At 42.4% G+C, this 573,567-nt stretch overlaps 2 protein-coding genes across 2 annotated transcripts in view; both read left to right on the top strand.

Annotated features, from left to right (window-relative positions):
* Nucleotides 1–18,655, top strand: part of RIOK2 (RIO kinase 2) — a 72,263-nt gene extending 53,608 nt beyond the window's left edge. The window contains exons 8-10 of the mRNA XM_082274952.1: nt 5,820–6,308; nt 10,242–10,338; nt 18,432–18,655. Coding sequence (XP_082131078.1) covers nt 5,820–6,308; nt 10,242–10,338; nt 18,432–18,593 — 748 coding nt within the window. The 3' untranslated portion in view covers nt 18,594–18,655. The remainder of the gene's footprint in view (nt 1–5,819; nt 6,309–10,241; nt 10,339–18,431) is intronic.
* Nucleotides 18,656–86,722: 68,067 nt separating this feature from the next.
* LIX1 (limb and CNS expressed 1) lies at nt 86,723–334,610 on the top strand. Its single transcript, XM_082258808.1, has 6 exons — nt 86,723–87,031; nt 170,087–170,250; nt 235,339–235,479; nt 281,665–281,760; nt 312,740–312,817; nt 334,020–334,610. Exons 1-6 carry the CDS (start codon nt 86,923–86,925, stop codon nt 334,302–334,304), a joined length of 873 nt encoding a protein of 290 aa, XP_082114934.1. The 5' UTR covers nt 86,723–86,922; the 3' UTR covers nt 334,305–334,610.
* The last annotated feature ends 238,957 nt before the right edge of the window (nt 334,611–573,567 follow it).

Raw genomic sequence — 573,567 nt, 5'->3', positions numbered from 1 at the left:
GATAGTGTGCCTGATGCAGTTTTTAAAAGGATCAGTGTTTTGGGGTCTGTCCTGAGTGAGCCTCAGAAATGTGATGACACGTGGCTTGAATCACCCCTTTGGAATAAACCGTTCCTTCAAAAACTTCAAGCATTGGAAAATGTATCATTAGAACTTCAGCAAATAAAGGAGTTGTGTAAGAAATGTGATGATTTCTCAGTTCAGGCTGAAAACCTAGTGGAGAAAACTAAAGCGGAGAAAACTAAAGCAAGTGATATAAATCTGGGAGGAAAAAGCAAACGCCACCTAGTGGAGAAAACTAAGGCTGTTGGTGAAAACGTGAAGCAAATGGATTTCAAGTGCCTTTCAGAGAATATTTCTAAAATGAAACTGGTAAAAGACGGGTGGCAGAAGTTTGATCGTGATCTTGAGATGCATTCCATGTGGAATTCAGATAGAGAAAAAGAACTAGGTGACCTTGAGCGGTCAAATAGTTCAGCAGAAAGTGCATTGAAGAAACCTGTAAAAGAATGTGTTGCAGTTCCATGCTTCTTCACTGATGCAGAGAGGAGGTCTATAATGGATACCACCCAGATCGCTGGGTTCAACTGTGTTGTTGCCTTTGACCCCTATGTTGGTGGAAGGAAAGTTGATGATGTTCTGGTTGGCTTCTTCTGTGAAGAGTTTGGCAAGAAATATAAACTCAATATCAAATCAAATAGTAGGCCTTTACTGCGACTCGCTCAGGAGGGCGAAAAGTTTAAGAAGTTGATGAGTGCAAATGCTTCAGATCTGCCTATGAATATGAAATGTTTGAATGATATTGATATCTCTGGGAAAAGGAACAGGGGTCACTTTGAAGAAATGTGTGACAGCCTGTTGTCTCAATTAGAAAATCCTCTGCACAGCATCTTAGAGCAAGCAAAGCTCAAGAAGGAAGATCATTCCCTTTTACAACAAAAAGTCAATGATTGTGTACAGATGTATGGAGAGGCAACTCAAGTCACAGAGGGATGTCAAGAGTCCCTACTTGGAACAAAGCTTAGTGAAGCAAAGGTTCTCAAAGTTTTGTGGAAAACATTTATGGATTGCAGAGAGAGGCGTCTTAAGAATGTTGAAGACATTAAGACTAGCCCAATTGAGTTGCCTATGGATCACGGTCCTCCATGGTGGATTGGACAGACGGTTATGAGGGACAAGCTGTCTGACATTTATGAGAAAGCTGTCAATGAAGATGACAGAAACGAGAAGGAGCAAAATGATGCCAAAAATGCAGTTGAAGAATGTGTATATGAGATGAGAGACAAACTGTGTGGCATTTATGAGAAATCCGTCAATGAAGATGACAAAACAGTTTCATCCGGAAGCTTGAGGATAATAGGAGGCTTATCAGTGAGTCAGCAGTGCCTGACACATGCGTGCCTGGAAATATGTGTCCCAACCCTAGGGTTGAAACAAGAGGGGGGGGTATGTGACAGGAAGTCAGCTAAATCTGGGAATGTAGTCACAGGAAGGAGATACATTTCCACCTGATTGAGAAGTCCATTAATTAATTTAGGGTGTTGGCTGCAGAGAGAGCCAGCAGGAAGTTGAAAACCATTCAGCTGTTCAGAATGAGGAGATCAAGGACTCTATAATTTGTCCAGAGAAAATCTATTGTTTGCTGACTCCGGAAGCTGTGTCCTGAAGCCATGTGGGCTGGGAGCAGGAGGACAGTCAGCGTGTGCCTCCCGACAGGATGTGTGGGCCTGGGAGAAGACCCCCCGGAGTGATGTGTGCCCGGGACGGTAACCAAGAGTGAAGACGTCTCAAAGGTGAGAAGACGAAGTGTTGTTGATGTGAAAGAAAACAAAGGGACATGTTCAATGGACAATGTTTGTGCTGTGTGAAAAGCAAACAAATGGACATTTGAGTGTCTGCTGTAGGATCAGCAGTGTCGGCCCAACAGTAGGTTGGGAAGACTTCTTAGGTAGGTTCCAGCGTGAGAAGGTAGCCGCCCACAGAGGCAAGGATTTATTTTGTTTTATTTTATTTTGATGTTTTTGCTGCATGCACTTGTTTGAAGAATAAACCTGTTGTTTGCAAGCACTTTTGGGCTATTTCTCTGTGAAAACGCACCCCCCAAGGAGTCATCTACACCCGCCACCGAGCTAATCCCTCACAGTATATATATATGTGTGTGTGTGTATATATATATAATGTATATATGTGTGTATATATATATACTGAGCTTAATACACTGCTCAAAAAAATTATGTCAGAATCAGGCAAAGAAGAGTCTGACTCCCTGACGATTCTCGAGTTTTTATGGGAGGGTATTGATAAGAGCCTATCCTTAAGCATGATTAAGGTAGAGATGGCAGCCCTGTCAGTTTACTTACAGCATTCCCTACAACAGGACTCCCATCGTAAACCGATTCTATAAAGCCGTTTTAAGATTACGGCCAGTACCTTGTGGTGATTCCGACATGGTACTTGTCTATTGTGTTAAAATCAGTAATTTGAGAACCCTTTGAGCCGTTATCAGAGGCCTTCTTAAGACTTATTGCCCTCAAAACTATTTTTCTCATCTCAATGACGTTGGCTCACAATCAGGGAACTACAAGCTTTTTTTCAATCATAGAGTCCTTCCAGATATTGGAGGATAGGGTTATTTTCAAGATTGATCAAGCATTTATTCCCAAGGTTGCCTCTACCTTTCATATGGGTCAGGATATAGTACCACCCTCTTTCTGCAGTAGACCATCTATTAGCAAAGAGGAGCAGCTGCACTTGCTAGATGTCAGAAGGTGTCTTATGGCTTATTTAGAAGCAACAAAAAGCTTTAGAACATCAGAGGCCTTGTTTATCCTCTTCTCAGGAAAGTGTGAAGGGAGGCAAGTAGGGCTGCAACTAACGATTATTTTAATAATCGATTAGTTGCCGATTATTTTTTCGATTAATCGGATAAAATAATAAAAAAACTCAATATGCCTTTCTTTTTCATTTATTTAAAATAATAATGAGCAAACAGAGTGTAAGTGCCGGTTCACACTTGTGCGATGCTGGAAGGCTGCGTATTCGCAGCCTGTTCCCGCATCGCATCTGCACAAGAGGCAGTTTACACTGCCATATGCGATACGCAGGGGGTGTCAATTAAATGTTAACGACACCCCCAGTTTGATCGCATATCGCAGCGCGATCTGACAGTTCGCACAGGATCGGATCGCACAAGTGTGAACCACTGTGCGATCCGATCCTGATGCGGCTGAAAAAAAGGGTCATGTGCGACTTTTGTGCAGGTGCAGTGCGAATCAGCGCACCCGCAGTAGTGTGAACCAGCACTTAGTGCCGGTTCACACTTGTGCGGTTTGCAAGATCGCATGTAATTCGGAGCGCACTGCTCCTAAATTACATGCGATCTCATGTGCGGATGCGAGTTCAGCCATACACTTTGTATGGCTGAATTCGTAGCGCATCCGCAGCAAACTCGCACATGAGGCATTTTTTGAGCCGCCTCAGGATCGGATCGCACCGCACAGTGGTTCACAGTTGTACGATACGATTCTGTGCAAACTGTCAGATCGCACTGCGATATGCGATCAAACTGGGGGTGTCGTTAACAATTAATTGACACCCCCTGCGTATCGCATATGGCAGTGTGAACTGCCTCTTGTGCGGATGCAATGCGGGAACACGCTGCATATTAGCAGCCTTCCCGCATCGCACAAATGTGAACCGAGCCTTATACCAAAACTTTTTTTTTTTTTTTTCTTAATTAAGCTCCTAAATAATATAATAAATGCTTATCTAGATAAGAGTTAATATTCCTTATAAGGTGCAATATTATAATAGAAAAATAAGTGAATAAAAACATCCATGTCAGCCATAGATATGAAATAGGCAGCATAGAAAGACCCCCTATATGTGCTCTATGGAGGTTTTTAATCTCTTATTTTTCTATTATAATATTGCTCTTTATAAGGAATATTAACTTTTATCTGGAGAAGCTTTTATTATATTTTTTGGCGGGACAGTGCATGGACAGTCACAGGACACTGTAGCTCTAATCTCGGCACTCACGTTCTACTGGCTGCTTCTGTCCTCTTTTCTGCCTTGATATGACTCACTCCCTCACTGACATCAGCAAGAGGGCGGAGAGGAAAGGCAGAGAGGAAAGGAGGAGGGAGGAGGGGGGGGAAGTCACGGAAGTGCAGAGCTGTGAGAGAGAGAGACAGTGAATGCAGCCGTCGGCTTCACAGAGCAGGCAGCTTGCTGATAGGCAGGGAAACTTCACAAAGCAGCACAACTAATCGACGGAGCAACTAATCGATAATGACAATCGTTGACAACGATTGTAATTATCGATTTAGTCGATTAGTTGTTTCAGCCCTAGAGGCAAGCCTTTAAAGGGACTATAGCCAGGTGGATAAAGATGGCCATCTCATAGGGATACACGACTCTACACTTGGACCAGGAGTCCAACTCCTGTTTCCAGGAGTCTTCCAGGACAGCAGGTTCCCACCCTTTGTATTTATAAGGTGAATTGTGGCACTTTTCCACTGCAAGTACCGGCTAGTACCGGCTCGGCTCTACTCGGCCCTGCTTGGCCCGGTTTGCTTTTCCACTGCTGGTACCGCATGGTATAGTGTCGGAACGGTTCGGTTCGGTACGGTATAGGTTTGCTTTTCCACTAAAGTAGTACTAAAGTTAAGTGGGTGGGATAACAACGGGGTGGGTGTGATTCTCTGACCAATCAGTGGCTAGTAGTGACTGCATGCAAAGGATTGTGGGATATGGTACCAGTTTGGTACCTGTTGGAACCACAATCGAGTAGGTACTGTTTTTTCAGAGCCATACCGTACCGTACCGTTCGGTTCCATGCAGTGGAAAAGCAAACCTATACCGTACCGAACCGTTCCGACCCTATACCATGCGGTACCGCAGTGGAAAAGCACAAAAGCGTGCCGAGCCGGTACGGTTCTATGCAGTGGAAAAGCGCCATTGGTGTACTGTTCTGTACTGTACTGTTTAAAAGCCATTCCCTCAGGCACCTGGTCAGTTTATCCAAGAACCGAAGGACGGAGCTGAAAAATAGTTAGAGCTAGTGGCAATGTGTTTTCTGTCCGGTGGGAGGAGCTCCATCTGTCAAGGGCTGTCCTGGAAGACTCCTAGAAACAGAGTTACCGGTAAATCTAACTCCGTTTTATTTGCTAAATTGACGGTCTTTTTTTGTTTATAGCGTAAAAAATAACCCAGTGCTTATCAAATATCACCAAATGAGAGCTCTATTTGTGGGGAAATAAATGAAGTACATTTAGTTTATGGACATTGTTGCATGACCGCGCAAGTGTCAGTTAAAATAACAATGCCGTATAGCATGCCGTGGTGGTGGTGGGGGGTTAAATCCTCTGGAGGTCAAGTGGTTAAATGACATTTGCTATTAGCTTCTACTAATGAGAAACATTGGAATTGATATTTCATAAATATGTGTTCATTTGAGGGCTCCACCATTTAAAGTGTGTAATCTGATGTAGAATAGGAGTGTTCCTACAAAATATTGAAAAGTGTTTACATTATTATCGAATGTGTCTCCATTTGTCCCTCTTATTGGTCCCCCATTCAAGTTAGCCCATCTGTCCCTCCACTAACTACTGGCTATGATGGAACCACATATGACCTATTTGCATTCAAGTAATTTACACTGCTCTTACTTGGATTCATCACAGCCATAGTTATTTAGTTTGCCCCTTCAGGATTGTAAACCTCGTTGCTTCAAATGTTGAACCTGTTAGATACAAGTGAATTGGCCTGTACTTTAATTTATGCTGATCAGTCAGCTGTGTTTGTTTGCTTTTTAGGAAAGAATGCTCTCTTGATGTGGAGATTGCAGCTAGTGGCTATACGAAAGAAATGCAGGAGGATGATGATCTCTTACAGCCAGAGGGCCCAGATTGTGATACGCAAGATGCAGATATTACTGAACCACCAACAGAAGATTTCCAATTAGAACCTGATCTCAGTAACAATAGTGAAAAGAGCTTATCTGAAGCCATGCATGGCACATCCCTGAGTGAATCTGCACCCGCTTCTGAACCAGAATACGGAAATGACAAATGTATAAACTTGCCAGAGTTTCACGTTGCTTTAGCAGAATTGGAAGGTGATGGCAAACACAAGTCTATTTCAGAAAACCCTTCAAATGCCGATGATGATGAAGGCAAACTTAATAAGGGAAGTTCAGATGATGATGTTGAAAGTCAAGACGGTGATGAGCAAGATGAAAATGGAGATGAATGTCCGGATCTTGTAGATCTTTCTAGAACAAATAAAGAATACAGACCCTTCAGGTAATGATTGGCTGAGGCCTTGAGATGATGAAATAATGTATAGCTAGTTTATAATATTAGAAGAACCTCCCTGTACAGTTCAGTAGAGCCACACTAGCTTTCATTGCTGCCCTTCCCTCTCCCACCCTGAGTGCTACTTTGCAGATATGTGCAGTGCAGTTTCCTAGTATCAGGACAGATCCATATACTTGCTACCTCTCTGAAAGATGCATTTAATTTAACGTGATGGCTCTTTATGGCTGTCTGATTTAATATACAGTAAATTCGATTTTTTTAGTTTTACATGTGCTATTCCAAAATCCCACAATTTAAAATATATCAATTTTTAGATTAGCCTCTAGGGTTATCCACAGTGAACATCTACCCATCCTTTTAAGCAACTGGTGTGGTTAAAATCTTGGCCACATAGAGCGCATTATTTCCAGTGAATCCGACCTGAATGAATGCAACCCCTGAGCAGCACTGCAGAGCAGGAAGAGCAGCCTGTATAGGTCACATGTAGCATGTGTGTAAATACACTATATTACCAAAAGTATGGGGACACCTGCCTTCACACGCACTTGAAATTTAATGGCATCCCAGTCTTAGTCCGTAGGGTTCAATATTGAATTGGCCCACCCTTTGCAGCTATAACAGCTTCAACTCTTCTGGGAAGGCTGTCCACAAGGTTTAGGAGTGTGTCTATGGAAATGTTTGACCATTCTTCCAGAAGTGAATTTGTGAGGTCAGGCACTGATGTTGGAGAGAAGGCCTGGCTGGCAGTCTCTGCTCTAATTAATCCCAAAGGTGTTCTGTCGGGTTGAGGTCAGGACTCTTTGTAGGCCAGTCAAGTTCTTCCACCCCAAACTCCCTCATCCATGTCTTTATGGACCTTGCTTTGTGCACTAGTCCAAATACTTTTTTTTTGGGGGGGGGGGGGGGGGGTTATGGCGTAGGGTGTTTTGGGGGGTTGGGCTTGGCCCATATTTCCAGTAAAGGGAGGAACTCTTAAGGTGTCAGCATACCAAGACATTTTGCACAATTTCATGTTTCCAACTTTGTGGGAACAGTTTGGTGTTGGCCCTTCCTGTTCCAACATGACTGCGCACCAGTGCACAAAGCATTGTCCATAAAGACATGGGTGAGCAAGCTTGAGGTGGGGTGGAGGAACTTGACTGGCCTGCAGAGTCCTGACCTCAACCCAATAGAACACCTTTTGGATAAAATAAAGTGCAGACTGTGAGCCAGGCCTTCTCTCCAACACTATTGCCTGACCTCACAAATGCGCTTTTGGAAGAATGGTCTAAAATTGCCATAGACACACTCCTAAACCTTTTGCACAGCCTTCCCAGAAGAGTTGAAGCTGTTATAACTGCAAAGGGTTGGCCAACTGAATGTTGAATCCTACAGAGCGCACAGAAAACTATAATTATATCTTTGTGAATCAAGCCTCTTGATTATTTTATTCTTTTGTGTGTATATCAAGCCAAAAACTTTAAAACCCCTGTCTGGTTTTTACTGCTATTCAGTGCTCCATTAGCAGTGTTTTGTCCGAAAAAATGCTTGACGCTTGTTAACGTTAGGCACATTTAGTGCTTGAGCTTTAATTAATTTCAATGGCCAGAATAAATTATTATTCTGGCCAATGAACGTAAGGCCCAAGCACTTGAAGCCTGTAAACGCACCTTTATGCGTTAAAACACTTTTATAAGCGTCCGGCGTTTTTTTTCTGCCAAAATGCTGCTGCCAGGAGGAAAGGCTTTTAGAAAAGTTTTCAAAACGTCCTGTGTGCATGAGGCCTTATCAGACATGAAATGAGGGGGATTCTCCAACAGCAACACAAACAGAAATGGAAATGCTTTTCTTTAGTAGAGTAGAGGATGTCTACAACCCTTGTCAGATATTTTTCTGTGTCCCTGTTGCAGATTTTCCCTCACTTCACTTCTGGTAAAATAGTTGTCAACAAGACAGCATGTGAGGGGACATCTCTCGAACAAAACCTTGAATGACCGTAAATACCTGACTAGGGTTGTTATCTATTCAAAACTAGAAAAGAGTTTTATGACTTGACATGCATGTTAAAGTGGAACTAATAGTGGAATAGTGGAACTAAGGAATCTTCTCCTGTGTGCCAGTCTTTGGCCATCTTGGTTGGCCAGCGTGGGATGACATAATTCCAGTGCATGCACAGGATGCTATCATTTCGGCACAGAGAGACCAGGATGGTGTTGACAAGCCGATAAGTAGGGGCATTTTTATTGCAAGAGAGAGTGCATGTTGCTTTTGCAATAAAAAGCCTGCCTGCTCGCTGATTGTAACAGTGGAACTTTAGTTCTGCGTTTAAACTGCTCATGTTCTTATATTCAGATTACATTTTTTTAAGGCAACTGTGTGGAATTGCACCTCCATCGAATTCCAGAGACTTTCACTACAGAGAACATTTCCTTCATACTCGTGTGCATGAAGGGCACGAGTGCACCCAGGTGACTGATTAAACCTGAAATCTGGGTAAATAAAAAAATAAATTAAAAAACCCTTGCGGTGGGGCTACCCCAGCGTTGCAATTGTTAAAATGCTAATTTTTGACTGGGGTACAGTTCTACTTATCCTCGCAGTGGGGTGCCCCTGGCAGCCAGCACTCAAGGCCTTCCAGCTCTAAGGCTACGTTCACATGTGGGGGTAGCGGATCGCGGGCAGAATCACCGCGATTCTGCCCGCGATCCGGAAATCATTGCAAATCGCGGGACGCCTGTGTGATGCCCGTGATTTGCAATGGCACCCCAAACTCTGTGCGATGTTGCTGCGATTTCCGCCTGCCGAATCGCGTTAACATCGCGCAAACAGAATCACGGGGTGCATGACGCCCAAAAAAGGTACAAGAGCTTCTTTTGTGCGTCATGCATCCCACGTTTCTGTTTGCGCAATGTTACCGCGATTCGGCAGGTGGAAATCACGGCAACATCGCACAGCGTTTGGGGTGCCATTGCAAATCACAGGCATCGCATAGGCAATCATGGTGATTCTGCCCGCGATCCGCTATGCCCACATGTGTACGCAGCCTAAAGGTTGTAGGCAGGCCCTCAACTTTCGCCCTAACAATGTAGGAATGCTGGTCCTGCATTTTCATATGATATCGGAAGGCCTGCATCCAACCAGTCATGCAGTTCGGAGGATACCTGCAGGAGCAAGGGATGTGGTACGTATAGCTGCTTTTTCAGGGTAAAAACACGCATTCAACCCTTGCACTCTTGGAGGGAGGGGTCACCTTTGAGGAGGGTCCTTTTAATAATTTACTTTCCACTTTAAAGTGGTGTAAAAGGTTGGGCTTTTTTTTTTTTATATAACAAACAGGTCATACTTACCTGCTCTGTGCAATGGCTTTCTTAGCTCCTGGCTCCTCCCCCATTAGCAAGCCCCTTGCTATAGGGCACTGGTGCATGCTCACTCCCGAGCCCTGCTCTATGCACCCATAAGACACACACAGCTGCGGCTCCACCCTGCCCCCACTCTCTCCTCATTGGCTCTCTTGCTGCTGTCTTAGCCAATGAGGAGAGGGAGTCCTGAGACAGCCGAGACTCTCGTGCACATTGCTGGATCGAGATGGGGCTGTGGAGGGGGCAGCACACAGGTTTTTACCTTCATGCATAAAATGCATGAAGGTAAAAAATACCTTCAGCCTTTACAACCACTTTAAGCAAGCTAAGGTAACCATAGTGGATTTGTGCTGTTTCTCAGTCCTGATATGACAATTCCATCAAAAATCATCCAGTCTTACAAAACATTTTAATTACCCCCTCTTTCTGAAAGCCGATTCTTGCATGTTTTGCCAGAGAGGACTGTCAAATATAAGAAACATTGAAACTTGAGAGAACTAGTGTCACATATGAGCTTAGGTTTATTAAACTCTCTTCATACATATACCTATAATTACAGATATTTTCTTTGTTTTATTAGAGATGACGACAGTTTGCAGCACATCAATGCACACAGAACCAGGACTACAAGTTTAACATCAGTGGGTACGGCCGGGAGCTGTTCCACTATCCCACTGGTAAGTTTGCGCAGTCAGTTATACTTCTATCTTCGTTCATATTGTTATTTACAAAGTCTCTTTTTAACGAGTAGGCATTCAGAGCAACCAGCTCAGTGATCATGCATCCCTCTGATGGTGAAATGATTTGCTTGCTCTGGGATACTGTAATTTGTACATCATCATTGTTTTTGAATGGCCTCGTAAATAAACCTGACAGTCCACATTTAACTGCTCTTGCAGCTTGCTCAACCCCCTCTTTCTGCTTGAAAATCTAAATCTATTAGCTAGTTCACAAACAAAAGTTACTTTGAGTCCTTAATCAAAATGAGATGAGTTCATAGCATATTCATTTCTTACCTCTGAATTTATGTTTTTAATGAGAACACTCCCTACTTTGAGAATATTCTCCGAAATCAAGTCTACACTGAATGAATCCAGCAGTTGTCCATGAAACACAAATCATATTAATTGCAAAGCAGTTTTATGAGTCTCTTCTGGCTCTGGAAGAGGAAAGAAATTATTTCTGTATTCATATACGGAATAATACATACTAAAAGTAGTCTCAAATATATCATTAATGTATTGCATGTAAGCGGACCCAACACTCAGTAAATAAAATTGAGTCTATTTTCTGTTATGCTGCAGCTGTACAACAATAAAATGTGTAAGGAAAAAAAGCAAGCACGAGATATAGCTGATAGGCCTGATTCAGCCTGAGTGCACCTGCGTGAAGCTACTCACAGGAGTGGTGTAAACGCCAAATTCTCTGGTCAACATGGGTTTCAGTATTTATGCTGTGCTGACCTATGGACACTCCCCAGATCATTTGAGTATTTTAGGTAGGTGCAGCAGTCCACAAAGTGTCGGTAAGTATTGACTACTGCATTCACCCCTAATAACAGACCTCTCCAGGGAGCATCTGTGTATATCACACCCTAAAACTTTCCAGTGCGGATGGGGGAGGTCAACTCGGCTCAAATCCTTCCATGCATTTCTATTATTACCTGTTGTTTTAATGGACGTCACACGCAGCAGGAGGTCTTGGAGATTGCAGTGCATTTGTGGGAGTAAGTAGAGCTAAGAGGGAATTAACCACTGGTGATCAGGATACTATTTCTAAGTTGTAATTACTAAACCCGTTTTGCGAGAAGAGCATTAGTGAGCATAAGATACAAGCTGATAGCTATAGCATGGTGCTTTTGGTTTTATAAGCCATGTTTGCTACAGTATTTAGGTGCACAAACACAAGGTTAAATTAAATACCAAAGTGTGATAGAGATAGGAGTTACCCTATACCAGTGATGGCGAACCTTGGCACCCCGAGTGTTTTTCAACTACATTTCCCATAATGCTCATGCATGCTACAGTGTAGTTGAGCATCATGGGAAATGTAGTTCCAAAACATCTGGAGTGCCAAGGTTCGCCATCACTGACTTATACAGTACTAATTATTTTCCCCACTGTATAATAATGAAAAGACATTATTTTGGAAACCACGCCCCTTGGTAACCCTAAGGTCTTTTTCACATGATGGCAAATCGGCAATAAAAACAGGCAGCTGATCTGTATTTTTACTGTCCTGCCATCTAAAACCTAACATGGCAGCCTGATGGGTTTGCACATATGCTGTGATGCTTTGCAATGCAAATTTTTAACTCCGCCTATGGTGTTTTGACAGGTGGCACCACCTGTCAAACTTGCCCATTGAAGTCAACAATGACTATGTTGCAAATTGTTTGTATTTACCTCATCTTGCTTCATTTCTGAGTAAGAGCTTATGCACACAGACAGTTTGAGGCTCAAATATATTGTGGTGTAAAAATTCCAGCATTTTTCTGTGTCTCAGGATCCACAAGTGGCAATGTACAGCTGGCCAAAGAATTTATAGGTTGGAAAAAGACAAAAGTCACAAGGAATTGGCTGTACGTGGCTGTATTTTTCTTGCAGCTTCATTTACTTCTGTGGCCTATTGCACACACCACCTGACGCTCTTCAGAGTAATATAAACACTGGCATTTTTACACTAGAGTATATCATATCAGTGCCTCAAAGGGTCCATTTCTATCAGCCCTTACATTTTTTTCAGCTTCACTGCATGTATGTTAGAGACATTAACCCCTTTTCTGACTGGCGTAAATATCTTACAAAATCTGGGGTTCTGGTTTTTTTTTTTTCTCATCAGACAAGTTCTTATAATGTATATCCATAGAAAATGACTTTTGTAGGATTTAAGTAGTCTGTTAAAGGCTTGAAACCAGAACAAGTGGCCAATATAGGAAATGACCCTTGTGCACTGAATAGTGTATGCATGCTGGATTATCGTGGTTTTGTAAATCTGATCATTCACTTCCAGTTGCTTCTCTTTGCATTTGAGGTGAACCAAAATATATTTTACCTAAAATCTCTTATACAATCTGTAAACCAAAATACTCCTCTAAAAACGAAGTGCTGTATATGACCACCAGATGGAGCCACTAATCTGTTAATAACTATTCAAGTACTCCAACGTGACCATTATATTTTTTTTATATAGGATGTTTATTTGGCTTCTGTTCTATCTGTAAAATGAAGTTGTTTTTCTGTACCAGGAAGTGATAGCATACAATATTGAATTAAGACCAAATCAGATAAGTTGTTAAATATGAAGTTTTATTTTTCTGTTAGGGGTTTCGTATGATTTGTTTTTTGTACATTATCAAGCAGGAACAGGTAGTGAATAGAAGAGATTTTTTTGGGGGAAATATGAAGAAAGCATATCCCTCTATAGTGTGTATTTATCTCACTTAGGAGCACTAAGTTTCTGTCTGCTGCATTGTTCCTCTGCTATCAGCATGAGTCACATCTGACAAGTTTTCCTGACACCAAGAGAAAAATGGTGACGGGAGCAGATTGACAGCCTCAACTCTGTTCCTGTGTGCTGCAATCAGCTCTCGGAGTTCTCACTGAGCTCTGCAGTTTGTAATTTCAGCTCTCCGCCCCCTTTTTTTTTCTGAACCCTCTGAAAAGTTTTTTAAAAACTGGACTTCGAATAGTTGTAGAGAAAAGACTGCAGATCAACAGGTACAACTTAATTAGGAGGATTTGTTTCATCTCTGTGTATCACCTGAGGCCAGTCACTTCACTGGGTATATGTGAGTGTTTACAACCACTTTAATGCTATATATGCATAGATTTCAACTATATTCCCCCACCCTCACTAAACCGCATGGATGGAGGAATCTCCCCTGCCAACTATAGTCAGAGATCTGTGGCATGCATGGCTGTGTAAATACCCAAATAGTGACTGGATGTGATAGGATGCAGTCACTTTTCAACCAACATTTTAATTGAACTTTGCCAAACTGGGTGGTGCTGATAGGGTCACCCATGGCTTTCATTTTGAGCCCTGTGTGGCTAGCCTAAAGTGATACTAAACCCACAACCGTAAAATCAGTCTGTATATGCAGTAAAGCATGCTTGTTATACTCATTGTGGAACCTAAGGTGTTAATCCTCTGCATTGTGTAAAAAGGCTGTTTGATCCTGTCTCCTCTGATCCTCCCCTTCCTCCAGAGCCCCCAATCTATCTCTGAATAGTACAGAAACTAGGGGACAATGTGCACATGCTCAGTTTGGTGTGTATTGCTGGAGGTTTTTTTTTTTTGGGGGGGGGGGGGGGAATGTGCATGTGATCAGCACAGGGCCAATCAGCACTGTACAGACAGAGGGTAATCCTCATAGGACAATCATGGGAGAATTAAATCTCTTCCTACAAGCTTTAATTAGGCACTGTTAGAAATCACAAGACTGCTCTAACTGCTGATGGGAAAGGTATTTAGCAGTTTATATTTACCTACAACTATTGCATTTCCATGTTCTGTGTACTGTGGGAGACCAGATATAGTGAATGCAGTTTCTAGATCACTTTAACACCCAGCCTGCCCATTAGAATTGTAGCAAAAATATTACCTTAATTATATGGTAACTCATTTTGGAGTTTCCCCTGCTTTTAATATTAGAGAAAGGGTTCACTAAGACAAATAGAGGGTTCATTTCCCTTAGAGGAGTCCTAACCACTCTATACATAACAAAAAAAAAAAAGATTTTGGCTTAAGATACTTTACTGACCAAATCTATTCATGTGCAATCCTTACCTATATTGTATGGTGAAAACATTATTTAGAAATTTAAAATTTATAAATTGCACCAAACGCACTCCACAATATATTGCTACATTACTTTGTGCAATAACCTTCCCCCTGAAGATCACCATAGAAATGTTTGCACTGTATATACCCTTATCTGGCATACAGATAGTGATTTGGTGTGATCATACAATGCGGTTTCAGCTTTTCTTGCAAAGTGAAAGTGTTCCAGTGGTGGATTTTCCATGGGACAATATAGGGGCTGGTCTAGACAATAGGGATCGGCCATGGTGAGATCGCACATTCTACATTTTCAAGTTAGTGTGAGAACTTGACGTTATTGGAGTGCAGGTAAAATTGCCCCCACCTTTCCCATAATGTAACATTTGGAGTGTGAGTAGCTTATCAATGCTGTCAGCTGGGTTTTATCAATTTCCAGAAGCAGAATTTGGAGCATTTTGTGCCAGGGTATATGTACATATTATGACCACTTTTCCAGATAACATGGGTGGGTAGAACCAAATGCTTAGGACCCAGGGTAGCTCTCCCTCTGACACCCGCGCATACTGATTGACACTTGTAGGGTGCTGTGGTTGAGGTTCTTGAACATAGGATGCTATGCTTTTCTCACTGAGGCCAAGCCCTTTTTGGTAAAAACCAGATCAGAGTGCAAAATATGCAGTTAAGTAGGTGTCCAGTGGAACTCGGTGCAGAACTTTTTTTCTTTCTTGAACTCCTGTCCCAAAGATACAACAGAAAGTGAAAAGAAGTCTTCCCAAAGCGAGTCAGGATTCCTCCTTTGTCCCCACTGGGAGATTTACTTTTTGGTCCCATTCTAGTGAGCGAGTAGCATTCTGCCACAGTGACAGCCAAGGCCATGACAGAAGATGAGGGTTAATTTAACAAACAGGGATTCAGACAGCAGTAAAAAGGTAAAGGGTAATTCCAGTCAAAAAGGAACGCTAAACCTGCTCTTTGCCACAATCGAAGACTATTCTATCTAACCCTGAAAAGCAAAAATCACTATTTACCTTTTCTACACCCAATCCGGTCTGGTCCCACGCTGATCTGTCAGCGGCAGCTTCAGCGTGGAGGCGAGTGCAGAAGAGGCATTGGACAACAGAAGCCCCATAGTAACATCATAGTAACAACATAGGTGACATCACTTCCCATTCATTTGCCAACCGTTGTGGGTCCTCTCATGCACACAGCTTCTGTCGCTGTGTGGTAGGTAAGGTAAGGTAAGTACAGCGATTTTTGCTTTACAGGGTTAGATAGATTAGGTTTAGAATGTGGCACAGAGCAGGTTTAGCATTAGTTTAGATTGGACTTATCCTTTAGTAGGTTCTAACCCTTTCCCCCCTCTACCTAAACTGGAGGGAAACGTTTAACCTCCTTAGCGGTATTCCTGAGTGTGGCTCTGGGTTAACTTTCAGTACCAAGAGCGGTAACCCCGAGCCACACTCGGGATTAACCCGCAATGTTACTCACCTTTCCTGCGCTCCCCCGCCGTCCTCCCTGCCGTCCTCGCACTCTTTCCCCGCTCTGTGCACGGCCAATTGCTGGCACTTGCCTTCCGGTTCCCTTCCCTGCGAGCGTTGCGACGCAGGTGGGTGAAACCGGCCGCAATTTGGAAAATGGAAATAAACCAAATGACATGATACAAAGCTGTGATCCTAACGGATTACACTGTAGCATGCCATTTCACCACAGGATTGCACCTGGTGACTTTTCCAGTGCCCTGCCTGTGGTTTTCCAGTGCTTTGTGTCTGGAAAATTTTGAACGACCATGGCGTCCAAAAAGCGTTTTTTGAGCAAAAGTGCTTTTAGATTAACTGGAAAACAGCGACAGCTAAAATCGCTTTTGTGCAAAAAGAACGCTTTTTGGATGCCATGGTCGTTCTCAATTTTCCAGGCACAAAGAACTGGAAAAGCACAGGCAGGGCACTGGAAAATCAGCAGGTGAAATCCTGTGGTGAAATGGCATGATACAGTGTAATCCGTTAGGATCACAACTTTGTATCATGTCATTTAGTGTACTGTATTTACGTTTTTGAAATTGCCGCCGGTTCCACTCCCCTGTGTCGCAACGCTCGCAGGGAAGGGAACTGGAAGACAGGTGCCGGCATCGGCGGGGAGGACGGCGGGGGATCGCAGGGGAAAGGGAGTTTTTAAATATAAAACAACAGATTGCCATGCAAAACAAAGAATATACCGCTTTTAGCACAGAAATCTGGACATAATCAGACCGCCAGGGAGGTTAAGCTGGAGTCCTACTTGAAACATTATTCATAACATAATAATATGAGATTTAAAAAATGGTGTAGATATACACATGAAGTTGGTGTGTATATATTTACAGATATGAAACTATGGTATATCTCAAGTGCCACAATACCTTGTACTCATGTCTGCATTCTGGAATTAACTTAAAAATAAAAAAAAGAACCTCCTCTAATCATTTAAAAAAAAAAAAAAGGTGTGTGTGTGTGTGGCCAGCCAGCTTTATTCCTCCACAGTATGAATAGTTGCCAGGATGCTCCCGCATCTGGCCTGGATGATGGAAGGCATTGTAATGTGTGCTCTGTGGGGAATTCATAACTCACTATGTTCTCAGAACATTATCAAGTGTAGGAGGAGGTGAGACAATGCTCTGGAGCTCCACTGTTTACTGCTCCACACAAATCTCTCCCAGTTTGCCAAGCAACAAGAGAACAAATAGGGTAAAATCAAGACAAGCAATATGAAATGAGTGTAGGAGTCACAGCTAGAGCATAGAAGCCAGGAAATGTGAGCCTGTTTACAAAAATCAATTCTATGCAATCTAGTTTGCCGGAAATGTGCACTCATACATGAAAAATTAGAAAGTAATAGACTGAGAAACTTCTTTCCATCCTGGTGTTTCTCTTGAGCAGCTGGCTGCCCTGCTAGCTAAATCCCCATTGCATGGAATTGGGGCATTTAGACGCTACAGGCCAAGTATTTCCGGTTCTACAGGCCAAGTATTTCAGGTTCTGAGCACCACTTTCTGTAGTTTTAAGAAAGTTTGCTCAGCACATAAATGTCATAAGAGCCAAAGATTCTCCCCAAACAAATGTGTGAAGACTGCTTTAAAAGCCGTATAAGCTTATGTGCCCCTCTGATTTAGTTTCTCTTCCTGGGGCTTGACTTTCACTGACTGCATAGCTAAGTTAGAGCATTCTGATTGGGCAGTGGGTTGTCAGCTGATCTAGGTCAGTGACTGAAATAAACTGAAACCATTCTGTAAGCAGGATAGGCAGGCAATAAGCATTTTTGGAGGGTGAAAACTGCTGAATACGGTGGTTTTGGTGGCGATTTTCAGAAAGTGCACCACACCTGAAGGATATAATAGAAGTATTTGGCAACGTACAGCTAAGCCACACTGCACCTGTGGTGTTGGTAAATCACAGCTCATCGGTGTGAAAGCTGCTTTAGGACCTTTTTGTCTGATCAGGTCCGCCTGTCTAGTTTTCTTTTTTCAGGCGGACCCTCTATTCACCTCTATGGAGCGGCAGATGTAAACAAACCTCTGTACTTTTACACACTCCTACCTCCGAACTGATCCATTTAAAAAAAATAGATCAGTTTAGAGGGCCCATAGAGCAGAGCGGGCTGTGTCCGCATCCATTCGTTATGGGCCGCGACTGGTTACCAAGTCTCTAAAGTGACACCCCGTCATCAAAATTTTGGGCACTCCTGATGTAAATGCTTAAATGTTCACAGCCTGACCACAGGTTTACTTTTTGCACAATTGCAGTAGCAGTTTGCTGATGACAGTGGCTGCTGTCTTTTGGAATGCTCCACTTTTTTTTTTTTTTTTTTTACTTGGGATAAGAAACACACTCGCAGATTTTACCTGCAGTGCAAACACTGGTGTAAACTCATCCAGAATTGCTTTAAATAGGCCGCATTTGCTGAAGAGAATAAACCTTATGAAATTACTATATTTTTTTTGTATGTCTTCTAGGAGCTTGTGAAGCAGAAGGTGAAGAGACAGTTAACAAAGGAGCAGAAAGCATCTATCAGAAGAAGACTACAGAAAGGAGAAGCCAATGTGTGCACTAAACAGCGCAGAGAGAATATGTTCAATATTAAATGCAGTGTTGACTCTGCCGGCTTTTGGGGATAATTTAAATAATGATTTTAATTTTTTTGCATATTCATTGTAAAATATAAATTTCTAAACCCCAATATTAAATCTTTGTGCAATTTTTCTGTTTTCCTGCCAAAAGCCCAGCAATGTTACATGCCAAAATTCAGATATATTTAACCACTTGCCTACTGGGCACTTATACCCCCTTCCTGCCCAGGCCAATTTTCAGCTTTCAGCGCTGTCACGCTTTGAATGACAATTGTGCAGTCATGCTACACTGTACCCATATGAAATTTTTATCATTTTTTTCACACAAATAGAGCTTTCTTTTCGTGGTATTTAATCACCTCTGGCTTTTTTATTTCTTACAAAAAAAAAGAAAAAAGACAAAGTTTTGAAAAAAAAAAAAAAGGTTTTTCTTATTTTCTGTGAGCAAATTTTGAAAATACATTTTTCTCCTTCACTGATGAGGCGGCACTGATGAGGTGGCACTTATGGGCACTGATGAGGAGGTACTAATATGCCGCACTGATGAGCACTGATAGGTGGCACTGATGAGCACTGATAGGCGGCACTGAGAGGTGGCACTGCTGGGCGCTGAGAGGTGGCACTGCTGAGCGCTGAGAGGTGGCACTGCTGGGCACTGATGGGCAGCACCATCAGTGCCCATAGTGCTGCTAGTCAGTGCCCATCAGCCTAGATGAGCAGGCACTGATGGGCACTGACTGGCAGCACTATGAGCACTGATGGCGGGCACTCTGGGCAGTTGTGGCATTTTTTCCCCTCTTCTGTAATTAGGGCACTGGTGATCAGTGCCCTGATTACATTCCTTTGTGTCCCCTTACCGGTGATCAGGCTCTCCTCTTCCTCACACTGCAGTCTCCGTGTGAGGAAGGAGAGCTGGCGATGAGAGATGATCTCATATGTTTACATATGAGATCATCTCTCATTGCACGGTCCGATCATGTGGTAAATGGCCGCTGTGATTGGCCATTCACCACGATCTGTGATTGGCTGTGTCCAAGGGACACGGCCGACACAGATTTTCCCCGATGCGCGGGCGCGTGCGGGGAGCCTGTTACTGGGAGGCCGTATAAAGACGGCCTCCCAGAAATTAGAGCCCGCGCTGTAGCCGTACTTCGGCTATAGCGCGGGCCAGAAGTAGTTAAATGGATTTACTAATTGAGAGAAGTATGTTTACCTGTCCAGTAAAGCTGTTCTAATTTCAGGCCTTCGAATTATATGCAGGGAATTTTTTTTTTTTTTTTTTTTTTTTTTTTTTTTTGCAAAATACTATTTCATATTCCCCTGCAAATAGTTGGGTATTTTGAGAGGTTTAGACCCAAGTAATAGTATATGCGTGTGATAATGTACATTAAGCTGCATTGCTGTACTGCTGAGTAAATGGCACCCCAATGCACAAGCTTTAAAACGTGCTTTAACACACAAATGTATGATGCAGGTCTGTTAAATGCACCCTGACTAACTGCACTGGTGTGAATGAGCCCCACGTGAACATTATATTCCAGTAGTGAGTTAAGGCCTATAATTTGTGAAATGGCAAAAAAAAAAAACATAAAACATGTTAATAAGGTTTAATTAGTATTTTCCTATGTTTCTATGTAATTGTATTGTATGTATGTGGTTTTGTTACAATACCAGCTTTTGGGGGTTTTTTTACCAGTTTTTATCTGCTAAAAAAAAAAGAACTTAGAAGTTCAGAGAAGCTCATTAGGGAAAACTGGAGTAAAGGGGAAAAAAATGGCAATACCAATGACTTTTATTTGTAGCTAGGCACTACTTGTAATGACCAGTAGCTTCACCTCTGTTTTTGTAAAAGCCCTTCGTTGAACTCAGCCTTACACGTTTAGGGCACTGATTCCTGTGGTTAGGAATGACTGTCTATACAATACCAGCTTTCTGCACCCACCACTACCCCTTGGTGTAAATGGGAGTTCATGGCAACATTGCAGCCCTACATTAATGAAACATCTGGGCATTTCATACATTTTTAAGAGTCTAGCTTGAGTCCAGAAGCTGATTACTAGTGCTGCAGTGAAGCTTGTTAGTGCATCATTGCTTTTTGTGTTTTTTTTTTTCTTTGAGCTTTATACACTGCTCAAAAAAATTGAGCAGTGTATAAAACACTTTGAAAACGCATTAGATCTCAATCAGGAAAAATATCATGCTCGATATCTATACTGATATGGACTGGGTTATGTGTTAGGAACGAAAGGATGCCACATCTGATGGAAATGAAAATTACCAACCGACAGAGGGCTGGATATAAAGACACCCCGAAAATCAAAGTGAAAAATTTATCCAGCAGGCTAGTCCATTTTTCTGAAATTTTATTGCAGCAACTCAAAATGGTCCTCAGTAGCTTGTATGGCTCTCACATGCTTGTATGCATGCCTGACAATGTCTGAGCATGTTCCTAATTGGACAACGGATGGTGTCCTGGGGTATTTCCTCCCAGATCTTGACCAGGGCATCACTGAGCTCCTGGATGGAGGTGCAACCAGGTGGCATCAGATGGACCGAAACAATGTCCTAGAGGTGTTCTATCGGGTTTAGGTAAGCAAGCATGGAGGGCAATTCAGTGGTATCAATTCCTTCATATTCCAGGAACTGGCTGCATACTCTTGCCACATGAGGCCGGGCATTGTCATGTACCAGGAGGAACCCAGAACCCACTGCACCAGCATAGGGTCTGACAATGGGTCCAAGAATTTAATCCCGATATCTAATGGCAGTCAGGGTGCCATTGTGTAGCCTGTAGAGGTCTGTGCGTCCCTCCATGGATATGCCCCCGCAGACCATCACTGACCCACCACCAAAACCAGCCATGCTGATCGATGTAACTGCCAGCATACCGGTCTCCACGGCTTCTCCAGACCCTCTCACGTTTGTCACATTGTCAGGGTGAAGCTGCTCTCATCTGTGATAAGCACAGGGCATCAGTGGCGTGCCTTCCTAGTCTGGTGTTCAATGGTAAATGCCAATCGAGCTCCACGGTGCCGGCCAGTGAGCACAGGGCCCACTAGTGGATATTGGGTCCTCAGGCAACCCTGATGAAGTCTGTTTCTGATTGTTTGGTCAGAGACATTCACACCCATGGCCTGCTGGAGGTCATTTTATAGGGCTCTGGCAGGGCGCATCCTGTTCCTCCTTGCACAAAGGAGCATAATACTGGCCCTGCTGATGGTTTAAGGACCACCTATGGTGCTGTTCAGCTCTCCTAGAGTAACTGCCTGTCTTCTGGAATCTCCTCCATGCTCTTGAGACTGTGCTGGGAGACACAGCAAACTTTCTGGCAATGGCACATATTGATGTGCCATCCTGGAGGAGTTGGACTGACTTGCAACCTCTGTAGGGTCCAGGTATTGGCTAATTCTACCAGTAGTGACACTAACCCCAGCCAAATGCAAAACTAGTGAAAAACAGTCAGAAAAGACAAGTAGGGAAAAAAAGTCAGTGACCTCCACCTGTAAAACACTCCTGTTTTGGAGGGTGTCTCATTGCTGCCCATCTAGTGCACCTGTTAATTTCATTAACATCAAAGCAGCGTAAACTGATTAACATCCCTCTCTGCTACTTAACTGACCAGATCAATATCCCAGGAATTTAAATAACTTGATGCTATACTCTGATTAAAAAGCGTTACTTTGGGGGGCGTGGCGACCGCCGGACTGAATGGCCGCTTAGCAGAGGAGCTCCGCTGCACGCTCGGCTCAATCCGTATCTACGGCACATCGGAGTGAGTGTTTTTACCTCACAAACACACGGATCTTTGGGGGAACGCTCCCTGCAACCGACGGACATGGCGAGACGAAAAACAGACCCGCCGGCGGTTCGTAAGCTGTCTGACTTCTTCTATCCGGCGGCCTCGAGTCACACACAAAATGGCGCAGCAGTGACGTCACCAGCGCGCCGAGACACGGACGATGCTGGCAAGCAGATGAGGCTGGCGCACTCTGCCGATTCCTCCCCCTCCACTCCATCTACCCACAGCCCGGCGAAATCGAAGCCACGGTGGGAGGAGGGACACCGCACATCTCGCCCCATGAACATGGAGGTGAGTGACCAGGACTCTGCCACGCTTAGTGCATGGTCATTTGTCCCTGAACCGGATCCCTTTGCCTCTATCCCCACAACGGGAAAACCTATCTCCGATAGTGCCTTAAAAGACATGCTGTCCATGATGCACAAGTCCATGCAGGCTACAGTATCTTCCTCCATTGCATATTGTCAGAAAGAGTTGCATGGCCTAGGAGAGAGGGTCAATACAATTGAATGGAAGATGGATGAGTTTACCGTATCATACAACACTCTAGTGGACTCGCACACTGCCCAACAAAATATCAGCCGCATACAGGCCAAACTTGCGGACCTGGAGGATAGGTCCCGACGCAATAACCTGAAACTACGCGGCATCCCGGAAACGGTTATGCCTAACCAGCTTCCTAACTTTGTGCGAGATCTTTTCCAACAAGTTGTACCTGCATTGACAAACTCTGATTTGACTATAGACCGGATCCATAGAATCCCTAAGCCCTCTTTTCTCCCCAATGATGTTCCTAGGGACGTCTTGCTCCGTATTCACTTCTTCCAGGCAAAGGAGAAGATCCTGGACGTATTCCGGCGCAGGGACCATCTACCGGAACGAGCAGCAGCGGTCCAAGTATTACCCGACTACTCTCAATACACCTTACAACAACGCCGCAACCTCAACACAGTAACAAAGGCCCTGCGCAACCACAAGATAATTTACAAGTGGAAGTATCCGGCGAAACTGTGCATAACCCATCAGGGCTCCTCTTCTCAGGTCACCACCATCGAACAGGGAATGCGCCTGCTCCGCCAATGGGGTATTGTCCCCGACGATGCAGGTCCATCGAACGCTACAGCTCTACCTCCATTACCTCCCGTGTACAACCTGAATGGCAAGTTGCATCCAGATCCTCAAGATCTCGCAGCCGCCACAAGTGACACTCACTGCAAGATCTAGCCGGCCGTGCCCGGCCCTCCCTGCTTCTAGGGTGCACACCCCACCGTGCTCTTTTCCCCCTACAGTTTTTGTAGCTACAGCTACCCGTTTGGCCTTGAGGGGCCATGTCCTTTTTATTCCTTGACTGTTTGTTTTGTTGTTGTCTTCAGTATTACCAATATTGCCGTACCATATGATGTGCCTTTTCTCTGCCCATATGCAGTCTTCACCTTCCTCAGCTGTTCCCGGACGAATATACACACCAAGTTGCTCGCTTCCACCATGCCCTTGGAACTTCACAGAAGGACTTCCGTGATTATCCGCCTTACAAACTCGCACTGGTCACCTCTACAGCCAGGTTTGGAAAACTTCTCAGGTACTGTTTTCATAGCCCTTTTCTCCCGTATCCTCCACTGGGTGTACCAGACTCTCCTCACCCTTCCAAGTGCCACTTGTCTCCTTTGCTCCCGGCCCATCTACGTCCGCATGGACCCTTTCTGGAACTTAGATGGCTGTTAAATTCCTTTCCATGAATGTTAAGGGGTTGAACCACCCCGCAAAACGTCATTCGATGTGGAGGGAGGCTGGCGCAGCTACAGCCGATGTTTTGGCGATACAGGAGACTCATTTCCAGATCGAGCATGCTCCCCGTTGTACCCACCCCGACTACCCGCATGTGTTCCAGGCTTCTTATACAGCTAAAAAAAGAGGGGTGATGCTGGCTTTTCGGAACTCCTTGTCCTTCTCCTTCTCTAAGTTGGTGGAGGACAGGGAAGGCCGTTTCCTGATTATCAATTGCACTATCAATCAATGTCCATATACTATTGTCAATGTGTATGCTCCTAATGTACGACAAGTGTCTTTCCTGCGTAAATTGTGTTCCAAGGTATCCAAGCTGACAGTAGGTAAATTGATAATGTGTGGAGACTTTAATCTGGTTGCCGATCATGCCCTGGACTCTTCAGCTAGGCTTAAATCCAAGCCCCCATCCCTGGCTTCGTTGTTACACTCCGAAGGCTTGCATGATGTCTGGAGGTACCAGCACGCGGAGGAGAGGGACTATTCCTTCTTTTCCGCGAGCCATAACACATACTCCAGAATAGACCTGTTCCTTGTGGATTCTGCTACGCTGCCCTTCCTTAAAGATACCTCCATATCCTCCATCACGTGGTCAGACCACGCTGCGGTCCACATGACCCTTTCTACAAGCCTACCCTCTACAACCTCCTTTATTTGGAGGTGCAATAATTCCCTTCTTTCAGACCCAGCCTCCCTAAAACACCTAAGACAGCACCTGCGAGATTTCTTTCTTAACAACAATGCCTCTGACACTTCCCCCTCCACCCTGTGGAACACGCATAAAGCGTTCATCCGGGGTATGTTAATTCAAGCAGGCTCTAGGCTGAAAAAGAAACGTAATGCTGCCCTTCAGCGCCTCACTGAGGAGATTCACTCCCTTGACGAGCTGAACAAGAAATCCCCCTCCCTGCACCATGCCTCTCGGTTGACTTCCCTTCGCGCCGACCTCCGCAGATTGTTGACCGAGCAACACGACAAACTGCTGGCACGATTACGCATGACCTATTATTCATCGCACAATAAAGCTGGTAAATTCCTCTCTTCTCGCATTAAAGCCAGGCGAACCCGAACTAGAATTGATTCTATTATACACCCTCACACTAACGAGAAACATTCCCATCCCCAAAGTATCGCAGACGCTTTTGCGGACTATTATAGTGCCCTTTATAATTTAAATACTGACACCTTGACATATCAACCCACGGATGCGGACATACAGGCCTTCCTCCATCACCTTCACCTCCCGTCCTTATCTGCGGACTCTTTGTCATTTCTTAATGGTCCCATCTCCCCCTCAGAATTGTCCAAAACTATTAGGTTAATGCCTTCCAATAAATCTCCGGGGCCGGATGGACTGACTAATGAATACTATGCGGTTATGCAAGATATCCTTTCCCCTCACATGCTATCCCTTTTCGCACAAGCTATAACCATGGGATCCCTGACATCTGAAATGCTCCAGGCAAACATTACTACTTTACCCAAACCAGGGAAAACACCCGATACACCGGCAAACTTTAGGCCTATATCCCTACTCAACAAAGATATTAAAATCTATGCTAAAATCATAGCGAATCGCATGGCCACAGTCCTCCCCACCTTGGTAGGTGCGGATCAGATGGGTTTTGTCCAAGGTCGGCAGGCCCCGGACGCTACAAGACGCGTGATTAACTTGATGCATCATGCGGAGCGCGCGCAAACGCCTTCTCTGCTACTGTCTATAGATGCGGAGAAGGCGTTCGACCGCGTTCATTGGGGGTACATGCATGCCGTTCTACAGAAATTTGGTTTTTCGGGCCCTATCTTATCCGCCATCCTTGCTCTGTATTCAAACCCCTCCGCTAAAGTACTATCTGCTGGCACGCTCTCTAAATCGTTCTCTATCTCCAACGGGACTCGCCAGGGTTGTCCGCTGTCCCCCTTGGTTTTTAATCTCCTAATTGAACCGCTGGCGATGCAATTGAGACAAAGCCCCTTAGTGTCAGGATTCAAACTCCCCAATTCCCACCATGTCATCACGCTTTTTGCGGACGATGTAATTTTAAGCCTCACAAACCCCACTGTGTCCTTGCCTGCCGCACACAACATCCTCCAATCCTTCAGTAACGTTTCTTATTACAAGGTTAACTTTAGCAAGTCAGTGATACTAAACATGGGAGTGCATCCTACTGCACGCTCTCACTTACAGGACACATTACCTTACACGTGGACCACTCACCCCATGCATTACTTGGGTATTGATTTGACCTTCCCCACGTCTAACATGGTCACTGTGAATGCTTCCACCCTCATGAAATCGCTCACTTCAGATATTGCCAAGCTCAAATCGGTCGAACTGTCTTGGATGGGGTGCATAGCCGCATTTAAGATGGTCTGCCTACCTAAGCTCCTATACCTGTTCCGCACTCTTCCTGTCCCCTTCCCTAAAAAGATCATTCTTCCCTTTTCCAAAATGTTGCATGCGTTTATATGGCAAAAGAAGAGGGCTAGATGCGCACGTTCCCACATGATCAAACACAAATCGGTAGGTGGCCTAGGGCTCCCTGATCTACTTGATTACTGCACTGCCTCCCACCTAGCATCTCTGCGCCACTGGTTTGCAGACCACCCTACTACCCCATGGGTCTCTGTTGAGTCTATCCTTTCCAAAACGTCTACCCTCTCTGACCTGTTACTCGCTGACATGTGGAAACCGCTAGATATCCAATCTCTGCCCTTGCCCACTCAAGCCACACTGGCGGCGTGGAGATCCCTTCTTAAGCAGCTTCCTGCTACGTCCCAGACCATATCCGTCCAGCTCCCAAAATCCACGATTCGTACGCTACTTCCTTACACAAACCTCGCTAACTTTCAAGCAGCGGGGATAAACACAGTGCACCAGCTTCTCCAGTCCAACTCCCTTAAATTGTTTGAGGCCTTACGCTCGGAATTTGGCCTATCCCCACATACGTTGTACTCGTACAACAGCATAGCAAGTCTCATGCGCAAACATCCCCCTCCGCAAATCAAGCTTCCCCTATCAGTGTGGAACTTCCTCACGTCCTCCTCCCCCTCGGTAAAAGGTATCTCGCTGTTCTACCACACCCTTGGCGACAAACAAGCCTTTTCTAAATCACCCCACATGTTGGCGTGGGAGAGGGAACTACAAACATCTTTCTCCGAGTCCCAGTGGAAAATTGCCATTTGTAGCTCTTATAAATTCACCCAATGTGTGAACCATTGGGAACAAGGCCAAAAACTCCTCACCCGATGGTATCTGACCCCATATAGACTCTCGAAGATCTTTGACTCCCATAGCCCTACATGCTGGCGCAATTGTGATCAAATAGGGTCGCTGCTACACGTCTTTTGGTCCTGCAAGGGCCTATCTAGTTTTTGGAGAAAGGTGTTTGAGATCCTATCCACCACGACTGGTATCCTCAGGAAACCTGACCCTGCCCTGGCCCTACTCCTGTTAGGCTTAGACTCATTTCCACCACCCCCCCCCCCCCCCCCAGGACGGTCTCTGTACACATATTGGTAGCGGCCAAGACGGTCATAGCACGGTACTGGAAACAGCCCACTGCACCTTCACATATGGAAGTCACTCGCCAGGTGAACCTGCAGTGCTCGCTGGAAAAGGCCTATGCATACTCTAAATCCCGAGGCCCTAAGTTTCATGCTGAATGGCAACCATGGGTACAAAGCCCGTACTTCTCCCCAGTACCTGGCTGAGGTTGAGCACACAGACTAGTTTCCTTTGGTTTTTACGAATAGTTTTTTCGACTGCATTCCTATATGACTTTTGAATATACTATGCAATTTGTTCTCTTGTAATGTTACTCCATTTGTGCGCGTAACGCCCTTGGGCTGCATGTGCATGCATTTTCCTTCCTCATGCTTTGATACGGCTACTCACTGTTACTGTTATAATCTGAATTGGTTAATTGTATGTTTGTTTTTCTTTGTACTTCAATTTCAATAAAAATCTATTGAAAGTAAAAAGCGTTTCTTTAGTTTTTTTTGAGCAGTGTATATTAAAAGCTGAGCTCGGGAGACTAGACCCTTTCATCCATTAGTACCCCAATGACTGCTTTTAAAGAAATGTCAGCGAGAAGAATGTTTGGGCTACAGCAAGCATTAAGATTGTTTTCAACTATGCAAAAAAAATAAATAAATAATGGATAGGGTTTAGGAGAGTACAGTCAATGGATTCAGTTGTTGGAAGCGGTATGGGAGGGAGAGTAATGGTGACATATACAGTGGGTACGGAAAGTATTCAGACCCCCTTAAATTTTTCACTCTTTGTTATATTGCAGCCATTTGCTAAAATCATTTAAGTTCATTCTTCTTCCTCATGAATGTACACATAGCACCCCATACTGACAGAAAAACACAGAATTGTTGACATTGTTGCAGATTTATTAAAAAAGAAAAACTGAAATATCACATGGTCCTAAGTATTCAGACCCTTTGCTCAGTATTTAGTAGAAGCCCCCTTTTGATCTAATACAGCCAGGAGTCTTTTTGGGAAAGATGCAACAAGTCTTTCACACCTGGATTTGGGGATCCTCTGCCATTCCTCCTTGCAGATCCTCTCCAGTTCTGTCAGGTTGGATGGTAAACGTTGGTGGACAGCCATTTTTAGGTCTCTCCAGAGATGCTCAATTGGGTTTAAGTCAGGGCTCTGGCTGGGCCATTCAAGAACAGTCACGGAGTTGTTGTGAAGCCACTCCTTCGTTATTTTAGCTGTTTGCTTAGGGTCATTGTCTTGTTGGAAGGTAAACCTTTGGCCCAGTCTGAGGTCCAGAGCACTCTGGAGAAGGTTTTTGTCCAGGATATCCCTGTACTTGGCTGCATTCATCTTTCCCTCGATTGCAACCAGTCGTCCTGTCCCTGCAGCTGAAAAACACCCCCACAGCATGATGCTGCCACCACCATGCTTCACTGTTGGGACTGTATTGGACAGGTGATGAGCAGTGCCTGGTTTTCTCCACACATACCGCTTAGAATTAAGGCCAAAAAGTTCTAATTTGGTCTCATCAGACCAGAGAATCTTATTTCTCACGAAAAACATCCTTCAGGTGTTTTTTTTTTTTAGCAAACTCCATGCAGGCTTTCATGTGTCTTACACTGAGGAGAGGCTTCCGTCGGGCCACTCTGCCATAAAGCCCCGACTGGTGGAGGGCTGCAGTGATGGTTGACTTTCTACAACTTTCTCCCATCTCCTGACTGCATCTCTGGAGCTCAGCCACAGTGATCTTTGGGTTCTTCTTTACCTCTCTCACCAAGGCTCTTCTCCCCCGATAGCTCAGTTTGGCCGGACGGCCAGCTCTAGGAAGGGTTCTGGTCGTCCCAAACGTCTTCGATTTGAGGATTATGGAGGCCACTGTGCTCTTAGGAACCTTTAGTGCAGCAGAAATCTTTTTGTAACCTTGGCCAGATCTGTGAAACTGAGGGGACCCTGCGCTTATGGAAAAAGTGCTTAAGTGCAACAATATACTAGTAGAATGTGTAAAAAGCTGCTAGCTGCAGTGTGAAAGTGCTGGGTGCTCTTTTAAAATGTGTAAAACTGTGATTTGCAGCGCTGCTTAAACTTATAAATAATTTATAAATATATCAAAAATCATGAACTTCACAAAATAAAATAAAAATCATAAAGTGCTATTGTATCATCAATTCCTGTAAGATCAGTGCCAGTGAAAACAAATGAATAAATCAGTGTCCATTATATCATCATGTTGCTGTGATGAATCTTTCCACTTAAAATCATACAGGTGCTAAGGTGCTCGATCTGTGCTTTGTTCGGGGTCTCCCCCTTTGGTTATCTACTCACCGCCAAATGATAGTTTTCAGGCATGTAAGAGTTGTTGTACACTGCTTCTCCACTTGATGTGCAATTATAGCTGTGAATATAGATTCCTCCCCGATGTCCTCATGAAAAAGAAGTCATTCATGGTGAAGATCGTTTAAAAAGGGTGTTTATTGGGTAAAACAATGGGGATATACTCACAAACATAGTACAATGTCATGCAAAAAATGAAGAGAGCGGCTCGGCGGCTAGCTGCTCCCGCAGCATCCACTACACCGGCCGGAGGTCACGTGATACGCTCGACCAATCACAAATTAGTGATTGGTCGAGCGTATCACGTGACCTCCGGCCGGTGTAGTGGATGCTGCGGGAGCAGCTAGCCGCCGAGCCGCTCTCTTCATTTTTTGCATGACATTGTACTATGTTTGTGAGTATATCCCCATTGTTTTACCCAATAAACACCCTTTTTAAACGATCTTCACCATGAATGACTTCTTTTTCATGAGGACATCGGGGAGGAATCTATATTCACAGCTATAATTGCACATCAAGTGGAGAAGCAGTGTACAACAACTCTTACATGCCTGAAAACTATCATTTGGCGGTGAGTAGATAACCAAAGGGGGAGACCCCGAACAAAGCACAGATCGAGCACCTTAGCACCTGTATGATTTTAAGTGGAAAGATTCATCACAGCAACATGATGATATAATGGACACTGATTTATTCATTTGTTTTCACTGGCACTGATCTTACAGGAATTGATGATACAATAGCACTTTATGATTTTTATTTTATTTTGTGAAGTTCATGATTTTTGATATATTTATAAATTATTTATAAGTTTAAGCAGCGCTGCAAATCACAGTTTGGCCAGATCTGTGCCTTGCCACAATTCTGTCTCTGAGCTCTTCAGGCAGTTCCTTTGACCTCATGATTCTCATTTGCTCTGACATGCATTGTGATCTGGAAGGTCTTATATAGACAGGTGTGTGGCTTTCCTAATCAAGTCCAATCAGTATAATCAAACACAGCTGGACTCAAATGAAGGTGTAGAACCATCTCAAGGATGATCAGTAGAAATGGAAAGCACCTGAGTTAGGCTGGCCATACACTATACAATTTTCTTATTCCATTTCCTTTAGATTTACCTTAAACTATGTAGTGCAAGGGCCTACCTGACTGCATACAAATTGAAAGTGTTTAGGTTTAACCCTATATTACATGGTTTTGGTAAATCTAAAGGAAAGTTGAACAAGAAAATTGTATAGTGTATGGCCAGCCTTAAATATATGAGTGTCACAGCAAAGGGTCTGAATACTTAGGACCATGTGATATTTCAGTTTTTCTTTTTAATAAATCTGCAACAATGTCAACAATTCTGTGTTTTTCTGTCAGTATGGGGTGCTATGTGTACATTCATGAGGAAGAAGAATGAACTTAAATGATTTTAGCAAATGGCTGCAATATAACAAAGAGTGAAAAATTTAAGGGGGTCTGAATACTTTCCGTACCCACTGTAATTCTTCCTGTCCCATAAATATAACCAAAGGCACATGAAGACATACAGTCAGTCTGAGTGATACAACAGGTAGGTTAACAGCAAATGTAAACAAAAGGGAAATGACAAGCACAGCCTCCATAGTGTAGTAAACAAGTTGAACAATTTTTATTGATAATTAAAACACACTCACAAAGGGGAAGCTTGTACAAAGCCATTACATTCAAATCTGCTGCCGCTGGAGCCTGGAGTAGCTGTGGAATTCCTCTGCTTCGGCTATGAGCAGGGGGAGAAGAGCACAGGCAGCAGGAGGGAGCCACTGCTGCAGGAAGACAACCTGACCAGGGATGGAAGCCAGAGCCCAGATGGAAAGGATGCCTGACACCGCTGGGAGATCGGGATGTGTTTCAAAGCATGTCACTTCTTCAGCTTATCTAAAAGTGGCTTCCAGCTGAAAATACAGCAGCTGTAGAACAGGTCGCCAGTGAAAATGAGTACAAAGATCCTTGACGCAGCTATAGGTTCTGATGCTTGATTGAATACAAAAATTGCTGACATAAAATTGCTGCATGGGAGCGGAACTAGGGAGGGAAATTAAAAAAAAAAAAAAAAACGTTGCACAAAACACATAACACATTTTATATTATATATCTTATATATATGCATGTATATATGTGTGTATATAGGTATATATATATACCTATATACGCACACATATATATATATATATATATATATATCTATATACACACATATATATATAATATATAACGCATGAATTATAATCTAATCAATAATATAATTTTATTATATATATTATATATTAAATAATAAAATAATATTATTGATTCGATTATAATTCACTTGTCTGTGTTTCAAATTTATCACATCTGGGATGTCTACTAGAGACTTGTTTTGGTCAGGTTTAAGTCAGTAATTACTAAGAATTGTAGGCCTATAATACATAACGCCAAATTTCCATGAAAAGAATTGTACCGCTTTTGGAACAGAATTCCTGACAGAATCATACCGCCAGGGAGGTTAATGAAAGCCCATGGAAAGGTAGACAATAACTACTATTCCTAATCCGAATGAGACCGAAAATGGCCCTATGCTGTAGGGTGGGTTTAACAACCACCTCTAAAAAGGGGGGGGGGACTTGGGACATTGAAATTGTTATAACTAGGAAAAGATTGGGCAAAGAAAACTGCACATGATGTAAGGATAAGGGTATGTGGGGGGGGGGGGGGTAGAAAGTGCTTGGCTATAATCAGTTGGGGATGTACAGTCAATCCCATAAGGCCAAGTTTTTTTGTTTTTTTTTCATGCTTATTCGTTTTGAATGACCCTGTCCCCAGAAGGCTCGGGTATCAATCTGAGAAATGGGGGATGCTCCTGTTTGAAGACTGAAGTGGATGACTTGAGAGAATCTCCTTGACTGATAACTGCTAGTAAGACTTTCTTGGTGCAATGCTTGGTGATGAGGAATCAAAGTCATTGAGCTCTCCATATGATGTGACAATAGTGTTTGGCAGTTGTGAGGGGTCGTTTTGTTACTTGAGGGTTGCAACTGCTTCACCGTGGGCAACTGAGTAGTATTTACTGAAATAGATGGTGACTTGATGAGTTGCTAGCTGCACAGTTCATAGACTGATGGACAGAGATGTATAGTAACGAAGTAGAACTACTTAAGTACTGTACTTAAGTACCGAAATGCGGTATCTGTACTTTCCTAAAGTAGAATTTTTTTCTCCTACTTCTACTTTTACTTCACTACATTTTTCCGATGATTTCGATACTTCTACTCCGATATTTTTTTTTTGTGCTGCATCGTTACTCGTTACTTTTAAAAAAAATTACCACTGCCAGAACAGTAGATGGCAGGTTGCATAAAGCTCCAAAAAATGTGTATAATGTCATTCATTTGTAAATCAGCGCATACGAAAATAAAGGCAGTGTATAATAAAAGCTGCTATACCAAATCTTTCCAATAAAAAGAAAATATGAAACAAACAAAGGTGCTACAGTGGCAGCGCTTAAAGTGCATCAAGAAACAAACTACTAACAAACACAACTTGGCTGTGCGAATAAAGTGCCTGTGCAATCTATATAATATCATCGTTGCCCCCAGTGTGCCCTGCCCACACTTCGAGTCCACACAGTATCAAAAAAAACAACAGTGCTAAAGCCTAAATGCATTGAAAATAATTATTCCCACAATGTAGTAACAGTAAATTCAATTCATATAAAAATAAAATATGAAAATAAAATCACAATAAAATAAGTTATGAAATAATAAGTTAGGTGACTTAGGGTCAGGTCAGGTGCGTGCAACAAGTTGAAGTGTGTAAGATTAAAGATAAGATTGCTTTAGGTGATGAACTTCTTGGCGGCCCTGGCAGGATGACGGGGACACCCGCCATTTCTGGAGCCGAGCCACTGTGATTTCCCAACATGTGACAAAGTGACAGCCAGGAGATCTAGTGTAGTGCTCAGCTCAACAATACCGGTCCGCTTTTATAAAAATGAAATAAATATACATACTGACTCACAATTTAGTAGTAGTAGTAGTAGGTAGTAGCGTGTAGCAGGCAGCACAACTCAATTCAATCAATCCCACAGCTTCGCTCGCGCCGCGGCCCGCGGAATCACTGTCGTCATCATGATCATCAAGTTAAGAGACCGCACTGGAGGAGCCGTGCTGCCACTTCCCGCTTGAGGTCTCTCCGCCTCTAAACGTGATGTGTCACTCAGACTCCACCCCTTAGGGCCCTTACTGAGTCTGAGAGGAGTTGTGACGCGGGAGCAGGACTCGGAGCATTTTCTTTGGCATCTCTCTCATCTTCTTCTTCTATGAGGTGAGGTGAGTGAGGTGGACCGTGGAGAGACTGAGAGGGCCTAATCCTTGCCATCTGCCACCATGGCAATGTGCCATTTGAGAATCAAATATCAATATAAAATATATATATTATATTAATATACACACACACACGGGCACGGCCTGGGCCGGCCCGGGTCATGGGCGGCTGGGTGGCTTTTTTGAACCAAGATGACGGTGATGGCTATGATGATTATTTATCCGATCATCCATGGTCCATGGACTCACCTGGACCATAAGTGTGTTGTGTGTGTGGGTGAGGTGGACTGGTGCCTGTGCTTCCTGCGGCCTGCCTCTGCCTGTGCGGCTGTGCCCGCACTGCAGTGGCCACTGGCAGTGGCACAGGCACTTGACTTGAGCAAAGCAAATGAGCACTAGTGTGAAGGAGTCAGGACTCAGGACAGGTGGTGGAAGCATGTTCTGACAAGTTCTTATAATGAAAATAATATATATAGACAGGTTTTTGAACCAGTGCAGTGCCAGTGCTGCTCCTAAGGTGAGACTGAGAGAGGCTATCCAGTCCACCACTTTACTTGAGCAGATCACAGAAGAAAGGTGGAAGCATCTGACAGCAAGTGACAGCACTTCTTAGATTGCACACTGGAATTCAGTTATGGACTTTTCCTTATAAAGTTTAGTTTACACACTTAATCTTGCACCTAACTTATTCACAATCACAACTTATTTTATTGTGGTATTGTCATATAATATATTTTATATGAATTAAATTTACATTGTGGGAATAATTTGCACTGCATTTAGCACAGACATGTCACTTTATTTTTGATACTGTGGACGATTAATCTGATTTTGAATACAAGAAGAATATATATTATTATTATATAATTGCATTTGCAGGTACTTTATTAGCATTTTTAGCACAGCCACTTTGTTAGTAGTTTTTGATGCATTTTTCACTTTTTAAGCGTTGTAGGTTAAGGTTTGTGATTGTGAAGCTGGCCTGGCACATCATCATCCATCATCAAGCGAATCAAATCAATCCGCGGATTCCGTGATTAGACTGCGCATGCTCATTCTGCCTCAGCTGAAAAGATGGACGAACCAAAAACACCACCTTCCACCCCTGGCCCTTCAACTTCAAGTGATCTGCCTGGCTGTGAGAGTGAGGAAGCTCATGAAGGAAACCACCCCTGGCCCTACTTAGAGTCGATGTTCTCATATGTCAGTGTGAAAGACAAGTCATATAGAATGAGGTGCTTACTCTGCCGCCCGAAAGGTTGTGAAATACTGGCCTTCAAAAATTCACCGTCGAATTTGAAGAAACATATCAAGGTAAGTTACAATTTTTTACAAATATCAAAATCACACCAGCTTGAGCTATCAGCTGTAACTGTAAGCCCTTTAGCGTAGCGATTAGCGAGTTAGCGACATGCTTAACGTTAACGCGTTAACTAGCTGTCATAAATTTCATAAAGGCTATGACGCAGCGTTGAATCGTGTTTTTGACCCATCCAGTAAGATTTAATCTTACATTATGTTAAAAAAATCATACAAGTTTTTTTGGTCACATTAAAAAAGTTCATATATAAAGACACAAACAACAAGGCGTCTAAAAACAACACAGATAAATGAAGGAATGGAATACTTTCATCATGACTACCACAAAGGGACACACAGTGGAGTGCCTATGTGTAGATTTCTTGCCCTGTTGCTGCCTATTGGCATTGGCATTGCCCAACATGTTTCGCGGTATCTTCTCCGCTTCCGCTTCGTAAGGGCCAAGGGGTCTTATCATGTTAACAGAGACTTTTTCCTCCTACGTCCTTCCTAAACAAACAGAGAGCTTGCATTCAAAGCAAAGATCTATCAAAGGAATATAGATAAGTTAGAAAAATAATATAAGAGAGCAATATATCAAAAAAGCCACTGACCAAAAAGAAGGTCAGAGCCGTTCAGCCTGGTAATGTAAAGTAAAGCATAGCATAACATCATTTATTTTATTTATACTGTCATCATTATAGCTTGATGGTCCTATGTATGTTGGACTGAAATGGACGGTACAGTAACTAAAGCATAATATTGGAAATGTGTTGCATTTAATGATTTAATAATTAAAACACCTATATTAAAGTGTATCAAACTTGTAATGTTAAGGGATCATAGGACCAGTCCAGGACCAGGAGAGAAAGAGAACTTTCCTCCAAAATAGAAAGATATGTTCATGATATATATTCATATTCAATTCATTTGCCTCTATTTGCAGTTGATCATCCCTTGTTAAACAAAACAGGTGCAAGCAGAAAAATATATGTTAAGTAACTAGTTATTAAGTTAAGTACTGTCTTGTGTCTTGTTTCCCCTTTCCATCATGGCTGCTATATGGTTACGTTACGCAGCGCTGGTGAGTGTGACTGGTCAGATGCGCCCATAACCATAATAACCCGGCCGGAATGGCTCTCCATTCCGAATTTCCGGGTGCTGATTGGCTGGGCGGGGGGTGTGGAGATGTCCATCATCTGCCTCCCCGCCTGCCGTCGTACAGACAGTCAGCTGCGCTAGCCATCTGCGCATGCGCATTATGGGTCCGGGTCCGGCCGCGTCACACGCCGATGGGCGTGAGCGGCCGGACAGGACTCGGAGTCCTATAAAATGTCGGCAGATGCCTGTCAGCCAGCCTCGGCCACGACTACACAGACATTAGCACAGCAGGCTCCACGGACGGCCCAGGACGGGACGGAGGAGGTGGTTAAACTACTTGGTAAAAAATGCATTCGGGGTGACGGGGTCCACACTCTTGCTATCCTATCATGATGTCAGGCACTCTCTTTCTTGTGGCTCATTTAACTTTTATATGACTCTCTTTTCTTTGCAGTGAGCCCAGCATGGTAGTCTGACCATGTGGTCCCGTCCGGGCCGTCCGTGGCTTCCACAGTGTGTGTTTCTGTTTGTGACCTGCTGCTGGTCTTCCTTTTCTAATTGACCAGTTTTTTTTTGAGGCACCTCTCTTTGGCTCTTTACCATCCCTCCTTCCTTCCCTGCCCTGGTGAGTCTTTGTCTGCAGTGTGCTCACTGCTGAGCCTGAGTCTGACTGAGTGCTGCTGACTGGACTGTCTGCTGATATTATTATATAACAGTACTTTTTTACTGTGTGTGTAAAAATAATATATATATACATATATTTTTCTGCTTGCACCTGCTTTTGTTTAGCAAGGGATGCGAGGCAAACATAATGATCATGATGAACATATCTTTCTATTTATTTTTACAATATGGAGGAAAGTTCTCTCTCTCCTGGTCCTGGTCCTTATATCCCTTATTCCCTTTTAATTTTACAATTGTTTGATGTCTGCAGAGTGCAGACTGTGCAGCACTGCACATTTTAATATATGTTTTGAATCGATTAAATGCATATTTAGTAACACTTTTCCAATATGCTTAGTTACTTTCTGACTGCCATTTGTCCATTTCTTACTCCAACATAGGACTCCCATGTCCGTCTAGGAGGCGTTTCCGCTCAGTTTTGGTGGTTGCCTCCCCCTCCTGCCCGGCCTGGACCATCTTCTTGGCTAAGTCGTCGTCGTGGGGCCACCTTCCTTCGCAGGAATGTCATCACCAGCTATGTATGTATAAATGTCATGCTATTGCTGCTATAAATAAATCTATCTATCAAAGAAATAGATAAGTTAGAAAAATAATATAAGAACAAATCAAAAAGCCACTGACCAAAAGAAGGTCAGAGAGGTAATGTAAAGGCGTCAAGCATAGCAGTGCTATGCATGCTTGATGCCTGACCTTCTTTTGGTGAGTGGCTTTTTGATATATTGTTGTTATATTATTTTTCTCTAACTTATCTATTTCTTTGATAGATTTATTTGAATGCATTATGCAACTAGCTCTCTCTTTAGATGTTTAGGAACTCTCTGTTAACATAAGACCCCTATACGAAGTGGACAAGATACCGCAAAGCATGTTGGGCAAGAAATCTACACATTAGGCACTGTGTCCTTGTGGTATCATGAGAGTATTCCTTCATATGTGTTGTTTTTAGACACCTTGTTTGTGTCTTACTTACTCTTTCTGAACTTTCTTAATATATTGTTGTGAGTGAGAGTGACCAAATAAACTTATATGATTTTTTAACATAATGTAGCCTTAGTGTACCCAGAAAGTCCTCATGCCTCCTCCTCCCTTTTCCTTTCTACAATTGATTTTAGGACCTAGGTACTTCTTTATTGGGTATTTGTCATTATGACACCCCAATTAGTACTAGGATTTAACTTGGTGTACTGCAGTAATTTCAGGTTATTTATAAAATTATATATAAAATTATATATGACAATGTGTAGAAAAATTCCCTAAAAAATATTTTAGCCTAGTTTAGACTGGAGTGAGGTGAAAACAGGAAAAAAAGTGCAAAGTAAGTTGGCTAGCTGTTAATTTTATTCAATTATATGGTAGAAAATTAGACTATTAGTCAAAATAAACTTTTGGTGATGAAATCAAAGTGCTGAGTGCTGACTGACAACAAACAAAGCATCTCAAATTGTCTGCTCTGCATGCATCTCAAGTGGTCTTCTTCGCGCACTCATGTTTCTCATCATGAACCATGCTTGTTGTATCAAGTGTTAGGCCTACAGGGTTTTGCAGCAAGAATGCAGAGAAGTACTAAAGCAGAATCCATGAAGGATCTTTGCTTATGGGGGTTTCTTGCTTAGTTTTTTGTATATAGAATTATGGTGGATAAGTATAACTGACTTTAATTGAATTATTTTTGCTTTTTATTAATAGTGTGGGTTATACACTCACCTAGCTATGTTGCTCAGTCACGTAAAACTTTATAATTCTGTGAAGGTAAAACAATATATTTTTTGGTCTCTTTTCAGAGCAAGCATGACTGCCACTTGAATAGATACGAGGAACTCACATCTGCAAAGCGAAAGAAGAAGACACCGATTCCCTCCCCTTCCATCAAGCAGCCGACATTAATGGGTAGCTGGAGCACAATGCCTCAGAGATCCATTGACAAGGCAATCATGAAGTATGTTGTCCGAGGACTTCAGCCTTTCAACATTGTAGAGCAAGCAGCTTTCCGCGATTTTGTGTTAGACCTGGTACCAAATACCAAAATAATGACAAGAATCACACTCACATCTATGATTGATGATGCTGCCAAACAGATGAAGATCAAGATTATTGAGGCCATGCAAACTGTTGACCACATCGCGACAACCACTGACTGCTGGTCAGCCAGGCGGCGTAGTTTCATTGGGGTCACAGCTCACTGGCTGGACCCGGAAAGTTTAAAAAGGTGCTCAGTGGCCCTGGCCTGTAAAAGATTAAGAGGCTCTCACACTTTCGACCTTCTGGCAAATGCACTTAATGATATCCATGCTGAGTATGACATTCGAGGGAAGATAGTCAGAACAACCACGGACAATGGCTCCAACTTCATTAAAGCCTTCAAACTCTTCGGTGAAGATGGAAATGCTGGTGCTCTAGTTGAGGTGGAGGAGGAGGAGGAGGAAGAAGCAGACAAAGATGAGGAGGAGGTCGAGTTTGTCGATGTATCTTCACTTTTGGATGAGGATGATGGTTTTGAGTTCCAGCTCCCGAAGCACCAGCGGTGTGCATGCCACATTCTTAACCTAATAGCCACTGCCGATGCCAGCAAAGCAGTGTCCAATGAGGCGTACAAGAAATTATACTACTCAACATTTGCCAAGTGCAATGCACTTTGGAATAAGTGTTCAAGATCCTCAACAGCAGCTGAAATTGTGGAAGATGCTTGCTCCCTCCAGCTCGTGCGACCAAATGCAACAAGGTGGAACTCTGTCTTCATGGCTGTGGAGAGACTGCTCAGGATAGTGAAAGAAAAGGGAGAGGCAACAATGAGAGTTTTCTGCACAGATTTGAAGGTTCCAATGTAAGTTTAAAAATGGTTTATGGTACTCTTTCTGTTCAAACTCAATTCTGGTCCATATTGTCTACTTGTACAACATTTAATTGAATGGTTAACATTGAACGATGTACCAAATTCATTGCATGATAATCACCACATCCAATCATGTAGCAATGCTGTTTTTTGTTTCTTATTGTTTATATGTTCTTGTCTTCTTCATAGGTTTAATCCAGCTGAACTCGCATTCTTGTCTGAGTATTCTGCTGTCATGTCTCCAGTCGCCCAAGCAACTAACATTTTGCAAGCTGAAACCAATGTCCAGATGGGGTGGCTGCTCCCAACCGTCAAGCTCCTGAAAATCAAGCTGAACAGGATCAAGATGCCTCTGAAGTATTGCAAGCCACTTGTGGATGCCTTGCAGGTGGGCATTCAGAATCGCTTTGGCCCTATGATGGAAGACCCAGAGCTGGTGGCCGCTGCTATTCTGCTTCCAAAATTCAGGACAAATTGGACACAGGAGGAGGAGACAATCAAAATGGGTAAGATATATAGTGTAGTATGGGTGAATTATTGTGTATTTTTTGTGCAATCACAAATTTACATACCATACAGCAGTACAGCTCAAATATTGGGGGATTACTTTTAATTTTTTTTTTTTTTATATGAAAACAAACACACATGAGCTTGTCCTGCATAGAAGATATTGCAAACATACCAGGGCATTATGATGTTAGAGTGAGAAATGATGTGGTAGTATGGGAGACTTCCTCTTTAGCATAGCGGTATCATGGCATTGGCAGCCAAGCCTTCCTGTCTAAGGTCTGCCACCAGGCTGTAAATGCTGCAAAAGGCTTTTTGTTTAAGGGAATTATTTGAATTATAAAGTCGCCACTATTATTTCCATTAAAATCATCTACCGACAATGTCATCATGTCAAATCTGTGTTTACTTTCATGGGTTGAAACTCTTATTATTGTATAAGTTCCACAATAATTCTATATAAATCAAACTTAAGCAAGAAACCCCATAACCAAAGATCCTTCATGTATTCTGCTTTAGTACTTCTCTGCAATTACTTGCAAAACCCCTTAGGCCTAACTTCATACAACCAACCATGCATCTCATTCATGAGGAGGAGTGCGCGAAGAGTAGACCACTTGATGCAGACAAGTTGAGATGCTTTGTTGTCAGCACTTTGATTTCATTATTTTGACTAATAGTCTAATTTTCTACCATATACAATTGAATAAAATGAACAGCTAGCTAAGCTAACACACTCTTATATTTCAGGAATGGAATATATCAAACGAAGTATTGAAGACCCCTCGTTGCACTGTACAGAGGTCAACAGGTCCAGCTCATCTGATGAAGACGACTTATTTTCTGGCATGCAGGGTTCGAAGGCACAAGACAGTGCCAAACAGCTAGATGCGTACTTGTCATGTTCAGCAGATAACATGGACTTGCTCAAGTCTTTTCCAGCTGTGTGCAAGTTGTCTGTTAAGTTAAACACACCTCTTCCAGCATCAGCAGCCTGCGAGAGGCTTTTTAGTATCGCAGGATTAGTCTTTAGCCCTAGAAGAGCGAGACTGACTAGTTCCAATTTTGAAAACCAACTACTTTTGAGGATAAACCAAAGATTTCTAACTTAAACTGGTATGCATTAAGCAGTCATATAAATATATTTAAGAAGGGAATAAGCTGTGGAGAAAAAAAACACAAGCAGGGAAGAGAGGGTAGGGATGCTTTAAAGGGGCATATTTGATCTGCTTTTGTTTAAGCTCAATGTTTTGCTCTAATCACTTTTGTTGTTGCATAAGAAATACTTGAATGTGGCCTACTGGCCTTTGAGATCTTTTAGTTGCCCTAACAAGTTGAGGATGAAAAGAAAATGCGTAACTTCCAAAAATGACTGCTTTATGCACACTGCAGGGAATAAGCTGTGGAGAAATAAATGTGAATATTAAGGGTGCGCTGCTGGCTGCTGATGCTGATATGTAAAAAAGCTGCAACCAGGACAAAAATAAATGAATATGTGATAAATTAAATATATGGTGCACTAAATCGTATATAAAGCAATATACAATATATTCCAATAATGGAACAGTGTATGAAATGAAAGTCCAAAATATTGTGAATCTTGAAATATGTGACAAAACAAGATGAATATATTTTCAAAGGTGCAGGAATCAAACAGGACCTATTCCAAATAGGTGCAGACTCCCACCACCTTGTGGATTTCCCCCTTACCCGGCAGATGAAGGTAAGTGCAAAATAATATCCAAAATAGATCCAGTGAAACAAAATTGCAAAACCTGTGCTCTTAACTTTCAGTGAAAAAAACAAAATCAGCCTCTTACCAGAAAAAATGTCTATGTACGCTTGTGACTCTCCTTGGTTGGGAGCAGGGCCGGCCTTTGGGGTGTGCGAGCTGTGCGGCCGCACAGGGCGCCATGGGCAAAAGGGGCGCCGTGCGGCCATCGCAGCTCGTACATGATCAGGCAGCACAGTGGGAGGTAAGCGGCGACCGCGGCATGGAGAGAGTTAACACAGGCCACGACCGCCGCTTACCTTCCACTGTGCGGCTGTGCCTGTGTCTTCTATAGCTGCAGGGCTGAGTGCCCGCCACTGACAGATCCCCTCCTCTCCAGGCCAGGGACGCCAGAGGAGAGATCGTCGGCTCCCCCTCCTCCCGCCCCTTCTCCTCCTCCTCCCGCCCCTTCTCGTGGTAAGCCTCCATACTAAGGTAAGTAAACTCTCTCCTGCATCAAATGTAAGGGGGGGCTCTGTGTGGGGGTCTCGGATGTAAAGGGGGCTTTGTGTGGGGGGGTCTTTGGTGTGGGGGGTCTCTGATGTAAGGGGGCTCTGTGTGGGGGGTCTCTGATGTAAGGAGGGCTCTGTGTGGGGGGTCTCTGATGTAAAGGGGGCTTTGTGTGGGGGGTCTCTGATGTGTGGGGGTCTCTGATGTAAGGGGGCTCTGTGTGGTGGGTCTCTGATGTGGGGGGTCTCTGATGTAAAGGGGGCTTTGTGTGGGGGGTCTCTGATGTAAGGGGGCGCTGTGTGGGGGGTCTTTGATGTAAGGGGGCTCTGTGTGGGGGCCTGGGGTCTCTGGTGTAAGGGGGCTCTGTGTGGGGGTCTCTGATGTAAGGAGGCTCTGTGTGGGGGTCTCTGATGTGTGGGGGTCTCTGATGTAAGGGGGCTCTGTGTGGGGGGTCTCTGATGTAAGGGGGACTCTGTGTGGTAGAGCTCTGATGTGGGGGGCTCTGATGTAAGGGGAGCTCTGTGGGGGGCTCTGATGTAAGGGTGGCTCTGTGGGGATGGTCTCTGATGTAAGGGGGCTCTGTATTGGGGTCTCTGATGTAAGGGGGGCTTTATGTGAGGGGTCTCTAAAGTAAGGGGGCTTTGTGTGGGCATGGTCTCTGATGTAAGGGGGCTCTGTGTTGGGGTCCCTGATGTGTGGGGGTCTCTGTAAGGGGGCTCTGTGTGGAGGGTCTCTGATGTAAGGGGGACTCTGTGTGGGAGGGCTCTGATGTGGGGGGCTCTGATGTAAGGGGAGCTCTGTGTGGAGGGGCTCTGATGTAAGGGGAGCTCTGTGGGGGGCTCTATGGGGGGCTCTGATGTAAGGGTGGCTCTGTGGGGATGGTCTCTGATGTAAGGGGGTTCTGTATTGGGGTCTCTGATGTAAGGGGGGCTTTGTGTGAGGGGTCTCTAAAGTAAGGGGCTTTGTGTGGGGATGGTCTCTGATGTAAGGGGGCTCTGTGTTGGGGTCTCTGATGTAAAGGGGGCTCTTTGTGTGGGCTGGGGGGTCTCTGCTGTAAGGGTGATCTGTGTGGGGGGTCTCTGATGTAAGTGGGGCCTCTATGGGGGGTTTCTGAACTCTCTGTTGTAAGGGGGCTCCGTTGGGGGGTTTCTGTTGTAAGGGGGGCTCCGTTGGGGGGTCTCTGATGTAAGGGGGGTCTCTAATGTAAGGGGGGCCAAGTTTGTAGTGATCATAAAAAAGAAAAGTCAAATGAAGTGCAAGAAAAAATGTGCAGGGCGCTGGTGGGGGCGCCACAGGATCAGCTCGCACAGGCCGCTTGTCTTGAACACCTAAGGCCGGCCCTGGTTGGGAGGTTCACTTCTTTCTTTCCCATTAACAGCAGATATGAAATTATATTCATCTTTTGTCACATATGAATATGATATATATATTTGAAGATTCACAATATTTTGAACTTTTTATTGACTTAGATTTCATACACTCTTCCTTTATTTCATTATTGGAATATATTGTTGTATATCACATTGGTTTATATATGATTTTGTGCACCAATAAGCTGTGGAGAAAAAAAAAAACAGGCAGGGAAGAGAAGGAGGGATGCTTTAAAAGGGGAAGGGAGGGACTTTATCTGTTTTTGTTTATAAAAAGTTACAGCCTAAGGAATTGTGATTGTCCTTTAGGTTAATCATTTGAATAAATCATTTGAAGTAATAAAAACAAATATTATGTTCAAACTTTTGACTTCTTTCTTTAATAACTACATAACACAGTACTTCTACTTCTACTTTCAGTACTTGAGTAGAATTTTTTTTTCAAAACTACTTGTACTTTTTACTTTTTCTACTTAAGTAGCAATTTTTTGGAAAAAACTACTTGCAATACTTAAGTAGAAAAAATGTTGAATACTTTTGTACTTCCACTTAAGTAACTTTTTCTGTGAGCACTTCCACTTCTACTTAAGTAACTTTTTGATCGAGTACTTGTACTTTTACTCAAGTAGAAATTTTGAGTACTTTATACAAGTCTGCTGATGGAACATCAGTACTGTCATGCAAGATCATGGCATTAGGCGCTTCCTAGACATCCATCTAAAGCCCCGTACACACATACCGATGGTCGGCATACAAATGTTCCTCTTTTCTCCCCGGGATGTCGGTGTCTGTTGAAAAGTGCAAAGACAGCACAAGGACAGCACAAGAATTTTGTCTGCAGACTTCAGCTGACTGCAGAAGTGATGTCATGTAATGGTTAACTTTCCCTGTGTTTTTAATTTTCTGAGCATGCCCAGTCTTGCAAATCTGCGGTCTGTCGGCCGAATTGTGTACTGACAGGCGAACAATCGTCCGTTCTGGTGTCGGCATACAAAAATTTTCATGTTTGCAAGAAAGACTTTTGTCCGCGGATTGTGCGCAGACATCTGTCGGAGGCACCATACTAACACGCGTACAATCGGCAGATCCTTCGTCCACCGACGTTTGTATGCCGACGATCGGTACGTGTGTACGGGCCTTAAGGTTCAGTCTTGTTGCCATCTGCAAAAGTTTGAGTAATATTTTTACTGATGCTGCTGCAGGATGATACTCTAATGTAGACTTGATGGCTCACAGGAACCCTTGCTGGCTGATGGTTGTTTGTGAGCTCCTGTTGCACAAGTTTTGAAAGATGAAGGGGAATGCCTTGGGTTCTCTCAATAATTGCTTTACCATCACACAAACTGAACAATCTCTGTTTTCTTACTGGAGCAAGACGCATAAATAATGATCCAACCTAATTCGGTATTCTGGGTATAAGGATTGTTACCAAGATTACCTGTGTGCTGCCCCTTGTACCCTGTGGACTCTTGGACTGTCTCTTCCCAGCAGAAATGCAATTTTGGTGGTATCTTTCCGGTATGGGAATTTCCTCTCTGTCATGAATTGCTTTTGTCCCCTTTATGTCTGACTTAATGAATTCTCCAGCAGAGGGAATCTTTCCCTGCCATGATCTGACACAGGTGTAAGATCTTAAGTGAAAGTAGAGCCTTGTTTAAAAGGGCCTTTTAACACATTCCAACAACTGAGAACCTAACCATCTGATTTACAAAACGAGTTTTTGCTTAGGTAGAATGCTGAGGTCTTGGACTACCTAAAGGTGAATCTCCAGCTTCTATAACTGTCTTTTCAAACTCTATAATGCCTGTGTTAATTAGTTCTCTGCAGGTCATGTACTTGGCAAGTTCAGACGTATCTGTTCCTTGAGGCCTTATCATGCGAGGTGTTCCATCGTCTTTGCTATAAGCACTGATTGTGAATTTTCTGTAATGGCCCAGGACAGCGCTGTGGATTAACTATTACATGTGTGACAAGCAACCAATCAATGTTTTTTTTTTTTGATGAACAGCAGCAGTTCTACACAGAAAAAAAAAATATTAGGAGTATAGCTAACATCCAGATAATAGGTTAATGCACAAGCACTAAGTCCGGATATAAATTTTGACTTATTTTTGAGTGACAGCGCTGTGTAAAATAATATAAATTTTGATATCTTATGTCAGTGGCTTGGGCTTTAAAAATGTGATGCACTTTTCTTAAAGTGTAGAAAAACTCTCCAACTCTTGCATAGACTCTTCTGTATTGTTGGTTGATAGAAGAGAAGCATATTTTTGGGACAATATTTTATATCTTTCATAAGCTCTTTTTAGCTTTGTGAGTGTGCTATTTAGTTCAGATAGATCATTTCTGCCTTGTTATCATGATTTCCTTTAAAGTGATACTAAAACTAAAGTTCAAAAATAACGAACATGTCATACTTACCTGCTCTGTGCAATGGTTTTGCACAGAGCAGCTCCGAACCTCTTCTTCTTGAGTACCCCGCCAGCACTTCTGGCTCCCTCCCCCAAGCTGCTTGCTATGTGGGTGCATGCTCTCTTTCGAGCCTCGCCCCTACTCCCTCACTGGTTGCAATTGACAGCAGCAGGAGCCAATGGTTTCCACTGCTGTCTGTGTCAATGAGGAGGGAGAGAGACAGGAGAGCACATTGCTGGATCGAGATTGAGTTGGGTTTATTTAAGTATAAACCTAATTGGGTTTATGCAAGTATAGAGGGCATTGGGGGAAGAGGGGGAGCTGCATACAGAAGGTTTTTTTTTTTTTTAACCTTCATGCATAGAATTCATGAAGGTAAACCATCAGGCTTTAGAACTACTTTAAGCTTCAAGGCTTTACTGTGCATTTGGTTCTAGCACAGATATACCTCTTGCACCTCAGCTTCATCTTGGGAAAGAAAAGACGACTCAGTATCTGTCTAATGGATGTACAGATTCTTGTTCAGACATTTGTACTTGTGAGCAGTGCAGCTATATCTTAAGGCTTTAAAAATCTGTCTTCAATGGTTCAGTTTTTAATACAGATTTCTGTATTCACATACCTCCTTACACTCTGTCCAGACAGTGTGGTCACCTGCTATCTTGGCACCAGCCACAGCCAGCCTAACTCTTTGATAAGACACAGAAATAAAATCCAATACAATGGTAGCTCCACATTTGAACTGCCCTATCAAGAACAATCTAAGGGTAAACCTTCTTTCTTCTAACCTAAAATTATGGTCCTCAGGACCCACTAACAGGCCAGGTTTGCAAGATAACTGCAATACATCACAGGTGAAATTTGCTGCTCAGAGATTGCAGTATTCTAGTCTGCATCTCCCCAAGGTAATGCTTAAATCCTGACCTGTTAGTGGGTCCTAAGGACAGGTGTTGAGAACCACTGCTCTATGGGGATCTTAGCGTAAACCATTCATTACGGTTACTGCAGTCACTTTTAATATATTTGTACATTGTAATCATATCCACTCTTAAGCGCTTCTTCTCCAGCGCAAATAACTGTACTCTATGTAATAGATCCTCATAGATGAGGTTTTCCAACCTCTTAATTTTTCTGCCCTTTAATCGTTTCAATGTTTTACCTGGGGATGACCAAATCCAAACTACATATATTATAGATGAAGCTGAACCAGTTTTTTGTAAAGGGGTAAAATTATTCATTTTTCAATGAAATGTTTGCCCTTTGTAATGCATGACAGTATTTTGCGGGATGCAGCTTGGTAGTGCATGCAGTTGCTAAGTTTTTAAGCTGTAAGTCACCCAAGATCCTTTTGCAGGGAAGCCTCTCCTCGTGTAGTTTGAATGTGTTCGTTTTGGCAATACAGTGCCTTGCAAAAGTATTCACCCCCTTGACTTTTTACCTATTTTGTTACATTACAGCCTTGAATGTTTTGTTAATCTGAATTTTATGTGATGGATCAGAACACAATAGTCTAAGTTGGTGAAGTGAAATGATAAAAAATATATACATAAAACTATTTTTTAGAAATAGAAAAAAAAAATGGCATGTGTGTATGTATTCTAGGGCTGCTGAATATAATCGAAAGATCGATGCATCGCGATTCGACCCTTCGCGATTCTGCATCGATGCGGGTTGCCGGCATAATCGATTAGAAAATTACGTCATCAGCCGCGGCCACGCCCTATCGCGCAAGGGAGAAAAAGTCACAAGATCGGCAGCGGATTGGTGGGTTAGTGGCGGGAGCTTAATAAAAAGGCTCCGCCCCTCCCCTTCCGTCTCTTTGACCCGGGCCGAGGCGCAGCAAGACATCCCCCGCGTGTATCGGCGTCCCACCTGCGGCCTTGCAGCCAAGAAGCCAGCCAGCCAAGCCAGAAGCCAGTCCACACTCCACAGCACAGGAGCGAGGAGCCCCAAGTGCGTCCCCATCGCAGCCAGCCAGCGCCGCCAGCCTCACCGTAGCCGACCGTCCCAGGCCCAGCCGCCGCCACTGCCAGTGACGCCAGCCGCCCGCCACAGAGCAGCACAGCACCTGTCCTCCTCTGCAATGCAGTGCACAACAACCCACACAGCAGCAGGTATGTACTAGTCCGACTAAATAATTGTATAATCATGACATTCATGGGGGTCTCGTCTGTATCCCTGGGGGATGTCTGATGGGGGGAGGGGGCTGGGACAGGGGACGGTCGGTCGGGGCCCCGGGGTACTGTTCTGCTGTGGCAGTCTGGCAGCCAGGGGGGCTCTCTCTGAGTGTCAGTGGGGGCCTGGGGGTCTCTGTCAGTGTCAGCTGTGGGGGTCTGGGCAAGGGGGGAACTCACTCAGTGTTTGTCAGGGCTGTGGGGGATTCGGGAAGGTGTGGGACATCCAGGTCTCTGTCAGTGTCACTGTCAGCTGTGGGGGTCTGGGCAAGGGGGGGACTCACTCTCAGTGTTTGTCAGTGCTGTGGGGGATTGGGGAAGGTGTGGGACATCCAGGTCTCTGTCAGTGTGTCCGGCTGTCAGCTCAGCTGTGGGGGGAGGGGGGTCTCTGTCAGTGTCACTGTCACTGTCACAGGCAGCTGTGGGGTAAGGGGGGGGCCTCGGGGGTTTTGGCTCAGTGCATGCATAAGAGGGAGTCTGACAGACAGACAGACAGTCATATTTTATGAAAGATGTTGCTTGGTTGACTTGTTGCGGCTTAGTTTACAAGTGGTATTTTTTTATTTTTTTTTTAAACACTGACAGAGTTTGGCAACTTACGTCATCCGTCTCCGTCACATACGTGGTAGTATGGTGGTAATGGCAGAAGGAGAAAAAGATCGAGAGATAAAAAATGCACCTAGTGTTTTAAGAGCAAACATCTGGGCACATTTCGGATTTTACGAACACACAGGGAAGCGTGAGTTGGACAAGACACACGCCGTATGTAAAGCCTGTCACACAAAAATTAAATACCTAGGGAATACTACGAACTTGAGAAACCATGTTAGCCGTTTTCACTCTGAGTTAGTAACACCTGTCGCCACCAGCAGTGCCACCACTGCCAAGGAAAGACTGCTAGACCCAGATCAGCCAAGAATTGATGCCATACTGTCAACTTATCTGCCCAACTCAGAAAAAGGGAAGAAACTAACCAAAGCTGTGGCAGCTTTCATCGCCAAGGACCTACGGCCTTACTCAGTTGTGGACAATGCCGGGTTTCGCTACCTTGTGAAGACTCTAGAGCCACGTTATAAGATCCCATCACGCAGTCACTTTACAGAAAACGTTATACCTGCACTCTACCACGACACCAAAGCTCAGGTACTTGCGTCAATGAACCAAGCCAGTTGAGTCGCAATAACGTGTGATTCTTGGACTTCAGTCACAACGGAATCCTATGTTACAATAACAGCACATTACGTTACTAAGGACTGGCAGGTCTTGTCACATGTGTTGCAAACAAGAGCCATTTATGAGTCTCACACAGGTGCTCATCTGGCAGAGCTACTGTCTCATGTCGTGGAAGAATGGCAGCTGTCTGATAAATCTGTAGTGCTTGTGACCGACAACGCGGCGAACATGATAGTTGCAGCTCAAGTTGGTAAATTTCCTCATGTTAAATGTTTTGCCCATACACTCAATCTTGCATGTCAGCGGGCACTGAAAGGGGCCACGCTCTCCAGGCTTCTCGCCAGAGTGTGACGAATATCCACATTCTTCCATCGCAGCACTAGAGCAAGCCACTGTCAAAAGAGAAACAGAAATGTCTGGGCCTGAAGAATCATAAGCTAATAACTGATGTGCCAACAAGATGGAACAGCACATATGACATGGTCGAGAGGTTCTTAGAACAACAACCTGCAGTTTGTGCCACCTTGCTGTCTCCAGAAGTCAGAAAAGGAGAGTCTGATCTCTGCACTCTCAATGAAACAGATGTGTCAAATGCAGAGGACGCTGTGAGTGCATTAAAGCCAATGAAGGATGCAACCTTGCTGATGTCAGAAGAGCGCAACCCAACAGTGTCTCTCATTGCCCCTCTAAATGCACAACTGCTCCAGAGCATGACAGACACCATGGGAGACACACCCATGACCCATGAGATCAAGAATGCCATCAAAACAGATCTCCTGAAGAGGTACAGCAGTGAGGCAGAGAAGAAGATCCTTCATACAGCCTCTGAACTGGATCCTCGCTTTAAAGGACTGCCTTTTATTCTCCCAGAGGAGGAGAGATCGGAGATATACAGAGGAGTGACTGAGGAGGCTGCATCTTTGGAGGTAATTAGAATTTCATCATGTTTCCTCCCAGACAGCTAGAAGCTCGGCTACATTGTGTTGTGTAATAACGTGCCCTGATGCGGTGTGGGAAGTGGAACTGTATGGTATGGATTACCGTGCAGTTTCCCACACCTCATCAATGAATCACACTCTTAGTCAGTTCAGCTCTTCTTATACTATTATCTTTTGTTCAAACACACAGATTACATCTAATAGAAGGACAAATGTGGATGAAGTGCCTAGGGGAAAAGCAACTGTGGAAGAAGAAACAACACCCATTGAGGACAGCCATTCTCCTCCCAAAAAAAAGGCCACAACATTGCTGGGGCAGTCTTTCACTGATGGTACAATAGAACCTAAGACCCCCTATGCCAAGGCAGAAGACGAAATGGAAAAATATTGTAAAGCCCTACCTCTGCCTCTCACTGAGGACCCTTTGAAATGGTGGCGTGAGCATGAGGTCATATTCCCCCTCCTCTCTCAGCTGTCAAAGCAATACTTGTGTATCCCAGATACAAGTGTATCTGCAGAGCGGGTTTTCTCTACTGCAGGAGATGTTGTAACAGCGAAAAGAAGCAGTCTGAAACCTGAGCATGTGGATCATCTAGTGTTCTTACAGAAAAACCTACATGTTCCCTAATGCTAAGCACTGAAATAATTACTAATTCATGTTTTTAATGAATTAGTAATTACTAATTCAATCTGCCGCCAGTCACCAGTCAGTCACATCACCAGTCTTGTTTTATAGCACTGATGGTTTGTTTTTGAAGATTTTCCTGTCCAATGTTTCCATTTCCAATCCATAATCCATTCCGTTGCTTCACACTAAAAGTGTCTAGGCAAGTAGGCAGGGGTTCATTTAACCCTCAACCAAATAAATAATATTAAAGTGTATTTTCTTCTAGACAACTGACTGACACCAAGCCAGCCACGGTGCAGCATTATAGGAAGGAAAATCATTGAGAGAAATAACTTGTACATTTCAAGCTTAACCTCGAGTAAATCTTATCTTATTGGATCACAAATAAATACACCAATTGTGGATTCTTGTGTAATATACTATATTTGTGAGTTTGTGAATATGACCCCCATAGGATTTCCTCAAGGTTAAGCTTCAGTTTACAATTTATTCTCTCAAGGATTTTCCTTCCTCTAATGGTGGCTTGTTGGCTAGCTTGGCTTCAGTTACAGATGTAATCGACATGGTAGAGTGCTGCTCAGTGCAGTGCAGGTAAAGTTTTCTTTCTGTAACGTGACTGACTGTCGTGACAACTCAAGAGCTTATAACGCAGCTCTAGCATTAACTCAACACACACACACTGTGTGTGTGTGTGTGTGTGTGTGTGTTGAGTTGATGCTGAGGCTGCGTATAAGCTTTTGAGTTGTCACGAGTCACGACACACACACACTGTGTTTAGTTGACTGGCAATGGCAGGGGCAAACACAATCGCAGTGAACCTGGAACATTTTATATTTTTTACAGCTTTTCTGGCACTGGAGACATGGAGAATGGCTTGTTTTCAAAAATGGTCCATTCACATAAGTGAATTGATAATTATTTAAGCTTAAGCTTATATTTGTATAACTCCCCTCTAGCAGCCATCAACTCACTTCACTTGAGTTGACTGGCAGTTGCAGGGGGAAACAAACATCACGGTGAACATGGAAGTTATGCAGCAGTGCACTATTGCCAGGTTCACCTTTGATATTTGCTACTAGTCAGGAAGTGCTCTGTTTTGTAGAGGACAGGTTATGGCACACACCTGGAATTTATTGCAACGCATGTCTGTCTGCTGGTCTGTTGTACTCTGTAGCAATAGCAAGTGTAGGGGGTTCCCTCAACCAAACAAATACTAAAGGTAAAAGTGTATCTAGACAACTGAAGGCAAGCCAGGCAGCCACGGTACAGGAAAGGACATCCTTGAAAGATTAAATCAATCATACATTGAAGCGTAAAACCTTGATTAAATCTTTACTGGATCACAAATACACACAAACCTGACCTAACCTATATGCCTTGAGTTGTACCAGTGTGCCAATGCCAAACCTTTCTTCAGTTCTCATGATTCTGATGCAGACAATCGTGTTGTGTGTTTTTTTTTTGCGATCCCATGAAGATTTACTCAAGGTTTAAGCTTCAGTTGATGATTTACTCTGTCAAGGGTTTTCCTTCCTCTAATGGTGGCTTTGGCTTGGCTTCAGTTGGGTTTAATCGTGGTAGAGACAGAGACTGTCTGCAGGACAGGTAACGTTTTCTGTAAAGTAAGTGACATAAAAGTGACATAAGTGAATTGATAAGCTTAAAGCTTATATTTGTAACTCCCCTCTAGCAGCCAATCCATCAACTCGCTTGAGTTGACTGGCAGTTGCAGAGGGAAACAAACATCACGGTGAACATGGAAGTTATGCAGCAGTGCACTATTGCCAGGTTCACCCTTGATGTTTGCTACTAGTCAGGAAGTGCTCTGTTTTGTAGAGGACAGGTTATGGCACACCTGGAATTTATTGCAATGCATATTCACATAAAATGATTTATATATAATGTTTTGTGGGAATTTATGATGACCATTTTCACAAGAATATTAGCTTGGTTTGGCTGGCTTCTTCTATCTTGGCTTGCCTTTAAAGTACAACTATAGGCAAAACTTTATCCAAAATCAAAAAAGTTTTGCCTTTAGTTGTACTTTAAATGGTGGTAGACCTGACTTATATTAATATTTTCTTTTATGAAGCAGTAAACTGCACTACTACAGTTTGTTACTAATTTTACTGTTACTTCTAGTAAAATACTAGTGTTGTTGTCTGTCTCTGCTATGCTGTTTGCATTTTCAGACCTTCCTATATGTTTGCAGTGCAAGTGCACTAAAGTATGCAGGGCTTGCAGGCCATGACAGGGTCCAGGAAAGTGTCCTTTGAAGCAAATGAAAATAAAAAGGATTCTTTTATTTGTGACTGCTTGATTGTTTGTTTTTTTTGATAAAGTTTTGAAAACCATTGGGCAGTGGGCTGGGCTTGGGCATTGGGCAGTAATCGTGATGCATCGCGGAATCGAATCGCATCGAATCGCGACCCTAATAATCTTAATCGCATCGAATCGTGAGGTAAGTGAAGATGCGCAGCCCTAATGTATTCACCCTCTTTGTTATGAAATCCATTAAAAGCTCTGGTGCAACAAATTACCTTCAGAAGTCACATAATTAGTGGAATGATGTCCACCTGTGTGCAATCTGTGTGTCACATGATCTGTCATTACATATACACACCTTTTTTTTGAAAGGCCCCAGTGGCTGCCACACCTAAGCAAGAGGCACCACTAACCAAATACTGCCATGAAGACCAAGGAACTCTCCAAACAAGTAAGGGGCAATGTTGTTAACTACTTGCCTTCTGTGCACTTAAACACCCTTCCCATCCAGACCAATTTTCAGCTTTCAGCGCTCTCACACTTTGACTGACAATTGTGCGGTCATGCTACACTGTACCCATATGAACTTTTTATCATTTTTTTCACACAAATGGAACTTTCTTTTGGTGGTATGTAATCACCTCTGGGTTTTTTATTTTTTACAAAAAAAAAAAAGAAAAAAGACAGAAAATTTTGAAAAAAAAAAAAGTTTTTCTTATTTTCTGCGAGTAAATTTTGAAAATAAATTTTTCTCCTTCACTGATGTGCACTGATGAGGCGGCACTGATGTGCACTGATGAGGCGGCACTGATGGGCACTGATGAGGTGGCACTTATGGGCACTGATGAGGAGGTACTAATATGCCGCACTGATAGGCGGCACTGAGAGGTGGCACTGCTGGGCACTGAGAGGTGGCACTGCTGGGCACTGAGAGGTGGCACTGCTGGGCACTGAGAGGCGGCACCGATGGGCGGCACTGATGGGCACTGATAGGCGGCACTGATGGGCACTGGCGGATGGCACTGATGGACACTGACGGGTGGCACTGATGAGCACTGATGGGCAGCACCATCAGTGCCCATAGTGCTGCCAGTCAGTGCTCATCAGTGCCTAGATGAGCAGGCACTGATGGGCACTGACGGACAGCACTATGGGCACTGATTGTGGGCATTGATGGGGGGCACTGATGGCAGGCACTGTGGGCAGTGTGTGTATGTTTTATTTACCTTTAGTAATCAGGGCACTGGTGATCGGTGCCCTGATTACATTCCTGTGTGTCCCTGGCGCTGTGAGGCTCCCCCTCCTTCCTCACACTGCAGGCTCCGTGTGAGGAAGGCGCGCCGGCGATGAGAGATGATCTCATATGTTTACATATGAGATCATCTCTCATTGGACGGTGCGATCACGTGGTGAATGGCCGCTGTGATTGGCCATTCACCACGATCTGTGATCGGCTGTGTCCAAGGGACACGGCCAACACAGATTTTCCCCGATGCGCGCTCGCGGGGAGCCTGCTTCTGGGAGGCCGTATAAAGACGGCCTCCCGAAAATTCAAGTCTGCGCTGCAGCCGTATATAGGCTGTAGCGCGGATGGCAGGTGGTTAAGAAGTACAAATGGCATGTTTTGAGTTTGCAAAAAGGCACTCCCAAAATGTATGGAGGAAGGTGCTCTGGTCTGATGAGTCTAAAATTTAACTTTTCGGCCATCAAAGAAAACAATGTCTGTTGCAAACCCAACACATCACATCACCCAAAAAAACACCATCCCCACAGTGAAACATGGTGGTGGCAGCATCATGCTGTGGGGATGTTTTTCAGCAGCCAGGATTGGGAAACTGGTCAGAGTTGAGGGAAAGATGGATGGTGCTAAATACAGGAATATTCTTGAGCAAAACCTGTACCACTCTGTGCGTGATTTGAAGCTAGGACGGAGGTTCACCTTCCAGCAGGACAATGACCCCAAACACTGCTAAAGCAATACTTGGGGGTATAAGGGGAAACATGTAAACGTGTTGGAATGGCCTAGTCAAAGCCCAGACCTCAATCCAATAGAAAATCTGTGGTCAGACTTAAAGATTGCTGTTCACAAGCTCAAACCATCCACCTTGAAGGAGCTGGAGCAGGTCTTCCTGTAATGCTATATTCTTTGCTAAAGTGTTTTCCCTACATAACATGGTATCATCAGCAAACCCTGAGATTGAGCTCTTGATTCCAACTACTTATCAATATCAAACAAATTGAACAGCATTGGCCCCAAACAGAATCCAGGGGTGCACCACTCACAACTTTAGACCATTTAGAACATGAATCTATTATCATTACTCTCTGCACCTGTTCATGTAACAAGTTTCCTTTCTATGTACGTACAATTTTATCAACGCAAACAGAAATTATTGTATAGATTATGTTTTTATGTGGTACAGTATCAAATGCCCTAGCAAAATTTATATAAGCTACATCCACTTGACTTCCACCATTCAATGTCTCACTTTTTCAAAGAATGCTAGCAAGTTGTGTCGTGTGCGCAGATAGCTGCAGCTGCCACGTCCATACACTGCAATGACAGGCTGTCGGTGACGTAACTGTTTGCAATACCAGTTATGGTAAACACGTATAAGGTGTTTAGCTACGTAAGGTGCTTGGGCAAAAATGTATTTAATTGGCCAAGAATAATAATTTATTCTGGCTATTGAAATGATTTCTTGCTCAAGCGCTAAATGCACCTAGTGTTAATGCTTGTTGCATTTACACACACATCAAGCTTTTTTTCTGCCAAAACTGAATGCTGAAAAACGAAACAAATCTGCTTCTCCTGGACACACTAGCAGTGGTTTTTACTTTCTGCCTCTAAGTGCCTATGTTTGCATGGACACATAGGCTTGCATGCAGGTGCCTTAAGAGGCAGAAAAAAAACACCATATGCCCCTTACAGGAACCCATATTATGTCCCATATTATGTGGAAATTAGTGTTACGTTAAATAGTTTATCAGTATATTGTGAGCCAGCTTAGTGCCTCCACACCATTCCATTTTTTTTTTTTTTTTTTTATACAGAACAGGGAAAAGGGGAGAATAGGGGTAGGATATACGGGTTCACAAAAAAAAAAAAAAAAAAATTACACACACGTTGAAATCGATGTGCAATCATCTTTGAAAATTGCACTGAAAAATTAGGTAACTAACAACAATAATTTAATTTGTGAGTAACGTTGCTGCAAGGATTGGCTGCAATGATCAGCTTAAGGTATCAGAGTAAATTTATCTGTCCATATTTTCCAAGATTTATTGAACACTGTACAGGAAAGAGTATTTACGGCTATTAGGCTTCCAAATGTATGATTTTATTGGACTATTTGCTTCACGTCTGTCAAATTAAAAGATGTGACGGTTTACCAATTGTGAAGCATCATCTGATAAAAAGCAAAAGTCAATGCACTTCTATATAAAAATAGCAGAATGTACTGTACAAAGAACCAGAAGTGTAATTGGATTTAACCTGCTTGCGTTCCACCAAGCGGATGTGATGTTACCAAAAGTTCATTTAATAGGGCTTTAAACTATTATAGTTCAGGGCACTATACTGGTGTACTGTGATAGCAGCTCTACCGTTTGTACGTTCACTTTATTGGCATGGGTGTTTTTTGTTTTGTTTTCACAATAAAATCTTTACCTGCAAAAATGTAAATAAAAACTAGGCAAATGGGTGCACTTTCAGGCCCCGTTCACATCCAAGCGACGCTACTTCGCACCGCGATCTCCGAGCGGCCACCACGGACTTCATAACATTGAAGTCTATGGCGGTCGCCTCCTGGTCGCCCCAAAGAAGCTCTGGACCCTTTTTCTAAGTCGGAGCGACTTGTGTCGCTCCTATTAGAATGGGTCCGCAGCTTCCCTATGGGAGGCGACCTGTGAGGCGACCAGGTCGCCTCACAGGTCGCCTTAGTGTGAACGGGGACTAAAATGTTTGATACAAAATATATTTTTCTTCTAGTGGTTGACCTCAGCCAATAGAAAAATAGTTCCAGTCATTAAGGAGTGGAAGAACAATTTTATTGCAGACAGACTATGTTAGAAACATTTAACTTTAAGCCTGGGTTCATACTATTGCGATGCGGGAACCAGTGCAATTCCAGTGCTGGTTCCTACGTCGTATCTCACTAGCAGGCAGTTCACACTGCCCTCTGCGAACCACTGCAGGTGTCAATACAAAGTTATGGATAGCCCCAGATCGGTTCACAGATTGCAGTACGAACTGTAAATTTGGACAGAAATTGGCTTGCATGCGATCCAATTCCAGTGCAGGGGGAAAAAAAGGTTCCTGCGCCTTTTCTTGTGCGAATCCAATGCGCGTTAGGCCGCACAACTGTGTGGCTGAATTTGCATTGCACAGACAACGCATGGGATCTGCACAGCAATGTCTGTTTACAATAGTTTGACCCAGGCCAAAGGTTTTATTTTCAGTCTGAGTTCTCACAGCTGCTATCAAGGGGTTGCTGCAGAGCTGTGATGCGTAAAAGGGCGCTAAAAGCTTACAATAGCAATTATGTACACGTGCTATTGAATGAGATAGAGCAAAGGCATGGGATACGGGACATAGAATTGTTTTGTAAAAGTGCTAATACATTTAGAATTTGAACATTGTTTTATTGCCAAAATGTAAAAAAAAATAAAAAATAAAAAATATATATATATATATATATATATATATATATATATATGGATTTCCTTGTTTAAAACAAAAAAAATCTGTCATCAGTAAAACAACAAGAAATACGGCTACTCTACATATTTTTTTAAATGAGGGCACCCAAAACTAAAAAAGCATGCCCAACATGAGATCTACGTGAGGAATTTAACACAGCCGCTGTGTACTACGTACAGTCAGAGAGACATTGGTGATATTACAGCCAGCCTGAAATCTGGCCTAAATTATATATGTACACTGGAGAGGATTTAAGAGAAGTGAAACAAAGGAGTGGGAATGCTGTTGCTGAAGCAACAGCTCCATTTTTGCTCCAGATTTTGTTCAAGTTTTCTAAGGATAATAGATCTTCTTAATGCCTTGTGACTGACTTCTAAAACCCTCAATGTTGCAGGCCTATTTGATGAGAGAAGATTTTCAATTAAAATCAGAGTGCCAAAAAGCCCGAATGAAATTGCCCATAAAGGAATGAAAGACTATACTTATGTTTAAATCCTTAAGAATTTTTGTTGAATAGAATAAAAACTTTTCAACAACTTAACTCTACAAAGTCATGGAATTTGGCACACTAGCTGTTATGTTACATCTCCCAAGAAGGACTGATGAGCATCATGGGAAAAAGCTGCAATATTGCCAAGTATTGCCCATCCCTGTACTTAAATTATATTTCAAAAAAGTGATTTGATGGAATGATAGTATGCATAACCGCTAAGACCCAGATGATAAATGCAGCATTCCAGATGACACATTATGCTGGGAAGTAATAAAGCAGGTCAGAAATGTTAAGCAGGAACAGCTAGTTTTGTAATGAGAGAATTTGATGAATTGTGAAAATTACCTCAAACTTGGCAATAAGTTGTGGTCAGGGAATACTGTATGTTAAAATCAATTAGCAAGCTTGAATGTAGATGTAACAACTGCCCTCCCTGCTAAGAGTTTGTTAGTACTGGCTACAGTTTCACCCCAGTGATGGAACTCCTTGAGGCTTTGATCAAGTAGAAGGTAATAGGAAGTATTTAAAACACATGTAATTAAACAGGCATTATTAATTACATTGAATGTTTGGTGATTGGCGGTAGATTTGTTTCATTGCAAAAGACCATGCAGTGTGAATAAAAAATGGTCACTTAGACTGGGAGAAGATTGTCAATGAAGAATTAGTTGGCGCTGCCGGTAGGAACTACTTATGGTAAAACATGTTCTTTGATGGTTCAGTGGAACAATTTCCACAGCAATTTAACAGATTGAAAATAAGCTGTTTCAAGCTGTTTATTTGAACTTTGCAAATGGCTCAGACTCTAGTATGAGACAATTTGTGTATTCCCCTTCTCCGATACTGAATTTAGCCTTGAGCATAGAAGCATTTCCTGTGTCCATTGACTTGAGTAATTTGCTCGTATCCGTTTACTGTTGCACACACTCTGGACTTCTTGTATGAAAGCATTAGAACAAGCAGAATTTAGTCACACTAACAAACACTAGCTGTAATACCTTGAACTGCTGCCTACCAGTAATTACAAAACATCCACATAGCTTATAAAGGAAAATGCCAGCATATCTTAAAGTGTAACTTTAGGCCAGTGGTTCTCAACCTCGGTGACACCAGGGCCCAGTATTTAAGAAGGGAGTGTCAAAAATTAGTTATTAAAATAGACTTAATTAACAGCGAAGACTGCTACAGCAGCAGTTCTACCCTTGCTCCCCAGACAGGAAGCCAGGCAAGAGGCTGTGGCCTTGTGGGTAAGAACCACTGCTCTAGACAGATAAAAAAGACAATATTTAATAAAGATCTGTAAACAATAATATATCAATATATATATATATATATATATATATATATATATATATATATATATATATATATATATAAAATACACTATATTACCAGTATTGGGACCCCTGCCTTTACACGCACATGAACATGAACTTTATTGGCATCCCAGTCTTAGTCCGTAGTGTGCAATATTGAGTTGGCCCACCCTTTGCAGCTATAACCGCTTTGACTCTTCTGCGAAGGCTGTCCACAAGGTTTAGGAATGTGTCTTTGGAAATGTTTGACTATTGTTCCAGAAGCACATTTGTTAAGGTCAGGCACTGATGTGAACGAGAAGGCCTGGTTTGCAGTCTCCGCTTTAATTTATCCCATAGATTTTCTATTGGGTTGAGGTCAGGACTCTGTACGGGCAGTCAAGTTCCTCCACCCCAAACTCACTTATCCATGTCCTTATGGAACTTGTTTGTGCACTGGTGCACAGTCATGTTGGAACAGGAAGGGCCATCCCCAAACTGTTCCCACAAAGTTGGAAGCATGAAATTTTCCAAAATGTCTTGGTATGCTAATGCCTTAAGAGTTCCCTTCACTGGAACTAAGGGGCCAAGTCCAACCTCTGAAAAAAAAACCCCATACCACAATCCCCCCTCCACCAAATGATTTGAACCAGTGCACAAAGCAAGCTCCATAAAGACATGGATGAGCGAGTTTGGGATGGAGGAGCATGACTGGCCTGCACAGAGTCCTGACCTCAACCCAATAAAACACCTTTGGGATGAATTAGAGCAGAGACTGCAAGCCAGGCCTTCGTGTCCACATCAGTGCCTGACCTCACAAATGCGCTTCTGGAAGAATGGTCAAACATTCCCATAGGCACACTCCTAAACATTGTGGACAGCCTTCCCTTTAAGAGTTAAAGCTGCAACGGGTGAGCCAAATAAATATTGAACCCTATGGACTAGAACTAGGATGCCATTAAATTTCATGTGCGTGTAAAGGCAGGCTTCCCAATACTTTGGGTATTATGGTGTGTGTGTGTGTATATATATTTATTTTATTTTATTTTAAGTGGCTTTTTTTTTTTTTCTTTCCAGAACCACTGCCTCAGGGCCATTTTTTTCCACACTAGTGCTGGGGCATTTTTTCACCAGCTTTGACCCGTTTTGCACTCCTCAATGCGCTGTAGTGAGCCAAGCCCATTTGGATCATGTTGGCACATGCCACAGCCATTTTATATATATATATATTTTGTGACACTATAGGCTTCACCCCTTACTCCAACTTCTGTTCCACCCCATTTATTTTCAAAAGTTCCTAGGTATGACCTTGATTGCATGAACAAGTTTTTATAGGCAATATAAGAAAGTACTATTCAACCCTACCAGTATAGAAGAGGAATGAAAAAGGTAAATTGGGGGATGCAGAGGAACTCCAGGAAAAGCTTCTAAATTTCTGAAAATATACCTTCAGCCTTTTAAAATGGGCACTTATCTTATTTAGCAAGTCTGTAACTAATAATCTGCATTATTTGCATTTAAATATTAGGCTGTCCTATCACTGTTTTCCTGCCTGCAGCCATGGGGCAAGTGAAGCCATGACCACTCATCCCCGGTATTCCACATGCTGCTCCACCCTGCATTCCATGTAAAATCTCACGCATGCACCATAAGTGCACAATTTGTCCGCGCCTGCGTACTATTCACAGTGCTTCCACCTGTTTGTGCACACGTTGCTATGGAAGCAGCAATGGACATTCCCTGGTGTTGCTATAGTATCTTTTACACAAAGGGCTGGAAGTAAATGCGAGCTAATGACACAACGTGTCTGTACATGCGCAATAATGCTCTCTTTTCCTTTTTGCACCTCTCTTTTCCTTTTTGCACACGTGCGTCTCTGCCACTCCTCCCCTCACTGGAAATCTCACAATCCAAAAAAAGCCAGATGACTCCTGAATTCAGTTACGAAAATCTCCCAGAAGTCAGCAGGACTTGAGCTGCCTACGTAATTCTCCTAGGCAAATGACGCAGATGAAGACCAGACCTACTAGAAATACGGTATTTAGGAATTTTTTAATCCATTGACATTGAAGGAGGGGGAGACAAGTCCTTTACAGAAACTTTACAAATTGACTGGTTAGTTTAAAGTATAGTTATCCTTTAAACTATAATTTTACATATTCCTGATAGGGCAAATGAAGGCTAGCTCAGAACATGTAAGTTGGAATTCTTTGATAGTAAGTTGTAACAAAATATGCATATCACTTAATAAGATAGTGCTAAGTCTTCCACTTTAACCACAGCGCCTGTAAATTGCATAGCAGTATTTGAAACTTCAAAACCTCTAATAACTTAAAAAAAAAAAAAAAAATGCAAAGATCTGTAAGACTCCACTAACAGTCCTAAAACAAAGCCAGCAATAAAAAATCTTTAACAAATACAAGGAGCAGTGGTAAAGTTAATGCATTTGCTGTCCACTTTTATTTTTAATATAATTCTTTTTTATCCACACATTATACACTGCTCAAAAAAATAAAGGAACACTTTGAAAACACATCAGATCTCAATGGGGAAATATATCATGCTGGATATCTATATTGATATGGGCTGGGTAATGTGTTAGGAACGAAAGGGTCTCACATCGTTTGATGGAAATGAAAATAACCTATAGAGGGCTGAGTTCTCACACATCCCCAAAAATCAAAGTGAAAAAATGATGCAACAGGCTAGTCAATTTTGCTGAAATTTCATTGCAGCAACTCAGAATGGTACTCAGTAGTTTGTATGCCCCCCCCCCCCACGTGCTTGTATGCATGCCTGACAATGTCGGGGCATGATCCTAATGAGACAAGGGATGGTGTCCTGGGGTTTTTCCTCCCAGATCTGGACCAGGGCATCACTGAGCTCATGAACAGACTAAGGTGCAACCTGGCGGCATTGGATGGGCCAGAATATAATGTCCCAGAGGTGTTCTATTGGATTTAGGTCAGGCGAGCGTGGGGGCCATTCAATAGTATCAATTTTTTCATCCTCCAGGAACTTGCTGCATTCTCTTACCACATGAGGCTGGGCATTGTCGTGCACCAGGAGGAACCCAGGACCCACTGCACCAGCATAGGGTCTGATGATGGGTCCAAAGATTTCATCCCAATACCTAATGGCAGTCAGGATGCCATTGTGTAGCCTGTAGCGGTCTGTGCATCCCTCCATGGATATGCCTCCCCAGACCATCACTTACCCACCACCAAACTGGTCATGCTGAAACTGCCACCAACCAAACACCACCAAACTGGTCATGTTACAGGCAGCATAAAGTTTTCCATGGCTTCTACAGACCCTTTCATATCTGTCACATGTGCTCAGGGTGAACCTTCTTCTCTCATCTGTGAAAAGCACACAGCGCCAGCAGCGGACCTCCCAATTCTGGTATTCAGTGGTAAATGCCAATTGGTGCCATGTCGGGCAGTGAGCACAGAGCCCACTAGAGGACGTTGGGCCCTCAGACTACCCTATTGAAGTCTGTTTCTGATTTTTTTTGTTAGAGACATTCACACCAGGGGCCGGCTGGAGGTCATACTTTTATAGGGCTCCGGCAGTGCTCATCCTGTTCCTCCTTGCACAAAAGAGCAGATACTGGTCCTGCTGTTGGGTTAAGGACCTTCTACGGCCCTATGCAGCTCTCCTAACTAAAAATGAAAAACAAACACAAGGGCATTATCCTCTAAAAGGTTTTTTTCAAATAAAAGGTAAAAAAATACTCTCAAATGAGTTCTTGATAAAAGCATATCAAATAGGTACGTTGTCATCAGCATCAAGATCAAAGGCTGAACCGTCCACTGAAGCTGGAAAGGCTTACGTGTTTCGAGGCTTAGCCTCTTCCTCAGAGCCTCAAGAATGTCAGTGGCCTTTACCTGTAAAGCTATTCCTGTTTTGGAAGTTGTCTCATTGTTGCCCAACTAGTGCACCTATTGTTAACAGCTGAAACTGATTAACAGCCCCCTCTGCTACTTAACTGACAAGATACATATCCCAGAAGTTTATTTGACTTGATGCTATACTCTAATTAAAAAGTTTTCCTTTAATTTTTTTTGAGCAGTGTACCTAATATATACATATGTTTAAATGAGTTTAAATATAAAACAATACAGCTCTCTCCCCACCTACTGCTGGATCTGCGTTCACTTCCCAAATGCAGTCCTTCCGAGTTATGTGATCCTAGATTCTGCACCGTAATATCCAATGTCCTGCTTCTCCTAGTGTAAAAAATTATTACACAATCACGCTTATAAAATATATGCCATGGTTTACCTAAAAAAAGGAGCCATGTTCTCATATTTGCTTTCTTTTTTTATCTGTTAAGTACTTCTAACCTAAACGATTGACCTCTGATTTCACAAATTTTCAACCTTTTTTTAAGAATACTTTGTATCACTTTCTACTTTCTTATATATAACATAAATTCCATCCTTGAAAACCACTCCACCCATAGTTTTAAACCCTTTAAAGTGACCCTGTTGTGAACCTTCTTTCCCCTGTAAAGAAGAGACATTATACTTACCTGTCCCATCATCCAAGCCATCAATCTTTGCTACTTCAACAGCTATGATGCCTGGAGAACCCTCTTTATCCAACACTCTTCTGGGGCTGTGAGATTCCTGGACCCAAGCTAATTTCTTCCCCAGGCCTATGTCACTACCGTGTTCTGCAGTGCCATAAGGAATGACAGAAAAATCCACAGCTCTCTGTAGGGGACCAGAAATCTGACAGTCCCAGAAGTGTTTCGGATAAAGATGATTTGCCAAGCACAGTAGTTCTTGAAGAAAGCGTAGATCTGGGGAGCAGAGCAGATCATTTAAACCTCTCTTCTTTACACAGATAACTTGTTTTCTAATTTTTACTTGTTGTGTTAGAGTCATTTTAAAGACTTACATATATCATTAAAATAACAAATAGGTATTACAAATAATCTAAATGATATACAGTACACTTGAACTGTTTATACAATTAACAGTTATATTAAAACAGTATTATAATTGTTAAGTATGCTATTTTCTTGTTTGCTGGGGTATAATGTATTTTTTATTCATACATCAACTTCCCCTCAAATATTTAGTATAAAAAATCTTCTCCACCTCTCCAATGTGGTTTGACATTCGTTATACCCATAAATCTCGGGAAAGCTGGGTTACATTAGTGTTGTGTACTTTCCTACAGTGTTCTGAAACACTGTGTGTTCTAACACCTTTTAAACTATTTCTGACATGTTCTTCTAACCTCTTGTGGAGGGATCTCCTCATTCATCCAACGTGCTGAAACCCACACCCACATTCCATTGAGTGTACAAAATGAATATTCCATGGAATAAAACATCTTATTTTGTAACTCTTTCCTGTAGTGTTAAATTAAAAATCCTGTAGTATACCTGGTTTTGACCTTCGCTGGTGTGTACAGGTAATCACCTCCTACATTTAACAAATCCCGGTAATTTTATCAAATATAATTTATTTGGCCACTACACAACTAAAAACGAATAAACCACGTAAAGGTTTTTGCTCTCTTATGTACAATTTGTGAATGAGAAGGTTAAAGTTATTTTTAGTGGGATCCTATAATAGAAACATGGGTAGAAACACAGATGAGACACAAAAGCATTATTACTGTATATTATTTAAAAAATTAAAATTTTACATCTAAGTGTTTTTGTTCTATATAATATGCAATGTTAAAAAAAAACCCATTGCTAGTCTCCTCTTTCCTCCTATTCTTAGTATGTACAAAAAAAAATCATAGCAATGAAACTTTATTAAATGTATGTTATACTTTCATTCTACTATTTTCCATTAAATTACACTTCAGCCTTAACTTCATGATCCAAGGCAGCCATTCTCCTCCAGGATTCCACCAGAGGTTTCTAGGGGTTCCCTGAGCTGTCATTGGTTGATCTCCCTGTGGGTGGGTGCAGCATAGTGTAGCAGTATTGTTTCACACAAATTTCAGTTTCAATCAGTATACCTTGTATTGTAGCACAGGCAGAACCTGTATTGCAGAAAAGGCAGAAGAAACTTGTATTGTAGTCAAGGGAAACCATTCACAGCAAACCCAGTGGGAGAGGACCCAACCGAGAGCATTCACGAAATCCAACAGCGTGTAGTGGAGCAGGTGTCCACTTAACTGACAGCGTCTGTCTGGAGGGGCAGAATGGGGTCTGGTCATCTCATACCCAGAGTTAAAAAGTAAAAAAAAACTGCTGACCACCAAGGGTCACCTGGATGCAGCATTGCCAACCAGAACGCTGCCTCCAGGGACCAGGAAACCACAGAGAAACCAAGTTTCCCTTGAATCCAGGCTATGATACCGCTGTGGTCGTGAACCACCTACTGTGGAGGAAGAAGACTGCACCTGCCTACATCCCATTTAATGGTGTCTGCATAGTTCCAGAGCCAAACCACTTGACAGAGTAACACCAGAGATCTTTTACCTGTTTGTAAGGGTGGCATTCGGACCACAACAGTAAAGGTGGCATTTTTCCAACTGGCCACAAATGTAGGGGGTATTTTTACCACTAAACCCCAGTAGATTATATTTAGCAGTGGTTCCTTTAGATTTAGAATCTCTTTAGAGGGTTCTACGTGGGCAAGAAGGTTGAGAAAGGCTGACCTAAGGTGAATTAACTGCTTGTCAGGGTGTTTTTAATCTGTGGATACAATGGCAATAGCCAGGTCTTTTTATGTTCAGTAGTGAGGTCCAAGCAACTGAGATTTAATGAAAATGTTCATATCTTTCTCCAGATAACAACACCTCAAAAAGCAATTGTGTCATGCACCTGTATGCCGAGCCTGAGATGACGAGGGTGGCCTCTTGTACAGCACCCATCTCAGCACCCCTGGACATTGAGAGAGGGTCTGGAGGGGTAAAGGAAAGGCACAAGTGCCAAGGTGTGGACACTGTGAGCAGGAATTTGGGAGCACTGGTATCTGACGAGATGAAGTACAGCTGATGATATACGGATGCCAAGCCAAGCTGTGAGCAGAATCAGATTCAAGAACAAGCAGAGGCAATCAGGCAGTGAGGAACAGATTCACTAGACAAAAGCATGGTCAGTAGCCAAATCTAAGTCAAGGTTGGTAGCAGAGGCAGACAGCGAACAAGAGCAGACAAGGGCAATCTGAGAACAAGGTCAGAGAGGAAGCCAGATCAGTAACAGAATCAAAATGCAAATCAGGAATGGGATAAACATGAACTAAACTGACAACTGACAAGGGCTAGTGCAGATGTTCAGGTTTAAATAGGCTGCTTGGCAGTGGGTGTGCATGCAAGTTCACACGTGTGCATGCTCATATGTGTAAGCAATAAAGTATGTGCAGTCTATCTTCTATGCCTGTAGAAATTTACATGTCTATGCCTGACAGTGTGCCTTAGCCTGATGGCTGGCGCCATGTCCCTCTTTTTTTTTTGGATGAATTGACCTCTTTAAAGATGTGCCATTTCGTTCCTAGAATTGTTATACTGCAGTAAACTGCTCAGGCAATCACTACGTTTTTGAAGTTGCTTGTTTGAAATGCCGGTTTAAAGAAATGTAGTGGTGAAAAAAAAAATCACTTGTGGATTTAGCCAATCATTTTTTGCGTATTTATTTATTGGTCCACATAACCTGTTGAATCTCAGGGTGAGTCCCCCTCTTAGATAATTGGGATGTTTGCAAACACATGGCAGAATCCCATAATTTAGTTATGATGATAGTCATTAATGAACCCAAATAAATCATGAAGTTTGACACTTATACATTGTAATAACAATTATTTCTTCATAAATTATTAGCTGAGGAAAGAGAGAACACCATTGGTTCTATGTCCTTCCTTACTATAGAAGATAAATGTGAGAAGTGATTGGACATCACAAGTGTACATAATTTAAAGTTGTCGCTGTGCTTGCTTCGGCAGCACAAAAAATTGGAACTATACAGAGAAGATTAGTATGATCCCTGCTGAAGAATGACATGCAAATTCGTATTCAAATTCGTATTCAAAGTATTCAATATATTTGGTCAGCACGCATTTTTTTGCTGGTCGTTTTTTTTTCTTTTTCTTTGAACCATTGAGGCAACTATTAGTACGTCCAAAACCATTTTTCCTGCCTTATCATCTGCTTGTCTATATGGGACAATCCCCACTCTTTGTAATGTATGTCCATGTCACGCTTCCTGGTTTTGTGCTGTCCTCTGTTTCCTTCTTAAGGTACTGTTTATCCAATATGATTATATATTGATCGCCACCGCTGTTTGGCCACATCCCTGACTACGTCAATTGATGACGAAATGTGTTGGGTGGAGCCTACGGTGTGTGACGCGATTACGGGCGAGGGACGCGGTGGCCATTTTGTTGGTTGGAAACCAACACACGCTATAGACACTGGAGGATATATGACACACTGTGTATCTTCGGCTTTGCTGTAAGTGGCTATAACCTATTTTGAATAAATATTACCAAGTGTGCTGCACTATGAGAGGTGTTCTTTGCCTTATCCCTACATGCATTGATGATCTCGTGAGAGGGACAACAGTTTATGATTGAGTGAAAATACTGGGAGGATCTGTCCTGCTATCCTTACCTGGATTAAGATCGCGGCTATTTGTGATCTTTGATCGTCATCCGGTTTAAGAGTTCTGCTGCCTGTGATCCTTGTGATGAGGATCATGGTCATTTGGTAAGAGGCTGTGTGAATATTCCCGGTGACGGTTTTCCTCTATTTTTCACCAATTTGAAGACTTTCCGACTTGGGTGAACACCTTCCTATGGTTTCTTCCTATGTGAATGTGGACTTGGTGGCTTCACATATTTTTTCAGCCCTACACCTTTATTTTAGTATCCAATATGATTGCGCGGACATTTGTGCTACTTGCCTACCTTAGTATTGTCGCTTTATGGTTATTGTCTGTATTTTTTCTTCTCTTGTGGAAAATGAATAAACATGTATTTACCACCAAAGTTGTCACTGCATTTCGTCCAGAAATTGTATTGTGTGTGTGTTATCCTTGCTGTACAAAGGAAGGATTGCAAATAGTGATGGGCCGAACGCCCCCCTGTTCGGTTCGCACTAGAACATCTCGAACAGGGAAAAAGGTCTAGCGAACATGCAAGCTATTAAAATCTGTGGGACAAGAACATGAAAAATAAAAAAGTTCTAATTTTAAAGGTTTATATGCAAGTTATTGCCATGAAAAGTGTATGGGGATCTGGGTACTGCCCTGGGGGACATGTATCAATGCAAAAAATTTTTTTTAAAACAATCATTTTTACAGGAGCAGTGATTTTAATGATGCCTAAAGGAAAACAATAAAAATGAAAAATTCCTTTAAATATCATGCTTGGGGGGGTCCCCCCCCTAAAATCCATACCAGACCCTTTTCTGAGCAAGCAGCCTTGCAGGTCAGGAAAGGGGGGGCGGACGAGGGAGCGCCCCTCCTGAACCATACCAGGCCACATGCCCTCAACATGGGGGGGTGGGTGCATGGGGCAGGGGGGGCTTGATGGGGACAAAGGCCTCTTCCGGACAACCCTGGGCTGTGGTTGTCAGGGCCTGTGGGTGGGGGGGCTTATCAGAATCTGAAAGCCTCCTTTAACAAGGTGCCCCCAGATCCTGCCCCTCCCCATTCACCAAAAAAGTGTAAAAAAGTAAAAACCACAGAACACAGTTTTGGCCATGTCCTTTATTAAAAAGAAAAAAATAGTGTCCCTCGATGTAAATCACGACGCCCCGCCGGACCTGAAAAAAATTTAAAAATTCAAAAACGCTTTGCCTCTTTAGAGGCTACCCGCCACCTGCCTGATCCTCAGCTTTGACAGTTCTTTTATAGGCAAGGGGTGGGGCCACCCAGTAACATCACCCGGTGGTACCACCCCTTTCTGACGTCATGTGACATTAATTTTACAAAAGCATCTTGGCCATCTGTTTCTGAGATTACTGGCAATATTGCATCTAGTCAATCTCTCTTGACCCACTGTTTCCTAACCTGCCTCCGTGGGAGACAGCATTCTCGCACCATATTTCCAGGCTTGCCACAATTGTAACAAGTCAGGCTGGGGAACTGTTTTCCCCACTCCCCAGGTCCTTTAGTGACCTCACTGGCCAACATCATTGTTTGTGTTTTCTTTGCCTCCATATCATCCATATTCTTTTGTATAGTGTATGCTACAGTGGTCAAAGCTTGCAGACTCATGGTTTTCCACTCCTGTTCCCCACAACGTGACTAACATGGGAGCCAGGGCAGCAGAATCTGGGTCCTGCCCTGTCTCTGTAACAGCCATTTGGAATTTGTCAGTATATTCTTGTACTTCTTTCTTAATCCCCTGTGACATTGTACTCACCTTAGTCCAGGAAGCAGCAGGAAATATTTTCCCTATTGCCCCCGTCATCTTTGTACACTGACTTATAGCAACTTCTGGGGAATCTTCCGGATTTGGGGTCTTACCTACAGTAGATCCTCCATCTTGTATAACTCTGCTTCCCCTAATATTCATAATCACTTGCTCTAGCTACTCCTTTGATTATATGTAAAATATCTTCCCAGTTCGCTCTATAACTTGTTGTTATGTTACATATTTGTTGAGCGAACATGCTGTGCCTTGGTTTTGGAATAGTATATAAAAATGTATTTATTTCCCTGGGAGTCCTTACTAATGTTAAATGCTGGTTTTGATCATATGCTCTTTGTTCCCTCACTGGATATAGTCTCTCTTTTAACTTCCTTTTTCTCTAAGGTTGTAATGAGGTTCCCTATTGGCCTCTTCAGTGGTATCAGGAGCGTCCTTCTGATCCCACTCCTTGTCAAGGGGCACCCCAAAGCACCCTCCCCATGTTGAGGGCAAGCGGCCTGGTATGGTTCAGGAAGCTCACTCATCCCCCCCATTTCCTGGCCTGCCAGGCTGCACACTCGGATATGGGGCTGGTATTTATTTTGGGGGCGACCCTACGCCGTTTTTTTTTATATTGGCGTGGAGTTGTCCTTAAAATCTGTACCAGACCCAAAGGGCCTAGTATGTTTTTTTTGGAGGGGGCACACCCCCCTTTTTTTTTTTTTTTTTTTTTTTTTTTTTAATTTTGGCATGGAGTTACCCTTAAAATCTATACCAGACCCAAAGGGCCTGGTATACATTTTGGGGGGACCCCACACCATTTTTTTTTAATTCTGTCATAGGGTTCCCCTTAACCACTTAAATACAGAACACTTTCAACCCCTTCCTGCCCAGACCAATTTTCAGCATTCAGTGCTCATTGGCATCTATGGAAAATCTTGGTCAGCTTGACATGGCACTGCTCCCCATCTTTAACATTGGCGTCTATGGGAAATCTTGGTCAGCTTGGCATGGCACGGCTCCCAAACTATAAGTGACAGGGACACAAAACTTGGGCAGCACCGAGAGGGGACCCAGGACTACAACATATTCATACACTTTAAAAGTGGAGTATGCCTGTGTACTACATTGACTGCACTAAACTGACTGAACTCACTATCCACTAACTACCTGCCTAATCTCTATTGGAGCCAGAGATGTATAAAGTACTAGAGACCCAGACTTGAGTAAAAGTACAAGTGCTCTATCAAAAAAGTGACTTGAGTAGAAGTTGAAGTGCTCTTTAAGCACCACACTTAAGTAGAAGTACTAAAGTATTCAACATTTTTTGTACTTAAGTATTGCAAGTAGTTTATTTTAAAATGTACTACTCAAGTACCGAAAGTAAAAGTACAAGTATTGTGTTATGTAGTTATTAAAGAAAGTAGTCAAAAGGCCAGGGCCCCCCTCCCATTTTTAGATCCCCTTAGAGCAGGCCAGGGTCCCCTTCCCATTACAGATTCCCCTTAGAGTAGGCCAGGGTCCCCCTCCCATTATAGATCCCCCTTAAAGCAGGCCAGGGTCCCCCTCCCATTATAGATCCCTCTTAGAGCAAGCCAGGGCCCCCATCCCATTATAGAGCCCCCTTAAAGCAGGTCAGGGTCCCCTTCCCATTATAGATTCCCCTTAGAGCAGGCCAGTGCCCCCCTCCCATTATAGATTCCCCTTAAAGCAGGCCAGGGTCCCCCTCCCATTATAGAGCCCCCTTTAAGCAGGCCAGGGTCCCCCTCCCATGATAGATTCCCCTTAGAGTAGGCCAGGCCAGGGCAGGTCCCTCCCCCCATTGAATAGATCCGATCCCCTTAGTGAGTGACTTGACTTCAAGACAGTTCTTACTTCTCCTACCTTAGGCTGTCTCGAGTCCTCCAGCCTCTCTCTCCACATTACCCAGTCCAGTCCCCCCTGCTGAAAGAAGAATATATTCCTACCTCCATCCAGTTCTCACGCGCTGGGCGGCCGCGCTGCACAGTGCCCAAAAACAGTCTAGTAGTCTAGATTCTAGTAACTCACAGTCCCTCCCGCAGCCAGGGCCCAGAGAGATCACTCCGCAGGCAGGTGTCTCTCCTCTCTCGCCACCACCACTTCACTTGAGAGCCGAGCGGGAGGCGGGACTCGGGCCGAGGCGAGGGAGGGCAGAGGCGGCGAGGCTCTGCCCCTGAGCCATCGCATCGGGTCAGGGATTGGTCGTGACTTGTGAGTCTCGGAGACAGTGAGACTCGAGTAAAAAAAGTCAGCGGCGGTGCGGATTTGGAATGGAATGACTCGTAACATTTTTATAATTGTAACGAGTAATGATGCAGCAAAAAAAATATTGGAACAAAAGTATTAAACTCATCGAAAATATGTACTGAAGTAAAAGTGGAAGTAGGAGAAAATACTCTAGTAAAGTACAGATACCGCTTTTTAATACGTAAGTACAGTAGTGAAGTCGTTCTACTTCGTTACTATACATCTCCGATTGGAGCACACTATACACGGCTGCCGCGTAAGCAGCAGCCTTATATAGTGTGAGCCCCTGACCCATGATTGGTCAAAGGCACCCTGCCTTTGGCCAATCATGGCTCTGACAGGACATTGTGCTGTGATGGGCCAAAGCATACAGGTCAAGTGTATGCTTTGACAGATCATCAGCAATCAATGCACTGCAACAGCGCATTGCAATATGGGGTGCTCATCGGCGGGTGAATTTACAATTGACTCAAACACAGAGCCCACCCCTAGTTGCAAAAGGATAGTCACATATTATAAAATGTATTATGCAATATAATCCCTTTCAACATGAGATACCTAGAGAAAAGGCAGGGTCCCTATGTATATTCAGAAGCACATCTGTCACAGGCATCTTTGTATGCTGCCATCATGACATACAGCATCCTTAAGAATCAACCTGCTGGATTCCAAACATCTAGGATAGGCCATCCCCTTTTCATTATACGGGCATCTGTCTTTGGTCTCTTGCACATGACTGTAAAGTAGAGTGTACGGATGTACATTGTAAAATATGTTTGTTGTTGTGACATCCGGGAGCCATAGCTGCAGAGTATTTTAGCCCATAGGACCGCATTACAGGAAACTCCATGCGCACCTAGCACCAGCACTGGCACATGTATGGACCTATTTTTTCAAATATCACCTTTTGTAAAATATACCCATATGCACACAACTTTTTCTGTAATGCAATCCTATGGGGAAAATACAGGAGTGAATTGGCTCCTGAATGCTTCAACAACAGATGTATTTTACTCTGTCTCTACCCAACACTACTTGCGAAATGCACTCCACTCTTACAATCAGCTCCACTCCACATACTTGTTCTGGAACTGACACACTTTTCCTAGTGCAGTGTAAAATAGAATCTTGCTATACATTAATATATGCTAAAATTTTCTTTTATAAATGATCCCTGGTAATATTGTGGTGTTGCTATTGTATGAATATTTCAACCCCAGGTCATCACATTACCTAATATGATATTTGTATGTTATGTTTATTTTCAAAGATACTGAATAATAGACATATTGTTATCTTAACCTTTTTATCTCCCCTGTGCTGTACAAAAATCATGTAGAGTTTTTTTTAACCTGGGTCCAGCTGCAGTTCTCTGAAACTTTTTACAATTATTATATGTCATAATTTCGCTAGCTTGAACCTTGTATATAGGATATATGTTTAAAGTACATACATCAATTATTTAAAGCCTTTTACATTCATGGTATTCAAAGTAAAAAAAACATTTTGTCTCTGTTTTTAGAAGTATTTATTTAAATCCTAACAAGTCAGATGGGCAGCCTTCACCTGCCCCCCTTCTCCATGGAGATCCCCCCACATTAAAATTCATACTTTTTCCAGAAGTTTTCTAATCATTCACATGTTCAACAGGGTCCATTTTAATTTCTTCTTCCCTTCAGCGGTGGATGGTATTGAATTCTGCAAATAACTTTACTTCTGCAGGATTGTACTGTGACCCCAGGCTGATGTATTGACCCATCATCAGGGAATGGGTTGAATGACTGAACATAATTCAACTCATAAGAGGACCAGCAAATGCTGCCATGTCTGTGGAGGACAGCACTAGAGAGAAGGTGAGTATTGCAGAGAATGCTAAAGTTTTGTTTTCACATGTGTTAGGCCCAGAATTAGGCTTTAAAGTAACATTTGCAATAAATATTGTGCTCACTAGAAATACACTATACTTTTGTTTAGCACATTTATAAAACGTTTATTAAATAATGCACAGGTTTAGTACAAAACTCACAGTCGTAACACAGAGGTCACCCCTCACAAGTAGGCCATAGATGGGAGTCACATAATAATACATCAGGTCATGGTATATTTTCTTCAGATAATAAAGAGAGTAGAGGAGAAGTATACATACAGGTTTCCATTATAGAAGGATGATAAAGCCTAAGCAGCATCCCTAATATAAGACAAATGTCACTCAAATTGTTCCTCCTTCCGAACATTGCCCCAGGATAACACCCCAGTCAAGGCTGTAAGTTAAGGGGTTAAGGGGGGGTGGAATATGGGAAAGTGTGAGGGAGGGAGAGGGAGTAGGGTGGAGAAAAGGGGGATGAGGAAAGGGGAGAAGGGGAGGAGAAGCAACCATGAGGAAGAGGGTAGATCAGGGAAAGAGTGCAGCTTGAGCTGCAACCTAAGCCCTCATCAAGTACACATAATCAATCACATCTGATCCATATGCATCTATCAGAGCTGACCATATTTTGTAAAACTTTTTTTGAACAGTTTCTGCTCTCATAGGTTATTTTATACAGTGGCAAAACCACATTCACCACAGATTTCCAACTACACGCAGTAGGTGGAGCAGATTGTTTCCATCTCAGAAGTAGTTCCCTAAAGGCAAAAAAAGTGCAAAGAAAAAAAACAGATTAAAATATATAGTAGTTTCTATATTTTCCATAATTCCCAGCAACACCATTTCAGATTCAGCTGTAGAGACAAGTCACAAGGATCATTCAGAGCATCAACCACGATTCCCAATAACAGCGAATAGATTGCCATTGCCACACTATATGGAAGAAGGGTCCAGTAGATGAGTGGCAGCGTGTACAGAGGGGAATAACCAAAGGGTGAATGGCCGCTAACCTCTGTGGGGTATAATAAACCCTATGTAAGAACTTCAACTGTATAAACCTATCTCTAGAGGGGATCATATCGGTGACATAGGAACCTACACAGTCCTCCCAATCATCGTCAGTAAGGTCAGAGATGTCCTTTTTCCATTTGTCAAAGGTTTTGATGGAATTAGGGGCGTAATGATTTTCCCAGCACCTTCGACATTAGCAAGCACTCCACTGAATCCAGTTGCAACACAATTGGGTCTGGAATTTGTGCCTCAACAGCATGTCTCAGCTGGAAATATTGAAAGTACATGGACGCCGGTAATGCAAACTTCTCTCGCAACACTGCAAAGTAGGAGAATTTCCCATCTGTATTAACATGCTTCGAGGCCACAATTCCCTTGGTCACCCACACCTGGGGTTCTGAAAGGTGAAAGGGGTGTTGCAATTGATGAATACTCCAAAGAGTAATATGAGGGGAATAGGTAGCATCTTCCCTATAGACTTCTCTTGCCTGCACCCAAACTCTAATCATTGTTCACATAGGTCCCATAACCAAGGGATTGTAACGCTCATGCGTTTTTGTTAGTGGATGGATTTGCAGCTGCAGAATTGTCACACTCAGTAGTCGTGTAGAGATTCTGTTGAACAAACATATCCAACTCTCAGGACTTCATCACTGTGCACAGCCTGTTTATGCCATATACATACACTCAATCTGATGTTAATGGAGGGATAGAATATGTGAGAGTATATAGGTGAGAGACAGGCTATAGTATGGTGAGCACCTAGGAGTAGTATTAGGAGAGTGTTTAGGTGATGGTAGTAAGCAGATAGGTTCTAATGTCAAGTATAGTGCAGATGGTAGGGGACAGCAGATGGAGTATACAAGACAGAGTAACCTAGTGCAAGGATAGTTGATGGTAGTCCCAAGAGCTAACAGTCTATGCAGATGAAAGGAAATAGCTTAGATAGAGATAGTCCTGGTATATGCAGTAGATGACAGTAGAAGTGCAGGTTAGTAAGGAATCCCCTGTGGGGTACTTATCACTAGATAGGTAGTAGTAACAAAGTTCAGTAGTGAGAGGTGATCCAGTAGCGAGATACGGATCGGCAGCGAGGTTCCGGTTCAGTTCAGGCAAGGGAATAGCCAGCAGTTCCAGCTTCACAAGAGAAGGTGCGGTGAACATGCGGTTTGAACGAGCAATGAGTGAGAGAAAGCCGGCGATTGAAATAGCCGCTCATAGCGGCGCTCGGCGATGATGTCATTGCCCTTAAAGGTGTATGCGTCCCATTTGGATACCAACTTCAGATACTGCTGCCCAACTGTCAGACCTCAGATACTGCGCCAGTTCAGAGCTGAGGGTGGCACCTTCTTAGCTCCGATGTACTACCACCACCAAGGGAAGTGCTTCCCCTCACTCTGTACTGCTGTTGTATCTGGGTTCTGGTGAGTGGATTGGGGGGGGGGGGGTGTTAATGGACGGGGACATGTGCAGTGAGGCGAGGGCATAAGATTTGACAACTGGATGCTGGCCCATGCTTTACACACTCCTGGTGCCTGTACTCTGTGTGTTATGCACTTCTAGCCCCTACACTACACACACTGTTTTTAACATTTTACACTCCTGACCCTTACACCCAGTACATTCCATACATATCACCCCTGCGCTCTTTATCCTATAGTGTACACTACATACTCTAGCCCAAAGTATTTATTGTCTCAATACTTGCTCATTTATAAGCAATTACTGATTATGATTTTTTTTAGGATAGGCTGAGACAAAGTGTTAGCTCTCTGTCAATATTCTGTGTGCAAAAAAGCATCTGTAACTTAAGAGTTAAATTTTTTAAAATTGACGTTGTATGCCATGCATACAGTGAGTACACTTTGGTTTTATTGAGCAATGTCCCTTTAAGACCATCCCACTGACCATTGTGATAGCATGCCCAAGAGTTTCCCAGGTCTTTCATAAACCCACTAATGCCCCTGGACTGAGTAGAAATGTCTGTCCCCTTTGTGGAGAAGCAGCACATTCTGCAGAGGTCTGACACCCCCACTGAGTCAGATTTATAGCTCTACAGTCAACCAAACTCATGCTTCCCAGTGATTGGAGAACTCTGGTTCTGACTCTGCAGGGGATTTGTCAAACCATTGCAAAACGACCTTTGCCTCTCCATAAGAGCAAGAGTCTCACTCTCCAGTACTCTGGCAGGGGCCAGGCTTTTTTACTCAGGCTGTGGTTGTTTTCTAAAAGAAAATAAATGGTAAGACTTTTTTCTAGATGCCTCTAGAGTCTAGAATATACTTATATAAGTAACTTAAACTGATAGTTCGATTTTACTATAATAAAGTATAACTAAAGGCAAAACTTTTTTTTTTAGTTTTGCATAGAGGGGAGAGGGATTAGAACACCTGCCAAGGTTTTATTCCCATCTGTGTTCCTATTAAGGAGACTAACCCTCTCTATTTGTCCTGTTTACCATTATCATTAAGAGCCGGTTCACATACAGGCGACCCAACTTGCCGGGGCGACCTTTGAAGTCGCGGTGCACAGCGCGCACCGCGACCTCAGAGCGACATGCACTGACTTCATATCATTAAAGTCAATGCAGGTCGCTCCAGGTCGCCCCAAAGTAGTACAGGACCCTTTTTCTAAGTCGGAGCGACTTGTCCTGCTCCTATTAGAACGGGTCCTGTGCTAATCTATGGCAGGCGACCCACGGCGACTTGTCAGGCGACCAAGTCTCCTGACAAGTCGCCCCAGTGTAAACCGGCTCTCAAAGTGAAAGTAAAAGAAAATCCCATATTTTGGGTTGTAATAGAAAACGAATAAAGGGGAAATCTTCCAATGGGGACACTAGGTCTGGTGATCTGGGGGGCCCCAAGGAACTCCCTTAATTTGCAAGGATTTCCTCTCACTTCCTGTTTTGGCTATGGGACAGGAAGTGAAGGGAAATCTCCGCAATGGTGAAAAAAAATCTGACAGGCATTATAACCCTCCCATGCTCTATCCAAAATGAAAAAAAAGTTTTGCCTATAGTTTTACTTTAATACAGTGTTCACTGGTGTCATCTCCCTACCCCAAGCCTGCTGACTAAATCCCAAAGAATTCCCAAGTAATGAAAGGGGTTGTCATGCAAATCAACACTTGCGATAAAATCTCATCACTCATTTACAAATAATAGACAATTTATGAGACGGTACAAAGAATAATTGCCATTTAAGTATCTGGAAACCCACTTAACCTTCTTACAGAAGGATAAAAGCCATAGCATCTGAACATATCACATGACTGTCCTTATACTGTAAGCACATATCAGTTTACAATATACAATAGTTAGTTGGGTATCCTATATGACTGGGATACCCAAATAATTATTGTATATTGTAGACTGATATGTACTTATAAGGACAGTCATGTGATATTCTCAGATGCTATGTTTTTTTTTATCTTTCTGTAAGGAAGTTTGATACTTTAACCCCTAGATGCCAACCGCACACATATATGCGGCTGCTCGCGGATGAGCCTTAATGCTGAATGGCCACATATATGCAGCTCTGTTAAAACTATTTACCTTGTTCTCTGTGCTCTCTCAGCGTGGTAGCAGGTGTGTAGCGGGAAGCTTTCAGATCATGTGCCCGCTGTGACAGCCAATCACAGTAGTCACATGACCCGAATGCCCGCCTCCTGGCTTTTAGAACCCTTAACCACTTAAGCCCCGGAGGATTTGGCTGCTAAAAGACCAGGGGGTATTTTGCGATTCGGCACTGCCTGACTTTAACGGACAATTGCGCGGTCGTGCGACGCTGTACCTAAACAAATTTGACGTCCTTTTTTTCCCACAAACAGAGCTTTCTTTTGGTGGTATTTGATCACCTGTGCGATTTTTTGATCACGCACTATAAACAAAAAAATGCGTCAATTTTGCAAAAATAACAATATTTTCACATTTTTTTATATGAAATTCCCCAAAAAAAAAAGTAAAAATCAAAATTTTTTTAACATTTTCGACCAATTTGTTTTATGCTACATATGTTTTGTAAAAAAAATCGCAAAAAGCGTATTTTGATTGGTTTGCGCAAAAGTTATCGCGTTTACTAACAAAGGGAAAGATTTTTGTCATTTTTGTTGTTTTTTTTTTAACGCGTAATGGCGTCGATCTGTGATTTTTTTGCGGTACTGCGACATTGGGGCGGACAGATCGGACCCTTGACTGACATTTTTGACACTTTTGGGGTTACCAATGACTCTAACTGTGATTGGCTGTGGCTTGAGCTGTAGGAACACTGATCAACGGTTCTACATAGTAGAACCGTATGATCAGTGTTTCTACACAGGGGAGAATGACAGGGTCCGCCGGTCACACGCACAGGGGGGGTCCGTGACCGCGCGGGAGCGCGCCGCCGGCGGCGCTTGCTTGCTCCCCAGAGCCTCACAGGCTAGTGACGTATATATTTGCCTGTGAGGGGCTGACAGCCGCAGTATATCTACTTGCGGCGGTCGGCAAGCGGTTAAAGGGTCCTGAGGTGGTCGACAGGAAGGGGTTAAAGTACAACTTTAGTCAAAACTTTTTTTTCTTCATTTCGGATAGAGTAATGGAGGGTAATAACCCCTGCTGGGGTTTTTTGTTGCCATTTGTGTCCTATTGGGGAGATTTGCCTTCACGTTCTGTCCCATAGCCAAAACAGGTAGTGAGAGGAAATCCCTGCAAATTAAGAGAATCCATTGGGACCCCCCGGGTCAACAGAACCAGTGTCCCCATTGTAGAGTTTCCCCTCTATTACTGTTCTGGGGACAAGCCAAAATTAATAGTAGACAGGACAAATAAAGGAGGTGAATTTCCCTAATGGGGACACAGATAATGAAAACTTACAAAAAAAAGTTTTACCTTATTGGAAATTAATCTTTGTACAATCTAATAAATTGTTTGCTTTTATAATTGAGTAGTGAGATATTAATTATTGCAAGTGTTGATCTCCATTACAACCCACTTCAGCCCCGGAAGGTTTTACCCCCCTTATTGACCAGGCTATTTTTTGCGATTCGGCACTGTGTTTTTTTTTAACTAATAATTGAATGGTCATGCAACGCTGTACCCAACCCAAATACAATTGATGTCCTTTTTTCCCACAAATAGAGCTTTATTTTGGTGGTATGTGATCACCTCTGTGGTTTTTAGATTTTGTGCTATAAACAAAAAAAGAACGACAATTTTGAAAAAAAAAAAAAAAAACAACAATATTTTTTTCTTTCTGCTTTAAAACATTCCCAATAAAAAAAAAATTGGTAAATACAATCCCAAAAAGTGTATGGGTCCTTTCACACGGCCGCTCCGCTGCTTTCCGTGTGTCCGCAAATCATCCTATTTTTTTGCGGATGATTTGCGGACATAATGTAAGTGAATGGCACTGCGGGTGTCAGCGGAATACCATTTGCTGACACCCGATTTTCCTCCTGTCAGTTCTGTTCCGTTTTTATGAACGGAACAGAACCCTATTTTTCCTTCCGTGTAAAAAACGGAAAGGAAGGAAAATCGGATGTCAGCGGTGTCATCCGCTGACATCCGCAGTGCCATAGACATACATTATGTCCGCATATCATCCGCAAACGGATGGGATGATATGCGGGCACACGGAGCGGATGACAGAAATGTCATCCGCTCCGTGGAAAAAAAAAAGTCCCGCAGCGGACCTTTCACACGGAGCGGCCGTGTGAAAGGAGCCTAAATTAAATGGTTTTTCACAAAAGTTATAGCGTTTACAAACTATGGTATAGATTTTTGGACTTGTTGTTTTTATTAGTAATGGCGGCGATTAGCAACATTGCGGCCAACAAATCTGACACAAAGTGACACTTTTTGGGGACCAGTAACATTAATACAGTAATCAGTGCTAAATAATATGCACTGTTACTGTATAAATGACACTGGCAGGGAAGGGGTTAATACTGGGGGTGATCAAAGGGTTAAGTGTGCTCCTAAATTGTGCGGGGGTGCGGGGTAAACTGTGGGGGGGGGGGGCTCTGTGACAGGAACACAGAGATCGGTGAGACATATGATCTCATTGTGCCTGTCTGACAGGAGAGCTGCCTGCTTATGTAAACAAGTCCTATCAGTTTCTCTGAAGATTGCGGGAGGGCGGTGGCAATCGCGCCCGCTCCTCGCGCTGCCTGGCTACCACTGTGTCTAATCACGGCGGAAACACGGCTCCAGCGGCGCGCGTGCGCAGCCGAGACCGCATGCACATAATCACGTAGATCTATGTGATTATGCACAGCCGAGCCGCCCTGCCGCAGTAAACCTGCATGGGTGGTCGGCAAGTGGTTAATTCTTTGTGATTTAACGTATTGGGGTGATCAACCCCGCACAATCAATATATATCAGATTAGAATCACCACAAATGAAATCCTAGTAGAAGTTTTTTTTGTTTTCTTCAAATCTGCTGATTAGATAGTGAAAGAGCAATATCTCTGCTTACCCTGCTGTCTTCTCCTGTCAGCTTGTTCAGCATGTATACACAAATCTTAAAGCGGTAGTATCCCGCTTTTTTTGACTTTTAACTACAGGTAAGCCTATAATAAGGCTTACCTATAGGTACAATTAATATCTCCTAAACCTGCACGGTTTAGGAGATATTACCACTGCATGCAGCCGCTGACGAGTGCGGCGCATGCGCTCTGAAGGTCCGGCGGACCTTCAGAGTTCCTTTCCGGGAATTGCCGGAAAATTACTCCCGCGCGCATGCGCAGGAGTGACGTCATCGCGGCTCTGGCCACTCACAGCACCGGAGCCGCGGAACCCGGAAGAGACGCCGTGGGATCATGTCCACTCCCACAGCGGTGGTAACTAATTTATAATGAGCTAGTATGCAATGCATACTACCTCATTATGCCTTTGTCTTGCAGGGTTTTTTTTTTTTTGTCATTAGAGTTTACTACCGCTTTAAGCTGGCCATACACTAGCCGAAAAATCATTCAAACTCATTTTCAAAAAATGAAAAATCAGCCTTGAGAGCAGACGATCGTGCCATCATGTAATGACCGAATTTCGAACGATAAATCGTTCAATGGACATAAATGAATCAGTTTTTTGTTCAGTTTGTCACATATGCCTAGTGCAAACAGTTCGGGCGAGAAACACATTAACCTTTCAATTTATCGTTCGTTCAGCAATTTTCTAAACTGTTCCTTCAATTTTTCGGCTCTGAAAAGTTAAAACTGATTTTCTATTTGTGCCCATTAACTCGATGAAAAATGAACGAATGGACCAAATGAGAGATTTTCAAACGATTTTTCGGCTAGTGTATGGCCATCATTACCTAATTGACTTCCAGCCCTGCCCCTCCTTCCCCCAGAAAAATGCAGAATATGTGTGTATTGCATGTTTTTTTTCTCTTGTAACTACTATAACATAATTATAGCATTTTCAATATTCAAGTTCAAAAGTCAAGATGAAGAATTTAGGGACATAACCTCAAACTAGCAGGGGGAAATTTATCTTAGAAAGTATTATTTTTCTGAAAGAGTAGTTGATGCTTGGAATAGACTTCCAGCAGTGGTAGTGAGCCAGTCAACAGTAAATGGATTCAAACATGCTTGGGACAAACATGGATCTATACTCAGACAAAGACCATCACTCAGGCAAAAAAGCTGGGAAAATAAAAAACACCAAAAACATCTATAAATATTAAACAATGGACCACTTGGTGTTTTTTTCTGCCATCGCTCCTCTATGTTTCTTTCATCTAAAATGTTCTATATAGTATATTGATTGCCCCGGTACACTTCTGGCATTTTCAGAACACTAGATAATAACAAATTAAACATGGTGCTAATGTTAAAGCAGGTGAATACCCCGCTTTGTCATTTTTCCCTACAGGTAAGCCTATAATAAGGCTTAACTGTAGGTAAAATGAATATCTCCTAAACCTTCACCATGTAGGAGATATTCACCCTGCATCCAGCCACTGACGTCAGCTGTGCATGTGCTCTAAAGGTCCAGCATATCATGCCGGAAATTGAGAGCTTCTTGCCAGGACCCGCAAACCCGGAAGAAACGCCGGAGAAACATGTCAGCCCCCTCAGCGGTGACTGGGCGCAGCTACAGGGGATTCGTTCTAAGGTAAGTATTTCATAATGTACTAGTACATGCCATTGTCTTGCATTTTTTTTTCTAGATTATACAACCACTTTAATGGCTTATTGGCCCAATTGAGTAGGTAAGGCAACAAGGGCGTCCGCAAGGAGGGGCAAGCCCCCCCCCCCCCGGAATCTCAACTTCCCCTTTAAAGTGGTTGCTAAGCCACTTTTGCTATCCTGTCTGATCTGTTTACTAATCCTGTGTGCCCGTGCCCGTGCCCCTGTGTCTGTGTATGTGTTTTAAAAAGATAAGCCATTCTTTACCAGTTTTCAGAGCACCGATCGCCACTCACGTGACCCGCCAGCTCTTTCCTCTCCCTGTCTGACAGCTGCCTGCAGTGGGCGAGGCCGAGGATTCCAGCTGACGTCAGTCGGGAGGGAAGGAGGAGAGGCCGAGAGGAGGAGAGAGGCGGCGGGTCATGTGAGCAGCGACCAGCACTCTGAAAACTGGTAAAGAGTGGCTTATTTTTCCCCTTTAAAAATAAATATTTGCGAGTCTTGGCTCGCGCGGTGACTGACATCAGCAGCCGTGCGGACCGCTGTCCTCAGCCCCAGGCCCTGGCGCTATCATTCCAGGAGAGGGGGAGCCCGGGGCAAGGAAATTGAGGAGATTTGTGGCTCTGTGCACAGAGGCATGACTCGTGACCTCACATCACGTACTGACGTCACATGCATGCATGTGCCGCCTTCACAAACCCAAAACAGAGAGGGCCAGCTTTGCTTTTGCATCAGGTTTCTCAAACCTTTGAATGCCGGCGCTTTATGTGATAATGGCTAAGACCCTCCTCTTCCTGACCTTGTTGAAAAGGGGCGGAGCATGACTGACCTTAACCACATGCCGACTGCTCACATGGAGCGTACTGCGGCAAAGTGACTCGATATCGTCCAGCGTCATAGACCTACGTCGCTGGACTCCTCCCCTTGTGGGCGGGGCGTGCGCGCTGCCGGAGGCTTGCTCCTGCTGTATTCAGACACAGCGGGAGTCGGGCCAGGGGAGGAGAGGCGGTGATCACCGCCGCTCTTCCCCGATCGCCGACGATTGAGTGAGGAGATCCTACTGCTTGTGTAAACAAAGTGGGCGGATTACAGGATTCAGCATAGCTGAACCTGTGATCTGTGCCTGTGTCACACAGTCCCCTCCCCCCACACACGTCAGTAAGCACCAGGCATATATTTAACCCCTTGATAACCAATAAAGTTAACCCCTTCCCTGCCAGTGTCATTATTACAGTAACAGTGCATATTCATAGCACTGATTACTGTAGTAATGTCACTGGTACCCCCAAAAGTGTCAAAAACGTCAGTTAGGGGTCCGATCTGTCCGTCGCAATGTCGCAGTCCCGCAAAAAAAAAATCGCAGATTGCCGCCATCACTAGTTAAAAAAGAACAAACAATAAAAATGATTACATTTCCCGTAGTTAGTAGCTGCGATAACTTTTGCGCAAACCAATCAAAATACGCTAATTGTGATTTTTTTTTACCAAACATATGTAGCAGAAAACAAATTGGCCTAAAATGTTAAAAAATTTTGATTTTTACATTTTTTTGGGGGGAATTTCATATAAAAAATGTGAAAAATATTGTTATTTTTTCAAAATTGTCGCTCTTTTTTTGTTTATAGCACAAAAAGTAAAAAGTCGCACAGTGAACAAATACCACCAAAAGAAAGCTCTATTTGTGGGGAAAAAAGGAAGGACATAAATTTAATTTGGGTACAGCATCGCACGACTACGCAATTGTCCGTTATAAAAACGCAGTGCCGAATCACAAAATATGGCCTGGTCAGGTATGGGGTAAAATCTTCCGGTCTTAAAGCGGTTAAAAATACGCTCATTGAGAATTTTTTTGTCAAAGACATGTAGCTAAATACATTTCGGCCTAAATATATGACAAAAATTGAATATATTGGATATTTTGTAACTGTCAAAGTAGAAAAATATTGTTATTTTTTCAAAATTGTCGCTCTTTTTTTATTAATATTGCAAAAAATGAAAAGCGCAGAGGTGATCAAATACCGCCAAAAGAAAGCTCTGTTTGTGGGGAAAAAAAGGACGCAAATTTTGTTTGGGTACGGCGTTGCATGACCGCGCAATTGTCAGTTAAAGTCGCACAGTGCCAAGTTGCAAAAAGTGGCCTGGACGTAAAGCAGGAAAATCCTCCGGTTCTGAAGTGGTTAAAATGATGCCCCCCCTGAAAAAAGTTCTGCGGACGCCCATGTAAGGGAAGGAAGAGAGGGCAAGAAAAACAAGGAAAAAAGAAGGAGGGAGGGTTTTTTTTTCTTTTTTTTGTTATTTGTTTTGTTTTTTATTTTATCTTTATATAATATGTTGATATGGAAAGAAAGAATTTAAAAAATAAAGTCTGAAAAAATAAAATGTTCATAAGCGTCTGTACAAACTCTAAAAAAACCCCCATAAAGAGGACCACAGATGCACAGCTCAAGTGTGAATGCAGCAGTGTCTGTGCTTTTCATCTGCAAACTTCTAGATGAATTGTCCCCATGTATTGAAGTAAGATGCTCAACTTGACATTCAGGCAAGCAAGGTTATCAGCAGGAGAGCTCCGCCATAGCCGCCCTATGCTTCTCTCATGACAGGTTTCCTTTAAAACTTATTACAATAGCGGTTTGTTCCAATGGTCTCGTATTCAGCTGCAGAGTTTTCAAAGAGTTTGAATAGAGAAATGCCTTTGCTGTTGCTGCTTTCTCCATCCAGCCTGTAGGTGGGTGTGTTTCACAGAGAGAAGCAGTGGGAATGAATCTGTCAGCCAGTCATACAGCTAATTAGCTCAGCCTACAACAAAGATAAGCAAGTTAGGGAGGAGGACCCCTGAGGGTCTTTAGATTCTGGCCTATGTCTGATTGGCAGATGTTAAAAGAGATTTCTCCGTAATCCAGAGCATCAATGAAGTGCACACATTCAGCGGAGGGATGGGATAAAGCAGGCATGAGGACAGTACTGTGTGCATGCAGCTACAAGGCTTCACATTCAGCATGGACAGGACTCTGGACTCTCTACAACTTCTAGTCACCCAGGTCCTGCCACAGAGTGACCCCAGCCTGGTCTTCAGAGACCGTAAGTATGGCATAGTCCAACTCCTCAAAGTCTGTCTCTGGGATTCCGCAATCATTTATAGTGTTTGTAGTTCAAAGATATTTCCTAATCTTTTATAACTGTGTGATGGAGGAGAAGTCAAATGGACATTTTAAGCATCTTTTGACATGATAGTGATTTGTTGACTGTTTTTTTGCACAACAGCTGCTACTACTGTGGTTTGTTATAGTTTGTAATGTTTGTTGTTGTTTTTTATATATAGTATTATAAATAAATAAGTTGCGCTAAAGTTTTATTTATTTATATCTTGTTTAGTTGTTTGTCGCAATTTAAGTTGCTGCTCATTTAGAGGAGTTAGCGCAGTTATCCCCTTTCTTCTTCTTTTTATATATAGTGACAGCTCACTCTTTGGTTGCCTTTGTTTGGTGACAATCTGACTTATGGTGACCATAAGTGCTTGAATAAATGATCGATTTCTTTTCCCATTAATCTAAAGTTGACAACCCATTCATATGTTGAATGACATGACACACGGGGAAAGTGGATTTTCATTAAAAGTTGGAAAATGCGTTCGTAAATTATCGATTGCATCTCTGTTTTCACCTTGCAGTCTCATAATCTGGTAGATAGAAATACGATCGAATACATGGCTGTTGCAACATGATCGATAACTTGTCATTCTGGCTGATCGACTCAGTTTGATCAAATCCAATTTTAAGTCTAAATCAATCGGAAGGGAAGTTTTACAAATTTGATTGTTTGCCTATTCAATTGTTTTGATCAAATCACACATTGATAATAAATAAAAGCATGTATGTCCACCATTGGATTAACCAATCCAATCACTGATGCACAACTTTTGTTGGCATTATTCTAAAATCTCTCTGTGACCAAGACATCCATGCATTTCGTTTCTATGGTGAAAAGAGAACAGAGCATTATCAACACGTGTGCTTCATCCATCCATCAGCCGAATTGGATAGAGGACTGGGGTAGTACTGTTATGCAATTTTTGATGGCCAGATGTCTTTCCAACCATTATTCTTGGTGAAATATCTGCCTGTCTGTGGCCACCTTAAGACTTGATCAAGCTCTGGCTTACCACCTGTTGTAAAATTAAACCCCCCCCCCCCCCCCCCAGCAGTTCTTTGCAGCAGACCATGCAGTATTCCTGCATGGATTAATATTATTATAACCCCTATATATAAAAATGAGTGTGCTATGCCTGTTTGCCTAATTCTTGCACATTGTAAAGGGTATCCACACATACTAGATCTTGGCTTTGTGTTTGATTACAGAATACACAATGATAGACATCCTGCAGTTCCCATGCTAGCAGGACATTCTGAGTCTTTTATTGCCACATCAGCTAGCAGCTGACAAGCCACAGGTTGCCACAGATTGTAAGGATGCCTAATTTCATACGAGTGACTTAACTATTACATTATCATTCCTTTGCTGTAAAATAAAATCAATATTATAGCCATTGTTCTACTGTGACTAATGCAGCTACGTTTAAAATAATTTTCAGTTCCAGACATATAAATCAGTAGCTGTTATTCCCAGATTTAATATATTCAGTACGGTGCATGAAAATACCATCTTTTGGCATCCCGAATCAATTAAATTTACAATAGGAGTCCCAACAGTGGTACATCCATAGGCTTATTTAACATGGTATAGGAGAAATAAGTGCAAGGTGCAATCACATACAGAACAAGTCAACTGATTCTAGTTTACTAGAAATAGAACATTATTGTTTGTTATCTGATTGGTTACAGCAACTTGTACATCACTATTGTTCTAGATAGATAGATAGATAGATAGATAGATAGATAGATAGATAGATAGATAGATAGATAGATAGATAGATAGATAGATAGATAGATAGATAGATAGATAGATAGATAGATAGATAGAGTGGGTAATAAATTCTTACATTTTTATTATGATTTATATATTACTATCATTTTTTTTTTCACATGGTTCTGGTGATTTATGGTTCATTTCAATTTTTGCTGTAACTGTAACATATATTTGTCTTGAGAAAACAGAACAGCGCAGAGCCTTATTAGAGAATGTTTAGAAAGTAAACATTATCTTATTGCACCTATTAAGCAGTAATATCCTATTGCCTCCCAGGCTGAGAGTGGGAGATGTTTCTCTTATTCGAGAAAAATGTGAGTTACTATTAATGAAACCGATCCATTCTATACAAGACTCCCCCAGTCTACCGCATAGAGGAGTTTGGGAACGAAATCCCCAAGGATTACTTTATCCTAGATGTATATGGATCATAACAGCAATAATCCAGGAAGTTGTAATTCATAAAATAACTTTTGTAGCGGTATTGGGGCTGATTTGTAGAAAAGGAACAAAGCAGAAAAAGAGCTGTTGCCCCCAGCAACAACATGACCTTGTCTTCGGTTGCTTGTCCTCCATCAGGAAAGTGAATAATGGAATCTGATTACTATGGGCAATGATCCAAATGTTCTTTAGTTCCACTCAGCCTAAATGGAGCTGATTTATGAAGACTGGACCAAAGGAACTAGAGTGAAAATGAAACATTTGCCTATAGCAACAAATCATATATTAAAACGGAGAGTTAATAGCCATCTGATTGCTAGGGGCAGCCATGCCACTTTGGCTGTTGGTTTTCTTCACCAGACCTAGTATGCTGTAGGCAACCAAGCTTGGTGACATTTAATCTTGTTTATGAAAACTGGAGCATAGAGACATGAAACTGTTTTCCCTGGCAGAGATGTCAATTTTCTAGAGTTGATTTATTAAAACTGGACTAAAGGAACTAGAGTGGATGTGAAACTCCACTCTAGTAATATGATGTATTGCCTGTAGCAATAAATCATACAAAGAATAAGGATTGCTAGGGGCACTAAGTCACTTTGGCTATAGTTTGTATACACACGCTTTAGATTCCTGTAGGCAACCAAGCTTGGTGGTGTTGATTGCATAGGAGTTAATTTCAATGTATTTGGGAATTTTTCTTTCAAAATCAATTAATTTCAGTGGCTATCCAAAGCGTGGAAACACGGAATTGCTTTTCCTGGAAACCAGATATTTATTTTCTGGAATTGATTTAGAAAAGTTGGGTCAAAGGTACTGAGTAATTGTGTAATTGTTGCCTATAGCAACAAATCATATATTAAAGCTGAAGGATAATAGCCAAATCATTGCATAAAACAACTTTAACACTTTGGCTATAGATTCTGTACACCAGACCTAGTGTGCTACAGGAGTCAAAGCCTGGGGACAGTGAGGCTGACTTATAAAAACTGTAACAAAGAGACACAGAAGTGCTACCCACCACAATCAAACAGTGATTTGCTAGGTTTAATTTATGAAAACTTCTTGGTCAGTGCATAGTTCTGAGACCACTACTTAGCAGAATCACCAGCATGGGACCAGTAAAACCTGTTCTCCTCATCTCTTAGGTAGGTAATTACTAACACCTGTAATCCTTATAGCTCTCCTTTAAAGGGACATTTCTCCCCTGACCATTAATGTGTGGTAATGTTACAATTTACACTGTGTGTTTCCAATCTGCTTATTAATATGATTCATTTCGTTCCATGCTGAGAATATGTAATTTAGCCCCCTTTTACGTAGACATCAGGAGGGCAGTAAAAACAGGCCAACTGCCTACTGAAAGCCTACCATGGCTGTCAAAGGGAGCGGTACACATGCTCCAGCTTACCTGCTTTGCTTTGTGGAGCAAGCAAATTTAACCTGGCTCATCAAGTTTGACAGGTGGCACCACCTGTCAAACATGCCCACTGGGATCAATGGCACTGTACCGCAACTGTGAGCCGAACGCTTGCCTCTCGTTTACATCACCATAGTTCAATACAAGTTCCTCCTTGAAACTGAAAAAAAAAAACTTACACATTTAAGAAAAAACACCTGCATTTGGAAGGTGGCAGGATTTATTTTTTACAGAATGCATTTTCTGCATTAAGGTACAAAACCTTTTAGGTGCAGCTGCCCCCCCCCCCCACAAATACTTGTCAGCTTCTGACCTTGCTCCAGTTATGTGCACGTGAGCAGCGGCACTGCTCTCTTTCTTACTCCTCACTGAACAGTGGGAGCCATTGTCTCCTGCTGCTATCAATCAAATCCAGTGACAAGGTAGGTGGAGGAGGTGACACACACAGTGTGGCTAAAAATCGTGCCCGCATAAGTACCCCCCTATCAAGCTGCTTGCTTGGGGGGGGGGGGGTACTCAAAGAGGGGAGGAGCTGGAAGCATTGGTTGGGGGCCCCAGAAGAAGATGACTGGGCTGCTCTGGGCAGCGTGATTTGGCATTGCTGGAAGATTGGTCAAAGTAGTGGAAACTGCAGTTTAAGGTTTCTAAATGCAAAATAATGCACTTAGGGAAATAGAATCAACAACATTGGGGGTACAGATTTTGCCAGCACTACAGAGGAAATGGATTTGGGGTATTTATTTCAGATGATTGCAAAATGAGCAAACTCATAGAATTCTAGGATGCATCACTAGAGGGATCACCAGCAGGAGGAAGGAGGTTCTGATTCCCCCTATATAGATCTTTAGTTAAACCTCATTTAGAATACTGTGTCCAGTTCTGGAGACCTCACTTACAGAAAGATATTGATAAAATATAACGAGTCCAGAGATGGGTAAAAAAAATGGTGAAAGGTTTGGGTGATAAAACATATTGAGAGTGACTTCAGGAACTTAATATGTACAGTCTGGAGGAAAGAAGGGAATGGGGATACATGATTGAAACCTTAATATACATTAAGGGGGTGAATAAGGTTCAGGAGGGCAGTTTTTTTCAAGTTGAAACCAAAATCAAGAACATGGTGACATGACCTCAAACTATCAGGAAGGAAGTTCAAAACTATTCTTAGAAAGTATTATTTTACTTAGTAGTTGATGCTTGTAATAAATCCAGCATTAGTAGTGAGTCAGTCAACAGTAAATGGCTTCAAACATGCTTGGGACAAACCTAGATTTAGTGCCGGTTCACACTTGTGCGATGCGGGAAGGCTGCGAATTTGCAGCCTGTTCCCGCATCGCAAACGCACCCCTGGCAGTTCACACTGCCATATGCGATACGCAGGGGGTGTCAATGAAATGTTAACGACACCCCCAGTTTGATTGCATATCGCAGTGTGATCTGACAGTTCGCACAGGATCGGATCGCACAAGTGTGAACCACTGTGCGATCCGATCCTGATGCGGCTGGAAAAAAGGGTCATGTGCATGTTTGGTGCGGATACAATGCGAATTCAGCCATACAAAGTGTATGGCCGAATTCGCATCCGCACCTCCGATCGCATGTCATGAAGGAGCAGTGCGCTCCGAATTACATGCGATCGGCACACTCGCAAAAGTGTGAACCGGCACTTATGCAAAAAAAAGTTACCGAAAAAAATAAATAAATAAATATGTATATATAAAAAAAATGGACTCAATGGACCAATCATTTATTTTTCTGCTGTAACTTTTATATGTTTCTAAAAGTATAACGTTTATTATTTTAGAAAAATAAAAAGAGAAACTTTAAAATAACTTTATTATATCTACAATTTACACTACTATAATATAAGTTGAAGATATAATCATATTTAGCAGGGGTTCATTGAGACTTCAAATTTATTTCAGAGGTCCCTCTGGGTAAAAGAAAAATAAATGAGAAAGTCTGTAGCACCCTCTAGTGTGTGCTACTAGTGTGAGAGTAAGAAAAGGTATATTCTGGCCAGTAATAACCTGAGTCATTGAATTGGGTCAGGGTTATTAGAGGCCAGGGCTGGATGACTCATCCTGGCAGCTCTCTGGTGCCTATCCCTGGTGTTTGGAAGGTTGGAGAACCTTCTAAAACTAGAAGGTGGTGGTTAGGAGGAGCTGCCATGAATATTTATGGGGCCTCACCCAATCCCCAGAAGTGGGCTGGCAGGGGACTGAGACAATCCCATAAACAAGACATGGACCATTCCAGGATGGAGTTGAGTGGAAGATGGAGACAAAGTGCTGTGGAGAGGCTTGTCGGTGGCCCTTGAGAAAACCAATGCCTGGGAGGCGTGGTACCCTGGGCTGGACGTTCAGGATAGCTGGCCTAGAAGGATCCCACCACAGGAGGCAGTTGGAGGAGAAAGAACCTTTTGGGAGTGGCAGCAAGCAGAGCAAAGACAGACAGTGAGTAGAGATCAGCACTGAGGAGGGACAACACAAGAGGAGAGACTGTCAGCTGTAACAGTGCTCTCTGAAGACAGCAGTGGGCTTAGTCTTCATCCTTGCCCTGGGGAGTCTCCATGGAAGTTTGCCAGTCGGGCAGTACTGGAAAGGTGTGTCAGTCGGCAGGACTGTGGCAGAAAGTCAGTCAGGAGGACTGGGAGGAAGATCTGCCTGAAGTGGCTGGTAGCAGCCAGGTTGGCTAGCATTTTTCTGCAAGCAAATGGAGCTGGGATCAGTAGTCACAGGGAAGCAGGAGGAGGAATGTCATGCTGTTTGCTCACTGCACTACTTTGGCAAAGGTCCGAGAGTTCCTGCCTGTATTGGGTCTTTGCTGGACTAACAATAAAACTGTTAGTTCCCTTAAGATTGAGCGGCAGGTGCTATACTGTGAAAACCAAGTTTGTGCAGGAGGAAGGAAAAGTGGACTTTTTGTAAATAGGGAGGAAGTGTCCCTCTGTTCTAGACATTTTTCAAGTTGGGACTCCCATAATTCCCTATCCCTTCCAAGATATCCACTCCTAATGAAACATTAAAAAAACAAACTAAGGACTGTTTTCTAAGTTAGAGTGTGTTATACACATTTTTTTAAAATTTTAGAACCAAGGAATCTTCTATCTTTAATTGCTCAAATTGCAGAAACGAAACCTCCTATATCAGAAATAGGTTTTGGGGCTCATGCGATGTTCAAGTGTTGTGGACATTTATTTGTGTAGAGGGGTATTACTGCAACAGGGGAGTTTTCAGCTGGGTTTCCTTTTCGTTTTGCCAGCAAGCACATTTATTGCATGTTAAATGTTTTAAGAATTATGTGTGATATACTTGCTCTTGATTTAATATTGCAGAACATTGGTTCCCCAGGGTACCAGCCAAGTCTGACTTTCAGTGTGTGGTCTGTGCTCCGCTTTGTGCCATAGCTTTTATTGGCACTGGATATCTCACATTTTTAAATCCATCTGTGCACACAAGACAGGCAAAGACAAGAATGCAGAAACACATTCATCGCTTGAGATTTATTGTTTAGAATCATTTTATCCTGAGTGCTGGGCAGTATAATACAGAGATTAGGTACACCTGTTATGTCTTTTTTTACAGTAACTTGCAGAAGTTTTAAATTGCAGTGTAATTCATCTAAATACTTAACTTGCTTGACCTCAGCTCACATATAGTGATGGTGTATAAGCTTAAAATATAGTAAAATTATTATTATTATTTTTTTATTTTATTTTTTTTTTGGGGGGGGGGGGGGGGGGAAGACTCATGGTTACTTTATTATCACTCTTGACATTGCTTTTGTAATTATATTACATGGCCATGCATCTACAAGTGAATTGAATACGTTTTTGGTAAAGAGCCAATACAACAGCTATAATAGACCACATGGTAGTTATGGGTGCCAAATGTGCTATTACTTCTTCTATGCCCTGAAAAGCATGGGAAGGCAGCATCTGCTGGTGACATGGCCTGTTGTAAGTCTGCTCATAAAGGAGACATGCACAGTCTGTACAGCTTTATGTTTTGAAAAAAGAATCAGCAGTAGGCATCGTCAGTACAATTATTACTGCAGCTGCCCGCCGAATGTTCCCCAAAAGACTGTTCTTTACCTAATGATCAAGATTTTTTTTTTTTTTTTTTATATTTTGCTATTTTACTTTTTATCTTTTATCACAATTTGCTGATTCCATCATTAGTTGTCTAGTCATTTCAAAGAAGCTTATTTATAATAGATTTCATGCTAAACTAGTTCATACATGGCATACAAAACAATCACAGAACCCATTTCCAGCTGCAGGTGTGTACCTACTGAAATTCCTTCACCCAGTAGTATCCAGAGCCAAACATAAAGGCGGCACTTCTGCTGTTTTGATCTTGATATTCACTATATGTGGTATAAATTCTTAAAGCCAGACTATGACATGACGCTCGCTGCCAAACCTCTCCTACACCTTTGACGTTACTCCCAATAGGGGATTCGTTATGAAGGTGGAGTACTGGAGCAGAGTGGGAGTTATAAATGTGATTCACAATTAAAAAGATGGAAAGGGGGAGAAAAGGAAGGGAGGAGGTGGGAAATAGGAAGGGGAAAGGGAAAAAGAAGGGAGGAGGTGGGAAATGGGAAGGGGAAAGGGAAAAAGAAGGGAGGAGGTGGGAAATGGGAAGGGGAAAGGAAACAAGAAGGGAGGAGGCAGGAAATGGGAAGGGAAAAGGGCAAAAGAAGGGAGGGGATGGGAAATAGGAAGAGGAAAGGGAAAAAGAAGGGAGGAGGTGGGAAATGGAAAGGGAAAAAGAAGGGAGGGGATGGAAAATGGGAAGGGGAAAGGAAAAAGGAAGGGAGGAGGCAGGAAATGGGAAGGGAAAAGGGAAAAAGAAGGGAGGAGATGGGGAATGGTAAGGGTAAAGGAAAAAGGAAGGGAGGAGGTGGGAAATGGGAAGGGAAAAGGGAAAAAGAAGGGAGGGGATGGGGAATGGGAAGGGGATAGGAAAAAGGAAGGGAGGAGGCAGGAAATGGGAAGGGAAAAGGGAAAAAGAAGGGATGGGATGGGGAATGGGAAGGGGAAAGGAAAAAGGAAGGGAGGAGGTGGGAAATGGGAAGGGGAAAGGAAAAAGGAAGGGAGGAAATGGGAAGGGGAAAGGGAAAAGGAAGAGGGGAGGTGGGAAATGGAAAAGGGAAAGGGAAAAGTTAGTGAGGAGGTGGGAAATAGAAAGGGGAAAAGGGAGGGAGGAGGTAGGAAATGGGATGGGTAAAGAGTTACGGAAGGGAGAAGGAAGTGGGAGAGTTGAGGGGGAAGAAAAAGGAAAGGAAGAAAGAAGGCAAGAAGAAGAAAAAAGGGGAGGGGAAGAAGAGGGAGAAGAGGGAGGAAAAGGAAAAAAACTGTAAAAAAAGGGGGTGAGCAGGGAGATAGAAGGAGAGGGGGGTCTTACAATATCTAACCTATATCCAGACAGTTACACATAATAGTGAGAGACTCCCATTCTAAAGTAAGGGGAAAAGGAGAGTTCAGTATAAAAGTTCAGAATACTTCTTTCCTACTGAGTGTAGGACAGTATACCCTTTTATGGGATTATCTACCCTTTTCGTAATTATGTGATAAAAGTATTTGTTTCCAATGATTTCCTACATTTGTTTTCTTTGCAGGTTTAATGACATAAATGGAATCTCTTAAGCAATCACAGAGTCTTCTGGTGGTTCTACCCACATAATATATCTGACATTCAATACATGTCAGTAGATAAAATACATATCTGGTATTGTTAACTGATCGTTTAATCTTACATGTTTTCTGGATAACACAATATTTTAGGTATATGGATCTTCTAGAAGCTGACAATGACAACACGTCTATTTAATCAAATCTGTACATCCAGTAGTTCTCAACCAGGTGGTCGAACTCTGTTTCTCCTAAAAATAAAAAAATAAAAAAAAATGGCCTGAGCCGGCCACTTTTGCCCCTCCACAGCCCAGCGCTCCCATGAGCGAGGAGGGGGCAGAGCAGAGAGCGGTGACTGACAGTCAGCAGCTCTCTGCCCAGGGAGCTTTCAGAACCGAGCGATCGGCGGTGTTCGATGGCTCGGTTGTTAGTGCAGAGGCGCTGGGGAACAGATGCAGCATCAGAACGATGCTGCATCCACCTAGGTAAGTATTAATGTGGGGAAAATACCAAACCCATACATAGATTTCTTCAGAAGAATGTTGCAGCAAAGTTAATTTGCAGGGGCCCCTAAAGTAGATCACAATGCAGTTTCTGTCTTTGTGTAAGAGGCCAGAAGAAAAGATCAGCAGTGATGGGGAGATCTTCCAACCATTGTCCAACCAGCCTGGAACTTCTCACCTACAGAAACTGTGGCGTGGCACTGGAACTCAAATTCAAACAATCTACTCTGCCTTTATGTCCCTAGTAGTTCTAATCAGTCATGCAACTGGACCTATACCTATTAAAAGTAGCTGCCTAACTTGGCTTTAGCCTATGCTGGTTATTGAGCCGTAAGCTAAAACTAACTGTAGAAACCAAAACCAGAAGGGACAGAGCTAACTAAAAAAACAGGAGCTGCATATAAACTGTATTGCAAAAATCAGGTTCACTTATTAATATACAGCAATGTGACCACTACACACGCACACGGAAGCACATCTGCTATAGTGCATGGAAGATAACAAAAAGAGAGATATACTTCTGTCACCAGTTTTATATTATATATAGAGATATATATATATATATATATGCAGTATCTCACAAAAGTGAGTACACCCCTCACATTTTTGTAAATATTTTATTATATCTTTTAATGGGACAACACTGAAGAAATTACACTTTGCTACAATGTAAAGTAGTGAGTGTACAGCTTGTATAACAGTGTAAATTTGCTGTCCCCTCAAAATAACTCAACACACAGCCATTAATATCTAAACCGCTGACAACAAAAGTGAGCACACCCTAAGTAAAAATGTCTGAATTGGGCCCAATTAGCCATTTTCCCTCCCCGTTATCATGTAACTCGTTAGTGTTACAAGGTCTCATGTGTGAATGGGGAGCAGGTGTGTTAAATTTGGTGTTATCGCTCTCACTCTCTCATACTGGTCACTGGAAGTTCAACATGGCACTTCATAGCAAAGAAATCTCTGAGGATCTGAAAAAAAGAATTGTTGCTCTACGTAAAGATGGCCTAGGCAATTAGAGGAATGCCAAGACCCTGAAACTGAGCTGCAGCATGAAGGCCAAGACCAGACAGCGGTTTAACGGGACAGGTTCCTCTCAGAACAGGCCTCGCCACTCTTAACCAAAGAAGTTAAGTGCATGTGCCCAGCGTCATATCCAGAGGTTGTCTTTGGGAAATAGACGGATGAGTGCTGCCGGCACTGGGGAGCTACAGTTCATTGAGGGAACCATGAATGCCAACATGTACTGTGACATACTGAAGCAGAGCATGATCCCCTCACTTCGGAGACTGGGTCGCAGGGTATTATTCCAACATAACAATGACCCCAAATACACCTCCAAGAGGACCACTGCCTTGCTAAAGAAGCTGAGGGTAAAGGTGATGGACTGGCCAAGCATGTCTCCAGACCTAAACCCTATTGAGCATTTGTGGAGCATTCTCAAACGGAAGGTGGAGGAGCTCAAGGTCTCTAACATCCACCAGCTCCGTTATGTGGTCACGGAGGAGTGGAAAAGGGCTCCAGTGGTAACCTGTGAAGCTCTGGTGAACTCCATGCCCAAGAGGGTTAAGGCAGTGCTGGAAAATAATGGTGGCAACACAAAATATTGACACTTTGGGCCAAATTTGGACATTTAAATTTAGGGGTGTACTCACTTTTCTTGCCAGCAGTTAAGACCATAATGGCTATGTGTTGAGGTATTTTGAGGGGACAACACATTTACACTGTTATACAAGCTGCACTCACTACTTTACATTGTAGCAAAGTTTCATTTCTTCAGTGTTGTCACATGAAAAGATATAATAAAATATTTACAAAAATGGGAGGGGTGTACTCATTTTTGTGAGATACTGTGTGTGTGTGTGTATGTGTGTATATATATATATATATATATATATATATATATGTATCAAGAGAGAGAGTGTGTTTGTGTATATATACTGTATACACACACACACACACACAAGCTATGGGCAGCAATAGTAAACTATTGAAAATAGAAGGGGCACTTTCCTATTAATCCATTCTGGTCTGGACTTTGCAGCAGCTTTTTCATGGACAAGACTTGTGGTCTCAGACTATCTCTTTCCAGATGCTTCTTATGGGGTTTTCAACCCAACAACCCAAAGACAGGAAGCGCATACATAATATATCCACAGCCCAGGCATTTACAAATACTGACAGTAGAGATCAGTAGATCCCTAAGCTCCCTTTTTGATTTCTTGTTCATTTTGTGATAGATGATCACTTTCTTTTTTTTACGTAAACCTATATGTCCTCTCCCCAAGAATGCCAGTCTCAAAGCTGCAGATCTTCTTTTAAATGTGCTTGTACAGTTCCTTTTCATTCTAATAAATAGTTTTTTTGGAACTGCTTTAATGATAGGCCTAGGGCCACAGCTTGCTGTATGAAGGAAAGCATACCAAGAGATCAGTTTTCTGTATATCTCAGCTGTCTTGTTATTAACTACACCTCTTAATGCCAAATACAAAAAAAGTCGATTGTAATCATTCTGATAACAGTATAGGTAATCAACCCATTTTGAAGCCACCAGATAGAATGTAATGAAAAAACAAAAGAATGGACAATCTAAATGAGCTATTATCCCAAATATTGGGGCTATTCCTAACATCCCTGGGACATATACAAGGGTGGGGAATGAGGGTCGAACACCCCTGCAAAGTGTCCACCCAGGGTGCAGCCTGGCGGCCACTTTAAGGGGTGGCAGCCACCCAATCCAGGCATCCTTGTAACAGCTTATTCCTTCTTCCTCAGGCCATGAATACACAACTTGGCTAGGAAAGTGGAAGAACATAATTTTCTAATTTTGCTGCACAACTGGGCTTTTAGCCCTGCCCAGTGGACACAGGGCATAGGCTGCATGCTGCAGGGAGCCAAAAAAGGAGAGAAAGCTGCTGTATAGAATGAGAAGCAGAGAGAGAGTCACCAGGGACCTGGAGCAAGCACACCATTGCAGGGTTGTGTGCAGTGGCAAAAAAAAAAAAGTCAGTTAATGTCATAATGTGCTAGTATGCACTGCGTGCTAGCAAATTATGGCACACCTAAGCCTAGTCCACATGGGCCGAATGTCAGGCAGTTTCTATTGAACCGGCATGTTTGGCCCATGCGTAGGGATTTCAGAAATCGCCTAAAAGTGGGCGAGTAGGAGATAGCCGGACAGATTGGGGTACAGAGTTCCAGAGGGTGGGAGAGGCTCAAGAGAAATCTTGGAGGCGTGCATGGGAGGAGGTGACAAACGACCTAGAAAGCAGGAGGTCTTGGGAGGAGCAAAAAGAACAATTTGGTTGGTATATTGGGATGTGGGGCCAAAAGGAAAGTTCAGAGTCCAGGATTACACCTAGCACTCTTGCATGTGTGAATGGTGCACATTTGAAGATATTTATTGTACCTACAGGTATATTATTATAAGCTTACCTGCAGGTACATTTAACAAATCAGATATTTAGCTGCCATAGACTATGTGGGGTTTGGCACTATGTTCAGTTTAAGTGGATTTTCTTACCAAAACTATATAATATGAGGTCAAACCTAAACACTTTCAATTTGTATGCAATCTGGCAGGCCCTTGCACTACATAGGAAAGGTAAATCTGAAGGAAATCTAACCACAAATGTTGGATAGTGTGTATCCAGCTTTAGCCATAACTGTATGTTTTGTAATTTCTAAAGGAGACGTATGCTGAGAGTCAAACAAAGGCTTCCATTGCTGTCCTCCTTATGAAAATACTAGTGGTCTGACTTTCTCTGCCTTCAATATTCTCTCAGTCACATGCAGCAAGGAAAATCAGAGGTCCTGGTCTGCACACTTGTTCACTGAGGTAACAGCCATTGAAACCATTGGATCAGGATGACATCCAGGAAATTAGCATTTTCAGAATCAGCAATGGCTGATAGTACAGGTTTCCCTTAAGGTCTTTTCAACCACTAGGGGCTGCCCAAGATTAATATTTGGATACCTGGCACTTGCTCATCTCACTGTAAGGGAAGTGTTAATGTCATTGTTATCCTAACAGTAATCTCATAGGGCCAATTCACAGCTTCTCAGTGAAGCAAAAAGTAGAAATGGCTACAAGTCTTGTTTTATCAGTGCGTCGGGGTTTGCTGAACGCTGTTTACAATTTACATTAGAGCTCATTGAATTCAACATACTAGTAAACGTGATATTTTTTATTAGGGCCAGTTCACACTATAGAAACGCAGTCCAGAAGCATTCTAGATGGTTTTCTGCATTTGCGTTTTTAACACGTTAACAGTGTTTCAAAGCATTTTTATGCATTTTTGATGCAGTTCATTGCATTTCCCCCCCTCTTTTTTCTAAACCTTCAATAAGGACATGTATGTTCCAGCGCATTTTTGGTGCATTCAGGTGCATTCCAGTGCGCGTTTGATGCATTTTACAGCGTTCCAGTACAGTCCAGTGCAGGAAGAACGCAGCATGTTCTACCTTTTTTTTTTTTCTGGAACTGGAACTACAAGCACTGGTGTGAAATATGACTTTGGAAACCATATAACCTACTTTATATGCGTTTTTGATTATGAAAATATATACAAACTATGTGTTACTTACATTTAATGGAAAGTGTCTCTTGTGCTGCTGTCAGCTGCCATAGTATAATTCCTAACCCCCCTCCAATACCCCCCAGCAATTCATTCATAAGGGGGGGCAGAAAGGCAGACATTTATGAAAAATGCAAATATTCCTGGCTTTCTGCCGCCCCCCCTTCTTACCCAAGCCTAGAAACTATACTATAACTTCCACAGTGGAAAGCCTCCTCCATTCATAGATCATTTATCATTCATATAAGCTATATTACAAATTCTCTTAATGGAGGAGGGGGGGCAGAAAGGGTGGGCATAGTTGGCACTCTTCATGAATGCCTATCACCGGTCCATCGCTGTTATTTCCTCCCTGCAGCACCAGAAGAATACCACTGTGGCATATGCGAGGGAGCCAGAGGTCTTCGGATTTCGGTTACGATAGCCGACAGAACTAGTTTGCACTTTCGGTTGGGGGATATTAAAAACACAGCTCCACCACCTATTTTTAACACCCCCCATCTCCTGCCCCCTTAAACCCCCCACAACCTCCCCCATAAGCGGCAAAGGCAGTCGGACAGGGTTGTACACATGCTGTGGCCATGATGCTTTGTTTCACAGTGCAGCAAAACAGTACCATTGACGAACATGACCCATTCAAGTCGTAAACTTAGCATTTTGCTTTTGGCTCAGTATTCCCTTTCAAAATGCCCATTTAGCTGTCATAAAAATCAAACATTCAGATCCATGATACTGCCACCTCCTGAATGCCTGTGAGCACACCTGCACCAATCTCTGAAAAAGCGATCCACCGTGGATTGCTCTTTAACCACTTCTGGACCAGAAGGTTTTACCCCCAATAATGACCAGGCCATTTTTTGCGATACAGCACTGCGTTATTTTAACTGACAATTGCGCAGTCGTGCGACACTGTACCCATACAAACCAATGTCTCTTTTCTGCCACAAATAGAGCTTTCTTTTGGTGGTATTTGATCACCTCTGCGATTTTTATTTTTTGCGCTATAACCAAAAAAAAATCGACAATTCTGAAGAAAAACAAAACAATATATTTACTTTCTGCTATAAAACATTCCCAATAAAAAAAATGTAAAAATTAAATTTTTTCATTATTTTATTGCAATTTGTATTCTGCTACATATTTTTGGTAAAGAAAATCCCAAAAAGCGTATATTGATTGGTTTGCGCAAAAGCTATCGTGTCTACAAACTAGGAGAAAGATTTATGTCATTTTTTTTTTTTTTTCACTAGTAATGGTGGCGATCAGCAATTTTTAGCGGGACTGCGACATTGTGGCAGAAGATCAGACACCTGACTGACATTTTTGACACTTTTGGGGGGACCAGTGACATTACTACAGTAATCAGTGCTAAAAATATGCACTGTTACTGTATTAATGACACTGGCGTTGAAGGGGTTAACACCAGGGGCGATCAAAGGGTTAAATGTATCCCTAGGTAGGCTAGGGGGTGCTTTCTAACTGTGTAGGGGATGGGCTTGCTTTATTAACACAGAGACCTGTGTTCCTAAATAGGAGGAACACAGGATCCCTGTGTTCTATACTGACAGAACAGAGGTCTGCCCTGTTAACATCGGCAGACCGTCCTTCTGTCTCCACAGGGAGCGAACGCGGGTGATTGGCTCCCCCACTGATTGGCTCCCCCTGTGGCCAATCGGTGCATCCGCGCACACCCACTAGCTGTCCTGGGAAACGATGTACATGTTTGTCGTTTCATGGATCAGAGCCGACCTGCCGCAGTATAAGTACGGCAGCTAGTCGGCAAGTGGTTAAAAATCAGTGCAGGTGCAAATGATCCCCAGCGGTGCTAAAGCCAGAAGGTCCATTTAGGCTGGCCATACATTATACAATTTTCTTATTCAATTTACCTTTATATTTACCAAAACCATATACTGTAATATGAGGTCAAACCTAAACACTTTCAATGTGTATTTAATCAGGCAGGCCCTTGCAGTAACTAGTTGAAGGTAAATCTCAAGAAAATATAATAAGAAAATTGTATAGTGTATGGCCAAACTTAATTACCGCAATCTGAGTTTTACATTACAGACAGGTGAAGCAAGCTTTTCATATTGTTCCTATGTGGGGCTATTGCCTCTTGTCATTGGAGATGAACTCGGGCATGTTTGAATGCTCTTCTAAACCCAAGTTGTCACACGTAATGAAGCAATCATCTGCAGTGGGGTAATTCCCAGGCCCCACAGCTGCATGTATGCCAAGGGTGTGTATATGGGTTGCTGGGGTGCTGTATGTGAACACCTCGGCTAGACATATGTAGTTTGTTTCATTCCGAATAAATATTCTGACTAATTTTTCATTTTTCAGAGATTTGGATATGTCCATGGATATTACAGTATAAACGAAGCTTACCGAATAACGAAACTAAATTCGGCTGAATTTCCAAAATTCAAATTGAAATTCGAATCGAATTTTACATCGAACACCATTTGAATTTGAACTGTAAACATATTTCTGAAATCAAAGACTGTGTGTGTTATTAGAGTACCATTTTGATATAAAAATGCTGTTTTTGTTAAGCCAAAGATGATATAAAGAGTCGTAAGATTTTTCCTTTATTTGTTTCCTTTGTCGCTAATAGGTCACTTTACCTATTAGTACCTGTAAAACACTCTAAGAGTCGGTTCACACTGGGGCGACACGACTCCTTACTACTTCGGGAGGCGACTTGTCTGTCCAGTGCACCACGACTTCGGAGCGACTTGCAGGGACTTCACATAATGGAAGTCTATGCAAGTCGCTCCGAGGTCGCCCCGAAATAGTACAGGACCCTTTTTCTAAGTCAGAGCGACTTGTGTCGCTCTTATTAGAACGGGTCCTGTAGCGGTCAATGGACCGCGAGGGAGCGCGACTTGTCAGGCTGACAAGTCGCCTGACAAGTCGCGCTAATGTGAACCAAGTCTTAACATATACTTTATCTATATTCTTTGGTTAACCTCTTACCTCTGTTCAATTTGCTCAGAAACCGCGGGAAACACCACACACTTACAATGGAAGTCAGTATGATGTTCAAAGTTTATTTCCGCATACAATCATCTTATACAAAACCAGATTACAGGATACAATGATGCACAGTACAGGATATCACATGACCTAAAGGCGGCACTCAATTATGGTATCTCTTGATAGGATATAATTCCCCTCCCAGGGGTGGGTGCATCTATCCTTCAAATGAACTCCCCCTCTGTGCTCATCTCACCAGAATCTAATTATAACCTATTGTAAACTATTGGTAAATATTGCTTACTTGCAGACGTTGTATCAGTCTGCACATTTTCGGTAAGCTAGGACAGGAAAACGCTTACTTATTCCTAAACAAGTCATTTCCTCTACACACTGTTAGACATAATCTCATGATCTTAAAGTGGCCTTCCAACTCTAATCTTCATAAAACTTTTCAACATGTAATTTATCAATTTCTGAATAAAATCCAGGGCTTTTTTTCAGCGGGAACGCGGGGGAACGCAGTTCCGGCACCTCCAGTCTGAATGCACGCAATGGCAAAGGGGTGTTGGGGTCAGTGGGGGTGAGCCGAATGGCCTATTGATGCTGGCTGCTGGGGGATCTATTGTTGCTGGGTTGAATCTTTTGTTGCTGGAGGGCATTTTGTTGGGGGGGGGACTGTTGTTGCAGTGGAGGATTTATTTTTGCTTGGGGGAACTATTGTTACTGGGGGGCTATTGTTGTTGGGGGGGTCTATTGTTGCAGGGGAGGATTTATGGGGGGGGGGGGGCGATTGTTGCAGGGGAGTATTTATTGTTGCTGGGGGTCTATTGTTGCTGATTGCAGGGGATCTATTTTACAGTTTTTTTCTATTGTTACAGGGGAAGATTTATTGTTGCTGGGGGGACCTATTGTTGGGGGGTCTATTGTTTCTGATTCCACTGCTTTTCTAGTTATCATTAACAAATTCTATACAAATTACCTAGAACCACAACATGATACTTGGTTCTGTATTCTCTTAAAGGGGGGGGGGGTACTGGGAGGTGGGTAGAGGGTGGAACCAAAGGACAGCGCTCGGAGGTGGGTAGGGGCCGGAGGCAAGGGGTGACTCAGCAGAGGGGAGTACCTGCACCTATTCTCTGAGAGAAAAAGCCCTGATAAGATCCATATTCAAAGAGATCAATATCCTATCAGCCACCTTTAAATCTAACATTTTTGATTATACTGATTCGAAATCTATCGATTTGAACGCCTTGAATCTAAAAAATCACTAAATGCAAAGAAAATTTACATAGTTACATAGTACATAGTTACATAGTAGGTGAGGTTGAATAAAGACAATAGTCCATCCAGTTCAACCTGTGTAGGTGTATGTGGCCGTAATCATCTCGCATACCCCTGAATGTTCTGATCTTTGAGATGTATTTCTAAGAGTCTTATGAAAGCCACCATACTTCCCGCAGAAACCACCTCTTGTGGTAGAGAATTCCACAATCTTGTAGCCCTAACAGTAAAGAACCCCCCACGTTGCCTGAGGTTAAAACACTTCTCCTCTAATCGCATTGTATGCCCTGGAGTCCTCATTCAATCCCTCTGATTGAATAGCTTTTTTTCTATGCCGAGATCACCATTGAGATATTTATAAATTGCTATCATGTCCCCTCTCAGGCGTCTCTTCTCCAGGGAGAATAAATCAAGCGATTGCAGACGCTCTTCATAATTAAGGTAACATTTGAAAAAGACATAAAGCTCTCGAGCCCTCTCATTCCTCCTGTATTAAAGTGTATCATATTTGTACTGTCTACCCTCAAGTTGTAAAGCACTGCATAAACTGTCGCCGCTATATAAATCCTGTAAAATAATACAACGAATTCCGATAAAGCTTCTGAATACGAATCCCAAATATGAACTGAACAAATCAACCGAATTTAACGAAACTAAATACCTAGATTAACGAATTAAGCGCCCATTCAGACTGGCGCGACACGACTTGCTGGGGCGACCTGTGAAGTCGCGTTGCACAGCGTGCACAGCGTGCACCGCGACCTCGGCTCGACTTTATAATTGAAGTCAATGCAAGTCGCCTCCAGGTCGCCCCAAAGTAGTACAGGACCCTTTTTCTAAGTTGGAGAGACTTGTGTCGCTCCTATTAGAACGGGTCCTGTACTATTCAATGGCGAGCGACCGACCGCGACTTGTCAGGCGACCAAGTCGCCTGACAAGTCACGCTAGTGTGAATGGACCCTAAAATGAAACGAAACAAAACAAATGTTTTCGTCATGCACGTGTCTTGCTTTGGCCGCAGGAGATTGGCCCAATAAAGGTGACAGCTTCCTGGTGGGCTCAGCCATATGGATTCAGAAGAGCGTCTGAACACACCCAAGCTCATCTCTACTGATTCTGCACCAGGGGCGTAACTACAGGGGTTGCAGAGATAGCAATTGCAACTGGGCCCCATGCTCCAGGGGGCCTGTGCGGCTCCCCTGTACACCTGGATAGGAGGGGCGGTGGGGCAGCATGTAGAGAAATCACTGTCCTTCTTTTTCCTCCTGTAGCTGCAGGAGGAAAATGGAGGAGACTGGTTCCTCTGTATGCTGCCCCACCAATACTCCTATCCAGTTCACTTGTGTTCTGCTGTCTCTGGGCCCCTGTGTGTGCCCCTGGTCCCCCCCCTACTGTGCTGCCCCCCCCCCCACTGTGCTCCCTCCCCTCTCCTGCTGGCTGCTGCAGGGGATGTGTCACAGTAGAGAACCAGGAAGGGATCGGTAAATATGTTATTTACCAGCTCCTTCCTTTTCTGAATAGACAGAGTCATAGTCAGTGACATTGTAAAAAAATATAATAAAATGATAAAAAATAATACAGTTAAAATACCAAACAATAAAAACTACTTACACCGGTGGGTGAACTTCCAGGATCGCGAAGGTCACACTTGCAACCGAGCCCTAGCATTCCACCACCGTGGGGAGGCCCCAAGATGGCAGGAAGGGGGCCCATTGAAGAACTTGTGAAAGGGCCCCACTGTGGGACCATAATAAAGGGCCCCGCAATGAGAGTAAAGGGCCCCAGGATCAGTGGGAAGACTTGAAGGGAAGGAGCGGCCAGGGGGCCCTTCATGGTTTCTTGCACCGGGGGCCTGAAGGTTCTAGTTACGCCTCTGTCCTGCACCATGCAGTCTTGTGAGTAGGTTTAAAATCAGGGGACACTCTAGCTTGTATTTTTGCAAAACTTAGATTCATTTTCAGAATGTAATAATATTATGGGGATTTGGCAAGAGCAGCAGGCAGCTTCACAGATGATATGGCTGGATGAAAATGAAAGCGATGCAGCAGGTAGGTCATGTCTCCTGAGTGAGTTTAAATGTAAAAATATTGTGTTTGACTGGAACAGTCTTTTATAGGGGGGTTTTGCTCTCCATTGAAGATATAAAAAAGCTCTCTAGCTTGGGAGTCATAAGCAGCCGTCCCCTGTGGACTGCACTGTGCTAATTGTTATGGTGCACCAAGCACTTGTCTGCTTTTCTTAGACGCAGCAGGTTTCCCAGTTATACACAGTGACAGCTGTCTTCTATTACCCTGCTGCTATTGGAAAAAGAATAGCAATTGATGACATATAAAACATAATTCACTTATTCGTTCTGAAATGTAATATTAATGGTGGTAAATGAATAGTAACAAGCATCCCAGTAAAATAGATGTGGACATACAGTTGTGGTAAACATTAATGTCATGCTACATAAACTACACAGCAAAAAATCCAAAATGTAAGAGAATGTGTACGGGGGGAAATATTTAGGCTCCCATTGCTGGTGTTCTGCCGCAAACTCCAACTCACCAAAATCTCCAACCACGTCACTTGCGGTGACCCGACAGCAGCAACAATTGTAGTTTTCCATGAGTCAGTGCTTTCACAGAACACCGGCCGCGTATACACTACGGTTCACAACGAGTTGGCTGTTTTGACAGAGCACAGGTAAGGAGGAAAAAGTTGATGCCCCCTTGGAGGCGGCCATGTTGTTTACCATGTTGTTTGTTGGTTACCAGCATTCAATGTCCACTCATTATATTGTGTACCGTAGTGTATATGCTGCCGGTGTTCTGTGAAAACACCAACTCATCGAAATCATCAAAATCTCCAATCATTGCTGCTGTAGAGTCACCAGAAGTGACGTGGTTGAAGATTTTGGCGAGTTGGAGTTTTCGCCAGAACCCCGGGCACCTCCTGAAACAGAAGCTACCTGGCTGCCCAGAGCAAAAGTTAGAACTCTTGATATGTACACACATTTCAGGTCCCACATTTCGAAACTATGAAAGTCAGTAGGGCAGCATGACAGACAGACAGACAACTAATATTATCATAAGGAGGGGTCTTATGATACTATGTAATTGCGGTTTATTAATACCTTAGTTATTATTGGATCACCGAGAATGTTGATCGGAATGATCCAACTGTTGTACACTTTTCTAATGTGTATTTTGTTCAATAAAGCTTTTTGGAAAAAAAAAAAAAGGAGGGGTCAGCAAAGACAGCCTACATTTATTTTCTCATGACAAGTTTCCTTTAACCCATTCTCACCCACAAACCTTTTATTAACATTCTTCATCTTTAAGCCCCATGTCCAGATTACATTAATAAACATTCTCAGTTCAGCTACCAACCTACACTTTACAGGGCTGCTAACTGTTAAACACTGTCACTTACAAATTATATCTCTACTAATGACTGAAAACCAATCAGAGTTCTTCCCAATTATGTGACATAGTGATCTATGATAAAGCAAGACTTCATTCAGAAAAAAATGGTTTCAGCTTGCAGAGGCTACTGCAGCCTGTAGATGGTAGCAAGCCCTTGTTTAGTACTGTAATTGTCTGATACAATCATGTAATTAAAAATTGATTTAGTTCATTTGTTTTTCACTTGTTAGCCTATATTTAAAAAAAAAAAAAAAACAGTACAAATTTTATTAAAACATTGCACCAAAAACTTAATATATAGGTGGGCAAATAGTCATAGTCAATAACATTATTGCTATAATAAAGGATATGTTCACCTTTCAGAGCATGTTACAAATTACACTCCTAGTTCAGGTATAACATGTTCCAGATCTGCCCCCTGCATCCCTGATCCCGCTCTTCCCTGTGACAGCAAGCAGGGATTCTTCTCCTCACACCTGCTGTCACATGAGAATTCTTATTCATTCACAAGCCCGGCAGTTTGTAAACCCGTCATCCCTTATCGGAGGTATGGGTGAATGGTGCAGAGCTTGTCTGCAGGATCCTGACTTTGCACTCCTGATCCACTTATCATGGATGCAATGCTTTGCAGAGTCCTGTGGGGAAAAAATAAAAAATGCCTATTTTTTTCCCCGCAAAAATATGCGCATTTATTATTTTTTCACAAAAGGTGAACTTAGCCTTTAACCACTTTACCACTAGAGGATTTTGCTGTCTTACATCTGGGCCACTTTTTGCGATTCGGCACTGTGCGACTTTAACTGACAATTGCGCGGTCGTGCGACGCCATACCCAAACAAAATTTACGTCCTTTTTTCCCCACAAACAGAGCTTTCTTTTGGTGGTATTTGATCACCTGTGTGATTTTTACTTTTTGCACTATAAACAAAAAAAGAGCGTAAATTTTGAAAAATAACAATATTTTTCACATTTTTTTATATGAAATTCCCCCCCCCAAAAATGTAAAAATCAAAATTTTTTTAAATTTTTGGCCAATTTGTTTTCTGCTACCTATGTTTGGTAATTGGTAAAAAAAAAAATCACAATAAGCGTATTTTGATTGGTTTGCGCAAAAGTTTTTGCGTTTACTAACTAAGGGAAAGATTTCTGTCATTTTTGGTGTTTTTTTTTAACGAGTAATGGCGGCGATCTGCGATTTTTTTTGTGGGACTGCGACATTGTGGCGGACAGATCGGACCCTTGACTGACATTTTTGACACTTTTGGGGGTACCAGTGACATTACTACAGTAATCAGTGCTATATATATGCACTGTTACTGTAAAAATGACACTGGCAGGGAAGGGGTTAATTTTATTGGAGAGGGAGGGGTTAATGTATGCCTGGTGCTTACTAACGTGTGTGGGGGGAGGTGACTGAGTGACACAAGGACAAATAGTATGTTCAGCTATGCTGAACCCTGCAATCTGACCCTGCCTGTCACTTAGGAGATCCGCCCGCTTGTGTTTACACAAGCAGGCGGATCTCCACACTCGATTCCCCGACGATCGGGGAAGAGCAGCGGCGATCCCCACTGCTCCTCCCCTGGCCCGACTCCCGCTGTGACTGAATACAGCGGGAGCGAGCCTCCGGCGGCGCGCGGGAGCGCGCCGCCGAGAAAGGGGAGTGTCTGGCGACGTAAGTCTACGTCGCCAGACGATAACGAACCACTTTGCCGCAGTAGTGCTCGAGTGAGCAGATGGCAAGTGGTTAACCAAAGCAGATTAACACAGCTAAATTTTGTCTGGGCTTCTAGGCTTTAAATGGCCCCTGGGTCAAAGCTTAAAGTTTCATTAAACCCACATTATTAAAAACCATCAATAAAAGGTGTATTACATGCTGTTCATACTCAGTTACTATGGGGTTTGTTTTCTGTATTCTGCTAAAACCCGGTTGATCCTGCTCTTTTTCTTTTTTCCCCCTTCTGTCCATGTACCCACTGCAGATGGGGATTTTGCAGATCAGTATTGGCAGCTAAAGCACATACTCAATTTTCAGTGAATTTTTTTCTCTCTATCACATCTGAGCAGCCCATGTGACTATAGAGTCACATATGTGGGTGTATACACAATGGAAAATGACAGCCCATGCCCTCCCTCCTCCATGCCCACTAACCAGCTATAGACGTGGGATGTTGATTGATAGTGGCTTCACCTCCCTGGTATTCTAAGACATAGGCTGGAAGGGGTGACACACCATGTTATTGACAAAAAATAATACATATTTCATTTTAAACATATACTGTATTAGTATGACACATTAAAATAGTTTAGGGATATTATTTATTTATTTTTACTCTGTATCCCAAAGGCTATATTTTTGTTTTGAACATGTGACCAGTAGCAGAGGACTAGAAGCTCCTCCTGCCACTGTTTCCCTTCAGACAGGTTGGGAAAGAGCTTGGTCATGTGACAGCTGTAAATCAATTATGAGAAAAGCTACTTAGATGTTTTTTTTTTTTTAATTAAAATAAATACAGTTTTATCATCCATATACAGAAAGGGAAGAGATCATGTAAATTAAACAGTGTTTAGTATCACTTTAATGTTCACCTATCATAAGAGAATATCTACTGTGTGTGGATGACAATGCTGGACGGTGGAACCAAAGTTGTTATTTGATAGATATATTTTTAGGGTATGATTTCCTTCCGGGGGTTTGATACCCAATGGAGGGGCAATGCAAGAAGCCTCTGTAACGGTTTTGGGCTGCTGCTGCTCTGATACAACAGCAGTGATGTTTTAGCAGGAGACCCTTGGTTGGTTAAAGAGCAGAGCCTGGTAACAAAAGACCATCTCATTTGAAGGTTTTTTTGAGAATTTGAAGGAACCAGGTAAAAGGTTATCGGGCTCATTTCAGGGTAACAGCTTCCTTCTTCCTCTGGGCTGACTTTCTGGATTTATGTGGAACAGCAAAAGGACTTATATTGGGCTTCTATAAAGCTATCGGCACTGCTCAACCTTGCTAAACCTGGCTGTTACCTATTACTTTTATGAAATTTCTCAACTAAACATTTGAGTGATAAGGGATAAAAGCAGCCTCCATTGATGACTTTGGCTTGCTTGATATGCCACTTTCATGCACTCACTTAGGGCTCATGATCATGGGTTTTCTGTCAAATGCTGCATTTGGTCCAAACACACCTCAAAAGCTGTTTTCAAAGAAACACAGCACAATGCAAGGAAGGTCAATAGGGTTTATGCTGACCTTTAGTTTTGTGTGCATTTACAGTATCTAACAAAAGTGAGTACACCCCTCACATTTTTGTAAATATTTTATTATATTTTTTCATGTGACACCAATGAAGAAATGACACTTTGCTACAAAGTAAAGTAGTAAGTGTACAGCTTGTATAACAGTGTAAATTTGCTGTCCCCTCAAAATACCTCAACATACAACCATTAATGTCTAAACCGCTGGCAACAAAATGGAGTACACCCCTAAGTGAAAATGTCCAAATTGAGCCCAGCTAGCCATTTTCCCTCCCTGGTGTCATGTGAATCATTCGTTTTACAAGCTCTCAGGTGTGAATGGGGAGCAGGTGTGGTAAATTTGGTGTTATCGCTCTCACTCTCTCATACTGGTCACTGGAAGTTCAACATGGCACCTCATGGCAAATAATTCTCTGAGGGTCTATAAAAAAGATTATTGCTCTACATAAAGATGGCCTAGGTTATGTGAAGATTGCCAAGATCCTGAAACTGAGCTGCAGCACAGTGGCCAAGACCATACAGTAGTTTAACAGGACAGGTTCCACTCAGAGCAGGCCTCGCCATGGTCGACCAAAGAAGTGCACATGCTCAGCATCATATCCAGAGGTTTTCTTTGGGAAATAGACGTATGAGTGCTGCCAGCATTGCTGCAGAAGTTGAAGGGGTGGGGGGTCAGCCTGTCAGTGCTCAGACCATACGCCTCACACTGCATCAAATTGGTCTGCATGGCTGTCGTCCTAGAAGGAAGCCTCTTCTAAAGATGATGCACAAGATAGCCCACAAAATGTTTGCTGAGGACAAGCAGACTAAGGACATGGATTACTGGAATCATGTTCTTTAGTCTGATGAGACCAAGATAAACTTATTTGCTTCAGATAGTGTCAAGCGTGTGTGGCGGCAACCAGGTGAGGAGTACAAAGACAAGTGTGTCTTGCCTACATTTAAGCATGGTGATGGGAGTTTCATGGTCTAGGACTGCATGAGTGCTGACCGCACAGGGGAGCTACTGTTCATTGAGGGGACAATGAATGCCAACATGTACTGTGACATACTGAAGCAGAGCATGATCCCCTCCCTTCGGAGACTGGGCCGCAGGGCAGTATTCCAACATGGTAAGGCGTCGGACCCCAAACACACCTCCAAGACAACCACTGACTTGCTAAAGAAGCTGAGAGTAAAGGTACTGGACAGGCCAAGTGTGTCTCCAGACCTAAACCCTTTTTAGCATATGTGGGGCATCCTAAAACAGAAGGTGGAGGAGCGCAAGGTCTCTAACATCTACCAGTTCCGTGATGTTGTCATGGAGGAGTGGAAGAGGACTCCGGTGTACCTGTGAAGCTCTGGTGAAGTGCATGCCCAAGAGGGTTAAGACAGTGCTGGAAAATAATGGTGGCAACACAAAATATTGACACTTTGGGCCCAAATTGGACATTTTCACTTAGGGGGTGTATTCACTTTTGTTGCCAGTGGTTTACACATTAATGGCTGTGTGTTGAGTTATTTTTAGGGGACAGAAAATTTACACGGTTATACAAGCTGTACACTCACTACTTTACATTGTAGCAACGTGTCATTTCTTCAGTGTTGTCACATGAAAAGATATAATAAAATATTTACAAAAATGTGAAGGGTGTACTCACTTTTGTGAGAAACTGTAATTTAAATGCAGGGAAACAATGCCTATATGCATGACCCCTAATGCAAAAGAACAAGGATTTTTTGTGTTGTTTATCTTTCTTTGAGGTTTTGTGTGTACAACAAATCTCTGCCCTTGTGCTCAAGATACTCCCAGTATCCCTTACTGCACCTCACCTAGGTTTCTGCCATGCCTGCCAAGCCTTAGTTGCCCTTCTGTGGGATCTCCCTTTTTCTACATAAAAAAACTAAATTAGGCATCCTCTTCCATTTCGTGTGAGGAATTATTTTAAAAAAAGGATGTCGGTGTACTTTTTGCTGTTTAAAGCAGGAAAATTAGCATTTCATAAACTCTGAGTACAAAACCTTGGCATTTGGTATTGTTCATTTAAAAAAAAGACAGATGTGTGACAGTAATAATGGTGATAGAATGGGTGTGTCTCAAAACAGTACTCTGTTATATAAGAAATAATTAGAGACAGCTGTGTATCCTGATTTTTCATTGTTCTTTCCAAAAATAAGAGGCAGCGAGTAGGTCAAGGCACAACGCACAGTGTCATCTATATAGAAGCATTTTAGAAAGCAGAGTTAGTGCGAAACATGTGGCCCTGTTTATGGAACTGTCAATGAGTACCTTTTCTGGAGTATGCATATACAGTATATTAAAAATAAAAAGTGGTTACTGTCAAGGTCTTACCTTGTCTTCCTGTCTGCAGCCATCTTGGACATGTGCTGACTGCTGTCTTTTATAGACTCTGATTGCTTCATCACTTCCTGATGTTTCCTGGGCGTCGTTTAGTGATGAGGTTGCACACAGGATTTATATACCACCTGTTGGCTTGCAGTCCTTTGCTCGTATGTTTGTGCTTCTAGGTGCATCTCTGCTGGCTATCTACTGGTTTCCGTGTTCCTCCGTGTATGACCTGACTTTGGATGACAACCTTCCTGGCTCTCAATTTCCCTTTTTCCTGACAACCTTCCTGGCTCTCGATTCCCATTGGCTTATGATTTTCTTTGACTATGGTTCCGTCTATTCCTATCAGTTCCTCCATTCCCAGATCCAAACTCGCTCACCTCAAGGTGGGGCGACCCTGAGGACCGCAACCTGGTGCCAGCAATTAGCGAAGTCCATCTCCACCATCAGGAGCTCTGGTGAATTCTGGTTGGCGCTTAGACTTCTCACCTCAGGTTAGCCTGCGTCTTCCACCAGGGTGACCCCACTGTATGCTAGGATCAGCTACGGGAGGCGTGACAGTTACAGCATGGAGAGCATAACTATTTTTTTTCCTGTTAAAGAATGATGCTCATCCACAATGGGAGAAAATACATGGTTTTAGAAGGTAGACAGCACCAACAAGTAAAGATAGTAATCCTTGCACATAAATAGGTGTACCCCCAAATAGACCACAAAATTTTCAAAGGGATTACAACACAGAGAGCATGATTATTTGCTACTATTAAAGAATATTCAAATGGTTTCAAGCATTCCTTACCTTTTAAACACTGACCTGCAATATAAATAGAGATAGGTCAGTAATTAAAAGTGCAGTAATGCCCAACATAGATGAATTTTTCATTAATAGAAGCAAATATTTATGCTGTCTGAGCTGTAACTGCTTTGCACAGTAAATTGTATGTATTTTTAGGTGTTTTTGGAAAACAGCTGGTTATGTGGTTTTTGAAGGACAAGTGTAAAAAGAAAAAAGGGAATAACAAGTTGTTGCAATATCTAGCTTTAAGAAGTTGTTCCCAGTGTACATCCTCTGTTTTATTATATAATACTTCATTCCTTGCAGTAATACTCCTCTGCTCTACTATGCTAGTCTGTTTAGTTTCAGGTATGATACAGGCCAAGAAAACAAATACTTTTTTGCCCTGTAAGAAAATAATAATAAAAAAAAAAATCCTATGTAATTTAAAAATTTACATTGGAATACAGTAAATTCTGACCTTGCGTCATCTTGTTGTCTTTTGCTATCTGTGAATCTTTACTCTGCAAGCCAAAATATTTTCATACGCACCAAAGGTTTGTAGCAATAACCCCTGTTGGGGCCACTGGAAATGACTTACCTGTTCAGAGTCTGCCAGGCTCAGGTACCAGTTCCAGAGCACACCAACAAGCTCTAGGCTTAGTCTAGGGTTTTTGTTTGAGAATTTATTGCAATACCTAAATGTAGGCGGGCAGAGGGATGAGGTAGCATGATACGCCAAAAAACATGCAGGCACTAGAGGAGAGATTATCAGGCAAAATAATTCAGTAGCAATCTTAAGTATTGCCGGAGGTAGAGGGATTAGCCAGCTAGTCTGAGACTCTATAAGAGCAGTAACAGTCCTTCACTGCAACTTCCAGCGTCTAACCCTCAAAGCACAGGCACACCATGAGCTCTAGGCAAAAGTTTCAACTTACAATGTCCAGGTATAAGAAGACAATGCAGTATACACTATGGGACCATTCCTTGCATCTGTAAGATGGCGAGAATGATGCGTGCTGCTGGGTCTATGAAATGTCTGCATGCTTGAGCAGGAGTTGCATCAACAGTGGCTGATGGGGAATACAGGAGACGCATCAGAGAAGATGGTGACTTTGGTCAGAGCGGTGGAGGGCTGCTCTGAACTGTCAGCCCAGACGGAGGGCAAACAGAGAGGCAAGTCTGCCAAAATGTGCACATATGCTGTACATACTTATGGAAAAGAGCAGTGGACCTACAGTTCAAATGAATTTAGCTGAAATATCCCCGATTTTGACAATTTTACTATATTCCTAACCAAGAGCTATGGCTACGTCATTGCTGTGTGGTATGCACTAACACTCTCAGCTGTAGAAAAATGTTAATAGATGTCAAATGTATATGAATGGGTGAAAAGGGTTGGGTTTGTCAACTAAATTTCCCTGCTACCATTTTTGAACCAATTCCTGTCCACCTGGGAGCAGAGTTGTATAAAGTACTCGAAACCCATACTTGAGTAAAAGTACAAGTGCTCGATCAAAAAGTGACTTGAGTAGAAGTGGAAGTGCTCGATCAAAAAGTGACATGAGTAGAAGTACTAAAGTATTCAACATTTTTTGTACTTAAGTATTGCAAGTAGTTTTTTAAAAAAATTTGCTACTTAAGTACTGAAAGTAAAAGTACCAGTAGTTTTGAAAAAAAATTACTACTCAAGTACTGAAAGTAAAAGTACAAGTACTGTGTTATGTAGTTATTAAAGAAAGAAGTCAAAAGTTTGAACATCATATTGTTTTTTATTATTTCAAATGCAGTTTTTATTTATACATACAGTAGCATTTATTTTCGTATGCGCTGATAATACACATTTTGAGCTTCATGAAACCTGCCATCTACTGTTCTGGCAGTGGTCATTTTTATTATTGTAACGATTAACTATGCAGCACAAAAGAAAATATCGGAGTAGAAGTATTGAAATCATTGAAAAAATGTAGTGAAGTAAAAGTGGAAGTAGGAGAAAAAAATTATACTCTAGGAAAGTACAGATACCGCCTTTTGGTACTTAAGTACAGTAGTGAAGTAGTTCTACTTAGTTACTATACATCTCTGCCTGGGAGGTTTAGGTGTTCACATTAATCTTTGCATGTTCTAACACTTGCTATTGAACCTCTAGCTGTGGCCCCTCATAAAAGCCAGAATAGGTGTGCAAGCTTAATAACCTGAATGTTGAGATCTCAACTGTAGAACCCCCAAGAGATATAAGGAATTGTCAGGTGGTTTATCTCTCCACCAGCATTTGTAAAAAGTGAAATATTAGCTTTAGGTAGACTGACCATATAAATACCTGCACCTCATTTTGGATGAGAGGCCAGGGGCACAGTTTAGTCTCTGGGTCTTTACTGCTGTCCAGGATTCTAGATGACTGCTGAGCCCGGAGATTGGCTGTGATAGTCTGGGCTCAGCTATTGAGCTACACAACCACACTGTCATCTCCATATATTCATATGAACATTATGCTAGAGGATGAGGACACAGAAATGCTATAACACAGGACATTTATTGGACTTGTCGTGGGAATGTGTGTCTGGTGTCAGAAGGAGCTTGGCTATTTGCCATCACTTTCATTACAATAAGTAGGCCTATATTCTTAGCCTTGGCCTGTTATACATAAAAAGGAACTGGAATTCAAGGTCTGCTCATTCAGTCATATCTTTTCACCAGTCTGAAGAACACAATGAATCTTCAACATCAACTGTATAAATATAATGTGTGCTGCAATTAAGGGGGTTTACCTGAAAACCTCAGGTTTTATTTGAGTGGTAGCATTTTTAGTGTTGGCGCCATTACTGTTGTTTGTCTATGCTGGGTCTGCCTGCTTGCCTCAAAAGAGCCCACTATGTCTTCCCACAACAAAATAATGTATAAAATAAATATGCTGAAAGTGCATAGTTTCTACACTCTGTAAACCAGGTCCATATGTTTTACTGCCCGTTAAAGGCAAAATAAACCCTACTTATAAACAGATTATTATATTTTCTCTTTAATGAACCACAATGCGATTAGCACTAATGGAACATCTGTCAAACTATACCTCAAGTATTTTTATGTTAAATCTGACCCAGGAAATATCCCAGTTGTGGTCTGCACAATGCTTCTTCCAAGTATCTCGCTCTTAGGGAATGTGACATATAATTATTACTGCATGATAAGTATATGCACCAGCAATAATCCGGCACAGTAATTGTTCTTTTTAAATAGTAGGTCAGAGGCCAGAACATCATCATTATATGCTATAAATTCACTGAATACATCCAAAGTCTGGGCAACAAGAAACACTGGTACTGTAAATTAAATTGAAAGCACCTTGTATATAAACCAGAAAGAGAGTCTTCAAAGGATTGTTTTCCATGGTGTTCTTATAAAGGATACGAGTTGACCAGCTGCTTTTGATTTTCGGAAAACGCTGTGGAACACGCATTGGAGAGAAGTGGAGTAGAACTGCATTCAGCTATGCGCTGCCTAGATTAAACTACCTGTTAAACTGTAATAGGTTGTTTAGATTTTTAAGTTTTTCACTTATGCGTAAATTTGCTGTATACATGTTGACTAGAATTGTTGTATATAGTATTTGCAAAGTATATGGTGTACAGATTTATATGAAAGTTTTGTCCGTTCTAGACTTGGACTTGACAAATTGTTTACCAAAGAAAAAGTAGTAGCACATAGCAGCCATTCAGAATTCATTTTTTGGATGAAACTTCCTGCACTAAACCGAATAATGATTGATTGCTGTGGTTTGCTCCACTCGGTGTTGGATGTCTGACCTGTAATGACAGTCTTTATGAATGAAGACAGCAAGACAGGAACCACTTAGGAAACAAAGTAAGTTGTAGTCATCGAATATGACAAAACAGATCATAACTCGTGCTTGGAGAAGACATAATGGGCTAGGAAGAAGTACAAGGTCATGAAAAACAGCAGCTCCCCTCTTGTTTACCAAGACTTTTCTACTTTACTATGTAGTAGTATGTAGCCTGTAAAATAAAACTACTGATGAGTAATCCACTTTCTTTGACCTCATTTTGCATTTCATTGCCCTGTTTTGTTAAATAAACTCAAGTTCTAAAATTTGATAAAATCTATTTGTTTACTTAACCACTTAAGGACCGGAAGGTTTTACCCCTTAATGACCAGGCTATTTTTTTGCAATTTGGCACTGCGCAAATTTAACTGGTAATTGCACATGCAATGCTGTACCCAAACAAAATTTCTGTTCTTTTTTTTTTCCATAAATGGAGCTTTCTTTTCTTGGTATTTGATCACCACTGGGCTTTTTATTTTTTGCAATATAACTGAAAAAAAGACTAAAAATAGTGAGAAAAAATGATATTTTCTACTTTTTTTTATACAAAATATCCAATAAACTCAATTTTGTCATATATTTATGCCAAAATGTATTCAGCTACATGTCTTTGGTTAAAGAAAAAAAAAAAAAAATCTCAATAAGTGTATATTTATTACTTTGCGCAAAAGTTAATGCATCTACAAACTATGGTGTATATGCTGGAATTTACACAGCTTTTACTTTCTGATTGCCTATCTCATTCCTTGAGGTGCTAAAATGGCAGGGCAGTAGAAACCCCCCCCCCCCCCAAATTACCCCTTTTTGGAAAGTAGACGACCCAAGGAATTTGCTGAGGGGCATATTGTGCCCATTGAATATTTTTTTTTGTCACAAGTGTTTGATAAATGACAAAAAAGAAAAAAATGTTTTTTGTTTTTTACACAAAGTTGTAATTGAAATGATATATTGCTCACACATGCCATGAGTATACGTGTAATAACAACCCAAAATACATTCTGCTGCTTCTCCTGAGTTTGGGGATACAACACGTTTGAGACTTTTTGGGAGCCTAGATGCATACAGGTGCCGAAAAACAATCACCGCCTTCAGGATTTCAGAGGGTGTAAATTTCCCATTTCACTTCCTCACTACCTATCACAGTTTCTGAGGCCCTGTAATGCCAAGAGAGCCCAACAACCCCCCCCCCCCCCCAAATGACCCCTGTTTGGAAAGTAGACCACCAAAGCTATTTTCTGGGAGGTATGTTGAGTCCATGGAATAGTTTATGTTTTGCCACAAGTTTCTGGAATGTTACCAAACTTTTTGACAATTTAAAAATGGCGCTTTTTATATCCGCCAAAAGAGAAGTGATATAATGCTCGTAGCTTCTAGTATCTTGGGCCATAGAGATGATTGGAGCTGTTCTGGTCTCTGATCAGCTCTATGGTCAGCTGGCTGAACCACTGGCTGCATTCTTGGGTTACCCGGTGGGACAGGAGAGCCATGGAAGATGGTAGGGGGGTTGAGTCCCCTCTCACTGCTTGTAAAAGGAGTCTAGCGGCTAATTAGCCACAAGATTGCTTTTACATGAAAGCCGACCCATGGCTGAAAAAAAAGATACCAAGATGACCAATACGTTGCTGGTCCTCATTGGGCATATATTGTAATGTTCTTTTTTTTTTCATGCAGCCTGTGGGCTAACTGAAAAAACAAAAAAAAATTTAAAAGAACCTAACAGATTCCTCCATTCATATCGATCGATGTGGGTGAAAAAATCTCTGCCAGAAAGTGTGTGGTATACCCATCATCCCAGCATCCACCCACTTCTAATGATGGGCATACGTGCAATGTTCTTTTTTTTTTTTTATGTTAAGACCATGGGCTGAACGAAAAAAAAGAACATAATGAATTCCTCCATTCACATTGATCAATGTGGATAAAGAAATCTCTGCCAAGAAAAGTGTAAAAAAATATATGGCAAATCACAGGGGAGATCTGCCCACTAAGTCCACCCCATCCCCTATGCTTTGCCATATATGCTCTTTTTTTTTAACTGTGGTGGTGAAATCACCTCCTACAGCGCTACAATCATTGATTTACGTATATACTGAAAGCAAACGCTGTTGCTGTTAGGATAAACAGATCAGTGCTGTAGCTGATGGGTGTACCTGCAAAAGCAAACAATGGTTAACAATAAAAAACAGTAACAATAAGACAATACAATATAATAGTATACAGTACAGTAAAACAGTAGAATGGCGGTATCTGCAAAACAAACTATGGTTAAAAATGAACAGTAACAAAAAACATTACAGTATAGCAGTATATTATAAAATCCAGTAAAATGGCACTAGTACTGACACTCTGCTGCATACGAGAACCATGCGATTGTTGCACCTCAGCAACCTGGTAACAGGGTCAGTTACGCCTGACTTTAGCAGGGACCACTACTCTGTCATCAGAGCTATCTAACAGGGTGCCGCTGCTCTCTACAGGTTCGAATACGGAGCCTGATTCTGACAGTGAGGCTCCCCCTCGCTCTTATCTGTCATGCTCAGCATCATGTAATCCTCTTTACTAGTGTACCTTTGTTTGGACATTTTGGCCAATAAATGTATAGGTACCTAGTAAGACTCATAGATAAAAAAGCACCTGGCTGTCAGGGACTGTTTGAACCGCTACAAGAAAATTTAATTGCTAGCGCCTCAGGCCTGACTTTGCTAATGCTGCAGTTTTGTGTGCTGTGTATCGGAAGTGACAGTAATCTACTGATACTGCACTTCTTAGGGGCTTGGGGGACTGGCTAAATGCAGGTGCTGGCAGGTGTCGGGGCTGATCCTGCTAACACTGCATTTTGGGAACACTATACTAAACTATTGGGGATGCTAGTATAGTTTTGATCAAAGATATTGATCTGTTTGGACACTATACTAGTAATAGAGGTGTTTAGTGTGTGTGTGTCTGTGTTACTGACAATCAAAGGGTTAAAAATGTGTTACTGAATATGTGGCGGGCAATCCGACTCTATCCTGGATTGGCGCTAACTGACACTAAAATTAACTGGAATCGCCCATGACACTAATACAGGGATCAGAAAAAAGATCTGTACACTGTACTAAAGACACTGTGACAGGGCAGTGAATGGGTTAACTGGGGGTGATCAGGGTGTTAAAATTTTATTAGGGAATATATGTCAGGTACCCTAAACTTATCTGGGCCTGATGGTAACTGCAGCTAACTGCTGCTGACACTAATTGACATCACCAGTGACACTAATACAGTGATCAGTAAAAATCTGTACACTGTACTTAGTGACACTGTGACAGGGAGTGAAATGGTTACCTGGGGGGGGGGGGGGCAATCAAGGGGTTAAAGGTGCCTAACCATGTGTACTGGTGTCAGTGTAGTGCTTTTATTCACTGTCTGATGTGATCCCCCCTCACACTGGAACCGAAAAGGGCTCCAGGAGAGGCGATCGTGTCATTTCCTGTGTTTACATTACACAGGCACAGGACGTTTTGGGACTCATCAAAACCGATCAGCAGGTCCAGGTGATAAATAATTGGCTTGGACCTGTAGATTGATTGGTTCTGAAACAAATCCGATTCCCCTAACCGCGGGCATGAGTGGTGTACAGGTACGTCGATTGGCGCAGCTGTGCCACCTTGCTGCAATAAATCTGCCATAAGTCTTACCATTTAAAATCAGAAAATCTTTAAATCTATGATCTTCATTACATATAGCACCCTAATACTTAAAGTATATCTAAATCTAAAACTAGCTGTGGATGGAGTAGGAAAGGGCTACAGCCCTGTCATGTTTTTATTGCTGTCTGTTTTTCTATTGGGAAGATTCATGCTGTCTAAGGCTGGCCATACACTATACAATTTTCTTGTTCAACTTTCCTTTAGATTTACCAAAACCATATAATATAAGTTCAAACCTGAACACTTTCAATTTGTATGCAATCAGGCAGGCCCTTGCACTACATAGTTGAAGGTAAATCTGAAGGAAATTGAATAAGAAAATTGCATGGTGTATGGCCAGCCTAAGTGTACTGGTGACCATTGCCACCAAGACTGGAGGTGAAAGAAAATACAAATTGTAAGTTGTCCCTGGAACAAGAATCAAGGGGAAATCTAAGAGGGGATTCCCTTTCTTTTGAGGAGATTTAGTCTTATTTTATTTTTGTGTGTATTGGGATGAATGAAAATAATTCTCCCTAATGGGAAGCAGATGGCAAAAAAGGGGTTTTAACTATTCCTATTCTATCCGAAAAATCTGCTCTCAATCCTTGAACTACTGAACTGGTTTAATTTCAATAAAATGCATGTCAGCTCCTATCATTTCCCTCGTCCCTTAATCTAAATATTACTGTATGCTAAAGTTTTGTCCATCTTTGTCTTAACTTAAACAGAGGGTACATTTTTAATATACTTTGTCCAGTCTTTAATGCGGATTTATGCTGCCAGGTAATATGGTTAGAACAACAGAAACTATATTCTCTATAGGCACAAAAAGGCTGAGAAGAAATGATTTGTTTACACCACAATCTAATTTTGAGAAGGAAGAACGCACAGGTCACCTTTTAGCAACAATTGCATAGGGGAAGTAGGTAACAGGGCTACTACTTCTAAGTATTTTGTATCTGCATTTTGGTATTTATACACACATTTCTATAGTAGTAAGATATGCTATGAAATATCTAATCTAGAACAATTTCTGAAATCTTTGCTCTACCAACTTTATCGGGGGTGGATTGCTCCCTATTTGATTCTCCTATTACCTTGGAGGAGCTGCAGACACCAGTCACCAGTATTCCTAATAACAATGCTCCAGAAACCAATGGATTGCCTATTGAAATATATAAAACTTATGGGGAAACTCTGTTACCTGAGCTTTTGGCTGTGTTCAATAAAGCATTTGAAATTGGATCATTAAGGCATTCTATGAACAAAGCTGTGATAGTTGTATTGCTAAAAACCATATTGCCAGAATCATATTGCTCAATTTCGCTACTTACGGCTGAAGTGAAAGTTTTAGTTAAAATACTAGTCAATCGATTGTCTACTCTTATTGGAAATTGATTTACCCATATCTATTAAATTTTATACCGAATAGATCATTGGCTTCCAATATTCTAATGTTTGTTTCCTAATTTGCAGACTTCGACTTTTAATTCAGGCAACAGAGCAACCCTTTCCTTGGATGCAGCCAAAGCTTTAGTATAGAACAGAATGCATAGTAAAGTATACTGGTATAATATACTATATGTATAGTATAGAATGATAGTATAAAATTGAATTTTCTTTGACAGGATTTACGAGAATTTGGTTTTGGCAACCATTTTATAAATTGGGTTAAGTTCTTATATGCATCCCCTACAGCCCATATACAGGTAATGGTAGGCTTTCTCTCTTTTTAGAGGTAGGGGCGCCTGCTGTCTCCCCTGCTGTATGCATTAGCCTTCGAGCCGTTGGCTGCAGCTGTTCAATAGTCCTCACAAATAGTGGGCTTTCAGAGATCTTTGGGGAAATTACCCAGATGAAACTCTCCTTTTTTTGGGTGATAACACACAATCCCTTAGTGCAGTAATGTCCCTAATTACTACCTACGGGAGATTCTCTGGGTTTTCCGTTATTTGGGACAAGTCTGTGATGATGGTTCTAGATCCCATTAGAGAGCCCCTCCCAGTAGCACCTTCTCAAATTAAGTTGGTAACATCTTTAAAATATTTGGGAGTGGGGGTTGTCCCTTAATGTGGCAGAATACCTAAATCTGAATATCCTTCCTTTATTGTGTAAATGCAAGTTAGCGTTGATTGATGTAAATTATCATTGTCAGTGGTGGTGAGGGTCAACTTGTTAAAAATGTTGTGGATGTCCTAGCTTTTTTATATGTTACCCAATTCCCCAGTGTGGATACCCCAACACATATTTAGACAGATGGATACAATATTTCAATGGAAACATGGGAATGCCAGTATCCAGTTAAGTGCTTTGCAGCTTCCTAAGGATGGTGGCGGTGGGCTGGTGGTTCCCAATGCCAAATTATATTTCTTGGCATTTCAGATGCAGACGACAGGGTGAGCAGATATTGACCATCATGATCCAATCTATTAAGTTCTTTTTCTCTCCTCTTTGTCTAAGGATCCCCTTGTTTCCTTGTTGGAGGCAGGTTATTTTTGGGCGGTTCCTCTCCAACTTTCCTGTTAATTCATAAAGTGTGGGAAGCTGTGCGTACTACTATTGGTCATACAGGCTACACACAGTATATGCCTATCTGAAATAATACTAATCTTCCAGAAGTAAATAAATGTACTGCTTATTAGTATTGGAAACAATCGGATTTTGTCTATCTTCATCAATTGTGTAATGGAAGTACTATACTATCTTTTGACCTATTGTAGAGCAGTACTACTTGTTGAATAGAGTATTTTTTTTACAGTATTTACAACTTTACCACACACTACAGTCTCAGACTCGGTTGGATCCCATATATTTTATTTGTTCAAACTATCTCTCTATGGTGGTGACACCATATGATTTTAAAAATTATTTAATTGGGGATTTCTATGAAGCTTTATTGTGGGCAGTTAGTTCTAAAATCTCTATTAAATGTAGACAGATATGGAATCAAAATATAAGTGAACTTGATGAGGATCAGTGGACAGTATCGTTAGAGTTCCTTTCAGAAGTTTCGCTTTTCTCCTCTCAAAAGCTGAGGCATCTTTTTATACTCCATAGGGTCTATTATACCCCTCAAAAATTGTTTTCCTGGGGTCGTCAACCTTCACCTAATTGCTCTCACTGTAGTGTGCATAGGGGCACGTTAATTTATATGTTATGGTACAGTCCTAAATTAATATGGGAGATAAAAAAGATACAATTCAAATTTTATCAGAACTTTGTCCAATTCAAATGACTTCTGACCCTAAAATGTGCCCTGTTGGGCATATTCCTAGAAGACTTTCCCTTTTTTCCCAGAAAATTGTATTTACCCATTTGTTATTTCTTGCTGATAAGTTGATTTCTCAACGTTGGCTATCTCCTAATCTGTCAACTTGCGTCCAATGGTGCGGGGCGGTGAATGCTGTGTTAGAAAGAGAGCGCTTTCTTTTAAGCATAGGGACTGTTTGGATACATTTAATAAGATTTTGTCCTCTTGGCTTGGCTTGCTCTGTAAGGGGTCTACGGTTGGGAACTCTACTAGAGAAGGGAAAGGGGAAGGGGGAACATGATCTGAGGTATAACTAAATAACTGAACCTCCATCCCTGGTATACATAGAAACAAAGAGCAAGGTTTGTGGGACTTTAAATGAGGACAGTTATTAGTAAATATTAAAGGTAATATGCAATCTCAAAAAGAATAATTTATTACATAATACATAACGTACATTGTAAATGAATAAAATATTCCACATATAAAAACTGAACATGAGGTATTGGAATTCATAAAATACAATACATATATAGTGGTCCATCAATAGCCACATAATTCATCAAAACACTGTATAAATAAATAATTAGACACCATGTAACTCAGTCTTCAAATGTTAGGGTTTTCTTCGTATTATTTAGAGGCTCTACGCGTTTCGTGGTTCAATGTCCACTCATCAGGAGCTAGTTTGAAAATCTGGGTCTGTTAATATAAATTAACAGTGAGATATAGCATATATATATGGGCATAATATATATCCATTGCTCCAAAGTAAATAAAGATAAAAGCCACTTACTGAGGTAGCCAGAAACAAAAATAAAAAAGTTCCAACCAACAGGGAGGTCAGCTGGACCCAGCGATGTCTAACCCGGGGCTGAGGCGGATAAAATGGCCGAGGTCGGTGCGTGGGGAGGAGGAGATGCAGGGAATACATGGAATTATCCCAAAGGGAGAGAGGACGGTATATCCCAGAATTCGGTGGTGATGGAGAAAGATTCATGACCAGATCGATCTAGGAAAATAACGATAATTGTTGATGTATATATATTCTCATAATTGCCCATGTATTCATCATATTTCATGTTATCATGGTAATAATATAAAGATTAGATATGCTCAAATAAGAGATAAATGAGGAATATATATCATAATGAATATGATCAAGTATACCCAAACAGGGGCATCAGAAAGATCTGCTAGAATACCAAAGAAACCACAGTGTGTGAAGATGGAAAAAAGGTGAGACCAAAATAGCAAGGTGTCACTGGGATAGTAAGAAGTAGGAATGTGAGAGCGAAGATACCCTTAATGTGACTAATGAATAGAGGGTGCTGTATAAAAGGGGAATAAGCACCCTATAAGTCGTGAGAAGAAAAAGAGAGAACGAGAGTGAGATATATTGCACCAGCCATAGGTTAGTAAATAGTGAATAAACCAAGGAATAACGTGAGAAAGTGTCATCAAATAAATTACCTAGAACTTGGTGCAATGGAGAGAAGAGAAAATTTGTGCAAGTGAATGCAGATAAAACGTTACCCACAGAGGACAATTAGCGTCCTAACTCGTCCCAGCTCCTCAACTCAAACCCCTTCCGACAATGGCAAAGATAACCGCCAACGCCATGTGGGGACGCCGTTATATGGTCGGGAGGTATGACCTCATATCCGGCGCATAGCGTCGGGGACCTTTGCCATTGTCGGAAGGGGTTTGAGTTGAGGAGCTGGGACGAGTTAGGACGCTAATTGTCCTCTGTGGGTAACGTTTTATCTGCATTCACTTGCACAAATTTTCTCTTCTCTCCATTGCACCAAGTTCTAGGTACTGTAATTTATTTGATGACACTTTCTCACGTTATTCCTTGGTTTATTCACTATTTACTAACCTATGGCTGGTGCAATATATCTCACTCTCGTTCTCTCTTTTTCTTCTCACGACTTATAGGGTGCTTATTCCCCTTTTATACAGCACCCTCTATTCATTAGTCACATTAAGGGTATCTTCGCTCTCACATTCCTACTTCTTACTATCCCAGTGACACCTTGCTATTTTGGTCTCACCTTTTTTCCATCTTCACACACTGTGGTTTCTTTGGTATTCTAGCAGATCTTTCTGATGCCCCTGTTTGGGTATACTTGATCATATTCATTATGATATATATTCCTCATTTATCTCTTATTTGAGCATATCTAATCTTTATATTATTACCATGAAATATGATGAATACATGGGCAATTATGAGAATATATATACATCAACAATTATCGTTATTTTCCTAGATCGATCTGGTCATGAATCTTTCTCCATCACCACCGAATTCTAAGATATATACCGTCCTCTCTCCCTTTGGGATAATTCCATGTATTCCCTGCATCTCCTCCTCCCCACGCACCGACCTCGGCCATTTTATCCGCCTCAGCCCCGGGTTAGACATCGCTGGGTCCAGCTGACCTCCCTGTTGGTTGGAACTTTTTTATTTTTGTTTCTGGCTACCTCAGTAAGTGGCTTTTATCTTTATTTACTTTGGAGCAATGGATATATATTATGCCCATATATATATATGCTATATCTCACTGTTAATTTATATTAACAGACCCAGATTTTCAAACTAGCTCCTGATGAGTGGACATTGAACCACGAAACGCGTAGAGCCTCTAAATAATACGAAGAAAACCCTAACATTTGAAGACTGAGTTACATGGTGTCTAATTATTTATTTATACAGTGTTTTGATGAATTATGTGGCTATTGATGGACCACTATATATGTATTGTATTTTATGAATTCCAATACCTCATGTTCAGTTTTTATATGTGGAATATTTTATTCATTTACAATGTACGTTATGTATTATGTAATAAATTATTCTTTTTGAGATTGCATATTACCTTTAATATTTACTAATAACTGTCCTCATTTAAAGTCCCACAAACCTTGCTCTTTGGTTGGGAACTCTAATTGAATTACTGATTGTGATGTAATTTCAATATTCTTTTGTGATGGTTGCTACATGTCGGAACAAGTTTCCTTTATTTTCTATATTTTTTTTGTTTTGTGTGGCTATTTATTTAAGGTTTGTTTGTAAAATGTATTAAAAAGCATATGACATATCCGATAATCTTTCCCACATTGCATTGATTCAGTATTTGTTAAGTGTGTACATGTTCAGTGACAGTTGATAAATAATCCATGTTACTATACTAGAGAAGAGAAGAGGAATTGTGGTCACGCGCTTTACATACTACAGAGAAAAAAGGTGGAACCCATTCTAAAAGACTTTTTAACATACGACTCCATCATTCCATTGGAGCTGCTTTTGACTACGGGGAATGTGACCTCCTCCCATGACATAGTGATAGGAACAATGAGAGAGGAAAAAAAATTCTCAGTGACATCAGTGCCATGTAAGCCCCCTATATTAAATGTTTGTTAGTAACAAAAAATTTGCAGCCAGTCAAAAATCAGCTCCTGATAAGTTGCCTATTTTTGACCACTTGCTTTAAGTTTTCTCAGCTCATTGTCCTTTCCCTTCCTGTATTATTTAAATAAGATTGTGATTAGATAAAAAAATAAATAAATTAATAAAGAATTGGCTTCATTCAAAGTATAAGTAGGCATATTGCTGAATTGTATGCATATAGTCTGCTTAATGCCTGAGTGATTAACTACATCCTGCTATTGGACTAAAGTTGTAAAGGTTGATGTACTAAAGCTGCAGAGAATGTTAATTTTTCAAAGTCAATGTTCACTTGGCTTATTGAATAAGGTAAAGCTATGTTTACATTGAATACCCAATAATGTGCAAACTAAAAGTACTTGGCATATTCACTTTGCAAAGTGAAAATCCTCCTTTATCATTTTAACCTCACACATTCTATATTTGAACAGTCAGTATGCAGTTCCTAAAAAACAGTGGTGTGGGAGTTAATATTGTTGTTGATCCTGGATAGATTATATAGGAGATACATATTTTCTTTGGTTATTATCCTATTATCCTTTAAAAGATCTTTATAACATGACAGCCAATGCACACGTCAATATATTTAAAATAAAAGACACTTTAGAAATGGAGGTTTGATCAAAAAGTTTATACTATAGGTAACAGAGTTGTATAAAGTACTCGAAACCCATACTTGAGTAAAAGTACAAGTGCTCAATCAAAAAGTGACTTGAGTAGAAGTGGAAGGGCTCTATCAAAAAGTGACTTGAGTAGAAGTACTAAAGAATTCAACATTTTTGTACTTAAGTATTGCAAGTATTTTTTTTTTATTTTTTTAATTTTGCTACTCAATTACTGAAAGTAAAAGTACAAGTACTGTGTTATGTAGTTATTAAAGAAAGAAGTCAAAAGTTTGAACATCATATTGTTTTTTATTATTTCAAATGATTAATCTAAAGGACAATCACAATTCCTTTGGCTGTAACTTTTTGTAAACAAAAACAGATAAAGTATGTCCCTCCCTTCCCCCTGATTGGTGCGCAAAATCATATATAAACCAATGTGATATACAACAATATATTCCAATAATGAAATAAAGGAAGAGTGTATGAAATCAAAGTCAATGAAAAGTCCAAAATATTGTGAATCTTCAAATATATATCAATGTGGTGACAAAACAAGATGAATATATTTTTAACGGTGCAGGAATCAAACAGGTGCTATTCCAAATAATAGGTGCAGACTTCCACCACAATTTTTTAAACTTCATAAAACCTGCCATCTACTGTTCTGGCAGTGGTAATTTTTATAATTGTAACGAGTAACTATGCAGCACAAAAAAAAATATCGGAGTAGAAGTATTGAAATCATCGAAAAAATGTAGTGAAGTAAAGGTGGAAGTAGGAGAAAAAAATTCTACTCCAGGAAAGTACAGATACCGCCTTTCGGTACTTAAGTACAGTAGTGAAGTAGTTCTACTTAGTTACTATACATCTCTGATAGGTAAGGAGGTGGAAACTTCATATTATTGGCTTTTGTAATTAATATGTCAAGGTCTTGCCTTAATAGGAATATTAAGTAAAAAAAACATCCTTTACTTCGGTGTTTTGGATAGAATCACAATATTGAAGGTGTCTGAGCAGAAAATTGTAGCTACCACTCTTCCTCATTCTGTCGTACTCATGCACAGACTTCTGCAATATGTTTTTTAGTATGAAGTCAATTTTTTACAGCTTCATAGAACCTTGCTTTAAGTTACAATGTCTAATGGAATACAGCTGCAGCAGGGTGCGCTTACAATTTTTATGTTTAAATGATATGGTTTTACTGATTATGTGCCATAGATTGATTTAAGAAATGTAATCTAGCCTTAGGAGCCCTTTCACAAAAGAATTTCTTTATGTAATAGATTTCATATTGGATTTTCAACCTCAAATGCTTCACTTGTGGTCTCTACTTTATCACTCCAGTCTCCATTGTAAATTTTTTGGTTGTGGCTTCTCAGTGAGCAATATAAATAATCCTGTTTGGCATTTGTGCTTTATATTAAGGAGAGAATGAGCTAGGTGTTTTATTTTGCTAGCACCTAATGTTCATAAATCATTGGTGTCACTGATAAGAGTCTTCTACTCTATCTGAGGCACTGGGTTATAAAGTATGTCATAGGCCAGCTCAGCAAGTTCTAGAGTTCATGGAGATCTTCCATCCACAAAAGAGACCTGCATTTCAACATGTCAACCACAACATCCTGCGTTGCTTTTTTAGTTGTTGTTGAATGTATGCTTTTACTATAACATTTGACAGATGCCGCCTTCCAGTTTTACACATTAGCATGGTCATTTTTTTTTTCTATTTCTGATTTTAAGTAATGTTTTGACATTTTATAGCAGTTAGGATACTGTATGTAAGCCTTCAGATGCAGACAGTCCCATTATTGAACATGAATATGTACAGGAAATCCTGGCGCTGTGGTGCCGGTGACCAGAATACAGGGATGGAGCAGTAAGGACGGACAAAGCCCAAAGAAATCCACCATTAGTCCGTGTCCGGGCTGCAGCCTACCCAAACCCAGATCCCAACTGAGAAGAAATATAGCAACAAAATCGGGTATATTGGCGCTCCCGGACAAGATGACACAAGGACAAAGTGGATGCTGCTCAGGATCTTGAAGCATTAAAACATATATATTTATTAAAATGGGTTAAAATATGCTCCTTGACAGAAAAAAAGCCGGTAGTGTGCCCAGGGTGCAACAGATAGCAGTCGGATGATAAAGCAGTCAAAAGATACCTCAGAACAAGGGGGACCCAGGAGCGGGAGGACAACGACTATCCACCTGTGGAGCCTGGATGGTGTGGCACTTGGGAGTGGGACGTCAGCCTCGATCACCCAGGGGAGCCTCACTGCTGGTATGCTTCCGAACTGAGTGATGTCCAAGATGTTGAGAGGAGGGGGGGGAGTGGAATACTCAACCCCCACAGACAGCTCCGGTACCAGATGGTACACAACCGAGGCGGCGGCGGCCGCTGCTCCTCGGACCCGACTGCAGTGGCGCCGGATGATGACGTCACCGGGCGCCTGTCAGGGACGTGCTCACCGAGGGCTGCTAAACAGATGTAACTCTATGGCTGCCGGACTGGTGCAGAGGCAGGCACACCAGCGGCTGTACTGTCAACTGGCAGAGCTAATACAGGTGGCCACGGATGGAGGGGGATGACATGTTTCAGGCCAAGCCCTTCTTCAGATCTCCTGTGGCTCTTGGGCAGGGGGCAAATTTAATGAGCATACAGAGGAAGAGGCGTTGCTCCCCACTCTCTGGCTCCACCTTGCGCAAAACGATGTGAAAAAAACACACAAAACACACACATAATTTAATGGTGACAAATGCAAAAACAAAAGCCAAAAATGTAAATGAACATTACAGATATGGAAAAATAATAAATTAATAAATAAATGATGAAAAAAAAAAAAAAAGGGGGAAATGAAAAGTAAAAAAAAAAATTTAAAAATATGTATATAAAAAAATAAAAAATAAAAAAGAATAATAATAAAAAAAATGTAAAACAATTAAAAAATGTATGAAAATGTTATATAGAATGTAAATAACTAAAGAATAAAAAAAAAGAAGGGCTTGGCCCGAAACATGTCATCCCCCTCCATCCGTGGCCACCTGTATTAGCTCTGCCAGTTGACAGTACAGCCGCTGGTGTGCCTGCCTCTGCACCAGTCCGGCAGCCGTAGAGTTACATCTGTTTAGCAGCCCTCGGTGAGCACGTCCCTGACAGGCGCCGGTGACGTCATCATCCGGCGCCACTGCAGTCGGGTCCGAGGAGCAGCGGCCGCCGCCGCCTCGGTTGTGTACCATCCGGTACCGGAGCTGTCTGTGGGGGTTGAGTATTCCACTCCCCCCCCTCCTCTCAACATCTTGGACATCACTCAGTTCGGAAGCATACCAGCAGTGAGGCTCCCCTGGGTGATCGAGGCTGACATCCCACTCCCAAGTGCCACACCATCCAGGCTCCACAGGTGGATAGTCGTTGTCCTCCCGCTCCTGGGTCCCCCTTGTTCTGAGGTATCTTTTGACTGCTTTATCATCTGACTGCTGTCTGTTGCACCCTGGGCACACTACCGGCTTTTTTCTGTCAAGGAGCATATTTTAACCCATTTTAATAAATATATATGTTTTAATGCTTCAAGATCCTGAGCAGCATCCACTTTGTCCTTGTGTCATCTTGTCTGGGAGCGCCAATATACCCGATTTTGTTGCCATTATTGAACATCCCTGGCTATATTTTAGCTTTTACAACTGGGAATCCATTTTTTTTTTAATAGTTGCATGATATTTAGAATCTTGCTACGTACAGATTAGCAGAACTACTATGCATAGGTTCCTTGAGTTTTTTTTTTGATGCATTTCTTTTCATTGGGGCTGTTAAAGTGACATGTGCGTTTGGCTATTTTATTTACTTCGGATAGAGGGAGAGGGGTTAGAATCTCTTTTAGGGTTTTACTGCTATCTGGAACTTGCTTTCTGTCCTGATGAAGATGAGAAATTGGAAAAAATCTTCAACAGTAAAAAAAGTAGTAAAAATTAGACGGGTTTTAAATGTATTAATGAATGCTCTAAAGGATTTAGGTTAGGTTCACATTAGTGCAGTGCCATTTTTAACTGATTTTCAAGGCAATTATGTAGTGCAGCTGCAGTGCAAATTGGCGCGTTTTTGATAAGTTTTTCAATGGGTGTTTTACTAATATGACTCATCCCTGCTGTCATCCAGCAGGGATGAGCTATTGGTTGTTAAGGAGCCAGCACCCACCAGTGTCCTAACAACCATGAGTGATGGTGATGTCTCCAGGTGACCTCACTTCTTTGGTTACTTAGCAGTGGGGAAAATGGCTCTGTCTTTTGGTGAGCGTCAAGTGATGGGAGCAGTCGTTTTTGGTAGGCGGCAGTTTTTTTTTGTGCAGGTTATGGCTGGCATTCATTACATAGTTACATAGTTACATAGTTAGTGAGGTTGAAAAAGACATCAGTCCATCCAGTTCAACCTATGATGTGTGTGTGTGTGTTTGCTGTTAACCGTACATTGTATACCCCTGTATGTTGTGGTCTTTAAGGTGCCCATCTAATAGTTTTTTGAAACTATCAATACTACCTGCTGATACGACTGTTTGCGGAAGAGAATTCCACATCCTTACTGCTCTTACAGTGAAGAACCCCCTACGCCTTTCCTCTAGTTTTAGTGAGTGGCCACGTGTCTTATTGTATTCCCTTTCTCTGAATAGTTTGTTCCTTATGCTAGGGTCGCCAGTACAGTATTTGTACATTGATATCATATCCCCCCTCAATCGTCTCTTCTCCAGAGAGAATAAGTTCAGTGCTTGTAGTCTTTCCTCATAGCTGATGTCCTCCATTCCCCTAATTATTTTTGTTGCCCTTCACTGGACTCTCTCCAGTTCCAGCACATCCTTCCTGAGGACCGGTGACCAGAACTGGACAAAATACTCCAGATGTGGCCAGACCAGAGTCTTGTAGAGAGGGAGAATAATCTCTTTTAATCTTTTTATTTACATCCCAGTATTCTGTTGGCTTTACTTGCAGCGGCTTGGCATTACATGCCACTGCCAAGCCTGTTGTCTACCAGTACCCCCAGGTCCTTTTCCATCCTAGACTCACCCAGAGGTTCCCCCCCTAGTGAGTAGCTTGCTTTCTGGTTTCTGGCACCCAAGTGCATTACTTTACATTTTTCAACATTAAACCTCATCTGCCATGTATGCGAAAAATAGGGGGGAAAAAATGGACATTAAAGGCATCGTAATAAAAAATAACACTTTATTGTTATTAGGTATAAAACCACAAAACTGTACGTCGACCGACCAAAGGGGGCGGAGACCATTAATCAGAAGATACAAGTGGTCCGGTATATGGAAGAACCTCGCCACTTAGGACATACAATACAACATGAAAGTACAAAATTACAGTGAGGTATCAATAAACAAAAATGAGGACGCTATACGCTGCAGACAACCAGCACCAAAGGTGCAGGCAACGCAGAGCGTCCTACAAGGTAAAAATGCAACTTCCACAAGGAAATAAACTGTTATATCCAATTGCTCTACATGTTTCGCCTGGTGTTCAGACTTCTTCCGGAGCTGTTTGGAATACAGATTCTGTGTAACAGGATACATAAAAATTAATACAATAACATAACATCAAGTAAAGTGGTATTGACATCACAAGTTGAGTATGTCCAGCTAGTTAACATGTGTACACCAAATCAAACACACTGACAAACAATTGCCAGAGTGTTCACACAAATTATAATCTATACTGGTCCAGCTGGCATAGAGGGAGGGAGAGGGGGAGGGAGAAGATGTAACCCTCCACTCCAGTCATGGCCAGGCTGGATGGACCACAGGTCACTATACCGGGGGTCTCAGGAATAAAGGGGTCACTGTGGGGAACAAAGGAGAGAATAGCAAAACAGGGGAAAAAACATCAGAAAAGCCAGTTAACAATACCTACCCATAAGGAGATGTTGCTGGGGCCAACCAGAGGGCACCAGGAGGATAACACACCGTAAAGAATAATTAGTAATCACGAGGGGTGACCTGCTGAGGCAACTAAAGGAGCACGCACTGCTTATGGCCGGTTAGGAGAATAGTAGGAAAATCACAATGGGATGCATGCCTGTAGTAAAGGATAAAGTATAGATAAAGACATAGATCTGCCATGTAGTTGCCCACCCCATTATTTTGTTTAGGTCCGCTTGTAAGGTTTCCACATCCTGTATAGAAGATATTTGCATGCTTAGTTTAGTATCATCCGCAAATACTGAGATTGTACTAGATACAGGATTGGCCCCAGGACAGAACCCTGGGGGACCCCACTTTCCACACCAACCCAATCTGAGTACTCCTCATTAATCACCACCCTTTGCACTCTTCCCCTGGAGCCAGTTCTCTATCCAGGTACTCACCTTATGGTCCATACCTACCTTCCTTAGTTTGAACAGTAAGCATTTGTGGGGAACGGTGTCAAAGGCTTTTGCAAAGACCAGATACACCACATCCACAGGCTTACCTTTATCTAGGTGGCAGCTCACTTCATCATAGAAGGTTAATAGATTGGTTTGGCAAGAACAATTTTTCATGAATCCATGCTGATTACTACTAATCATACCATTTTCATTACTAAAGTCTTGTATGTGGTCCCTTAACATCCCCTCCAAAATCTTGCAGACTACCGATGTTAGGCTGACCGGCCTATAGTTACCCGGGATATATTTCTACCCTTTTTTAAATATTGGTACCACGTTGGCTCTTTTCCAATCAGCTGGCACCATACCCGTCTGTAAACTAAAGATCAAGAATAATGGTCTGGCAATCACCTGGCTAAGCTCTTTAAGAATCCTCGGGTGCAAGCCATCCGGTCCCGGTGATTTATTTATGTTAAGTTTCTCTAGTTTAGTTCTAAGTCTATCTTTTGTTAGCCATGGTGGTACTTCCTGAGGTGTGTTGTTTAGTTTGGCCTTACAAGCAGGGTTAGTGTAGCCCCCCAATTCTTTTGTGAAGACTGAAGAGAAAAAATTATTTAACATTACCACCTTTTCCCTGTCCTCTGTGGCCAAATCTCCTTTGTCGTCTTTTATGGGGCCAATGTGTTCTGGCCTCGCTTTCTTACTGTTTATATACTTAAAGAATTTCTTGGGGTTCTTTTTACTCTCTTCCGCTATATGTCTCTCGTGTTCTATTTTAGAGGCCTTGATTTCGTCTTTACATTTCTTATTGCACACTTTGTAATGCTTGAATACTGCCAATGACCCCTCAGCCTTGTATTTTTTGAAAGCCTTTTCTTTAGCATTAATATGCATTTTTATGTTGGAGTTTAGCCACCCAGGGTTTAGTTTTGCTCTTTTAAATTTATTTCCCTTTCGAACGCACTGGCCAATCCCTTTGTTAAGTATGCTCTTGAAGCACTCCCATTTTTCCTCCGTGTTCTAGCAGAGAGCGCAGTTTTGGGAAATTGGCTATTTTGAAATTCAGTGTTTATTGTGATTGATGATAGGTTTACATGGGGGGGCATTTTTTTGTGTGCTTTTATTTACTTTTAAGAATGTTTTGGTGAATGTAGGGGTTCTACCCCATACTCATTCTGTGGGCCCCTTGATAAAGGGAGCAGATAAACTACCCCTCTCCCCGCACCCCGACAACCATTGACCCAAGTTTTCGGGGAAGAGACCCTTGTGCTCATCAACATGAGGACAATGTGTTTTAATGGGGGGGTGCCCTGGCAAATTTCTCACCCCCATGTTGAGGACATGTGGCCTGGTATGGTTTGGGGGGGGGTGCTGGCATGTCTCCCCTCCCCTTTCTTGGCCTACCTGGCCTCATGCTTAGATAAGGACCTGGTATTTATTTTCAGGGGGCACACATTTTGTTTTTTTGTGTGGGGTCCTCCTAAAATCCATGCCAGACCCAAAGGGCCCCCTTCTAGACACATTCTGCTGTCACTAGGGACAGGGATGACTCATTGTTATAATGCCAATGGTTGCAGCTCCTAAGCAACCAATGACTAATCCCTGCTGCTCACAGCACAGATGAGCCACTGGTAGTTAAGATGCTGGAGGGTGCCGGTCCCTAAAGACCAGCACAAAGCTTACACAGAATCACACCAAAAAAGGCATGTAGATGTGACTTTAAAGGATTTTGAAATCTATAGACCATATAATCACACAGCATCACACCAAAGTAACACAGGAGCCTTAGCCAAAGTTGCATCACAGTTGTGCTGCATTTATTTGAACGGGCAACAGTGTGACCTAAGTCGCATATAAAGTTGCATCAGTATAAGCCAGGCCTTATGAAAAAGCTCACTTCTAGCCATTATCTTCTCATTTTTGTGATAAATAACATAAAGAAGACAGTCCAAACTGCATCTCTGCTCTCTAGCAGCTACCCAAGTTGTCAGGCAGCAAAAGGAGTCAGCTTTCTCATTGGCCATAATCCATAAAGAGCTATTTTCAGGCAACCCTTGTCATGTTGTAGAAACATAAAAACATATGGTGGGAGATTTATTGAGGGATGGCATGAGAACTGCATTCTGCGAGAGTTGTTGGTTTGGTCTTTTAATTATCAGAGGATTTAGGAGGGAAAAGAAAGTCCTTTGAAATCTGAGGCAGAAAGGGGTTAACTACTCATTGTGATTTAAATATATATTAGGTAGGTACCTCTGTCACTGCCCCTTGCTCCTGTCTGGGTGCTTCTAGTTTTTGTTTTCTTAGGTGCAATTATCAAAAATGTTCAACTAAAATTTAGGTGAAGTAATTGATATTGGCACCAATACTCATCTTCTTTCCCTTGATTCAGTTCAGTGAGCTACTAATGCGATCGGATCTACACTGTAATTATGCTAACAATAGGAAGTCCGCCTTTTTTAATTAGGAGGTGCATTATCCACAGAAAAAATTAGAGCTCACTTCTATTTCTATAAGCCTGTGCTGTGCTACTTTCTCTTTTGTAAGAGTCAGTATGTATCCCACAGGGGGTTGTGTTTGACAATTCTAGTACTGTTTATATCTGATAAAACTCTTTCATATTTAAAAACTCTCTAAAATTAACTTCTTTTGATAATGCTTTTTAAAATTACTTTTATTCTTGTTCCCCCTTGTCAACCCCTGGAGGGCTATTGGACCACAGAAGGAGCACATCACTTCACTCTGCAAGTCCCTAGCCCTAGCATGCTTTGCTAACTGAGTGCTATGGATGTATTAAATATTTATCTTTTACTTTTTTTTTTTTAAAAATGCAAGTTTACAAACCTTCCAAACTATACTATCCCTTTAATTTATTATTGCATTTTTTAATATACCTATTGTGCTTACCAGGTTTGCTATGTGATAGCTAGAAGACATTCTAGATTTAATGTCCATCTGAACAGATTTTTTACTCTGGTTATAAGGGCTCAGCAAATACACCAGCTTATGCTTGCCTAATTATCTTTCTTTATTATGACTTAGGCTCCATGTACACGGGACGTTGTTAAAAGTCCCTTTGAATGCTGGAATTTTTAGGACGTTTGAAACGTCCGTTCGGTCGCGTTTGTACCCGCGTTTAGCGGGCGTTTAGCAGCGTTTGCGGGCGTTTGCGTTTAGAAGCGTTCCTAGAGGTCAAAAAAAGTATTCCCCTTTAAAATGGAAAAACGCGAACGCTAAACGCGGGTCATCGCGTTCAGACGCGTTCGGACGCGTTTGTGCGTTTGAAACGCCGGGAAACACACGTTCGAATGCAAATAATTGCGTTCTAAAAACAGTCCCTGAACGCAACTGCCTGCAAATGACTGTAAATGACCTGGTGTACATGGACAGATAAGATAAAATGTAGATGGGTTCAGGGGCTTCTGAAAAAAACGCCCAACTGCTCCTAAACGGCCATTTCCAGCGTCCCGTGTACATGGAGCCTAAGACTACAAAAAAAAATTAAATTTGATATATTATACATTAGTATTAAGCATTTCCTCTGGTCAGTTAGGAGGTAGAGCTTTGGGTCATTTTCTCACTGTTTCCAGTATCCTATCCACTTCTGGACTGGAAGATTTTCCCCCTTAATGATCAGGCCATATTTTGCAAATCGGTACTGCGTTATTTTAACAAACAATTGCATGGTTGTGCGATGCTGTACCCAAATAAAATTGATGTCCTTTTTTTCCCACAAATAGAGCTTTCTTTTGGTGGTATTTAATCACCTGTGTGATTTTTCTTTTTTGCGCTATAAACAAAAAAATAGCGACAATTCAGAAAAAAACAATATTTTTCACTTGCTATATAACATTCTCAAATAAAAAATTAAAAATCAAAATTTTTGAACATTTTAGGCCAATGTGTTTTCTGCTACATATTTTTGGTAAAAAAAAATCTCAATAAGCGTATTTTGATTGGTTTGCGCAAAAGTTATCGTGTCTACTAACTATGGGAACGATTTATGTCATTTTTATTGGTTTTTTTTTTTTACTAGTAATGCCGGCGATCTGCGATTTTTAGCAGGACTGCGACATTTTGGCAGACAGATGGGACCCCTAACTAACATTTTTGCCACTTTTGGGGGGACCAGTGACATAACTACAGTAATCAGTGCTAAAAATATGCATTGTTATTGTAATAATGACACTGGCAGGGAAGGGGTTAACATTGTGGGTGATCAAGGGGTTAAATGTGAACCTAGGGGAGAGGGGAGTGATTCTAACTGTGGGGGGGGCGTGGCTTGTGAAATGATCACAGGGACCTGTGATCCTATATAGAAGGATCACAGGGGCTCTATGATCATTCCAGGGAGAAGAACGGTCAACTGTGTTTACAACAGCTGACCGTTTTTCTCTCTCAGCGGGGAGCGACTGCGGGTATCAGGCGGCAATCTGAGCCACCTGCCCCATGCATCGGCTTCCCTGCTGCCGAGTGGGGACGGAAGCGCACTGCCGGCGGTGTGCGCTCGCCCCCTTGCTGCCTGCGCGCGACCAACAAAGGTCTACGTCGGTTCGCGCAGGAGGGCTGCATTGCTGCAGTAAAAAGGCGGCAGGTGGTCCGGAAGCAGTTAAAGTGATTCTAAAGTCATTGTTTTTTGGTTTTAAAAAATAACTAACATGTTATACTTACCTACTATGTGCAGTGAATTTTCACAGGGCAGCCCAGATCCTTCTCTTCTCGGGTCCCTCGCCGGCCCGCTGGCCCCTCCCTCTAGCCAAGTGCCCTCATAGCAAGCAGCTTGCTATGGGGGCTCCCGAGCCAAGTCCCTGCTCTGTGTCCATTCAGACATGGAGCTGCGGCTAAGCCCCGTCCTCTCTCTCTTCATTGGTTTACTGATTTTGACAGCAGTGGGAGCCAATGACACCCACTTTGTGTCTCAGCCAATTAGGAGGGGGAGTCCTGGACAGTCTAGTCTCTCATTCAAGATTGCTGGATCGAGATAGGGCTCAGGTAAATATTAGGGGGGCTAAGGGGGGGGGGGCTGCTGCGTACAGAAGGCTTTTTATCTTAATGCATAGAATGCGTTAAGATAAAAAAAAAAAAAACCTTCTTACTTTGTAACCCCTTTATTTTCTTCTCTGTTGCAAAAAGCCTGGTGTTTACACATGGGAATAATTCATGACTCCTCACCTTATTTCACCTCCCTCCAAATACCTCCAACCATGATATACACAGTATATGGAGGGAGTGCCTAAAAGGTTAAAACTTTTTGCTGTGGTCTATTTCTTTAGATAAACCATAGAGCTCTGGGAATCCTTTCTCGTGGGCAAAATGTCTAAAAGCAACTTGTTTACTGGGCAATAAAGGATATATACTCAAAAATGAATCGACTTCTTTCAAACCTTTGTTGTGTGGGATGTTATAATAAAGGGAGGAGACAGCCAGCATTAGCCAATGACAATCTGTAGCCCAACCGGTTTTTTAAGTTGTTGAGTAAATCTGACATATCTTTGAGCTATGAAAGGAGATGCTTTACAAACCTGTTTACAGTGATCATCTGCTTCAACAATCTGTAAATCATCTCTCTTCATATCTCAAAGATATCTCAGATTTATTCTGATTACTATAATGTAATGTATAGTAAACTGTATCACTTTTTACTTCAGGCTGTTAATTTTATCCTTATACATAATTATTTTCTAGTTCTGCTCACCCTTTTATGGGTTACTTTAAAGATGAATTCATTATGTCACATCCGGCAATCTGTTTTTTTTCCCCAAAAATAAAGATTTTAATTTCTGTCTGTTTGTTCATGGTCAGAATTCCCTTTACTTCCCACCCATCTTCTGTGGTTTCCATTGGAACAGGAAGGGAAAAATATCCATAATGAGAACTATGATGCGGGTAAACTGTAATAGAAAATCAAATGTAAAAAAGGTGCAAAAAAGCTATCAGCGCAGTTATGTGAAATAAATAGAAAAAGATTTTTTGAAAAAAATATCCGGCAGCCACCACCAGATAGTGTTATCCACTTCCACAATATAAGTAATTCAAAACAAACAGGTGCTGCGCCAGAAAAATGAATAGTGAATATGTAAAAAAAAATGTATATGTATAATGACAATAAGCGTAATTAATAAGCAAACTCAATGACCTTAAATGATAAGTGCTTCCCAATATCACACAAAAAAATCAGAAAATAAATAAGTGTCAATAAATCAAGGTTACAGTGATGGTGCCGCTTTCACACAGGGCACATAGAGATCACCACATAAGCAAAGAAGCAAAAAGAAATCTAATGCTCTCTGTGTGGATAAGCTTGTAACAGCCGTTTATTAAAATCAATATACTCACAAACAGCCACTTGGAGTCATGCTTGTAAAAATTAGATCGCACAGCTAAGAGGATACACCGAGCAGCAGGGAAGGCTCCGCCCCTATACGAGTTACGTCTAAGCCTATTGGGCGCTGACTTCAACAGTAGAGACATAAATATAATTATAATAAACGGCTGTTACCAGCTTATCCGCACGGAGAGCATTAGATGTGCCCTGAGTGAAAGCGGCACCATCGCTGTAACCTTGTCCCTGTGCATCTGTCTGAGACCTCCTTACCATTTGGTGACATCTGCCTGTGACCCCAGAGGGGTAAAAAAGCTGTTTTTGGCTCAGTGTTCTGGGTCAATCTTAAGGTTAATCAGAGGCTTTGATCTCTGGTGGCGGTGGAGTGAAGCACAATATCATATATTAATCACGTCTGTGGTGGTCATTACTTTGAGGATTGGAATGCACCTATTTATGGACATTTAATTTTATGATTTTGAGTGTATGCACATATTTATTTATTGACATTTATTTTCTGATTTTTTTTGTGTGATATTGGGAAGCACTTATGATTAAGCCCCGGTTCACACTTGTGCGTGTGCGGGTTCGCATGTAATATCGGAGCGCACTGCTCCGACATTACATGCGATCGGCTGTGCGGTGCGAGATAAGCCATACAGTTTGTATGGCTAAATTCGCACCGCACCAAACACGCACAGGACCCTTTTTTCTAGCCGCATCAGGATCGGATCGCACAGCGGTTCACACTTGTGCGATCCGATCCTGTGCGAGCTGCACGATCGCACTGCGATATGCGATCAAACTGGGGGTGTCGTTAAGATTACATTGACACCCCCAGCGTATCGCATATGGCAGTGTGAACTGCCAGGGGTGCGTGTGCGATGTGGGAACAGGCTGCAAATTCGCAGCCTTCCCGCATCGCATATATGTGAACCGAGCCTTAAGGTCATTGAGTTTGCTTATTATTTACACTTATTGTCATTATACATATACATTTTTTTTTTACATATTCACTATTCATTTTTCTGGCGCATCACCTGTTTGTTTTGAATTATTTGTAATAGAAAATCCCCCCCCCCCCCCCCCATTCTAGAAAGCATAACTTTCTTATTAGCTTTTGATAGAGATAATAAGGATTAGAAGCCCTATCAGTTTATATAATGCTATCCAGGCCTTCGTTAGAGGGACTACTCCTCACTTTCTGCTCAGATGACCATTATTTTTACTAGACTGTATGTGAGGGAAAATTTCCAAAAGCAAAGCAATCAGAAATAAAAATGCTTCAATCCCATGGCAGCTGCAAACCTAGCGATAATACAAGAGGATGGCAGGTGATTGTGATAATTTAACTGAATAGCTACGAGATTGGCAGAAAATATCTAGGGCGGTTTTCTGTTTTATGGTTAAAGGATATTTTTGAAATACAGTTCTGATTTCATGAGGTAGTGGGTAATGCAATGAGATGCCGCATACAGACTAGCTCTTTATATGTATAGGTTTACATGTTCTGTTGTACTTTGGAATGTATTATGACCTTATTGTATGGAATACACACTTTGACTGTTGACCTAATGGGTTTCCAATGTACAATTTACTGCCTGTGCAATGTATTGCCTTATATTACCATTTTACAATAAAACTTTTTTGATTAAAAAAAAAAAAAAGAAATAAAAATACTTTCCTTTATAGAGCAGAGGATGGTTAGATCCCCTGACAGTTTTTTGTTGCTGTCTGTTCCACCCAGTTGTCACCATCACTGTGTATGACAGGAACCTTCTTCACATACTATTTAAAACCTATAAAAAAAAAAAGTTGTGGCTGCACGTTCATTGTAAACATTTCAGCTCTCATCATTCAATTTTACTCTTTATGGACTTAAAGGAGGTTGTAAACCTCTGGCATAAAAACTGAACAAAGCATATTCTATATTGTGTGCTTGCCTCTGCCCAAAGCACAGAGTGTTATTTCTATCTGCTGTCTGCATGAGTCACTCGTAATAGGTTAAAGCGGATTGTCACTGTATCTGAACACCACAAGCTAAAAACACTATATCATTTGTTTTTATTACTCAAAGCTAACTACCTCATCTATCCATTTCTCCATGCTTTATTTTGGTGAGCAATCTCTTTGAAAAACACCCCCCTAGCATTTCTGGCCATGGCCATTTTGAGTAAGGGCGAATTATTCATGTAGGATTTACTTCCTGCCTTTAGCTCAAGTATGCATGCAGGAGAGTGTGCTTAGCTAAGGAAACCCCTCCTCCTCTCCTCCCCTCCTGAAGACTCCTGGGGTGTATGACATAATTTGCCTAAGCAAGAAACCAGGAAGTAACTGAAGAAATGTAAACAAAAGTTGAAAACCAGTAAATATGATATACTTTCCTATCTGTTTACTAATTTTAGCAGCATGAGAAATAAAAATAATCAATGTTGATTTGGAGAGTGAAGTTCCACTTTAAGCCAACACAACAGAATCCTAGGTATTGGCCCCACCCCCTCCAGCACACAGCGACTGACTGAGAGCTTCAGCTGTGTATATCTCTCTCTATGAGCCTGTTTACGGAGTGTGTGTGTGTGTGGAGGAGGGGGGGGGGAGCCCATGCTCTCTGCATAGCTCTCAGATTACACAGAGCTCTGTGCTCTAGCTGTGCAGTGTGTGTGTCTTATGTCAAATCACCACCCCTTGCCTTCTGCTGCTGAGAAAAAGCCTTTGATCTGTTTACTTTGAATGGATCTGGAGAAGAGATGGCAGCAGATAAGCAGGTACAACTTATATGAGAGGATTTATTCCATTTCAGTGTATCACCGGACACTAGTCACTTCACTGGGTATATGTAAGGGTTTTCAACCACTTTGAGCAATTTTTTACATTTTGCAAAAGATAAAAAAGTAATACATACAATGTTTTGTGAAAATTAGAAGACAACCACTGCTCAGGTGAGCAATTCCAGTGGGTGCTGACCCCGGCTTGCCACCACTGCAATAGTAGAAATGAAGTAGAAATCGGCCACACCACCAGCTGCTAGAAAGATGAATCCTTTATTAACATACGTCATGTTAATAAAGGATTCATCTTCCTAACAGTATACATAACAAAATATGAGACAAGACCCAATAAGTGTGGCACCACATCCCAATATATAATTTGCAGAAGAGAAAAGGAAGATGGGACTTTAAAGGTAGCCACTGATAACCCCATAGAAGAACTCAAGTGCTAAATCGGTAAAAATTCAGTTTATTGTAACATCATTAAAAATCAACTATAAAATCAATTCTTGAAAGTACATGTGTAAAAAAAATGCAAAACAATATCTCCCCATTGTGAAACAGAGTCTCTTCCAGTGATAACAAAAGTGCACCAGGGAAACCTATGAAAATACCCATTCTAAATATATGCGCAAATCTTGCGACAGGTTTTGAAGGTATCCGGGTTCCAGGGGTATCTCAAGGAATCACAGAATCGCTACGCATTTCGCTTGTAGCTTCATCAGGGGATCCTGTTATTGCTGGGGGATATAGTATAAAATTAAATACATCAATTACCACATATTATATGACATTTTAACATTTTACATTTCCAGTATTATTTAGATATACCAAAAGACTTGAGTTCAGCAAATGTGAAAAATGTATATACATATTAGGGTACCTACCCAAATCCCAAAGGGGGGGGGGAGAAAAGAAAGTAGCATGGGGCATCAGTGGCTACCTTTAAAGTCCCATCTTCCTTTTCTCTTCTCTTCCTAGCAGTATGTTAAGAATGGATTCATCTTTCAGGAAGCTGGTGGTGTGCGGCCGATTTCTCCTTCATTTATACATTGTTTTTGGGGACAAACTAGGCTTCATTTTTAGTATGGTCTTGCAAAACTTTAATTTTTTTTTTTTTTTATTTAATCTGTATACAAAAAAATGTATTTATTTTGACCAGTGTCATTTTTAAAATAAATAGTGCTACTGTAAATAAAAAGTATACATATTATTCTGCAATTTGTCAAATTTAAAGTTACACTAAAATTACATAATAAAATAAGCAAGGCAAAGATATTTGCAAATAAAACTGGACATTTTTTTTAATTCAATTTTTTTTATAATGCGATGCTGAAAAAAAAGAATGAAAAAAGTTTGAATACTAATGGTAAAAATATAGAAATTAAAAAAAAAGGCAGAAATATAATAGTGAAGAGGAAATGGGAAAAAAAGTTAATTAAGGCTGATTAGGGTTAACTTTAGGTTAATAACAAGTTGAATATGATTACATTTATTTAAAAAAAATGTTTCATACTTTTAATATTTCTTTTACTGATGTCATATGCAGATCGAAGGTCAAGCCTTGAATCAAATGGTAAATACAATGAAACAATATTTTGTTACAATGTATTTGTTGAATGACACTTGCAGACTATTTGAAAGTTCCATTATACATTGAAAAAGCTCCTTTTTGAAAGCTGCTCCCCTATGTAATATATAGCAATTCTTGGGTGTCATTTTGACAGGAGGTAATTGCCGGTAAATAGTAGCAGGGAGAGCGGCAGAACGGGGAGAGGGATTGGAGTAAGGCTTTGAACTTTTATTTCATGTGTTAAAGGAAATAACATGGGTATATGTGCATGTTTTAAAGTTTGAAGTTCAACCAGTGATACACACTTAACTTGCATTTCTAACACTCTTTTGTTTTTATTTAATATCAAACTTTTATTACTGCATAAACAGTACATAAAATTGTAGTAGTGCATAAATAATACATAAAGACAGTTGATGAAGTAGAACCACAAAGTCTGCTTGGCATAGACTTCAAAGCAATTTTCTGTAATGACTATTTCTACACACACACCAATGTTTTTATAGTGTGGAATCCATACCTTGAATGTATTAAGGAGATAAAAGCGAGAAAACCAAAGCCAAGATTTTCCTAACCGGATTACCAAAGAGTTTATCTTTGATAGTCAAATATCCTGGTTGTTATTGCAAATAGACAAAATATATGACACAGCACACTTGAACAAAAGTGTGTTTCTGCGTACTGGCCGTCAATCAAGTTTTAGGTTTGGAGTGTAACCACAGCTTCTAGAATAGTCAGCCTTGTGCAATTTGATTTCAACAAATTTACAGTGGAGCTGGCCTGGAAGTCCTGCACAATTCACTACTAAGTTATGAAAAGAACAGTAGTTACTTATATTTTTGTTTGCATGGAAATTAAAGTTTTCTTAAAATGCGTTGCAGTAGCAATAAGTTTGAATAACACTTTTAGCTGACCATACACAACATACAATGGATCAGATCCAGTGTACCTATTTATGCAATTCTGAATAGAAAACCACTGATGATTACTAGAGAATTTCCCTTCATCTGATAATGGTGTCTTGACTTCTGCCACAGTCTTTTATATCTTACCAGGGCTTGACAAATTTGTTTGGAATCTAGGAGCCAGCTAAAAAAGTTAGGAGCCAGTTTTTTTTTTTAACAACAAAGCTTTATTTTCAATGACGAAAATAACCGATCTTAAATTTAAACAGTGCAGCAAGGTTGGGGAGATAGGAGATCCAGTGACCAAGAGTAACATATGCCACCTTAGGCTCCTTTCACACGGGCGCCTACGCTAAGCAGAATCTGCATGCTCAGTGGGGATCTCTCTGCTGATCCCCTCTGAGCAGGCGGATGACAGGTCCTGTCCGCTCTGCTATGCAGACGCAGCCCATTCAACTCTATGGGGCAATCAGATGGAAACGGACCGTCTGTTTCCATCCAATGCCATCCAATCCGATTCACTGGACGGATGGTAAATAGAACCACCATCCGTCTGTTTTTGGCGGACAGTATTGGATGGCAGCGGCTTGCCACTCCATAGAGACTGAAGGGTCCGATCAGGTCCGCCTGAAAAACTGACAGGCGGACCTGATCAGAAAGCCAGTGTGAAAGGGGCCATCGGCTGTGTGGCATGGCAGGGCAGGGAGATGAGGAAAAATAATATATATTTTATTTTTCCATAAAAGATTCTTATTGGGAATAAGGGATTTTAATGCAAAACAAAAGATCTAAACATTGCAAGGAGATTACAAAATGCAATTTTTAAAGTAAGGCCCCTTTCACACAGTCCGCATTCCGTTGCGGACCGTGCTCTGCTCAGCGGGGATCAATCCGCCGATCCCCGCTGAGCCGGCGGATGACAGCTCCGTCTCCACACACAGTGTGGAGAGGGAGGTGTCAGAGCCCCGCTGCTTTCTATGGGGAATCGGATGAGAGCGGACCCCCTGTCTGCTCTCATCCGATCCGATCCGCAGGACGGATGGAAAATAGGGTTTCCATCCATCCAGATTTCACGGACAGGATCGGATGCGGATAGCAGCGGGTGTCAGCAGACATGTCATAGGGCTGAATGGGGCATCCGATCCGCATAAAAAACTGACAGGCAGATCTGATCGGAACGCCCGTGTGAAAGAGCCCTAACACTCTTTTGCAGAAGTGCATAAATATGTAGAACAAATTATCCTTGAACTTCCAGGAGAGAGCGGTGTAAAATGGGATTTAAAAATAAAAATAAAATCAAATAATAACCACACTCTGCACACTTACCTTACAACTCTGCACACTTACCTTTAAGCAAAGGGCGCCAGATGAAGACTGCAAAAACTTCCGTCTCTCCACCGGGGTGAAGGGCGGGCATTGAGAGCAATCAGTGGAAATTCCTTGCATTGCTAGTTACTGCTTGTTGTAATACTCCCGGCCACCACAAGAGGACGCCAGTTCCCCATTGGCAGCATCTCAGTGAAGAAGGCCCAAAAGCTGGGGCCTCAATTTTTGGATGATGCGGTAGTTCGAGCGCTCGGGGGGGGCGCAAAGCGACAGGACATCTCCTGCAGTGCACCCCAGGCGCCAGGTCGCTAATTCTAGTCGCAAATGTGACCTGGCGCCCGGGGATTGTCGAACCCTGTCTTATACAATGTCATTTGATTGCCTTGCAGGGTTTCTGGTATTGAAGAGTACTTTTCGATATGCATTCAGTTTGTACTGCACTTTATAAGGTAGTTTTATTTTGTTGAGCCAAACAGAATCACGGGGCAAGATCAATCCACTTTTAAACATTTGGTTTCCGAAAAGGCACTATCCCAAAACTTTTTCAACCAATACATTATCTAAAAAGGGGCTGTAGACATTCACTTAATATATTTTCTTATTTATGACTCATAAAATCCATACTTCATTCAGGGAACAATTCACTTTTTTTTGTTTGAGATATTATAGCTAAGGGATCTTATTAATCAAATGTAAAATGGGGGTCAGTTCTGGGACAATTTATTGCTACACTTTTATCACTGGAAATGTCTTTTCTTAATTAAAAATATTAATCTCTCACAGTGACCCTATGAGGCCTTGATGAAATGGTCTGCATGTTATTTGGTCTTCAGCTTTCAATGAGTCATAATGAACAATATGCGAGTTGGTATGATATATTCTTGGTAGCAGAAACGCAAGATTTGAGTTAAATGCACTAAATGATGCCATCAACATTGATGTTTCTAGTGAATAATAACAACTAAGCAACAAATAAAATGCATCAGTCACTGCTAATTGCTATCCAAAAAGTCAGAAAAAAACTTTAATATAGGTATTTCTTACAGACAAGCTATAAGGATTGCCTTTATAGGGCAAGGATATAGTTCCAGGTAGAGTGTTAGGGTTTGTGTAGGGGTTATGTTAGGTTAGTGTTAGGATCAGGCATTATGTACGTTTGTTAAATTTTACCATTTAAGGTTACAGTGAGGTTATCAAGAGGAAAGTTACTTGATAACCTCTCCTCTAACATCTAAATGTAACATTCTTGTGGGGAGTGGGTGTTAACATGTTAGGTGAAAGAAGGTTGGTGTTGAGGGTTCACTTTAGGGATCAAGTGAAGTCTTAAGGGTTAACTATTGGGCTAAGAGTTAGGAGCTTACCATTATTTAGGGATTTGATTCAGGCAGGGCTAGTTTCAGTAAGATTTCTCATGATTGTGACTAAGAAATTAGTGCTTTATAATACCTTCCTGTGTTGACTACACATGGTTAGTACAGGATCAAAGGCACATGAAATACTGTATACTGGAGAAAAAGATTTAAGGACAAGTTCACTATTCCTCAAACCAGCTGAGATCTTTTTATTGACTGGTTCGAATTGGCCTAAAATTTTATTCCCAGAACATTTCAATTTTCAAAGTCTTGGCTCGTTGTCTGGGAAAATAAAGATGTGATGTCCTTGCTGTTTTTTTACAAGTGTAGAAATCAGCTGAATGCAATGAAGAAGGCTGAAGAATGTGACATGGCTGTGATGGTTGGCCATTGGATCCTATTTGTGGTCCTATGTCCATGATTCCAGCTGTTTTCTCTTGCAAAACAACTTCCAAAAAGAAACAAGCTCCTTCGGAGCATTTTAAGATATTTTTACTGTGATTCTAAAATAAACACAAAGTGAACACAGACATATGAAGAGCTACAAAGACAAAAAAGGGGAATTCTTCTTGAAGATGTTTTTGCCGTTATTGTTCCCATCAGTGAGAATGCACTGTACATTTTGTCCCCACAGGGAGTATGTGGAAATGTACCAAAAAGTAAAATAAATTCCCATCTTTGAAAAGAGAAGTGTAGGTGCGCTTTTGTACTCACTTTGTAGGTAGTGAGAACCTATAGTGTACAATATTAAGTATTTACACAATATTGCAGCAGAGGTGATACAAAAAATGTAACATAAGTATAACATGTGAGAATCAAAACATATTCTCTGTGAAAAAAAAAAGTCCAAAATAAAGTCCAGAAACTTGTGCAAGTAAGATTCTTGATATATAAAGTGTTGATTAACCAAGGTGCAGAATGGAGAACACTGATCTACCACAGAACCACATGTGGAAGAGGAAAAGGGAACCCTTACCGACTGGCAAATAAACATGCACTTGAAATGGAATGATAACCCGTTGAACACAAAAAAAATGATCTTCCAACTGACCAATCCTTCACCACGTGAAAAAGTAAGTATGGACTCTTACCGGATGACAAATGATATATGATCAAAGGAAGGATTTGGGAGTGGATATCTGGATTCCCTGCTGTCCAACGTGGGTGTTCCTTAAGCAATCTTGCCCTTGTTCCTTATCAATAGGAAAGCTCAATTTCTCTGTATGGTCACCTCCAAAGATAGCCACAAAATAGCCCCCATCCTGCTTTGTTTCCAAGACAACTGGAGCCAGATCGCAGTGCAGCGTGGCCCCCCTTGGCCGGAGATGTGCCAGAGAAGTTGTAGGGAACTGAAAATACTCATATATCATTTGTCATCCGGTAAGAGTCCATACGTACTTTTTCACGTGGTAAAGGATTGGTCAGTTGGAAGATAATTTTTCTTATGTTCAACGGGATATCATTCCATTTCAAGTGCATGTTTATTTGCCAGTCGGTAAGGGTACCCTTTTCCTCTTCCACATGTGGTTCTGTGGTGGATCAGTGATCTCCATTCTGCACCTTGGTTAATCAACACTTTATATATCAAGAATCAAACTTGCACAAGTTTCTGGACTTTATTGGACTTGTTTTTTTTTTCACAGAGAATATGTTTTGATTCTCACATGTTATACTTATGTTACATTTTTTGTATCACCTCTGTTGCAATATTGTGTAAATACTTAATATTGTACACTATAGGTTCTCACTACCTACAAAGTGAGTACTTAGGATTTATCAAGCGCACCTACACTTCTCTTTTCATTAATTTCTCTCCACCTAGGTTGGAGTTTCGGTTGCAGCTGATAGCTCCTCTTTTTGTTTGTGCACCTTTTTCTTTTTTTCTTTTCTTTTTATCAAATTCCCATCTTTGCCACTGAACAGAAGAAGAGTCCCTATCACAAAACATGATTCCTGTACAGCTGACAACTGTAAAGTATTCAAACTCCTCACTTCTCTTCTGAATATAATGTTCAGTAGGACAAATGGCATGGGTAGACTGGGGCAGATGTAGCAAGAAAAACACTTTTTTCTAGGTCAGCCTTTTCAACCAGGGTGCCTAGGCACTGTGCTGCTCTTTGTTATATTTGCTGGGGGCTCTGAAATGAAGATGTAAAACCCTGCCTCTACCAAGATAGGTGTCTCTACTAAAAGGCACAATGCAGAACAAGGCATTGCAAATCAGGTAATGGGAAATATCAAGTATATTGAGACCACAGGCAAAACTGGAGATTAGCTCTCTGTCTATCTTTTTTGGGCACAACTTCCACAGACTTAGCCAAGATAATTAAGGAATTTTAGTCGTCCACAGATAAAAAAGCAACTGATTCAAATAATTACACAATAATTTAAGGCAATAACTCTTAGAAAAAAAATATACTGAAGGGGAAGTCAAAGCCAAATTGTTAAAATCACAGACAGGACCACCCAGAGTGAAGAAAAAAGCTTAGAAGGTCCAGTTAATCCTAACCATAAAATACCAATATGATATTTATAATGTGAATTATTGTTATCACTATTTATCACTATTAGGTACACAAACTTATATTCATTAAACCCCTAACTGGCAAAACCTACAATAAGCTTTAGAAATGGTATCTGTTTCACTTACCTTGGATTTCTGAAACTGAATCAAATTTATTCCAGATTCATTTAGATTAGTACATCCTACATATACATAGTTCAAGGGTATTTTTGCTAGGGGCTCTAGATGGATTTTCCATTCTGCCTCAAGGCTCACAGGGCTCATTATCAAAGTACCTTCTACATTCGGTTAGGAACTTCCCTTCCAGTGTTGGGCCAAGTCTTGGTATGTAAGTAAAGTGATTGAAGGGGACAAGGGGTAGTGTGTTAGGCAGCTGCAAAAACAGGCTCTTCAGTTGTCTATCAGCATATAGCAGTATGGAACCATGAAGGGCTGTGGCTTAATAATGATATCAAACTTTATTTTTATATAGCACCTTTAATGGTGCCTTGTCAAAGCACGGTAATCTTTGCAAAGTGAAACTTCAACACATTACTAAGCTATGGGGAAACTTTGCTTGCAGAGTACTGCTTTACTTGTTTTTGCTTTTAGTAAATCAACCTCTTTGAGAACAAACCATTCAATAAAAGAGAGAGTATACTAAAAGGGCATAAATTGTCCTTGTTTGAGAAAGAATGATGTGAAGAGGACCCCACAACAAGTCGTGCTTTGTCTTGCACTTATAAACTTCTGCTCATGGAACCCTCTCTTGTGTCCCAGTCAAGTTTTGACTGATTGGGAACAAGATCTCCAATTCAAACTGATGCCGGAAGACCGTACAAACATTCTCACACTCTCCTACAAATTCTCCTATTGCAGTAAATATTAAGAAACCGGCTATAAAATAGTTACCTGTTGATTCCATACCCCAGCTCTACTTCATGGAATATACCCTTCCGCCCTGGACACTTGTTGGCGTTGCATTACAGGTAAAGATGACGTGTTACTGGGCTTGCACCGGCGGATCTGACCATGGACATGTTGCTAAGACTCAACATTGGATGATTACCCATGAGTCATTACTGGTGGCTGGAATGGTAACATGGTTATATACCATTTTTTGTATATGCTTGCCCTTATATATGTGGCATGCACCCAGTGGCATTTACTGTGTATTTTGACTGCACTTGTATTGCTTCTGAATGTATCTGTGCATATTCTTGAAGTATGTTATGTTGTTTTGGGCTGTATTCAATTAATAAAAACTTTTTTTTGGATATAAAAAAAAAAAAAGCCAAATGTTATACATTTTTTGCTCTTGCCCAATGCTCCAACCTTTCTTGATGCAGGTTCATTCTATAACACAGAAGTTTACGGACAGAGCCATCTCCCCCCAGGATTCTTTCTTTTACACTACTTTACTATCCCCCTGAAAGCGTACAAACAATCTGTTATTAGATACCTGATTAATGCTGTGCGTTCCTCTATCCCCACACTTTTTAAATCCTCTACGCCATCCTCTCTTTCACTTTGGTTTTGCAGGTTTGGGGAAAACCTGTCGGGTGTATTAAAGGGTACAGAGGAGAAAATCCAAAAATGTGGTTCCACTGGATAGCATTCCAACAAATCCTAATGAGTTTTTTTTATCACAGCCTCTACCTGTTTTGTGCAGAGTTTGTTGCTTCTGATATTTGTACATGCCTACCCTGCAGTTACAAACTATTTGTGGGAAAAATGTGGAGGGGCGATTTGTTGTCCCTCTACATGTCTGAGTGTCCCCAGATGGTCCCACCATAAAATCCCTGTTCTCTGGAGCCAGGCTTAGGAGGGGTATAACTTCCCCCTCTATCCCCCCCCCCCTCTATCCTCCTAGTCCTTCTCGCCCCCTTTTTTTTTTTTTTTCTTTTTATCCCTGGGCCTAAATCCGCAAATTGCACTTAGACGACAGGGGACTCTGACCCGGGCCGTGACCTTTATCTTACAATGGTAAACTTTTTAATATCTGATTCATACACTCTGTCTTAGAAAAGTGTTGAATTCAATCCTGTACTATACCCTTTTTCAAGGAACCCTGAATGTCAAATCTTAACCCATTGGGAGGCTTCAGTAACTAAATGTTTTTCATTTTTGTATATTTTCATTTTGTTTTTTTATTTGTGACTTTAACTTGCTTAACTGTTCTTGTAAACCTTGATAAAACTCTATTAAATACAGAAATTGTAGTGCAAACTCTAAATAACAATGATGCCTCCTCCTCTGCCTGGGAGACTTTGGAGGTTAAACAACATATACCCTGGAGGGGTATATGCCCTGCAGCAGCAAGTTAGGACAGATTTTGTAAAGCAGGAAGCATTCATCAGCAGAACAGCAATCCAGAAAATCCAGCACAATCCAAAACAATTGAAACATTGAACTGAATCAAAGCTAGAAGCCTAATGAGAATTAAGAAATTAAAATGAACAAAATAACTTAGAAATTGATGAGCAGCAGCCAAATGTGCCACTGTTCCCTCATGACAAGCTGGTTTGCCAGGAGAAATAATTCATTTTGACTTGGGCATTTTTTTAAGCCCCATGTACATCTGTGAGCTATGACCTGAGGGATCAGAGGGACTCCACAGGGATCGGTTTGAAGACTAATATAGGTATTTTCAGGCATTACAATATGTTAGCACTTGGTTCTTGCAGATAAGTGCTCAATCCACCAACATACAGACATCGGGATCTTGACGAATAACCTATTTTTGGATCTAGAACTTTAACAGTTGTTTTGGCCAGCAGCCCGGGTAAAGAGGACTAAAAACACTAAAACTGTTTTATCCTTAGGAATGGTTTGCTAATGTTTTAGTCCTCTTTACCCTGGCTGCTGGCCAAAACAACTGTTAAAATTCTAGATACAAAAAGTAAATGAATCTGCAATATCCTGATGTCTTTATGTCCATGGCATGGGCTCTTATCTGCAAGAACCAGGGGGCCAAGGGGGGTTGGGTTTGACCGCATCAATTAGAGATGTGTTTGACCACAGCATTTACTGAACTGAGACTTTTTGAATCGTACTTTGTGTCCCTGTATAGAAGAGTTACAAATAGATGCATCGTTTTTTATTTAAATAAAAATGATTTATCTTCTTTAGGGGGGATCTATTAAAATCACTTGGAATAAATTTAAGCAGGTGATATCATGCCTGGGATTTGAACCGATGGTCTGAGTCTTTCGAGGTAGGAGTGCTACCCACTAAGCCAATGAGATGAGCACATTCCAGGTGATTTCCGTAATGGGGTGACCTTTTTATGTATAAAAATGCAGTATAGACAACAGGCAGACACCCCAGATGATGTCTGTTCAGATGAAACGCGTTGGCTCTGCTGCTATGTCACCACTGCATCTCATTTGATCCAAGGATGTTTTATTCTCAAAGCGCTTTTATTTATCATTCTTGTAAGTGTTCTGGATTTTAAAAAATTAGTCGCTTTTTATATGATTTTACACTATGTGTAGTGTTCTTTTCCACTGAGTTTGTGTGGAGAAGAGATTGAGACTCCTCTTCTATCCGGACCTTCTGCTGTGGGAGTTGTCTGTATTCAAGAGACTTATCAGTTGATGCTGCTACTGTGTTTGAAGTCTACCTGGATGCCCTGCGTTTTTCCATTAATTTGTACATGCTGATTTAGACCCACTAAGCGTAAGCTTATGTGAGTCCACTTCATCTGGTAAGCCCCCTCCTTTTTCGTATTGGTGGTGGTCCCTGTGCACAGCTTGGATTCTTCACGTGGATTAACGTTTGAAGATTTTTGCCTCTAATTTCACAATCTTGGACTCACTTTTGATTTTCTTGATTATTACCAGCATTCAGCAACACATCCACATTTTAGATTTTTCATGGATTTTTACTGCATTCAAACTCTGATTTTTAACCACTTCTGGACCGGAAGGATTTACCCCCTTAATGGCCAGGCCATTTTTTGTGATTCGACACTGTGTTATTTTAACTGAAAACTGCGCGGTGTGTGACACTGTACCCAAATAAAGCTGATGTCCTTTTTTTCCCACAAACAGGGACCGCCGGCCCACGCGCGCCCGAGTCCGATCCCGCGAACCGACGTACCCCTATGTCGGTTTGCAGAGTAAATCTGTGGCGGCTGGTCTTTAAGCGGTTAAACTGATTTCCACTTTCATTGTCAAAAAGTGTAAAACTGTTTCCTTGCATCTATTTAGAGACCATTGGCAGAACTGTTGCTGTATCCCATCTTTATATTTGTTTGGCCTTGTGATTGCAGAATGTTGGAGCTAGATTACATTCTCTGTATTATTACTATTGTAAAAATGGTCAGTTTCCAAAGAGGATAAAAATAAAACAGGAGCCAGATTGTTTTACAGAAACTTCTCATAGGATAGTAATGCAGGGATTGGAACAGGTTGATATATCTAAATATTGAGGTTGCCCTTAGATAGATAAGGTAGATACTTGAAATAAAATGAGAGTCTGCTATATACTGCCCAACAGTGGCGGCTGGTGTATACGGGGTGCAGGGGCGCCACCCCCCTATCCATGCGTCCGCCCCCCTAATCTACATGCAGGGCGACGGACGCATGGAGTTTAATGGGGCTTTTTTTTTTTTTAACTATGTGACTAGAGCCAGAGGCTCTCACGGGCTAAAAAAAGGGTGCTCTGTGCCCCGACCCCACCCAGTTGTGTGACAATAGCGAATAAAAATTCGCTATTGTCACACGGATCCTCCTCCTGGCCAATCAGGAAGCGGATTTTGAGACCCATTCCCCTATTGGCCCAAAGGAGAAGCCAGGGAGGAGACGCAGAAGACAGGGGGAAGAAGCCGAAGCCGCCGCCTGCTGCTGCATCCAGGCAGGGTGAGTGAGGGGGGGGGGTCCTGTCCTGTCTCCCCTGTCCTGTCTCCTGTCTCCCCTCTCTCCTGTCTGGCTGTGGTCCGGGGGGGGGGGATGGTGTGTGGCCTGGTGTGGTCCGGGGGGGGGTATGGTGTGGTCCATCTGCCGCCCCCCGGCCCATGGAGCACCAGCCGCCACTGCTGCCCAACCTCGAGCATGTGCAGGCACACCCCCATAATGTTCTCTCCAACTCATTCAACAGCTGGAAGCAGCAATGTATGACAGCCTAGTTCCCCTTTCCCCTAATGTGGACCTTCACACTCTCAATGAATATTGACTATTTTTAACTCTTATTCTGCTAGCATTAGTAAATAGAACATATATCATATTTACTTGTTTTGAAACCCTTTTTTTTTTTTTCTACATTTTTTCAGTTGCTTCTTAGTTTCCAGGCATTGGCAAATGATAGTTAGGAGCAGCACTTTTAGAAAGGAATTTCCTCTTGTTAGCCCCCAGCTTCCACCCTACACACACACTAAGAGCAATACCCACAGGGAACTGTTCCACACAGAACGATTTTGTTTGTGAATGTGTGGCAGTTTCTAATAGACTGCGGGATCGAGGGTATAAGGAGAAGTGGATCTCTAAAGGTAAAGCTATAGCCATCAGTAGAGACCATGCAGCATTAATAAAAAAGAACTCCCATTCAACTGCTAGGGGCCAAAAACGTTTCAGGAGCCATATTAATTTTGTGATATTTTTTTTTAATTTAGTCAGATTGCTGTTATTATTAAACAGCATCTACCGATCTTGTATGCGGATCAAGAAATTCATGCATTACTTAGTGGGGGATGCAATTTCTATAGTAGTTGGTCACCCGCTTTGGGCATTATGCTTTCCCCCAATCTGTTAAATGACAATGACCGGAATTCTGAGACATAATTGTCTACTAAGGGTTAGTTTTGTTGCGGCTATTGTACCTGTAGGTATTGTAACAGACACAAAAAGCAATGTAGTTGTTTCTCTTACCACTGGTAAAACTTTAAAGATTACCCAGTACATAAATTGTAATACTAGATCAGTGGTATATGCTATTGAATGTAAAAGTTCCAAACTACAGTATGTGATATGCATTATACCCCCCTTGAGGGTCAGGATTTCAGAGCACTACGATACCAATAACCACAATGCCAGGAATATTTTGAATGTCTCTAGACATTGTAGGGACATCCATAAAGGTAATCTTAATTCTTTTTGTTTTTTTTTGTAATTAAACAAGTTAAGAAACCCCCAAGAGGTGGTAATGTGCAACACTTACTACTGCAGAGGGAAGTGTGGTGGATCTATACTTTGAATGCTAGAATGCCTGCTGGTATAAACAATAAATGGAACATAGACTTATTTCTGAAGTAAATTCATTTAATACATATTTTTTTGGATATTTCTGACGTATTTAAACACTTCAATACTGGGCACTTTTCCCCCTTCCCGCCCAGGCCAATTTTCAGCTTTTAGCGCTGTTGCATTTTGAATGACAATTGCACGGTCATGCAACACTGTACCTAAACCAAATTTATGTCATTTTTTTCCCACAAATAGAGCTTTCTTTTGGTGGTATTTGATCACCACAAGGTTTTTTCTTTTTTATTTAAACAAATAAAAAAGACTGAAAAGTTTGAAAAAAAAAAGTTTTTTGTTTATGTTATAAAATTTTGTAAATAGATACGTTTTTCCTGCACTGATGAGCACTGATGAGGCCACACTGACAGGCACTGATGAGGAGGCACTGATGGGGTGGCACTGATGCAGTGGCACTAATATGCGGCACTGATAGGCAGCACTAATATGCAGCACTGATGGGCACTGATATGTGGCACTGATAGGTAGCACTGATATGCAGCATTGGTGGGCACTGATAGCTGGCACTGCTGGGCACTGATAGGCGGCATTGATGGGCACTGATAGGCGGCACTGATGGGCACTGATAGGCAGCACTGATGGGCACTGATAGGCGGCACTGATCGGCACTGATGGATGGCACTGATATGCGGCACTGGTGGGCAATAATGGGCACTGGTGGGCGGCACTAATAGATGCCAATGATAGGCACTGGTGGGTAGCACTGATGGGGAGGGCACTGGCAGGCTCCCTGAGCCCTGATTGCCATCCCTGGTGGCCATGGTGGGCATCCCTGGGGTCATGGGGTCATGGGTGGGCATCCCTGGGGTCATGGGTGGACATCCCTGGTGGTTCTAGTGGCACCCCATCCCAAGGGTCTGCACTGGTAATCAATTCTCTGATTACCAGTGCAGACCCCCCCCCCCCTGTCAGGAGGGCGGCAGACCAGCTCTTCTCTACTCGTGCCTGTCAGGCACGAACTGAGGAAAGCCGATCAATGGCACTTCCTATTTACTATGTGACCAGCTGTGATTGGACACAGCTGGTCACATGGTAAAGAGCCTACGTCAGTAGGCTCTTTACCGAGATCGGAGATGCGGTCTGTCAGAGTGACACACCGCAGCACCCATCGCCGCTCTGCGCACCCCCGGGGGCGCGCAGAGCGCATTATCCTGCCGCCGTCATATGACATCTGGTCAGGGTAATGTAACCACCTTCCTGCCATCATTTGCCTATAGGGCGGGCGGGAAGTGGTTAAACAACAAAAAAACGTTCTTTGAAATGTCTATAATCATATATATACTATTGGTTTTCTGATGTGGTATTATCTGTAGTGCACGCTCCATGTGTAACCATTTGATGTTAATTGGTTCTAATTGTAATAATGTTCAGTCCTACCCTTTCCATTTGTTGGGGGGTGGGTTTTACCAATAAATAAACAATGCCATTTTATTGTTAATCATGCTATGAATAAGGCTGTAATGGCTGAAGTATGTCAGCTCTGATCCTGTGTAGATGATGTAGCCAAATAAACGATAATACCAAGGAGCTATTGAGTTACCGGCTTATTTCTGCATAGGCAAATGATGTCCCAGGAGTCTGCAGGAAGGGAGTAGGCGCAGTGTACTTCCACTTTAAAGATCGTTATGACTGCAGTCTGTTCTCAGAAACCTTTCAACAAGCCGGAAATTCTCTTTGCATATTTCATTGAGGGCTTCCAAGCACCAGAGGCACATCTTAAAGTATATGTAGCACTACTCCCTTGGGAGCTACCTGAAGCAGATTCCCCTGGGTTATCCTCAGCAACAGCTGGCAAATTCTTAACACTCTAAGGGTCCTTTCACACGGGCGGTCCGTATGTCCGTATATCATCCCATCCGTTTGCGGATGATATACGGACATAATGCATGTCAATGGGATTGCGGATGTCAGCGGATGACCATCCGCTGACATCCGATTTGCGTCCTTTCAGTTCTGTTCCGTTTTTTGGAACGGAATAGAACCCTATTTTTCTTCCGTTTAAACAACGGAAGGGACGCAAAATCGGATGTCAGTGGTGTAATCCGCTGACATCTACAATCCCATAGACATACATTATGTCTGTATATCATCCGCAAACGGATGGGACGATATGCGGACATACGGACCGGATGACACAAGTGTCATCCTTCTCCGTAAAAAAAAAAAAGTGCCAGAGCGGATCAAAATACGGTCCGCTCTGTGTGAAAGGACCCTAAGTTCTTGGCTCAGTCAGTAAACAGTCCAGGGGATTTGTTTTTGTGTATTTTATTTAGAACTGGGATAGGAGAAGGGATGAGTGGGATACTCCAACTATGCTGTAGTATGTGCGGCAAGGCCGCTGCTTCATCCTGCCACTATGGTGAAGATGTTTAGTAAAGCTCCTGTTTTAGTTACTCTCTTCAGGGTTCTGAAACTGGCACTCCCTTTACTCTCAAAGCTGGTGTGCTGACACCTGTCTGCTGACCCTAGCTTCTGGAATGGTCCCATTCCTGGCAGACCCCTGGGCAAGTTCCTCTGTACTCACAGACACTGTTTTTCCAGAGTCACTGTTGCCTCCAAACTCCTCTTGTCAGCATCCACTGGACTTCGGCATTCAGCAACACCTTCAGGTTCACCAGGCCGACTGCCTGTGACCACCTTTCACAGCTGCAGAAGGAGACACAGCCGTGCACTTCTTCTGGGACTTGCCTAAAGACACCCTGTCACAAGGGTCCCTCTGGCTTTTATGGTCAATCCCATGATGCACAAATGTTGTGCCCTCCTATCAGGACTGCCACAAAAGCCTGCGTGCCACTGGATGGGTTTCCTCCACTGTCCAACAGGTTCCCCTATTGGATACAGTGGGGACACTCCCTCAGACCAATTGAATCACACCTGGACACATGTAACAGGCCTAACAAGAAATCCTGCTCCCTGACAAGCAGGAAAGCAACCCAGTGCTTTTACCTGTCACTTGACTAGGAGGCTGCTACATATAACTAAAGGCAAATTTTCTTTTTTTTTTTTTTTTGTTTTGGATGAAGTGGAAAGGGATTAGAACACTTGTCTTTTTTTATGGCTGCCTGTGTCCCCGTTAAAGGACTATTTGTTCTGTTTACCATTATCACTGAAAGTGAAAGTAAAAGAAAATCCCAAATTGTGGGTTTTCCCCAGAGAAGTAATAGAAGGGAAATCTTCCAATGGGGACACTAGTTTTGGTGTTCTAGGGATCCCCAAGAAATTCCTTTAATTTGCTGCGATTTCCTCTCACTTCCTGTTTGGCCATGGGACAGAAAGGGAAGGGAAATCTCTGAAATGGGACACAGGGTAAAAAATCTGACAAAGGTTATAACCCTACCTTGCTCTATCCAAAATGAAAACAAAAAGTATTTTCTGTCTATAGTTCTACGTTAAGCCTCCTCTAGAAACCCCTCACCTGATCGAAGCAAATAATACTCAAATCTTGGGCATCACCGCTGCTTCTCATTAAAATGTCAGCCTGTTATTATAGATTTCCTTGGCCAGGTACCTAATATTGCATTTAATGCAGGAAGCATATTTAGTTCTTTATTCATTATTAAACGTAATGGAATTAAATCATACTTTGCTTCATTTGCAGAGTAAATAATTATTCAGCCATAGTTAAACATGTGTGGAAGTGTTTTTCTAATTTGCCTCACTGTCTAGAAAATCGTTTAAACATCACTCAAGACCTGTAAAATGATGTTGCTTGGAAACAACCCCTACACTGGACAATGGCATCTATTTATAGAGTGCACAATGTGAGAAACAAGAATACATAACCTAGGATACCACAACATCTGTGAAGACTGATTTTCCTACTTGTTGCAATAACATAGTGATAGTGGAGGGTAATGGCTATAGGCAGCCTTGGAAGCAGAAGTTCCGACACTCCAGGAAGTGTCGATTCTCTGCATGATTAACAGAATGGATAGCTTTTCCTATTCTCATTCTCACATAGTTTTAATTATACTCCTTTCAGGGTTTTAATTGGTCAGTCCACCCCAGTCCAAGGGAGTGGCTGTATTTGGAAACATATATGTGTTTTTTATTATTTTTCATGCATGCTATGAGGAAGGCTGAGGCCGAAACGTGTTAGCATCTATGGACATTGTATTTGCTGTATTTGGATCTTTTAAGAAGAAGCACCGAGTTGCTGGCTTTTTGTTGGATTTATCTACAGTGTATTGGTTGTCCTGAGCACTGGCACTCTGTCTTCATATCATTTATATGGCGGTAGAGCTTGGGTGAGTCTTGTATAGATAGCTTTTTTAGGATGAATTATAGAAGAAAGGAGCTCTACTGTAAGTTGCTATTTTGCTGTTTAGACCTCTGTATTTGCTAGATCTTACCTATTGTGTTAAGAGAGTCTTTTTGGTGATGTCTTTTTGGGTGGAACAAGTTACCTAGTTTAGAATATAGCTCAAGACAAACATTTTTTTTTTTTTTTGATAGAGCGTATGGGACGCCTAGAACCTTTTAATGCTCACTGTGTTTCCTTTGGGTTGACTTTGTCTTGTGTGGCCATTGGAATAGGAAGTAGGGGAAACTTCCCAGTGTGGAAATACAGTAGATAGGCTTTCTTTATTTTTTATTTTCCATATCTCTTTTATTATATTTTTCCACAAAACAAATAATATACATACATATATATATATATATAATTTTTTTTTGTTAAGTGGGTAATGGTAAAATTAGAAGCTCTTTCATGTTTTTTGAGCTGTTTGTGTCTGCGTTGAAGAGATTTCCCAAATGTTCATGTCTTGGTACTGGTCCCTTGGGCAAGAGGTGAAGATAAGTCCCACAAACCGTGTCACAGCAATAAAACCTGACAGTGGTTTTATTGTTATCCTTTCCCTACTTTTCAAAAATGGAAAAAAAAAAAAAAGGCTTTGGCTGGAGCTCCACTTTAATCCGCAGAGGGAAATTTGAACAGCTGAAAGTGATTTTCATGGGCTTGGATGTTTCCTGACCAGATTTTGACTGGAGTTTATTTGACATTTTTATAGATTAACCTTTTGATGTTCCAGGTGAACAGAAATCTTTCAGACATCCTCAGAGCTTATTCCTACAGGCTGATCAGATTCATCAGGAGACGTTTTATTTAATACACATATCTTAAAGAATTCCTTTGGCTCCAGGGCAGCCAAACCAAAATGATTCCAACAGGAATTTTGTAAGCCTTTATTGATGTTTTCAACTTTACATTCTGTTCCAGTCTTTCATTCTTTTTACAGATCCAAACCAAAACCAGTGTTTATTGATATCATCAATATGAAAAGCTAAATTGATGTTATGATATTCCCCTTTCAACCGCTTCCTTCTTGGAAATGTAAACAGTTCAGTATAGCCAGAAAATGAAGTTGAGAGAACCATTAAAATCAGGATGTAGCTGCCGGTCGATAAATGGCATATTAATAAATTAAGAATTCTAAAAAGTGGAAGAAAAAGAAAGTGGTGCCAAAAGCAAGTTTGGTAATTTTTTTTTTTAATTATTATTTTTTTGTTCAAAACACCAGATCTGATAGAAACTGATTGGAAGTTTTTTTGAAAGCGGTCTTCAACTGTGGTTCTTAGTGCTCCCTAAGAGTGTATATTTTTTATATTCTCTATACATGCTCCTAAATAAGGTAGCTTTTAAAGTTTACCTTTGTTTAATTAAAACCAAACTTTTTTTGCTTTGTTTAAGATATTGTAAGGAAGTTTTAAAACCCTTGTCTTTTATTATTTTTGCCTTTGTGGCATTTGGTCAGATTTACCCCTTCTCTTTCTCTTGATGAACATTGCCGTCAATGTAGAAAATAATGGGAAATCCATCACTTTCAATCTGCAAAACTGCAAGAACTTTAATACTTAGCAAAATACTATATAAAATTTGATCACCACCTTTAATCCTTTTACTTCCTGTTGTTTCTTTACTACAGGAAGTGAAGTGAAGTGAAGTGAAGTGAAATTTCCCCAAAATTTCTTATTCTATTTAAATAAAAACTAAAAACAAATGGTTTTACATATATTTTTATATAGCTGTGCTATACTGTTAGTGGGCTTCACATACTGGAATTAAAGGATAAGTTCACCTTTCCTAACATATTACATGTTACACCCAAGTTCAGAGTGTAACATGCTATGAATGGACCGGTCCCCGCACCTCCCTGATCCCCGATCTGACAGCTAGTGGGGATCTTTTCGGTGGCTCTCTGGGCTCTGTCCGCCTGGCCGTGTCACTCATTCATAGTGTCACACTGTGAATGGAAAACGACAAGGTCCGGAAGCCTTTGCGGCTGGCGGCTTGTAGTTTTCCATAATCTACCATGGCACTTTGGAGTGCCATGGTGATTCATTCTCTCTTCCTGTCAGAATGTATCTGCTTGCCCGTACAGGAACGCAGATACACTGACAGATGTGCTGGAGCATACATGGCACCAGCGATCTGCTGATCTCCAGAAAAATAAAAAATAAATAAATGCACATATTTATTATTTATTTGTACAAAAGTTAATTTATCCTTTAAAGATAGAATATCCTTATCCTTAATAGATAGAACTATTCTCCAACAATAAACCATATATATCCACTGAATAATGGCATGTGTTTTTCATGGAAAAATGTATGTCACCACCTTTTAACAAGAAGTCAGATCACAGCAGCAAAAAAAGGGGAACCTGGAGATTTATAGGATGCTAAAGGCAATTGAAAGGTACTTTTTGGATTTAAAGCGGTATTAAACCCAAAAGCAAATATTTATTTTATAGCAGCTTACCTATTCTTAGAGCCGGTTCACACTACCGCGACCAGAAAGTCGCCCCATGAAGGAGCGACTTTTTAGCGTGACTTGAAGAGACTTGTTTAAAGGCTTGTAAGCGACTTGTAAGAGACTTGGAAGAGACTTGTGCACTACTTTGAAGAGACTTAAATGAGAGGCGACTTTGTCTGTGGGGAATGCCTGGCTAATCTTTTTCTTCTTCCTGGAAAGTCTGATAACAAGTCGGTTGAAATAAGATAAGGATCCGACTTAGAGGCAACTCCCATTGAAGTCTATGTGTACAAGTCGGATACAGGTGGCCTTGAAGTAGTACAGGAACCTTTTCTAAAGTTGGAGCGACTTCAGTAGTGCATATTAAGACAGCTCTCATTCATTTACATTGAATTTGTGATGACAAGAGACTTGGGGCGACTTGAGGGCACACAAGTCGTGTCCCAAGTCGGAGTAGTGTGAACCCGGCTCTTACATGTGATGGTTGCATTTGTTTTCTTTTTTTAGACTCTCTTTCCTCTATTTTTACTTTGTATTCCAGTCGGTAAGTCTGTGTTTTTTTACACACGCAGAACAAGCTCTCCTGCAAATATAGCAGTTAGTATTGAGACAAACCATTTACCACGGATAGGGGTGATTACAAAAATCAGCTTTTATTTATTCATGTAAAACCTTTATTCCAAAAGCGATTAAACTGTTTCTGTTGCAGCTTGTGCAACTGCAGTGCAAGCTGGAGTTGGGTTTCAATTTGTTAGTGTATATAAATCTGCTATCCCATCTAACGCCCCTTTCCCCCCAGCCTGACAATGCTGCTGTCCAAAGATGCCCCCAGTTCTCCTTCACCCAGAGTGGAGTCACTCTAATACAGGAGGTGTGTTACTTGCCAGATCACCAGGTGAAAAAAGGGGGCTTAATACCGCTTTAAGAATAGAGTTTAGTGTCACTTTAACCACTTAAGGACCGGAATGTTTTACCCCCTTAATGACCAGGCCATTTTTGCAATACGGCACTGCGTTATTTTAACTGACAATCCTACAGCTCCTTTGGCTGTACTTTTCCTGTGAATCACAGGAGTGTAGTTGGTTCTGCACTCCTGTGACTTGTTTTCTGCAGACAGCGGGCTGAAGCCCGCTGTAGGCTGGTGTCACAGAGCCAGTCTTGACAGTGAAATTGGGATCCGCCCACATGCCTGGGCTGACACCTGGCTCAGTCAGTGAGCCGCTGAGAGCCTGAGCCGCCCGCTCCCGCCCCTCCATAGCCCAGCGCTCCAATGAGCGAGGTGGGGGACAGAGACTGACCTGACTGTCACCAGCTCTCTGCTCAGGGAGAACCAAGCAATCGGTGGTGTTTAACCTTCCTAGCGGTATTCCCGAGTGTGACTCGGGGTAAGATTTTAGAGCAAAAAGCGGTAACCCCCGAGTCACACTCGGGGTAGCGCTAGGAAGATCGCTGGATGCTGGAAAAGGTTTTACTTACCTTTTCTCTGGGATCCAGCGAAGACTGCGAGCGGTATGCGGCAGCGGAGCTTCCTCCCGATCGTCTGCGAGCCCTGGCTTCCGTCTCCGGCGACGTGACGCCCGCCGGGGGGTGGAACCGGCGGCAAATTCGAATGTAAAACACAGCAAACACACTGATACCGTTCAAAATAAAATAAAATCACATTACATTGCCCCCCAGTGCCCTTTCCTGCAGTTTTATTCTACGTTTTATGTAATTATATGTATATATATATATATATATATATATATATATATATATATACATATATATATATATATATATATATATATATATATATACAGTATATATATATATATATACACACACACATATATATATATATGTACATATATATATATATATATATATATATATATGTATATATATATATATATATATACATAATATATGTATACATACATATATATATAGATATAGATATATATATACATATATATATATAATAAATGTATACAGTTGGTTTGGACTGCTCATTCACAAGAATTACATGCAAAATAATGGTACCGCTTTCAGCACCTAAAATCCAAAAGAATCATACCGCCAGGGAGATTAAAACCTCGGTACTCAGTATTAGAGCCGATGGGGGACAGATGCAGCATCACACCAATGCTGCATCCACCTAGGTAAGCATGAATCTGCAAAAAAAGAAAAAAAATCCCATATTTTTCTTTTAGTTTGCTTTCTCTTTCTTTTTTCCTTTCCAGTAATGATAAAAATTATTTAAAAAAAACTGCTCTGTAGCTTTACAAGAATATTTACAGATCCAACCACTGTACTTGCAAAATGTGAACATCACACGATTCAAAAGCAAGGTCCTATCCAACAATCCTTTTTCAGCTGTGTGTTCATGTAGCCCCACACACACAATTTTAAAACTCTTTAGTTAAGTTGTAGCAGTTTTGCATGTATAGCCATTTTGGTGAGTGGAAAGGCCCGTACACACGTACCGATTGTCGGCCGAAACTGTTCGGCCGCCGAACGATCGGCCGATTTTCGGCTTGTTAGTATGATGCTTCCGACAGCGCACTTTCGGCCGAACAGAATCTGTCGTGCAAGCATTAAAATTTTTGTATGCCGACACCAGAACGGCCGATTGTTCGCCAGTCAGTACAGAATTCGGCCGACAGACAGCAGATTTGCAAGACTGGGCATGCTCAGAAAAGAAAAAACATAGGGAAAGTTAACCATCACATGACATCACTTCTGCAGTCGGCGGACAAAATTTGTGTGCAGTCTTTTGCACTTTTCAGCGGACAGGACAGCCCGGGGACAAAAGACGGCCGATCGGTCGGCCGACGATCGGTACGTGTGTACGGGGCTGAAGCTACTACGTTTATCCAAGAGAGACTAGTGTAATAGCTGCCAGCTTGTGTTTGGGTCGGCTTGTGTTTTTGTGGATAACAACATTGCTGTCCAGCAGATGTACTTCGCAAAACAAATGTCCATCTACTATTGTAGTAATCTCCAATCTAGCTGGCAGCTGTGGGAGATTGTGGGCTCAGTCTTTTCACAGTACAAAGGGGGAAGAGGATGCAAAGAGCTAAACAGCGAGGTGGGCTGCAATTATATAGAGAAGGTGGGGCCATGTGTGCGCTGTGTTTTTACTGCCCCCTTCTCCTCTGTGTGCTGTCACTCAAAAGTCCTACTCCAGATTGGTCGGATAGCGGTAGGGAGGGGGCAACTATCCAACCATGCAGTACAGCAACCACTGCACAGACTTTTATGGGTACAAGAGCTGTGTGCACAGGGTTACATCAGGGATTTACCAAAGCCTTTTTTAACTTCTGATGAGACTTCTTCTTTGAGACTTATAATTTAGGATACAATTTTCATAGAGTTCTCAGTCTCCCAGAAAATGTAGTATATATAAAGTTAAAAGTACAGCCATTTGTCAACATGCATTGATATAAAAAAAAGCTAGGTCTGGGGGGTATAGGAAGCATTGTCATAATTATATAGAATGTCAAAAGAAAGTTGAGAAGAAACTCATTGAAAACTATGAATTTAGTACATCTAGGCTTCTGAGTCTTATGTAGCTTGTGCAGAGTAATTTTATTTCATCTGGATCAGGTAAACTCCTTAGATGTATTTTTGTACTATAATGGGAATTAGGCTAATTTATTCTTGTATTTTTTTCTTTTTCCAGTAAATGTGGTTGCCTTACTTCAAGAATTTTGGGAGAACAAAGAAAAGAGAAAAGCAGTCTTTCCAAGTGAAAGCTTGGTGGCTTATGAGTCTGTACCGTCCCCTGACCCTCCATTTGTTTGTTATGTCACCTTACCTGGAGGAAGCTGTTTTGGAAATTTTCAGGTAAGAATTAAATTGTTCATATATTTTAAAAGGCAAAACCCTCTCATCTATTGGGAATTGTTGGATAAGAGAAAATGAGGGAAATTTAAAAAAATTACACTTACCTCTGTGCCCCAATCCTCTATAAAGTGTCATTTTATGTCCTGGCCATGTATTCCCTTCCAATGTTTCCCATTTCAAAATGTAAAGAACACTCTCCTAAACTTCTCCCCCCCTCCCCTTTATGATTAAAATCACCTGGGCTTCATCTGTGAACTCATGGGAAAGGCTTGCCTAAATTCCAGATGACTCATCAGAAAGGTATAAAAGTACAGCATCAGAATATACTCTATTTTCTTGCATGGGTCATGTAATATTAAAGGCTCTGTAAGAGAGACATTGGGACTGCCATTTTTTTCCTCTTATTCTGCAAATGCTACATGCCTTGCTGTCATGCTGACCATCATCCTTCAGTACTATCCTAGAGCAGGTATACAGTTGAGGACCTACCTGATCTGTTCAATTTTTTTTAGGCCAGTGGCCTAAAGTCACAAATACAGACTCCAGGGATTCCCAGGAAGATAAGACTAGCCCAAATGGACATAGATCACAAAAAAGAAAAAAAAAGTTGTCAGGGGTTATAACTCTCCCTAAGGGCCCTTTCACACGGGTGCTCCGTATGTCCGCAAATCATCCTATTTTTTTGCGGATGATTTACGGACATAATGTAAGTCAATGGCATTGCGGATGACATCCGATTTTCTTCCTTTCAGTTCTGTTCCGTTTTTTGGAACGGAACAGAACCCTATTTTTCCTCCGTTCAAAAAACGGAAAGGAAGCAAAATCGGATGTCAGCGGTGTCATCCGCTGACATCCGCAATGCCCATAGACTTACATTATGTCCGTATATCATCCGCAAACGGATTAGATAATATGCGGACATACGGAGCACAAGTGTCATCCGCTCCGTGAAAAAAAAAAAAATGCAATGCGGTCCACTCCGTGTGAAAGAGCCCTTACTCTATTCTAATTGAAAAAAAAAAAGGCCTTTGTTCTTTAAAAAGGCTCCTTCAGAAAAAAAAATCAAAAAGGTCAGCAGCTAAAAATACTGTTGCTGCTGACTTTTAATTTTAGGACACTTTCCTGTCCAGGAATCAAGTGGTGTCCTACCTAAGTCGATTTTTCAATTGACTATCGGGTGCTGCCACCGCCACCATCTCCACTAAGGAAAACCGGCAGTGAAGCCTTGCAGCTTTACAGCTGGTTCCCTACTGCGCATGCATGAAGCACGCTGCACTGTGTGAATGGGCTGGCTGTGGGAGACGGAGGAGGGGGGCTGAACTTCCAGCTGAGTTCACCGCGGCGCCCCTGTCAAAACCAGGTAACCCCCCCTCAAAAGGTGCCAAATGTGGCAGCAGAGGGGGGGGGGGAGGCAGACAAGGGGAGCTTCCCCTTTCGGGTTGAGCTCCGCTTTAGGATTAGAGTAGTAACTATGTAGAGTCACAAAGAAGAGCATCCTTTCCTACCATCCTTACTACTTAACACACACTATTAGTTGGAGTTACTTTTGTCAAGTAACCTCTAACCTTTCTGTCATAACAGTCTTGTGTGTGCTATCAGACTGTATTATTATATCCTATTTAGAGCATAACATTTCGAAATAAGATCAAAAATGGACATTTGGTTTAAATGTTGTACTAGTTTAATCCTACAAACCTGAGCTCAAATTCTTCTGTTGTCTAGAATATATTTCCATACATCAATATACATTCAATAGTAGGTCAAGTGGGCTAAATTCTAATTATTTTATTATTTTATGTGTGTTCTCCAGCATTATTGAACTGTCTTTATTGGCTCATTAGCTGTAGTATTACTACTATGCTAATATTGAACTATATAAGAGCAGTGTTGCTGCTCTGCCACCATGGCTGTCTTTCTTTATAGAAAATTTACAGTAAAACTCGACTTTCCCTGTACCAGACGCTGAACCAAACATTCTTAGCTGCATTGTGTTAGGCTGTCACATGTTGAATTCTGCCTGCACAGCCAACAGCCGCCCTATAATCATTAGGGTTACCTTCCTCATAGTTGCACTTGCCTGATAAAGAATTTACTGGGTAAGGGGTCCAAAAGAAGCTTTTCACAGTTCACAGCATAGACCAGTTTTCCCAGTGGACTGCATCAATTCACTCATCTGTAATTGGGACCTTATGGATTACAGTTTACAGATCAGTGCATTGTTAACTGAATTTCCACTCTGTATATCGGGTCATACATATCTCTGAAAGAAATTATGAATGACGTTCAGTGTGTAACTTTACTCTTGTATTTAGGTTAACAGCCACTCTGCAAAATGAAATGGGTTGGAAAACCCAGTGAGATTGATTTACCAAAGTTAGAGAGTTCAAAATCTGGGGCAGCTGTGCATTGTAGGCAATCATCTTCTAATTTCAGTTTGTTCAGCTAGGCTCCATTCACACTTGTATGACTTTGGACATCAATGACAAATCATTGCCCATGTTTTCCAATGATAACCTTTTATCTATGTGCGACTAAGGCCCCTTTCACACAAGCGATCCAATCAGATCCACCTGTCAGTTTTTTAGGCGGATCTGATCTGATCCCCCATGCATCCCTATGGGGCAGCGGATGTCAGCGGAAACATGTCCGCTGACACCCGCTGACACCCGCATCCGATCCTGTCTGTGAAATCCGGATGGATGGAAACCCTATTTTTCATCCGTCCAGGGGATCGGATCGGATGGTATCGGATGAGAGAGGACAGGCGGTCCGCTCTCATCCGATTCTCCATAGAGAGCAGCGGGGCTCTGACATCTCCCTCTCCGCACACAGAGCGGGGAGGGAGCTGTCACCTTCCTGCTCAGCGGGGATCTGTGTTTATGATCCCCTGCTGAGCAGCACGGATCCGCCTACAGAGGCGGACAGTGTGAAAGAACCCTTAAAGTTGCAGCAACAAGTATTTCATGCACTACTTTGGTCCCACTTTCATGCAACTTGAGGGCTATAGACTTCAATGTTAACCCCTCAAAAGTTGCATGAAAGTCGTACCTGAATGTTATACAATGCAACAGTTGTCCATTTCACTGGTCAAAGCCAAAGTTGTATCCAAGTTGCACCCATCCAAAGTTGTGTCAAAGTTGCTTCAAAATTGCATCAAAGTTGCACTCTAAAGTCGGCACAACTTCGGAGTCTGAATGGAAACTTAAGCTTTGACAAAAAAAAGCCTAGAAGCTGATTGGTTTCCATGCAGAGCTGCACCAGATTTTGCACTTTCCCGTTATAGTAAATCAACCCCAATGCGTTCATACATAAGTGCCATATTTCCCATGGCTTAATCAAAAAAACTCCAATTTCATATGTGCTTTAAATGTAGCTGAAATTACAGAATGTTTTTATATTCCTTCACTGATCATTTAGCATCTCACTTCATGATTGTGCTGCTGCTCTTTTATTGCCCAATGACACACACAGGCCCTGGACTTAGCTGCATTGATTTACTGCAGTGTAGTATGTAGAGAGGTCCATGAGATGGTGGAGCTATTTGATGGGGATGTCTGGATCACAAGACTGACTAAAAAGAATTACAAAGTGTTGCTTGGTAAAACCATTCAAATAAATGTATTTCAAATGCGTTTTGAACTATGAATCTGAACTACAGTGCAATGTGTTCACAGGGAAAGAGAGCTATTAGGATGGTGTCATATCACTTTGCTACTGCTACTTCACTGTTAAGTCAGAAGGCTGGGGTGTAATCTTGACCAAGCTGTGTTATTGCTGCAATGGTGTCAATGACCTGGCTATGCTGCCTGTCAGTGGTGCCTGGATCATAAGACTGACTGAACACAGTTATTGTCAATGCATTAAAACACTGGTTAGGTGCCTCCCTGGAACTTTGCTTTAGCAATCTACTTGTGCTGTGTTAGCTAGTATGACATATGCCAGTGATACCCTGCTGCATGCATCTGTTGCCATCTACTACCCATTGCACAATTAATACATGTGTCTTGTCACATTTACTAAGACCTCTGTAGTGGGAGAGAAGTCCAGACTGTGTATTACATGTCCACATTCTAGCAAATCATGTACAACTATGAACAGAATATGTAGCCATAGACTGTGTGAACATACAGAAGATAAACTGAATACCATAAACAGTGGCGTACCAAGGGGGGAGGGGCGGCCCGCCCCGGGTGCCACGCACTGGGGGGTGTCAGCCGGTGTCCTGCCCGGCGTGTTCCGTATCGCTGTGAAGGCAGCTCCTTCAGTTAGCGCTGAGCCGCGGCGGGAATAAGGGGTGGAGCCGCGGCGTGAGAAGGGGCGGGGCCTCGGTGGGAAGAAGGGCGGAGTCTTAGCCTCGGCAGGAAGAAGGTGAGTGCCGAAGTGTGTGTGCTGAATAGGAGGGGGATGGGGCAGCTGCATATGAGGAATTCATCTTTCCCTAGCTCCCTGTCCCCTTCAGTGCTCTCCACCCCCCTGGTTTTCCCTGCCCACCCCCCCCCAAGTGCTACCTGTCCCCCCCTGCTCTCCACCCCCTGGTTTTCCCTGCCCACCCCCCAAGTGCTACCTGTCCCCCCCAGTGCTCTCCACCCCCCTGGTTTTCCCTGCCCATCCCCCAAGTGCTACCTGTCTCCCCACAGTGCTCTCCACCCCCTGGTTTTCCCTGCCCACCCCCCAAGTGCTACCTGTCCCCCCCCAGTGCTCTCCACCCCCCTGGTTTTCCCTGCCCACCCCCTAAGTGCTACCTGCCCCCCCATGCTCTCCACCCCCTGGTTTTCCCTGCCCACCCCCTAAGTGCTACCTGCCCCCCCCATGCTCTCCACCCCCTGGTTCTCCCTGCCCACCCCCCAAGTGCTACCTGCCCCCCCCCAGTGCTCTCCACCCCCTGGTTTTCCCTGCCCACCCCCCAAGTGCTACCTGTCCCCCCCAGTGCTCTCCACCCCCCTGGTTTTCCCTGCCCACCCCCCAAGTGCTACCTGCCCCCCCCCCGTGCTCTCCACCCCCTGGTTTTCCCTGCCCACCCCCCAAGTGCTCTCCACCCCCTGGTTTTCCCTGCCCACCCCCCAAGTGCTACCTGTCTCCCCACAGTGCTCTCCACCCCCTGGTTTTCCCTGCCCACCCCCCAAGTGCTACCTGTCCCCCCCCCCAGTGCTCTCCACCCCCCTGGTTTTCCCTGCCCACCCCCTAAGTGCTACCTGCCCCCCCCCCATGCTCTCCACCCCCTGGTTCTCCCTGCCCACCCCCCAAGTGCTACCTGTCCCCCCCTGCTCTCCACCCCCTGGTTTTCCCTGCCCACCCCCCAAGTGCTACCTGTCCCCCCCAGTGCTCTCCACCCCCCTGGTTTTCCCTGCCCATCCCCCAAGTGCTACCTGTCTCCCCACAGTGCTCTCCACCCCCTGGTTTTCCCTGCCCACCCCCCAAGTGCTACCTGTCCCCCCCCCAGTGCTCTCCACCCCCCTGGTTTTCCCTGCCCACCCCCTAAGTGCTACCTGCCCCCCCATGCTCTCCACCCCCTGGTTTTCCCTGCCCACCCCCTAAGTGCTACCTGCCCCCCCCATGCTCTCCACCCCCTGGTTCTCCCTGCCCACCCCCCAAGTGCTACCTGCCCCCCCCCAGTGCTCTCCACCCCCTGGTTTTCCCTGCCCACCCCCCAAGTGCTACCTGTCCCCCCCAGTGCTCTCCACCCCCCTGGTTTTCCCTGCCCACCCCCCAAGTGCTACCTGCCCCCCCCCCCCCCCGTGCTCTCCACCCCCTGGTTTTCCCTGCCCACCCCCCAAGTGCTCTCCACCCCCTGGTTTTCCCTGCCCACCCCCCAAGTGCTACCTGTCTCCCCACAGTGCTCTCCACCCCCTGGTTTTCCCTGCCCACCCCCCAAGTGCTACCTGTCCCCCCCCCCCAGTGCTCTCCACCCCCCTGGTTTTCCCTGCCCACCCCCTAAGTGCTACCTGCCCCCCCCATGCTCTCCACCCCCTGGTTCTCCCTGCCCACCCCCCAAGTGCTACCTGCCCCCCCCCCCAGTGCTCTCCACCCCCTGGTTTTCCCTGCCCACCCCCCAAGTGCTACCTGTCCCCCCCAGTGCTCTCCACCCCCTGGTTTTCCCTGCCCACCCCCCAAGTGCTACCTGCCCCCCCCCCCCGTGCTCTCCACCCCCTGGTTTTCCCTGCCCACCCCCCAAGTGCTCTCCACCCCCTGGTTTTCCCTGCCCACCCCCCAAGTGCTACCTGTCCCCCCCCAGTGCTCTCCACCCCCCTGGTTTTCCCTGCCCACCCCCCAAGTGCTACCTGTCCCCCCACAGTGCTCTCCACCCCCTGGTTTTCCCTGCCCACCCCCCAAGTGCTACCTGCCCCCCCCCCAGTGCTCTCCACCCCCTGGTTTTCCCTGCCCACCCCCCAAGTGCTACCTGTCCCCCCAGTGCTCTCCACCCCCCTGGTTTTCCCTGCCCACCCCCCAAGTGCTCCCTGCCCCCCCAGTGCTCTCCACCCCCCTGGTTTTCCCTGCCCGCCCCCCAAGTGCTCCCTGCCCCCCCTCCCCCCAGTGCTCTCCACCCCCCTGGTTTTCCCTGCCCGCCCCCCAAGTGCTCCCTGTCCCCCCCAGTGCTCTCCACCCCCTGGTTTTCCCTGCCCACCCCCCAAGTGCTACCTGTCCCCCCCCCCAGTGCTCTCCACCCCCCTGGTTTTCCCTGCCCACCCCCTAAGTGCTACCTGCCCCCCCGTGCTCTCCACCCCCTGGTTTTCCCTGCCCACCCCCCAAGTGCTACCTGCCCCCCCCCAGTGCTCTCCACCCCCTGGTTTTCCCTGCCCACCCCCCAAGTGCTACCTGTCCCCCCCCCAGTGCTCTCCACCCCCCTGGTTTTCCCTGCCCGCCCCCCAAGTGCTCCCTGTCCCCCCCAGTGCTCTCCACCCCCCTGGTTTTCCCTGCCCGCCCCCCAAGTGCTACCTGCCCCCCCCAGTGCTCTCCACCCCCTGGTTTTCCCTGCCCACCCCCCAAGTGCTACCTGTCCCCCCAGTGCTCTCCACCCCCCTGGTTTTCCCTGCCCACCCCCCAAGTGCTCCCTGCCCCCCCCCCCCAGTGCTCTCCACCCCCCTGGTTTTCCCTGCCCGCCCCCCAAGTTCTCCCTGCCCCCCCTCCCCCCAGTGCTCTCCACCCCCCTGGTTTTCCCTGCCCACCCCCCAAGTGCTACCTGCCCCCCCCCCCGTGCTCTCCACCCCCTGGTTTTCCCTGCCCACCCCCCAAGTGCTCTCCACCCCCTGGTTTTCCCTGCCCACCCCCCAAGTGCTCCCTGTCCCCCCCCCAGTGCTCTCCACCCCACTGGTTTTCCCTGCCCACCCCCCAAGTGCTACCTGTCCCCCCACAGTGCTCTCCACCCCCTGGTTTTCCCTGCCCACCCCCCAAGTGCTACCTGTCCCCCCCCCAGTGCTCTCCACCCCCCTGGTTTTCCCTGCCCACCCCCTAAGTGCTACCTGCCCCCCCCCCCCGTGCTCTCCACCCCCTGGTTTTCCCTGCCCACCCCCCAAGTGCTACCTGCCCCCCAGTGCTCTCCACCCCTTGGTTTTCCCTGCCCACCCCCCAAGTGCTACCTGTCCCCCCAGTGCTCTCCACCCCCCTGGTTTTCCCTGCCCACCCCCCAAGTGCTCCCTGCCCCCCCCCAGTGCTCTCCACCCCCCTGGTTTTCCCTGCCCGCCCCCCAAGTGCTCCCTGCCCCCCCTCCCCCTAGTGCTCTCCACCCCCCTGGTTTTCCCTGCCCGCCCCCCAAGTGCTCCCTGTCCCCCCCAGTGCTCTCCACCCCCCTGGTTTTCCCTGCCCACCCCCCAAGTGCTACCTGCCCCCCCCCCCAGTGCTCTCCACCCCCCTGGTTTTCCCTGCCCACCCCCTAAGTGCTACCTGCCCCCCCCCCCGTGCTCTCCACCCCCTGGTTTTCCCTGCCCACCCCCCAAGTGCTCTCCACCCCCTGGTTTTCCCTGCCCACCCCCCAAGTGCTACCTGTCCCCCCCCCCAGTGCTCTCCACCCCCCTGGTTTTCCCTGCCCACCCCCCAAGTGCTACCTGTCCCCCCACAGTGCTCTCCACCCCCTGGTTTTCCCTGCCCACCCCCCAAGTGCTACCTGCCCCCCCCCCCAGTGCTCTCCACCCCCTGGTTTTCCCTGCCCACCCCCCAAGTGCTACCTGTCCCCCCAGTGCTCTCCACCCCCCTGTTCCCTGCCCCCTCCCCCCCAAGTGCTCCCTGCCCCCCCAGTGCTCTCCACCCCCCTGGTTTTCCCTGCCCGCCCCCCAAGTGCTCCCTGCCCCCCCTCCCCCCAGTGCTCTCCACCCCCCTGGTTTTCCCTGCCCGCCCCCCAAGTGCTCCCTGTCCCCCCCAGTGCTCTCCACCCCCCTGGTTTTCCCTGCCCACCCCCCAAGTGCTACCTGCCCCCCCCCAGTGCTCTCCACCCCCCTGGTTTTCCCTGCCCACCCCCTAAGTGCTACCTGCCCCCCCCCGTGCTCTCCACCCCCTGGTTTTCCCTGCCCACCCCCCAAGTGCTACCTGCCCCCCCCAGTGCTCTCCACCCCCTGGTTTTCCCTGCCCACCCCCCAAGTGCTACCTGTCCCCCCCAGTGCTCTCCACCCCCCTGGTTTTCCCTGCCCACCCCCCAAGTGCTACCTGCCCCCCCGTGCTCTCCACCCCCTGGTTTTCCCTGCCCACCCCCCAAGTGCTCTCCACCCCCTGGTTTTCCCTGCCCACCCCCCAAGTGCTACCTGTCCCCCCCCCCCAGTGCTCTCCACCCCCCTGGTTTTCCCTGCCCACCCCCCAAGTGCTACCTGTCCCCCCACAGTGCTCTCCACCCCCTGGTTTTCCCTGCCCGCCCCCCAAGTGCTACCTGTCCCCCCCCCCCAGTGCTCTCCACCCCCTGGTTTTCCCTGCCCACCCCCTAAGTGCTACCTGCCCCCCCCCCGTGCTCTCCACCCCCTGGTTTTCCCTGCCCACCCCCCAAGTGCTACCTGCCCCCCCCAGTGCTCTCCACCCCCTGGTTTTCCCTGCCCACCCCCCAAGTGCTACCTGTCCCCCCAGTGCTCTCCACCCCCCTGGTTTTCCCTGCCCACCCCCCAAGTGCTCCCTGCCCCCCCCCCAGTGCTCTCCACCCCCCTGGTTTTCCCTGCCTGCCCCCCCTCCCCCCAGTGCTCTCCACCCCCCTGGTTTTCCCTGCCTGCCCCCCAAGTGCTCCCTGTCCCCCCCAGTGCTCTCCACCCCCCTGGTTTTCCCTGCCCGCCCCCCAAGTGCTACCTGTCCCCCCCAGTGCTCTCCACCCCCCTGATTTTCCCTGCCCGTCCCCCAAGTGCTACCTGTCCCCCCAGTTCTCTCCACCCCCCCTGGTTTTCCCTGCCCACCCCCCAAGTGCTCCCTGTCCCCCCAGTGCTCTCCACCTCCCTGGTTTTCCCTGCCCGCCCCAAGTGCTCCCTGTCCCCCCCCAGTGCTCTCCACCCCCTGCACCTTCCAACATACCCTGCAATGCTTTCCAAACCCCCTCTTAATTCTCTCCAGCCCCCCCCCCCCACCGTGCCCTTCAGCTCCTCCAGTGCTCTCTGCTTCGCCTGTGCTCTCCGGCCCCCCTAGTGCTCTTCTATCTTCTATCATGTCCTCAGTCTCTGACCAACTCCTGTATCATGTCTGCAGTCTCTGACCATCTACTGTATCATGTCTGAAGTCTGACCATTTCCTGTATCATGTCTGCAGTCTCTGACCATCTCCTGTATCATGTCTGCAGTCTCTGACCATCTCCTGTATCATGTCTGCAGTCTGACCATCTCCTGTATCATGTCTGCAGTCTCTGACCATCTCCTGTATCATGTCTGCAGTCTCTGACCATCTCCTGTATCATGTCTGCAGTCTGACCATCTCCTGTATCATGTCTGCAGTCTCTGACCATCTCCTGTATCATGTCTGCAGTCTGACCATCTCCTATATCATGTCTGCAGTCTCTGACCATCTCCTGTATCATGTCTGCAGTCTCTCAACCATCTACTGTACCATGTCTGTAGTCTCTGACCATCTACTGTATCATGTCTTCAGTCTCTGACCATCTACTGTATCATGTCTGCAGTCTCTGACCATCTACTGTATCATGTCCTCAGTCTCTGACCATCTCCTGTATCATGTCTGCAGTCTCTGACCATCTCCTGTATCATGTCTGCAGTCTCTGACCATCTCCTGTATCATGTCTGCAGTCTCTGAGTATCTTCTGTATCATGTCTGCAGTCTCTGAGTATCTTCTGTATCATGACTGCAGTCTCTGACCATTTCCTGTATCATGTCTGCAGTCTCTGACTATCTCTTGTATCATGTCTGCAGTCTCTGACCATCTACTGTATCAAGTCTGTAGTCTCTGATTCTGACCATCTCCTGTGCCATGTCTGCAGTCTCTATCTATTTATGCTGAAGGTAGGACTGTGCAGGGGAGGCAGAGAGTGCAAAAGGGGGAACTGTGATTAGAGAGACAGAGGGCAGACGGCAAGGGGCACTGTGATGGGGGGCTGTGAAAACATTACAAATTTCTGTGGGTGTTTTTACATTTTAAAGTTGGGGGGGGTGCCAGATATAGGATCCGCCCCGGGTGCCAAATGCTCTAGGTACGCCACTGACCATAAAAACAACTTTATTATGTACCATTAAAAATCGATTACACAACATTAAAAATTACTCTATACATAGGGATTTACAACATGCAAAGATTATGATTATTCACATGAGGACTCAACACGTTTCAGGAATCCTTCTTTAGGAGCACATGTGACAGAATCCATACACTGGAGCCCACTCTGAAATTAAAACCTGTGCTAAAAGATATGGTGAAATTATAAAATGTGAATAATAATACCTGCAGCAGCTGTACACTTAGAAAAAACTAAGAATAAAGGAATAACAACATTAAAACAGCGCTACCAGGTATATAAATGTGAACACCCTAAGGTGTATCTGTGCAAAATATCAAAGTGCTCACATATGCAAATATACAATGCTATGCTAATAAATAAATAAATAAATAAACAAACATATATTTAAAAACCACAAATATGTATAAAGTGCCAAAAATGTGCAAAAATTTAAATTACAGTGGGTACGGAAAGTATTCAGACCCCCTTAAATTTTTCACTCTTTGTTATATTGCAGCCATTTGCTAAAATCATTTAGGTTCATTCTTCTTCCTCATGAATGTACACATAGCACCCCATACTGACAGAAAAACACAGAATTGTTGACATTGTTGCAGATTTATTAAAAAAGAAAAACTGAAATATCACATGGTCCTAAGTATTCAGACCCTTTGCTCAGTATTTAGTAGAAGCCCCCTTTTGATCTAATACAGCCAGGAGTCTTTTTGGGAAAGATGCAACAAGTCTTTCACACCTGGATTTGGGGATCCTCTGCCATTCCTCCTTGCAGATCCTCTCCAGTTCTGTCAGGTTGGATGGTAAACGTTGGTGGACAGCCATTTTTAGGTCTCTCCAGAGATGCTCAATTGGGTTTAACCACTTTAGAACCGCTCACAGTAATACTACTGCGGCAGAGTGGTTCGTTATCGTCCAGCGACGTAGTATTAACGTCGTTAGACACTCCCCCTTCTGGGCGGATCTCCATAGTGACAGGGAGTGACAGATCGGACTGTTCAGCATAGCTGGACATCCGATCTGTCCATGACTCACTCAGTCACCTCCCCCCCCACACGTCAGTAAGCACCAGGCATACATTAACCCCTCCCTCTCCAATAAAATTAACCCCTTCCCTGCCAGTGTCATTTTTACAGTAACAGTGCATATATATAGCACTGATTACTGCAGTAATGTCACTGGTACCCCCAAAAGTGTCAAAAATGTCAGTCAAGGGTCCGATCTGTCCGCCGCAATGTCGCAGTCCCGCAAAAAAAATCGCAGATCGCCGCCATTACACGTTAAAAAAAAAACACCAAAAATGACAGAAATCTTTCCCTTTGTTAGTAAACGCAATAACTTTTGCGCAAACCAATCAAAATACGCTTATTGCGATTTTTTTTACCAAACATATGTAGCATAAAACAAATTGGCCAAAATTTTTTAAAAAAATTGGTTTTTACATCTTTTTTGGGGGGAATTTCATATAAAAAAATGTTAAAAATATTGTTATTTTTTCAAAATAAACGCTCTTTTTTTGTTTATAGCGCAAAAAGTAAAAATCGCACAGGTGATCAAATACCACCAAAAGAAAGCTCTGTTTGTGGGAAAAAAAGGACGTAAATTTAGTTTGGGTATGGCGTCACACGACCGCGCAATTGTCAATTGAAGTCGCACAGTGCCGAATCGCAAAAAGTGGCCTGGACGGAAGACAGCAAAATCCTCCGGTGGTAAAGTGGTTAAGTCAGGGCTCTGGCTGGGCCATTCAAGAACAGTCACGGAGTTGTTGTGAAGCCACTCCTTCATTATTTTAGCTGTGTGCTTAGGGTCATTGTCTTGTTGGAAGGTAAACCTTCGGCCCAGTCTGAGGTCCAGAGCACTCTGGAGAAGTTTTTTGTCCAGGATATCCCTGTACTTGGCCGCATTCATCTTTCCCTCGATTGCAACCAGTCGTCCTGTCCCTGCAGCTGAAAAACACCCCCACAGCATGATGCTGCCACCACCATGCTTCACTGTTGGGACTGTATTGGACAGGTGATGAGCAGTGCCTGGTTTTCTCCACACATACCGCTTAGAATTAAGGCCAAAAAGTTCTATTTTGGTCTCATCAGACCAGAGAATCTTATTTCTCACCATTTTGGAGTCCTTCAGGTGTTTTTTAGCAAACTCCATGCAGGCTTTCATGTGTCTTACACTGAGGAGAGGCTTCCGTCGGGCCACTCTGCCATAAAGCCCCGACTGGTGGAGGGCTGCAGTGATTGTTGACTTTCTACAACTTTCTCCCATCTCCTGACTGCATCTCTGGAGCTCAGCCACAGTGATCTTTGGGTTCTTCTTTACCTCTCTCACCAAGGCTCTTCTCCCCCGATAGCTCAGTTTGGCCGGACAGCCAGCTCTAGGAAGGGTTCTGGTCGTCCCAAACGTCTTCCATTTGAGGATTATGGAGGCCACTGTGCTCTTAGGAACCTTAAATCTTTTTGTAACCTTGGCCAGATCTGTGCCTTGCCACAATTCTGTCTCTGAGCTCTTCAGGCAGTTCCTTTGACCTCATGATTCTCATTTGCTCTGACATGCATTGTGATCTGGAAGGTCTTATATAGACAGGTGTGTGGCTTTCCTAATCAAGTCCAATCAGTATAATCAAACACAGCTGGACTCAAATGAAGGTGTAGAACCATCTCAAGGATGATCAGAAGAAATGGAAAGCACCTGAGTTAAATATATGAGTGTCACAGCAAAGGGTCTGAATACTTAGGACCATGTGATATTTCAGTTTTTCTTTTTTAATAAATCTGCAACAATGTCAACAATTCTGTGTTTTTCCGTCAATATGGGGAGCTGTGTGTACATTCATGAGGAAGAAGAATGAACTTAAATGATTTTAGCAAATGGCTGCAACATAACAAAGAGTGAAAAATTTAAGGGGGTCTGAATACTTTCCGTACCCACTGTATGTGCAGTCCAAAATAGTCCACTCAAAGTGCTGATAATCGTGCTCCACACAAAAAAAGTGCCAAGTGCTTGAAACAGGCCCTCTTGGGGATCCACTCACCAGATTCTGGTAATTCACAAGCCCTTAGAAATATCAAATAGACATCTCCAGAAATAGCCTCCAACCTCTGATAAAATGATGCTAAGTGCCTCTGTGTCCCCAAATGGACAATAGGGATACGCCTCCAAAGGATTCCTCCAAGAGATAGCTCTGCATATACACCCTCAGGCGGAAAGAGAGGAAGGAGCCAGAAATAGTGAAGCCCGTAGGTGAATTTTTATGAAAAAAAAGCATAAAATACTACTTACAAACAAACGTTTGGTTAGGGCATATAGAAAGTCAGTTTCCATGATTTTTTAATGCACTTCGGGGTACGCTGCCGGCGTGCGTTCCAGGGTGGTTTGCGGAAGTCACGTGGTATGACGATCAGCTAGCAGGAAATTGCGTCAACACATTTCGCCCGCCTATAATGGGCATCATCAAAGCACTTGTCCTTTGATGTATATTTATTAGCACAGCATTGTATATTTGCATATGTGAGCACTTTGATATTTTGCACAGATACACCTTAGGGTGTTCACTTTTATATACCTGGTAGCGCTGTTTTAATATTGTTATTCCTACTGGAGCCCACTCGTAATCTTCAATAGAATAATATCTGCTAGTAGGGTAGACTGGAATTCATAGCATGTGTATGTTGCCCATAGAGGTAAACCCGTGCCCATAGAGGGAACCATCCAGACCCAAGGTGAGAAATTCACCATAAAGGCAGCATGGTAGTTAAAGTAGTGAAGGCACATATATTCCAAAGTGGGGCTCTTGATAGGTATCTTAGAAATAAACTAAGTTTACATCAATCCAGCAAGTTTGTTTCTAAGATGACTATGGATTATGGTTTCTATGGTGACTTACTCAGATTGGGTCTGGATGGTTCCCCATTGGGAAGTCCTTTAATTTGAAAATGATGTGTACAAGACTATTGGCTGTTTACTGAATGTACCTGAATTTTCCACCCAAGAGGCAGTGGCTTCACCTTAAAATAAGAAAATATATTGTGCGCTACAGACCAGACCACCATATGGAATGAACAAAGAATATATAATGATCTGCTGCCCCCAGTGAGACTACTGCTAGCAGAGTCAGGGATGTAAATGGATTTAATGGAAGTGGGTGTGGTGCTGCTTGTTATTAGTTAAGTGACTAAATTTAGTGTAATGATTACTAAAATAAATTACAAATTTACAAAAAGTATACAGCCAAGTGTGTGCTTACTCTATTCAGAGAGACTATGCAATTCATCCAAACAATATATATATATATATATATATATATATATATATATATATATATATATATATATATAATATGCAAATGTATAAAAGGATGTAAAAAAGTGTTAAGTGACGTGTCAATAAAGTAACATATACTATGTAGCAATGTTGATTATAAAAAAAAAGTGACGTGCAAAATCAATGATGGTGAGTCCATATATTATTATACAGATCTCGCAGTGTGCTGGTGGTCTTTACACGTGCTCCCCCCGTGTTGACCTCACTCACCAGAAGCCTCTCCCCTTGTGGGGTGTATTTCCATTCACACCACTATTGTGGCTGTACACATGCTTCAGATCCAGGGCTGTCCTCCCCTTTGTTCTTCTGCCCCTCCAGATCTCTCACATGCAAAGATAACAACAGCAGGCATACCCGACCATTCCTATCATTGATTTTGCACATGTCACTTTATTTTTGAATCAACTTTATTTTTTAATCAACATTGTTACTTAGTATAAGTTACTTTATTGACACAACACTTGACACTTTTTTACATCCTTTTGTATCTTTACATATACATATTTTGTTTGGATGAATTGCATAGTCTCTCTGAATGGAGTAAGCACACACTTTGCTGCATACTTTTTATAAATGTAAGAATTTGTAATTTATTTTAGTAATCACTACACTACATTTAGTCACTTAACTAATAACAAGCGATGCCATAACCACTTCCATTAAATCCATTTCCAGTGGCTTCACCTTGGCTTACTCATTTGCACCTCCTATAGGCAACATACACATGCTATGAATTCCAGTCTGCCCTACTGACTGATATTACACTATTAAAGATTAGGAGTGGGTTCCAGTGTACTTATTCTGTCATATGTGCTCCTGAAGAAGGATCCCACAAGTGAACTATAATCGTAATCTTTGCATGTTGTGATCCCTTATGGAGAGAGTAATTTTTAATGTTGTGTAACAGATTTTAACCTTCCTAGCGGTATTCCCGAGCGTGGCTCGGGGTTAAATTTCAGTGCCAAAAGCGGTAACCCCGAGCCACACTCAGGGTACCGCTAGGAAGATCGCTGGATCCTGGTAGAGGCTTACTTACCTTGTCAGTGGGATCCAGCGATGTATGCGGGCGGTGTGCGGCGGCGGAGCTTCCTCCCGATCCTCTGTGAGCCCCAACTTCCGTCTCCTGCGACGTGACGTTCACAGGGGGGTGGAACCGGCGGCAAATTCAAACGTAAAACACACCAAACACTGATGCAATGCAAAATAAAATAAATTCACATTAGTTTTCCCCCCAGTGCCCTTTCCTGCAGTTTTACTGTACTTTTGATATATATATATATATATATATATATATATATATATATATATATGTATATATATATGTATAATGTATGTATACTATATGTATACGTATATAAATGTATATATACTATATATACGGTATATATACTGTATATGTATACATACATACATACATACATACATACTTATTTATATTTTTTTATTATATTATAATTTATGATTTTTTGTTTCAAACTTTATCATACCCGAGATGTTATAAAGAAGAACGCACAGTAAAAAAAAAATCATATGTAAATAGTTGGTTTGGGCTGCTCATTCTTAAGAATTACATGCAAAATAATGGTACCGCTTTCAGCACCTAAAATCCGAAAGTATCATACCGCCAGGGAGGTTAAATGGTACATAATAATGTTTTTTTTTATGATACTTAGTTTCTCTTTTATATGTCCATAAGTGTATGACTACATAATCTGTTCATAGTTGTCACCACTAAGACATCTCTCCTCCATTACTGAATACTTGTGCTCACAAACTGGAGCTTTTACTGAATCTCGATGATCTGGGTAAAGATCCAAGATATTCTGAACCAATCATATTTGTATATAAACACATCACGGCTCATGATATGTTGACGCCTTTGTTGAAATATGAGGCTATAGAAGTACTGTTATGTAAATATTTCATTTAATCTGGATGCATACACAATTATTTTTGTATAAATGTGGGAAATGCTTTGTTGATAGAAATCATTGTTATTACAACAAGTGTCAGTGTTTTGATACAATGTAAATATTGGTTCTATATCATCAACTTGTGTGACCATGGAATGCAACTCTAGTTACTACTTTTGGCCTGACTCTTTAGGGAATATTTCATCATTTATTTTTCTGACTTGGTCAAAGCTTCAGTTTCCACAAAAAATAAATATAGTTTTGGATGACGAAACTTCACATCATTTCGACTCAAGTTTTATGTTATATTTTAAAGCAGATCTTCACCCACCTCTCATTTTTTTTTCTTCCTCCCAGTCTCTCGCAGTTTGTTTTCAGTAACGCACTCCACTTCCTCAGACCTCACTTGGGTGAGGATGACAATACCTTGGTCCTCTCCCCTCAACCACCCCTTACCCACCAGCAGCCTCCTGGGATAACATTACACTTCTTGGGAGGCTATATGATCATTCTTCCTGACCTCCTCAATCTCGGACATGCACAGTGGGGAGCTGGCTGTATGTCATTGGGAAGTGACAGCTGGCTCCTGAAGCCATAATGGTTGTGTAGAACATCAGAAGACCTAAGAAGGATCAGCCGTGGAGTAGAGATTACTGGGCACCATAGGCTGCTAAATATCTGATTCCTAAAAGTCAGCAGCTACAGTACTTGTAGCTGCCAACTTTTATTTTTCACGCGCCCAGGCGATGTTCCTCTTAAAGGACTAGGCAACATTCACACAACATACTTTAAGCAGAAGCTGATGAGAGATCATATACTCCATTCCACCTGTTTTTTTCTTCACAACCTCAGAGTATAGTTAGTAAGGTATATGTACATTTCAGAGAGCTAGAATTTGATAGATGCAGAAAATCATTCCATGGAACATGTCTAAAAAAATGAATGATTTTGGATAGGTATACTAGAGCTAAACCTGCCAGATGTGAAGGAACTCTCTCCATAATGTGTAAGTTTGCACAGACACTTGCATGGCAGACTTACCTCCAAGCTTGCTCTCCTATATTGCTTCTATGGGTGTCGCCATCATCTTCTCCTGTGCTTCTTCCAACCTCTTTTGTCCTCAGTCGCTAATGATTTAACTCCTGTGCATGTGCACTGAATGCACTGAAGTTACATCATCCCAGCACCTGGATTAATTTTCAGCATTCAAAGTATAATCTGCCTATAAAAAACTGTACATCCTAGGTTTTTTTTTTTTTACTTTAAAGGGGCACTCAAGTTAGTATACAACTGAGTAGTAAATTAACTTAAAATCAAGTCACGCATAGATTGTTTTTTCAATTGCAAGCTACAGTAGTATTTGCATATTGAATATGGAAAATGTACAGTAGTTGGGTGCAATTTCCTTTTACTAGTGGAAGTAGATGGGGAAGAAGTCTGTAGTGCTACCCCCAGAGGAGCTGCTGAATTGTTTTATGATGGAGAGGTAGACAATGTGGGCTATGTGGGACTTTAAGTGCCCAGCGTCTCCATCCCTGTATCTGAAAAAACAAATTGAAAAGGATTAAAAGAGGTGCATGGAAGCCAGCCAGCCCCCAGTCTGATGTACTCACCCTCCAGTCTGCCACCAACCAAGTCGACCTGTCTCGATATAAATAAAGAACAGGTGTTTCGTTGACACGCATTTGCACACGCATGTGTAAGCTGCAGAGCCACGATACTGCACCCTGTTTTATCTGCAGTCCCTAACACTTTTAAATTTGAGTGTCTCCACAATGGGAGCACATGGCTGCTAATGGGTGGATAGGAGGCAGGTGGGAGGGAGCAGCCAAACTTCCCCCAACCCACCTCCATCCACGACTGGTATAGTATCTCAATGCTCTAATAGCAATGTTCTTAAGATGGTACAAACTGAAAACGACCAGCTGAGAAGCATACACCTGCAATCCCTTGGCGGATGCAGTGTAAAACACAGATTGGGACTTTATATGAGGCAATTTGCCTGTATAGCTCAGTGCCTCCATCCCTAATTTCATAAAATATTTGGGACTTTACATGAATTGTTTTATGATTTCCCTGCACCCCGAAAGATGACACACCTCACTCACCCAGGACTTTCCAACATACCTTGAGGTATTTAACCACTTCTGAACCGGAAGATTTTCCCCCTTAACCACTTGCCTACAGTGCAATTTCACCCCCTTCCTGCCCAGACTGATTTTCAGCTTTCAGCGCTCTCACATTTTGAATGACAATTACTCAGTCATGCAACACTGTATCCATAAAAAATTTGTGTCCTTTTTTTTCACACAAATAGAGCTTTCTTTTGATGGTATTTAATCACTACTGGGTTTTTTATTTTTTGTGCTATAATTTGTGGAAAATGCATTTATGGAAAAATTAAATAAGAATGACAAAAATATCGAGCTAACTTGGACCACGAGTCAAGAAAAGGTGGTGTTCCTAGATTTAGTCATCTCTAAAGATGGCGACAGGTATACCACCTGTAACTTCCTAAAACCCACTGACCGTAACTCCTATATCCCGTTGGACAGCTGCCACCATCACACCTGGCTATGCAATATCCCTAAGGGCCAGTTCATGCGCCTTAGGCGTAACTGCACCTCTGCAGCTGATTATGACTCACAGTCAAAATTATTAGCCGAGAGGTTTGCTCAAAAGGGATATTGCATGGAGAAGCTTGAAAAGGATATGAAGACAGTGCAGGCTATTGAGAGAGATTCCCTATTGTCTAACGTTCCTAAAAAGCAAAACATCAAGGAAGATGGGATAAGGATTATACTGGATTATAATATCCAGTATAAGAAGATTGAAAAGATAATCAATAAACATTGGCCCATCTTACAGCAAGATAAGATCTTAGGAACAACACTGCCGTCCAGACCCTCCTTTGTATACAAAAAAGCACCTACACTTAGGAATCTTTTAGCCCCAGGGGTAATAGATCCACCGGTGCAAAATAACAACAGATTATTTTCCTTTTTATCAGGATTTTATGCCTGTGGAAAATGTGTGGTATGCCGCACGGCCAAATCCAACCTCAAACGAAGGAAGGAATTTACAGCCAATGCCACAGGAAAGACATATACGATAAAAGACCTGATTACATGCTCTACCACAGGTGTGGTGTACATGCTAGAATGTGACTGCGGTTTGCAGTACATAGGAAGGACATCAAGGGCTTTACAAACCCGGGTAGCGGAGCATGTAAGGAGTATTAAAAAGGGAAAAACACCTCATCATGTTACCCAACATTTTAAAAAATGTCACAACAAAGACCCACGATGCTTAAAATTTTGGGGAGTAGAAAGGGTTAATAAGCATTGGAGAGGAGGGAATTTTATAAGGCAGCTCAGCAAGCGGGAATCCTTTTGGATTTATGAAACTAAAGTAGGGGTCCCCCGGGGGTTGAATGTCGATTTCGACTTAAATTGTTTTATTTCCGATCGTTAGGAGGGGTTTTGAATTTTTAATACTTTTATAATATTTAGGTTGTATTTGATTATATATTAAACTTGATGTTTTTTTATCATTTTATTATATTTATATTGTAATCCAGATGACAGCGGAACGTCTATAGCCCCGATTTTAAAGATGATTATTTAAGATAATTTTTAATGTTGAGGGCATTTCAGCTCCATTTATACAATAATCATGGGAGCAGAGATGAAAGGGGTCTTATCTATTCCTTTTATCATATTTATTCTATGCCTAATATCTATTGAGTCAATATACACAGATATAGTCTGTGTTGGCATTTTTTAAAGTTTTAGATTATGCATGGCCAGGATTTTTTAATATACTTAGCCTGGGCTCATATGTGGATGGGAGCTTGGCTGAGTGTATTAGCATATTATTAATGATTGGCTTCTCTAGTAAGGAATCTAGCACCGATCTGTTGCTGTTCTGGTTTATAGCAGAATGGGGTGCATAGGTTACTAGAGTGATTCGGTTAAGCCTTTTTTCTGATCCAGGCTGTCTATTGTCACATCGTTCCGCTTACTTCCGCTGTTCAGGGGAATCTAGCGTCCCTGTGGCCATGGCAACTTGATCAACCAATGAAGAGATACGGATCGCCCGGCCAATCAGCGGGCGGTTCGGCTGTTATAAGGGGTGACGTCCCGCACATCCTCTAATACCGCTGAAGAAGTCTCCGCCCATTGGGAGACGCCACGCGTACGGGGGGAAGGTGGAGCTATTGACGTCACCCGCTGCCATCTGGAAAGTGGTGAGATCCGAGGAGGACTCGCCGAAAACCTGTTACTTATATGCCGTTTTTCCATTCATTTACAAGTAAGAGGCTGTCTATTTTTATGCATTCTGAATAAAAGTTATCAGTATTACGCTATGGTTCTGCCCACCAGGACAATGGAAACCCCCATAAAATGACCCCATTTTGGAAAGGACACAGCCCAACGTATAATTTTTGAGTTTAATGAGTCTTTTGAATATGTCATTTTTTTCCACAAGTTTTTGGAAAATGTGGAAAGAAAATGAAAACGCATTTTTTTTACACAAAGCTGTCCATTTATGCAATATTTCTAACACATAGCATGTACATAGCAAAAATTGCACCCCAAAATACATTATGGCGATACCACATGTGTAACACTTTTACACAGCCTAGCCACATACAGAGGCCTAACATCCAAGTAGCACTTTTCACAAAGTTGTCCATTTATCCACTTTAAGACTGGGCCTATTTTTGACACGGGGTGTTTACAAGCTAAAATCATTTTTTTTGCTAGAAAACTACTTAGAACCCCCAAACATTATATATTTTTTTAGCAGAGACCCTAGAGAATAAAATTGAGATCGTTGCAATATTTTTTATCACACCATATTTGCGCAGCAGTCTTCCAAATGCAATTTTTTTGAAAAAAATTCACTTTTTTTAACTAAAAAATAAGAAAACAGTAAATTTAGCCCAATTTTTTTACATAATGTGAAAAATAATGTTACGCCGAGTAATTAGATACCCAACATGTCATGCTTCAAAATTGCGCATGCTCACAGAATGGCACCAAACATTGGTACTTAAAAATCCCCATAGGCAACATTTTAAAAATTTCTACAGGTTACTAGCTTAGAGTTACAGAGGAGGTCTAGGGCTCAAATTATTGCTCTCGCTCTAACGATCGCGGAGATACCTCACATGTATGGTTTGAACATCGTTTACATATGTGGGCGGGACATGCGCATGCGTTAGCTTCTGCGCGCGAGCTAACGGGGACAGGGCGCTTTAATTATTTTTTCCTATTTATTTTATTTATTATTTTTTTATTTTTACACAGTTTAAAAAAAAATGTTTTGATCATTTTTATTCCTATTACAAGGAATGTAAACATCCCTTGTAATAGAAACAGGCATGACAGGTCCTCTTTATTGTGAGATCTGGGGTCAAAAAGACCTCACAACTACACTAAAAAAAGAAAAAAACAAAAAAAGATTGTTGAAAAAGGAAAAAAAAAAAGCGGCCCTTTAAACCGGTTGCTAGGCAACGACTTTTGACGTAGCTCCGGTCCTCCAAGACCATAGAGTCGAGTGAGGGCCATCTTGCCCTCACTCGACTTCCTGTCTCTGAGAATCCGGGACCGGATAGTTTTCCCTGCTGCCGGCAGGTCCGCTAAGCTGGGAAAACGTCTGGGATGCGGTGGGAGGGGGGGGCACCTCTTATCCTGCACCGTGAGGGTAATTCCGCGGCGAATCCGCCACTGGGACCACCCTTATCTGAAAGCAGACCGCCCGCCGTTTAAAAAAATACCTGGGTTATGGCAGCTATCTGCTGCCATAACCCCAGTATTTAGCTTTTAATGGCCGACGCATATAGTCGTTAGGCGGTCGGTAAGTGGTTGCATGTATATGGCAAACAGGTGACGATGACTGATGGGGTGACAGGTGACGATGACTGATGGGGTGACAGGTGACGATGACTGATGGGGTGACAGGTGACTATGACTGATGGGGTGACAGGTGACGATGACTGATGGGGTGACAGGTGACATTGACTGATGGGGTGACAGGTGACGATGACTGATGGGGTGACAGGTGACGATGATTGATGAGGTGACAGATGACAATGATTGATGAGGTGACAAGTGACGATGATTGATGGGGTGACAGATGACAATCACTGACGGGGTGACAAGTGACGATGATTGATGGGGTGACAAGTGACGATCACTGATGGGGTGACAAGTGACAATGATTGATAGGGTAACAGATGACGATGACTGATGGGGTGACAGGTGACGGTGATTGATGGGGTGACAGGTAACGGGCGATGGTCACTGATGGGTGACAGGTGACGGGCAATGGTGCACGGCGGTACTGATGGCAGTCTCTGGTGACCGGTGAACTTTAGGCTATGTCCACATGTGAGCGTAGGGATCGCGGGCAGAATCACTGCGATTCTGCCCACAATCCAGAAATCATTGCAAATCGCGGGACGCCTGTGCGTTGCCCCGTGATTTGCAATAGCACCCCAAACTCTGTGCGATGTTGTTGCGATTTCCGCCTGCCGAATCGAGGTAACATCATGCAAACAACGCATGACGCCCCAAAGAAGCTCTTGTACCTTTTTTGGGCGTCATGCGATGTTTGCGTGTGATGTTATCGCGATTTGGCAGGTGGAAATTGCGGCATTGCACAGCGTTTGGGGTGCTATTGCAAATCACGGGCAACGCACAGGCGTCCCGCAATTTGCAATGATTTCCGGATCGCGGGCAGAATCGCGGTGATTCTGCCCGCGATCGCTACGCTTACATGTGAACGTAGCCTTATGGGTGTCAATTTCTGAGCACTGATGAGGTGACTGTTGGGTGACAGGTGCAATTTGGGGGGGGCTGAGGACTGTGTGGGGACATTTATTTGTGTGATTTTACTTTGTGACAGGTACACAGAGCAGTAACTCACTATTTCTAGCTCTGCTCTCCTCACACTGGAAACTGTGTGAGGGGAGAAGAGCTAGTAACAGTGAGTTACTGCTCTTTGTTTACATTTTGTGATCAGCTGTGAATGGATTCACAGCTGATCACTTAGTAAACAGTCACTGTCAGTGACTGTTTACTACTGCCGGTGACTAGCTGTTTTCCTAGGGAACACAGAGCCACCGACATGACCGCACTGCGCGCTCCCGATCGCGCATGCGCGGTCATCTTCCGGGCTCCTGTATTGTGATCGGCTGTGTCATTGGAACACAGCCGATCACGTGGGAAACAGCCATGCCCATTGGCTGTTTCCCCCCTGCCGGTGACGGGGGGTTTCCCGGGGACACGCCCACACCGGCAGTGCAGGGCGGCGCGCACACGATCGCGCGCCTGCCCTGCTGAATGGGATCACATCATATGACGTCTTCCCAGAACAATGGCCGCACCGTCCCGCCATCAATTGACGGCGGGCGGGCGGCAAGTGGTTAATAAACAGACCATTCTTTGCAATTCGGCACTGCGTTACTTTAACTGACAATTTAGTGGTCATGCGACGCTGTGCCCAAAAAAATGGATGTCCTTTTTTCCCCACAAATAGAGCTTTCTTTTGGTGGCCTTTGATCACTTCTGCAATTTTTATTTTTTGCGCTATAAACAAAAAAAGAGTGACAATTCTGAAAAAAAATATATATTTTTCACTTTCTGCTATATAACATTTCCAGTAAAAATGTAAAAAATCTAATGTTTTCATCATTTTAGGCCAATTTGTGATCTGCTACATATTTTTGGTAAAAAAAAGCCCAATAAGTGTATTTTGATTGGTTTGCGCAAAAGTTATTGCGGTAAAAATGGGGTGAATCCCGCGCAAAGGAAAAAATGTGAAAAATTGTGATATAAGGAGAGTTGCTGCCTACCCAGACTACTTCTCACCAAGTTGGGAAGTTAAAGATGTGTATGATACATATGGGTGGTGGCGCTACTCAAAGGTAGAAGTATACTATACTCTAAATAAATGATCCAAAGTAAATGCTTCAAATAAATAGAGTGTCCTTACATTCTTATAAAGTCAATAAATATATAAAAAATATGTAAAATATATAAAGGTGCTAGTGCCCAACTGTGGAATTATAGGGAATTTACATGTGCTTATAATTCTATAAAAGTGACAATGGTGTCATGAATTCTTAGTAAATGGTGACTTAGTGCAGTAACAACCGTATAAATAGTCAAACAAATAATGGTATTGTGTCCAAAAGGTGAAATCAAAGTGTTTATTTAGTATCAATATTTATAAATAAATATGCAACAATAAATTAATAAATTAATAAAGTGCACTTGGTGCTAAACGAAGTCCAACAATATATACAGTCTTTCAGGAAAGGCACTGAACCAGTGCTTACTATAGAGGGAATTCCTCTACTCTATATAGTCAATTCCTAGAAACGGTGCACCTAAAAGGTGCAATTGCAGATAACAAACGTGCAGTCCAAGCTCAATATTATCTGTAAGGTGCCTGGGGTGATAGTAAAAGACGTGCCAGTGTTGTATTATACTTTATCCTTTGCTGTGCTGAGTGCGGCGCTTCGTGCCCCTATTAAAATTGCACTCACCGCTATTCCCTCCCCAAAATGGGGTCACAAGCCTTGCACAGCAAAAATGGATGGTCCTACGATGCCCTCTAGCTCCGTGAGGACCTTGCAGGGTTGGATGTGCGTGCCTTTACTGTCCCTGGGGGGCCCCTCGGTTATACCCCAAACAGAGAAGATAGACAGGCCATGGTGCAGTACGTATAACCATTTACCAGCATCCACCAGCCCAGTAACCAGTCACCTCATTCCAGTCATATCAATCCATATATTATGCTTGCAAACTAGGAAGCTCAACTCTGTACATAACCCATGCTTAATCTTTCCCAAGGCCTCATTCATCTTCCATGACATACAGGCCAGGTCCCTAGAATGACCCATACCACTAGTGGGACCCAGTATTGGGGTTCCAGTTACTAGGGAAGGAGCCTAAGAACCCAAGCTCCTTCACTACCAGGGCCTTCCATCACCTATGCCAAGTCACACAGTTCCCAACCAGCTGGCTGCTTTTACACTCGACTCTAGTACTGTAGTCATTGACAAAAGCAATATAGCCTCCTCTGAATAGCTTCACTGCACGGCTTTAACCCTTACCTGTCAGGCGGTACCACCTCAACAGGGCAACACACTCAAACATTATAATGCACTCAAAATGACACTGCACAAGTTTAACCCACATATATATATTAACTTTAAAACATTTTAACAGTTTAACAAAACATCCACCTGCTTACATGCTTATGCCTACACACTCAATTTCTTTACTTGTAGAGTAGCCTGGGAGATTTAGATTCCAGGGCACATTAATACATCAATATGTAAATGGAAGCATATCTTTTGGTCAACAGAACTGGCCTGTGTCCTCCAACAGTCTGCACCTCAGTATTGGTCCATCACTGTGATAGAGTTCCTCTTTAACAAACAGGGAGATGTCAGAGGCAAAATAACTAGTAATCATAGAAGATGGTCATTATTTGCTTGTTATAAGAAGTGGTATATGGGGTTAAAAAACTAGCAAGGCAAAACCCATGGAGTCTAAGTGGTACCAAAGCAAGATCTGGTAGCAATGGTTGGGGATATTGCTAGGAGTAACCAGGGCAAAACATCAAAACCAGAAGAGGGAGCAAACATGTAATCAGGAATAACAACAAAGTCAGGGCAGGTAGTCTTCAAGGGAAGAACAAAGAAGTTGAGCAACAAAGGTTGCAAAGATTCACACTCTAATATGAACTCTGCAATGAAAAACACATTTCATTGTGGATTACACGATCCAAAATCACAGGGATTACACGATCCCTGATGATGTCAGACGTTTGCTGACGAAACGCGTTGGATTCTGAGGTACGTCCCTTCGTCACATCCGGTCTGTGGAACGCAAACCGGTAGCCGGAAACCGGAAGCCGGAACATCGTTTTTGCACAGTGAGCCGGCATTTGCTTATCCAAATGTAAGTGACTACTTTTTGTAATAAATGTTACATCTGAATACTACACTATGAGTCTCTTTATCATTTATATGCTGTGTCCCCTACCACCAACGATCCTTATGAGCAGGATTTAGGTGGAGTGGATTACAGCCCTACCGCGCTCTGTACAGAGTATACAGTGGAGCCCCCACGAGGAATATACCCCCATTCCAGAGGAGGATCTTTGATGCCCCCTATCAACTAGAGGGACCCCAGAATCCACCCACAAGAACCACTTACCTATGCTAGACCCCAAGGTGTCATCTGGTAAGTGGGCTGCATTATAGTTGAAGGATACTCCACACCACGAGTCCCATTGGATTCTCACCAGCCCTGTTTGAGCACTTTACCTTAAATAATTGCACTTTAAAACACTCTTCCTTGGACTGTTATATATTGCATATAAAGTGTATTTTTTGCACACTCCATATCACTTTGTGCACAGTCACTTTATAATATAATAGAATATTTTTTATCACAATTTTTTAGAACAAGTACGGTAAGTGTATATATGCTGTGCACAGTCACTTTATTTAAGCACGAATTGGTGTTTTAAAACTACTGTTGTTATATATATATATATATGTATATATATATATATATATATATATATATGTATATTCGTACAATTTTTGGGGGGTTTTTTGCTTATGAGCACTGTCTACCCTTTTGCTTCATATAATGAAAAACACAGTATGACAAAACAGAGACAGAAACACCAAAATAATGAGCCATCATGGACTGACCCACTATCAACCATTTGATGACTAACAATGTCAGCATCAAAAGGATTAAGCCATCAAGTACTGAGCCACAACTGACCATTTAATGCTCGGCCTTGCCACAAATGGCTGATGTCAGTAGAGATAATTGTTGAACAAATATTTCGATAAAGTATTATGCATTTATTTCTGTTGCTTCCCAAAAACATTAGTGGAAGAAAACAGGTCTGAAAATCTGCTAAAACTGGTATTTCATCTATATATTGTACAATCCATATTTTTAGCTTTCTTTGGAAACTAAATGTAAATGAAGCAGTATAGAAGTTCCTGATGAGGGAAGACTAAAAGCTGAAGCATAATTTAAAAAGATATACAACATAACAAAATGAATTCTGCAATGGATTGTAACATCCCAGACATGGAATCTTCTTAGCTCCTGTACAGCTCAACTTATATAAAGCTTCTCAATTGGAATGTCAGTTATCTATATCATTAAAAAAAGTACATTTCTCATAATCCTGCAGACCATATATTTTATGGGAAGTTCATTAAAGACGGATTCTCTGTAATAATGGTGAAAAGCTTTTTTTGTGTGTATTATTCATTTCCAAACTGTGCATTGTCTGGGATCCTGGGAAAGTTGGAGAAAGGGTCTGTTGCATTTCAGATAAACATGATAAGCCACAAATATATTATATTTAAGGAATTCCTAGGAGTATTTTCCCTTGGGGATAGATACAGCTTTGCTGATTACTCTTTCGTGTAATGCAGCATTCTGAAAGGATTTATTAATATACTTGATCATCTAGCTATAACGGGAATGGATTTTTGTTCATTTTTTTCAGAACAGCAGTTATTTACATAAACTCTTTACTGTGAACTATGAAATAAAACATAAGCAATAGTGGAGTTTTATAAAGGTTTGGCCATTATCACTAGATACAGTTTCATTGCAGATACCCACAGTTATCACAACACAAGACATTGGTTTAAAACCTTCAAATATAACAGTACATAAATTTGCGGAACAAGTTCATAAAACTACCAACAAATCACAAATCACATGAATATGTTCATCATTAATATTATCAAAATGAGAATCAATATAACAAATGAGAATTAACAGAGTAATTTTATGTACTATCAAAATATTAGCTAATTATTATAATAAGATAGTATTGATTACTTTTCAAAGTGTACGTTTTATGTTTCTTTAAAAAAAAAATATATATATGTTATTGGGTGTTGTGTAAAATTTTTACTTAGGAGTTGTAGTTTGATGTTTTATGCATATAAATACTTTATTTGTGGTTAGATTGTGTTGGGTGGGTGACTTATCCTCTAATCCTTCCATCTTTTAGTGACAGCACATATTATATGTCTGTGCTTTTAAAAATAGTTCTGTGCCATTTTTGGCTGTCTAGTAAATCCTCAAAACCACATGGTATGGTCATGAAACCGTACAACAATTTCCATTTCCCACAGTAAGACCCGCGCTAGCCCCAACTGATCTGACATTTGGCTCCCCTCTTCCTGAACTCAGCCACTCACTGCTTTATGGTTTCAGCAGATGTTTTTGCTTCTAATAACATTATGGGGTTTTTCACTTTTTTCATTCAGATTTTTTTTTTTTTTTATTTCTGATGATCTCTTGTCCTATTTATGATCAGGTTTAAGCCTCTTCAACTGTCTCTGGGCTGCTTTGTTTTATGTTATTATTCAGTTGACTAGAATTTCTGTTCCACATTACAGGTATATAGTATATTGGTGTTAAATAATTGGGTTGAAACAAACAGGCTGCTCACTTTGCTAAGAAATGTTCACTTTGCAATGCAAGTTTCCCTTAGTTTAGTGAATTTGGTGATGCTCTGCCGACTTCCATCACCCAATCATGCACAAGCAAAGATACAGTTTATTTTATCTTCCCAGTATTCAATTAGATATTCTTTGCTTAGTCAACTTTCACCACATTCACTAAATGAAGGGAACATTCCCTTGCATGCTGAAAGTTCCCTTGCAAAGTAAACAACCTATTTGCCTTTTGTAACCTGCCCTGTATAAATGAAAATGTAAAATTGTCTTCTATTTTATTTCTATCCCATAGTATAAATTCATAAAGATTAAGAAGTTAACCACTTAAGCCCCGGAAGATTTTACCCCCTTCCTGACCAGGCCCTATTTTGTGATTCGTCACTGCAAAAATTTATCGGACAATTGCGCGGTCGTGCAACGCTGTACCCAAATGAAATTGACATCCTTTTTTCCCACAAACAGGGCTTTCTTTTGGTGGTATTTGATCACCTGTGGGATTTTTGATCATGCGCTATAAACAAAAAAAGAGCGACAATTTTGCAAAAATAACAATATTTTTCACATTTTTTTATATGAAATTCCCCCAAAAAAATGTAAAAATCAAAATGTTTTAACATTTTAGGCCAATTTGTTTTCTGCTACATATGTTTGGTAAAAAAATCACAATAAGCATATTTTGATTGGTTTGCACAAAAGTTATTGCGTTTACTAACTAAGGGAAAGATTTTTGTCATTTTTATTTTTTTTTTTTTTAACGAGTAATGGCGGGACTGCGACATTGCGGCGGACAGATCGGACCCCCGACTGCCATTTTTGACACTTTTGAGAGTACCAGTGACATTACTACATTAATCAGGGCTAAAAATATGCACTGTTACTGTAAAAATGACACTGGCAGGGAAGGGGTTAACTTTATTGGAGAAGGAGGGGTTAAGTGTGTCCCTAGGGGCATGCTTCTAACTGTGCAGGGATGTGGCTGTTTGTGTAACAACAGAGAAATACGATCCTGCATAGCAGGACCGTATGATCTCTGTTCTTACACAGGGGAGAATGACAGGCGGCTTTGTTTACATTAGCCGCCTGCCTTTCTCCCGCTGTAACCGACGATTGTGAGTGACCAACGGACATCGGGTCCCCCGGTCACATGCGCGGACTGCTTAGGGAACGAGAGGGGGCAGAAGCGCGCCTCCGGCGGAGCGCGCTCGCCCCCTATTGGCTCACAGGCTAGTGACGTACCCATACGTCAATTTGCCTGTGAGGGGCTGACCACCGCCGTATATAGTCGTGCGGCGGTCGGCAAGAGGTTAAGAAAGAGACTTTTTTATGTGTCATTCTAGAACCCCGGTGCCAAAAAGCATTTCTAAGTTATGTTACTATGGTGAGATTCCCTAGTTAGATTAGACTGGGGTAGAAACATGGGGACAAGGTGTTTTGCCAGGGAGGGGTCCCCCTCAGCAAAGTAACCCCTATAGCAAAGCAAAGTAGCAAAGTTTGCCTGCTGGGCTGCATGCTCAGATATGGAAATATGGGAACTCAAAAGGATCTAAACCCAGGAAAATCAAAAAACAAAAAAGAAATAAACTACAATAAAAAAAACACCTATATAGTGAAAAGAAACAAAGAAACCATGCTCTTACATCATAAAATACATATCACCATAGTGAATAAACAATAATGATGTCCATATATAATCCCACACGTGAATAGAGTCCTCAGTGAGTTTAGGAAAGGTTCCTTTCCACCAGCATGCAGATGCACTATACACTCACCAGACTTAATTGACCTCTGTTACAGGGGGTCAAATTATGCATATGGGCAAAACCAAGATGTCATACATGAGGTCACAGGAATGATTTCAAACCTCTACTGTCATCCATTTAATATGTATATAAATAGCGTATTCAAAGCTCCAGTGTTGCCATATAGAGAGGGAGACAAAGAAACACTCTCATGGTGCAGTATATCAAATCCTTTATTTTAACCTTCCTAGCGGTATTCCCGAGTGTGACTCGGGGTAAGATTTTAGTGCCAAAAGCGGTAACCCCGAGTCACACTCGGGGTAGCGCTAAGAAGATCGCTGGATGCTGGAGGAGGTTTTACTTACCTTTTCTCCGGGATCCAGCGAAGACTGCGAGCGGTGTGCGGCAGCGGAGCTCTCTCCCGATCGTCTGCGAGCCCCGGCTTCCGTCTCCGGCGACGTGACGTCCGCCGGGGGGTGGAACCGGCGGCAAATTCGAATGTAAAATGCACCAAACACACTGATATCGTTCAAAATAAAATAAAATCACATTACATTGCCCCCCAGTGCCCTTTCCTGCAGTTTTACTGTACTTTTTATGTAAATATATGTATATATATATATATACATATATATACAGTATATATATATATATACGTATATATATACACATATACATATATATATATATATATATATACACACACATATTATATATATATATATATATATATATATATATATATACATATATATGTATATATATATATATGTATATATATATATATATGTATATATATATATATATATATATATGTATATATATATATATATATATATATAGATACACGTATATATATATATATATATATATATATATACACGTAATTCTTGTGAATGAGCAGCCCAAACCAACTGTATACATTATATATATATATATATATATATACGTATATATATATATATATATATATAATATATGTATACATAATATATGTATACATACATATATATATATATAATATGTATAATAAATGTATACAGTTGGTTTGGGCTGCTCATTCACAAGAATTACATGCTTTCAGCACCTAAAATAATGGTACCGCTTTCAGCACCTAAAATCCAAAAGAATCATACCGCCAGGGAGGTTAAAAAAGAAGGTTGTATTGCACTTACACCAAAGAAGAGAGGGATCAGCATGTATTTTATAGGAATTGCCGATTTGCGCTTCACCTGTGTTCCAGCTGACTGGAAATTATGTATCTCAAACACCACCCAACGCCGTTTTGTCATCCTATGTCTGACGTCCTCAGGGGTTACATCATGTGGGCTATAGCCACAGGCAAGAGAGGCCTTCTGTGATAGGAGGTCAATAATATTTGGCAAGCAGTCAATCTATGAGGTGGAGGCCCTTTTTACCATGGGATCACACATAATTTGGGTGATGAAGATTGCACTTTGTGATTATATGGACTTTGTGATATCACTCTTTGGACTGTCTTCATTTATTTTTTTGTTTTAAAGCGTAACTCCACTTTTGTTGAGAAAAAAACATTCCCCTCTGGGTGATCTATGTACATTGCAAGGATTTTAACAAACTTTGTTGTAGATTCCTACCTTTTGTTATTCTGAAGAAATCATTGTTTGTTCCTCTGTGCTGAGTGGGTCTAATGGGAGTGGTTTCATAATTATCTATCAGCTGGCAGCTACAGGGTTCTAATGAGCAAAGCTGCTGGGCATTCATCCCTTTAGACGTTATTTCCTATTGGAAGTATCACACCAAAAACAACATTTTCATTGCAGGGGATGCCAGAAATCTGATTTGAATCTTAAGCAGGCTTATGGGAAAATTGGTGAGCCAATCACACAAGCAGGAAATTATGTTTATGGGGTGTGGTCAGTACACATTTTGTATACAGAACAGCTCCAGGTAGCCATATTGCATTGCATTTTTAGAACATTACAACAGCTGCAGATTGAAAAGGAAAGGTAATTTTTATAACATTCAATTACAATATGATTTGTGTCGCAATTGTAAACGCTATATTGTTTTTTCTTTATTTGCTGATTTTTTTCCCCACGAAAGTGGAGTTACCCTTTAAGCGCAACTCTATTTGGATTACAGTATTCGGATCTACCGACATATAAATCCTGAATCATGTGTGGTGTTTCACATTCATATGACTGCTTCCATTTCCATTCATTTCTATAATAAAAACATTCCTAGCTGTATGCAAGTTGGAATAATGTGGGTGATAAGTGATATTGAAGGTGCTAAAGGCACACAAACACATGTGATTATAACTTCAAGGATATCAAAGGGCTTTATTTGCTTATTCATGCAATAAAACAGGTTTTACTTGATGTCTTTTATTGTGTATGTCTGTTTTTAATTTGTTTATATGAACCAAGGATTTATATTTTATTTTTGATAGCTTGAAATCCTTGATATAATATTAACAAAGTAAAGGTAAGGGTGCCTTCAGCTTCTGGATAGGGAGGAATGGTAGGATTTTTGGAGCAGGGCCCTAAGCTAGTTGTTTCCTCTAGGAATAAATGAATACAAGTTAAGTTCCTCCACCGGTATCCTATACTCCTTCAAGACTCCATAGAATGTTTCCAAATCATGACCCCCTCTGTCCCATTAAAAACTTTAGCTGGGATCCTATTTACATATGTTTTGGGAATGCCCTTCTATGGTTTCATAATGGGCTGCTATTTTTGAGGAAATGAACCTTAGATTACAATTGTCCTTCTCACCCTCTCTGTCTTTAGCATTACTGGGGATTCAAAATGATGAACAATGGTCTCACCATACTAAGCTATTAATATCTTGCCTCCTTTACTATGCCAAAAAAGAGATTTTGATTAAATGGTCCTAACTAACGCAACCTGAAGTGTCCTCGTGGGATACTATGGCGAATGCAGCCCTCCCTTTTCATAAGTTTATAAGTTAATGTCAATGAATGGGCGTCGCCCCTGTAAATTTGATATGGTGCGGTCCTCTTAGACCCTGACCTAAGGTGGTCCAACTATGTTGTCCTGGTTGAATGAAGGGTCTGATAGCAGATTGGGGGATCCTTTCCACTGCCTAGTGGACCTTTCCTAACTGTTTTGTCCATCTGTGGCTTCTCTTCCACCCTCCTTCTTCTCACCCTTTCCCATCCTTCTCCCCCCCCCCCCTCCACCACATCATGCCCTTAGGTATGTGAGGGGTCTGTCTTCTCTTCTGGTACATATGTGTACAATTTGATCATGGTTTACAATGTTTACTTTGCCTTTATTTGCTCATTCCTTAATGGGTTTGATTTCTTGACATAACTGTTTCCTATGTGTAGATCTCTTTGTATAGTGCTGTACTCGACCATGGTTTTGTGTTCTATTTATTCTGTATTATTATAGACTGAAATAAAACACCCCTGTTTTGTAAAAAAAAAAAAAAAAAAAAACCTGTCTGCCTTGGTTTATCTCTATTACATGCTGTATTGATGGTACTGGTAGTTTATAATATAAAGACAAGGTTCAATGTGGTTTCTTTTCTTGTTAAATAGTTTTTATTAAGATTATTTCAAATAGTAACAAACAGGGAATAGAAATCATAATAATAACAGAGGAAGGAAATCATAATAATAACTGAGGAAAGCAAACTCATAAAACATTGATATTATGGCCAGTAGCACATAGGTGCAGTTATGTAATCTAACTTCATGCCCATGTAGATAAGCCATTACAGCATTAAGCAATCCAAAAATACGAATAGCGTTAATACTTATAAGATGGGGTTGCTGATGGCCATTCTCTAATAGGGCCACCCCCAACCCCCCTGAACACCCCAAATGGGTACACACTGAGTCCAGTTGGGGGGGGGGGGTAGACCCTCCGACAGCTAAACATCCGCGGACCACCATATATTAGACTGACATGTACATAGTTCTACAAGGTGTTATTTGTGACACTAACAGAGAATACATGAAAGGTAAAGTAAAGGGAATACTCTTTGGTAGTAAATCAAAGCAGGCTAATTGGGCTTGAGACCAGGAGCGGCATTAGGATGCTTTAACCAGTGAATCCATCGTTTGCTAAAGGTAGGCATTCTATGATATTTAACAGCTAGTAACTTCTCAAAATGACATTGTGTGTTTACCCGTGAAGTAAGTTCCTGAATTTTTGGTGATTTCCAATGGTAAGTGATGGTTAATCTAGCAGCAAACAAGATGTGGAGTACTATAGTCTGGTACTTTGGAGGGATCAGATCTATTCCCAAGTTCAAAAGTGCCAAAGCCGGCCAGATAGAGAAGGTCGTGCCCAGAAAAACTCCAAGCAAAACCTCCACTTCCAAAAGGGTTGAACAAAGGTGCAATCCCAAAGGATATGATACAGTGTTCCTACCTTATTGCACCGTCTCCAACACAACGCACTGGAGGAGGGATAGATTTTAGATAGCCTATGAGGCATTAAGTACTATCCATGGTATATTTTCAGAAATTGTTCCCAATGATCAATACATTTAGACAGTTTATAGTTGACCGTGATGGCCTAATGCCATTGTAAATCTGTAAAGGTCAATTGGAATTCAGATTCCCATTTAGTCCTACTTGGGCCCAATGAAGGTGCTTGGGTATTCATATACAAGTTGTAAAAAAAAGATATGCCCCGTGTGCCAGATATAGCGTGGCCCCTAAGGAAGTCCCATGCCGTGGCAGGGATGGAGAACTGGAAGGCAAGTTTGTTAGTTTTGTGAAAATGGCGAATTTGTGCGGTTTTAAAGCAGTCTGCGGGGAGAGAGCTATCCTTAACGCTTAGCCAATAGTTGTGGCCATTTTTTTTCCAATCTAATGTCGAGAAGGATGGAATGATCCATTCGTAAGCCCCCAATGGAATATCTAAGTTACGCCTTTCAAGGGTCTGATGACGAATGGACAATAAGGATCGCCAGGCAGTTAGTGTGGCCGTAATGGTAGGATGATGGACAATGTGGTTTCTTTTAAGTTACAGGAAGTGACAAGAACTCTGCATTTTTGGCACAATTAATAGACATTACTGTACTTCCTGAAAAGGGAAAACTAATGCAGCAACTACATCTATAGATTAGTGAGCGGCAGTATTTTGCAATTTTGTTTTTGGTTTACATATGCTTTAAACTTAATACTGCTGGATCTGAGAGCCTAATTTATTAACATTTCGCGCCGGTTCACACTACCGCGACGCTACTTCCCGGGGCGACCTCCGAGGTCGCGGTGCGAGCAGTGCGCCGCGACCTCGTAGCGGCCGCCACGGACTTCATAACATTGAAGTCTATGGCGGTCGCCTCCTGGTCGCCCCAAAGAAGCTCCGGACCCTTTTTCTAGGTCGGAGCGACTTGTGTCGCTCCTATTAGAACGGGTCCGCAGCTTCCCCATGGGAGGCGACCTGCGGCGACCTGTGAGGCGACCAGGTCGCCTCACAGGTCGCCCTAGTGTGAACCGAGGCTAAATGTACTTGTTTTCACACATACCACTATATTATGTATGTTTGTATACACACGGATTTACTCTATTTAAAAGAAAGACTTGCAGACTCTAGCTCAAAGGCCACAATACACACATAATGTTAAAAAGAGAGAGGGCATGGAGAACATATTATCCTTACATTTCACAGTGACATTTCCAGTCACAGCAGACTGCTTCACCGGATGTACCTGTTGGGAAAGGGTTGCTCAAGCAGTGTATTTAGTTGTTTCTCACCTGGGAAGAGATCTTGTATTGGCAGTACATTCATTTCAGTTCACTTACTTTTGTAGCATAGGCCCATGTTTCCTAACTAATAAATCATTTCAAGTGTGTTAGCAGCCAAAAAGGAAATAGCTAAAAACCACTTGAGAAATAGCACACAAAAAAACAATATAGAAAAAAAGAAAATAATAGTAATTACAGTATGTCATTCTGTAATAACAGTACCAATACATAATACATAAAATGATATGATCGAGACATAAATAGCTTTTAGGAAAATGATTGTCTTTGGTTGGTAAACAGTATTGTGAAATATTTGTACATTTGTGCACATATCATAATGATTTCTCGTGAAATGTTTGTCTCTAGATCAGATTTTATGTTGAACTGAGACACTTTTTTGATCTATGTAATAAAAACATAATATACATTGGGGTTGATTTACAAAAAGCAGAGGCTTTTTGCTCAAAGAGGATGTTCAAATAGTTTATAAAAAGGCTATGTTCATGTTATATGCCCAATTATCTGAAGGGCTTTTTGCTTGTGTAAAACTGAACAATTGAAGTGAACATAGCTTCACCTTATTCAGCAAAAAGTAAACATTTACTTTGCGACCTGAAAATACATTTTGCAAAGTTAACAGTCTTTATTCATTAACTGAAAATACCCCAATGATTGCTTTAGAGGGTGCAATGTAACAAACTCTCTAAAGCACATTTGGTGGAACTACCCAGATACATTTTTCTGGTCCAAATGAAATTGGCCATAGACATCTGATGCTGACCACATGTTGGGAAAAGATTCAGCTGTGGAACAATATTTTGGTTGAGTGACAGGATGACTGGCTTGCATAGTATTAAAGTGTAAGTTGCATATGTGTGTACCATCCAGTAGCCATCTGCCTTGGGAGGACAGTAAAAACTGAGTATAATAAACTGAATAATAGATTTTTACCCCTGAGATCTGTTGGCTTAGGTGTGTCTGATCAACAAATAAATGTTCCTTTATTATTAAGGGAGCACTATCCCTTAATATATATATTAATAACACTATCCCTTAATATATATATTAATATCACCAAATAATTTCAAAAAGTGCATCGATCATGAATATATGAAATCAAACTTCTCTATATATTCCCATAAGTGTGAAAATCTGTATGGCGCTTCCAACCTTATATGTGTATAAATAACCAAAAACAATTTTATATATATATATATATATATATATATATATATATATATATATGAAAATAGTGAATATATATTATATAATCACTGTTCTGTAGGGGGCCCACAGCAAGGGAATGCACGATTTGACCTGGTATGAGAAGTTAAATGGTGAGATGAGCACATAAGTTGTACGGTGGTGGGAATAAATCACTGAAGAATTGGCACAATACTGTGGAGAATACATGATTCACTGTTTGAACTATATCACAACATAATATAGTTTTTTAAGGACACTTGTAAAGTTCCAATATATATATACAATAAATTATATATTCACTGTATTCATTATATATATAAAATTGTTTTTGGTTATTTATACATGTATAAGATTTTAAGCGCCATACAGATTGTCACACTTTTGGGAATACATAGAGAAGATTTCGTATATTCATGATTGATGCAGTTTTTGAAATGATTTGGTGATATTACTATTTGACACATATATAAAGGGATAGTGCTCATTCTTCTTTAAAATGTGTCTGATCAAGTCATACAACTAATGATGTTCTATGTGGGAACCAATGGCAGCCAGAATTGGAATCTAAGCCAATTGCTTTATTTGCTGTAACTCAAACACTGTAAATACACTGAAATCATCATATTAATTTGGTTTACTTTAATGTGAGTCTTGTGCATTCCATTGGAGACAGAATCCAAAGAGTTCCTCACAGGGTTACCTGGTAGTGTATGTTTTTAAGCCTGTTCTGCTGAATAACTTTCTCTATGTCTGCCCCAGGAATACTTCTAAGGCATATTTGGATCATATTTGAGTCTTGATACTGAGTTATTTCACATCTTACTTTGTATATGTGTGAAACAAAACAGCAACAGGCTTGCAATGAGATATTTTACAAATTACTGTCCTGCGGGGTTTTTCAGATCAACAGATACCAACAAAAGCAATTGAGTGGAAAAGTGCAAAACAATGCCTTTAACAATGATGTTGCAGAATTATGAACTGGAGCACCCCTAGGCACTCCAATGATGGGTGGGCAGGCAGATACACAGAACTCAGCAGCTGCTAAAACAGCATGCAAAGTAAAGAAAAAAAATGCGGGTGATCATGGTGTTGAGACCCGGGGCACTCAACAACAGATGAGGGACACATTCCCTAGATACTCCATGCTAGTGGCACCCCTGGATTTTCAGAAAAGGGAAAGGTAGTCTGTCATTTTAAAGTTAAAGATTAGATTTTTATTGGAGTGTACTTTTAGGCATCAGCAGGTTATATCTTAGGGCAAGGAATTACACCATAACAGTACATGTTAATTACCTTGAAAATGTTGTGTCTACAAATAATGTTTTTAACAGATCTTCAGCTATATTGTTATTTTTGTCTAGTAAGAGAAGTTCCTTTGTCTTTCCTGCACCTGAAAATGATTAGCCTTCTTTGGAGTTATACTGTTGGTTATAAGTAAACTGTAATTGACAATTGTTTTACAGAATCTGGAAGCATTAATTGGTGTGTAACTCAATTTTCATACCCTTTGGGTAGCTTTTAGGGATAATCACATTATAAATATTTTGCAAATACATCTTTCATCATAGTCAGTTACAAAGGTTGAAAGAGATCTATCTCTTTTAAGTTCAACAACAAAAAGCTCTGTAAAATTTGGTCTTGTTTGGTCTACTCACTGATGGAGAAGAATACCAGCCAATATTTTTTCTCTTTTTTCGGTTCTCTTTCTTCTTTTGGTATATTTTGATACTTCTCTCTCCAGAAAGGTTTGAGGTAATGTTATGAGCCCTCGTCTCCCTCATTTTCTCTTGGGATTTGTACAGTTACATCTGTCCTTACAATCTACAGCTGCGATGTAGCTTAGATTGACACAAATGTTTCTTTCCCTGTGTGTCTACCTTTGGTGGGAGTGCTGGTGTGAGAGAGTTGAGTGTGGAAGCAGTCCTTACAGAAGAAAGGGAGGTGATAATGCGGAGGTGCATGATGGTCCCTCCTCCCAGCCTGATCCAGTGTAAAGTGAAAGAGGTTATTTTGGCAAGTCAAGTTAGCTTTTTGTCACTAGATGGCTCTGTTCTCAGTATAGTATGGTAAGGGAAAGTTAAGTGCCCATAATAATGCCAGTATGAGTGGAGCGTAGTAAGAAGTGAGGCATGGGAGCCAAACACCCCAGAGCTTCCATGATGTAGTCTCCTTCTTTACTTATATGAAGGGCCCTTTGCAGGGCTGAAGTCCCAGGCACAATGGTACAGAACACAGTGGGAATAGCTGTAGTCACCCTGTCTTCCCTGACCTTCTTTGGTTTGTCCTGTAGCAGGATGCATAAGGCCTTGGAGGTCAGGCTAGAGTCCTCTGATGTGAGTAATGGTGAAGCCTGGAAATGAGTGTGCCATATGAGGGCATACCTAGCTGGGCTGAGTCATAGATTGGACACACTGAGACTGGTATACTAATAAAGGCACCTTGATCCTACTTGGTGATGGAACACTCTCAGTGTACATGGGGAAGTGGTGCTCCCAAGGATAGGAGTGGAGGTGTAGAGGGAAGATGGTTTAAAAGATATATGCTAATATTCTGCTCAAAAATTACAACTGCAATATGTCTACTCCTATGTGTGGCATTCTGTGCCAAAGAATTCTGATAGTATGTCAAATGTAATGTCAGATGTCACATTACAGTAAAGTGCGGGAAATGCACTTTATGTGTGAACATTTCATACTAAAATATTAAGGCCTCAGGCTGGGGATGCCGAGAGTGGGTCTATGGGCAGGAGTATGACACAAAATGGCAGAGGGCCTCATCAACAGAAGGATGGTTGTCCTATCCAAGAAAAAGCAGGACCAGAACTTCATGTGGCTGCTAGTTTGCAGGAAAAAAAATTGGACATTTAGCCAAAAATAAGGTAATCATTTTAAAATGTTTAATGGTTTGATTTTTTTTTTTTAACACTAGAGTTCAGTTTTAAAGTGTATGTATCACCAACTATGTATCGCCTATAGAGGCAGCAGGAATTTAGGGGAAATCTCTATGTAACACCCTCCTAGGCGGGGGGGGGGAGAAGGAGGAGGAGGAGAAGGGAGAGAGAGAGAGAGACAGAGAGATCTCCTTTCTGCTTACCAGAAGGATTGCCAGGTAAATCTATATTGTTCTCTGCCTACCAGAGAGCAGGATCTGCTAGTGAGTTCTGTTCAATGTGCTCAGGTGCAACTCAGTTTGTCTGAAGTGTTTCACACTAGTCCAATAGGAAGGCATATTGGACAGTGGGAGGAAACCTGACAAATGAATGCACAGGCATTTAGTACAGCCCTGGTGATGGCCAGAGGAAAGTGCCATGGTGCATGCTGGGATGCTTTATAAATGCCAAGAGCACATGTGCTTGGAGTCTTTCAGCTGGAGAAGGGAGTCCCGGAGGGAGGGGGGTGGCTGCCTCCGCCTCTGTAGAAGTTGCCATGCGGCCTCAGGTAGTCGACCTGAGGGCCTAAAGAGCTAGAAGGGAACTGAACCCAGAGGTCCTGCAGGGCTGACTGGAAGAGAGACACTGGAAGGATCTGATCCTGCATACAGTAAGTAAAGATCTGCGTTAAGGGGCCTGTCCTGAGAGGGCCATCCCTTCAGCTAAAAGAGTAAGTGGATGGGTGTCAGTAAAGGGGATGCTAGAGAGTGTCCTGAAGATAATGTAGTTCACCAAGTCTGTTGCTGGAGAGAGAGCAAAGACACTTAACCCTTTTCATACACGTGGCAGTATGGTTAAAGCAGCGTGACTGCTTTCAGAAGTAACCTGGTGAGGCCAAGGGAGAGTTGTCCTTATCAACTGTAAATAGTTCCAGTTGGAGTATCCCACTATTCCCTTCTCCCATCCAAGTTCCACAATAAATGAAAAACCCCAAACCCCTGGACTGTTTATTGAGCAACAAGGCTTTGGGAGTAAGAATGGATTTGTGTACCCTAAGTGACTGTCTGCAGAGAGGAGGCCCAACAAGTCATCACACAGCAAGCCCTACGGGGGGGGGGGGGCAGTGCTACATCTGCAAAGTGGGGGGAATTCCCCTCTGAGACAGTTGGCACTGGAATAAATGTTCACATTGGAAGATTCCTTTCACCGCCTGTTCTGATGATAGCGCTAATATTATAGATTTCCCATCACTTTCTCTCTCGATCATCATGGTCATTACTATAAATGGAGAAGACTCTATCCAGCAGGGACACAGAGCAAAAAAACTTGACAGAGGCTCTATCCATTCCCTACCCTATCCCTAACTAAGAAAAGGTTTTGCCTTTACATACTCAGTAATGTTTTTACTGTCTGTGACCGCATGCCCCTTCCTCATACGGTAATACCTTTCTGTAGCATAAACAGGCTTACCGTATATACTCGAGTATAAGTCGAATTTTTTAGCATGTTTTTTTCATGCTGAAAAAGCCCCCCTCAGCTTATACTCGAGTCACGGTCTCACTTACCTTTTACCTGGTCAGCGCGCATGCGCCACAGCCGCTCGGGAAAGCCTTCATGTATATTTTCTGCATGCGCAGTGATGTAAGACGGAAAGGTAAGTGAGACTCCTCCGCGGCACTACAGGTAAAGGTAAATGAGACTCCTGTACCATGCCCGCAGCACTGCATCTCCTGTACCATCTGTGCCATATCTGTGCCATATATGTGCCATATATGTGCCATGCCTGTACCATCTGTGCCATATCTGTGCCATGCCTGTACCATCTGTGCCATGCCTGTACCATATCTGTGGCATGCCTGTGCCATATCTGTGCCATGCCTGTACCATCTGTGCCATGCTTGAACCATCTCCTGTGCCATGCCTGTACCATCTCCTGTGCCATGCCTGTACTATCTCCTGTACCATGCCCACAGCCCTGCACCTTCCGTACCATGTCCGCAGCCCCTGCACCATGCCCGCAGCCCCTGTTTTGGGTCTTGTGGTGTTCCAGTTGGTTCAAGTAGCTGCTGCATTTCCCAGCCTAGGCGTATTCGCGAGTCATTACATTTTCCCAGTTTTTTGTGGTAAAATTAGGTGCCTCGGCTTATATTCGGGTCGGCTTATACTCAAGTATATACGGTATCTTTTACTGTGTGTCCACCCACCACTTACCTAAGCAAAGAAATATATAATTATTTGCTAGGAATAAGACTAACATTGAAGTGATGTAAAGTAATTTTTTCCTTAATCAGATAAAAATAATATAACTCACATGCATTTTATTTTATTTAATTTTATTTTGTATTTCCTCCTCTAGAGCTTTCCTGTTCATTTGTCTCCTGGCCACACCAATATATGTGCTGTGTAAGTCTCTGCAATGTACACGCGTCAACTCTGTAATACAACTCTACTTGCAGCCGGCAGAGCTTTGCACATAAAGTCAGTGCGAAAGAGACACCCAGCCACTGCCAATCACCACTGCGCAAGAGGAATAGAAATGTAGTTTTTGTTCTGTGTCAGGTGCATATAAAACCCGAATATAGCGGCGCGGCCAAGGGACCATTAAAAATGGAGCTCTGAGGAGGAAATAATAAAACTAAAAAAAAAAAAAAAAAATGCGTGTTTTATGTTATTTTTATCTGATTTAGGAGAAAAAAATACTTCAAGACCACTCCATTTCCCTTTATCCTGACTGGCCACCTTCAAAATACCATTGTGGCCTCTCAGTCCCGTTCATATTGCTGTGGCCGCAATGTTTTGTTTCACAGAGTGGCAAATTTAACTCAAAATGTCTCGTATGACAAGTGGTCATGGTTTGAAGTTAATGAGACAACATTGAAATGACACGCTATAGCAATGCAAAATGGCCTTGGGATCAGAAAAAAAAGGCATTCAGGAAGTGGCCGCCACTACCACTTAACCCCTTCTGAAAAGCTATCCACTGTGGATTTTTTCAGAGCGCTGGTATACTCCCCACCTGTGTGAATGAGGCGTAAGGCCCCTTGTACACGGGCTTTCCTATCAGGTCCACCTGTCAGTTTTTCAGGACATGATCGGATGCTCCATGTCCGCTGAAACCCGCTGCTATTGGATCTGATCCTGTCCGTGAAATCAAGATGGATGAAAACCCTATTTTCCATCCTTCTGGAGGATCCAATTGGATAGGATCGGATGAAAACGGACAAGCGTGCCTTATCGGAAAGCCCTGTAAAAGGAGCCTTAGAGAATTTTTCCATATGATCAGAATCCTGGAGTCATAGCATTACGGAATATTTACAACAGGGGCTATGAACTTTATTGAAGAGCAGGTTGCTAAAGTGTTATATAGTTCAACTTTGAAGCGACATATTCAAGGATCTCCCCTTGAAACAATTTGTCAACATGTCTTCATGTATATTTTCTGTACAGGCCAATTCTGCAGTAGAAGCTAAAACATTTGTCTGCTCACACCAAATTAGTCAGAATAGGGAGGACAGCATTTTACATTATTCAAGGCAAAATGGTACAATACCATAGAGAGACTTTCAACCTCTATGTGTGCACTAATTGTGAACAGATGTAAGTTTGTAGGAAGAGTTATCAATATTGGATACTGACATGTATGAAAATGTAGATACAAAACATGGGATAGCAATGTTTATGTACTTTACTGCACATGAAAGACTACATTGTGAGTAAACCAGGCGTGCATTAAAAAAAAAAAGATTGACTTCCAATCTTCTTTATATAATAAGCTTTATTGTAACGAAAGCTGTGTCCAGTTTGTATTGTCCATCATTATTGTAGGAGATCAAAACATCTCTGCTTGTTGTTACAGGCAGACCTTTTGGGGTGGATTTACTAAAGGCAAATAGATTGTGCACTTTAAAAAGAAGATGCCTTGAAGTGAAAAAATAAAAGCTCAATTTCAATGTTATTTGTGTGTGAGCTTTCCTTTGTAATTATTTATTTATTCTACTGGGCTGGCATTCAAATTGGTTTAATATTTTATCATTTCACAGCTGCATTCAGCATGTAGAACTTTCATCGCGGCTTTATGTGATATCCAATTTAGATAAGCATCATCCATTTATGAGGTTTCAATGACAGCTACTTTTCATGTACATCTGAATATATCACATGTTAATTTGCACTTTAATTAATGGCAGTAATTATTTGTGTGTAATTGTACTGTAGTTGCATTACATGTACAGCACAATACACATTAGGAGGGGAACCCTTGGGGGAATCAAAAATGGAGAAAGATCTGGGAGTCTTAGTTGATGATAGATTAGGCAATAGCATGCAATGTCAAGCAGCAGCTGCCAAAGCCAGCAGAATATTAGCATGCATAAAGAAAGGGATGTATTCCAGAGATAAGACTATAATCCTTCCACTTCATAAAACTCTGGTCCGACCGCATCTGGAGTATTCTGTCCAGTTCTGGTCGCCAGTCCTCAGGAGGGATGTGTTGGAGCTGGAGAGAGTCCAGAGAAGGGCAACTAAACTAATTAGGGGATTGGAGGACCTTAATTATGAAGAGCATCTGCAATCGCTTGATTTATTCTCCCTGGAGAAAAAACGCCTGAGAGGGGACATGATAGCAATTTATAAATATCTCAATGGGGATCTCAGCTTAGAAAAAAAGCTGTTCAGTCGAAGGGATTGCATGAGGACTTGGGGGCATACAATGCGATTAGAGAAGCGTTTTAACCTCAGGCAACGTGGGGCGTTCTTTACTGTTAGGGCTACAAGATTGTGGAATTCTCTACCACAAGAGGTGGTTTCTGCGGGAAGTATGGTGGCTTTCAAAAGACTCTTAGACGTACATCTCAAGGATCAGAACATTCAGGACTATGTGAGATGATTACAGCCACACACACCTACACAGATTGAACTGGATGGACTATTGTCTTTATTCAATCTCACCTACTATGTAACTATGTAACTATGTAAATCAACATCCCGATGTAGACAATCCTGTACTGACTTTGCCCTTAGTCATGAATAAAAGGCCGAATATTACAAAGAATGAGACGGACCAATAGCTCAGCTGAAATGCAGAGATCCTATGGAACTGCATGCTTCTCTGTACAATGCCTGGGAAATAAAACAAATGTCTCCTCCAGCTACTGAGTAAGACACGGCGGTTTAAGAATAGGGTTGAGCGGACACCTAGATGTCCGTGTTCGACGGGTTCGGCCGAACTTTAAAAAAAAGTCCGGGTCCGTGTCCCGGACTTTTACCGAACTTTTCCCGGACAACGAACCCCATTGAAGTCAATGGGGACCCGAACTTTAAGGCACTAAAATGGCTCTAAAACACCAAAGGAAAGGGCTAGAGTGCTGCAAATGGCAGCAAAACGTAATTAAGAGCATGGCAAGTGCTCTGCAAACAAATGTGGATAGGGAAATAACTTAAAACAACAAAAAAAAACAGAAAAATAAAACAATGTTCTTCTTCATCTCTGAAGGACGAGGCCCATATGGAGTAGGAGGGAGGTTGAGGTGGTGGTGGATGTGGCGGTGACATAGGCGTGCGCACAAGTAGAAAAAAGAAAACAGGCGCCACTGTAGTTAGCCAGAAAGTTTATTGCACAAAATACATACTGACTTACATAAAAGTAAGCTCCAATCCGTATCGCAGCGTCTCCAGCGCACGATCCGGCCGTCCACCGGTCCGGAGGTGATGTCACAGGAAGCTGGTCGGAGACTGGGTAACCCGGAAGCCGCAAACGGTTCCATTTGCGGCTTCCGGGTTACCCAGTCTCCGACCAGCTTCCTGTGACATCACCTCCGGACCGGTGGACGGCCGGATCGTGCGCTGGAGACGCTGCGATACGGATTGGAGCTTACTTTTATGTAAGTCAGTATGTATTTTGTGCAATAAACTTTCTGGCTAACTACAGTGGCGCCTGTTTTCTTTTTTCTACTGGTGCCAGCGGATTCCTCGGAGTTTCCTAGTCAGTGCTGCCTCGTACTTTGCCATTCAGGACAGTCCCCAACAAGAATTTGGAGCATCCCCTGCGCCCCTTCTACAGCGGCGGACTCCTTCCCTCTTGCCTGGTCAGAAGCGCCCAACAACCACTTTCTCTAGGCGTGCGCACAGGGTGTGCTGGGTGTGCCTGGGCACACCCTAATCACCTAGGGCACATAGCATTGCCAGTGAGGAGATGGGAAAGATCTCCCTGGGACCTGCTCTGCTCTATTTCTCCTTGCCTACAGGTACATGGCCCCGATACATTACTCTCCCTGCTGGCAAACACATGCATGTGTATTTCAACTTTGGGGTGCACACCTTAATGCAATAGGCTGCGCACACCTATGGGCGGTGTAGGTGGAAGCGGCGGTGGAGGAGGACCAGGGCCGGATTAACAGCATCATGGGCTTGGTGCTGAGGATTTTGAAGGGCCTTAAGGGCCGTGCCTTGCCATGCACCCAGAGGAGGAAGGGTGCAGCCATGCATGCCTAATTCAACATGGGATGCTGTCTCTGAAGCCCATAAACACATCCATGCATCGCCAACTGTCCCTCCTTGTCCGGCCTTCACGCTGTGTGGGGAGGTTCTGAGGGTGCTGCCTGGGGAAGCGAGCATAGAAGCCAGACTTCTGTGTTTACAAGTGACAGAAGAGCGGTAACAGTGAATATGGCCAACCCGGGGCCTATATAAAAGGTAGGGGCCTGGAGCTGCAGCTCCAATAGCCCCTACATTAATCTGGCCCTGAGGAGGAGGACGAGGTAGCCAACACTGCTTCTTTTCAAAAATTTTAAATGAGGGTACACCCCAAAAGAGTGAGAAAGAGCAAAAGTGGAACAATGGGTGGGTAAGGTCGGTATCCATTGCTATTCTGCATAAGGTACGGAAAAGTCCCGTGGGATCCATGCCTGGTTCATTTTAATGAACGTGAGCTTGTCCACATTGTCTCTGGACAGGCGGCTGCGCTTGTCTGTTATAACGCCCCCAGCCGTGCTAAATACCCGTTCAGATAATACACTGGCTGCAGGGCACGCCAGCACCTCCAAGGCGTAAAGGGCAAGCTCAGGCCATGTGCCCAATTTGGAGACCCAGAAGTTGAAGGGGGCAGACCCGTCATTCACTACATGTAGGCGTGTGCACACATACTGCTCCACCATGCTGGTAAAATGCTGCCTCCTGCTAAGACGTTCCATCTGAGCTGCTGGTGCTGCTGTTTGTTGTGGCGTGCTGACAAAGCTTTTCCACATTTCGGCCATGCTAACCCTGCCTTCTGAGGTGCTGGCGGTGCCCTGGTTGCGTTGGCGACCTCCTCCTCCTCCTCCTCTGCCTTGTGCTTCCACTGTGGCCCCGCTGTCAGATGGGAATGCAAGCAGCATGGCGTCTACCAGCGTGCGCTTGTACTCGCGCATCTTGCGATCGCGCTCCAGTGAGTGAATTAAGGACGGTACGTTGTCCTTGTAACGGGGATCCAGCAGCGTGGCCACCCAGTAATCAGCACAAGTTAGAATGTGGGCAACTCGGCGGTCGTTGTGGAGACACTGCAGCATGTAATCGCTCATGTGTGCCAGGCTGCCCAGAGGCAACGAAAGGCTGTCCTCTGTGGGAGGTGTATCGTCCGTGTCCTCTGTATCCCCCCAGCCACGCACCAGTGATGGCCATGAGCTGGCCTGGGTGCCACCCTGCTGTGAACATGGTTCCATCTCCTCCTCCAGCTCCTCCTCCTCCTCATCCTCCTCATCCTCCAGAACTGTGCCCCTGCTGGACAATTGCGTCCCTGGCGTTTGCGTGTGCAGGAACCCACCCTCGGAGCCCCTTGCGAATGACTGCCCTGAAAGCCTTGGAAATGTTACCTCTTCATCCTCCTCCTCCTCCTCATCCTGTGCCACATCCTCTTCCATCATCGCCCGAATTGTTTTTTCAAGGAGGCATAGAAGTGGGATAGTTAAGCTGAGAACGGCGTCATTGCCACTGGCCATGTTGGTGGAGTACTCAAAACAGCGCAACAAGGCACACAGGTCTCGCATGGAGGCCCAGTTAAATTAAATAGCGGAATAGAAAATATGATCCAAAAAAAGTGTATGTATATCACACGTACACAACCACACTGGGCCCCAATTACTATTGTTTGTACCCCTAAAAGGCTAGATGAGGAGTAGGGGGAGTATGGAACAGGCAGCACCCTCAAACCTTCAGAAGTATGAGATGAACCCCAACAACTTGGAAAGGTGGATCTCTCTCACACGTACCAACACAGACTATCCCCCAATTTAACTGATCCCCAAAGGTTTTTGATTAAATAGCGGAATAGAAAATATGATCCAAAAAAAGTGTATGTATATCACACGTACACAACCACACTAGGCCCCAATTACTATTGTTTGTACCCCTAAAAGGCTAGATGAGGAGTAGGGGGAGTATGGAACAGGCAGCACCCTCAAATCTTCAGAAGTATGAGATTGTGTTCACTGTACCCCACAAAGATTGAGTTCACTGCACCCCACAATGATTGTGTTCACTGCACCCCACAAAGATTGTGTTCACTGCACCTCACAAAGATTGTGTTCACTGTACCCCCCAAAGATTGTGTTCACTGCACCCCACAAAGATTCTGTTCACTGTACCCCACAAAGATTGTGTTCACTGCACCCTAAAAGGATGTTGTTCACTGCACCCCACAAAGATTGTGTTCACTGCACCCTAAAAGGATGTTGTTCACTGCACCCCAAAAAGATTGTGTTCACTGTACCCCCCCAAAGATTGTGTTCACTGCACCCCACAAAGATTGTGTTCACTGCACCCCAAAAAGATTGTGTTCACTGTACCCCCCAAAGATTGTGTTCACTGCACCCCAAAAAGATTGTGTTCACTGTACCCCCCAAAGATTGTGTTCACTGCACCCCACAAAGATTCTGTTCACTGTACCCCACAAAGATTGTGTTCACTGCACCCCAAAAAGATTGTGTTCACTGTACCCCCCCAAAGATTGTGTTCACTGCACCCCACAAAGATTCTGTTCACTGCACCCCACAAAGGATTTTGTTCACTGCACCCCAAAAAGATTGTGTTCACTGCACCCCAAAAAGGATTTTGATCACTGCACCCCAAAAAGGATGTTGTTCACTGCACCCCAAAAATGATTTTGTTCACTCCACCCCAAAAAGATTGTGTTCACTGCACCCCACAAAGATTGTGTTCACTGCACCCCAAAAAGATTGTGTTCACTGTACCCCCCAAAGATTGTGTTCACTGCACCCCACAAAGATTCTGTTCACTGTACCCCACAAAGATTGTGTTCACTGCACCCCAAAAAGATTGTGTTCACTGCACCCCAAAAAGGATGTTGTTCACTGCACCCCAAAAAGGATGTTGTTCACTCCACCCCAAAAAGATTGTGTTCACTGCACCCCACAAAGATTGTGTTCACTGCACCCCAAAAATGATTTTGTTCACTGCACCCCAAAAAGGATTTTGTTCACTGCACCCCAAAAAGGATGTTGTTCACTCCACCCCAAAAAGATTGTGTTCACTGCACCCCAAAAAGATTGTGTTCACTGCACCCCACAAAGGATTTTGTTCACTGCACCCCAAAAAGATTGTGTTCACTGCACCCCAAAAAGGATGTTGTTCACTGCACCCCAAAAAGGATTTTGTTCACTGCACCCCAAAAAGATTGTGTTCACTGCACCCCACAAAGGATTTTGTTCACTGCACCCCACAAAGATTGTGTTCACTGCACACCAAAAAGGATTGTGTTCACTGCACCCCAAAAAGATTTTGTTCACTGCACCCCAAAAAGATTGTGTTCACTGCAGCCCAAAAAGATTGTGTTCACTGCAGCCCAAAAAGATTGTGTTCACTGCAGCTCACACACAGAAAAATGGATGTGGATCACTGACACCTGCCTATCTCCAATCCCACACCACACAGCAATATCGATTGTAGTTTGTAGAACACAGTTTCCCTAAAATTCAGCAGACTCTGTCCCTAACAGGATTGAGAAGAGATCGTAGATCAGGATTGAGTGCAGATTCACCCCACCCCCCACACAGCAATATCGATTGTAGTTTGTAGAAGACACTGACCCTATAATTCAGCAGACTCTATCCCTAAAATGCCTACAACTCGCCCTGCCTAAACACTCCGACCTGTCCCTCAATTCTATCCGGACACAAATGGTTTTTTCCTGCCTATCTTTCCCTAATCAGCAGCCAGCACATTGATGTGTGCTCTGTCCCTTAGCTAAGCAGCAGAATGACGCTGCTGCGGCGGCTGCCTCGAACTTATAAAGACTTGGTCACATGCTTCAGACGGCCAATCACAGCTACTAAGACATTTGCAGGCATGGCTGGGATGGCTTAAGGCACACCAGTTAAACGATTGTTGATTGGCTGTTGAAAGCCCGCCATGAAAAGAGCGCCAAAGCATGCAAAACCCGGAAATAAAACGACCGAACACGGATTTTTACCCGAACATACAGTAAAGTGTCCGTGTCCGTGTTCGGGTAAAAAAAATCCAATTATTCGGTACGAACACGAATAATACAGTCCGTGTTCGCTCAACACTATTTAAGAACAGAAGGGGCCTAAAATCTTTTTGTGGTTTTAAATTAAACTGTAGAAAACAATCTTCTAGTACATGCTTTATAAAATAGAAGATGCTGTTTATGATCTCGCTAACAAGTCCATGTCTATTGGATAATAAAGAATCCTATTCTGACAGATAGGCCAGGTCGGTGGTTTATGTTAACCACTTGACCTCTGAAAGATTTACCCCCTTCATGACCAGGCCATTTTTTTTTTTTGCAATACCCCACTGCGTTACTTTAACTGACAATTGCGCGGTTGTGCAACACTGTACCTAAATAACAAATAGAGCTTTACTTTTGGTGGTATGTGATCACCACTGCATTTTTTATTGTTTGCGCTATAAACAAAAAGAGACCAACAATTTAAAAAAAAAAACATATTTTTTTACTCTTTGCTATAAAACATATCCAATAAAAAAAAAAAAAATATTGTTGCTGGGGGGAGCTATTGTTGCTGGCTCCAGGGGATTTATTTTACTGCTTTTTTTGTTAAAAGACAAGACCAAATCCCATACAAATTATTTAGCACCACAAAATGATACCTGGGGTAGTACTAGGAGGTGGCTAAGGGGCGGAACAAAGGGAAGGTCCTACGAGGAGGGTAGGTGGTGGAGACAGGGGAGGGGGGGGGGGGGCTCAGAAGGGAGTAGTTCCTGCACCTATTCTCTGAGAAAAAAAAGCCCTGAGTATGAGATTTAGATACACTAACAAATTTAAGCCAAAGTCCAGCTAACACTTTATAAGCAATTACAACAACAGTTTTTTTTTCTTTTTGGAATAAAGGTTTTGCATAAATAAATAAAACCTGATCATTGTAAGCATCCCTTTCATTATTAAATAGTTTCTCTCAACCCATTGTTCAATCTGCAAGTGAGCTTTTTCTTTTGAAAAACAACATACTTATAGGCTGGATCACCAGGTGAAAATAAAGGAAAGTCTTAAAAAGAAAACAAATGCAGCCATCACATCTAAGAATTGGTAAGCTGCATTTTAATACGTTTGCTTTTGAGTATAAATGAGAAGTTTGGGAATCTCAAAAAAATGTTATACTTGCCTAAATTTCAGCTGCAGCTATCCCCCGCTGCCTCTAAGACCTCAACGATCAAACGCCACTGGTCACTCAGCTCTTGGTCCTCAGCCTGCAGAGATCTTGTGTCACCGGCTCTCTGCTCTGTCCTTACAGCACTTACTGGTGCTTTGGGCTGTGGAGGGGGAGGGAGCAGCTGGCTCAGGCTCTCAGTGGCTCACTGAGAGCCTGAGCCAGCTGTCGGTCCAGGCTTCTGGGTGGATTCTGACCGTATAGTCAGGATCTTTTCAGAGCCTGAACTGGCTCTGTGACGTCAGCCAACAGCGGGTCAGCCAAAACGGGTCACAGGAGTGCAGAACTAACTGCACTCCTGTGACCCACAGGAGTATAGCCAAAAAAGCTTTAATACCACTTTAGGGAAAAAAAGCACAAACCGACAATATATTTAACAGTATGTGGTGCACAGTACTGTAGTGAACACAAGGTGGCACCGCAAAATGTTTGTGTGGTTATGTTAGGGCTTGTGAGTGTGTAATAGTTGCAATATTGCTAATAAAAGCAGAAGTGGATATTACAATATTATTTGCAAATGAGGCCTGTATGAATACCACATGTAACATACTTTGGTGAACTCTAGGTGGCAATACAACAGGTTTGGTGTTGTTTCAGTGGAAAATCTCAATAGAGAGACCTGATCAACAAATATTGTATATAAAACCTAGTCTTTAGCTCTTAAATCCCAATTTGTAGAAAGCAATACATATCCAGCTTCAGTAACAATAAAGATCAGTGAAGGTCCTCATGGACCTTTCCTCGTGGAAATTATTTTAAAAGAAGACAATCTGTCAAATGCCATTTTTCTGGAAATCTTATTTTAACATGCACTGTTATCATCATCATCCTTTATCCAATATGAAACCTTTCATTTCTTTAATAAAAGCAAAATTGGATATTACAATATTATTTACATTTGAGGGCATTATGAATACCACATGTAACATACTTTGGTGAACACTAGGTGGCAACACAACAGGTTTGGTGTTGTTACACTGGAAAATCTCAATAGAGAGACCCGATTACCATATTTTGTATATAAAACCTAGCCTTCAGCTCTTAGATCCCTATGAGTAGAAAGCCATACATTTATATCTTCTGTAAAGGCCTGTACACACGTACCGATTGTCGGCCGAAACTGTTCGGCCGCCGAACGATCGGCCGATTTTCGGCTTGTTAGTATGATGCTTCCGACAGCCGACAGCGCATTTTTTGGCCGAACAGAATCTGTCGTGCAAGCATTAAAATTTTTGTATGCCGACACCAGAGCGGCCGATTGTTCGCCAGTCAATACAGAATTCGGCTGACAGACAGCAGATTTGCAAGACTGGGCATGCTCAGAAAAGAAAAAAACCAGGGAAAGTTAACCATCACATGACATCACTTCTGCAGTCGGCGGACAAAATTTGTGTGCAGTCTTTTGCACTTTTCAGCGGACAGGACAGCCCTGGGACAAAAGACGGACGATCGGTCGGCCGACGATCGGCCGACGATCGGTACGTGTGTACGGGGCTTTACAATGAAGATCAGTGAAGGTCCTGAGGGACCTTTCCTCGTGGAAATTATTTTAAAAGAAGACAATCTGGCAAAATGCCATTTTGCTGCAACTATTATTTTAACATGAACTGGTATCACCATCATCATCATCCTTCATCCAATATGAAACCTTTCATTTCAGCTAAATGGTTATCAGCTATTGTAAAACATTTATTTCCATTGCAAGGTCATGAGAATATAAAAGGTGAAACACATCTTCATTTCAGTACCCCAATATGTCATTGTTAATTAGATAGCTAATTTCAATGGTAGAATATGAAGTGGATTTTATGTACACGTCTAAATACATTCTTTTTCTTATATGTATATATAGCCTCTGACAAGAACTTCCAGCTAGTATCACATTACATTCTGACCCCCCTACACTACTAGCATGGGAAAAAAACCTACAGAATGGTTTTCATTAATAGGATCTGTGCTAGATCATAGACCATCATCAATATGTATCAAATGTATCCATCAACATGACACATGCCCCACTTATCGAGGGGGCAGAGAAGCACAGTTTACCACCAGATCAAAGGACATTGGAGATAACAGGAATCGCTCCAGATTAATAAGATCTACATGCTGACCGCACGCCCTGGGTTAAGTTATAATATAAAGTGATTCGTATCATGTGTCAGCGGATAGAGAATATACAGATCTGCAGAGAATATCCTGAAAAAACAGCTGGAATGTGTCTGTTGTGCTGATATAACGAAGGAAGCAGAGAAAAGATCTGTGCCATAAAGGTAGAACAGAGAGGCAGGAAATACGATTGAGCTGAATAAAGTTCAAAGCTGGAGAAGAGGAAGCCAAGGTGGAAATAGGGCTGGCCTCTTGTTAGGAGGTACTGTCTACAGCACATATGTTCCTATTCTGTATGACAGAAGGTATTGCTTAGCTAATCTCTTATCTTTGTTTGAATAGGAAGGCAGTAATCCTATGTTAAACTTGTTGGGATTAATAGTACCGAAGAGTTAATGTTACGATGCTGACGATAGTAAAGCATGGTATTGACATCATAGGACTCTTACACACTGGCACTGGAACCAGTAAAATGTGAGGGTCGGGCACATGTGCAGGTGGGAGGACTACCTTGGGAACAATTTGCATTCATTTTTACGGTTTCACAGTAGAGTGTAGCTAAACCTAAGAATACAAATATCATATATTGCAACTTACCTGTTCATAGACATACAGGTTGCATTCGTTTTTATTTATTTCAAAATAATATTTCAAATATGACCTGGTGATCATGGTAGTAATATACGCTGCTCAAAAAAACACATTTTAATCAGAAGGTGGAACGCACGCCGCACGCTTCCGGGTAGCCTGGTGGGACGCAAATCGGCAGTCGCCGTTCCCCATTCCCAGGCAGTAACCTAGAGCGAACGTGCTGTTTGTTTTTACTTGTGTTTTACTTGATTTTAAACTTTGGCAATAAAACTACCATTTAACGGTACTGCACCATTGGAGCATTTTTTATTCTCCCCTGCAATTGGACTCTGAGGATCGGTTCCCAATTTTAGGAGTTGAGGATCATAGTGAGCCAGCAGTTACCTGAGGCTTTGTGAAGCCACAATCTCGGAAGGTCTTGGCAGTCAGGACCCACCAAATCCAGTGAGTTTGCACCCCTTATGTTAGAAGTTGCCGCTTTCACCAGCAATTTGAATATTGGATTCATTCCATTAGAACATTTCTGCACAAGAACACTTTGTTTGGACTTTCACTGCACGGATTTTTGAGTACCTTTTGCAATATATTTATATACAGTGTTGCACTTATTTGTTTGTTATCATTTGGCTATTCATAGTGTTGCACAGTTTTACTTGTTAATACCCCGGTTTGCACACTTATTTATTTTACCTTTTGCAATATATTCATATATTTATAGTGTTGCACTTATTCATTTTGATATCACTTCAGCTATTTCTAGAGTTGCACATATTTATTTGCTATTACCTCGGTTGCACACTCATTTATTGAGCTAATTTGTTCATTTAGTATTTGCACTTTATTACACCTGCCATCACTTTTCAGGGAATAGCAATATTCCCCCACAATTAATACCTAATACTCAGGTGTGTGAACAAGAAATTGCTCACCCCTGTTAGTAAAATTAGCAAGCGCTATATTAACCCCTTAGGGGGCAAACTCTCTACTTAACATTTTAATCAGAGTATAGCATCAAGTCAATGTTAATGAAATTAACAACAGGGGCACTAGATAGGCAACAATTAGACAACCTCCAAAACAGAATTGTTTTACAGGTGGAGGCCACTAAAATTATTTTCCCCACTCATCTTTTCTGACTGTTTTTCACTAGTTTTGCATTTGGCTTGGGTCAGTGTCACTACTGGTAGCATGAGGCGATACCTGGACCCTATAGAGGTTTCTCAAGCATTACAACTCTTCCAGGATTGCACATCAATACGTGCCATTGCCAGAAGGTCATGCTGTGTCTCCTACCACAGTCTCAAGAGCATGGAGGAGATTTCAGGAGACAGGCAGTTACTATAGGAGAGCTGAACAGGGCCAAAGAAGGTCCTTAACCCATCAGCAGGACTGGTATCTGCTCCTTTGTGCAAGGAGGAACAGGATGAGCACTGCCAGAGCCCTACAAAATGACTTCCAGCAGGCCACTGATGTGAATGTCTCTGACCAAACAATCAGAAACACATTTCATGAGGGTGGCCTAAGGGACCAACGTCCTCTAGTGGGCTCTGTGCTCATTGCCTGGCACCATTGAGCTTGATTGGCATTTGCCATTGAACCCCAGAATTGGCAGGTCTGCCACTGGTGCCCTGTGCTTTTCAAAGGTGAGAGCAGGTTCACCCTGAGCACATGTGACAGACATGAAAGGGTCTGGAGAAGCCGTGGAGAACATTTTGCTGCCTGTAACATTGTTCAGCATGAATGGTTTAGTGGTTGGTCAGTGATGGTCTGGAGAGGCATATCCATGGAGGGACGCACAGACCTTTAAAGGCTAGACAAGGAAGTAGAGAGGAGACATTGCTGGAAGTGGCAGCAGAGGAGAGCTGTCTTTATGCATCATCTTGTTCTGGAGGATCGGGGATTCATCTGGACCGGGACAAGGCTGATCTCCTTTAAAGTTTAAAGGCATTTGTGATCACTGTGTGAACAGTGATCGTCAGGATCTGGTAAGAGGCCAATTGGTTCTTTCAGTGTGGTGGAGGTGCTTACTGTTCCATTTTTTCACGAGTAATGTTACATTCCCACGTGTCAAGGTGTATTTTGTGAATGTGAAAATTCTATATATCATCTGAGATCGTGATCCATCACCAATTGTGGACTATATTAAGCGCTGCATTTTTATATATATAGACAATGGCACCCTGACTGCCATGAGGTATTGAGATGATATCTTTGGACCCATTGTCAGACCCTACGCTGGTGCAGTGGGTCCTGGGTTCCTCCTGGTGCACAACAATGTCTGGCCTCATGTGGCGAGAGTATGCAGCCAGTTCCTGGAGGATGAAGGAATTGATACCACTAAATGGCCCCCACACTCTCTTGACCTAAATCCAGTAGAACACCTCTGGGACATTATTTGTTAGTCCATCTGACGCCACCAGGTTGCACCTCAGTCTGTTCAGGAGTTCAGTGATGCCCTGGTCCAGATCTGGGAGGAAATTCCCCTAGGACACCATCCGTCGTCGACTTAGTCTGCCATGCATACAAGCACGTGGGGGCCATACAAGCTACTGAGTACCATTTTGAGTTGCTGCAATGAAATTTCAGCAAAATGGACTAGCCTGCTGCATCATTTATTCACTTTGATTTAGGGGTGTCTTTGAATTCAGCCCTCTGTAGGTTGATAATTTTCATTTTCATTAAACAAGTGGCATTCTTTCATTCCTAGCACATTACCCAATCCATATCAGTATAGATATTCAGCATGATATTTTTCCCCATTGAGATCTAATGTGTTTTCAAAGTGTTCCTTTAATTTTTTTTGAGCAGTATACGTATTTCCTGTACTAGAGTGATGACACTCACTCACTATAATATATGTAGAAGCGAAGCGGTGTTGTCACTCTAGAACAGCTTTTTAGCATGGGGGAACTGCATGCTGCAAATTTTTCTTTTTTCACCGGTTTTCTTTTTTCAACATGATGATTTTGCTTTCATGTGTGAGTTATAGCCAGAGGCCAAATTACTGCACCGGACTCCACATTAAAAGGATAATGTATTTTCTCTTGTCAGTGACACCAGTCACAGCCATGACTACAGGGTTTACTGTTGACTATATTTTGAGAGATACCATGTTGAACATGGATTCTCTCTACCGGCTCTTTTACATACATTACATGACACATTTTTTTTCTCTTCAGCCTGAAGATATGGAGGAAAGCTGCTGTATACTTGGACAACGTGGTCCATGCCAAGTCCCTATGAGGGTTCTGTTCCACAGTGGGCCCTAATATAGGGACCCTGCCGCTCAGATGGGCAAACCATACAGCCACCAGTCTACCCTTCCTACACCAGCCACCACCTCCTCCTCTCTAGAGCTGACTTCCTTTTACTTCTTACTCTCCATCACCCAGAAGGTTTACACTTCAATCCCCATCCTCATTCACTGTAGGTGCACATTCTCAATCTCTTCATAAGTAAAACAGACCAAATGATTCAGTAACTTATTTTACTGGTTTTAATCATTTTTAGTAAAATTCACAGAACAGTGCAAGTTCAGGCAAACATAACATTTTCCAGATCTTTTGTTAAGTGCAGTGCTTGGACTGTGCTGTGGTACTGTATACTTTATATTAGGCCTTATCCCAAAGATTGGATAGTAAAGTATCAGTCACATCTTACATGTATTGTCCCACTCCCAACTTCCCACTTGCTGGAAGACCACAAGGCCCATCCTCCTCCTTCATATGTCACCTCTAAACAGAAAGTGACACATGCAAGGGGAAGTCAAACCACAGTAAAATGGTTACAGTGTTAACAGTCAGCAGAGGCAGAGAGCACAGGAAGTTCACCAAATTTCTGGCAAAATCCACAGATATTGTTTTTCATGAAACAAACAAAAATAATAATAAAATGCTTTCAATGATTTAACACAACAAGGGAAAACTTTTGTTTATTGCTAGGCTTTACATATACTTTACAGTGTAGTTAACGATAAAACATTTTATTTCATTTTGGATGGAGTAGAAAATGATTGTTTTTTGTGCCATCTGTGTCCTTTTGGGGAGACTTGTCCCCATGGGAAGTTTCCCCTCAATTCTACTGCCATTTTTTTTTTTCTACTGCTTGGAGCTTAGACAAAGAATGTATACACTTAAAGCTTGTCCTGATAATCTGAATGTTAGAGCTAATTAAAAAGTATCAGTATTAATCAGTATTAAAAAGTATCAGGGACAGTAATCAATTATTTTTGTTGCAAGTGCACTAATACGGCTACAATCCCCTCACATTCCTGGTCACCAGGACAAATAAAGGGGTGAATGTCCTCAGTGGAGATACTGACAGCAATAAAAATCTTGACAGAGGATCTAACCTGTTACAACTCTAACTTGAAAAAAAAAAATGGTTTTATATACACTTTAAAGCGGAGTTCCTGCCTCAAAATAGAAAAAAAATCGATTTTGGGCCATCTGTTTGCTGAGGGCAACCTGAAAGAGAAATGGATAGTGCCGATTTTTTTTTTTTGGTCACTTACCTTATTATAGAAGAAAATATACTCACCTTCCTTCCACTTCCTCCCTCTGCGGCCACGGCCGGCTCCATCACTTCCGGCTTGCGATGATTCCTGGGAGCTGAACGTCATCGCTCCCAGAAATCAATGTGCCTGCACCGGCCCCCCCTCATCACTTCCGGTGCAGGTGCGGCATTCACTGCTAAACAGCTTCTTGGCATGCCCAGAGGCTGTGCAGGGATGCCGCGCCTGCCCTGGAAGTGATGAGCGGGGCCGGTGCAGTGCATTGTGGGACTCCGACGTCACGGAAGAGGACACGAAAAGGGACGCTGCGGCTTCAGCTGCCCACACCTGAGATGGCAGTGCTGGAGAAGAAATTTTCAAGGTAAGTATTTCTTCTTACAGGTAAGTGCAACCCGGGACAGTTCAGAAGCTATCCATTATGGAATGTACTAGCCCTGACTGTCCCGGGGGTATTTTTAGCTCAAATTGACCCCCGAGGCCGGAACTCTGTTTTAAGCTAATAGTATTTTTTACAGTAAAGGGAAACTGTGTTATTATGTTGTGTTTTAAGTGAATGCTAAGTAATTTTTTGGAGTGTTGGTAGGTTAATTGATGTTAAACTCATTGTTAGTTTTTCTGGCAATTTTTTTATTGTTGTATAAAGGGACATCTAACCTAAGACACTTTCTTTTATACAAATTAGTCATATCTTTAAAGGAAAACTCCACTTTCATTAACCACTTAAGGACCGGAAGGTTTTACCCCCTTAATGAGCAGGCCATTTTTTGCAATTTGGCCCTATGTGACATTAACTGGTAAATTGCGCAGTCATGCAATGCTGTAAATGTATGTTCTTTTTTTCCCCCATAAATAGAGCTTACAGGTTACCCCTTTAGATCTACGGAGGAGGTTCACTGCTAGAATTACTGCCCTTGATCTGACGTTCACGCTGAAACCTCACACGCATGGTGCAATTGCTATTTACATATGACATAAGACCAATGCTTGCATTCGCCTTTTTCGCGCAAACACAGGGGGACCGGGGTGCTTCAATTTATTTTTTTTTAATTTATTTTGCTTTTTTATTCTAATTGTACACCTCCCCCTTCATTTTTTTTATCACTTTTGTTCTTACCACAGGGAATGTAAATATCTCCTATGATAGCAATAAGTAGTGACAGGTACTCTTTTTTTAAAAAACATTGAGGTCTATTAGACTCTCCTCTGCCCTTAAAGCAACTGATCACACCAAGATCGATGTGATAAGATGCTTTCCCAATTTCAAAATGGGGCTGTTTATATCCGGCGAAAGTGAAGTGATAAAATGCTCGTAGCTTCTGGTATCTTAGGCCATAGTGATGATTGGAGCCATTCTGGTCAATGAAACCACTGGCTGCATTCTCATGTTACATGTTACCCGGTGGGACAGGAGAGCCTAAGAAAACTGTGAAAAGCGGTGGGGGGGGGGGGGGGTCCACCTCCACTGCTTGTAAAAGCAGTCTAGCGGCTAATTACATGAAAGTCGACCGCTGGCTGCAAAAAACAATACCAAGAAGATGCCTAAACCTGCAGGCATCATCCCGGTATGACCACTCAAATTCCAGCGACGTACCAGTACATTGCTGGTCCTTGTTGGGCATACAGTGGGTACGGAAAGTATTCAGACCCCCTTAAATTTTTCACTCTTTGTTATATTGCAGCCATTTGCTAAAATCATTTAAGTTCATTCTTCTTCCTCATGAATGTACACATAGCACCCCATACTGACAGAAAAACACAGAATTGTTGATATTGTTGCAGATTTATTAAAAAAGAAAAACTGAAATATCACATGGTCCTAAGTATTCAGACCCTTTGCTGTGACACTCATATATTTAACTCAGGTGCTTTCCATTTCTTCTGATCATCCTTGAGATGGTTCTACACCTTCATTTGAATCCAGCTGTGTTTGATTATACTGATTGGACTTGATTAGGAAAGCCACACACCTGTCTATATAAGACCTTCCAGATCACAATGCATGTCAGAGCAAATGAGAATCATGAGGTCAAAGGAACTGCCTGAAGAGCTCAGAGACAGAATTGTGGCAAGGCACAGATCTGGCCAAGGTTACAAAAAGATTTCTGCTGCACTTAAGGTTCCTAAGAGCACAGTGGCCTCCATAATCCTCAAATGGAAGATGTTTGGGACGACCAGAACCCTTCCTAGAGCTGGCCGTCCGGCCAAACTGAGCTATCGGGGGAGAAGAGCCTTGGTGAGAGAGGTAAAGAAGAACCCAAAGATCACTGTGGCTGAGCTCCAGAGATGCAGTCAGGAGATGGGAGAAAGTTGTAGAAAGTCAACCATCACTGCAGCCCTCCACCAGTCGGGGCTTTATGGCAGAGTGGCCCGACGGAAGCCTCTCCTCCGTGTAAGACACATGAAAGCCCTCATGGAGTTTGCTAAAAAACACCTGAAGGACTCAAAGATGGTGAGAAATAAGATTCTCTGGTCTGATGAGACCAAAATAGAACTTTTTGGCCTTAATTCTAAGCGGTATGTGTGGAGAAAAACAGGCACTGCTCATCACCTGTCCAATACAGTCCCAACAGTGAAGCATGGTGGTGGCAGCATCATGCTGTGGGGGTGTTTTTCAGCTGCAGGGACAGGACGACTGGTTGCAATCGAGGGAAAGATGAATGCGGCCAAGTACAGGGATATCCTGGACAAAAACCTTCTCCAGAGTGCTCTGGACCTCAGACTGGGCCGAAGGTTTACCTTCCAACAAGACAATGACCCTAAGCACACAGCTAAAATAACGAAGGAGTGGCTTCACAACAACTCCGTGACTGTTCTTGAATGGCCCAGCCAGAGCCCTGACTTAAACCCAATTGAGCATCTCTGGAGAGACCTAAAAATGGCTGTCCACCAACGTTTACCATCCAACCTGACAGAACTGGAGAGGATCTGCAAGGAGGAATGGCAGAGGATCCCCAAATCCAGGTGTGAAAGACTTGTTGCATCTTTCCCAAAAAGACTCCTGGCTGTATTAGATCAAAAGGGGGCTTCTACTAAATACTGAGCAAAGGGTCTGAATACTTAGGACCATGTGATATTTCAGTTTTTCTTTTTTAATAAATCTGCAACAATGTCAACAATTCTGTGTTTTTCTGTCAGTATGGGGTGCGATGTGTACATTCATGAGGAAGAAGAATGAACTTAAATGATTTTAGCAAATGGCTGCAATATAACAAAGAGTGAAAAATTTAAGGGGGTCTGAATACTTTCCGTACCCACTGTATATTGTATCTGTTCTTTTTTTCAAGCATCCCCTATGCTTTGCCAAATATGCTCTTTTTTTTAATTGCGGTGGTGAAATCACCTTCTACAGCACTGCAATAGTTGATTTACATATATGCTGAGAGCAAACGCTATTGTTGTCAGGATAAACAAATCAGTGCTGCAGCTGATAGGCGTACCTGCAAAGCAAACAATGGTTAAAAATAAAACACAATAACAATAAAACATTACAATATAATAGTATACAGTGCAGTAAAACAGCAGAATGGCGGTATCTGCAAAGCAAACTATGGTTAACATTACAGTATAGCAGTATAATATAAAGTACAATAAAACAGTAAGAACAGAAAATAAACTCAATAAAACGACAACTATTTTTGCTTTTTTATTTTATTTTTTATGGTTTTTTTTACACTTTTTTCGTAACTGTAAAAAACTTTAAACATTCCATGCTAGGGTCTCTCAAAATTCGATAGCCATCTAATATCTTTTGAGACCCTGTGTGAAAGTGTGCCCTAGACTGTGCCCTGCTGTACCCAATACTAATACTCTACTATGTGTGGTAACGATGGAAACAGTCCCAGATGCAGAGACCAGGTTGGCCAGGACAGGAGGGACAAAAAAAGTGGGTGTCACACCTGGGGAGTTATCAGGGGGTCATGCTGGACCCCCAGAGGTGTTTACTAAGGTTTTGAAAGGCAGGGAGTGCCACACCAGCTTGTATGATCCTTTGAAAGATTTTATTATGCAACATCCAACACATTTTGGGGGCTCATTAACTCCCCCCCCTTCATCAGGGTTAAAAATCAATTATGTACTGTAGATACCTGGATTGGAAAAGCTAGGCTAGTAAAACATTGTCACCATGATAGGAAGTGCATGGAAGTGAAGGGAAATCTTTCTAAGCGCGCCCTGGATAGCATCAAAATATAACAAGGGTTCTTACCCTTCTCTGTTCTATTCAAATAAAAAAAAAAAATTTGGCTGGACATATACTTTAATTTTAAATATATTTACAATTACATTTTATACATGTTTTGATATGTTTACAAAATCCTGCCAGAAATATTACTTCCTGCTTGTAGGGTATGCTTGCTTTTATGCTTTTCCCTGAATCCAAAGGCATCCCCTGTAATAGGAGATTAAGGATCTGTGTCGATGGGCTTTTCTCTGATTCCAGTGGATTTTGCTTTCTCATACAGGTGTATAGGAATACAAAACCCACTTGAAGTAGGTTCAATGTTGGTGAGAAGAATGTCAACTGCAGATTAAATGCATCTGACTATGAATTCTGAATGATCTCAGAAGCATCCCATACTGATGTCAAACAGGTGGCACCAATACAAACCCAAAGCATGTGAAGACATGCCATGCTGATGTGCTATTAAACTCCTAAAGGCTACAGGAATGCAGATTGTGTACTTTTTCTTATTACGGCACTGGGGTTGCTCATGATGATCATGAAGGCATACCCTGCAATTAACCAGTCATTTACCATTCCAAAGAATGCCACGTGGCCAAATAAGGCCAAATATGTCATCAACTTTTCCACCCCAAAGTTACATGTGGCTGCAGGGCAGGGAATTCCCCAGCCATAGCCGATTGGGCTGGTGGCCTGCTATCATGTGACAGTTTCCCAAGTGTCTGAACCTTAACTCATCACTAGTCAGGAGTTCCTCTTAGGTGGCTTGTTTTTATGTCACCAAAACTGAAGATTCATGTTAAGGTGCAGTTTGCCTATTTGTTACAGAATTCAGTTATTTACAGTTACTCTTAGAGCCGGTTCACACTGAGGCGACACAACTTCGGGGGGCGACCATTCACATAATGGAAGTCTATGCAAGTCGCTCCTATTAGAACTGGTCCTGTACTATTCAATGGACCGCGACCTACCGTGACTTGTCAGGCTTACAAGCCGCCTGACAAGTCGCGGCAGTGTGAATAGGCTCTTAAACATTCTGTACGTCTCATCATATATTTATATGTTTCCTTTTTTTTTCACAGTACTGCACCAGCAGGGCAGAAGCACGGAGAGATGCAGCTAAAGTGGCTTTAATCAACTCCCTCTACAATGAATTACCTACCAGGAGGATTACACAGGAATTTATCACAAAAAGCGTCCAGGAAGCAGTGGCCTCCACCAGCGTAAGTCTAATGCTTGAAGCACTGACAGGCTATAGGGGCCTACAAGTCCACGTCTGACACAAATTCAGACAAGGTAGATACAGGATCCTCCTGGCAAAGAAGAATGGGGATTCTTACATTTAAAAGAAAGATAGGGAAAATATTGAGCAGCTGCAAATGTGATTTCACAAATGAGGTTTAAAACCCAATTCTATGTTACTTTTTATATTACATCTCCTGAAGATGTTTACAAATGTAAAAAAAAAAAAAAGCAGCTCAGGCTCATCTTTAACCGCTTGCCGACCACCCCATGCAGATTTACTGAGGCAGGGCCGCGATTATGTGCACGCGGTTAGACACAGCGGGAGCCAGACCGCGGGAGGAGCGGGCTCGATCGCCGGCGGCCTCTTGCGATCTTATACTAGAATGACAGGTGGCTCTTCTGTTAGAGAGGCAGGGAAAGATTGTGTAATTCAGTTAAGCTGAATCACTGATCTCTCTCTGCCTCTGTCCAACCCATCCCCCCACACAGTTAGTAAGCACAAAAATAAAAATCGCTGATCGCCACCATTACTAATAAAAAAATAAATAAATAAATAAAAAGTTCATAAATCTATCCCCTAGTTTGTAAATGCTATAACTTTTGTGCAAACCAATTAATATACGCTTTTTGGGATTTTTTTTTACCAAACATATGTAGCAGAATACAAATTGGCCTAAACTGATAAAAATATTAGATTTTTTTAAATGTTTTTATTGGGAATGTATTAAAAAATATTGTGTTTTATTCAAAATTGTTTTTTTTTGTTTATAGCGCAAAATCTAAAAAACAAATACCACCAAAAGAAAGCTATTTGTGGGGGAAAATGGACATCAATTGTATTTGGGTACGGTGTCGCGTGACTGCGTAATTGTCAGTTAAAGCAACACAGTGCCGAATCGCAAAAAATGGCCTGGTCATTAACGGGGTAAAACCTCCCAGGGCTGAAGTGGTTAAAGGGTAACTCCACTTTCATGGGGGAAAAAATAGTAAACAAAGAAAAAACAATATAGCAGATACAATTGCGACACAAATCATATTGTAATTGAATGTTAATAAAAATCACCTTTCCTTTGCAATCTGCAGCTGTTTTAATTTTCTGAAATTGCAATGGAATATGGCTACCTGAAGCTGTTCTGTACACAGAATGTATACTGACCACACCCCAGAAACCTAATTTCCTGCTTGTGTGATTGGCTCACCAATTTTCCCAGAAGTCTGCCTAAGATACAAGTCAGATTTCTGGCATCCCCTGCAACAAAAATGTAATTTTTGGTGAGATGCTCCCAATAGGAACATGTCTAAAGGAATGCAGCCTCGGCAGCTTTCCTCATTAGAGCTCTGCAATTGCCCAGCTAATAGATAATTATGAAACCACTCCCATTTGACAGAATAACAAAAGGTAGGAATCTGCAACAAAGCTTGTTAAAATCCTTGTAATGTATAGAGATCACCCAGAGGGGAATGTTTTTTTCTCAACAAAAATGGAGTTACTCTTTAATTTAGAGCTGTCCCCCAAAGTACCTATTTTCAACCACAAGATGTCCTCAATCTACCAGGTTTAGTTACATCCAGCATTACTTAACTAGGAAGACAAAGGAAAGACAGTGAGTGCAGGACAGACTGTATGTGAATGTACAGTCCTTGCTGCACTCTATGGACATGTGTGTTCTTGTTCCACAGGGGATCAAACAGAGCTCACATTAAAGAATATTGAGTAAGATTTCTGATTTTAGCAACGTTGCTGTGTGTACTGGATAGTATTAGTAGCAAGGTGAATGCCTCCTGTTGCTGCCTGCAACCACTGTTTCAAAAAGTACACCACTAGCTAAACACCAATGCATTTTATCTGCTTTTAGGCTCCGTTCACATACTGGCATATTGGATCGTGAGCAGAATTGCTACGATTGATCCTGAATCATTGCAAATCGCAGGACGCCCATGTGATTCCCGTGACTTGCAATGGCACCTCAAATGCAGCTCAACTTTGTCACGATTGTCGCTGTAAAATCGCGCAAGCAGAATCGCAGGACGCCTGTAACCTAAAAAAAGTACAAGAACTTCTGCCTGCGATTCTGTCCGCGATCCGATATGCCAGTATGTGAATGGAGTCTAAAGAGTTCAGTTGACAGTTTAGCAGTCCCTTAGGTAACTGAGGCAGTATTGTTAATATTATATTTGGAGATCTAATCAGCACTGCTCCTTGAACATTTTGTTTTGATCAATTTTCCTACATTTTACACACACCTCCCCATTATATAATGCTGTGTGTATATATAGAGTATATATCAATGTTACCCTTTCATTGATAAAGACAGACATAATCAATAAAGAGCTCTTAGTGCTATGTGGAAGAAAAGCTTGATTATGCTTAAAAATGTTCCTTCCCTGTTCATGCTACCTATCCTGCCTAACCTGTTTAAAAAATATCTTTATACTTACCTAATTTTGTTCTGCTCTGGCTTGGTAATGTGATCCTGCAGCTCGGTCTTTCCTGTGTCAGTAAGTGGAGGCTGCAGGGGAGTGGAGGGAGCACTGACAATGGCTTGGCCATAGGAGCTTAAGAGTTACTACACAGGTAACTTTTTTAAGCATGGCTAATGTTAGGCATTCCTTCAATTTTAAAGCGAAACTTCACCCTACATGGGAAGTTCCGCTTTAAGTTGCGCTTTAAAGTGGGTGTAAACTTTCATACATTAATTTTAGCTATAGGTAAGCCTATAATAGGGTTTACCTATAGGTACTGTAAATATCTCCTAAATTACAATAACACCATTTAGGAGATACTTACTGTACATGCAGCCGGTGACATCACCCGGGCCATTCCTTCAGAATCCTGTACCATAAACGGTACAGTTGGGATCTCTATGTATGGTTCTTTGAGGAACCATACATAGAGGCTCATTTATACCAGAATCTGGTAAGGAGACTTGCATGTCACTTGTGTGGGAGCACCGTGGTTATTAGCATTACAGGATCATTTCCATTCACTTCACTTATGATTCTGGATTGTATTTTTGGGACTCTACTAAGTTCTATTATGGACTAACCTTATTTGATTTATTGTTCACCTTAATATTCATGTGTTTGTGATTTTAGGGTCACAATCATTGCACTTTATTTTTTGATTTTCACTGGTCATCTAGTGTTTTTATTGTTTTAGGTTTATTCATTCATTCACCTATTCATATGTTTGTGATTCAGTGGTCACCAGATATACACATATTCACTATTTTTGTTGCCCACCTGGCACTTGGTGCTCATTCATTATTATTATTTTTTGGGTGAATTTCCATACTCACTCTAATACTATTGTGATTGGTGTATTGCACATACCCATTAGTTCTCATTAGCGCAGCTTATTTTTATTTCCTTTTTGTAAAAGTCAGCAGCTAGAGTATTTGTAGCTGCTGACTTTTAATCTTGTTTGTTAAGTCTGCAGAACCACTTTAAGTTCCAAACCCATATCAATCAGAATTCACTTTGATAAAGTGAGACCAGTTGAAGATGTATTCTGAATAATTGCTACAGGTTATTGCACATAAACATTAGGTTGGATAAGTTCCAATGCTTTCCATTCAGTGCTCACCGAGAGTAATTGTCTACACTGCCCAATAAATTCCCTGTTGACTTCAGTGTAAAATTAGAAATTATAGCTAGGTCTTAAGAGGAGATTGTATGTAATCATTTTCAGTATGCATTATATGACAGAGGTTTTGCTGTTCTGTAGCCAATCTGAAAAACAAACATTACTTATAAGAGCGTTTGTGGTTTCAAAGAACATATAATTTGGTCATCAGAGAGCTTGTGAAAGTACATGGTGAAATCTTTCCAAGCATCCGTAGGCCTAACCAATAGCCAAGGCATGACGGGGTGTCCATAGGCATTAGACTCAGACTCATGAGAAAGCACATTTTTAGGTACTTTCTCAGAAAAATGGATCGCTTTTGATATGTGCCTACAATGCATTTGCAAATAATTTATTATGTGGTTGTCATATGTATACCATTAGTTAACCTTGCATTTCCATTGATTTGTACAGAGGATTAAAAGCAGTTCAAATACAGCAGAAATAAGACATACCATCTTGAGATAAATGCAAAGCAATACAATGCATGAAAAATTGAACTATGAATGCAAGTTAAAGAGGAGTTCCAGCCACCAGTCAAAAAAATAAAAGTCGTAAGCTACAAAAAAAGGGTAGCTGCTGACTTTTAATAAACAGCCACCCACCTGTCCCATGGTCCAGCGGTGAACTCAGCCCAGCCATCTTCATCCTCTGTCCTCCCTCGGCAGCACTGGCAACTTCACTATGGGCACCTGGCAGTGACAGCTTGTGGCTTCACAGCCAGGTGCCCGCTGCACATGCACGAGTTGCGCTGCGCATTGTGAATGGTGGATGCAGTCTTCTGGGACCTGTCAGTGTCCCAGAAGACCGCAGGGGAAGGGAGGAAGGAGAACTTCCGCTCCTCAAAAGTGCCAAATATGATTTTGACCCTTATGCCTCTGCCCCCTTAAGGCAGTCAAATCTGTCTTTAATAGCTTTAGTGAAATATCCTACTACAAACTCAATATACAGTAACAAAGTTATCTGCCCTTCCTGTGGGGATATCTAAGGATACCTTAGCCTCTTTGAAAACCCGTTTCAACTATCAGTGGCAAACTAATAAATTAGCCTACTTGGGCATCATTCTCACTTCTCCTACTTCTCAGACTTTCAAGACTAATTATAAGACACAATTAAACTCCATTAGTGAGGAATTCACCTATATAGAAAAATGTGAAATCTCTTGGATGGGTAGAGTAGCTGCATTTAAAATGTTAATTTTACCTAAATTGTTATATTGTTTCCGCATGGTTCCCATCCCAGTCCTTAGAGCCCTTTTTCATACAGTTGATGGAGCCATCAGGAGGTTTATATGGAGGGGAAACAGGGCCAGATTTCTGTTCTTCTCAAAAATAAATCTAAAGGAGGTGTTGGCTTGCTAATACTTACTAAATACTACTATGCAGCGCTACTTGATCAGATTAAACCCTAGTTCCTACCCCAGGATAAACATTGGGTGCACATAGAAAGAGTGATGATTCCTAACCGTTACCTTCTGCTTGCTAAAATGATCTCCAATCCCATCCACAACATTTCACTACCTTCCATGTTAGCTCCTCTGGAGGTTTGGGAGTTCCTAATAAATCACCCTAATCCTAAACACCCCAAGTTATGCTTGGAAATTCCACTTTCAGCTTACAAACGCCTTCTACACTCATTTACTGCCTTTCCTTGAACACAGGTGGGGATCTTCTCCTTCCAGGATTAAACAACACAAACAGTGGAAAAATGTATTTATATTTATCTAAGATTACGCAACTTTCACCAAAAATCCTCCCACACACACATTATAGTGGATTCAAAACTGTGGCAATACTTACAACAACAGGCTCCTAGCAAGGGGGGTATATCATGGTTTTACAACTACCTTCAATATTCAGACTTATTTATCAAGTCAACACATTTGTTAAATTGGGGAAAAGATTTTGGTAAATCCTTCTTGGACACTCAATTGCAACATGCTTTAGCTAATATTATAAGTGTGTGCGTTATTCATTGGGATACTGCCCTAAAAATTCTATACAGAGGATATCTAACACCATATAGATTATCCAAGTTTTACCCTGATGCCTCTCCCCTATGCTGGTGACAATGCGGCCTTACAGGAATTGTGGTTAACTCCCATTATTTCTATGAATTTTTTTAGCGATTAACAACCAAGGCCTTAAACCCTTCCATTCCAAATGGGTAATCTGAAATTCAATATATAAGCTATCTGATCTGTGACATCATTTACCTAACGCTAGTTTGCTGGCTATATATTAATATCAAGAGTATGGGTGCAGGTTGTTCTTGTTGTTTCATTTTATTTTGTTTTTATTTTCCTATTGTTCTACCTACTAGTATGAAGCCTGTAATAATTATGTTTAATCCATTTTATCCTGCCACATTACAAGCTTTTAAGAATGTCATTATAAGTGCAACCTTTGTTACTTTGTTAAGTGGATATTGTAAATCAAAGATGTGCTTCTTGGTACAGTTTGTATGTTTTTATTAGTTTTAATATAGAGGAATGTTACTCCTCTAAAAATGTACAGCTCGAATGTTTACATCTGTAATGTCGTACTCCCTAATAAACACTATTTGAAAGGTGACAAAGAGGGGGTGCTCCAAAACACTGGGGCAAAATATGTGCAGGTTCCCAGCCTGTAGTTGGAGTATAAGTAAGCTATAAATGGAGAAGTATGACCGGGGTTCAAAAGTTTCACATTATACTACGTAATAGTAACCAGGCATGTGATTTTTGTTTTTATTTCATTCCTGCACAAGTCTTCCAAATCATATTTTTTTTCTCTCACATGTTAATCATTAGGAAGAAAAGTTACTCAGCATCTTATAATCACTGATACACTTATACACAATGAAGACAGAATAGTGCCACTTAAGCTTTCACTTTTTAATCCAAAACCTTTAAATCTCCCCTATGTCGCTAGAAGGATTTTGCTTAATAAGCACGATAACTTCAAATCTCCAGCGTATTTTCTTTTATTTATTTTTTTTATACATGCATTTGGGTAAAGACACTGTATGTGCTGAGCAAGTGTTTTGTGTTCAGAATGCAAGAAAAGAAGGAGCCTTAAGGGTACCGTCACAAAAGATGCATTGGACTGAGTTGGGATGCTATTCTTGCACTGTTCCCCCGCATGACAAGACAAATTTCTCTTTATCTGCCTGGTTTACACCACTGCGTTGCGCTGATGTGCGGTGTGCAATATGTTTTTTCAGCACAGCACAGTGTGAGGCAATCCACTGCCTTACACTACACAGCGGCCAACTAAACTTTATGAAATGTGAATTGGAATAGGAGAATTACACTAAAGAGGCAATTGTGAGAACCCTGTTCTTGGCACGCAAGCTTATAATGGTACATTGGAAATCTGATAATCCCCCTACCATAAAGGAGTGGATTACGGCAGTGGGTAATACTGTACAAATGGAAAAGCTTGTATACCAACACAGGGGATGCTCCAGAAAGTACAAAAGGCTATGGGCTTCCTGGTTGAATGTCCCTGGATTAGCACCAGTGGTCATGGTCATGGACTGACTACTAGGTCTGAATGCAGATTAATGCACTATTCTTGTTGATGGATATATACAATGGGGCCAGGAATGGGGGTATGGTTACTACTTTAATCTTTCTCATGTGTTCGTGCATATACATAGTGACATGGTGCTGCTGAAGTTGTGTCTGTATGTATATTTTTTATGAATCTAACCTAATGGCTGTATTGTACTGGCTCAATGTTAATAAAGTACTTTTCTGGATTAAAAAAAAAAAAAAAAACTTTATTACATGTTTCTATGACATAAAACTTGTTTAAAAATAAAGTAAACAGCATGATGACCCACGATCCAAACAGACCTCTGCATTAGGCTAGTGTGAACATATACTCAGACAATAAAGTTAACAATGAAACAAAAAAGAAATGGGCAGACTTGATGGACTAATCAGTCTTCTTCTGCCATCACTTTTCTATGTTTCTATGTAACCTAGAAGTGTTAGTTAAATCAATCAGCAAGATTCAGGGAAGCCTAACCCTCCGCCACCTAAAAACTGAACTTTTACTTTCTCCATCATCTCATCCCTCACCATTATTACCTTTTGTGCTAGTTGCCCCTTCCTTTTAGATTGTAAGCTCTCACAACCAGTTTCCCTCCTATCCTTCTTGTATTGAATTGGAGTGTAACTGTATTGCCTCGCTTTGTTTTGTAAAGGGCTGTGGAAACTGTTGGCAATATATACAGTGAATCCATTATAATATTAATAACAACAATAATTATTAATTTTTAGTGTAGGTTAAAATAAGCCTCTCACTATTCTAAACAGTCTAGGTTTAAATAAAATGTGGACCCCAAAAAGTAGGGGAAACAGTTGATTACAGCCCAGGAATCTAGACTCTCCTAAATTATAGAAACACCCCTACAACATTTATGACAGGGTCGCTTTAATTAAAGGTGTATCTTTAAAGTGTATGTCAGGGCAAAATAAAAAAAATACATGTGCAGTACATTTCTAAAATATATGTACATTTGCCCATTTTGTCCTTTTAAAGACCCTGCAAGTACAGAAAAATACCTGTTGGTCTGCCAAAAATGCACTCAGTTCCTGATTTCTTGCTGTAGGCTGAAGACACACAGGATTTAGTAGACTGAAATTCACTAGATATGGTGTCTGTCCTGCTCAATTATCTTTTGCGAAAATACCAAATCCCTTCCTCATTTCATCTCCACAACATAGGGATATCACAAAGACGGAAATGGGAATAGCAGACTTTTGAGGTTCTCCAACACTACAATTGGTATTATACAAAAAAGAACAATTTTATTAGTATGATTGTAAAAAATGAACAAATAACACCACTTTAAAAAATATTTATGCATGTGCTTCCTGATACAGTTTCTATATTGCCTCAATGATAGATCACATCCAGAATTTCCTAGCAATATACATATATATATATATATATATATATATATATACACACACATATATATATATATACAGTATTAAGCCATAACTTCCAGGGGATTACATACATTAATGTATTTAATCTTAGATTCCATTTAATTACATGTGCTGTTGGCTATTTGGGGTGGTGGACTAGGGAGCTGTAGCTCTCTATGCATTTCTCAGATGGATTCCCCTCCATATCTCCTTAGGGGATAAACTAAGGACAATTCTAGATTCATATATATATAGATATATATATATATCTATATATATATATACTGTATATAAAGCAGGTAAAATAAGTATTAAAAACGTCACCATTTTTGTAGGTAAATATATTTCTAAAGATGCTATTGACGTTATATTTTCACCACATGTCGGTAACAACCCATGCAATCCAAACATACAAAGAAACAAAAACAAAAAGGTTCAGAAATTAAGTTATATGTAATAAAATGGAATGACACAGGGAAAAGTATTAAACACATGAAGACAGGGAGATGCAAAAAAGCATTGAAAGCCAAGACACCAGCTAAAATCTATCAGTAATTAGAAGTCAAATCAGTGCAAATAACAGCCAGTTCAGTCTCAACTGATGGCTTATAAAAAGGTATCTCATTACCAAGGTCCATACAAGAAACATCTCATTATGGATAAAGGCAAAGAGCTCTCTCAAGACCTTGGCAACCTTATTATTGCAAAACATACTGATGGCATATGTTACAGAGGGATTTCTAAACTTCTGAATGTTCCAGTGAGCACTGTTGGGGCCATCCGGAAGTAGAAAGAACAATATTTCACCATAAAGCGGCCACAACCAGGTGCTCCTCACAAGAAGAGTGAAAATAATTATCAGAAGAGCTGAACAAGAGCCAAGGACCACTTGTTGAGGGCTTCAGAAAGACCTGGAATTAGCAGGTATAATTGTTTTTGTAATTGTTGTAATAATTGTAATAATTGTTGAAAACAAAACAATAATGCTCTCAACCGCCATGGTCTGTATGCATGCTTACCATGCAAGGCTCCATTGCTGAAGCAAAAGCATGTTCAAGCTCAATTCAAGTTTGCTGCACAACATTTAGACAAGCCTGTGAAATACTGGGAGCATATAGCTCAATTGAGCTCTTGCCATAATACACACCATGTTTGGAGGTCAAACGGCACTGCACATCACCCCAAAAACACCATACCAAAAGTAAAGTTTGGATGTGGGAACATAATGGTGTGGGGCTGTTTTTCAGCATACGGTACAGGTAAACTTCATGTCATTAAAGGAAGGATGATTGGAAAAATGTACCAAGACATTCTTGATAAAAAATCTGCTGCCATCTACCAGGATAATGAAGATGAAAGGAGGGTGGACATTGCAGCATGACAATGATCTCAAACACAAAGCCAAGGAAACTCTCAACTGGTTTCAAAGAATGAAAAAAAAGCTGCTAAAATGGCCCAGCCAATTACCTGACTTGAATCCAATAGAAATTCGTTGGAAAGAACTAAAGATCAGAGTTTACAGAAGAGGCCCACAGAACCTTCAAGATTTAAAGACTGTTTGTTACGAGGAATGGGCCAAAATCTTACCTGAGCAATGCATGTGACTAGTTTCTCCATACCGCCAGCTGTCATCAATAATGGTTGTAGTGTCTAGGTAACTCAGAAGTCCGCTATCCTTGTATTCTTGTTTGTTTGCTTATGATATAATTATGTAGGATGTAGTGCCTTTCTTGTTTTTCAGCCCATAATTTTTTACTATTTAGATTGTGTAGGGGATAATTTTTTTGTAGTCCAAGATAAGACTTGGGAGGGTTGATTAGGTTTCATCAGATAACACAGAAATCATGAACAAGACAAATGACAACTCTTAATTTCTGACATTATCAACATGTATTTTTTTGCTCTGAACAGATATAAAAATGTTTTTATATTTAACAGAACAAAAGGCAGCAAATAAAAGAAGTTCAGTAGGAGTTGCATAGACTTTAACAAAAATAGGTTTATTTTCATGCAGTTCGCAATTCTTCTGAGGAAAACATTTGTGCTTTCACTTCAAGTTAAAGTATTATGTGAAGTTTGGAAGAGATGGAGCCATTCCAAGTGAGCAATTGAAAATGAGAATTTCTACAGTAGACTGCAATGATCAAATGCTAATCATGCATACATTACCTTGAGATCAGAATCAGTGCTTGTTGGATGAATTTTTTATATTTACCAAAGAAAAGTTTACATTTCAGGTATGGTTTCTTCTAAAAGTCTGCCCGGCCTTGTGCCTTTATTTTGAATGGCACAGTTTAACTCAGACAAGCCTGTTTGATTTACTTTATGTACAGTGGTGGCACTGTGCCATACAGATTTTCCTGATAGAAAACATTTCTGGGGCAGCTTTGGAACTAAAACCAGCAGTCCTTGGAATGCCACAATTTCTAATCTAATTCTGGTCTGCTTCTGATGAACAGTACGATAATGTCTGAGTACAGGTATAGCAAGAAATACAGCTTTGTTCTTTAAAGAGAATGTATGGGGGCTTTGTAGATCTCTCCTTCTTTATTTGTTATAGCCTGGCCTAAAAATACAGTTACATTTTTTGTAAGGCGAATAAATATTGCATACTAATATTTTGTATTCTCCTTCTTAGCCATCAGATAGGGATTCAGATTATTTTCAGTGTTTTCCTCTGTCTCTTTAACCACTTTAGCCCCGGAGGATTTGGCTGCTGAAAGACCAGGGGGTATTTTGCGATTCGGCACTGCGTGACTTTAACGGACAATTGCGCGGTCGTGCGACGCTGTACTTAAACATATTTGACGTCCTTTTTTTCCCACAAACAGAGCTTTCTTTTGGTGGTATTTGATCACCTGTGCGATTTTTACTTTTTGCGCTATAAACAAAAAAAAGCGTCAATTTTGCAAAAATAACAATATTTTTCAATTTTTTTATATGGAATTCCCCCCCAAAAAAATGTAAAAATCAAAATTTGTTAACATTTTCGGCCAATTTGTTTTATGCTACATATGTTTGGTAAAAAAAATCGCAAAAAGCGTATTTTGATTGGTTTGCGCAAAAGTTATTGCGTTTAATAACAAAGGGAAAGATTTTTGTCATTTTTGTTGTTTTTTTATTTAACGCGTAATGGCGGCGATCTGCAATTTTTTTTGCGGTACTGCGACATTGCGGTGGACAGATCGGACCCTTGACTGACATTTTTGACACTTTTGGGGTTACCAGTGACATTTCTACAGTAATCAATGCTATACATATTCACTGTTACTGTAAAAATACACTGGCAGTGAAGGGGTTAACTTTATTTGAGAGGGAGGGGCTGTGTGTGTCCCTAGGGGCGTGATTCTAACTGTGATTGGCTGTGGCTAGAGCTGTAGGACCAATGATCAACGGTCCTACATAGTAGAACCGTATGATCAGTGTTCCTACACAGGGGAGAATGACAGGCAGCTTGTTTACACAAGCCGCCTGCCTTTCTCCCTCTCCCCCGACGATCGCCGAGTGAGCGGCGGACATCGGGTCCGCCAGTCACACGCGCGGGGGGGTCCGTGACCACGTGGGAGCACGCCTCCGGCGGCGCGCGCTCGCTCCCCAGAGCTTCACAGGCTAGTGACGTACCGGTACGTCACTCTGCCTGTGAGGGGCTGACCGCCGCAGTATATGTACTTGCGGCGGTCGGCAAGTGGTTAACTGCTTTGTTTTTTGTTTTTTTTTCAGTTGATCAAGCACTTTCTTTCTTCCTCTGCATGACGCTGTCAGGGGTTTCAATTAAAGGTATATTGCTTGAAAGGAGACAACTACTGCTGTACTGTCTTTTTAGATAATTCTTAGTGCTCTGGGAATTCTTGGTCACGTGTCCAATGTTTTTTTTAAATGTAGTATGAACAGTATATACTGTTTAGTACAAACTGTACCACTTCCCCCAAAGAAGCCGCTGGAAATTTCCCGCAGCCAGGCACACGATCACAGTCACTCTTTGCCTCAAAAACCAGTCTAGGGTGTTCTTTTTGTTGTTTTTATTTGTGGAGTAACCGGGATAGGTTTTAGGGAGCTGAGTGTGACACTTCAAAAATGAGTACTATGAACAGGTTGAGGACAGTAAGCTCCTTTCTGAAAAGCTGAAGCAGAAGTTCTTGCACAAGGAAATTGTGGACTTGGCTTTGTAGTAGAAGTAGTTGAAAAGGTAAAATTGTATTTCTTTACAGCAACCAGAGCAGAGTCCCTTCACAAAGAACTACACCAGCCAATGTCCCCTTTGGTCCGACACACAGCTAACTCAGCACAAGAGGGGTGGCAGCAGCCCAAAAGTCTGTAAGATATCTCTCAGTAGTTTTTAGGCCCAAATGTCCAAGGAAAGTTAGAAGACTAGATCTTCAGGCAACAGCCCCTCAGTCAGCTCTCTATAGCTTCAGAATCCAGGCCCTCAGGTTGCCTACCTGAAGCCTCACGAACTGTAAGCACATGGCAGTGCTGTCTGGAGGGTAGCAAGACCTCCAGGTTGGTCTTCCCCTCTGCAAGAAACAACCCAGAAGTTCTTTTGTCTCAGAGTATTTATATAGACTCCCAGTAGCCTTCAGGGCCATCCTTCCTGGGATTAGCCAGCGCTGTATAAATATTCATACTGCTATTTGCATTGCTCTACACCTATGTTCCAGAGGATTCTACTGCAGAGGAAGCAGTCAAACTAGCAGCAGGTGAAACACTGAGCAGACATAACTAATCACATGCAGCTGCACTGATTACAGTGAGCACAACTAAATTTACTTAACACAGCAATTACAGCCACACTGGTTACAGTGAGACAGGCTAAATTTACCTAGCAACCAAAAATAAAACTCCACTGAACACAGTGAGCCAGAAATAAATCTAGCTAATCCTAGCACCTATCTATGAGGTTGCAACAAAAGATATGAAATAGCAGGTTCAAAAGTTTTAAGTAGGAAAATAAACCATATTGTCTAAATGTATCAAAATGTTTAAAGCTCAAATCCAGGACTAAATCAAATTCCCCAAGAATGGTATCTCCCACTGTGATGTCACCTTTCCTGAGCTTCATTAAAGCCCAGGGAGCCAGCAGGAAGTTTAGGTGTGTGGAGCACATCATTTCCTGAAACTACATGCCCCGTGATTCATTTGGACTAAAGTGTAATTTTTGGGCAGTTAGGGATGATCCTTTCAGCCACTGGGTTGGTCAGTAGACATTACTGTGTGGGATACTAGACAAATTGTGAACCATACAGTTCTGCCCAACATTAGCCTTAAGATTGTAAGAATGTCACCTCTGTAGTGTCTGGGACTACAGAGGGGGTATATATGACATAGCATAATAATAAGTTATACTATAATTGTACTGGGAAAGGCAAGATTTGCATATATCCTTAGCTGCCTATATGTCTGGATCTACTAGTTGTTTTGACATTCATTTTTTTTCTATAGATAACCTTTGCATACAGTATATATTTTTTCACCAAAAGTGGGTTTGAATTGTGTTGGATAACTTTTGGATTTGTGCTGGATAGTGGGGCACTAAAAAAACGTACTATATTGGTCTTTATCTGACTCTTTTATAAAATATTCTTATTTAATCTGTTTATTGTAGGGACAGCTTAACTCCATTTCTGTTTTGGCAATTAGATTTCATGCCAAAGATCAATTATCAGCTTTTATGGATGTGAAGTTTAATGTTAGCATTAGATACTTTTTTGTAAAAATATATAGTAAGGACTTCTGTAACCATGCACAGGCTCTTGCATTTAACCTTCCTTTTTTAATTATCATTCTAATAACTGGATTGTACGTGAAAATCAATTTTAGACTGTAAAAATCTGCTACCCATCATTTTTTAAAAGGTCATTATATTTGCTAAGGTAGAGAGTTTATCAGGGACTTAATGGCTATTTTACCTGCCATGAAACCATTACCGGAGGGTCACCTAAGCAAAACCTTTCCTTTGCCTCATGTTCACTTTAGGATCCTAGCACACTCATTTGGATTGTCAACTGATTCAATATGCTGTTCAAATAACCCTTTATTATATTTAATACTAACAAGCCATACTAAGAATAAATGTAATTCTATTTAGATTAATTTTATTGGCTGGCCTCACACAATACATCTCTGTTTGATCATTAAAGCTTATTGCTGCTCACTTTTACCTATAGAAGCAAATTCTTAATTTAATTTGAAAATTAGCCACTAAAGGAACCTACACATAGAAAAATAAAAGTCTGTGTAGGATATACAATGGTCTATAGTAACAATGTAACAATGTACAGATTCTGCTGCTCATAGCATCCCTTCCTTCACTAGCTTTTACCCTCGTAAGAATATCAAAAAGCAAGTATGGTAGTGATTGAAGGAATGACATAAAACTAGTATTACCCATAAACATAAATTGTAATTATAACAAAAATATTGCCATAATTATCTTAAGATCTCATTAGATGGTGAGGATTTCTGGGTTTACGGTTCTCGGTCATGTACGTAACCTGAGATAAACAGTGCTCAGTGAAAAGATTAGTCATTAATTTAGCAATAGCTTTTTTTTTTTTTTTTTTTTTTTAATTCTGCATATATCCCTTACAAGCTGCAAAATGATAGACAGGAATAGATTTTAGATATTTAGGTAAACGATTAAAGTTACAACTTTAAGGTGGATTTAGCCTGAGAAAGTGAAATATCACATATAATCCTCTTTCATCTAGTCTCCTTGTTCCCCAGCTTTTGCCATTACTGGCTTTGGCACAGACATTTCTGGATCCCAGAGTTTGTTTACTGATGAAAACATAGAATATTTGTACTCACTGTAAAATTCCTGTCATGTTTTTAACATTGTCAGGATAACTGAGTCCAAAATGCAGGGTAGAAAACTGTCCTTTAGATTATAGAATAGATCTAGCGAACTGATAGAGGCCACTGAGTATTAGCTAACTGACGAATAAGGTTGGTTGACCAGACCACACTCATTCATCAGCTATGAGAATGACTTGAATGCTCACAGCCTCAAATCTTTGAAGTAAATGAGACCAAAGTTGCAGCAGAGGAAAGGCATAGTTTAGGGTATACTTATCCCATGATTACTAGGTGTCACCAGTGCGTTTGTTGCATCCACTGCCGGCTCCTGCTTCCTGGAAAAAAATATCTCCAACTTCTTGTTAAACCAAGAAACCAGTAAGTCCATATTGGGTGTCCCCCAACGCCAATGTGTATCCTGGAATGCCTCCAGATGGAAAGACCATTTTCCCATGTCCAGATGTCTGCAGAGAAAATCTGCCTGTCAGTTCACCACTTCAGAATCGGGCATGACAGAGATTGCTTGCACATGAAACTTTACCCAAGATGGGATAGAATCTATTTTATCAATGACAAAGCACTCTTGTACTGCTCTATTAATATAGACCATAGTTTTGCCATTGTCCAAATGTATTTGGATTGAATGATCTATCAGAAGGGGGTCCTGTGAAGCAATGAAAGTGTAATTGACTCCAGGATAATTGATTGCTCTGGAGATCAACAACCCTGAGAGAACTGAGGTCATAGGACTCCAGAGCTATGAGAATTACTTGAAAGCCCACAGCATCAATCCTTTGTAGTAAATTAGGCCAAAGTTGCTGCAGAGGAAAGGCACCAGGCACCACCAGTGCAGATAATTGTATCCTCTACCTGCATCCTATTTAACCTGAGAAACTAACCCACATTTGGTTTCCCTCAACGCTGATGTACAAACCCAAATCCAAAAATGTTGGAACACTGTACAAATTGTGAGTAAAAAAGGAATGGACTAATTTACAAATCTCATAATCTTATATTTTATTTACAATATAATATAGATAACATATTAAATGTTGAAAGTGAGACATTTTGAAATGTCATGCCAAATATTGGCTCATTTTGGATTCCATGAGAGCTACACATTCCAAAAAAGTTGGGGCAGGCAGCAATAAGAGTCCAGAAAAGTTAAATGTACATATAAGGAACATCTGGAGGACCAATTTGCAACTTATTAGGTCAATTGGCAACATGATTGGGTATAAAAAGAGCCTCTCAGAGTGGCAGTGTCTCTCAGAAGTCAAGATAGGCAGAGGATCACCAATTCCCCCAATGCTGCGGTGACAAATAGTGAACAATATCAGAAAGGAGTTTCTCAGAGAAAAATTTTAAATAGTTTGGAGTTATCATCATCTACAGTACATAATATCATCCAAAGATTCAGAGAATCTGGAACAATCTCTGTGCGTAAGGGTCAAGGCTGGAAAACCATACTGGATGCCTGTGATCTTCGGGCCCTTAGACGGTACTGCATCACATACAGGAATGCTACTGTAATGGAAATCACAACATGGGCTCAGGAATACTTCCAGAAAACATTGTCGGTGAACACAATAAACCGTGCCATTCGCCGTTGCCGTCTAAAACTTGATAGGCCAAAAAAGAAGCCATATCTAAACATGATCCAGAAGCGCAGGCTCATTTAAAATGGACCGTGGAAAAAAATGTTCTGTGGTCAGATGAATCAAAATTTGAAGATCTTTGTGGAAAACTGGGATGTCATGTTATCCGGACTAAAGAGGACAAGGACAGCCCAAGTTGTTATCAGCGCTCAATTCAGAAGCCTGCATCTCTGATGGTATGGGGTTGCATGAGTGTGTGTGGCATGGGCAGCTTACACATCTGGAAAGGCACCATCAATGCTGAAAGGTATATCCAAGTTCTAGAACAACATATGCTACCATCCAGATGTCATCTCTCTCAGGGAAGACCTTGCATTTTCCAACATGACAATGCCAGACCACATACTGCATCAATTACAACATCATGGCTGCGTAGAAGGATCCGGGTACTGAAATGGCCAGCCTGCAGTCCAGATCTTTCACCAATAGAAAACATTTGGCGCATCATAAAGAGGAAGATGCGACAAAGAAGACCTAAGACAGTTGAGCAACTAGAAGCCTGTATTAGACAAGAATGGGACAACATTCCTATTCCTAAACTTGAGCAACTTTTCTCCTCAGTCCGCAGACGTTTGCAGACTGTTATAAAAAGAAGAGGGGATGTCACGCAGTGGTAAACATGGCCTTGTCACAACTTTTTTGAGATGTGTAGATGCCATGAAATTTAAAATCAACTTATTTTTCCCTTAAAAATTATACATTTTCTTAGTTTAAACATTAGATATGTCATCTATGCTGTATTCTGAATAAAATATTGAAATTTGAAACTTTCACATCATTGCATTCTGTTTTTATTCACAATTTGTACAGTGTCCCAACTTTTTTGGAATCTGGTTTGTATATCCTGGAATTGCATTGCCCATCATGCCAAACTTCCATTTAAAGGTGAGAAAAAAATCTGCCCTCTATTAATGCCGGGGACAGAAGCCACCAAAACCTGTTTAAAGGACATAATTGAACCACCTTGTCCAAAAGACAGATTGAATTTGTCCCACAACATAAACATTTTTTGTTGCAAGGCCCTTGAATGGTATAGAGCAGGGGTCTTCAAACTACGGCCCATCATGCCCAGTCATGTCTGTAAATGTCAGAGTTTTACAATGCCTCATGGGACGTGTAGTTCCGCAACAGCTGGAGGGCCGTAGTTTGAGGATCCCTGGTATAGAGCAAGGGGAACCATTTCAGAGGTGGATAACATCATCCCCAATACTTGCATGCATCTCCTCATTGAGGGATTAAAATTGCCAAACAGGACTCTGTAGTTTTATCAACTTATCCCAGGAAGACCTAGGATGAAAGGTTGTAAGGAGGAGGCCCAAGCACTCTAAGCATTGTGATGGAATTGAAGATGACTTCTCAGTTTGCAGGATCCATCCAAAGTCCTCTAATGTTCAGAGCCTAATTGACATTGAATTGGTTTTCTGTTGTAGTAACAGATCATCTAAATATCCAGGTTTCTTTTAGGCAAAATAACAGAGGTTTGACGATTGCAGAAAGACAAGTCTGACAGCACTTCCATATTCCTGCAAAAAACATCACATAACAGCACAGAGTCAGCTATGTGCAGTGTATAGTATGCTGCCAGAGAAAACATTACCATAAAATACATTGTACATAGGAAGTTAACAGGGTCGGAAAGCAGCTGGTTCACAAGCATGGTGCTATACCATTGCAGACAGACAATACTTATTGTCAGACCACAAAAAACAATTCACACCATATCACCTGCAGGTCTTGCCTCTCTGGAAGAGCTGTTCAAAAGGGGAAGGCACAATGCTCCTGCAAAAGAAGCACCGCCAAAAGGGAGCTTGTAGCTCTTTACTGAGCTGCATAATTATCTTATTGATTGTAAGCTCTAACGAGCAGGGCCCTCTGATTCCTCCTGTATTGAATTGTATTGTCTGCCCTCATGTTGTAAAGCGCTGCACAAACTGTTGGCGTTATGTAAATCCTGTTTAATAATAATAATAATAATAATAATAATAATAATAATAATAATAATTTGATTCTGAGGAGATAGAGGTGGGGAATTCAAATGGTGGTTGGGGTAGTAACAGTGAATGACTGCCAGACACATACACCACACTGCCCAAGAATTAAAGCGGTAGTATCCCGCTTTTTGACACTTTGACCTACAGGTAAGCCTATAATAAGGCTTACCTGTAGGTACAAATAATATCTCCTAAACCAGCATGGTTTAGGAGATATTTACAGTGCATGCAGCCGCTCGCGCGAGCGGCGCATGCGCTCTGAAGGTCCGGGGGGGACCTTCAATTAGTTTGCCGGAGTTTGCCGGAAAAATCACTCCCGCGCGCATGCGCGGGAGTGACGTCATCGCGGCTCTGGCCAATCATCGCGCCGGAGCCGTCTCTTCCGGCCAATCAGCGCGCCGGAGCCGCCGAACCCGGAAGAGACGACGAGGGACCATGGCAGCGCCCGCAGCGATGTCCGGGGGTCCGTGTCGGGGCTTCGTTTTAAGGTAAGTTACACATAATGGGCTAGTATGCGATGCATACTAGCTCATTATGCCTTTGTCTTGCAGGTTTTTTTTTTGTTTTTTTTTTTTATTTGAGTTTACAACCGCTTTAAATAAAGAGTAAAGTAAAGGCATTCCCTAATAAGAACAAACAGGGCACAAGTTGCTAAACTTCAGAAAAGCAATAGATAAATCTAAAAGGCATTTCATGCCCTCCTAACACAGGCCCCAGAGATGCTTCAATCTCAAATAGCACATGGCAAAAAACTCCATTTGCCACTCACAACAACTGAGCCTTCAGAGATGGAGACATGTGAACTGCTGGCGCTTTGTCCCTTAATTCTGCAAGAGATCCCCAGATACACTAGCCTGTCCTGAAGAGTGGAGTCCTGTGCTAACTGGTACAGAGAAAGGATTGTGCCTGAGAGAACCTGTATACTTAATATACTTCAGGATTCTACGCTCATTAGCTAACTGAAGAGACCTCCAGAATTTCCTATATCTGGCCTGAATTTACCAGTAGCTGTCGATAGTAGAAAATCCTCCTATTCATGAAAAGACTCTAAACCTAACTGAGCAGGTGTTAGGTGGGAGAACGTATAGCCTGTATAGGGCTGGTCTTCTGTTTTCTATGTGCCTAGTGTTCAATTCCTCTTTAGGTGACTGTATAGTCCTAGGCTGCTTAGTTATATTCAAACTGTGTCTGTCAATAAACAATAAAGAAAATATTGTATTCTGGTAACTGGGTTTTTACCAATGTAGCACCCTCCCAGATAGGCTGCTATGTGATTACTTTGGGTTGCTGTGGGCTCTGCAAGCTGCAAATTTGATTGCTCCCCTTGTCTTCTGGAAGTTTCCAGAATGTTGCCGATAAGAATGTCAAATCAGCAGCCTGAATATTTATGCAGCTCCAGCCAATCCCTGGGGTGGGGGTTGGGGGGCATGGCCTAGTTGAGAAGTGCATATTTAGTTTGGAACCTCCAAGAGCAGTGTTCTTCCCCAGGAGGAGAGTTTACCAAACCGAAGGGCTGCTGCCCTTCCTGGCCATCCAGCTTCAGAGCCTGCCTGTTTCATCGAGGTCCAAGCTGTGCATAGCTGGGGGGGGGGGGGGGGAACTAATCTGCTGCTATTTCTTGGAGAGATGGAAGAGTCTGGATGTAGATATCCAAGCCCCATGGAAATTGGGAGTACAGACCCGAGAGAGGGATTCTAGTGACTGTTGCGCTGTTAACCCCTGGCGCACTAAATTCAAGGCTTGCCTGGTGTGGAACATTGCTAATCGTTTCCCATTGCTGTCCACTTTGTGTCCTACTGCAAAAATTAACGTGTTAAGAAGCAGCTGTAAAGGGAAGAGTGTCCTCACATTCCTGTTCAGTGTTCTGGAGCATCCCACAGTTTTCCTAAGCCCCATATAAGTGAATCTGCAATAATATTTAAAAGGGCAACCCCTAGACTGTTTTCTGAGCCAGAGGAGTAAATGTTGCTGTTTGCCTGGCTGCTGCTGCACTTGTGTGAGAAGAACCCCTGGGATAACTTAGTGGCCCTTGTGGGGAAGGCGTTACACCTATAAAAAAAAAAAAAAACAGTATACATTTTTTACTTTTACATACAGGCCAAGCTGTCCAATACAAATTATAGTAAAAACAATTCTTTTGTTGTAACTTCTTAAAAATAATCAGCTGAATTTAGGCCATCCAAGCCTACCCTGTCCCCAGGGAGAATATGCTGCTGCATGACATTACTGCAGAGCCAACAGTGTTATTATCCTATTACAGAAGATGGGAAATCAATGGATCTAATGGCAGCATCAGCAGGCAATAAAACTATATTACATTGAGGATTACAGACTGCATCATTTCATATATGTAATTTTGATCACGGTTCCATTTTAACTGAATAACAAGTAATTGTCTCTCAGTAGAAATTGCAGCAGAAATTGTCTGACCCCTGCTACCTTTTAACTCACTTATCTGCTTATTGTGCAGACAGTTTCAATTGCTGTGCATGCAGGATGGTTAACTTTATGCCAGAACTTTCACAAACTCTCCAGGCTTATCCCACTGCTGGGAAAGGGAGTGTTTGGCAGTGTCTAGGATACACCTAACCCTGTATCCCATAGCAGAAAATATTGAACAGGCATTGTAACTAAAGTCTCTCTCACAGTAATCTTTTGGACATTAATAGGGCTTTAACACGAAACACGAAACACGAAATATGTTCTACTTGAACATTTGGATGATACATTTGAGCTGTACTTAGTAGAGGTTATAAGAAGCCATACAATATTTTCTATATTATACACCAGTTTAATCTAGAAAATATATCTTGGCAAATACATCTGCTGTGTATCATAGTTTTTTTGCTATATTATGATTTTTTTTAGCAGAAGCCCTACAGAATAAAATTGTGGATATTTTGGAAAAATACACTTTAGTGAACACAAACACAATACAATACCCAATCTTCCATTTGAAGGTGAGAAAATAATCTGCCCTCTGTTAATGCTGGGGACAGAAGCCACAAGTCCTTGTTTAAAATACATAAGTGAGCCACTATGTCCAAAGACAGACTGAATTATTCCCACAACATAAGAAAATAAGAATTTTTTGCAGGGTCCTTGAATGGTATAGAGCAAGGGGTACTATTTCAGAGGTGGATAACCTCAATCCCAACACTTGCATGCATCTCCGCAAGGAGGGATTGAAATTGTCCAACTGGACTCTGCAGTTTCATCAACTTATCCCAAGGCAGGAAGACATAGGATGGAAGGTTATGAGGAGGAGGCCCAGGTACTCCAAACATTGTGATGAAATTGAAGATGACAGGATCCATTTAAAGTCCTCCAATGTCCACAGCCTGACTGACACCTTGAAGTTCAAGATCACAGAGGTTTGCTGCTATAGTAGCAGATCATCTAAGTATTCAGGTTTCTTTTAGGCAAAAAGACAGAGGTTTGAAGGTTGTAGAAAGACTAGTCTGACAGCAATCCTATACCACCACATAACAGCACAGGGTTAGTTATGTGCAGTGTATGGTGTGTTGCCAGAAAATACATTACCATAAAATACATTGTACATAGGAGGTTAACAGGGTCAGAGAGCAGCTGGTTCACAAAACAATAAGGTGATACCACCCTTCTCCTGCGCTTAGAATCCAAGCTTCCCGACCACACTCTCCACGGGACTCACATATGGCGTCTCGGATGGCTAGAGTCTTGCTGCCCAAAAAGGACTGGGGTAGTCCAACAGTACTAAAGGCAAAAAGAAACAAAGAAAGGGCGCACCGACCTAGCGCATTATCCTCAATAATAGGCTTTATTTATGCAACATAAAAAATGGCTACTCACAAACAAAGGTGGAAAATAATCATATCAAGCTCAGTCGCTCCAGTGTCAGGAATAGTCCATATGTTAGTCCATAATCCTGTTAAGATGACGGCTGACGCGTTTCGAGGCTCAGCCTCTTCCTCAGAGCCCCTGGTTCACAAGCAGGGTGCTGTACCATTGCATTGTACCATTGCAGACAGAAGAAATTTATTTTCAGACTACAAAAAAAAAAACCTCACACCATATCACCTGCAGGTTATGCCTCTCTGGGAGAGCTGTTCAAATGAGGCATGCACATTGCTCCTGTAGGAGAAGCACCGCAAAAGGGAGCCCATAGCTCCTTGCTAAGCTGCATAATCAGGTTCTGAGGAGATAGAAGTGGGAAATTCAAATGGTGGTTGGGTTAGTGACAGTGAATGACTGCCAGACACATATACCACACTGCCCAATAATTAAATAAAGAGGGTATTCCCTAAAAAGAACAAATAAGGCAAGTTTCTAAACTTCAGAAAAGCAATAGATACATTTTTGGTAAAATATAAAAGATGACTTCACCCCAAGTAAATAGATACCTAACATGTCATCCTTTAAAATTGCATACGCCTACTAAAAGGTGCCAAATTACGGTACTAATAAAATCCCCATAGGGGACACCTGAAAAGCCTTTACAGATTACCAGCTTAGAGTTACATATGAGGTCTGGTGCTAGAATGATTGCTCTCACCCTGATGTTCATTGAGATACCTCACATGTGTGATGTGATTACTGTTTAAGTTATATGCGTGCATGACCTACATGCGCGTTTATATTTTCTTTTATTCAAATGTATTTTTTAACACTGTACATATATTTCATTTGTTTTATAAACTTTATTGCTATCACAAGGGATGAACAAACTTCCCTTTTGATAGCATAGGCCGTAACAGGTCCTCTGTATGGACAGACCTGATGTCTTTAAGACCACAGATTCACCTCTAGCCTCCAATGCATCTGATTGGTTTGATCAGATGCTGTACAAGCCGGTAACGACTTGTCAACAAACAAACTGAAACCGGAAGTTACTAAATCCTCATTGCCTACGGTTTCTGATGTCACAGACGAGGGGAGGGAACTTCTGTTAATTCCACTTTTCCTAGGGAATGCGACCGACCGGGTGGGAGAGCCCCATAAAGGCGGCAAAGGAGGGGGGGGGGGGGCTTCCGCTGCGTGTAAAAGTGATTGAGTGGCTGTATAGCCACTTAAACAAGTTCTATATGAAAGAGCATTGCTGGCTGAAAATGGGATCATCCCAGTATAACCACTAAAACTCTAATTCGCCATATGACAAGGGATAATATTATGATGTGTGGAAGTCAAGGTATATTTATTGTCTCCTCAACACTGCATCTATTATGCACAACTGGTTCTTATCAGCAATTGCTTATAATGTGGCAGTCATTTTTCCATAAGTGAACAATTTTATTTAGACAGTATACCCATCAGCCCTGCATTGAGAATCTCTATGCTCCAAATATTGTTCTGTAGTATTCCCCATCTTTGAGGCCTCAGTAGGGCTGGCATGAATTAACATTATCTTTACAATGATATTTTGTTTATTTAGACTTGGCGAATATATTAATATTTTCCTCGCTGTTTTATATGTTGTGCCATCTTAACTTTACGGAATCTGATAAATGACTGAGTGGATTATTTCAAATGGCTTTGTTCTGAAATCAGTTTGTGGAAGCTGAAAAAAGCCCATTGGTATATAATCCAAGACAAATATAAGTATATGTTTAAAGTGGTTTTCATACTCTGGCAACTACTCTGTATCTTCATCAGCACTGGCCAGATGAATGAAAAGTTTAGTGTGAGAACTTGCCTGTGATAATTGTACTGATATTAAAGAAACATTTGCAAAACCAGAGGAATGATCCTATTCCTGGCAGTAAAGACTGGACACTGACAGATCTACTAGAACAAGGACTTCTAGTCGTGTTTGATTCTGGGCTATCAGAGGGGTCTTGGCACTCACTATATTAAAGAGATGTGTACCTGGCACCGAAATACATTTTTTTCTTTATAATTTTATTTTCTCATAGAGATCACTTATTTAACTCCCGCAGTGTAATATAATATTCTTTCTATTCTTTTGGGACATATACAATTTAAAGAAGAAGTTTGAGAAAAAGATTTAATTACCAGGATGTCTGCAAGAATGGCTTCTAAAATGTGTTCTGATATTAAAGCTCTTTAGGCAAAACTTCATGCCCTCCCTACCCTTCATCTCACCCCCCTCTTTCTCATTTACCATGTATTTTCTGAAAAATGCCTTGTGATGCAGTTTAATACTCTCATCCTCCTGCCCCTATTCCATAGTTTCAGAGTTTGGGGGGATGGGACCAGTGTAGATGAGGGTCAGCCTGTAGAGGAGCTTTAAAGTAGTCTCTTCTACCAAGATGGCAGCTCCCACACAAAGAAACAGTGCAGAACAACACATGATAACTCAGCCCCTTATGTGAAGGAAATACAATTAAAGCTACAGTCCAGGTTTCCTATCTGTTTAAATAGTTTGTTTAGGCCAAGCTGGCCCAAGCAAACTATTTTCACTAGAAAGTTATTCATCACCCGCCGCTTCAACAGTTTCGCCTGGCCGCCCGAAGTCTCTGCGCTCCAAGTCCCAACAGCTGTCCGTGGGGCACATGCGCAGTAGCGCAATCCCACGGACACAGGGACTGGACGCAGAGACACTTGTACTTTATTACAAAGGATACAAGGCTTCCTCTGACTGGCTGAAGTGGAGATCATGACATCATCTGCCTATCCCTCCACCTTGGCCAATTCAAAGAAGCCTTGTATTGATTAATTAAAGTATAAGGCTTCATCTGAATAAAGAAGAATCACTTAGTCTGACTTGATTTTGTTCCAGCAGCCAATGGGAAGTTGCCCATACTGCTGTCAGAACACAGCGCTGCATACTGTAGGTTTGGTATTTTCACCTGCATGTTAGTAACCTCTCTTTTGTTTGGAATTACTATTTGTAGAGACATGTTGGGCATGGGTATTCCCCTGAATTAGTACATGTAGAGGTTCTAAGTAGAGAGACTTCAACCTTAACCCCTTTCAGTGGTGATTTTCAAGGAATCTGGTTGCATTTGTTAAAGAAGCATACCCGGAACATATTGGGCAAATTATATTTCTCACTTTGCTTTTGAATATCTTGGAAACATTTCCATGACCACGCAAAGGAAAATGTGGGTCATTCTGCTACCCCATAGGTCATACTTCTAGAAACATTCAACAAAAATATGAAGTTTACACTGTTAAATGTAGGATGGATGGAAGTTTGCATATAAACTGATTAACATGTAAGCCACAATGGACCTTCCTATGTTCATTTGTAGACATCTGTTTTTTGCAGCTATATAAACAAGAGACTTTTATTACATAGAGATCAATAACCTTTGTACAAACGGTTGTTTATCTCCTGAATTTGAATAAAGAATTGAGGAGAGACAGAACTAAAGTCAGGTTTATGCATAAAACCATATTTCATGTGATTTTGACAGATTTTTAGAAGTCTGCATCTTATCCTTCCATGAGCAGAATAAGAATAACACTGAACATATCTATGTCAAGCTTACTGACCTTCTCTCTAAATCAGAGGGAAGTATATACTCATAACTGAATAATAAAAAGGTTGCATAACATTTCTGGCAATTACATTCCTCTCATTAACAAACTCAGGTCAAGTTTTATCAGGGGTTCCTGCCAATCTCTGTTTAGGAAACACATATTTTGGATTTGTAGGGTGTCAACAGAAAGGCACACCCCTAATTAATTCTAGTACTGTCATCCTAAAAATGCCTAATTAAGTATTGTGGTTTAGCAGACAATGTTCAAAGCTTTAGTATTATGTTTTCTTAGGTTAACGGTTACAATTAAAGTCTCCCAGCAGAGTATTTGCCTATTTCATTTACGTTCTTTATATCACCGTATCATAATGATCAATGCAGTGAGAGGAGCCATTGTAATCCTTCCCTTGTTAAGCAGTTCCTGTGAGGTTTACAGCTCATATAAGGAATTGGCAGTGCTTTATGTTTCTTCTGCATTGAAGTAATTTGACCTTGCAGTAATAACTGTTGGATAGTTAACTGTTTGCAAGATTGTATTTAACTTGTGGGTGGTGTGTAAACAAAATTCAACCACAAAGTGAATTATAAGCTGGAGAGTTTCACTGGTGTGCACAAGGCCAGATGTATATGCTGTAGTCTGCTACTGTAATAAAAAAAAAATGGTAAACATGGAGGACACTATCCAAGGACCAATGTAATAAATTAAAGTGGATCTAGCGTCAAATATATTTTTCATGGTAAGTGCATCCATGCTAAGCAATGTGTCAGTATACCACTTCCAGTTGTCAATTACTTCTCCAGAAGGACATTACTATATTTCTTTAGGCATCATCCATGGCCACCATCTACTTTCTGGGCCGAAATGCTAGATTAGAGATAACACAGTTCCGTAAATCATAGTGCTTTTGCCAATCAGCTCATACTATATCCTTTCACCTTGGAACTTGCTATAAAGTTACAATGTTGTAGATTGCTCACTGGGGGAGAGGAGGCTGAAGAAAATGCTTACTCCTGTTGCAGCAGACAGATGACATCATCTCAACGCAGGTCACTAACTGGAGCTGTTTTTAATGACAAAGGTGAAGCTTTTCTAAATAAAAAGGCTACTGTTAGCCCCGGTTCACATTTCTGCGATGCAGGAACACTGCGAATATACATCGTGTTCCCACATCACATGCGCACCCCTGGCAGTTCACACTGCCATATGCGATACGCTGGGGGTGTCAATTAAAAGTTAACCACTTGCCGACTGACTAACGACGATTTACGTCGTCAGTCAGCCCCTCACAGGCAAAGTGACGTAGATCTACGTCGCTAGCCTGTGAGGGTCTAGGGAGCGAGCGCGCGCCGCCGGAGGCGCGCTCCCGCTCCCGCATGGTCACGGACCCCCCTGCGCGTGTGACCGGCGGACCCGATGTCCGCCGGTCACTCTGCGATCGCCGCTGCAGAGGGAGAAAGTCAGGCGGCTAGTGTAAACAAGCCGCCTGTCATTCTCCCCTGTGTAGAAACTGTGATCACACGGTTCTACTATGTAGGACCGTTGATCACTGTTTCTACAGCTTAACAGACAGCCAATTACAGTTATAATCACGCCCCTAGGGACACACGCAGCCCCTCCCTCTCAAATAAAGTTAACCCCTTCACTACCAGTGTCATTTTGCAGTAACAGTGCATATGTATAGCACTGATTACTGCAGTAATGTCACTGGTAACCCCAAAAGTGTCCAAAAATGTCAGTCAAGGGTCCGATCTGTCCGCCACAATGTCGCAGTACCGCAAAAAAATCGCAGATCGTCGCCATTACGCGTTAAAAAAAAACCCAACAAAAATGGCAAAAATCTTTCCCTTTGTTAGTAAACGCGATAACTTTTGCGCAAACCAATCAAAATACACTTTTTGCGATTTTTTTTACCAAATATATGTAGCATAAAACAAATTGGCCGAAAATGTAAAAAAATTTTGATTTTTTACATATTTTTTTGGGGGAATTTCATATAAAAAAATGTGAAAAATATTGCTATTTTTGCAAAATTGACGCTCTTTTTTTGTTTATAGCGCATGATCGAAAAATCGCACAGGTGATCAAATACCACCAAAAGAAAGCTCTGTTTGTGGGAAAAAAAGGACGTCAAATTCGTTTAGGTACAGTTTTGCACGACCGCGCAATTGTCCGTTAAAGTCACGCAGTGCCGAATCGCAAAATACCCCCTGGTCAGGAAGGGGGTAAAATCTTCCGGGGCTTAAGTGGTTAACGACACCCCCAGATCAGATCGCATATCGCAGTGCGATCTGAAAGTTCGCACAGAATCGGATCGCATTAGTGTGAACCACCATGCGATCCGATTCTGCTGTGGACCAAAAAAAGGGTCCTGTTCGCGTGGGGTGCGATTGCGGTGTGAATTCAGCCATACAAATGGCTGAATTTGCACCGCACAGAGATCTCATGTAATTTTAGGAGCAGTGCGCTCCGAATTACATGCGATCTCTGTGATCGCACAAATGTGAACTGGCACTTATTGTATATAGTGACATGTCAGTAATTTATTCATGAAGACTTGTAAAGTTACTAAAAGGTCAATTTTAACTAATCTTAATCACGAAAGGACCGGAAGGTTTTACTCCCTTAATAACCAGGCCATTTTTTGCAATTTGACACTGTGTGACTTTAACTGGTAATTGCGCAGTCATGCAGCAGTGCTATACTTTTTGTCCTTTGTTCCCACAAACAGAGCTTTTTTTTGGTGGTATTTGATCACCTCTGCGGTTTTCATTTTTTGCGATATAAATGAAAATAACCGAAAACTTAAATTTTCTACTTTTTCTTAAAAAAAAATATCCAATAAACTAAATTTTTGTCATACATTTAGGGCAAAGTATATTTAGCTACATGTCTTTGATAAAAAAAAATCTCAATAAGAGTATATTTATTGGTTTGCGCAAAAGTTATAGCGTCTACAAACTATGGTGTATATACTGGAATTTGCGCAGTTTTTAGTTTCTGACTGCGTATCTCATTTCTTGAAGTGCTAAAATGGCAGGGCAGTACAAACCCCCCCTCCCCCAAATGACCCCTTTTTAGAAAGTAGACACCCCAAGGAATTTCCTGAGAGGCATGTTGAGCCCATTGAATATTTTTTTTTTTTGTCACAGGTGTTTGAAAATTACAAAAAAAATATATATTTTTTTACACAAAGTTGTCATTTAAATGATACATTGCTCACGCATGCCATGGGTATATGTGGAATTACACCCCAAAATACATTCTGGTGCTTCTCCTGAGTATGGGGATACCACATGTGTGAGACCCCAAAATCCAATCACCGTTTTCAGACTTTCTAATGCTGGCCATACACGCACAGAATTTCAGCCGTTTGCAGACTGAACGATTATTCGTCAGTCAAAAGCGAATTGGCCACTAACTTACAGAATAAACTCTTTTACATAATCGTTTTCATGATCATAATGATCGTTCGACAACATGCACAATACGAGTCAGAATATTATTTTCGTTTCATTTTACCATACACGTAACAACTTTTGTAGAAACGATAAAAGTTTTCGCTATGGATCCATCGACATTAGCTGGGCACACGATCAAAATCGTCGGTAAACTTGTGTTCACTAACGGCCCGATTTTCGAACGATCTTTCCTAAAACGACCATGGCCGAAATTCTGTGCGTGTATGGCCAGCATTAGGTCGTAAATTGTAGATTTCACTCCTTACTACCTATCACAGTTTTCGGAGGCCATATAATAACAAGACAGCACAACCCCCCCCCCCCCCCCCCAAAATGACTCTTTTTCGGAAAGTAGACACCCTAAGATATTTGCTGAGAAGCATATTGAGTATTTTGTGGATCTCGCTTTTTGTCACAAAGTTTTGAAAATCAAAACAGAAAAACAACTATTTGCCTTTTCTTTCTTCATTATATAAAACAAATGAGACTGAAAAATACTCACCATGCCTCTATTCCAAGATACCAAGATGATGCCTAAATCTGTAGGCATCTTCCTGGTATGACCACTCAAATTGCAGCGACGTACCAGTACATTGCTGGTCCTTGTTGGGCATATATTGTCAGGTTCTTTTTTTTTTCATGCAGCCCGAGGGGTGAACAAAAAAAGAAAACCTAACAGATTCCTCCATTCAAATTGATCGATGTGGATGAAGAAATCACTGCCAGAAAGTGTGTGGTATGCCCACCATTAGACGTCCCAACATCCACTCACTTCTAATGATGGGCATACACGCAATGTTCTTTTTTTTTCCTTCAGCCCAAACAATGTCAAAAAAATATATTTTTATTTTTATTTTTACACAAAGTTATCATTGAAATGATATATTGCTCACTTCCACTGGATTGTGAATTCTGGCCACAGCAACGTGTGTGCTGATCTCTTCCTGGAATTTTAGGAAGGATCCACTTCTTCCTGACGCTTTGTATAGCACATAAGAGTTCAGCAGAGCCAATTGGAATATGTATACAGACACTTTCTTGTACCAGCGTCTGGCCTTACGGGCAATTGAGTATGGCGCCATCGTCTGGTCATTGCAGTCCACCCCTCCCATGTTAAGGTTGTATTCGTGGACACAAAGGGGCTTCTCAACAACACCAGTCACCGTTGCAATTTGGACTGTCTTATCTGCGTGAATGGAGGACAGAACGAAAATATTCAGTGTGTCCCTCCACTTCACTGCAAGCAATTTATCACACTTCAAGCAGGCTCTCTCCCCCCCGTCTAAGTCTGGAGTCTGCAAGCCATTGGGAGAAGCCCCCGGCGATTAGGTCGCACGACGGTGCCATATGCGCCAACTCCAGAATCAAAAAGGTGACTAAAAAGTGGCACGCTTGTGTAATAATTGTCCATGTATAAATGGTACCTCTTTCCGAATAAGGATGACACCAAGTCCCAGACAATCTTGCAGGATGTTCTGCAATTGGTCAGAACTGAATTTATTTTTGGCCTGGACCTGATGACTGATCGGTTCTGAACCGAATCAGCACATCGCAGGGATGGCAGGCGCACGCGTGCTCCCCCTAGTCCTGTGCACAACCGACGTACAGTTACGTCGGTTTGCGCAGCTAAGCCACCTTGCCGCAGTAAAACTGCGGTGGGTGGTCGGCAACTGGTTAAACTAGATTGTAGACCATAATAATAATTATTACTTGTCTGTATAGAAAATAATGAACTGTGAAGTTAGAATCTGACTTTGCTTCTAGCGCCTATGGTAATTCATGCCCTGCTTACAGTATTATGGCAGGAAAGCTGGATCAACACACTGAATAGATGTACACCTAGAAGTACAGAAGAAATCCACTGACAAGATTTTGGCGTTTGTCAATAGCTAAAATTCATTGTATATATATTCCTACCAGGGAAAAGAGGTCCATTTTGCACCAATACCCCTGTTTACTATGCATTCCCTAGTGGAGGGTATATAGAAAAAATATTGGTACGCTCTGTTACATTCACCACATACAACGTAAGGTTGCGTATATCAGTACATTGGCAAAGAAGAATCACAGTGGATGTTAATCTTACTCTAAGGGCATTGACCGCCCCACCCAGACATCCTTCCTGGGAACAAACTGTGTCATGGGTCAGGAGGAAATACAGCTGACTTTTCTTGATATTAATACATCATCATTGAATTTTAACAAGAGAGTATAACGTGAACTTATACCTGAAGAGACACATGAGTCAACACCTTGTTTAATGCACTGAAAGGGTTATAGTATCTTTTACAAAACAAAAATATAGAACAACAAAAAGAAAAAATGGAACATAAAATAAAGTCGCAGTCAACGGAGATAAGTATGCCGATAATATATTTTTATCATAAAGAGGTTTCTTTACTCAACTAGCTGATTGTGTATCAATTTATGATTTTTTCGTGTTAGTTTGTCCGCGGTTCCCACATTTCAGAGGCTTTATGAAAGTTGCTGTTAACTGAATCAAACATTAATTCATATGTAGCATGCGTTTGGACAGTGTTGAGGACCTCGTTTATCACTAGAGGTTTGGAGTCCTTCAAGTGTCTGACCAGAGATAATCGGGCTGCTATTAGGATATGTGTGAGTACAGTTCTCAATCTGAAAGGAGCTAGATCTATTTCCAGAGAGCATAGAGCCATGCCTGGTAATTTTCGAATACTGATTCCTAGCACTTGTGTCATAAGTGAAAATGTTTCTGACCAAAAGTTGGTAGGATGGTTACATGACCACATTATATGGATTAAAGATCCCTCTCGTCTGCACCCTCTCCAGCATTCAGAAAAGGTGTGTGGTGAGAATTTAGATAGGCATTGCGGGGTCAATGAAGAAGAACTTTCTGGGTTAGTTCCCATAAATTAGTGCTTCTAGTTACTAAGTATGTAATCGATAGCGCTTTTTGCCAAGTGGTGGGGGTATATGATTCCCCAAAGTCACGTTCCCAGTGTAGGATATGTGTGAATTTAGTGAATATGTCTTTCTGATTGAGAATGATGTAAAGTAGAGTAATACCTTTGGTTTTGGTAGACATTGAGGTATAGAATTGAGCTATACGCCCAGGTAGGGATGAAGTGGTGTTGGTTTTGTTCTTTAGAAAATGTGAAACTTATATATATTTGTAGTAGTGGTGGTTATGAATGCCATATTCTATTTGTATGGATCTAAATGTTTTAATGGTTGGTCCTATTCAAAGGTGGTCCACCGTCGATATGCCTAGAGATATCCAGTGTGTAACCTCTAGATCAGGTATAGTGTGGAAAAGGCTAAGTATAGGAAAGGGAAGTGGGTGAGGGATACTGTACCAGAGGGGACATTTATCAGATGGTGCCATTCCAGGTTTCTTGTATGGTGGGAGAGGTGGAGATTGGTTTAGATGATTTAAATCGGCTAGATAGCATGTAGTTATATAAATTATCTCCTGGGACTTGAGAAGATTCTAGCTCTAACCATAAAGTCTGAGAGGCAGCAGGGAACCAAGTTTTCATTTGGGCAAGAATTGCCGCAAGGTAGTAATCCCTAATTTGTACATGACCTACTCCTCACGCCTTTTTCAGTAGAACCAATTTACTGAAAGTGCATCATGCTTTTTTCCCTTCCCATAAGTAGTGCTTGAAATTACAACATTTTTTAATGATTTAGTCTTTCTCAGGATTGCAGTGCAGTCTGTGTCCCCATTGGGTAAATTGCCTTTACCTTACTGTTCCTGTGACAGGGAGGCAGAAGGACAGGAAGTTATGGTATATGTTATATTTTTGGAATATTTCTCCAATGGGTACAAGAACAGTTTTTATTGCTAAGTGTGCCTTTCAGCCCCATCTGACCTATGTTGCCCTCATTTCTTAGTCTGGTGTTAAGAGTGTAATGGATATAAAAAAAAAGTGAGGGGAAATTTCACCTTTAGAGTCACAAAAAGCTATAAAAATATGGTAAAAGTTCTGACCCCTACTCTGTTGAAAAATGTGGCTGGAGTTAGGCTTTTACTTAACCCTAATAGTTAAGCCAATCCTTTCCATATCCTTAACTCATAATCTAATACCTAACTTTCTCACACACTAAAACTGTTCCCTTAAAGCTGATTTGTAGCCATCCAGAAAATGCCATGGTCATAGGTGTGAAGAGCCAGCCCTAATAAAATTGAATTGAAATAAGCCAGCACATAGTAAATTATGCACAGAAAAACAACAACCAAGGCACAGAACATGGAACATAGCTCAGAATATATAGAAAGTAGTCTCAAATGTTGGGAGTAGTTGTAAAACTGTATTAATTACCGTATATGTATTTATCACAGTCATTAAAATACAGTATTTTGAATGATAGTGGTCCTTTAAATAAATATGAACAAACGACGTGGTTTGGTTCTTTAATTTCTTCCATAGTACATATTTGTTTATTACATTAAATAGCAGACTCAGCACTTTACCGCAATCTCAGTAGTTATAGACCAAGCAGAACAAATTTTGATGTGATGTCATTTATATGTAGCATTACAGTTATATAGGTATATGTTAAATTGCTTAGTAGCAGATCAGCTTCTGGCTACACAGCACCTTTTACAACTTTTCTTACAATGTCTTACAATGGGTTTGTAGAATATAACCTGAGCTGTTACAAGTATTGTTAGGTCATGCACTCTTCGGCCAGGATTTTTTCATCTCAAAATGCATCTGAAAATTTATAGCATCTCAATCCAGCCACATTAACACTGTGCTGCTGAAATATTTATGCTGGCTTTTAGATATCCCAGAGGAAAGTCGCGCCCACAAGTCTACAAAGTTTATTCCATTTAACCATGGAAATCACCATAAAAATGATAAATTACCTGAAATCACCATCCAATATCAAGTGAAAATAAATCAATGGCAAAACAAACCGTGAGTGTAACGTTTGGTTTCTTTCAGTTATGGCTCTCAAAGTCATTCCTTTGTGATTTACAAGGCTAAATTATGATATGAGAATAAATACATACCATAAACAATGTTTAAATCAAGTTTATATTTATATCTTTTACTAAACAGTAGAACACCTTGGGCGGTGGGTACTACTGCAACAAGAGTTATAGAAAGGTTAGTATAATTCCCCTTCTACATGCACAGTATGGCCATAAGACACCCTTCTAATCTACTAAGTTTAGGTATTTCTAATGAAGGTTGAGTATGTGTTGGGGTGCGCTAAAACAACAATATAGATGAAGACCCAAAACAATATGGGATAAATAAATAACATAAATAACATAAAAGTTATTTAACATATGATAGTGACACAAAAGTGATCCGTGAGTTAAAACAACTGGTGCTTGAATCAAAAAAGTTCATAAGTGTCCATTAATCAAGTGATGATTTATACTGAAGATGAAGAAAAATAAACTTGCTTGCAAATCCAAAATAAATCCACCACCAAGTGAAATTTCTCCTTACCGGACGAAAAAAAGTAAGGTGCCACTAGCTTAACATGTGTGCTGAAAACAAAGGACAAATTCCCGTAGTAATCCAAAACCACCTCGTGAGAAACACCGGTATTGGCCTCTTACCAGATGGAATATCAATGAACGCTTGAAAACTGGTTCTCAAGGAACACTATCTTCCCCGCCTCCTTTGATTCACATAAGTCTCTCCAACAAGCCACACTGCCGATCAAACTCCACCATATGACAAAGAGACAGAAGCAGACTGATAGTGTATTACCCTTAAAACATTTATTCGAACAATCAGTATTGCACTTACAGTTAGGAATCTTGTATACAGCGTATGTTCAGTTCGTGCAAGAAATATCTCTAGAAGCTTACGTCCGGCTGCAGCACGGATCGCAAGTAACCTGTGTGACGGGTACGCCTCCTATTCTGACCGGTTTCTTTCTATTGGACATCAACTGAGACAGGAGTCACACAGGTTACTTGCGATCCGTGCTGCAGCCGGACGTAAGTTTCCGGACGTAAGCTAATCCTAACAATAAACCTTCCTCCAACACTAACACCTATCTCACCATGCAATCCTAATCCTAATCTTCACCTTCTGCATCTTATAATTACCCATAACACTAACCTTCCTGTAACCCTAACTCCAATCTTCGCACTAATTTTCATGTACCTCTAAAGCTCGCCATACATGGATAGAAAATCATTAAAAAGCCTTTCCTTTTTGATAATGATCTGTCGAACAAATGGCCAATAACATGTCGAACGATTGGGCTTATTGAATGCTTTTTTAAACAATTTTCTATCCATGCATGGCCAGCTTGACACTAACCCTGTAACCTTAACCTACTAATCCACATATTAAACCTCCCTGTTATTCTAACCCTAGTTCTCTCCGATGTAAACCTACCTCCTTGTTTGTATTGCGATCCACAGTGACGAAGAGCTGTACCACCAGAACTTACTGTTTCACCTTTTTTGTGTAAACTTTTTGCCATTCCTTACTATCCCAAAACTAGAAACAAAATGCATTCAAATTTTAATTTATGTAATGAGGTGGGGCGCACCTTTATAAGTTTTGAAAGCCTTTTCCTAATTGGTTGTTGGGCATTGTTTTCCATGTAATCCACTTTTTCTAAATAAAGCCCAGAGTACTATTAAACACACCAGTAAGTATTGACATCTGATAATAATGTCCAGGAAGAAGCAGTCAGGGCATGATTCCACATTGCTGAGCACATAAATTAGGAGGGATTTCTTCTTACAGTATAAACTAAGCCAGTTGCTGTTTTATTGCCTATTCCGTATAAACAGAATATAATTATAAACAGGGTGTGTTGCAAATTCAATACAAAAACACCCCTCAGAAATACCATTTGATGTCTTGGATATTGGCATTGTATTTGAAATATCTATGCAGCGCTGGACCAGATTAAGGACAGGCAGAGGGAACCAATCCTAATGGAATAGAAGATCTGCATATGCAGCCTCTCTCAGCATGTTTTATAAGACTGAATTTATGTTGTTCCAAAACAAGTTTTCTCATTGCCTCCACAATTGGTTAATGGCTCTACAGTTTGGCTTATGTTCTATTTAACTTGCCAGGAATATATTTCCAAATGTAGAAATCAATTTCTAAAGCCACTGTAACAAAGTTCTTTTCATGTTAAAGAACAAGTTGTCCCCGGCCTTATAATAAATCACTATTGCTCCCAAAGGCTAAGCTCCTCTGCCTGCTGCTGTATAGGATAGTGCTCCTATGAAAAAGGTGGTTCTTGAATGGAATTAAAGTGTGCGTAAACCCAACTGCTAAAACCTTGTCTATGCTTTGAGACGTTAATGTAATTCCAAAACTCCTGTACCTGTTGATTCATATGTGTATGGCTCATTTTGTTAGATTTGTGATAAGGAAGGCAAAACTTGGAACCTTGCACCAGCTCCACAGTGAAGGAGAGACAGTCTCCCTAGCAGTAACATATTTTTTTGCAGTATATACCATCCAGTTGGTGGTCACAATTCTACTTCAGAGTTTTCCAACTCCCACCATGGACCATTGGCAGCCCACCATGTTTTTGTTGCTGTTCTGCTGTTATCCATCCAGGTTCTTTAGAACAACATAGTTTAAAACTATATAAAAAATATATTAGGTTTCCTGGCAAAGATGTTTGTGATCTACAAATGGTCCTAATGACAATGTCAGTCCTTACTACTTTTTAGGTTCAAGAGACCCACTGGATATTTTCATGATAAAATGTTTTGTGACAAAAATACAGTATGATTTTTTTTAGCCACTTATATATGAGATATTTATCAGCTTGCCTTGGAAGAAAACTAGGTAATGTTTGGCAAATCTTATGTCATACAGCTAAGGAGTTTGAGTTTTTCTCCAACCTCCATTATTTGTATAAGTAATTGACTTGACTAGTTTATAGTTCTTCATTGACTGGCAACCTATGTTGGCCCACAAATTTGGTCTAAATATCATCCTGCTTTTTTCCAAATTCACGTTCTTGACATGCCCCACAACTCCTCATGCTGGAGTATCTACAAACTTACTGAAAGGCCTCTTTGTTCATTTAGCTATCTTCCAAGCTGATCAAAATTTTGTAGCTGTTCACCTTGATGATCCCTCAGTTGCCCAAGTCAAATATGGGAGGCTTTTAAATATGTGCTTCACATAACCCCTATTGTCCATGCCACACATATGAAAAAGAAAATGAATGGTCAAAATAGCAATTCTGCTCTTTGACAAACAAACATTAGAGATGATTCATAAGGCCACCACGGACCTGTCGACTATGCTGGCTCTCATCCAACATTAAACTGCCTTATGTCATCTGCTAGACCAAAGCCACTGAAAACATAGAAACTCCCTGCTGCATGTGGTCTACCAGCACGTTGACCAATGTGGGAAGATGTTGGTACTTCTTATAAAAAGCAAAAAATGAAATGAAAAAAAAAAATGAAAAAAGCCCACACCTACATGCTGCACCAACAATAACCACTTAGTACATTGATCAGAAGTTATAGACAAGGTTTTTCAACATTATTAATCAGACATTTCAATAGACACAATTCATAAATAAAACTATACCAGGATAAAGATTTTTATCTCTGGCCATGTAACGGCAGTTTTACGTTTCAAAGATTTTTATTGATTTTTACATATGAAGTGCAAGGTACAAGATTACATAATAAAGCCATCAAAGAAGCATTGGCATCAAAAACCATCACGTAGGTATATAGGGCTGAGTAGCAGTACAGTTGTCAGATTGCACACATCAAGTACCAATAACACTCTCAAAGTTGAACAATCCTGATTGCATGATAGTACAATTTACAAATATTAGCCCCCCCTTGCACTGAGAGAACCTATTCAGAAAGGAAGAGAAGTGTAAGAGTAATAGAGAAAAGGACAGAGAAGGGAAGGAAGGTACAGGGGGTGGAAGAGAAAATGGGAGCACCTGAGGTAGTAAACGTTTGTGGGAGAAGGCCATAATCCCCTAAAGAAGTGTATGATCTAAATTTGCAGGCATATAATGTGTTATCCAGGGCATCCAGACTTAGGGAATTTGTTATGGAATCATGTGGCAGAGATGGAAACTTTTTGTTTGGCATGTACCAAGACTTTTTGACTTGTACCACAGTAGGCACAACTATCTTCTATGCCTTGGCTAAGGTTTGTTTAGCAGTCATTAGAAATAGTGACTGTAATTTTCTAATATCATTGGACTCATAAAAAAATAACTGTCACTTTTTTTAAAATAAGAATCATAGTTACCTTTGTAGATTGAACCTAAGATATATATATATGTGAAGGTTTTCATTTATCCAGGTCATGGTAAAGTTAGTAACAGGTAGCCACATTGGATAAATCAACTGGACTTGTCCTGAAGTGTTGAAGACAATTTACCACTCATCCAAGTGGTTTATTTATGTAAGTTGGCAGTGATGAGGGAAACATTGTTTTTGCTAGATAGGCTATTGCGCTTAAGTGGAATCAATCTGCTCCTCCATCCATCTGTCAATGGATCCTGATGGTGAACCAGATACTGCCTTATGAAAAAATTATTTTCTTTTCAATAGTTTTTATTAAAGTTTCAAAACATCAAACATAAAATACAGTACAGGTAAACGTAATGGTTGTATAACATTGAACAAATATAGTAAACACACTAGAGTATACCATACAAAACCGTGACGGATACATTTTTGGAGCCCCCAGTACTCAATATCCGGGCCCCCCCCCCCGGAGACCAGGCCCCTAGTCCAACTCCCCCCGCGCTGAGCCGAAGGTTCGGGCCGCCGGACCACCCCCAAGGGGATCAATACTGTGGTCCCACGCCCTCCCCCCCCCACCCCCGCAGGAGCTGGGACCCAGCCCCCGGCGTACACCCAGAGCTTCCCGAAGCTAACAGGAGGTGCGTCCACAAAGAACCTTAACTCTAGCATGCTATAGAACATTACGCTTGCAATATCCACGCAGATGAACACAGAGACCATCAACCGGACGGTCTAAACATCAGCCTCAGATAGAAATATATGTCATCATTAATAATGTGATCAAGTAAAGATCAAGCCCGAGCAAGAGGAAAACCCCTCAGCTCGGGTACTTTAGCAACCAAGGACTCCATTCACGGTCAAACAGCAGGCTTCTATCGCTGGAGTTGGCAAAGAACTGTTCATAGGAGTAGTGGGTTCTAACCCTGTTTATGACATCTGTCACCATGGGTGCATCAACAGACCTCCACGCCGCGGTGACAGACATCCTAGCAGCTGTGAGAATGTGAGAGGTCACACAACGAAACGATCGTGGAACCTTGTCAATACCCAAGTTCAATAGAGCTAGGGCTGGGGACATGGACAGCGAAATTCCCGTTATAGAGATAAGTAGTGCAAACACCGCTGCCCAATATCCTCTCAGCTTCCTACACTGCCACAATAGATGGAATAGTGTACCTCTACCCCCACACCCCCTCCAGCATAGGACTGGTGCATCTTTGAACATCTTAGCCATCTTCACAGGTGTCAGATAACTACGGTGGAGAAATTTGAGAGCCACCTCCCAGTGGTTAGTACAATGCGTAAATGTGTAAAAGGAGCGAATAGCCAGCCGCCATTCCGGCTCCGAAAATGCCACTGAAAGGTCGCCCTCCCAGGCCACCATACTAGCCGACTTGACCCATCCACGCTGGAAGCGCAGACGATGGTAGAACCACGACAACCCCCTCGTTTTACGATACTCCTTGTGCAAATAGTCCCAGATCTCAGAGGGCACCTCAATAATCGGGTTGGGAAACTTAATGTGGTAATGGTGTAGCTGTGCATGAAAGAAGGAGGACGGGGTTCCGACCTGCCCACGGACATCATGGTATGTGAAGGTATCCGGGAACAATGTCCTCGAAATTTTCAGGGAGGGAAGCAGGAACTGATAGGCTGCCAGTGTTAATTCTCTCTTAGCTATCGGGGTTCCCTCCACCCTCTGTACCTCCCCCCAAGCTCCCAGTGTGGCCCGCAGTGAGGACAGGCTGGGAATGTGCACCTCCCTTTTCGTCAATGCGGCCTGAAGCAGAGATGGTAGATCTCGCTGCGCCACCATTGCCCTCTCTAACAGCACCCATAGTTTATCTGAAATTGGATCGAACCAAGCTTTCGCTTGGTCCAACAGGGCAGCAGAGTGGTAGGACTTAAGATGAGGGAAACCCACCCCCCCAGCCGATCTAGATTTAAGTAACGTGGAGTATGACAATTTAGGTACCCTGCCCTCCCATAGGAATTTTTCGGAAGAGCTTATCCATACCTCTAAAGAAGGATTCGGGTAACAATATAGGGAGCGTCCTAAAATAGTACAATATTTTGGGGAGCGCTATCATTTTAAGGGCAGCTATGCGGCCCATCCAGGAAAGATCGTAGGACGCAATGTGCTGCAAGTCCCCCGCAACAATGGACTGTAATTTAGCAAAGTTGGTCTGGTATGTTAAGGATGTCGGCGCCACTAGGGAGATACCCAGATACGTAAGGGACTTGTTAGTCCATTGAAAAGGATATTTTGACTTCAGGAACTTCAAGATCGGAGGGTTCAGGGAGAGTGGTAAGCACACGGACTTAGTAACATTGAGTTTGTAGTAAGAGACTGTCCCAAACCTGTCTAGCTGTTGCTGTACGTAGTGCAATGACTTTACAGGGGAAGTTAAGGTCAGGATCACATCATCCGCAAAAAGCCCGATTTTGTGATCCCTACCTCCCACCGAAATCCCAGATATATTAGGGTCGCTCCTAATCGCCTCAGCCAGAGGTTCCATAACCAGAGTGAAAATCAAGGGGGAAAGGGGGCACCCCTGACGGGTCCCATTTGTAATGTTGAAATTAGATGATAAAGCACTTGATGTAAATACCCTAGCTGAGGGCTTGGTGTATAATGCTGAGATAGCCGAGAAGATGTTCCCCCTCAACCCGAATTTAGTGAGTGTCGCTCTAAGGTACCCCCAGTGAACCCTATCGAACGCTTTTTCAGCATCTAATGTCAGGAACACCGAGGGCACCTTCCGGGTTTCAGCTATCTGCACCAGGTCCAGCATCCTCCTGGTACCATCCGGCGCCTGTCTCCCTTTCACAAAACCCACTTGGTCAGCCTTGACCAGGTGAGGAGTTACCTCAGCCAGTCTGACCGCTAATATTTTGGCATACAACTTGAGATCGGTGTTTAAAAGGGAAATGGGGCGAAAATTCTGAGGGGCATCTGGCGCCTTCCCAGGTTTTGGAAGTGCCACGATAACCGCCTGGAGCATCTCCTCGGGGAAGGAGGAGCGCTGAACAGCGGCGTTGAACATCCTACTTAGATATGGAGACAGAACTTGACTGAAGGCCTTGTAGTATTCTGAGGAGAAGCCATCCGCTCCCGGTGATTTATTGGAGGGCAAAGAAGCTATGGCTAGTTGGATCTCCTCTTCGGTTATGGGGGCATTAAGGGATTGCAACATATGGTCCGTAACCCCTGGGAGATGAAGGGTATCCAGGAAGTCAGCTATGAGGGAATCTGTAGGCTGTGGGGTAATCACATCATCCTGGAGATTATACAACGAGGTATAGTAACTGGAGAAAGCATTAGCGATCTCATTAGGGTGTCGCACCTGATTACCAGAAACGGGATCAGTGATAGAGGCCAGCTTAGTTTTTTGTTGTCTTTTCCTTAAGTAGTTAGCTAACATTTTCCCCGACTTATTTCCTTGAGAGTAATGACGCGCTTTAGTGCGAAAGAGGAGGTATTGATGTTCCTCCATAAGCTTAGCTCTAACCTGCAGTCTACAGTTTGTGAGGTCTCGCAACAAGAGCTGGGACGGATTCAGTTTATGCGCTGATTCTAGTGCTTTAAGTTTCTCCATTAGGGCCCTAAGCGCCTCCGTTCTTGCTCTTTTAGCCCTAGAAGCCTGCTGAATGAGCAACCCTCTCGAGAACGCCTTATGAGCGCACCACAAGTGAAACACATCAATCCCAGGGGTATCGTTGTACCCAAAATAGTCCCTTATCTGACCACCCAGTCGGTCCCTATGAGCGGGGTCCCGGAGCAAAGAGACATTGTTGCGCCACAAATGCACCGGCGTTGTCACGTGAGACTCCGAGACCGCCACCGAAACCGGCGCGTGGTCAGACCATGATATAGAATGTATCACAGAATTCTCCACTGCCCTCAAAAATTGCAAATCGGCCACAAACAAATCCAGCCGCGAATAAGATTTGTGAGGGGCCGAAAAGTAGGTAAAATCCCTTTCCGTGGAGTTAAAGCATCGCCACACATCGTACAGGTCAGAGGCATGCAAGAACCTCTGCAGAGTAGCCCTTGCACGTCCCTGAGCTGGAGAACAATCCAGCTCCTGGTCCACCACACAATTGAAATCCCCACAATACACCGTGAGACCTTTCTTCACGCGATCCACCTTCTTGACTAATGCTTTAAAGAATTTGATCTGGCCCTTGTTCGGGGCATAAAGATTTACGATTGTATATGTAGTGTTGTTGATGTCGCAGATCAATATCACGTATCGACCTGCCTCATCTGACACCACTTCATGCAGCTGAAATGCCACAGAATGTTTAACTGCAGTGAGCACCCCCTTTTTTTTGGATTCCCCAGAAGAGACAAATATATGTGGATAAGCCTTATCCGTGCATTTAGGTGGTTTGGATCGCGCAAAGTGGGTCTCCTGTACACATACAATATCACCCTTGAGGGTGCGAGCCTCTCTCCAGAGGGACCTACGTTTGAACGGGCTGTTCAGTCCATGGGCGTTAATAGAGACAATTTGAATAACCATTTAAAATGGTACCGTAATGATCATTGCAGTCCAATGTATATGCAGAGACAAGGACTCTGTAAGATAAGGTTGGGGACCATGAATAGCCTCCAGCATCAACGACTAGACCTAAATTGGAGGGTAACACTAGGCCGTGGCCGTCACAGTACCTGCAGTCCATGTAGAATAAGGTCAGAACTGAGCAACTTGTCCTCGCTGGTGTAATGGAACCGTGGGAGTCCTTGGTTACAGGGTGAGTGGTTTCCAGGTGTAAGTAGCTTGCAAAGAGGCTGAAGAAATGAAAGAAACAAAATAAAACAAAACATGGAAGTAACAAAGGTAACAAACCAAAAGCTTGGGGTAAACCCCATCATGCGATTCAATCGCAGGTAGTGGTAAGGGGGGTAATAGCACCGGCCTCCCGGATACCCCTTGAACTCTAGCATGTCGGTCAGGGAGAAAAAAAAAGGGAAACAGACAGACCCCCTAAAACCTCTCTGGATCTGCTGAAGAGACCTCCAGGGAAAAGGGACAGGCCATTAGAACCATCGGGGCCAACGGGAAGGGACCCAAAGTTCATTTGTTGACTCGGCGCCATTCAGGTTCAAGTCGAGCTGGCGGATCTGTACTCGGCGGTGAGCTCTGCTGATCCGGGATAATTCCCCACTGCTTAGTCAGCGCAAAGCCCTCATGCACTGAGCGAATAACATGTGTGCGGCCCTCCTTGATTATGAGCAGCTTGGTAGGGAATCCCCAGGAATAAGCAATGTTGTTGTTCCGTAGTAGCTTGGTCAAGGGAACTAGTTTCCTCCTCGCCGCCATTGTGAACTGAGACAGGTCAGCGTAGACAGATATATCATGATACGGGTCCGGCAGCGGTGAATGCTTCCGCGCGAACCTCATGAGATCGTCTTTGACATGAAAAAAATGGATGCGGGCTATGACATCCCGTGGCACCTTGTCTGGAAGATGTTGCGGCTTTGGCAAGCGGTGGGCCCGATCTACCACTACTTCCGTCACAGGTGTGTCAGGCATCAGAGCCAAAAGCATGGCTTGGACATACGGCCTCAGGTCTGACGGGGGAATAGACTCCGGGACCCCCCGAAGTTTAACATTGTTTCGGCGGGCCCTGTCCTCCAGGTCCGCCATCTTGCTCTTTAGGGCCTCCAGGTCATCGTCCTGCCCGTTATGAGAGTCAACTAGTTCATTATGCGCTAGCGTGAACTCCTCCATTTTGGATTCCAAATGATCCACCCTGCCCCCGAGTTCAACTACATCGGTTTTAATTCCATTGACACAGGCCACAATTTCCCTGTGAAAAGCGCCATTAATAGTGAGGAGCATTTCCTTCATAGTGGCATCTGTGAGAGGCTGCCCTGTAGTAGGAAAGTCTTTAAAGTTCTCATAGAACTCCAGCGTGCTGTTCAGGGACCCCTCCCCCGCCCGCTCATCTCCTGCCCATTTGTGGCTTTCAGACCTCTTGGGCGCCGATTTGTGGGGGCTGTGGGCAGGTGAGGTCCCCTGGGATGATTTGCTGCTCGCGGCGGGGAGATAGAGCCGGAGGTCCGCTCGTGAGTTCGCCGCGCCTCTCCGGAGGCTCCGGCGCCTCGGGCCTGCAAGGAGGACTCGGCGCCATCTTGTGAGCGCGGGGTGCTGGAGGTGGCGAAAAAGTCCGTCAGTTTACGGGGCGCCCCGCGGTCTTTACGCTTCCTCATGGTGGTCTAGAGGTTCCTGAGTGGTGTATGAGGGGATTAGGAGCTGGAGGTGCTTACCCACGTCGCTTGGCTGTCGGTGGAGATACCGGGAGAGACGGAGCTCGGATCCTAAGCGGCCATCTCCTTCGGCTGCCGGCCACGCCCCGAAAAAATTATTTTCAAACACAGGGTCTGTCCCAATAAGTACGACAAGGTGTGGGATGTCTGGTGTTCCTCCACTCTCACCACCACTTATATGTAAGGGTAGGGCTATTTGTTATTGCCCTTTGTTTGCATAGGAGATTATTTCCATGTACTAGTTGTAGTTTTGCTATACATTCAGACTGGTTGTATTGGATCAAAGAGGGATTTGTCACTGATCTTTGTTACGACTGGAATCTTAAATACATACAAATGTAGCTCTGTAACCATTATATCTATGTGTACCAAACTTTACACCTTTTCCTTTTTTATGCTCACGTTGAGCATGTTGGTTGCTGTACCGATTTGTCTTTTGCTTCTTTGTCAATAAAAAGAGTATAAAAAAAAAGTTGGCAGTGATATTTTATGTAACTGAGATCTAAGTGGTTTCACAAATTTTCACACCCCCATCATATTCTTAAAAAATCAATATTTTTCCTGATATTTTGTTATACCATGGTGATTGGATTAAGTTTGTTTGAGTTACCTGTGTGGCTGTAAATGATGAAATATTTTTCCGACACTGATTAGAACTGAGGAAAACACTAGGAGGGGTGGTATGAAAAGCCTGCATAATCTGGCTAAATGGATTATAGAAAACACAGAATAAATTGATCAGACTTCCAAACAGTTCATTTGTTTTATGTTTCAGGGGAATATAAATGATGCGGATGACCCAAGTACAAGCATTGGTGCGTACCATTACATGTTGGAGACAAACCTTGGCAAAACAATGCTGGAATTTCAGGTTAGTGTTTATAACAAATTATTTTGTTTGTTATTCTGTAAAGTGCATTATAAAAATGTTACCTAGGATTCCAATAATTATTTTTATCTGCAGTTTACCAATTTGATACATTTGCAATGCAACAATCTAAACTTGTTTACAAAATCATAAGTAACTATATATTCAATATTGAATTTGGGAACAATGGTTGTTAAAATGAACAAAAATGCCAAGTGTTAGCTGATATAACCCAAGAACTAGATCTGGGTTTGTTCGAACTCATCTTTCCAATTTGTTATAAAGTTGATTCTTCCTCATTCATTTGAAGATGATGGAAACATGCTTGAGATGCCTCTCTAGATCAGGGGTCTTAAAACATTTCAGTACAAAGGCTACATTGTATATTTTATTATATAAAATATTATGTAAAATATTCCAATCAAAGTCTCCCTTACAACAGAGCCTCCCCCCACCCCCCATTCATCAGGGCCCCCATCAAAGTACCCCTAACATAAGAACCCCCCTTACTTCAGAGTCCCTCCTTACATCAGGGTTCCTATCAGAGCCCCCTTACATCATGGTCTCCATCAAAGTTACCCTTACACCAGGGTTCTCATCACAGACCAAAAGCAGCCTCTTCTCACCTTAATCCTTAATCTGTGCACATTGAGGATACTCCTCTGACCCTAGCTGCAAGGCAGAAAAAAATCTTGTAGTGGCCCAGATGTGGACTGTGGGCCATATATTTGAAACCCCTGCTCTAGAATATCTGAAAAGATAAGGATAGGTAGGCCAATTTAAACTGATCCAAAATATCTAATTGCACATCATATATAAAATGATTAAACATTGCGAGAATTTTGCAAAGGTTAAATGGCACAATCAAAGGCTCAAAATGTCTATACCTTGTTCTGAAAGCAGTATTCAATGTATCTATGACAAAAGCAGACAAGGTTAAATGCTCCCCATAAGTCTATTTGGTGAATATGTTTTACACGATGGAGTCTTTCTATCAATTCTTAAAAGAAAGCTCCTAAAAGGTTGCAGACACTGACACTTTTTAGAACACTAAGAGTGCACCAGCTGATTATAATGAACACACACCCTTCCATTCAGAATCAGTATGCCCAGGACATAGTCAAACAAACAGTTGTTTCTTCAAGAGCAGAAATAGGTAGGAATCTGCAACAATGTTTGATAAAACTCTTTTCATTATGCATTGAATACTCAGAGGGGTTGTTGTTGTTGACTCACTGCAGATACAAAAGTATTGTGATAATCCAGGACTGCCCTTTTCTGCCCCATTTACGCCCAAGCTAAGACTACCTCAATCAGGAGATTAATAGTAAACTATTCTCTTGAAAAAATGCAGTGGGTTGGATCTGGATATAAATAATACATTGGTTAATCAAGATGTTATTTAATCCAATGTGCATCTAGGAACATTAGACAAATAACATTTGCAGCGCTGATCATGTTGATTCACTAAATTTGAGCGCTGGGTGAGTGTTTGTGGGTGTTCGCATCAGCAACCACTAATATTTGTAATACTAATATTTGTAATACTCAATAATATTTGTAATTTGTAATGTTAAGGAAACTTTTGTAATGGTGGTAGTTCTTCATCGAATTTAAGTGTAAAAGTTTTATAGGTGCAATAGATTCTACAGTGGCATCATCTCAGGAACAAAATTCAGTAGTTTTCTCTACAGAGAATGGTTCTCTCCTTTTTTCTTCGTAAGTAACCAAGCAGCTGCTCCATATTTTGGCCCCGTTTTTCTGTCCAGTAGCAAACAACAGGCATGGTTTTGTTTATCGACAAACTGATGTGACAGTGTGAGGCCCTGCCATGTTGCAAGTTTAGGAAATGGATATAGAATAGACACAGGATTCTCAAAGTATCATTTTAAGGTTTCTCCAGGTTTTATAATCCTGGATCAGGATCTGGATTTTGGAGTTTGAAGGCTCCAAAGTGTCTTGGGTGGGACGGAACCTTCAATCCTGTCCAGGTTTTGCAGGAGGCTTGCAGGTTGTGTGAGTACACAGGTGGGCAGGGTTGTTATAAGCCAAACCCGAGACAAAGCCCTGTTGGGGGGGGGGGGGCTTTGTGTGAAGACGGGTATGTGATCCTGTCTGGAGACTGAGGTACTTGATCCAAGATACTGCTCTCCCTCTCTGGGATGGAGGGGTTCTATGTCCATATGACTGAGAAAATTGAGGCAGCGAGTCTGGTAGATCAAGAGAGGATCTCGGAGACTGAGAAGGCTGGGACATCTATGCAAATCCATGGGACTCAAGGAATAAGTCGCAGAGGAGAGAGAGAGCCCAGGGTGTCAGGAGAACACCAATCCTAAGGCCAGGAGTGGACCATACAGTGAGGTGCTGTATCCAAGGCTGAGTGAGCCAAGAGAACCAGAAGAGCTGAGTGATGAAGTCAGAGGGACTGATAAGAAGGGCACTGGTGCTGCTGAAGTTTGACCAGGCGCCTTAGCATTTTTTTGCCTGTTTTGCTGATAATGCTTAGTGAAGTGGACACCCCTGCGTGACAGAAATGCCAATGTGAGAAACGTTGTCTTTGTTTAATAAAAGTGGGCTTCCATGTCCTTTAACTGCAGTATGTACTGGCATGACACATCTACCACATGAGCTTAGTCACACCATAGCACACTGGGTTTTGTACACATGTAGTGGTAGCAATAAAAAAGCAAGCAGAAATGTAGTCGGACATCAAGCCAAAGATGGTGGCCAAAGGTATCAGGTTTTAAGTGGAGAGTCATAAAGAGTGGTTGGTGAATCGGCAGCCAAAGATTAAAACCTAAATGGTGATAAAAAAAGAGCGTGGAGGAGCAGTGTCAATGAAGAGTAAGATACTGTCATAAGTACAATCTGGTAAAAAGAGTTTAGCAAGAAACCGGTATCAATAACGACTTACAAAGAGATCAGGGAAGGAACTATCCAGAGCTGCATTGGCTCAGTAGGAGGCACCACTGCACAACATCCCTGGGAACTGACAGGTCTTTTTTCTGTGTGCATCTCTATGTCCCAGGGATGAGCAGAAAGTGAGAGGAATTCTTTACAACAGGTAGCAAAGAGAGAAATAAAAACCTGATAAAGGATTTACCCCTTCCCTACAACAGTCAAAAGTTTTGGTGATCAGAGTTGGAAATTGTGTATAGTGGCCCTTAAAAACTGAATTGATTCCTTGCTACTTTTTGCAGATGCATGGACTGCAACAAGTTCTAATTCAACAAAAATACATACACACTACTTCTAGAATACATTTTCAAATGTTGTTTATGCTTTCTGGAAAATATGGGGCTCAGTAATAGGATGATTGCTTGGGGTTCAGTCACCCCTTAACCCTGCCTTGTTTAGCAAAAACAAAAATAGAACTCCACCCTAATAAAAATCATTGGTTTCTGGAGACATCTCCATGTCAAAGAACCCATTACAAGGCAGTCATGAAACTCAAGACATCATGTTAAACTCAGCCAAGCATAGTTAAAAAGTTCCTATACGTTTGGGAAATATAAGGATGCAAAAGAATAATTGTGCAGTTAGTATAACAAATGTAATTCAAGGCAACCATTTAGCTGTGTACTTTGTCCCAATACTAAACATTTCTCTGCACACCACATAAAAGAGACGCAAGTGGTGCCAGCATTAAACACAGGCACCAGATGATTGTAAAGGAGAAGAAAGCTAGATCCAAATATGCACTGGCCAATTATCAGAGCAGTTTAAATAAACATTTCCAAAGCTCAGATTCTGGTTATGTAAGGTGTGATGGCTGTGTCCCAATAGGACTTGTTAATGTGCGTAAGTTAAAACTGGAATATCTAATGCCCATGAATAAAACACAACAGAAAGAAATGTAAAATGTACTTTGAGGTAAACTAGCCTTCCGTGTTATTTTTCTAGCAGGAAATTAGTTCTTTCCTCACCTTCGAGCCTTAATAGGCAAGAACAGTGAGTGGCCAAAATGTACTTTGAAATTCTCCCTTTGGGAAAAGTGAAAATGAATCCCAACAGGGGGTATAGTGAACGCATTTTGCCCACACCCATCTGTCTATGAAGATATATGGATTTTATATTGCTGTAATTAAAGTTGACTTTAGTCAACCATTACTCGGTGGAATATTTACTTTTATTCATTTGAAAGTACTTTTAAATTTAAACTAAACTAGCCCTGTAACTGTAAATGGAAAATTGTAAAACAGAAATGGGAGTGACTTATGCTAGCAATGAAAAGGAGGGTATGGTATATTCTCTATACTAATATGTTTGTGTGTTAAACTTAAATGCTAAACCTACACAAAAATAATATTTTACTTCTGTTTATTTGAAGGAACCTTTGGCTTCAAGCTTAGGCTTCATGTACAATACTCAAGTTTAGGAGCTTTTAGCGTTTTTTTGCCCAAGCTCCTAAACTCAACTCAATAAAAGCCTATGTGTCTATGGACACTTTTACCAGAGTTTAGGAGCTGCTGTGGTTAGGGGAGCTTCAACCTTCCTCAACCTCTCTCTCTTGAACGCAGTAGAATCGCGTTCAGGATAGGAACATTTTGAACCCTGGCCACCGGAATACACAAACTGTGGCAAAACACCGTTTTGCGTTTTCCGGCGCCTGGCAGTCAATGTAGGCTTTGTGTACATGAAGCCTTTAGTATGAAGTACATGAAGCCTTAAGTATCATGGAGCTGAATAATGCTGAAGGCTTATCATTTATAAATAAGTTTAATATTAAAAATGTCTGAATAAGTTTAATATTAAAGGAAAGTAGGAAGGAGGGCGTACATGCAGACCAAGGCAATTGTGCAGGAAAACCTTCTGCTTACACAGCTTGTGATGAACCAAGCAAATAATAATTTTTAACCATAACACTTGTTGAAAATATTATACTATTCTATCCTATTCTATTAAACTGTAACGATCAAACAGAGAACCTTCAAGGACTTGGTGCTCTCGCCAACTTGTGTTTTAAAGCTTTCAGCCTACTTTTATTGGTAAACGAAGAAGAATAATACAAGATCTTCCCACGCAGGGGATTGTTGCAGTGTAATACACCAATGAATATTTTCAGCCTCCTGGCAATGTGCTGTGCAACTTTGTACACTGTCAGCCAGGAAAAAAAATGCTCTAGTCCCAGCCTCTCTGCTGGATTGAATCTCTCGGTCTCTATATTACACTTCCAATTTGTTGTGTCAGGCTCTCAGTCTGTTCACACAGGAACGGCTTCTCTCTCGCAACAGTCTCCCATTCTCAGTCAGGTTAGATACTGGGTCCCACCTCTGTCCATTCAGATGCAGACAGGCCTGGACATGTGCATTCCCAGAAATTACTTGCACAGCGTTCTTGATTGGTTGCAACCTCTTGCATTTATGAGCAAAACCCATATATTCTTAGACTCCCCCATTGGGTTATCTGTTCTAAGCTACTGAGCACTGGGTTTCTCTACCAACACTGGCTTTGCCAGAGTCACGTACCACACTTCCACTGTGACAACCAGTCAAAATATATATGTTCCTTTATGTAGTAATCAAGATTTCTAATGTCTCCTGTAATGTCTTCCCCTTTTCCCACAGAAGGCATTTTAAGCAAGGGTTTGGGTTTTACAGCAAAAGTCAACTTTTGCAAATAAATGTTGTTGCCTAGCATTGTTTTCATACCTAACTGTCAGGGTATACTGCTGCCTACAAGGGTTTAGGAGAATGGCAAACAGAATTGTAAGCTAGCCCTCATATAACCCTACCACTACCCAGCATGCCTCAGTTATGTTGCTAGTGTCCTAGGAGGTTGTACACCTTTTTCTTCAGCTCAGCTGAAAAAAAAGTCTCCAAATGAAAATGTATACAAAAGATCTGGTGCCAAAATCAATCAATGACAGTGCAGTGCTGGGACAAAGTCATCTGGTGCCCAGGGCGAAGATGGAAAACTGCGCCCCCTTCCCCACCGGGTATAAAGAAGAAGTCACTGTCTTTTCCAAGACCAATATTTCCCATAGGCGCCAATGTTAAAAACCAGGAGCAGTGCCATGTCAAGCTGACCAAGATTTTCTATAGACGCCAATGTTAGACAGGGAGTAGTGCCATGTCAAGCTGACAAAGATTTCTAATAGACGCCAATGTTAGACAGGTAGCAGTTTCATGCAACAAAAGGAATGACCGCACTTCCGATGAGTTTCAAAAAGGAGTGTCTTTATTCCACATCAATCGGCAAATACAGATACACACTGTGAGTGCAGGACACTGACATCTGGCATTCCTTTTGTTGCATGAAGCTATCCTGGATTACGGATCCGACCGGCACCTGATTCCAGCCTCACCTAGAGCGGTCTTCCCTGTTTGGATTCTGCTAGACAGGTAGCAGTGCCATATGAAAAAGCAACCGTGCTGAATGCTTTTTTCTCGTCAGTCTTTACGCAGGAAAAGGAGGGGTACACTGACCATGACTGTATGGTTAGTAGTAATACACAGGACTTGCCACTATGGCTAACAGAGGGTGAAATCAGGGAAAGGCTGGATAAACTGAACACAAACAAATCACCAGGCCCGGATGGCGTACATCCGAGAGTGCTCAAGGAACTCAGTAAGGTTATATCTAGACCACTGTTCCTGATCTTTGCTGACAGTATTAGGACAGGAGATGTACCAGGGGATTGGAGGAAGGCTAATGTGATTCCGATATTCAAAAAGGGCCAGAGGCATATCCCGGGAAATTATAGGCCTGTCAGCTTGACATCAATAATATGTAAACTTTTGGAGGGGATGATAAGGGACTATATCGTAGAATATGCTAAAGACAACAACATCATCAGTAGTAACCAGCACGGGTTTACAAATGGGCGTTCTTGTCAAACCAATCTCTTAGCATTCTACGAGGAGGTGAGCTGTGAGCTAGATAGGGGCAGACCAGTGGATGTGGTGTACTTGGATTTCGCTAAGGTGTTTGATACAGTTCCCCACAAGCGCTTAATTTATAAAATAAGGTCTGCAGGTATCGACAGCAGGGTTTGCTCTTGGATACGGAACTGGCTAAAAGGCTGTGTCCAAAGGGTGGTAATAAACAGCGCATACTCAGACTGGTCTGAGGTAGTAAGCGGGGTCCCCCAGGGCTCAGTCCTGGGACCAACCTTGTTCAATTTATTCATAAACAGCATTGAGGACGGGATCAGTAGTTCGTTATCAGTTTTTGCAGATGACACAAAATTGGCCAGGGCAATAACTGCACAGCATGAAGCAGATATCCTACAGAATGACCTGGACAAAATTACGGAGTGGGCAACGACATGGCAAATGAGGTTTAACGTGGAGAAGTGTAAGGTTTTGCACTTGGGGACTAAAAACATAAAAACACAATACACGTTAGGAGGGGAACCCTTGGGGGAATCAAAAATGGAGAAAGATCTGGGAGTCTTGGTTGATGATAGATTAGGCAACAGCATGCAATGTCAAGCGGCAGCTTCCAAAGCCAACAGAATATTAGCATGCATAAAGAAAGGGATGTATTCCAGAGATAAGACTATAATCCTTCCACTTTATAAAACTCTGGTCCGACCGCATCTGGAGTATTCTGTCCAGTTCTGGTCGCCAGTCCTCAGGAGGGATGTGTTGGAGCTGGAGAAAGTCCAGAGAAGGGCAACTAAACTGATTAGGGGGTTGGAGGACCTTAACTATGAAGAGCGGCTGCAATCGCTCGATTTATTTTCCCTGGAGAAGAGACGTCTGAGAGGGGACATGATAACAATTTATAAATATCTTAATGGAGATCTCAGCTTAGAAAAAAAGCTGTTCATTCGAAGGAATTGCATGAGGACTCGAGGACATACAATGCGATTAGAGGAGAAGCGTTTTAACCTCAGGCAACGAGGAGGGTTCTTTACTGTTAGGGCTACAAGATTGTGGAATTGTCTACCACAAGAGGTGACTTCTGCGGGTAGTATGGTGACTTTCAAAAGACTCTTAGACTTACATCTCAAGGATCAGGAGATTAAGGGCTATGTTAGATGATTACAGTCACACACACCTACACAGGTTGAACTGGATGGACTATTGTCTTTGTTCAACCTCACCTACTATGTAACTATGTAACTATATCAAGCTGACTGAGATTTTACATAGATGCCAATGTTAAAAACTGGCAGCAGTGCCATGTCAAGTTAACCAAGATTTCCTGTAGATGCCAATGTTAAAAACCGGGAGTAGTGCAATGCCAAGCTGACCAAGCTGTGTCTGTACTCGTAAGTGTATGTAAAATGGGGTATGCCTGTATTTTAAATATCATTGGTAATTATTTACCTCACCTCTCCTCTCCCCTCCAACCCCTCCCCCCGATTTAGCTGATTAATCATTAAAAGCCCCTCTGCTTACTTTTGAGATTCGCTGCCTGGTTGGTTGGTTCGTCCTCTTCAGTCACACTTCACTCGCTGCTCTCGATGATCCTCTCCCAGCCCACCTCCCGGCCAGCCATTTGGTGGTGTCACGCAGTGCCGGGACTCAGAAGCACCTGTCAGGCGGCGATTACTCCGCGGCTCTGCCTGACGATGAAGTGGAGGCCGGGTCCTAGGCTTGTGCTGGGTGCCGGAGTGCACTTGGCACATCCTTTCATCTCTGAAGCATTGTAGCGGAATGGCGGAAGTCACAAACTTTTGCCCAGAAAGCTTTTGGCAGCACACTGCCAGTATTTCACTTGCCCCCCCCCTTCCTACAATAAACTGTTCCACCCAGGGCACCCGCCCCTTCTGCCCACCCCTTGTACCTGCCCTGTGGCTGTGTACTATATACTATGTACTATTAGGGGGAGTTCTGTATATAATGTGTAGTCGCTGCAGGAATATCCAGCAACAGAGTGAATAAATGGGTTAAAATCAGTGCAGATCTACACTCCCCTATACCTTATTCTCAACAGCTAAAGTGCTAATGAAATCAAATGTTCATAATTAAAAACCTCTGATCAATAATAAACAAATATGTGTCATATATCAGAAAATTAATTAGCATATACATATAAAAAGCAAGCAATTCATAATAGTGAAAAGATTTCTATAAAGTGAATTGGTACTTTCAATAATCAAACTAACACAAAAAATGATTTTGTAAAATTCAAAAATAATGTCCTTATATTCTTCAAAGTCCCAAAAAAAAATCCAACACGTGCAGGAAAGTGCATAGGTTTTGTGTAGAAATCTTCTGTGAATGAATATGTGCCAAACACCCTGTGTGCTCCTTCCACCAATCACCCCAAACTAACTCACCAGATGGAGTGTCTGGTAAGGTTATAAATAACACCTTTTCTATAAAATATAACAAGCGAGCCGGTTCACAATCTGTTATCTGCTGTCCCTGTCATACAGTCACTCTCATGGGGGTATATAGGAAATTACAATTTTTAAGAGGAAAGGAAAAACCCACACACATAGCGTAATTCCATAAAAATTTAATTATTAAAAGAAAACCAATAATACTCACATTTTGCAAGTGTCTTACCGACACAAAGGGTTCAAATGTATGTACTGTGTAGTACTCCTAGCCCCCCCCCCCCGGCTGTCTCTCCAATGCTCCAATGCCGCGAGTGCGAGTCTAACATGCGCAGTAGTATCCAACGTCCTAGCCCGCCCGACTAGTTTTGTCATTCTCAGTTCTGTCATTCTAAGGTATTATCAGAAAAATTCCTTTTAGTAGCCAACTTAAATGATTTAAAAATATGTGTTTTCAGAACCCTTGCAGGTATATCTATAAAGCAGTGAATGTGATTTTCACCAAACCTTCACTGCAGGTGAGTCTTCCTATTGCACGTGTTTTGAATTGCAGTGATTGATTTGCTTGCAGCAATTTTTTGGTGATTGTCACATTCACTGCTTTTTAAATGTGCATGTACTGCTTGTCAGAGATTTAACTTCTTGGAGGGCAAGTTAGAAACTGACGGACATTTAGTTAACTGTTCACGCTTAGGTTCCCAAGGGTTTTGTCCTCTACCTACCTGGAACTAGGGATGGGCCAAATGACCCCCTATTCGGTTCGCACCAGAACTTTAGAATATCGCAAACGTTCGAAACTGAATACCGAACCCCATTGAAATCTTTGGGACCCAACAGGAAAATTCTAAAGTGCCCATTTTAAAGGCTTATATGCAGGTAATTTGGCAAACAATGGTTATGGGGGTCCAGATAATGCCCTGGGGGACATGTATCAATGAAAACATTTTTTGTAAAACTTCTCATTTTTAAATGAGCAGTCGTTTACTGATGCTTAAAGTAATAGTAATTTTATAATTTTATAGAGAATAATAAAAATAACCTGTAAAACTGATAGAGAAGCCATACTGTAGTTTACTGTTATTAAAAATTACCTTTTTTAAATCTGCAATTTACTGTAATTTTTGGCAAAATGCAATACAATATGGCAACCTGGTGGTGCTCTATACACCATTTGTTATAAGGAACACCCACAGAGATGTAATTCCCTGCTTGTGTGATTGGCTCACTGCTTCCCCAGAAGTCTGCACAAAGATTCAAGTCAAAATGTAAGCACCTCCTACGATAGGAATTTTTGATGGGATACTGCCTGAAGGTTAAATACTTTTAAAAGGGATTCCGACACTGGAACTTTTCTTATCAGAACACTGAGAGTGCACCAGCTGATTATAATGAACTATACCCTCCCATTCAAAATCAGCCTGCAAACGACATAGTGAAACAAAAATAATTTTCTACAGAGCAGAAACAGGTAGTAATAGATCCATTGGCATAGTAAACCCAAAGGGGAATTCTTTTTTTTTTTTTAAGAAAAGTGGAATTATACTTTAAGTTGAAAAACTGAAATGGATGTTAAGAGTGGAAGACAAAATTTGCATATTTAGAAAATAACTAGCTTAATGAAAGACAAATGTTGGTATTTTACAGCACACAGGGATTACAGCATATACTGTAGTATAAGTACTCATGGCTGCCACTTTATTTAGATGTGAATCTTACACAGTATTCCCCCTCCCATGCCATGACCATTTGCTGGTATTATCAGCGGGACGCACTGTGTTTCAGCAGCGATGTCTGCATAAATTGTCATCCATAATAATAAGCATGAGAATATTATTACAACAATGTATTGTAACCTAGATTTTTAGGTGCACAGGAGGTTTCCTTTGATCTGTACATTATGTCAGTTAAGGCAAGCTCACAAGTAAAAATTGAACCCTTATAAACACTAAGTGTTGGTACAGTGGCTCCTCCTGAGCTGTCAGTTTTTTTTCTTCATTCAGCCCTGCGAACAAAAAAAAAAAAAAAACTACCAGCGTGTACGATGCTTTAGTTAACCAAGATGAGCTCTCATTTGTTGTGCCTGCACCTTAAGGTATTATTCTAGTTACGTTTTGTTTACTTTTTTACCATATATAACTGTACATTTTTGATGATTGTTCTTTCTGTAGAATTGCAATAAAAATAAATACACAATATACAGTGGGTACGGAAAGTATTCAGACCCCCTTAAATTTTTCACTCTTTGTTATATTGCAGCCATTTGCTAAAATCATTTAAGTTCATTCTTCTTCCTCATGAATGTACACATAGCACCCCATACTGACAGAAAAACACAGAATTGTTGACATTGTTGCAGATTTATCAAAAAAGAAAAAACTGAAATATCACATGGTCCTAAGTATTCAGACCCTTTGCTGTGACACTCATATATTTAACTCCGGTGCTTTCCGTTTCTTCTGATCATCCTTGAGATGGTTCTACACCTTCATTTGAGTCCAGCTGTGTTTGATTATACTGATTGGACTTGATTAGGAAAGCCACACACCTGTCTATATAAGTCCTTCCAGATCACAATGCATGTCAGAGCAAATGAGAATCATGAGGTCATAGGAACTGCCTGAAGAGCTCAGAGACAGAATTGTGGCAAGGCACAGATCTGGCCAAGGTTACAAAAAGATTTCTGCTGCACTTAAGGTTCCTAAGAGCACAGTGGCCTCCATAATCCTCAAATGGAAGACGTTTGGGACGACCAGAACCTTTCCTAGAGCTGGCCGTCCGGCCAAACTGAGCTATCGGGGGAGAAGAGCCTTGGTGAGAGAGGTAAAGAAGAACCAAAAGATCACTGTGGCTGAGCTCCAGAGATGCAGTCAGGAGATGGGAGAAAGTTGTAGAAAGTCAACCATCACTGCAGCCCTCCACCAGTCGGGGCTTTATGGCAGAGTGGCCCGACGGAAGCCTCTCCTCAGTGTAAGACACATGAAAGCCCGCATGGAGTTTGCTAAAAAACACCTGAAGGACTCCAAGATGGTGAGAAATAAGATTCTCTGGTCTGATGAGACCAAAATAGAACTTTTTGGCCTTAATTCTAAGCGGTATGTGTGGAGAAAACCAGGCACTGCTCATCACCTGTCCAATACAGTCCCAACAGTGAAGAATGGTGGTGGCAGCATCATGCTGTGGGGGTGTTTTTCAGCTGCAGGGACATGACGACTGGTTGCAATCGAGGGAAAGATGAATGCGGCCAAGTACAGGGATATCCTGGACAAAAACCTTCTCCAGAGTGCTCTGGACCTCAGACTGGGCTGAAGGTTTACTTTCCAACAAGACAATGACCCTAAGCACACAGCTAAAATAACGAAGGAGTGGCTTCACAACAACTCCGTGACTGTTCTTGAATGGCCCAGCCAGAGCCCTGACTTAAACCCAATTGAGCATCTCTGGAGAGACCTAAAAATGGCTGTCCACCAACGTTTATCATCCAACCTGACAGAACTGGAGAGGATCTGCAAGGAGGAATGGCAGAGGATCCCCAAATCCAGGTGTGAAAGACTTGTTGCATCTTTTCCAAAAAGACTCCTGGCTGTATTAGATCAAAAGGGAGCTTCTACTAAATACTGAGCAAAGGGTCTGAATACTTAGGACCATGTGATATTTCAGTTTTTCTTTTTTAATAAATCTGCAACAATGTCAACAATTCTGTGTTTTTCTGTCAGTATGGGGTGCTATGTGTACATTCATGAGGAAGAAGAATGAACTTAAATGATTTTAGCAAATGGCTGCAATATAACAAAGAGTGAAAAATTTAAGGGGGTCTGAATACTTTCCGTACCCACTGTATATATATATATATATATATATATATATATATTTCATTTATAAACAACTTCACTATGCTTTGTAACAAAAATGTAATTTTTAGGAATATTATAAATAAAATTTGCACTAGTTGGTTTAAAACTATCACTAGTTAAACTAGAAAAAAAAAAACATTTTGTTTTGTTACGTGTTTTTACTTACAGAATGCATAGAAAATAAAATCATTTTTTGAAACCTGGTATGGTGTCTATGATGTGTTCTATACAGTAAATACATACTTAAAGTGTACATTTCCTTGCATTATGAATCCTGTTTAAAGGCTTTTCTTACTGTTGCGGGTAGCCCAGTGACCATATTAGTGCACTGGTGAGAAATACTCAGTGGATTATCTGTGACCAGGGGAGGACTGGCAAGGGGGACAGGGGGGCAATTGCCCCCCGGGCCACTCTGAAAAGTGGTAAAAACTGGTAAAAAGGCCTCACTCATGGCTGGATTAATGTAGGGGTCAGACACTGTATACAGCTGCAAGTCCAAAACAAGGTGGGCATGGATGGTAAGCCGATTCGATGGTTCAATGGGCCACTTGACTGGACTTGCCCCCCAGACCTAAGGCTGCCAGCCCTCCCCTGTCTGTGACCACGCTTCTCTGTAACATATTTACAATGATTGTACAGCAGGAGATATAGACGAGAAGTGGATGATAGACAGTCAGTTACTAACCTTCTCCTCTAATATATTTAATAAAGAATAGGAAGAATCAGACATTGAATGCTGGTGCTGTTCACATTATCTCTGTATGATAGTGGTATGGCTTGGTAGACAGTCCATGACTTACCTGCAGCTTTTGCAAAATACCCTCTTTGTTGTATGTTGTTGTATCATATCTCCCAACTTTTGGTAAAGAAGGATACATTTGTATGGAGGCAAAAAAAACACAACCCTCCCATGCTACCAATTTATGTAGATTGTAAAGAATCAATATTCAGAAAACCACTAATCCTCATTGATACTGGCTTTTCAAAACCAAAAAGAGGGACAAAGAAGAGGAAAGAGGGACAGAGGATTTTTATTTAAAATATGGGACAGTCCCTCAAAATGAGGGATTATTGGGAGATATGGTTGTATACATGTTTCTATTGTCACACCATCTGCAACTAGGTAACACAAAAAAGTTCTGCAGAATGTAAAATATCGATATTATTTAAAGAGTAACTCCACGTTTGTTTAGGAAAAAATTCCCCTCTGGGTGTTCTATGTACATTACAAGGATTTTAACTCCTTGGCGCTGGCTCCCATTGCTCCTTTAAGGACTTTAGAATGCCGGGAGGTGGAACGGGGCATTTCGCCATGTGACCGCCTTGTTTGGCTGTCACGGCGGTCACTTGATCGGAGGTTTCCATTAGCCACTGGGCACTGTGTCGGGAGCGAGCACGGCGTGCACTCTCGGCACAGCTCTATTGGCGCTATTGCATGCAAATATGCTGCCCCTCAGAGCTAAGGCCTGGCCGCAGAGAGGCCGCATATTTGTGTGTGCTCGGCGCCACCAGGTTAACAAACTTTGTTGCATATTCCATCCTTTTGTTATTCTAAAGAAAGAAGTGGTTTCATTATTATCAATCAGCTGCTGCACCTGCAGGGCTCTAATGAGGAAAATTGCAGGGTTTGCATCCCTTTAGACATGATTTTCAATTGGGAGTATTTCACCAAACAAGAATACATGTATTCACGTATCTAGTACATGTATCATTCCAGTTGTCTTGTCTGTCACTCAAAATTATAACACACATCTTTAGGAGTTCTCTGATTGCTGTTTATCTTTTCTTTATTGCTTTATGAGTTGGGCCTGATAGCCTAGGACCCTCTCTCTCTCTCCTTTTATCTTCATGTTTTAGATCATTGTCTAATAAACTTATAATTTACTAAAAAACGTACCTTTGATATATATCTCATGTTGTGCCCTTAACCACTTAACGCAAACTGACTTATCCCTATGTCGGCTGATTTTAAGTGGTTGTACCAGAATGATGCCTCTAGCTAGAGGCATCATCCCGGTATCGTTGTTTAGAGCCGGCGGTCGGCTTTCCGACGGTAATGACCAATGCAGATCGGGAGCCGCTCGATCGTTACCTTGGTGAGCGGGAGGGGACATCCTCCCCCTCTCCCGCCGCTTTCCGCAGCTCTGTGTTAAAATTTTTAAATAAATAAAGAAATAGGAAAAAAAAAATGTTGCCTCCCCCGTCGCCATGAGCTCACACACAAAAGAAAACGTATATGGAAGTCGTGCCGCTAATTAAATCGCTGTTCAAACCACACATGTGAGGTATCGCCACGATTTCCAGAGCATGAGCAATAATTTAAAAAAAGAGCTACTCTCTAACTCTAAACCGGTAACCGTTAAAAAACATTTTAAGCGTCGCCTATGGAGATTTTTATTGACCATAGTTTGTCGCCATTCCACAGGTGTGCGCAATTTAAATTATTTATTTATTAGGTATCTATTTACTCAGCGTGACATCATCTTTCACAATATACAAAAAAAATGGGCCAACTTTACTGTTTAGTTTTTTTTAAATGCAGTGAAATGTGATTTTTCGTAATTTTTCCAAAAAAATGGCTTTTGAAAGACCGCTGCGCAAATACTGCATGACAAAAAATATTGCAATGACCGCCATTTTATTCTCCAGAGTCTTTACTAAAAAAATATATGTAATGTTTGGGGGTTCTAAGTAGTTTTCTAGCACAAAATACTGATTTTAACTTGTAAACAAAAAGTGTCAAAAATAGGCTCGGTCCTTAAGTGATTAAAGTCCACACTATATGCAGTTGCTCTTTTCCAAGAACACCTGTTTATTTCTCTTGATTTTGATTAGGATGTTGGCAAGCTCAAGAAAGCCCTTTGCCCTTTTTAATAACATTCAATTACATAGTTACATAGTTAGATAATTAGTGACGTTGAAAAAGAAACCAGTCCATCCAGTTTAACCTATGATGTGTGTGTGTGTTTGCTGTTAACCGTACATTGTATACCCCTGTATATTATGGTCTTTAAGTTGCCCATCTAATAGTTTTTTGAAACTATCGATGTTCCCTGCTGATACCACTGCTTGTGGAAGAGAATTCCACATCCTTACCGCTCTGACAGTAAAGAACCCCTTATGCAGTTTAGGGTTAAACCGCTTTTCTTCTAGTTTTAGTGAGTGGCCCCATGTCTTATTGAATTCCCTTTCTCTGAAAAGTTGGTTCCCTATGGTAGGGTCACCAGTTCAGTATTTGTACATTAATATCATATCCCCCCTCAAGTGTCTCTTTTCCAGAGAGAATAAGTGTAATGCTTGTAGTCTTTCCTCATAGCTGATGTCCTCAATTCCCCTAATTAGCTTTGTTCCCCTTCTCTGGACTCTCTCTAGTTCCAGCATATCCTTTCCGAGGACCGGTGCCCAGAACTGGACGGTTTACTCAAGATGTGGCTGGACCTTGCAGAGTGAGAGAATAATCGTTTTATCTCTGTAATGAATCCCCTTTTTTATACATGCCAGTATTCTGGTGGCTTTGCTTGCAGCAGCTTGGCATTGCATGCCATTGCTAAGCCTGTTGTCTACTAGATCCACTAGGTCCTTATCTTAGATCCACCCAGAGACCCCCCCCCCCCTAGCAAGTAACTTGTGTTCGCATTTCTGACACCCAAGTGCATTACCTTACATTTTTCAACATTAAACCTCATCTGCCATGTTGTTGCCCACCCCATTATTTTATTCAAGTCTGCTTGTAAGGTTACCTTGTCCTGTATAGAAGATATTGGCCTGCTTAGCTTAGTATCGTCCGCAAATACTGAGATTGTGCTGGTTATCCCATCCTCTAGGTCGTTCCTTGGGGGACCCCACTTTCCACGCCTGACCAATCTGAGTACTCCCCATTTATCACCACCCTCTGGACTCTCCCCTGGAGCCAGTTTTCAATCCAGGTACTCACCCTATGGTCCATACCCACATACTTTAGTTTGTACAGTAAGCGTTTGTGGGGAACTGTATCAAATGCCTTTGCAAAGGCCAGATACCCGACATCCACAGGCCTTCATTTATTTAGATGACAGCTTACTTCTTCATAGTAAGTTAATAGATTGGTCTGGCAAGAATGATTCTTCATGAATCAATGCTGATTACTACTAATGATACCGTTCTCATTACTAAAGTCTTTTATATAGTCTCTTATCATCCCCTCCAATATCTTGCAGACGACTAATGTTAGGCTAACCGGCCTATAGTTTCCCGGGATATATCTTGGCCCTTATTTAAATATTGGTACCACAGTGGCTTTTTTTCCAATCAGCTGGCACCATTCCCGCCAGTAGACTATCCATAAAAATTAGGAACAATGGTCTGGCTATCACCTGGCTGAGTTCTTTAGGGACCCTCGGGTGTAAGCCATCTGGTCCCGGTGACTTATTTATGTTAAGTTTTTCAAGCCTAGAGTCTGTCTTCTGTTAACCATGAGGGTGCTTCCTTTGATGTATTATTAGTTTTAACATTACAAGCTGGGTTAGTGTAGCCCCTTAATTCTTTTGTGAAGACTGAGGAGAAGAATTTTTTTAGCACCTTCGCCTTCTCTCTGTCCTTTGTAGCCAGATTCCCTTTGCCGTCTTTTATGGGGCCAATATGTTCTGGCCTCACTTTCTTACTATTTATATAGTTAAATAATTTCTTGGGATTTTTTTTACTCTCTTAGACTCCAAGCCTTTCGTGTTCTATTTCAGCCATCTTGATTGTGCCCTTACATTTTTTATTGCACTCTTTGTAATGTTGGAATGCTGCCAATGACCACTCAGCCTTGTTTTTTTTTTTTTAAGGCCTTTTCTTTAGTTTTAATATGCATTTTTATGTTGGAGTTTAGCCACCCAGGGTTTATGTTAGCTCTTTTAAACGTATTCCCCTCAGGCAACGCAGGGGGTTCTTTACTGTTAGAGCTACAAGATTGTGGAATTCTCTACCACAGGTAGATTCTGCGGGAAGAATGGCTACTTTTAAAAGACTCTTGGACATACATCTCAAGCAGGGGTGGGGAACCTACGGCCCGTGGGCCGTATGCGGCCCCCGAAGCCATCTGATCCGGCCCTGCCATTGGGATGCCTCCGGAGGGGAAGGGGAGGGGGAGCGCCTCTTGATTACACACAGAGCGGGTTCCTCTGCTAACCTGGCGCGGCCTCTGTCATACAAAGTCATGCCTCCTACCTATGATAGACAGCACAGCGGTGACGTCTATCATAGGAGTCGGTCCAGGAGGCGTGACTTTGTATGAGAGCGCCCGCGCTGGTTAAGTAGAAGAACCCTGCTCTGTGTGTAATCAGGAGGTGCTCTAATCCCCATGCGCTCTGTATTGATGGGGGCGCTAATCATTCTGCATTGATGGGGGCGCTAATCACTCTGCATTGATGGGGGCGCTAATCACTCTGCATTGATGGGGGGCCCTAATCACTCTGCATTGATGGGGGGCACTAATCACTCTGCGTTGATGGGGGGCACTAATCACTCTGCGTTGATGGGGGGTGCTAATCACTCTGCATTGATGGGGGCACTAATCACTCTGTGTTGAGGGGGGCATTCATCACTCTGCATTGAGAGGGGCACTCATCACTCTGCATTGAGGGGGGCATTCATCACTCTGCATTGATGGGGGCACTCATCACTCTGCATTGATGGGGGCACTCATCACTCTGCATTGAGGGGGGCACTCATCAATCTGCATTGAGGGGGGCACTCATCCCTCTGCATTGAGGGGGGCACTCATCACTCTGCATTAAGGGAAGCAAACCTGGAAAACCAGTTGCCAGTAGCAACATCATCAATACCAGCTAACATCACACACCTCACCAAAGAGAAGCAGTTGCAGCCAACACATTAGGGGTGAGTTATTTAAATGTTTATTAAAAAAGAATAGCGCGCAAATGCAAAAGAAATTACTGCCAAATCTGAAAACAATCCATAAATAAAAATGGGGATGAAAAAAATCCCCATTTTTATTTATGGATTGTCTTCAGATTTGGCAGTAATTTCTTTTGCATTTGCGCGCTATTCTTTTTTAATATACATGTCCTTTGGTTCATAGCTGCAGCAGCTTTAGAAATACATGGGTGTGCTCCCCCAAATTTTTTGCCTGTTTATTATGTATTCGGTCTGACCAGACTATCGAGGTTGAGCAACCCTCCCCACCCCCCCACACACACCTGTACTCAATCAGTGTCCACCATCAAGTGGATATAGGAGGAGTCCCCTGTAGTGCATTTGCACATCTTTCCCAGCAAGGAGTATTATCTCCAAGGGTTAGAAAGGCTGGATTCATCTCTTTTTCATGGATAGTGTAGGACCCACTGATAATGGGGTACTTTGACGCAGTAGTGGGCTTGAGCACGATATGGCCATATGGTGGGACCAAATCCCCATTTTTATTTATGGATTGTCTTCAGATTTGGCAGTAATTTCTTTTGCATTTGCGCGCTATTCTTTTTTAATATACATGTCTTTTGGTTCATAGCTGCAGCAGCTTTAGAAATACATGGGTATGCTCCCCCAAATTTTTTGCCTGTTTATTATTTAAATGTTTGACTAAATATAACAGGCACATTTTTAAGTTGATAATTTTGTACGGCCCCCGAATGATTTTAAAAATACCCAAATGGCCCTCTGCAGAAAAAATGTTCCCCACCCCTAATCTCGAGGATCAGAACATTAAGGGGTATGAGAAATGATTACGGCCACACGCACCTACACAGGTTGAACTGGATGGACTATTGTCTTTATTCAACCCTAACTACTATGTAACTATGTAACTATGAATGCACTGGCCAATCCCTTTATTTAGTATTCATGAAACACACCCATTTTTTCCTCCGTGTTCTTTGTTCCTAGGGTTCTATCCCATTTTATATTGTCTAGCAATGAGCGCAGTTTAGGGAAATAAGCTCTTTTTAAATTCAGTGTCCTTATATTACCCTTGTGTTTCCTATTTCTATGATTTACTCTGAAACGAATTGACCTATGTTTCCTAAGTTGCCCCGTATTTCTACATCCGTGATCAGGTCTGTATTGTTAGTAATCAGTAGATCTAGTAACGCATTGTTTCTTGTCGGTTCATTCACCATATGACCCATGAAATTGCCCTGCACTTCGGCTCAGTCTATATCTGGATAATTAAAATCCCCCAATATAATGACATTTCCCATCCTTGGTGCCATTCCAAGCTGTGATAGGAGATCTGACTCCCCCTCCTCCCTCTGGTTGGGGGGCCTATAGCATACACCCAATATTGCTTTCCCCATAGTCCCTTCCTATAGTACCTACCTGTAGGGATTCTACCTCCTCCTTAGCTCCGATATCGTCCATCATATTTACCTTCACATTGTTCTTGATATACAGGCATACCCCTCCCCCTATTTTACCTTCTCTATCTCTGCGATATAGGGAATACCCCGGAATGGTGGCCAGCCAATCATGAGACCTGTCAAACCAAGTCTCTGAAATTCCCACAAAATCAAAATCCTCATCATACATTAGCAGCTCCAGTTCTCCCATCTTGTTGGCCAGACTTCTAGCATTTGCATACAAACCACATCATTTTGTCCGGTTGCATACTATATCCTCGTTCGATGTTATGAGGCTGCACTTGTGATTTGTCCCCATACCTACCTTGGGTTTAGGATCTCTGGACACCTTACCGCTAATACCCCCATTAATGCCCGCTGAACCTTGCTCCCCGCTGCCTAATTCTACATCTGTACCCTCCCCCCATCACCTAGTTTAAAAGCCCCTCAAAAAATTACAATAAGACTTGCATCGCAATTGTATATGCTAAATTATTTTTTTTTAATTTGCTATTTTATTTTCCATGAAAGTGGGGTTACCCTTTAAGTGGTAATTTTATACACAGAGAAGACAGATCTTGTACCTGTCACAAGAATAATATAGCATATCCAAAGAACAAACGACATCCTCATAGTATATTACTGTTCTGTTGCTTTAAAAGAACCAAAAGATATCAAATTGTACCATGTAAATGTATACATGTAGATACAGAATACATAAAAATCACATCAACTTCCATGCTGAAGACTACCGCATCCTGCAAATTGTGGGTAAAGGACCCTGTATGCTGGGCTATTGAAATATAAGTTTTAGAAACCCCCCTAACACCTTATAAGTCAACGCTTACATTTTTATGAGCGGATATATTTATCCATTAGCCAGTATGGATTAAGTAAACCAATACGTATAGTTCTTGATGTCAGAAATATGCGTCAGATAAGGTCTAAGCACTTTAGTGTCTGCAATAAAAAGAATCACTTTGTAATGTGTTTGTGTTCTCGGTTATAAATGTGTCACTTCCTTTCCTACTCCCAGGGCCACCCACGAGCTCAATAACTTATTTTTATGTTCTTCCAACCACCAGTGAAGAGTGCGGAGCATGGTATTATTAGATTATTGGTTGAGCATTCCAATATTTAGCATTTGTTTAATACCTTTCAGTGTTGTTTACTGGTGGTAAGATGGCATTATTGAAATGCCAGGATGTGTAGCACGTGTTGTGTAGGGGCAGCTGCAGCTCATCACCATATAAAAACTGCTCATTGTGCACCGTAATGGCTGCATTAAGGCAATGTATTATTCATGTTATACAATCCCCTTCACTGGCACTAGCACTGACAGTCTTAGAGAAAACACAATTAGATGTGAAAGAATAACAGACCACCATCTCATCACACAGAAATTCACAGTCCGGGCCAAGGAAGAGTATTATTTTCAGGAAAGACTGTGGTAGGTTTCAGAACCAGAATTCTGCGGCTACAGTGATTTTTCTAATGAAATAAAAGAATAAAAAATCTTTCATTTGAAATCTAGCCTGACATCCAGTGGTATTCCATGTTCATTTTCTTCTTTAATCTCTGGTAATTGAATTGTTTTTTTTTTTGTATTAGCTAAAGAAGTAAAAAGTATAAGAAATCAAAGCATTCTTGGACAATATCGTTTGCTAGTAAAGTAGTAGGTTTTTTTTTAAGTATGAAACAATGAATGCATTATAGGGAAAAGTTAGATAGAAATTGAAGAAGAAAAGAAAGTTGGTGGTGTTTGCCAAACAATGGTATGTGGATGGACCTCAGGAGAAAATAATGATTACCGGCAAGAATGTATACTTTTGATTGACAGCTATTTGTATTTCTTGCCAACCCTGCTGCACAATGATGATTGGGGAATAGGGTTTGGGGAGAAGCATGATGAACAAGTATGATACTCTTCTTAACCGTACAATATTAGATTTGAAGCAATGTTGTAGAAACTGTGCCAATAAATAACTTATGAATATTAAGAGTCAGACAGATGCATGATGGGACATTTTATTACGAATGTTTAGAAGCACACTTAACATACTTGCAGCCAATAAATGAGTTAAAGAAATCATGTACATTAATACCTGCCAAGTTGATGGTAACCTAATACAGATATGAAAAAATTAGGTTGTAAAGTCAGAAGGTTTTTTTTATCTTAATGCATTCTATGCATTAAAATAAAAAGCCTTTGGTGTGCAGCAGCAGCCCTTAGCCCCCCTAATACTTACCTGAGCCCCCTCTCTATCAAGCGATGTCCACGAGTGCCTCAGCTGTCTGGGACTCTCTCTCTCCTGATTGGCTGAGACACAGCAGCAGTGCCATTGGCTCCCGCTGTCAGAGGGAGGAAAGATTTCCTTATCTCCACCTCTTCTCCGGTCATATGAGACACATATGGACCTTCCCCCATTCTGAAGTGCTTGACTTGGCTGGTGGTGAGTGTGTTTCATGAATGGGGAAGATCTGTACTGGAAGGAGAGATACAGTATATACTGGGGTGGGGCAGTAACGCAAGCAGTCACTTCCAGAGCTAAGAGGTCCTCCATGGTGAAGAACAGCAAGGACAATGGTAACATCAAAAACCTAAGCAGATGCATGCGCCTACCATTTTTATTTAGTTTTTTTGTGTGTGTGGGGGGGGGGGGGGGGGAGTCAGTGCTGGGAAAGCTGTACTAATAAGAAGGTGGGGAGATCTGTACTGGGGGGATTGGTACTCGGGGAGATCTGTAGTGGAGCAGGATAACTGTACTGGGGTAATCTGTACTGGAGTTAGATCTGTGAGGAAATGTGTATTAAGAGAGGGATCTGCACTAGGGAGAAGCTGTACTGGGGGGGGGGGGGGATGGAGTCTGTACTATTGGGAGCTGTACTTGGGAGGAGGGATCTATACTTGGGCGAGCTGTGTTGAGAGGAAGATCCTGACACCAGAACTCTGTAAATTCTGGACTCCTGACCTCTGTGCTCTGTGTATCATGCAGTCCTGGCCCCTGCATTATGTGCATTTTCTACTCCTGCTTTCTGCACTTTGTGCATTCATAAATATGAATACACATCTGAGCTACAAAATGATATGTAACACCTTCTAGTGTAATACTAGTGTGAGTGTGGGAAAATGTATATCCTGACTCATGTTTAACCCAGTGAGTCTGTAATTGAGTAAGGGTTATTAGAGTTCAAGGCTAAGTGACTCATACATGCAGCTCTCTGGTGTTTCCCCCTGATTCTAGAAAGTTGGAGAACATTCTGGAAGCTGGAGGGCGGAGGCTAGAAGGGCTGTCCTGCATGTTTAAGGGAGCTTGGCAAATCCCAAGGCAGTCGGACTGGCAGGGAACTAAGCCAACCATTTAATATTGATGAGTCATACCAGCAAAGGAGTCGGATGGAAGATAGAGATGCAGTGATGAGGGAGACTAGCAGTGACCCTCGAGGGATCCCTGCAGGGGAGGGGCTCTGCCTCAGCCTGTAGCTCAGGTGGCTGACCTGGAAGGAACCTACCACATAGGAAAGTTGGAAGGAGACTTTCCTGAGGGGCAGTGGGAGCAAGGGAAGGACAGTGTGAGTACTAAAGCACAGTGCAGGGATTTACAAGGGGAGTGACTGCCACATGTAGCTGGTCCCTCTGGAAGATAGAGGTATGCTTAAATCTTCTCTACCTTACCCTGGGAGATCTCCAAAGTCAGTCAGGTAGACTGGTGAAGAGAGTCAGTTGGGTAGACTGCTAAAGAGGCAGCCAGGTGGGCTAGCGTTTTCCTGCAGTGGTAGAGCTCGGACCAGTGTCTACAGGGGAGTGGAGGTACTGCAGGATGCAGTTCACAACCCATGTTGTGGCTGAAAGGGTCTGAGAGTTTGAAGTCTGTAAGGGACTGTTGCTGATCCAACCAAAACTGTTATCTAACCAATCAGAGCTGTACAATCCAAGGAGAAGAATCAATTGGAGCTGTAAATAGGGAGGAAGTTGTCCCTAGTTTTGTTACTGTCAAATTGGGCATCCCATAATTCCCATCACCATCCCCCTGATAAAACATTAAACCCAAGCTGAAGGACTGGTCAATGTGTTCAGATGTAAGCTGAAATTGTGTGCCTGGCTGTACAGGAATGGGAAACACTGTCATTTGCAGCCCTTACGGGGGTAGTGCTACAGATATATAAATACATGAATAAACCCAGCTGCTGCCACAATGCGCTGAAGTATTCTGAAGACTGAAATAGTAAAAACCCCAAAGGGGTGCTATGTCACCAACAGTTAGACTCAATGTGCAAACCAAACAATATAAAAAAACAGTCTAACATTATTATTAGTGCATTCTTCATACAGGCACTCTATATGTACATTGATGTAAGTGCATTGGCTTTTATTCTTTTTATTCAATAAACATTACTTCACTATGGCAAGCTCTCTCTTCTCTCCTTTGCATTTATCTTTTTACCTCCTATGCGGTACACATGAAAAAAGTCAATAGTATCTGGTAAATGTGGAAGAAGTTGGAGGGCACCTGAAGTGCACCAGGGCAGCACGTTTGAGAACACTGCCATTCCATTGGATAAATTTGGACACAAGTCACGGATTTTGTGTTTGGGAATAATACGAGCACTTTACTATATTGGGCTATTTTCCACTATGATTATTGTTGAACTGTTTTTATATATTGTTTAGTTTTCACATTGAATTTAACTGTTAGTAACGTAGTGTTGCACCCCCTGTGGGGTTTTTACTATTTCATAACCCCTGCCCCCTGTGTCCTGATTCTTGTGCTCTGTGCATTACACACTCCTGACTATCCTGTGCATTACGTATTCCTGTACCCTGCATTCTGTGTGTTATGCACTTCTGACCCCAGCGCTCATGATCTCTGTGTGCTATTTTTCTTATTTCCCTCTGGTTGCCCAGGACTGAATCACCTGGAACCCACCAACTACCATCTGCTGTCAATCACAGTCAAAGCAGACCTGATGGGGAACTAGTCTCAGAGTTTGCCATCAGGCTCCACCCACCTAACTACTTAACCTCCCTGGCGGTATGATTCTTTTGGATTTTAGGTGCTGAAAGCGGTACCATTATTTTGCATGTAATTCTTGTGAATGAGCAGTCCAAACCAACTGTATACATTTATTATATATATTATATATATATATATATATATATATATATATATATATATATATGTATGTATACATATATTATGTATACATATATTATATATATATATTATATATATATATATATATATATATATATATATATATATATATATATATATATACGTATATATATATATATATATATATATATATATATATATATATATATATATATATATATAATGTATACAGTTGGTTTGGGCTGCTCATTCACAAGAATTCCGTGTATATATATATATATATATATACGTGTGTATATATATATATATACATATATATGTATATATGTATACATATATATATATATATATATATATATATATATATATATATATATATATGTGTGTGTGTGTGTATATATATATATATATATATATAATGTATATGTGTATATATATACGTATATATATATATATATATATATGTATATACATATATTTACATAAAAAGTACAGTAAAACTGCAGGAAAGGGCACTGGGGGGCAATGTAATGTGATTTTATTTTATTTTGAACGGTATCAGTGTGTTTGGTGCATTTTACATTTGAATTTGCCGCCGGTTCCACCCCCCGGCAGGCGTCACGTCGCCGGAGACGGAAGCCGGGGCTCGCAGACGATCGGGAGGAAGCTCCGCCGCCACACACCGCCCGCAGTCTTCGCTGGATCCCGGAGAAAAGGTAAGTAAAACCTCCTCCAGCATCCAGCGATCTTCTTAGCGCTACCCCGAGTGTGACTCGGGGTTACCGCTTTTGGCACTAAAATCTTACCCCGAGTCACACTAGGGAATACCGCTAGGAAGGTTAAAGTGATTGTAAAGTCTCAGTTTTTTTCATGTAACAATAACAAACATGTTATACCTACCTGCTCCATGAAGTTGTTTTGCACAGAGCAGCCCGGATCTTCCATTTCTCGGGTACCTCGCCGGATGCGCATGGCCCCTCCTCCTGCTGAGTGTCTCCATATAGGGTTGCCACCTCACCCCCTCAAACCAGGACACACATTAATTACACAGGCTTCTGTGGCTGATTAAGTTGGTAATTAAACTCACTTAGTGCCTTATGTTCATTATATTAGCCCCAGAACCTGTCCTGGTTTAAAGGAATGAGGTGGCAACCCTATCCCCATTTCAAACAACTTGCTATGGGGGCACCCGAGCCGTGCTGCAGCTCTGTGTGTCCATTCAGACACTGAGCCACGGTTTGACCCCACCCCCTCTCTATATTCATTGGCTTACTGACTTTGATTGACAGCAGCGCATCGCCATTGGCTAATCAGGAGGGAGTGTCCCGGGCAGCCAAGTCTCTCCTGCAACATCACTCACTTACATGAGATGGGGCTCATGTAAGTATGAGGGGGCTGCCACACACAGAAGGTTTTTTTTATCTTAATGCAAAGAAAGCATTAACTTAAAAAACAATCTGACTTTATAATCACTTTAAAATCTAGGCTGCTACACCTGTTGGTGGGTGAAGCCTGATGGTGACCTCGGAGACCAGTGGCAGGACAAGGTCATTCAGAGCCTAGGGCGAACATGCCAACCTGCACACCCCCCATCCCCCCCAAGATGTATGAACATGATGTATAAGCAAACATCCCCCCCCCCCCAAAAAAAAATTGAGCACTAATCTAAGCATACATTGCCCCTCCTCCCAGGTCAAAACCTCCCCCATTCCAGCTCAAATCCTCTCTCTCCCCAAATCCCCCTCCAAAAAAATCCTCTACTCCTCAAATTTCCCCTTCAAGTGCACATCCTCTCCCCCCACTACAAATCCCCCTCCTAGCACAAACCCTGCCCCCCCCCCAATTTCCACTTCTATCACAAATACGCCCCCCCCCTCCAAAAAAAATTCTCCTCCTAGCATTTCACCTCCCCCTCTAACCTATCACCTCTTCTTTTCCAAATCCTTCTCCCTCCTCCCCCCTCTCAACACAAATCCCCCCAAATTACCTTTCCTAGCACACACCCCCAAATGTCCCTCCTAAAAAAAATCTTACCCCCAGATGCCCGCAAAATTTCCCCACCCAACACAAATCCTCTCCCCCCACATCTCCTTGTGGTGCCCCTGCACCTAACATGCTGATACCACGGTGCCCAGGGCAGCCGTCCCTCCTGCCCACCCCTTGTCCCGTCCCCATCTGAGACTACTTCTCCATCGGTTCTGCGTTGCCTGTGATTGAGAGCAGATGGTAGTGGGTGTGTTCCAGGAGACTCTGGGCAGCCAGAGGAAAATTGATCATTACTGTATATACCCAATCTTGCCTGTTTTGGAAAGGGCACACTTTTGTTAATCAATTTAATATGCAAAGAAATATTAAATCTACTACTTCAATTCCAGATCCCCATGGGAGAGCTGTATTAAAATGAGCACAGCAGAAAGTGACATTTACCATCACACTGGATCACTAAATACTGCTATAAAAACCTGCTTCTTTCTGCTACATTCATGATCAAGAGAGAAGCAGTCATACGTTTGCACTTTGCAGAACATTTCTAAGTATGTATTCATGTACAAATAAATACAGATTGTCCACATTTTGAGCAAGGTTTATGTTCTGTCACCCTCTATAAGCCGGGACTTGCAGAATTCACATTTAGCTGAATTTTGCATGCTCTGCCAGACTGAGAATTTGAAGCACTAATTGGTTGTGCTTGTCTACTTACTGAAACTAGTGATCCATCACTGTGCATGAATGGGTGGGTAAGAATAACTATCACATTGAATCAAATGTTACATTATGTGTACAGAGAAACATTGTAATTATATACATTGTAAAACACAAAAATACCTTCATCAGGCAAGATCCCTGGTTATAAAGAGGCATGAAGAATACTTGTCATCTACACACAGCATGACATCACACCTAGTGTACAATATATAAGGAGACTCACTACTACTAGCAGGGCTGAATGTATCAGTGGGCACAGAAGATGCGTGCCTATAGTTATTGGACATACATTTTTTATTCATCATCAGCAGTAATAAAGTCATCCCATATGAGGCTCCAGTGATAAAAATCTATCATTGCCTACTAGCTATGTCTTACAGGTGAAGTCAGGTAGACAGAATAATTATCAATAAACCTATTGTGGGACCATATAGGGATACAGAGAATTTTGCTTGGTACTACATAGTATTCTGAGCAATATCTACAAAAATTGGATTGGTTCAGAATGGACACACACATCGTTATGTACCATTGCATTTTATATTTATAGCAAAAAGTATATCTTTATAAGTGACATTTTTTATGTAAGATACAGTATGTGTGTCAGTTACTTTATATCATTGTGTCAATTATCATTCATTTTGAAGAATTAAGCAGGTTTAAACCCAAAAACAAAAATGAACTTTATTACAGTTTACCAATCCTGAGATGTCATGCCTGCATTCGTTTTCCATTTTTTTCCCTTTATTTTCACGTGTTGATCCATCCAGTAGCACACTCCCTGTCTTAATGCTGATTCACATTGGTGCGATGTGGGAATCCACTGCGGGTTACCGCATTGCACCCGACTCACAGGCAGTTCACACTGCCATATGCGAACTGCTGGGAGTGGCAATACAAAGTTAATGACACCCCCAGATTATTTTGCATATCGCAGTGCAAAATGTCAATTCGGACAGGAAACAGATTGCATAGGTGTGAATGCGATCCGATTCTGGTGCAGACCAAAAAAAAAGAGTCCTGCACGACTTTGGTTCGAATGCGAAGCAAATTCAGCCATCCAATCTGTATTGCTGAATTTGCATTGCACAGACATCGCATGTGATTTGCATCGCAGTGTGGTGCGAATCACTTGCGATGTCTGACATCGCTGTAATGTGAACAGGCACTTAGGGTGTCTACATTCTGGATGAAGTAGTAAAGCAGACACCTTTGGACAGCTGCGTTGTCAGCCTGGGGAAAGGGTAGTGTAAGGCAGCCCATCAAGGAGTCTTTTTTTTTTTTCAGTGGGTTGAACAAAAAATGACTCCAAGCATCTGCTACTACCCACTGAGTACCTGCTGAGCTATTATATTCTGGCAGCCCCACCATCAGAATACATTGATCAACACTGCCAGCTATAGTGGGCAGTGCTGATCAAGCAAAGAAAATCTGACAGGTGGGTTGTACAGAAGTTGATTGACATCTGTACAACCCACCTGCCCATACATGGGTCAAAATTTAGCCGGTCCCTGCTAAAGTGACCGTATTTCAATCCCTGTATGGCCAGTTTTAGACTTGTAGCATTAGATAGACTTGACTAACAAAAAACCCTAATTGACTTAAAGTAATTGTAAAGTCTAGTTTTTTTTTTTCTTTAAAAATATCAAAAATGTTATACTTATCTCCTCTGTGCAATGGTTTTGCACAGATCCTCCTCTTCTCAGGTCCCTCTTGATGCTCCTCGCCCCTCCCTCCTGTTAAGGTGGCCCCACAGCAAGCAGCTTGCTATGGGGGCAACTGAGCCGAGCCACAGCTCCGTTTATCTATTCAGACACAGAGCCTTGGTTTGGCTCCCGCCCCCTCTCTGTCCCAGTTGGTTAACTGACTTTAATTGATAGCAGCGGCGCCATTGGCTCCCGCTGCTGTGTTTCAGCCAATCAGGAGGGAGAGTCCCAGACAGCCGAGGCAGTCGTGCACATTGCTGGATGGAGATGGGGCTCAGGTAAGTATTGAGGGGGCTGCTACACACAGAAGGTTTTTTTTTATCCAAATAATAAATGATTAGGATAAAAAAACTTCTGATTTTACAACCACTTTAAGCCTGGTACACATGGTAAGTTTTTTTTTTGTTCAACCCAGTGGGAGTAGCTCATGAGGAGGTCTCTGTACTAACTATGTGATTTACCCCCTGTGCTTTTGTGTGCTGACAGGGAGACCCCCCCCCCCCCTCCCACCAGAACACACCGGTCAGAGCTCACAGCCATTGGCTAAGAGTCCTGATCGGATAGCGACCAGCTGCTGGTTTTCCTGCATGTTCGTTCGATAGAAGTCAGTCGCGAGATCAGCTTCTGTGAAACAAGGACCTGTACACAGGGGCTGAATGTCGGCCGGTATCTATTGTATGGGCTGATATTAGCTGATATTTGAGCTGGCCATTAATGGGCAAAATTTTAAGCGAAAATTCTTGGGAAAAGAAGGTTCTAAGAAAGTTTATTCATTTTTCTAATCATTACTGGGTCAAATCGACATTTGTTTTCTCAAACAAACAAATTTCTAACAGTATGGTTTTCGTTCGGTGAAGTCCATTAATTCCAAAATTAAATATTAAAAGCTTTCGAATGAGAATTTGCATAACATTTTTTCTAAGAATTTTCTTAAGAATTTTCATTTTAAGTTCTATCTATCTATGGCCAGCTTAACAAGCGTAATCTAAGAGAATAATCCTGTTCAAAAATATAGATAAATGTGCTGATAAGTTCTCTTTTATTCTAGGAACTTATGATCGTTTTCCAGCTTCTGCACTGGAACGGAAGTCTTAAAGCACTCAGAGAAACAAAGTGCTCCCGTCAGGTAAGAATATATCACACAACCCATATATTTCTTCTGCAGACTTTTACCCAGAATGCATCTGTTCTCTGATTGGAATCCAAGGACTTTACTGAAAAGCATCTGTAACTTGTACAATTCTATCAGAGCTATTTTAGATTACATTGTTGTTCTCTTTTGCTGTGTTTTGTTATATCATTTCATATATATTTTTGTGACACTTATCAATAATTTATAGTTAAATAACCACACCCAGGCTACTCTGTGAAGTGTGCAATGGCACTGCTATCATTTAGTTTAGGAGAACACTTAAAGCTGAACTCCATGCACAAAAACATTTATTTTAAATATATATTTTTTAATAGCCACAGAGGATATAAATCCACTTTTTGTGGACCATTAGCATATACAAACCTAGATATTACCTTGTTGCTCGATCAAAAAGTGACTTGAGTAGAAGTGGAAGTGCTCAATCAAAAAGTGACTTGAGTAGAAGTACTAAAGTGTTCAACATTTTTTGTACTTAGTATTGCAGGTAGTTTTTTTTTTTTTAATTTTGCTACTCAAGTACTGAAAGTAAAAGTACCAGTAGTTTTAAAAAAAAAATTGCTACTCAAGTACTGAAAGTAAAAGTACAAGTACTGTGTTATGTAGTTTTTAAAGAAAGAAGTCAAAAGTTTGAACATCATATTGTTTTTTATTATTTCAAATGATTAACCTAAAGGACAATCACAATTGCTTTGGCTGTACACATGACATTATACACATTTTTTTGAACTTCATGAAACCTGCCATCTACTGTTCTGGCAGTGGTAATTTTTATAATTGTAACTAGTAACTATGCAGCACAAAAAAAAAAAATATCGGAGTAGAAGTATTAAAAATAATCGAAAAAATGTAGTGAAGTAAAAGTGGAAGTAGGAGAAAAAAATTCTACTCCAGGAAAGTACAGATACCGCCTTTCGGTACTTAAGTACAGTAGTGAAGTAGTTCTACTTAGTTACTATACATCTCTGGAGATACAGGAGGGGACCAGCAGGGACAGGCTGCCTGCAGAAAATTACAAGGGAGAAGATAAAAGACCACCAGTCATCCTGCAGAAGAAGAGAGAGCAGCAGTGACTGTTTTTTGTTACATAAGGTTGGTGCACAGAGGCAAAGTTTCACATTTGATTACTGCACATATCTGGAAAAAATGCACAAAGCACTCCAAGATTAAAGTAACAAATGGCAAATGCAGGTGTGATGGGAGACCACGGAGGTGCCAAGATCCCAAAATATTCTATCCAACAAAAGCTATCATATGTGTGGGGCTATAATGATACCAGATAAAGTCCAAAAGCAAACAATTTGTATAAAAACTGTTTATTACATCTTTATTAAAATAAATAAAATCATGCTTTGAACAGAAAAAGCAAGCTCCCTGAAGAGGTTCTCATAACTTCAAATACAGCAATCATTTTACTCTGGTATATTGATGCAGCCCAACACATAAATAAATAAATGGACAATAGAGTAAAAGAATGAATACACTTCTCTATTTTCTATTTAATTTTTGACACATTTATTTTTGTAAAGTTAGGCTTAATTTTGCCCCTGATGAAGCGTAATACTCAAAACGCGCTGGAGAGCATCATTATACCAGAGTATCAGGATTGCTGTATCTGAACTTATGAGAACCTCTTCAGGAGTCTTGCTTTTTTACGTTCTAAGGCTACAGTATACATATTGATGTATGATTTCATTGATTCTAATAAAGATGTATTAAACTGTTTAATACAAGGCTCAAGTAAGAATATACACTTGTATTTCAACAATATTAGCTCATCCCAGAGTTCAGCCTTCATAAAATAACCTTGGTGTGACATGCAGCTTTACATTTATTTTTAAATGTGGAAAATCTGAGTGTTACAATGTCCTCCTTTGGTTATGGGACTGAGTACTGGGTAGTTTTATATTCACAAGGCTTTCTATACTTTACCTTTGTTAGCAGTATTTATATTTTTCTAATTATTAAAGGGTATGCTTAGTGCTCAGCATATATACCACTTTTGAAAGGTAAGATTTAAGTCAATATCTCAAATGAACACAAGAACAATTTACAAAATTTTGACAAAACTGAGTTATATAAAGCATTTGTTTAGCTCATTACATAAAAAAGGTAATAATATAACTTAGATTACAAAATCCTCCATTTTGCTCAAATTAGTTGATGCAAAAATGAATACACCCCTCATCAAAAACTATTACAGTACATCTAGTATTTTGTATGACTTCCATGATTTGTATGGACAGCACCAAGTCTTCTAGGCATGGAATGAACACGTTGGCGACATATTGCAAAATCTATCTTTTTCCATTCTTCAAGAACGACCTCTTTTAGTGCCTGGATGTTGGATGGAGAGATCAGGAGACATACTTGGCCACTGAATCACTTTCACCCTGTTCTCTTGCAGAAATGCAACAGTGGCCTTAGATTTGTGTTTTGGATCATTGTCTTGTTGGAAAAGTGCATGGCGACCAAGGACACGGAGTGATGGCAGCATCTTCTCTTTAGTTAGAGCAGTACATCTGTGAATTCATGATACCATCAATGAAATGCAGCTCCTTGACACTAGCAACACTTATGCAGCCCCACAGAAAGACACTGTCACCACCATGTATTACAGTAGGCACCATGCATTCTTCTTTGTACTCCTCACCTTTGCAAATCTATCAGTTCCAAAAACATTTATCTTGGTCTCATCACTCCAGAGCACAGAGTCCCAGTAGTCTTCCTCTTTTTCAGCATGGGTTCTGGCAAATTCTAGGCAGGCTTTTTAGGAGAGGCTTCCTTCATGGATAAAACCCATGCATGCCATTCCTCTGCAGTGTACGTATTATGTGACTGGAAACAATCACCCCAGTTTGGCTTTCTACTTCTTTACCTAACTGCAGTGAACTTGCATGACGATTTTCTTTAACCCTTCTCATCAAAAGATGCTGTTGAGGTGTTAACTTTCGTAAGTAAAGCTTTGCTGATCTTCTTGTAGCCTTCACCTTTCTTGTGTAAAGAAATCATTTTCTTAGGCCTTGTGACATTTCTCTTCCATGCGGTGCCATTGCTGACAGCATCTTATGGGAAGGGGTTTTCTTTGTTAAGTAGCACCCTTTTATAATCAACTCTCTACTGGACCTGTTTAAGGTGATTGTAAATTCTCGGTTTTTGTTTTTGTAGCACCCTCCTAGGTAGATGCTAGTGAGAGAGTTTCGTTTTGAGCTTTGTATGCTTACCCAAGGGACTGCAGGTAAATCTATATTGCTTTTTGCCTACCAGAGAGCAGGATCTGTTAGTGAGGTCTGCTCATTGTGCTCAGCATGCGGTTTATTCAGTCTAGAGAGTGTTTCACACTGGTCCAATAGGGAGGCATGTTGGACAGTGGGAGGAAACCTGACAAATGGGTGCATAGGCTTTTGCTACAGTCCTGGTGATTGGCAGAGGGAAGGTCGCCTCAGTGTATTCTGGGATACTATATAAAAGCCAGGAGCACATGTGCTGCAGACTCTTTGGCTGGAGAGCGGAGTCCCGGAGGGAGGGGGTGGCTGCCTCCTCCTCTGTAGAGGTGCCGTACAGTCGCAGGAAGTCATCCTGAGGGCCAGAGAAGTGGTGGAGAGGAGCTGAACCTGGAGGTGCTGGAGAGATGACTGAGAGGGGAGACACTGGGACTACAGTATCATGAGTACAGAGACTTGTGTCAAGGGGCCTGACCTGAGGGGGGGCACCCCTGCTAGTAGGACAGACAGTGGATATGTGTCAGCTGAAGAAGAGAGAGAGGATACTAGGGAGAGTGTCCTAAAGATAACTAGTTGTTCACCAAGTCATCTTAAGGATAAGAGGCTTAATCCACATTCATCCAAAGTGGCAGGATGAATCAACAGCCTGGCTGTTCCAAATCTAAAGTAAAGCAGAAAAGATAGGAGTCCTCAATCACTGTGAATAGTTAAAGTTGGAGTATCCTACTATTTCCTTCTCCTATCCCCCATTTTGCAATAAAACACAAAAACAGCCAAATACCCCTGGACTGATTATTGGAGTGTGAGCCAAGGAGAATTAAGGAATTGTCTTTGTTTATGGCCGTGTGCTAGTAACCAGGGAGAACCCACAGAGTGAATATCAAGCAATCCTTGCGGGGAAAGTGCTACAAAAATAACAAACATGTTATACTTACCTGCTCTGTGCAGTTGAATTTGCACAGAGTGGCCTGGATTCTCCTCTTCTGGGGTCCCTCTTCTGTGTCTTCTGGGTCTCTCTTCTTTGCTACTGGCCCCTCCCTGCTGTTGAGTGCCCCCACTGCAAGCAGCTTGCTGTTGGGGCACCCGAGTCACAGCTCCATGGTAATTCAGACATGGAGCTGCGACCCAGCCCCGCCCCTCTTTCTCCTGATTGACTTTGGCTGACAGCAGTGGGTGGGAGCCGATCGCACCCCGTTGCTATCTCAGCCAATGAGGAGGGAAGTCCCGGGCATCTGGAACACTCCTGCAACATTGCTGGATAAAGATGGGCTCTGGTAAGTATTGGGTGGGGGGGGGGGGGGCGGCTGCTGCACACAGAAGTTTTTTTTTATCCTAATGCATACAATGAATTAAGATAAAAAAAACTTCTGCCTTTACAATCCCTTTAATTAATCATTAGACTCATCTGTAGTTGAATTCTTTAATTAGGATTTTGTTGTCTAAATTAGCTTTGCTCCTAAGACTTTCATTGGGGTATATTCATTTTTGCATCATGGTCTTGAATGAATTTGTTAGGAAAAATACTTTTTTGTGTGTTAAAATTAACAAATCTTGGTTGTAATCAATGGCCCGCATTTGTGGGAGTATTTTGTAGCATAGTGTCCCATAGAAAATTTTGATTCTGAAAGAAAAGTAAAGGTTTTCTGACAAATCTGTTGGGGTGTACTAATTTATGGTGATCACTCTAAGCCCTAACTATCAGCTTCTCTTATTTGTTCCCCTTTCTCCTGATAAATAAATACCAATGAAGCATTTTGTTATACTGTATCTATTGGATAAGTACAAATTGTATTATTGACCACGCCTTCTGAAACTGTTAGGTGCCTGGCTGTCATGCTAGTCCATTGGTTTCAATATTTTTTTGGTACTCCGTTGGAACAAGCATACATATCAGTAATTTTGACTTCAGTCTGACTGTTTGTTCCAGGTCAGTGACTCAAAGTATCAAAGTCTAGGACAGCGGGGTGTAGTATTATCAGGAAAAGGTCACATAATACATTGCAAGTATATCTCTCAGTACAAGTTTCTTTTAAAAGTCAATGGTATTTACTAAGCAAGGCATAATTACTGTTTTTTTGAGAAGTAAATTTTAGGATTTTTTTAACAAACACAGCACAATATTTTAAAGCGCACTAAACTTTTAAGGTCCCCAGAAGCTCTTACTATAATGTGCACATTATGACACTCTTACCTTGCAAAGTGTCGCCCTTCAGTGCTCTCCCTCGTCATTCGGTCGCTTCTTTTAGGGCAGGAATCTTTACCATTTCCTACTGAGAAATTACACATATGTGCATTGAAGTTACATCATCACAGCACATACACTGAGCTGTCAATGTACAGATTATAAAAAATGAGTGGAAGTGGAATAGATTTAATGGCGGATGTGACATACAGAGTCTCTTCTATTAATAATACCTACTAAAAAAAGTTAGTTCCCCTTTAACCACCTCAATACTGGGCACTTAAACCCCCTTCCTTCCCAGACCAATTTTCAGCTTTTAGCGCTGTTGAATTTTGAATGACAATTGCCCGGTCATGCAATACTGTACCTAAACCAAATTTGCGTCATTTTTCCCCCACAAATAGAGCTTTCTTTTGGTGGTATTTGATCACCGCCAGGTTTTTTTTTTTTTTTTTGGTGCACAAATAAAAAAAGACCGAAAAGTTAAAAAAAAAAAAAAAAAGTTTTTTTGTTTAGGTTATAAAATTTTGTAAATAGATATGTTTTTTCCTGCACTGATGATGCCGCACTGACAGGCACTGATGAGGAGACACTGATGGGGTGCCACTGATGGGGTGGCACTGATGGGGTGGCACTGATATGCAGCACTGATGGGCACTGATATGCACCATTGGTGGGCACTGATATGCAGCATTGGTGGGCACTGATAGGCAGCGCTGATGGGCACTGATAGGCAGCACTGATGGGGACTAATCTGCGGCACTGATGGGCACTGATAGGCGGCACTGATGGGCACTGATAGGCGGCACTGATAGGTGGCACTGATCGGCACTGATGGGGGGCAATTAAGTGGCACTGATAGGCAGCACTGGAGGGCAATAATGGGCACTGGTGAGCGGCACTGATAGATGGCAATAACGGGCACTGGTGGGCAGCACTGATAGATGGCATTGGTGGGCAGCACTGATAGGGGGGCACCACTGGCAGGCTCTCTGAGCCCTGTTTGCCATCCCTGGTGGCCATGGTGGGCATCCCTGGTGGTCATGGGTGGGCATCCCTGGTGGCTCTACTGGCACCCCCCCCCCCCCAGGGCTGCACTGGTAATCAATCATCTGTTTACCAGCACAGACCCCCCCTGTGATCAGTGAGTAATTAGAAATACTCACTGATCACCCCGGGTGCAGCACCGATCTTCTCCTTCTCCTCACTGACAGGATCTTGTCAGGAGGAGAAGAGATCCAAGCCGTTACAACGGCTCTATTTACATTGCATGACGGTTGTGATTGGACACAGCCGTCATGTGATCAGGAGGGCCAATCACAGGGCCCTCCTGCCGCATCTTGTTGCTCTGTGTCCGAGGGACACAGGCACATTGAGATCGTGCCCGAGGCGGCGCGATCTCTCTCCTTCTGAAGGACGTTCCGGAACGTCCGATCAGAAGGAGGAAGCTCCCACCCGGCCGTATATTTACAATGGCCCGGGTGGGAGATGGTTAAGTATGGTATTGCAAAGCAATACTTGACACATTTGTTTTCATTCATGAGAAATGAATGGCAGTTGCTGCTCCTGATATAAGGCCCCTTTTACACAAGAGGTCTGATCGGATCTGCTTGTCTGTTTTTCAGTCTGGCCCAAATGAACCCTCCATTCTCCTGTAAGGAGCACCTGATGTAAACTGACTTTACACCCGGCTACCTATGGGTCCGATCCAGCAAAAAATAAATGTAAAAATTGAAAGTGATCACTTCCCACTGGCTGTTTATAGAGCAGAATGGGCTGTGTCCATGCATAAGCAGAGCGGACACAGGCCAATCCGAGCAGCTCATCAGGGGGTCAGCAGAGGGATCCCTTGCTGAGCAAAACTGGATCCTGCCTGTGTGAAGTGGCCTAAGAATTTTTTTTTTTTTTCAAATAATATGAATTAAAACAAAGTATTTAAATATTTTTGGAGTGTATCCAAATGAACTAACTGCAGCATGAAATTCACAAATGTTGTATCCACCAAGCAAATCCATAGTTGGTACATGTACCAAGTGAATATGCTGTCTCACAAACAGCTAGCTTCTAATTCATTATGAATAAAGTACAATTTTACTGAACCTGTAAAATGGCACATGGAGTCTTCTGCAAGCATTACTTATTGGAAGTTGTGTGCTTTCATGGTATGGCATAATTCCATGGCATCCTGTCCCTGCTGATATTGTCTACAAAGCTGTAATTAGCAATACTCTTAAGGGAAAAGTATAATGAACATGTTCCTAAAACAGATGCTACATCTAAGAACACAAATCATGAAAAAATATAGTTACTGGCAGTGGTGGTAAAAATCCCTAATGTTTGGCCCAGATCTAAGGGATAATGGAAAAAGCCATCATTTATTAAAACTGCAGAACATTAAGGTATCAAAAAAATCAAATACTTTAGAAGATATTGAAATATAGAGTATGTGTTTGATACTTTTTTTTTTTTTTTTTTTTACAAAAACTTTTACACAGTTTCTTATTTTTAAGCATTTATCTTTTCATTTTGTTCTTAGCGAGAACCAAAGGATAAGTATATAACTTATGCAAAGTCCTAGACATATATGTATATTCTAGGGGAATGACATTTCCAGCTTTATTCAAATCTGTGTTTAAATAGACTGTACCATGAAGAATACAAAGTTAACTAAATTAGGCTACATCTGAGACAAAAACTATTTTCTTTAGTTTGTATAGAATGGGTAAAGGTGTTCTATTGGGGAAATTCATTCTTTTTATCTGACTTGGTAACCACTGTCAGTGGAACAGAAAGTGCTGGGAAAACACAATTTTTTTGGGCTTTCACCGGCCCAGGTATAGAGGGGAAATCTTCACTAATGGTGACACCTGTTTCAGGGTTTCCTTCTCACTTCGGAGATACAGTATCTCCTCTCACTTCATTTTTTGTCTTTGGGACAAGGAAATTGAAGGGAAAGAGTAGGGCAAGGAAAGTGCCCCACTGACAAAAACACGGGACACAATTTTAACCTTTCCATGATCAAAATAAATCTATATATATAATTGATAAACAATAATCTGTGTTTCAAAAATTCTTTAAAAAAAATGCTGCCTGAACAGGGGTGGGGTGGGAGGTGGGGTAATATGTTTTTTAATCACATGGCCAGATTTCTGCTTTAAGGGCTAGAAACATACCTTGCTTTCACAAAGATTGAAAACAAGTGACTTTTTACTATTACTATTTAAGGGACATCTCACAGACAATCAAAAACTAATTACTGAAGGGTATATTTTCGGGTAAGGCAGTATGTTTTTTACATGGCAGGATTTCCACTTTAATGCCTGGCGTATCATGAGGATCTTGATCTCAATAAGTAGTTTTGGGATTGGTTTTGTAAGCACTTGGCATGTAATTCTGACAATTATCAACTTGCCAAGCACCTTGCAAAGGTCAGTGACACTCTTCAGAATTCCACTGCTTATCCGCAGACAAATTTCAGTGAGGAAGATGGATTCATATGCCTGTCTGGAACAGGTCCATTGACCTGTTGCATGGAGGAGGCTGCACGAAAACCAGATTGTTCATACCATGGACATTCCTGCCTCAGTGCACATTCAGCCCCTTGCTAATTATGACACTGTCAACTGTTCAGCTGACAGCATCCAAGCAACTAATGACATCTCAAGTCCCATTCAGGAGTACTGACATGAATGATATTAGCCAGCATCCCCCCTTTTGTTATCTTTTTACCCGTTGGCTGGAGAATCTCCCAGCCAGCAACTTAAAGAGGCTGGGAATGAGTTATTGGTTGTTTTGACCCCGGGTTCATAGCAACTGGGGGGTCCTGTGCAGGAAGCCATCACTTTCATAACAGCTTCCCAGCACAAAATGCCCCACTCTATCTCTTTCTACTCAAAATCAGAATTGGTATTGATACTACCTGTTTGCTGTCAGATTCTTAAAGTAGCATTAATAAGAAGTACCTGAATCTGGCGTTCTCCTAATGAAACTCTAAATTAGGTGAAGACCAGTTAATGAATTCCACTGAATGTGTTCTCAAAGTGAATTAAAAAACTGAAAATTGATAAATCTTCAACTTTTCAACTTTAATAAATAAAACCTTTTTCATGTAATTTATTTATTTGTTTACCAGCTTGGGCATGGATTGAAAACAAGAAAATAATTGAGGCCTTTTATTTATAAATGATAAGTTAAAAATGTTCCCTTTGATAGTCACAAATTCACACTTTGATGTTAACAAATATGAGAAATCCTGGCCAGGAGACAAGGGTAGACTAACCCCATTAAAGTGTATGGAGCTATAATGCGATGTAGACAAAACAAAGGAGGCCCCAGAAGTTGGATCTCGGTAAGTATACATCTGTGAAGTGTGAGGGTGTGATTGATCCACTCAGGGCAAAAGGGCAAAAATGAGAGAGGCACTTCGTTTTAAAGCGTAGTTTTCTCTTTTAGGGGCATGATAGCTTGGAGAAAAACTCGGTGGTTCCCCCTTTCTTTGAAGCCCTAAGCACATGCTTATTTTCCCTAAAGGACAACTTCCTTTTAATGGAAAAATTTTTTTTAAAAAATATAGCATATACAATTGCAACACAAGCCATATTGTAATGAAATCCTATTACACATTACATTTACATTTCATTCTGCAGTGCTGTAATTTTTTTGTAATGCAATATAGCGACCTGTAGGTGTTCTGTATACCATTGGTGTACAGAAGAACCATTTGAAGAATGCCATTTCCTGCATGGGTAAAGAACTCTGCACTTCGATACCAGTCAGGTTTTAGGCATTCTCTGAAACATAAATTTTAATGTTGGTGAGATACTCCCTAAGGGTTATTCACTTCTAAAGGATGCAAACACTGCAACTTTTCTCATCAGCACATGGAAAATTCATCAGCTAATTAAAATGAATTTGTCCCATTCAAAGTTATTCCTTCAAAACAGAAACATGTAGGAATTTGCAACAAAGCTTATTAAAATCCTTATATATAGCTACTTGTTAACACAGTTCTTGTCTACTCCCCTATGCTCTGGGGATGAACTGTTCCTTAGTGTGCTCACATCCAATGCAAAGCTATAGGCTCTGCATTGTACTGGATTACTTCAGTAGACCTGCACCTGCCAGAATGTAGGGAAGAAGAGGCTGTGGGAACCAGTCTAGCTGTGTGGATAGAGCTTGAGGAAGAGGAGAATCAGGTAAATAAACAAAACTGATTTTTACAGTCCTTTATAACTAAATGAACATTTAACCTTTTCAGTATGGGGACAACCCCACTGCTAGGGAAGATTTTGACTTTCTCCAGAATTCAGCTTTAATGGTTAATCCAGCCCTGCCTGGAATGCACCTGGCTTGATAACATTTAAAAGGCTTCTTGCCCAATCAAACTGACTGTCCTGCCTCATCTTGCCCTGAATAACTGAAAAGCATCTCCTTATCGCCATCTTTGACATAAAAAATGTACTCATTCTACAAAATGGTCGTGTCTATAAAGTATTTTAGTTTCCTGCAAAATTAGTTACTGTCTGAGAATAGGGTCATCCTTATTATCTTGAATCTGCTAATCAGAATAAACAAGTGGCTGCAGTTTTTATGAAGCAGAACATCTGGGAACCTTATAATAATATTTTTCTTAGATACAATCATTTATAGTTACAACACTGATGAAAGTCCATGAACATGTGTCCATTAAAAACATAGAAAGTGATATCCCTAATCTCTACGCTGATTCCTTATGTGGGTAAAGATACATATGAAACGTGTTAGCAAGAGATCATAGAAGGTTTAGTACTGTTCCTGAAGATGGGTTTGATGCATAAATAGAGTGATTAGATTATCAATTGAGGATTATGTTCATATTTAATTGGATTTATTTGGACCCAAGAAGAAAGCTAAGAAAAACTGGAAAGTGATTAAACAACATATGGCAATGATTATATTTGTTTAAGATCTGCTTTGTAGTTTAAATATGATACAGAACATTGGTTTGTATGTGTGAGTTATTGCTGAGATAGTCAAATAATAAAAAATTGTAAAAGAAAAGTTTAAAATGAATTAATAATATCTACAATAACAAAGCTGTAGCTTCCTGAAAAACAATTTGTAGATTTCAATAGACTTCTTAAAGCTTTACAACATTTATAAATTAAAATGCAATAATGACATATTGTTAGAAAAATAAATGGTATCTTCCATCTTAAATATAGACTACAGTCAATGTAGATTGTCAGCATTCTTTCATCATTGGTAGAGTAAACATCTAGTCCATGGGTGTTCAACCTTTTGGCTTCTCTGAGCCACATTGAGTGTAGAGAAATTTTCTCGGGCCGCATATAAAATATATACTATAGTTAAGGTAAATAAGTAATAAAATGCCGCCGTACCCTTCCCGCACCGCCGCACCCCCCGCACTAACACAACTAGTGGATGATCAAATGAAATGGAATCAGTATACAGAGGTTTACTTCTTCTGAGAGATATTAAAGGAACACTCTAACCACCATGACTACTTCCGTTATTTGAAGTGGTAGGAGTCAGAAACACTGCATATGCTCGTCTCCCCCCCCCTCCCCTCAGAGGCAGCCTGTTAGTTGGAAGCCGCTTTGGCCATGCCCCCGACCCAGCTTCCTTCCTCCCCAGCAAAAAAAAAATCGTCAGGGGGCAGTGGTTCGCATTGCCTGGGGTTCTGGGCCACAGGTTGGACATGCCTGATCTAGTCCAAGCCATATTCAGTACCTTTTGGCTAGAAACTTGCTTTGGCTCCCCAAGTTTGGGTCCCATGTAAGGGGTGTGGGGGTATCACAACAGAGAAAGGCTGGAATGGGTATTCCTTCACTGTATCTTACACTAAGAAAAACATTTCTTACTGACCGACTGAGGTATGAGAATGTGTATTTCTTTTATAACACAATAAAATATTCTCACCATTACACCTTTTATTTTCCTGAATATATAACTTATAATAAGCACATAGTCGTCACTGTGTATTCCCAAAAGGTTTGACTATCTTATCGACAAGTATGGGTTCATATAAAATCCTGTATTGGAATGGCGCCAAGAATCTTTTTACCACAACGCCTGCTATAATTGTGGCTTCTGACCCAGAATTGTGAAAACTAGTCTGTGTTTTTTTCCATAATAACACTTCCATGTCTTCCACTCATTGGCTCTCAAAGGATTAGATCTTTTTATACCTTGTTGATAAAGTCTTCCATTTAAAATCCAAAATGATCAAGATAGAAGATAGTAGGTACAATTCTCCAAACTATAACAATGGTTATTTGCAATATTACACTTTCTTTTTGACATTTACTACTAATGAGAGCAGAAAAGAATCATCATTTTTTAGCTTTAGGAATTAAGCATAATGAGTCTTAAAAATATATTTTAAAAAATGTATTCAATGTCAGCAATTCATAACATAACAATCAATCAACAGTTTGGATCTTTGATGTAAATGGATTGTTGATGGCCTCAATAGAACCCATACTCAAATAATAACTTTGAGCTATTTAGTAAAGCATGTGATAGGCACAGTAGATTAATTGCACACATTTGATAATAATAGCAAAGAAAAATGAACTCTGGGACTTTTCAGGTGCTAGTCAAAGATAAAACACATCCAACCAAATGATTTGTTAAAACATATTTTTGATTTACAAATATTATGTAAAAAAACATATAAAGATATTTTCAAACCCCAGAGTTGGTTTATAAACTTTTGGTCATATATAAGACTATAATAAAATAGATATAATTTTTACAGTTAATACCCTCTAGTGCCCCAAAATTCAGTATAGATCTGGTCAACTCTGAAGTGAACAATTATTCTTCCTGTTGAGATACTTGCTAATCCAATCAGTGGTATGGGAATACAGCTATTAAACATGCTTCAGCTCGCTTCATCAGGAAGTTGTGGAAATAATTTATGTCTTTTGGTTGAAGATGTGTCTCCCAGAAAGAGGTGTCCAAATCCCAACCCCCTTTGAGGGGGAAATAAAACAGCAGGGTTTATATACCTTTCTAGTCACTGTATGTACAGGGGGATTGGGAGAACCTGAGAAGAGAGGACGCTGTAGATCATTACTATGAATCGGAAAACTGTTATGAATATTACCACCTATCATGTGACCAAATGCTTAGGTAATTGGTCAAGCAACCAGCACATGAAGTAGGGTGGAACATCCTTTACACCAGGAAAAGTAAGCATTTTAGCCCTTCCAAATGTTTTTGTGAATCTATCCAAACCAGATTGTTAAAATAGTTGTGGTCTCTATTTGTTCTACAGACTTGAACCATATTAGAAGGTGAGGTAAGCCCACACTATTTTATTTGTGAATTCTTTAAGTATAAAGACTGGCAACAATAAAGTGCAGGTCAAAGTACAGGTATCAGCAGGGGTGTACCTACAGGGGTCATAGAGGTTGCAATTTCTACCCAGCCCCATGCTGCAGGGGGCCCTTGCGGCCCCGCTGTATGCCTGGATAGGAGGAGCGGCGGGGACGGCTGCATATAGAGGAAACAATTTCTCTATTTTCCTGTGCTGAATGCCTGCTTCTCCTCCTCTCCCTCCTGCAAGCATTCAGCAGAGGAAAATGGAGAGATTGGTTCATTTACATGCAGCCATCCCTGCCGCCTCTCCTATCCAGCTTTTTTCTGCTGCCCTTGTGTGCTCTCCAGCCCCCCTATGCTCTTTTCTGACCTCCCTGTGCTCTCACCAGCCCCTCCCCTGCCCCATGATAGAGAAGGGGAAGGGGCCAGTAAATGTGTCTTTTATCAGCCCCTTCCTTTTCTAAATGGGGATTCTGTATGATCACTGACTCTGTCTACTCATAACTTAAACAAAGTAAGCTGTGTTTACTGTGTTTCAGTTTGCCAATGGAGGGGAATCTCTCTCTGTACAGAGGTATTCCAATCCATTCATTCAGTTCAGATGAGGCTGCAGAGATGGAGATTGAGGGGCTGTGTCCTCAATCTACTTTCTCTGTCTTAAAGGTTGAACATCTGTTTAGACCCCTGATATCTCACCAAAGTCCCCCGAAGGGCTTCTAAAAAAAATTGTAAAAAATAATAAAAAAATAATATTGTAAAAAAATGTTTTAAAAAGATGGTAAACAACTGAAATGATAAAAATATAAAAAACTACTGAAACCAGTGGCGGAACTAGCAGGGTCACAAAGGTCACACTTGCAATCGGGCCTTGGTGTTCCCCCACCAGGCTCGGAGGGAGGGGTCCCAGCTGGGGGTCATGGCAGCCCTCCATGATCTCTTGCACCAGGGCCCTGAAGCTTCAAGTTACGTCACTGGGTATTAGTAGTATAGAACACAAAGTACAAAGTATATACAAACCAACATGGATGTAGTCATAGCACGTGTAACTCAGTAAGGCCTAGAAAGTTCTGGGTAGTGCTCATGATGATCTTGATACTCTGAGATTGGGAATATTGGGGGAGTGATATCTTTTTGACGTAGGGTTCTTTGACTATATTAAGGATGTAGGGTACATTAGGTCTGAGACATTTTTTAACTTATTGAGGTAAGAAGAGACATTGATCTATGAACAAAGAATAAAATAAGAAGACATAATGATTGGGGGGTTGGGGGGATAAAGTTATGTGGTAAGAAGAAATCTGATACTGTAAAGTTGGTACATTTATGCAATATTTCCTTACCTTTTCTCCAAAAATACCACAATTTAAGACAGAACCATAACACATGGAGTGTAGAGCCTTTATCTGTATTACAGAGCAAATGATGGTCTGTGATGTTTGACCAAGAAGTGAGAAATAGGGTCTTGTACCACCTAAGCTCACAGGTTTACTTTCATTTCAACCCACAAGAAGAAAACAACTAGAAGCCTCCAGCAAATCATTATTGTAACACTTTCACAGATCATGATACCTAGAGCTTTCTAGAGTTTTAAAGTAAATCTGGCACAAACATGGTAGCTCAACAATTAGCATATGATGAAAAAAATGCAAAAGCAAGGGAAAATGGTCCAGAATAGCTAAATGCTCCTTCGATATTACAATCTTAGAATTGGTCTCTATAAGGTGCTTTTGAGATAGTATTGGGTCCCTTCACGCAATCATTAATACAGTTTCATCCTAAAGTGACAGGTACTTTAGTTCTACATACTTGGTGCTCATGCTCGAAATTCCTCTGTTTTTGGACTAGAATTTTTGGCTGCCTTCAAATCTTTTTTTCATGTTACTGTTTGGAGAGAGCCAAGGTTAGCCCTCCTGCATCACCCCATTTCTGGGGTTGAGCGCTGTCCTCTTGAGCCAGACTCTGCGGAGGCCCGCTGAGGATCCTTTACCCCACTCCTCAATACAAAAGTCACTGAGATTGGTGAGCGAGCAATTGCCCATCTTCCTATAACAGAGGACACTGCGTGCAGACACCGTTGTCTTGTATCCCTAAATAAACTTGTAGGAGAACTCTGTGCTACACTTACCCTTTTGCTGAGCAGTGACAGTGTTCATCCTGCTTGTAAAGACACTACAAGCATACTTTACAGCACCCTGTTTGTCAGGGTACTTCAAATACACCACCAAAGAACTAGCTGGAGAAGCAAAGGCCTTCTTTTCTTCTGAGAGATTACAATATCCCCCCTCCCCCCCCAGAAGGGACTCTTTTTACTAAAAGAGCCGATCTAAAGACTTAATGGTTATATTATTTGAAATAAAACAAATACAGGATTTATACGGTCCTTCGGGACTGTGGTGTCAGGGGACTGAAGTTTATTTGTCATGGTAAATTCCCTGCAGGTAACGAGTTTATGTTGCTGAATGTCATTGCTAATAAACTGTCAGTAAAAAAGATTCAACTGCTTTATTTTACTGTGTGTGTTTTTAAGCACTTTTGTTACCACAAGTGTAGCACACCCCCTAAGAAGCCGCAAGTAGAATGGGATTACCCACCCTGCACAGCCAGGAGCATTGAATTTTAACAGTAACTCCAGAGTCAGAGAACAGCACTTGACTTTTTTTTTTTTTTTTTGTTTTTTTTATTGAGGGTAATAAACTTGGATAGGGACGGGAGTTTATAGGATGCCCACTTGACTTCAAACAAACTTTAGGGACAACTCTTCCTATATACAGTTCTTTATACAGCTCCCCTTCTTCCTTTAGCACACTCTTGCTTGCAGAATTCAGCTATGTCACCCTGTTGTGGTTTTGTAGCAAAGGCCCATTACAGGCAGGGACTCGCAGCCCCTATACTTGGAGAACAGATAGAGTGACACAGCTCACACTTTCCCAGCACTCCCTGCTGGCATGACTCATGCATATTTATTAGGTGTCTTCCCCCTTCCAGCCCCTTTTTGCTGGTGATTGGTCGGGGGCCTCATAAATATGCCAAACAGCCCCTCCTAGCTTCCAACCACTACATCTAGAACCTTCTCCAAGGTTCCAGAAAACAGGGAGAGGCACCAGAACAGCTGTCTACTGAGTCATCCAGCCTCCCTGAGTCGCTCAACCCTGACCCAGAGTCAACCCAGGCCTGGCTCTCAGCCAAACCAATTTTGCTACACTAACAGCTAACTATAAACACTAGCACACTAGCTAGAGGGTGCTACACAAGATTGTCAGAACCCAGAGTGTCAAAGATGTCAGAGGACTTGCAAGGTCAGGACAACCAGTGGAGCACAAATCCTTTTAGCGGCTCTTTTGGGGGTAGCGCTACACAGGAAAAGTCAAGATTAACATATTTTAGCTACCTGTACTGTACTTTACTAAATGACATTTTTTGGATAGTGTGGGGAAGAGTTTCTTCTGGTTTTCTATTTTCCGACTGTGATTCCCATTGTGGATATTTTTCACACTACCTTTTCCTGTGAAGGTGTACAAGAAATCATTAGGGTGATTGTCTCCAGGACATAAAGGCACAACACTAAACACTCTGTAATAAGTTCTAACCCTCCCCTACTCTACTAAAAATGTATTTTTGTCCTCATTGGAGGGATTTTTTTGTTCATTATTTTTTGTTCTGACTGAAAATGTGAGAAATCTACCCAATAGGAACACAGAAACAAACCCTTGCCCGTTCTATCCAAAATGAAGTAACAATGCTTGACTTGAATTGGGCTTCAAACTCTCTGCTCAGCATACCACACTAGCATTGTCCTGTCAATACTTTCTGGGCATCTACTCCAAATGATCATTACCGCAATATCTAAATATAAATATACATTTTAAATATAAATATATAAATCCATTATTATTCAGACTTTGTAGGAAAGGAATGAAATGTTTAAGGATATTACACAATTCAACCCATCATAGATATTATTATGTCTATAAATTATACTCCTCTGAGCCAGTTTTGTTATTTACATATTAAGTCTAATGGGCACTCTCCGTCTATCCATAGTTTTCAGATTACAGTATACCAACTAAGAGTGGAGGAATTGAATAGGCTTCATTTACTTGGGGCTGTTGTTTTGACATGTGTGCTCAGCATCACATTATCTTATACGGTGTTTTATGTGTGTGTGATGCTGGCTCCAAAGCCTTGCCACCATTTTTTGAACTGAGAACATGCATTCTTAATTAATTAAGGAAACTTCAGCATGCTTTTTTATTCTTGTCCTGGATTTATAAAATAAACCTTTGCAGCATATCCTGTGTTTCAGTCACTGAATCGCCATTGTTTTGGATCTATTTGAAAATCTAAAATAAATTCCATGTGTGCTGCGGAAGAATGCCCTACACAAACCATGTGTCGGAGACGGCACGGTCTCAATTTTCTACAGTTAGATCTGTAACTAAAAATATATTCACTGTTCACTTTGTTTATTATTTGAACATGAAAGGCCAAATTAAGAATGCAGATGTTTCAGAAGTCTAATAGTCTGCTCTAACAGTATTGTCATATCGCCAGTTTTAACTAAACAGAATCCACCTATATTTATGTTTTAACCAATAATTCATTTGTTCATTGAGTAGCCAAAGAAAGCGAATAGATAATATTTTCCCGAAAACCTAATAAAATATAAATAATACAAAGATAAAATGTGCAAGGTAGTTTCCAAGCAAATGATTCCTCAAAGCTCATGAATATGACCAGGGCAATTTTGGGATTTTAGAATGTTCTGCATTCAACTATAGAAAGTTTATTACACCTGAATACTGTTGCTCTGTAGTATTTTAAATAATTGTAGGTATTTTTGTAAATATACAGAAATAATGATAATGGTTGCCAAACTCACCCCTTGCCATTTGAACACAGCTGCAGGCATTTCAAAGGATAAGTCTGCACTTGACTTGCTTTGCCTGCAGTTCATACAGACCTCAACAGGACATGCAGTGTCCGATAGAGCGCAGGGCAATGCGAAGCAAAGCAGGCATTTTAAGCAAAAATCAAGCACAGGAAAAAATAAATGAATCACTGAACTACGTGTAGTGCTTACTGCTTTGGCATTACAAGATCTAGACCAGTTTTTGTAGCCTATTAGATTGTGGAGGTCTCCAATATGGAACCTGATCCCTCTTCTGATATTGATTATATTATTTTTAAATTTACCACTCAAATAAAGTAGCATGCTACTACTTGTCAAAATGCATTTGATTGGCCATTTACATACAATACAGCAACGTTGAAACCCCCAGCTTTGCCCTAGATATCTATGAACCATCAGTAAGACACAACATTCTGGGACTGCTAGAAAAATACCTTCATGTAGCCCAACAATAAGACACTATCAAGACTTGTTCAGGTGAAATAAAACCATACTTTTTTGAACAACGGACATTTTGGAGATATTCAGCTTACCTTCTACCTTCTATCTATATATTAGAATTACACTTACGGCCACTTTATACCTTGCTAGTACCGGGTTGGACCATCTTTTGCATTCAGAACTGCCCGAATTCTTCGTGGCATTGATTCAACAAGGTGTTGGAAAGATTTCTGAGAGATTTTGGTCCATATTAATATGATAGCATCACACAGTTGCTGTAGATTTGCCAGATGCACATCTGTGATGCGAATCTCCCATTCCAACACTTCCCAAAGGTGCTCTATTGGATTGAGAGCTGGTGACTGTGGAGGCCATTGGAGTGACCTCATTGTCATGTTCAAGAAACCAGTGGTGAGATGATCTGAGCTTTGTGACATGGTGCATTATCCTGCTGGAAGTAGCTATCAGAAGATGGGTACACCACAGTCATAAAGGGATAGACATGGTCAGCAACAATACTCAGGTAGGCCGTGGCATTTAAACGATGCTCAGTTGGTACTAAGGGGCCAAAAGTGTGCAAAGAAGATATCCCCCACACCATTACATCACCACCATTAGCATAAACCGGTTATACAAGGCAGGCTGGATCCACGTTTTCATGTTGTTTAGTCCAAATTCTGACCCTACTATCTAAATGTCGCAGCTGAAATTGAAACTCATCAGACCAGGCAACGTTTTTCCAATCTTAGCTGACAGGATTTGAACCCGGTGTGGGCTGCTGCTGTAGCAGCCTATCTGCTTCAGGGTTCAATGTTACGCATTCAGAGATGGTATTCTGCATATCTTGGTTGTAACGAGTGGTTATTTGAGTTATTGCTGCCTTTTTATATTCTCAAACCAGTCTGCCCATCCTCCTCTGACATTAAATAGGCATTTGCATCCACACAGCTGCCGCTCACTGGATATTTTCTCTTTTTGGGACAATTCTCTGTAAATCCTAGGGATGGTTGTGCTAAAAATCAGAGTAGATCAGCAGTTTTTGAAATACCCAGACAAGCCTGTCTGGCACCAACAACCATGCCACGTTCAAAGTCACCTAAATCCCCTTTCTTCCCCATTCTGATGCTCGGTTTGAACTTCAGCAAGTCGTCTTCGCCAAGTCTAGATGTTTAAATGCATTAAGTTGCTGCCATATGATTAACAGATTAGCAATTTGTGTTACTAATTGAACAGGTGTACTTAATAAAGTGGCCGATGAAAGTATATTTCAGGGTTGGATCTCTGTATAGCTTATATTAACCGTGGCTTAGGGTGGCAGGGCTGTCTGCAGAGGCACCCTGCCAACCATACATCATATTAAGCCTTGTCCTTATTGTTGGAGTCCCTGCACAGCTTGTGCATTTATACTGGCTGTATTGTTTTCTGCATATTTACAGCTTAACCTACTCTTTTAGTCAACTGTTTTCGGTGTAGTGATATGTGCACAAATGGCCTACCCTCCGAGACTCAGCACTGTAAACTAAACCTGTGATACAACTGTCACTTTATGTGCAATTATATTTTCTTGTCATGTATGTTGATATCAGGGTCATGTCTTTACTAAAGATGTTTTGGATAGTGGGGAAGGGTTGACTATTGGTACCAGCACAGAAAAGGCTGAGAAATTCAAAATGCTATGGTTGTCACCCGATCAGGAGTAAAGGAGATATCTTCCAAAGGTGACATTTGTTTCAGAACCAACTGTTAATGGTGGAATTTTCCCTAATTTTTGGGAGATTTTCATGTACTTCCTTGTCTTTGCAACAAGAGGGCCAGGAAAATCTCCCTGATGGGGAAACAGCAATAAAATGGCCACAAGGTCTCCATAATGTTTTCTTTGGCATTCCATTTTAATTATTACTTTGTGATCAGAGCCATTATTCTATACATGATGAAATCACTGCTTTTGTTGGAAGTGAATGAGAATGTTACATAGGAGCTCTCGCAAAGTACACTGTAAAAAAGCCAAGTTAAAACTTCAGTGAATTGTGATTGCATGCCCCGTTAACAACCCAGCACAGTGTTTGAGTAACCAAATTTGTTTTTATAAAACAGGAGGTTATTGCCTACTACTCTCAGTACACATTAGATGAACGGATGAGAAGCCACATGGCATTGGACTGGATCATGAAGGAAGAAGAGACACCAGGAATCATATCTCAGGAGCTTCAGCTTGCTCTTCGAGAGCTAGAGGAGTCCAGAAAAGCTGGCAGAGAGCTGCGGTTTTACAAAGAGAAGAAGGAAATATTGAGTTTAGCTCTGAGTCATATCTACAACGATTGCATTACTTCACCTACACATGTTGATCATCTGAACTTTACTTTAAATGGTTATCATTAACAGATCGGCTGCTTTTATGTAAAATCAAGAGAACAATGGATGGAAACACGGCTTATAAATTCTTGTTCATAAGACCACCCAAGCTGTACATCATGAAAACTGTTGTAGACATTTCTTTAAAAATGTGTGTTTTCAAAGTTTTCTGTAAAACTGTTGTCCATTTCAAATGTCCTGCAGACTACATCCTGACCTCTTCATAATTCTGGATGGAAAGTTGCAGGAGCACGTGTGCATTGTAACCATTATCATACTTTACATGTGTTTCATTTCAGTTTTGTACATGGCCTTTTATGTTTTATTTACGCTATGCATAAGTGATCGATCAATATCGTTTTTTCATTGCCGATACTGATACCGATATTTTGGTCATCGCGTATCGGTATCGGCCGCTATGGGCCGACATTTTCATACATGTAAAAAAAATATATATATTTTTTTCTTGACAGGTACTCTTGTGGAGGGATCTGGGGGTCTAAAAGACCCCAAACCCTTCCTCTGTACTTAGCATTCAAAACGCCAAGTTTGGCTGTTTTGATCGCTGTCATTTTTTTAATCTGGTGCCAGTAGTACCCGTAAGTGATGTCATGACATCATTTCCGGGTTTTTGCATGGAGATCTGATCAGAGCCAAATGCAGCTTTGATCGGGTCTTCGGCGGCTGTGCAGGCTGATTGCCCGGGCGAGCCACGGAAGGCGGCAGGAGGGGGGGGGAGGTCCCCTCCCGCTCCTTGTTATGACAGCCAATTGGCTTCTCAGCCGCATCGGTTGTCATTACAAGACAGCCGACCATCGACTATGGACGCCGATACCGGGGTGATGCCTCTAGCGGCAGGCATCACTCCGGTACAAGTACTTTCCGAAATATCGGTAATATTGGCCACCTTGGTGGGGGAATTCCGATATATCGGGGAAAGTACGTCTCGGCCCTTGATATATCGGCTTTGCCGATAATCGGTCAATCCCTACTATGCATGTTTAGTGGATGTCTACTTTCTGACACCTCCACAAAAAGACACAGTGGGGGTGATTTACTAAAGCTGAAGTGCGCAAAATATGGTGCAGTTCTGCACAGAAATCAATTAGCTTCTATGTTTTAGCCCTCGTTCACACTAAACACAGCGTTGAAATCGTGCAACTTCATTTTAACTTGCACAATTTTAAAGCTGCATTTCAGTCCGTCTTCGGGGGCAACTTGAAAAACATCTGTTCCGGTTCAAGCACAGGTGTCTATTGAAGTTACCCTCGAAGTCGCCAAAAATAGTGCAGGAACTACTTTTGGAAATCGGTGCAGCGTCGCACTGATTGGGACGATCCCATTGCCGGAAATAGGCTGCGATTTGACATGCGATTTGACCTGTCAAATTGCACCGATGTGAACGGGGGACTTATTATCAAAGCTTAGTTTAACAAGCTGAAATTAGAAGCTGATTGGCTACAATGCACAACCGCACCAGATTCAGTGTGCACAAGTTTTAGTAAATCTGCCCCGGTGTGAGAAAAAGCATGGTAGGTCAGGAATGGGGAAAAAAATCAGCTGCAAGGATCCTATAGACATTACTCTTAACTAGTCATTTGCCCTCCGCCTGCCCTTTTGATTACAGTTTCTACACTACAGATCCTCTTTAAAATGATCATGCATGGTAGCTGTTGTGAGCAGTCCTGTTCATTTGTATGTCTTCCCTGGATAGGCTCCCTGTCTCGATCTTTCAATCCCACAACAGAATTTTACACAGATGTTTGGCACTCCTCTGCATACATTTCTTGTGGATATAAAGCTTAAGTAATGAAGGAGCATCCCCTGCTTTATGATGGTGTCATTGGGCTAGACCTGTGATGACTTCATCTCCATATTCAATCTCAACAGAGTAAAGGTACGCCCATAGGCTTCGGTTGTGCCAGTACTTAGTTGTGTAAATATGTGTATAGATGTTAATAGATATCTGTTTTGTAACAGTGTGTACTTTTCTATAGTTCACTGTGTGTTTTTTTACGTAAAAAATTGCACTCATGTGATTTTAAGTGACCATGTTGCTTCAAATAAAAAAATAAAATGAATAAAGCAGTGCCTGCAAAAAGGACACTGTTGCTACTTACCTGTCTTGATGTCTGCATCACTGATCTTCACTCTCTACTGCTGCAAAATAATCTTGTACATTGGACACACATCTGTGTGTTGTATACAATGCATCCCTCCAAACTCCTGGACAATGTAAAAGAAAGAAATTGCTCCTGAGCTTGAGGGATTGTCATGCGACTAGTTTCCTGGAGATACGACTCAGCTGTTATGGTCGTTGTTCCAGCTGTGCTGCCACTCTCAACAGGTCATGAGAACCCAAGTGAAACTCTAAAAAGAAAGCATACAGAGGGCTCACCAGCCTAGCACATTACCTTCAAAACAGTTTATTTAAATAAAGCAGTGTGTACATCATACTCACAAAGTGAATGTAAAACACGAGCAAAATATGCAATAGTAGGTCCACCGGAAAAGTCCACTGAGCCTCATCCAAAGATACAGACCGTATCTGAGGAGGGTGGGGGGGGGCACCCTCCGAAACGCGTAAGCTGTTTTTGGAGGTTTACATCTTACCACGGTCTGTATCTTTGGATGAGGCTCGGTGGACTTTTCCGGTGGACCTACTAGTGCATATTTTGCTCGTGTTTTACATTCACTTTGTGAGTATGATCTATACAATGCTTTATTTAAATAAACTGTTTTGAAGGTAATGCGCTAGGCTGGTGCTCCCTCTGTACGCTTTCTTTTTAGAGCTCCAAACTCCCAGGTGATTATGGGGCTTGTTGCACTCAGGCAAATCATTAAGAAAAGGAACTAAATCTCACACTCTGGAATCCAACAACTCAGATTTTTTGAATAGGAGCAGGGGTTACCTGAAAAAAGTTCTTTCAGCGTGAAACATGTCAGCTTCGAGTATTCCGATTCATTTAATCTTCTGACTTTTAGCGTGACCAAGAACAAATACACTGATTGGGTAAGTCATCGAAAATTCTAAGAAAACCATAAATACTTATTCACAGTTAGTAATGCAAAAAGTGGTCACCGCCTCCACCTATAACTGGTCTTAGTGGTAAGCAGCACTGGAAGGGCGGACGCAGATCAAAAAAACTAAGAGATTTCCAGTCACAACTTACCAACCAGCCAGCGACCAACCAAATTGACCTGTCTAACAGTATGCGTTAAAAACAGGGGTTTGGTTGCACACATTTGCAAATACATGCGTAAGCTGCAGGCCCGACAAGGCACCCTGTGATCTGCAGTCCCTAACTCTACAATTTAAAGAGTCTCTACAATGAGAGCACATGCATTTTTTTTTTTTGATCTGTGTCCGCCCTTCCAGTGCTTCTTACCACTAAGACCAGTTATAGGTGGAGGCGGTGACCACTTTTTGCATTATTGATATCTATATTGAGCCAGGCAACGCACTGACACCTTTGTCTCCATTGTGCGATGTGCTGGGTGTTCAGTGTGACCCTATGCCTTTAAGGAGGGGTGGGCTCCCTCTAGTCACCTGTCCTCCATCTATCCCATTAAATGCATGTGCTCTCATTGTAGAGACTCTTTAAATTGTAGAGTTAGGGACTGCAGATCACAGGGTGCCTTGTCGGGGCCTGCAGCTTACGCATGTATTTGTAAATGTGTGCAACCAAACCCCTGTTTTTAACGCATACTGTTAGACAGGTCAATTCGGTTGGTCGCTGGCTGGTTGGTGAGTTGTGACTGGAAATCTCTTTGTTTTTTTGATTATTCACAGTTAACAAACTGACAGCAAACACCTCAGGTGGCAGCCTTCATGGTTCCATGGCTAAGAAATATTTTGGAAAACAAGCCTTCTTTTCTTTAGGAAAAAGAATCAATTTATTATCCGTATGAAAATAATATTAGGATTAATTATGTTAGTGAAGATATCAAATCTTTGGTATTTAGTCCAGTCTTTTTTTGCTGCATGCCTAGCTTTACTCTTCAAAGCTAAACTCCAGTCAAACAGCTACATACACCAATGAAAAACAAATATAAAGCCAGCCATAGACGGGGCATTTTCTATACTGCAACCACGGGTTGCAGGAATGTAAATCGCAGTCTGTGCTTATGGGGGAATACGCCCGTGGAGCTATTGTGTTCTCCCAGTGGGGGGGCAGGGGGGAGCCAGCCTTGCCAGGAAAACACTCAGTGATTATCAGTGCCAGGACAAGGTCATCCAGCGCCCAGGGCAAGGATGCCAAACTGCACCCCCCCCCCCTTCCCTGCAATCAACCATTGTGCCCAGGGCAACTGTCCCTCCTGCCCAACCCTTGTCCCGACCCTGGTGATTATTGCTGGTGAGAATCACATAACAAATCCAACATGCTGGTTGTACCAAAGTTGATCGATCCATCAACTTGGGTACAATCAGCCTGCCCATACATTCCTGCTGAACTGGCCGTGATTCAAACTGTGTATGGCTGGCTTGAGAGTTGTTTTACATGGCAAAGGACTTTGATTTTTTGTCTATTCATTAATTTATACAGCTCTGCCAGTAGAACCAGACTGGCAATCTGACTTTTCTCTTATGCAGTAATTCAGTTAGATTTTGTACCTTTTCCAATCTGTGATTGGACAGTGAGTGATAGGAGGTAAAGTGCACTGATGAGCGTACTCCTGTGTCACTTTGCTCTCTCCTCCAGTCAGCATGTTTTTTGTTAGCACATGAATACTGCAGCACAACTTATGGGTCTCTTATGTTCCTTGTGCTAATTCCTCCTTTCCTAGTTTGAGCTGTGAAGTTATGAAGATTTATACAGTATAAATAAATAATTATTTAAAAAGGTGCAGCACTATGTACTCTAAATAAATATGAAATAATGGAAATTAAAATAAATAGATAAATTAAAATAAATATAAAACCCTTGTGTTATAATTTCAGACTATGTGATGATAAGCAAATAAATAGATATTTCATCTCATAACATATTCAAAATGTGCTCTACAATATACAGTGCTGATAGTAAATATATATGTGTATACATATAGTATATGTGCTGATAGTAAATATTCATGTGCAAACCTTTTTGCTTAACCAATTCTGGACCGGAAGATTTACCCCCGTAATGACCAGGCAATTGTTTGCGATTCGGCGCTGCGTTACTTTAACTGACAATTGTGTAACGCTGTACCCAAATAAAATTGATGTCTTTTTTTCCCACAAATAGAGCTTTCTTTTGGTGGTATTTGATCACCTCTGTGATTTTTATTTTTTGTGCTATAAACAAAAAAACAGCGACAATTCTGAAAAAAAAAAAATAGAAAACAATATTTTTCACATTCTGCCATATAACTTCCCCCCCCCCAAAAAAATCAAATTTTTTCGTCATTTTAGGCCATTTTGTATTCTGCTTCATATTTTTGGTAAACAAAAATCCCATTAAGCGTATTTTGATTGGTTTTGGCAAAAGTTATCGCGTCTACAAACTAGGGAAAGGTTTATGTCATTTTTAATTATTTAATTTTTTTACTAGTAATGCGGCGATCAGCGATTTTTAGTGGGACTGCGACATTGCGGCGGACAGATCAGACCCCTAACTGACATTTTGGACACTTTTGGGGGGACCAGTGACATTACTACAGTAATCAGTGCTAAAAATATGCCCTGTTACTGTACTAATGACACTGGCAGGGAAGGGGTTAACCCAAGGGCGATCAAAGGGTTACATGTATGCCTAGGGGGTGTTTTCTAACTGTGGGGGGATGGGCTCATGGAATTAACACAGGGACCTATGTTCCTAAATAGGGGGAACACAGGAGCCCTGTGATGATTGCTGAGAGAACAACCGTCTGCTGTGTTTACAACACGGGTAACGATCGCGGGTGCCCGGCGGCAATTGCGGCACTGCTGGCCGCGCAAATCAGCTTCTCCACTGGCGAATGGGTGCACCTGCGCCTCTGGGGGCTTGTGCACACCCCCCCAATCGCTCCTGCGAAGCGCCATACGGGTACGGCGATTCGCGGTAACCTGCCGACCTGCCGCAGTATATATGCGTTGGCTGTTCGGCAAGTGGTTAAGCACATAACCCCACCCACAATGTTTCATGTATTGAATGTCCTCAATGATCCATCCCTGAAAACGTCCAGTAGACAAAATGGGGTTTATTTACTAAAGGTAAATCCACTGTGCACTACAAATGCATTTGGAAATGCAGTTGCTGTAGATCTGAAATGAGGGGAAGATCTGCTGATTTCTATCATCCAATCACGTGCAAGCAAAAATGCTGTTTTTTCTTTTTCTTGTCCCCCTCAGATCTACAGCGACTGCACTTCCAAGTGCACTTGTAGTGCAGAGTGGATTTGCCTTTAGTATATAAACCCCAGTGGTTGGGAAGTGCTACATCCATGAGGTCACCTTCGGGGTGTGGAGCACACACCCATGTTGGATAGGGGCGGTGGCGCTGTTTACATATACATTCCATATTCTGTCACTACTCAATGTAGGTACACACAATCTGGATTGTTATCTTTTAATCTTAATTAAAAAATGGTGTTACGCTATATATGGGTTTTCCCCATATTTGTTCTTTGGTGGCATGGAAAGTGGTGGAAGCTGGCTCAAAAAAGGGTAGACTGGAGGAGAGAAGAGAATGGAGGAGATTTTAAAGAGCAGCAACGTATGTAGAAAAAACGCTTTCAGATATTCTAATGATATAAGGGGTCATAAGAAATCCATTGGGTGAGTTTTTCACAAGGTGTGAGTGGATGGGCAATGGTCATCACAGTCACTGCAGTTTTTTTTTTTGAAGCACATTAAATTGTGAATCACTACAAATCGGCAAAAGAGACTTGAATGTTACAAAATATAATAAAACAGTCAATGGACACTTTATTGGGAGCACTTTATTGGGAGCACTTTATTGAAATGTATACTATTTAAATGCAGCAAAAGATTTGTACATGCATTTTTACTATCAGCAGAAATATCTAATTCTTTTTTTACTTATTAGCACAAGGTATGAAATTATAACACAAAGGTTTTATATTCATTCATTTATTTTATTTCCATAAATGTCTTATTTATTTGAAGTACATAGTGTTGCACCTTTTTATTAATGCTAACGTAACTCCATTTTCCTAGTTTGGAATATAGATAGGTATTCGGCTGCGGTTTGTAATTAATAACAGTCGTATATACACTCTCACAAAAGTGAGAACACCCCTCACATTTTTGTAAATATTTTATTATATCTTTTCATGTGACAACACTGAAGAAATGACACTTTGCTACAATGTAAAGTAGTGAGTGTACAGCTTGTGTAACAGTGTAAATTGTCTGTCCCCTCAAAATCACTCAACACACAGTTATTAATGTCTAAACTGCTGGAAACAAAAGTGAGTGCACCCCTAAGTCAAAATGTTCAAATTGGGCCCAAAGTGTCAATATTTTGTGTGGCCACCATTATTTCCCAGCACTGCCTTAACCCTTTTGGGCATGGAGTTCACCAGAGCTTCACAGGTTGCCACTGGAGTCCTCTTCCACTTCCACATGACAACATCACGGAGCTGGTGGATGTTAAATACCTTGCGCTCCTCCACCTTCTGTTTGAGGATACCCCACAGATGCTCAATAGGGTTTAGGTCTGGAGACATGCTTGGCCAGTCCATCACCTTTACCCTCAGCTTCTTTAACAAGGCAGTGATCATCTTGAAGGTGTGTTTGGGGTCGTTATCATGTTGGAATACTGCCCTGCGCTCAGTCTCCGAAGGGAGGGGATGATACTCTGCTTCAGTATGTCACAGTACATGTTGGCATTCATGGTTCCCTCAATGAACTGTAGCTCCCCAGTGTCGGTAGCACTCATGCAGCCCCAGACCATGGCACTCCCACCACCATGCTTAACTGTAGGCAAGACACACTTGTCTTTGCACTCCTCATCTGGTTGCTGCCACACACGCTTGACACCATCTGAACCAAATAAGTTTATCTTGGCCTCTTCAGACCACAAGATATGGTTCCAGTAATCCATGTCCTTAGTCTGCTTGTCTTCAGCCAACTGTTTGCAGGCTTTCTTTTGCATCATCTTTAGAAGAGACTTCCTTCTGGGACAACAGCCATGCAGACCAATTTGATGCAGTGTGCGGCGTATGGTCTGAGCACTGACAGGCTGACCCCCCACACCTTCAACCTTCGCAGCAATGCTGGCAGTACTCATAAGTTTATTTCTCAAAGACAACCTCTGGATATGATGCTGAGCATGTTCACTCAACTTCTTTGGTCGACCATGGCGAGGCCTGTTCTTAGTGGAACCTGTCCTGGTAAACCGCTGTATGGTCTTGGCCACCGTGCTGCAGCTCAGTTTCAGGGTCTTTGCAATCTTCTTATAGCCTAGGCCATTTTTATGTAGAGCAACAATTCTTTTTTTCAGGTCCTCAGAGAGTTCTTTGCCATGAAGTGCCATGTTGAACTTCCAGTGGCCAGTATGAGAAAGTAAAAGTGATAACACCAAATTTAACATCCTTGATCCCCATTCACACCTGAGACCTTGTAACACTAAGGAGTCACATGACACTGGGGAGGGAAAATGGGTAATTGGGCCCAATTTGGACATTTTCACTTAGGGGTGTACTCACTTTTTTTGCCAGTAGTTTAGACATTAATGGCGGTGTGTTGAGTTATTTTGAGGGGACAGAACATTTACTGTTATACAAGCTGTACACTCACTACATTACATTGTAGCAAAGTGTAATTTCTGCAGTGTTGTCACATGAAAAGATATAATGAAATATTTACAAAAATGTGAGGGGTGTACTCACTTTTGTGAGATATTTTTTTAATGAATCTGTGCTTTGTTTTGCCTGGGCTTTAAGATTTGTTGTTGATCCCAAATAAAGGATCTCAGTTTCTCAGTGCAGTAACATTTTTCGTCTAGTAAAGAATGGTGACCGCATGATTTTGTAGATTCCACATTTTGTTTTTTGATAAAAGGTGTAATGTTTTTATAACATTTTTTTGCATGGACAGTTAAGTTGATGTCCAAATAAAGATGTACAGTTAAAAAAATCTCTCCAGTGATGTTTTTTTACTTGTTTCCAGAACTGCATTCTTTAAAACCCAGGTTTTTGTGGATGTTGAAAGTAAATATTTGACAAATTGTAAGGGATTCATTTATCTTCTTGATATTAAACAAAATACTCTGAGCAGCTGTTGTTTGCAAAGCATGTGGTGGACAGACAGTATTTTCATAAGAATGTAGCCAATCCTCTACCTTTGTGTGTTAAAGCCACAGCTTCCCGATATTCCATGGTGAAGTTTGCTGTAGGCCAGCTTCAGACCTGTGCAGTGCATTTACACAGGTAATGTCATGCATTATCGTGTATTACCTTAAAGTAAATGTAAACCCTCACATATACTCAGGGAAGTGAACAGCCTCACATGATACACAGGGATGAAACAAATCTACCTACATATGTTTTATTTGTATATCTGTTATCTTCAGTTTTCTACACTGTTTAGAAAGTGCACATCATGTTAGAATTTTGTTCTTTCTGTTCCAGCACTGGGTGTGGAGTCCTGGCATACACTGTGTGAGGTGATTGGAGGAAAGGCACACACACCCTCCACATATGCAGAGGAAGAAAGAAACAGGCAGAGCTGTGCTGTGAATAGACCAGCTCTCTGCTAATCTATCTCTATGCACCCTCTGGACACAAATTTCCACTAGCTTGTATCTCCTATGTCAGAGAACTTGTCATAAGTTATCATGCTGATAACAGAGGAACGGAGCAGCAGAAAGACACGAGACTAAAGGGCCATACACACTATAAGATTTTCTGAAGACTTTTTCCTTCAAAATTAACTTTTCTATGTAGTGCAAGGGCCTGCTAGATTGCATACAAATTGAAAGTGTTTAGGTTTGACCTCATATTATATGGGTTTGGTAAAACTAAAGGAAAAGTCTTCAGAAAATCTTATAGTGTTTATGGCCCATTAAGTTGGATGCACACTATACAACTTTTGTTGTTCAATTTCCTTTAGATTTACCTTTAACTATGTAGTGCAAGGGCCTGCCTGGTTGCATACAAATTGAAAGTGTTTAGGGTTGACCTCATATTATATGGTTTTGGTAAATCTAAAGGAAAAAATCTAAAGAAAATAGTATAGTGTGTATGCAGCTTAAGTGATTTGGAGAGAGAAAAGTAAACACCACAGATATATGTACCCAGGTCAGAATGGGGTTTACATCCACTTTAAGGCAGCCAAAACACCTCAGCACGCAAGAAACTGCACTTGAACTTTTTTTGGGGATTGCACAACAATGCAACATACTATTACGCAAAACCATTGGTTGGGCCATGCTGCAATGCAAGTGTTTTAGGGCACCAATAATTTGTGTAATTAAAAAGGATGAGAGAGCCAAGCCATAGAAATGGCTCTAGGATAAAATTTTCTAATTGTTACAATAAAATAATCTAACAGGAGTTGACAGATTTTTAGGGGGTAATACACAATTCCCTCTTCCTTATGGCTAAAAAGTTTTTAAAAAATCAGAAGTTAAATATATAGTGCTACTCCCCGTAGGGGCAACCTAGATTACCGTTTCCTCAGGAAGCTATATAAGCAGCTTTATGCAGCTATATATGTATTTTGCATGCTACGCATCCTCAGAAAGCTATTATAGCTTCCTGAGGACACGTTGCACGCAAAATGCATTGAGGCTTCTGCCGTGACGTCAGATCTGGACTTTTAATCTGATCTACTCCCAGCTTGAAACACACGCTGATCTAGTGGCCATGGATGGCGGAGTGCTGCAATTGAGCTGATTGTGTTGGTGTCTCAAGGGCATCCGCAACATGTGAGTAGCACCAGTATAATTTTGATAATTGTTTTAAGCAATAAAACCAACTAAACCATATTACACTCCCTGGTAATTCTTTAAAGCCATATATGTTGGAGTTGGAGAGCCCTATGATGCCCAAAGAGTCGGGATATTAAGAGATGGAGGAGAATCAGTGACAGGAATTACAGTGTATAACACTTGCTTCAGAATCATATGGTGACCAAAAAGCTGATACATTGAGAGGTGGAGGAGACCCAGTGACACTTGCTTCTGGTAAGTGTACATCTTGGCTGTGTGAAGAGCACCTGTTCACTGATTGACTAGTTACCATCACATCGCTTTTATCGGCATGTGGTGAATTAAGAGAGGATTGGAAAAGTCATTAGGCAGAATTGGCACACGTGTTTTCATTTGCTATGCATTGTTTTGGACTTGTCTGGCCTCTATAGAGACAATTATTGAGAATCCATTGCATTTATGGTTTTTAATTATTTGTAAATTGCTTGCGTAGCCACCAGTGACAAAACATAGCGCCCACTTCACTCATTTTTATTGTTAAATGCTGTGCATTTACACCTTAGCAGGTGGGTTGCTGGTATTGCATTACATTTTTCTATTTGGTTGAAAATTTTTTGGTGTGCATTGTTAAAATGATTGAGAGGATACATATGAGGAGGCGCCCCTATTTTCATCATATATTTATATATATCTATCTATATATAGATATAGATATAGATATAGATATATAGATATACTGTATGTGTGCGTGTAATTGTATACAGCCTACACCAGGTGTCGACAACCCGTTGATCGTGATCTACCTGTCAACCACCAGCAGGTGACGGGTGGATTGCAAACACCTACCAGTCTTGCTGACTAAGTCCTATCCCCAGAGGGACAGAGGGGCACAGGCACACGCTCACCCAATCCTAGGCAGAGACAGCCCCTGCCCCTTGCATATGTGTATCTGCAGGGCAGGGAAAGCCTCGGGAATAGCTCAGGCGGGTTTGGGCTCTAGTCCGAATACGCTCAGGCCTTTCCTCTAGGTGTTGTGAGCTCAACCTCGCTGGCCCTCCCCCCCCAATCAAAGGGGCTTGTGGGTGAGAGAGGAGAGGATTGCCGGTAGAGATCAGCACCAGAACATGTAGGTTTGTCACTGCAGCTTCCCTTTGCATTAAAAAACAACTGTGCCCTGCATGATCCTGCAGCACCAGGCCCTCCTAATCCTGTAGCACCATACCCTCCTGACACCCCAGCCCTCCCGATCCTCCAGCACCATGCTCTCCTGACACCCCAGCCCTCCCGATCCTCCAGCACCATGCCCTCCTGACACCCCAGCCCTCCTAATCCTGCATTACCATGCCCTTTTGACACCCCAGCCCTCCTTGTCCCCCAGCACCATGCCCTCCTGACACCCCAGCCCTCCTGATCCCCCAGCACCATGCCATCCTGAAACCCCAGTACCGTTACCTTCTGATCCCCCAATACAATACCCTCCTGACGCCCCTGTGCTCTGCTATTCTGACTTTCCCATTACCATGCCCTCTTGACACCCCAGTCCTCCTGATCTCCCAATATCATACCCTCCTGACCCCCTGTATCATTTCCTCCTTATCCCCAATATCATACTCTCCTGATAACTACCTCCTATCCCCTGCCCTACATACTAATGACCTTTGTACACTGTAGTATATTCTTCTAAACTCTGTACACCGCCCTACATGTTACTGACCTCTGTTCACTGCCCTACATGCTACTGACCTCTGTTCACCGCCCTACATGCTTCTGACCTCTGTACACCACTCTACATCCTACTGATCTCTATACACTGCCCTATATCCTGCTGACCTCTGTACACTGCCCTACCTACTACTGAGCCCTGGAGTACCGCCTTCATGATGGACTCCTGCATAAGCCTTGTGGGGGTGACCAATTATTCCACAGACATGAAGAAAATTGTGAATGAATGTAAATGACAAGTTTTTCACTGAAGCTAACTTTAAAAGTGGGCTAAGTTTACATTTTTTGTAGTTTTAGTAGATCTTTCTAAGTTTTCTTCATGCTGTCTTTACTTTTTAATGTGGGGTTGCTAGTTAATCTCTTAAAAAAGTACCCAAGTGATCTATGATCTCTTTCATGTTGTCCAGGTAGATCTCCACCTCTCAAATGTTGCCTATCCTTGTCTAAATGTTTTTTTTTATTATACCTTGTGACCATTTTTTGTGTTGTTGTTGTTTTCTATATTGCCTCCCCCCTTTTTTTGTATGGGCTTCTTTAATCTTTCCTTTTCTCAAGACACACATTGGGGCTAGGAAAGCCAATACTAATTTTTAACCACCTAAAACACTTCTATCAACTCTACGGCATGTTACTTTATTGTTTCAGCTTTCTCCATACAATAAAGACACTCATGGATTCCAAGTGTCTGGTGAGTTCAGCTTTCTGGGGAAGACTGTCTGCAGTCATTGTCTCTGCTATGTTCAGGCCAGGCATAGAGGTCTTAGAAAGGGATAGTCACTTTTACAATAATTGGAGTCAGAATGTGGATGATTGATAATTGTGACAATTAAAGCATCCTTGAGCTATCAGAACAGGTGGCTCAAGAGTGGATTCCAATAGAAGACAGATATAGAAGTTTGGGGGTGTTCTGCGCAGGTGGATTTAATATATACTTTTGTAGAAGCTGCTGCCTCCACTAAGACAACTATCTAGGTAAGGTCTATATGATAAGATTAAAGAGGTAGTGGGTATGGCGCTACTCTACGCAAATGTGTATTTCCCTTTAAATCAAAATCAATAAAACAAGTGCTTAGCGCGCTGTGCTTACCTATATAGCCACACATTATTTTTAGTGAAACAAGTACATAGTATAATCTATTAGGAATCACATATATGATGTTACCCAAAAAGCATGTAAGCATTAAACTTTTATTAAAACCACTTCTTAATGTGTGCAAAAAAGCCCAATGATTAAATTATCAACACATACAATTATAAAATAAAGTGACAAGTGCTTGTTATTACCAAGAACTAGTAACCATTAAACTCTGTGGTGGTAAATATAGCCATCCAATCTATAAACAATCAAGTCCTGGTGTAAATAATTAGTCCATAAATGTTGAAAAAAAGGTTTCAAAATAAAGTGACTGGTGCTCTTTTCCTGTGCTTGCAACGCATCCAGTGCAGGTACTCCAATCTGTGCTCCCCTTATGCTATTGCACTCACCGGGAGGTGCTCCCCTCAAGGGGGTATCTTGCTTTCACAGCTAAACTGCTGTGTGGTGATCACCTTCCAGTGAGTGCCATAGCATAAGAAGAGAATAGTATATATAGAGAAAATAGTAGCCAGTAAATGTGTGTGAGAGAAATTATTCCTGATCTGCATTCACACCATAGAGGAGAAGACACACATAAAGCCTAATCTATTCAATAACACAACCAATGTTCATTCCAAACCAACCTCTAATAAAACAAAAGTACAGGAAAAAAGTAACAAAGACAATCTAAATTTGGTTGGGGGGTATTAAGCTGCTCAATTCAGTAAACTTCAGTATCAGTTCTGCTATCTTTCGGTAGAAGTCTATTACCATGAACATGAGTTGTGAAACAGAATGGGAGCATTCAATAAAATGTTGGGCCACTACCTAAGAGCCTAAGAGCAGTAACAGGTGCCTAAACTTCATTATCTTTACCATCTATCTTGACCCAACCACTAAAGCATCAAGAAAAACCTAATTGCTAGTGGCTTGGTATTTGACTTCTAGAAAATGAGAAAATCGCATCGGAATTTTGGGAATGCCTGGCAGTGGATTTAGATGACACAGAAGAATGGGAAAGGTAGATACTGACAGCCTATAGCATAGACTGGACAGAAAATGTGCTACTTTGCCTACTTAAAGCAAAGTGTAGGTACACGTTAGATAGCAAGGTGGTCACTATAAAGTAGTACTCACTGCTCAGTCACTAGTCAAAGTATTATTACAGGTACTTATATAGCGCTGTCAATTTACATAGCAATTTACATATATATTTTACATTCACATCAGTCCCTGCCCTTAAGGAGCTTACAATCTAAGGCCCCTAGCCCACATTCATACACTAGGGAAGGTTTAGACAGAATCCAATTAACTTACCAGCATGCCTATAGAGTGTGGGAGGAAACCAGGGTACTCGGAGCAAACCCACACAGGCAGAGGGGGAACATACAAACTCCAGGTAGGTAGTTAGTATTCGAACCACTGTTAGGCGGAAGTGTTAATCACTTATCCACTGAACTTCAAGTATGCATAGAATACTTGGTCTAGGGTCCCTTTAAATGATGCCATCCAAGTGCCTGTGGTGATCTGTGCACAAGCACACTGTTCCATAATTTTCCTTATCAAATGTGATTTACTGAAATTTTATACTGAGCAAGGTAAGCAAGGCTCGGGTTGCCTGCCTCCTCTATTTAAGAGAATATTTCCAAGATGATTCATTGTTGAATGTGATCACATAAAGGAAGCTTGTTTTGCACAGCCTGAAACATCAAAATAATTACTTGACAGCTGACACTTTGTTTTCTAGAAACCAAATGTTGGGCAAAAGCCTAAGAAAATAAAAGTTGTGGGTAGTAAAATCCTCAGACCAGAAAGTAAAAAGAAAATAAAGATCTTTCTGCTTTCATTCTTTTTTTTTCAAGCAATTGAAAACAAAGAAAACTGCTTATTCCTTAAAGGATGATGTCAGATGGTAAAATATTAAAAGAGGGAACAAAACAATAAATTATTAACAGACCTAAATAAAGGAAAGCACCTTTGTAGCCTTAATTGGTGGTCAATAGAAATACTAACTTTATAATATTAAAAGACATGTGCTTTCTTGCTTTCTACACAAATAAACAATGTGATTTTAAGTAATTAATTGATTCCAGCAGGAATACAAGCAGATATTAAAATAAGTTATGTGTTTATTAAAAATTTTTATTCAACCATAGGTGTGCACAGCCTCTTGCATTAGGGTGTGCACCCCAAAGCTTAAACACATATGTACTGTATACTGTTTATACTGATGGTATCAGTAGAGAAGTGTCAGAAGGGCAGAGATTGGTGTCAGTAGGGCAGTGTGTGGTGTCATTATTTATTATTTTATATTATATTTTACAATTTTAGTTTTTTTTTATTAAAAAAACATTTTTTAGGAGCTCCAAAAGAGGCTTTGGTGAAAGAACAAGGGTCTAAACAGAGGGATTCTGTGACACACAGGGTGATTAGGGTGTGGCCAGGCACACCCCGTTCGCACGCCTATGTATCGAACCAAAAAGTTTTAATTTTTTGCATCTGCCCATACGCTATATTTGTGTACAGCATCCCAAAGCCATTCAAGTCAGTGACGGGCTGTATGCTGCACCTGGGCTGCAAGGACAGAGATAATACACTGGGAATTGCTCCAAATAGGCTCAGCCGGCCAATGAGCAAGAGCCCTTAGATAGAGTGGGAAAGATTTAGAAGCCCTGGCTCAATTTGAGTTATTTCCTGACACTTTTTTTTTCCGGTCACAACAAGTTTATCAGACAGGAAAAGTCTGTAAAAAGAACAAGTCTGTAAAAAGGACCTGAACCTACAATCTCTGCTGTGGCTGGTCGTATCTTTTCTTGCTGAGCCACCTGAGATACTGGAAAGCTCTCTGGACAATTGCTTAGACAATCTTGCCTTGAAACTTGTTTTTGGTGAACCTTGAACCCTTTGCTCCTCCAATGCATATCCTATTGAAGTCATGCCTTTGCTTTGTTTGTCAGTTTATTGTGCTTTCTCCAGCTAATATCCCACTCCTGTCACCCCTGCTGCCGTCCGTACCTTTGCTATTACTTATTACCAACCTTTGGCTTGTTCCTCGACTACACTTTCGCTTGTTCCCAACCTGCAATCGCTTGTAACAACGTCCAACGTCCAACGTTTGGCTTGTTTACTGACTATACTTCTGCTTGATGCCTACCTCCTATATCAGCTATTGGACCCTGGCTTGCTCATCTCCTGATGAGGTGCTCCTAAGGACCGTGACCTGGTGCTTACATGCAGCAAAATCCATCCCCACCATCAGGAGCTCTGGTGAATACCGGTTAGTGCTTAGCCCCCACACCTCCGGTGAGCCTGTGTCATCCACCAGGTCTGCTTGTATAATTATCCAGCTGGTCGGTGGGAGCCTTTCTACTGTTATTACTACTGGTCTCCAAGCCTGACCGTTGACCATTACAGACACAGACATAAATAAAACATTTTTTTAAGAGGTAGGGGAAGGGAAAAGCTGCTATTGGGTTTGTATAGCTGCATGTATCACTATTGCAGATTTTCTCTCATTCCTTTCTGAAGAAACCATTGGCACCATGATAGTCAGTAAGGGAAAATCATTACAACGGAGTCCCAGATTGCAAAAAACTGACAGAGGTCTGTGGTCTTTCTTCTACTTCACATGACTTTCAACCACCAGGGAAGTACTTTCTATGCCTTATATACATAGTAGTTGAGGTTGAATAAAGACAACCGTCCATCCAGTTCAACCTATACTCTATTAAAGAGAAGTGACCTAGCCTCTGGCTGATGCACCACTCCCCACAGTTAACCCCCCTCAGTTACATCAACATAGACATGAAACACAGTGACAATAGTTGCCACCTGCCAACATGCATATACTGCATATATGCATATATACGTAGCACCCTACAAAGTAGGTGCTAGGTAAAAGTATAGTGGACCTTGTCTGCTTAACAGCAGACCCATGTTTTCAGTCAGGTTTTCATGGTTCCCAGGTGTGGCTGTTGAGACTGAGGAGTCTCCCCACTGTGCTCTATGAGAGGGCTATCATTGGGCAGTGGAGGAAACCCAGCCAATGGCACACTCAGGCTTGTATCTGCTCCAGAAAGGCAGATTCTGCCGCACAGCATTCTGGGAGTGGGTATAAGTTTGAGGGAAGCATATGACACAGAGTCTTTGGTGGGAAGCAGAGTCCCAGGAGGGAGAATATGGCTGTCTCTCCTCCTATCAGAAGAATCGGGTGTCCCAGGCAGCTTGCCTGAGGGGACAGAGGGCTCAGCTGAGCTTCAGAGAGGATCCGGTGTGCCGAGGACCAGCGGAGCAGAGAGGGGGTCAAGTTTCAGGAAAGCAATCCCAGTTTGTGAGTACTGCAAACTGCCCCTTGGGGTCTGCCTAGAGAGAGGGGACCATTCCGGTAAAGGTCAGAGGGATCCAGGAGCTAGCTAGCCGGTGCAGGAGCAAGTGTAAAGGGGGTGCCAGTGTTGACCCTGAAGAGTAAAGGGGGTACCAGTTTGTGGACCCTGATGCGTAGAGGGGGTGCCTAGTGAGAGGACCCTGAAGTGGAAACGTCTGGGGACTGAGGAGAAAAGTTGCTCAAGTTTAGGAATAGGAATGTTGTCCCATTCTTGTCTAATACAGTCTTCTAGTTGCTCAACTGTCTTAGGTCTTCTTTGTCGCATCTTCCTCTTTATTATGCGCCAAATGTTTTCTATTGGTGAAAGATCTGGACTGCAGGCTGGCCATTTCAGTACCAGGACCCTTCTTCTACGCAGCCATGATGTAATTGATACAGTATGTGGTCTGGCATTGTCATGTTGGAAAATGCAATGGAAATGTCTGGATGGGAGCATATGTTGTTCTAGAAATTTGATATACCTTTCAGCATTGATGGCCCATGCAACACGCACTTATGCAACCCCATACCATAAGAGATGCAGGCTTCTGAACTGAGCGCTGATAACAACTTGGATTGTCCTTGTCCTCTTTAGTCCGGATGACATGGCGTCCCAGTTTACCAAAAAGAACTTCAAATTTTGATTTGTCTGACCACAGAACAGTTTTCCACTTTGCCACAGTTCATTTTAAATGAGCCTTGGCCCAGAGAAAACACCTGCGCTTCTGGATCATAATTAGATATGGCCTCTTTTTTGGCCTATATAGTTTTAGTCAGCAACGGCAAATGGCACGGAGGAATGTGTTCACCATCAATGTTTTCTAGAAGTATTCCTGAGCCCATGTTGTGATTTCCATTACAGTAACATTCCTCTATATGATGCAGTGCCGTCTAAGAGCCCGAAGATCACGAGCATCCAGTATGGTTTTCCAGCCTTGACCCTTACGCACAGAGATTGTTCCAGATTCTCTGAATCTTTGGATGATATTATGCACTGTAGATGATTGACAATTGACCTAATAAGTTGCAAATTGGTCCTCCAGCTGTTTCTTACTGTATATGTACATTTAATTTTTCTGGCCTCTTATTGCTACCTGTCCCAAGGTTTTTGGAATGTGTAGCTCTTATGAAAACCAAAATGAGCCAATATTTGGCATGAGAAATAAAAATTTCTCACTTTCAACATTTGATATGTTATCTATATTATATTGTGAATAAAGTATAAGTTTATGAGATTTGTAAATTAGTCCATTCCTTTTTTACTCACAATTTGTACAGTGTCCCAACTGTTTTGGAATTGGGTTGTATATATATATATATATATATATATATATATATATATATATATATACAGTATCTCACAAAAGTGAGTACACCCCTCACATTTTTGTAAATATTTTATTATATCTTTTTACTTGACAACACTGGAAAAATTACACTTTGCTACAATGTAAAGTAGTGAGTGTACAGCTTGTATAACAGTGTACATTTGCTGTCCCCTCAGCACACAGCCATTAATGTCTAAACTGCTGGCAATAGAAGTGAGTACACCCCTAAGTTAAAATGTCCAAATTGGGCCCAATTAGTAATTTTCCCTCCCCGGTGTCATGTGACTCATTCGTGTTACAAGGTCTCAGGTGTTTAACTTAATAGATAATAGTGCAGCGCTTGTGATCAAATACAGATAACAATAATATGCAGAAACATGATGAAATTATGAAAGGTAAGTCCATGCAATGCCCGTGAGGTAAGGGTGAGGAAAGGGGTCCTACAATAAGAATGTTGGTGCTCTTAGTGCACTGACAACCACCACCTTCTAGATTGGCCTCTCACCTTTGAGCCACTTGAATCAAGCATATATCTCCTCTCACAAAAGGCAATCCTGGATCGAACTTCCACTTTAAAAGACACAACGGGTATGCCCCAATCAAAAACGCTCCAAGACAATGTGCACTTCCTGGATCAGCTAACACTTGGCAGCTCCGCTCATTCACATGTTATGGGAAACATAAACCGGGCAAACCCATAGCGTAATACTAATAACTTTTATTAAAGAGATGCATATAAAAGACAGCCTCTTACTTTTCGGTTGATAAAAAAAGCGGGTATGGTAACAGCAATCTTGTCCCGGAGAGTCCTGCTCGGACCTCGCCAGACTCCAGATGGCAGCGGGTGACGTCAGCAGCTCCACCTTCCCCCCGTACGCGTGTCGTCCCCCAATGGGCGGAGGCTTCTTCAGCGGTATTGAAGGATGTGCGGGGCGTCACCCCTTATAACAACCGAACTGCCCGCTGATTGGCCGGGCAGTCCGTATCTACTCATTGGCTGATCGCGGTCGTCATGGCTGCAAGGACGCCGTATTCCACTGCGGAGCGGAAGTAGGCGAACCGATGCCATGATTGACAACCCGGATCAGGAAGTTGGTCATAATGCAGCAGAGGCAGCCGTGAAATGGGCTTTTGCACATTCAAGTCTCCCCAGGAAGTTAAGAAGCTTTCTGTTGAGTAGCCTTTGGTTCTGTCTGTCCAGAAATTATTTCTGGTACGACAACACGTATTATCTGCAAACCAGGGGTGTGGCGATGGGCGCACGCTTTGCTCCCAGTGTGTCCAATTTGTTTATGGCCCACTGGGAGGAAGAAGTCGTGTTTAAGAATCGCCCTCCGGAGTTACTTTGCTACAGGAGATATATTGATGACCTGTTCCTTATTTGGAACGGGGACTCGGATGGTCTATTTACATTTATGGACAAATTGAATGGGAATGACAAAAACATTGTGTTAACTTGGACCACAAGTCAAGAAAAGGTGGTATTTCTAGATCTAGTTATCTCCAAAGATGGCAACAGGTATACCACCTGTAACTTCTCAAAACCTACTGACCGCAACTCTTATATCCCGCTGGATAGTTGCCATCACCACACCTGGTTATGCAATATCCCTAAGGGCCAGTTTATGCGCCTTAGGCGTAACTGTGCTTCAGCAGCAGACTATGACTCACAGTCAAGGTTACTGGCTGAAAGGTTTGCCCAAAAGGGGTATTGTAAAGAGAAGCTTGAAAACGATAGGAAGATAGTGCAGGCCATCGAGAGAGATTCCCTATTGTCCAACGCTCCGAGAAAATCAAATACCAAGAAAGAGGAGATAAGGATTATACTGGACTACAATGTCCAGTATAAGAAAATCGAAAAGATAATTAATAAACACTGGCCCATCTTACAACAAGATAAGACCTTAGGAACAACATTGCCGGCCAGACCCTCTTTCGTATATATAAAAAAGCACCTACACTTAGGAATCTCATAGCCCCTGGGGTAGTGGACCCACCGGTGCAAAATAACAACAGATTGTTTTCCTTCTTATCGGGATTTTATGCCTGTGGAAAATTTGTGGTATGCCGCACGGCTAAATCTAACCTTAAACGAAGGAAGGAATTTACAGCTAATGCCACAGGAAAGAAATATACCATAAAAGATCTGATCACATGCTCCACCACAGGTGTGGTTTACATGCTTGAATGCGACTGCGGATTGCAGTACATAGGTAGGACATCTAGGGCCCTACAAACTCGGATAGCAGAGCATGGAAGGAGCATCAAAAAAGGAAAAACCCCTCATCATGTAACCCAACACTTCAAAAAATATCACAATAAAGACCCACGAGGCCTAAAATTTTGGGGAGTGGAAAGGGTTAAAAAGCATTGGAGAGGAGGGAATTTTATACGGCAGCTCAGCAAGCGTGAATCCTTTTGGATTTATGAGACCAAAGTAGGGGTCCCCCGTGGGTTGAATGTCGATTTCGACTTAAATTGTTTTATTTCTGATCGCTAGGAGTGTTTTTAACGTTTTTAGATAATTTTAGGTTTTTTATTTGGCTTTGATTGTATTTATATATTGTATTTGATGTGGTTTTTATTTTGTAATCCAGATGACAGCGGGACGTCAAAAGCTCCGATTTTATATATGATGGTTTTTTAGCTTTAATATTTGATGTATTTGAGCTCCATTCATATAAAGTATTTATAGGAGCAAAGAAGAATGTTTTTTTCAGATTCACCTTATGTTGAAAATCCATTCCAGTCTTTATATACAGACAGCGTCTGTGTTGGCATTTTTCCTGTTAAAAAATATGCATGGCCTGAGGATTATTGCTATACTGATATATGCGAAGTCCAGGTTCTCATGGTGATGGGAATTTGCCTTTGCTTATATGAGAATTCTCCATTATTATATATTAGTGATTGGCTTCTCTAAAAAGATTCTGGCATCGGCCCGTTTACTTCCGTTCTATAGCGGAATGCGGTGTTTATGTTGCTGTAGATATCCGGATAAGCCAACTTCTTGATCCGGGTTGTCAATCATGGCATCGGTTCGCCTACTTCCGCTCCGCAGTGGAATACGGCGTCCTTGCAGCCATGACGACCGCGATCAGCCAATGAGTAGATACGGACTGCCCGGCCAATCAGCGGGCAGTTCGGTTGTTATAAGGGGTGACGTCCCGCACATCCTTCAATACCGCTGAAGAAGTCTCCGCCCACTGGGGGACGACACGCGTACGGGGGGAAGGTGGAGCTGCTGACGTCACTCGCTGCCATCTGGAGTCTGGCGAGGTCCGAGCAGGACTCTCCGGGACAAGATTGCTGTTACCATACCCACTTTTTTTATCAACCGAAAAGTAAGAGGCTGTCTTTTATATGCATCTCTTTAATAAAAGTTATCAGTATTACGCTATGGGTTTGCCCGGTTTATGTTTCCCATAACATGTGAATGAGCGGAGCTGCCAAGTGTTAGCTGATCCAGGAAGTGCACATTGTCTTGGAGCGTTTTTGATTGGGGCTTACCCGTTGTGGCCTTTAAAGTGGAAGTTCGATCCAGGATTGTCTTTTGTGAGAGGAGATATATGCTTGATTCAAGTGGCTCAAAGGTGAGAGGCCAATCTAGAAGGTGGTTGTTGTCAGTGCACTAAGAGCACCAACATTCTTATTGTAGGACCCCTTACCTCACCCTTACCTCACGGGCATTGCATGGACTTACCTTTCATAATTTCATCATGTTTCTGCATATTATTTTTATCTGTATTTGATCACAAGCGCTGCACTATTATCTATTAAGTTCTGTACATACGGGTGTTGTATTTTGACCTGAGTGTTCAGCTGCTATAAATTATTGGAATCTTTGTGTTTCCGTGCGCTGATATTTTCCTATTTGCTTATAAGGTCTCAGGTGTGAATGGGGAGCAGGTGTGTTAAATTTGGTGTTATCGCTCTCACTTAGTGCCGGTTCACACTGATGCAATCACAGAGATCGCATGTAATTAGGAGCGCAGATGTACAACATGTAATGGGACATACATGCGATGTCTGTGCGATGTAAATTCAGCCATACAGTTTGTATGGCTGAATTCCCACCGCAATCGCAGTGAACACACACAGGACCCTTTTTTGGTCCGCAGCAGAATCCGATCGCATGGTGGTTCACACCAGTGCGATCCGATTCTATGCGAACTGTCAGATCACACTGCGATATGCGATCTGAGCTGGGGGTGTCGTTAACTTTGAATGGACACTCCCAGCATATCGCATAGTGCCGGTTCACACTGATGCGATCACAGAGATTGCATGTAATTTGGAGCGCACTGCTCCTAACATTAAATGCGATGTCTGTGCGGTGCAAATTCAGGCATAGTTTGTATGGCTGAATTCGCACCGCAATTGCAGTGAGCACGCACAGGACCCTTTTTTTGGTCCGCAGCAGAATCGGATCGCATGGTGGTTCACACCAGTGCAATCCGATTCTGTGCGAACTGTCAGAACGCACTGCGATATGCAATCTGAGCTGGGGGTGTCGTTAACTTTGAATTGACACTCCAAGCGTATCGCATATGGAAGTGTGAGCTGCCTGTGCTGCGGATGCGATGCGGGAGCACGCAGATATATCCACAGTGTTCCTGCATCGCATCAGTGTGAACCGGCACTGACAGTCTGTCCCTGCTCCCCACAGCAACCTCTCCCTACACTGACAAAAGACAGAATATAGATAGTACACCTATACCAAATACCAGTCCTTAAAAGGACTTTTGTGGACCTATAACCGAGCGATCTGTGTCACTGACAATCTGTCCCTGCTCCACAGCAAACCTCTCCCTACACTGACAAAAAGCAGAATGTAAAATGGCAGCCAGGTCAGGTCTATTTATAGGGTGGGGGTATGTCCATGTGCTGAAATGTCTCAATTGGCTGTCCTGTACCACCTGATGGATGTGTCATGGGTCAAAGTTCTTCACAATGTAAAAGAATATGGCCGCCGTGAACATCGCCATATGTTAGCATGATCGGCGGACAGCGAACGAGCAAAACAAATGATGGCCACACAAAATATTGACACTTTGGGCCCAATTTGGACATTTTCACTTTGGGGTGTACTCACTTTTGTTGCCAGCGGTTTATACATTAATGGCTGTGTGTTGAGTTATTTTGAGGGGACAGCAAATTGACACTGTCATACAAGCTGTACACTCACTACTTTACATTGTAGCAAAGTGTCATTTCTTTAGTGTTGTCACATGAAAAGATATAAAAAAATATGAGTACTCACTTTTGTGAGATACTGTATATCTATTTATATAGATATATGTATATACAGTATATATATATATATATATATATATATAGATACTGTATGTATATATATATATATATATATATATATATACTGTAAGTAAGTATGCAGTAAGGTCTGAGTTATGGAGTCTGCAAATCCAGGAACATGAAAGTGATGAAATCCAGAAGATAAATGCTAACAGAGAACGATATCTTATTGGAATGGAAGAGGATTAGTATGGAAGGGGATGTCGAAAGATCTACATCATCCTACAGGGACATACAAGGCTTAGAAGTAAAAACACTGTATCTGGCTCAATTTTGCAGCTTATTCAGGAAGGCAAGAAAAGAGGTTAGGATTAGTGAGAAAGCTGAGGCTGGCACATTGTCACAAAAGCAGGAGGTTTGGTTTCATTCCTCCGTCATATTTGTCTGTTATATACCTGCAAAGAAAAAGGAATGAAAACAACAGAAAAAATTACTGTATTATGATAAGGAAACTAAGATTTTATTTAATTTTTTTTATATGAGGGCAAGATGTGTGTTTTTCTTTTTCCCTGCAAGGTAAAGTCATGTTGTGCTAGTATGCGTCCCATACTAGCCCATTATGTGAAACTTACCTTAAAACAAAGCTGTTCCAGCGCCGAGATGTCAGTGATGCAGCCGCTTCCATCTTTACTCGTCTTGCTTCTGGGTTCACAGAATCCGGCTCTGTGATTGGCCGGATGGAGCCGCTGAGAACCGCCATTCACGGCACAGGGATCGGAAGGAATGGCACGGGTGGCTGTTCCTTCAGAGCGCATGCACTAGTGATGTCACTGGCTGCATGTAATTTCATTATCTCCTAATCTGTGCCCATTTAGGAGATATTAACACTACCTATAGTTAAGCCTTATTATAGGCTTACCTATAGGTAAAAAGCAGTAAAGAAAATGTACTTCCTCTTTAAAGATTAAAAAAGCAATCCCCTCTGGATGATGAATGTTTATTGCAAGACTCTTGGTGTTCTAATAAGAAAAACCGCAGGGTCTATAAACCTTTAGAAGTATTTAATCACTTGCCAACCCACTCACAAGACTTATACTGGGAATGGGTGGCAGCGGAGCACAGTATGTCGCGGAGCACATGCACACTGGTGCACCCCTTGGCCCCTGTGCCCTGTGATCACCAGCCAGATGATTGCTATGTGATTGCTATGTGATTGCTATGATTGGTCATATCGATCACATGATTACAATGTTAATAAAACAGTCATGAACGGTTTCCATTCATGACTGTTTTGCTTACTATTGTGCTGCTGTGACTGGCCCACAGCTATCACACGGTACCCGGGTCAGTCACAAGCACCTTGTACCATGTGATAAGCTGTAGCCAATCACAAATCACAGTAGTAAGCAAGCTGTCATGAATGGCTTCTATTCATGACAGCTAAAACTATTGCTTATAACATTGATTGAATATTCATTGTTATAAGCAGTAATAATGTAAAAAATAAATCCCTGATCATCCCCTAGAGTAGTACAGTGTCACTTTGGTGACACTGAACTACTCTGATGACAAGGTGTAAAAAAAATAGTAAAAAAAATGTATTTTTTTTTAACCACTTAAGCCACGGAGGATTTGGCTGCTCAAAGACCATGGCCTATTTTGCGATTCGGCACTGCGTGATTTTAACAGACAATTGTGTGGTCGTGTGACGCTGTACCCAAATGAAATTGACGTCCTTTTTTTCCCACAAACACAGCTTTCTTTTGGTGGTATTTGATCCACATGTGCGGTTTTTACTTTTTGCGCTATAAACAAAAAAAGAGCGACAATTTTGAAAAAAATAACAATATTTTTCACATTTTTTTATATGAAATTCTCGAAAAAAATGTAAAAATCTAAATTTTCTAACATTTTAGGCCAATTTGTTTTCTGCTACATATTTTTAATTTAAAAAAAAATCGCAATTACTGGATTTTGATTGGTTTGCGCAAGAGTTATTGCGTTTACTAACTACGGGAAAGATTTATGTAATTTTTATTGTTTTTTTTTATAACTAGTAATGGCGGCGATCTGCGATTTTTTTTTTGCGGGACTGCGACATTGCGGCAGACAGATCGGACCCCTAACTGACATTTTTGACACTTTTGGGGCTACCAGTGACATTACTAAAGTAATGCATTCTATGCATTAAGGTTAAAAGCCTTCTGTGTGCAGCAGCTCCCCTTAGCCCCCCCCCCACTTACCTGAGCTCCCTCTCGATCCAGCGATGTTCCATGAGAGACTCGGCTGTCTTTAGACTCCCCCTCCTTATTGGCTGAGACAGCAGTGAAGCCCCATTGGCTCCCGCTGCTGTCAATCAAAGTCATTGAGCCAATGAGGAGAGAGAAGGGGCCTGGCCGGGCCTCGGCTCTGTGTCTGAATGGACACACAGAACTGCGGGTTGGCTCTGGTGCCCCCATAGCAAGCAGCTTGGTGTGGGGGCACTCAACAGGAGGGAGGGGCCAGGAGCACCGAGAGGAACCCGAGAAGAGGAGGATCTGGGCTGCTTTGTGCAAAACAAACTGTAATTTTTTGGTAAAACTAAAAGAGACTTTAGTATCACTGTAAAATCTGGATCATGTGGATTGTGGCACTTAAGGCGGTTGTAAACACTTAACCTAATTTTTTCCTAAAATATTAAGCATGTTACACTTACTTGCTCCCCTGCCAGCCCTCTCGGCTCCTCTTTTTCTGGGTGTGCCCCAAAAGCAAGCCACTCCCTATGCGGGCATAACTGCGGGCTTAGTGTGTGCATAGACACACAGAGAAGCTCAGCCCCACCCTCTGCTCTCTCACAGGATTTAATTAACAGCAACAGGAGCCAATGGCTCCCACTCCTGCCTCTGTGCCCTGTGAGGAGAGGAACAGGGACCAGCCCCACTGCAGACAGGCAAAGAGCTGGATCAAGATAAGACTAAGGTAAGTATATAGGGGGATTGGGAGGGGGGTGGATACAGCTACTGGAACATTTACTGGAACATTTTTTTTCCCTTAATGCAGGGAACAGTAAAACATGTCCAGTCTATAGAACCACTTTAATGCTCCGTGCATAAATCTTTATAAGTGACTTTTGTTTGTTTTGTTGCATTTAACGGCTCGCCGACTGCTCACAGTAATATTACTGCAGCACTCCCAGTCCAGTCACTGGGTCCAGTCACGTAGCATTACGTGACTGGAGGGGAAGGGGTTTCGGTGGCACACTCCCGCTGTGTTTAGACACAGCAGGAGTCGGGCGGTGGAAGGAGAGGCGGCCATTGCCGCCTTCCTCCCACGATCATCCGGTAAACGGAGAGAAGACCCCCCTGCTTATGTAAACAAAGAAGGCGGATCTTCTCACTGACAGGCAGGGACAGATCAGCAGTTTCAGCTATGCTGAAACTGCGATCTCTGTGCCTGCCACAGAACCCCCCCCCCCCCCCCCACACACACACAAGTCAGTAAGCATTAGGCTCACATTTAATCCCTTGATCACCCCCAGTATTAACCCCTTCCCTGCCAGTGTCATTATTACAGTAACAGTGCATATTTTTAGCACTGATTACTGTAGAAATGCCACTGGTTCCCACAAGAGTGTCAAAAATGTCAGTTAGGGGTCCGATCTGTCCGCCGCAATGTCGCAGTTCCGCACAAAATCACAGATCGCCGCCATTACTAGTAAAAAAAACAAACAATAAAAATGACATAAATCGTCCCCGTAGTTTGTAGATGCAATAACTTTTGCGCAAACCAAGCAAAATATGCTTATTGAGATTTTTTTACCAAAACTATGTAGCAGAAAACAAATTGGCCTAAAATGTTAAAAAATTTTGATTTTAAAATTTTTTTGGAGAATGTCATATAGCAGAAATTAAAAAATATTGTTTTTTTTTTTTTTTTTAAATTGTTGCTCTTTTTTTGTTTATAGTGCAAAAAATAAAAATCGCACAGGTGATCAAATATCACCAAAAGAAAGCTCTATTTGTGGGGAAAAAAAAGACATAAATTTTGTTTTGGTACAGCGTTGCACGACCGCGCAATTGTCCGTTAAAATAACGCAGTGCCGAATCGCAAATTAGGGCCTGGTCAGAAAGGGCGCAAATCCTTCTGGGGCTAAAGTGGTTAAAGCGGAGTTCCGGGCACAAAAACTATATTTTTTTTTGTGCCCCTCCGCTAGTTCGAGATCACCTGAAAAGGAATTGGATAGTTATTTTTTTTTTTTTTGTTTACTCACCTTTTAATTGAAGATCGTAAATACTCACCTCAGAGTACTTCCTCCCTCGGAGCCGCGGCTCACCCCGTCACTTCATGTCTCGCTATGATTACTGGGAGCTGAACGTCATCGCTCCCAGGAATCAATGCAACGGCACCGGCCCCGCTCGTCACTTCCGGGCGACGCCGCATTCCCCTGCTAAACAGCTTCTGGGCATGCCCAGAAGCTGTTTAGGAATGCGGCGCCGCACCGGAAGTGACGAGAGGGGCCGGTGCAGGCGCATTCTGGGACAAGAAGACGCGGAAGAAGACACAGAAGAGGACCGCACCGGCTTCAGCTGCCCACAAGAGAGATGGAAACGCTGTGGAAGAAATTTTATAAGTAAGTATTTCTTCTAAAAGGTAAGTGCGAACCGGGACAGATCAGAGGCTAGCCATTGTGGAATGTGCTAGCCCTGACTGTCCCGGGGGTATGTTTATTAAAAAATTACATCTGTGCCCGGAACTCCGCTTTAAAGCAAAAGTGTAGGTGGACAAAATATAGCCCTATCTATCCACTATTTTTTTTTTTATAAAAATAGTTATTGCTAGGCAGCCCTAATCTGTCTTTGTATTAGCCTCATGTAGTTCCTTACACAGCAGTATTCAGAATCAGACAAAAGGGGCATCACTGTGAGCCCATCAGGATTAACTCAACTGCACAGTACACAGGTAGCTGGCTCCTAGGAGGGAATAGCACAAGGCAGACCTCATTAGTGTTCTGCAGCTCCTTCATTATCAAGTAGCAAGTTAATAATAGTGCAATTTACTACAGCCCAGCAGCTGGAATTATACATCTCATTAGACCATGGAATGCCATACTTTATTGCAATAGACAAATACAGAGTTTAAATGTTGTAATCTCACATTCCATTGCTTTGACTGCACTAAGCAGCTGGAGACTGATTGATTTGGAGATATGGTTTACTGCACATAAATGTTCTTTGCACCACGTTACTAAATAGAAGCTAAAAGAATAAAACGTAAACTAAAGGCAAACATTTTTTTTTTTTTGGTTTGTCTGTGCATCTGTTAGGGAGGCTCACCCTCTATAGTTGTAATTTTTACCATTACATTGAAGGAAAATCCCAAATTTTGAGTTTTCATCAGAACAGAAATAGACGGGAAATATTCAATGGGGACACTAGTTCTGGTGACAACCTAGGAGTCCCTCACTTTAGAGGGATTTTCACCAACTTCCTGTTTGGCTATGGGGCAGGAAGTGCAGGGAAATTTCCCCAATGCTACACTGGTGGGACAAAAACTAAAAGAGGTTATAACCCTCCCCTACTCTATCCAAAAATGGATTTAAAAAATGGCCTATAGTTTTACTTTAACGCAGAAATTTAAGTAGCTGCTACATACCCAATTTAGATCCATAATGAGGACCCGCGGAGCAGAATATAAAAGCAATGATTCTTTACATTCATATAAAACACTTACGTCTTTCATTTTATATTTAAAGAAATGGTGCCAAGCTGTCAGCGTCATTAGTTGGTAAATACTGGTTATGGCAGGCAGCCAAACACTGGGGCTGGCACAGCTCAAGTTTAAATGTCACCATACATTTGTCTATACGCCAAGTCACGTGCCACCTTTTAGCCTGTTTTCTATACGCACACATATTTACATTTCAGCAAAATTAACTAAACAACATCAAATTCCAGACCTGTAAGACTGATTATAAGATAAAATATTAGTGAGTTATGAATTCACTTTACACAATGTGGAACTGTTTTAAAAATTGTGACGTTTTAAAAATGGCACCAGACATACTTATCCTAATTACATTTATAGACATCATGGCTCCTTTGTAGGTCTGTGCCAGCAGGGCACTAACAAGGTTTTTATGATCTCCTTGGTGACTTCCACATAGCTTTCCTCATCTATGTCAACCCTTATGTTTTCCATTCCTTCCATGTAGAAGTTAAAATGATTCCAAAGTCAAAAGTTTTTTTTTACCATATTTTAATCTCTGCATTAAGGTAAAAAATGCCCCACTACTTGTCCTACCAACCTCCGTAGTAAATACTGACATGACTCCTGTCACCACTCCAGTGTTGTCCTAGCTGCAGCACCGCTCTCCTCACTTCCTGCTTTCACAGGAGACACATAGGCTCCTGCTTCTGTCAGTCAAACTCCAGTGAGGAGGGATTGGGGCTGTGGCTTACTGGCACTGTGTATGTCTATGGACTGACACTGCCCAGCTCAGGAGCACATGTGCATAGGTGCCTTTTTTGCACCCAGCTTGCTAAGGAGGCACCTGGAGGAGGAAAATCTGACAGCACCGGCAGGGGACTTCCAGCAGAGGAGATAAGGGACCTTTCTGTGCAATATTATTGCACAGAGCAGGAAAGTATTACCTCTATTTTATTTTAAACAGAAAAAAATACAGCCTTTGGTATCACTTTTAGCAAATGGTAATGTTGAGATGGTTAGCAGGACTAATTGATATTTGGATTTATGGACAGACCTGATGCAGACCTGTTACCCTGGATACTTGGAAGTCCCCCTATATTTCAACATGGTTACTAAGGAATTTAACAGTCTCCTGAACCTTTCTAAAACTGAATCACACAACAAGGCCTACTGTTTGCCATAGGATGAATTTGGAAATTTTCAATAACCTTGTGATATTTCTACATATTCTGCTACAGTCTGCCATTCTTAGGCCCAAAAAGGAGCCAGGAAGGCAGTGGTCCTAAGTAAGTAACTCCCTGAGTCCATTACAGAGAGAACGTCACAGGAGGAGTACCCAAAAGATCTCTGGCCTTCCAGATGTCAGATATGGATACCTATAGTGAGCCAAGCTGGACTATGTAAATTTATGATAAAGATAGTTCCTGAAGTTTCACCTTAAGGGTCCATTCACACTAGCGCGACTTGTCAGGCGACTTGGTCACCTGACAAGTCGCAACCGGTCGCCTGCCATTGAATAGTACAGGACCCGTTCTAATAGGAGCGACACAAGTCGCTCCGACTTAGAAAAAGGGTCCTGTACTACTTTGGGGCGACCTGGAGGCGACCTGCATTGACTTCAATTATATGAAGTCCGTGCAAGTCGCGCCGAGGTCAAGGTGCACGCTGTGCACCGCGACTTCACAGGTCGCCCCAGCAAGTCGTGTCGCCCCTGTCTGAATGGGCTCTTAGGTTTTTATTTTTTAAATACCAATGTTCAGGGTAATCTGGGGGCCTCAAAAAAATTGTTTTGATTTCTTCTGATTTCCAGACCTACAGATTGACTTTGACTATATATCAATCAATATTTCAATTGCTCTAAATTATTGTGATCTAACATTCTAGTAAAAAGACTGCATTTAAATAACAAAACATTCCAGCGCATACCAGTTTGTATAGAAACTTTTAAAAGTGTTTAGCCTCAAATTTATTACAAAAATGTGAATTTTTGTAGATGAAGTTGCTTCTAAAATCCCCTGGTGCTCTTTAAATAAAACAAAGCACCTGCCACCTAAACTTATATATATCTTTTCATGTGACAACACTGAAGTAATTACACTTTGCTACAATGTAAATTAGTGAGTGTACAGCTTGTATAACAGTGTAAATTTGCTGTCCCTCCAAAATAACTCAACACACAGCCATTAATGTCTAAACTGCTGGCAACAAAAGTAAGCACACCCCTAAGTCAAAATGTCCAAATTGGACCCAAAGTGTCAATATTTTGTGTGGCCACCATTATTTTCCAGCACTGCCTTAACCCTCTTGGACATGGAGATCACTAGAGCTTCACAGGTTGCCACTGGAGTCCTCTTCCACTCCTCCATGACGACATCATGGAGCTGGTGGATGTTAAAGACCTTGCACTCCTCCACCTTCCGTTTGAGGATGCCCCATAGATGCTCAATAGGGTTTAGGTCTGGAGACATGCTTGGCCAGTCCATTACCTTTACCCTCAGCTTTTTTAGCAAGGCAGTGGTCATCTTGGAGGTGAGGTCAGCCATGCAGACCAATTTGATGCAGTGTACGTCGTGTGCTCTGAGCACTGACAGGGAGACCCCACCCCTTCAACCTCGGCAGCAATGCTGGCAGCACTTATACCTCTATTTCCCAAAGACAACCTCTGGATATGACGCTGCACACATGCCCTCAACTTCTTTGGTTGACCATGTTGAGGCCTATTCTGAGTGGAACCTGTCCTGTTAAACCACTTTGTGGTCTTGGTCACCATGCTGCAGCTCAGTTTCAGGGTCTTGGCAATCATTTTATAGCTTAGGCCATCTTTATGTAGAGCAACAATTCTTTTTTCAGATCCTCAGATAGTTTTTTGCCATGAGGTGCCATGTTGAACTTCCAGTGACCAGTATGAGAGAGTTGAGAGAGATAACACCAAACTTGACACACCTGCTCCTCATTCACACATGAGACCTTGTAACACCAATGAGTCACATAACACCAGGGAGGGGAAATGGCTAATTGGGCACAATTTGGACATTGTCACTTAAGGGTGTTCTCACTTTTGTTGCTAGCAGTTTAGACATTTATGGCTGTGTGTTGAATTATTTTGAGGGGACATCACATTTACACTGTTATACAAGCTGTACACTCACAACTTTACTTTAGCAAAGTGTAATTTCTTCAGTGTTGTCACATGAAAGGATATAATAAAATATTTACAAAAATTCTGAGGGGTATACTCACTTTTGTGAGATACTGTATATACAAAATATTGTAAATCTGTGAAATGTATGCTTGAATCACAGCTGGTTCGTGCTTGTGAACCTCTTGATGGCTTCATGTCTATTTATGTTACTCGAAATGTATCTAATCCAATAAAACAGCTGACATTCCTCCTATAAACAAGGAACTGGCCATATACAGTATATGTTATTCTGCAATATGTCTGAAAGCAACCTACCTCCCACTCACATAATAAACACATCATAGTTATTAACAAAGTATTTATCATTCTGTCATATAAGGAAACATACACATTTGTCTATGCAGAATTCCCAAGGAAAGCAAACCTTTTGTCTTTTTATTATTCTTTCAGCATATAAACACTTTACATTTTTATGGGTGTAGTTACTGTTTGGATACTAAGCTCTTCAGTCTATTATATAAGTGGTTTCAAGTGATATGACATAGTCAGGGAAACCTAAGCAAACACAAAGTTGTGAAACATACAAGTCAGGCCCATTCATATCTCGTCGCTAATATGGAAGCATATTATTTATTTACTGCATCAAGTACATATCACTGCCCATTCACACTACCGTGACTTGTCAGCTTGACAAGTCGCAGTCCGTCGCGGTCCATGCAGTGCTACAGGACCCATTCTAATAGGAGCGACACAAGTCACTCCGACTTAGAAAAAGGGTCCTGTACTACTTCGGGGCGACCTCGGAATGACTTGCATAGACATTCATTATATGAAGTCCGTGCAAGTCGCGCCGAAGTCGCGGTGCACAGGTCTTCATAGGTCGCCCCTGAAGTCGGAGTTACCTAGTGTGAACCCGCACTTAGGGCTCTCAAAAATGTTTAGTTTTGGTTTGAGTAGAATAAAATTGCTACCTACTCAAAAAAGGCAATACAAAAGTCAAAATACAAAAATAAAACAAAAATACTTAAACAGAACTGTTAACAAATGTGCCTCTAATGCGTCTCTAATGCGCCTCTAATGTGGCCCACACTGCCAAACCCCACTGTAATTAAAAAAAATGTCTGCCTGGACACTTTTTAGAACTCAACACCACTGCACTTTGCGTTACTCCATCGGATTCTATGTCAGTGCTGTGTTGTGTAGTGACATGGGGACTGGCAGAAGGAACCACAGGCAAGAGGAAATTCACACCCCTAGAAGTCTCTGGGTAGTAAGTTTTCTTTGTGACAGTTGTGCTCAGTCGCGGGGCAGCTAGAGAGGTGAGTATTTGATTTTATCTGGGCAGGAGCCATTTAATAGCAGTTTAATTTTATGGAGAGAGTCTTTTTAAAAAAACATTTGCAGGCTGATTAACGTAATTTTATTACAATGTATACTATAAGATCTTTATATAAAAAGATTTAGGCCCCGTTCACATAGGGGCGACGCTACTTCGCACCGCGACCTCCGAGGTCGCGGTGCGAGCAGCGCGCCGCGACCTCGGAGCGGCCGCCACGGACTTCATAACATTGAAGTCTATGGCGGTCGCCTCCTGGTCGCCCCAAAGAAGCTCCGGACCCTTTTTCTAAGTCGGAGCGACTTGTGTCGCTCCTATTAGAACGGGTCCGCAGCTTCCCTATGGGAGGCGACCTACGGCGACCTGTGAGGCGACCAGGTCGCCTCACAGGTCGCCTTAGTGTGAACCGGGACTAAGCCTGTAAATGCAGAGACAAGAATGTAATATTATTATTTTTACACAGGATTTATATAGTGCCAACAGTTTGCGCAGCGCTTAACAAAATTAAGGCAGACATTACAGTTGCAATACAATTTGGTACAAAAGGAATCAGAGGGCCCTGCTCATTAGAGCTTACAATCTAAAAGGGAGGGTCAATTGATACAAAAGGTAATAGCTGTGGGGGGTGAGCTGATGGAGAAAGTTAAACAGTGTATTAGTTAGAAGCCTGGATAGACGTCTTTAAAGAGAATAGTTTTCAGGGATCGTCTAAATATGGATAGATTAGGGGACAGTCGGACAGATTGGGGTAGAGAGTTCCAAAGAATGGGAGAAGCTCTAGATAAATCCTGGAGGCGAGCATTGGAGGAGGTGACAAGGTAACTAGAAAGCAGGAGGTCTTGGAGGACCGAAGAGAGCGGCTTGGTTGATATTTTGAGATCAGATTAGTGATGTAGCTGGGAGCAGAGTTGTGGATGGCTTTGTAAACTATTGTTAGTACTTTGAATTTTATTCGTTGGGTGAGTGGAAGCCAGTGAAGGGATTGGCAGAGAGGGGCGGAGGATGCTGAATGGTTGGTAAGGTGGATGAATCTTGCAGCAGCATTTTTATGGACTGAAGGGGGGATAATCTATGTAAAGGTAATCCAATGAGGAGGGAGTTGCAGTAGTCGACGCGAGAGATAACCAGGGAGTGAATTAGAAGCTTGGTGGTGTCGTTGGTTAAAAAGGGGCGTATTCTAGAGATGTTGTGGAGGTTAAGGCGGCATGATTTGGACAGGGATTGGATGTGGGCCTGAAAGGACAGCGCAGAGTCCAGGCTTTCTCCTAATACCCTGGCATGTGTGGAAGAACTGATAGTTGTTCCATTGATCTTGACTCTTGACAGAGAATTAAGGGGAACGGGCACTTGGGGGAGGAAATATTATGAACTTGGTTTTAGATAGATTCAGTTTGAGGAAGTGGTGTGACATCCAGGCTGATATGTCTGTTAGTAAATCCGTGATGTGGGAGGAGACTGATGGGGTGAGCCGAGGGGTAGAGAGATAGATTTGGGTGTCATCAGCATAGAAATGGTAGTGGAAGCCATGGGAGGCTTTTAGCTGACCCAGGGAGGAGGTGTAAATCGAGAATAGTAGAGGTCCAAGGACAGAACCTTGGGGGACCCCAACTTTAAGAGGAGTTGCAGAGGATTAAGTGAAATTATAAGTGACACTGAAGGTGCGGTGAGATAGGTAAGATTGCAGCTTACCAATCATTAGATGTGGTGGCTGCACCAGTTTTCTTTTCTTAGGCTTCTTTTCCCCTCTTTTCATCTGGTGATCTGGTAAGTAACACACTTCCTGTATTAGAGGAGTGTCTCCACTCTGGATGAAGACGCACAGGGGGCACTTTTGGACAGCAGCATTGTCAGTCTCAGTGTAGGGAAGTGTTAGATGTACTAGCAGATCTGTATACATTAAAAAAAATGAAGCCAAACGGCAGCTAATACTTTATACGTAGTTACAACAAGCTGTTTTTTTTTTCTTTTAGGATAAAAGTTTTAAATAATAAAAAATTATCATTGTAAGCACCCCTGACAGTGGTAAATAATGTGTCTCATCTCAGTAGCTGATACCTTCTGCTGCAGAGTTTGTTATTTTGAAAAACAACAGACATACTGGCTGTATCACCAGATAAAAATAGAAGAAAAGCTAAAAAAGAAAATGTAGGTAGCCATCATATCTAAGAAATGGTGAGCTGCAATATATGCAATATTTGCTTTCAATTGCAAACAATTGATCGCCATATTGTTTGTAATACAATTATCTCCAACCATCTTCATCTAATGGCCAGTGGCTAGTGGTATTTTTCCAAAATACCTCAATTAAAAAAAATAAAATACTGCATTATGGTCACAAAATGGAGCTGACGATCATAGGAGATGATTGTATTATAAACAATGCACCAATAATTGTTTGTGACTGTGCAAACACATAAGACATACACAAAAAAAAAAAAAATGTTTATACATAGACCCTTTAGGCTCCTTTCACACGGTCCGCTGTCTGGTGCGGTCCGTTCTTGGCAGATCGATCCCCGCTGAGCAGGCAGGTGACAGCTCCCGCTCTGCTCCGCTCTGTGTGCCCGCTGCTCTCTATTGGGGAATCAGATGAGAACAGACCGCCTGTCCTCTCTTATCTGATCCCATCCCCTGGACGGATGGAAAATAGGGTTTCCATCTGTCCGGATTTCACGGACAGGATTGGAATTGGATAGCAGCGGGTGTCAGCGGACATGTCTCCGCTGACATCTGCTGCCCCATAGGGATGCATGGAGGATCCGATGAGATCCACCTAAAAAATTGACAGGCGGATCTGATTGGAACGTTTGTGTGAAAGGGGCCTTAGTCACCGGCCAATACGGTGTATTTGTTTTGTTTCTTTTCAGGTCAACAAGCAGAGAAATAGTAGAATGTACAATAAAAAAAAGTTGCATCAATGCACAAAGATGTTGGGACGATAGTAAAGTGTGACAAACCCCAAATTGTGTTCTGTGCTAGGCATTAATGGAAGGTAACACATTTGACAGGCACTATAGAGTATAGTTCTTGCGCTAACACAGAGGATTGTAAAGATACACCTCAATGCGGCATATACTGAAGCTGGTGCTAAATAAAACAGCTGTTCAAGAAAATATATAGGGGATTGTAATGCGCTTTAACCACTTAAGCCCCGGAAGATTTTACCCCCTTCCTGACCAGGGTTTTTTTTTTTTTGATTTTTTACTGCGTGACTTTAATGGACAATTGCGCGGTCGTGCAACGCTGTACCTAAACAAATTTGACGTCCTTTTTTCGCACAAACAGAGCTTTCTTTTGGTGGTTTTTGGTCACCTGTGCGATTTTTTGATCATGCGCTATAAACAAAAAAAGAGCGTCAATTTTGCAAAAATAACAATATTTCTCACATTTTTTTATATGAAATTCCCCCAAAAAAATGTAAAAATCAAAATTTTTTATGTTCCGGGTTCTCTGTCCCGTTCTGATACGTCACTTCCGGGTAATCCTACGCGTTACGTCACGAGGACACGTGACTTCCTCAGGGCATTACCTTCTAAAGGACGTGACGTATATTTATATTAAACAAGGGACCATCCCAGAGGGAGACGAACAAAGCGGAGAGGAATAGAACCGGAGACACTATTGGTTAAGTGATACAGGCGTATTACTTACCTCAGTGAGGTGAGCATTTAGTGCACCTAGAAGTGGATACACTGAAGACACACAAAACATGGGGAATAAAGGTGGAGGAAAATAGAAAACACCACAAATCACTTTATATTATAATTTATTGATTGGACTGTTGTTTATTTGACTGGACCATTTTATATAATTTTTTGGGACACCAAATTTTAGCACCTAACATTGGAAGAAGCGTATTGGTTGGTTTACAGATTCTTGAAAACACGTTTTAAATTAGGATTTTATATTGATGCACCTGCACTTTTATTAAGCACCCTGTATATTTATTTATTATAAGGCACCTCATTTATATATTAATAAGGATTGATGATAATTTATTTTATGTACTTTGGCTTTGGAAATTAAGTTTACGTATATCACCTATACTTGAAGCACACAAGCACCTTATTACTCTTTATTATATAAATTGAAAATATAAAACACATTTGACGGAACATAGTCCAGCTTAAGACACATTTGACAAAAAAAAAAAAGCAGAAGTTTTGAAAACCCTCACTAGCTTGGTGTGTAAAGGTTTCATGCCATGAATACTGGGGAGTGATGTATTTGCTGGAGTGCAGATCTCACTGGTACAATTAATACTTGGAAGTGAGAAGTTTGTATACTGATTAGCAGATCTCACTCTTGTGATGAACATTGGGAAGTGAGGAATACGTATGCTGGAGAAAAGATCTCAGTGGTGCTTTAAATACTGGGGACCAAATTGTATTTCTTGGGGTGGAGATCTCACTATTGCCATGGATATGTGAATTTAGGAATGTGTATGCTGGAGTTGATAAAATGCAGCCCAGCTCAATAGACATACGATATAACACCAGACATCAAATAATTAATGCCATAAATCCACACTAGCAAGGTCTTCCAAATACTCCTAATGAGGACTGTCATAAATAGCCCAATCACAAATATTCTGTCAGAAAAAACTAAGCCATATACAACCTAGGCATGTTTTCCTCTGAACTACTGGAGCCAAACATTATGCACATTCTATAATTCTTGCTGTGATGGACTTACCTTCATAAAAGGTGGCTATACAAATGTATACGACCGTAATGTATAATGCCGAACAGGTAGACACCAAACATGTTTATATGACAAGGTTTAGAAGGTTCACAGGACACATTAGACTTATTTGGATAAACATATGTAGCACCCTCCTAGGTAGGTGCTAGAGAGAGAGAGAGGGTATAGTTTTGAATCCTGTCTGCTTACCAGAGGGATTGCATGTAAATCTATATTTGCTTACCAGAGAGCAGGATCTGCTAGTGAGGTCTGCTCAATGTGCTCAGTGCAACTCAGTCTGTCTGCAGAGTGTTTCACACTGGTCCAATAGGGAGGCATATTGGACAGTGGGAGGAAACCTCACGAATGAGCGCACAAGCGTTTAATACAACTCTGGATAGTGCTTCAGTGCATGCTGAAATACAAAAGCCAGGAGAACATGTGCTCGGGGTCTTTCAGCTGGATAGCGGAGTCCTGGAGGGAGGGGGCGGCTCCCTGGTCCTCTGTAGAGGTTCCATGTGGCCTCAGGTAGTCGACCTGAGGGCCTAAAGAGAGCTAGAGAGGAACAGAACCCAAAGGTCTTGTGAAGCTGACTGGAAGGGGAGACACTGAGGGATCTGATTCTGCAGTACACTGAGTACAGATCTGTGTCAAGGGGCCTGACCTGAGGGGGGGGGGCACTCCTGCAGCTAGAAGAGTCAGTGGATGGGTGTCAGTAAAGGGATGCTAGAGAGTATCCCGAAGATAATGTAGTTCACCAAGTCTATTGCTGGAGAGAGAGAGATAAAGGAGACTTAACCCTTTCCATACATGTTGCAGTATGGTTCAAGCAGTGCAGCTGCTTTCACAAGCAACCCGGTGAAGCCATTTGAGAGTTGTACTTATCAAATGTACATAGTTCCAGTTGGAGTATTCCACTATTCCCTTCTCCCATCCAAGATCTAAAATAAACACCAAAAACCAAATCTCCTGGACTGTTTATTGAGTAAAGAGCCATTGGGAGAAAGGATAAATGTGTGAGCTGCACCCTAAGTTACTGTGTGCTGGTAATCAGAGAAGGCCCAACAAGTCATCATACAGCAAGCCCCACAGGGACAGTGCTACACATACATCAGGAATATACCATATTTGGTGTTTAATACATTGTAATTTCATTATGGTATACAATATGCTGTTAGTCTGATTGTTAAACTTTGTTAGTTGGAAATAGGGTGATTTTGTGCACGCGATCTAGGGACCGGGACCGGCCGATCATTCGGAGGAAAGGCAGAACAGGAGTAAAAGGGAGATTTGTTTTTCAGTTAAGCAGAAACACAAATCTCTCTTTTCATCCAGTGCACTCCATTCTCTCCACAGTTAGAAAGCATTCCCTAGGAGCACACTTAACCCCTTGATTGCCCCTGGTGTTAACCCCTTCCCTGCCAGTGTCATTTATACTGTGACTGTGCTTTTTTTTTTTTTGCACTGATCACTGTATTGATGTCACCGGTCCCCAAAGTGTCACTTATTGTTCACTTTTTGTCAGATTTGTCCGCCACAATGTCGCAGTCCTGCTAAAAATCACTGACCGCCGCCATTACTAGTAAAAATAAAAATAAAAAAAATAAAAGTCAATAAATCTATCCCAAAGTTTGTAGATGCGATAACTTTTGTGCAAACCAATCAATATACACTTATTAAGATTTTTTTTACCAAAAATATGTAGCAGAATACATATTGGCCTAAACTGATGAAGAAATTTTATTTTTTACATATTTTTATTGGGTATGTTTTATAGCAGAAAGTAAAACATATTGTTTTTTTTTTATAAATTGTGTTTTTTTTTTTTTTATAGCGCAAATGATGCAAATTAGGTGCTCAAATGCCACCAAAAAAAAGCTCTATTTGTGGGGAACAAAATACATCAATTTTATTTGGGTACAGTGTTGCACGACTGCGCACTTGTCAGTTAAATCAACGCAGTGCCGTATCACAAAAAATGGCCTGGTTAGGAAGAGGGGAAACCTTTCCGGAACTGAAGTGGTTAATTACCTTGTTCCTCACTGTTCCTCACTATTCTCTTTCACTAAAAGCCGTGGGCAGTCCCTCTGCATTTACCACAAACAGTGCAGGACTAATAACTCTGCATTGTATGTGGAGGAGGCGAGCATACAACAATGGCAGAGAGAGCCTTGGAGACAGTACTGGACCTGTCACATGAACAGAGAAAGTTGCTAGTAATAAGGTATTACACCTTATCCATTGGCACCTAGACTAACCACTTAAGCCCCGGAAGATTTTACTCCCTTCCTGACCAGGCCCTTATTTTGCAATTCGGCACTGCGTGACTTTAACGGACAATTGCTCGGTCGTGCGACGCTGTACCTAAACGAATTTGATGTCCTTTTTTTTCCCACAAACAGAGCTTTCTTTTGGTGGTATTTGATCACCTGTGCGATTTTTTGATCATGCGCTATAAACAAAAAAAGAGTGTCAATTTTGAAAAAATAACAATATTATTCACATTTTTTTATATGAAATTCCCAACAAAAAAATGTAAAAATCTAAATTTTTTAACATTTTTGGCCAATTTGTTTTCTGCTACATATGTTTGGTAAAAAAAATTGCAATAAGCGTATTTTGATTGGTTTGCGCAAAAGTTATCGCGTTTACTAACAAATGGAAAGATTTTTGTCATTTTTGGTGTTTTTTTTATTTAACGAGTAATGGCGGCGATCTGCAATTTTTTTTGCGGGACTGCGACATTGCAGCGGACAGATCGGACCCTTGACTGACATTTTTGACACTTTTGGGGGTACCAGTGACATTACTGCAGTAATCAGTGCTATACATATGCACTGTTACTGTAAAAATGACACTGGCAGGGAAGGGGTTAACTTTATTGGAGAGGGAGGGGTTAAGTGTGTCCCTAGGGGCGTGTTTCTAACTGTGCAGGGATGTGGCTGTGTGTGTAACAGCAGAGATCAACGGTCCTACATAGCAGGACCGTATGATCTGTGCTGTTACACAGAGGAGAATGACAGGCGGCTTTGTTTACACTAGCCACCTGCCTTTTTCCCTCTCCATCCGACGATCGCGAGTGACCGGCGGACATCGTGTCCGCCGGTCACTCGCACGGAGGTGTCCGTGAACGAGCGGGGGCGGGAGCGTGCCTCCAGCGGCGCGCGCTCACCCCCTATTGGCTCACAGGCTAGTGACGTACCGGTACGTCACTTTGCCTGCACGGGGCTGACCGCCGCAGTATATATACTTGCGGTGGTCGGCAAGTGGTTAAACAAGCATTTCACCCTTGCAGTGAGGGAGAGTCAGCTTTAAGTAATTTTTTCCCTCCTTATTCCCTTTATTTTACTTTTTCTTATGTCTATGTTTTATCTCCTTTACCCTTTTTATTTTCCTTTTTTTTTAAAAACAATATATAAAAGTCATGAAACTTAATTTCTGAATACTCAATTAAGAAAGTAACCTCTGTGAAGAGCGACAATAGCATAAATCTCTGTTACATTCTTGCCTGGGTGTGGCAGCTAGTGAAACAGACATCTATTAAAAAATTAGAATTATGGATGCTGTAAACAATACGAGTTTCAGTTAAAGCACATGGTGTGCGAGTGGCGCGTGTGCATATATGTGTGCGTAAAGGGTTTACTGCTCAGTTAATGTGCCCCAGTGATAATTACTCTCAGTCTGCTAGTCACATACATATGTCTGACATGTATGTCTACATTCCTGTTCATAGCATCAACCTAACCAACCAAAATCACAGATCAAGTACTTCACTTTTTTTGAGAGAGACATTTAACTAAAAACATACCCTTTTGTTTACCAGAACTTTATTGAGCCTAAAATAAATAAATAAAAGAAAGTAAGAGCCGGTTCACACTACCGCGACCAGAAAGTCGCCCCATGAAGGAGCGACTTTTTAGCGCGACTTTAGCGTGACTTTGAAGAAACTTTTGAAGAGACTTTGAAGAGACTTTTTAAGAGACTTAAATGATAGGCGACTTTGTCTTTGGGGAATGCCTGGGTAATCTTTTTCTTCTTCCTGGAAAGTCTGATCACAGTCACTTGAAAATAGAAAAGGATCCGACTTAGAGGCGACTCCCATTGAAGTCTATGTACACAAGTCGGATAGAGGTCGCCTTGAACCTTTTCTGAACAGGAAACCTTTTTCCTGTACAGGAACCTTTTCTGAAGTCGGAGCGACTTCAGTAGTGCATATTAAGACGGCTCTTATTCATTTACATTGAATTTGTAATGACAAGCGACTTGGGTGACTTGAGGTCGCACAAGTCGCATCCCAAGTCGGAGTAGTGTGAACCAGGTCTAAAGGGAAATGAGTAACAAAGTAAGTGTTAAGTAAAAATGTAACTGTTAAAAAAAAAAAAAAAAAAAAAACGAATTAGATATTAATAAATACAATTTATTTTCTGCTATTTTATAAAGACACTAGAATAATTCCTCTGGGGAAAAAAGGCATTTTTTTAATTTTGATGTTACAAACAGGAATTAATGCAATCTATGAACGTTTACATATAAATGATTAAAATGAAAAAAAAATAAAAAATTAAAAAAATGCTAAGGGAAGAAGGGAATGAAGAAGTTAATAAAATGAATAAGGGTTAAAAAGGGTCTAAAATGCTGGTTGTTTATTTATTTATTTACACATGATAGTAACTCTTGAATAAAAGCACTGTATAACAATACAGTACAAGTGCCATTATGGTAAAGCCAGTTCTGCCTAAATGTATGATACCTTCTCCACTAAATACTTAATTTAATACAAATGCTACATGACTGGGAAAGCATATTTGTACATACTATGGTATTGCCGAACTCCACTTTTTTAAATACATATATTATGTAACTATGGTGGCACTGGCATGCTAAATAAGAAGGTAAAAGGGTAATTGGTCACAGATGTCATTGGGTTGGATACCATATTTTATGGGAGCACAGTTTTTTTTGTTTTGGCCACATGCACGAATATGTCCCCAGGTATTGAAGGACTGTATTTTAAAGGAGTACAAATCATTGCAGATCTCATTCACAGTGATGGAGATCACCCTCTTTGGTCCGGTACAGTTCACATAGCAAAGAGTGTGAGGGTTTAGGTATTATCTCCTCAAAGCAGTAGAGGGGGCTGATAACTGTAGTACTTTACTGTGCTTATAGTTTTTGAGAATTGACTGCTTCACATTAGATACATTTTAGGCAATTCTTTTCTATATCCACTCCATACCAACTATTTTTGTAAGAAAAAAATACCACCTCTACTAAAAGTTTATTAAAACCCTCAATCCCTGTGACCATTTTATTTTTGGTTTAACCCCCCCCCCCCCCCCCCACACACACACACACACTACTTCCTTTAAAATCCCTGTTGTTTGATTTTTTTTTTTTTTACTTACCTTAGCTTTTCTTTACCATACCATAGTAGAATTACCCACAATCCATAAAAACTGTGACATTAGCCTTTCAGACTCTTATAATAAATTAAAGTCTAATAGGTAATACATACAAAGTAATATAGATTTTATCATTTAGAATGTAGCTTTCACAGATCTAACAATACTAAAATAATAAATTACTGGTCAGTGTGGAGTTGCTCCATACTGTACATTAATAATTATTTTTTTCTATTAAATAGGCCCCAAAGAGTTCTTCACCAACTGATAAATAAAGATTGGGGATTATACAATGTTGTATATATTTCTCTTATTTGTATCCATGTTAGGTGTTATTAAAAGGAGGAAAATATAAAAATTCATTCATCTTAATTATAATGTTCTGAAACTTGCTTTAAAATAAGCCCCACGTGTCATATTAAGTATTTTATATACTGAATCGTGTTTACTGAAATGCTTTAAGGGAACATTAAACCATCCACATCAATCACCGCTTCCTGGAGGAGGTCAGAATCTACTGACCCACTATTGTCATACACATTTAGTATTTCTGTATCCCACTCCAGCAGCTTTGGTAGGCTGTTCATATTGACCCAAATACTCTTTTCTATGTCCCAGCCCAGCACTTCTTCAAAGCGGAAATTGACATACACAAAACTGACATGGTTATGGAGATAGTTTGGAATCTTTGTACTATCACTGCTGAGAATGGAGGCAGGAGGAGAAATGCAGAAACATGCTGCACTTGAAACTATCATAATAGTAGTGTTGTGTGGCTCACTGATTTTCCCAGAAGTCTGCACTAAGATATAAGTCAGATTTTAGGCATCCTCTGCCAAAAAAAAAATAGTTTTTGGTGAGGTACTCCCAAAGTGTTAACCAGTTCTAAAGGTTTGCTCATTAGAACTGCAAGTACATCAGCTTAATAATGAAATTAATGAAAAAGTCATTCCCATTCAGATTCACTCTCCACATCAACATAGAAGAACAGCCTTTTCCTTAAATATGAAATATAAAAGAATCTGCACCAAAGTTTGTTAAAATCCCTACAGTGTACACTGATCATCCAGAGGCCATTTTTTTTCCCGTTTCTTTCTTAGAGTTAGCGTTTGAAGGTTAAATCTTTAAAAAATTTATTTCCTGGCGCATCATGGCAGCATACAATCTGTTGTGGCTCTGTCCCCACAACCTGATAGGACTGGTTAAGTATAAATCAAAGACAGACCCGGCTTGAAGCATTCTCCTTTTTGTCCTCACCTGATCAGGACTGGAGTTGCGAGGTATCCCTTACTGTTTGTCGCCCCAGCCAGGATCAGCCTCTTTTAGGTGAAAGTCCTTCCTGTACAGTCTCTAAATGAGCTATATGGTTGAAGACCCATTCTGGCGGTGCAGTCCTGTCAAAGAAAGCTTTAAACAAGCTTTGATGTAAGTGACAGCATTTTCCCTTTGCTTTCCATATGCTTTTCACCTCCTTCTCTTTTTTGTGGGCGTTTGCCATTTTCAAGATGGCTGCAGCAGTGCAAGTACACTCTGAGCATGAAAGGCAGGAAGTGGCCTGTTTCCTGGCTAGACCTTTTCCAAGATGGCATGCTCAGGCACTGATATCAACACTAATGACAAAATGTGATAGTTTTAAATGGATTTATGGCATTTTTGGGCAACACATGGGGAAGCTCTCTACTCATGCATGCTGGATGCTTATGTGGTCTTTGGTTGCAGGTATGTTTCCCTTTTTATGGTATTTGCCTGAGATTTTCCTATCTCCTTCTCAGTGTTGCTCTGGGATCCCTGTGCTCTTTATGGCATTCACCTGGGCTTTTGCTTTCTCCTTCTCAGTGTTGCTCTAGAATCACTGTGCTGTTCATGGCATTTCACTTTGGCTGTTCCTATCACCTTCTCAATGCTTGCTCTGGGATCACTGTGTCATGCTGTTTTTCATTTCAGTCTGCTGCTTTGCTCTGTTTCTCTGGGTAATGCTGCCCAGTCAGACCAACCATTGCTTTTATGGTATAGGGATTAGGTAAGTAGTGAATATTGAGAATAAGAGAGCAAATATCTACAGCCCTGTAAGGACCTCAAGATGGAGGAAGCCCTCTAAAGGTCAAGACAAGTCGCCATCTAAGAGCAGACATCTAAGCAAAGTTGATCAAGGTCATCATCTCACCACTCATTATTATTGCTCCCCATTTACAAACATCACAGGTACCAGCCTTAATAGTTGCTGCATTTGTGGTGGAGAGTCATTGCGTGCCAAGCTAATAAGTCAAGTCTGCCTGGAACAAGCAGCATACAGCCCTGCAAGGACCTCAAGATGGAGGGAGCTTTCTAAAAGCCAGAACATTTACCATTTAGGCGCAGACATCCAGGCAACGTTGATCAAGATCATCAAATCGCCTTTCATTATTATTTACAAACACCACAGGTTACCAGCCCTAATGGTTGCGGTGTTTGTGGTGGAAAGTCATTGCCTGACAAGCTAGTATGTCAAGTGCACTTGGAGGAAGCGACAACTGACAAAAAAGGGGATATCTGGAAAGTAGCCACCTTGATTAAAGAATCGGCCAAGGAGTTGATACATGAAGTCTGTACTAACTAGTCAGTGGCTGAATTGCCTAGCAAAAATGGAAATTGGAAGAGGAAGGCATTACAGGGGCCACATGCTTTGAGGATTGCCCAATAGAGCCTTTTGCAAGGGCAGTTAAGGACACAATTGCCTGGAGTGAAGTGGAGGGAAACTCTCCACAAGATTAAAAAGTACTCATTTCCCTTCACTGAACAACTGGAGGAGTTAATCCAGGAAGAATGTAAGGGGTCAGAGAAAAAGGCCTGTATAAACAGGTTGTTAAATCTGTATACCCTGAAAAAGCTAAAGGTCAACATGCTGCGGTCTCCTCTGATGGTGGATGCATCATTAATGCAGCTGGCAAGACATGTCACCTTGCGGTTACATTCAAGGAGGCTCTAGTCTGAAAATTAGACCCAGCCCTGAAGTGCTCATATGTATTGTAGCATCTGCAGATGCCTGCAGACCAGCAATAACCAGCCCATGCACTGAGTGAGTCTAATGGAAGTGGTTTCATAATTCAATAATCAACCAGCTGCTGCACCTTTAGGACTCTGAGGATTTCCTATTGGGAGTATCTTACCAAAAATTAAATTTTTGTTGCAGTGGATGCCAAAAGTCTGACTTCATGCAGACTTCTGGGAAAATCAGCGAGCCAATCACTCAAGCAGGAAAAATTGATTTTTGTAAAATCTTACCGTAAAATCCTTTTCTCTTAAGCTCATTGACAGACGTAGTCCTCCTTGATTAATATCAACTCGGGTTATACTGCCCTCTACAGGAGTAGGACTAGACAGGAAAGAAAACGTTCTGGCCACACCTTAGGGGCAGTCCCAGAGGGTATATCCTCTCTCTCTCTGCTACAGCAAATCAGTTATGTCACAAAGCAGTGTTTAGAGAATTTAACCCAACCCAACTCAAAAACAGATCGTAGACAGACGTAGTCCTCCTTGATTAATATCAACTCGGGACGTCCCAAAGCAGTACCACAAATGAGGGGTGGGAAAATGGAAATCAAAATCCAATCTAGAAGGCCCAACCGGTGCCAACTAGAAGTCTTAAAGCCTCATCAATCAAAGGATGAGACTCAACTGAAATTCCAACGGAAAAAAACCCTCGAGGTAGACCACCGGTCTCCTCAAATTGCGGCCTGCAGAACCTTGCGGCCAAATGAGGCATCCGCCGATGCCATCACATCAACTTTATAAAATTTTGTAATGGTATGCACCGATGACCAGGTGGCCGCCTTGCACACCTGGACCACTGACGCCTGATGGCGGTAGGCCCAGGAAGTACTGAGCGCTCGAGTGGAGTGTGCCTTAACAGGGAACGGAGGATTCCGACCCCTAATCGAATAAGCCTGTACCACTGTCTGTCTAATCCATTTGGAGATAGTCGCGGCAGATGTAGGCATCCCCTTTCTGGGGCCATCCGTGATCACAAAAAGTGAATCCGTCTTACGGAACGATTCCGTAGCCTTCAGGTATACCCTGATTGCCCGAACCACATCCAAGGAATGCAACGCATATTCCCGAGGATGATTGGGCTGAGGACACAAGGAAGGTAACACAATATCTTCATTCAGATGAAATTCTGAAACCACCTTAGGAAGAAAGGATGGCTTCGGATGAAGATCTACCTTATCCCTATGAACCACTAGATATGGGGAATGGCATGATAATGCAGCCAGTTCTGACACCCTGCGTGCAGAAGTGATAGCCACCAAGAAGGCCACCTTCTGGGATAATGTAAGCAAGGGAATCTCCCTGATATTTTCAAAGGGAGGTTTCTGCAGAACCGACAAAACCAAATTAAGATCCCAGGGCGGTAAGGGCGCGCGGACTGGCGGAGCCAAGTGCCGTACCCCCTGGATGAAATTCCGCACCAAGGAATGAGTAGCCAAAGGCTTCTGAAAGAAGATTGCTAATGCTGAAACCTGACCCTTGATGATGCTCAAGGATAGTTTCTGCTCAACCCCCTTTTGCAGAAAAGCCAAGATTCGGGTCACCGAATAGGTACGTGGGGGAAATCCCAAAGATTCACACCACGCGATAGAAGTCTTCCATGTGCGATAATAGACTTTGCTGGAAGTCGCTTTCCTTGCTTTAATTAGAGTAGGAATAACTAGCTGACAACCCTCTGTCCTTCAGTACCTGGGTCTCAATGGTCAGGCCATTAAAACCAGCGACTGTAAAGCACGATGGAAGATCGGTCCTTGAGACCGCAGATCCTCCCTGAGAGGAAGTCTCCAAGGAGCGTTCGCGACTAGCATGTCCATGTCGGCCTGACCGGCTTGACGAGGCTAGCCTAGAATTTCCAGGATAACTGGAGTTCCCTCCATCTCTATCCTGCGGAGAAATCTCAGCAGCAATCTGAGAGGAGGGAAGCCATATAGTAGCTGACACTGCCTTTACAGGCCGTTCAGCGCGTCTGCTGCATCCGCTAGAGGATCGCGGGCGCGAGTTACCAACCTCCGCGCCTTCCTGTTGAGCCGATATGCCAACAGATCCACCTCCGGGATGCTCTGATGAAGACACAGGTGGTGAAATCCTTGGTGATCGACCTAAGTCATCACCCTGATATTGTCTGACTGGATCCGAACCAGGCTGCCCTAGAGCTGCTTGGTCCAGGCAATCCGACAAAGTCTGACCGCTCTCTGTTCCCACACATTTATCAGAAACTTGATTCCTATCAGGAGTGATGATCTCTCCTGGTTGAGCATTAGAGACCGAAGTCACCCGGCTAGAGGCTCCTTGGTCCGCTTGCTCAACCGGATCCGATTCCTGGAGGGAACTGAGAATGATCTTTGGAAAAGGTAAAGAAAATGATCTGTTCAGGGAACGGGAATTACCGCTCCCTGTACCACCTAAATGTTGGAAGGGAAGAATCGCACCGGTAGCAGTGATCGATACTCGATCTTGTATCCTGATCGTATGATCTCCTGAACCCCTTAGTCCGGGATTCAGGAAAGCCCTAGATCTGAACACCGGTGAAGACGTCCCCCCACCCCTAAGCCGGGTGGGGGCGCAGCTTCAGGCTGTATTAGCCTTAACTTCAGGTTTGGCTGAGTCGGCCTTTTGTTTGCCCGACCAGCGCCTCTTCAACCCTCCTAGAATGGCTTTGACTTTCCCGCTCGTCCCAGCGGAGCGAACGAACCCTTTATAAGCGGCAAAGAAAGGTCCACGCTTGTTACGAGGTCCTTTAGCTTTAGCAGCCTGCGGCAAAAAAGTGCTCTTGCCCCCAGTGACATCCTTAATGATCTCATCTAGGGTGGCCCCAAATAGGCGATTCCCCTGAAAGGGGAGATTCGCCAAGGCTTTTTTGGAACCTAGATCCGCCGACCAGCATTTTAACCACAGCACACGTCTGAGGACTACCGCTGACATCGATGCATGCCCTAACAAGGGGGTGGCATCCAGGGCTGCGTCACAGACGAACTGCAGTCCTTGTATAATTTGTTCCATCAAATCAGATGCTGCCTGGGGGATACCTTTCCCCTTTAGGTCATGGCGTAACAATCTTGCCCATTCCGTTAATGTTTGTGAAACTAAACCAATGACAATCACTGGTCTAAAGGCTGACCCTATCAGGGAAAAAATAGTGCGGGACTCCGCTTCCATTTTCCGATCCACCTGATCCTTAAAGGACGGAGTGTCCTTCAACGGGATAACAGTGGCTTTATTCAGTCTGGAAATGGGTGGATCCACCACTGGTGATACCTTCCATTTCTTAATGAGGGATTCCTGAAACGGATAGCGTCTAGCAATGCGCTTGGAAACAGTAAGGGTACGTTTTGGATGATCCCATTCCTCTTTAATTTTATTACCAAAACATTTGGGTAAGGGAAAAACCTTCGCCGTCTTGGTAGGTTTACTAGTACCAAAGGGAATTTCCATCTCGGTTACCTCTGCCGGTAAAACCTCAACTCTTAAGGTTTCCCGGACCGCCACAACTAGTGCGTCCACCAATGCTTCTTCTTGTGCTATGGCGGAGGCAGGAACGTCCTCCTCACTGTCTGAGGGAACTTTACCTGAGACAACAGCCCCTGCAGAGGGACCTGCAGCTGCAATGACCATCTCAGAATGAATCAGTATCAGATGAAATAGGGGTAGGCGGGGGTCGCTTTCTTGACCCCCGTCCCTGACAGGCCATCTCCACCCGGGATACCAAAGACTCCAAAACTGCTGTAAATGCATCAATATTCTGTGAACTGGAGGGTCCTGCGGCCACCTCGAGGGGATCAGGTGGGAGTACCTGTGTGGCAGGGTCCATGATTATTCCAGACACTTGCTGGAAAAAAATAATTTGCAAAAAAAAAAACTTTTTTTTTTTTTTTTTCTTTAGACCCCCAGCGCTACAGTGCCTCTCAGTGTTACCTGCTTTAGGACCCCTATAGAGAGAGAGAGAGAGACCCCAAGGCTCACCACTTGATGCTCAGAAGTTTCAATACAACCTGTTCCAGCACTGTCTATTACAGACAGGAAGTCTTTGGCTTGCTTTCCCGGGTAAAAGGAGGCGGCTCCGCCCCTTTACACGCCTTCCAGCGCCTCCCCATAGCTCCTCGAGGTGTTTGGTCACCTCAAACATGGCCGCCCCCATGCTGGAGACACGAGGCTATGCCAATATGACGGCCTCGTGCGATCTGCAAGACAATGGCGGCGGCCTGTGTAGGATAGCGGCGGCTAGCAGCGGCCTGCGGGATGTATGTATTCGGCCTGGCGGCCTGCGGGAGTGCCTCGGCCCCACAAATTTCACCATGAATGGTGATAAGCCTGGCCGGCGGTACAGGACCCTGGCGGGCCGCATGCGGTCCGTGGGCCGTCGGGAGGCTGTGCAGCCCGTAGAAGTGACCGGTTGCTGGAGGAATGGCGGTCTGGACTGCAGTAACTCAGGTATAGGCATCGGCCTGTGTACCACTCTGACAGGTAGGATATCTTTTACTTCAATAGTGATGCCTTTTTAGTACTGCCACTGATTTCAGTCACCCTTACAGTCTTACGATGATTTTAGATAGTCAGCTCCCAAACCAAGCCTCCTGGTTTCTATTCACAAAAAATCACACTCAAATTGGGGGATCTGTGACTGTTATAGGATAGAGGGGAGACCCATCCTACCATCCCAGAGAGGGGCCCGCGTCCACCACAAACCCGGCAGGGGGGAGAGGGGGAACATTCTACTCACCATACCGGAACCAGGCCGGCGCCAACTCCTGACAGAACCCCTCTCCACCGGGGTGGGGGGGGCTGTCGACCAATACGGACGCCGTGACTCTGTTGGTCATTGGCGTCCAGGCGAAACGTTTAACTCGCAAGGTCAGTCCCCGTCCAGTGGGACTATGTCGCGGCCGACCCAGCGCGGAGCTATGGCCTGCACGCGCTCGTAGGCTGAACTGGGGTGACCACTGGATCTCAACATCCAGCCCGTCGCCCAGTTCCAGCTTGCTTGCTTGAAGATCTCACAGGAACACTGGAGAAAAAAGCTGTCTAAAAAAAATCTTTCTAAGAAAAAAATCCTGCCAGGACCGAAGATCCTAGCAAGGCATCTAGGTCCTTACTAGACAGAAAAAAACTGATTTGCTGTAGCAGAGAGAGAGAGGATATACCCTCTGGGACTGCCCCTAAGGTGTGGCCAGAACGTTTTCTTTCCTGTCTAGTCCTACTCCTGTAGAGGGCAGTATAACCCGAGTTGATATTAATCAAGGAGGACTACGTCTGTCAATGAGCGACAGAGAAATTATGTTTCAGGGGGACGTTCTGTACACATTCTGTGTATAGAACACCTCCAGATAGCCATATTGCCTTGTATCTTACAGAAAGTTACAGCCCTGCAGATCAAAAAAGAAAGTGGAGTTACCCTTTAAAGAAGCCCTTCTGGAGGAAGTGAAGGGAGACAAGGCGGTAACAGACTTGTAAGAGCTAAAATTGGCGGGAGACTCTGCGGCGGATGTTTCAGTAGACGTCAATTGATGTTTTTTAAATAGCGGTGTTCCCCGCGGTCACGACAAGGAGGGCATTATGGCTGAAGCCATTGTCGGCAGATCCCGCCTTAAAAATTAAACTGGTGCAAGATACTAGACAAGGGATTCAATCTATTTTGGAGTAGACACGATACAGCCATCTTAGGGGTGACCACTAGCAGGTCAGGACAAATATCATCTGACAAAAAACTGAAAAAATCAGAAAAGGTCCAGCATACAGGCGGCAACTCCCAGATAGATACAAGGAGGAAAACTCCTACGGATTATTAAAGAAACTGGAGAAGTACCCAATCTTCATTGTTAAAGCCTTAAAAATCTAAGGCACCTGTCTTGGGAGAACAGCAGAAGTATTTTTAAGGGTGCACTCATCCAGGGGGTGCCTGTGTGAAGCTTTGAGCACACACCTGAATGGAAAATATTCAGGATCAGTGGACCATAAATATTGGTGTGACATTTGTGGAAGTTTAAGGGATGTCCACCTTCCACTCTCTTCCAGCCAGCCAGGCTACCAAATTTAATGGAAAAGTTTAAAATTCTGGTCCAGTTTGTAGCTGGATTAAATGAAAATTAGCAATTGTGAAGGTTCCAAGTGCCAAGAGGAGAAGAGGATTAGGTTCACCTCTGTTCCAAGCAAAAAAAAGTCAAAATCTGTGCTCAGTGCTAAACTTAAAAAATGCAACAAACATAGAAAGTTGGAGTCGTGTAAGATAGAGAACCTCCAATCAATTCTATTATTGATAACTCTGGGAGATTGGATGCTCTGTAGGTTTATCAGACACCTACTTACTTGTCCCAATCCATCCTGAATTCCTCTACCAGTTTCAGTTATTCCCCCTCAGTCTGTACACCTCCCCCAGGGCATACACAAAGGTCTTACTGTCTGCAATAGTGACAGGAAAAATTCAGTAGAATTTTCACAAGTGAAGATCCGTCCTGCCAATAGAGAAAGTCAAAGGTACTTTAAGAGCGAAGTCTCTTTCAGCAGAACAGTGCCTGCGTATCCTTAGTTCTTCGTAACCGACCAGTTGTTTTTTTTCTAATGGAACATTATCACATCAGATCCCAGCCAGAAAGGTTGGGGGACGCAGTGGCGTACCTAGAGCATTTGGCACCCGGGGCGGATCCTATATCTGGCACCCCCCCCCCCCCCCCCCGACTTTAAAATGTAAAAACACCCACAAAAAAATGTAATGTTTTCAAGAATATTTTTTGCACAAATTTCACAGCCCCCCATCACAGTGCCCCTTGCGGTCTGCCCTCTGTCTCTCTAATCACAGTTCCCCCTTTTGCACTCTCTGCCTCCCCTGCACAGTCCTACCTTCAGCATAGATAGATAGCTAATATTAGCAATGTGTTTAAGTTTGAGTAAGAGATTGGAGACTTGCTAAAGGAGATATTCAGAGACTACAGACATGATACAGGAGATGGTCAGAGACTGAAGACATGATACAGGAGATGGTCAGAGACTACAGACATGATACAGGAGATGGTCAGAGACTGAGGACATGATACAGTAGATGATCAGAGATTGAAGACATGATACAGGAGATGGTCAGAGACTACAGTCATGATACAGGAGATGGTCAGAGACTGCAGACATGATACAGTAGATGGTCAGAGACTGCAGACATGATACAGAAGAAGGCCAGAGACTGCAGACATGATACAGGAGATGGTCAGAGACTGCAGACATGATACAGGAGATGGTCAGAGACTGAGGACATGATACAGTAGATGGCCAAAGACTGCAGACATGATACAGGAGATGGTCAGAGACTACAGTCATGATACAGGAGATGGTCAGAGACTGCAGACATGATACAGTAGATGGTCAGAGACTGCAGACAGGATACAGGAGATGCTCAGAGACTGCAGACATGATACAGGAGATGGTCAGAGACTGAGGACATGATACAGTAGATGGCCAGAGACTGCAGACAGGATACAGGATATGCTCAGAGACTGCAGACATGATACAGGAGATGATCAGAGATTGAAGACATGATACAGTAGATGGTCAGAGACTACAGTCATGATACAGGAGATGCTCAGAGATTGCAGACATGATACAGTAGATGGTCAGAGACTGCAGACATGATACAGGAGATGGTCAGAGACTGCAGACATGATACAAGAGATGGTCAGAGACTGAGGACATGATACAGTAGATGATCAGAGATTGAAGACATGATACAGTAGATGGTCAGAGACTACAGACATGATACAGGAGATGGTCAGAGACTGCAGACATGATACAGTAGATGGTCAGAGACTACAGACATGATACAAGAGATGGTCAGAGACTGCAGACACGATACAGGAGATGGTCAGACTGCGGACATGATACAGGAGATGGTCAGAGACTGAGGACATGATACAGTAGATGGTCAGAGACTGTAGACATGATACAGGAGATGGTCAGAGACTGAGGACATGATACAGGAGATTGTCAGAGACTGCAGACATTATACAGTAGATGGTCAGAGACTACAGACATGATACAGGAGATGGTCAGAGACTGCAGACATGATACAGTAGATGGTCAGAGACTGCAGACAGGATACAGGAGATGCTCAGAGACTGCAGACATGATACAGGAGATGGTCAGAGACTGAGGACATGATACAGTAGATGGCCAGAGACTACAGACAGGATACAGGATATGCTCAGAGACTGCAGACATGATACAGGAGATGATCAGAGATTGAAGACATGATACAGTAGATGGTCAGAGACTACAGTCATGATACAGGAGATGCTCAGAGATTGCAGACATGATACAGTAGATGGTCAGAGACTGCAGACATGATACAGGAGATGGTCAGAGACTGCAGACATGATAAAAGAGATGGTCAGAGACTGAGGACATGATACAGTAGATGATCAGAGATTGAAGACATGATACAGTAGATGGTCAGAGACTACAGACATGATACAGGAGATGGTCAGAGACTGCAGACATGATACAGTAGATGGTCAGAGACTACAGACATGATACAGGAGATGGTTAGAGACTGCAGACATGATACAGGAGATGGTCAGAGACTGAGGACATGATACAGTAGATGGTCAGAGACTGTAGACATGATACAGGTGATGGTCAGAGACTGAGGACATGATACAGGAGATTGTCAGAGACTGCAGACATGATACAGGAGATGGTCAGAGACTGCAGACATGATACAAGAGATGGTCAGAGACTGCAGACATGATACAGTAGATGGTCAGAGACTGCAGACATGATACAGAAGAAGGCCAGAGACTGCAGACATGATACAGAAGAAGGCCAGAGACTGCAGACATGATACAGTAGATGGTCAGAAACTGCAGACATGATACAGGAGATGGTCAGAGACTGCAGACATGATACAGTAGATGGTCAGAGACTACAGACATGATACAGGAGATGGTCAGAGACTGCGGACATGATAGAAGATAGAAGAGCACTAGGGGGGCCGGAGAGCACAGACGAAGCAGAGCGCACTGGAGGTGCTGAAGGGCAAGGTGGGGGGGGGGACTGGAGAGAATTAAGAGGGGGTTTGGAAAGCATTGTAGGGGGGCTTGGAAGGTGCAGGGGGTGGATTGCACTGGGGGGGACAGGGAGCACTTGGGGGGCGAGCAGGGAAAACCAGGGGGGTGGAGAGCACTGGGGGGGACAGGGAGAACTTAGGGGGGTGGGCAAGGAAAATCGGGGGGTGGAGAGCACTGGGGGGACAGGGAGTACATGGGGAGCAAGCAGGGAAAATCAGGGGGGTGGAGAGCACTGGGGGGGACAGGGAGCACTTGGGGGGGGGTGGGCAGGGAAAATCAGGGGGGTGGAGAGCACTGGGGGGGACAGGGAGCACTTGGGGGGAGGGAGAAAGCACTGTGGGGAGCTGAAGAGCATGGGGGGGGGGGGTTAAAGAACAGGGGGGTCTAGTGCACTGGGGGTGGGGCTAAAAGCACTGAGGGAGGGATTAGGAGCACTGGAGGAGGTTAAGAACTTTGGGGGGGCAGCAAAAGAAGTTGTATAGGAAGGGATGGGGCAGCTGCATATAGATGAATTGATCTTTCCCTATTCTTCCTGCAGGAGGGAGAGGAGGAGAATCGGTTATTCAGCAGGAAGCTGCAGGAAGATTAGAGAACGATGAATTCCTCTATATGCAGCAGCCCCATCCCCCTCCTATCCAGCACACACTTTTGCAATGGGCACTCACCTTCTTCCCGCCGAGGCTCCGCCTCCTTATTCCCGCCGAGGCTCCGCCCCCTTATTCCCGCCGCGGCTCCGCCCCCTTATTCCCGCCGCGGCTCTGCACGGACTGAAGGAGCTGCCACTGCAGCTGCCTTCACACTGCGGGATCTGTCTGAACACACCGGCTGACACCCCCCAGTGAGTGGCACCCGGGGCGGGCCGCCCCCCCCCCCCCCCATTGGTACGCCACTGGGGGGACGCTATTTAAAAAGCAGGCTGCTAAAGGTCATGGGATGTTTAGCTTATGAGGCAAAGTATTGAATGCTTTTGAACTGAGAGTAGAGTTCAAAGCCCTTCTGTCATTCACTCCTTTTTTAAGAGGAGCAAGAGTTGTACTGTGCCTATACAGCAGTGGAAGGGTAGAATTCTTAGGCTGTCAGTGGTACTTCCTGTATCAATAATTGTATTTATACTATTTTGGCTTAGAAGGCTCTAGTGTCTCTCTCCTATAGTTGAACATTGGGTCACTACTGCCTTTGCCAATTTTGACAGATCTGGTCTCTCTTATATACCTGCCAGTAAATCATTGTTCCCTATGTGGGACTTGCTTATGGTCCTCGGCTCTATCAAGGCCTCATTTCTATCCTACATAATTGGCTACATTCTGCAATCTAACCCTGAAGACCATATTTCTGGTTGCTACAATCTCTGTGAAAAGGGTGTCAGAGCTGCAGGCTTTGTACCCAAGGAATCTCACCTAACGTTCTTCCCGGACCGAACAGTCTTAAAACCCCAGACTGCTTTTCATCCATTGAGTATTGTTGATCTAACTCTGATGACCTGCTTGGCAGCTACCTTTACATTCAGACAAGCTGAAATCTGTGCATGGTTCCGGCATGGCTTAAGGCAGGGTCAGTCAGCATCAACATGTACAGTCACCTTCTAGATTGTTAAGACAATTAAAAGAGCCTACTCTTCCCAAGACCCTCCTGTTCTGGAGGACTTAAGAGTACATTCAATTGGGCAGTGCCAGCTCTGTGGACAGAGCAGTGCCGATTGTCTCCTGAGGCTATTTGCAATTCAGCAATATGGTCCTCCTAAGACACTTTCATTACACTTTATTAGGTGAACCCGGCTCACAACAGTAAAATTTGGAAAATGCATACTTACGCTACTGACCATTACAAAATGTTTCTTGCACCCTCCCGTATGGCGAGTTAGTTCCTATTGTATGCTGTCATGATGCGCCAGGAAAACGGAAAATTGTATACTCACCTTGCCGTAATTTTCCTTTCCTGGTGCATCTTCATGGCAGCATATAGATTTCCACCCAAATGGTGAGGATTACAGAGAATGCTGCGAGCTGAGTCTGTCTTTGATTTATAGTTAACCAGTCCTATCAGGTTGTGGGAGCAGAGCCACAAACCATTGTATGCTGCCATGAAGATGCACCAGGAAAGGAAAATTATGGAAAGGTTAGAATACAATTTTCTGTTTTTAGTTAGTGGTGGAGCTTTATGTGTTAATTCAGCCCCTGGATTCTTCAGTAAGTCCTTAATATACTTTAACTGCAAAACTCCCTGCTCTAATTCCTGACTCCTGTTCCTGTCCAGGGAGCATAATAGAGGATGACCACACTCCAGTAAAACAGATCCATAAAACTCAGTGCAGAACGAGGAGTGAGATAACTCATGCGTTTCACTCTAAAGAGCACTTGATCATAGAGTTCCTATCCACTTGGGAGTTTTGGCTGTAGCTGTCATCTTCGTCTTATAGCTCCTTCTGTTGAATTTGTGATAATAAACGGTAAATAAAATATTCAGCAGAGAGAGTGGGTTTCCCCCATAATGACTAATAGATCTCACCAACAGTTTTTGAGAGATATAATAAATTGTCAGTAATTAATTCTCCAAACGCTGAAATGTCTGTTATGGGGGATCTGACCCCTTTCTATTCTTTTGACCAGAAATGGAAAAAGAAACCTTTTGTTTTGAGAGACTCTGGTAGACTGCAATTGCTGAATTCCAGGTACAAAATACTAACTGTTAATTCTCACACTGGTTCAATGACTTCAAATCTTTCTGACTCGCTGACCCAGAACAGTTTGTAGCACATGAAGTCAGAGTCATGGCTTACTGCCTGCATACTTGTTGCTTGTCAAGTCTCAAAAGATAACTATTTTTGTGCATAGCTATCCAAGTCTATAATGCATTCCAACAATAGCCAGTCTTTCCATAGAGATTAATGGAATGTTGCCCACGTATGCTTAGGGGAAGGTAAAAACCGGCCAAAGAGTTTTCAGTGGCAGCTGGGTGGCTCCCTCTGAGTCATACAGCAAAAATCTTGCAGGAGACAGCACGGATAAGTACAGCACTTTGCAGATTGCTGGTGAGGGGTAAAAAAAAGAATACCTAGACTTAGTTATCCAATAAAACAAGCTAAAGCCCTTGCATCAGCGTGACAGCCAGGCAGCTAACCTTTTCGAGGTCAGCAATAACAATATATGTATTCCCCATGGTCCAGGTTCTAGGACTGGTCAATAGTAATGGGCAAACAGTTCAGGCAGAACATTGGCTGTTCGCCTATTCAGGGAACACTTGAATTCTCGGGGCGCTCGACCATTTGTTTGGCCCACTGAGCGCTCCACAATGCACTGTGCACCACACAGTACATTGGAAACCCTGATTGGCTGAAGCAATGAAGAATTTGCCAAATCAGGACACAGAACACTGTCAGAGCCATGATTGAAAAAGGAATGATGACTGTGCTCAATCATGGCTCATTGCACATAGACCCACCCCACACCATAAAAGGTTCCTTCCCAGAGCAGCCATTTACAGTGTGATATTGGAGTGGAGAGAGATAGAACAGGGCTCTGTTCATTGCTACTAGCGAGTTAGTGTGCTATAGTGATTCTATTGTGAGTGTAAAGTATCAGTGTAGTTTGAATATATTGATAGTTACTGAAGTGTCAGTTAAGTGTTTCAGAGCAGGTTACCTGCAGTATATTGAAGTGTGTCAATGTAGAGTGCCAGGGCAGTTTTACTGCAGTAAAGTAGTGAGTCAAGACACTTTTACTGCAGTATATTGAAGTTCGTTAGTGCACTTTTACTGCAGTATGTTGAAGTGCATTAGTACATGTTTACTGCAGTATATTGAAGTGCGTTAGTGCATGTGTACTGCAGTATATTAAAGTGCGCTAGTGCATGATCTCTGCAGTATTTTGAAATGCGTCAGTGCAGTTTTACTGTAGTATATTAAAGTGTGTCTATGTAGTGAGTACTGAAGTTAAAGTGCACCAAACACCACTTTCCATTGATTAAAGTGCATTCAAGTACACATTTCCCTATCTCTATTAGATTTTGGTAATAAGCCCCTCCCATCATGTCTGGGAGGACAAAAAGGAGAGGCAGACGTTCTAATGGCACTGTGAGGGGGCCAGCAGCATTAATGTCCACAGGCAGAGGTGGAAGTGGTCTGTCCTTAGGCAGGGTACCATTTCCTTTGTTTAGTGATGTTGCCCGTGCTATCCAGCCACAGCATGCAGAGGAGGTGGTGGATTGGTTTATGAAATCATCCTCTTTCTCCTTATCCTCTATCCCCCAAATAGAGACTATTGCACAGTCTACCGCAGCTCCCAGAGCAGCTTATTCTGCCTCCTTGTCCACAGCTACCCCTGCTATGGCCCCAGGATCATGCATTGAGGAGTCAGCTGAGTTTTTTTAAGCACAGTGTGAGCTACTTGCTCCTTGACGATGTACAGGCGATAAATGTCATTTTTTGTGGCAGCAGGTTCTATACACGGTACAGATGCACCACTTTGCAGGCAGACTAAGGGGACCCCCCCCCCCCCCCCCAGGCACTACATTTTTAAGGAATTTTTATTTTTCAATTTTTATTGTTTTACTTTAGGCATCAGTAAATCATTGCTCATTGGAAAATGATGTTTTTTACAAACTTTTTTTTTATTGATACATGTCCCCCAGGGCAGTACCCGGACCCCCATACCCATTGTATGCCTAAGGACTTGCATCTAAGCCCTCAAACTTTTGATTTCTCCAGTTCAGGTGCCATAGACTTCAAATGGGTTCGTTATTCAGCTCCAAACTTTCACGATGTTCGAGAGTTCTGGCGAAAACTGAACCGGGGGGGTTTGGCTCATCTCTACTGGCCAATAAGAGTTAGAGCCAGATAATCTCTAAGACACCCAATAAATATACTGCAGAAACATATTTTTTTGTGTAAACTTGGAGTGGTGTTAATGATTTATTGATTAATTACACATATCTTTGTTTTTGTTCACTGAAAGTGTCCACTGGTTGACATACCATTTAAGTGGCCTCCTAGGTCCTGAGGCTTTTTTCAAGGTTGCCCCTGCTTGCAATGAGCCCCAGAATCTTAGATGATGGCCAGGGAACTTTCAGTGATTGAAAGTATCCTGGCCTGGTTTAGGTCTTTTAACTAATGGTACCTAAAAGTACTGATGCAGAGGGTGCAGGAATCAGCATATCCAGAGAAGCTCCTGTTTCAGGAAAAGTAACCACTGACTACCAATAAATGGGGGCTTATCCCCACTGAAAACAATGAATTTGGGCTCTTCACTCATTGACACTGATCTAACAAGGCCTTCTCCACTGAACACCAATAACTGAGAAACTTTAATGAACACCAATGTTAAAAGGCCCTGCTGCCACTGAACACTAATGTAATGAAGGCCTTTATGCCAACCACAAATTTAATGACCACAAATAATACTGACCTCGAAATTAAACAGGGAAATTTATACTGACTACCATTGTAACAAGGGGTTACACTGATTACCAATGTAACAGATACATTTACACTAGCCACTAGTATAATAATGGAATATAAAGTAACCTCCATTATAGAGGCTGGTAGCTGTGAGTGTTTTTTGAGAGTGATATACTAAGCTATTGTATACAATAATATTGCTGGGTGATACAATGTGCAGTTGCTGATTGATGAAATTTGCCCATACAGGCCGGTTTATATCATTTGCTGTAATGTTATGATACAGTTTAGTGTGCTGTTGTAATTCAATGTGGCATGGTTATGTGACATATTAGGGTCAATGCAAGATGGGCGAGTTTGTTTTATCTCTTAATATTTTATGTGATCAAATTAGAAACATAGACATCATTATACTTTTTATTTTAGCATGAAACAAGCACTTCCTCTGAGATCTTTATTGGATCTTACAATTCAATAACCTATAATATATACAGTATGTAACTTGCCATTACAATTGTAATAGTTGGGGCCCAAATATCATTTCTGCACAGGACCCCTTTCTGACTGAAAGTGTATGCAGACTTTTAGATTAGGATAAATGGCTCAACAATTCTACAATAACTTGTCTTCTCCTGAATAGCTCCCTTTTCCCCCTGAATAACAATTCCAACTGAAGGTCACTCATCTAGGATACTGGCTTAGCATCTAGAATCTAATCTCTAACTTAATGGGATCCTGCTACCAACTAACCACTCCTCTGGCACTCTGTTCACTGGGAATAGAGAAGACCCCTCGACATCTCAGAAGTTAGAACAATACTCACCCACATACTGCTAGCATCTCACCTGGTTCTCCTTAGGCATTGGAAACAACCTGATGCTCCCATGCTTAGTGAAACTATCCAAACTATCCACACACTCGCTATGTATGAACTGTTTGCTTCCTCTGTTGATAAATACCAGACCGTCTCACTGACCTGGGAACCTTGGACACTCCAATACTCTAATGGTTCTCCTTGCTAGACCCCTGACAAAACATATGTCTCCAAGACTGTGACGGCTAACCCCTTCCTTTGCCCTCTATTTTGTTTCCGACAGTTCGTCGGTATGCCTCAGGGAAATTCGCTACTTGTATGCTGGACAGCTACGTCTGACTGACCCGGTACATGGTCATCCCGATAGGCCCGAGTATGCCTATGCCACCACGTCCCTCTCTGGCCACTTGTGAGAGATCGGGGAGGACGTATGTTTCGCTCTCTGCCACATTTTGACTATGTGTCTTCTTTGGGTACAATGACTTTTTGCTGAGTTGTGTATTGTTTTACTTATCTCTGTATCTCCAAGCGTTGTATTCTTGTCATTTGACATACATGCACTGTTCTGTTTACTTGTTACTTATGCTTTAAAACCAATAAAAATCTATTGAAGAGAAGGAAGTTCACTCATCTATATCAGCTGCCAGTGTTATATAATATTTACTAGAAAGCATATAGTTTATCCCGATTTCCTAGTAGACGTTAGAATAATTGCTAGTGGCTTCATTAGTAAACACAATTCAATTATCTGATTGCATATTTTACTATTTCTACAATCCCCATAAGCATAGCCAAAGAAATGTAACATTTGTGGAATTGTTTTGAAATAAAAGAAAAATAGGAAAAAATTTAGTTCTGTCTGAAACTTATTACGTTTTCATACATATACATAGATATGTATCTCTTCACCATGTATGACTGAATTTTGTGTGCTCCCTAATGTAATTTACATAATCTTAGTTATATTTGTCATACTGTATGCTAAAACATTCTGAATACCTTACCAGCAATTAAGATCAATCCTGAAGCCACAGGGAAGGCTGTAAAATATTGGTTTCCCAGTCAGTTGCCAGGCATAAATTAAACTAAACTTAAATATATAGGATGACGCCGGTAGTCTGTGAAGCCTTAAAGAATAGATTTCAAGATTAGCGCACAAGTCCTGGCATGGAATAATTAAAAGTGATGAATAGGAAAACATACCTGTCCAGTTGGTAACTCAAATCGTTTAAAAACTATAAGCAAGGCTACTCTCAATGACTGTACAGTTTGCCAAGTCCTCTGAAGGAAACCAGAGCTGACAGTCATGTAGACTTAAGCAGTGCATGGAATTTACATTGAAAACCATGGAGCAAAGCACAAAAATTCTACAATCTGTTGTATGTTAATCTTGATCTATTGTAGAACATGGAAAGCATGGTTGTTCAACTGCAAGATGGCTTTTGTGTTCTTTATGTGGCGAGCATTGGAATTCCTGAAGGTTATACACATAAACTGAAACCAGAGCATTGTAGGCAATAAACTTCAATATGTCTGTTAAAAATTAGCAGGTATTCTTTTTTATTAACTCTCATGTTACGCAGGAGTTAAGGTAAAAATTCCTGGGGCCCAGTGACAATTTTGAACAAGCTTCCTATAAAGAAAAACTACAGGATACATCCATCTTTATTGTAGCAAGGATAAAATAACATACCTACCACCACCTGTTCAAGTCACCGAGGACAGTTTTAGGTCAACTGCATCCGGAATTCCAATTAGTGGGGAACGCCAGCATTGAAGTGTTAACTGCCCTGTTAAACTAGAGAAATATTGTCACTGTAAAAACAAGTAGCAGTGATTTATCTACTAGGGAAAAATATAATTTTAATATTGAGCATGAAGTACCAGTTTTGAACAAGGACCTGGGACATGGTATTAAAATCCTATGCATACACAAATATGTATGTGATCACAAAACTGTAATTATTAAACCTTCTTGTACCTTAAAAACATATTATGATGATATCCTCTTGTGGTTTATGACAGTTAGCAAGCACATATATACATTTGAAAAAGCCTCATCCAGCAAAAAACTGTCCAATAAAAAAGCTTATTAGTACAATGGGAAGAAGTAACAAACCTTCTTTAATCAGAGTCGGGGCAAGGGCCATATAATAGTTGTCTCGTCTTCCTGTTTGTATGACATTAATAATTAAGAGGGTAACTTGGGGTTTTGGGAAAATAGCTAGTAGTAGTTAGTCACATTCAAATGGAAATGTTCTGTAATGTTGAAGATGTTTTGTAGCTTATCCAAGTGAATTCTACAGTTTTAATGAGTGGCAGGAAAATTCCCCAGCATGTACATAGCAACACTTAAACAAAACAATAATCATGAAAAGGCAGATGGTATTGTCCAAAAACAGGATGGGAGGTGTGAAAGTTGTGGAACCCCCCAGTTCTAGTTTCCCAATCCCATCGTTGGTGTCCGGAAGAGTACACAGGTGTTTATCCTTCAATTTCCTAGGCTACAGCTGGCCATACACTGATTAAAATGCAGCCGGTTCAGCATTCCAATCAGTGTGTGGCCATTCCTGCTCAAAAGATTTATATTCGGATTCAGAAAACGTTATTAATCCCAAAGGGAAATAATTCTGATACATTTACATTAATCAAAGACAAAACAAAATCACAAATACGAATGGAAACAAGACACAATGGCAAACTATAAAATTACCAATAACAGCAAGTTAATATATACAATAACCATGAATTGGAAATAAAATAAATTAAATATAAATAATACCATACTGTAATAAACCATGCTTTCCTTTAAAACACTTCAAAGAATACAGGCCACCGACTGAAAAATAACAGAAAATAAAACTACAAAAATGCAACTATTGTACCACTTTCTTTAAACATTACCCTAAAAGTTATTGCACATAATTAACCAAATACTAACATAATATAAAAAACTACATAAAAATCTGGATCATAAACCAGATTAAAATCCTCACATCCAGAGAAGAATTATATAATTTGATGACCACAGGCAAAAATAATTTTCTGTGTCGCTCTGTGGTGCATCATGGTTGTAACAATCTATCACTGAAAGTACTCCTCAGACTGACCAACATACTGTGGAGTGGGTGGGAGGAATTGTCTAAGACAGAACATACCTTAGACGGTATCCTCCTCGCTGACACTGTTGTTAAGGACTCTACACTCTACTACAATCTAAAAACCTCATTGGCATGTGAATCACTTTATTGAGTCAGTTAATGCAGGTCACACTAATCCCACTTCCCCAGCATTCCCGAGCATACAGGAGTGCACTGGCCACCGCAGACTCAAAAAACATTTTCAGCAATGTCTGATAGATGTTAAAGAGAGGTGACTCTGGCCCTTCCTATACACCTACTCCTTGGATGGAGGCAGGGTCAACAGTGCCGTTCTCCTTCTCAAGTCCACAACCAGCTCTTTTGTCTAAGTCACATTGATATATAGATAATTATAAGCATTCTATGTGACAAAGTTCTCCACCACAGTTCTATACTAAGTCTCTTCCCAATCCCTTATACACCCTACTACCGCAGAGTCATTAGAAAACTTCTGAAAATGGTGAGACTCTGCCTGGTAGCTGAAATCAGTAGTATAGACCTTCGACAGAAAGGGAGAGAGGACTGTCCCCTGTGGAACCCTAGTATTGTTAACCACCCAATCCGACACACAGTCTTGCAAATGCACATACTGTGGTCTTCCAGTCAGGTAGTCAACAATCCACAACACAAGGGAGACATCAACCTACATTGCTGTTAGCTTCCCATTCAGGAGAGATGGCCTGATAGTATCAAAAGCACTAGAGAAGTAAAAAAAACATGGCCCTCACAGTGCTTACTGACGTATGCAGGTCCTCAATTCCCTGTCTAGGCTGTTAGATGAACTCTAACAGGTCAAAATATGTACTAAACATGGACAGTAACTGATGTAAAATAAATCTCTCCACAGTCTTCATGATCTGGGAGGTCAAAGCCACCAGTGTGTAATCCTTGGAGCCACAAGGATGCAGTATCTTTGGCAAGGAACAAGGCAAGACATCTTCTTCAACACATGGACCTTTCAGAGGCTCAGGGTTAGGTTAAAGACCCATTGAGGGACGCCCCCAGCTGCTATGCACATGCCCTAAGTGCCCTGGGGTGCTACCTTAAGTCCCCTCAACTATTTACTTACATGTAAAAGACAATGGGTCTGATTTACTAAAACTGGAGAGCGCAAAATCCGGTGCAGCTGTGCATGGTAGCCGATCAGATTCTAACTTCAGCTTTTTTCAAATAAGGTTTGACAAAAAATCCTGCAAGTTGGTTGGCCTCTATGTGGAGCTGCACTGGATTTTGCACACTTCAGTTTTAGTAAATAAATCCCACTGTCATACTTTACCGTGAAGGAGAAGTAGAGTTGTTCTTAACAGCTGGTGAGGGTATCCAATATGGGGGAGCAAAACCCACACTAAAGGAGAAGGGCCTGATACTAACTCTTCTAAAATACATGTAACTGAACACGCCACTCCTATTCTTTCTGTTATTTCAGGAGAAACTTCTGTCTCGACACGCTGTGAGGTACTCAGTCCACACTCTGTGGCTTCCACAGGTGATGGACCTGTTGTTTCACTTTCCACGCCCACACAAAAAATTCCCACAATTTTTTTTAGGAAAAACACAGGGAATGTTCACTCCCCCCCCCCCCCCCTACAAAAGACACAAGGATCCATACACACACATACAGAAAGCCAACATATTACCGAATTCAATGTTATAAGGACTCACTTTTTGTCCCAATCACAAAATAGACAAATTCCAGGTCATAAAAGACCTACACCTGTAAGAAACTAAAACATTTACTTCAAAGTACATACACCAAAAACGTACCAAGTGAGACACATACCTTAAGTGAACGCCAGGCTCTTGACATTTTGGTGGCTCTCCTGGAGGACAATGAACTGACAGATTTGATTGACAGGATTGACATTGAAACATTGTTAGAACAAGTCGAGAACACCCAGCCAGGAGTTTTTCCTCCTTTTAACACATCTAAACTTAAAAAACCATCCAGTATTTACCCCTCTTCTAGTTCCAACCATGGTGTCCCCACATTTTTCAGGCTAGTCTGTCAAGAAATCCGTACATTAAAAGCCAGCTCCAACAATTTGGGGAATATGACCCCTAAAGAAAGGAAGGCATTACAAACACTATCTAACAACCATTCTATTACTGTCAAACCTGCAGATAAGGGAGGCAACATTGTCCTCATAGGCAATGAACAGCATGCGCAGATGTGTATCCGTATTTTGACCAATACAGATTGGTACAGGCTAATAGATAGATCGTTAATTGACCAATTTAATAGGGAATTTTACATCTTATTTGACCGCGCATACTATGACAACATTATATCCAAACAACTATGGGAGTTCGTCAGGACCAGCTTCCCCAGAATACCTACCTTTTATTTCCTATCTAAAATACACAAAAATACAAGGAATCCCCCAGGGAGACCCTTTATTTCTGGGAAGGGAGCTGTCATAGAAAACCTAAGTAGGGAGATAGATGAACATTTGAGACCGTTCGTGATGAATTTGACGTCATACATCAAAGACACTATTCATCTACTGCAGGTACTGGATTGAATCCACATCTCTGCTGACATCTTTCTTGTCCCTATAGACTTGGAGGCTTTGTATATTTTTATACCACACGATTTGAGCTTATTGACTATGTGAGGAATCCTATCACAAATGAACAATGGCGAACAAACGTTCCACAAATTTATACTCACATCACTAGAATACCTACTGAGACACAATGTGTTCACTTTTAAGGGCTCCCACTACCTCATGGTGCAGGGCAGGGTCACGGGCACATGCTGTTTCCCTGCCTACGTGAGCATGTACCTGGGGGAGTGGGAGCGCTCTCTATTCATTGATGACAACTTTTCTTTACAAATCAAACTGTTCCTTTATTGAAACATTGGCATTGAGTAAGATACATGACATGTACAATCATCAATCTCGGTCAGATACATAAGATAATAAGAGGCAGTATTATACTGTACACTTAAAGATAGAACAGAATTACATTGTCACATATAAGGTTGGGTTGAAAAAGTCCTTCTATCAAACATAAGGTAGAAAAGGAGAGCAGAAGGCAATGTAGGGCATTTCTAGCAGGGCAACGCAACCACTCAATCTGAAACTCCTGTCCATGGCCGCCATAGCCTGTCAAACTTCCTAGGACAATTCCTTACAATATATGTCAACTTATACAGAGGAAGGACATTATAAATGGAATTTATAACCGCAGGGGGGGGGGGCACTCCATTTTAAAATTCTGCTTCTCCTTCTTGGCGTAAAACATTAAGTAGATGATTAACAGTTTCGCACATCTAGGTCTCTGCTTGTTGTCTGAGATACCCAACAATGCCAGAGCAGGGAAGTTAGGGCGGGTCAGTTGTAGCCGGAACTTGACCACCTCAAACACCTCCGTCTAGAACTGCGCCACCCCAGGACAACTCCAAAACACGTGGAAGTATGAACTGGGACTCGCCAAGCAGCGGGGGCCATCTGGAGATCTCTGAGGGAACATCCCATGAAGCCCTGTGAGGGGTATAGTAAACTTTGTGCAAGAACTTGGTCTAAATCAACCTATCTCTGGAGGAAATCATTAATTTTGTCCCATTTCCTAAACAATCCTCCCAGTCCTCTCTGTCAAGCTCGGGTCTTTCCATCCTAGGCGAATCTACCCTCAATAAATCCAAGTAGCGGGAAGACAGGGGTTTGGATAGAGACTCTTGTGCCAGGATATATTGTGCAGGAGGTGACCAGCGCTATGGAGTTTGTAATAAATACAATAAAAAAGACCTAAGGTGTAAGCTGCCAACAACCAACCCTGAAAGGGTTAAAAGTGATAAAATGTAAAGAAGGTTGAAAACGGCGCTACCTTCAAAGTGCTGACGTGCCAAATAAATAAACAGTGTTCAATATAAAGTGCTGACGTGCCAGATATAATTAGTAGTGTTTATTTATGCAGAGTGCTCATGTAATGGGTGGTTAAAACCTCTTGACGGGTTAAAGCTTGCAATGGTTACCCATTTATAAGTGCTGGTGCCAGATAAATTAAAAATAAATAAAGCCAAAGCCAGTGCTTTTTATTAAAATAATATTGTGTCTTACAGTGATAAATAGTGGAAGTGATTACATAAATCTCATATAAAACATAAGTGCTTGTTGTTAAAAAATAATAAAATGACTTGTAGAGCAATAACCTGTTGTTGTGTAACGTGCCGTGATTAAAAGTGATGTGAGAGGTTCACATATATATAGGTGAAAAAAAAGAGTGATGAGTCCTCTTTAGTAAAGAAATAAAACACAGGTATTTGGTGAAAAAAGGAACTCGGGTTGCAAACACCAGTGTGGCCACTAGGTGTCGCACCCGGTATACGACCTGTATTGTAAATGGGGACCAATATGGAAATCCCGGGGTTCCTTCACAGCGATCTCTCCTCCTTTTGAGTGCCTCGAAAAACAAAAAGAGAGAGAGAGGGGGACCCCTTGATGCGATGTACAGTGCCAATTTTGGGGGCGAAGGTAGTAACTTAAGGTTAGGCTGTCCGCGATCAGTAAAGAGAAGCCGGGAAGCTTCCGCGTTCCACGGCCCAAGCTCCAAACCCGGAAGTGACGTGGTGACGTAAGACTCCACCCTACGCGTTTCGTAATACAACGTCTACTGGAGCGGCGTCAACATATCGGGCTCCCGGTGTTAAATAGCCGCAACGTCTCCTAGGCAACCATACGGCCTCCTCCGCCGCCATATTGGTGCTCACAGACCTGAAGCCGGACGGAGGACATCTTTCGCCTCACTGCAATGCCGGTTCTGGCTCTGTAATGGAGCAGCAGCTTTCATCATTTCGGGGACAGCCAATACCGATCTGGGTAAGTATATAAAAATAATATAAAATGAAAAAAATATAAAATACTTTATTTCAAAAAGACTTCTCCAAAAAAACGGGGAGAAATAAAAATAAAAAAATGTTTTTATTTCTCCCCGTTTTTTTGGAGAAGTCTTTTTGAAATAAAGTATTTTATATCCCCGAAATGATGAAAGCTGCTGCTCCATTACAGAGCCAGAACCGGCATTGCAGTGAGGCGAAAGATGTCCTCCGTCCGGCTTCAGGTCTGTGAGCACCAATATGGCGGCGGAGGAGGCCGTATGGTTGCCTAGGAGACGTTGCGGCTATTTAACACCGGGAGCCCGATATGTTGACGCCGCTCCAGTAGACGTTGTATTACGAAACGCGTAGGGTGGAGTCTTACGTCACCACGTCACTTCCGGGTTTGGAGCTTGGGCCGTGGAACGCGGAAGCTTCCCGACTTCTCTTTACTGATCGCGGACAGCCTAACCGTAAGTTACTACCTTCGCCCCCAAAATTGGCACTGTACATCGCATCAAGGGGTCCCCCTCACTCTCTCTTTTTGTTTTTCGAGGCACTCAAAAGGAGGAGAGATCGCTGTGAAGGAACCCCGGGATTTCCATATTGGTCCCCATTTACAATACAGGTCGTATACCGGGTGCGACACCTAGTGGCCACACTGGTGTTTGCAACCCGAGTTCCTTTTTTCACCAAATACCTGTGTTTTATTTCTTTACTAAAGAGGACTCATCACTCTTTTTTTTTACCTATATATATGTGAACCTCTCACATCACTTTTAATCACGCACGTTACACAACAACAGGTTATTGCTCTACAAGTCATTTTATTATTTTTTAACAACAAGCACTTATGTTTTATATGAGATTTATGTAATCACTTCCACTATTTATCACTGTAAGACACAATATTATTTTAATAAAAAGCACTGGCTTTGGCTTTATTTATTTTTAATTTATCTGGCACCAGCACTTATAAATGGGTAACCATTGTAAGGTTTAACCCGTCAAGAGGTTTTAACCACCCATTACATGAGCACTCTGCATAAATAAACACTAATAATTATATCTGGCACGTCAGCACTTTATATTGAACACTGTTTATTTATTTGGCACGTCAGCACTTTGAAGGTAGCGCCGTCTTGTGCCAGGAGTTCCTCAACTGGATCCATGTCTAGGGTTGGAGTACTAGGAAATTGGGCTCGGGCAGCATGTCTCAGCTGGGGATAGTGAAAATACATCCAAGGAGGCAGTCCAAATTTCTGTCGAAGGTCAGAGAAGGGGATCAGGGAACCCAAAGCATAAATATCTCATAGGGTCTTAACGCCTAAAACTGGCTCATAATTGAGGATCCGAAAAATGAATGAAAATACATGAGAGTGGGGTTACCCCACAGTGAGCAAAATGGGCACCAATGATTAGACCGCCAGAACCTCCTCTGTGCCATCTCCCGGACCTTCAATGTCATCTTACATTCACAGGAGATGTAACAGTAGACTGCCAAATGGACATCTATATACCCCTAGACACTTTGCTAACTGCCGAACGGTGGTGGTAGTCTATCCCATGCAATGCGAGTGTGACTGTTACTACGTTGGCAAGACGATACAAAAGTTTTGGCAGCGTATGTATAACCACATTTTAAACATGAAACAAAAAAAAAAATCAGGAGCTCCCTCTCAGACGACATGTTATATTAAATTTAGTCCTCAGTCAAATCCATCCCAGTTCGCAAGGGAGAGACGTTAACAAGGCTCTCCTCCAGCATAAGCTGAGATGGATTTCCGACCTCAATGCCACTTCACCTTCAGGCCTCAATGAGGCATTCAATTTCAAACCATTTCTTCAGGGATTCCACTCGGGAGGTTTTGAAATGGATTTGTGATTGTATTTCCTTCCCTTTTTTCTGTCTTTCCACTTTTTCCCTATCCCTCAGACCAACTTGAAGATTTTCCATGATTTATGTAGATTCAAGAATAATTTTGTATGTATATTTTTTGTATATGCATGCTTTCTTATTGTGATATTATCGATGCCATGGTTTCTCTTGCTATAGGCTTTTCTACCTGTTATCTGTGAATATGTATGGGATTTGGTTTGCCAATAAATACATTGGTCTTTGGCTCATATTGATATTTATTATTTGTTACTATTTCTTCACTCATTTTTTTGTCGCCTTAGCCATATATGGTTGGATGGTGTTCATATTTCATATTTGTCTGCTCAAGGCACTTTATTATTTAATCACCAGATTTTGCTGTAGTCTTCTGACATGCAGGGCCTGAAAATATTGGACCGTGTGGTGTGTGCGCTGGTCTGACGTCATCGTTGAGCGCTGGATTGCTTTGTTCACATGACATTCCCGGCTTCACTGCTCGGCGCACGGCCCTGTGTTATGTGTCGTGCCCCCCCCCCATGTCTGGCTTTGCCACGTGGCGGCGTCGGACACGCCAGGGGACCAGGGCCAGGGCATTATTTTTCGGGGCCATGCTGTGGGGAAACTTCTCCCTGTTTGTATAGGGAATCTACAGGTAGGAAACCACTAAGTAGCCACCTTTCATGTTAAGGGGACACCACACAGGTGAGAGATATTTAACAATCAGTCCAATTACTCTGTATATATAAAGTGGGACCACTTTGTTCCTCTCCAATGGGCAGCTCTTGGCCTCTTTGGATGCGGATCTGCTGTCCATGACTGCTGACCAGGCTACTCATCTAAGTCCCTTTGCATATTGTACAGTGCACTCATACATGCCCATTTAATAAATCCCCAATTATATGTATCATAGAAGTAGACTTATACTTACTTTAGAGTTTTTTTGATTTTTTTCCCCAGGGTGGCTCCCTTTTCTGTGATGATCCTTGTGAGCAGCCTTCCCTCTGTCCCTCTCTAGTTGGTGCAACTTTGGGACCATACTATACATCTACATCTTATATAATATACCTGAATGGTCAAGTGGCATAAATCCAAAGTTTGAGCACCTCTTGCCCCCTCTGAATAAAGGCATATCCAGGAACTGCAAGCCACTATGTACAGTTATGTATCTGAGACATCAACACAGTGTGAGTATGGCGGACTAACTCTATGCTTTTTGAAAGCTATATATCTATGTATTTTTTTCCATGTACTATGCTAACACCTATATATGTTACATTTATAGAAATTAGATTATGCTCTCTCTCCCATGAAGAAGAAATCATTGTAAATTTCGTAACATGTTGGGATGTTTGTACACTACACACAGTGTTGGCTCTTCACTGCTGGAGACCAATCCTATGTTCCAGATTTAGAGCATATCTGAGTACTTGGATGTTCTCTATGTACTTGCATTGAAATTGTTGACAATTCTTTATTTTTATAATACTTTTGGTGAAACATTTCACCTTTTATACTTGTTGACAGATATTTTCTTAAATAAAATTGTTGATTTTATACCTTGCTACTCCTTTGCTTATCCTTTTTGGTTGGTCCATACCTTAAAAATCCCTCTGGGGCTTTCATTTCCTTCTATCCTTTGAAATTATTTTGGGATGTGGTATCGTTCCTCCAACAGCCTCTAACACCCACCTAATTGTATTGTTTCTACACTAAAGGAAGGAGGACATCTAGCATGAGGAGTGGAGGATACCTGCCTCAACACTACTTGTCTATAGCTTTGTGGTAAATCTGAGGAAGTCAAGGCAAGGGCCTCGGAATCAAACCTGTTAAAAGAACGGTTCAGTTAATTTGCCCACTCCACACCTCCCCCAGTCCCTCCACCAACTGGCTTGAAACATGTATTGGTTCTCATTCTACTCCAGACCTTTCTCACATTGTTTTGATGGAATTTCCACTCCAGCTTTCCCCTATATTTCTCCTTAGCTTCTCTAATCTTCATCTTATGGTCCCTCTGAATCATTTTGAACTCCTCCATATTACATACTCTAAAAACCTTCTTCTTGGAGTTAAGAATATCCTTAATATTCCTATTTACCCACAGTTATTATTTTAATAACAATGAACAATTCTTGTTGGAACAACAGAATCTGCACAGAAATTATCATAATGTGTTATGCACTCAGTAAGCCCATCAATGTTCTTTCCATGTGGCTCACAGAGTGCATTCCAATTAGTTCCCTCAAAAAAAGCCCAAAATAATTCATAGGATTCCTCAGACCATCCTTTCACCAATCTGGTGGTCACAGGTTGTCTCTTAACCAGGGGCACATAACATGGATTGAGTTAGATCAAATTAAGACATTATCTGCTCAAAGGTGGAAGAGGAGAAGGGCTTTATGCATTCATTCATTGGCATACAGCATGCCCAGGGTCTTATCTCTCTTTCTAGTTGGGCAGCTCACAAAGCGTAAAGTGAAGCCCCGTACACACGTACCGATTGTTGGCCGACCGATCGGCCGTCTTTTGTCCAGTGTTGTTTTGTTGGTTGAAATGTGTTCTAGACTGCACACGAATTTTGTCGGCCAACAACAACCAACTGCAGAAGTGATGTCATGTTCTGGTCTACTTTCCGTGTGTTTTTTCTTCTCTGAGCATGCCCAGTCTTTCTCATCTGGCTTTTGTCGGCCGAAATCTGTACTGACTGACGAACAATCGGCCGTTCTTTGTTGGCCAACAAAAATTTTATAGCCTGCACACCAGATTTTGTTCGGCCGAAAAGTCGCAGTCGGTTGTCGGAAGCATCATACTAACAATCCGACAATCGGCCGATCGGACGTTGGCCGAATATTTACGTCTGACAATCGGTACGTGTGTACGGGGCTTTAGTCTATGTTTTCTCCATGGTGACATGATTAAAATCACCTGAGATTTTGACAAGGGCATTGGGATGTTGATTGTTAGATTGATGTCTGTCAAATAATACAATGTTTAGGCAGAGGGGATTGCTCCATCCACTTTCCTCCAATTTGATGCCCACTAAAGAGGGAGACTCCTACATCTCTTAGTAAGAATCTGAGCATTACCATCCTGCCAACCGGCAAGGGGAAATTCACTCTGTTCATGAATACACACAATTATATTTGTACAGTTACCACTCTTCCCACAGAATGCCAACACTTGTGAATTACTAAACAGGAACCCCTAGCTGGTAAAAGAAAAGGTGATAAATTGTAAAGTAAAGTAAAAAAAATATGTAAAAACACTAAATTCTCTTTAATTTATGCGCAGGGCACCTAGAAAAACCTTGAAAGAATTGAAGCTGGCCATAAACACCAAATTATACTTTCAAAAAAATGGCCAGTACAATCTTTGGGAATGGATATGGCCATTAACAATGAGACCTTGGGAGCAAATAAAGAAACTCCAATATCAGAAACTGATTTTTTTCAACAGAAATTGACCTGACCAGCCCAAAATAAGGTAGGGACATGTGCCACATTTCACTGGGTAAGTTGTGCTATTGAAAGCAGCAGTAGTCGGTACCACCGGATGAACAGATGTTAACTTAACTTCCATTCCCAGGAAAATCTGAATGTCTATGGTCAACCTTTGCAGTTTTTCTGGACACTGTTAAAAAATAATGAATGTCCTGTCTTGCCTTCCATTATCACCAGCTCCTGGGTTTGCAAGACCACTACTTCATATCTGTATTTTTTTATTATTATTATTATTATTATTATACAGGATTTATATAGCGCCAACAGTTTGAGTATGAGTTTTCCAAGCTGATTCTCTCCATTAATGATTGATACATTTAAATGTTAAGCTTTAAAATTACATGGGCGATATACATTACACCATCATGTAGGTTAATTCTGAAAAACAGGTATTTTTCTTTTTATCTTTTTCATACAAGAACAAAACATTTTGGTTATGTGCATCTGAAAGTCATTTTCAGATCAGTTACTGTCCAGCTGGAATTTTAAATAAGCCTGTTCTCTATTACCTGTAAGAATGTTGGCAACATACAGGATCATTGCTGTATGTATTTATGTGAACCTGGACATCTCAGGCAGAAACATAAAGGAAGGAAAGATGTTTTAGATCATAAGCCCAGTTGATCAGAATCAGCAGAAGGTGGGCGGCTGGCACAGTATCAATCTGTTCTTAATCAGGACTGGGTCATATTTTCACAGTCACTTATATAATTGATTAGGGGCTGTGCCATTTTACCCAGGTAGCAGATATAGTATTACAGTATATTATTCTGTTAGTAAAGATTTTAAGCAAACATAATAACACTCACTGTTACTCAGGAATCTTGTGTGCCTTATGTTTTTGTTATATTGGGAATGCAATGTAAACCCAATTCCCAGTACTGTATTTCCAATTTGGTTCAACTGGTTTTGAAGACGGCTATAGTACACTAAGTATAGTTAACCACTTGCCGACTGCCGCACGACTATTTACTGCGGTGGTCAGCCCCTCACAGGCAAAGCAACGTAGTACTACGTCGCTAGCCTGTGAGGCTTCTAGGGAGCGAGCGCGCCGGAGGTCACGGACCCTGCGCGCGTGTGCCCGGCGGACCCGATGTCCGCCGGCCACTCGCGATCGTCCGTGACACCGGAAGAAAGGCAGGCTGCTGATGTAAATAAAGCCGCCTGTCATTCTTCCCTGTGTAAGAATGGAGATCAGACGGTTCTACTATGTAGGACCGTTGATCTCTGTTCTTACACCAGTAGCCATGTCCAATCACAGTTAGAAGCACGCCCCTATGACACACTTAACCCCTCCCTCTCCAATACAGTTAACCCCTTCACTGCCAGTGTCATTTTTACAGTAACAGTGCATACGTATAGCACTGATTACTGCAGGAATGTCACTGGTAACCCCAAAAGTGTCAAAAATGTCAGTCAAGGGTCCGAACTGTCCGCCGCAATATCGCAGTCCCGCAAAAAACATCGCAGATCGCCACCATTACTCGTTAAAAAAAAAAACAACTAAAATGACAAAAATCTTTCCCTTAGTTAGTAAACGCAATAACTTTTAGGCAAACCAATCAAAATACGCTTTTTGCGATTTTTTTTTACCAAACATATGTAGCATAAAACAAATTGGCCGAAAATGTTAAAAAATTTTGATTTTTACATTTTTTTGGGGGGGGGAATTTCATATAAAAAAATGTGAAAAATATTGTTATTTTTGCAAAATTGACGCACTTTTTTGTTTATAGCGCATGATCAAAAAATCGCACAGGTGATCAAATACCACCAAAAGAAAGCTCTGTTTGTGGGAAAAAAAGGACGTCATTTTCGTTTAGGTACAGCGTCGCACGACCGCGCAATTGTCCGTTAAATTCATGCAGTGCCGAATCGCAAAATAGGCCCTGGTCAGGAAGGGGGTAAAATCTTCTGGGGCTTAAGTGGTTAAAGGGTAATTCCAGCTTATACCAAACAATGCAAAAGAGCAAAAGCTACTTTATATATTCTATTGTTTATTTATTTACTGTATAAATCCTTTTTTACAAGTATTATATAGATAGCAATGGCAATTTACACACTACTTTGTGCATTAATATCGGTCCTTCTCCTCAAGGGGATTAGACTCTATGGTTCCTACCCAGAGAATAACCAATTAACCTACCAGCATGTCTTTGGAGTGTTGGAGGAAAGCGGAATTCCTGGAGGAAACCCATTTGTTATGTACTAGGTGAATCACTGAGAGCAGGCTTTTCTCAGCATCACATGTTCTAAAACCATGCATCTCTCACAGCCAGGATGTGGATCCATTTCAGTAGGTTACAGGTAAAATGTGATCAGCCTACCCATCAACATGCCTTTTCTCTATAAACAGCGCTGACCTGTGTAAACAAGCAGTGCTACATTTCATCTATGTGCAGGTAATCATAAAGATAAAGTGCTAAGGAGTGCAAACAAAAAAAAAAAAACATTTTTTTTTTTTAAATGCTTTTCACAGTGAGTGCAAGATTGAATTTCCACAGTCTTCCACAACAAAGTGCCAGCGTGCTGTGCAATAAATTTTAATATCAAAATGTTCCACAGTAAGTGCAAGATTCAACTCTAAAGTTCCAGCATGCTGTACAAGTAAAGTGCTATCCAACATGACACAAAGGGTGCTTCAAAAAAGTGCTTCAGTGCTCCACCACCTTTTTTAAGCTGGAAAACTCACTAATAGCCATGACCACCTGTTACAGATGAGTCATGGAAGGCATATTTCTATTAATATTATTATTTTTATACAGGATTTATTTAGCCCCAATAGCACTTTACAATATAAAAGGGAGACAATGCAGTTACAATACAATAAAATACAAGAGGATAAAGAGGGCCCTGCTCAGAAGAGCTTGCAATCTATTAGGATGGGGCAGGTGGTGCAAAAGTTTGTAACTGTGGGGAGCTGATGGAAGTGGTAAAACATTAGTTGGAGGCACAATAGGAGATAGCCAGACAGATTGAGGTAGAGAGTTCCAGAGGATGGGAGAGGCTCTGGAGAAATCCCAGAGACAAGCATGGGAGGAGGAGACAAGGGAGCTTGAGAGCAGGAGGTCTTAAGAGGGGGGGGGGGGGATGATTTGGGTGATATTTGGAGACACCAATATTTTTGCAATATTTTTTTTGTTTCCATCAAAGGATTTTACTCCTTTTTATATTATTATCCAGTATCTATTTTACATGGGTTACATAGTTACATATAGTTACATAGTTTGTGAGGTTGAAAAAAGACATCTGTCCATCCAGTTCAACCTATGATGTGTGTGTGTTTGCTGTTAACCGTACATTGTATACCCCTTTATGTTGTGGTCTTTAAGGTGCCCATCTAATAGTTTTTTGAAACTATCGATGCTCCCTGCCAATACCACTGCTTGTGGAAGAGAATTCCACATCCTCACTTCTCTGACAGTAAAGAACCCCTTACGTAATTTAAGGTTAAACCGTTTTTCCTCTAGTTTTAGTGAGTGGCCACGTGTCTTATTGTATTCCCTTTCTTTGAAAAGTTTGTTCCTTATGCTAGGGTCATCACCAATACAGTATTTGTACATTGATATCATATCCCCCCTCAAGCGTCTCTTCTCCAGAGAGAATAAGTTTAGTGCTTGTAGTCTTTCCTCATAGCTGATGTCCTACAATACCCTAATTATTTTTGTTGCCCTTCTCTGGACTCTCTCCAGTTCCAGCACATCCTTTCTGAGGACCGGTGCCCAGAACTGGACGGCATACTCCAGATGTGGCCGGACCAGAGTCTTGTAGAGTGGGAGAATAATCTCTTTATTTCTGGAGTGAATCCCCTTTTTTATACATGCCAGTATTTTGTTGGTTTTGCTTGCAGCCTGTTGTCCACTAGGACCCCCAGGTCCTTTTCTATCTTAGATTCACCCAGAGGTTCCCCCCCTAATGAGTAGCTTGCTTTAGTGTTTCTGACGCCCAAGTGCATTACCTTACATTTTTCAACATTAAACCTCATCTGCCATGTAGTTGCCCACCCATTTATTTTGTTCAGGTCTGCTTGTAAGGTTTCCACATCTTGCATAGAAGATATTGGCATGCTTAATTTAGTATCATCCTCAAATACCGAGATTGTGCTGGATATCCCCTCCTCTAGGTCGTTTATGAATAAATTAAACAGGATTGGTCCCAGGACAGAACCTTGGGGGACCCGACTTTCCACACCTGCCCAATCCGAGTACCCCCCATTTATCACCACCCTCTGGACTCGCCCCTGGAGCCAGTTCTCTATCCAGGTACTGACCCTATGGTCCATACCTATGTATCTTAGTTTGTACAGTAAGCTTTTGTGGGGAACGATGTCAAATGCCTTTGCAAAGTCCAAATACACCACATCTACAGGCTTTCCTTTGTCTAGATGGCAACTCACTTCATCGTAGAAGGTTAATAGATTGGTCTGGCAAGAACAATTTTTCATGAATCTATGCTGATTACCAGAGGTGGGGGACTTGAGTCACATGACTTGACTTAAGTCAGACTTAAGTCACCAGTTTGAGGACTTGAGACTTGCTTGACTTAAATTAATAAAAGACTCGACTTGACTTTGACTTGGTATTCATGACTTGAGACTTGACTTTGACTTGAGACATATGACACGAAATGACTTTACTTTTTTAAGTTATTAAATATTTGCACTTTCTCAAGGTGTGTTAAAGCAAAATTAATGTGCCTGTTATGTTTCTGACACCACAGTCACTTAAAACACCTCAGTGTGTTCTGATTTTTAGGACACTGGCTGCTTAACAATGGAAATACTTAACATGTTTTTAGTGACTGTGGTGTTGAAACATGACCAGACGAAGGATTTTGAGCTGTTTGGGCATTCAAAGTGTTTCTTTAATATGCCAAGAAAAAAGCACTAAACGGTTTTGTTAATGTTGAAAATAAAACAAAACCTTTCATGACCACTAACTTTTAACTTATTTAAAGGTGAAAATTGGGGAAGATCAGTATTTTGACTTGATTTGTGACTTGACCAAAATAAATGACTTGACTTGACTTGCTTGGCTTCTAGCAGGGACTCGACTTGACTTGCTTGCTTTTCGCCACAGTAGCTTGGGACTTGATGGAGACTTGAAGGTTAAGGCTTGAGACTTGCTTGTGACTTGCACATGTGTGACTTACTCCCATGTCTGGTGATTACCACTAATAATACCATTTTCATTACTAAATTCTTGCATGTAGTCTCTTAACATCCCCTCCAAAATCTTGCAGACTACTGATGTTATGCTGACCGGTCTATAGTTACCCGGGATAAATCTCGGCCCTTTTTTTAAATATTGGTACCACGTTGGCTTTTTTCCAATTAGCTGGCACCATACCCATCTGTAGACTATCCTTAAAATCAAGAATAATGGTCTGGCTATCACCTGGCTGAGCTCTTTAAGAACCCTCGGGTGCAAGCCACCCGGTCCTGGTGATTTATTTATGTTAAGTTTCTCTAGTTTAGTTCTAAGTCTATCTTCTGTTAGCCATAGCGGTACTTCCTGAGGTGTAATATTTCGTTTAGTATTACAAGCTGGGTTAGTGTAGCCCCCAATTCTTTTGTGAAGACTGAAGAAAAGGAATTATTTAACACTTTCGCCTTTTCTCTGTCCTCTGTGGCCAGCCTCCCTTCGTCATCTTTTATGAGGCCAATGTGTTCTGGCCCCGCTTTCTTACTATTTATATACTTGAAGAATTTCTTGGGGTTTTTTTTACTCTCTTCCGCAATATGTCTCTCGTGTTCTATTTTAGCCACCTTGATTTCGCCTTTACATTTCTTATTGCACTCTTTGTAATGCTTGAATGCTGCCAATGACCCCTCAGCCTTGTATTTTTTGAAGGCCTGTTCTTAGTATTAATATGCATTTTTATGTTGGAGTTTAGCCACCCAGGGTTTAGTTTTGCTCTTTTAAATTTATATCCCTTTTGAATGCACTGGCCAATCCCTTTGTTTAGTATGCTCTTGAAGCACTCCCATTTTTCCTCTGTGTTCTTTGTTCCCAAGGTTCTATCCCATTTGATATTTTCTAGCAAAGAGCGCAGTTTTGGGAAATTGGCTCTTTTGAAAATCAGTGTCCTCATATTACCCTTGTGTTTCCTATTACTATGACTAATACTGAAATGAATTGACCTATGGTCACTATTTCCTAAGTTGCCCCGTATTTCTATATCCGTGATTAGGTCTGTATTGTTGGTAATCAGTAGGTCTAGTACCGCATTGTTTCTTGTCGGTGCGTTTGCTATCACATCTGACCCATGAAATGGTCCTGCAAAACATTTAGGAACTGCCGCGCCTTGGATGAATGTGTGGTTCCTTCTCCCCAGTCTATATCTGGATAATTAAAGACCCCCATTATGATGACATTTCCCATCCTTGCTGCCAATCCAATCTGTGAAAGGAGATCCGCCTCCCCCTCCCCATCCTCCCTCTGGTTTGGGGGCATATAGCATATGCCCAATATTACTTTAATTAGGGAAGTTAACAAGTGGCTGAGGAGCTGGTGTAGTAAGGAGGGTTTCGGGTTCCTGGAGAACTGGGCCGACTTCTCAGTCGGCCACCGGCTCTTTGGTAGGGACGGATTGCACCTAACCGTACTGGGAACCGTACTGGGTGAGAGGATGGCCAAAAAGTTAGAGGGGCTTTTAAACTAGGTGATGGGGGGGAGGGTACAGATGTAGAATTAGCCAGCGGGGAGCAAGATTCAGAGGGCACAAATGGGGACATTAGTGGTAGGGTGTTTAGAGTACCTAAATCCAAGGTGGGTATGGGGAAAAATCACAAGAGCAGCTTAAAAACAACATCAAACAATGAAATAGTATGCAAACGGTCAAAATTACGAGGTTTGTATACCAATGCCAGAAGCCTGGCCAACAAGATGGGAGAGCTGGAGCTGCTGATGTATGAGGAGGACTTAGATTTTGTGGGGATAACAGAGACTTGGTTCGACAGCTCTCATGATTGGATGGCGGCCATTCAAGGGTCTTCCCTTTAACGCAGGGATAGAGAAGGTAAAAAAGGGGGAGGGGTATGTCTGTATATTAAGAACAGTGTACAGGTAAATATGAGGGATGATATTAATAATGGAGCTATGGACGAGGCAGAATCCCTATGGGTAGAACTTCAAAGGGAAGGCACTATGGGGAAAGTAGTTACATAGTTTGTGAAGTTGAAAAAAGACATCAGTCCATCCAGTTCAACCTATGATGTGTGTTTGCTGTTAACCGTACATTGAATACCCCTGTATGTTGTGGTCTTTAATGTGCCCATCTAATAGTTTTTTTAAACTATCGATGATCCCATGCTGATATGGAAGAGAATTCCACATCCTTACTGCTCTGACCATGAAGAACCCCTTACATATTTTAAGGTTAAACCGTTTTTCCTCTAATTTTAGTGAGTGGCCACGTGTCTTATTGTATTCCCTTTCCCTAAATAGTTTGTTCCTTATGCTAGGGTCATCACCATTACAGTATTTGTACATTGATATCATATCCCCCCTCAATCGTCTCTTCTCCAGAGAGAATAAGTTCAGTGCTTGTAGTCTTTCCTCATGGCTAATGTCCTCCATTCCCCTTATTATTTTTGTTGCCCTTCTCTCGACTCTCTCCAGTTCCAGCACATCCTTCCTGAGGACCGGTGCCCAGAACTGGACAGCATACTCCAGATGTGGCTGGACCTTCTCTATCTCTGCAATAAAGGAAAACCCCTGAATGGTCGCCAGCCAATCATGAGAGCTTTCAAACCAAGTCTCTGTAATCCCCACAAAATCAAAATCCTCCTCATACATCAGCAGCTCCAGCTCTCCCATCTATTTGGCCAGGCTTCTAGCATTGGTATACTAACCTCGTAATTTTGTCCGGTTGCATACTATTTCCTCGTTTGATGTTGTTTTTAGGCTGCTCTTGCAATTTTTCCCCATACCCACCTGGGATTTAAGAACTCTGAACACCCTACAGCTAATGTCCCCATTTGTGCCCTCTGAATCTTGCTCCCCGCTGCCTAATTCTACATCTGTAACCTTCCCCCCATCACCTAGCTTAAAAGCCCCTCTAACTTGTTGGCCATCTTCTCACCCAGTACGGTTGCACCCTCCCCATTTAGGTGCAATCCGTCCCTACTAAAGAGCCAGTAGACGACTGAGAAGTCAGCCCAGTTCTCCAGGAACCCGAAACCCTCCTTACTACACCAGCTCCTCAGCCACTTGTTATTCCGGGTGACATTGAAAAGCAAGAGGAATCGATATACTGTAATACCTTTTAACCGCTTGCCGACTGTATACTGTATACAATATATACAGGGGCAAGGCAGCTCTCCTGTGCAGAATCCCATACCTGTATGTGATTCTGCACTTCTATGTCTGGGGCATGCATGCTGGGACCCGATATCTGCCGGGACCTGCCGATCGTTCCCGAGAGAGACAGAACGGCAGTCTGCCAATATAAACAAGGCAGGTCGCCGTTCTGTGAGAAAGGGAGGTAGAGATCCTGTGTCTCTGCTAAGTAGGAATACGGATTGCTGCCTTCTCACAGTAAAAGCACCACACACAGTTAGTAATCAGTCCCTAGGAACACATTTAACCCTTTGATCGCTCCTGATGTTAACCCCTTCCCTGCCAGTGTCATTAGTACAGTGACAGTGCAAATTTTTAGCACTTATCACTGTATTAGTTTTACTTTCACTAAGTGTTTATTTGTCTGCCACAATGTTGCAGTCCCACTTTAAGTTTATATAGCTGATAAGCTAATCGCAGCCATTACTAGTAAAAAAAAAATAAAATTCCCTAACTCTATCCCATAGTCTGTAGAGGCTATAATTTGTACACAAACTAATCAATATATACGCTTATTGAGATTTTTTTTAAATAAAAATATTTAGCAGAATACATATTGGCCTAAACTGATGAAGAAATTAGATTTTTTAAATTTTTTTTTATTGGATATTTTTTTTGGCAGAATTTAAGAAATATTGTTTGTTTTTTTCAAAAGTGTCAGTTTTTTTTGTTTATAGAACAAAAAATAAAAACCACAGAGGTGATCAAATACCACCAAAAGAAAGCTCTGTTTGTGGGGAAAAAAATATACATATTATTTGGGTACAGCGTCGCACGACAGCACAATTGCCAGTTAAAGTAACCCAGTGCCGCATCGCAAAAAATGGCCTGGCCATGAAGGGGGGTAAACCTCCTGGAGCTAAAGTGGTTAAACTTTTATTGAAACACAAACACTTTCCCTCCTCCTACTAACCATGTTTGGTGCTGTACCTCACACCAAGGGGTATTCGCCACAAATAATATAAAATAACTGGAGTATCAGTATTATACTCTAAGCACCGGTTGTGCAGTATGCATACCACTTTCAGTGTCTCCTCTCACGGTTCCCCCGGGTGTAGTGTACTCTACTTCCAGGTGTGTGCTGCATGATGGCGTCACTTCCTCTCCCCAGTTCAACTTTGCTGAATTTAAATACCCCTTCTCCTAGTTTACTCTTTTACTTTTTTTGTGAGCTTTGTAAATATATTAAAAAAACTGAATCTGAAGTAAAACGCAAGAAAACAAAAAAGTTTAAAAGAGATACTATTAATTGCGAAAAAGGTCAGGACTACAAGTGGCAAAGTACTATTGGACATAACATCTTATATGAAGAATGAATGAATTATCACCGGCTCGGGCAACCCCGGCTCGGGCACCCCCCCTAGTACGATAGAGATAAACTGATACAATTATACAACAAGCCTTACAGAAGAAATGATCATCAAACTTTCAACACTCCCCAGCATGACAGAGGGAGATCTAGTCAGCCATACAACACACCTTATAGAAAGAGTGGCTATCAGACCTATACCATACCTTATAGAAGGGATGAATATCAAATTTACAGCACACCCTATGGAAGGAATGTATACCAGACATATAATACACTCTATAGGAGGACTGAACAGCAGGCCTATAGTAAACCCTGTAGGAGTAATGAATATTATTCAACCCAATATAATCAGCATCTGAATAATAGACCTAGACAGGAACATTCAGGAGAGGGGAGAGGATATGGATATACTACTCAAAATTATTTTTTCAGGAATTAATATACAGCAAGACCCTCAAGTAAAGGGGGAACCCAAATAGACTATTATGAGTATCCTGGAGAACCCCACAGGGGAGGGAGTCATGGAAGGAAAAACTACAAACATCCCAATCAACAAAAGTACAGAGGCCCATACCATGGAACTGGGAGGGGACAATGGAATATGGAACCAACAGGATGAAACAGGAGTTGGAATCATTTCCAACAGTATGGGGTTCAGAGAACACATGGAAGCCAGAACATGGGTTACAGAGAAGGAGATGGAAAAAGAGAAGTTGTAGTGGAGAGAGGAAGACAAAAAAAGGAGAAGAGTAAACTAGAAGAAGTGGTATTTAACCTCAGCAAAGTTGAACTGGGGGTGGGACTGGAAGTGACGCCATCACGCAGCATACACCCGGAAGTAGAGTACACTACACTCGGGAGGACTGTGAGAGGAGACACTGAAAGTGGTATGCATACTACACAACCAGCGCTTAGAGGATAATACTGATACTCCAGTTATTTTATATTATTTGTGGTGGATACCCCTCAGTGCAAAGTACAGCACCAAACAATGTGAGTAGGAGGAGGGAAAGGGTTTGTGGTTTAATAAAAGTTTAAAAGGTTTTACACTATATTGATTCCTCTTGCTTTTCACTGACACCCCGGAGTAACCCACGTGAAAGAGATCTGGCTAATAATATAAAAAGGAACGAAATCCTTTGGTGGAAATTGAAAACATATTGCAGTTAATGGAAACTTCTTGATAAAAATATGCCTTCCATGACTCATCTATAATGGATGGTCATGGCTATTGGTGAGTTTTCCAGCTTGAAAAAGGTGGTGGAGCACTGAAGCACCCTTTGTGTCATGTTTGATAGCACGCTGGAACTTTCTTTTAAGGACTGTGGAGTTGAATTTTGCACTTACTGTGGGACATTTTAATACTAAATTTTATTGCACAGCACGCTGGCACTTTGTTGTAAAAGACTGTAGAAATTGAATCTTGCACTCACTGTGGACTGCATTTTTTAAAACATTTTCTTTTTTGTTTGCACTCATTAGCACTTTATGTTTATGATTACTTGCACATAGATGTAATGTAGCACTGTGTTTACACAGGGCAGCACAGTTTATAGAGAAAAGGTATATTGTAATACCCCTTAAATAGGGAGTATAGCACAGCTGCTATTCCCATTTATCCAAAGCACTTGCGATTTTCAATCTATTACCCACCAACATGACAAAAAAATAAAAATTCTGTAGAAGAGAACAGCAAGTAATGCCATAGGAAGTTATATTTTAAAGGACTTTTATTTTTCAAGGTGTTTAAAATGAGACTGAAAAAAAAATGTACAGGCTAAAATCCTGCTTTTGAGTTTTCTGAAAAATTGGATCAAAAATGAACATTGATTGTAAGAATAAAGTACCAGTTTTGATTTGGAGGATTTATTATTTATTATGTTTAGTACTAAAAATAAAAGACAATTTTCTAATCTGATTTTTACTGGGTAGATATGAACTAGATAGATAGATAGATAGATAGATAGATAGATAGATAGATAGATAGATAGATAGATAGATAGATAGACAGATAGATAGATAGATATTTTAAAATTAGGGTATATCAGTCATCAATTTTTACCTTTGAATGGATAGACCTTTTAGAGTCCTAATAAAAATGTTCTTTACAATACCCATATTCTTCTCATGCTATAATGTTCCCATGGAAGACTCCAGATATAATATTTGTTTCCCCTTTTTCTGATTTTTACAGTAGTATTCTTCTACGTCTGGAAAACACTTTGTGTCACTGTTCTCAGATGCAGCAGGTTTCCCAGCCTTCTGTCCCTGGTTTCAATTAGCACAATATCTGCCTGGAATAATGTTAGAGACTGGGCTGCATAAACAGGAAAGCATTTCTTGCCAATGGGACATGCATCTGGCTTCTGCAGCCATGCATAGACAAACTCCAACTCATTTGCCTTAATGTAAAGCACACAATCCCAGGGCATTAGACAAACATGACAATTTTTTCTTGGTTACTTAATTAATTTATTAATTATAATTTATAAAAAGCTGAATGGGTCAGGCAGCACTGAATAAATAGATAAATATTTTCCCTGTTATAGGGTTTCTCTAGTATATGCTTGCTTTCGCACTTACCCACTAATTTTGCTGTGTTTTGCAATCTGTGATTGGTTTGGTTAGAATGAGAAGCTAGTACAAGAGACATTTCTTTATTATGGCATGAGGGCTTTAGATATGGGTAGCGTTAAGTCATCATATTAAAGGAAACCTGTTCTGAATAAACACACAGGCTGTCATTGCTAATTTATTTTAAAAATGCTGATTACATGGCTTTAATGCTGATTCAGTACCCTCAAAACCTTTTGCATCACTGACCCAGAATAAAGCTGGGCAAAGACAGGTCTTTTTTTTTTTTTTTTTTCGCTCAGCCACCCCTACCGAGGAAGTCAAAGGAGCATTACGCTCGACGTAACGCGTATAGGGGGACGGAGCGTGCGTGGCCGACGCAGAGTCTCTCTCTGGTAACAGATCGCTGACATCGCTTATACAGCAGGCACGGCTGAGTGTCCAACAAATGTGAGTTGATCTGCCTTTCTCTAATAAAGCACACCCTTATTAGTAAGCAGAGAGCACTAGATTTCTTCATCTGTTTTTTATATGTCCCGGGATCCCTCGAGGTGCAATACAGTGTGGCTCTTTCCTGGAAGTCTGATCCATGATAGATGTGATTGCTGGCCCGTTTGGGTCCTTTAGGAAGGTGAGAGGCTAATTCACCTGGTGGAGGGATTCACTAATTGGTGTTTACAACTTGTTTTCATCACTGGATTTTCTTCAATTGGATACGGGGACACTCTTCATATCACTTTATTGGAAGCACACACATTGCTATGTGCCTTATGAACTGGATATGATTTATTGTATTTAAAGTCATCACTTTTTTATTATATTTCTGGCGCATCACATTTTGGTAGGATTTATAGTTTATTGTGATTTGTGAAACACGATTGGTGTATGCTGCCGGATACCACTTATATACTTTCACACACCTGATTTATGCACAGTGAATTGAGGTTGAGTTATTTTATCACATATATTGGGTTTGCGCTGATAGTTTTTTTTTTTTTTGTATTTCAGCCAACAGGCTTAACAAGAAAAAAATAACCAAACCCCTTCGCCTGGGCATTGTATTCTGACAGCAGAACCTGCTGCTTTCAGAATGCACTGATCAGCAGCTGCAGCCACTTATGTAAATTGGCAATGAGAGAGTGATACTTTGCTCATGCAGCCAGTAAGGAAGAGACATACAGGTAGGTGAGTATTTCACTACCCTGCTGTGTCCTGCAGAGCAATCCTGCCCCAGGCAAGTTCTTGCCAGTGACAGACAAGATCACTAGTGTGGCATCGGCCTAAGTAGGACACTGGGCAGGGGAGATTGGGTAGCCTACCTACAGGGGCTAGACACAGTTCACAAGTGCACTTTCCTTAACATTGCCTGTTTCATAGGTGTGCATAGCCAATTGCATTAGAGTGTGCACCCTAATGCTCAAACCAAACACACATGCGTTTGTGTGTATGTGTGTATATATAGTATATACAGAATCTCACAAAAGTGAGTACACTCCTCAAATTCGTGTAAATATTTTATTATATCTTTTCATGTGACAACACTGAAGAAATTACACTTTGCTACAATGTAAAATAGTGAGTGTACAGCTTGTATAAAAGTGTAAATATGCTGTCCCTTCAAAATAACTCAACACACAGCCATTACCGTCCAAACCACTGGCAACAAAAGTGAGTACACCCCTAAGTGAACATGTCCAAATTTGGACCAATTAGCAATTTTCCCTCCCCGTGTGTCATATGACTCATTAGTGTTACAAGGTCTCAGGTGTGAATGAGGAATAGGGGTGTTAAATTTGGTGTTATCACTCTCACTCTTTCATTCTGGTCACTGGAAGTTCAACATGGCACCTCATGGCAAAGCACTCTCTAAGGATCTGAAAAAAGAACTACATAAATATGGCCTAGGCTATAAGAAGATTTCCAAGACCCTGAAACTGAGCTGCAGCATGGTGGCCAAGACCATACAGCGGTTTAACAGGACAGGTTCTACTCAGAACAGGCCTCGCCATGGTTGACCAAAGAAGTTGAGTGCTCAGCGTCATATCCAGAGGTTGTCTTTGGGAAATAGACGTATGAGTGCAGCCAGCATTGCTGCAGAGGTTGAATGGGTGGGGGGGTCAGAATGTCAGTGCTCAGACCATACGCCACACACTGCATCAAATTTGTCTGCATGGCTGTCGTCCCAGAAGGAATCCTCTTCTAAAGATGATGCACAAGAAAACCCACAAACAGTTTGCTAAAGACAAGCAGATTAAGGACATGGATTACTGGAACCATGTCCTGTGGTCTGATGCTTATTTGGTTCAGATGGTGTCAAGGGTGTGTGGCGGCAACCAGGTGAGGAGTACAAAGACATGTGTGTCTTTCCTAAAGTCAAGCATGGTGGTGGGAGTGTCATGGTCTGGGGCTGCATGAGTGCTTCCAGCACTGGAGAGCTACAGTTTATTGAGGGAACAATGAATGCCAACATGTACTATGACTTACTGAAGCAGAGCGTGATCTCCTCCCTACGGAGACTGGGCCGCAGGGCAGTATTCCAAGATGATAATGACCCCAACACATCTCCAAGATGACCACTGCCTTGCTAAAGAAGCTGAGGGTAAAGGTGATGGACTGGCCAAGCATGTCTACAGACCTAAACCCTATTGAGCATCTGTGGGGCATCCTCAAACGGAGGTGGAGGAGCGCAAGGTCTCTATTATCCCCCAGCTTCGTGATTTCGTCATGGAGGAATGGAAAAGGACTCCAGTGGCAACCTATGAAGCTCTGGTTCCTGTAGAAATCACTTCCGTGATGCCCGATTCTCTTCACAGCCCTGATCTTCTGGCGCTGCCTTATTTAATATTTTTTTTGTCTTACATTGCAGTACATTGAAGGCATCCACCCCTGTCTGTCCTATCCTCTGCTGACAAAGGTCATTGCATTGCTTTCACAGAATGCCTCACATTTTCTAAATGTAGAGAGGATCCTGCCATTTATCTGCTTCTACCCCATTCACAGACCGTGTTACATTCTGTAAAAATGATTCAAGGACTTTTCCCAATGGAGGACAGAAACAAATTGGTACCTGTCTGGAACTTCTTTAACTGCAATGTTTAAAATGAAACTATTAACCCCCACAGTGCTGGAAATTCAGGACTGTGAAGAGGACCAGGCGTCTCTGGAGGGAAGGTTTCTACAGAACCATTAGCATGCAGAATGTTGGACATTCTTCATTACAGGTAAGTTATGTGACTGCATCTGTAGAAAAAAAAAATCAGCTTTAATGGAAAAAAAAATATTCGGAAAATAACAAAACATGGAAAAAATGTCTGTACAAAAGAGTTCATTGAGAGCTGCATATTGTCCCCAGCAGTGCTCCAAGCAGATTCTTGGCTAAGAACAGGCATGTAAGAAAAGACCCTTCCATGGTCAGCTGCTAAGTCATTTATTCCTTAGTGTCCAAAAACATTTACTCTATATCATTTTAATAGCGCCTAGCAATGTCACATCCATCGTTTATGCCTGCACTGCCTATATATAAAGTTTGTGTGACAATTTAATGGAATACAAATTTGGCACTCAGCTCTTTCTTTTGTTAGAATTATTTAACCTTCATAAAACTCAGAGCAACCAACTTGTCATTTTTTAGGTCGCTCTTCATAGCAATGCAGAATGTATAACAGCTAGAGACGACAGATCCAGGAGAAGAATTGCTGATTCATTTGTAATAACGCCCTACAAATTCTTATAAAAATATCTATTATTAAATACTATATATACTGTATTTTTTTTTTTTTATCAGGAACATATTTCAATTCCTTTTTTAACACAGCTAGCGTAAGTACTGGAATTCAACTTTGTATCATCGTCTAGAAATTCCCTATACTAGAGCACTCAGACTGGCAGAGGGAGGAGCAGAACTGAAAGCCAATGAGACGAGCTGCATGCAAATGAACTGACAAGCAAAAAACTGAGAGGAGGAGAGAGCAGAGTGAGCACACAGATGACCTCATGCATCTTCTGCTGTTCTTTTACTATCCTGTAAAAAGGCTGGGGATGGGGAAAGCATACCACTATATTTTAATTTAACAGAGAATGGGGTGCCATCCTTATGGCTATGCTATGTAATGGGGCTGTGTAAATCTTGGGACTGGATGGACAAAAGTACAAATCATTTAAAAATGTAAAACAGCTCTCATATACAGTGGGTACGGAAAGTATTCAGACCCCCTTAAATTTTTCACTCTTTGTTATATTGCAGCCATTTGCTAAAATCATTTACATTCATTCTTCTTCCTCATGAATGTACACATAGCACCCCATACTGACAGAAAAACACAGAATTGTTGACATTGTTGCAGATTTATTAAAAAAGAAAAACTGAAATATCACATGGTCCTAAGTATTCAGACCCTTTGCTGTGACACTCATATATTTAACTCAGGTGCTTTCCATTTCTTCTGATCATCCTTGAGATGGTTCTACACCTTCATTTGAGTCCAGCTGTGTTTGATTATACTGATTGGACTTGATTAGGAAAGCCACACACCTGTCTATATAAGACCTTCCAGATCACAATGCATGTCAGAGCAAATGAGAATCATGAGGTCAAAGGAACTGCCTGAAGAGCTCAGAGACAGAATTGTGGCAAGGCACAGATCTGGCCAAGGTTACAAAAAGATTTCTGCTGCACTTAAGGTTCCTAAGAGCACAGTGGCCTCCATAATCCTCAAATGGAAGATGTTTGGGACGACCAGAACCCTTCCTAGAGCTGGCCGTCCGGCCAAACTGAGCTATCGGGGGAGAAGAGCCTTGGTGAGAGAGGTAAAGAAGAACCCAAAGATCACTGTGGCTGAGCTCCAGAGATGCAGTCAGGAGATGGGAGAAAGTTGTAGAAAGTCAACCATCACTGCAGCCCTCCACCAGTCGGGGCTTTATGGCAGAGTGGCCCGACGGAAGCCTCTCCTCAGTGTAAGACACATGAAAGCCTGCATGGAGTTTGCTAAAAAAACACCTGAAGGACTCCAAGATGGTGAGAAATAAGATTCTCCGGTCTGATGAGACCAAAATAGAACTTTTTGGCCTTAATTCTAAGTGGTATGTGTGGAGAAAACCAGGCACTGCTCATCACCTGTCCAATACAGTCCCAACAGTGAAGCATGGTGGTGGCAGCATCATGCTGTGGGGGTGTTTTTCAGCTGCAGGGACAGGACGACTGGTTGCAATCGAGGGAAAGATGAATGCGGCCAAGTACAGGGATATCCTGGACAAAAACCTTCTCCATAGTGCTCTGGACCTCAGACTGGGCCGAAGGTTTACCTTCCAACAAGACAATGACCCTAAGCACACAGCTAAAATAATGAAGGAGTGGCTTCACAACAACTCCGTGACTGTTCTTGAATGGCCCAGCCAGATCCCTGACTTAAACCCAATTGAGCATCTCTGGAGAGACCTAAAAATGGCTGTCCGCCAACGTTTACCATCCAACCTGACAGAACTGGAGAGGATCTGCAAGGAGGAATGGCAGAGGATCCCCAAATCCAGGTGTGAAAGACTTGTTGCATCTTTCCCAAAAAGACTCCTGGCTGTATTAGATCAAAAGGGGGCTTCTACTAAATACTGAGCAAAGGGTCTGAATACTTAGGACCATGTGATATTTCAGTTTTTCTTTTTTAATAAATCTGCAACAATGTCAACAATTCTGTGTTTTTCTGTCAGTATGGGGTGCTATGTGTACATTCATGAGGAAGAAGAATGAACTTAAATGATTTTAGCAAATGGCTGCAATATAACAAAGAGTGAAAAATTTAAGGGGGTCTGAATACTTTCCGTACCCACTGTATATGTATTTCTTCTGATGTTTGCCTGGAGTTTAGTTTTTACTCATCCTATCAACATATCCAGTATAAAACTTTTCAAAATGCATTGATGCCTATTAATGTTGGAACAGAGGGCTTAGAAGACTTTCCTACATAACACTGCACTTACTCCATGGGTGGTAAAACTGAACATGAAGGATATCGATGAAATCTAACACAGCTCAGCATTATTTGTTTTGTTCTCAGAGTTTCTGGGCATTTTGCCCTTAGGAAATGCTGATACCGTTTTAAATATTGTTACTATTTTATTGTTTTATGATTTTATTATTTCACCACCCACGTACTGCCCCCAGTCTTCTTGCATGCTCTGTTTCTAAAGTGTATCTTATTCATATTGCTCAACAGTTTGCAAGTGAACAAATAAAGAAAAAGTATTTAATTGGCTTACTATTGTCTTAAATTGCATTGTAACAGTATTGTCTTCCTTTATTCTGCAAAGCGCTGCGCAAACTGTTGCCGCTATATAAATCCTGTAAAATGAAAATAATATAGGAAGAAAAAAATCGACAAATATACTTATTTACATCTTCAGTGATCGGTTTTAGCCTCTTGCACACACATGAAAAAAATGCAGCATTTAGTTTTTATTTTCAGATCTAAACATAGGTACATTGTTGTCTATGGGACAATGCACACAGCTGCTTTATGATCCGTAATGCAGCAATGAGTTCAGAGCCATAAAAATAAATAAATAAAGAAAAAAGAAAATTTCACATTTGGGGGCAGTAATTTATCCACATGTTTGTGTGAGTGTATAAGTGTAAATTGCAACACTGGCAGCTTGAAGAGGATGAATGAAGAAGAATTTTAAGTTTGTATATGCATACAGATGTTTACATGCCTGTACATACCGTATTTTTCGCCGTATAAGACGCACTTTTTCTTCCCCAAAACTGGGGGGGAAAAGTTGGTGCGTCTTATACGGCAAATGAACATTTTTCCTGCTGCCTGTGCTGAGTCCTGTGGGGGCGGTGCCAATGGGGGCGGTGCAGGAGCAGCGCCGTGGACGGTTCCAGGAATCATGCCGCCGTCAGAAGAAGAGGACGAGAGGAGCAGCGCAGGCAGCCCAGGAGAGCAGGTAAGTGAGCCGACCTGTGCCATGCCTGTACCACCACCTGTGCCATGCCTAAACCACCACCTGTGCCATGCTTAAACCACCACCTGTGCCATGCCTAAACCACCACCTGTGCCATGCTTAAACCACCACCTGTGCCATGCCTAAACCACCACCTGTGCCATGCTTAAACCACCACCTGTGCCATGCCTAAACCACCACCTGTGCCATGCTTAAACCATAACCTGTGCCATGCCTAAACCACCACCTGTGCCATGCCTAAACCACCACCTGTGCCAAGCCTAAACCACCACCTGTGCCATGCCTAAACCACCACCTGTGCCATGCCTGTACCCTCACCTGTGCCATGCCTGTACCCTCACCTGTGCAATGCCTGTACCCACACCTGTGCCATGTCTGTACCCTCACCTGTGCCATGCCTGTACCCTCACCTGTGCCATGCCTGTACCCACACCTGTGCCATGCCTGTACCATGCCTATGCCATGCCTATACCATCACCTGTTGATATAAAATATTTTACTGCAGTATTTGGTTCAGAATCTTTTTTTTCTAGATTTTCCTCCTTTAAAATTGGGTGCGTCTTATATGACGGTGCGTCTTATACGGCGAAAAATACGTTATGTATATGCAAGGTCTTTACAGAACATAACTTGCCTGTTCACTAGATCCCTGGCCAAACAACCAGGATTGCAGTTCTTTCCAAAGGAGAAAAACAGTGAAGAACTTCTGTAAGAAACTGTTCCTTGTGATCTATTTGTCAATTGGATCACATGCTATTGGAGAGTCTGAGCAAAGGAAACAGGAAGCTACAGCGTGCAGTGATCATTATCTTATAACCAGAGGTTTGGAGAGACAACCGAGAGGCAGTGATATAGAGGCTTTGATCTTTGTTGATCTGGTGAGTGTTAAATCTAGAGGGGAGCACTGGAGGTGTGGTGGTCGATCCATCCTTTTCCAACTTAATTGAAGTACCACAATACCTTTGATCTGTTATCATGGACTCCATGTTACTCTGCTAGTAAAGACTGCACTGGGGATCAATAGAGACTGTTCTGTGTATATCACTTGGACGCTTGCATTCATATGTATCAGGGTGCAGGTCACAAACGCAGTGTGTTTGCCTTCACTGGATCGCATGGCACAGAAGTACCGTGCAATCTAGTTGCAGTGAGGTTAGAAAAGTAGTGCATGCACCAATTTTGGTGGGGTGCAATTTGTTTTGAGAAGTGGCTAGTGTACCCACGCTATGGCTTTGTGTTAAATGTTCTAAATGTGAATAGTGTAATCGCAACCATATGTAAATAATTTACACAAACTGTATATTAAACAAATGAAAATAAAAAAAATATATAAAATATAATTAAAGCTGCTGCTACCATGTAAAGTCAAGAAAACCTCATAAGATGACAAAAAAAATATTAAAAAGTATTAAAGATTAGCGCTGCTGCCACATATAAATCACATGTGCTAAATAATGAATAAAGTGCCAGTGCAATCAATAATGTATAAAGTGCAATAAAAAGGTGGAATACATCCATCAATGCAAAAGAGGTTCCAGTGTTAGTGATTCCTTCTTGTACAGGGTTCAGGTCACACTCTGTACTCCCCTCCTGAGTCCCCACTCACTAATAGTATAGTTCAAAACAGCGTTGTATTATCCTTAATCAATGAATAGATAGATCTAGCTCCTTCCTTCTCTGGCAGTTTATGAGGCTCTTGGCATAATGGCGATGAGTAATCCAATGAAGAGAGAGATAATCATGGTGTAATACTGTTTCGTTTATTGAAAGATTAAAACCAAAATGCACTTAAAAAGTGCAAGCATATATATTCAGGGATCGCCGCTATAGCGCTCCTGTCAGATACTATCTCTTCCCCCACTTGACGCATTTCACCCCCTCCCACTGGGCATCTTCAGAAGCTTCAGGAGCTTGATTATCTCTCTCTTCATTGGTTTACTTATCACCATAATTCTGAGTTGCTTGTAAACTGCCAGAGAAGGGAGAAGCTAGACCCATCTATCCATTGATTAACCACTTGCCGACCAGTCACTGGGACTGTACTGCGAAAAAATGTGGCTCGACTCCTCCCCCTGTAGGCGTGCTCCCGCTGTTTTCAGTCACAGCGGGAGTCGGGCCAGGGGAGGAGCGGCGGCGATCGCCGCTGCTCTTCCCCGATCGTCGGGGAATCGAGTTTGGAGATCCGTCCGCTTGTGTAAACAGAGCGGGCGGATCTCCTAAGTGACAAACAGTGACAGATTGCAGTGTTCAGCATAGCTGAACATGCGATCTGTTCCTGTGTCACTCAGTCACCTCCCCCCACACATGTTAGTAAGCACCAGGCATACATTAACCCCTCCCTCTCCGATAAAATTAACCCCTTCCCTGCCAGTGTCATTTTTACAGTAACAGTGCATATTTATAGCACTGATTACTGTAGAAATGTCCCTGTACCCCCAAAAGTGTCAAAAATGTCAGTCAAGGGTCCGATCTGTCCGCCGCAATGTCGCAGTCCAGCAAAAAAAATCGCAGATCGCCGCCATTACTCGTTAAAAAAAAAACACCAAAAATGACAAAAATCTTTCCCTTAGTTAGTAAACACAATAACTTTTGCGTAAACCAATCAAAATACGCTTATTGTGATTTTTTTTTACCAAACATAGGTAGCAGAAAACAAATTGGCCAAAAATTTAAAAAAATCAGATTTTTACATTTTTTTGGGAATTTCATAAAAAAATGTGAAAAATATTGTTATTTTTTCAAAATAAACGCTCTTTTTTTGTTTATAGCGCAAAAAGTAAAAATCGCACAGGTGATCAAATACCACCAAAAGAAAGCTCTGTTTGTGGGAAAAAAGGGACGTAAATTTTGTTTGGGTACGGCGTCACACGCTCGCACAATTGTCAGTTAAAGTCGCACAGCGCCGAATCGCAAAAAGTGGCCTGGACGTAAGACAGCAAAATCCTCCGGTGGTAAAGTGGTTAAGGATAATACCACGCTGTTTTGAATTATACTGTTGGTGAGTGGGGACTCAGGAGGGGAGCATGTAGTGTCACCTGAACCCTCTACAAGAAGGAATCACTAACACTGGCACCTTATTTGCATTGATGGACATTTCACTTGTTTTTATTGCACCTTTTTATTGCACTTTATATATTATTGATTGCACTGGCACTTTATTCATTATTTAGAACATGTAATTTACAGTGGGTACGGAAAGTATTCAGACCCCCTTAAATTTTTCACTCTTTGTTATATTGCAGCCATTTGCTAAAATCATTTAAGTTCATTCTTCTTCCTCATGAATGTACACATAGCACCCCATACTGACAGAAAAACACAGAATTGTTGACATTGTTGCAGATTTATTAAAAAAGAAAAACTGAAATATCACATGGTCCTAAGTATTCAGACCCTTTGCTCAGTATTTAGTAGAAACCCTTCTTTTGATCTAATACAGCCAGGAGTCTTTTTGGAAAAGATGCAACAAGTCTTTCACACCTGGATTTGGGGATCCTCTGCCATTCCTCCTTGCAGATCCTCTCCAGTTCTGTCAGGTTGGATGGTAAACGTTGGTGGACAGCCATTTTTAGGTCTCTCCAGAGATGCTCAATTGGGTTTAAGTCAGGGCTCTGGCTGGGCCATTCAAGAACAGTCACGGAGTTGTTGTGAAGCCACTCCTTCGTTATTTTAGCTGTGTGCTTAGGGTCATTGTCTTGTTGGAAGGTAAACATTCGGCCCAGTCTGAGGTCCAGAGCACTCTGGAGAAGGTTTTTGTCCAGGATATCCCTGTACTTGGCCGCATTCATCTTTCCCTCGATTGCAACCAGTCGTCCTGTCCCTGCAGCTGAAAAACACCCCCACAGCATGATGCTGCCACCACCATGCTTCACTGTTGGGACTGTATTGGACAGGCGATGAGCAGTGCCTGTTTTTCTCCACACATACCGCTTAGAATTAAGGCCAAAAAGTTCTATTTTGGTCTCATCAGACCAGAGAATCTTATTTCTCACCATCTTGGAGTCCTTCAGGTGTTTTTTTTTTAGCAAACTCCATGCGGGCTTTCATGTGTCTTACACTGAGGAGAGGCTTCCGTCGGGCCACTCTGCCATAAAGCCCCGACTGGTGGAGGGCTGCAGTGATGGTTGACTTTCTACAACTTTCTCCCATCTCCTGACTGCATCTCTGGAGCTCAGCCACAGTGATCTTTGGGTTCTTCTTTACCTCTCTCACCAAGGCTCTTCTCCCCCGATAGCTCAGTTTGGCCGGACGGACAGCTCTAGGAAGGGTTCTGGTCGTCCCAAACGTCTTCCATTTGAGGATTATGGAGGCCACTGTGCTCTTAGGAACCTTAAGTGCAGCAGAAATCTTTTTATAACTTTGGCCAGATCTGTGCCTTGCCACAATTCTGTCTCTGAGCTCTTCAGGCAGTTCCTTTGACCTCATGATTCTCATTTGCTCTGACATGCATTGTGATCTGGAAGGTCTTATATAGACAGGTGTGTGGCTTTCCTAATCAAGTCCAATCAGTATAATCAAACATCAAATGAAGGTGTAGAACCATCTCAAGGATGATCAGAAGAAATGGAAAGCACCTGAGTTAAATATATGAGTGTCACAGCAAAGGGTCTGAATACTTAGGACCATGTGATATTTCAGTTTTTCTTTTTTAATAAATCTGCAACAATGTCAACAATTCTGTGTTTTTCTGTCAGTATGGGGTGCTATGTGTACATTCATGAGGAAGAAGAATGAACTTAAATGATTTTAGCAAATGGCTGCAATATAACAAAGAGTGAAAAATTTAAGGGGGTCTGAATACTTTCCGTACCCACTGTATATGTGGAAGCAGTGCTAAGTTTTAATAATTTTTTTGTCTATTTGACTTGAACCTATTAAAAATGAATGGTCTCAAAATACACTGCATGTGAATCGCACACGAACAAGAAGCACGTTCCTGTGCAATTCCTAGTGTGAACTGACTCTTATACCTTTCCTCCATCCATTTCTAGTAGCAGCATATCAAAGTCTGATACTTCATATGTAATACAGAAATAAAAATTGCTGCCACTTTATAGGCTACCAGTCGGAGGCAATGTCTGTTCCACATCATGTAAATGACTTCCAGGTCTCCAGGCAATATTCCAGAAAATGTCTTCATTTATTTTAGTCCAACTTAAAACTCTAGCAATGCAAGCAATTACCCAATCAGTTTTGTGTTATCTGAGACATCTATGATGGAAACGGGCCTGTTGGTGCTTTGCTGACCAGATAGACAAGCTCTGCATTGTAAGTGATAGGAGACTAAAAGTTCATTCACACTTTTGTGTGTAAAAGCAAGGGTCAATTTGTGCCGGCATAAGTGACTATAAGTTATGTTCTTGTGCTGGAGTGTGGATGGCTCTATTTCTGTCAGGGGAAGGTAACTTTTATACTAAGCCTGAGAATGGCAAAGCGATATGGTATATAGGCTGTACAAGAAGGCTTATGAGATTAATAAAGTCTTAATTGGCAGATGCATTTTGTAGTTACAGTTTCCTGCTCTGCACTTCCTCGGCAGCTTAGATGGGTTTTTGTTCCACCAGTGCCAGGCTCCATTCAGCTGTATGAACGAATGAGCCTGTCACTCAATTACAGAGCAGATATAAGTAAGAACTGATATTGTCATGCACAGGAATGCATCCCTGTGCATTTTTAGACTCTAGAAGAGAAAATAAAAACTCATGATTAATCAGGTCAGTTGGCAGATGTAAATTCAGGGGTGGCAGCTGATCCACACTTCTCTGAGACCGGTGTGTTCCAAGAACTGGTAAAGTGGTCCAAAGTTTCCAAAATAGAAGGAACATGTTTAAAACATCAACTGACAGGATTTATTGGGGATCGAGCTTTTAATATCACCAGGGGATATAGGGTGAAAATGCACATCTAAAGCATTATTTACTAATTCACCTGAACACTCAAAAGTAATGGGCTCCACTTTACCGAATCACTAGTGGACTTGGGCTTACATTACTCAGTAGTCTCTGTTTCAGACCACCAATGCCTATGTTGGCATTCATCTGCACTGTGCCCAAAAATACATGTAGCCTATTACTGGTGCAACAAAGCCCTGTTAACTGCTATGGACTCTTCGTGTACTTGTCATCATCATGTAATATTCCCATCCAGTTTTACAGAACATATTAAAAATGTATTTTTAATGCAAATTTGTCCAACTCTCATGATAGATAGGCTGGCACATAGGGATAAGTGAATGTACCCAGGTTTGGATGGTGGAGTGTTCATCAAATCCTGTGAGAAGTCTGAAAACTCCAAATTTTAAATTGAACCACACTGAAGTCTATGTGGGGCAAATCCTAAAAATGTGGCCATTTTGAAGGGTAATTGACAAGGGATTATCAAAAAGGCATGAGGACCTGGGTACTGCCATGGGGAACATTTACCAATGCCTAAAAAAACAAAAACAAAAAAAATGTTAATTTTGTACAACAGCTGGAGGGTTCTTCTTTTATTGCAACTTTGAATGCAACATGGAAAAAACAAATATCCTTTAACTTACATGATTGAGAGATGAATTTAAAGTGATTGTAAAGTCTCATTGTTATCTATTAAATAACAAACATGTTATACTTACCTTCTCTGTGCAGTGGATTTGCACAGTGCAGCCCAGATCCTCCTCTTACCGGGTCCCTCGCTGGAGTTCCTGGCCCCTCCCTCTTGTTTAGTGCCCTCACAGTAAGCAGCTTGCTATGGGAGCACCCGAGCCGAGATGCAGCTCCGTGTATCCATTCAGACATCATCCCCACCCCCCTAATGGCTAACTGAGTTTGATTGACAGCAGCAGGAGCCAATGGCGCTGCTACTGTGTCTCAGCCAATCAGGATAGAGAGTCCCAGCATTGCTGGATTGAAATGGGGCTCAGGTAAGTATTAGGGGGGCTGAAGGGGGCTGATACACACAGAAGGCTTTTAATCTTAATGCATAGAATGCATTAAGATAAAAAACCTTCTGACTTTACAACCATTTTAAGCTATATGTGTGGTTACATAACAGCCTCAACAGCACTGTGTTCTAGCATCACATGTTTTGGATGTATAATTTATTTATTTTTTTTCTTTTTACTTTAACGTATTTCTTGGCCTAAATAGAGCAGCAACACCTCAATCTGATACAACTTGAAAAAAGGCTTTTTAGGTAGTTTTTGCTGAATTGACCAGTGGAAGTAGCAGCTGTAACAGTGAGCTAGTTTACAGTGTCAGAGAACAAACAGGTTCCTCTCCCTATAACAGAAGCTCTGGTTGCACACAAGGCTCTCTCACAGCATAATGGTCGTAGGGCAAGGCAGGAGCTCCAGCATGTACTGTACTAGCTCTGGCCAATGGTCCAGCCTGGACACCCAATAGTCCATGGGGTCCTCCCTTTGAAGAGTGTCCAAACTGACATTTGACCTGAAGTAGGCTGAAATCATGTGGTAAGGTACAGCCAGGCCTGTCTGCTTTAGTTGATGAAATCTCTTAAAAGTGTTGCTGAGTCTGCAAGCACCACCATCGCTTGACCTCACTGTCAGCTTCACTAAGGACAACAGCATCCTTAACAATCTCCTCCTCTCACATACGACTCGTGAGTTTGGGAGAGGTCAAACGTCTCCCTGGAAGCCTGTCCCATTTCCTCCTTCTTCATATCTCCAGCACTTGAACCCCTCTCTTCCTTGTACTAGTACACTGCCTCCTGTTGCCTCTACCTCACAGGAATGGAGGCAGTAGGCAATGGATCTCACAGGACCCACCATTCTGCTCACATCTTCACAAGGTGACAAGGTACTGCATGCACTCTTAATCAAGAGCCAAAAGCATGGTGAAAGAACCCTAGCTCCCAAAAGCCTTATGCTGTACTCACACAGATACACAATGATGGACTGCTGCTGTCAGTGCAACTGCTGCAGCATGGCCAATGGTGAGTTCTGGTGCATGGGGATGTCATTTGTGATTGACAGGAATGTTGTGTTGTCACTGCTTTTTTGCCAGGCAATCATCTATAGAGTATGAATGCCTAAAATGGTCACACACTCACCTGGCCTGATCCAGGACCGCTGCATCACCAAGTTAGGAACATGTGCCTGTCATCGTATGTGTGACATACAGAACCTTGCTAGGCACAACATGAAGAGGGGTCAGCCACTTGTTAGACTGGAGGACTGCCAGAATCTCTGGCCCAGTGTGATATGTGGCTCCTATTTTACAGGTATACCAGCTACACCTGTTGTACCTGCATTTTGTCTTTCCCATTGCATTGGCTCTAGGCTTGGGTGTACAAGTGGCTCTGAGGAGTTGAGGTATTACGCCATTGAGGAGAAAGGGACAGAGATGACTACTGTCACTGACACCATGGTAAAAGATACAGGACAGCACCACCAGCTCCAGCAGTGTGACCCATCCTTCATCTGTCCCCCCTGCCAAAAGATTCCTCAACATCTGAAATGAGGAAATCTTGCATATGACTAAGGTCCTATTGACTGATGGTATAATGAATGAATTACGCTGTGATTCCATGATGTAATTAACATAGGAGGATGATGGGGAAGAAGAGGGTGCATTTACAGCAAGTGCATACAACTGGCTGCTCTGCACCTGGGAAGAGAAAGAAGTGGAAGGCTTTGTCAGCCACTCAAATACCTCCTTTGCATGCTCTGGCTGTATAGCATGGCCACTCTCAGAAAAGAAAAGGCTGATGTGCCCTGCCATTCGATAGTACAACTCAACCATTGCTTTCTCCTGAAGAAACCTGCTTGCCACCTACTGCCTCCACAATCAGAACCTCTTTGGATCTGGCATTTTAAATTAGGGGGATTGCCTAACTTTAATTTCAGCTATGGCAATAGGGGGGGAAAGGATGTGGTGATTTGTTAAACAATACTTTACCGCATGAGTATGCAGTAACAGGGTGCAGCTTTGGGCAGCTTTGTCTGTGTCAGTCATAAGTTCAAGCTGTGGACCCTGAAAAAAAAATAAATGAAAAGGCTTGAGCAAAATCAAATAAAATATATCTCTCCCAAAAAAAATTAAAATCCTAACCCTATATTTTATTGGAGAAGGGTGGGAGTACACAGTAATATGTAACACACCATGCTGCAATTCACAGTAATGTAAAACAACATAGCACTGTGTAACACCACTACAGCAACAAATATCTCATCCTACTAACACACTATCAGTTAACTCTGATCCTCCATCACACACTAACAAATGGTTGCTGGTTATTACCCAGCCTTTTATAGTGATGGGACTGGCATATAACAAAGCTCTCATTAGTGGTCATTCTAAGTCACTTGACCTATGTTCAGAGGCAAGGAGGTGTATTATTGGTAGTTATTTGCGATGGGAGAAAACAGATGCTTTAGTTTCCCAAACTGCAAATGGTTTGGGTTTGCCTTGAACCCATACTCGACAAAAACCTGAATCTCATCCTTACTGGCAGATACACAAATAGGTGAACAGACTGGCATGGTTCTAGCTATGCTTAAAGGAAAACATTTTTTTAACTCTAAAATCATAACGAAAGGCCTTTTATCACTATTACAATATATTTATTACATTGACACCCTTCCCAGGGTACAAGTTCTATAGGACAGATTCCTGCTGGGTCCCATAAATCATGTCAATGGCATTTTGCCAAGACATATACGTCTATTAGTGTAAGTACTACTGTGGAATCAGTAGCTGATCTTACGTTATATCGAGGCACAGATGATGTAGAAAATGTGTTAAAAATATAAATCTAAAGTAAACTATGTATTAATGAACTCTCTGGTGTAACATGGTGATATGTAACAGATGTAGAGCACTGATAATACACACACACAGATATATCAAGTAGTGAAGGGGGTGCATATGATAACTGTGTGGTGTGGAAATAAAATACATGAAATTATATAAGTGGAGATACTAATGGATCCACAGGGTGTGTTCTCCCTCCTAGATGTATCAGGCTATGACAGCAATGTAATATGTAGAATATGCACATGTTATCACTGCTGTGGTTCTTCTATTCAGTTATAGTTTTTTATAGTGGGAACATTGTCCCATCATTCAACAGCCCTATTAAGAAAAAGTTGAGCAATGGGCTTAGTAACCTGAGAGATTTCCATGACATATGGTGAATCTGTTATAGTTGTTAAGACCTGAAACACATTACCCTGGGACGTGGAGTGGAATCTCTAGCAATGCTGGAGTTTAGGACTGAGACCAAAACTCTTCCCTCAAATATGATTTAGGGATAGGTGAATCTGTATGTAATTGTAAGTACCTAAGAACAGATCCCTTTGGGAAATGGACTGAACCAGATGATTGATGCTTCATCTGAAAATATCAGTGTTTCATAACATTTGTAACAGAGAAAAACATTTTAGTATGCAACAGTTAGTAGCTGTTCTCATGTATTATTTAGCAATCAAACAAAATTCTCCATTGCAGCTTGATTCTTATTAAATATTCGGATTCTAGCTTGAACACGAGGGAAAACCTATAAAATATTTATTTACAATAATACATTACACGCCACTGCTTTCTCAGTAAGGCAAAAAAGTGATGCTGTTGTGCTCAAAGCAGTAAGATCAGCTAGTAAATAATTCTGATTGGTTGATTTGGGTTATTGAACTTCGACATCAAGATTGCACTTTGAACTGTTCTATTGAGTAAGCCTATATGCACTAAATTGTAAATGAGTTAGTGAAAAATACAAAGAGGATGTGTAAAAGGCAATAAACCCATAACTATATTTAAAGTAGAGGCAATACTAACTGAATGACATTTAGTTTGCTAAAGAAGTGTGTATTATAAACAACTGTCATTCTTGTAAAAAAAAGTCCTTGTTTTCACCTTTTTTTCATCCCTTTTCATATTTCAGTGCTGCTTATCTTTTGCAATGTCATTCTAAACCGCTTCCAATCTACAAGCATTCATTACATCATTGGTGCCTATGCTATTTCTCAATGCAGGGTTCCTGATGGTGACAACAATGGACTATACCTGTGTAGCACCTTCCTAGATGGGTGCTAGGATTAGGTAGATTTAATTCTGGTTCACTGGGTTCAGTGGAGCTGTATTTTTGTTGTTGGTTATATTTAACTTACCTCACTGTAATCAGTGCAGCTTTATGTAATTACTTAGGCTCAGTCAAACACTATTCCTACTGCTGCAGGTTTGATTGCTTCCTCTGCTTTCCAGAGAACTGGTGATCCTTCTGGAACATAGGTGTGGAGCAATGCAAATAGCAGCATGAATATTTATACATTCCTGGTCAATCCCAACAGGGGTGGTCCTGGAGGCTTCTGTGAGTCTGTATAAATACTCTGAGACATATAGCAGTCTTGTCTTATCCTGGAGAAGAGAAGTCCAGCCTGGAGAGCTTGCTGCCCTCTGGGTAGCACTGCCATGTGCTTGCTGTTCATGAGGCCTCAGCTAAGCTAGCTGAGGGGCCTGGATGCTGAAGCTACTGAGAGCTTACTGAGGGGCTGACATCTGAATATCTAGCCTGGTATCACAGGAAACAGGGGCTGCATGGATGTTGGAAGGAGGCAACCAATTTTCCAAAGACAGACTGCTGTGAGAGATCTTAGGGACTTCTGGGCTGCTGCCACTCCTCTTGTGCTAAAGAGTCAGCTGTGTGTTTGTATAAAGGGAAAGTTGTAGAAGAGAATTGTATAATGTATGGCCAGCCTAATATGTGTTGAAATGGGCAAATGGGTGCTTGTAGGCTCCAAAGGAAGCCGTGAATTGGGGGAGTTTGGAAACACAGTACAATCAAAAATTGCAAGTGAAGTTCCACCCTTACAGCAAGAATTTATGACACCACATTAGGGTAATTAAGTAGTAGAGAATCAGTTCTGTTAAAATATTTCATATTTTACCACACTGCAAAGTTTCTATAGAAAATTACTCTCCCCTTAGCCTTTGCTTATAACAGAACACAAAAAAGGTCAAATGTATAGAATTCCTTCCTTTCTTTCCATATCCTAATTATAATCATCATCAATTAGTTCAAGCTTACACAAAACCAGCTTCCAAGAAAGTGGCTGATGCTAACAAACTAGAGAATAAAAGAAAATAATGTAATAGAGGATGAGAAAAGGGAGTAGGGAACCCAGATGGAGGGGATTACTGGAGGCAGCCATTAGAAACGTAGAAGTGTGCCTTCTAAATGTCTTAAAGTCCCATTTTTAATATACCCTTGAACAGTTGGTCACAGACTTTTGGAACAAGAGGCAAATATTCAAAGCATAAATACAAAAGAAAAGGTTTTCAATTAGGAGGCGCCAAGATATTCCTACATAGTTAGGAGGGAGACATTAAAGGTATCAAGAGGAATAATGTGACACGCATAGCACACCGCACAGCAAACATCTGGATGTGTGCGCTATAAACTAGGTGTAGTGTGGGAGTAAAATAAGCTCCATCATTGATGTCATTGGCAATAATACTTACCCCCAGTGTTGATGATATTTGTAACAACAATAACCCCCAGCACTAGTGTAAGTGGCCGCAATGGTAGTCTCTATGTTGTTTTCAGGAAAAGTTTCCTTAATCAGCAGTGACTATTTGGATTATTTTATATCATTGTATTGGTGTTGTTTTTGAAGAGCAGTGTAGAAATGATATTACTGGACAGGTCTGTACAGGTTAGCTTGCCTGTTCTTCCTTCATTTTGTCTTATGCAGTGGAATGTAACTGCGGTCAATACAGTTTATGAAAAAAGGATAAAGAGCAAAGTGCAGTAAAGCACAGCAACCATCCAAAGCTAAAATCTGGTTGATTGCCTTATACAGTTTTATAACACTTTGTAAATCACCAGAGCCTATTGTACACAATTTTTTTTTTTTTTTTTTGCAGAGAGAAGTCCGGGCCATATTCTGATCTACAAGCTCTGCAGATCCAGGATAGAGACATAAATCTGTTATGATATGCTGTAATTCACATACAAATAAAAACTGACCGGCTTGTCAAATTAAGGAAATGGCTGTTAGCAAAGTATAGTAACATAGATCATTACTAATAATCCCTGGCATTGGCGTTCAGTGTTTACTTACCTGAGAAGATACTCATACTCTGAGCTCTCTTTCCAAGTCGAGCCAGGACTTTAGTTCAGTTGCAGGGTGTAGATCACTCCATCTGACATTTCCAGATTTTTTTCACCTGGCACACCACTGGCAGCCTGTATATCATCTAGATTGCGGTATCCTCTAAGCGGTGGTACCCAGAGCAGTCCATGCCAATCCCCCTTCCTAGGTATGCCACTGGGGACTGGACTACTATTAGGAATAATAGAGACCCTGCACCACCTACATGACAGATGCTCTCCCCTCCCTGGTTTTGCCTCTGCAATCTAAGCAATCTAGGCACTAAAATTGTGATCTCTATACCATATCCAGTTGTGGTGAGATAACTTAACTTACAGTTTTAGAAGCTTGGAAAACAGTGACTCGATCCAAATGACATCTTGCAGATTGTAGAACGTTTTAATCCAAACTTGTGCGGATCATAACATATGAACATCAAATTGGTCGAAAAAAATCATAGTGTCTAGCTCCAGCAGAATACAGGACATGTGATTAATGGAGCCTACAGCTTGAAGAAGAATGGTGGGACTAACTATATAGAGCAGCCCCTAGCTATGGAGTAAAGGTCCTTTCACACGGGCTTTCTGCCCAGATGACTCAGTTTTGCTCAGCGGGGATCGATCTGCTGATCCCCACTGAGCAGGCGGAGGACAGGTCCATCTCCGCTCACTGTGCAGAGATGGACCTGTCAGAGCCCGCTCTCCTCTATGGGAGATCGGATTAAAACAACCGCCTGTCTGTTTTCATCCGACCCCATCCAATCCGATCTTCCAGAGATATGGAAAATAGGGTTACCATCCGTCTGGATTTCACAAACAGGATCAAATCGGATAGCAGCGGGGAATCAGCGGACATGTCAGCGCTGACATCCGCTGCTCCATAGGGGTGCATGGGGCATCCGATCAGGTCCGCCTGAAAAACTGACAGGCGGAGCTGATCGTAAAGCACATGTGAAAGGGGCCTATCATGATTCTCCCCATCAAAATCTATGATTTCAAATATTAAATTGAGAATCAGGTTCAAACATAAATTTAGGCTCTATTCCTGTAATACCTGAAAGAGAAGAAAGGGGGATCAAGAGAATAAAATTGCAAACATTAACATACTGTAAAACTTGAAAATCCCTATTTGTGGCTGTAAAATGGAACAGAAGACAATCCATTTAATCTTCAGAGGGGAAGGCAGCAACATGCACTAGTCCTTCTTACCTCCTTTAATTCAAGTTCTTCAGAGGGGAAGGCAGCAACATGCACTTGTCCTTCTTACCTTCCTTTTCAATCGTGTTCTTCAGAGAGAAAGGCAACAACAAGGACCAGTTCTTCTTTCCTTCAATGGTAGTAGGTTCTTTTGCAGATGTGTCATCTACGATGCCGTTTATGACCCTCAGTTTTGGTTGTAAAATGATAGGAAACATGGATAAGTCATGAGATAACTCATACAACAAAAGACTACATCGAAAATTATTCAAAACATACAGTAAGTGTTGTGTGTAACGGTATTAGCTCTGATTGTTTTGTCAGACTCGGGGTCAACCCGTTCAAATTAGAAACCGTGTGAATTGTAATGGGGTTGTCATTGAAAAAGTCAGATGGAGGTTACCATCAAAAGTCCCGAAATGTAACAGCTGGTATTGCATAGGTGTAGCAATCAGCTGGATTGAGGTCCATAGGGTGCTATGATCAGGATCGGAGAACCTTCTGATGCATTCTACTCGGTTATTGCCATACAAATGGAACTGTTTTGTTATGGTTGTGTATGTTTCCCAACACTATCTTTCCACTATGTGTATGTATTCCAACATTATCTTTTCACTATGTTAAAAGAGTCTATTTCAAAGTGTATTTCGTGTTTTATAAGCTCAGCAATTTCAACTGCTGATGTGGCTGAATAAAGTTCAAGCCTTGGAATGGTACGTGTTGGGTTTTGGGGTCAGCTTCACCTTACCAAGGACAAAACCCACTACTTATGGCCAGAATAACTTCAGAACAAACAACTAATGCTTTCAGGGACTCTTACCATCTTTGTTGTTTTTTGTTTTTTTTGTTGTTTCTCTCTGGGTTTTGGGCTATTACAAGTAAACTTCAAGTATCTTACCCTGAATGGTAAAGAGTGCTATGAAACCCAGAGGATCATAAATGCTGTTCACAAATTGATACTTGAAATGTAAACTGTCTTGTTTGACTTCCCAAAGCATTCCAAGGCTACGTTGTGTAAGGGGAACATCCATACCTAGCTCAAATCCCTTTACACTAACATAGTCTACAGAGGGACAAGCTTTCATTACCTTTTCATCATTAGAAACATTTTTGTGAAGCCTGAGGTTAGCCGTGGCAAGCGTATCATGTGTTCTCTTTAGAAGATCAATTGCTTCTGCTTCTGTAGGCAAAGATTTTTCAACTTCTTGAGCTGTTCTTCTCAGCCCATAATTTGCTATATGGCAAGAGAAGGGCTGTTTCCGAAAACATGTATTTTCATTCAGTAGTCTACGACTTCATTGCTGACGTTGTTGCCATCGAAACCTGAAGACTTTTCTGTTGTCTTCTCAAACAAGTGGAACATTTCCTTAATGTCGACCACAGAAGCAACTGGTTCTGTCTTAAGTGAAGCAAAACTCCTATAAAGTTGTTCAGATTAGACCCGGTGAGAAGGACATTGCTGAGGGAAACACCTTCATATCAAAGCACTTGAGTCAAAGTCCACTCTGATCTGGTCTGGTTTGTGAGGATGGTACACACCAAAGCATGGGAGTACCTCAACATTCTTTTCTTGGCTTGAGAGGTGGTGCAGGGTTAACACGATATTTTGCAAACACCTTCTGTATAAAGTCAACAGAATGCTTTTTTATCTCAGGTTTTCAGTTCAGGGGGCATTGTAAAGAAGTAAATTGTGCTTCTACATGCTGAATATTATTTGGTAGTTTCTTTCTTGAGGCACATGTAGCCATGTACTGGACTACAGCAATATGGAGAAGGAAACATTCACCCCGGGACAGCAAGGGGAGAGCTAAAGGGGGAGAGTTAAAGCCAAGTAAGCCCATAGACTTCTATGTAGAGTGCTGATACTCCTGGCAGTTGTAGTTTAAGACAGCAGGAATTTAATGGGATGAATAGACTCCTTATACTACAGATCCCAATATGCACTATGCAATAGGAGTGAATAGATGATTTTTTATAAACTTCCCAGGAAAGTTCTTTCTCTTGGCATCACTGGGAGTGAGGGCACCTGGGGGCAGCACAGCACCGCCCACATCACAGCACCTGCAACTGCTTCCACAGAGAGACTAGAGAGTCCACCATCTGCTTCCCACTCCTGATAACTAGAGGTCTTTTGGGAAAGACTAAAGGGTTCCCCCTTCTACAGCAAGAGGTCACCCCAGTATCTTAGGGAGCCTTGATAGGGCTATTCACCCTGTAGTGTATTAACACAGACAGGCTGTACAGGTTGCTTCTTTATTCACTGCACATCAGCATGCACCTAACTTCAGCCACACCCAGCTCCCAGACATATACATAATTGTAACAGTTTGCAGACAGCAACTTAACCCATTGCTTACCATACTACATTCCCTCCTCTCTTTGAATAAAACATAACATGCACAACGTATTAATAAGATTAACAAAATGCATGGATGAACAACTAAAAATTTAAACTATAAACTTCTGACTATACACATAGTCCTTAAGGTAGGCCGGTGGATTTGTTGCTCGTTTTTCTCTTGGCCATTCCGATGTGGATGGTTGTGGATTGAAGTCTTGATCACTGGCAGTATCATCACTACTCTTTGCCTGTTCGCCATCTTCCGATACTTGACCTTCTGACTCAATAAATTTCTTCACAAATGAGGAATTACGCACTTTTGTGTGTCCATCTAAATCCTCTAAAACCACTTGAGTACCTCTTTTCTCCTTTACAACATAAGGCTCAGGTTCAAAGGACGGAGCCAGTTTGTTAAACCGATCATTTTGAAGCAACACCTTATCACCCTGTTGAAGGCCACTAGGTTGACAATGGCGGCGGTGGTTTGCATACTGTTCAGCCCGGATCTTCCTTTCCTCATCAATATGCCGAAAAGGTTTCTGACTTGTAGGAGGACCCCCAATGTCTGGCAATTTTGTCCTGAATTTGCGACCACAAAGAAGTTCCGCAGGACTAACGCCAGTGACAGTATGCAGAGTTGTGCGATAAGCCAAAAGAAAACGCCACAGTTCCTTTTTCCAGTCTCTTCTCTCTAAATGAGCAATCCGCAAAGCTTTCAGCAAGGTTCGATTCTGGCGTTCCACTTCCCCGTTAGCCTGTGGCCAGTATGGAGTTGTACGATGATGTTCAATAGCATTTGATTTCAGATAATCCTGAAATTCCTGAGAAGTAAATTGGGCACCATTATCACTCACAATCCGTTTAGGCAACCCATGAGATGCAAAAATGCTCTCCAACCCCTCAATTACAGTTGATGATGTAGCTTTAGTGAGAACTACCACCTCTTGCCACCTTGAATAATAGTCCACAACAACTAAAAGATGGTGTCCAGATGGAATGTCGCACAGATCAATGGCTAAATCTTCCCATGGTCCCTCAGGTAGAACAGTGTGAGTTACTGGTTCTGGTTTAGGTTTGCTGCCCACCAACTGACATGCTCGACATGAAGAAACCAAACGTTCCACATCCTTGTCAATTCCTGGCCACCAGACTTTCTCACGTAATCTTTGTTTGGTGCATACAATGCCTTGATGGCCCTCATGGGCTAAATGTAATGTACGTTTCCGTAAGTCTTTAGGCATCACAATACGATGGCCACGTAGAACTAGTTGTCCTGCAATACTCAGCTCTTGTTTGATTCTGTGATAGCTTGGGTCACAATCCACCCAAACCCCTTGTCGTACACATTTTCTCAACCGAGCAATTTCCGGATCCACAGATGACAATTCTTCAACCTCCCGCGGTGTCAATGCCTGAGGCATGGCGTTAGTAGCCACAAAACGAATGTACTCTTCTGCCAGGTTATGAACAGGTGCAGAAGACTGAGGCAATCTGGAAAGTGCATCTGCCGCATTAGTCGGTCCAGGTCTGTACCGCACTGTAAAGCGATATGGTAACAATCTGAGAACCCATCTCTCAATTCTGGCGGATGGTTTTGAGCGTGGCGAATATATCACTTCCAGAGGCTTGTGGTCTGTGATGATTTCAAAATCAAGGCCGTAGAGATAGGTGTGAAACCTTTCACATCCCCAAACAACAGCCAAAGCTTCTTTCTCGGTCTGAGAATAACGTCTCTCTACATCAGTGAGGGATCTGCTTGCATACTGAATAGGCCTGTAATCGCCTGTGCATTGTCTCTGAACCAAGATGGCGCCTAACCCCACAGGGCTAGCATCGACAATAACTTGGGTGTGTGCAGTAGGATTGAAATAAGCCAAAGTTGTGGCGCAAGTCAGCCGTCTCTTAAGTTCATCAAATGCACCTTGTTCCAAAAAGCCCCACTTCCACGGGACTGCTTTGCGAGTCAACACTCTCAAAGGTTCACTGACAGTCGCCATATCTGGAATAAACTTGGCACAGTAATTCACTAGCCCAAGAAAACTGCGTACTTCTGCAGGGTTTTCAGGATTTCTGGCATCAGACACAGCTTTTTTTTATAACTCAACATTTTATTGTTTTTCAAATACATTACATACTTATCTACAATACATCGACAACATTTACATCACCACTTCACCCAGCCTCCCCCCATCCCAGCAAGAAATAAACAAGACACACATAAAAAAAAAAAAGAAAAGAAAAGAAGAAAAAAAAAAACAACCCTTCCTTTAAAGGATGCACACCATGTGATTCCCTTAGTGCACTCTGGCCTTCTGCCCGAGAAGAAAAAAAAAAAAAGAAGGGATCAAAATACCTTCTTCAATTTCCATTAGTGCACTTTGACCTTCGGCCCGACAGGCAGAAGGAGGTTTGTACTCTCCCAACAGTGAATAGGAACATAATGTAACACAAAAACAACAAAAACATAAGAGGAGGGGAGGTGGAACCCTTCCCTACTCCCCCCCATGTCATATACCGTGAACATTTCACTCAGTTCGTGGGACCCCACATCAAAACACATTAATTAACCCCCCATGTCACCAGACCGCACAAATCCAAACTCATCCGTGAGCTACTACCAAAAAAAAAAAAAAAAAAAAAAAACCACAAGCGCCGACAAAGAAATCGTTCCTCCTCGGCACAATGAAGAAAGTCCTCCCCCTTCCTCTCCCCCCGTCCTTGACGGGGGGAGAGAGGAAGAGAGAAGAGGAAAAAAAAAAAAAAGGGGGTGGGGGGAGAAAAATCTCTATCCCAGACAAGACATACACAACATATATTCCGGATAACCCGCCTAATTGTCAAACCTCCCAGAACTACCTCCTCCACTGTCACACCAGGTATAGAGAGAGCCAGACAGAAGATCGCGGGAGAAAGGAGGGTTGCCATCGTACCCTATGTCGCTCTTCCATACTTAACCGTGCTGCAGTTAATGATTCCATCCTCTGAATCTCCCTTATTTTGGAGAGCCACAAGCGTACTGTTGGGCTCTGTGTCTGTCCCCACATAGCTGGTATACAAGCCTTCGCTGCGTTCAATAAATGTATCAAAATAGAATTTCTATATCTTTTAATAGAGTTACTCGTACAATGTAGTAGGCACAATGCCGGATCTTCTCTTACCTTAATTATTGTTAATTTCTCAATTATTCGGGCCACCTCGTTCCAAAACTCCCCAATTGCTGAGCATGACCAAAATATGTGTAACAAAGTCCCCCCCCCTTCTCCGCATCGCCAACATTTGTCCAAGTGTTTTCGATCCATTTTGTGCAGGATCCTCGGCACCCTATACCATCTGGTTAATACTTTATAACTAATCTCCTGATATCTGCTGGCAATTGATGCTTTATGAGCGAGTCTCAGGATTTTGTTTACTTGTTGTTGATTGAGAGAGACAGCCAGATCTTTCTCCCATTATCAGACACAGCTTTGGCCCATAAAAGTCATTTTATTCATTTGAAATGTGCATTTCTTCTTATTTAATGTTAACCCTTTCTCCTTCAAGCGATTTAGCACTGCACGGAGACGTTCATCGTGCTCCTGTGTGTTTGTTCCCCACACAATTATATCATCAGAAATGTTATGCGTGCCTTCACAACCATGTAGCACTTGCTGAATCACATGTTGATAGGCCTCCGGTGCGGACGATACGCCAAACATCAACCTCTTGTATCTAAAAAGACCTTTATGGCTTGCAAATGTAGTGATGACTCTAGATGCTGGGGTCAATTCAATCTGATGATAACCCCATTTCAAATCCAGTTTACTGAAGACACTTGCCCCATTCATTGCATGTAGAACATCTTCATTAGTGGGAATTGGATGTCTCTCTCTCTGCACAGCTTAGTTAGCACATCTCATGTCCACACAAATCCGAATATCTGTGCCCTTTGGTACAACAACTAACGGCGATACCCACGGAGTGGGCCCTTCCACAGGTTCAATAATGTCAAGGTCTAGCAGCTCTGCCAGTTTGTGCTCAACAGGTGATCTCAGGCTATAAGGAAGTCTGCGTACTGGCTGTGCAATAGGCTTTACATGTGGATCAATGTGAAGCTCCAACTGAAAATCCTTTAATTTTCCAAACCCAGAGAAGCAATCTTTAAATTCCTCTTTCAATGCAGAAATAGCAGGAGACACCATATTCACTCTTGCGCTGCCTACATCACGGCCAATCTGTAACACCCCTAGTGCCATTGCGGTTTGACGACCAAGCAGAGGCGACCCTGTGCCATCTACAACATAGAATTCGGTCTGCAATGGAGGACCAGTCTCATGTGTTTGAACAGAGGTATAAAATTTGCCTTTAAGTTGCAGTGGTGTACTGGAGCCATAAGTATAAATCTGTTTAGTGGTGTTACACAATTTAAGGTGATTTTCTCTGCCATTAAGACTGTGCCAAGAAGCTAAGTCCATAACATTGCATGTAGCTCCAGAGTCAATCAACACTGACACATCTGTATTTCCAATCTTAATGGTTAATGTCCCGGCTTGCAGAGAACACAGGGAGAATATAAATTCACAGTCAAGAGCACTCTCTTTATCCTCAGCTATAACATTTACTTGTGCAGATTGTCCTTTTGGCTTCATCTACCGCCTGTGCTTGTCTTCCGCCCACCCTGACCTTTGCTTGTTTCCTGGATTTCCTTCTGTCTCCTGTCATTGTACTCTGCACATGCTAGTGTCCTTTGCATCCGCCACAACCTACTTCCAGCTTCCTGCAAGTCCATCCCCACCATCAGGAGCCCTGGTGAAGAAGCAGTCTGGGGCTGAGATTCCACGCCCTGGGGAACCTCGAGTTGGCAATTTACAAGGGCTCACTATTACAGGTACCTAACACCTAGGCTCCACTGTTAATCAATTTGTATACTAAATTGCATTAGTTCCATTGTTAATCCATTTTATACTTGCCTAGTTACCAACCATATTGGAATTACTACCTGGTTTTGTGCATAGCACTACTTTTGAGTATTAAGTGTTACTTTCAGTGAATTCCTGAGATATTGTAGATTTGTACACTTAACCTGGTATGTTAGAGGGGCTGATGTTCTTGAGAATACCAAGGTTAAGAACAGAGGAGCCATCCTATCCAGTGACTCCTAGGGGGGTAGCGTCACACAAGAAACAGTAGTGGGTCTGTCCAGCTGTTGAAATTGTCCTGATAGAGCTCCTTGCTCATAGTTTTTAGGAACGTTTTCCATGGTGACTGCCAGCTCATTGTCTTTAGTTGTTATGTCAAACACTATGGTGCTGGCATTTTCATCTAAGAAATGAAGGACCTTGTTATCGCCTTGTATAAAGGTGTTAACAAGGTCCTGTCTTAATAAGCTCTTTGCGGAATATGTATTTTGCAAACTGTGTTTTCAGACTTTGGATGCACAGCTGCGTGCGAAACAAGGTTAGTTACATTGACTGCTGTGCTGAGATTGAGCAATTTTGGAAGGTATGGTGGTGCAAAAGCATTAATACCTTACACTGGCTCAGAGCTGATTGTTGTGTTGGGGGCAATGTACTTGGTAGGAGGTAGTTGACTAGCCTCATGATAAGACGTATTGCCCATTATTTTCATACTGGTGTTAACAATTTGCTGCAGTGCAAAAGCCTGGTGTACTGAGAGATGAGTAAGAAGATTATCTTGAGAGGTTGTAGGTGCGGTACTGACCTTGGTTGAAGGATACAATTGCTGTGAGTGGGAATTCTGCGCACAACAAAAATTACAGGTGTCGCTCAAGGCTCCACCTGGTCCTTTTGCATGACAAGTCACTAGGAGTGCCAACAAGGACCAAGCTCGTCCCAGCTCAAAACATTCTGTAGGGAAAGATAGTCCTAAAAGTCGCATATCACTGCAAAACCCTATGTGGAGATTTATAACAGGCTCCAACCAGTCCATGCCACTAATGCGGTTCACTCCTCCTGCTAACCCTCTATCCCAGAGTGCAATGCAGAGGGAATATTTGTAAAGTTGGAGTTGTAGTAGAGAGCAAGAGACGCATACGCTGATGCTACCTCTGTAGTGCTGGCTCCTGTCCCATGTGCAGTGATATCAACTGAACTCCACCTCTTATTCCTGGCTAGCAGTCTCTAGAGTGGTGCCAGCAGCAGGAAAGTAAAGAGCTTTAGGTCAGTTTGAAGCAATACACTGGGCATATTAGTATAGGGCACTTAACCACACCTGCAGGATATAATAGAAGACAATGGCAAAGCGCAGCTAACCCAGAAGGGACGCAAATGCACTGCGCTGCACCCGAGATGCAGGAAAACTGCAGCACATCCGTATGAAAGCAGCCTTATAGAGCTCTCAGAACAATAAGGGTTAATTTACATTTGTAGCTTGGGGAGTAGTAAAACACCATAGTTAAGATGTGTTTTACCACCTCCGCCCCAACCGCACCCACTTTAGCTGCAGTGGCCAGGGGTGTACACGTCGCAGCCGCAACGTGAGTTATATGCCCTGCCATGGTTGGTGGGTGTAGCTCCTGCCTAGCATGACCCATTAAAGTGAATGAGGCTGCTCTGCAAGTGCCATGCAACCTTGTGCAGTACAGTAAACAAGGGGAGCATGCAGCTGCAGGGCGCTTATAGAGTGGTCCCATTTACTTGGATGGGTCATGATTGGCAAGTGGTAACACCAAAAGCAACAGGGGGTTTAATTCTTGCTGTGGCATGTGTACACCTTTGGCTGCTGCCTCAGCAACTAAAGGGGGTAAGGATTGGGGACAGTAAACTCCCCACTAGCTGTGAAATGAAGTAGGGACAAAATATTAAAGGGAAACAAACAGACAATGCATATATAACATCATAGCTTAACTCTCACAGTTCTTTCAGTGCCCACTATTTTTGTCATACATGCCCCTGCAATCCATCATATCATTACTGGGTACACACAACAACCTGTATCCAGCACAACCCTCTAAACCTGTCTTTACCCATATACACTGAGCACAAATCTTGCATGGCAGCTTATTCCACATCCAGCACACAGCATGGGATTGTACACCCCGTTAACACCCACCATACCATGAAAACATACCTAAATAATAAAATAAACACACATCAAGGATTGGGGAAAAGTTTAGGCCGCGGCCCCTTTATTGGGTTTAAAACTATTTTAATTATGAAATTATTTTTAACCTTTAATACCAAGCAGAAACGCTGTTAACCATTTACAGACCAACATGCTTAGTCCCAAAGACTCAAGCAGCAATATCTTATACCAACTAAATAACAGTTTACCAACCACTGTCCACCCACAAAGTGGGTGACATTACCCAAAAAGATGGACCTTGAATATCAAAAAGAATTGTTAACTGTGACGGGAGTCACTTTGGGCATGGGGGTTGTGGACCCCAAATTCCTTTAGAGAGGTTGGGGGGCACCATGCCCAGCCTTATGGGGTTCTCTTATGTTTAAGTCACCCTGCATCTGTTATGGATACAGGGTGACCAGGAGGGTGGTGAACACTGAAAATATGGTTTGGACTACTACAAATGGGACAGTCATATTCAGGAATAATGTCTCCCTTGTAATATGAAGATTTTTATTCACTGTACAGTATGAGGTCTCTGACCAGGAAGTACAACTCCTAATATGGTCATTCCAGGAAGTTCAATGACTGTCTAACAATGTTGCTTTTGTCTGAGGTGACTTTCCATTCACCTATTGTCGGGTGTGCTAATGAACTCACCTGCTGTCTGCTAAGGGATGTATTGACACTCAGAGTAATGTGTATTGAGGGCTCGTTAGGGAACCATTGTTCTGTGTCTGGCTATTGTGTACATTGATTGCCCCCTGGGGGCTTCTGTCTCCTTGCACATGGCAGTCCTTCTGGTCAAGCTATCTGACCAATCACTGCTGACTCATTTTCAATTCCTCATTTGCATGGCTAAGGAGGACCAGAAGGGGAACTGCAGGTACTTTACAATTGACCAATAGGAAAGCGGTTGTTGGGGGCAGGGTGTTCCAAATTCTGTATAAAAGTGTGCTGTGTGCTTCCAATAAATGTCTTCCTGTTTGAACTTACATACAGCCTTGCCTGGTGTTTGTTCTAATGGATTCCGAACGGCACATAGCTGTAGTTCGGATCCCGGATCCTTGGTTGACCGAACCATCAGACGTGGCGATCTGCAAGCTGACTCACTAGAAACAGAGGAGTGTCGGGAGAGCGGAAGCGAGCGAGCAAGGGTCTCGTCACATTGGTTGGCAGCGGTGGGATTTGCTCTCCAGTTACCGGGACACTCCAAACCACCACAGTCAATGACCAGCTATGCAGCATGCAGGAGAGCCATGCTGAAAGACTTACTTGAGAGCCGTGGAGGGACAAAGAACAAGGCCACCCTGATCAGTGAGCTAACCGAGATGGATCAGAGGGATGGTGATGCAGGACCCCCATGTCAGTTGAAGACTTGTTTCAGCAACGAATTCGAGAGCGGTTGGCATTATATGGTGCTTACCCATCAGAGACCGCCATACAGAATGCCATTAGAGACATCCAGCTGCAGGATGAGGGACAAGAGAAAGAACTAGAACGACAAGAGAGGGAATGAGAGCGGCAACATGAGCAGAGAATGGCAGAAATACGGCAATCTGAGAAAACGCCTAAAGATGCAGCGTCCCCATATGAGGAGGAGTTTCGCTGGAGGTTGCAGCAACACTTGGTCCAACAGGATGGGCCTGGATCAGAGGAAGCCATACTGGACTGGAGAGATTTCACTCGAAAGGAAATGTGGTATGAGGCTTTAGAGGATGTGCAGTGGAGGCGGAGAGAGAACCTTCCCAGCGAAGAACAGCGGTTCCAGGTATACGTTTCCCTGCGGTTACCTTTCCTAGGACAGCAACCCCGGGATGAGTGGGTGACGGAGCTGAGGAACCTGATTTGGAAGGAGTTGTGGCTGGATGAAGCTTACCGGGCACTAAAGTGGTACGCCACCAGCTACGACCACGGGATGGCTGACGACAATATGCCGGAAGGTGAAGACTATAGTGGCCCGGGCTTGCTGTGGAGGGCCTTTGAGGAGAGGGACTTTGGATGTCCAGCAGAGTTTCGGGCGCTGGGAAATCCAGGACACCAGGGAAGCCCTACTTGGTCTCCCCAAAGCGAATGACTTGGGGTCAGACCTGATTCATCTGGTCGGAATGGAAACTGGAGCAGGACTACCAACTCCTGCTCTGCTCCATTCCACCCCAATCTACCCTGCAAGCAGAGCTGGGTGGCAGATCCAGACCCACAACCCTTCAGTTGGAGAGACAATACAGACTGGTGGTACTGTGAAGACCCACCGATGGCAGGTGGAGATGGGACCGAGGTCTCTCTACCGGCCCTACAGGGAGGCTGGGCAGCCGGCCCAGGTCCCCAGCTACAGCAGGAGTTACAGGGAGCTGAAGGTGTCGTCCTTCCTTCCAAGCAGCAGTGTACCTTCCAGGGAGAGGAGACAACTAATCGTTCTCCCCAGCCACAGGTAGACAACAGCCCTGACCACAATGGTACAGATGGGACCACGTTCTCTGCACCAGACCTACAGGGATGCTGGACGGCCGGTCCAGATCCCCAACCTGCCCCGCAGGAATACCAAGAGGAGGAGGTAGGTGATCCCTCCTCTCTACAGCAGACCCCCAACCAGGTCCTGGGGGTAGTATTCGCCAACCCCAACCCAGCAGAAGAGCTGGCAACAGGGCAGAGTGTTACTGACCTCTGCCCAGCACCCGCAAAAGCTACAGTCTTCACTTGTACACCCCAGGGAGACAACAGACCTGATCCCAATGGTGCAGATGGGACCGCAGTCTCTGCACCAGACCTACAGGGATGCTAGGCGGCCGGTCCAGATCCCCAACCTGCCCTGCAGGAATACCAGGAGGAGGAGGTAGGCGATCCCTCCTCTCTACAGCAGACCCCCAACCAGGTTCTGGGGGTAGAATTTGCCAACCCCAACCCAGCAGAAGAGCTGGCAACAGGGCAGAGTGCTACCAACCCATGCCCAGCACCCGCAAAAGCTACAATCTCCACCTGTACACCCCAGGGATGCTGGGCAGTCGGCCCAGATCCCCAAAAGCATGAGGAAGTGAGCCCCACCCTGTCTTCTCTCCAGCGGCTGAAAGGACTCCCAGGAGAAGGGCCAGTCCACACTTATCCACAGCAGCGAGTATGTTCTGCGAGAGAGGCAGAGGTTGGCTGGGTGAGTAACACTGTTTTCCCAACAATTTGTTTGGGGTACTTTGCGGTTGCAGACATTGGAGGACTGGAACTATGGACTAACCTCGAAGTAAACCCGTTTAGGGTCTCCTTCTGTGTTAGTCTCCTGCCGAAAGGGGAGAAATGTGACGGGAGTCACTTTGGGCATGGGGGTTGTGGACCCCAAATTCCTTTAGAGAGGTTGGGGGGCACCATGCCCAGCCTTATGGGGTTCTCTTATGTTTAAGTCACCCTGCATCTGTTATGGATACAGGGTGACCAGGAGGGTGGTGAACACTGAAAATATGGTTTGGACTACTACAAATGGGACAGTCATATTCAGGAATAATGTCTCCCTTGTAATATGAAGATTTTTATTCCCTGTACAGTATGAGGTCTCTGCCCAGGAAGTACAACTCCTAATATGGTCATTCCAGGAAGTTCAATGACTGTCTAACAATGTTGCTTTTGTCTGAGGTGACTTTCCATTCACCTATTGTCGGGTGTGCTAATGAACTCACCTGCTGTCTGCTAAGGGATGTATTGACACTCAGAGTAATGTGTATTGAGGGCTCGTTAGGGAACCATTGTTCTGTGTCTGGCTGTTGTGCACATTGATTGCCCCCTGGGGGCTTCTGTCTCCTTGCACATGGCAGTCCTTCTGGTCAAGCTATCTGACCAATCACTGCTGACTCATTTTCAATTCCTCATTTGCATGGCTAAGGAGGACCAGAAGGGGAACTGCAGGTACTTTACAATTGACCAATAGGAAATCGGTTGTTGGGGGCAGGATGTTCCAAATTCTGTATAAAAGTGTGCTGTGTGCTTCCAATAAATGTCTTCCTGTTTGAACTTACATACAGCCTTGCCTGGTGTTTGTTCTAATGGATTCCGAACGGCACATAGCTGTAGTTCGGATCCCGGATCCTTGGTTGACCGAAACCATCAGACGTTGCGATCTGCAAGCTGACTCACTAGAAACAGAGGAGTGTCGGGAGAGCGGAAGCGAGCGAGCAAGGGTCTCGTCACATTAACCAATAACAGACCAACATGCTTACTCACTAACACTCAAGCAGTAATATCTTATACCAACCAAATAACAGCGTACCAACTACTGTCCACCCACAAAATGGGTGACATTACCCACATAAAGGTGGACCGTGACAAGGGGAAATAACAAAGGGGAGGGAGAGCAGGTCAAAAGACCCAGAAGGAAGGCTGAGGAGAATCCAGAGGTGAGTCCAGCTGACAGACCTTAGGTAAATGCTGACTCCGCCCAGTGACAGGAGAGGATATAAAAGTGGAAAGTTACACTCATTGGCTAGATTTTTCCCGCAACTAGATTTTTCACCAATCCAGTGCTCAGCAGATGAGGTAAATCATTCTAACAACAGCAGGCAGCTTGTCACCTGAAAGACAAAACAGAAAGAACCGGTAAAGCAGCCATAGAGAGACATGTACTTAATAATCATCATAGCCCTCTATTAAGAGTAAAATTTATTTATAAAAAAAATAGGTGTTGGGGGTGACAATCCCATGGGGCCACTTCTCTATTTTATTCTTTTGTGGCCCTGACATTCTGAAAGCACCGTATTACAGTGCTGTAATATAGTGCTGCCATCACAGCAGAGGGAAAGACAATTCCTCCCATTACCAGCAATGACCTAATTCTTTGGATCACTTCCCAAAACACTGCATGGCTCCACTACAACCTGATGTCAGCTCCACCAGAGCCCCCCTCAGCAGAAGAGTGTAGCGGGGAGATCAGGAAAGGAGGTGTGCATACCTCCCAACTTTCCCTTGTTTAGAGGGACTGTCCCTGTTTTGGAACCAAAACCATCAGTCCTTTCCTCCTTGGTTGTCCCTCTTTGTGATCTGATGTAAGATATCTATGAAAACGCACTCTTCATATATCAAAAGTGTTATTCTGCACTAACAGCTTCACCCTATTCAGAATTATTATGTTTGCTATTCTTAAAAGCCGGTCATTCGTAGCATATACATTCCTAATGGCCTACATAACTGGGGCTTTACAGAGGTGTATCCATTGCCTAAAATACATTGAGTTAGAGGTAGAAGGTTGGGAGGTATGGAGGTGTGCAGTGTACAGGTTTGCTGCACAAAGCTGCTTCACAAACACTGTATGACCACTTCAATATTTAGACAATAGTTGACTTTCAGCATAAGACTCCATTCACACTAATACAACTTGTCAGGCGACTTGGTCAGCCTGACAAGTCGCGGACCGTCGCGGTCCATTGTGTGGTACAGGAACGGTTCTAATAGGAGCGAAACAATTCGTTCCGACTTAGAAAAAGGTTCCTGTACTACTTCGGGGCGACCTGGAGCGACTTGCATAGACATTCATTTTATGAAGTCCGTGCAAGTCATGCCGAAGTCGCACTGCACGCGACTTCACAGGTCGCCCCCGACGTCGTGCCGCCGCAGTGTGAATGCGGTGTAAAATAGTTATTTATTCAGGGTAGCATTCTCTGTCCCACCGCATGTATAAATAATAATTTCTCTCCTTCCACATATTAGTTGAAACAAAATCCCATGCTCCTTGACTTTAGGATAACTTTTAAAGGGGCCCTGTTAGGGAGGAGGTACGATGATTGACTTGGCCATATTAGTTTCAGCATCTGAGGTCCCACCCCATTAGGATGAATGTACTCCAGGGGTTCATATATCCCCAATTAAGAACTAATATGCTAAACAATGCACTTAGTGAATCTTGTTTGGTCCCTACATGCCTTTACTCAGTTCCGGTTTCTTGACAAATATTAAGCTAAGTTAATATTAATAATTATCAATTATTATTTTCCAAATGAAAACTAGTACAGAGTGTTTCCAAACTCTGACCACCTCAGTGAAAATTCATATAATAAAAATGAAATAGCTAAAACAGAATTCCAGTTTGTGAGGCAATACACAATTTTCAAACATTTATAGAAAACCTTAGATAAGGCTGGAATGAGTATGTAAGTCTCACACTGAAATGTGAGCTTCAATTATGACCTGTTAAACAAACTTCTAACTTGTCACACTGAATCTGCAGAGAGAAAGATTTCAGTGTGAGTTTTCAGAATAATGTTCTAGCTCAGCAAGGAGATTTGACAGCAATCACATTCACTTTATGTCCTCACACTGGTAAAACAAGTCTACTGTGTCTGAAGATTTCGCTGATCACATTCATTTACATGTTGTATTGTGGTGCAGTTCATGTTTGAAATAAGGTAATAAAAGGCCATCTTTCTGCATTTTTACATAGTAAAAAAAAATGTTGTTTTGTTAAAATGTATGATATAAATTACTTCTAAAATGTTTGGTCTCTATTCAGAACTGAAAAAAGACCATTTATGTTATTAAAACTTGAATTTAAAAAAATCTAAATCTATAGTCAGCTATGATTTTTCTAAACTGGCGAATAATTTTAGTTTTTTTTACAGAGAAGGTAATAGTATTTTGTAGTTATCCAATGTAGAGAGGAATGGAGGGCTGCACATCTTTTGTGTCAACCAAGTGTAATGTGGTACGGTTCGGTTCAGTAAGGTACGGTTCGGAACGGTACACCTTGTGTTTCCACTGCCGATAGTACCCTTTCATGATAGGTGCAGGGCCGGACTGGCCTAGCGGGATACCGGGATATTTCCCGGTGGGCCGCCGGCCCTGGGGCCACTTTAATAGGGCCGCCCGCAGCGCCGCTTTAAGTATTGCCGGTACACCGGCCGCTGCATTGTTTTGGGCCGCTCGCCGCTGATTATGGCTGCTGTGCAGGCTGCACTGCCCCGCCCCCGGCCCCCGCTGTGCTCCAGAATGACGGTCCGTGACCGTCCATCTCTTTCTACGTCAGCCGCTGTGAGCGACATGACGTCACGGGGCGGCTGTGCCTGTGCCCTGCGCGGCGGACGGCGGTGCTGGTGCATCAAGTTACTGAGGCGAGCTGACTGGCTGTCACGGCGCCGACAATCCCTCCCCCTCCCAGTCTCCCACACAGACGACGAGACTTCACGGCCATCAGCATCAGCATGTGATCGCAGGTGAGGGGTGAGCCTGAGGTCACAGAGTCATGAGAGTGAGTGTCTGAGTGAGTGAGCAGTGCGGTTTCATCCATGCTATGGCTGAGTGTCCCATTTTCTAGGGCTTTTTTTTTCTTGGTAACGGTAAGGAGCCTGAACTCTGCCTCCATTGTGGGTGTGTGTGTGATCTCTGCTCTGGATATCCAGTGTGGTGCGCCAGACATCTGTACCATGCCCGCACAGCGCCAGACATCTGTACCATGCCCGCACAGCGCCAGACATCTGTACCATGCCCGCACAGCGCCGGACATCTGTACCATGCCCCCACAGCGCCAGACATTTGTACCATGCCCGCACAGCGCCAGACATCTGTACCATGCCCGCACAGCGCCAGACATCTGTACAATGCCCGCACAGCGCCAGACATCTGTACCATGCCCGCACAGCGCCAGACATCTCCTGTACCATGCCCGCACAGCGCCTGACGTGTGTACCATGCCCGCACAGAGCTAGACATCTCCTGTACCATGCCCGCACAACGCCTGATGTCTGCACCATGCCCGCACAGCGCCTGACGTCTGTACCATGCCCGCACAGCGCCTGATGTCTGTACCATGCCCGCACAGCGCCTGACGTCTGTACCATGCCCGCACAGCCCCTGACGTCTGTACCATGCCCGCACAGCCCCTGATGTCTGTACCATGTCCGCACAGCCCCTGACGTCTGTACCATGTCCGCACAGCGCCTGACGTCTGTACCATGCCCGCACAGCGCCTGACGTCTGTACCATGCCCACACAGCCCCTGACGTCTGTACCATGCCCGCACAGCCCCTAAAGTCTGTACCATGTACTCACAGCGCCTGACGTCTGTACCATGCCCGCACAGCGCCTGATGTCTGTACCATGCCCCCACAGCGCCAGACATCTGTACCAGGCCCGCACAGCGCCAGACATCTGTACCATGCCCGCACAGCACCAGACATCTGTACCATGCCCGCACAGCACCAGACATCTCCTGTACCATGCCTGCACAGCGCCTGACGTCTGTACCATGCCCGCACAGAGCTAGACATCTCCTGTACCATGCCCGCACAGCGCCTAACGTCTGCACCATGCCCACACAGCGCCTGACGTCTGCACCATGCCCGCACAGCGCCTGACGTCTGTACCATGCCCGCACAGCGCCTGACGTCTGTACCATGCCCGCACAGCCCCTGACGTCTGTACCATGCCCGCACAGCCCCTTAAGTCTGTACCATGTCCGCACAGCGCCTGACGTCTGTACCATGCCTGCACATCGCCTGACGTCTGTACCATGCCCGCACAGCGCCTGACGTCTGTACCATGCCCGCACAGCCCCTGACGTCTGTACCATGCCCGCACAGCCCCTGACGTCTGTACCATGCCTGCACAGCCCCTGACGTCTGTACCATGCCCGCACAGCCCCTGACGTCTGCACCATGCCCGCACAGCGCCTGATGTCTGTACCATGCCCGCACAGCCCCTGACGTCTGTACCATGCCCACACAGCCCCTAAAGTCTGTACCATGTCCGCACAGCGCCTGATGTCTGTACCATGCCCGCACATCGCCTGACGTCTGTACCATGCCCGCACAGCGCCTGACGTCTGTACCATGCCCGCACAGCCCCTGACGTCTGTACCATGCCCGCACAGCCCCTGACGTCTGTACCATGCCTGCACAGCCCCTGACGTCTGTACCATGCCCGCACAGCCCCTGATGTCTGTACCATGCCCGCACAGCGCCTGACGTCTGTACCATGCCCGCACAGCCCCTGACGTCTGTACCATGTCCGCACAGCCCCTGACATCTCCTGTACCATGTCCGCACAGCCCCTGACATCTCCTGTACCATGTCCACACAGCCTATGACATCTCCTGTACCATGTCCGCACAGCCTATGACATCTCCTGTGCCATGTCCACACAGCCTATGACATCTCCTGTACCATGTCAGCACAGTCTGACATCTCCTGTACCATGTCCACACTCTCTGACATCTCCTGTACCATGTCCGCACAGCCTGTGACATCTCCTGTACCATGTCCGCACAGCCTGTGACATCTCCTGTACCATGTCCGCACAGCCTGTGACATCTCCTGTACCATGTCCACACAGCCTATGACTTCTCTTGTACCATGTCCACACAGCCTGTGACATCTCCTGTACCATGTCCGCACAGCCTCTGACATCTCCTGTACCATGTCCGCACAGCCTATGACATCTCCTGTACCATGTCCGCACAGCCTATGACATCTCCTGTACCATGTCCGCACAGCCTATGACATCTCCTGTACCATGCCCACACTCTCTGACATCTCCTGTACCATGTCCGCACAGCCTCTGACATCTCCTGTACCATGTCAGCACAGTCTGACATCTCCTGTACCATGCCCGCAGCCCCCGACATCTCCTGTACCATGCCCGCAGCCCCTGCACCTCCTTTATCGTGTCCGCACTTTTACCGCTTTTAACCGGAATTTGCTCATATATATATGAACTACATGCTTTCATATCTTTCTTATCTATATATAATACACTCTTCAAATGTGCTTTAAAATGCATGATTTTCCCTTTTATGAACAAGAAAATAATGGCGCTATGCTGTTGGGTCGGTATAATAATGCTATGGGGCTGGTATGAAATTTTTTCCAGGGCTGAATTTTATTCCAAGTCCGGCCCTGGATAGGCGTGGTGTAGCCGGAAATCTGAAATGGACGATTCTCTGTCAACCAATCAAAGTCTACAGAGTGTAGCTCTACCCTGTTGGTATGGTACTAATTTGCTTGGTACCCCAACGAAAGGGTCCCAAAAAAGTGGTACGGTACGGTTCGGAATTAGGGTACCATCCACAATGGAAACGGCAAAAATTGCGTACCGTACCGAACCAAACCGTACCATAACGCTCAGTGGAAACGAGCAACAGGCCCAGGATTGGCTTCAGTGCAATCTCCTCCTATAGATCATGCCCTTCAGATGCGTTTCACCCTGAAAGGTCCTCTAAAATTGAGCCCTATAAGAGAGAAATGTGCTAAAGGGGGCGTGGTCTATGGGAGGAGATTGAGCTAAAGCCAATGCTGAACCTGTTAAACTTGGTTGACATGAATGATGTCTGCCATCCCCCTGGTTCTCTCTACATTGGATGACTGCATAGAGACATAGACATTGGGGTTTCTGTACTTGGCAGCAGTGGTCTGAGCCACCAGGTAATGTATACAGGGCTTTGAGTGGTGCTTGTTTTCTCGAAAGCTTTTGAACAGTATTTTGCAGTTAAGGTTTACCAAAAATCTCACACTACAGCCTATGTAATTTTGCCATTGCTTTTCTCTGTGTCTGTGAACACAGGTAACCATCAAATCTGTCAAAGTCATGTAACCAACTCTCCTAAAACTACAGAGTTCTCTCTGTTACAATAGGCAGAGATAACTCTATGAAGTACCACAGGTTAAATATTGTGTATTGAATTTTTGATTGGGCTGCAAAAAAATGTAAATTGTGGTACTGAGTAATACTGAAAAATGTAACAAAGAGCAGGTAGCCATATCCTAAATAAATCATCACCCAGCATTTGGGACGGGGCTTTACTTTAAAAGTTCCAGACCAGAGGCATAGATAAGGGGGGGATAAGGGGTCCAAATCCCACCAAAGTATCTGTAGTGCAGCTGCTGCTGTTTGCTAGAGCTGACAGCCACTGTACACTGGAGCGGCTGGAGGTAGGGATATGTACTGAGGGGGGGGGGGGAATCTGTTCTTGGGGGGGGGCTGTACTAGGGCAAATGATCTATGCTAGAGGATCTGTACTGGATAGAGCTGTAGTAAGGAGGGAGGGGAGCTGTACTAAGGAGGGATCTTTATGAGAAAATCTGTCCTGGGGCCGGAGATCTGTACAGGGTGTGCTGTACTTGGGGAGGGGGGGTGCTGTTCTAAGGGGGAATCTGTACTAGGAGGAGCTGTCCTAGGGGCAGAAGATCTGTATTTGGGGGGAAGATCTGTACTGCTTCTGCACTCCTGACCCCTACACTCTATGTGTTATGTACTCCTGACCCTTTCACTCTGTGTGTTATGTACTCCTCCTGACCCCTGCGCTCTGTGTGTTATGTACTCTTGACCCCTTCACTCTGTATATTATGTACTCCTGACCCCTGCACTCTGTGTGTTATGTCCTCCTGACTCCTGTACTGTGGGTGTTACTTAGCCAGACCTGAATCCCTTCTTCCCAGGACAAAATGATCTACAGCCCATGTCACACCACATGGAAGTGACATTCAGATTCTTTCATCTCCTGAGAACTGCAGAGAAATTACTCAATTAATCCCTCCCCCTCCCGCTGCAATCTCCAAAATGAAAAGTTACTAAAAAAATCCAACAGGAAGAGTGACTTCCCTTTAAAAGTGCTGCTGCAAATGGACTGAAGTCCCCAACATTTTTAAGCAACCTTCATTACACCAACATCCACCCAAAATGGGAACATGAGTATTATATGGACAATATCCTGGTATGATCTGTTTTAAACATAAAGAGCAAAAAAATATATTACAAAGTAGCAATCATGTTATTACCTTGTTTTTCCTACATATCCTGGCATGTTTCCCTTTTTTATAACTATTTAAAACTTTGTTGAGCTTCAGAAGAACATTATTAAAACTGAAATGCATATGACCTTATACAAGGCTAAAGATGACTTGTTTCATTGTAATTGCTTTGCAGTTATTTGAGAAATTGCAACTTGGAAACCACACCTGCAGAGGTAATCAACAAACACATGTACACCATACATAAAACTGTCATATGTACAATAAATTATCATGTGTTCATTTGTACAAGCATATTCTTTTAAATAAGCCTACAGCAATGTTCCACAAATCATACAAATTGGAATAGACGTTTTTGGTTGTATATATTCTAGAAGGTGTTCAATGGAACGTCGGGCAATCAGTTATGAAAACAACACAAAAGGAAAAGAATGTAGCCAACACACAAAGGTGTTTCCCATGAAACAAAAGGTTTTTTCATAAGGCAGGTGTTGATAAGAACAGACAAATACGCGATGACCCATTTTAAAATGAAAATGAGTCTATTTTTGCCAGGAAAATGGATGGAATGTTACAGGTGCAGCCGCAAATCTAAATTGCAGATCTTTTTAGCATGCACCATGTACTCTGTGTTTCCACTTAAACATCATTATAGTCTTCAGACACAAGATGAGTTAACATTTATAGACGCTGTAACCCTATCATATATGCATTTGAATGAGCATATATAGTGGTGTGAAATAGTGAAACAGCTGTACCTGTCCAGGCATCCAGCATCCACTTAAACAGTTTTTACAGTCAAATGAAATCAAGATGTTTAGAAGCTGCACTTCAAAGTTGGCTGACTGGCAAAGTCATTCAACAGTGTTCACATCTACTCCATTTACAGAGAACGGGAAGTCTTGGATTCTCTAATTGTCAGCCTAAGTAAATTCACAATTCTGAGCAAAACATAATTAGGCCTGTTATCATAGGAGAAGGGAAATGGGGCAAATGGAGGGAAGATTGTTTTCACAAAGCCAGCAAACCATGCATTTATATACTGGAGACTAGAAGACTCATCACCAAACTACAGAATATGAGGGTTTTCAGGGCATTTTATACGATGATGCTAATACTCCAACCTTGCTCCCGAGACTGGGACGGAGATTTGACTTCCAACAAGACAATGATCCAAAACATAAAGCAAAATCTACAATGGAATGGTTCACAAATAAACATATCCAGGTGTTAGAATGGCCAAGTCAAAGTCCAGACCTGAATCCAATCGGGAATCTGTGGAAAGAACTGAAAACTGCTGTTCACAAACGCTCTCCATCCAACCTCACTGAGCTTGAGCTGTTTTGCAAGGAGGAATGGGCAAAAATTTCAGTCTCTCGATGTGCAAAACTGATAGAGACATACCCCAAGCGACTTACAGCTGTAATTGCAGCAAAAGGTGGCGTTACAAAGTATTAACTTAAGGGGGCTGAATAATTTTGCACGCCCAATTTTTCAGTTTTTTATTTGTTAAAAAAGTTTGAAATATCCAATACATTTTGTTCCACTTCATGATTGTGTCCCACTTGTTGATTCATCACAAAAAATTACAGTTTTATATCTTTATGTTTGAAGCATGAAATGTGGCAAAAGGTAGCAAAGTTCAAGGGGGCTGAATACTTTCGCAAGTCACTGTATAACACAATCTTCACTCCTTCCCTGACTGTCACTGATATAAAATGTTCCTCCTATTTGCAGCTTGTTCAGTTTAAACAGGAAGTAGAGGGAATATTTAATGGCTGACCCCAGTTTTACATTACTGGCCATGAGAAGCTTAGGGCATCACAGAAACTGCCCCTAATCTGCATCTATCTTTGCACAGTGAATACATGTTTACTTGGCAATAATTTGATCTTGAGGGGCCCTTTGTTGACTATGGCCACCTCTACAAATGCATTTCTTTAATCATTCTCCCTAAAACAGAATTCTAAAAGGCTGCACTGCATAAAACCCCACCCATTCTCATCATCAAAGGTTTCCATAGGGTGGACATACAGTACATATGTAGCATTTTCAACACAGTGCTGCTTACCAAGTCTCTAACATACACTATATTGTCAAAAGTATTGGGATACCTGTCTTTACAGGCACATGACCTTTAATGGTATCTCAGTCTTAATCTGTAGGGTTCAGTATTGTGTTGGCCCACCATTTGTAGCTATAACAGCTTCAACTCATCTGGGCAGGCTGTCCACGAAGTTTAGGAGTGTGTCTATGGAAATGTTTGACCATTCTTCCAGAAGCACATTTGTGAGGTCAGGCACTGATGTTGAATGAGAAGGCCTGGCTCGCAGTCTGCACTCTAATTTATTCCAAAGGTGTTCTATCGGGTTGAAGTCAGTACTCTGTGCAGGCCAGTCAAGTTCCTCCTTGCCAAACTTGCTCACCCATGTCTTTATGGCTTTCCTTTGTGCAGTGGCCCAAATCATTTGGTGAAGGGAACTTATAAGGCGTCAGCAAACCAATAAATTTTGGACAATTTCAGTCAAGTTCATCCACCCTTGCTTTGTGCACTGGTGCGCAATCATGTTGGAACAGGAAGGATCCTGGAAATTGGAACAGGGGCCTGGAACAGGAAGGGAGCATGAAATTGTCCAAAATGTCTTGGTAGGGTGATGCCTTTAAAGTTCCATTCACGGGAACTAAGAGGCCAAGCCCAACGCCTGAAAAACAATCCCACACCATAATCCCCCCTCCACCAAATGATGCTGTGCTGTTCTGTTCTGTGCAGATCACATGCGATGCCTGTGCAATGGAAATTCAGCCATTAAAACTGTAGGGCTGAAATTGCATCGCATTCATACCAAAATGGTGCAGGACACTTTTTTTGGTCTGCACTGAAATCGGATCGCATGGGTGTTCACACCCATGCAATCCGATTCCTGTAACATTTGACAGTTCACACTTTGATCTGCGTACCAATCTGGGGTTGTCATTGCCTTACTATTGAGACCCGCTGCAGTTTGCAGAGAGCAGTGTGAAAGTGCTGTACTAGGTTGGGCTCTGTTGGTTCTGTATTCCAAAAATGTTGCTGGGATTTATGTACTGTGAAGTCATGTAGGTACTTATTTTATTTTTGTAACTTGTTTATTAAGACCAGTGCAAGATGCATACATCATTTACATATACCATGTATAAAAGTAGATTCTGACAATCAATGATTGTCAATTGATCAATGAGCAAATTCAACAACAATGTTTGTGGAAAAGGACTGACAGAAGGTACATAAACATGCATCTGGCAAAAGTTATCAGACTTACAATCAAAAAGAACAACAGTGAACAAACCAGAGTAGATTAGCACATATCTATTGCTTTTCTTCCTACCAGGAAAGCCATAATAGAAACTTGAACTTTCTAGTAAGATCCTGAATATGCAAAAAAGCTTCCTGAGTAATGTAACCCAACCACTGTCAACCGCCTCATGGGGTATCATTTAGCAAATGAAGCAGACAGTCATTAGTATCTTGTGACCCCAAATCTTGGTGAACTTTTTTGGGCACCTTATAGCCTCATACGTCATCTTATATAATGGGAGGTTTTGATAGGCGTTTCCATAAATCAGAATGTAAGGGTTCTGACTTTGTCCAATACAATACAAATACTTTTCTTGCATAGTCAAGCAGTAAACGTAGTTTTGTTAGGAAATTAAACATCATCAAACACACCCAAAAGGCACCATTTAGGGGTAGATATTAGGAAGTTCAAAGGTTTCTGAGATGAAGGCAGTTACTGCTGATCAAAAGGGTCTGACCCTATCACATAAACATAGATATGTATGAAGTCTCCCTGTTCCCTGTCACATTTATGGCATGTGGGGGAGACTCTCCTATGCATTAAGAAAATCCTTTTGGGGATATAATATGTGTGATACCTTAACTGAATTTGTTTACCTCTAGCAGAAATGACTGTGTCTGGATAGGAGATACACACTGCTTTCCATTCCTCCTGGGTGAGGTTTGGTATATACTGTTATTGTTTACCTTGTACAACCGACTTTTCATCTTGTACAAGCGTCTATGTTATTGTGCATACTTTCAATGAAACCAGTGTAAAAAAAAAAAAAAAACATATCCAGGTATTAGAATAACATATTTGTTTGAGATAGTGGTCCTAGGGTGATAGGATTTCTGTGCCAAGGCGCACATGTGTAATTTGTCAACAAACAGCCATTGAGTCCATTCTGGTCACTGGAAAGTACAGATTTACATAATAGAAATATTAGGTGTAGGTGAAATGAAAATGATTTTAATAGTCCTCCTCGTTGTAGACACATGCTACAAGTTAGTATACTGGGACCTTTTGATTTAAATCATTAACATATTTCCCATGAAGCTTGCATTTTTATAATGATGACATAAACAGAAAGTACATATTGAGAGAATAAATAGCAATTGTGTCAGAATGAAAAAACAGTCTGGCAAGGTGATGAATAGAGGAGCAGAGGAACAGTACAGTTGATGTGGGTTTGGGAAAGCAAATCTCTAGTTAATAAAGGAATGAGCTGTGGACGATCTCCCTGGGATAAGCCCTGTAATGTGTTTTGTGTCTGGATAAATCTATAAGAAAGATTTGTTATGATCCATAGTTGCTCTTGGTTACCAGTTGAATCCATTCTTTATAACAAACTGAACTACATGCTAAAAATACGTAAACAAATGTAACAGGATGCGACCATTAAACTGATCTCCAACAACTCTATCAAAATCTAGACAGGAAACCACATTTTTGTCCAACAAAGTAAAAAATATGAACAGCTGGGAACTGGATAATGGAGTGGTGCTGGGTGCACACAGGGGATTCCTAAACCCTTTTATATCTTCATGTATGATATGTAGAGAGTCATCCGGATATGTGTGCTAGGACTTTTAATACTTACTTGCTGCTTGTAAAATGTGCTGATTCAGCACCTTATATCACTGTTGCCAACATCTTAAAACAATTTTAAGGGACAATCTGCTGCTGAAATGTTATATCCATGCCAGATGCAATAATCTCCTGGAGGGTGTGGAATACAATAAAAGGATGACTTTTTGATTTGAATATGAATGTGGTTTTACATAAATGCTGATCATTCATCATTTTTAAGGGTTCGTTCACCTTAAAAGAAAATCCCCAATGCAATCCATGAACACCATTCCATAATGCTAAACTAATCAGATTTTATAAATATGCATTTATGACTTCCCCATACCTGTAGGCCACTTGTGCACAGAGTAAAGCCTGCCCTAAACGCTTTGGATAGTTTTCACTATCAGAAGCATTTGCACATTGCACAAAGGGCCTACAAATAGGGGAACATGCATAAATGCATATTTTCAAAATCAGACAGCTTTAGAATTATGGAATGGAGATTGTGAACTGCATAAAGTATTTTATTATAAAATGAACTAACAACTTAAACTTGTCACAAAACTGGGCAGTTCAAGAATAAAGTAAAAGCAGAAATTATTTTCAGTGAAAATCACGTGTCAAAATGATCACGCTTGAGTTTTATGGTAAAAAGTCAAGATTTGGTTATAACTTCAGCTGCTGTTTATAATTACTGGATCTAGGGATCATTTAGACAAAGCTTGCACTAAAGCATTTTTAGCCCATGTTTACTTTGAATTGATGGGGTTTTTGACACTTTTCCCTTATTACTGAAAAAAAAGAAAGAGAATTTAAAGTGAACCTATGCATGGCCATTCAGAAAAAGTTACAGATCCACTTGTCTGCAGCTTTCCCCAGCTGTGCCTACTTTCCTCTGTGTTCTTCCACTGCTCCATTCAGCTGTCAGTAATATAGAGTTAAAGCCCTTTAAAAGCTCCTCATGACCTGAGCAACCTAGCATTAAAGCCCCATACACACGATCAGATTATCGAACGATCTGTCGTCTGTTTTTTGTGGCATGCTAGTCTGATGTGGAAAGTGAAGAGGTTATTTTCATACGAATTTTCCCATACGACAGAATTCTACTTCAGAAGTGATGTCATGTGTTGGATTGTTTTGTATGTGTTCTTTCGTCTCTGAGCATGCCTAGTCTTGCTCTTAAGATTTTTTTCAGTCAAAATCTGTACTAATGAGACGAAAATCGGACGTTGTATTACTGATGACAAAAATTTTATAGCCTGCACATCAGGATTTTGCCAGCAGAAAAGTCGGAGTCGGCTGTCGAAAGCACCATACTAACAATCCGAAAATCGTCAGATCGGTCGTCGGACAAATTTTTCCTACAGATTTTCTTATCGTGTGTACGGGCCTTATAGCTCTCATGGAGGAGGAAACAGCAAAAGTCACCATTTTCAGAAGTATTGTATTTTTTCTCTTGACTAACAAGTATGGAAAAGGAGCTGTGGGGAGCAAAGGGGAGATGAGTATTGCAGCTGGGGCAGACAGTGCTTAATAATCCTTGTCGCCTTTTTCATGGATACCTTAATTATGCCATGAAATAGAATTTCCACATAATTGCTTGAAGGTTGTGTAACAAGGCACATGGCAATAGACACATCACCTTGCAATAAGATGCATTTCAAATGAACACATGTAGGGCAACGGTCAGAAACTTAAGGGAAACGCACCAAATGATCTGCTCTGTGCAATGGTTTTGCATGGCATGTGCCCTTACCTCCTCTTCCCAGGTTGCCTGCCAGCACTCTTTACTTCTCCTCTTCTGTGATTGCCCTCATAGCAAACCAGCTGCTATTGGGGCACTTGTGCATGTGTGCTTCTGACCAGGGCTGTGTGCATCGATAGACACATAGTGCAGCTTAGCCCGGCCCCTCGCTCCCTCCTCACAGGATTTGATTGAGAGAAGCAGGAGCCAATGGCTCTCACTGCTGCATCTGCTGCAAATGGGCGCAGCACTGGATGGAGAAAGGTAAGTGTTTGGAAGGTGGGGTGGGGGGGGGGCAATACAAATACTAGAATATTTTTTACCTTAATGCAGGGAATGAATTAAGGTAAAAATAATGCCTGGATTTTAGAACAACTTTAACTACTTCAGCTCCGGAAGGTTAACCACCCGTCCATGACCAGGCCAATTTGTGCGATACAACACTGTGTTATTTTAACTGACAGTTGCACGGTTGTGCAATGCTATACTCAAATAAAATTCATGTCCTTTTTCCCCACAAATAGAGCTTTCTTTTGGTGGTATTTGACCACCTCTGCGGTTTCTATTTTGTGTGCTATAAACAACAAAAGACAACAATTTGGAAAAATAACCAATCATTTTTACTTTCTACTATAAAACAAATCCAATAAAAAAAATGTAAAAATCCAGTTTGTTTATCAATTTAGGCCAATACGTATTCTGCTACATGTTTTTGATAAAACAAAAAACTCAATAAGCAGATATTGATTGGTTTGCACAAAAGTTATAGCGTCTGCGAACTTTGGGATATTTTTATGGAATTTTTATTTATTTATTTTTTTGCTGTTAATGGCAGCAATCAGTGACTTATAGTGGGACTGCGACATTGCGGTTGACAAATCAGACACTAAGTGACACTTTTGACACTTTTTTGGAGACCAGTGATGCCAATATAGTGATCAGTGCAAAAAAAATATGCACTGTCACTGTACTAATGACACTGACAGGGAAGGGGTGATTCAAGGGTTAAATGTTATCCTAAGGAGTGCTTGCTAACTATGTGGAGGGTGCTTTAACTGTGGTGGTGGTGTGGTGTGCTTAGCATAAACACAGGATCTCTATCTTCCTTTGTCACAGAACAGTGATCTGCCTTGTTTACATAGGCAGACCACCATTCTACTTCTCTCAGGAATGATTGGGGGGTCCCGGGCGGACATCGGGTCCTGCGCGCCCCAGACCCAGAAGTGCATAATGACGTACCTGTACGTGATTCTGCACACAGGAGCCCCTGCCCCATAGTAAATGTCCGTGGGGCGGTCAGCAAGGGGTTAAATAAAATAATTATTATCCATTTATATCCATTGTAGCCTGTTGGTTGAGCATATTCTTATGTCTGAAAAAAGGCGGCCATTCTGTTAGTCTCTGCATTTTGATTCAGATACACATGTGAACAGATTTTTTCACACCTGGCGACTAAGCTATGACAAAAAAAACGATAAGACGACTTCCCTGTTCAGTACAACGGTAAATATGAACATGCTTTGGATGTATAGCAGGTAAAATAATAATATCTAACTTTAAATTGCCATTAACAGTACAACCATGAGGGCAAAAATTAAAACTAAACAGCTATGGCACACTATTGTTCTCTGGCAGACCAGTTGTCCAATGCTTGTAAATGAACACTAGTGTAGAAAAGGTCACCAACCCTGATGCTAAGTTTCTCGGGCTCCTTAAACTGCCCAGTATATCTGGTCTTGCTGCTATAGTAAATTATTATAATTTTGCACTCAATCATTGAAACAGGCCTAGCCCTACTTTGGGGGGATGGGAGGAAGTTACAAGATATGGCCCGTCCCAAAACTGTAGGTAAATAAGAGAACCAGAATCTTTGCTAGGTTGAAAAGGGGGTTTCATAATAATGCTGGTGATTCCTCCACCCAGGACAGGGCCTCTGTGAAGTGAACAGAGGGGATTCCCTTTCTGGGAAATTAATCAGTGATCTAATCAAAGTAATTGGAAACAGACGTACTAATGCAACCAACATACTGTATAACATTAACCATAAGCATATACTGTAGATGCACACCAGTACAGAAATAATACAAGATTTACATAAGAAAAGATGAATAATAGTACATACATCCAATGCACATACAGGTATTATCAGCAAAGGGCCACGATAGGAGTCCTGGCGGAATTGTGCACATATACCAGGTGCAACTCATAAATCTAGAATATCATCAAAAAGTTAATTTATTTCAGTAATTCAATTCAAAAAGTGAAACTCATATATTATATTTAGATGTGTTACACACAGAGTGATATATTTCAAGCATTTCTTTTTTGTTAATTTTGATGATTATGGCTTACTGCTAGTCAAAACCCAAAGTTCAGCATCTCGGAAAAATATAATTTTACATAAGACCAGAAATGTTGGCTTACTGAAAAGTTAGTCCCCGTACAGTATAGTATGCACCTAATACTGGGTCAGGGCTCCTTTTGCATGAATTACTGCATCAATGTGGTGTGGAAGAGTGGGGAGGCAAGTTACATGGGGTCCAGTGCGAAGTTTCCACAGTCGATGATTTGGGGAGCTATGTCATCTGCTGGTGTTGCTCCACTGTTTTATCAACACCAAAGTCACCGCAGCCCTCTAGCAGGAAACTCTAGAGCAGTGGTCCTCAACTCCGGTCCTCTGGGCCCACTAACAGGCCAGATTTTAAGCATTAGCTTGGGGAGATGCAGACTAGAATACTGCAATCACTGAGCAGCAAATGAGATCACCTGTGATGTAATTTAGTTATCTTGCAAACCTGGCCTGTTAGTGGGCCCCGAGGACCGGAGTTGAGGATCACTGCTCTAGAGCACTTCTGCTGACCAGCTTTATAGAGATGCGGATTTTATTTTCCAGCAGGACTTGGCAACTGCCAAAAGTACCCATACATGGTTTATTGTTCATGGTATCACTGTGTTTAATTGGCCAGCAAACTCCCCTGACCTAAACTCCATAGAGAATATGTGGGGTATTGGCAAGAAGAAGATGAGAGACATCAGACCCAACAATGCAGATGAGCTGAAAGCTACTATTAAGCAAACCTTGGCTTCCATTACACCTCAGCAGTGCCACAGGCTGATCGCCTCCATATCACACTGCATTGATGCAGTAATTCATACAAAAGGAGCCCCAACCAAGTATTGAGTGCATGCTATACTGTACATGGACATACTTTTCAGTAAGCCAACATTTCTATATTAACAATCCTTTTTTTTTTGTATTGGTCTTATAAAATATTCAAATTTTCCAAAATACTGAATTTTGGGTTTTCACTAGCTTTAAGCCATAATCATCAAAATAAAAGAAAGAAATGCTTGAAATATATCAATCTGTGTGTAATGAATCTATATGTAATATTTGAGTTTTACTTTTTAAGCTGAATTACTGAAATAAATTAACCGTCTTTGAGATAAGATGAGAAGATAATGAGGAGACCCTTTGGCCGTTACCCAGCCAGTCTGGAACGCAGTCCTAGTTATCTGGCACTGTTCATGTGAGATTGTAATAGGACAGAGATATTCTGTTTTTCACGAGGATTCAACACTACACTCAAGAAACTGCTGCAGTTAAATTATTAGAACATGGAAATACTTGCATACTTATCCTCTGATCTGGTATAAGTAGCATGGGCAGGACATGTGATATATTGTGTGAAACTAGCAGCTGACATTGGAGTGCAAATGATACCTAAATCAGCCATCTCTGAATAACCCATACTCATAAAAAAACACCACTGATGGTGAGGCTGAGGGTCATAGCCTTCAAAACACATTGGGTTTTTGGTGGGAATGTGTGCATTGGATACGTCTACATTCGGTTATCTGTCTTCGGTGTCGGCCTCGGACAAGAGTATATACTGGATGTGTATCCCTTTAAATGCTTGAAAGACTAGTGTTTATTTAAACAGGGTTTTATCTTTCTAATGGAAAGGTGTTTGTTTACTGCACAAAGAAAATGCTCTGTCTGTATGTTTTCATGAGGAAAGTAGTGACCCCCAACCTGAGGGTTGACCAGCAGTGAAGCAGCATCAGCTTGAGGGTGGAAGGAAGTATTAGGGCAGGAGTTGATTGCAAGATGGAGCATTCCTGTGAGAGAGAGAAAGGCTCCTGTCAGACAGAAGGAACAACTCTGCCAGGGAGACAATGCTGGATCTGGACTCACCACTACTGCCCATTGACAGCAAGGCTGGGAGAGAGATTGTTACAGATTTCAGAATCTGTGGGAGTGCAGGATTGGCTATTATCATCTGACAGGTGTGGTATGTACTGTTTATCAGCCTAAAGATCCCTAGAGTGCTGTCAAAACATGTAGCTGTTTAATTGTGAATACACCTGATTAGCTGTACTGTTGAACAATAGAACAATGACTGTTTAGTTCAGTTTTGATTTCCCTTAACAGAGGGGAATGACAGAGAAGTTCATCTCCATAAAGGAATGTGTAGCCGACAACTGCCTATGATAAAATTAGATCTGCCAGAGTGTGATTTCATTAACCTTATTGGCAGATTGCGAATTATCTACACTATATTACCAAAACTATTGGGATGCCTGTACAAACAAGGTCCATAAAGACATGGATGAGTGAGTTTGGGATGGAGGAACTTGACTGGCCTACACAGAGTCCTGGCCTCAACCCGATCACACACCTTTGGGATGAATTAAAGTGGAGACTGCAAGCCAGGCCTTCTCTCCAACATCAGTGCCTGACCTCACAAATGCAAACATTCCTATAGACACACTTCTAAACCTTGTGGACAGCCTCCCAAGAAGAGTTGAAGCTGTTATAGCTGCAAAGGGTGGATCAACTCAATATTGAACCCTATGGACTAAAGCTGGATACACACTATCCAACTTTTGTGGTTAGATTTCCTTCAGATTTACCTTTTCTATGTAGTGCAAGGGCCTGCCAGATTGCATACAAATTGAAAGCGTTTAGGTTTGACCTCATATTATATGGTTTTGGTAAGTCTAAAGGAAAAAGTCTTCAGAAAATCTTATAGTGTGTATGGCCCTTTAAACTGGGATGCCATTAAAGTTAATGTGCATGTAAAGGCAGGCGTCCCAGTACTTTTGGTAATATAGTGTACATTGTCCACATGCCCTCGTTCATTTAGTTAAACTGCATCCGAAAAGTATTTAGAGCGCTTCACTTTTTCAACATTTTGTTATGTTACAGCCTTATTCCAAAATTGATTACATTTATTATTTTCCTCAAAATTCTACAAACAATTACCTTATAATGACAATGTGAAAGAAGTTTGTTTGAAATCTTTGCAAATTAAAAAAAAAATAAATAAATAAAAATCAGTGGACATAAATATTCCCAGCCTTTGCCATGACACTCTAAATTGAACTCAGGTGTATCCCGTTTCCACTGATCATCCTTGAGATGTTGCTACAAGTTGATTGGAGTCCACCTATGGTAAATTCAGTTGATTGGACATGATTTGGAAAGGCACACACCTGTCTATATAAGGTCCCACAGTTAACATTGCATGTCAGAGCACAAACCAAGCCATGAAGTCCAAGGAATCGTCTGTAAACCTCAGAGGCAGGATTGTATTGAGGCACAGATCTGGGGAAGGGTACATAAAAATTTCTGCAGCATTGAAGGTCCCAATGAGCACAGTGGCCTCCATCATCCATAAATGTAAGAAGTTTGGAACCACCAGGACTCTTCCTAGAGCTGGCCACCAAGCTAAGCTGAGCGGTCGGTTGAGAAGGGCCTTAGTCAGGGTGGTGACCAAGAATCCGATGGTCACTCTGACAGAGCTCAAGCGTTTCTTTGTAGAGAGAGGAGATCCTTCCACAAGAACAACCGTCTGTGCAGCACTCCACCAATCAGGCCTGTATGGTAAAGTGGCCAGACAGAAGCCACTCCTCAGTAAAAGGCACATGAAAGCCCGCCTGTAGTTTGCCAAAAGGCACCTGAAGGACTCTCAGACCATTAGAAACATAAATTCTCTGATCTTATGAAACAAAAAAGGAACTCTTTTGCCTGAATGGTAAGCATCAAGTCTGGAGGAAACCAGGCGTCATTCATCACCTGGCCAATACCATCCCTACAACTGAAGCATGGTGGTGGCAGCATAATGCTGTGGGGATGTTTTTCAGGAACAGGAACTGGGAGACTAGTCAGGATTGAGGGAAAGATGAATGCAGCAATGTACAGAGAAATCCTTGATGAAAACCTGCTCCAGAGCGCTCTGGACCTCAGACTGGGGTGAAGATTCATCTTCCAACAGGACAATGACCCTAAGCACACAGCCAAGACAACAAAGGAGTGGCTATGGGACAACTCTGTGAATGTCCTTGAGTGGCCCAGCCAGAGCCCAGACTTGAACCCGATTGAACATCTCTAGGAGAGATCTGAAAATGGCTATGCACCGACACTCCCCATCCAATCTGATAGAGCTTGAGAGGTCCTGCAAAGAAGAATGGGAGAAACTGCCCAAAAAGAAATGCGCCAAGCTCGTAGCATCATACTCAAAAAGACTTGAGGCTGTAATTGGTGCCAAATGTTCTTCAACAAAGTATTGAGCAAAGGCTGTAAACGCTTATGTACTTGTGAATTTTCATTTTTTATTTTTAATAAATTTGCAAAGGTTTCAAACATTGTCATTATGAGGTATTGCTTGTAGAATTTTGAGGGAAAAAAAATACATTTAATCCATTTTGGAATAAGGCTGAAGCTCCCTGAATACTTTCCGCATGCACAGTATTCAGCACTGGCTGATTTGGATTTATTTGGTAAAATGTTCACAGAAGTGATGAGAACTGGTTGGCTGCGAGGAGATCCAGCGTATGGAGACATTGTTTACATGTGACAGTAGAGGGCAGCTGAAGCCTTCACAGGCAATCTGCTTAAAGTATAACTTTAAAAGGGAAAGTCCACTCCCCCCCCCCTCCTCTGCATATTTGAAACATATTTTTTGTTGGGGAGGGGAGTGGGTACCTTGTTTTGACACCAGGTGGAAGCTCTCCTCCCCCTTGATGTGTCCCAGAAGGCTGCCGGACCATTCACAAAGCGCAGCATGGCTCCTGCATCCACAGTTAAAATGCCAGCACCAGGGACCTGAAAACTGGTGAAGAACTGGCCCCGGGTGAGGACAGAGCTGGAGCTTTAGACAGGTAAGCATTGGTTTATTAAAAGTCAGCCGCTACAATTTTTGTAGAGCTGACTGAAGAACCTCTTTAATGGCTTTTATTTTCACCTCGTATTGTACTGTATATACTGAATACTATCATTACATAATCAGAATTACTGTATGCATACCTTACAATGGTCCCGGCTTTGACGGGACCATCCTGAAATTTTAAATAAATCGAATTGTCCCATGAATCTGGGCTAAATCCTGGAGCCCAGTGCCAAAACAAGTTCCAGCAAGTTGCTCCATGACTTTGACAGGCAGGGGCACCTTAGCATGGGCACCTGCCCCATCTCTTGTTTGGTGCCCCTCCCAACATCTGTTAATATTCCGGGGGCGGGCGGAGTATGATGGGACCATGGTTGGGCAGGACTGCAGATGTGCCTGACATTCATGGGCTGGACTGAGTTCGGCAGTAATGCAAGTGGTTGGGCATAATCGGAGGTGTAACCTAACTTTTGAGTGGTGGGCAGAGTCCAGCGAAGCAACAGGACGGCATCAGCTGGAGGAGCAGAGACTCCAGAACTGGATAACGTCACCTCAGAGATTGGGTAATTCACAACTCCCATCCACCTCCAGGGGGTTAGGTGATTAGGAGGTTAGGTTTCAGCATATTTTATAGGTACAAGGAAGCCCAGGTTTTGTTTAACCATAACCATGCCCCTTAAGCCCCTCCCACTGTTAGGAGTGTGGCCACACCCACATCTTGCCACGGTGTGCGTAGCTTGCCGCAGGTCACTTCCCCCTCAAGTGTCCCTCATTCTGAAGTTCAAAAGTGGTATGCTGTATGTGCTAGTAAAAAGGGGAAGATTGATTATATTGTTAATTCTAAAGCAATGCATGCCTCCAATGACATTCTCCACTGGACAAATGTTCCGTTATATATCTCTTACACTTTGCTGTTTGTATTCAATAGGTCCTGTTTCGATTGTTTTTATAAAATACTATAAAAAGATTGAAAAAAGGTGCATATTTATTCCAATCATTTTTTTCCAACATTAACCACTTAACGACCGTCTACCACAGATTTACTGCGGCAGGCAGCCGCTCTTAGGAGGCTAGGGGTGAGCACGCGCTGCCAGTGGTGCGCTCCCACCCCCGTTTGTCAGCAGGGATGCCGGTGCGTGTGTCAGGCAGCTCCAATTGCCGCCTGACACCTGCGATCGCTCCCTGCTGAGAGAGAAGGACGGTCGGCTGTTGTAAACACAGCCGACCGTCCTTCTCGCTGAACATCCTCCAGGTCACTAATTTGCTGTTCTATATTACTGACCCTTGGCGGAGATTATGCACATCCTGTTTTAGAAAAGACAAGTCCATCCAGACTGAATCTATCTGGGAGGTCAGGGTAGCTTGACAGTGCTGTATGGCTTCCATGATTTGAGACAGGGTCGGCTCTGAAAAGGTGCCTGTGGGGCCAGCAGCAACAAGAGGAGGACACACAGAGGACATTTCAAACAGGCTGTCCAGTGGCTCTGACAAATCAGATGCAGGGGCAACAGAGGGCTCACCCTGGGAGGTGGAAGGCTGTGTGCATGCCAGCAGCGGAGTGGCAGTGTCAGGACCACAAGGCAGGTTGGCACAATCTTGACGCGGCTCATAAAGGAGAGAGAGGCGGCTTGAAACCTGGTGCCGCCTTTGCCAATTTTGACCACCCCAGCTGTGTCTCTGGGATAGCTGAGGGCAAGGAGGAACGGTGGTGGGTGTAGATCGGGCACAAGTCTGACAGGATTACTGGAGGATTTGTGTGGTCGGGACGGAGCTCCGAGATTCCGCTGCGTACATCTGGAAGTTGGCCATACCCCCCAATACAGTGATTAGTGCTAAAAATATACACTGACACTGTACTAATGACACTGGCCAGGAGGGGATTAACATCTAGGGCGATCAAAGGGTTAAATGTGTGCCTAACAGTGCTTAGCGTGTTTACTGTGCTTTTACTAAGGGATGTGTTTTTATCCCCCTGCTGACAGAACAGAGGTTGATTTACTAAAACTGCAGCTGTGCATGGCAGCCAATCAGCTTCTAACTTCAGCTTGTTCAATTACGCGTCGACAGAAAACCTGGAAGCTGAATGGTTTCTATGCACAGCTGCACCAGATTTTGCACTCTCCAGTTTTAGTAAATCAACCTCTATATGCGTATAATATTGCCATATGAAATAAGTAGCGCTACTTGTAAAAGAAAACTAGCAAGTAGTAATGCAGTAAAAGATAAAATTCCTGTGCGCCCATTTACACTTCTGTCTGTGCCCCATCAATTCTAACATGGGCAACATGCAAGAAAAATGTCAAAACTGCAATTTAGATGGTTTTAATAAATCAGTTATTTTTTACAGCATTGATACCAGAGAAAGCATGCTTTTTTGGATCAAAAGATAGTTGCACAACAGGCAAGTACAGACATTGTCTATGCGGTAGGGAGAATATGCGGGACTATGAAGTTTGCCTGTAAGGGCTCCAGATGTACAATATTTATATAAGGATAATAAAACAGCAATTTATAAACTTCACAGAAGAAGGTTAGGTAGCATCTTGCACTACAAAGAAACAAAATCTGTCATATAGAAATGTACAGGCCTAAAATGAGCTGCAGCCTGTTTCCATAAATACTCTATATTGTCAAAAGTATTGGGACGCCTGCCTTTATACGCACATGAGCTTTAATGGCATCCCAGTCTAATTCCGTAGGGGTCAATATTGAGTTGGTCCACCCTTTGCAGCTATAACAGCTTCAATTATTCTGGGAAGGCTGTCCACAAGGTTTAGGAGTGTGACTATGGGAATGTTTGACCATTCTTCCAGAAGCGCATTTGTAAAGTCAGGCACTGATGTTGGATGAGAAGGCCTGGCTCGCAGTCTCCACTCTAATTCATCCCAAAGTTGTTCTTTTGGGTTGAGGTCAGGACTCTGTGCAGGCCAGTCAAGTTCTGGTGTGTGGTGCGGGGATGTTTTTCAGGGCTTGGCCCCTTAGTTCCAGTGAAGGGAACACTAAAGGCGTCAGCATACCAAGACATTTGGACAATTTCATACTTACAACTTTGTGGAAACAGTTTGGGGATGACTCTTTCCTGTTCCAACATGACTGCACACCAGTGCACAAAGCAAGATCCATAAAGACAAGAATGAGCAAGTTTGGGGTGGAGGAAATCGACTGGCCTGCACTGAGTCCTGACCTCAACCCTCGATAAAACACCTATGGGATGAATTAAAGCTCAGACTTCAAGCAAGGCCTTCTTGGCCAACATCAGTGCCTGACCTCATGAATGCTCTTCTGGAAAAATGGTCAAACACTCCTATAGACACTAAACCTTGTGTACAGCCTTCCCAGAAGATTTACCTTCTGAGATGTTTTGAGTGAGCATGTATTAGCTGACTATAAGCCTTCTTCCTACTGATCACCTGTCAATGTGCCCAGGTTTTCCTCCCACTGGGACATAGACCTGGTAGGGTGTGCTTTCAAATATTCTGTTAGGAGCATGTGATAGCATTGAGAAATAAATCCCTTTGTGTCGGACACACTCTAGAGTAAATGAAAGATTGGGGTGGGTGATACTACCCATTCAGCTGTCTCGCCCTGAGCTTTCACCGCATGTGCTAATTGTAAGTAGTAGTATGACAAATATGGTGGCAGGGTAAATTTGCTTTGGAGATCTGAGAAAGACCTCCGCCTCCCATTCTGAAATACCTGGGGGAGGCGGTTAAGCTCCCCATCTGGGCCCTTGTTGGATTTTTGCTAGTTCAGTGTAGGTTTTATTATCCCAAATCGGACTATATGAAGTATAACCTGTCACCCGCTGCAGTTGTTTGGATTTATTCCAGATTTTCTGAAGCATTACATATGTGGGCATTTGTTTATTAGGCTTCTGAAACGCTTGTGCCTCCAGACCCTCTGAAGTAGAGTTAGCTAAAGTGGCAACAAGTAAAAGGCGAGCAGAGGGGCTTTAGGGGGCAGGTGACATGGAACCTATTAGGTGTTGGAGTTGGGCAGCTAAATAATAAATCCAGGGGTTTAGGAATGCCAAACCCCCTCCATCCTTAGGAAACCGAAGCTGTTCTAGCTTGATCCGATGACCCCAGAGCAGAAACCTAAAAAGTTAAAAAACCCAGAACATTTTCAGAGGGATGACCACTGGGAAATTGTGTAAGACATACAAAAGTTGGGGCATAAGTTTCATTTTAATAAGATTGGTTTTCCCAGCCAGAGACATTTTAGGTTTATTCCAAATGTTAATTTTTAGTCGGAATCGGGTCATCAAGGGTTGCAGATTAAGTGGGTAATAGTCTATGATTATGGGGGAAATCTGGATGCCCAGATATTTAAAGGAGGTCACTACTGGAATGGAACAGGAGGGTATTACTGGCTGTCCAGGTGCACCGTTCAATAGCATTAATGCATATTTTTGAGTATTTCCCAAGTCCAAAATGATGGACGACATAACCCTGGTTAGGGAGGAGAAAGTGTCCCCCAAAAACAGTAGCATATCGTCAGCGTAAAGCATAATCTTCTCAGGCAGTTCGCCATATTTAAACCCAGTAATGTGTGGATATACTGTATATGGACCAAGTCAGCCAGGGGCTCTATTGCTATAGCAAAGAGCAGGGGTGACAGGGGACAACCCTTCCTAGTTTCCCTGCCCAGCGCGAAAGCAGGCGACATCCTGTCTGAGACCCTGTTGGCCGCCTGTGGAGAGCTATATAGCAGGCGTACCCATGCTATAAAGCGGGCCCAAAACCAGATTTAGTCAATACAGCCCACAGGTAGGTTAAACTGACACTATCAAATGCTTTATTTGCATCGAGAGAAAGGAGTGCTCCCTGCCCCATGTTATCAGCCTGTGTTTGCATATTTAAAAATAATCGTCTTAGATTAGTGGCCGTGGACTTTTGCGGCCTGAACCCAGCTTAGTCACAATATATATAATGGATAGGATAAAATGATTCACCCGTAATGCTAGTACCTTAGCTACGATCTTTACATCACACTGTAACAGGTAGAGGGGTCTATAAGAGCTCGGATCTAGGGGGTCCCTTCCTGACTTTAGTAGTAATATGACATTTACCCTCAACATAGAGACAGGCAGGCAGTTTGTCTTTATGGAAGCATTGAAGACTTCTAGCAATTTAGGAAGTATGGACTCCCCATAAGTGGTGTATACTTCCATAGGGATACCATCCCCCCAGGGGCCTTGCACATGGGGAAAGAACAGGCCGCACTCTGCAGCTCATCCAGAGTGATCGGAGCGTCCAGGGCAAAAATGGCCTCTGGGGTTAAAGTGGGTAGGGAAATATCATTGACGTAGCTCGCCAGTGCCTCAGTAGAGTATTTGTCTTTAGAACCATAAAGGTCTGTAAAGAAGGAGACTAGTTCGGTGACAATTTGATCTGGATCATTACCACTCGGCCAGTCAAGGATCGGATGGTTCCGATAGCCAGAGAGAATTGCTGCGATCTGGCAATTTTTGCAAGTAGGTGACCCATTTTCTCCTCTTCCTCATAGTATGCCATTTTTGTGAAGAAGCCTTTCCATTCCGCAGCGGTCCAGTGAATCCTGAGCCGATATCCAAGCCTCACTCGCAGGGTCAGAAGGGTCCAACATATAAGACAGTTCCAGCTGACGCACCTGGCTCTCCACCTGTTCCAGGAGAATGGATGATTTACGCTTGACATCGTTGATTTCAGACATAAATGTGCCTCGGAGGTACGACTTAAAGGCTTCACACCTTAGCAGGATATCTTTGCACTGGCTATGGATATGAAAGAATTGGTCAATTTGGGAGGATATATGGTTATGGGAAGGGAGCAGCTTAAGCCAAAAGGCATTTCGTCTCCATGGAGCCTTGGGCAGAAATGTAGGGGGTTTGGTAATCAGCCATAGTGTCAAGGAAGAGTGATCTGATACTCCCCTGGGATAGTACACTATCCCCGAGGTGTAATGGAGAATGTGGGTTGTGCCTAAACAGAGGTCTATATGTGAGAGTGATCCATGCGTCTTGGAAAAGCAAGTTAACTGCCAGGCATTAGGGTTCCGAAGACTCCATCCATCCATCCAGCCCACCTCCGCCATGAAACTGCTAAGAGTGGTACCTCTCCCCGGGGAGGAGGATGGCACTGGAGGATGCCTGTCTAGGTGAGGGTCTAGAAAGCAATTGAAATCTCCCATGATCAACACTGGAATGCCAGGTTTGTCAGCCCAATACGTCAGCAATAATTGCAAAACTTCCCTTGAAAATGGGGGAGGAATGTAAACATAGGCTAAAATCACCTTTAAAGCATATAGTTTATAATGTAGAAATCTAAATCTGCCATAGGAATCTACCAGTGAGTCCAATTCCTGGTAAGCAATTGCTCTGTGTATCAGAAGGCTCACCCCACAAGAATAAGCGTAGTTGGTGGAATGATACGCCACTCCAACCCAGGGGTAGTGTAAATTATTCACTGTGTCTTGCATCAGGTGAGTTTCCTGAAGACCTATAACAGCTGGATGGAACTTCCAAAGGCAGTAGGTAATCATTGTGCGTTTCAGTGGGTCGCTTACCCCCCAGACATTCCAGGTAACCAGTGGTATGGTTGTCATGCTGGCCATTGGACTGTGTCAGTCATCAGTTGAAAGACCCGTAGCAGCGGGTAGGGAGTGGAGACCGGTAGGACAAGATGCAACTTGAAAAGATTGGATTGGACCATTAAAAGTGAACGAATAGGTAAACTGGGTGCGCAATTGCACATTAGGCAAAGCTAATGTGAACGAGCGTTCTAATATTAGTGACTTGGCCATGTCCAGTGCAGTTGGAATAGACTTGATTCTCACTGTGCCCGAGAGGTCAATAGGGGGGGAAATGTCATGCGCTAACAGGGCACAGAGATTAGTTGCCACCAAAGCACTGGAGCAGTGGAGTTGGAGCAATTGTGTGTATGAAAACAATGCTTGGGGCACTGGGGTAGTGAGAAAAGTTAGTAGCATTCTTTTCGCTTGGTATGGTAAAGGGATATTGTCCCTCTTGCATGGACATGTTGCCCTAAGGCTGTCAGGGTTAAGCCATACCGACTTGAGGAAGTGTCACCGCATGGGTTCAATCCCGACCATCATCTGGGCGCCGGCGTAAAAATTTGTGTTCATGTAGATCCAGCAAAGCAGCCTCGTCTGCTCGTTTCAAAGAAATGAGTTTGGCCTCCAGCTGCAACTCGTAACCTGGCAGGAAATAACATGGCATATTTGAGCTGCGGCCGCTGTACACGCTTCTTCACATCTGCATAATTAGACCTTTTGCGTTGGACCTCTGCGGAAAAGTCAGGAAAAAAGGAAACCTTGGTCCAATTATATTGTATCGTGCCTTTCTCTCCAGCGAGACACAGAATAATTTCCTTATCTTTGTAGTTTAGCAGTCTAGCAAGCATAGAATGTGGTGGATTGCCAGGTTGGAGGGGACGAGGTGGTGCGCGGTGTGCCCGCTTCACTACGAAAAGTTGTGAAAAAGATTCCTTGGCCTTGCCAAATATTTCTTGCAACCATTGCTCTCAAAATTCAGTGGGGTCACGACCCTCAACCTTTTCAGGCAACCCAACTATTTGGACAATGCTGCGGCAAAGGCAATTTTCGATGTCAACAGCTCTGTTGTTAACATGTTTAACTTGTTGGGCAGCCAATTTTAGCATCTCTGGTGAGAGGGGGCATCCTCCAAGTCACTGAACCGGCCTTCCACTGCCCTGGTCCTTTCTCTGATTTTTTTAATGTCTTGGCGGAGGAGTGAGACTGTTTCTTTAAGGCTACCAAAACGCTTCTTAAGATCATCCACTGAGGCTGTACATTTATGAACTGCCTGTAACATCTCACTAAGAGTGGGTTGAGTGTTATCATCTGCAGGCCAATCAAAGATATCTGGAGTTAGGACAAGAGAAGTCTCTAGATTTGTGAGTTCTGATTCGGGTATGCAGGATTGAGTGCCATTCGGAGCAGAGCTGCCAGCGTTGGGCAGCTTTTGTGTGTAACAGCATGTCCCTGGGCTGCTCTTTTGTGGACAGCTTGGGTGCCTTGTGTGACTTACCCCCGAGTCTTTTGGCTTGTCTGTACCCCATGGCAGGCGCTGTGGCTGAGGTGAGCGAGTGCCATCTTGGACCTCCAGGGCCACCGCGATCACAGCATCTTTTTCACCCCTGCGGGTCATCATCAACACCTGGGGAAGCAGTGGACCCATCCAGGCACTGCTAGGAAGCAGGTGGCAGCGGTTGTGGTCGGCAAGGAGCAGGATAAACGGTGAGGGAAGGATCATGTTACACAGCAGTAGCTCTGTGATATGCGTCTGCTCACATGCCATTGCAGGCTATGCCTCCCAGAGAAGTTGAAGCTTTTATAGCTGCAAAAGCTGGGCCAACTCAATATTGAACCCTACGGACTAAGACTGGGATGCTATTAAAGTTCATGTGCATGTAAAGGCAGGCGCCCCAATACTTTTGGTAATATAGATGAGTAAGATTAACAGAACAGAGGAGCTAACCTGGAGCAGAAAGGATGGTAGTGGAACATCCCAAGCAAAAAGGCCACTTGGATAAAATTCCTTTCAGACAGAAGGCTTACTCATTTACTCATTTGTAGAAGTCTTACGCCAAGGTACTGAAATTTGCTTTAGCAGTCTGACAATGTCATTGTGTTGGATATTATCTCAGCTACAGAATCTTCTGTCTAAACCACCACATATCAATTGAAGAGACTAAAAAAATCTGTCCAAGGATCTCATCGGTTCTGTCCAGTGCATTTCTTTCAAAGTGACCCCACCAAAGAGGAGGGCACTTACATCAGTTAATAGGGATCTGAGCATTACCATCCTGCTGGCAGACAAGAGGAGATGCACTGTGGTCATGAAGACATCTGATTGCCATTCTAAGGTGACCATTCTTCTCAGTGATGGCAACACTTATGAGCCACTAAAGAGGGGCCCGACTAATGACAGGCTACTAGACAAGGTAAAAGCCTGGCTCTAATACTATCACCCTTGGAAGGCAACATGGTACATCATATTGAAAGCTCCAAAAAATGTGTCAACAAGGTATGTGGACTGTAGCTTGATTCAGAAGAGACAAGGTGTCCTATGATATTGCATTCCTTGTCACTAGAATACCAACTGCAGAGGCTATAGAGACTGTAAGGTAACATCTGAAATGAGATAACACTCTTGACAGTTTAACAGAACTCAAGCCAAACCAGGTATGTTCTTTGCTGGACATTTGTCTCAACACCACCTATTCAAGTACATACAGTAAATACCTGACACTGAAAGAAACATGGCTGTACTATGGGATCACCATTGTCGCTAACCTGTACATGCAGGAGCTGAAGAAGAGAGCCTTGAACTCTTTCAGGGGAAAAACACCAACTCATTGGTTCAAGTATGTGAAGTCCGAAATACAAGCTTTTAGTTAACACATAATAAGGGTTGATTTATTAAGGCATATCGACTGTTCACTCTGCAACAGAAGTTGCAGTTTGCAAGTGATTTTGCCCCAAAGCTCAACACAATCACAGAGTGCAACTGCCCTTACAAAATAAAAAGCCCATTTGCCTTTAGTAAATCAACCCCAAAAAACTCAATGGACAAATACATCACGTTTACTCGGAATGAGGCACAGCGTAACAAACTACCACAAACCGGGGACGATTAGCACTCTGCAACTTTCAAATTAGATGGTGACAACAAACAAAGGGTCTAAGGACAAAAAATGCAGACATGATAGGAGTCCTTTGGAAGTTTGTGACGTCGCTTTGGTTAAAACATCCACAAGATTAAGAAAAAACACAAGGTTATCAAACAGAGAGGAGTAGAAGAGCACACAGGGTAATATACTTATCCTGTATGTAGCTGGAGTGTTGGAAAGACTCAGAAGCATCTTTAGAGAAGTATGGCCAAACCTCTTTTGAAAATACTTCTCTCCTATGAATTACAGGGGTGCAGTCCTGTGATCTAGTTTAAGCCAACAGAGGGCTAAAGCCAGACATTACAGAGCCGGTCCAGGCTTTGCAGAGATCCCTAAAATAATGTCGGGATCTGCCTAGATGTCTCAGTGTGCCGATGAGAGCCTGAGCACGCTTCTTCACAGCCCTGTGCTCCGGTGAGCACTGGAGAGGCAGAGCAGAGAGCCGGTGCTTTTATGCTCACTAAAAACTGAGCGATCAGTGGTCTTTGATCATTCGGTTGACAGAGGTCTGTGCTACCTGTGTGGATATAAATGCTGGGCCATTTTTCTGATGCTCATTGGAACTAGATAGATAGATATGAGATGGATCTATATCCACAGTTAGCCATCCGTAGTTTATGTAGCTTGTGGATGTGGAGCAGATGAAGATGAAGATAATGATGAGAATAGATTTACTGTAAATTCAGGTGAACATTGTGCAGAAGAAGTGCATGACTGTTGGGAAGGTAGGAGGGCATATAAAAGGATGAGAGAGCATGGATGGCCTCATGTAGAACAACTGACAACAGGAGCCATAACGATCCTAATAATAATAATGATAATAATCCTGTGGTCAGTGCATTCGTTAGTTAGTGGCTGGCCCAGGCTGAGGGCGGTGGAAAGAGTTAATGTGCTACAGTTCTCAGGCTTTTAGGATCCAGCCCATTCACCAGTGGTATTAATATGGGGTAAGGCTGGGTATAAAGCTCATTTAGGTGGTTCTGATGGGCCACAGCAAAAAGGACATGCCATAGCTGTTATGGAGAAGACTACGTGAAAAGTGTGCTTCAGATGTAAAATTCTGGGTTCTCCTTGTGTTGTTGTCTGCAGGTAATAAGCTTTGAAGCAACTTTGCCTCACATTCATATCTGTTCATCTATAAAGACATATTTTAAAACTAATAAATAGAAAGAAATGGTTTGCAGTGCCACCAGGATTACCGAATGCTTGTAAATAATGCTTGAAACAATAAATCTTGTCACTTCCACTCTTTGTGCAACTCTTGTAAGTACGGTAAAGCTGAAATCCAGGCATAGCATATGAACTAAAATAGCCTATCCTGCTACTGAGACAAAGCATTCACATGCCTGCTGAGTAATAAAATGGCCATTTGTAAAGGAAAATGTTTTGTAGGTGTAATACGATTGGGTGTTATTAATCACTACTCTTGTATTGAGTTTTAGAATATACTACACCTGGGTTTACTTATAGGCAAGATTAAGCAAATGTTTTATGTAACAGACTCTGGTTAAATCTATTGATAAAGTATGGAAAACTGTTTGAACTTTGTATCCATAATGAAAAATCGAAAAAGAAAGCAAATATCTGAGGTATGTATAAACATTACACGGAATGTTTATTTTCCATATTATGTCATAAACATTTTTCTTGCAGATCAGAAAATATCAAGCTATTTAAAAATATTTGCACGTACCAATGAAAATATCATATATAAAAAAATAAGATCTAATCACATTTCCACTATATAATATACATATAAAACCAGAAATAAGGCCAGAACTGCATTTCACTTAAAATACTGCTGCTGTGAAAAAATGGATATTGCAGTAAATGGATGAAAATTGCCATGTCTGGTAACCAATTTAGGTTCATTTCTGAAACTTAAATTATGGAAAGTTCCTTGTACCCTGAGATTTACCCTCCTGACGTAATTTAAGATAAGATCATAAAAATGGAAATGGCTACAGGCATCTTTTCCATAAACTAGAGTGTAAAAAGCAATAGCGTTGATCAACAACCTCAATGTCAGCTGTCATTTTTTTTTAGACTGCAGAATAATTTATTAATTCCTGTGGGTAGAACAGATATTTTTAAGTCCTTATTTTTTTTTCTTAGTTTAATAAATTATTACATTTAAAGTCCATATAAACATTTTGCTTTTTTTTCCTTTCAGAATGTTAGAACAAGTTTGACATGTCTTCAATACAATTTTTTTTTTCTCATACACCCTGCATGACAGTGCCGGAAGAAGCAAGAGAAGAAAAGTGGGAGAGACCTAGCAGGACTTTTAAGTAATTTCTCTAAGCTCCTGCAGATCACGTAATGTGCTGTCAATTTGCAGTGCTGTGGGCAGAGTTAGCTGCGGCTTTTCACTGATAGGGCTATTAATAGTGCCAATATCTAAGCAGCAGTAGCAGTGACAACAGTGCAGTAATTTCACTTCAAAATGAAGAGTGTTGTCACCTTATTAAAGAAAGAGCCTATTCGATTATTCTACTAGCAGGTTCAACAGGTATTTACAAACTCTTCCAGGGGTACGTAGAAAAACAAAGTGCTGGATGTTACTGGAATAGGTAACCTTCATCACATAAGAGATTTTAAAGCCTGACCATAGTTCTAATTTAGGTTTTTTTTTTTAGATTCCATTACTTCCTTTTTTCCCCAAGAAACAAACTGAGATGTCAAGGGGGTTTGAAGCAAAGTATTTGAATGTAATGCTTTTGTTTCAGTGACTCATTTACTTCCCTCCCTCTCTCTAGCTTACCCAGAAGACACTGGCAATGCACACTGTCTACGTTCTATCTTGTATAATAACTTCTCCGAAAGATTGATGGGTCTGACATTCATGAGTGAGGAGATATTATTTTTCCTATTTATTAAAGAGACAATATCAATAGCATACAAATGTTAACCTCAGCATTGCTTTGTACAGTTAAAATACTTACTATTACAACATTTATTGCGTCAAATCTTTGCCCCTTGCAGAGCTAAATCTGCTGGTAGAATCTTCCATATCCAACACCTCTGGGTATGCCAGCAGCCTGAATCTCCATAAGGGCTGCTAGATCACTTGAGTGCCCCTGCAACTTTGAAAAGACACACAAGTGACATAGGTGGAACCTGACACACCAGGAAGTGTCAGATGCTGAAGATTTTAGCTCTGCAAGTGAGTAAAGAGTGGATGTAATAGAAGTGGTAACGTTAAGCTGCCAGTCTTTTTCTAAACCCTTTAGACCACAAAGGTGTAAGAAGACAGATTAGGTCAAATAAGTAACTTACTGTATATATGTAGGGATGTGTTCCCCAACAGCCATGTTGTGACTGTGTTCTTGTTATTTTGCAAGGATTCGCCTAGTATATGGTGCTTAGGGACTTTATGTACTGTATTGAGAGACTCTGGATACATTCTGTCGTTTCTGTGGGTTCTGTTTGTCTTGTTAGTTGGCGAATCCTGTGAGTATGCGACCAGTGGGTTGGAACAAAAGAAGACAACTGGGTCTTGTTCTAGATTGGTACATCAGCCTTCCCCTTCTGGAGAGAGCCCTTTGAGAAAAGTCCTAGTGAGTGCAGGCTCAGTGTTCTTACTGAGAGGACCTGGAGCTGGAGCCATGGGACCTAGAGGATCTGTTCATCTTACAGGCTGTGTTCCTGGAGTTGTTCAATGCCAAAGTCCAAAAACTGAAACAGAATAACAGTAAAAATATGTATTTTGTGAATGCATTGTTCCAGAGGTAGCTGTAGGTTCCTTGATGCTGTAACCCACCCAGCAACTGCTAGACAAAAAAGTCAAAGGGGCTCTATATCATATTGGGTATTGCACCTTGTTATTAAAACGTATGGAAATGTATTTAGGACTGGTCCTTCATTTATTGAATTTTACAAGTAAAGGGACTTTAGAAGGACAATGTGTTCTTAGGACGAAGCTCCATTTGCAAGCCCAAGGCCCTTTAAGTTGAGGCATTGTAAAAAAGGAAGAACATCAGGACAATCCCCAAAAACCCAATTTGCAGACACTCCCCTGGTTTACTCAGATTCGGCAGGAGAAGTGGATGAGTGCAATGTTGCAAGGATATGGTCATCTCACATGACCCCCTTACCTCAACCCCCTGCCAAAAATACCCTTTAATAGATATATTAGCACCCTTTACAAAACCAGATTAGATGCATCTAAATTATTTACCAGCTCAGTGTTTTGCCGTCTCATGTATTCCTGCCTTGCATTTTAAACAAACATACAGGTGCATCTCCTAAAATTAGAATATCATCAAAACGTAAATTTATTTCAGTAATTAAATTAAAAAAGTGTAACTGATATTTTATACAGATGTGTTACACACAGAGTGATGTATTGAAAGCAAGTTCTTTTTAACTTTGATGGTTATGCCTTACAGCTTGTGAAAACCCGAAATTCAAAAAAGAAAGAAAAGGAATTTTAATACAGAAATTTTGGCTTACTGACTGTCCATGTACAGTATAGCATGCACTCAATACTTGGTTGGGGATCCTTTTGCATGAATTACTGCATCAATGCGGCGTGGCATTGAGGCGACTAGCCTGTGGCCCTGCTGAGGTGTTATGGAAGCCAAGGTTGCTTTGATAGTGGCCTTTAGCTCGTCTGCATTGTTGGGTCTGGGGTCCCTCATCTTCCTTCTGACCATGGGTGTCAAACTGGTTGCCCTCCAGCTGTGGCAGACTTTGGACTTGATAAAACACAGTGGACCAACACCAGCAGATGACATGGCTCCCCAAATCATCACAAACTGTGGAAAATGTTGCATTTCATTTGGAAATCAAGGTCCCAGTGTCTGGAGGAAGAGTGGAAAGGCACAGAATACAGATTGCATGAAATCCAGTGTGAAGTTTCCACAGTCAGTGATGATTTGGGGAGCCATGTCATCTGCTGGTGTTGGTCCACTGTGTTTTATCAAGTACAAAGCACAGTGCTCTACCAGGAAATTCTAAAGCACTTCATGGTTCCCTCTGCTGACCAGCTTATGAAGATGCTGATTTCATTTTCCAGCAGGACGTGGCACCTGCCCACACTGCCAAAAGTACCAATACCTGGTTTAATGATCATGGTATCACTGTGCTTGATTGGCCAGCAAACTCACCTGACCTAAACCCCATAGAGCATCTGTGGGGTAATGTCAAGAGGAAGATGAGAGACACCAGACCCAACAATGCAGACATGATGAAGTCCGCTATTAATGTAACCTGGGCTTCCATAACATCTCAGCAGTGCTACAAGCAGATCGCCTCCATGCCATGCCACATCAATGCAGTAATTCACACAAAAGGAGCCCCGACCAAGTATTGAGTGCATACTATACTGTACATGGACATACATTTCAGTAAGCCAACATTTCTGTATTAAAAATCCATTTTTCACCTTTGTTAGCTTCTTTAGGGGTGGGTGCAAGTGGGTTACTAAAAAAAAAAAAAAAAAAATGAAAAGAAAGAAGGGTAGTACAAACATATTACATATTAACAGTTCCATCATCAATAACTTCCATTAAAGGTATATTCATATCAACTCACATTTGTTAAACAGATTGCAATTAAAAAAAAAAAATCACCATTACTCGTCTCCTTCTGGTCAGATCCCAAAACGGACCAAGACGTAGGGACTAAGTGGGCCAGAGAAACTCACAACAAAAGAGGGGACCATCCAAAAGCACCCAACAAGGCCGAGAATAAGGAAAGACAGATGGCTCTGCCCCACTTACATAATGTTTAGATAGTACTAGTAATCACCCCTCTAGGTGATTCTTTTACATGATATAATGCAAAGAACCTCATGTAATTCAAATTTAAGTTGTGATATAGGCCTAAATGACGACTAATGGCTGATTCCATTAGGCCATTTTTATTTCATATACATAGTCACGTATACGCTTGTAAAAAGGTCTATTTGTTTTGCCTACATAGAAGGCCTTCCATGTAATATACAACCACTATTGTTTCAAAGGAAAGAGACCCACTGCTCAAGGTGGTATGAAAGCCTGATGACACACACCGGTGCACGCCCCGGCTCGCCTCCGTGGATAATCAATAAAGAAAAGGAACGGCTGCACTCCAGATGAAGTCAAAATCCAGGTTTATTGAGTGGACATCCCAATATGAGAATAGTGACAAGGTAGACGCGTTTCACACACTACAATGTGTGCTTAATCATTACTGTAATTACACTAGTAGCCACAGCCAATCACAGTTAGAAACACGCCCCTAGGACACACTTAACCCCTCCCTCTCCAATACAGTTAACTCCTTCACTGCCAGTGTCATTTTTACAGTAACAGTGCATATGTATAGCACTGATTACTGCAGTAATGTCACTGGTACCCCCAAAAGTGTCAAAAATGTCAGTCAAGGGTCCGATCTGTCCGCCGCAATGTCGCAGTCCCGCAAAAAAAATCGCAGATCGCCGCCATTACTCGTTAAAAAAAAAAACAACAAAAATGACAAAAATCTTTCCCTTTGTTAGTAAACGCGATAACTTTTGCGCAAACCAACGAAAATACGCTTTTTGCTATTTTTTTTACCAAACATATGTAGCATAAAACAAATTGGCTGAAAATGTTAAACGATTTTGATTTTTACATTTTTTTTGGGGGGGAATTTCATATAAAAAATATTGTTATTTTTGCAAAATTGACTCATTTTTTTCTTTATAGCGCATGATCAAAAAATCGCACAGGTGATCCAATACCACCAAAAGAAAGCTCTGTTTGTGGGAAAAAAAGGACGTCAAATTCGTTTAGGTACAGCGTTGCACGACCGTGCAATTGTCCGTTAAAATCATGCAGTCAGGAAGGGGGTAAAATCTTCCGGGGCTTAAGTGGTTAAAGACCCATTTGCCTATCTTTTTGGTTTTCTAAATTCACTTTTTAATGATATTCTAATTTTGAGATGCACCTGTAGTATATATTTTACACATATGTCACAACCTGCACTTTAGTTTTGGTATGCTTAGACCATCTGCACATCTCCCACTAGATCAGTACTACTACGCACCTTTCCTTCAGTCTTTTCTGGACAAATAAAAATGGTAACCAAGACTAAAATACACAGATAGAGAAAGAAATGATGGCTTCACCCTCCCTTTTTAATAAACATTTTATCTTTATGCTTTCATTTTCTACATTCTTAATTAGATATGACAAGCCTTTATAAGATTCATATTCTGGCTCTTAATGTGTCCTTGGGATCTCATGATGTACGTGTTCCAATTTAAAGCCACAGAACAATGAAACCATGCCAGTTGGAGTACCAGCTAATAAGCGGATTTGGGAATTAATATTGGCACTGATCTGGGTAGGAAAAAGCAGAAATCATTTTTTTTTTATTTTACATTTTTTAAAATATTTCCCTGTTGTGATAACTCTCACTATGAAGTGATTAATTTTTTTTTTTTTTTAAACCACAACAATTTTATACATTTTGGCTAATGTCCTTTGGGATCTGTAAAGATTATTCTGATGTGGCTGTAATAATGCAGTCATTTTTTCAGTTTGTTTTTTTTTCCGCAATGAAAGCTATATTGAACTGGCAATCAGCACGCCCATGGAACAATTGCCTTCCAAGCACTTAATGGTTTGTTGTGCTGAAGCTCAGATGCACGGATGAATTCTGGCCAGCAACAAAAGTTACTCCACCTTAAATTGGGAGGGAGCACTGTGAAAATAGAGCAGGGTGTTAGATGCATCCAAGTCCAGCTGGATAAACATACCCACTGCACCAATCTCTGTTCTTTCTGGTAAATAAGTGTGCAGGATATAAAACTGAACAGGTCAGGCATATAAACTATAGATCCACCACTGTTAAACTAAATCTCTCGTTACTAACTAGATGAGCCTAGAAGCAAATCACACTCCAAACATAATAAAACATTTATATGATGTTCATTAGGTAAGAACGTTTTATTTTTCTCCCAGCAAATCTTGTTGCCATTTTTGGTTCATTTGAAATGTAGCGAGAGAACGTAATGACTGAATTTATTCTTCATGTAAAATCAATACCCGACATTGGATAGGCTGGTAATCATTTGCTCAGAAATAACCTCGCCATAAAGTTTTATCTCATCTACATGTACTGTAGAAAATGGGGCTAAATGCTTCAATAAACAACCACACATGAAATGCAATTTTCTAATTCATGCATATTAACACCAACAGCAGAACTCATGACTGACTTTTTCCAAGCCTCATTGTCTTCAAAAATAAAAAAAAAGCTTAACTCATGCCAAAACTTTTTATATAGTATCGACCTGAGTATGAGGACTTATAATAACTTTAATATATATATATATATATATATATATATATATATATATATATGTATATATATTTTTTTTTTTTTTTACTCTAAATACAGTATCTCACAAAAGTGAGTACACCCCTCACATTTTTGTAAATATTGTATTATCTTTTCAGGTGAAAACACTGAAAAATGACACTTTGCTACAATATAAAGTAGTGAGTGTACAGCTTGTCTAACAGTGTAAATATACTGTCCCCTCAAAATAACAACACACAGCCATTAATGTCTAAACTGCTGGCAACAATAGTGAGTACACCCCTAAGTGGAAATGTACAAATTGGGCCAAAAGTGTCAATATTTTGTGTGGCCACCATTATTTTCCAGCACTGCCTTAACCCTCTTGGGTATGGAGTTCACCAGAGCTTCACAGGTTGCCACTGGAGTCCTCTTCCACTCATCCATGATGACATCATGGAGCTGGTGGAGGTTAGAGAACTTGCGCTCATCAATTTCCTATATGAGGATGCCCCACAGATGCTCAATAGGGGTTAAGTCTGGAGATATGCTTGGCCAGTCCATCACCTTTACCCTCAGCTTCTTTAGCAAGGCAGTAGTCGACTTGGAGGTGTGTTTGGGGCCCTTTTCATGTTAGAATACTGCCCTGCAGCCCAGTTTCTGAAGGGTGGGGATCATGCTCTGCTTCAGTATGTCACAGTACATGTTGGCATTGGTTACCTCAATGAACTGTAGCTTCCCATTGCCGGCAGCACTCATGCAGCCCCAGACCATGACACTCCCACCACCATGCTTGTCTTAACAGCCCACTTAACTGAAATAAATATATATACAGTGGGTACGGAAAGTATTCAGACCCCCTTAAATTTTTCACTCTTTGTTATATTGCAGCCATTTGCTAAAATCATTTAAGTTCATTCTTCTTCCTCATGAATGTACACATAGCACCCCATACTGACAGAAAAACACAGAATTGTTGACATTGTTGCAGATTTATTAAAAAAGAAAAACTGAAATATCACATGGTCCTAAGTATTCAGACCCTTTGCTGTGACACTCATATATTTAACTCAGGTGCTTTCCATTTCTTCTGATCATCCTTGAGATGGTTCTACACCTTCATTGGAGTCCAGCTGTGTTTGATTATACTGATTGGACTTGATTAGGAAAGCCACACACCTGTCTATATAAGACCTTCCAGATCACAATGCATGTCAGAGCAAATGAGAATCATGAGATCAAAGGAACTGCCTGAAGAGCTCAGAGACAGAATTGTGGAAAGGCACAGATCTGGCCAAGGTTACAAAAAGATTTCTGCTGCACTTAAGTTCCTAAGAGCACAGTAGCCTCCATAATCCTCAAATGGAAGACGTTTGGGACGACCAGAACCCTTCCTAGAGCTGGCCGTCCGGCCAAACTGAGCTATCGGGGGAGAAGAGCCTTGGTGAGAGAGGTAAAGAAGAACCCAAAGATCACTGTGGCTGAGCTCCAAAGATGCAGTCAGGAGATGGGAGAAAGTTGTAGAAAGTCAACCATCACTGCAGCCCTCCACCAGTCGGGGCTTTATGGCAGATTGGCCCGATGGAAGCCTCTCCTCAGTGTAAGACACATGAAAGCCCGCATGGAGTTTGCTAAAAAAACACCTGAAGGACTCCAAGATGGTGAGAAATAAGAACTTTTTGGCCTTAATTCTAAGCGGTATATGTGGAGAAAACCAGGCAATGCTCATCACCTGTCCAATACAGTCCCAACAGTGAAGCATGGTGGTGGCAGCATCATGCTGTGGGGGTGTTTTTCAGCTGCAGGGACAGGACGACTGGTATGCAATCGAGGGAAAGATGAATGCGGCCAAGTACAGGGATATCCTGGACAAAAACCTTCTCCAGAGTGCTCTGGACCTCAGACTGGGCCGAAGGTTTACCTTCCAACAAGACAATGACCCTAAGTACACAGCTAAAATAACGAAGGAGTGGCTTCACAACAACTCCGTGACTGTTCTTGAATGGCCCAGCCAGAGCCCTGACTTAAACCCAATTGAGCATCTCTGGAGAGACCTAAAAATGGCTGTCCACCAACGTTTACCATCCAACCTGACAGAACCGGAGAGGATCTGCAAGGAGGAATGGCAGAGGATCCCCAAATCCAGGTGTGAAAGACTTGTTGCATCTTTCCCAAAAAGACTCCTGGCTGTATTAGATCAAAAGGGGGCTTCTACTAAATACTGAGCAAAGGGTCTGAATACTTAGGACCATGTGATATTTCAGTTTTTCTTTTTTAATAAATCTGCAACAATGTCAACAATTCTGTGTTTTTCTGTCAGTATGGGGTGCTATGTGTACATTCATGAGGAAGAAGAATGAACTTAAATGATTTTAGCAAATGGCTGTAATATAACAAAGAGTGAAAAATTTAAGGGGGTCTGAATACTTTCCGTACCCACTATATATATATATATATATATATATATATATACATACACACACACATAGGGCTCAAAATTTCAAGTCTTGAGCTACTAGCCAGGCCTTAAGGGTTACTCGCTACCAGTTGGCCCACCCAACTTCTACCCTGCCCTGTCCCCAATTCTGCCCCTAAACACACCCTCATAAATTATCGCATACAATTACACTGTTAAATGTTTTTGCATTAATGCAGAAGTTACAAAAATAAATATTAATAACAACGTTTTCAGTGCCCATCAGTGCAGCCTCATCAGTGTCCATCAATGCAGCCTATCAGTGACCATCAGTGCAGCATCATCAATAAAGCTTATCAGTGCGGCCTCAACAGTGCCCATCAGTGAAACCTTAACAGTGCCCATCAATGCAGCCTTCCCTGTGCCCATCAATGTAGCATCACCAGTGCCCATCAATGCTGCCTCCCCTGTGCCCGTCAATGCAACCTCACCCGTGCACATCAATGCAACCTCACCCATGCCCGTCAATACAGCTTCACCCGTGCCCGTCAATGCAGCTTCACCCGAGCCCGTCAATGCAGCTTCACCCGAGCCCGTCAATGCAGCTTTACCTGAGTCTGTCAATGCAGCTTTACCTGAGTCTGTCAATGCAGCTTTACCTGTGCCCATCAATGCAGCTTCACCTGTGCCCATTAATGCAGCTTTATCTGTGCCCGACAAAAGCAGCTTTACCTGAGCCTGTTAACGCAGCTTCGCCTGTGCCCATCGATGCAGCTTTATCTGTGCCCAACAATGCAGCGTTACCTGAGCTTGTTAACGCAGCTTCACCTGTGCCCATCAATGCAGCTTTATCTGTGCCCAAAAATGAAGCTTCACCTGTGCCCATCAATGCAGCTTTACCTGAGCCTGTTAACGCAGCTTCACCTGTGCCCATCAATGCAGCTTTATCTGTGCTCGACAATGCACTGACCAGTGCACGGGAAGAGAGAGAAAGGAAGAGGAAAGCTGGCCAGATAGTGACAGTGCGCGGATCATCCCGCTGTAACAGCTTAAATTTTTATTGCCGGGCGCTAGCCGACACACACAGTCCCGCCTTCTAGCCAGGCTCCTTTGATAGACGTCACACGTTCTGGTTGGCCAGGTGTTCTGTCTATCAAAGAAGCCAGGCTAGGAGGCGGGACTGTGTGTGTTGGCGAGCGCCCGGCAATTAATATTAAAGCTGTTACAGTGGGATGATCCACGCTCTGTGATTATCCAGTCCATTGGCTGGGCGGCTTTCCTCTTCCTCTCCTCTCTTCCCCTGAGCGGCTCCACACTCGCCCTAACCTAAATAATTTTCCACTCGCAAAATGCGAGCGGAAAATTTTAGGGCTATATATATATATATATATATATATTCATATACATATATATATATATATATATATACACACACACTCAGTAATTCCCAAAAGTGAGTACACTCTTTACATTTTTGCATATATTTTATTATATCTTTTCATTTGACAACACTGAGGAAATAACACTTTGCTAAAATGCAAATTAGTGAGTGTACAACTTGTATAACAGTGTAAATTTTGGTAGTTATTTCTTTTGCATTTGCGCGCTATTCTTTTTTAATATACATGTCTCTTGGTTCATAGCTGCAGCAGCTTTAGAAATACATGGGTATGCTCCCCCAAATTTTTTACCTGTTTATTATGTATTCGGTCTGACCAGACTATCGAGGTTGAGCAACCCTCCCCACCCCCCCACACACACCTGTACTCAATCAGTGTCCACCATCAAGTGGATATAGGAGGAGTCCCCTGTAGTGCATTTGCACATCCTTCCCAGCAAGGAGTATTATCTCCAAGGGTTAGAAAGGCTGGATTCATCTCTTTTTCATGGATAGTGTAGGACCCACTGATAATAGGGTACTTTGACGCAGTAGTGGGCTTGAGCACGATATGGCCATATGGTGGGACCAAACCCCCATTTTCATTTATGGATTGTCTTCAGATTTGGTAGTTATTTCTTTTGCATTTGCGCGCTATTCTTTTTTAATATACATGTCTCTTGGTTCATAGCTGCAGCAGCTTTAGAAATACATGGGTATGCTCCCCCAAATTTTTTGCCTGTTTATTATGTATTCGGTCTGACCAGACTATCGGGGGTTGAGCAACCCTCCCCACCCCCCCACACACACCTGTACTCAATCAGTGTCCATCATCAAGTGGATATAGGAGGAGTCCCCTGTAGTGCATTTGCACATCCTTCCCAGCAAGGAGTATTCTCTCCAAGGGTTAGAAAAGCTGGATTCATCTCTTTTTTATGGATAGTGTAGGACCCACTGATAATGGGGTACTTTGACGCAGTAGTGGGCTTGAGCACGATATGGCCATATGGTGGGACCCAACCCCCATTTTCATTTATGGATTGTCTTCAGATTTGTTAGTTATTTCTTTTGCATTTGCGCGCTATTCTTTTTTAATATACATGTCTCTTGGTTCATAGCTGCAGCAGCTTTAGAAATACATGGGTATGCTCCCCCAAATTTTTTGCCTGTTTATTATGTATTCGGTCTGACCAGACTATCGAGGTTGAGCAACCCTCCCCACCCCCCCACACACACCTGTACTCAATCAGTGTCCACCATCAAGTGGATATAGGAGGAGTCCCCTGTAGTGCATTTGCACATCCTTCCCAGCAAGGAGTATTATCTCCAAGGGTTAGAAAGGCTGGATTCATCTCTTTTTCATGGATAGTGTAGGACCCACTGATAATGGGGTACTTTGACGCAGTAGTGGGCTTGAGCACGATATGGCCATATGGTGGGACCCAACCCCTATTTTCATTTATGGATTGTCTTCAGATTTGGTAGTTATTTCTTTTGCATTTGCGCGCTATTCTTTTTTAATATACATGTCTCTTGGTTCATAGCTGCAGCAGCTTTAGAAATACATGGGTATGCTCCCCCAAATTTTTTGCCTGTTTATTATGTATTCGGTCTGACCAGACTATCGAGGTTGAGCAACCCTCCCCACCCCCCCACACACACCTGTACTCAATCAGTGTCCACCATCAAGTGGATATAGGAGGAGTCCCCTGTAGTGCATTTGCACATCCTTCCCAGCAAGGAGTATTATCTCCAAGGGTTAGAAAGGCTGGATTCATCTCTTTTTCATGGATAGTGTAGGACCCACTGATAATGGGGTACTTTGACGCAGTAGTGGGCTTGAGCACGATATGGCCATATGGTGGGACCAAACCCCCATTTTCATTTATGGATTGTCTTCAGATTTGGTAGTTATTTCTTTTGCATTTGCGCGCTATTCTTTTTTAATATACATGTCTCTTGGTTCATAGCTGCAGCAGCTTTAGAAATACATGGGTATGCTCCCCCAAATTTTTTGCCTGTTTATTATGTATTCGGTCTGACCAGACTATCGAGGTTGAGCAACCCTCCCCACCCCCCCACACACACCTGTACTCAATCAGTGTCCACCATCAAGTGGATATAGGAGGAGTCCCCTGTAGTGCATTTGCACATCCTTCCCAGCAAGGAGTATTATCTCCAAGGGTTAGAAAGGCTGGATTCATCTCTTTTTCATGGATAGTGTAGGACCCACTGATAATGGGGTACTTTGACGCAGTAGTGGGCTTGAGCACGATATGGCCATATGGTGGGACCAAACCCCCATTTTCATTTATGGATTGTCTTCAGATTTGGTAGTTATTTCTTTTGCATTTGCGCGCTATTCTTTTTTAATAAACAGTGTAAATTTGCTGTCCCCTCACAATAACCCAACACACAGCCATTAATGTCTAAACCGCTGGCAATAAAAGTGAGTACACCCCTAAGTTAAAATGTTGAAATTGGGCCCAATTAGCCATTTTCCCTCCCCGGTTTCATGTGAATGAGGAGCAGGTGTGTTATTGCTCTCACTCTCTCATACTGGTCACTGGATGTTTAACATGGCACCTCATAGCAAAGAACTCTGAGGATCTGAAAAAAAATTTTTTTGCTCTGCATAAAGATGGCCTAGGCTATAAGAAGATTGCCAAGACCCTGAAACTGAGCTGCAGCACGGTGGCCAAGACCATACAGCAGTTTAACAGGACAAGTTCCACTCAGAATAGGCCTCACCATGGTTGACCAAAGAAGTATGGTCAGCGTCATATCCAGAGGATGTCTTTGGGAAATAGATGTATGAGTGCTGCCAGCATTTCTGCAGAGGTTGAAGGGGTGGGGGGTCAGCCTGCCAGTGCTCAGACCATACGCCACACACTGCATCGAATTGGTCTGCTTGGCTGTCATCCCAGAAGTAAGCCTTTTCTAAAGATGATGCACAAGAAAGCCTGCAAACAGTTTGCTAAAGACAAGTGGATTAAGGATATAGATTACTGGAACCATGTCCTGTGGTCTGATGAGACCAAGATAAACTTATTTGGTTCAGATGGTGTCAAGCGCCTGTGGCGGCAACCAGGTGAGGAGTACAAAGACAAGTGTGTCTTGCCTACAGTCAAACATGGTGGTGGGAGTGTCATGGTCTGGGGCTTCATTAATGCTGCCAGCACTTGGGAGCTACAGTTCATTGAGGAAACCATGAATGTCAACATGTACTGTGACATACTGAAGCAGAGCATGATCCCCTCCCTTTGGAGACTTTTTTCTGTGTTTACATGTATTTTGGGATGGAGGCGTGCTTGGGTGGGAACCAGACCATTGCCCTTTGGAGACTGGGCTGCAGCTCAATATTCCAACATGATAACGACCCCAAACACATCTCCAAGACGACCACTGCCTTGCTAAAGAATCTGAGGGTAAAGGTGATGGACTGGCCAAGCATGTCTCCAAAGCTAAACCCTATTGAGCATCTGTGGGGCATCCTCAAATGGAAGGTGGAGGAGCGCAAGGTCTCTAACATCCACCAGCTACGTGATATCATCATGGAGGAGTGTCGCTCTGGTGAACTCCATGCCCAAGAGGGTTAAGGCAGTACAGGAAAATAATAGTGGCCACACAAAATATTGACACTTTGGGCCCAATTTTTTACATTTTCACTTAGGGGTGTACTCACTCTTGTTGCCAGTGGCTTAGACATTGATGGCTGTGCATTGAATTAAAAAGATATAATAAAATAGTTACAAAAATGTGAGGTGTGTACTCACTTTTGTGAGCTACTGTATATATATCTACATCAGTTATCATTTATTTTTAAACCGTTGATAATTATATTCATAAATTAATCCAGCAATTGGACATTGCAAACCCTTCTCTTTATATCAAATGTCCAGACAAGTGAAAGTATGCTGGCCTATGCAATTCCTACAAGCAAATCAGTGTGCCAGTTCAGATGTCATCAGGAAAGATGTGCACTATTCTCTTTCAGCTTGTGTTGGTGCTGCAAAAGCAATGGCACTTGTGTTTAATGTAAAAGTTCAGCACATTTTTAGCCCTTAAATTTATGAATCCAAACAATAGCAATTATAGTTTATCATCAGATGAAAAATGCTAAAATGTCATCCAAAACAGAATTTATAAGCATATACAGTTCAATGGTAGAGTTTAATGACATTTCATCTAAAAGTGCCTTTGCTGGGTAGCTCATCAAGCATATAATTCATGCAGGTTCCCAGATGGAAAAACATACAAACCCAGAGCATTTGTGATAAGCATACACAGCCCATCATTCAAGAGCATTTGCTTTATGCATGTAGCATTCAGCAGCAATACAGAAAGCATTCAAGCATGAAAGTGTAGTTAAAACCATGGGTAGCAGTGAACCAGAGGGTAGCAGAGAAGGGACCCAATGCGACATTGCTTACCCCCTCCAAGACTGAACTCCAAGATGAGCTGGCTTAAGGTATATTGGTCTTGCTGGGGTGGGGGGTGCAACCACTAGCTAAAGCACATCTAAACTAACTTTAATAAAGTCAATTTTTTAATACAAATTTACACAAATCACAAATATGACTTTTATCTTCTATCCCTGGTCACAAATATAATATATTTGGGTCAGCAGTCATATATAATTTGGCAGATTACTAGCGTTGAGATGATACATGGCTCACAAGTTTTAACAGTAGCATTGTTTTTCTGCATTTTCCAGGTTTTTATAGCCATTTGTGTACCTGTTGGAGAGAATTCCCTTCACTTTTTTTCCCAGAACAGGAAGTGATGGTGAACTTCTACAATAAAGGCACAGATGAAACAAATAAAATATACTTTTTTATAAGAGTGAAGAATGGTTAGAACTTTTGTTTTATTGCTGTCTGTGTCTTTCTGTCCTGGAGATAACCGCTCCATCCATTTATTGTACAGGTATTACAGGGACAGGAAATGTGGGTCAAAGAAAAAAAATAACCTTTGACCTGCATACTTTAAATAACATGTGTTATCATTTAACCCATTATTAACCCTTAATCAACCCTAAAAAAAAAAAAAGAATAAAAAAGATGGAAAAAGCACCATTATTTCATACAATAATAATAAACATTATTTTATATAGTGCTTTTCAAAAGAAACAAAAACAAATGACACAAGAAAAGGAACAAAAAGGAACATTTAGGTGAAGTCTTGTCTTAGAAAGCATTTAAAGAAGGTGAAACTCTGATGTTCTTGGGAAAAGCATTCCAGATTTTTGGGGCATTACATGAGAAGGCCCTGTTTCCAATAGTGTAGATTTGGTTGAGGGACACGCAAAAGACCTGAATTAGAGGAATGAAGGTCACGAGAGGGGTGGGTGGTAGGGGAATAAACTTTCAAGCACGTCATGGGGTGTCAGTGCTAGGACTTGAGGACAGGAGTACAATTATTACTTGTAAGGATTGCGGCAGATGAATTTTGGACATATTGTAGTTGTTTAGTGTGGAACAAGGTATCCCAGAAAGTACAGCGTTAAAGTAGCATATTGTATTATCAGCTATTCAGCCGCAGTGTATGATAATAACGGGTGTAGTCAGACAATGTTTTTCAAGTGGAAAAAAGATATTCTGATGACATTCTGTACATGTGGATGAAAAGTTAGGCAAGCATCAAAAATCATTATACAGTTTTCTTGTACAATTTTTTTTTAGATTTACTAAATCCATATAATATAAGGTCAAACCTAAAAACGTTAAATTTGTATGCAATCAGGTAGGGGCTTGCACTACATAGTTGAAGGTAAATCTAAAGGAAATTGAACAAGAACATTTTATACCATATGGCTAGCATTGGACTGAAATTCAAATACAGTACCATCAACAGATAGAGTTAAAGTGTAACTCCAATTTTGTTGAGTAAAAAAAACACCCCCCTCTGGGTGATCTATGTATATTACAAGGATTATACCAACCTATGTTGCAGATTCCTACCTTTTTTTATTCTGAAGAAATTATGGTTTGTTCCCCTGTGCAGAGTGGGTCTAATGGGAGTGTTGCAGGGGATGCCTAAAATCTGACTTGTGTCTAATGCTGACCATACACGTATAGATTTTTGGACGAGAATGTTCGTAGAACATACGAAAATTATTTGAACATTCGATAAATGGACAAATGTCTTTTGAAAATTGTCTTTTTCTTTTAAAATTACATTTTAAAATGAATGTAATTTCAGAGCGATAACCACGTACACTGCCTGAAAATTAGTTGAGCAAGAAAAGTGTTCCTTCCTGCCTCTTCGAATTTTCTCATCACTGCAGTCGAAAACGGACATCGATTTGACCCCACAAACGATTAGAAAATTATACACATTTTCTTAAAACATACATTTCCGAATGAAAATCCATACGTGTATGGCCAGCATTAGGCAGACTTCTGGGAAAATCGGTGAGCCAATCACACAAGCAGGAAATTATGTTTCTGGGGTGTGGTCAGTACGCATTATGTGTACAGAACACCTCCAGGTAGCCATATTGCATTGCATTTTCAGAAAATGACAGCGGCTGCAGATTGAAAAGGAAAGGTAATTTTTAATAACATTCAATTGCAATATGACTTGTATCGCTCTTTTGTGAACACTATATTATTTTTTCCCCCACAAAAGTGGAGTAACCTTTTAAAGGCTGGCTTTATAAAATTGATGGGGGATGCCAATAAGTGTAATTTTAGTCTTGTCACTGTTTAGTTGAAGGAAATTTAGATCATCCATGTCTTTATGTCACAGATACAGCTGGGCAGGACAAGTACAACCACCAAATTACAATCTGCTTTATTATGCATGTATTATACAGCATATCTGATTAGCAAATAAGTGATAATTGAGGCCATGTGATCCTAACAGATGACCAAGTAGAAACATGTAAATGCTAAAATGCTAGGAACCCAAGACAGAGGACTGAGAGACACCAGGAGCAATTTCTTGCTGGAATCCACCAAGAGAGACAATGCCATAGTGATCGATAAGATAAGACCTGAACCATTTCAGAGCAATTTTTCAAACTCCAAATATTTTTGGAGATGGAGAAAATGAGAGATCACCTTCTACAATGTCAAAGGCAGAACTGTGGCGGGAACAATAAGAATAGATAGAAAGCCAGAATCAGACTCTACCAAAAGGTCATTATTGACTTTGACCTAGGCAATTTCTGTGTTGTACAGTTGTTGCAGCAAAGCAGATTGGAGGGTTTCAAACAGGTAAAATGCAGTCAGGTGGTTATGTAATTGAGATATGAAAGCATGTTCTAGAATCTTCGCAAGAAAGGGTAAGTTAGATATGGGGCAAAATTTGTTTAGGTTATCTAGATCCATGTTGTCTCTCTTTGCTACCTGGATAATAGCAGTGGTTTTTAGAGTCTTCTGTACAACACTTGTGCTCAAAGAACAGTTTATTATGTTGAAAGTAATAGGGGAGAGAGAACTAAAGCAAGGAGAGAGAGAGAGAGAGAGAGAGCTAAAGCAAGGAGAGAGAGAGAGAGAGAGAGAGAGAGAGAGAGAGAGAGAGAGAGAGAGAGAGAACTAAAGCAAGGAGAGAGAAAGGGAGGGAGAGAGAGAGAGAGAGAGAACGAGAGAGAGAGAGAGAGAGAGAGAGAGAGAGAGAGAGAAACGAGAGAGAGAGAGAACTAAAGCAAGGGGATAGAGAGAGAACGAGAGAGAGAGAGAGAGAGAACGAGAGAGAGAGAACGAGAGAGAGAGAGAGAGAGAGAGAGGGAGAGAACTAAAGCAAGGGGAGAGAGAGAGAGAATGAGAGAGAGAGAGAGATCGAGAGAAAGAGAGCGAGAGAGAGAGAACGAGAGAGAGAGAGAGAACGAGAGAGAGAGAGAACGAGAGAGAGAGAGAGAGAGAGAGAGAACGAGAGAGAGAGAGAGAACGAGAACGTGAGAGAGAGAGAGAACGAGAACGTGAGAGAGAGAGAGAGAGAGAGAGAGAACGAGAGAGAGAGAGAACGAGAGAGAGAGAGAACGAGAGAGAGAGAGAGAGAGAGAGAGAGAGAGAGAGAGAGAAGCCAGTGTTTTAAAATTAAAGCATTATGTAATAAATGTTATATGTTAAGTTGTCATGTTATAAAACGAAAGTGTTTGCTGTGACCATCGATCTTTTAACCACTTGGTGACCGCACTAAAGCCAAATTACAGCTATGGCTCAGTCGTTGCGTTCTGGGAGGGCATCCAATCACAGCCGATCATGATGTAAACACACTTGCCGGTTATCAGCATTCTTTTCCTCATGCTGTCACAGTGTGAGGAGAGGAGAGAGCCGGTAACTGGCTAGTGTGAAAGGGGACATCTACACTGATAATCAAGGCACTGATCATCAGTGTCCTGATGATCAGTGCAGCACCAACAGTGCCTATCAGTGCCCATTAGTGTTGCCAATCAGTGCTGTCAATCAATGCCATTTAGTGCTGCCCATCAGTGCCCATCAGTGCTGCCCATCAGGGGGAAAAAAATTACCTGATTGCAAATGTTTTCTTCCAAATTTCTGATATTCTTTTACGTTTGTTTAGCAAAAAATAAAAAGCCCAGTGGTGATTAAGTAGTACCAAAAGAAAGCTCTATTTGTGTAAAAAAAAAAAAGGTAAACATTTCATATGGGTACAGAGCTGCATGAACTCGCAATTGTCATTCAAAATTTGACAGCACTGAAAGCTGAAAATTGACCTGGGCAAGAAGAGGGTAAAAATGCCCAGTAACCAAATGGTTAATATTATTTATATCAAGCTGGCCTCTTTTACACATATATTTACAAAAAAACATTGAAAAAATTGTAACTAAAGGAGGGAGGGTTATAACTCCTGTCAGGTTTTTTATTTTTTGCCATCTGTGTCCCATAACGGAGATTTCTCTTCACTTCCTGTCCCATAGCCAAAACAGAAAGTGAGAAAAAATCCTTCCAAAGTGATGGAATCCTGGGGTGTCACCAGGGTCATCATTGAAAGATTTCCATGTTTTTTTTGTTCTGGTGTCAACTCAAAATTTCGGATTTTCTTAATTTAACTTTCAGTAACTGTAAACAGGACAAATAGAGATGGTGAATCCCAGGGGCGGACTGATAACCTATGGGGCCCCCGGGCAATATGAGATCATGGGGCCCCCCTGTGTCCATGTCCATGAGTACACATGTTGCAGCAGGAGATAAACCCCCTGTTGCTTTTGGTGGGTTATCGTGACCCATTCAAGTGAATGAGGCCCACTCAGCAAACACCCTGCAACCATGTGCAATGCACATAGTTTCAGCATGCTAGTGTGTGATTCAAGGAGTTGAAGCAGGTGATGAGGAGGCAATACAACGCCTTCTCATTGCCTACTTTAACCCTTTTTTTTTTTTTTTGCTGTACTGCACAAGGTTGCACAGCCTTTGCAATGCAGCCCCATTCACTTGAATGAGTTATGCTTGGCAGGTGCTACATCTGCCAAGCGTGACAGGACATATAATTCCTGATGCGGATGCAACATGTGTACACCCCTGGCCCTTGCAGTTAAAGGGGGTGTGGTGGGGGTGAGTAAATACAGGGCTCAATTCTGAGGTTTTCCTGCCCCCAAACTGCAAATTTAAACAGGCCCTTGCTGTCCTGAACAACCTATCCCAGTTGGTGTTTAGGGGACCCCTTGAAAGAGGACAGAGAGGGACCCCTGAGATAAAGACAGAGAGTGACCCTTGGAATAATGACAGAGAGTAGCCCCTGGGATAAGAACAGAGAGGGACCCCTGGGATAAGGACAGAGAGGGGCCCCAGGGATGAGAGCAGAGAGGGTCCTGGAATGAGAACAGAGAGAGGGTCCTAATATGAGAGCAGAGAGGGGGTCCAGGGATGAGAGCAGAGAGGGGGTCCTGAGATGAGAGCAGAGAGGGGGTCCTGAGAGGAGAGCAGAGAGGGGGTCCTGAGATGAGAACAGAGAGGGGGTCCTGAGATGAGAACAGAGAGGGGGTCCTGAGATGAGAGCAGAGAGGGGACACTGGAATGAGAGCTGAGAGAGACCCCTGCGATGAGAGCAGAGAGGGGGTCCAGGGATGAGAGCAGAGAGGGGTTCCTGAGATGAGAGCAGAGAGGGGGTCCTGAGATGAGAGCAGAGAGGGGACACTGGAATGAGAGCTGAGAGAGACCCCTGGGATGAGAGCGAGCAGAGAGGGGCCTTGGGATGAGAGCTGAGAGAGACCCCTGGGATGAGAGCAGAGAGGGGGTCCTGGGATGAGAGCAGAGAGAGACCCCCTGGGATGAGAGCAGAGAGAGACCCCTGGGATGAGAGCAGAGAGGGGGTCCTGGGATGAGAGCAGAGAGGGGGGTGCAGGGATGAGAGCAGAGAGGGGGGGTCCTGGGATGAGAGCAGAGAGGGGGTCCTGGGATGAGAGCAGAGAGGGGGCCATGGGATGAGAGCAGAGAGGGGGTCCTGGGATGAGAGCAGAGAGAGACCCCTGGGATGAGAGCAGAGAGGGGGTCCTGAGATGAGAACAGAGAGGGGGTCCTGAGATGAGAACAGAGAGGGGGTCCTGAGATGAGAGCAGAGAGGGGACACTGGAATGAGAGCTGAGAGAGACCCCTGCGATGAGAGCAGAGAGGGGGTCCAGGGATGAGAGCAGAGAGGGGTTCCTGAGATGAGAGCAGAGAGGGGGTCCTGAGATGAGAGCAGAGAGGGGACACTGGAATGAGAGCTGAGAGAGACCCCTGGGATGAGAGCGAGCAGAGAGGGGCCTTGGGATGAGAGCTGAGAGAGACCCCTGGGATGAGAGCAGAGAGGGGGTCCTGGGATGAGAGCAGAGAGAGACCCCCTGGGATGAGAGCAGAGAGAGACCCCTGGGATGAGAGCAGAGAGGGGGTCCTGGGATGAGAGCAGAGAGGGGGGTGCAGGGATGAGAGCAGAGAGGGGGGGTCCTGGGATGAGAGCAGAGAGGGGGTCCTGGGATGAGAGCAGAGAGGGGGCCATGGGATGAGAGCAGAGAGGGGGTCCTGGGATGAGAGCAGAGAGAGACCCCTGGGATGAGAGCAGAGAGGGGGTCCTGAGATGAGAGCAGAGAGGGGGTCCTGAGATGAGAGCAGAGAGGGGGTCCTGAGATGAGAACAGAGAGGGGGTCCTGAGATGAGAACAGAGAGGGGGTCCTGAGATGAGAACAGAGGGGGGGTCCTGAGATGAGAGCAGAGAGGGGACACTGGAATGAGAGCTGAGAGAGACCCCTGGGATGAGAGCAGAGAGGGGGCCTTGGGATGAGAGCTGAGAGAGACCCCTGGGATGAGAGCAGAGAGGGGGTCCTGGGATGAGAGCATCGAGGGGGCCCTGGGATGAGAGCTGAGAGAGACCCCTGGGATGAGAGCAGAGAGAGACCCCTGGGATGAGAGCAGAGAGGGGGTCCTGGGATGAGAGCAGAGAGGGGGTCCTGGGATGAGAGCAGAGAGGGGGTCCTGGGATGAGAGCAGAGAGGGGGCCATGGGATGAGAGCAGAGAGGGGGTCCTGGGATGAGAGCAGAGAGGGGGGGTCCTGGGATGAGAGCAGAGAGGGGGGTCCTGGGATGAGAGCAGAGAGGGGGCCATGGGATGAGAGCAGAGAGAGGGTCCTGGGATGAGTGCAGAGAGGGGGGTCCTGGGATGAGAGCAGAGAGGGGGTCCTGGGATGAGAGCAGAGAGGGGGGTCCTGGGATGAGAGCAGAGAGGGGGTCCTGGGATGAGAGCAGAGAGGGGGGTCCTGGGATGAGAGCAGAGAGGGGGTCCTGGGATGAGAGCAGAGAGGGGGGTCCTGGGATGAGAGCAGAGAGGGGGCCATGGGATGAGAGCAGAGAGAGGGTCCTGGGATGAGAGCAGAGAGGGGGGTCCTGGGATGAGAGCAGAGAGGGGGTCCTGGGATGAGAGCAGAGAGGGGGGTCCTGGGATGAGAGCAGAGAGGGGGTCCTGGGATGAGAGCTGAGAGAGACCCCTGGGATGAGAGCAGAGAGGGGGTCCTGGGATGAGAGCAGAGAGGGGGTCCTGGGATGAGAGCAGAGAGGGGGTCCTGGGATGAGAGCAGAGAGGGGGCCATGGGATGAGAGCAGAGAGGGGGCCATGGGATGAGAGCAGAGAGGGGGCCCTGGGATGAGAGCAGAGAGGGGGTCCTGGGATGAGAGCAGAGAGGGGGTCCTGGGATGAGAGTAGAGAGGGGGTCCTGGGATGAGAGCAGAGAGGGGGTCCTGGGATGTGAGCAGAGAGGGGGCCATAGGATGAGAGCAGAGAGGGGGCCCTGGGATGAGGAGAGAGGGGGTCCTGGGATGAGGAAAGAGGGGGTCCTGGGATGACAGCAGAGAGGGGTCCTGGGATGAGGAGAGTGGGGGTCCTGGGATGAGGAGAGAGGGGTCCTGGGATGAGGAGAGAGGGGGTCCTGGGATGAGGAGAGAGGGGGTCCTGGGATGAGGAGAGAGGGGTCCTGGGATGAGGAGATAGGGGTCCTGGGATGAGGAGATACGGGTCCTGGGATGAGGAGAGAGGGGGTCCTGGGATGAGGAGAGAGGGGGCCCTGGGATGAGGAGAGAGGGGGCCCTGGGATGAGGAGAGAGGGGGTCCTGGGATGAGGAGAGAGGGGGTCCTGGGATGAGGAGAGAGGGGTCCTGGGATGAGGAGAGAGGGGGTCCTGGGATGAGGAGAGGGGGGGTCCTGGGATGAGGAGAGAGGGGGTCCTGGGATGAGGAGAGAGGGGGTCCTGGGATGAGGAGAGGGGGGGTCCTGGGATGAGGAGAGAGGGGTCCTGGGATGAGGAGAGAGGGGGTCCTGGGATGAGGAGAGAGGGGGTCCTGGGATGAGTGGCAATCTGCACCTCTTTGATTTGGGGAGAAGGGGCAGTAAGAGAACATGTGCTGGGGGGTGCATTTGGAGGGGAGAGGTCAGAGTTGAAATCCCCTCACACCACCTCCTCACCTTCTAGCACAAGTCATTCCCCCCTCCAAAAGCATCCCCCTAGCATATGCCCCCGCCCCCATCACTTCTCCATATGTGCATCCTTGTTATCTGTCCCCCTTCCGTATCCATAAACTATGTACAGTACATACCTCAGATAATCAGTGCAGCTCTTGAAGTTAATGTCCCTCCTCCCCGGCTACTCCTCCTCCTCCTGTCTGTGTACTTCAGAGCCGTGGAGGAGGATCCTTGGTGAGCTCTCTGTGTACTGTGCAGGCATCAGTTGGGGGACAGATGTAAGTGTCAGCTGCTGCAGAGGGACGATCGCTGCGTGAGGGAGCCCAGGCACCCTGAAAGAGATGCAGGGAAGGTGTCCTGAGTGCCCACGCTAGTGTGTCTCTGTCAGGCCAGTTACCGGAGCTCAGTGCTGGAACTTGTTCTGGCACTGGGCTCCGGGATCATCACAGATGCTTTGGAAGGTAGGTGCCAGGAGCCTTTCATGGGGCCCCCTACTAGCCCCGGGCCCTCGGGCAGTGCCCGAGTGCCCTAATGGTCAGTCCGCCCCTGGTGAATCCCCACTAAGGGGGGCACAAACACCAATAAAAACTGACAGGTGTTTGAATCCTTCTCTACTCCATAAAAAAAAAAGGTTTTGCTTTTATGCCCCTTTCACACTTGTGCGACTTGTCCTGCAACTTGGGACTGCAAAGTTGCATTACAAGTCGTACTCCATGATTTCCAATGAGTACCGTTCATATCTGTGCAACTTCACTGCATTTGACCACACAGTCAATTAATCCTGATCCAATAATAAGCCACACTTTGTATGTTTTTCATATTTATTTAGATGCTGTATTTGGGGAATTTTTGTTATCTTATCCTGAGTGCTTGCCACAGTGGAGGCTTGCCGCTTACTTAAGTACGGTCCAGTCTGCACCAGTATATCTGTCCCCAGGGTGGGCGCTCTTTGCCCCCTATGGGTGACAGTTTGGGATTGTGGATCCTAATGGCTCTGAGGTGCACCTGGTTGAATCAATATGCAACTGATGATTTTTATGAAGTATGGTAAGCATGTATTTAACTGATAGGGGTATGGTGCTATGTCCCATACGTTAATATTGATAGCACACACAGTCATTTATTTATGGTGAGGTTCTTTTCCCTTTTTGTCTTGTTTTTTCTTTGAAGCTTGTAAAGGTGAACTAACTGCCTACCGTGTTCCTGATGAAGCAGTGACTGGTTATACCAGTCTGCGAAATGCATAGAACTGGCAGTTTATAGGACACCTTACAGCATATGTAGTTTAAGATTTTGATATGTCGTTTGTACATGTTCTATGTGGTTTTAACAATAATTTTCCTTGAATAAACATATATTATTTTACATATGCTTGCCTCTTTTACTGGGAGTACCAGACCCCACAAAGTCCCATTAACAAGCACGATCATGTTTGGGTTCTAGGACCACGTGGTCATGTGCCAATTTGTTTTCTTATCCATATATCTATCTATCGGGGATGGGGGTTTGGTACGATTTTCAGAGTTGATACTTCTTATTTTTCAGATAAGTTTTATAGTATATGGATACATTACATCAATAAAGCCCCATCAGGTTCTCAAGTGGCTCCATCTAACCCTATTCCCACACCCGATAAAATCAGGCTACCTGAGGTCTCTCACCCCTGGGGGTCATTCATTGTCATTGTCTTAGACCAGGATCCTCAAGCTACGGCCCTCAAGCTGTTGCAGAACTACACATCCTATGAAGCATTTGTAAAACTCTGACATTCCCAGACATGACTAGGCATGATGGGAATTGTAGTTCCTGAACAACTGGAGGGCCATAGTTTGAAGACCCCTGTCTTAGACAGACCAGAGCCTTTGTACTCTTTAGCACCTATCTGAACTTGTTGTATTGTAGAGTGCTACCTTGTTCCCTTATTTCTCTCTACATGTTTCCCTCTCCTGCCTCCTCCCTCCCTGCATTTTCACCTACCATTATCTGATCATTAAAGGTATTCAGTCACATTAAGCTTTGGAAAATGTTGGGCTGATTGGGGCAATATATTGTCAGTATTTATCAGTTATAGCATGGTTATGCTGTTTTCCTTCCCTCGATACCCCTTATTTGGTCGTCATTATGTGTACTGCGACTGTTACCTATGTGAACTTGTTTGATTTCTCTATGTTCTTAGCATGTCTGTTCTGTGATCTTTTTATACAAAACGATGAAAAGATTACATTTAAAAAAAAAAAGTTATCCCATTTGATTTTGCTGCAAATTAGCAGTTTTTCAGTGACCAAAATTTTGGCAAATTTGACCTTTAATTACTCAATGAAGTGCTACAAAAAAAAAACCCACGATAAGCTGGTAGCTTTAAATAAAATGCTATTGCCCCAAATCGTTTAAAGAAGATGACTGTGATGTAAAGCTTTATGCAGTAAAGCAAAACATTCTCTATCCCAATCTCTCCCTTGTGAATTCCTGTAGGGTTGTGCAGTGAAGTGAGTCACACTATTCCTCACTTAACCATCGCATTCAGAATCTACTGTACTGAATGGGACTTTTGTGAATGGGATGGAATGTAAACTATCCATGTCCTCCCTTCACCATAAAGTAGTATATGATTCGAACGTCTGTGTTTACATAACGCAAACCATCAAAAAAAAAAAAACTAATAAAAATGAAAAAGACATTTCAGATTTTTTTTCTATGAGTTTATTTTAAGTTTTTAGAAAACGGTAAAAATCAGAACAACTCAAATGGCAAAACGAAAACAATTACAGTGAAGGCAACACAAGTATGTATCCACGCATTTATAATATGTAAAATCAATTCAAGTATCAAAATGCATTAAAACATGGTTAAAAAAAAAAAAAAAAAAAAAATTACCAAAGTGTTTTAAAAAGGGTACCAATTTTCTAAAATCTCATTTTAATCCATATTCCAAAACTTCTAGTGTAATTGAATTACTTGCACAAAAAAAGCTTACACTAATGGATAAAAAGATAAAAACCTGTTAGACACCAAATACACCTAATTTACAAGGTCCAGGATGCTAAGAAGACACACCGAACCGCCTAAGAGAAATATGCATAACATCTGTATGATAGTTGGTATTTAATGAACTTCATTCCCATAAATAATATGCTGGTTGTAAACTTTGTCATATGGAATTATAGCTATGCCCATGATAGTTGGCAATAAGGATTTATCTGCTGCTATAATTTAAAAAAAAAAAAAGAAAAACCCCAGCACACATTTAGCACACCCCTCTGGCCCGTTGATTGGGCAAAAATCTGATCTAGAATACTCTGTCCAGGGCGAAGTATAATGCTGTTGCATTGGAAGTTCTGGCCCTCATTTGTACCAATAAACTATCAGTGAGGATTTGGGTGTTACATTAAGATGGCCATTGAATCTTGCTCATCAGATTGAACTTACTCTGTAAGTGATCCTTCTCCACTGAAGCAAGGATCAAGTGGACTTCACTTTTTAAACCCTTTTATTTTACTGTAATGTCTGTTTTGTAAAATATTTTCTGTACATATTTCCTGTACTGTTATTCTTCTTCAGTTCCCACCTACAGTGCCTGGTTAAAAAGAACAGGGGTATTACTTCTCTCTAACTTACTCTTCCTCCCCTGCCTTACCTAACCCCTCAGATAGCTAGCCCACTTAAGGACATGTTGAACCTGCAGATTTTCTTCTGATAACACTGAGACCGATCAAGTGATTACACTTTAAAGCCTCGTACACACGCACCGATTGTTGGCCGACCGATCGGCCGTCTTTTGTCCAGTGTTGGTTGAAATGTGCTCTAGACTGCACACAAATTTTGTCGGCCAACAACAACCAACTTCAGAAGTGATGTAATGTTCTGGTCTACTTTTCGTGTGTTTTTTCTTCTCTGAGCATGCCCAGTCTTGCTCATCTGACTTTTGTCGGCCGAAATCTGTACTGACTAATGAACAATCGGCCGTTCTGGTGACGGCCAACAAAAATTTTATAGCATGCACACCAGATTTTGTTCGGCCGAAAAGTCTCAGTCGGTTGTCGGAAGCATCATACTAACAAGCCGACAATCAGCCGATCGGACGTTGGCCGAAAATTTACGGCCAACAATCGGTGCGTGTGTACGGGGCTTTAGGCTCCATTCACACCACTGCTTTTTTTCATGCTTATTTTTAACATGGGTTTCTATGAAACACGTTCACATCAATGTATTTGTGTGCCTCTGCATTTTTGGAAAGGGTCAGGGGCTTTTTTAAATGCAAAACTGTGCTTTTTTTGCTTTTTTGGTTTAATAGACTTCAATGGAGAAGCTGCAGAAATGCATGTAGTGTATTTTTACCGCAATTTTGCCACGATTTGTGTTTTTTAATCTGCCCAACAACAAATTTGCCACAAAAAAAAGCATTAAAAAATGTAAAACTTTGCAAAATCAGGGTAAACAGCACACCAATAAGCACTGCAGAAACGCTCAAAAGCAAACTGCATAGGTGTGAATGGAGCCTAATGTAGACTCTTGGACTTAGCAATCAGGTTAAATAAAGTGCAGGTAAGATCCTACAATAAAGCTGAGCTTCACGCAGTTCTAAAAGGCACAAGGCAATGCCACTTGGTGTGCTGTGTGAAGGAAATCATTGACTTCTGGGAATGGTTTACTAATATACTATACTGTATACTACTTTTACCCACTTAAAGTGGTTCTAAAGGCTGAAGGTTTTTCACCTTCATGCATTCTATGCATGAAGGTAAAGAACCTTCTGTGTGCAGCACATCCCCCCCCCCCCCCCCCCGCCCAGGACCCCCTGATCCTTACCTGAGCCCCCTTCAATCCAAGAAGAGGTAGGGGATGGGGGAGAGTGGTGAAGAGGTCAGAGCTGAGGTGGGGCGGAAGTGAGATGTGGACAGCCTGTGAAAGAGAGCTCAATCCTGCACACTGTGCATGGCAAACCCTTAAACGTTGCACTCTGTATGTGGTGCACTCCTCAACCATATACTCTGTACATAGCGCACCTCTGAATTCTGCATTGGGGAACTCCTGAAACTGCACTCTGCACATAGTGCATCACTGAACTCAGCACATAATGTTCTCCTTGTTTTTATTGCCCCTTTAAGATCCTTCCACTGTTTGGCTTGCAATTTGGCCACACCCACTGTTCAATACGGTTCGGCCGGGGGGGGGGGGGGGTTGAGTTCCTGTAAAGTACCTATTCTCTAGGAAAGCCCTGGATACATTTATATAGCCTTACAGATACAACCATAATGCTGATTTGGCCAACAATGAAATTGAGTTTGACATCCCTGCTCTAGGGGCTAATAATAAGTACTTACAACAGCTGGAAATACTTATCACTCTTCATGAAAATCTCTCTCCAGCCTGGCTAATGTTTTTCTAAAAAGTTGTTCACATCACTCACTAAAGGAACAAAACCGATTTTAGCATTATACAATTTTTAATGGCCTCAGAATGGGAAGTCTTAATTAACTGAAGCGTGGCTTGTATATATTGATAAAAAAAAGTGAACTTTCTTGTGACATCATTGTGAATCTAAATATAGCCTGACATTTTAAATACTAAAAGTTGAGAATTGATTTAGGTGTATACTTTGACATATCTGGACTGTAGCCTAACCAGTTGTGGACATTGGTTGTGCTGCATGCGCCCCAAAAAACATAATTGAAGTGCACAAAGTGAATGCAGCATGCCCTATCTTTCTCCCCTTCTGCATTTTCTGGAATGTTACAGCTTTCAAAATGACTACTGCAACTCTCTCCTCACTGGCCTAACTATACACAGGCTATCCCCCTTCAGTCTATTATGTATGCTGCTTATAGACTAATACACCTTACTAACCGATCTGTAACTGCTGCTCCTCTCTGCCAATCTCTTCACTGGCTTCCCCTGCTCCCTTGTTACCACCTCCCATGCTCAACTCCAGGACTTTACCAGAGCCTCTCACATCCTCTGGAACTCCCTGCCCCAGTATGTCCTGTCAGCCCCTACCCTGTCCACCTTTAGGCGATCCCTTTAAACTCATTTGTTCAGGGAAGCCTACCCCCACCTCCACCTAATAACTGTACTCAAGTCACCTCCATCGGCATGTATGCGTACCAGGATATAAACAGAGCACGTGCCCAGCGGCTGATGGGAAGCTCCCAATCTCTATTTGCGGTCGGGAGCTTTATGATCATGTGACCGCATTTTTGGGAGGAGCCAGCGTTAGGGGCTTAAAGGAAGTGGAAAATAATAATAAAGTGTATTTAAACTTAAACACATACTAAATATGTTGTTGCACGTGTTCCCGTTAAAAATGTAATCTTCTTCTTTTATATGCCTTCAATTAGATCATACCAGTAAGGTATATCTATAAGCATTTATTTTCCTTTTCTGCACACTACTAATCTGGACTAAAACAGACATGCCAATGCACAATGTGCTGTCACATTCTGTTGTATTAATTGCAGTAAAACGTTATGTTCAGTCCCAGCTAGAATGTGTATATATATATATATATATGTACATTCTAGTTAATAAAGGGGGTGATTTACTAAAACTGGTGCACAGAATCTGGTGCAGCTGTGTGTAGTAACTAATCAGCTTCTAGTTTTTATTGCCAAAGCTTAATTGAACCAACTGCATCAGATGCTGTGTGCACCAGTTTTAGTAAATCTCTCTCATTGAGTCTACAGGATGTGCATAGTAATGCCTCGTACACATGTACCGATCGTCGGCCGAACGATCGGCCGTCTTTTGTCCAGGGCTGTCGGTGTCTGTTAAAAACTGCAAAAGACTGCACACGAATATTGTCGGCCAACAACAGCCGACTGCAGAAGTGATGTCATGTGATGGTTAACTTTCCTTGTCTTTTTTCTTTTCTGAGCATGCCCAGTCTTGCAAATCTGCTGTCTGTCGGCCGAAATCTGTACTGACTGGCGAACAATCGGCCGTTCTGGTGTCGGCATACAAAAATTTTAATGCTTGCACGACAGATTCTGTTCGCCTGAAAGTGCGCTGTCGGCTGTCGGAAGCATCATACTAACAAGCCGAAAATCGGCCGATCGGTCGTCGGCCGAATCTTTTCGGCCGACAATCTGCACGTGTGTACGAGGCATAAGTAATAGTTTGTCACTTCACTTTCATGGGAAGTAAAGATAGCGAATGAAAAAAATATATAGCATATACAATTGCTTTACAAGCCAGATTGTAATTGAATATTACTAAAATGTAATTTCTTTTTCAAGCTGCAATGCTGTCATTTTCTGTAAAATTCAATGCAATATGGCGACCTGGAAGCCTTCCATACCCCATTGGTGTACTTTTCACCCCAAGAAATGTAATTTCCTGTTTGGGTGATTGGCTCACTGATCTTTCCAGGAAAACTGCACTAAGATACAAATCAGATTTTAGACATTCTCTGCAACAAAAATCTAATTTTGGGTGAGATACTCTCAAAGGGAAAATCACATCTAAAAGGCATGCAGACCCTGCGTTTTCCTTATTACAATACTGTAAGTGCATCAGCTGCTTAATAATGAAAGACACTACTATTCAGATTCACTGTGCACATTGATATAACCAAAAAGCTATTTCTTCAGAACAAAAAAAGGTAAGAATCTGTAACAAAGTTTTTTAAAATCCTTTCAATGTACATTGATCACCCAAAGGGGATTGTTCTTTTCTCAACAAAAGTGGAGGTACTCTTTCTGCATTTAAATGTATTACTACTATTAGTAGTGAAATAAAAAACTGCAATATAGTCAAGAATACCATGTACTGTATTTTTTTTTTTTTTTTTTTTTAGCACATTCACTTAAATTGTTCCAGTTTAAAGTGGACGTGACAAGCCTTTCTGTGGTCCTGGCCCAGAACACACAGAAGGGGTCTGTCATTGAAACCCTGTTTTCCTCCCAATGTCAGTACAATATAGTTGAATGTCTCAGAAGTAGACATAACTTCTTCCATTTCATTACAGCACAGCTAAACGCACTGCGCACTGACTCCAAATGACATCCAATTTCCTCTGTCTGTATAGACACAGAAGCGGCGACGCTGCAAGCTAAATCTGCCTGTTCTGCTTTAGTTCCCCAGTATGACATACATAAACATTTCTAAGATTATTACCATTTCTGGAAAAGTATCAAAGTACTCGCTTTTCCTTTTAAGTTGACCTGCAAACGAGCTTCTATGAAGAAAATAGCCAGTAGCATGATCTGGAATTTGTTTATTTACTCAGTGGTCTAGTTCCATTTTTGGATAATCCCTGCATAGAGCAAAAAAAATGTAGCCTAGGAATTTATTATTATTATTATTTTTCACCTGTTTGTATACTGATGCCTAATCTACACGATTGAGCATCAAGTAGCAATTGTGATATAGTAATAGGCAAGCCAGTTTATTATTTTGCAAATACATTTTCACAATGACAGGGTAATTCTAAACTCTAAGCAGATAACATGTTCCTACATAGTTCAAACCTAATGGGCCTTCAACCATTTCTTAAAATGTGGAAGGTCTGGCACACACCTTGTTCTAAAAATTAGATTCTGGGCATCAAAAAAACCAGTGGGGAGCACGCCGTAACTTTTGGGATCTGGCTCCGGTGATACACCTGGTCCACTGGAGTCCTGTTGCATGGGACTCCTCATGGTCCCCAACACTTGTAAGGGGAAACCCTGAAAGTAATCTAGTCTAACCTGACCACTACCCCAGGGCCCTTTCTCAACTTGCTTTACAGAATCAAATTCCTGGACTCTAGTGGGGGTGCTGTCCCTAGCGCACTGCCCCTACCCCTCCCTGACCCCCCCCCCCTCCAATCCACTCTCTCATCCTCTTACTCCTCTTGTTTCTTTTATTTTCCTGAACTAAACCTCCTGATTATTTAAAGAAATGTTGGCACCACAGCTGTATTTCTAGCTTCTGATTTTCCACTACAAATGACACATTTCAGTTCACCTTTTTTATCTCCAAAGCTTCAGAAAATGGCGTCAGCTGTGGTCCCCGGCATCCTCGACATCTAGCACATGCGTGACGGAATGAGGTCATGCGCAGCGACAGAGGGAGGCGGCAGCTACCGCAATGTTCTAAGTTTCCGTATGAAAATATGCGGAGACCATCCCCCGTAAAGTCTGGGGACAAAAAGCCGCCAACACAGACGGCCTCTAGTGGCCATGAGTGCAACCCGCAAGCTAACATGGAGGTATGCTTAGCTCCCACACAAGGGGGCTTTCTGTGCCGGATATGGTGAAAAATGCTAGTGGCTGTTATTGTAAGGGACGAGAAGGGGGCACTCACCTCTGGGTGAGGGAACAAAAAGAAAGAGGAATAAAAAAACAGACAAACAGGGGGTCAAACCGCCCCCTACAAAGAACTCATTAAAGACAATGAAAATAAATTATGACTCAAAAGGTATTCTAAAAATCAAAAAGTGTACTACCGCGCTATGGATAAATATAATATATAATGTACTATACCTAAATGCAGCTGTTCAAAAATGATGATAACCAAATTACTAAAGTGCAATGCCAAATACCAGCGCAAAAAAGTATCAATAATAAATATTAAATAAATAACAAATAATTATCACTCATAAATACTAAAGCGCAACGTGCAATACATGTGCATTTCATGTGCAAATAATAATTTGTGATGTCCCCCTCTGGGGTTAAAGATAAATTAGTGCCAGTCCAATAATAAGTAGTAAAAGTCCAAATAAATATTGAGGGTTCCACAAAAGTCCCAAAAAGTGCTTATGTGCCAAAATCACAGTGCCAACGCATGCCTTCAATCCAGTGCAGTGAAAGAAGGGACAATCCTCCCCCTCTGGATATTGAACTTACCGGACTATAATGACCCCCTAAGCCGTATAGCCTAAAAGGTCAATAAGGCTTGTGTCCCAGTAAGGAACTTGGTAAAGATATCACAGTAAGGAACTTGGTAAAGATATCCTTGGGGGTATGGTATCTGTGACTCTCTGTATTCAGTTAAAGTAATTAGGATTTGCCAGGCACTGAACAAACTCCAATTCCAACTGGAACCAATATCGGCTTCTTCATCAGTGTAAGGGGGAACTCCTCCACTGTACCTTTTCAACCAAACTCACTGAATGTGAGAGAGCACTACAGTGTTTCTCCCTCAGTTGGGCTCCCCTCCTGATTCTTATCCCCACAGAACAGAGCGAACACCGTCCTCCCCCGGTATGTCTCCACCTCCCTGCAGTACTCTTTATAGCCGTGCACCTTCACCTCCATGTATGCAGCCATGGTGTAAACTGGCACCAGTACAAGGTTTTATTACTGTGTAAACTGGCACCAATACTAGGAGTTATTACTGCTTAAACTGGCACCAGTACAAGGTTTTATTACTGCGTAAACTGGCACCAGTACTAGGGGTTGTTACTGCGTAAACTGGCACCAATACTAGGCTTTATTACTGCGTAAACTGACAACAATACTAGGGGTTATTACTGTGTAAACTGGCACCAATACTAGTTTTTATTACTGTGTAATCTGGCACCAATACTAGGGGCTATTTTTGCGCAAACTGGCACCAGTACTAGGAGTTATTATAGTGTAAACTAGCACAAATACTAAGGGTTATTACTGCGTAAACTGGCACCAATACTAGGGGTTATTACTGAGTAAACTGGCACCAGTACAAGGTTTTATTACTGTGTAAACTGGCACCAATACTAGGAGTTATTACTGCGTAAACTGGCACCAGTACAAGGTTTTACTACTGCGTAAACTGGCACCAGTACTAGGGGTTGTTACTGCGTAAACTGGCACCAATACTAGGCTTTATTACTGCGTAAACTGACAACAATACTAGGGGTTATTACTGTGTAAACTGGCACCAGTACTAGTTTTTATTACTGTGTAATCTGGCACCAATACTAGGGGCTATTTTTGCGCAAACTGGCACCAGTACTAGGAGATATTATAGTGTAAACTAGCACAAATACTAAGGGTTATTACTGTGTAAACTGGCACCAATACTAGGGGTTATTACTGTGTAAACTGGCACCAGTACAAGGTTTTATTACTGTGTAAACTGGCACCAATACTAGGAGTTATTACAGCGTAAACTGGCACCAATACTAGGGGTTGTTACTGTGTAAACTGGCACCAATACTAGTCTTTATTACTGCGTAAACTAGCACCAATACTAGGGGCTTTTTTTGTGCAAACTGGCACCAGTACTATGTATTCAATCAATAAAATATCCTATGATAAAAAAAATCACTGTTACGTAAACATATACAGAGATACAGCACAGAGCAAATATAATAATGCATAATAAATCCAAAATTAATACACTATTTCTAGGACCAAAAATTGGATCACTCAAGAATATAATGGATACATCAATGCATAAATGCTCTCTGTGCTCATAATCTTTAAATATGACATGTTTGGATAAAACATTGGAGTAATTGTAGGCTCTACGCGTTTCATGGACCTCCGTCCATTCATCAAGAGCTTAAAAATATGTCTAAAAATGGAGATATGGGTTGTGTTAGTGTATTAATATAAGAAAGGAAAATAGATAATATTATGGGATATATAGGAATAAAGAGAAAGGGGGTTAACTAACCCCTTTTATTTATGGGGTAGTGGCAGGTACAGTTAGGGTAGCTTAGATCCTTAGGAGAGGATGAGGGTTGCTAGGTAACTTCAGGCCAGTCAGCTCATCCTTGAGCTGATTGGATAGTTAGTCGGGTTGCTAGCTGCCCAAGTATCTAGGTAGATTAAAGTTTTTACCTGATGTATCTGTAACGCTCATGTGTTTTTGTTAGTGGATGGATTTGCAGCTGCAGAATTGTCACACTCAGTAGTCGTGTAGAGATTCTGTTGAACAAACATATCCAACTCTCAGGACTTGCACTGTGCACAGCCTGTTTATGCAATATACATACACTCAATCTGTTGTTAATGGAGGGATAGTATATGTGAGAGTATATAGGTGAGAGACAGGCTATAGTATGGTGAGCACCTAGGAGTAGTATTAGGAGAGTGTTTAGGTGATGGTAGTAAGCAGATAGGTTATAATGTCAAGTATAGTGCAGATGGTAGGGGACAGCAGATGGAGTATACAAGACAGAGTAACCTAGTGCAAGGATAGTTGATGGTAGTCCCAAGAGCTAACAGTCTCTGCAGATGATAGGAAATAGCTTAGATAGAGATAGTCCTGGTATATGCAGTAGATGACAGTAGAAGTGCAGGTTAGTAAGGAATCCCCTGTGGGGTACTTATCACTAGATAGGTAGTAGTAACAAAGTTCAGTAGTGAGAGGTGATCCAGTAGCGAGATACGGATTGGCAGCGAGGTTCCGGTTCAGTTCAGGCAAAGGGAATAGCCAGCAGCTCCAGCTTCGCAAGAGAAGGTGCGGTGAACATGCGGTTTGAACGAGCAATGAGTGAGAGAAAGCCGGCGATTGAAATAGCCGCTCATAGCGGCGCTCGGCGATGATGTTATTGCCCTTAAAGGTGTATGCGTCCCATTTGGATAGCAAGATAGGACGCAATTTTAAGAGAGAAATGTGGAAATAAGGATACCAGAGGTACCAGAACATTACAGTATCCTGCTTTTCCCGCCGTTGCTATGGTGGTCCACGATTGGTCCAGAGCCCCCCGGCAGCTCCGTTTAAGAGGTCCCTCATGGACGGGACTCCAGATCGCCTCAGGAAGAAGAAGCCGAGCAGTTCCCGTCGTCTGAAGCAGCCGAGGTCATGAGTCTTCTACGCCGCCTGATCGAACGTGCTGGGGAGGAAGGAGGAGAAGACTGGGTTAAATGCTGCCTGGACTTACCGATGTCTGCGGGTCAAGAGGAGTCGTCGGGAGTCGGTCCTGCCAGAGCGTCATCGCAGAGCACGTCCGGAGGAAGAGGAAGTCGCGGACCGGATGACGCGGACGTCGGCGGGGGAAGATCGTCATCACCGACGAGACCGGAGGAAGCGGACGTCGCGGCGGGAGGGGTGCGCAGGCGCGTCACCCCCAGGAAGATCCGGATCCGAGGCCGGGGCAGCGAAGCGGAGGCGCACAACGCGCCAGAGGTTCTCTCCACCCGCAAGCACCAGCCGACACGCCGGGAGAGTCAGCGGAGGTTCCCCGGGAGGACGAGCCACAAGAGGAGCTTCACAAGGGAGCGGAGCACGGCGGGCCGGATCGCAGGTGGCTGCCACACGTCAGGCGCAGAGTCCGGAGCAACCATTCCCTCAAGGGGCAGGTGAGGAGCATTTTCAAATGTATGACACTGCCCCTGAGTCAGTCCCACCCGCTAGCACTGAGGTATCTCAGCCTAGGATTGTTCAGGCTAGTGGGGTGGATAGCAGAGCCGGTACCTTGCCGCAAACTGCAGCAATCTCTAGCCTTTTTCAGGGTTTTCTGACTGACTTTAGGTCTATTATTGAGGCTACTGTTACGGAACAGGGCACCCCTGAGCAGGTACCTCCGTTGACAGACGCTCCTAGTGCTTCCTGAGGGCTCCAAGCACTCCACCAGACACCGTAAGCACTTCAGACTCCACGAACCGCCGCAGCTTGGTTAGGGTCTTGGCATCTCCTACCCACCCTGGACCAACGACAAGGCCCCAGGTTCCTGTGGGTGAACCTCTCTTTCCCCAGAGAGTGCAGCACGAACAAGCTCTTACACAAGCTCTTACACAAGCTCTTACAAGAGCTTAGTGATTCTCTAAGGGAGTATGGAAGACCATAGCAATCCCTGCAGCAGATTCCCCCAATAACGAGACAAAGCTCCAAGATGAGGGTAAAACAGGAACAACATTTATTGGAAGAACAGAGCACACTTTTATACAGAAATTGGAACATCCTTCCCCCAACAACCGCTTTCCCATTGGTCAATTGTAAAGTACTTGCAGTTCTCACTAAGGTCCTCTCCAGCATATGCAAATGAGGGCTTGAAAATGAGTCAACAGGGATTGGTCAGATAGCTTTGACCAATGCAAGGAGACAGAAGCCCCAGGGGGCAATCAATGTACACAATAGTCAGACACAGAACAATGGTTCCCTAACGAGCCCTCAATACACATTACTCTGCGTGTCAATAGACCGCCCGTCTCCTCAGAACTTCCTGTAATGCCCATATTAGGAGTTGGCTTCCTGTTCCTTACAGTTTACAGGAATACGTTTTAGCTTCCAGGAGAGGCAAGGCTCCATTAGCCACATGTTTAAAGAAACACAAAAAGACACAAAAATGCATAACTCCCAGTCTACTGAACAGAACCCCTACATTCAACCCATCCCCAGATAGCCTGGATCTGAGTGCTCAACATATCCAAACAGCGCTCAGATGCCACAAACACAGTCAAATTGCCATGGGGTTTATGTTTAGCCTGGGCTGATGAGAGGGTCCATAGTCATATTGCAGGAGGCGAGCAACCAGGCTTCTCCAACGCCCAGTGGCGAGATTGGTCTCGTCACATCTCTCCCCCTTTCCAAAAAGACTAACAGGGTACCTGACCTCCTGCCGGTCAGTGCCCTTGTTAGTCCAGCAGCCCACCCACAAAGCAGAAAAAACAGTACGGCCCACCCACAATAAATGGTTACTACACCTGGTTAGAGGAGAAACTTGTCCATGTCCAGGTGCCTCACCACGGCTGTGTAGGGGACTGGTAGGCTGCCTTGGTGGGTTGCTGAGTGGGCAGAGACAAGCGGTACTCTGTCCTGGTGCCAGCACTACAACCGGAGTAGTCTGGTTGGAGCCTGGTGGCTGGAGATTGGCTGTCTCCCCCTTGGATACACAGCTCTGTCGTGGGGGGGTAGGACCGACCATCCCTACCCCCTGTGTGGTAGGTGCAGAGACCACGGTCCCATCTGCAGCGGTGGGGGGCTTACAGTCTCCCCCTGGTACATTAAGCTGCCGCTGGGGAGAGGGGGTAACAAGCTCCTCTCTCGATAGAACACTCTGCCCATCATGGATCCGCCGCTGGGGAGAGGTGGTAACAATCTCCTCTCCCATACATACTTCCAGTCTTTATTTTACAAGTCATGTGTCCACAGATAGCAGCCATCTTGGCCATGACGTATCCAATTTAGGGTGTGCCCCTATCCTCAATTGACTAATTCATTTGGGCGGAACTTCCTGTGGCACCCGAGCGGACTACGGAGGCACTTCCTGCCTCTGTATGATCTGCATACACCGGTGACAGAGCCGAGAGCTTCGCTGGGGTGTCCCCGCGCTTGCTCTCGAGCGATGTCCGGTGGGAGTGGCCGGGGCGGTGACGTCTTTTGACGAACCGCCCGGGATCCACGCTACTTAAGGGCGCCATTTACAAGCCCTGGTATGGTGGAGGTTCCCCATCCGGTGAGGACTGTGCGGAAGCTGGGAACAGCGTGGCAAGGGGTAAGCTTTATATGGCTAGCACCAATACTTTAACATTACACTTTTGTGATACCCGGGAATTTACCTTAATCTTACTGTGCTTAACAGCCGACATACAAGCAGAGGAGATACGCTCCCTACATTAAGCTCTGGTCCTTTCCAAGTTTGGTGAGCCGTGCTAAGGTGTCTGTCTATGTTTGGGACTCTCGTACTACATAGGGATCTATTATACTGGGTGGCACTCTATATATCTACCACTATATTTACTACCTATGTTTATTTTAAGTACGCCTTGCATGTACTCATCTTGGACCCTATGTGGCAACTGCCTATCTATATGTAATCCTGGTCACCCCCCTACTATTATGGAGGAAGGTGGGCTGGATACCAAATTGACTACACACACATATTCACATATGTATATGGAAGCAAACCAATATACACGATATGTATTTTACTATAGGGGTAGCCCACACACGAATGGGTAAACTCTGTATGTTGGTGTATAATCGTTTAGAAACGCATGGCACCTGTCCATTCTTACCGTCCAGAATGATTATATGTCTTTTCTTTTGCCCCTTTCAAGGCAGATAATCTATGGGCTCTATAGGTACTTACACACTCTTATAACAAGCATGAGGCACACTGATTTTACCACTTTGGAACACTTGAGTTTATGGTTTAGCACTTTTATGGGCTCTCCCTTAAAGCGATATCATAGAATAAAAACGCCTACTATTCTGAGAAACATTGTTCTTTTGCTCTCATCCACTTAGATATGAGACATGGAGTGATTACCCTCACTACTATGTCACTATACATTGCCTATGTTTTTGAGCTTCCTAAAACGCACAGTCCTCCTCGTTAAAGAATTCTCTATGGAAATTGAGATATGTGCCTGATTACTATATGTACAGGTATGTATACATTCTCTTGTCCATATACTAGGTATATAAACAGGATATATATGCTGATACTATAACTACAGCATGGATCCCCACATATACTCACTATTGGCAGCCTCCATTGTTCCCCCTAAACCCCTCTAGTGTCTGAATGCAATCTAAGACCCAATGTTATATTGTGTTGATATTGCAAAAGTAGAAGGACTTATTTGAAATGTGTAAGACGATTGTATGTAATTAAAAGGAGAGATAAATGATATGCAATTGTAATTATAACATACTGAAAATGAGGTAACATATATATGTAATTTATCTAAACACTGTTATTTTTCACACAGACAAAAGAAATGATATGCTCCAGATGAAGCTTTTTTGTCTAAGAAAGCGAAACATGTCGAGCAAAGGTCATATGTTACATGGTGAATGTTAACTTATATTTTCAGTCGACCCCGCTGACCGGCACCATACTGCTTGGGTGTCCGTCGGCGGTTCTCTTCTGATATCAAGTAACACGTTTCCAAGAATTATATGACTATTAATGATCTTGTACTCTGAACTGTATGTAAATTACTTTTATAAGTTCTATGTACTGAGATATTGTACAACATAGACCATTGTTTTGTGGTCTCACTGTGTCCTTAATACACAATTATCTGCCTGTATTTTCCTATGATTTTAAAATATTTAGTTTTTTGTTGAATAAAAGAAATCTTTTTTTAAAAAAACTCTTGTGCCCGAAATCCCTGTTTCCCAATCCTTCCAAATGAATTAGTCAATTGAGGATAGGGGCACACCCTAAATTGGATACGTCATGGCCAAGATGGCTGCTATCTGTGGACACATGACTTGTAAAATAATTCTGATATAAAGGTGGAAGCACCAGCCATCCTGGGAAGTGGCAAGCAGCAAAGTATATAGGTTTAAGTACCACTTATTACCCTTTATACATATTATAATTGAACAATATCATATGGAAGGATCGTGAAACATCTTTTATGCAAAAAACCCCGTAAAAAGCTGCTCATAATTTTCTAGTGCCAATCTTTGGCCTGTACCTGGCCCTTGAAGATAATTTTGTAGTTGTTTATTTAGTCAAGTCATACTCTATACACATTTTTTCAAAAAATAGAAACCTATATAGAAGAGACCATAAACCATTCCTATAACAACTGATAGAACTCACAGGACAACCATGGATTTCGTTGGAAATGCATGGACGGGTCTTATGACCGAAATCGAATCTACCTGTAACATCCCGGCCAAGGATGATATAAGCCTAAACCAATATATAAACACAGTAAAGAGACTTATTAAAAAAAAGTCAAACCTATATTGGCATATAGAATTTTTCTTGAAGTATATACAGGCAAATGTATGCCCTATGGGTCTGAGGATTCATCTATTCCCCTCCTTCGATAATGCTTCGAGTGAGTTTAGAACTTTGTGGGAACGTATTCTAACCAAATGCAGTACCGACTTGTGCCAGCTGTTGGTGTCCCAATACAAATTGGACCTAGCTACTTTAGATACTGAGTTATCATCTTTATATACTAAGAATGAGAATCTAAAAAAACATGTACATTATGAGGCAAGATGGAAGGAGGTGAAGGAGTATGGAATCAAGCTCAATAGGGATATTATTGGTAAAAAACAAACTAAATTCCTAAAAGATAGGATGGCCTTCACGGAAGGCTATGCTTACCGATGGCCGGGACCCAATAGTTCAAGGCGACCCCGCTATTCGCGAGGCCCCCGTGAACAGATACCGAACACAGGTTCAAGGGAAACTGATTGGGAATCAGACTCGTCTTCGATCTCCGCACAATCTAATAGATCTAAAACATCGATTAGATCTAATCAAGATACTAGACCAAAAACAGATATGGCGACACGTAAACGAGGACAACAGGAAGGAGCCAACTACACACCACGCTCCAAAAAACGACCCGATGAAACTTCCAAATTTCAATCATTGGGAATTGGGGGGACCCAAATTGGACAGACTGTTCGATCTGTTGAGGCACTCACACAAGATGGTTTGGAAGCACAGGACCCTTATTTGGGACCCCTGGCTCTCCAAGCGATACAAATGTTGCAACCCTTATCCACTAACACTAATCCAAGTAACCCATCCACACAGGATCTCACATCTAATTCTCAAACACACTCACTAGGTGCTGCGGCACCTGTTTTTTCTAACACACTACCTTTAAATATACCCAGCACTACTTCTCTTAGACAAACCACTATTGATGGCCACTTTGCAGCTTCACAGGCCCAGGCCTCAAATTTTCCCCTGAGCACATCACTAAGCCTTCCCACCTAAAATTATCGATCATTAACTTAACCCCTTATCACTTCTCCCCCCAAGAACAAGAAGTCCTTGAACTTGGCCTCACGTTCTGCCCATCTACTCCTATGGATAGATATGAGACCATAAAGGACGTCTATATGTTCATAAGGAATTTGACGTATAAACATATTTACGATCCAGAAAGACAACGTAATATACAAGATAAAGAAATCTCAGAAAAAATAAAACATTACACAATGCAAGAATTCCGTGTTCTACGGGATTTAATTTTACTATTGGAGGAAGGCAGTCTTCCGGATTCCCAGTCCCCCGATCAACCTATACAAACAAAGACAGTAAATCCAAGACAGGTCCCCTTCAAACCAAAATCTAATAATTTCCCTGACTTGACTACAAATCCTAACCTTTTGGCCTTTTTGACTACAGTGGTAGGTGAGATCAAAAATTGTGAGTTAAAATCAACACAAAATAATCTTTCTAAACAACAACTACAGATGCTTAACAAACTAAAAAACCATACAGACTTGGTTATCAAACCCTCAGATAAGGGTGGTAACCTAGTATTGATGACTCGAGAGGGATACGAGAGAATGTGCCTTAATATCCTCTCAAATCGTACATGGTACAAAAAGATATCCCCATCGGTTACTACAGAATTTAAAGCAGAGTATTTGGATATAATCGGACGTGCATATCAATTGGCTCTTATAGATAAAGACTGCTATGATTTTCTTAATAACAAATTTCCGAGACAGGCGACATTCTATTCACTCCCAAAAACCCACAAAAACTTAACTTCTCCACCCGGTAGGCCTATTGTATCGGGCATTGGAAGTCTAACTGAAAATGCTAGTCGCTTGATCGACTATTATTTACTACCACACGTAGTGCGGTTACCGTCATACGTCAAGGACACACTCGAGTTTTTGAAAATGATTGAAGATATGGTGGTTCCTCCCGACGCCCTGCTCGTGACTTTGGATGTGGAGGCATTATACTCCAGTATCCCTCACGAGCAGGGCGTCGGGATGATACGCACGTTCTTATATGAGCAAGACCATCACACTTGGCCATTTTGTGATTTTATTTTGGAACTTTTACTGTTTATTTTGAAACACAACTGGTTTACTTTCAACGGGTCCCACTACCTCCAGGTGCAGGGCGTGGCCATGGGCACTTGTTGTGCCCCGGCCTACGCCAACCTGTACCTGGGGGGGTGGGAGCGACAAATCACATCAGATGAAAATTTATCCCATTTCTTTTCATCCGTGGCAATTTGGTTTCGTTATATAGACGACATTTTTGCTGTCTGGACAGGTTCAAAATCAATGCTAGATGAGTTTATTGCCCAACTAAATATAAACGACTTCAATTTGAAGTTAACATCTACCATCAGTGACTCGAGTGTTAATTTCCTTGACTTAACGGTACTCAAACATGTGGATGGACACCTGACGACTAACCTATACAGAAAGGAGACGTCAGGGAATGTAATATTACACGCGTCTAGCGCCCATCCAGGGGCGCTTATACGTAGTATTCCATACGCCCAATACATACGCCTACGGTGTAATTGTACATCTGACAGCGATTTCAAAATACAGGCTAACCATTTACGAGAACGCCTAATGGCTCGTGGATACAGTAAGCGTTTGTTGAGAACAGCTTTCAACAAAGCGTTTTCTCAAAATAGAAACAGCCTCATCTTTAGAGCCAAACCTTCAAGCACGCAACCGACAGTTAAACTAATAACCAAATACTCCGCTCATGAAAAAGTATTGAGAGATATTCTTGAACGGAACTGGCATCTTCTCCGTGATGATCCGGTTATAAACAAATATGTTGGCAAACACCCTCAAATTGTATTTAGGAGAACAAGATCTTTAAGAGATCAATTAACAACAAGCCACTATCAACCCATCAGAAATAAAGTAACCACATGTAGGGGTACTTATAAGTGTCGCAAATGCGCCCTATGTCCTTGGATAGAGGAGAATACTGAATACACCCTACCCAATGGGGAAACATTTGTTCCAAAATTCCGAGCTGACTGTAGTACCCGCGGAGTGGTATACATGATGCATTGTGCCTGCGGCATGTTCTATATAGGTAAAACTATAAGAGAGCTCCGCCAAAGGATAAATGACCATGTGTACGTATCAGCAGGGGGAAGGATGATCACGCCCGTGAGCAGACACCTTGACCTATACCACAGGTTCAATCCCAGAAAGGCAAGATTTTATGTGCTTGAGGTTATTCCTCAAGATCCTCGAGGTGGCAACTGGGACAAAAAAATTCTCCAGAGAGAGACTCTCTGGATAGAGCGTCTCAATGCCACATATAGACCTGGTTTGAACGAAACACAGTCGTACAAACCCTTTCTGTGAAGGCTTCCTTGTTTACTTAGTGCCAATAGACCCAATTGATCTCGAGTAACATACTCTGGTTACGATAATGGCCCTGTGTGGGATATGTGGGTCAGGGTGTCTGCTTGGTTTTGGCGTGGTCATCCTCCCCCTGTATATTTAACTATTCTGATACCTCTTCACATTAAATAGTTTCTGTGGCACATATATCTCTCTTCCTTTCTAATGTACAACAAATAGTTCTTTGTGTTATAATCCCTATTTCATCAATATTATGATCTTGAGGATTTGTAATAAGTCAAAATATGCAACTTTCCCTTGGGGTTTGAAGTATGGAAGTGTTTCTAGTAGGGGGCAGTTCAGCCCCTGTTCTTTCATTAGGGCTATTACTATTGAACGCCCTTACTAGTGGTTAATGTCAAAAAATAAACATGGTTACATAATAATTTTTGATAAACAAATATATTACCGATATATATCTCCTGGCCTATCAGGAACATTTTTGTACCTTAGTGAAATATGCTTTTATATCTGTATTTTTAAATATATAATTTCTGTCTTGTTGTGTTGTTTTTTCATTTCAGGCAATTAGAATTCTCATGTAATTGCGGACCGATCCTGTGGGGGCAGTGTGGGTAAGCATGGAGGTCGGCCTCATCAGTGAGATATGTGCGGCCAGATAGGCCGCAGGTTAGCTCCGCCCCTTCCGGGCGGAACTTCCCGTGGCACCCGAGCGGACTACGGAGGCACTTCCTGCCTCTGTATGATCTGCATACACCGGTGACAGAGCCGAGAGCTTCGCTGGGGTGTCCCCGCGCTTGCTCTCGAGCGATGTCCGGTGGGAGTGGCCGGGGCGGTGACGTCTTTTGACGAACCGCCCGGGATCCACGCTACTTAAGGGTGCCATTTACAAGCCCTAGTATGGTGGAGGTTCCCCATCCGGTGAGGACTGTGCGGAAGCTGGGAACAGCGTGGCAAGGGGTAAGCTTTATATGGCTAGCACCAATACTTTAACATTACACTTTTGTGATACCCGGGAATTTACCTTAATCTTACTGTGCTTAACAGCCGACATACAAGCAGAGGAGATACGCTCCCTACATTAAGCTCTGGTCCTTTCCAAGTTTGGTGAGCCGTGCTAAGGTGTCTGTCTATGTTTGGGACTCTCGTACTACATAGGGATCTATTATACTGGGTGGCACTCTATATATCTACCACTATATTTACTACCTATGTTTATTTTAAGTACGCCTTGCATGTACTCATCTTGGACCCTATGTGGCAACTGCCTATCTATATGTAATCCTGGTCACCCCCCTACTATTATGGAGGAAGGTGGGCTGGATACCAAATTGACTACACACACATATTCACATATGTATATGGAAGCAAACCAATATACACGATATGTATTTTACTATAGGGGTAGCCCACACACGAATGGGTAAACTCTGTATGTTGGTGTATAATCGTTTAGAAACGCATGGCACCTGTCCATTCTTACGGTCCAGAATGATTATATGTCTTTTCTTTTGCCCCTTTCAAGGCAGATAATCTATGGGCTCTATAGGTACTTACACACTCTTATAACAAGCATGAGGCACACTGATTTTACCACTTTGGAACACTTGAGTTTATGGTTTAGCACTTTTATGGGCTCTCCCTTAAAGCGATATCATAAAATAAAAACGCCTACTATTCTGAGAAACATTGTTCTTTTGCTCTCATCCACTTAGATATGAGACATGGAGTGATTACCCTCACTACTATGTCACTATACATTGCCTATGTTTTTGAGCTTCCTAAAACGCACAGTCCTCCTCGTTAAAGAATTCTCTATGGAAATTGAGATATGTGCCTGATTACTATATGTACAGGTATGTATACATTCTCTTGTCCATATACTAGGTATATAAACAGGATATATATGCTGATACTATAACTACAGCATGGATCCCCACATATACTCACTATTGGCAGCCTCCATTGTTCCCCCTAAACCCCTCTAGTGTCTGAATGCAATCTAAGACCCAATGTTATATTGTGTTGATATTGCAAAAGTAGAAGGACTTATTTGAAATGTGTAAGACGATTGTATGTAATTAAAAGGAGAGATAAATGATATGCAATTGTAATTATAACATACTGAAAATGAGGTAACATATACAGTAAAACCTTGGTTTGAGAGTAACTTGGTTTGAGAGCGCTTTGCAAGACAAGCTAATTTTTAAAGAAAATTTTGACTTGATATACAAGCGATGTCTTGATAAACAAGTAGCGTCACAACTGGGTATAAAAGAGAAGAGAGGCGCCTCTAAGTGTAGCAATATTGTTACATTTAATAAAGGTTCAATATTTAGCAGCTCACATGGTTGATGATTAAAGAGGCACATCTAAGTATGCAGGCATCCGGGGGAAAAGCTTTCCACATAGTCCATCCTCCGCACTGTAATCTTCATCACACCCTTCCACGCTGCGCTCCAAAGTCTCGCTTTCAGATCACTCTACTGCAGGGTAGTCTTCCCAATCACAATTGCAGACTGACATCGGTGAGAGCCAGTGGTTCAGAAAATGGTCTATGTGGACAGCTTTACCCCGGATGCCTGCATACTTAGATATGCCTCTTTAATCATCAACAATGTGAGTTGCTAAATGTTGTACCTTCATTAAATGTCCCCATACTGCTACACTTAGAGGCGCCTCTCTTCTCTTTTATACTCTGTAGCTCCTGCTGGAATTTGCTTCTAATCCCCTTGTGGAGGCGCCATTTGTGGATGGACATTTTATGATGACACAACCTATCACATTGCTATAATCTATGTATATAGACTATAAACTGAAAGACTTATGAATAAATAGTTGTGGAACGGATCATCTGAGTTTCCATTATTTCTTATGGGAAAATTTGCTTTGATATAAGAGTGCTTTGGATTACAAGCATGTTTCCGGAACGAATTATGCTCGTAATCCAAGGTTTTACTGTATATGTAATTTATCTAAACACTGTTATTTTTCACACAGACAAAAGAAATGATATGCTCCAGATGAAGCTTTTTTGTCTAAGAAAGCGAAACATGTCGAGCAAAGGTCATATGTTACATGGTGAATGTTAACTTATATTTTCAGTCGACCCCGCTGACCGGCACCATACTGCTTGGGTGTCCGTCGGCGGTTCTCTTCTGATATCAAGTAACACGTTTCCAAGAATTATATGACTATTAATGATCTTGTACTCTGAACTGTATGTAAATTACTTTTATAAGTTCTATGTACTGAGATATTGTACAACATAGACCATTGTTTTGTGGTCTCACTGTGTCCTTAATACACAATTATCTGCCTGTATTTTCCTATGATTTTAAAATATTTAGTTTTTTGTTGAATAAAAGAAATCTTTTTTTAAAAAAACTCTTGTGCCCGAAATCCCTGTTTCCCAATCCTTCCAAATGAATACTTCCAGTCTTTGCGGAGGGAGACCGACTGTCTCTCCTCCCAACACAGAGTCCTGCTGCTGGGGAAAGGAGACTGGGCTCTCTATTCCCTGTAGGATACTCTGCCGCTGGGGAATGGAGACTGGGCTCCCAATTCCCTGCAGGACCGGTGGAGAGACCTCGGTCCCATCTGCACTGGTGGGGGGCTTACAGTCTCCCCCTGGTACATTAAGCTGCCGCTGGGGAGAGGGGGTAACAATCTCCTCTCCCATACATACTTCCAGTCTTTGTGGAGGGAGACCGACTGTCTCTCCTCCCAACACAGAGTCCTGCTGCTGGGCGACAGGACCGACTGTCTCTGCCCCCTTTAACTCAGCCTGCCGCTGGAGAATGGAGACTGGGCTCCCAATTCCCAATAAATCAGGCTGCCGCTGGGGAATGGAGACTGGGTTCTCCTCTTCCCTTAACTGTACCTGCCGCTGGAGTTCCTCCCAACGTGCCAGCTGGCCCTCTCTCTCTGCCCTGTCTAGCAGAGTCCCGAACACTAAGTTCTTCACGAACCACTTGGATCTCTCCAGTGGATTGGGTCCGAAAAAGTTCAACCGTAACCACACCATACGGTCATATTCTCTCAGAGAGTATCTGTACTCCACTGCTGGTTCCATCCCATCGCTTGCCACCAATTGTAACGGAACAGGGCACCCCTGAGCAGGTACCTCCGTTGACAGACGCTCCTAGTGCTTCCCGAGGGCTCCAAGCACTCCAAGCAAAGAAAACAAAAAAGGGCGCACCGACCTAGCGCATTATCCTCAATAAAAGGCTTTATTTACATGACATTAAAAAATGGCTACTCACAGACGCAGATATAGATATATCATATCAAGCTAGATTGCTCAACTGTTCGGGTTTAGTCCATATGATCGTCCATGACCGATGAGATGACGGCTGACGTGTTTCGAGGCCTAGCCTCTTCCTCAGAGCCACTGTGTCATGCCTGTCTCCCTGGTTTAAATAGTGATGTAGTGATCCAGTCCCTATCCCCAGGTGGGAGTATCCCCTCCACCGGGGGAGTGGCCAGAGCGCCACTCACTCTCTCTCATGACTTCATTAGTAATATACAGTGGCATACAACGATCATGCAGATACTATGTAAATGCTAAAAAAGTATATACGTGTGATTGAAACCATATACATAAAAACAGTACAAATAAAAATAGTACAAATAAAATCAAGATAAAACCCACCATGAGCGGATACCAGAGACAGGTGGAATTGCTTACTCAGTGCACATAGAGACATTGCAGACGCTCCCTGGACCAACAGTGCAGGGCAGCTAGTATGGGCATTGATTGTTTGGTAGTTACCCCATAAGTTTCTTTATTGCCTTTGCCGGTCTGGTGTGGTCCGAGCCATAATCTTGTCCATACTTGATGATATACCCTCTCCTCTCCATATTGTCCCTAGCCGATTCCATCACACTGGGAGGTCTACACCAGACTCAGGGCAGGGGATCCGGGAGGGGGTAGGAGATAGGAAGCCTATCGTTCACTAATTGCCGATCCCAGGCTTCATGAGACACCAGTTAAAGGAAGGCGATGGTGTAATATGGAGCCGATCGGTCATAGTGTACCGATCACCGGCTCCGTGGAACGCACGCCGCTGCACAACTTCCGGGTTGCGCGTCATGCGTTCCATCTGACGTCACTTCCGCCGACGTCACTTCCTGTAACTGGGGATACTAAGCGCAGCGAGGCGATCTGTCTCTAGAGTGACTCCCTCTGGCCCTCCATTGGTCCAACGAGCGCCGACCACGCCCCTACTGCACCGTACCTTATCACACATTACTGACTAAATAGTCCTGTGTTTAGACCTGAATTATACCAATGTCCCTTGTTGCAAGACCTCCACCCTCCAAAGGATTTAATTCGGGACCATTTTTGGGCCACAATCTATCTCTGATGGACTCAAAGAAACTATATATATATACATATATGTATTTTGCTTGATTCCACTAATGGTGGTAATGTGGTCATATTGCATACATGTGTGGGCGCATATGCATAACTCTTATACAAAACCCACAAGGGGCATGCAGGCACACGCACACACGCACACACACCTATATGCAACATTACATCTATACAATACGCATATGGGGTTGATGGAGCCCTCATCTAGGTTGACCACGGGTCCAAAAACTTGTAAATAAAAACAATTGTCTACACACGTATATAAATATGTTACACTGTGTATCTAGATAATACTCTGTATGATCACAGTATAGAGAAGACAATTAAAATCAATATGAAAAAAAATTATATATATATATATATATATATATATATAAAAATAATAATAATATTTAAAATTACATATATATATATATATGAAATAATATTTAACAACCAAGGAGAATGTGTAGGTGGAGGTTAACCCGAGGATGGACTAATTCGTCCCTCCAGGAAAAACATGTCCTCCAGACTGGGTGAACCGATGTCATCATTCACTGACAGTCACAGGCTCATAACAAACCCATGGCTCCACGGCTGATTGCAAACCGGATGGGATCACATTTTTAAATGTAGTTCTAGAACTCAAGAACGACATCCATGGATGTCGTTCCGGAATTTTGAACCCATCAAATGTGTTCAAATGTCAACTGAAAGAATAAAAGATCATAAAAACTTTTGTTATCGGAAAGCAGAGAAAGAACAGACCGAATATGGGGTATTCATGGCACAGGCAAGCCAACTAACCCTGGATCCGGCCTCAAGAATAAAAAATGCAAAATACACGAGAATCAATGGAGCTGGCCAGGTGGGTATACTTGTTGGCCCTATAGAACCCCATGGATCTCTAGATCCTCATTAATGCCCCCTGGTGCTAGAGACCCCAGAGTAAATATCCAGTAAGATTCTCTCTTGCAGAGTTTCTGGAATCTTACCCCATCATCCTGACCCTTACTGATGGCTTCGATCCCAAACACCCTTAACCCTGTAGGGTCTCCATCATGGAACTGGCAGAAATGGCGAGGTACCGAGTAGTTGTTACGGTCTCTCGGTCCTTCCTTGGTCTTTTTGTTGAGTATACTGCACTTGTGCTCCCCGAATCTTACTCTAAGGGGTCGTATAGTGCGTCCGATGTATAATAGACCGCATGGGCAAATTAGGGCATATATAAGGTAGTTTGTGCCACAATTAATAAACTGTTTAATCACGTGGCTTCGCCCATCTGTGCCAGTTACTTCCTTCTTCCGATGCCACATGAAGGAGCAGGCTCCACAATTTTTGACCCCACACCTGAAGTTACCCTTCTGGTCAAAGGCTGAGAACCAAGGAATAGATGTTGATACCCCTTGAGAGGCTTTGGGTTTACGAACCCTACTGGGGGCAATTTGGCTTCTCAGATCCTTTGGCTTCCTAAACACTATTTCTGGTCTTGATGGCAATATACTTCCCAGAACTGGATCCTGTTTGAGAATTTTCCAATTGCGCTGAATCACGCGTTGGATGTCAAAGGCTTTGTTACTATAGACAGTACTGAACCTGACTGACCCTACACTCCCAACCTTAGGGGGCTTTTTCTTGGAGTAGCTGACATACTGGGGATTATCTGTCGAGGAAGGATGTTCGACAGAGATGTTACTTCCATACATTGCCAAATAGTTAGCATATGCCTCCTCGATATGTTCTACTTTATAGCCCTTCTCCACAAATCTTTCTTTAAGGATTGCACCTTGTTCTTCATAGTCGATCTTTTTTGTGCAAGTCCTATGCAGTCTACAGAACTGCCCAAAGGGGATATTTCTTATCCATCTGGGATGGTGATTACTAGTTGCATGGAGGTAGGCATTACCCCCACTCGGCTTGAAGTGAGTTTTCGAAACTATGCTTCCATCAGAGTCAGCACGTAGTTCTAGATCTAAAAAGACTAAGCGGGTTTCATCCGTTACCTGAGTAAAGGAGATCCCGAAAGGGTTGTTTGCACAATGCTGTACAAAGCCTGCCAAATCCTCCTGTGTGCCATCCCAAATGATTAGTATATCATAGATATACCTAGCGTACATGGCTAGATTAGACCTGAAGGGATTGTTCTTCCAGATGAATAGGTCCTCCCAGTACCCCATAAAAAGATTGGCGTAGCTGGGAGCAAACCTGGCCCCCATTGCTGTTCCTCTAATCTGCCTATAATATTCCCCTACATATGAAAAATAATTATGGTTCAAAACATAGTTGATGGAATCAACCAGAAATGTGGTTTGGATGGGATGCAGATTGCTAAGGTTCAGATAATGTTCAACCGCCTTCAGGCCATAAGTATGTTCAATGGACGTGTACAATGAGGACACGTCCAAGGAAAGCCATTTGAATCGAGGAGACCATTTAACTGGGGTCAAAATCTCTAGCATATGACTAGAGTCTCTCACATAAGATGGAAGAGTCACCACCATGTCTTGCAGGAAATGGTCTATATAGCAGCCTAGGTTGCTAGTTAGGCTGTCTATGCCAGCTATTATCGGCCTACCAGGGGGGTTCTCAAGGTCCTTATGGACCTTGGGGATGTGGTAAAAATGTGGGGTTTTTGGATATTGCTTTAATAGAAAGTGATATTCATTCTTTGTAATCACTTTATTACCCAAAGCTTTATCCAACAGTAATTTCAATGACGTTGTATACTCCACTAAAGGGTCCTTTTTTAGCTTCTCATACGTCTCTTGATCATTCAAAAGTCTGTAGGCCTCTGCCAGGTACGCAGGTCGATCCTGTATGACCAAGCCCCCTCCCTTGTCGGCCTGCCTGATAATAATCTCCTCATTGTTCTTTAATCTCTTGATTGTATCTGTCATACTTTCACCAGTTTCAGATCCCTTCACTCGGTGCTTATGCTTAATGGGCATCCCATTCTTATTCTGACAGACCTGTTTGATTTCCTCCAACACTACCTCATAGAAGGTAGGTATAAAATTGCCCTTTGCCCAATGAGGGAAAAAGCATGACTTGGGTTTAAAGGGGGTATGTATCAAAGCTTTATCCATTCCAATTAGTTCAAAATCTACTGGAAGATCATCACAACCTCCCTCCTCGAAAAGACTCTCGAGGATGGTGAGTGCTTCCTCATCCCTACCACTGTTGTAGGTTGACTCATCCGGGATAGCAGGTCCTGAAACAGGGTCCTTTTTGAGGGCATAGAATCTTTTGACCGTAAGCCCTCTAATATATTTATTTAGGTAAATGAATAGCTCAAAGAGATTCAGATAACTGGGGGGGGCAAAGTTGAGCCCCTTTCTTAGCAAGTTTAGCTCGGTTTCCGTAAACACCGTTCCAGAGAGGTTAAAGATTTTAATAGTGGAGTATGTCCCACCTATCTCCGCCCTCTTTTTGGTCTTTTTTCCTCCTCTTTTCCCTCTCTTTCCCTTTCTCCCCTTTTCCTTGTAGGATACCTCTGGGGGAGGGAGTTGAGATGTTTCGAGGCCATGGGGGTGAATCCCGCCACAGCCCCCTGCCCTAAAAAAGTGAGGGTCTGGGACTGTTTTCTTTCTCTCTGGGCGACGCTCCCAGCCATGTCTGTTAGTGTAGTAGCACTAGTTAGTGTGGGAGCGGTGTCCAGAGTTCTATCCTCCACTGGAGGGGGGATTAACGGCAGACTCAGCCCCACTATTTAAACTCCTACTCTGGGGGTCCAAACAGGAATTTTTTGTGTTTGATTTAATTCCTGCATTTGTCCCACAATGCGATCTATCTTTTCCAGTGTTATTAGTCTGGCTGTTGTTCCTCGGTTTATTTTTGTTTTTATTATTGTAATTGTAAAAGGGCTTTTTGGCTCTTCCAGGCCTGGCCTCCCCTTGACTGGTATATCCAGTTCTTGGGGAGTTGTTGTGTTCAACCCACCTGGACCCCCTCGTATTCCTAGATAGTGAGCGCGGGCTGGGGCCTTTTTTCCAGTTAAATTCCCGTCCCTCTTGATAGTCCTGCCTATCCCTTTCAAATTTGCCCGATTTTTTGCTGATGAGCTCAGTCTCAAAGCTCGCCACCTGTTCATTTACATTCTCATCCCATGTGTTGAATGAAGCTATATCTACAAATTCAGCTAATTGTTCTTGTATGTCTTTCACATCGTACGAATAGTTTCTACAGACTTTTGAATGATCAAGAGACGTATGAGAAGCTAAAAAAGGACCCTTTAGTGGAGTATACGTCATTGAAATTACTGTTGGATAAAGCTTTGGGTAATAAAGTGATTACAAAGAATGAATATCACTTTCTATTAAAGCAACATCCAAAAACCCCACATTTTTACCACATCCCCAAGGTCCATAAGGACCTTGAGAACCCCCCTGGTAGGCCGATAATAGCTGGCATAGACAGCCTAACTAGCAACCTAGGCTGCTATATAGACCATTTCCTGCAAGACTTGGTGGTGACTCTTCCATCTTATGTGAGAGACTCTAGTCATATGCTAGAGATTTTGACCCCAGTTAAATGGTCTCCTCGATTCAAATGGCTGTCCTTGGACGTGTCCTCATTGTACACGTCCATTGAACATACTTATGGCCTGAAGGCGGTTGAACATTATCTGAACCTTAGCAATCTGCATCCCATCCAAACCACATTTCTGGTTGATTCCATCAACTATGTTTTGAACCATAATTATTTTTCATATGTAGGGGAATATTATAGGCAGATTAGAGGAACAGCAATGGGGGCCAGGTTTGCTCCCAGCTACGCACAATCTTTTTATGGGGTACTGGGAGGACCTATTCATCATGAAGAACAATCCCTTCAGGTCTAATCTAGCCATGTACGCTAGGTATATCGATGATATACTAATCATTTGGGATGGCACACAGGAGGATTTGGCAGGCTTTGTACAGCATTGTGCAAACAACCCTTTCTGGATCTCCTTTACTCAGGTAACAGATGAAACCCGCTTAGTCTTTTTAGATCTAGAACTACGTGCTGACTCTGATGGAAGCATAGTTTCGAAAACTCACTTCAAGCCGAGTGGGGTAATGCCTACCTCCATGCAACTAGTAATCACCATCCCAGATGGATAAGAAATATCCCCTTTGGGCAGTTCTGTAGACTGCATAGGACTTGCACAAAAAAGATCGACTATGAAGAACAAGGTGCAATCCTTAAAGAAAGATTTGTGGAGAAGGGGTATAAAGTTGAACATATCGAGGAGGCATATGCTAAATATTTGGCAATGTATGGGAGTAACATCTCTGTCGAACATCCTTCCTCGACAGATAATCCCCAGTATGTCAGCTACTCCAAGAAAAAGCCCCCTAAGGTTGGGAGTGTAGGGTCAGTCAGGTTCAGTACTGTCTATAGTAACAAAGCCTTTGACATCCAACGCGTGATTCAGCGCAATTGGAAAATTCTCAAACAGGATCCAGTTCTGGGAAGTATATTGCCATCAAGACCAGAAATAGTGTTTAGGAAGCCAAAGGATCTGAGAAGCCAAATTGCCCCCAGTAGGGTTCGTAAACCCAAAGCCTCTCAAGGGGTATCAACATCTATTCCTTGGTTCTCAGCCTTTGACCAGAAGGGTAACTTCAGGTGTGGGGTCAAAAATTGTGGAGCCTGCTCCTTCATGTGGCATCGGAAGAAGGAAGTAGCTGGCACAGATGGGCGAAGCCACGTGATTAAACAGTTTATTAATTGTGGCACAAACTACCTTATATATGCCCTAATTTGCCCATGCGGTCTATTATACATCGGACGCACTATACGACCCCTTAGAGTAAGATTCGGGGAGCACAAGTGCAGTATACTCAACAAAAAGACCAAGGAAGGACCGAGAGACCGTAACAACTACTCGGTACCTCGCCATTTCTGCCAGTTCCATGATGGAGACCCTACAGGGTTAAGGGTGTTTGGGATCGAAGCCATCAGTAAGGGTCAGGATGATGGGGTAAGATTCCAGAAACTCTGCAAGAGAGAATCTTACTGGATATTTACTCTGGGGTCTCTAGCACCAGGGGGCATTAATGAGGATCTAGAGATCCATGGGGTTCTATAGGGCCAACAAGTATACCCACCTGGCCAGCTCCATTGATTCTTGTGTATTTTGCATTTTTTATTCTTGAGGCCGGATACAGGGTTAGTTGGCTTGCCTGTGCCATGAATACCCCATATTCGGTCCGTTCTTTCTCTGCTTTCCGATAAAAGTTTTTATGATCTTTTATTCTTTCAGTTGACATTTGAACACATTTGATGGGTTCAAAATTCCGGAACGACATCCATGGATGTCGTTCTTGAGTTCTAGAACTACATTTAAAAATGTGATCCCATCCGGTTTGCAATCAGCCGTGGAGCCATGGGTTTGTTATGAGCCTGTGACTGTCAGTGAATGATGACATCGGTTCACCCAGTCTGGAGGACATGTTTTTCCTGGAGGGACGAATTAGTCCATCCTCGGGTTAACCTCCAAAAGAAGGTGTACATGTACACCTACACATTCTCCTTGGTTGTTAAATATTATTTCATATATATATATATATATATATGTAATTTTAAATATTATTATTATTTTTATATATATATATATATATATATATATATATATATAGAATTTTTCTCATATTGATTTTAATTGTCTTCTCTATACTGTGATCATACAGAGTATTATCTAGATACACAGTGTAACATATTTATATACGTGTGTAGACAATTGTTTTTATTTACAAGTTTTTGGACCCGTGGTCAACCTAGATGAGGGCTCCATCAACCCCATATGCGTATTGTATAGATGTAATGTCGCATACAGGTGTGTGTGCTTGTGTGTATAAGAGTTATGCATATGCGCCCACACATGTATGCAATATGACCACATTATCACCATTAGTGGAATCAAGCAAAATACATATATGTATATATATAGTTTCTTTGAGTCCATCAGAGATAGATTGTGGCCCCAAAATTGGTCCCGAATTAAATCCTTTGGAGGGTGGAGGTCTTGCAACAAGGGACATTGGTATAATTCAGGTCTAAACACAGGACTATTTAGTCAGTAATGTGTGATAAGGTACGGTGCAGTAGGGGCGTGGTCGGCGCTCGTTGGACCAATGGAGGGCCAGAGGGAGTCACTCTAGAGACAGATCGCCTCGCTGCGCTTAGTATCCCCAGTTACAGGAAGTGACGTCGGCGGAAGTGATGTCAGGTGGAACGCATGACGCGCAACCCGGAAGTTGTGCAGCGGCGTGCGTTCCACGGAGCCGGTGATCGGTACACTATGACCGATCGGCTCCATATTACACCATCACCTTCCTTTAACTGGATTCTCATGAAGCCTGGGATCGGCAATTAGTGACCGATCGGCTTCCTATCTCCTACCCTCTCCCGGATCCCCTGCCCTGAGTCTGGTGTAGACCTCCCAGTGTGATGGAATCGGCTAGGGACAATATGGAGAGGAGAGGGTATATCATCAAGTATGGACAAGATTATGGCTCGGACCACACCAGACCGGCAAAGGCAATAAAGAAACTTATGGGGTAACTACCAAACAATCAATGCCCATACTAGCTGCCCTGCACTGTTGGTCCAGGGAGCGTCTGCAATGTCTCTATGTGCACTGAGTAAGCAATTCCACCTGTCTCTGGTATCCGCTCATGGTGGGTTTTATCTTGATTTTATTTGTACTATTTTTATTTGTACTGTTTTTATGTATATGGTTTTAATCACACGTATATACTTTTTTAGCATTTACATAGTATCTGCATGATCGTTGTATGCCACTGTATATTACTAATGAAGTCATGAGAGAGAGTGAGTGGCGCTCTGGCCACTCCCCCGGGGGAGGGGATACTCCCACCTGGGGGTAGGGACTGGATCACTACATCACTATTTAAACCAGGGAGACAGCCATGACACAGTGGCTCTGAGGAAGAGGCTAGGCCTCGAAACGCGTCAGCCGTCATCTCATCGGTCATGGACGATCATATGGACTAAACCCGGACAGTTGAGCAAACTAGCTTGATATGATATATCTATATCTGCGTTTTTCGAGTAGCCATTTTTTAATGTCATGTAAATAAAGCCTTTTATTGAGGATAATGCGCTAGGTCGGTGCGCCCTTTTTTGTTTTCTTTGCTTTTAGTACCGGTGGACTACCCCAGTCCGTTATGGGCAGCAAGACCTTAGCCACCTGAGAAGCCAGTTGTCAGTCCCGTGAGGAGTGTGGTCGAGGGGCTTGGATACCAAGCGCAGGAGAAGGGTGGTCACACCTTATTGTTTTTTGGAGCTCCAAGCACTCCACCAGACACTGTAAGCACTTCAGACTCCACGAACCGCCGCAGCTTGGTTAGGGTCTTGGCATCTCCTACCCACCCTGGACCAACGACAAGGCCCCAGGTTCCTGTGGGTGAACCTCTCTTTCCCCAGAGAGTGCAGCACGAACAAGCTCTTACACAAGCTCTTACAAGAGCTTAGTGATTCTCTAAGGGAGTATGGAAGACCATAGCAATCCCTGCAGCAGATTCCCCCAATAACGAGACAAAGCTTCGAGATGAGGGTAAAACAGGAACAACATTTATTGGAAGAACAGAGCACACTTTTATACAGAAATTGGAACATCCTTCCCCCAACAACCGCTTTCCCATTGGTCAATTGTAAAGTACTTGCAGTTCTCACTAAAGTCCTCTCCAACATATGCAAATGAGGGCTTGAAAATGAGTCAACAGGGATTGGTCAGATAGCTTTGACCAATGCAAGGAGACAGAAGCCCCAGGGGGCAATCAATGTACACAATAGTCAGACACAGAACAATGGTTCCCTAACGAGCCCTCAATACACATTACTCTGCGTGTCAATAGACCGCCCGTCTCCTCAGAACTTCCTGTAATGCCCATATTAGGAGTTGGCTTCCTGTTCCTTACAGTTTACAGGAATACGTTTTAGCTTCCAGGAGAGGCAAGGCTCCATTAGCCACATGTTTAAAGAAACACAAAAAGACACAAAAATGCATAACTCCCAGTCTACTGAACAGAACCCCTACATTCAACCCATCCCCAGATAGCCTGGATCTGAGCGCTCAACATATCCAAACAGCGCTCAGATGCCACAAACACAGTCAAATTGCCATGGGGTTTACGTTTAGCCTGGGCTGATGAGAGGGTCCATAGTCATATTGCAGGAGGCGAGCAACCAGGCTTCTCCAACGCCCAGTGGCGAGATTGGTCTCGTCACAGCTACTAACCCTTTACCTGTTCACACTGTCACAGCTGCACCTTCACCAATTGATGTATGGGTGCCACCTGGTGGAGGTTTGGAAGTTAGCAATAGACCACATAGTGTACACTCTGAGGTTTCCAATTCGTTTCTATTGGCGAAATCCCAAAATTTGCCCGAGACGGTGTTGAGGGAATCACTCACCTGTGAGATCTCTCCATTGGGGTTTCACCTGTCTGAAGCGGTTAAGGAAAAGATTTGACAGGGTGGCTTCATAGACATGTTGTCTTTATTGCCTTCTGCTGGAGATTTTGTCTCCAAGAGTGACAGGAAGGATGATGAGGAGAGAAGGCGCCCTGTGACGAAATCTTTTAACAACTGGCTGCAGTCATTTTTTATTTATTCGTCGGTGATGTGTGAAAAGTTTCCTACCAGGAGCATAGGGCTTTTCCAGCATCTAGATATAATTCTAGAGGCATACAAAAATTTTGGAGGCACTTCGTGGTTTCAGTACGATGTGGCCTTCCGTCAGAAACTAGCAGTGCAGCCGGCTTTGAAGTGGGGAGTGAAGGATGTCAGTTTATGGCTGGACCTTTTTCTCCCACAAAGATCAATTTTTACCAGACCAAATTTCCCCAATCAGCAGCCCCAGCCTTCCAACTCCAACTTCAATTTTAGAAAAGGGGTGTGCTTTAACTATAATGAGTCCGTGTGCAAGTGGCCGGGGTCATGTAAATATAGGCACGAGTGTGCCTTTTGCTCTGGGTCACACCCCATTGCAAAATGCTTTAAGAGACAAGGTGGTCAGCCTTCAGGAATTATGCAAAAAAACCATAACCCCAGTGAACCTCAACGCCATGCTTCAATGGCTTCAGCAGTACCCAGACAGAGCGAAGGCCACCCTTCTAATTGAAGGTTTTAGAGATGGTTTTGCATTACCCAAATATTCGGGTTCCAGGTGTAAGATTGTGGCTAGTCTATTTGAAGTCTGTAAATAGTTTGGAATCTGTTGTCGCTGAAAAAATTAATAAGGAATTGGGTAGATTTGCTGGCCCCTTTTCTTCCCCTCCGTTTTACAATTTCAGAATTTCCCCATTGGGTATAGTCCAGAAAAAGGAGCCCAACTCCTACAGGCTTATCCATCATTTATCATTCCCCTTTGGGGAGTCATTGAACGATGAGATAAGTGCTGATTTGGCTACAGTACAATATGCATCATTTGATGATGCACTGACCAAATTAAGAAAGCTTGGTAGAGGTGTTTTAATGGCCAAGACAGATATCAAATCTGCATTTTGCCTATTACCTGTACACCCCGATTCTTTCAACTCCCTGGGTCTTTTCTTTTTAGGTAAATATTATTTTGACAGGTGTCTCCCTATGGGATGTTCACTATCCTGCTTTTATTTTGAATGTTTTTCCACTTTCTTAGAATGGGTAATTTCTTTCAGGTGTAACTCTGATGCTATTGTCCACTATTTGGACAATTTCTTGTTTTTAGGTAAAGAGGGGTCTCCTGATTGTTTACACTTATTGAACAATTTCTTTGATATGTGTGCACAATTTGGAATCCCTCTGGCGCATGAGAAAACAGCCTGGCCTTCCACATGCGTCCAGTTTCTGAGCATCACCATCGATTCTGCTAACATGGAGTTTAGGCTTCCTCAGGAGAAGATATCGAAGCTAAAGGTATGTCTATTGAGTATGATTCGCAGGCATAAGGTATGTCTGAAAGAAGTGCAGTCTTTGCTAGGTCTGTTAGCGTTCGCTTCCAGGGTCATCCCCTTAGGCAAATTATTTTCAAGAAAACTGTACACTGCCATATCGGGTTTGAAATCGCCCACTGCCCATATTAGATTGAAGCAAGAGATCAGGGAGGATATGTTGGTGTGGTTTCAATTTTTAATTGATTTTAATGGCAGAAATGTTTGGCAGGAGGATTTTATCCTGGACAAGGATTTCTGTCTCTTTACAGATTCGGCTGGTTCGGTAGGTTTTGCCGCTATTTGGCGTACCCATTGGTGCGCCGATTGCTGGTGTCACAGGTGGGTCCAGCTGGGGTATACCCGCAATAGTGTACTGCTGGAGCTGTTTCCCATTGTGGTGGCTTTGGAAATTTGGGGTCATCACTTTCGGAATAAGCGCATACTAGTTAGTCCATTCCTTTGTTCACTGGGCCCGTGCCAGAGCTAGAAGGAGGACATACGGCGAAAGTATTGGTCTGGATCCTGCCCATTTTCAAGTACAATGGTTTAGTAAGAGAGGGATGTTATGGTCTGAGTTCCGTACAGAAATTTTTAGGCTGTTGCAGTTCCTTTCCCCCCCCCCGGATGTACTCATTGTACATCTTGGGGGAAATGATGTGGGTAAGGCCAAAACACTTGATTTAATTTACGCCCTCAGGGATGACTTACAGCTTCTCCAGTTATCTTATCCGCAAATGGTTTTAGTGTTCTCAGAAATCATACCCAGGTTAGCATGGTTCAAGCATAGTTACTTAAAACCGTTAGAAAAAATTAGGAGAAGAGTAAATAGGGCTTTAGAGAAACTGCTGCGTACCGCAGGACTTTTATCCTTCAGACATACAGAGCTAGAGGGTGGTATTAGGGGTCTTTACAGGTACGATGACAACCATTTGTCGGACATAGGTCTTGACATATTCAATGCTAACTTAGGAACTTGCGTTGAAGAGGCCGCGCGTTGGGGTTGTGCCAGGCGGGCGTAAGCCGCCTGCCTTTTGGATAAATTATTTTGAAGTATTAATTCTTTGCTGATGGCAACCTGGGTCGTGGTGACTGGGTTCTTTTCTATGGTATCAATATTTGAAAAAAGTTATTGGTTATATTTTTAATTAAATAATAAACGTCCGCGGCCTCTTTTATTCCAAACTTAAATGATTGTGGTGTCATTTATTTATTTAGTATAAGCTATTTATTCAGGTAAGAAATCTTGCCTACTACCCCATAAAGAGAAAAGAGGTTAACTCCTTTTATTTATGGGGTAGTGGCAGGTACAGTTAGGGTAGCTTAGATCCTTAGGAGAGGATGAGGGTTGCTAGGTAACTTCAGGCCAGTCAGCTCATCCTTGAGCTGATTGGATAGTTAGTCGGGTTGCTAGCTGCCCAAGTATCTAGGTAGATTAAAGTTTTTACCTGATGTATCCTGCTTTTCCCGCCGTTGCTATGGTGGTCCACGATTGGTCCAGAGCCCTCCGGCAGCTCCATTTAAGAGGTCCCTCACGGACGGGACTCCAGATTGCCTCAGGAAGAAGCCGAGCGGTTCCCATCCCCCCAACTCTTTTTTAATTTTGATTTGTCGCGGTCAGTTTATTATTTTAGGGTCACCTTTGCATGCTGCAAAGGGGGATGTTTACGGTGGTCATAGTATGTTTTGGTTCAGTTGGATAAATTATTTTGAAGTATTAATTCTTTGCTGATGGCAACCTGGGTCGTGGTGATTGGGTTGTTTTCTGTGGTATCAATATTTGAAAAAAGTTATTGGTTATATTTTTAATTAAATAATAAACGGCCGCGGGCTCTTTTATTCCAAACTTAAATGATTGTGGTGTCATTTATTTATTTAGTATAAGCTATTTATTCAGGTAAGAAATCCTGCCTACTACCCCATAGACACTACCTTGAACAGTGTCATAAATCCTCAAGCAGTCCAGTCAGGGATAAGGGGACCGAAGCAGATGCAGGAATTGCCTGATGCGGGGCTGAGGCATGGATTGCATACAGCAAAAGGACAACAAGAAGGAGAGGACCATAGTTAGAGTGAATGAATAAAAATCCAGGGATATGCTCCGGGGATTGATAGTAAGGGCTCAATGGAAGCAAGATCAATCTGAAAATATATATTTATAATATTGTGTATAAAATAATTATACTGAGAAAATCAATCTCAATGGAACAATATGTTCAGATAAGTAAAGTCAAGTTAAAAAGAGAGTGCCAACAAGGACAACACCAAGGCTATCAAATCCCAGGGAGGTTAACAAACAAAGTGCATATAAAGTATATATGTGAGACCCAGATTGAGTCAAAGTGGAAAAGGTGATCTCTAGAGTGAGAGAGAAAGAGAAAGTATCCCCTGGATTGGGGGATATATCAGAGAAAATGTGCTGAAATCAAATTAAAGATGGGTGTATAATGAAAAAGCAGTAGTGACCCAATACAGTGAAGTACATCGAAAAATATAGTGATCAGTAAGCATAGAACCAAATTTACCGAAATGTAAGGTGACAGAAGTGGAAGAGTTTGCTGGTCCCTTCGAGTTCATGTGTCCAAGGATGCGGGAGCAATACCACGCCAGCTCCATGCTGGCGTCAGTATATATAGGCGGCTGCAACCCCTCACATCCGGTCATGTAGACCGGATATGAATGGGGGCCGTCCGCCACTGACGTGCAACAAGGTGGAAGTTGCCATAGCAACGTGACGCTGGGTAGCGTCACGTACCCGGCGTATAGTGCATGGCGCCGATGGAGGGCGTGGCGCTCCGCCCCCAACTTCGGATGCCTGCGCAGAGCCAGGCAGAAGGGGGAAAGAGGGGGGGAGGCGGCTGGCCATCTATCGCAGCCCCGGACCGAGGAAGCCTGAAGCAGCTCGGATCACCCAAATCCACAACTGTATAAATATAAAAAATACATGTATGGATGTCAAAAATTAAATTATATTAAATTATATACAGTACAGACCAAAAGTTTGGACACACCTTCTCATTCAAAGAGTTTTCTTTATTTTCATGACTATGAAAATTGTAGAGTCACACTTCAAGAGGTAGTCACCTGAAATGGTTTTAACTTCACAGGTGTGCCCTGTCAGGCTTAATAAGTGTGATTTCTTGCCTTATAAATGGGGTTGGGACCATCAGTTGTGTTGTGCAGAAGTCAGGTGGATACACAGCTGATAGTCCTACTGAATAGACTGTTAGAATTTGTATTATGGCAAGAAAAAAGCAGCTAAGTACAGGAAAACGAGTGGCCATCATTACTTTAAGAAATAAAGGTCAGTCAGTCCGAAAAATTGGGAAAACGTTGAAAGTGTCCCCAAGTGCAGTCACAAAAACCATCAAGCGCTACGAAGAAACTGGCTCACATGCGGACCGCCCCAGGAAAGGAAGACCAAGAGTCACCTCTGCTGCGGAGGATACGTTCATCCGAGTCACCAGCCTCAGAAATCGCAGGTTAACAGCAGCTCAGATTAGAGACCAGGTCAATAGCACACGGAGTTCTAGCAGCAGACACATCTCTAGAACAACTGTTAAGAGGAGACTGTATGAATCAGGCCTTCATGGTAGAATATCTGCTAGGAAACCACTGCTAAAGAAAGGCAACAAGCGTAAGAGACTTGTTTGGGCTAAAGAACACAAGGAATGGACATTAGACCAGTGGAAATCTGTGCTTTGGTTTGATGAGTCCAAATTTGAGATCTTTGGTTCCAACCACCATGTCTTTGTGCGACGCAGAAAAGATGAACGGATGGACTCTACATGCCTGGTTCCCACCGTGAAGCATGGAGGAGGCGGTGTGATGGTGTGGGGGTGCTTTGCTGGTGACACTGTTGGGGATTTATTCAAAAGTGAAGGCATACTGAACCAACATGGCTACCACAGCATCTTGCAGCGGCATGCTATTCCATCCGGTTTGCGTTTAGTTGGACCATCATTTATTTTTCAACAGGACAATGACCCCAAACACACCTCCAGGCTGTGTAAGGGCTATTTGACCAAGAAGGAGAGTGATGGGGTGCTGCGCCAGATGACCTGGCCTCCACAGTCACCAGACCTGAACCCAATCGAGATGGTTTGGGGTGAGCTGGACCGCAGAGTGAAGGCAAAAGGGCCAACAAGTGCTAAGCATCTCTGGGAACTCCTTCAAGACTGTTGGAAGACCATTTCAGGTGACTACCTCTTGAAGCTCATCAAGAGAATGCCAAGAGTGTGCAAAGCAGTAATCAAAGCAAAAGGTGGCTACTTTGAAGAACCTAGAATATGTCATATTTTCAGTTGTTTTACACTTTTTTGTTATGTATATAATTCCACATATGTTAATTCATAGTTTTAATGCCTTCAGTGTGAATCTACAATTGTCATAGTCATGAAAATAAAGAAAACTCTTTGAATGAGAAGGTGTGTCCAAACTTTTGGTCTGTACTGTATATATGTAAAACAACAAACTGGTAATGGAAACTATTATAAAGAAGGACTTATAAATAATGAAATTTGTAGAGGGAGCTGTGGCAAACCATACAAAAGTGGGTGTCTTCCACCCCATTTGGTACAGAAAAAAAGGGTTTTTGTGTATGGTTTGCCATCTCATAGATGTCCAATTACCTCCATCCCTAAGTATAAATGTATAAAAAGAAGAGGAATGTGGGATTTTAATTGAGGCAAAATTGGACATAGGATATTTTATTGATTGAATACATAAGATAAAAAAATCACTGTTACATGAACATGTACAGAGATACAGCACAGAGCAAATATAATAATGCATAATAAATCCAAAATTAATACAATATTTCTAGGACCAAAAATTGGATCACTCAAGAATATAATGGATACATCAACGCATAAATGCTCTCTTTGCTCATAATCTTTAAATATGACATGTTTGGATAAAACATTGGAGTAATTGTAGGCTCTACGCGTTTTGTGGACCTCCGTCCATTCATCAGGAGCTTAAAAATAGGTCTAAAAATGGAGATTTGGGTTGTATAAGAAAGGAAAATATATAATATTATGGGATATATAGGAATAGACACTACCTTGAACAGTGTCATAAATCCTCAAGCAGTCCAGTCAGGGATAAGGGGACCGAAGCAGACACCCATCTTTAATTTGATTTCAGCACATTTTCTCTGATATATCCCCCAATCCAGGGGATACTTTCTCTCTCATTCTAGAGATCACCTTTTCCACTTTGACTCAATCTGGGTCTCACATATATACTTTATATGCACTTTGTTAACCTCCCTGGGATTTGATAGCCTTGGTGTTGTCCTTGTTGGCACTCTCTTTTTTCACTTGATTTTACTTATCTGAACATATTGTTCCCTTGAGATTGGTTTTCTCAGTATAATTATTTTATACACAATATTATAAATATATATTTTCAGATTGATCTTGCTTCCAATGAGCCCTTACTATCAATCCCCGGAGCATATCCCTGGATTTTTATTCATTCACTCTAACTATAGTCCTCTCCTTCCTGTTGTCCTTTTGCTGGATGCAATCCATGCCTCAGCCCCGGATCAGGCAATTTCTGGATCTGCTTTGGTCCCCTTATCCCTGACTGGACTGCTTGAGGATTTATGACACTGTTCAAGGTAGTGTCTATTCCTGTATATCCCATAATATTATCTATTTTCCTCCTTTCTTATATTAATAAACTAACACAACCCATATCTCCATTTTTAGACATATTTTTAAGCTCCTGGTGAATGGACGTAGTCCACAACACGCGTAGAGCCTACAATTACTCCAATGTTTTATCCAAACATGTCATATTTAAAGATTATGAGCACAGAGAGCATTTAATGCGTTGATGTATCCATTATATTATTGAGTGATCCAATTTTTGGTCCTAGAAATATTGTATTCATTTTGGATTTATTATGCATTATTATATTTGCTCTGTGCTGTATCTCTGTATATGTTTATGTAACAGTGATTTTTTTATCTTATGTATTTAATCAATAAAACATCCTATGTCCAATTTTGCCTCAATTAAAGTCCCACATTCCTCTTTTTTTTATACAATCATTCCGTATGTTGCGCACACGTTCTGCCTTCTAACACCGCCTCCCACGGCTGCGCGGCCTGTACGTGACGCCATTTCACCGCTTAAGACCGCCTCCCACAGCCTCGTGTTACAGCCAGCTGCAGTCCGGTTGGGTCACGCTGCCAGCCATCCATTCACAGGCCCTGGCCTCAGCCACCCACCACAACAGGGTGCCAGCCGAGGGAGCAAGCAACCAGCCACCCAGATGACACCAAGCTAGTCACCCGCCACCGTGACCAGTGTTCCAGCAAGCCAGTAGCTACCCACAACAACAGGCCAGGAGTGAGTGACAACAGGCCAGGAGTGAGTGACACCAAGCCAGCCACCCACACAACAGGGTGACACCAAGCCAGCCACCCACCACAGTGTTCCTGCAAGCCAGCCACCCACCCACCACAGTGTTCCTGCAAGCCAGCCACCCACCACAGTGTTCCTGCAAGCCAGCCACCCACCACAATGTTCCTGCGAACCAGCCACACACCACAGTGTTCCTGCAAGCCAGCCACCCATAAGAGGGTGACACCATTCCAGCCACCCACCTCACAGTGTTCCTGCAAGCCAGCCACCCACTACAGTGTTCCTGCAAGCCAGCCACCCACCACAGTGTTCCAGCAAGCCAGCCACCCATAAGAGGGTGACACCAATCCAGCCAGCCACCACAGTGTTACTGCAAGCCAGCCACCGATAACAGGGTGACAGCAAGCAAGCCAACCAGGCACCACAGAGACTGTTCCTGCAAGCCAGCCACCCCCCACAGTATTCCTGCAAGCCAGCCACCCATAAGAGGGTGACCCCAATCCAGCCAGCCACCACAGTGTTCCTGCAAGCCAACCACCCATAACAGGGTGCTAACAAGCAAGCCAACCAGGCACCACAGAGACTGTTCCTGCAAGCCAGCCACCCACCACAGTATTCCTGCAAGCCAGCCACCCATAAGAGGGTGACACCAATACAGCCAGCCACCACAGTGTTCCTGCAAGGCAGCCACCCACAAGAGGGTGACGCCAATACAGCCAGCCACCAAAGTGTCCAAGCAAGCAACCCACCCATAACAGGGTGACACCAAGCCATTCAACCAGCCACCACAGACTGTTCCTTAAAGCCAGCCACCAATAACAAGGTGACACCAGTCACCAAGCCAGCCAGCCACTCATCCATAACAGGGTGACACCAACAAGCCAGCCAACCAGCCACCACACCACAGACTGTTCCTAAAAGCCAGCCACCAATAACAAGGTGACACCAGTCATCAAGCCACCCAAAACAGGGTGACAAAGCCAGCCACACTGTCAGGCGTCAGCCACCACCAACCCACAACAGGGTACCAGTGCCAGCATCAGCAAGCCATTTCTTTAAGCTATTTTGTGTCTTTCAAGTGTAAATGGAGATGGATGAGGAGAAAAAGAGTAAACGTGTGGTCTGGGACTATTTCTTGTCTCAACCATCTACAGGAAAAGCAGCGGTGTGCAAAACATGTACAAGCAACATAAGCATGGGATCAGTAACGGTAAAAAACAAAAATACCTCAAATCTTTGGGCCCATCTAAGAGTTCATCATATTGAATTGTATAATGCAGCACAGAAAAAAACTAAATGAATATCAACGTGATTTTGAAATACCTCCTTTACTATCCCAGGCAACAATAAGAGATATGTTTGTGACAAAAAAACAGATGTCACTATCTAGATTCAGATGGAAGATCCCAACTGCTGGACAGAGTAATCACAGAGGTTATTGTCACTGATAACCAGCCATTTACAATGGTGTCTGACTCAGGATTTAAGCGGTTGATGTCCATGCTTGAGCCAAGCTACACACTGAAGAGTAAGAAGTATTATCGACCCAAAATGCTGGCAAAGCTACACCAAAAGGTAGTTGACAAAGTAAAGGCTATGCTGCAACCAGAGAATGCTGGCAACTCGCTCTCATTCACGACGGACTGCTGGTCACAAACAGAGTCTGAGTCACAACTCATTCTTACATGCCACTTCATTGACAGCGGATGGACAAAAAGGCAATTGGTGTTGAATACAAAAAGTGATGCAAGGATCCCACACAGCTGAGTACAGTAGAGAAATGTTTCTAGGCATGCTTGAAGAATGGGGAATCAACAAAGACTGAGTGATGCTTGCGCAACTTAGAGACAGTCGAGCCAAATGCCTAAAGGACTGAGGCTAGCTGATATGTCAGACCTCTGTGTCATCATGGCACACAACAGTCTCCAACTTTCAAATGGTGGTCTGTCAAACCAAAGAGCTTTGCTTGATATATGTTTTGAGAAGCATGAAGAGATTAAACATGTTGTGCTTGCAAGTCTTTTGAATCCTCAATAAAAGAACCATGCTTTCTCTTCTGATGATGTATTGGCTAAGGCGAAACAATGGCTGACAGAAGATATGGAGGTGCAGGAGGTTCCTGCCAAAAAGAAAAGTCTAGAACACTACTTTTATGAAGAGCAGGATGCTGATGAAACAGACAAATCTCCAAAAATACGTCAACGAACAGAAGAGAATCTGCTTCAGCCTCGTCCAATTGATCAGGAAATTTTCTGTGTTTTAATGGGGCCTCATGCGGAGGATTTCTTCTGAATCTGCAACGATGAGCCTGGATGATAAACTTCTTCTCTATTTGAAATAAGCCGTAATTGACAGAAGAAGTCATCCTCTTCAGTGGTGGAGAGAAAATGAGGCACGCTACAAAAGACTTGCTTCCCATGATAGAAGATACCTCTCTCTCTCTCTCTGCTCCTCTGTCCCCCACTCCTGAGCATGTTCACGAAGTTGCAGCATTGTTTGAACAAAACAGAAGACCTTTAACAGGTGACCATGGACATGCTGAAATGTTCCGCTTTCTGCATTATAATATTGTTCTATTTAACTGGGAGTATAGAAAAGAGTAGTGTCCACTCCACTCCAATCCACTGTCTAGCTGTTGCCTAACTTTTTTTTTCTAGCAGTTTTGCACTGACTGCTGTAGTTGCAGTGAGTGCCCTACTGCAGAGGGAGTCCGCTGAGTGACTCCAATCCACTGTCTAGCTGTTGCCTAGCTTTTATCTAGCAGTTTTGCACTGACTGCTGTAGTTGCAGTGAGTGCCCAACTGCAGAGGTAGTCCACAGACTCCAATCCAATCCACTGTCTAGCCGTTGCCTAGCTTTTTTCTAGCAGTTTTGCACTGACTGCTGTAGTTGCAGTGAGTGCCCTACTGCAGAGGTAGTCCGCTGAGTGACTCCAATCCACTGTCTAGCTGTTGCCTAGCTTTTTTCTAGCAGTTTTGCACTGACTGCATTGCATTAGTTGCAATCAGTGCCTTACTGCAGAGGTAGTTCTCTTCCACTGACTCCAGTCCATCCAATCCACTATGTGTATTTTGTGTAGCTGTTGTTGCCTAGTTTTTTTCTAGCTGTTTTGCACTGACTGTACTGCAGTAACATATTGCAGTGTGTGAGTCCACTATTGCAGCACTTTTATCATAAAAGTGCTGCAGTAGTGGACTCACACACTGCAATATGTTACTGCAGTGCAGTCAGTTTTTTGCATTAATGCACAATCCGGATGTGAAATGCAAATCAAATGTCCCTGGAATTGAAGTTTTCATATGAGTTTTTATGCAGTTAAGGTTTTATGCACTTAATGTTAAAAATGCTAATAAATAAAGATTAACATGTTTATTAAGAGATTTCTGTCGATTTTTGTGGTACTTTTTAAATGTGTGAAAATATCGGCCAATATAAGCCGATAATGATATGCAATCGGCAAAATATCGGTATCGGCAATGAAAAAAGGATATCGGTCGATCACTAGTGTAAACTAGCACAAATACTAAGGGTTATTACTGCATAAACTGGCACCAAAACTAGGGGTTATTACTGCGTAAACTGGCCTCAATACTAGGGGCTATTACTGCGTAAACTGGCACCACTATTAGGTGTTATTACTGCGTAAACTGGCACCAATCCTAGGGGCTATTACTGCATAAACTGGCACCAATACTAGGGGTTATTACTGCTTAAACTGGCACCAGTACAATTACTTTAAACTATAAAGAAAATCTTTGAAGAGTTTTCCTCCTTCTCAGGTCTGAAGTAATACCTGAGAAATAAAGGAAAACTCTTGAAAGTTTGTCTTTTAAGTGTTAGGATAATACAATAAAAAGGTATCATTGCATACTACAAGCTTATTTTTTTTATATATCTATTTGTTTTTTTTCAGTGGTATGATTTAGTGGTGAAAATTATGAGTGCCCCCCCAATTTTGACTGTGGTATCTTATGTGCCCCCCCTATATATTGTTCCTAGAGTCGCCACTGCACACCTCCCCCCCACATAGGCAGAGGAAGGAAGGAATGTGCAGAGCTGTGCTGTGACAAGACCAGCTCTTTGCTTATCTATTTAGAGCAACCAACCTGACACAAAATTCAGGCTTGTTTTATCTTGGTTGTCTGAGAACTTGTCAGAATTTATCATGCTGATAACAGTGGAACGAAAACAATAGAAAGACAAGGGACAAAGGGCTTTGGAGAGAGTTAAGTAAACACTACGGATATACAGTGGGTACGGAAAAGTATTCAGACCCCCTTAAATTTTTCACTCTTTTTTATATTGCAGCCATTTGCTAAAATCATTTAAGTTCATTCTTCTTCCTCATGAATGTACACATAGCACCCCATACTGACAGAAAAACACAGAATTGTTGACATTGTTGCAGATTTATTAAAAAAGAAAAACTGAAATATCACATGGTCCTAAGTATTCAGACCCTTTGCTCAGTATTTAGTAGAAGCCCCCTTTTGATCTAATACAGCCAGGAGTCTTTTTGGGAAAGATGCAACAAGTCTTTCACACCTGGATTTGGGGATCCTCTGCCATTCCTCCTTGCAGATCCTCTCCAGTTCTGTCAGGTTGGATGGTAAACGTTGGTGGACAGCCATTTTTAGGTCTCTCCAGAGATGCTCAATTGGGTTTAAGTCAGGGCTCTGGCTGGGCCATTCAAGAACAGTCATGGAGTTGTTGTGAAGCCACTCCTTCGTTATTTTAGCTGTGTGCTTAGGGTCATTGTCTTGTTGGAAGGTAAACCTTCGGCCCAGTCTGAGGTCCAGAGCACTCTGGAGAAGGTTTTTGTCCAGGATATCACTGTACTTGGCCGCATTCATCTTTCCCTCGATTGCAACCAGTCGTCCTGTCCCTGCAGCTGAAAAACACCCCCACAGCATGATGCTGCCACCACCATGCTTCACTGTTGGGACTGTATTGGACAGGTGATGAGCAGTGCCTGGTTTTCTCCACACATACCGCTTAGAATTAAGGCCAAAAAGTTCTATTTTGGTCTCATCAGACCAGAGAATCTTATTTCTCACCATCTTGGAGTCCTTCGGGTGTTTTTTTAGCAAACTCCATGCGGGCTTTCATGTGTCATACACTGAGGAGAGGCTTCCGTCGGGCCACTCTGCCATAAAGCCCCGACTGGTGGAGGGCTGCAGTGATGGTTGACTTTGTACAACTTTCTCCCATCTTCTGACTGCATCTCTGGAGCTCAGCCACAGTGATCTTTGGGTTCTTCTTTACCTCTTCTCCCCCGATAGCTCAGTTTGGCCGGACGGCCAGCTCTAGGAAGGGTTTTGGTCGTCCCAAACGTCTTCCATTTGAGGATTATGGAGGCCACTGTGCTCTTAGGAACCTTAAGTGCAGCAGAAATCTTTTTTGTAACCTTGGCCAGATCTGTGCCTTGCCACAATTCTGTCTCTGAGCTCTTCAGGCAGTTCCTTTGACCTCATGATTCTCATTTGCTCTGACATGCATTGTGATCTGGAAGGTCTTATATAGACAGGTGTGTGGCTTTCCTAATCAAGTCCAATCAGTATAATCAAACACAGCTGAACTCAAATGAAGGTGTAGAACCATCTCAAGGATGATCAGAAGAAATGGAAAGCACCTGAGTTAAATATATGAGTGTCACAGCAAAGGGTCTGAATACTTAGGACCATGTGATATTTCAGTTTTTCTTTTTTAATAAATCTGCAACAATGTCAACAATTCTGTGTTTTTCTGTCAGTATGGGGTGCTATGTGTACATTCATGAGGAAGAAGAATGAACTTAAATGATTTTAGCAAATGGCTGCAATATAACAAAGAGTGAAAAATTTAAGGGGGTCTGAATACTTTCCGTACCCACTGTATGTGCTTAGGACAGATTTCATGAATCGGGTTTACATCCATTTTGATAAAGAATTAAAAAATATGTAGGGGTCCCAACATTAAAGCTTGGGGTACACCTTAGACAAGTCAGAGTATGAATCATTAATCACGACTCTCTGAATACCGTTGTTTAGTCACATCCATTTACAAACTGAATTTTCCAAGCCTATAGACTCTAACTTACACATTAGCCATGTGTGGGGAACGGTGTCAAATGCTTTTAGCAAAGCCCAAGTATACTACGTCCACAGACACTCCTTTATCCATTTTTTGCTTACTTCTCCTTAGAATAAATGATTTATTTTGACAACCTGGGTCTTTCAGCAATCCTAGCTGTCCATTACTAAAAATATTGTGTTCCAGCAAAAACTCTTCTATGTGGTCTCTTATTAAACTCTCACATACAGCAATAAAAATAGGACAGGTATTATAATCCCTCACTGGGGATTAAATAAAAATTGCCCTTCGTTATACTTAAAAATGTTTTCCAGATTGCAATGTGGATAAAATTTGCTCACATAAAAAGCAAACATGCCTTCATGTTTTGCCAATGTTCAGCAACAATTCTTGTGTTGGTCTGTCAAAGGAACATGCCTCTTGGAAAACCATGTTTAACAAAACATAAAAACGCTCAAAATGTATTTTCACCCTTGCTTTTTATTTCATATGCCAGACTATTGAACTAGGTGCTTGATAAATGCTCCAAAAATAAGCCTGACAAATTACAGTTTCCATTTAGTTGATGATCAAACTCCTAAAATGAAGATTTCTTTGGAAAAGTTAGAGGTCCTTATTTGTGCATTATTAATATCTGGCTGGGCACTGCACGTTCTACTAGGCAAAGAGTAACAGGAAAAGAATTACAGTGATCCTTCTGCCTTCTCCCTGTGTAGGGATAATCTGTTGTGGAAATATTAGCCAAAGAAAACAAAAAAGAAATATTGAAGTTCATGTGGTAACCATTAGCGATGTTTCATCAAGTGTTATAGATATAAATGAATTCCAAAGCATTTTGTTTTACATGGGGAAATCAGAGACAGCTCCAGGTCAAAGTGAGAAGTGTTGGGATTGGTGCTGCAGAGAGCAGCATGTCCAGTTCATTCGGGCTTGGTGTTTGAAATTTAGCCTATATTCATGAAGGTTTCTGCCACAAATAATGGAAAGCATACTAGAAAACTGTGACATTTATATGTTCTCAATAAAACTGGTGTCAGGTGTAAAGAATGGTGGTCGTGCTCTGTAGGACAAGCCGAACTTCAAAGGTTGAATTTAACTGATGCACAGAGTGAGTGATATTTCCCGAGACTGTTGCAGTTATTTCAGCCAGGCCTCATAAGGTTTACATTAGCCATGTTTAACAATTCTGGAGAAGTTAAAGTTTTCTGAAAAGACAACCTCTTCCCTGTTCAGAAATAAAAGGATTCATTTCTCCTTTCCAGTAAATGTTCATTTCTTACACTTGTGTACAGTGAAGACAGGCAATTTTGAACAAACCAATATTAACCACTTGCCTACTTTGCACTTAAACCCCCTTCCCATCCAGACCAATTTTTAGCTTTCAGTGCTCTCACACTTTGAATGACAATTGCGCGGTCATGCAACACTCAACCCATATAAATTTTTCGTCCTTTTTTTCATAGAAATAGAGCTTTCTTTTGATGGTATTTATTCACCGCTGGGCTTTTTATTTTGTGCGCTATAAATGAAAAAAGACCGCAAATTTAAAAAAAAAAACGTTTTTTTTTAGTTTCTGTTAAAAAATTTTGCAAATTAGTAATTTTTCTTCATAAATTTTGGCCAAAATGTATACTTCTACATATCTTTGGTAAAAATAACCCAAATAAGTGTACATTATTTGTTCTGCGTGAAAGTTAGAGAGTCTACAAGTTATGGTGCTAATCATTGAAAATTGATCACACCTAATGTACTGACAGCCTACCTCACTTCTTGAGACCCTAACAAGCCAGGAAAGTACAAATGACCCCCAAATGACCCCTTTTTGGAAAGTAGACATTCCAAGGTATTTAATAAGAGGCATGGTGAGTTTTTTGAAGTTGTCATTTTTTCCCACAATTCTTTGCAAAATTAATTTTTTTTTTTTACAAAATTGTCATATTCAACAGGTTATTTCTCTCACATGGCATATGCATACTTACAACTACACCCCAAAACACATTCTGCTACTCCTCCTGAGTATGGCGATACCACATGTGTGAGACTTTTTTACAGCCTGGCCACATACAGAGGTCCAACATTGAAGTAGCACCTCCAGGCGTTCTCGGAGCATAAAATACACTTTTCATTTCTCAACCACCTATTACACTTTTGAAGGCCCTGGAGCACCAGCACAATGGAAAAGCCCACTAAATGACCCCATTTTGGAAAGCAAACACCCCAACGTATAATCTATGAGGCATAATGAGTCTTTTGAACATGTCATTTTTTTCCGGAATCTTTCGGAAAATGTGGAAAAAAAATGAAAACGCATTTTTTTTACACAAAGTTGTCAATTTATAAGATATTTCCAACACATAGCATGTACATAGCAAAAATGACACCCCAAAATACATTCTGCTACTCCTCCTGAGTATGGCAATACCACATGTGTGAGACTTTTTTACAGCCAGGCCACATACAGAAGTCCAACATTGAAGTAGCACCTCCAGGCGTTCTCGGAGCATAAAATACAGTTTTCATTTCTCAACCACCTATTACACTTTTGAAGGCCCTGGAGCACCAGCACAATGAAAAAGCCCACTAAATGACCCCATTTTGGAAAGAAAACGCCCCAACGTATAATCTATGAGGCATAATGAGTCTTTTGAACATGTCATTTTTTTCCAGAATCTTTCGAAAAATGTGGAAAAAAAATGAAAACGCATTTTTTTTACACAAAGTTGTCCATTTATAAGCTATTTCCAACACATAGCATGTACATAGCAAAAATGACACCCCAAAATACATTCTGCTACTCCTCCTGAGTATGGCGATACCACATGTGTGAGACTTTTTTACAGCCAGGCCACATACAGAGGTCCAACATTGAAGTAGCACCTCCAGGCGTTCTCGGAGCATAAAATACTCTTTTCATTTCTCAACCACCTATTACACTTTTGAAGGCCCTGGAGCACCAGCACAATGAAAAAGCCCACTAAATGACCCCATTTTGGAAAGCAAACACCCCAACGTATATTCTATGAGGCATGATGAGTCTTTTGAACATGTCATTTTTTTCCAGAATCTTTCGGAAAATGTGGAAAAAAAATGAAAACGCATTTTTTTTACACAAAGTTGTCCATTTATAAGATATTTCCAACACATAGCATGTACATAGCAAAAATGACACCCCAAAATACATTCTGCTACTCCTCCTGAGTATGGCGATACCACATGTGTGAGACTTTTACGCAGTCAGGTCACATACAGAGGCCCAACATGCAAAGACACATAGCATGCACATACCATGAATTACACCCCACAATACATTCTGCTGAGCAAAGGGTAAACAAAAGCTTACCTGTAGTTTTAGAAGCGCAGTTGTCCACAGGAGTTGAGTCCAGGCAGCAGGCAGGGACTTGGTCAGCAACAGTGCATGCAATTCTCCAGGCAAGGATACCAGTCCAGTGTCAGTGCATGCGGCAGGCAGAGGCATGATGGCAGTAAGTCCTGCAGGCAGAAGTAGGGCCTCTGTCGGGATAGAATGGGGACAGGGGTAGAGGCTTCTCCCACCCAAATCGCTTTGAAGCCTCCGGGATCCAGACCCTAATCGGAGAAGAAGAAAAACAAAAAAAATTGTTTTCTTCATCCAGAAAAACATTTCTGGTCCCCTCACATATGCGAGACCCCTGTGGTATGAATCCCACTACTTCCAGAGGCAGGCAAAAATCGTGGTCAAACAGTCCAGGGTCAGTTCCAGAGCAGGCAGAGGTAGGTACAAAATCGGCAGGCAAAGGCGTGGTCAATAACAGTCCAGGGTCAGTTCCAGATCAGGCAGAGGTATGAACAGAATCAGCAGGCAGAAGCATGGTCAAAAAACAGGCCAGGGTCAGTTCCGGAGCAGGCAGACATAGGTACAAAATCAGCAGGCAAAGGCGTCGTTGAATAACAGTCCAGGGTCATTTCAGGAGCATACAGTGGCATAAGGGGTGAAAGCGGAGGACTACGTTTACCATACTAATAATTTAGACAAGTATGGTAATGGCGGAAACAGTCGTCTACACAGAGGCCTGGTTGGGAAGGACACTGGGGACAATAATAGCGGGTGTCTTTTTGAATTCCTGCCTTGGTACACACCCTACATTTTTTCTGCCGTTTTTGGTCTCTTTGTGTGGGAGGGATTTTACTTGGAAAATGGCGTTCAGACAGTCTGCTTATTACGTCAGATCTAATGTTTTCTGGTGGGCCGTTTGGAAATATGAGGGTTGTGAAGATTTCCTCCAGGTAATAAAGGAAGGGTTGGGGGCTTTCGGTGGATTTGCGGTATAAAATGTAGGAATTGTATATGGCCAAATGAAAAATATAAATTGCTACTTTTTTGTACCAATGATAGGTACGTCTTGTGGGTAGATAGGGTTCCATCATTTGGTCATTGAAATCCACTCCCCCCATGAATAAGTTGTACTCATGTACACATGTTGGCTTTCGGACTGGGCCATTCCTTCGTCGGGATTACACATAGTTGTCATTGTGGATCGAAGACAACATGTAGACGTCTCTTCTGTCCCTCCACTTCACAGCCAGAACTTCCTCATTTCTCAGACTCGCCGTCTCCCCTCTTCTCAGCTTGGTGTTTACTAGCCTTTGAGGAAAGCCTTTCCGTTTTTTTCGGACCGTGCCACATGCAGGAGTCTTCTTTCTGTGAAGGTTTCGGAACAGGGGCAAACTGGTGTAGAAATTGTCTACGTACAGGTGGTAGCCTTTTTCAAGGAGGGGGTAAATGAGGTCCCAAACGACTTTCCCGCTTGATCCCATGTAGTCCGGACATTCAGGGGGATGCAGCTGGGTGTCCTTCCCTTCGTACACCCTGAAGGCATAGGTGTACCCTGTGGCTCGGTCACATAGTTTGTAAAGCTTCACCCCATAGCGGGCCCGTTTGCTGGGAATGAATTGTTTGATGCCCAGCCTGCCAGTAAATTTCACAAGGGACTCATCCACACATATATTTTGGTCTGGGGTAAACAATTGAGGGAATATTTCTGAAAAATAATTTAGAAGTGGCCGAATTTTGAACAGCTTGTCAAATGCTGGGGAATTTCGGGGAGGGCACTGGGTATTGTCATTGAAATGGAGGAACCTCATGATCATCAGATACCTGGCCCTGGGCATTACTGCAGAGTAGATGGGCATATGGTAGATTGGTTTGGTTGACCAATATGCTTGCAGTTCGTTTTTTTTATTGAGTCCCATGTTGAGGGTGAGGCCTAAAAATATCTTGAACTCCTCCACCGTTAGGTCTCTCCACTCAAAGGGACGGGAATAAAAAGATGTGGGGTTACTCTGGATAAATTGATGTGCATACAGGTTGCACTGGGCCACAATGGACGTCAGCAGGTCCTCCGTAAAAATTAAACGGAAGTAGTCAATTGGGGCAAAGTTCTCCGTGTTGACCTGGACTCCTGGCTGGGCAGTGAAAGGGGGGATGATGGCTTCTCCTGAGTTGGGAGGAAGCCACAGGGGGTTTAGAAGGGCATAGGGAAGGCTGGCGTTGGTCCTAACCCTTTGGGGGCGAGGTGACACCCCACTTGAGCTTGGCCTTTCTTGCCGAGGCACTGTGGTGCTGGTGGATGGCACTGCGGAGCTGGTGGATGGCACTGCGGAGCTGGTGGATGGCACTGCGAAGCTGGTGGATAGCACCGCGAAGCTGGTGGATGGCACTGCCTCCTCCTCACCAGAACGCCTTCGTTTGGCAGGCGGGCAGTATTCCTCCTCGTCGGAGTCGGTCTGCGTCCCGCTGCTAATGACCGGCTCGTAATTTACTTCGGAGTCAGACTCTGACTCCGAAGATTCCGAAGCAGAAAGCTCCCTGTCCATGTCCTCACTGATTATATTGAAGGCCTCCTCGGCTGAGAAAATTTTTTTTGCCATCGTTGGTGACACTGATGGGCACAGTGACACTGATGGGCACGGTTAAACTGGCTCACTGATGGGCACACTGATGGGCTCTGTGGGCACACTGATGAGCACACTTATGAGCACTGATGAGCGCTGTGGGCACACTGAGCACTGGGCACACTAATGAGCACTGGGCGGCACTGATGAGCACTGGACGGGCACACTGGTGGGCACTGGGCGGCACTGATGAGCACTGGGCGGCACTGATGAGCACTGGGCGGCACTGATGAGCACTGGGCACACTTATGAGCACTGGGCGGCACTGATGAGCACTGGGCGGCACTGATGAGCACACTGGTGGGCACTGGGCACACTTATGAGCACTGGGCGGCACTGATGAGCACTGGGCAGCACTGATGAGCACTGGACGGCACTGATGAGCACTGGGCGGGCACTGGGCGGCAGTGATGAGCACTGGGCGGGCACTGATGGGCACAGGTGGGCACACTGGTGGGCACTGATGAGACTGGGCACACTGATGGCACACTGGTGGGCACATTGGTGGGCACTTTTTTCGCACTTACAATCTCTCCTCTCCTCACACTGCAGTCTGTGTGTGAGGAGGGAGAGCTGGCAATGAGTGATGATCTCAAATGTTTACATTTGAGATCATCTCTCATTGGATGCCTCGATCGTGACGAATGGCCGCTGTGATTGGCCATTCGTCACGATCTGTGATTGGCTGTGTCCAAGGGACACGGCCAACACAGATTATCCCCGGTGCGCGCTCGCGGGAGCACGCGGGGAGTCTGTTACTACCGAGGCAATGACAGATGATCTCATATGTTTACATATGAGATCATCTCTCATTGGATGCCTCGATCGTGACGAATGGCCGCTGTGATTGGCCATTCGTCTCGATCTGTGATTGGCTGTGTCCAAGGGACACGGCCAACACAGCTTCTGCCCGATGCGCGCTCGCGGGAGCGCGCGGAGGGCGTGTTTATGGGAGGCCGTTTAAAAACGGCCTCCCGAAAATTCAAGTCCGCGCTGCAGCCGTATATAGGCTGTAGCGCGGATGTGAGAAGGTTAAAGGACTACGAACAGGGGTCAGGTCCTGGGGAAAAAAAGTGTGGGAATCACCCAGGTTCCCCCCCCCCCCCCCCCGACATTGCAAAAAAGTAACTAAAATGCCCGTATTCTGTGGCTAAACAGTGCAAATGTCAATATTTGAACTATAAATGTGTAGATAGGGCTATTAACAAAGCGTTTAAGTTAAACTAAAGTCAAAAACCATATTTCTCTATTTACACGAAGGTCAGATGTGAAGGTAGATGGACGCAGCTACATAGAGCTCTCTGAAAACGGGCTCCCTGCAGTAAAGGAAAGCGACTTTCAGCACTCCTGAGGGCTTGAAAAAACACCCAAAAGATGCAGCAATCTAGCGAGAGGATGGGGAAAAGGAAAGAAAGAGGAATTACCCGCATATTAGGTGACTTTAGGAGCCAGGCCGGGACTCCAGGAAAATATAACCCAGGCAGCAAAGAGTTCCTCCTTACATGAGAGTGTACAGGATTCCCCCTTACAATGCAAGGTAACTCTGACATAAAGGGGAATTCTGCAGATTATGATCTAAAGGGGAACTCTGATATAAGGGGGGGGGGGGGACTCTGGTGACCAGAAACCACCTTATATCAGAGTCCACTGCGTTCCCCTTTACATCAGAGTTCCCACTTACATCAGGGTCTGTAGCATTGCCCTTTTCATCAAAGCTCCCCTTCACATCAGCATCCTGCAGACTGATGTAAAGGTAATGCAGGGAACTCTGATGTAGGGGGGACTCTGGTGACTTCCGCAGAGTGAACGCACTAAGAAAAGGGGGGGTCCTTAAAGAAGGGGGAACCTTTATATCAGTGCCCCTTTACATTATTGTATTCACTCTCCCTTACATCAGTGACCCCACCCTCAGACTGGCCTGGAAGCACTGTCACTGACCTCCTCTTAGGTGCACCATGCTCTGGTTTTATCCTGTAGTCTCTTCACCACAGTCCACATATGTCGGACTTCTCCTGTGATCCCCCATCCCGACGGCACACCCACTCTTGACTCCTCTCCAGACACCCCCTCAGAGACTGCAGACATGATAAAAGACAAGAGATGGTCAGAGGTTGCGGACATGATACAGGAGGTGGTCAGAGGCTGCGGACATGATACAGGAGGTGGTCAGAGGCTGTGGACATGGTACAGGAGATGGTCAGAGGCTGTGGACATGATACAGGAGATGGTCAGAGGCTGTGGACATGGTACAGGAGATGGCCAGAGGCTGTGGACATGATACAGGAGATGGTCAGAGGCTGTGGCCATGGTACAGGAGATGGTCAGAGGCTGTGGACATGATACAGGAGATGGTCAAAGGCTGTGGACATGATACAGGCAGGGCCGCTGTTAGAAATCTTGGGGCCCTATACAACCTACTTGACAGGGACCCCCCCCATCTGACTGGCCTGGGGCCAGAGTCCGACCACCGCTCCCCCTAGCCCGCAGGCAGCAAGCAGAAAAAAAAGGAGGCAGCGTGGACTGTGTGCCTTGGAAAAATAAGGATGTGGCAAAACTGCACTAACAGTGGGAGGGTAGGTATCAGGTGCACGTATAAAGTTTACAAAATGCGGGTGTCAGGACTATGTAATGTACAGTGTGCAGGGGTTAGGGCTATGTAATGTACAGAGTGCAGGGGTCAGGACTATGTAACGTACACAGTGTAGTTTTGGGGGTATGTACTGTACAGTTTGCATGAGTCAGGGGTACGTACAGAGTGCAGAGGTCAGGAGTAGAATGCAGGGGTCTGGGATATGTAATGTACAGAATGCAGTGGTTAGGAGGGGGTAATGGTAAAGGCAGCAAATGAGGGTATACAAAAATATCCCCCCATCACTCCACTGAATGGGGACGCCTCACAACCATGTACAACACACAAAGCTGCAGCAAGGTGGTGCAGGTTTTTATGGATTAAATTAGATAGTGAGAAGGCATCATAATGCTTCCTTGCCGTCTGGCAAACACCCTCTGAAAAGTGATCCAGTATGGTTTACTCTTCAGAGGGCAACACTAGTGTACCCTAATTTACAGCAATGCCCCTCAGATGTGTCACTCCAAAACGTGCTTGGTATTAGTCACGGTTCACACATATGCGCTGCAGGAACCCTGAAAATCCACTGTTGGTTCCCACATCGCATTCAACTCATAGGCAGTTCACATTGCCATATGCGAATCCCTGGGGGTGTCAATACAAAGTTAACGACAACCCCAGATCAGTTCACATATCACAGTGCGAACTATCAGTTCCAAAATGAACTGGATCGCATAGGTGTGAACACCCATGCGATCCGATTCTGGTGCAGACAAAAAAAAGTTGTGCCCAAATGCGATGCAAATTTATCCATACAATGTGGATGGCTGAATTTGCATCGCACAGACATCGCATGTGATTTGCACAGCAGTGCGCTGCGTATCGCATGCGATGTCTGACATCGCACATATGTGAACCGGCGCTAAGACAACAATTCAAATGCATCCTTGTTAGCCCCCCCAGTACCTGGTCTGGACGCCGTATTCTACCTGGGACCTGGGTGCAGTGCTTGTTCTGCAGGTGGTTCCTCCTGGAGCTGGGTGCCTGGAGACCAGTTAAGCACTGCTGGTACATCTGGTACTCTCCCTTCCTCCTGGGCACCACTGAGCTGGAGGGAACTGGGGGGGGGGGGGACTCCCAAATCCTGGGTAGAGCAGGTGGGGACTCCCAAATCCTGTCCACCAATTAGATAATCCCCGCTGTGCAGCTATTTTAAAAAAATGTCTCCGGGCCCCCTGTATTCAGTGGGAGGGGGGACAGGAAGTGGACTGTTTTATTACTTTCGGGTTTAGGCGGATCAATCAGTCGCAGTGCTCCTGGCCTGTTACGGTCTAATCATATTGAAGAGGCCAGGCTTCAACTGTGTAGCGTGCTGTGGCGGATTAATCCGCCTAAACCCAAAAGTGATAAAATAGTCCACTTACTGTCCCCCGCTCCCACCGAACACAGGCGGCCCGGAGACATTTTTTCTAAATAGCTGCACAGCAGGGGGTTTATCTAATGGCTGGTGGTACCCCCTTGACAGCGGCCCTGCCTGCAGAATGCGGCTTCTAATGGGAACAGCGTTCCTGCTGTGGAAAAAGTACAGGCACGCCGCTCCCATTTGTTCCTG

Source organism: Pelophylax lessonae (assembly GCF_965119305.1).
Source record: "Pelophylax lessonae genome assembly, chromosome: 1".
Lineage (NCBI taxonomy): Eukaryota > Metazoa > Chordata > Amphibia > Anura > Ranidae > Pelophylax > Pelophylax lessonae.
Note: the sequence above shows the minus strand (reverse complement) of the source record. Positions and strands in the feature narration are given on the sequence as shown.

Bases quoted from the DNA above. Each gene is read 5' to 3' on its own strand.
- LIX1 (XM_082258808.1), top strand. From the start codon at position 86,923: ATGCAGCTACAAGGCTTCACATTCAGCATGGACAGGACTCTGGACTCT. The intron at 170,251-235,338 runs GTAAGAATTAAA...TTTTTTTCACAG, and splicing joins GCTGTTTTGGAAATTTTCAG to TACTGCACCAGCAGGGCAGA. The intron at 312,818-334,019 runs GTAAGAATATAT...TTTATAAAACAG, and splicing joins AAACAAAGTGCTCCCGTCAG to GAGGTTATTGCCTACTACTC.